The 554964-nt window shown below is 52.7% G+C and overlaps 23 protein-coding genes, 7 long non-coding RNA genes, 1 other non-coding gene and 1 pseudogene across 80 annotated transcripts; 17 read left to right on the plus strand and 15 right to left on the minus strand.

The window, feature by feature from the left end:
* Positions 1–5007: 5007 nt before the first annotated feature.
* On the plus strand, positions 5008–11219 carry SIGLEC11 (sialic acid binding Ig like lectin 11). The gene is made up of 9 exons (XM_019980174.2): positions 5008–5174; positions 5247–5627; positions 5790–6077; positions 6280–6327; positions 6821–7078; positions 7177–7470; positions 7682–7778; positions 8281–8347; positions 10340–11219. The coding sequence occupies exons 1-9, from the start codon at positions 5129–5131 to the stop codon at positions 10529–10531; spliced, it is 1671 nt and encodes a 556-aa protein (XP_019835733.2). The 5' UTR covers positions 5008–5128; the 3' UTR covers positions 10532–11219.
* Positions 11220–13195: 1976 nt separating this feature from the next.
* On the minus strand, positions 13196–49120 carry VRK3 (VRK serine/threonine kinase 3). Of its 13 annotated transcripts, none has more exons than XM_070772209.1 (16): positions 48978–49120; positions 47683–47745; positions 46425–46651; positions 42466–42599; positions 40835–41008; positions 40383–40577; positions 31314–31378; positions 30000–30066; positions 28361–28445; positions 27984–28089; positions 25550–25642; positions 22712–22844; positions 21237–21357; positions 17714–17772; positions 14754–14902; positions 13196–13566 (listed from the first exon to the last, which is right to left on the minus strand). In XM_070772209.1, the coding sequence occupies exons 4-15, from the start codon at positions 42596–42598 to the stop codon at positions 14754–14756; spliced, it is 1380 nt and encodes a 459-aa protein (XP_070628310.1). In that variant the 5' UTR covers position 42599; positions 46425–46651; positions 47683–47745; positions 48978–49120; the 3' UTR covers positions 13196–13566. The 13 variants fall into 13 exon arrangements, with proteins under 13 accessions (XP_070628310.1, XP_070628309.1, XP_070628307.1 ...); XM_070772208.1 differs by lacking the exon at positions 48978–49120 and adding an exon at positions 48653–48784; XM_070772206.1 differs by lacking the exon at positions 48978–49120 and adding an exon at positions 48573–48700.
* Positions 17187–17259, minus strand: TRNAG-CCC (transfer RNA glycine (anticodon CCC)). The gene has a single exon. It is a non-coding gene; the product is annotated as a tRNA-Gly (tRNA).
* Positions 31850–39639, plus strand: LOC139177301 (uncharacterized). The gene is made up of 2 exons (XR_011561790.1): positions 31850–32038; positions 33673–39639. It is a non-coding gene; the product is annotated as an uncharacterized lncRNA (long non-coding RNA).
* A 153-nt stretch (positions 49121–49273) lies between the features above and the next one.
* ZNF473 (zinc finger protein 473) lies at positions 49274–80875 on the plus strand. 4 transcript variants are annotated; one of them, XM_070772197.1, is made up of 6 exons: positions 49274–49408; positions 53074–53277; positions 54475–54601; positions 55957–56046; positions 78746–78859; positions 80427–80875. In XM_070772197.1, exons 3-5 carry the CDS (start codon positions 54502–54504, stop codon positions 78856–78858), a joined length of 303 nt encoding a protein of 100 aa, XP_070628298.1. In that variant the 5' UTR covers positions 49274–49408; positions 53074–53277; positions 54475–54501; the 3' UTR covers position 78859; positions 80427–80875. The 4 variants fall into 4 exon arrangements, with proteins under 4 accessions (XP_070628298.1, XP_070628296.1, XP_070628295.1 ...); XM_070772195.1 differs by having other exon boundaries at positions 78746–80875; XM_070772194.1 differs by lacking the exons at positions 78746–78859; positions 80427–80875 and adding an exon at positions 57432–58909.
* On the plus strand, positions 59288–60000 carry LOC109571786 (zinc finger protein 473-like; annotated as a pseudogene).
* On the minus strand, positions 68665–82208 carry LOC109571902 (zinc finger protein 184). The gene is made up of 5 exons (XM_019978415.2): positions 82154–82208; positions 76404–76495; positions 75517–75643; positions 74017–74118; positions 68665–70409 (listed from the first exon to the last, which is right to left on the minus strand). Exons 2-5 carry the CDS (start codon positions 76455–76457, stop codon positions 68800–68802), a joined length of 1893 nt encoding a protein of 630 aa, XP_019833974.2. The 5' UTR covers positions 76458–76495; positions 82154–82208; the 3' UTR covers positions 68665–68799.
* Positions 82209–86190: 3982 nt separating this feature from the next.
* IZUMO2 (IZUMO family member 2) lies at positions 86191–94020 on the minus strand. Its single transcript, XM_070772251.1, has 7 exons — positions 93778–94020; positions 93519–93593; positions 89884–89970; positions 89619–89639; positions 88198–88278; positions 86843–86969; positions 86191–86297 (listed from the first exon to the last, which is right to left on the minus strand). Exons 1-7 carry the CDS (start codon positions 94007–94009, stop codon positions 86255–86257), a joined length of 666 nt encoding a protein of 221 aa, XP_070628352.1. The 5' UTR covers positions 94010–94020; the 3' UTR covers positions 86191–86254.
* A 34799-nt stretch (positions 94021–128819) lies between these two features.
* On the minus strand, positions 128820–133023 carry LOC139177304 (uncharacterized). Of its 2 annotated transcripts, XR_011561796.1 has the most exons (4): positions 132703–133023; positions 131423–131487; positions 130987–131065; positions 128820–130590 (listed from the first exon to the last, which is right to left on the minus strand). It is a non-coding gene; the product is annotated as an uncharacterized lncRNA (long non-coding RNA). The 2 variants fall into 2 exon arrangements; XR_011561795.1 differs by lacking the exon at positions 131423–131487 and having other exon boundaries at positions 132703–132984.
* MYH14 (myosin heavy chain 14) lies at positions 132912–211781 on the plus strand. 5 transcript variants are annotated; one of them, XM_070772171.1, is made up of 42 exons: positions 132912–133000; positions 138121–138531; positions 143631–143787; positions 145296–145323; positions 145452–145554; positions 146247–146270; positions 148111–148203; positions 148587–148650; positions 152106–152204; positions 153142–153282; positions 164495–164590; positions 166756–166874; positions 168082–168234; positions 168532–168705; positions 169035–169208; positions 170828–170942; positions 174733–174920; positions 177436–177557; positions 179678–179747; positions 179898–180058; positions 181255–181363; positions 182424–182555; positions 183393–183599; positions 185013–185150; positions 187252–187375; positions 187975–188146; positions 189972–190184; positions 190753–190897; positions 192237–192443; positions 194274–194378; positions 194474–194626; positions 195783–196031; positions 199805–200017; positions 200584–200796; positions 201928–202089; positions 203037–203165; positions 203749–203837; positions 203931–204054; positions 206855–207063; positions 208871–208979; positions 210661–210833; positions 210985–211781. In XM_070772171.1, exons 2-42 carry the CDS (start codon positions 138124–138126, stop codon positions 211142–211144), a joined length of 6024 nt encoding a protein of 2007 aa, XP_070628272.1. In that variant the 5' UTR covers positions 132912–133000; positions 138121–138123; the 3' UTR covers positions 211145–211781. The 5 variants fall into 5 exon arrangements, with proteins under 5 accessions (XP_070628272.1, XP_070628271.1, XP_070628273.1 ...); XM_070772170.1 differs by lacking the exon at positions 132912–133000 and adding an exon at positions 133608–134604; XM_070772172.1 differs by lacking the exon at positions 132912–133000 and adding an exon at positions 135057–135228.
* A 2182-nt stretch (positions 211782–213963) lies between these two features.
* Positions 213964–227536, minus strand: KCNC3 (potassium voltage-gated channel subfamily C member 3). 6 transcript variants are annotated; one of them, XM_070772184.1, is made up of 5 exons: positions 226634–227536; positions 221478–222585; positions 220171–220362; positions 217084–217143; positions 215890–216017 (listed from the first exon to the last, which is right to left on the minus strand). In XM_070772184.1, the coding sequence occupies exons 1-4, from the start codon at positions 227519–227521 to the stop codon at positions 217127–217129; spliced, it is 2205 nt and encodes a 734-aa protein (XP_070628285.1). In that variant the 5' UTR covers positions 227522–227536; the 3' UTR covers positions 215890–216017; positions 217084–217126. The 6 variants fall into 6 exon arrangements, with proteins under 6 accessions (XP_070628280.1, XP_070628285.1, XP_070628283.1 ...); XM_070772182.1 differs by lacking the exon at positions 215890–216017 and adding an exon at positions 219792–219888 and having other exon boundaries at positions 216493–217143; XM_070772180.1 differs by lacking the exon at positions 215890–216017 and adding an exon at positions 219792–219918 and having other exon boundaries at positions 216493–217143.
* Positions 227537–229084: 1548 nt separating this feature from the next.
* LOC139177302 (uncharacterized) lies at positions 229085–232411 on the plus strand. Of its 3 annotated transcripts, none has more exons than XR_011561792.1 (3): positions 229085–230134; positions 230325–230369; positions 231777–232411. It is a non-coding gene; the product is annotated as an uncharacterized lncRNA (long non-coding RNA). The 3 variants fall into 3 exon arrangements; XR_011561791.1 differs by having other exon boundaries at positions 230328–230369; XR_011561793.1 differs by lacking the exon at positions 230325–230369.
* Positions 231802–238293, minus strand: NAPSA (napsin A aspartic peptidase). 4 transcript variants are annotated; one of them, XM_070772213.1, is made up of 11 exons: positions 238137–238286; positions 237317–237407; positions 235869–236045; positions 235569–235710; positions 235333–235456; positions 235027–235145; positions 234484–234683; positions 233291–233413; positions 232939–233083; positions 232275–232373; positions 231802–232088 (listed from the first exon to the last, which is right to left on the minus strand). In XM_070772213.1, exons 3-11 carry the CDS (start codon positions 235973–235975, stop codon positions 231897–231899), a joined length of 1251 nt encoding a protein of 416 aa, XP_070628314.1. In that variant the 5' UTR covers positions 235976–236045; positions 237317–237407; positions 238137–238286; the 3' UTR covers positions 231802–231896. The 4 variants fall into 4 exon arrangements, with proteins under 4 accessions (XP_070628314.1, XP_070628315.1, XP_019833988.2 ...); XM_070772214.1 differs by lacking the exon at positions 235869–236045 and having other exon boundaries at positions 238137–238284; XM_019978429.2 differs by lacking the exons at positions 235869–236045; positions 237317–237407 and having other exon boundaries at positions 238137–238293.
* Positions 238294–258348: 20055 nt separating this feature from the next.
* Positions 258349–261101, plus strand: LOC109571788 (aurora kinase C-like). Its single transcript, XM_019978307.2, has 6 exons — positions 258349–258371; positions 258615–258801; positions 258975–259109; positions 259902–260038; positions 260558–260744; positions 260904–261101. The coding sequence occupies exons 1-6, from the start codon at positions 258349–258351 to the stop codon at positions 261099–261101; spliced, it is 867 nt and encodes a 288-aa protein (XP_019833866.2).
* A 265-nt stretch (positions 261102–261366) lies between these two features.
* LOC109571937 (uncharacterized) lies at positions 261367–262627 on the minus strand. The gene is made up of 2 exons (XR_002182702.2): positions 262536–262627; positions 261367–261642 (listed from the first exon to the last, which is right to left on the minus strand). It is a non-coding gene; the product is annotated as an uncharacterized lncRNA (long non-coding RNA).
* NR1H2 (nuclear receptor subfamily 1 group H member 2) lies at positions 262615–269315 on the plus strand. Of its 2 annotated transcripts, XM_019978425.2 has the most exons (10): positions 262615–262770; positions 262883–263025; positions 263610–263671; positions 263753–263875; positions 264188–264478; positions 264561–264838; positions 265026–265205; positions 265918–266017; positions 268292–268500; positions 268754–269315. In XM_019978425.2, exons 3-10 carry the CDS (start codon positions 263629–263631, stop codon positions 268898–268900), a joined length of 1371 nt encoding a protein of 456 aa, XP_019833984.2. In that variant the 5' UTR covers positions 262615–262770; positions 262883–263025; positions 263610–263628; the 3' UTR covers positions 268901–269315. The 2 variants fall into 2 exon arrangements, with proteins under 2 accessions (XP_019833984.2, XP_070628294.1); XM_070772193.1 differs by lacking the exons at positions 262615–262770; positions 262883–263025 and adding an exon at positions 263310–263331.
* Positions 269316–271942: 2627 nt separating this feature from the next.
* On the plus strand, positions 271943–293952 carry POLD1 (DNA polymerase delta 1, catalytic subunit). 3 transcript variants are annotated; one of them, XM_070772176.1, is made up of 27 exons: positions 271943–272039; positions 278747–278946; positions 279309–279422; positions 281419–281565; positions 281652–281777; positions 281871–282039; positions 282115–282196; positions 282281–282410; positions 282862–283028; positions 283371–283475; positions 285187–285327; positions 285406–285516; positions 286064–286255; positions 286353–286441; positions 286535–286651; positions 286817–286930; positions 287234–287381; positions 289682–289777; positions 289894–290031; positions 290878–291053; positions 291270–291422; positions 291566–291668; positions 292384–292516; positions 292606–292719; positions 293038–293090; positions 293170–293267; positions 293763–293952. In XM_070772176.1, exons 2-27 carry the CDS (start codon positions 278748–278750, stop codon positions 293866–293868), a joined length of 3321 nt encoding a protein of 1106 aa, XP_070628277.1. In that variant the 5' UTR covers positions 271943–272039; position 278747; the 3' UTR covers positions 293869–293952. The 3 variants fall into 3 exon arrangements, with proteins under 3 accessions (XP_070628277.1, XP_070628279.1, XP_070628278.1); XM_070772178.1 differs by having other exon boundaries at positions 287234–287309; XM_070772177.1 differs by having other exon boundaries at positions 282862–282992.
* An 808-nt stretch (positions 293953–294760) lies between these two features.
* SPIB (Spi-B transcription factor) lies at positions 294761–301663 on the plus strand. 4 transcript variants are annotated; one of them, XM_019978431.2, is made up of 6 exons: positions 294761–294811; positions 295806–295833; positions 297344–297416; positions 297705–297916; positions 298278–298428; positions 299683–301663. In XM_019978431.2, the coding sequence occupies exons 1-6, from the start codon at positions 294789–294791 to the stop codon at positions 299979–299981; spliced, it is 786 nt and encodes a 261-aa protein (XP_019833990.1). In that variant the 5' UTR covers positions 294761–294788; the 3' UTR covers positions 299982–301663. The 4 variants fall into 4 exon arrangements, with proteins under 4 accessions (XP_019833990.1, XP_070628317.1, XP_019833989.2 ...); XM_070772216.1 differs by having other exon boundaries at positions 298278–298424; positions 299683–299822; XM_019978430.2 differs by lacking the exon at positions 294761–294811 and having other exon boundaries at positions 295406–295833.
* LOC109571936 (uncharacterized) lies at positions 299018–299840 on the minus strand. Its single transcript, XR_002182701.2, has 2 exons — positions 299709–299840; positions 299018–299442 (listed from the first exon to the last, which is right to left on the minus strand). It is a non-coding gene; the product is annotated as an uncharacterized lncRNA (long non-coding RNA).
* A 1577-nt stretch (positions 301664–303240) lies between the features above and the next one.
* On the plus strand, positions 303241–328809 carry MYBPC2 (myosin binding protein C2). Of its 2 annotated transcripts, none has more exons than XM_070772175.1 (28): positions 303241–303403; positions 304519–304611; positions 305159–305245; positions 305388–305536; positions 305829–305946; positions 306984–307032; positions 307218–307277; positions 309527–309720; positions 309968–310100; positions 311634–311758; positions 312182–312287; positions 313417–313589; positions 315599–315764; positions 316970–317076; positions 317315–317344; positions 317948–318087; positions 319176–319335; positions 319438–319542; positions 319959–320147; positions 320599–320733; positions 322288–322455; positions 322614–322702; positions 322832–323027; positions 323266–323405; positions 324625–324784; positions 325172–325308; positions 327212–327398; positions 328687–328809. In XM_070772175.1, the coding sequence occupies exons 1-28, from the start codon at positions 303385–303387 to the stop codon at positions 328695–328697; spliced, it is 3426 nt and encodes a 1141-aa protein (XP_070628276.1). In that variant the 5' UTR covers positions 303241–303384; the 3' UTR covers positions 328698–328809. The 2 variants fall into 2 exon arrangements, with proteins under 2 accessions (XP_070628276.1, XP_070628275.1); XM_070772174.1 differs by lacking the exon at positions 303241–303403 and adding an exon at positions 304075–304162.
* Positions 328810–329172: 363 nt separating this feature from the next.
* GARIN5A (golgi associated RAB2 interactor 5A) lies at positions 329173–335120 on the minus strand. 4 transcript variants are annotated; one of them, XM_070772250.1, is made up of 5 exons: positions 334894–335120; positions 334564–334682; positions 334078–334208; positions 330138–330408; positions 329173–329638 (listed from the first exon to the last, which is right to left on the minus strand). In XM_070772250.1, exons 1-5 carry the CDS (start codon positions 334934–334936, stop codon positions 329582–329584), a joined length of 621 nt encoding a protein of 206 aa, XP_070628351.1. In that variant the 5' UTR covers positions 334937–335120; the 3' UTR covers positions 329173–329581. The 4 variants fall into 4 exon arrangements, with proteins under 4 accessions (XP_070628351.1, XP_070628349.1, XP_019834015.1 ...); XM_070772248.1 differs by having other exon boundaries at positions 334078–334244; XM_019978456.2 differs by having other exon boundaries at positions 334867–335120.
* A 74-nt stretch (positions 335121–335194) lies between these two features.
* EMC10 (ER membrane protein complex subunit 10) lies at positions 335195–341582 on the plus strand. Of its 2 annotated transcripts, XM_019978447.2 has the most exons (8): positions 335195–335381; positions 336494–336566; positions 337465–337574; positions 338389–338493; positions 338877–339058; positions 339213–339306; positions 340109–340195; positions 340409–341582. In XM_019978447.2, exons 1-7 carry the CDS (start codon positions 335268–335270, stop codon positions 340193–340195), a joined length of 765 nt encoding a protein of 254 aa, XP_019834006.2. In that variant the 5' UTR covers positions 335195–335267; the 3' UTR covers positions 340409–341582. The 2 variants fall into 2 exon arrangements, with proteins under 2 accessions (XP_019834006.2, XP_019834005.2); XM_019978446.2 differs by lacking the exon at positions 340109–340195 and having other exon boundaries at positions 335196–335381.
* Positions 341583–344914: 3332 nt separating this feature from the next.
* On the minus strand, positions 344915–352544 carry LOC139177295 (proline-rich protein 36-like). Its single transcript, XM_070772199.1, has 2 exons — positions 345518–352544; positions 344915–345375 (listed from the first exon to the last, which is right to left on the minus strand). The coding sequence occupies exon 1, from the start codon at positions 347492–347494 to the stop codon at positions 346022–346024; it is 1473 nt and encodes a 490-aa protein (XP_070628300.1). The 5' UTR covers positions 347495–352544; the 3' UTR covers positions 344915–345375; positions 345518–346021.
* A 2930-nt stretch (positions 352545–355474) lies between these two features.
* Positions 355475–362576, minus strand: LOC109571906 (josephin-2). Of its 5 annotated transcripts, XM_019978421.2 has the most exons (10): positions 362330–362484; positions 361810–361954; positions 361471–361555; positions 361233–361382; positions 360930–361150; positions 360706–360860; positions 358801–358960; positions 357133–357258; positions 355869–356063; positions 355475–355757 (listed from the first exon to the last, which is right to left on the minus strand). In XM_019978421.2, the coding sequence occupies exons 1-10, from the start codon at positions 362382–362384 to the stop codon at positions 355658–355660; spliced, it is 1392 nt and encodes a 463-aa protein (XP_019833980.2). In that variant the 5' UTR covers positions 362385–362484; the 3' UTR covers positions 355475–355657. The 5 variants fall into 5 exon arrangements, with proteins under 5 accessions (XP_019833980.2, XP_019833981.2, XP_070628293.1 ...); XM_019978422.2 differs by lacking the exon at positions 355869–356063 and having other exon boundaries at positions 362330–362500; XM_019978423.2 differs by lacking the exons at positions 355475–355757; positions 355869–356063; positions 357133–357258; positions 358801–358960 and adding an exon at positions 360100–360272 and having other exon boundaries at positions 362330–362576.
* A 3728-nt stretch (positions 362577–366304) lies between these two features.
* On the minus strand, positions 366305–408865 carry LRRC4B (leucine rich repeat containing 4B). 2 transcript variants are annotated; one of them, XM_070772186.1, is made up of 3 exons: positions 408502–408865; positions 390476–390807; positions 366305–368173 (listed from the first exon to the last, which is right to left on the minus strand). In XM_070772186.1, the coding sequence occupies exons 2-3, from the start codon at positions 390770–390772 to the stop codon at positions 366323–366325; spliced, it is 2148 nt and encodes a 715-aa protein (XP_070628287.1). In that variant the 5' UTR covers positions 390773–390807; positions 408502–408865; the 3' UTR covers positions 366305–366322. The 2 variants fall into 2 exon arrangements, with proteins under 2 accessions (XP_070628287.1, XP_070628286.1); XM_070772185.1 differs by lacking the exon at positions 408502–408865 and adding an exon at positions 392968–393146.
* Positions 408866–409212: 347 nt separating this feature from the next.
* Positions 409213–424332, plus strand: LOC139177303 (uncharacterized). Its single transcript, XR_011561794.1, has 2 exons — positions 409213–409336; positions 424088–424332. It is a non-coding gene; the product is annotated as an uncharacterized lncRNA (long non-coding RNA).
* Positions 424333–435063: 10731 nt separating this feature from the next.
* SYT3 (synaptotagmin 3) lies at positions 435064–449733 on the minus strand. Its single transcript, XM_070772187.1, has 11 exons — positions 449680–449733; positions 448909–449039; positions 447262–447443; positions 443877–444402; positions 441320–441707; positions 440989–441207; positions 438496–438616; positions 438024–438195; positions 437803–437935; positions 435746–435814; positions 435064–435579 (listed from the first exon to the last, which is right to left on the minus strand). The coding sequence occupies exons 3-10, from the start codon at positions 447410–447412 to the stop codon at positions 435749–435751; spliced, it is 1776 nt and encodes a 591-aa protein (XP_070628288.1). The 5' UTR covers positions 447413–447443; positions 448909–449039; positions 449680–449733; the 3' UTR covers positions 435064–435579; positions 435746–435748.
* Positions 449734–457314: 7581 nt separating this feature from the next.
* C18H19orf81 (chromosome 18 C19orf81 homolog) lies at positions 457315–469314 on the plus strand. Of its 2 annotated transcripts, XM_070772220.1 has the most exons (5): positions 457329–457759; positions 465830–465902; positions 466006–466126; positions 467228–467367; positions 468539–469314. In XM_070772220.1, the coding sequence occupies exons 1-5, from the start codon at positions 457528–457530 to the stop codon at positions 468732–468734; spliced, it is 762 nt and encodes a 253-aa protein (XP_070628321.1). In that variant the 5' UTR covers positions 457329–457527; the 3' UTR covers positions 468735–469314. The 2 variants fall into 2 exon arrangements, with proteins under 2 accessions (XP_070628319.1, XP_070628321.1); XM_070772218.1 differs by lacking the exons at positions 465830–465902; positions 466006–466126; positions 467228–467367; positions 468539–469314 and adding an exon at positions 461855–463221 and having other exon boundaries at positions 457315–457759.
* A 693-nt stretch (positions 469315–470007) lies between these two features.
* SHANK1 (SH3 and multiple ankyrin repeat domains 1) lies at positions 470008–520112 on the minus strand. 3 transcript variants are annotated; one of them, XM_070772165.1, is made up of 25 exons: positions 520043–520112; positions 517233–517530; positions 516777–516980; positions 515995–516066; positions 514288–514396; positions 514033–514184; positions 511210–511377; positions 510708–510824; positions 504748–504825; positions 504467–504533; positions 503877–504207; positions 502795–502988; positions 498384–498497; positions 498131–498206; positions 497616–497642; positions 489794–489876; positions 489436–489560; positions 488679–488814; positions 488158–488238; positions 487557–487580; positions 487294–487362; positions 486717–486835; positions 479678–479774; positions 474209–477329; positions 470008–472169 (listed from the first exon to the last, which is right to left on the minus strand). In XM_070772165.1, the coding sequence occupies exons 2-25, from the start codon at positions 517485–517487 to the stop codon at positions 471452–471454; spliced, it is 6537 nt and encodes a 2178-aa protein (XP_070628266.1). In that variant the 5' UTR covers positions 517488–517530; positions 520043–520112; the 3' UTR covers positions 470008–471451. The 3 variants fall into 3 exon arrangements, with proteins under 3 accessions (XP_070628266.1, XP_070628268.1, XP_070628267.1); XM_070772167.1 differs by lacking the exon at positions 497616–497642; XM_070772166.1 differs by lacking the exon at positions 487557–487580.
* On the plus strand, positions 498219–501352 carry LOC139177307 (uncharacterized). Its single transcript, XR_011561799.1, has 3 exons — positions 498219–498350; positions 499482–499618; positions 501066–501352. It is a non-coding gene; the product is annotated as an uncharacterized lncRNA (long non-coding RNA).
* A 3012-nt stretch (positions 520113–523124) lies between the features above and the next one.
* On the plus strand, positions 523125–526250 carry CLEC11A (C-type lectin domain containing 11A). Its single transcript, XM_019978437.2, has 4 exons — positions 523125–524257; positions 524492–524681; positions 525013–525204; positions 525568–526250. The coding sequence occupies exons 1-4, from the start codon at positions 524111–524113 to the stop codon at positions 526011–526013; spliced, it is 975 nt and encodes a 324-aa protein (XP_019833996.2). The 5' UTR covers positions 523125–524110; the 3' UTR covers positions 526014–526250.
* Positions 526251–550723: 24473 nt separating this feature from the next.
* GPR32 (G protein-coupled receptor 32) lies at positions 550724–551686 on the plus strand. The gene is given in 3 exon segments (XM_019978311.2): positions 550724–551559; positions 551561–551648; positions 551651–551686. Coding segments are annotated over 3 exon segments (960 nt in total).
* The last annotated feature ends 3278 nt before the right edge of the window (positions 551687–554964 follow it).

Below are 554964 nucleotides of genomic sequence, written 5' to 3' on the forward strand. Positions count from 1 at the left end.
TGACTAAGCACAGGAAGGTTTGTTTACTCAGGCTTCTTGGCTTGATTCCCTATGTCTGCTGATAAGGGTGTCCTCCTTCAGGTATGGGGAGGATACCTTTCACAGGAGAGATTTATTTTCTGCTTTCAGGGAGAAAGAAAGGGGGGTCAGAGTGTCTTATGTTGGCCATTTTCTTCTTCTTTTTTAAAAAACATTTATTTTTGGCTGCATCAGGTCTCAGTTGCACGGGCTTCTCTATAGTTGAGGCTTGTGGGTTTAGTTGCCCCGCAGCATGTGGGATCTTAGTTCCCCATCCAGGGATCCAACCCACATCCCCTGCACTGGAAGGTGGATTCTTAACCCCTGGACCACCAGGGAAGTCCTGAAGCATATTTTGAGATGGTCTGTCCTGGGCCCCAAACACACTTGCAGACACGTGCAAGAGTTTACATACACACACATCTGGGATACACTCTCCACCCTACTATTTCTCCCGAGAGGGGTGGAACCCTATATTCAGGCAGCCGAACGTAGTTTTCAGGCCAAGAAGACCCAGAGGCAATGACATCTCTCGCAGCAGAGAAGGAATAGAGTTCCTGACTTGGAGTGACACCTGGGTCCTGAGCACCCACTAAGTGCCCATGTCCTGTGGCCCTGGGTCTCCCTGGAATCCTGCCAGCGGCTGACCTCCCCGCTCCCAGTCTTTCTGGCCATCTATTGGACAAGCAATGAACAGTCTAATTGATTTGAAAGAAGGGAAGTGTTCTGGGCCCATTCTGCAACTCAGCAGAAATTGGAAAACTGACTCAAAACAAGACAAAGCAGAGACAGAGGTCCTGGTGCTCCTTCTCCTGAGAGCCTGTGCCCCGAGGGCTGCTCTCCATGGCCCCCAGCCCGGGGTGCAGATGACACAGTAGCAGGGGCAAGGGGAGGGACATGCCGCAGCTTGGTACCAGCGGGGGCCATTCAGTTAAAAGTGATGTAGCCTCCTGTTTGAAAGACCAAGCAATAGGGAAGTAAAGTGAGGAACTAGCCAGAGATGAAAAGGAACTGAGCATTTGTGCATTTTCAGGCTGCATTTCCCCTGTTTCCTTCTAGTATCTGTAATAAAACTCAGCAGTTTTCCTGGTCAGCAACTCTCCATCCTACACAAGCTCTGAGCTCTGTGAGAGCTGATGATTGTGGGGCAGCAGTGGGGGTGGGGGGCAGGTGGCACCCGAGAATGTGAGTTCTGGTCCCCAGGTTGGACAGACCCTCATAGGGGGGCACCATCGCCCCCACTTAGGGAAACCATGGCTTTTTGCACCGCAGTCTGAGGAGGGAAACAGACTGTTCTAGTTATGCCCCCAAACCACTCTGAAGTTTAATTAGTCATTGGAAAGACTTAAAGAATTCAGAGAAATTGTTATACTGATGCTTTGTTACAACAGAAGGATACAGATTAAAATCTGCACACCTGGGAATCCCTTAGTGGTCCAGTGTTTAGGACTTTGCACTTTTACTGCCCAGGTTCCGATTTTGATTCCTGGTGGAGGAACTAAGATCTTGCAAGCCATGTGGCACAGCCAAAGGGAAAAATAGAATGTTGTGTTGTTGTTTAGTCACTAAGTCCTGTCTGACTCTTTTTGTGATCCCCATGGGCTATAGCTGGCCAGGCTCCTCTGTTCATGGGATTTCCCAGGCAAGAGTACTGAAGTGGATTGCCATTTCCTTCTCCAGGGGATCTTCCCAACCCAGGGATAGAAGCCAGTACCCTGCATTGGCAGGTGGATTCTTTACCACTGAGCCACCTGGGAAGTCCATAGAATAGAAGAGAATAGAAAATAGAATAGAATCTGCAAAGTAAAAATTGCCCAAGGCAGTATTGAGGGAAGGCCAGGCACACGCTTCTGGTGGCCTCTTCCACTGTGGACAGTGGTTAATTTTCCCAGTGCTATGGACTGAACTGTGTCCCCTCCAGTTCATAAGTTGAAGCCCTAACCCCCACACATGACTGTAGTTGGAGAGGAAGACAAGGGAGCAAGGTTATTGAAGTCATAAGGGTGGGATCCTTATACAATAGGATTAGTGTCCTTAGAGGAAGAGACACAGACAGGAGCATCCTCTCTCTGTCTCTCCCTCTCTCTGTCTCTGCCACGTGAGGGGACAGTGAGGAGGCAATCATCTCCCGGCCAGGAAGCAGGCCCTCTCCAGGCAGACACCTTGATCTTGATCTTGATCTTGATCTTGGACTTCTGGCCTCCAGAACTGTGAGAAAGTACATTTCTGGTTTTTTTTTTTTTTTTTTCACATTTATGTTGTATAAGCTGCCCAGAGTGTGATATGTTGCGCTGTGCTTAGTCATTCAGTCGTGTCTGACTCTTTGCAACCCCATGGACTGCAGCCCACCAGACTCCTCTGTCCATGGGGATTCTCCAGGCAAGAATACTGGAGTGGGTTGCCATGCCCTCCTCCAGGGGATCTTTCCAATCCAGAGATCGAACCCAGGTCTCCTGAATTGCAGGCAGATTCTTTACCGTCTGAGCCACCAGGGAAGCCCAATAATACTGGCGTGGGTAGCTTATCCCTTCCCCAGGGATCTTCCCAACCCAGGAATTGAACCAGGGTCTCCTGCATTGCAGGTAGATTCTTTACCAGCTGAGTGGTATGTTACGGCAACTCAGAGCTGACCAGTACACCCAGGGGCAACGTGTGACAACGCAGATGGAGCATAGGCCTTGGAGTCTAGTGCTTACTGGGGGCCTGTTATAGGTTTGTGTCCCCCTGCCCAACAAAAGATGTTCAAGTCCCAACCCCCAATCCCTGTGAATGGGACCTTGTTTGGAAACAAGGTCTTTGCATGTGATCAAGTTAGATGAAGTCATGGTCGGGGTCGCGGGCGGAGGGGGGGCCCTAATCCAATATGAGGGCTTCCCAGGTGGCGCTAGTGGTAAAGAACTCACCTGCCAATGCAGGAGACGTAAGAGATTCTGGTTTGATCCCTGGGTCGGGGAGATCCCCTGGAGGATGGCATGGCAACTCACTCTAGTATTCTTCCCTGGAGAATCCCCATAGACAGAGGAGCCTGGCGGGCTACAGTCCATAGGGTTGCAAAGAATCAGACACAACTGAAGCGACTTAGCACGCATGCATGCAATCCAATATGACTGGTAGGTATTCTTTTTTTTTTTTTCTTAAAAAAAAAAAAAAAGGAAATGTGGACACCGAGACACGCATGCCAAGGGCTTAGCATTCCCTCACAGTTGCTGGGCAAAGCCCACACCTCTCTTTGGATGAAGGTAATTTTTTTTTTTCTGGCCGTCTTAGTTCCCAGACCAGGGATTAAACCCAAACCCCCTGCAGTGGAAGCATGGAGTCTTAACCCCTGGACTGCCAGGGAAATCCCGAGGTTAATTCTTGACTACGTGCATTGCCAGTCACTTGGGGAGCTGGGTTGGAGCTGGCCAACAGAGTCGCCCCAGATACGCGTCCTTCGTTGCTATTTTGTTCTGACCTTCAGGAGAGGGATGGACACTCATCAACTCAGCCTCTGGGCAGTGCTGACCATGCTCTCCTGTTAGCACGGGTCTCAGTCTGGAAGCTTCTCACTGGAGATGCCTAAATCTTCTGCAGGCCCCCAGGCAAAATGAAAATGTGTGGCCCCTTTGACCAAAAAAAAAAAAAAGTAGGAAAAACCTTTTTCCTTTTTTTTTTTAGCATTAAAAAAAAAATTGATGGGGGATTTCCCTGGCAGTCCTGTGGTTAAGACACAGAGCTTCCACTGCAGGGGGCACAGGTTCAATGCCTGGTCAGGGAACTAAGATCCCACAAGCCATGCAGTGTGGCCAAATTAAAAAAAAAAAATTGTTGTAAAATACCCATCACGTAGAATTTACCATTTTAACCATTTTAAAGTATACAATTCCATGACACAAAGTGCATTCTCGATGGTGTGGCACCCTCTCCACCATCTGGTTCCAGAACTTTTACATCTCTCCTAAAAGGAGACCTCACACCCATCAACAATCACACCCACAGCCCCAGGCAACCAGTAGTCTACTTTAAAATATAGTCCCCTTCCAAGTATGTGGCCCTGTGCAAATATATATATATATATTATAATAAATAATAATAATAAATTATAACGTATATATATATTAATACATTTATCTGGCTGAGCCAGCTGTTAGTTCTTTGATCTTCATTGCAGCATACCAAATCTTAATTGCAGCATGTGGGATCTAGTTCCCCAACTAGACTATGGATTGAACCCCCTGCATTAGGAGTCCGGAGTCTTAGCCATTGGACCACCTCGGAAGTCCCTCTTCAGTGTTTTTAATTTACTAGCTAATGGCCAATTCCTCAGGTTTGACTGGGAGTTGGGGGGTGGGTGAGCAGTGTAGACTCTCACAGGCACTCAACACAGCACGTTCCAGACTCTCTCTATGCCTGAGTAGGGGGATGGAGGTGGGAAGGGGGCTGAGAACCTGTCTCTTGATCTAGGCTGTCCCTGGATCGACCTGGTGTGATCCAAGCTTCCAGTTCCCCAGGTGTGTGCTCCTTATCCCATGAGATTTCACTTACAGAACACAAAGTCAAAGATCAAAATTATTAGCAAAATTTCAAGATGACCCTCTTAGAGCATCAAACCTCAGTTGGGAAGCCCTTCGGAGCATGGGGCCCTGTGTAAATAGTTCACTTCCTACTGTGGAGCTGGAGGCCTTATGTGGACACAGACATGTCCCCAGGACAGGCGGGGAGATTGTGTCCTTTGGGGATCCTGGGTTTGGGGTCACGCAAACAGTGAGGCAGGATTTGTGAGGTCTTGCCTTCCTCTGCCCTCAGCTCCTTCATGGAGTCGACATTTGCCTGGCAAATGAATGAATGACTGCATCCCTGCCTCTGCAGCCCCTCCCCACCCATTTCCCTTGAGAGCCCCACTGGCCCGAGGCTCACCCAGGGTGGCTGCATCCTGAATTAGAGCTGCCCTGCAACGTCCAAGCAGGAAAGGAGAAGTCAGAAGAGATATTTACCAGACTTCGGCAGCTCCGAGCTTCCTCTTTTGCTCATTTGTGGATGGTCACTCTCCCTGTCCTGTTGGAGCTTCCTTCACGGACAGAGAAGCAGGTCCAGAAACTGGACTGCCCTGGGAACTCCTGGCCCCTTGGACATGGAGAGGCTGCTGCTGCTGCCCCTGCTGCCCCTGCTATGGGCGGGTGAGTGGGTCATGGGGAGAGCGGGTCCCGGGCTGGCTCTGGGGCTGCAGCTGAGCCTCTGTGTTCCCCCAGGGTCCCCGGAGAAGGAATCACTATACCAGCTGCAAGTGCAGGGATCGGTGACAGTGCAGGAGGGTCTGTGCGTCTCCGTGCCCTGTAACGTCTCCTACCCCCAGTTTGGCTGGGCGAAGTCCACACACGTTTACGGTGCATGGTTCCGGAAAGAGGATAGACTCCAAGAGGACGTTCTTGTGGCCACAGACAACTCAGCCCAGGGTGGGAAGAAGAAGAGAAATATCCCATTCCACCTCCTTGGGGACCCCAGGGCCAACAACTGCTCCCTGGGCATCGCAGAGGCCCGCAAGAGGGACAGTGGAAACTATTATTTTCAGCTGATAAGAGAAGCTGCAGAACACAGTTACAAGAATAACCAGCTCACTGTGAACGTGATCGGTATGGAAGGGTCCCCAGGAACCGAGGTCAGGGAGGGTGGGAAGGATGGACCCTGCTCCTCCATCTCTGAGGGCAGTGGGGGACAGTGGCCCACAGTCAGATCAGGGTGGGCACACACAGGGGTGCCCCTCGGGGTCTGGCCTCTCCATCTCTCCTCTCCAGCACGAACATGGACCCCCAATGTCCACATCGAGGAGCCCCTGGAGTCCGGCTCCAGCAGCCACCTCAAATGCTCCCTGCCCGAGGCCTGTGACTGGGCCAAGCCCCCCACCATCTCTTGGACCGGGGCTGCCCTCAGACCCCCGGGACTGGACTCCAAGGAGGCCTATAACTCCTCGGAGATCCTGCTCACCCCCCGCCCGCAGGATCACGGGACGAGCCTCACCTGTCGGGTGACCTTCCGCAGGGCTTCTGTGAGCGCGGAGAGGACTGTCACGCTCAATGTGTCCTGTGAGCACCGGGCCAGGCCCTCAGGGTGCCTGTGGGGCTGGGAATGGGCGCTGGTGACCCCAGGCCAGGGGCTTGGGTAGGGGGGGTCCTGTTCTGCTTTGCTTCTGGTTCTGTGCCTCCGGAAGTGTGGGGGACCCTGGGAAGGGGGCTGGGGCAGGGGCAGCTCTGACTCCCTTCCTCACCATGGCGTCTCTGCCCCCAGATCCTCCCCAGAAGCTGACCATCAGCGTCTCCGGAGGAATTGGCACAGGTAGGAAGGGAGGGCCGTGCAGCATGGCAGGGATCTCAGAGAAGGGAGAGCCCCACCCCCCCAGGCCCCACCCCCCGTTCATTCCGGATACACGTAGATGAACCTCAGCAACATCACCTTGAGGGGAAGAAGCCCGATGTTTACACGCCACGTCTGGAAGACACAAATCTAGAGAGACAGTCGTGGTCACATAGGGCTGGGTTAATGGAAGGATTGGGGGAAATGGCTGAGGGGTGCAGAGTGTTTCGGAGGGGGTCGTGAAAATGTTCTAAAATTGACTGTGGTGATGGTTATCCGAGTGACTTTCAAGTGGTATGTAAATGGAATTGTATGGTTTGTGAATTATGTCTCTATAAAGCTGCTTAAAGCTACTTGTGGGATCTCTTGGCAACTTGAAAAAAACAAACAGGATAGAGAAACAGAGACAGGGCTTCAGAGTCTGGGCTCAGCTGTCTGTGCCCCTATGTCTCTCTGTGTCTCTCTCTCTCTCCAGAGCTAAAACACCTGGGGAATGGCTCATCTCTTCCTGTTCTGGAAGGAGACTCTCTGCGCCTGGCCTGCGACACCGACAGCAACCCCCCGGCCACACTGAGCTGGTCCCGGGGGAGCCAGACCCTGAGCCCCTCACATCCTTCAAGCCCTGGGGTCCTGTACCTGCCCCGAGTGGAGTCGGGCCACGAAGGCGAACTCACCTGCCGAGCTCAGCACCCTCGGGGCTCCCTGTGGATCTCCGTGCATCTCTCTGTGCAGAGTGAGCTGCGGGGGAAGGGGGGAAGAAAACCCCCCAGGGAGAGGAAACTCGGGTGCAGGGAGGGGACAGACACCACTGACTCTCCTCCCTCCCTGCAGCACCCCCGCAGCTGCTGGGCCCCTCCTGCTCCCAGGAGGACAAGGGTCTGCGCTGCAGCTGCTCCTCCCGAGCCCGGCCGACCCCCTCCCTGCGCTGGTGGCTGGGCGAGGGGCTGCTGGAGGGGGAGTTCAGCAACACCAGCAACGCCTCCTTCGAGGTCGCCTCCAGCTCCGCCGGGCCCTGGGCCAATGGCTCCCTGAGCCTCCGTGAGGGGCTCAGCTCCGGCCTCAGCCTCAGCTGCGAGGCCCTGAACGTCCACGGGGCCCGGAGCGGGTCTGTCCTGCTGCTGCCAGGTCAGGGGTCTGTTGGAGGGGGAGAAGCTTAGAGGGGACAGGAGTCATCCTAGAGAAGATGATGCTTGGTGTGGAGAAGGGCCTGGGCAGGAGGGTTGAGAGGCAGGGGTGGGGGCAGAGAACTGTTCTTTGGCTGGCTGGGGACTGAGGACAGGAGAGCTCAAACTCTACAGGAGGAGGGGGCACGTGGGTAAATCTTGCTCGTCTGCAGGGAAGCCCAGGCTTGGAGGGGAATTTTTTCTGGGGGCCATCGGGGGAGCTGGCGCCGCTGGCCTGCTCAGTCTCTGCTCCTGCCTCATCTTCTTCAGGTTAGTGTCGTCTCTGGGGGCCGGGCGAGTGCAGGGTGGGGAAGGGGATGGCCTTGGAATCCCTGGAGGGCCCCCTCTGGAGGAATCTGGACGGTATGGCGCTTTGGAGAACCGGGTCATGGGTCAGGGAATCAGAGCAGGATCTGTCCCCCCCCCATGCACCCCAGCCATTGGTGAAGGATGCCCATTGTTGCTATGAAGGTCATGAGACGAGGTGCGTGCCCTACCTCTTGGCCTTGGTCAGCCCTTCTAGCCTGTCTCTCTCTCAAGTTTTCTTATCTTTTGGCTGCCCCACGCAGCAAGTGGGATCTTAGTTCCCCAACCAGAAATCAAGCCTGCAGTGGAAGTGCCGAGTCTTAACCACTGGCCACTGGCCTGCCAGGGGAAGTTCCAGCCCCTTCTAGCCTCAAGTGGGGATGGGGAGGGGGTTAGGAAGGGGGTTAGCCACTCTGCAAGCTCTGAGCCAGCTGGGCTGCTCAGAGGTCCTGGCTTCCCCTCTCAGAGTGAAGACCTGCAGGAAGGCAGCCTGTGAGAAGGATGAACCTTGCACACTGGGTCCCACCTCCCAGGTGAGTGATGAGCCCTCGGTCCCTCAGGATCCCAGCTGGCTGACTCCCCACCTGGCTGACTGCCATGGCCGCAGTCCTCGTGATGACTCAGGTGCTCATCACGACCCACACAGACTTTTCCTCTTAGGTCCCATCAGCATGGGGCTTCCCAGGTGGCTCAGCTGGTAAAGAATCCACCTGCCAATGCAGGACACATGAGTTCTATCCCTGGGTTGGGAAGACCCCCTGCAGGAGAAAATGGCAACCCACTCCAGTATTCTTGCCTGGGAAGTACCATGGACAGAGGAGCCTGGTGGGATATAGTCCATGGAGTTGCAAAGAGTCAGACATTAAAACAACAACCCATCACCACAGCTACTCAGTCCAATGACCTGGGAGCCCCTCCCTTTTGCCCTCTGGCTCCTCTCTCAAGAGCCAAGGACCACTAATCCATCTTACTGATGGCATTTATTTCCAACTGGGCCCTCCTCCTTTCTCTCTGGACCCCAGACCCACGTTGCCCCCACTTCCTACCTCACCTCCCCAAGACAGGATGCCGCAAGGATCTCCCCAAAATAACTACTATGTACTACCAGCAAAATCAATTTCAGGGGTCCCCAAGATACCACCAGGCAAGTTCTGAGACAAACTTATCAGGCAAGACATTTCAAGGGCTTAGAGGTTCCCTCCCAGGTGCTGGAGCAAAAGGTCAAATTTTCTTCAGGCAAGGTTAACTCTTTCCGGCATAAGATCTTTCAATTATAACACTCATAATGGGGGCTTCCCTGGTGGTCCAGTGGTTAAGGCTCTACGTTCCCAACGCAGGGGGCCCGGGTTCCACTTCTGGTCAGGGAACTAGATCCTACGTGCTGCAGCTAAGAGTTGGCATGCTGTAACTAAGACCCAGTGTAGCCAAATAAATAGATAAATATTAACAAAAAACAAGCAAACAAAAAAGCTTATAATGCAGTTTGGGGATTGTGTTTGCCTGACTCTGTAATGATGAGTGGTCCCTGAGGTCAGTCCAGGCCTGAGCAAATCCCTGACCTTCTTATAACATCCATCCCATTCCGGTCCTATTAGATAGTAATATAACTGACTACAGCTTGAGTGTCTGCTTCCCCCACTGCCACTGCGAGATAGGGGGTGGCATCGTCTTTGTTCCTCACTGAATATCCAGCGCCTGGCACCAGGAGAGCAGGTCCTTAAGGCAGTACTGGAGTCAGAAGGACCTAGCATAAATCTTGGCCCTACCAAAGATTAAATGTCGGGCTTGGGGACATTCACTTAGCTTCAATTTCTCCACCTGATGTGTGTGTGCTTAGTCGCTCAGTCATGTCCAACTCTTTGAGACCCAATGGACTGCAGCCCACCAGGCTCCTCTGTCCATGGGGATTCTCCAGGCTAGAGTACTGGAGTGAGTTGCCATGCCCTCCTCCAGGGGATCTTCCCAACCCAGGGATCAAACCCAGGTCTCCCTCACTGCAGGCGGATTCTTTACCATCTGAGCCACCAGGGAAGCCCAATTTTATTGCCACAGCCCTCATTTATCTCCACCTGATAAATGAGGATAACAGTGTCTCCCAAGTAGATTGTTGTGAGAAATCCAAAAGACTGGCAACTGATTACCAAGTGCCGGGCATTAATACTCTCAAGCATTGAATGAACGAATGAATGGGGGCCCAGCCAATGTTTGGAGTGAATAGATGAAAAGACTGAACGTTCAGTTTCCTGGTTCACTTGTGGACGCTTCTTGCTCTTTTCCATCTCTTTATCCCTTTAAAAATTTTTTCAATTATTTATTTTTATGTGGCTGTGTTGGGTCTCAGTTTCAGCCTGCGGATCTTTGACCTTCCATGGGGCATGTGGGATGTTTTAGTGGTGGCTCGTGGGATCTTAGTTCCCTGACCAGGGACCCTGCACTGAGTGGGCGGAGTCTTGGCCACTGGCCCACCAGGGAAGTCCCCAGACCCTGTTATCCTAATATGACGCCTTTCTTTCCCCTCCACACAGGGTTACCAGGATGAGTGTCCTCCAGGCAGCCCCCTGGACTACCCGCCCCCAGCCGTGGCCACCCCCCTCTCGGGGGAGGATCAGGAGCTTCATTACGCCTCCCTCAGTTTCCTCAAGCTGAGGCCCCGGGAGCCTCGGGACCAGGCAGCCACCAGCACCACCGAATATGCCGAGGTCAAGATCCTTAAATGACGACCCCGCCTCCCGCAACCTTCCGCAACCTGCGGCTGGGGGACCTGGGGCTTCTCAGGGAAGAGAGACATCCGGGACGATGCCTGAGAGAACAGTTTTCCCTGCACACGGGCTACCAGCTAGCGTATGCGAGTCCCGCTGGTGGCGTGATGGGCAGAACTGGGCTCACGTTTCAGACGTGTCACCAAACCATGCATGTGAGTTTGAGCGAGTCACCTTCTCCCTTCTCAGTCTCCCGCTCCATAAGATGGACACCACAAACCTAACTCACAGGGTTGTCGTGGGGCGTCAAGGCAGTAATTAACGCATATAGTGTCCCACGGGGATGAATGTGCAAAGGGCATCTCACCCAAGCTTAAACCTCTTCCCAAGACAACCTGCTGGGATAAAGGTCTGGCATGCTGGGCTAAATGGGGACCACTCTGCAGGGCTATCTAGCTCCAGAGGTGCTTCCCCCTGCCCCCAAGGCTGAGCAGAGGTTGTCGTTAGGCAGGATCCCATCCTTAGGCTCCCCGTAGCCCGCCCCTCCCTTCCCTTCCACTGGGACTCACCCCTGGGGCACTTCCTGCGAACAGACTGCAAACTGGTCTTTCTCTGAGCCTGCTTCCTGTAAACCCAACTTGTCTATTTTCTCAGACACAAAAATCATTCACTGATTATCTGAAATAAATGACAAGGTTCTTTTTAATTCTGTGTCCTTGATATTGTGGTCCTTAAAGAGGTTTTTTTGTAGAATCTGCTTATAAAATTCCTTGCAGTTCCATTCTGTATCCATTTACATTGTAATATAGTTTTTACAAGGGTCACGGCCAACTGCTTTTGTTCTTTTTCCCACTGAGCGTCCATTTAACTTTTTCCATTGTTTCCATTCATGAGGGAACATGCCCAACAGTAGTGTTATGAGCCAATATAGGAATATGTTTTAGCATACAGTTAATAACTTCAGGCTGTAACTGCTCTACAAACTAGAGGTGTTGAAGGTCCTAATTCCATCTTTCGTGGCACATTTTGCCTTGCCATTTTTCAGGATTATATTGCATCTCTTGATCAATGACCTTTAGAAATGGTGTCTGGACTTCCTGGTGGTCCAGTGGTTAAGAATCTGCCTGCCAACGCAGAGGATACAGGTTTGATCACTGCTCCAAGAACTAAGACCATTAATGCTGAGAACAACACCCTCCTCTTTCAGAAGTTGGGATGAACTGTCAAAACCTGGGCTCTGGAGACAGACAGAGGCTGCTTGAGAGACAGGGAGGGAGACTGCCCACTGCCCACACTCTTGCCACTCTGCCTGGATGTGGGCTTCTCCTGTTGTTTGAACAGTGCTGGTCCTGCTGGCTGGGCTTGCTCAGAGAGGGGAGGGGAGGACCAGGGTGAGGAGGGTAGCTGGACCTTGGCCAAGTGGTTCAAGGGCAGGAGGGTGGCGGGGTCGGGGGGCAGGCGTCGACTGTGACCAGTCCTCCTGCCTGATCTGGGATCCCCAAGGGTGGCTGACATCCCTCTTCCCTTGTGGACTCGCGAACACAGAGGGGCTGCCAGTGGGAGATTTTCTGATGGTTTTCTCTCTCACTGAGGAATACATCCTTCTGCAAAGGGTTATACACCCTTCCTTTCAGCCAGGAAATGGTCATCAGTCTGCTCATTCTTCTTTCCTCTCCAGAGAAGGGGGAGAATCGAGGCTTCTCTGAGCAGTTTATCCCTGCTTCTGGCTTCTGATTCTTCCCATCCCAAAGCAGGGTGCATAATTTAAAATATCCAAAGCGAAATTCAAGGAGGCATGTTTATCTCCTCCTCCATTTTTTTTTCTTTTTCTTTTTAATTGAAGCTCCTCCTCCGCAATCCCTCCCAGCCTAATTATTTGCACATGCTGCCGGCCAGCCTGCCTTTGAAACCTCTCCCCAGGCTCTCTCTGTCTGTCCTGTGGCCTCCTCCCTGGTCTCTCTGTGTCCAGGCTCCCCCTAAAGGTGCCCTCCAGTCTGGAGGACCCTCATTCTCCATCACAACCCGTGCTTTGTCTTCAGAGTGCCGATCACAGCCCCAAGTCGTGTCCTTCTGCTTGACTGTAGACTCCATCAGCTCAAGGGCCTTGGCACGTAGGTCTGGTTCATCGGGATCCTCTGGGCAGCACAATGGGTGTCGTATAGCATGAACTCAAGACATGTCTGCTGAATGTTTGTTGAATAAGAGGAAGGGTGAATGTGTGGAAGAGAAGAAGGGTAAGTGGATGAGAGAATGAGCGGTAAATGAGTGGATGGATGAAAGGGTGAATAGATGGATGGACAAGCGTATGGACGGGTGCATGGAGAGATAGATGGATGGATAGATGATGGATGAATAAGTGAAAGAATGGATGAATGAGTGTCCGCTCGAAAATGTGGACAGATATATGGAAGAGTGGAGGGAATTCCCTGGTGGTCCAGTGGTTAAGAATCTGCCTTCCAACGCAGGGGACGTGGGTTCAATCCCTGATCAGGGAACTAAGATCCCATATGCTCTGGGGCAACTAAGCCCTCTCACAGCAACTAAGATCCGACACAGCCAAATAAGTAGATATTAAAAAAAAAAGAGTGGATGGTTGGATGAAAGGTTGAGGAGATGGATGGATGGGGAAGAAAAATGAGCTACATTTTTCCAAAAGGAACTTCTTTTGCAGACAGCCGACTCTCCAAGTTCCAATGAAACAATTTATTGTCAAAGCGCAGTGGTGCCAATGGCAGTGTCCCCACTGAGGGGACCAGCCCAACCCCCGTCTGTGAATCGGGGGTCTTCTCCGCCCAAAACCCCAGGGGCTGGCGGGAGACAATAGCTGAAGGGAGGGACAGTCGAAAGGAGGGAGTTCACAGTGTCTGGGGCCTAACTTCCGGGTTCCCTGAGGCTGATCTAGACCGATGATGAGCAGTTTCACCTGAAGAAGTGGCAGGAATGCACATTTGAGGGATCTTTTGAGAAGCTTATCTGTGATTCTACAGCAGGCCTTCAGTCACATAGCTCCTTTTTTTTTTTTTTTTTCTATTTCAAACTCCAGGCTGAAAGTTCTATAAGACAATAGAAATGGCTGTCAGTGTCATTCATTCAAAGGGTACCCTTTAAGACCCTACGAAGCAGCAGCAGTGTGATAGCAGCTTTCCATCAATACTTTCTAGGGATGGGCAACACCACCACAAACAAGAGGACCAAGGAGGCTTTGCTGGAGGAGAGTTGTGGAGACACGACAGATTAAACACACGCTTCCCCCCAAGAGGGGACAAGGGGTATGCAGAAAACAGGAGATATGATAAGGGAGGTGGTCAGGAGGCACCTCACTGGGGCGATCTGGGGAGGCCTCGGGGTCTGATGGGCGGTGATGTGAAGGAGCTGGTCGTGGCAAAAACAAAGGGGACAATGGTCACAGGCCGTGGGGATGGTGCATGCCGAGGTCCTGAGGTGGGACTGATCTCCGCGTGGGCTGGAATCTGAGGGGAGGACGGGCAGTCAGGCCTAGGCAGAGCCAAGAGGATCCCCAAGTTACTCCAAGGTCCCCAGGCTCCTTAAGGAGCATCTCCTCACTAACTTCCTAACCGAGGGACAACCCTGCTGCTGAGTGAGTGGTCCTCGGAGACTGAGCAGACCGGACACTACAGTCCTGAAAGGGGCCGTTAGGTTTGCTTTTAAATTTCCACCATATGGGTTGGACGGGGAGGTACTATAAGACAGGCCAGCATCGACAGGAAGACCGGATGGCCCACTCGGTAAATATGGGTAGGGCATCTGTGAGCCAGGCCAGCGACGTGCGCGGGGAACGCAGAGATGCAGAGACAGACTCGACCTGGTCCTCACGGAGCTCATCGCCAGCAGGTGACTATGACAAGTGCCCATGCTCCAGGGGATCCCAGACAGAGGACAGACGCAGAGCCCTGGAGAAGGTGGACTAGAAGGAACTTAGCAACTGCCCGGAGCGGGAGAGAGGGGTGTGGGAGGAGCCAGAGGTCTCTCAGACAGCTGTGGGGGTGGGGACAGAGACTGGGTGGGGAGGGGGGTTCGGTCAAGCTGGGTGGAGGAGGTCATGCCTTCATTTTTGGAGAGTGTCTGTGGTTAAGGTGGACAGTGTGCTAGGTTCCTGAACAAACAACCTGGTATTTCTGGAGCGCTCTGTGCCCATCCCATCACACGGCATCAGTGGAGACAGCCATGGGAGCCAGGGACAGGGTTGAGACCCCCCCCGGTTCTTCCTGCTGGAACCCACCTAGGGTACCACCTGGAGGTCCAAGGGGTCGTAGGCGGACGCCCGCAGGTCCTGCAGCAGGGCTTCCAGCTCGTTCCTCAGTGTGGAGTAGGGCGGCTTCTCCTCGTACTGGAGGGCCATCACCACCTTCAGGTACTCCTGCAGGGTCTCTGCGGCCAAGACACGGGGGAGGCCTGAGGGGAGCAGCCCCCCAACCCAGAGCCTGGGGGGCCGTGCCCAGAGGGTCTCAGCCATGGTGCTCCTTTGCTCAGTGCTTCCTCTGTGCCCGGCACTGCTGCAGCCACTTAGATTTTAGTTTTTTTAAAACATTAAACATGAGCACCGGGAAAGTGGTACCAAGAGCAATAGCGTGTCTGTCACCTAGCGTCACTGATAGGGACAGAATAGGACAGTGTAGGGAAACAACAGCCAGTCAAGATGGCAGTGGTCAGGCTCTCTCGCCCGGCTCCCTCTCACTGCCGTCCCACGGTCCGCTTGCTCTGGTCCACATTGTGTAAATAGTGACTCTGCGTGGTTATGGAACAGTTGAGATCGTTTACAGCACTGCGCAGGAGAATCATGCCTACAGAAGCTCCACCTGAAAAGCCCTTGCCACGCAGTGGGGTGATGTCAACCATTAGAGAAGAATAAAGCCTGTCTGCCTTTCTGCTGCAAACAAAGCGTGTCTGCAGCTCCTCGAATCTTCTTCCAGCTTCCTATCTGGTGCCTGGCTTGCAGCTGGCCTACCCTGGGCTCAACTATGGCAAGACAGACAGTTAGTCAGGACAATGTAGAAGCCCCAGTAGGGGACTATAGATAGAGAGGAAACCTAGGCAGCTTTTGGAGACCACTTTAAGTTGATGCTGCCTCAAGAAAGCTACTGGGGCTTCCCGGTGGTGCAGTGGTAAAAGAATCTGCCTGCCAACGCAGGGGGCACAGGAGATGTGAGTTCGATCCCTGGGTTAGGAAGATCCCCTGGAGGAGGAAATGGCAACCCACTCCAGTACTCTCGCCTGAGAAATCCCATGGACAGAGGAGCCTGGCGGGCTACAGTCCGTGGGGTCGCAGAGTTGGACACAACTGATCAGGCATACACACACACACACAGCCCGCTTAATTCTGGGGCAGAGCCCACTTGCCTGCTGGCTTGCACCTCTCACGAGCATCCTGTATTAATAAATCTACATCGTGCCCATCATTTTGCCTCTTCTGAGCTGAGACAAAAAGAATCTGAGCCTCAGTAAGTCCAGGCATCAGGTGAGTGATTCCAATTAAAAGACAGTGGGGTCAAGGCCTAATCTGAGGTGCACGGATTTATCATCAGCTATCAACTCACGCCAACCTTGTTTCAGCAAAACCCCTACTGCTTCCCCCTCCTGTATTGTTTTAAAGCAAATCCCAGCTGATTATATGATTTTATCTCTATTTGGTGCATATCTCTGAAATGGGGGCCAACAAGCTTTTACTGTGAAGTGCAGGAGAGTAAATATTTTTGGCTCAGAACGCAGGGAGCCTGTGAGGGGAGGACCAAACTCGGCTGTTCTCCCACAAAAGGCCCAAAGAGGGAGGCCGGGAAGCCAGTGCACCAAGACTGCTTTACTGATGGACGCTGCAGCTTGAACCTCACAGGGTTCATGTGTCACGAAATGATGTTCTTTTGATGTTTTTTCAAAAGATACAAATGAAATTATAAACAAAACAGAAACAGATGTATAATTAGAAAGGCATTTTGTCATATGAAATATGTATTTCGAATTATAACCCGTTACTCACATACATATATATGACTATGAATATGTATCACGGAAGCTGGTATCTCATTAAGCATTTCCTTCTGCAAGGCACTCATACTTTTTCTGTCTTTTAAGTTTTGCTTATCTGTTTGTTTATTTTTGGCTGTCTCGGGGCTCCTTTGCTGTACTTGGGCTTTCTCTAGTTGCGGCGAGTGGGAGCCTGCTCTCTAGCTGTGGCGCCTGGCCGTCTCACTGCAGTGGCTCCTCTCGTTGCAGAGCACAAGGTCTAGGGTGATTTCAGCAGCTAGGGCTCCCAGGCTCTAGAACGCAGGCTCAGTAGTTGTGGCACAGGGGCTTAGTTGCCCCTTGGCATGTGGAATCTTCTCAGCTCAGGAATCGAACCCACGTCTCCTGCACTGGCAGGTGGATTCTTAACTACTGGACCACCAGGGAAGTCCTTTAATTTTTAAAAAAAACCACCTGACCCTCCATCCCTGAGAATTGCTGTTAACATTGGCTTCACATCCTCTGCAATGCTTTCTTCGCAGATTTTCTTCTCTGATGAGACCTTTTAATAATGAAAATGGGATCTGACCATGTGTGGTTTATATATATATATTTGTACGTATTTGGCTGCAAGGGGTCCTACAGTTGTGGCACGTGGGATCTTTGAGCTTCGCTGCGGCATGCAGAATCTTTAGTTGCAGCATGTGGGATCCAGTTCCCTGACCAGGGATCGGACCCGGATCCTCTGCATTGGGAGCCCAGAGTCCTAACCACTGGACCACCAGGGAAGTCCCTGTCTTTTTCACTTTTAAAATCCCCATTAAATGGATTTCATGACTGACTAATGAGTCACAACTGCAGTTTCAGCTGACATTAAGTGTATTTTACCACAATTTAAAAAATATCCATAAAATTCTATAAGTATTGACACAGAAAATCTCCAAGGAATCTTCTTAGATGAAAAAGTAAGTCAGAGACAAATATAGGCGATATGACTCTTAAAAAAACCCACACATTATGTGTATGTGGTTACGTGTGTCTGTGTGCATTGCTGTTGTTACTGTTCAGACACACTTCTGAATCTGGGCGGGGGGAAAATTTTTGTTTCTACGAGGGGCACAGATACACATGTGATTTGGAAAACTCGAGGGAAATAGAGGGGTGTGAGGACAGGCACCCCCCGGATGGACCCGAGCCCTGGTCCCTCCGCGGCCCCCGCCTGCTCCCTCCCTTGGGACATACCTGAGGGGGTGATCCAGCGACTGCACTGTCCCACGAGGCCCTCCGGGTTGTCAAGAAACCTGACGGGACAGAGGCACTCGTGAAAGGCCTTTCAGGGAAGGACAGTCACCTTCGGAAACAGGAGGTCTGGTAGACCTGCCCTAGTTTTCCTTATTCTCATTAGTTGTGATCTAGAACAGGGGTCCCCAGACTTCGGGACCTAATAATGCCTGATGATCCAAGGTGGGGGTGATGTTGTAATCATAGAAATAAAATGCACAATACATGTGAGGCGCTTGAGTCATCCTGAAACCATCCTCCCGCCCTCCAGCAGTCTGTGAAAGACTGTCTTCCACGAAACCAGTCCCCGGCGCCTGAAAGGTTGGGGACCGCGGCTCGAGAGAGTCACCGTGGACACTGGATGAGTGAATTCTAAACAAGGCGTTTAGGGGAAGCGCAGCGTAAGTACTTGCAGGCTTCCAACTGCAACATTTTTACCAACTTATCAATACATCACCTGGTTTCACCTGTGTGTGTGCCTGTGCGCACGCTCAGTCGCTTCAGTCGAGTCCGACTCTTTGTGACCCCACGCACCATAGCCCACCAGGCTCCTCTGTCAATGGGATTCTCCAGGCAAGAATACTGGAGTGGGTTGCCATGCCCTCCTCCAGGGGATCTTCCTGACCCAGGGATCAAACTCAAGTCTCCTGAGTTCCAGGTGAATTCTTTACCATCTGAGCCGCCAGGGAAGAAAATGTTCATATTGCAACATGCCCCCTTGTGGGCCCCCAGGTCAGCTGACAGGCTGGGCTGGGGGGTCTAGAATGAGTCCCGCATCACCACTGACATTTCCCTGAGGAGCGTCTTCATGTTCCCGGCCCTCTCTCTGTGGCTGTGGTTGGGATCTGGGGTTCTGGAAGGAACTGTTACTTATTCTCTCAGGGTCTCCTCGTAAGAGCAGCTCAGTCTCATCGCTAACACAGCAGAGTGCGTCAAGGAGCAGTTCAGACTTCAGCCACACTAAACACGTCACCGATTGGGCTGTGTCCTCCGACTACCTGTGTCATAATCCTGAGACCCATTGTTTTCACCTAGCTTCATTGCAAAAAACACAAAGTTACTGGAAAACTAGAAAATAAGTACAAAAAGAAAAGAAGAAAACAGGGCAATGGGCTTGTGTTACGGCAGGTACTGAGGCTGCCTTCAAATGCAGAGGTTGCCTGCAGAAGCCTGGTTGCTGAGGGCTGCTCTCTCTGTCTGTTTCCCCCTTCTGCAGAGATGTTAGGGCGTATTAGCACCCAGGTGGGACCTCCTCACTCACCTTCTAGAGTCACTTCACCTGTCACCATTGCCAGGAGACCTGCCCCTTTAATCTAAAAGATCAGGCTTGCCCACACCCTGATGCCCAGGGCTCTGAGCTGACTGCCCCACCCTCTGACCTCTGACATGCTTTGTGTTTCACTATCTGTTCACAGCCTCTCCCATTAGCACCTGAGTTCCTTGAGGGCAGGGGTGTCTGTCTTAGTTTTCTGTATCCCCAGGCCCTAGAAGAGCCTAGTGCAGGGAAGTGCTCAGTGAGTATCTGGTGAGTGGAGGGTGGCTGCATCCAAACGCCGCCAATCCCCTGAGATGAGCCTCTCACACTTGGGAGGTACCAGCTTCCAGGTGAAAGGGCCTCCTCGGGAGTCAAAGGGCCTGGGAGCGCCTCTCATCAGCTGTTGACCCAGGCCGATCACCTAAGATCTCTGTGCTTCAGATCGGGAGAGCACTGGCCTCAGAGTTGACACAGGGAATCGGTGGGCACATTGCCTGGGGCAGAAAAGCATACAGCAATGTCAGCCGTGAACAGGTCGTTACGGGCAGGCCAATGTGACAGGTGTCCCTTCCTCGGAAGTGAACAAGCGGGAGACCCGATGCGGTGGGGGGGTGAGGGAAGGGCTCCCTGGGGAGTGACGACTAAGCTGAAACATGACGGAGGATGAGATCTGGGGTGGGGTACCACTTATGGTGGGGTACCACACATATGGGTGAGTGTTCGATTGGCAAAAATCAAACACAATGTGTTTTTCAAGGACACAGCTACATCTAAAATTACTTGAGAAGCACTGAGCTTCTTTAGCAATGTAAAAAGTTAAAGAAATAAAGCATTAAGTGAAAGAAGGAGAATGAGATTTAGAGCACAAGACCATTTATGCAAGTCAAACGCACTCATCACGTTTAAAAAAAAAAAAACTGTTGTTTAAGGACACAGATGTGCCTATACCTTATTTAAAAGCAATAGTCAGAAACAGTATACTCGACAGACATGTAACTGGGGTTAAACTGGAAGTGTTGAGTGAAGAAAGCCAGAAACGGGTGAGATTCGAAGCAGAGTAACATTTATGCGAGTCACATACAGTGCCAGGAGCGTCATGCAATTTTAAGATACAAATACATTTAAGCAAGCGTATCAGTAGGACACATATATATTCAGTATGTATGAGTGGGTATCCATGGTTGAGTAAAGGAAGATGGGATAATAAAGGGGGCAAAGTGAGAGGCTCAACATGAACCATCGACACAGCATGCTTGGAACTGAGAAGACAGACAGACTCGATGCTGTTCACTGGAGAGTTTTCTCTCTTTCCACTCTCCCAGGGCTTCTGCAGACAGCTCCTGAGACACTGCTGAACTCTGAGTCTCCGTCTGAACTTCAAGTTTGCACTTCAGATGTGATACCCAACCATCTCCTGAATGGCTCCTCTTGGGGTAGCTCTCCTGCCCCAAGCCTACCCCACAGCTTGAATCCCGAGCTCTGGACCTGCAGAGCTGCCCTGGGTCTAGTTGTCTACTGTCCACACACGCAGCAGCACCTCCCTTTACAGCCAACAGCCCCTCTGTCTTTGGTGCTGAACCGCGCACCCACCCACACGTACCCCCACTGCCCTCTGTCCTTGGTGCTGAACCACACCACCCAACACTTCGGGTTTTATCTCATTGTCCTTGGTGCTGAACATCTAAAACAGAACTAGCAAGATCTGGTGGTTTCACATGCAGAAGAGAGGGAAGTGTGGACACCAGAGGCCAGTGTTGCCAGATACTGAGGCAAAGCCCAGGCCCAACTGCTGAGGTTGCCCGTGTGTCCCTGTGGGAGTGAATGAATCATGGTGTCCTGCACACCGTGAGCATTTTCTACAGGCCAGGCTCTGTGCTGAGTGCTGTGCACCCAACTCCCTCAAATCCTTCCACCCTGAGGTGGGCGCTAATAGGATCCTTGACACTGGAGGACACTGACGCTTGTGGAGGTTAAGCTGCACCTCACAGCCTGCAGTGGTGGGTGGGATGGGGACGGAGTCTGAAGTGATGAGCCAGAGTCTGACCCCAGGCAGTGTGGCTCCAGAGCCCATGCTCTGGTCCGCTGGAATTGACGCAGAGCACGTGCCTGAGAACTGCAGAGGCCCGAGGCTGCCTCCCCCTCTTTTCTGTCCCCTCTTGGGTTCTGAGCTTCTGCCCCACCTGCAGGGGTGCTGGACCAGCACTGGGCTCTGCTGACCCCTAGACTCACTTCTGTTTCAGCTTCACGATCTCCTCGGTGTTGGGAAGGCAGTTTGTCCATGGCAGGGTCCCATAGAGCCACTTCAGCAAACAGTAGCCCAGGGTCTGGAGGTCACTGCGGCGGGAGGGCCCTGGGGAGGAGGGAAGGAACGTGGCCACTCAGGCAGACGTTCTGACACGCCCACCCTCATCGTTTCTCTCTCTCACCAACTCAAGCATGTGCTCACACACGCAACCATCCACATATACTGGCTCTCAACTGTTCATCCACTTTTCACTTGCCTACTCTCACTCTTTCATGAGTCAATTACTCATTCACTCCGTTGGTCATCTCTTCATCCCTGGTTTCACTAGCTCACTCCCCTCACCTACCTGTCCTTCATTCATGAACCTATTTGTTCCGTGAATCCTCAGAGCCTCAGGTGACAAGCCCCTTCCCCCATTCTTTTTTCGTATTTATTTATTTAGCCTCACTGGCTCTTAACTGGCACGTGGGATCTTTGATCTTCATTGCAGCGTGTGAACTCTTTAGTTGCAGCATGTGGGATCTAGTTCCCTGACCAGGGATGGAACCTGGGGCCCCTGCATTGGGAGCGTAGAGTCTTTGCCGCTGGACAACCAGGGAAGGCCTCCTTCCCATAGTCTTAAATTCCAGACAAGAGTTTGGTTGGGTCCCAGCCCTTGACAGTCCTTGACAGTCCAGTGGAGAGATGTAACAAGGCATGAAGGTACCTAGAAGGATGGCCACTGACCTCAGCCTCACTTGGTAGGGAAGGACAAACAAAGCAGACAGCGGGGTTTGGTTTTCTTACACTTCCTCAATCACATGATTTAAACACTTCACATAAGCATTCGACAAACACTGCGAGCTGACTGTGTCGGACCCTCTGCCACCTGGTGCTGGGGGCACATGCACCATCCCGTCCCTGGGGGACTTAGTGTAATGGGAGGATGCGGGCAGGGACTTGGATGGCCATGGTTTCAAGGGGTTTGGGCGAGAGAGGCCAAGACCTCCTCAAGGCATCTCCTCAAAGTGTGCTCTTCTCTCCCCGTGCACCTGCCCGGGATAATCTCACTCCTGGGCTTCTACTGACAACTTCTGAAATAGCGCTGACATCTGGGTCTCTGTCTAGACCTCACTGGTGTGCTGCAGAGATGGATAGTCAATGGTTTACAACTGGTGTTCAGCAGCCCCTCCTGGATGACGTCAGAGCCCCTCTCGCCTTCTAAGTCCACACAGGTCCTGAACTCGAGCCTGGGGACTCGCAGGGCTTCCTGGTAGTCCACCGATCACTGGTGTCAGTGCTGCCCCACAACGCCTGATGCGCAGGGATGCTGTCCGTGGTTCTGACCCCCACCATGGCTCCCCGCCTCAGCCTGACTCCTGCGTTTGGCCACCTGCTGTCCATGGCTGTGACAATCGGGAGCTGCCCTCGTCTGAGCAGCATGTCTCCAAGCTCCTGAACCCCTTCTCTGGCCTCTTACCGCATCCCTTGTGCAGGTCCATGCTAATGAACTCAAGGTGCCCCTCATGTGGGCTCCTGCTGCCTTCGGTGTAGGCCACGTGTCTGCCACCCGGTGAATAGCGGAAGGTGAAGCCGTAGCCTGCCAGGGTCACCTGTGTGCACGTGGGAGAAGGCATACAGTTTGAAGATTAGGAATCTGTATTCTGGAGTCAGAGATTTCAACTGTGGGTGCAATTTGAAACAACTCAATGCCAAACAGTACAGGAGGATGTGGAAAGAACCCAAACCAGTCATTCCTATCACTGCTCAGTCCCAGTTCCCAGAAGTAACCACTAATAGCTTTCTTGTATGTTCACCTTCTTTAAATAATCAGCAAACGCATGTGGATAAGGAGGATGCACTGTACTTCCTGTTGGGCACACAGCTTTCTGCACTTTAACAGTGTATTAACTGCAGAGCCAGACAGACCAGACTCCAGTGCCAGCTTGGCCCATTAGTGCCCATACAACTCTGGAGAAATTATGAAACTCTTTGTGCTTTGATTTCTCTATTGGTCAAATGAAGATAATCATAGTCCTTACCTTGCAGGGCTGTGAGGAGGCTTAACTGAGTTTAAAACACAAAGTACTTAGCCACCAGACACTCAGTCAGCCACATCGGCTTTCTAATGGCTACCTCTTATTCTGCTGAATGGAGAGGGGACACCTGTTGGCTTTGTCCATGCGAGACCTACATTCTTCTGGTCAGTTTGTGATGGTTACTTTTGTGCGTCAACCTGACTGGGCCACACGGTGCCTAGACAAGTCGCCAAAGGTTAATCTGGGTATGTCTGTGAGGGTGTGACTGGAGTGGATGGTAGACTGCCCTCTCTAGTGTGTGGGCCTCATCTCATCAGTTGAAGAACAGAACACAAAGGCTTAAGTGAAAGGGAATGCCCCTTGCCTGTCCACTTGAGCTGAACACCAGCATTTTCCTGCCTTTGGGTTTGAACAGAAATACCAACTCTTCTCAGGTCTCAAGTCTGCCACCTTTCAGACTGGAACTCACACAGGTTTCTTCGGGCCTTTGGACTCTGACCAGAAGCACACCATTAGCTCTCCTGTTCTCCAGCTTGCCAAGTGCAGATCTAGGGACTCTGAGCTTTTTGAATTTGAGTCAAATTCTTATAGTCTCCCTCTCTCTCTGTATATATACATAGATACATATATATGTGTATGTATACACACACACACACACACACATACACATTCTGTTGGTTCTGTTTCTTTTTTTCTTTTTGGCCTCCTGCTATGTGGGATCTTAGTCCTCTGACCAGGGATCAAACCCATGACCCCTGTATTGGAAGCTCAGAGTCTTAACCACTGGACTAACAGAGAAGTCCTAGCTTTGCCTAATATGGTTCTAGGATTTTTCTCTGAGACCACCCCTCTCCAACTCAGTCCAAGTGACTGAGGTGGGGCTCACCCAATCTATCTCCACTGGGGTGGCTAAATGGAGGGGACTTAAGCCTCATTTGCTGGTGGTTGTCATCATAGCAAAGAGGGACTGCCTGATAATGAGCAATGCAAACACAAGAGCCCAGAGACGAAGATCCAGTTTCCTAATGACAGGCTCTGAATTTTTAGAATCAGCCACACCTGAAGCCAGTGAAGTCCTGGATTTTTTCACTCCAAGAAGCAATAAATAGTACCTCCCTGTTTTTAAACTAACCCCCTCCTTTTTTTTTTTTTGGCTTAAGGCATGTTACATTTGGTTTCTATCATTAGAAAGAGTAATTATGATTTACTGTAAATACTAATCAGTACGCTATCAGGAGTATATATTGAGGTTTTCCCATTTTACTGTCGGAATCAGTGTTGTCAGGAACACTTTGTACGTGTATCTTTCTTTTCCTCTTATTTTTGGCTGCATCAGGTCTCAGCTGCGGCACTCGGTATCCTCATCGCGGTATGAGGGATCTTTCGTTTGGGGCTTCTCTCTTGTGTGGTGCATGGGCTCAGTTGGCCTGAGGCACGTGCGATCTCTGCTCCCTGCCGGGGACTGAACCTGTGTCCCCTGCATTGGAAGGCGGATTCTTAACCACTGGACTACCAGGGAAGTCCTTGTAATATATCTTTCAATATATGGAATGGATAAATTCCTCACAGAGGAACCGGTAGATCAAAAAACCTATGCAGTTAGCTCCATCAATCTTGCGCAACCAAATGACAGTTGGTGGGCTCTGCTACCCAGGCCCGCTGCTACCTCCCACCCCGACAACTGGCAGGGGAGAGGCCCTCTTCTGTGCACTGACTGCCTGTGGAAATGGTGACCAATTAGTGTGAAATGCATGTTTAGCAAATGTTAGGTACTGTATTTGAACCAATAAATGTGAATCCTGCAAAAAGCAAAACAAAAATCCATATACATTTAAAATTTTGACTGCTATAAGAAATTACCTTCCAAAAAGTTTGCCCAAGTACCCTTCCAATAAGTAAAGAATTCCTGTTTCCTCACATACTTATCAGCAAGAGATATTATTTTTCTTTTAATTTTGTCCACCCGAAAGGTAAAAAGTAGTAGTTATTTTAAGTTTAATTTCCATGATTACTAGAATCTAATAATAATTGCAGGAGGTTGAGCATTTTTTCATACATTTAACTGACTTGTGGATTCCTTTTTCTATGAACTGCTTTTCCTATCCTTTGTCCATTTTTCTACTAAGTGGCTTCTCTCTCCTCATTTACTCGAAGAAGCACTTTATACATGATGGATAGCAATTCTTTGCAATAAGCGTTGTGAAATAAAGGCAGGTTTTAAGACAGGCGAGCCCGGGAGCCCAGAGAGCCCCCAGGGAGGGCGAGGATCTGGCAGTTACCTGGCACAGGTTCTCTGGATTCACAAAGATATTCTCAGCTGTCACGTTGCCATGGACGTACTCATTCTCGTGGAGGAACTCCAGGGCATCCAGCTAGGGGAGGAAAGCAAGTGTTTCTGTGAGAAGCACTGACAACACAAACAGGCTCTGATGCGAAGCCCTGGAAGGAAACCCCACTGTTGGGCCTGGGGTCACGAGGTCCTGCTTGTCAGGGGCTTGGTAACACTGGTAGATTGCCTGTGTGTGCGCTCAGTTGCTTCAGTCATTTCCAACTCTTTCCACCCAGGACTGTAGCCTCCTCTGTCTGTGGGGTTTCCCAGGCAAGAATACTGGAGTGTGCTGCCATGCCCTCCTCCAGGGGATCTTCCCAACCAGAGACTGAACCCGTGTCTCCTGAGTCTCCTGCGTTGGCAGGCGGACTCTATACCCACTGAGCCACCTGGGAAGCCCCGGTGGTGGATTGAGCCTGACTAATTCTGAGTGAAGCATCTGGATGCCCGCTGTGACAGCACACCTAAGAATGTCTTAGAAGACATTAGGGTTTTGAAAAATTCCGTATTAAAGCTGATATTTCATTTCCCATCAATCTCTTGTATCTATTGGGTTGGCCAAAAGTTTGTTTGTCCTCAAGCTGGTACAGGAAAACCCGAATTAACTTTTTGACCAACCCATTATTTCTTAGTTGATCAAAATCTCTGGAGGGGAAACAGTTGGTTACTTATTGGTTACTTATTGACCCTTGCAAAAAAAAACCAACTCACACTCATATATACCAAAGAGGTTTCCTTATTTGTTCAAAGAAGCAGAAATACATTTAGTTGAGCACTTTGTATTTTTATTTCTAGCCCTGACTTTTCCACTGAGCTCTGATTGCATATATTGAACCCCCAGGTGCTCGCCGTATCTTGACTGCAACCCCCTTGACTCCAAGGCTTAACTGCCCACCCCATTCTGCTGCTTCCACAAACACTCCGTCCCCACAGCCCAGCTCCTCCTCAGGCCTGGTCCTCTCTCCTGCCCACCTCACTCAGCCTCCACTGTACCCTCCCCAGCCATCCCCACGTGGCCCACGGGGTCCTTCTACACCCAGAACTGACGCTGCCCCTCCCCTGTCCTCAGTCCTCACGTGGGTTCCCGGTGCCCTCGGGACAGGGGTCCCCGCCCCTCAGCTTGGTGTTCAAGGCCCTGGGTCCTCTGGTCACTGCTGAGCCTCCACACCAACCGCAGCTCCTGCCTTTCACCCTTGACACATCACACGGCAAACACTGCATGTCATACCTTTGGGACCCATCCTGCCAGCTGTTTATTTATATTTCTCATTTAATTTATTTTTATTTATCTTTGGCTGCCCTGGGTCTTCACCACTGTATGAGGGCTTTCTCTACTTGTGGCAGCCGAGGGCTACTCCTTGCTGCAGTGCCCAGGCTTCTCACTGCGGTAGCTTCTCTTGTTGAGGCGCACAGGCTCTACAGCGTGGGCTCAGTAGCTGCGGTGCACGGGCTTAGCTGCCCTGCATGGCATCTGGGATCTTCCCGGACCAGGATCGAACTCACGTCCCCCGCGCTGGCAGACAGCGTCTTAGCCACTGTGCTACCAGGGGAGTCACTGTGTGTGTATCTGGCTGTTCCGGGTCTCACATGTGGCAAATGGGATCTTCGTTGTCACATGCGGGGTCTTTAGTTGCGGCATGCGAACTCTTAGTTGCAATATGTGGGATCTAGTTCCTGGAGCAGGGATTGAACCCGGGGGGGCCCCTGCGTTGGGAGGGAGGAGCCTTAGCCACTGGACCACCAGGGAAGTCCCGCTCCAGCAGTTTAAGTTAGGTCCTCTTCTCCGTCACAGCATGGGGACACTTCTCTCCAGAGCACTTTTCACTACTGGTGCAACTGTGGCTTAAACTCACCCTGTCCCAGCAAACATAGAAACCATGTCTGTGCTGCCCCGCACTGCACTCCCAGGCCCTGGGACGGTATCTGACACTCAGCAGGGACAGCATAAATATTTCATGGAAGGATGGATGGAGGAAGGAATGAATGACAGATGTCCTGTGCGCTCTCCCCAACACGAGCCTTTGCCTAAGCTACTTCCTTGGGCTAGAACGCTCTCCCCATGCATTTCCACTCCCATTCTACCCAGCACCTTGCTATTCTCCACTCTTGGCTTAGAAATAAACTCCACCAGGAAGCACAACCAAACCCCTCAATTTAGGCTGGGACCCTTCCTCAAACTCCCACAGCCTCCTGAACATCCCTCATGGCAATACTTATCACTCTGGTTCTAATGGTCTGGGGTTCAGCTGTGTCAGTCACCCTGCATGCCCCAGTGCCCAGCAGGGGCAGATGCGGGCTGAATGTGTCAAAGGGCAAACAGACTGATAAACTAGGACCCGGGGCAGCATGCCCTGGATGGGAGCCTGAGACCCTCCAGTACCTACCAGCCGGCAGGCCATCTGGAACACAGACCTCACCGACATCACGTGCTTTGGGAAGTCATCCAGGATCGACTGAAGGCTCCTCCCCAGGGTGGGAAACACCAAGAACCTGGAAGACACGGGCGTCCCAGGAGGTGGGAGAGAGGACCGGGGCGGGGACAGAGTATCATTCACCAAGGAGGGACTCTGGCTGGGGACTACCAGGTCCCAGTCCAGGGTGAGATGAAGGGTTGGATGGGTGGGGGATAGGTCTGGCTCAAAGCTGCGGGAGGAAGGAAGCGACTAACTGGCCAGTGGCTCTAGGGTCCCAGCCACACCTGGGCATGAGACAGAGAGACAGGAAGCAGCCAGCAAAGCGAGTGCCAGGTGAAGTGACTCACCTGTACTTGTCCTGGTGAACGCCGAAACCGATGCAGGTGGGGATGGCCAGCTGGGGGATTGAGTACAGCTTCTTCCACTTGTTCACTGCGGGAGGTAGGGGCCAGAGAGATCAGGGCCCTCCTGGCCCCACACCCACAGCAGACCACAGCCCATTCTGAGACTTGAAGCAGAATGCACCTGAGTCCCGGCCAGACCCTGGGTCTCCTGGTTAGAGACATTGTTTCTCTGGGTGGGTGAGGGCTAGGGGGGAATGATGGCGGGTGTGAAGGTGGTTTTGAGAAAGCACTGACAAGTCTGGAGTGAATGGAGTGGGGAAGAGTGACCGTGTAACCCATGAATTCTCACACAGAGCTAATGAGATCGGGAAAAGTGTAAACTGGTCACTGTGTCACTAGATGTCTGACCACCTTTCAGGATCTCAGCTGGATGGTAGACATGGAGCAGTGTGCGGATGAAAGTTTAATAACTGGGTTGTTCAGGAAAAAAAATAGCCCTGATTTATGTTTGTGGACTTTCGTGGTGTAAATGTTTCCCAGTACAGCCAGTTACAAGCTACCAATGTGGTATCACCAAAGATAGAGAGTTGGGGTGAGAGGCAGTAGCATGCCCTTATATGGTATTTCCAACACACGGATACAGTGAATGGAAGCAACTTCAAGGGATAGATAATAGGGACTTCCCTGGTGGTCCAGTGGTTAGGGCTCCGTGCTTTCACTGCCAGGGTCCAGTTCAATTCCCGGTCAGGGAACTAAGATCCTACATGCCACACAGTCTGGCCAAAAAAAAGCACAGATTATAGATGACAGGTAATGGAAAATGTAGACAAATAATAAGGAAGTGATAAGCTTCGAGTGCTTATTACCCTTGCTCCTCTCTTTTTTACATTTTATTTCTGGCTGTGTGGGATCTTGGTTGCTGTGAGGTCTTTGCTCTAGTTGTGGCGAGCTGGGGCTCCTGTCTGATGTGGAGCACAGGCTCTACGGTGCGGGCTTCAGTAGTTGCGGTTCCCGGGCTGTAGAGCACAGGCTCAGCAGTGGTGGTGCACGGGCTTAGATGCTCTGCAGCGTGGGGGATCCTCCTGGGTCAGGGATCAAACCTGTGTCTCCTGCATTGGCAGGCGGATTCTTTACCACTGAGTCACCAGGGAAGCCCACTCTTGTTCTTAACCTGATTGTAAATTGATATAATTAATTATTTATTTGGCTGTGCCAGGTCTTAGTTGCGGCATGGGAATTCTGAGTTGAAGTGCAGCATTCAAACTCTTAGATGTGGCCTGCGGGATCTAGCTTCCTGGCCTGTGGGATCTAGCTTCCTGACCAGGGACTGAACCTGGGAGTGGTCTTCACCTCTGGACCACCAGGGAAGTCTCTGGTACAGTTAGTTTATGACGGCTGTGTTTTAATAACTGGCTTACAGTATTTTTGAAAACGTAATACTCGGCTCTCAAGAGCTGGGACGATGAGCCAGCCTCAGGCCATGTCTGTTGTCTGTCCCCCGAGGCCCGAAGGGTGATGGGAGCAAACCCGGGCCTTGAATTTCACCCCCACCCTTCCCAAACCTTCAGATTATAGAGCCAGTTGTTCTGACCAAGCTGGTACCGCCAAACTCACCCCACCTGCCCACTTCCCTGAGGAATACCTTGCAAAGGCTTGGCAGCCCGCTGGAAGAAGTTCTGTTCATTGAACAAGCGCCCATCCTTGGCATCCTAGTGGGGGAGGGGAGGGGAAAAGGCTGTCACACTGGAATCTCACAGGCAAGGGCTCCCAGATCATCACTGGCCGTGGGTCATCCCAGGGTAATGCCAGCAACACCCTAGGTTGCTTCATGTGACCACGTATCAGAGACTTTGAGTTACTGCTTAGGTTCTTTTTCTTTTACGACAGGATCCACAAGTTTTCCCTAGATACAGGCCCTTCAGCTAAACACTACATTTTTGCAGTCTCCCTTGCAGCGAGGAATGGCCACACAATCAAGTTCTGGCCAATGGGGATGTGAGCAGAAGAGAGATGGGCAACTTTCAGGTTATGCTCTTAAAGGGCTAGGGCAGGCTCTCCCTTCTCTTCTCCTGTTCCAGCTGGCTGGAATGCAGATGAGATGGCAGGAGCTGGAGCAGCCATTTCAGCCCATGAGATGATTATAGGTTGAAGTTTGGAACAACAAGAGAGAAGGAAACTAACCCTTTGTTTATGGAACCACCATGTCAGCCCTGGGCCACAGCCCCAGACTTTTAAGTGAAAGAGCAATAAAATATTATTTTTGTGTAAGCCATTACTAACATTGGGTCACTTTTCCCAAGCAGTCAACCCAAATACTTTAATTAAATACAACTAGTAAAGCTGGGTTCTTAAGAGCACAGGATCAAAGAGAGCTGAATTCAAATCCCAGCTCTGACATTCATTCATTCTTTCTATAAAGCACCTATTATGTGCCTAGTATTCTTTTGGGTATTGGTGATACAGCAGTGAACAAAGCAACTTGCCCACTGGTGCCCCTGGGCAAGTGACCAAGATTTTATTTTCTCATCTGTTAAATGGGGGCACACGGTAACTATCCTAAAGGTTTGATTATGAACCAGGGCTGGGCACAGAACAAGCTCTCAGCAAGTAGGTGCTATTACTCATCTGTGAGTCTGGCTCCGGAGCCCTCACTCCAAATCACTCACAGGCCCTCCATCTAGATCCAAGGGAGGGCACCTGAACTAGCTGTCCCAGTTTTTGGGTGCTTGTGAAGATCACACGGCCAGAAAACATCCGAGTCAGGTCTTGGGGACCTGACTGCAGCCTCTGGGGGCTCCGTGTCGGAGAGCCCGAGGCCAGAGGAAGGTGTGCCCCGCCCAAGGCCCCACTGCTCCCTGCTGGCCAAGGCTGTGCTCTTTGGCCCGTCCAGCCCAGCCCAGCCCAGCCCTCCCCTCCGCTCCCCTCAGGGCTGCCCACCCCACCTGGGCCCACTCACTAGTTTAAGTGAGAATCTTTGTTTCTGGGGACTTGACTCGCTGCCAGTGGTGGAGTCAGACTCAGCTGTGGATGGACAAAATGAGCGAGGTTATCATCTGCAGGGAAGATGAGGGTCACTGTCCTCCGAGTAATGAGCAGCAGTTGTGGTTAATGAGTTCCCACGGGGTCAAGAGACCCGAACCTTCTCATTTTCAAACAGCTTCTTTCTTTCTACCTCTTTCTCTAATACACAGCTGTGCACACTTGTGGGTTCCCCTAGCGAATCACTGAGCCTGGGGGGTGGTCCTGAAGCCCCTGACTCAGCCGCTGTATGCATGTGTCTGCATATACGGGTGTGTGGCTGAACCACACTGACTCCATCTTGTCAGGGCCATCTTAGGCCCACTCTTCTGCCCCCTCCCCTTTCTTAGCCACTGAGCTTTTGCTTATGAGGAGTGTACCCAAACCAGCTGCGTTACTCATTAACTTTAACTCTTGCCTTCCTCTGAAAACTGGAAGAACACCTTCTGCTGACACAGATGGTTAATGGTTCATGAGGAATAATGGTCATGAGATCCCTGGGGGAGGAACGCCCTGGTTCCTGTTGGCCTAGACGTGCTTCTCCCTCAGTAGCCGGATTCTATCTTTAGCTTCGTCCCTTTTAAATCCCTCTGCACCCCTCTGGCAAAACACAGCGCAGTTGCAAATGCTTCTGGATTGCTGACCACTGAATCCTATCCATATGTAAGTTACCCACGATAATCTTCATAACTGTACTTTATGTTCCTTGTTTTTTTTGGCGGTGCTGGGTCTCAGTTGCCACACTCACACTCTCTAGTTGTGGTGTGTGGGCTCGGAAGTTGCAGGCTTAGCTGCCCCGCAGCACGTGGGAACTTATGCGATCTTAGTTCCCAGACCAGAGATTGAACCCGCATCCCCTGCATTGGAAGGTGGCTATCTTAACCACTGGACCCATAGGAAAGTCCCTCCACTTCGTTTTTCTCTTTTTTAAATCTCAAGGTTCCTTCTCAGGTCAGGGGATACTATTCATTATTCCTGTCTTTTACCACTATATAAGCTCTCTCCCCTTGGGGGAGGGCCCCTGCAGCAGCCTTCAGCCCCTCAGGGATCCCCTGAGCTCCAAGTGCCAGGGCGGCCGGTATGCAAAGGCTGATGGCGGGGGGGGGGGGTGGGGGGGGTATGGGATAGGAAGGCCCAGTGGTGGTGGCCTAGCACAGAACCATACTGAAGGACCACTTCTGCTCCAAAGCCCAGAGCTCCAGCTGAGGCCCCCCTACCCGTTTCTCCCGCTGCGTCCCCACTTCCTTCCCTTCCCATCTTTAGGTGTCGATCTCCCCTGGGGCACTTCCTCGTAAACATTCTTCGAGCTCGGCCCTTTGTGCTTAATTACAGACCCTGCAAGGCTTCTGTCCTGTGCCAGGTGTGCACTTTGCACACATTGTTTCCTTTACGGCTCATGACAGCCCAGGGAAGGTCTGTGTGCTCAGTCGCTCAGTCGCCTCCGACTCTTCTGCGACCCCATGGACTGTGGCCCGCCAGGCTCCTCTGTCCATGGGGTTTTTTAGGCAAGGATACTGGAGCGGGTTGCCATTTCCTCCTCCAGGGGATCTTTCTGGCCCAGGGATCAAACAAGAATCTACTACCATAAAATTATGGTGGTTGTCATTAGCTATATTAAATATATATATAGGCTGCATTGGGTCTTAGTTTCAGTATGCAGGCTCAGCTGCTCTGCGGCATGTGCAATCTTAGTGCCAGGGATAGAACCCACGTCCCATCCATTGGAAGCGCAGTTTTAACCAGTGGACCAATGGGGACGTTCTCATTCTTTTTTTTAAAAAAAGAAACAGAAAAATTTTATCCAAGCCAAATTTGAGGATTACAACCTGGGAAGAGTATCTCAGAAAGCTCTGAGAAATGTTCCGTGTTCCCACTTCACGGATGAGACCAGACAGCTGAAGCTTAGAGAGGCCACGTGACACGGGAGGCTCTGTGCCAGGCAGATCTGGGCTCAAGCCCAGGCCCTCTGTCAGCTCTGTGTGACTTGGTGTCACCCAGGCTCACCCCCTGGGCCTCTCTGCTCCACGTCAGTAAAGCAGGAGCAATGAAGCTCACCCCGGAGAGTGGATGCAACGGTTCAGAGGGCAGGAACAACAGTGGTGCCACTGAGCAGGAATCGCAGCCAGCTTCCTTTTTTCCTGGCTGTGCTGCATGGCTTGTGAGATCTTAGTTCCCCGACCAGGGACTGAACCTGGGCCCTCAGCAGTGAGTGCAGAGTCCTAACCACTGGGCCGCCAGGGAATCCCTCAGTGTCACTTTTTTTTTTTTTTTAATGTTTATTTATTTGGCTATGCCAGCTCTTAGCTGCAGCACGTGGGATCTAGTTCTCTGACCAGGGATGGAACCCGGGCCCCCTGCCTTGGGAGTCTTAGCCACTGGACCACCAAGGAAGGCCCAGCTTCACCCTTCATATGAGCCACTCAATGACCCTCTTCCCAGCCTCAGAGCCCGGCACCAGTCTGGGCATGCCGGGAGCACTCAACATGTGGCAGCTTTTAATATCATCAGCTGAGGGCCCACAGCTGGTAAGTGGCAGAGCGGCCTTGGCCGAGACACAGCTCATTCTGGAGTTTGTGAACTGAACTATCGCCCAGGGTCCCAGGGGCCCTCTGCATCATCCTTTTTTCTCGTCTTCCCCACCCTTCCTAACCACCCAGGCTGCGGTCGTCTAAGACACTGAAATAAAGGGCAGGGAGGTGGTAAAGTGACTGAGAAGCCACGCTTGCCCACAAGAAGCTCCGGCTGGAGCAGGGCGGGAACCGGGGCTTACTGAGTCAAGGCCGAAGGTGACCTGAGCTTGGCCTTTAGGAGGGAAACTTAGGAAGGTGCTGGATCTCAGGGGAAAGGGGGTCCTCCTCACCTGTGAGGAGGGGGCTGGGAGAATCTTTGAGGGGCAACCAGGAAATGGCCGGGGCACCTCGTAGGCATAATAGCAGGATCTGTCTCACAGAGTCACCTCGAGGTCTGAGGGTAAGTACCACTCAATCAACCACTCGATGAAAGCGTTATCCTACGTGCCCAACACTTGGAAGCAGGTAGGAGAGCTGGCAATTTAAATACATTTTCCCTGCACTGCTCTGCAGATTACAAAGGGCTTTTCTCCTCCACTCTTCTAACCATCCCTCCCGCCGACAGCTGGAGAGCCAGCTGCGAAACTCCCATTACAGAAAGGAGCCAGCAGAGACCCAGGAAGGGCAGTGGACATGGCCGAGGCCCCTGGAGAGCCTGGATGTAAACCCCTGGAGCTCCAGATGCTGTGACCTGGGAGACCCCTGATGGATGTATGGAAGGTCCCTACATGTGCCAAAGGCAGACAAGAGTGTGGCAGGCAGGCAGGTGAGAGCCTCCGATCGCTAAGAGACAGGTGACCTTGAACTTGGAGCAAGAATGCCATGCTGGCATCCATCATAACCACAATAACTGAGAATTCCCTGGTGGTCCAGTGGCTAGGACTCGGTATTTCCACTGTGAGGGCCTGGATTCAATCCCTGGTTGTGGAACTAAGATCTTGCAAGCCTCTCAGTGTGGCCAAAACCCCCAATCCCACCCCACCAAAACAAAAACAAAAAAAAAACCAGAATGACAACAGGCAGCACTCATATGCTGCTTGCTGTCTGCATTATTCTACTCATTTAACTCTCCAACGACAACCCTGTGAGGTCAATATTAAAGCTCTCCATTTTGCAGGTGAGCCGGGTTGGGAATCCGCCTTCCAATGCAGGGGACGCGGGTTCGATACCTGGGTGGGGAACCGGGATTCCACATGCCGTGGGGCAACTAAGCCCGTGTGCACGACTAAGACCTGACGCAGCCAAGTGAGTGAGTGAGTGAAAGTCGCTCAGTCGTGTCCGACTCTTTGCGACCCCATGGACTGTAGCCCGCCAGGCTCCTTTGTCCATGGAGTTCACCAGGCAAGAATACTGGAGTGGGCAGCCATTCCCTTCTCCAGGGGATCTGCCCGACCCAGGGATTAAACCCATGTCTCCTGCATGGCAGGCAGATTCTTTACTGACTGAGCCACCAGGGAAGCCCAAGTAAATAAACAAATGTGTGAGTTTTTTTTTTTTTTTTTAAAGAACAGTGATTCCACCTGAGGATTACTAGCCGACGGTCTCTCCGTCTTTGGAAGGTACTCTGGGACAGCCTGACTCAGTGGTTCTCAACGGTGGGTGGTTCTGCCCCCACAGTGGGCATCTGTCAATGTCTGGGGACAGTTCCAGTTGTCATGAGGAGGACAGGGGACTACTGCTCCTGGCAGCTGGTGGGTAAAGGCCGAGGATGCTGCTAGACACCCTACTGTGCACAGGACAGTCCCCACAGTGAACGCCAAGGGTGCTGAGGCTTAGAAACCCTGGCCTAATTTACAAGAGGGTAAACGGCATACTTAAAACGAGCTCTAAGGGACCCCGGGGGGAACCCATGGAAAAGAGAGGCAACAATTCCCCCCAAAGCAGCTGAAACTGAGGACCAGGGAGAGGCTCAGGCATGCTGCTGGGAGAAACACACGGGTGTGTTAAGGGGCTGCAAGTGGAGGTTCTAGAACCACACACTTTGCAGGTGTGAGTAAATTAAGGGCCTTGTGCTGTGGGGCTGTCCCGGAGGATCCAGGGGGGCCCCGGTGTAATCAAGGGCTTTCCAGGTGGCACTAGTGGGTAAAGACCCCGCTGGCCAATGCAGGAGATGTGGGTCCAATCCCTGGGTCGGGAAGATCCCCTGGAGGAGGAGATGGCAACCCACTCCAGTATCCTTGCCTGGAGAATCCCATGGACAGAAGAGCCTGGCGGGCTATAGTCCATGGGGTCTCAGAGTCGGACACGACTGAAGCAACTTAGCACGCACACACACAGGGTAATCACAAGGGTCCTTAGAGGGAGGCAGGGGGAGATCTGACCACAGAGGAGGAGAGGGCGATGTGATGGCAGAAGCAGAGGCTGGGGTGATGTTGCGCTTTGAGGATGAAGGGGCCACAAGCTGAGGAACGCAGGCAGCCTCCAGGAGCTGAACAGGCAAGGAAACGGATTCTCCCCTGGAGCCTCTGGCAGGACCAGCCCTGCCCACATCTTTTTATTTTTTTGGCCACGCCGCAAGGCATGCAGGATCTTAGTTCCCCAACCAGAGACTGAACCTATGCCCCCTACAATGGAAGCCTGGAGTCTTAACCCCTGGACCACCGGGAAGTCCCTCTGCCCATGTCTTAACTTTAGCCCCGTGAGACCGATTTCAGACTTGGGACCTCCACAACCAGAAGAGAATAAATGTGTGCTGTCTTCAGCCATTAAGATTGTGGTGATTTGTGATGGCGGCCACAGGAAGGGACTACAAGGCGTGTATAGGCACAGAGCCGGAGGGTGGGCCTGAACTTGAATCCTAGCTGCTTCTAGGGAGCAGCTCTCCACACACACCGCAGTGAGCAGCTGCAGAAACGGATGTAGAAGCCTCTAGACTGGTCCTCCCAAATTGTGTCAGGGAGACCAGGGAGGGTGATGTTACAATTCAGTGTTTGACAAAGAGAGAGTGCCATCTCACAGGGCTGTTACGGGAGTAAGACGGGAGTAAGACGAGTTGGTGAGTTAACAGACATAAAGGACTTAGCAGGGGGCACCCAGAGGAGGCCGGGAGTGGCGGCTGCTGTAATACAAATCACCATTCTGGTTGCTGCTGTTGTTTTACTGTCAGTTTTCAACTACGTCCTCCCGACTGGTGCAGACTGGCTGAAGCCAGGGGCACCATCCTGGGGTAACACCGCCCTGAAGCACATCCACACGCAGCCCCCCGCCCCACTGTGCCCACGCCAGCACCTGGGCCTGGCACCAGGTGGGTATCTGCAGAAGAATGATGACACTGGCAGGCTGGGAAGGGGTTTGCTCTTTTCATCAAACAACCCGAGCCACGAAGGTGAAGACACGCGGCCCAGAGCCTGACCTTCCACTGCGGGTGCTGGGGTGAGGGCATGGGTGGCTTCCGCCTTCAGACGCCTCCTGCCTTGTGTGCCTTTCTCCCTCTTCCCTCCCTGCCCCCTGGGGCTCTCCCCATCTTTCTCCCTCCAGCTGAGTCTGCCAATCTTGGTTACTGTTGAGCGGCACCACTAACAGACACCTGTGGCTGGGCTTGTCCTTCATGAGGTTCATTACCCTGACCCCACACAGATTGCGCTCTGCACCCAGCGTCCCTCTCCTCCTACACTTTCTGTAGCAGCCTGCATTTCAGAAAGAAGGTCATGGGCTGATAACTTCAGGGACACCACGCCCGGCTGCTGAGCTGCCTGATGTTAGCTGCAGTCGTTTTGAAATTTTGCAAAGAAAGAAAAACAAAAAGGTAAGATCTTCACTGGGATATAAAACCTCTCCCTATTCACCAGAGAGGGGAGCGCAGTTCTTGAAGTGCTTGCCTGCTGTGATAAAGCTAATTCTTCTATTTCCTTCAAACCCTGTCTCTAATTTTTTTTATCCAGCATCGATGGACAGAGGGGGGTCAAGATTTTGGTAACACTCCCTCTATCCTCATCTCACTCCTTCTCATTCAGATTCCCTCCTCTTCCCTCCCTCCCTCCCCGTCTTGTGGTGTAATGCTTATGAAGCCAGAACACCTGGGTTCAAGTCCCAGTTCTGCCACTTTGAGGCCATGTGACCTTGGGTGAGTGGCTTCCCCTCTCTGTGCTCCAGTGGTAGGATGAGGTAACATGAGTGTCTCCCCCTAGCATGGCTAGGAGCAATAAGTGGCCCAGAACAGTGTCCGGCAGGGAGTGCAAGCTCCCGAGTGTCCCTTCACGCTCCCCTCTCTCTCGCCCGTGCCTTCTGTCCCTCCACGCCTAACTCTGCCTCTGCCTGACAAGATCCCTTTACAGTTTTCCAAGCTCACTGCCTCTGTCCCTTCTCGTGCTTTGGGGTCAACAGCCCCAGGAGGCGGGCAGGACACTCTCTCTCACTTTTCCAACGGGGACGCTGAGGGACAGCTGCTTGCCCAGGCTCACTGGGTGCACCAGAGCCGAGCCACGGCTCTATCCGGGTCTGTCTCCAACGCCCAGGCTCTATGGCAGGACAACCGACCTGCCTGCACGAGGCTCAGAACTGCCTGCACGAGTGTCTGCCTGGCACTTCCAAGTCCAAGGTTTCCTCTCCAAATCCAAATTTCTGGCTTTTCCTGACAACTTGGAAGCTCTCTGGAGCCAGGGCTAGTCATTAACACCTCTGGATTTCATTTTCCTCATCGAGAAAACAGGGATGATGACCATACTGACATCATGAAGCTGTTGTGAGAATTAAACTGATTAATGTGAAGCAAACATATGTCCATGTGAAAACCTATACACACACATGTTCACAGCAGCATTATTCATCACGGCCCAAAGTGGACACACTTAAAACCAACCGATAAATAGAACCAGATGTGACACAGACACATCTTATTCAGCCATAAAACAAAAGGCAGTTCTGACAAAGGCGACAGTGTGGGATGGACCTTGAAAACATCATGCTGAGGAGAAGTCAGACACAAAAGGCCACCCAGTGTATCACTTCATTTGCCCGAATTGTCCAGAACAGGCAAATCCATAGAGACATAAAGTAGATTAGTGGCTGCCAGGGGATGAGAGTGACTGTTAGAGGTACAGGGTTTCCTTTTGGGGTGACAGAAACATTCTGGAACTAGATGGCAGTGATGGTTGCACACCATCGTGAATCTGCTAAAACCCACTAAATTGTAGACTTTAAAATGGTGAATTTTATGTTATATGAATTTTATCTCAGTTTTTTAAAAAGGCAAAAAAAAAAATCTCACAAAACCACATAAAGTTCTTACTTAGACAGGGTCTGGGTCTGGAGTATGTACATGGTAAATGTCAGGTTGATTAAGACTAATATTTCCAGCGCAGTTATTTTTTTCTTCATTGAAACAAGGTGTTGGACTGCATTTTTTTGTTTACATGCTGCTGCTGCTAAGTCGCTTCAATCGTGTCTGACCCTGTGTGACCCCATAGACGGCAGCCCACCAGGCTCCCCCTGGGATTCTCCAGGCAAGAACACTGGAGTCGGTTGCCATTTCCTTCTCCAATGGACTGCAGCGCACCAGGCTCCTCCGTCCATGGGGGTTTGTTTACCTACTGACAGTTTTTAAGCTCGGCCCTGCTTCTTCCCCTTCTGCTTATAAAGCCTGGAGCTCCCTCTTTTGCTAATGGTGGAAATTCAAACCACACGAAGCTCTGGCTCATGTAGACTCCTCACCCCCACCTTACCTCTTAACCACAATAAAAACCTGTGCTGGGTGCTTGTCCTTGTTCTTGTAGAGCTGTTCCCTGCCCCCGACCTCATATCATAATGCGAGCAATAAACCCTTCATATTCTCATTCACTGATTCCGACCAACGTTCGGGGGCAGGGTCCATCCTATCTCTGGTGGCAGAGATGGGCTTCTCAGGTGGTGCTAGTGGTAAAGAATCCGCCTGTCAGGGCAGGAGACATAAGAGACGCAAGTTCAATCCCTGGGTCAGAAAGACCCCTTGGAGGAGGGCATGGCAACCCACTCCAGTATTCTTGCCTGGAGAAGCCCATGGACAGAGGAGGTCGGTGGGCTACATTCCATAGGGTTGCAAAGAGTCAGACACAACTGAAGCGACTTAGCATGCATGCATCCATCCTATCTCTGCAGGGCGGACAGAACAGTCATCAGTGTCCTTATCTCCCGGCCACACTGGGCTTGCACTCCCGTGTGAGGACAGGAGCAGCCTCTACACAGGGCACAAGCTCTGTGGTTGGCCATAGTCCCCACCACTCCCAGTCGCCTGGCTCCCCGCCTCCTGCTCCTACCTACTCTACCTGCCGGGTAGCTGCAGGCACCTACGCTGTAGGTGACTACGTCTGCAGTCCCAAATCTACGAGAAAGCTGCCTTGAGGCAGGTCTGCTGCTGGGATACACTTTCATCTCTGTTCTCAGAAAGGGGTTCTCTCCCCTCTGCCTGGGCTCCAAGATGGCCCACCCAGCCCAGCACCTGCCCGCCTGTGCACACAGTGTACCTTCATAGAGAATGCCCTGGTCATCCCTGGTCTGCAGGCATCTCAGCTTCCAGTGCTGCCCACTCTTGTCTGTCAGCACCGTCCCCACTGGCAAAGCCTCCAGTGAGGCGGTCATCCGGCTTCGCTTCAGGGTCTGAGGGCTCTGTCTGGTCATCTGAGGGCTGCTACGGGGAGTTGGGGATCTGCTCAGGTGCCCTGCAGGAGGATGGTCAGAATAAAGCAAAGGCAGCCGTGGGGATGGCAGGGAGCTGTGAGCAGGGAGGGGAGAGGTCAGCTCCAGCCATGGAGAGATGGACTGCAAGGGCAGCCTGTAGGCAGGGCGGCGGGGGAGGATGCTGGGAGGAGGGTCCAGCAAGGGGGATGCAGGCCTGAGCAGAGGCATGATGCCCCACTGGCAGATGACCCTCCTCTCCCCTCACCGAGAGTCAGGCCAGGTTGAGTAAAACTCTCACCTTTGGGTTTCCCACTGGTACTCAAGGTGTCTTCAGATCCAGAACTCTTGCCTTCTGAGGGGAGGGGTAAGGAGGGGGAGGCAGCATAGCTGCACCATTTCACTTTCTTGGAAGATGTTTCAGAACTGGTGTTCGTCTTTCTCCTTGAGCCTAGAGAGGCAGCCCGAATGCAGACTGCAGTTACAAAGGTCCTTTCCAGGAACCATTAGACCAGAAACCCTGAGATCAAATTCAACCACTCTTTTCCCTTTGACCCTCACAGCCAACTTCTACTTCCATCACCTGAATAATCTAAGCAAACTCTCCCTCTTAGTTATTCTCTTCATGGGTCGGAACCCCTTTTATACCCTAGAGCACTGTGTGGTCTCCTTTACATAATCTCTTCAGATCTATCTTCCAATTCACTATTCTCCCTTAAGCTGTGTCTAGTCCACAGCCTAAACCATACTATGAGTTTCTGATTGCCATAATGTTATTTATTTGGTTGTGCTGGGTCTTAGTTGCAAGAAGGGATCTAGTTCCCTGATCAGGGAGTGAATCTAGGCCCCCTGTGCTGGGAACACAGAGTCTTAGCCACTGGACCACCAGGAAGTCCCAATATTTATTTTTATTATCATAGATTTTATCTGGTTCTTTAAAATTCTGCCTAATCAATTCTAACTAGTTTTTGTTCCTTCATTATCAATAAGATTTCTCTGCACCCAAATCTGTGCCAGGCATGGTCCTGGGTGCTGTGCAAACAACAGGGTTACAAACCACAATCAACGGAGCTTACAAACCAGGATAAACTCCTCTCCTTCCAGAGCTCAAAGCTGCACAGTAATATAAATGAGTAAAACAATATATTTAGAGCTTCCTTGGTGGCTCAGTCGGTAAAGAATCTGCCTGTGATGCAGGAGACTGTCTGAAGTGCAGGAGATGCAGGTTCGGTCCCTGGGTTAGGAAGAGCCTCTGGAGAAAGAAATGGAGCAGCAGGAAAGTCCCCTGACTTTGTTTTAATAGGATCCTTTGGACTGCCACTTGAAGAGAACCGCAGGTGATGGAGAAGCAGGGACAGCAGGGAGAAAAAAGCTTCTACGACAATAGTGGTGTGGGTGAGATGGACCAGGGTGGTGGGAGGAAGTGGTCTGATTCGGCCGTGATTTTTAAAGGGAGAGCTGATGAGATCTGCTGGAGGGCTGCAGCTGTGGGGTGGGATAGAAAGAGAACTGGAGGATGACTCTAAGGTCTGAGAAATTGGACAAACTGAGTTGCTGTTACCTTGATGGAGAAATCTCTGGAAGGGGCAGACGGGGCAGCAGGCCTATCAAGAAGTTGGTTCTGGGCACGTGGAGACATATATGGGACATCCAATAGATGTCAAGCGGGCAGTCTGATTTATATGGATATAGATTTCAGGGGAGGAGTCAAGCTGGAGACAGAAATGAGTCAATGTCTAGTTTAGAGTCGTGAGTCTGCTAAAGATACCTGAGTAGAGAGAGACTGAGTAGAGAGAGTGAGCCTGAGCTCTGGGCTTTAGTATCCACACGGGGTCTGGCCAGCTGCAAAGGCGTCTGTGGCCTCTTCCTAGATGCACGCGCACACACACATCACCCCTCCTCCAGGGAGAAGCACGAAGGCCCGGTTCTTACCTTGGGAGGATGATGTAAACGGTTTGACAAAGGACTGGGACCCCTCATGCTTCTCTGCAGGCAAAGGTTTTCCGCAGTAGGGGCAGAATTTGAATGTTGCTTCAATACCTTTGCCACAGTCTGGACAGATCATGCTACAAAACAGAATGGTGGGGGGGACAGGAAGCTGAAAAACTTAATCTATTGCTGTCGAGTAGTCACCTGAGTTCCTCATGGTGACAAGAATGCAGAAGGAAGAAAAGTTATCATACCTGGAATACCCTCTCAGAAAGTAGCCTTTTTTTTTTTTTCCTGGCCACACCCTGTGGCATGCTGGATCTTAGTTCCCTGACCGGGGCTCGAACCTGTGCTCCCTGCAGTGGAAGCACAGCATCATAACAACTGGACCACCAGGGAATTCCCACAAAATGGCCACTTCTAAAATGAGTTCCTGCCCTCTGCGTCCAGTCTCTCCCCAAGGGCCCAGGGCAGGTGCAAAGTAGAACAAATGCAGAGTGAAAATACAGAGCTCACAAAAGGTACAAGAACGCCCTGAGGTCAATAAAATTGGGCAGGAGAACTGCTCCAATCATGGAAGCATGGAGGGTCTTCAACTGTAATTGTGACGCTCACCTCTTGAACCACGTGATGGGGATGGGAGAGATGGTTAGTGCTCACCAGAGAGCCACATACTCCCTCTGCAATTCCCAGAGTTCCTTACAGTGAGATTAGGGCCACATGACTAGTTCTGGCCAATGCAGTGTGAGCAGAAGTCATTTTCCGGCCAAGGTAGTTAGGGGCCCCAGTACCTCCTCTGCCAGCCTTCCTCTGCAGGGATGGCCCTGAGGCAGCAGAGGTACGAGATGAAGGGCAGCTGCCCGGTCCACACTGCAAGCCTGTGATTGGCAAATAAACTTTCCTTCTACAAACCACCAGGATTTCAGGGTTTATTTGTTACTGCAGCATAGTCCACCGTATCCTAACTTAGTCAGATAATGGATGGTCACTATGATACACTCTAAGCCTTGTGTATTTCTGGAGTATTTCCTAATACTTTAAACAAAAATCAAAGCCAAAATCACATACAGCGCTTGTGACAAATGAGGACACAGCGTATATTCACTAGCTTGGGCAGCCACAACTCACTCCCACAGACTAGATGGTTTAAACAACAGGAATGTATTTTCTCACAAATTTGGAGGCCAGAAGCCTGACATCGAGGTATGAGCGTTTGGTCTCTTCGGAGGCCTCTCCTTGGCGTGCTGACGGCCACCTTCTCACTGTGTCCTCACGTGCTTGTCCCTCTGTCTGTGTTCTAATCTCCTCCTCTTATAAGGATACTGATCATATTGGATTAGGGCCTACCTTAGTCTGTTTAAATGGCTATGATCAATATTATAATAATATAATAATCGTAATAAATATAATAAATATTGCAGACATGGGACTTCCCTGGTGGTCCAGTGGTTAAGAATCTGCCTTGCAATGAAGGGGATGTGGGTTTGATCCCTGGTTGGGGAACTATGATCCCACATGCCATGGAGCAACCAAGCTTGAGCACTGCAACTAGTGAGCCTATGAGTCACACTAGAGAATCTGCATGCCTCAACTAAGACCCAACACTGCCAACAAAACTAAACAAAACAAAAAAGCCCATAGCCTGGTGGCTTACAAACAATAGAAACTTACTTCTTACAGTTCTAGAGACTGGGAAGCCCAACATCAAGGTGCCACTGTGGTTGGGTCCTGATAAAGGCCCTCTTCTGGGCTACAGACTGACAACTTCACCCTGTGTCCTTATATGGAGGAAGGGGCTGGGAAGCTCTCTGGGTCTCTTATAAGGGCAGTAATTCCATTTATGAGAGCTCCACCTTCTCCAGGACTTCCCTGGTGGCTCAGATGGTAAAGCGTCTGCCTACAATGTGAGAGACCCAGGTTCAATCCCTGGGGTGGGAAGATCCTCTGGAGAAGGAAATGGCACCCCACTCCAGTACTCTTGCCTGGAAAATCCCATGGACAGAGGAGCGTGGTAGGCTACAGTCCACGGGGTCGCAAAGAGTCGGACACGACTGAGCGACTTCACTTTCACTTTCCACCTTCATGGCCTAACTACCTCCCAAAGGCCCCACTTCCTAAAACCATCACGTTGGGCATTTCAACATATGAACTTTGGGTGGACACACACATTTAGGCCATAGCAGGCCAACCCTAAAGATCTCATTTTAATTGCCTCTTTAAAGGCCCTATTTACAAATATGGACACATTCTGAAATACTCAGGTTGAGGGTTTCCGTGAACGAATTTTTGTGGGACACAACTCAGGTCATGAGAGCAGGATGAAACTAGTTCATAAGACAAGTAGAGAAACTCAACAGGGATAACAGTACAACAGGCATTTTCAATGAATATATTTTAAACAGCAAAAGGAAAAAAAGCAAAATTATTTTATTTGTTCTTAGTGTACAGTCCGGGTTATTAGCTGGGATATCAAAATCAAAGTTAAAATAAACTTTTGCTCATGACTTCATTTAACCTTGCAAGACAAAGGTTTTTTTCTTTTTACTTTTATTTATCTTTGACAAATAACTGTCTATATTTAAAGTGTAAAACTTGTGTGTATAAGTATATGCCTGTGTGTGTGCTCAGTTGTGTCCAACTCTTTGTGAGTCCATAGACTGCAGCCCACCAGGCTCCTCTCCCCATGGGATTTCCCAGGCAAGAATACTGGAGTGGGCTGCCATCTCCTCCTCCAGGGGATCTTCCCGACCCAGGGACTGAACCCACCCCAGGGACTGAACCTGTGTCTCTTGGGTCTTATGCACTGACAGGCAAATTTTTACCCGCTGAGCTATCAGAGAAGCCTATATATATATATATGAGAAGGCAATGGCACCCCACTCCAGTACTCTTGCTTGGAAAATCCCATGGACAGAGGAGCCTGGTAGGCTGCAATCCATGGGGTCGCTAAGAGTCGGACACGACTGAGCGACTTCACTTTCACTTTTCACTTTCATGCATTGGAGAAGGAAATGGCAGCCCACTCCAGTGTTCTTGCCTGGAGAATCCCAGGGACAGGGGAGCCTGGTGGGCTGCCGTCTATGGGGTCGCACAGCGTCGGACACGACTGAAGCGACTTAGCATAGCATATATATACATATATGACAAATTGAGATTAAAACAGTGATCATAGTTCAGGCATAAAAAACTACAATTGGGTGGTCACTGAGGGTCTGTGAGAACTCGAACTTTCTGTGACTGCTGCCTAACCCAAGGACACAAACCGTGTTTGAAACATCTGCTACCTGGCATCTTGTGTGTCAGGGTTGTTTCCCCTGTAACCAAACAACCATTTTGGATCCCAACTAATTCTTGCTTAACAAGCACCCTTCTTGCCAGCTCCAATTGTAATTCTTGATAAACAACTCATGTAACTAACTGTGGCCTTGCAGTTTTTGCCTTTAGAAGCCTCCTCCACTTGTAGTCCAACAGAACACAATTCAAGTTGCTTCTTTTTATTATTTTACCAAAATACGAATATATGTATACCTTTTTAAAATAAAAGTGTTTATTGAATTTTTCACAACATTGTTTCTGTTTTACGTTTTGTGTTTTTTGGCAGCCAGGCACATGCGATCTTAGTTCCCCAATAAGGAATTGAACGTGCACCCCCTGCACTGGAAGGCGAACTCTTAACCACTTGACCACCAGGGAAGTCCTGATGTATTTATTAGGATGTTCTCAAGTGCTTCTTGAATCTGGGTCTCCTGGGCTGCAGTCCTAACAAACCTCAAATAAATGCCTATTTTAATCAGGTCCCCATTTCTGAAATTTTGGTTATCAGTATATATTATGAAATAATTACCATAATAAAACTAATTCAAATATCCACCACCTCTCATAATTCCAACTTGTGTGTATGTGTGTGTGTGGTGAGGAAACTTGCAATCTACTCTCTTGGCAAATTTCAAGTATACACTCACATTATTATTTGGAGAAGGCAATGGCACCCCACTCCAGTGCTCTTGCCTGGAAAATCCCATGGACGGAGGAGCCTGGTAGGCTGAGTCCATGAGGTCGCTAAGAGTCGGACAACTGAGCGACTTCACTTTCACTTTTCACTTTCATGCATTGGAGAAGGAAATGGCAACCCACTCCAGTGTTCTTGCTTGGAGAATCCCAGGGACGGGGGAGCCTGGTGGGCTGCCATCTATGGGGTCGTACAGAGTCAGACACGACTGAAGCAACTTAGCAGCAGCTGATGCACATTATTATTTACTATAGTTTCCATGTTATACATTAGGTCTCCAGAACTTAATCATCTTACAATAGGAAGTCTGTACCCTCTGATCAATATCCCTTTTCCCCCACAGCTTCTGGCAAGCACTATTCCACTCTGTTACCACGAGTTTGATATTTCTTTTTAGATTCCACATATATGTGGGATCATGGAGTACTTATCCTTCTGTGCCTGGCTCAATCCAATTAAAACATTTTCCTTTATTCACTTTAAAGGCTGGTCTCTGTTGCAATTGCAAGGAGAGGAGTCCTTACAGTCCCAGGCTTTAGTCCCAGGCTGCCTGGATTTGAATTCCAGATGTGCTCTTTGCTGGGCCTGTTACTTAGCCTCTCTATGCCTCAGTCTTCTCAATGGTGAAATGGGGCTTTTAACAGTTTCTATTTGACAGAGCGGCTTCCTGGGTGGCTCAGTGGTAAAGAATTTGCCTGCCAATGCAGGAGATACATGAGACGCGGGTTTGTTCCCAGAGTTGGGAATATCCCTGGAGGAGGAAACGGTAACCCGCTCCAGCATTCTTGCCTGGAAAATTCCATGGACAGAGGAGCGTGGCAGGTTGAAGTCCATGGGATTGCAAAGAGTCAGACACAACTGAGCCTGCTCACATTTGAAAATGGTTGGAGGCATAAGTGGAATACATTTCTATCAACTGCAAAGAACAGGAAAGTCCTTTACGTTACTGGTTATCATCTTCCATTTGTTAATATTTCGATTCCTCCCTTTCCTCTTTCTATATCTTAAGCTCTGAGCCTCTCAGATCTCTCTAGTTCTTCTTGGGGCAGACTCATGAAACTCCAGTGTTTGCCCTTGAAACCACTGCCATGCCCATGATAACTTTCCTCCTGGGAATGAAGTCTGAGAGAAGCAACACACAAGAGATGGAAGAGGAATAGGCTGCTGGTGGGGAATAGGCTTTCAGGGGCATGTGTCCGAGGGGATGGTACCTTTATGGGGTCACGATCTGGCCCTCAGATTCACTGGGCTGGAAACTCCATCTTAACTGTGTCCTGGAAATGAATAAACGTGGAGAGGCTGACTCAGGCTTGCTGTACGTGGGAGTAAAAAATAATGATTGATGTTTATTGAGAATTGGCTATGCAACCAACACATGCTAAGTTCATTCATTTATTCAATTTTTCACTGAACTCCTACAGCAGCAAAGGAAACCAACAGCTCCTGACCTGACAAAGCTCATTCTAGTGGGGGAACACAAGCTTAATAAACGAATAAGTAAGAAACTTTAAAAAGTCACAAAAGGAAAGAGCTATAGTAAACTCTCAATAAATATGTATAGAAGAAAGGAATCCGAGGGCTGAAGTCACCATTTCAATGTCATCTGGCTAGCTCAGGACTCAAAACCAAGGCTCCAACACTCAAGTCAGTCTTTATCATTCATTCATACATTTTCTTTATTGATTTGTTCAATATTTACTGAACATATGGAGTGTGTTAAGTATTGTATCCCTCCTGGCAGGTCCTGAAACGCAGCACAGCAAAAGAGCTAACGGCTAGACTCCACCTTCGGGCAGGAGGAGTAACAGTGAAATGATTTGCCTCGGCCCCTCCCTTTGCAGGGACCACGGATGACGTAGTACCAAGGCGGGGCTTCCGTCACACTCTCCATTAGCTTTGCCCGTCTCCGTTGTATCCACGCCCACCACCGAGACCGGACAGCTGCAGCTGACAGGTTATCTCGGAGGCCAGAAGATTCTCTCATCCTGACCCGCGATCCCCGCTCCCGAGGGCTCAGTCTCCCACAAAGGGTCGCGCTGACGTCACAGGCACCACGACCGAACTGTGGCTAGGCCCCTACTCCGCCTCGTCTTCCCCTCACCTCTGGATTTGGCGAGCTGAGTGGGCAGACAGATATTTGCAGCCAGACTCTCTTGACCCTCCAGGGGAACTGGGACTCACCTTCTCAGTTGCCCTGCGGAAACTTCCGCTAGGGCGGGAGGCGCTGCGCGCGCATCCTCTCGCCAGAGGGAGGACTGCGCCCGCGCAGCCTATGCCGACTTCCCGACTGCCTGTGGACTGTGACTGCCTGGGAACTCCATTTCCCAGGCACCTTTGCGGCAGGCCAGTCCGCTGACTCAAGGCTGGGGGATGGATTATTCCCTCATCGCCCAACCCTATTCCACCTTTAGTGGAACGCTTTCTGGTTCTATTGCGCATTCCGAGGCATTTTCCCGCCAATCAGAGGTCACAGTCTCATTTCTCCCGCCTCAACTCCTCCTCTTACCATCGCGCGTCCCCTCAGGAATTGTTTCCTCCTAAATGTGTTTCCATGGTGACACTCTGTCTCCTTCAGAAATGGAAAACCCTCTCAATCTTCTCGAAAAGGCAGAAGACTGATTTGGTTGCCCATCAAAACCTTGTCTACAATACCCAAATGCCACCTGGGGCTGATTGTTTTTCTAGTCTGTTTCCCAGCGTGCTCAGCGGGCCGGCTAAAGACAAGGGGCTGTGGAGATGGGAAGACAAGGGAAGGCCTTCGCACAGCCCTCTGGGAAACAGTCCTGGCTCTGGCGCAGAGGCTCTTGGGTGAAGTAGTCGTGAAGATATTCGCCCGGCACCGGAAGTGGATACGAGGAGGCGCGTGAGAGCAGTTGCGTCTCCGCCTCCCGCCTGGCTCCCGTCGTGTCTGTTAATCCGGTGGATTGCAGTCTCGAGGTGAGGATATACCGGGGCTGGGCTCACTGAAGACTCTGGAGCCTTGTGGGCAAGGTCCTTCCCGAGGGATGACGGAATGCTTCTGGGGCGATTTCGGCTCTGGGCGCGTCGCTTTGGGCTGTGGTTATCTAGGTGGAGCCTCGAACGCTGGTTCGGAGTAAAGGATCAGGATCTTGCTAACGGGCTTCCCTGGTAGCACAGTTGGTAAAGAATCCGCTTACAATGCAGGAGACCCAGGTTCGATCCCTGGGTGGGGAAGATCCCCTGGAGAAGGGAATGGCAACCCACTCCAGTATTCTTGTCTGGAAAATCCCATGGACAGAGAACCCTGGCAGGCTTCAGTCCTTGGGGTCGCGAAGAATCGGACGCGACTAAACCACCACCGCATCTTGCTAAAGTGCTTTCCAACGCTAACCGGCCGCCCTGAGAGGAACGATTCTATTTCATTTTATTCGGATGATAAAACTGATACTGAAGGAGGTGGTGAGTTGCCTGAAGTCTTTGGCAGAGCTGGGCAGGATCTTGGGGGATGAATGAACGAGAGTTCTTTAGGAATTCAAGATATTTACCATTCATTTGAGCGCTATCTGTGTGCCAGGTGCTGTTCTCACATTTTCTCTTGTAATCTCCGCAGCAGCTACCCCGTCATCAGAATTTTCTAGACTTTAGAAAGTTAATAGTATGCGTATTTCTTAACTGGGGCTTCCCAGGCGGCTCAAGGCTTCTCAGTGAGTGGTTCAGCGGTAAAGAATCTGCCTGCCAATTCAGGAGACGTAGGAGACGCGAGTTCTATCCCTGGGTAGGGAAGATCCCCTGGAGGAGGGCATGGCAAGCCACTGCGGTATTCTTGCTTGGGGAATCTCATGGACAGAGGAGCCTGGCAGGCTACAGTCCCTAGGGTTGCAGAGTCAGACGCGACTGAGCACGGGGGCACGCAGGTGGCTCAGTGGTGAAGAACCCGCCTGCGGATGCAAGAGATGTGAGTTTAATCCCTGGGTGGGGAAGGAGGAAGAAATGGTAACCCGCTCCAGGGTTCTTTTCTGGGAAACCCCATGGACAGAGAAGCCTGGCGGGCTACAGTCCATCTAGTCGCAAACCAAACAACAGTATTTCATAATTAGGCCACACTCCCAGTGATATTTGGGGCAATTCTTGGAAATTGAATATTTCTGCTGGAAAAGGCGTTAATCACACTGAAGGAGAATAAAGACTATGCATAGCCTGTGGCGATTTGGGTTCAGTTTGACTACCAATTTATGAATGAAGTTCTGGTTCTAAGCCTTTTGTTTTTAGAATTGTAGATAAGAGATTGTGGGTTGCTATTTTTCTGCTTTATTTTGTACATGTAGAAAGTGACACACAAAAAGGGTGAATGATGTGGCCGAGGTCCCACACCAGGAAGAGGCAGGACTCCCTGGCTCCAGGGCCTAAGACTTTCCAGTCTGGTAATGATTTGCCTTAAGTTACTATGACAGAGTGGGTGACCTTGAGCTTCACCTCAGGGCTCCAGTTTCTTCCCTCCCAGGTCTAAGAGTTTATGAGATGTGGACAGAATGGGATTTGGAAACTGTCCATAGAGTTCTCAAATTCAGATGTCTGAGGGCCAGGCCGATAAGGAAATGAAGAGAAGAGTCTGGGTGAGGACTGTGCGGCCTCTCAGAGGGATCATCCCATCTAAGGGGTGGAGAGCTCGAAATGGCTTCCAACAAACTAGCTCTGTGGGAATGCAGACCCCATGTGGCCAAATCCTAGGATTTTTCAGAAACTGGAAATTGAATTTTTAGGTGAAATCTCCCAGCTTTTGAGTTTGGGATTACTTAGAAGAATTTTCTGTCAAAGCATTCTGTGCCGGGGCTTTCCTTGTGTCTCACTGGTAAAGAATCTGCCTGCTAATGTAGGCGACCTGGGTTCGATCCCTGGTCTGGGAAGAGCTCACATGCCATGAAGCGGCTGAGTCTGTGAGGCCTGCTGAGGCCTGCATGCCCTAGAGCCCGTTCTCCATAACAAGGGAAGCCACTGCAATGAGAAGCCCGCACACCACAGCACAGAGTAGACCCTGCTTACCATAACTAGAAAAAAGCCTGCACAGCGATGAGGACCCAGTGCAACCCAAAATAAAAATTTTTAAAGAAAAACAAACCAAACATTCTATGCCAGCTCAGGCCAGATAAAACATCTGCGGATCAGACATAGAACAGACCTGTGGTTGCCAATTGGGAGGGGGACTGAGGGAGGGATGGATTGGGAGTTTGGGATTAGCAGATGCAAACTACTATATATAAGATGGATAAGAAGATCCTACTGTATAGCACAGGGAACTATATTCAGTATCCTATAATAATGGAAAAAATATGAAAAAATATACATATATACATATAACTGAATCACTGCTGTATACCAGAAACTAACACAACATTGTAAATTAACTATACTTAAAATTTTTTTTTTAAATCTGTAGATTGACTTACACTCACAAGTCAAGTCTTAACCTCTTTGTGAGGAAAATCCTTGTTGTGTAAAACATTAGCTCTTATTATAGGCCTGAGGTTTCTCTGGTGGCTCAGCGGTAAAGAATCTGCTTGAGATGCAGGAGACCCAGGTTCGATCCCTGGGTCGAAAGATCCCCTGGAGAAGGGCATGGCAACCCACTCCAGTATTCTTGCCTGGAGAATCCCTATGGACAGAGGAGCCTGGCAGGTGACAGTCCATGGGGTTGAAAAGAGCTGGACATGACTGAGCAACTTTCACTTCACTTCACTTCTTAGGCCTATCACATTCCATTATCTGCAGTCACAAAATCTAGAAAGCTCTGAAAACCAAATATTTTTTCCATGAATTTGATGCCTGAACCTGACTAGAAATGCTGTGATTTATTACTTTTAATTATCCTAGCTAGAGTGGATATTTTTACCTCCACTCTTGGAATATTGAAGTGTTCAGTTATGAAATGCTCCCCTTATTCCTCTCCCCTCCCCCCTGTACTGGGATTTTAATGAACTATGCCATATATGGTGGATTACCTTTTTATTATCTGAAAATTTCTGAATTAAAGCATACTTGGCCCAGAAGCTTAAGAATTATGGACCTGTGGTGTGGCTTCATGATGTGGAATGCTTTCAACACCCATAGATATATGCCACTTAAGGAAGTACATAGAGGCCACACCAGTGTACAGTGTTTTGCCTGTTATGAGTTGAGAATGACCCAGTGGGCAGTGACCGTATATATATTTTTTTAAGTGAAGTAAATAGAATGGTAAACATCCTAGTCCACCCTGCTTTGTAAGATGAAGTATTGTTTCACGAAGCTTTTGTTCAGTTATGTATGCAAATGAGAAGTCATAGTATATATTATCTGTGTTACTGTGGGTCATGGTTTAAAAAAAAAGTTGAAATCATGCTGTTGTAGAAATAGCACAGTCTTGGAGACTTGCCTGAACTCTAGTCTTAGAGATGATACAAGTCCCTACTGTGTGTCAGGCACTGTGCGCACAGTGGTGAGCAAGACAGAAGGTTCCAGCAAGGTGAGAGATCTGAACGTCCACATCTCCCACATGGATATTTACGGACTGTACTTAACCCTGACAAGTGCTAAGGGGGGCTGTGTAGGCTCTGCAGCACTGGGGCTGGGTGCTTTTAGTAAATAGAATTGTGTGATTCCTGCAGGGAGACGCACGTCCTCACTCTTCCTACTTCCGGACGTTTTGGGAGCTCCTCCAGCATGGCCAGAGAGTCAGCTCTAGGAGGAAGGCACACTTTCTCCCAGTTTCCTAGTCCTTTCTGCCGCCCTGCCAGCCAGGATTTTGGAGGGGAAGGAGGGGGAGCTTAAATGAGGAACTGGTTGTTGGGTCCCCATCAGCTACAACTGAGGTGAGTCAAGTGTCCCTCTCATCCCAACCTGTCATCCCCAGAGGCTGCACATCTGGCCTGCCTTGTTCCAGCTCACTGTCTTATGATGCCCGCCCCCTGCCCCCAATCAGTCTCAAAGGAAAGCTCTCACACCATCACTGTCTTGCCCAGTACCCTTCCAGAAATCCTTATTGCCCCCTGGATAAAATCCAGGTTTCTCAGCCCATCCCTGCATGGCTTGGGTCCTGCCCTCCTCTTTCCTCTTCTTCCATTTCCCTCACACAAGCTGTACTACTCCCTTCTTGGCCTTGTGTGAAAATATTACTCCATACTTTCCAGCTTCCTGCCTTTGATCAGGCTCCTCCCTCTGCTAGAATATACTGCAGCCACTATCTCCAGCTGGTAAATCTTCCATAGCCTTCAAGACTCAGTTTATTCTCCCCACCTTTCCTGGGCAGCGTTAGCTCCTCCCTGCTTTGGTCTCCCAGGTCACCCCTGCCTCCTCCACTGTAACACAGATCCACCAGGTTGGGGTGTCTCTGCCCATATCTGTCAGTCCCATCAGACTGTGCACTCCACAGGGACAGGTACTAATTGGGACTCATCTCTGGGTCCCTAGGGACATTACTAGTCTGGCACACAGAAAGCCTTGAGGTGTTTGTTGAATGAATGAATGAAAATGGAAATGAAACAGAAACAGACCCACAGACATAGAGAACCAACTTGTGGTTGCAGAGAGGGGAGGGGGTAGGGGAGGGATGGATTGGGAGTTTGAGATGAGCAGAGGCAAACTGTAGAATGGGTAAACAAGGTCCTACTGTATAACTTGGGGAGCTATTCAATATCTTGTGATAACCTGTAATGGAAAAGAATATGAAAAAGAATGTATATACAACTGAATCACTTTTCTGTACAGCAGAAAATAACACGTTGTAAATCAACTATGCTTGAATTTTTAAAATTAAAAAAAAATTTAAAAACTTAAAATCTTGAACACTGAAAAAAGCAAAAGTCAAGGTAGGTAGGTGGATGTTAGGATGAGGCAGACCTGCCTCTGTGACCTTGAGGGGATAGCATGTCGCCTTTTCTAGACTCCTTGTCCTTGCCTGGAAAATATGAGGTCTCACAAGATTTTTGCCAGAGGCCTGGCATGTGGCGGATGAGGCTACTGAGGTGAGCCATTGGCCCCTCCCTGACCCCAGTCCCGCTGCATTCCAGGAAATTGCCACCCTCAAGGACATAGCCATGGACTTCACCTCGGAGAACTGGGAGCAGCTGGGGCAGGGGCAGGGAGACCTGTTCTGGGACACGGCGTTGGACAACTACTGGAACCTTTTCCTGCTGAGTGAGTGCCACCCCTGCCCTGGGGAGTCACCGCCCTGCTCAGGATCACCCATGGCTCTCTGTCACCCATGGGGTGATCTCCTGGCTCCTGAGCGCCTCAGATCATTGTGCTTAGTTGCCTGATTCTGCGACATCAGTAGTGCCTGGTGACCTTTTTGGTTGTCACCACTTGGGAGGAGTGGAGGGTGTACTCCTAGAATCCAGTGGGTGGAGCCCAGGGGTGCTGCCACACACTCCAGAATTTCAGGGACTATCCAACCCCACATGTCAGTACTGCCTGGGAAGAGAAACCTGTGCTTGCCCTCTAGCTCCATCAGCACTTTCCTCTTCCTCATGGTAGAGGAATTCCTCCAGCTGACACTTCAGGGGCTTCACTCCTTTAAGACAAACTGCAACCCCTTGAGCACTCACTGCCTCTCCCCTGCCTGGCTTGCTCACCGCTCATTTTATGGTCTGTCTCCCTCTGCCGTAGTTTCTGCAGCAGGAACTCGTGCTGCTCCCTGGTGGAGCCCCTGTGTCTGGAACAGACAGTACTGGCTTTGAGGGCTCAATGAATAGAAGAGGGAGCAGCGGGAGTCAGTGTGTTAAGAACTAGGTCTTGTGCCAGGCCAGCACTTAGAATGCTCTCCTCTAGTCCTCCAGACACTCATCTGTGTGTATTTATTAGCAGTGTATTCCTTTCCTGTAGCTACTTTTACAGATGCCACAAGTGTGGCTGAAAACAACATACACTGACTCTGACAGTTCTGGAGATGGGTCTGACTGGGCTAAAATCTGGGCATGGGCATAGTTGGTTCCTTCTGGGGGCCGTTGGGGAGAATCTCTTTCCTTGTCCTCTTCAAGCTAAAAGCCAGATGAAACCTACTTGCTGTGCTCACGGCTTCTCATCTCTGAAGTCAGCAGTGGCTGTCTCCCCACTGTAGCATGTATCCCCTGGGATTACAACTCTGTTCCCGCCCTTGAGGAAGTTTGCAGAGGGTAGGAAGCAGATTGGTCTTCGGGACCCCCTACACACTCCCATCATGGGGCCCATCTTATGGAGGCCTCTGGTATGTCCAGTCCATGGGAGAATGAGTGAATCACGGATGACTGAGGAGGTACATGACTCTCCCTGGCAACTCTCTTTTATCTCTCAAGAGCTGTTACAGATCCTTTGTGTCCCCAGCCCCAGTGGTCACATCTCTGATCACCCTGGATTGTGACCGGGTCCCTCTCCTCCACTGGGCCAGGAACCCTGCAGAGCTGGATCAGGTGCTGAATAATCATCAGGACACCCAGGAAGTTCCTGCTCAGCAGCCCGATGGCCCCCCATCCTGATGTCATCTGGTTGGTGACAATGCCTTTCTCTCCTTACAGACCCCCCTGGACCCAACCTGACCTTCCATCCAGATGGTGGGGAAAAGCTGGAGGCCCTGGTGAAAGAAAGCCCAGAGTCAACAGACACTGGTGAGTGGGCAGCCAGGCCCCCCCAGGGGAGGGTGGAGGGAGCTCACGGGGTGTGGTCCTTTGTAGGCCCTCTGTCTTTAGGACCTCCATCCCGCCCACTAGGTCTGCTGACACATCTCCACCCCCTGCCTCTCGGCTTCACTCTGCCATGCGCTGGCTTCAGGCTGGGGAGCCTCGCCCTGCATACCTTTTCTCCGTGTACCTCTGTGTTCAGCACATGGCTGTTTTGGTGCCCTTCCTCTGTCCCCTCTGCATCCTTCCAGACTCAGCAGGGCTCAGCATTCCATTCTCTGAGTTAGTCTCTCCTCCTTTCTGTCTTGTGCCCCTTGAGCACTGTGGACCTCCCGGTCTGCCTATTTCACCTGCCTTCAGGCAGGCCCATCCTTCCTTCTGGCCCAGCAGATGGCCTGTCTGTTAGTGACTCAAGCCTGGGCCTAAATACAGCTAAGAGCATTCACTCTGCCCTCTCCCAGGCCACAGTTTGTCTGGGGGATCAGTCAGGCAGTCAGGATTCCCGGGTGTGCTGGTTGAGACATCCCTGAAGGGAGAGTCAGGGGCCCTCTCTGGGGTGCCAGCAGCTTTTCTCATTGTTAGACTGACGGTTCACATGAGGAGAAGGGCCCCTGAACCAGAGGCCATGGTGTGGGGGCTGCATGGCTCAGTCTCAGCCTGCACCCTAGCTGTCAGCAGGCAACTCTTTTTGGTTCACCTCTCGTGAGCGTGGACCTTCTGTAGCCTCCTGTTGAGCACACAGGTGTTTCACATGGACCTAGGCACCATGCGTTTCCCTTTCTGCCACCTTGACATCCAGGCTGACTGCAAGCTTGTGTAGCCACATCCAAATAAGTCCTCCTGTGGTGACATGGTATTATGTTGTCATCATTTATACCTCTTTTCCCCGAGTGCACTTCTCTAGGAAGTATGCCTTAGCTGATGGGGCTGATGATGGCAAGTATCCCTCTGGAACCTCCATGGCTGCCCAGCACCACGCCCACCCCCCCTTTTTTAAAAATGTCTATTAGGCTGTGCTGGGTCTTAGTTATGTCAAGGTCTCCGTTGTAGCACATGGAGTCTAGTTCCTTGGTCAGGGATTGAACTGGGGTCCCCTGCCTTGGGAGCATGAGTCTTAGCCACTGGGTCACTAAGCAAGTCCCCCAGCTCCCCCTCCTAATACCTCTTGAAATGCGCTCTTTTTCCTGTGATGCCAGTACCCACTGGATCACCATGCTGGCCCCGCCTCCTTCATTCTCTTCCCAGCCAACATCAGGATGCATCAGATGACTCAGGATGCATCACCTGGTCTCCTTCTTGTTTACTCTTAGCCTGCAGCTCCTGTCTTTAACTCCTAGGGAACAGGAGACATTTGCACTTGCCCTCTCTTTCAGGCATAGCTGAGACTTCTCCTCTGCCTCAGGACTTCTTGGAAGAAGGACTCTTCCAAGAGATTACTGAGACTTTTTCCAAGGATGATCTCTGGAACTCCCATTTGGGAGAAGCCTCCATAGGCCAAACCTGGTTAGATAGTTTGCTAGGAGATTCAGAAAGTCTTCTGAGGTCTGATATTATCAGTCTGGAAAGTCCCACAGAATGCAAAAGCCACAAATTCAAGAGCCATGAACTCAAGATAGACCTCAGTCCTGAGTCCCACCTTTCCCCAGGAGGGGGTTCCATGACACTTGATCTCCCTGAAAAGAGCCTGGCACCAGCTAAGTCTCAGGAATGTGGGAATGACTTTGGGTGCTACTCAGACCACAGCCAGCAGGATACCATCCAGGGAGGGGAGAAACCATGTGAGTGCAGTGAGTGTGGGAAGAGCTTCAGCCAGAGTTACCATATGATCCAGCACTGGATTCTTCACAACAGGGAGCAGCATCCCACAGTGCTTCAAGAGTATGAGAAAGATGTCAACCAGCGTTCCTGCCTTTCCATGCAACCAGTGACTCACACAGGCTACAAATCCTATGTGTATAACAAGTTCGGGGAAACTTTTAGTGAGAATACACACCTTCTGTGTCATCAGAAAGTTCACACTGAAGAAGAACCATGGGAGAGTCAAGATGGTGACTGTCCAGCAGATCACAACTCACAGCCTTTTGAGTGTCATAAACCACCCCCAGGTAAAACCTACAATTGTAAAGAATGTGGCCAGAGTTTTAGCCAAACCTTTCATCTCTCTGTGCATCAGAAGACCCATACTCAGAAATGCTATGAATGTGCCAAATGCAAAGCAACCTTCAACTCCAACAGATACCTCCTCCAACATCAGAAAATTCATGCTGCAAAAATGATCCCTGAGGATCAGGAGTGTGGGAAGGCCTGCAAGCAGAGCTCCTTTCTTGTCCAACAGCAGTCTGTTCACACTGCAGAGAAGCCTTATAAGTGTGATGAGTGTGAGAAAACCTTTAGCCATAGCCTGGCCCTAAAGATCCACCAGAGGGTTCACAGTGGAGAGAAGAATTACAAATGCAACGAATGTGGGAAAGCCTTTTACCGGAACAGTCACCTTAGTGAACACCAGAGGGTTCACACGGGTTACAGGCCCCACAAATGTCACAAATGTGTCAAGAGTTTCAGCCGGCCCTCCCACCTGATTCGACACCTGTCCATGCACGCTACAGAAAAGCTCTACAGCTGTGCCAAATGCAAGAAGACCTTCAGCCACAATGAACACCTTGTTCAGCACCAGAAAATCCATGCTGTGGAAACCCCCTAACGAATGTCAGGAGTGTGGTGAGCAACTTGTTTGCTGCTCAACCCTAACTTGCCACCAGAGCATTCACAATAGAGAAAAAGGACTCAGTGAGAGCCAGGAGATCTTATATGAGAAACCCGAGCACAGAGAGCATCCAAGGATCTGTGGGAAGCGCTTTAAGTGTAACAAATGCGAGAAAACCTTCCACTGCAGAAAATACCTGACTCAGCACAAGTTGATTCACGCCAGGGTGAAGCCCTTTGAGTGTAACCACTGTGGGAAAGCCTTTGGGCAAAGTTCACATCTCATCCGGCACCAGAAGATCCACTCTAGATTGAGATCATACAGATGTGGGGACTGTGGGAAGGCCTTTATCTACAGGACCTCCCTCATCAAACATCAGTCCCTCCACGGGATCGAGCACCCCTTTAAATGTAACAAATGTGGAAGGATCTTCAGCCAAAGTGCATGTCTCTTAGAACATCAGTTAATCCACACTACGAAGAAGCCCTTGATACCTAACAAGTGTGACAGTCTTGGCCCACAGTAACCACCTTATTCAGCATCAGGGAACTCAGGCCGGAAAGAGGCCCTTTGAGCAGAATGAATGTGGGGAAATTATCCAGGAGAGCTCATGCCTTTCTAAGCACCAGGGAGTTTACACAGATGAGAAGCCCTATATGTGTGCTGACTGTGGGAGAACCTTCAGCCTGCGTGCTCAGCTCGTTTACCACTAGAGAGTTCACACCGGAGAAAAGCCTTGTATTTGTCAGGAATGTGGGAAAACCTTCAGCCAGAGCTCGTGCTTCTCTAAGCATCAGAGAATTCACAAAGGTGAAAAGTCTTATAAATGTGACAGTGGTGGGAAAGCTTTCATTCGGGGCACTCCGCTCATCCATCACCAGAGGATTCATACTGGAGAGAAGCCTTACGTTTGTCAGGAGTGCGGGGAAGCCTTCCAGCAGGGCTCATGCCTTTCTAAGCATCAGAGAGTTCATACCAGGGAGAAGCTTTATGTGTGTGCTAAATGTGGGAAAGCCTTTGCGCAGAAAACAAATCTGATGCAGCATGAGACAACTCACACAGGGGAGAAGCCTTATGCTTGTGGTGTGTGTGGGAGAGCCTTTCTCCTTAGGGCCCATCTCAGTCAGCACCAGAGAATTCACACCCAGGAGAAATCATATCAGTGTCAACATTGTCAGAAAGCCTTGTGCTGCTGCTCAGGTCTCAGCCGACAGCAGTGAGTTCACACTCCAAAGTAGCAGGTAGCAATCCTCCCCATGACCCCTGGGTAGCAGCAGGCTCCCAGACATCTGAGAATGTTCCTCCGAGGCCCAGAGTTGAAACCATCCCAGTGTAAGCCCCTCCCTGCCGTGAGTAATTAATCTCTCTGGTAATAAAGATTGATTAGAAAATTTACACACGTTTCATTAAAACAATGAAAACTGGAGCTTTGGAAGTCAGATAGACTGGACCCTGTTTACTGACTTCAATCCCAGTTCTGCCATCTGCCAGGTGATCTACAGAGAGTCATGGAACCTCTCAGGGATTCAGTATCCTGATCTGTAAGATGGGCACAATCCTAGTTACTACCTCAAAAGACTACTGTGAACATAAATAGATGCAAAACACTTAGAACCAAGTACCTATCAGATAGTGAGTACTCACCAAGTGTGAGCTACAAATACGCATCAGATATAACAAATACACTCTTTTACATTAAAACAAAGAGATGATTCAGTAACCCTCTATTTGTATTCAATTGCAGTTACTGTTACTAATATTACTCATGGCTTTAATTTTCAAAGTTTTCCTTCAGTATACCCTTGGTTTAATTGTTTGCAAAATATCAGCACTTTGTTCTTTATTGAAACGAAAAAAAAGTCTAGCCTTTTCCTTCCCTTCATCTCAGGTCTGTCCTAGTACTTTCTTAACTAACCCACAAAAAGCCAAGAAGAATCTGTAACATCTAACATCTCACAGAAAGAACTTTCCACTCCTAGTTTCCCAAACCTCTCACTCAAAAGGATCCCTCCCACATCCACATGCTACCCCTTCCCATAGTCTCCCATTTCAAATGGTTGGTTAAATGACGAGACCAAATTTATCATGAAAGTTAAAGCTGTAAACAGCTGGATTCAGTTATGAAAGCTGCAGTGGATTATCATTGTCTCCACATGGTTCACACGATCTATGCAGAAGATGTGCTTGGTGCAAAAATAGTGATGCACAGAAATGACTTCTGGAATGTTCCTCCTCCATCATTTGTCCAACCTGGCCACTCACAAGCACTTTACTATAGGCTCCAGGTTGGGGAACACCAATACTTTAAAGTGCTGCCCTTGCCTTGAAGCTTCTGGAATCGGGGAAATGAATGGCCTCATTTCATAGAGGAGTGCTATTCGTTGCCAGGTGATTCCTTGGAGTTAGAGCCCTTGCATTCACTGCTCACCATGGCCAGGCCTGTTCTACAACTGAGTCTCACTTCAGGGAACCACGTGACCAGCTCTTTTGATGGCACCTCCTCAGCTCTGAGCTTTTGTGTTCCACTTGCTACATGATCCAGTCACCTGTTACCTGAAGCACAAACAATCTTACAAAGATACTGGACTCTGGCACTTTTAATATTCTTTCATATTTTTGTTTCTTTTTTTTAAATATAAATTTATTTATTTTTGGTGTTAAAAAATGTTCAAGAGTCTATGCTCTGGGCCCCTGGGATATTTAAAACCTTGCACCTTGAGTTGCACCAGTTGGTTTGTTGAAAATGGGAACTTAGCAGCTGACCACACCACAGTGGGGAGTGTACTGGTTTTCAAATGGCTGAAAACGTCCAACTTCTGCCTTATTTGTATCTGAGCAAGGGGCCTGATATATACCCAAGGGGTGGGGTAGGGGTGGGAACTCAAATTGCTAAGTGTATTCAAGCAAGAGTTTTGACACCAAAGGTAGAAGTCAGAGGCCCTGTGGAAAGTTGGCAGCCATTTGTGTGTGTGTGTGTGTGTGTGTGGTATCTGTGTAACTAATGATCTGTGTTCTGTGGACCAGGGTAGAAACGCCTACCCTCATGTTTGAGTGTTTGTTCTCTGATTAAAAGTTTTTTAATTTCTAAGGGTTGATTGCTTTTCTCAGCTCAGTGCCACACACCCAGCCAGGGGCTGGGCATGTACAGTCACTAACTGTCGAGTGCTCACAGTTCTGGGAGGGGAGGGCTCCTGATGGTGAAAACCATCCCATGATGAGATGGTTAATTCTGTTTTTCCAAAGCCCGGGAGGGTCAAGGACAACTAGGGAGCCACTCATTTTCAGTTGTTCCTCAGCACATCATCAGCCAGCAATTTTCCATCCTCATTAGTTCTGCCTAATCAAGGAGGAAGTGTGGACTGCATGTTGTTTATTCTTTTCTAGTTAAAAAGATACAGTTGGGCTCAGGCAAGAGTTGTTGCTAGAATTTAACATTATTTTGCTCTCCTGGTACTTATTTTACTTTCCTTCTCCCCCTTTATCCTCTACTGATGAGAGATACCAGTTTCCCACTCCTGGAAAGGTAGTAAGTCCTCTTGAAAAATAAATCAATCAATAAATAAATCAATCAATTAAGTTTTTTTTTTTTTTTAAGCTGATCTGAAGGAAAATGTATGGCACACATCTGCAGCTAAAAAATTTGATGGCAGTGTATCACTGAGGTTGGGGAACATTCAGCTAAAGCCTTGCATCCTGCCAATGGATAAACTAGATTATGCTATGCCAGTTGCCAGATCTGATCACTGTGTGTCAGATCACAGCAACTGTTCATTCCCCTCACTAGTGCTTCATGTTCACTGTGGGTTGGCAGGGGTGGGGCTGTATCTGCTCTATCCACCTTAAGTGGCTGAAAGTACCTTTAACACCGCCTCACTCCAGGACTCCAAACTCTGCCCTTTGGGTGGGCATTGATGTCCATTGAAAATGTGCAAATTTCCATTCATGGCAAGTGATACTGATGATTCAATCATAGTTGTGGTTGAAAGTTTTTAAGGACATAGACTGAAATTAGTAGAATCTTCAGACAGGCAGTGGCATCTTAGGAGGATGGAAGTTAGCCATTCTGCATAAACCAAGGAGGTGGCATGTGGATACCTAACACTGAGAAGTTACTGGTCTGGGAAAATCATACCTATTAATAGAAACAGTGGTTTCAAGGAGCTGGGGAAAAAGGCAATTTTACAAAATGCCCACTTAGTAATGGGCAAAGGATCTGAATATAGATTTCCTCAAAGAAGATGCACAAATGGCCAAGAAGCACATGAAAGATGTTGAACATCATTAGCAAGATGCACATCCAAACCACAATGAGATGCTACCCACTAGGATGGCTATAACTAAGGGAAAAAAAAGTCAATTCCCTGGTGGTTGAGTGGTTAGGACATGGCACTAACACTGCCCTGGTCCCAGGGTTCAATCCAGGTTGGGGAACTAAGATCTCAAAAGCCGAGTGGTACAGTTAAAAAAAAAAAAAAAAGCGATTATTAAATGAAGATTTCCTTTTTTTGGAGGGGGGGTCTTATAGCATTTAATTGCTTGGTTTTGAAACTTATGGGTAGACTTACCTCTCTGTTGGTAAAGAAAGTCCCAACAAGATAGAAATGAATTGTTCCCTTTGTATCAGAAGCTGTATAAAAGCAAATCCCTGCTGAGTCAGAAGACATCCTTATTTGGTAAATATCAGCTGTTACAGAGAAACAAAAGTACTGATAAACTCACCAGGAAAATAGCATCACAAGGCTTGGGCCATTCCATTCCTGAGAGATTATTTACACCTGGTATGACAAAGTGAAAGTGTTAGTCACTCAGTTCAGTTCAGTCACTCAGTCGGGTCCGACTCCTTGCGACCCCATGGACTGCAGCACACCAGGCTTCTCTGTCCATCAGCAACTCCCGGAGTAACATGAGTTACTCAAGTTACGCAAACTCATGTCCACTGAGTCAGTGATGCCATCCAACCATCTCATCCTCTGTCGTCCCCTTCTCCTGCCTTCAATCTTTCCCAGAATCAGGGTCTTTTCAAATGAGTCAGCTCTTTGCATCAGGTGGCCAAAATATTGGAGTTTCAGTTTCAACATCTGTCCTTCCAATGAATATTCAGGACTGATTTCCTTTAGGATCGACTGGTTAGATCTCTGCAGTCCAAGGGACTCTCAAGAGTCTTCTCCAACACCACAGTTCAAAAGCATCAATTCTTTGGTGCTCAGCTTTCTTTGAAGTCCAACTCTCATATCCATACATGACTATTGGAAAAACAATAGCCTTGACTAGATGGACCTTTAGGGGTAAAGTAATGTCTCTGCTTTTTAATATGCTGTCTAGGTTGGGCATAACTTTTCTCCCAAGGAGTAAGCGTCTTTTAATTTCAGGGCTGCAATCACCATCTACAGGGATTTTGGAGCCCCTTCAAATAAAGTCTGTCACTGTTTTCACTGTTTCTCCATCTATTTCCCATGAAGTGATGGGACCAGATGCCATGATCTTCGTTTTCTGAATGTTGAGCTTTAAGCCAACTTTTTCACTCTTCTCTTTCACTTTCATCAAGAGCCTCAAGTTCTTCATTTTCTGCCATAACGGTGGTGTCATCAGCATATCTGAGATTATTGATATTTCTCCCAGCAATCTTGATTCCAGCTTGTGCTTCTTCCAGCCCAGCGTTTCTCATTATGCACTCTGCATATATATAAGTTAAATAAGCAGGGTGACAATATACAGCCTTGATGTACTCCTTTCCCAATTTGGAACCAGTCTGTTGTTCCATGTCCAGTTCTAACTGTTGCTTCCTAACCTGCATACAGATTTCTCAAGAGGCAGGTCAGGTGGTCTGGTACTCCCATCTGTTTAAGAATTTTCCACAGTTTATTGAGATCCACACAGTCAAAGGCTTTGGCGTAGTCAATAAAGGAGAAATGGATGTTTTTCTGGAACTCCCTTGCTTTTTCTATGATCCAATGGATGTTGGCAATTTGATCTCTGGTTCCTCTGCCTTTTCTAAATCCAGCTTGAACATCTGGAAGTTCACAGTTCACGTACTGTTGAAGCCTGGCTTGGAGAATTTTGAGCATTACTTTGCTAATATACGAGATGAGTACAATTGTACTGTAGTTTGAGCACTCTTTAACATTGCCTTTCTTTAGGATTGGAATGAAAACTGACCTTTTCCAGCCCTGTGGCCACTGCTGAGTTTTCCAAATTTGCTGGCATATTGAGTGCAGCACTTTCACAGCATCATCTTTTAGGAGTTGAAATAGCTCAGCTGGAATTCCATTGCTCCCACTAGCTTTGTTCATAGTGGTGCTTCCTAAGGCCCACTTGACTTCATATTCCAGGATGTCTGGCTCTAGGTGTGTGAGCACACCATCATGATTATCTGGGTCATGAAGATCTTTTTTATATAGTTCTTCTGTGTATTCTTGCTATCTCTTCTTAATATCTTCTGCTTCTGTTAGGTCCATACCATTTTTGCCCTTTATTGAGCCCATCTTTGCATGAAATGTTCCCTTGGTATTTCTAATTTTCTTGAAGAGATCTCTAGTCTTTCCCATCCTATTGTTTTCCTCTATTTCTTTGCACTGATCACTGAGGAAGGCTTTCTTATCTCTCTTTGCTATTCTTTGGAACTCTGCATTCAGATGGGTATATCTTTCCTTTTCTCCTTTGCTCTTTGCTTCTCTTCTTTTCACAGCTATTTGTAAGGCCTCCTCAAACAGCCATTTTGCTTTTTTGCATTTCTTTTTCTTGGGGATGGTCTTGCTCCCTGCCTCCTGTACAATGTCACAAACCTCCATCCATAGTTCATCAGGCACTCTATCAGATCTAGTCCCTTAAATCTATTTCTCACTTCCACTGTATAATCATTATGGATTTGATTTAGGTCATACTTGAATGGTCTAGTGGTTTTCCCTACTTTCTTCAATTTAAGTCTGAATTTGGCAATAAGGAGTTCATGATCTGAGCCATAGTGCATTCTGTTGGCAAAACTCTATTAGCCTTTGTCCTGCTTCATTCTGTACTCCAAGACCAAATTTGCCTGTTACTCCAGGTGTTTCTTGACTTCCTACTTTTGCATTCCAGTCCCCAGTAATGAAAAGGACATCTTTTTTGGATGTTAGTGCTAGAAGGTCTTGTAGGTCTTCATAGAACCGCTCAACTTCAGCTTCTTCAGCATTACTGGTTGGGGCATAGACTTGGATTACCATGATATTGAATGGTTTGCCTTGGAAATGAACAGAGATCATTCTGTTGTTTTTGAGATTGCATCCAAGTACTGCATTTCAGACTTTTTTGTTAGTCACTCAGTGGTGTCCAACTCTGCAACCCCATGGACTGTAGCCCACCAGGCTCCTCTGTCCATAGAATTCTCCAGGCAAGAATACTGGAGAGGGTAGCCATTCCCTTTTCCAGGGGATCTTCCCCACCTAGGGGTCAAATTCAGGTCTCCTGAATTGCAGGAGGATTCTTTACTGTCTGAGCCTCCAGGGAAGCCCCCTTACCATGAAGAGTGAGATAAAAAGTAACACAAGCTTCAGTTTGGTATTATTGACTGTGTGGATCACAATAAACTGTGGAAAAATCTGAAAGAGATGGGAGTACCAGACCACCTGACCTGCCTCTTTAGAAACCTATATGTAGGTCAGCTTCATTTCTGGTTGTGCTGGGTCTTCGTTGTTGCATGCATTACTCTCTGTTTGCAGTGTGCAGGTTTTCTGTAGTGGCTTCTCTGGTTGTAGAGCACAGGATCTAGGGCACATGGGCTTCAGCAGTTGCAACTCCCAGGCCCTAGAGCACAGGCTCAGTAGTTACTGCACATGGACTTAGTTGCTCTGTGGCATGGAGAATCTTCCCAGACTAGGGATCAAACTCGGTTCTCCTACACCGAGGGGCAGATTTCTGTTTTTTAAACCACTGAATCACCAGGGAAGCCCTAAACTGTCTTTCTTGTTCAGGTAGTTTTGAGTTTTCTGTTACCTGAAACCCAGACATATTTGTAATATAGCTTACTATCTCATTTTAAGTACAAAGAAACTGGATCAGTCAGCAAGACAATGGCAAAGGCAAGATTCAAAATCAGGTTCTCTTAGACCTAAAATGCAATTATTCTGCACCAGTATGTTAGTAAAGGAGGGGTGAGTCTTTGAGAAGGGAGTGGACCGAAAGTGCTGAGAAAGTTCCATATGTTGTGGAGTATATTCTGATGACTTATTTAAAGATGCCACGCTGCTGACTTTAAGGATGAAGGGGCCACCAGCCAAGGAATCAGTGCCAGTGATTTCTAGAAATTGAAACTTTATACCATAAGACATACTAAATGCAGAAGGGATACAAATTTAATTGTTAAAAATCATAAAAGTACTAGAATAAAATACAGGAGAACCTTTTTCATAATCTTGGGCCTGAGGAAGGTCTTTCTTAGCATGACAGTTTATCCAAGAAATAGAAAAGAAAATAGAATTGAATACATAGAAATTTTAAAACTCTATATAGCCAAATATACTATAAGCAACTCTAAGAGAAATAACAAACAAATTCCAAAGAATTAATATGTGTAATACATAGACTTGTTCCTATAAATTGATAAAAAAAAATGCAGCCTAATTAAAAATGGGCAAAATACACAAGGAAGCAATTTGAAGAAGACAAAATATCAATAAATGTATAAAAAGATCATTAATTTCCCTATCAGTAGGATGTTTTATTTATTAGATTAGAAATGTTAAAAATAATGAGACTAATATTGAGTATTTATGAACAACATGGAGGAACAAAGAAATATGCACTCACATACACTTTCAGGAGTCATGTAAATTGGTTCATCCTTTTCTGAGGATTATTTAGCAGTAACTATCAAAATTTTAAATATGGACATTCTGTGATCCCATAAGCTTACTTCTAGGAATTCATCTTATGGGGATAATTTGCACAAGTGTTAAATAATGTATGTCCAGTGATTAAAAAAAAAAAGTAAATAAAACAAATATCCATTAACAGCGGTTGGTTGAATAAATTCAAGAAACTCTAGTATGAAATACTATGCAGCTGTTAAAAATGGCAAATGATGACAGATATATACACATGTATATATATTAATTTTGTACAATATGTATATATATATTTTTGCATTGTCATGGGAAAATATTCACATTATATCAAGTTAAAAAGTTGTTTATAAAATCACATATTTGTGATTATACCAATAAATATTTTAGGCGTGCCATACCATGCTCATCACTTCAGTTGTATCTCTTTGCCACTCCATGGACTGAAGCCCAGCAGACTCCTCTGTCCATGGGATTTTCCCAGCAAGAATACTGGAGTGGGCTGCTATGCCCTCCTCCAAGGGATCTTCCCAACCCAGGAACCCACTCCAGTATTGCCTGGAAAATTCCATCAGAGGAGCCTGGTGGCCTATAGTCCAAGAAGTTGCAAAGAGTTGGACATGACTCTTGACTCTTGACATGACTGATGACTTGGACATGAATGACTAACATTTTCAGTTTTCATAATCTTCATAAGAACAGAAAGGGAGAAACAGCAGAAAACTGAGAGACATTAAAGATCCCAGATGAAGATGCATCTCATTTAGACCACCCCATATCTACCACCACCTGGAGACACTGAAAGGCTGAGAAATAGAGGGGAAGCCAGGGTTTTAGGGTGAAGCCCTTTAAATGATCAGAAGCTGTCCCAGCTGGTGATAAATGGTGCCATCCTCCTCCTAGGAAAATAAAGGAACCAACTCTCTCAATACATAGTGTTAGGGCTCCTCTCTGGGAGGAAGTTACAACTGCTGATGAAGGCTGAATGGAATCCAACAGCAGAATCACCAATCTGTTTCACTCGCAGGCTCTCTAGTCAGCATGAGTTCTCTGATCAGCGAGCTGCATGCTCCAAGAAATGGCTTTTTCAAAATCACCTCAGACATAGACGCCATGCATAGCATTAAGTCTCTGGTGTTCTGCCAGGTGTGATCCCCAGTTGAAATCCTCTCCACATTTGTTACATGCAGAGTGCTTGCCACCCCTGTGAACTTTCTGGTGTTAAATGAGGTGTGAGATCTGGGTATACGTTTTCCCACAGTTCTTACACTTGTAGGGCTTCTCCCCAGTGTGAATCCTCTGGTGTTGAATAAGGTGGATGCTCTGGTTGAAGGCTTTCCTGCATTCCTTACAGGCATAGGGCTTCTCACCAGTGTGAATCCTCTGGTGTTGAGTGAGGGATGAGCTGTGACTGAACGTTTTCTCACACTCCTTACACTTATAGGGTTTCTCGCCCGTGTGGATCTTCTGATGCTCGATAAGATGGGTGCTCCGGCTAAAGGCTTTCCCACACTCACAGCACTCATAAGGTTTCTCTCCAGTGTGAATCCTCTGGTGCTGAATGAGATGGGAGATCTGGGTGTATGCCTTCCTGCAAACTTTACACTCATAGGGCTTCTCCCCAGTGTGAATTCGCTGGTGGCGTGTAAGCGAGGAGTTCTGGCTGAAGGTTTTCCCGCATTTGTTACACCTGTAGGGCTTTTCACCAGTGTGAATTGTCTGGTGTTGAGTAAAGGAGGAGGTGTGACCAAAAGCCTTTCCACACTCATTACATATATAGGGTTTCTCCCCTATGTGAATACTCTGGTGCCTCATGAGGTGGGAGATCTGGGTGTAAGCCTTCCCGCAATCGTGACACTCATAGGGCTTCTCACCAGTATGAATTCTCTGATGCTGAATCAGCGATGAACTGTGGCTGAAGGCTTTGCCACACTCAGGGCACTCATAAGGTTTCTCTCCAGTGTGAACTCGCTGGTGCTGTGTCAGAGATGAGTTGTGGCTGAAAGTCTTCCCGCACTCGTTACACTTGTAGGGCTTCTCTCCTGTGTGGATTTTCTGGTGGCGGGTGAGGTGGGACACCTGGGAGTAGAACTTCCCACACTGGTGGCATTTATAGGGCTTCTCCCCTGTGTGGCATCGCTGGTGCTTGATGAGGGAGGAACTCTGGGTGAAGGCTTTCCCGCACTCCTTGCATTTGTAGGGTTTTTCTCCAGTGTGGATCCTCTGGTGCTCGGTGAGTGATGAGCTCTGGGTAAAGGTCTTGCCGCACTCGTTGCAGGCGTAGGGCTTCTCTCCTGTGTGGATCATGTGGTGCTGGATGAAATACGAGCTGTTGCTGAATGCCTTTCCGCAATCATTACACTTGTAGGGCTTCTCTCCAGTGTGAATTCTCTGGTGTAGAATGCAGTCAGAATGGTAGACGAAGGCTTTCCCACATTCCATGCAGTTAAATGGTTTCTTCTCTACAAGGGTCCTTTGGCATTTGAGGCTCTTTCTTGACCCAGTCCACTTCTGAGGCCTCTCTCCCCCAGGCGCTCTTTGCTTCCTGATGAAGGCTGAGGTCCTCTTGAAGCTTCTCCTAAGCTCATTGCAGCCAAGGCCCCTCTCCCCATGGGTATCTTCCTTGGGAGTAGCGAACAACCATCTCAAACACCTCTCCTGCTTGCCCTGGTCTTCCAGCTGACAGCCACGCGTCCAGGACTCCCCCAGCTTGGCGTCTCCAAGCACTGCCCTTAAAATTCCCTCCATCTTTGCCATTGGGGAAGCCACCTCTTCAGAAATATTCTTTTTTAGAAGCATCTCCTGATTAGTTGCAGAGCTTGTCTCCAAGTCTGAAAGAAATGGAAAATATCAACTTCATCTGTCCCAGGACAAAAGAAGCTGATTATTTAGATATGGCATTGTAATCTCAAAAAGACTTCCAAGTTCATATTGCTAGTTCAAAAGGCATGAGGTAGACTCATGTTGTGACACAGAAGGATGGACTCAGTATACTCTAAACACACAAAAAATTGAGTGGCAAAGCAGTTTATGTGCATAGTCGTTTCTTAGCCATAATATTTAACACATTTTCACAAATCAATAAGAAAAAGAGAAATAGTCTAATGAAATAGTGAAGCAGGAATGTGAACAGGCATTCTACAGAAAAACAAGTGGCTGATATATTGTAAAAAGATGCTCAACATTAGTGGTAGTCTAAAAAGTCAAGTTGCTGCTGCTGCTGCTGCTGCTGGTAAGTCACTTTAGTCGTGTCTGACTCTGTGCAACCCCACAGATGGCAGCCCACCAGGCTCTGCCGTCCCTGGGATTCTCCAGGCAAGAACACTGGAGTGGGTTGCCATTTCCTTCTCCAATGCATGAAAGTGAAAAGTGAAAGTGAAGTCGCTCGGTTGTGTCCGACTCTTAGCGACCCCATGGACTACAGCCTACCAGGCTCGTCCGTCCATGGGATTTTCCAGGCAAGAGTACTGGAGTGGGTTGCCATTGCCTTCTACGAAAAAGTCAAGTTACTCAGATGCCATTTGATACTTTTTAGATTGGAAAATATTAAAAAATATTCAGTGCTGGCAAATGAGGATGGTAGGAGCATTCTCATACCATCGCTGTAAAGAGTTAACACAGAAGGTCCACTGTACTCAGTTTTTATCTATCTCTGTAACCATGGCAACGACACTTGGCTAAGCTCTGAGCACTGAACTCCTGGGATGTTTACATAGCTACAAATTAATTATCTTTTTTGAAAGGTAAAAAATACCTTTCAAAATTTGGTGTGCTCGAAACCATGGGTCAAGATGTGCTAGGCTGTCAGCACTGTTCACTGTACGTGGAGGATTCATGATGTCCACCTGGCACCTGGTTTGTGGACCTCAACCTCACCATGGCTGGTTGTGTAGCAGGTATATGCTAATGTTGGGCTTCTCAGGTGGTGCCAGTGGTAAAGAACACACCTGCCAATGCAAGAGATGTAAGAGACACAGGTTTGATCCCTGGGTTGGGAAGATTCCCTGGAGGAGGGCACAGCAACCCACTCCAGTACCCTTGCCTGGAGAATCCCATGGACAGAGGAGACTGCTGGGCTACAGTCCATAGAGTTGCAAAGAGTCAGACGTGGGCTGAAGCAACTTAGCATGCACACACATAGGCTAATGTTAGAGCATCTTTTCATGTGCTTGTTGAGCATTTGTGTGTCTTTGAAGAAAATGGCTATTGAGATCCTTGGCCCACTTTTTTCCTTGTATTTATTTATTTGGCTGCACCGGGTCTTAGCTGCAGCGCTCAGGATCTTTAACTGCAGCATGCAAACTCTTAGTTGTGGCACGTGAGATCTAGTTTCCTGATCAAGGAGGGAAGCTAGCCCATGCACTGGGAGTGTGGTGTCTTAGCCACTGGACCACCAGGGAAGCCATCCTATTTTTAACGAGATTGTCTTTTTATTATTGAGTTGTATGAATTATCAGCTGCTTGCCAGACATATAATTTACAAAATTTGTCTTGTGTTCTGTGGGTTGCCTTTTCTTTGCAGTGTCTTTGAAGCAAAAAAATTTAAATTTTGATGTCATCTGATTTATTTTTTCTTTCGCCACTTGTTCCTTTGATGTCATATCTAAGAAACCAATGCCTAATCCAATGACATCATGATTATTTTCAAAATCCCACACTGCATTTAGTTGTTATATCTCTGGAGGTGATCCCACCACCATCCACCCATTTGGTGATTTTTCTGGAAGGATTTACATGACTCAACAAGTTGAACGCCCAGTTAAAGTTTCTACAGCAAAGTATATAACAAATATGTGTATGGGTAAAGGGCTTCCCAGGTGGCGCTAGTGGTGAAGAACCTGCCTGCTAATGCAGAAGACCTTAGAGACATGGGTTTGACCCCTGGGCCGGGAAGATCCCCTGGAGGAGGGCACAGCAATCCATGCCAGTATTCTTTCCTGGAGAATCCCATGGATTCTCCTACAGGAGCCAGGTAGGCTAGAGTCCATGGGGTTGCAAAGAGTCGGACATAACTGAAGTGACTTAGCACGCAAAGGCTAGAGAGATCACATGTGGGCTTCTGAGTCATCCTCTCTGCAAGAGTCACGTGAATGTGCTTTTCTCTACTGATGTGAACTTCAAAGACATATGGGAGATGATCTCATCCATGGAAACCCACTTGAGTCTCAAGAGTCCAGAGTTCTCTTAGTCCTCATAAGAAACTCAGTGAAGTGGGTACTGTTAGTATCCCACTTTACATATAAGCACCCAGAGCTTAAGTCACTTGCCCACAGTCACATGGCCTGTCAGTGGCAGAGCTCAGATTCGAACTCAGAGAGTCTGGCTCTAGGGTCCACAGTCTCACTGCCGCGTGAACCAGTGCAGTAATAGTAGCTCAAGCAAGCAGCCGTGAAAGCACCAAGAAGGGGCAGGTCACTCAGCCTGGAAGTCAGGGAAGGCCTCCTGGAAGAGGAGACCTGTATCCTTGAGGAACATGAAAGGGGTTTGCCAGGCAGACAAAGCAGGGAAGGGTGTTCCAGGCAGAGGGAACAACATATGCAAAGACCCAAAGTGGGAACACATGTTCAAGTTCAGGGAGGGACAGGGGCTTTGGTGAGTGAGGTAGGGTGTAGGGTATCACCACAGGTGGATGGTGATGAGAGATGAGGCCAGAGACAGAACAGGCTGGACCATGTAGGGCCTCGAGTACCAGGTTTGGGCTAGGACTCTGACTCAGGGCACTGGGGAGTCACAGGAGGGCTGTGGGCAGGGGAGGGATGGGCTCTGGGGCTGTTTGTGAGATGAACCATAGGGTGTAAGACTAGAAGCTGAGAGGCCAGGGAGGAGGCTGGGGTGAGGGTCCAGGTAAGGGTCGCTGAGGCCTTGAGCCAGTGCTGTGGGAGAGGGGGAGCAGAACTGGGCAAAGAGAAGGGGCAGGAGGGATAGGACTGGAGCCTGATGTGATGATTGAAGGGGAGGGAGGGGGCAAGTCCTGGTCCCACAACAGGACGGACAGTGATGGAAAGAGAGATGCTTCTGTTCCCTCCTCTGATGAGGTTGTGGGCTAGTAGGGGCAGAAATCTGCCTTCTTCCTGTCTCCTAACATGTCAGGCCAGGCACCACTTCTGGGTACCACAATGATAACCACTGGAGCCTAGTCTGAGCATGGGGTTTCCTGGGTGAGAAGCTCCAGGCTGCCCTCTACATGTTAACTCACTTATTCTTCCCAATTCCAGGTACTATCATTGATCCCATTTTGCAGATGAGGAAACTGAGGTACACAAGGGCTAAATGACTTGCCTGAAGGTCACAGGGCCAGGAAGTAGTGGAGTTTGGATTCAAATCCAGGGCCCGCAGTGACAGCCTGTATATTACATTCCCTCACTCTTGAATAACCATCACTGATCACAACAGATGGGGTGGGAAGATGTCTCACACCTGCTAGACACACTTACCCACCTGGACAGGTAACTTGCTGGGTTTCTCTCCTCTCCGTCCTGGGCTCTTCCCCTCGCTCCAGGCGGGAGATCACATCGGGTTTGGCCCCAGGAAACCCTGCTCCTGGAAAAGACACAAGACTTGGCCATGGAGGCCATGGTTACAGGGAGGCTTCAGGGCTGGGCTCCAGGCCCTGGGTCTACAGAGGAGATGCATACGTTGGATGCCTAATGATTGGATGATCTAATGGCCAACACAAAACTTGATTACTGAGTGCCTACTCCATTCCAGAGAGAGCCTGAGCCCCGACGTCACTGTTTAAGCTTCCAGCTCTGTGTTCAAGTTGAATGCAAAATACACACCACATTCTGAAGACTTGACATGGAGAAAAAAGAAAATGATCTCATTAATAATTAATTGGGTGTTATGATGTCAGCATATGCCCACATGATCATACTTTGGCTAGATTGGGTGTCACAAAACAGATAACTAAAATTCATCTCATCTGATTTTTTTTTTTTTTCAGACCTGCTGTCTTTGGGTTTCCCAGGTGGCTCAGTTGTAAAGAATCTTCCTGCCAATGCAGGATATGCTGGTTTGATTCCTGAGTGGGGACATTCCTGGAGAAGGAAATGGCACACCACTCCAGTATTCTTGCCTGGATAATCCCATGGACAGAGGAGCCTGGTGGGCTATAGTCCATGGAGTCACAAAGAGTTGAACATAGCAACTAAACAAACAATTCCTCTCTTCCTGCAGTGGGGGGAAGTGAGTCCCCAGGGACCTCAGCACGTGACCTGATTTGGAACAAGGGGCTTTGCAGATGTAACTAATTAAGATGAGGTCCTAATGGATTAGGGTGGACCCTAATTCTAGTGACTGCGGTCCTTATAAGAATAGAGACACACAGACACATTGGGAGGGAAAAAGGCCAGGTGAAGATAGAGGCAGAGATTGGGGTAATGCGGGTACAGGGCAAATGAAACAGATGTTTCATTCTATGAAACAAACAGACTCATAGACATAGAGAACAGATTTGTGGTTGCCAAGGGTTGAGGGGGGGCGGGAGGGAAGGAATGGGAGTTTGGGATTAGCAGATGCAAACTATTACATATAGAATGGATAAACAACAAGGTCCTATTGTATAGCACAGGGAACTCTATTCAACATCCTGTGACAAACCAAAACGGAAAAGAATGTGAAAAAGGATATATATATGTATAACTGAGTCACTTTGGTGCATAGCAGAAATTAACATTGTAAATCAACTATATTAAAATAAAATTTTTTTAAAAAGAAGCAGAAGGCAGGGGCACTGGCTGAAGGGTCGGTGGGACAGGCAGAAGACTCGGGGCCTGGGTATGCTGGGATTCTGGGAGAAGCCATTGGAGAGACAGATGAATGGGCCACCCAGCAAGGGCCCGGGAGAGGAGCAGAGAGGACCCCAGTGAAGGAATGCCCACAGTTAAGCAGTGGGTGGGCATAGAGGCCATGAGAGGACGGCAGGAGGCAGAGCCTCACCCAAAGAGAGAAGGTTCTGGTAGTTCTCCAGCATCACGTCCCGATACAGCTCCCTCTGGCCAGGCCCCAGGCGGCCCCACTCCTCCAGGGTGAAGTCCACGGCCACGTCTTTGAAGGTCACTGATTCCTGCCAGGGCCAATATTACATCACAGAGGGGCATGTCTTTCTAGAATCCTGGGGTGGGACAAGTCATGGGTCAAGAGCCTACCACTTGCTCTCTGGCCTGAAATTCTGACTCGGCAGATTAGGGTGGCAAAAACCCGAACGAACTTTTTGGCCAACCGTATAGAACACGGTCCCCCCTCCCCCCCGTCTTTACCGCCATCTGGTGGAAAGTTGTTATACTACACCAATTATTTCTAGCATATGACAGTTGACTGCCATCTGCGTGTAAATTGCTATAATAAATATACCGATGTATGAGGGAGGATATGCAAATCATGCCATTGAGAGGAGGTGCCTTTGTGTAGTGCGTAACCTGCACACCTGTACATGACAACCCTGAGAAACACTTAAAAAACTACCAAGTCATTGTGTGCCAGAGCTATTCCTAAGTCACACTCCATCCTAGACTCCTACTCGGATTCCAACCCTCACTCCTGACTCCAATAATAAGGCTCAGGGGTGAAGCAAAGCCATCACTACCCACTTCACCTGGTAACCAAAAGACTGCTGAGCGTTAGATGACTGATTTTTAGACCTCATCTAACACCCTACCCAGTTCAGAGCATCCTGTGACCCACCCCGCACCTCCCAGTTTCAGAGAAATCCCATCATTGTATCTCTCCCAGTACTGAGAGAGGCAGGTCTTGAGGGCACACACACAGGCAGGGAGGCCCTCTAGGGCCCACAAAGTTATCTCCAGGAAGAGGGAGCCCAGACTCACCTGGCCCTTGCTCGTCAGGGTCCTGATGGCCATTGCAGGGTCCCAGGAATGCATCTCCAAAAGGAAGGACCAGGCCTGAGTCCACAAAGCTACTAGAGGAAGACAGAACAGAGAGGGTGTCAGTTCTGGCTTGGACAGACACTTTGTCAAAGACGCCTCGTGATAGAGGGGCCCCTGCTCTCCTGAGAGCCAAAGCAGAGGCTCAGGACAGGCTGCCTGAGGCCTCCATTCTGTAACCATCACCATTCACAATCAAGGGGTTCAGCCCACTGCACCCAAACAACAGCTCTCAGAGAAGTAGCTACAGTTATCCCCAGGTGAGGAAATCCGAGCCCAAGAGGCCAAGGTCATTGCTCAAGGTCACAGAAAGATCAAGTGTTGGAGGGAGAATCAAATCCAGAAGTCTGCTCACAGAGCTAATTCTTTTTTACAGATTTGCTGTGTTGGGTCTTAGTGGCATCTTGTGAGATCTTTCACTGTGGCACACGGACTCTTTAGTTGTGGCCCAACAGCTCAGTAGTTGTGGCATGCGGGCTTAGTTCCTCCACGGCATGTGAGATCTTAGTTCCCAGACCAGGGATCAAACCCGTGTCCCCTCCACTGCAAGGCGGATTCTTAACCTCTGGACCACCAGGGAAATCCCAACAACCCCTCCTTTTTGTCTTACAATTTTTATTTATCTTTTAAAAATTTTTTAATATTGGAGTAGAGTTGATTTGCAGTGCTGTGTCCGTTTCAGGTGTACAGCAAAGTGATTCACTTACACACACATATATATGTCCATTCTTTTTTTTTTTAGGTTATTTTCTCTTACAGGTTATCCCAGAATATTGAGTAGACTTCCTTGTGCTCTACTGTAGGTCCTTGTTGGTTATCTATCTTATACATAGAAGTGTCTTATAATTTTTAAATTGTAGTAAAACACATAGAAAATATACCATTTTAACCATTTGAATATATACAACTTGGTGGCAGTCACAATGCAGTCACAATGGTGTGCCACCGTCAGCGCTATCTAGTTCCAGGACACGTTCATCATCGCCCTGCAGGGAAACCTTGTGCTATTAACCAGTCGCCCTTGACTCTCTCTTCTCCCGTGCCAGCCTCCCCCACCCCCCATAATTGCTCATCTTTCTGTCTCAATGCATTTGCCTATTCTGGACATGTCACATAAATGGAGCCATCCACATATGACCTTTTGTGTCTGGCTTCTTTCACTCAGCACAGTGTGTTCAAACCTCATCCATGTTACAGCACACAATCAGTGCCTCATTCCTATTTCATTTTTAATTGGAGGATAATTACAATATTGTGATGGTTTCCCTTTTAAAAATTTTTTGCATTTGGACCATTTTTAAAGTCTTCATTGAATTTATTACAGTATCGCTTCTGTTTTATACTTGGTTTTTGGCCCCGAGGCATGTGGGATCTCAGCTCCCAGACCCCTGGATTGAACCCGCGCCTCCTGCATCGGAAGGTGAAGTCCTAACCACTAGACTGCCTGGGAAGTCCCTCCTCATTCCTTTTAATGGCTGAGTAATATTCCATTGTATGGATGGACCACATTTTGCAGAGCTCCTTTTACCTGTCCCAAAATCCTGCTTCAGGATCCTGGACTCCTGCTTAAGATGTCATTTAAAGAAAGACTGCAGCTACTGAAACCAAGTTAAAGAATCCTCTACATAGAGAAGTTGGTGTTCAGGGACTTTCTTGGTGGTTCAGTTGTTAGGACTTGACACTTCCACTGCATGGGGTATGGATCTGATCCCTAATCAGGGAACTAGGATCCCATATGTTGCGTGGCACGGCCAAAAGAAAAAAGAAAGAGAGACAGAGAAGCTGGTGCTCAGACTGTGGTCCCCTTCATTCATTGATCAAACATGCTCTGTGCCCCATGTGAGTAACAGGATCCACTTAGGGTGTTAAGGGCAGAGAGATGAGTAAGCTGTGATTCTGCCCTGGAGGGACTTTCTGCCTGTGGGGAAAATAGGTGTGAGCAATAGACCAGGTGGTGGGCTGAATAATGGTCTCCAAACATATCTCCAGGATGAACTTTTAAAAAATATTTATTTATTTGACTGCACTGGGTCTCAGTTGCGGCATGTGGACCCTTAGTTGCAGTATGAGATCTAGTTCCCCAACCAGGGATCAAACTTGGGCCCCCTGCGTTGGAAGATCAGAGTCTTAGCCACTAGACCACCAGAGAAGACCTAAGATGAACTTCTTCTTTTTTTTTAAATAAGATTTTAAAGATTTTTTTTTATGTGGACCATTTTAAAAAGTCTTTATGGAATTTGCCATAATACTGTTTCTGTTTCATGTTTTGGTCTTTTGGCTACGAGACATGTGGGATCTTAGCTGCCTGACCAGGTTGATCAAACCCACATCTCCCACATTGGAAGATGAAGTCTCAACCACCGGACCGTCAGGAAAGTCCCCCAGGATGAACTTTTGATGTGAGTAAGTCACGCATCTTGAGAAGGGAAGGCCATCCTGGATTATCTGGTTGGACCCTAAGCATGATCACAAGGGTCCCTATAGGAGGGAGGCAGAGGTCGATCTGACACGGAGGAGAAGGCGGTGGGACAGATGTAAAGAGTGGAGTCAGAGAGACAAGGCACCATGCTTTGAAGCTGGAGGAAGGGGCCACTAGCCGAGGGATGCAGGCAGCCCCCGGAAGCTGGAAAAGGCAAGGAGATGGATTCTCCCCTGGAGACTCGGGCGGGGGGAGGCATGGCTCTGCTGACAACTTGATAGAAGCCCACTGAAACCGAGTTCAGACTTCTGGCCTCCAGAACTGTAGGAGAACACTACAGCTCTGTTGTTTTAAGCCAGTAAGTTTCTGGTAATTTGTTACAGCAGAAATGGGAAACTAACACAGTCCAGAAACAGACTCAGAGCCTCACAGGTGGCAAACAGCCACACGTACACACTTGGCTCCACGGGAACGCATGCACCTGAGGGCTGAAACCAGTGGGTGGAATTTTCATGAAGGTCTTACACAGTCTTAACTCTCTCCTCACAAGTCACTCATTACTGCAGAGTTTCCCCTTATCCACAATTTCGCTTTCTGTGATTTCAGTTACCTGAGGTCAAGTGTGGTCCAAAAACAGAGTGGAATATTCCATAAAGAAACAATTCATCAGTCTTAAATCACACACCATTCTGAGTATTGTGCAGTCCTGCTTTGTCCCACATGGTGTGAATCATCTCCTTGTCCAGTGCATCCTGTCAGATGTTCAGTCACTCAGTCATGTCTTAACTCTTTTGCGACTGCATGGACTGTAGCCCACCAGCCTCCTCTGTCCATGGGATTCTCCAAGCAAAAGTATTGGAATGGGTTGCTACTTCCTACTCCAGGAGATCTTTCTGACCCAGGGATCGAACCCATGTCTCCTGTGCTAGCAGGTGGATTCTTTACCACTGAGCCACCTGGGAAGCTCCATCCCGTGTGATAGCCACTTAGTTGTCTTGATTGACTCTTGAAGTATCACACTGCCTGTGTTCAAGTAGCCCTTATTTTCCTTAATAATGGCCCCAAAGCTGAAGAGTAGTCATGCTGATGCTGGCCACTTGAATACGCCAAAAAGAAGCTTGAAGTGAAAAGGTGAAAGTTTTCAACTTAATAAGGAAAGAAGAAAAAATCATGCTGCGGTTGCTAAGACCTACAGTAAGAATTAATCTTCTAACTGTGAAATTGTGAAGAAAGAAAAAGAAATTCAGGACTTCTTTGGCATCCAGTAGTTAGGACAATTCACTGCCATGGCCCTGGGTTCAATCCCTAGTCAGGGATTATCTTGCAAGTCGCGTGGCACAGCCAAAAAAAAAAAAAAATTCAACCCGCAAAGTTAGTCACAGTGCCTAAGTGCTTAGTTAAGATGCAAGAGGCATTAAATTTGTACAATGATATTTTTTGAGAGATGACATTCATAAAATTTTTATTACACTGTATTGTTATAATATACTATTTTATTATTTTTAATTTCTTACTGTGCCTAATTTATCAATAAAACTTTATCATAGGTACAAATGCTTAGAAGAAAACATGGTGTGAAAATTAATAAAGGGGAACCTCATTTAAAGTGGGGCTTCCCTGGAGGTTCAGATGGTAAAGAATCTGCCGGTAATGCAGGAGACGCAGGTTCATTCTCTGGGTCAGGAAGATCCCCTGGAGAAGGGAATGGCTACCCACTCCAGTTTTCTTGCCTGGAGAATTCCAAGGACAGAGGAGACTGACAGGCTACAGTTGCAAAGAATTGGACATGACTTAGCAACTGACACGCATAAAACTGGAAAAGATGTACACTGCATCTCCTCCTTCAAGAAATTACCGCAGCAACTAGGCCAATGAGAAACCATAATCGCCTGGAACTCTCACTTTTCTCCAATGGACTTTTGTTAGAAACAACTCTTCCCGAATTCCTTGTTTTGTTTTTTCTTTATAAAATAAAGTTCCTCTCTCATTTGTTGGACTTCCCATGGCTTTTGCTCTAACCTTCTTTTCCAGAATTACAATTCTCTGTTATTCCTGAATAAGCCCATTTTGCTGGTAAAATAACTGGTTGTTTTATTCTTTAGTTAACAATGGCATATAGAGGGTTCAGTACTTTCCGAGATTTCAGCCATCCATTGGGGATCTTGGAATGTATCCTCCAAGGGGAAGGGGATCTACTGTAATTATAAAATGAAGATAATTTTTAAGCCGAGAAACTTGGCAGACACCACATTAGCCAAATGATCAAGACCAATGTGACTGATGATGGCCAAGCTGACATCACAGGCTGCTGGTCTGTTAAGGACACAGCATCATTCCTAAGGTATTCCTGCCAAAAGCATGTGACCTAAATCTAATCACGAGGGAACTTCAACATGTCTAAACTGAGGGACCATAGGAGAAGCACACAGTCTGTTATATATTCAGGATTGCCGAGATGAATGAAGGTCAAAAAAAGACTGAACTGTTACAGGTTAACGGAGACTAAACAGGAGCACGAATGCAGTGCATGATATGGGATTTTTCTTTTGCCGTTTAGGACATTAGGACAATTATCAAAATCTAAGGAAAGCTTGCAGAGTAGCTAATCAATAGTATTGTATGGATGTTCACTCCTCGTGTGATCGTGATGCAATGGTTTTGGAGTAAACTGAAACTTTGTTTTTAGAAAAAACACAGAGACTTATGGGGGCCGGGGGCACACAGAGACAGAGAGAAGGGGGCAGACTCAGAGATAAAGAAGCAGAGACCTAGGGAGAGAGGGGGACAGAATGGGGATTAGGGTGATGGTGGGAGATTAGAGAGGGAAGATGAGACCCAAAGAGAGGGCAACAGACGCTCAGTATCAGGACAGGCACCGAGGGCGTGACCGTGCAGAGTAGGCTAGGGCTTGGGCGTGAGCCCAGGTTGACCACTCATCAGCACTGGGTTCTGGGAGAAGCCACGGAATCTCCTTGGCTTCTTTCTTCACCTGCCAAGTGAAGAACTGGTACACTGTCCTTTTGAAGAAATCGCAACATTTCCGCTCTCGGATAGACTGCTCGAAAACAGCAGGCGCCCAATTGCTGCGCGCTGAGTGGAAGGCTGTCGGCTCTGGGGCCGCCTCGCGAGCGGCAGGAGGGGGCGGGGCGTTGCCTACAGCGCCCTTCCCCTCCCACCCAAGCGGACTCTGGCCCGCCCCCTACGTGCTTGCCTGCCTGCTTGGGCCAGCCCACACCCAGCTGCTACCTCTTGGATCCGCCAGGTCGGAACTCACCTGGGCGCCCCTGGGTGGTGCACGGCGGCCAGGCCTTCCCGCCCTCCTTCGAGCCCCGGAGAGCGCCTGCGCGGTACCACAAGTCCCGGTACTTTAAACTCCGTTTCGCAAACTGGACCACACTTCCCGGAAACCATTGCGGCTCACGCTCCTCCAGGCCTCGGGTCTCTGAGAGCGCGGGAATGCTGGGAAATGGAGTCCAGAAATAGAACGTCGGGAGAGAGAACAGGTGTAAATAGCTGCTTTGCAGCTCCTGAAATCATGGCATTTGGGAAATGCATGGCTCTGCTGGCACAGTGAGTGTTCCTATTATAGCCAGAGTCTTTCACTGTCCTCCACAGAAAGCGACGTCATAGGCAAGTTAACCCATCTAACTGAAATATCTCCTACTAAAGCAAAAGTCTTCAAGACACCAACTAACACTGCTGGTGAATGAATCGAGCCTGTTACTTAATTGTTCAATTTTCCTGGGCAACCGCCTTCCTGTTTGATTCAGTATCACTGCAGATGGGAGATTAAAAAATATCCTCTGCGTTGGGTTGTGAGGTTTGAATAGGTTGATATAAGTAATGCCAGTAGAATATGTGATGTAGATGGAAAACACCATCTATGTCAAGTTATTAATAGTTCCCATCTCTTGATCTTTGTATTTTCTGTTCCCTCTGCCCACAATATCCTTTCTCTTCTACTTTTGGAAAATTCCTACTTTTCTTGCAGGAAAAGCTCTTACAACCTCCTGTAGGAAACTTTCCTCTATTTCTATAAGTGAAAGTGGGATCACACTGCTTGCTTCTCAAAAGCCAATAAAGAGACTAGGCTGGTGGAGACGAAAATGTGCTTTATTTTGGATGCTGGCAACTTGGGGGGAACTCTGCATTCAAATGGGGGTATATCTTTCCTTTCCTCCTTTGCTTTTTGCTTCTCTTTTTTTCAAAGCTATTTGTAAGGCCTCCTCAGATAGCCATTTTGCTTTTTTTGCATTTCTTTTTCTTGGGGATGGTCTTGATCCCTGCCTCCTGTACAATGTCACTAACTTCCATCCATAGTTCATCAGGCACTCTATCAGATCTAGTCCCTTAAATCTATTTCTCACTTCCACTGTATAATCATAAGGGATTTGATTTAGGTCATACCTGAATGGTCTAGTGGTTTCCCCCACTTTCTTCAATGTAAGTCTGAATTTGACAATAAGGAGTTCATGATCTGAGCCACAGTCAGCTCCTGGTCTTGTTTTTGCTGATGGTATAGAGCTTCTCCATCTTTGGCTGCAAAGAATATAATCAATCTGATTTTGGTGTTGGTCATCTGGTGATGTCCACGTGTAGAATCTTCTGTGTTGTTGGAAGAGGGTATTTGCTATGACCAGTGAGTTCTCTTGGCAAAATCTATTAGCCTTTGCCCTGCTTCATTCTGTACTCCAAGATAAAATTTGCCTGTTACTCCAGATGTTTCTTGACTTCCTACTTTTGCATTCCAGTCCCCTATAATGAAAAGGACATCTTTTTTGAGTGTTAGTTCTAAAAGGTCTTGTAGGTCTTCATAGAACTGTTCAACTTCAGCTTCTTCAGCATTACTGGTCAGGGCATAGACTTGGATAACCGTGATATTTAATGGTTTGGCTTGGAAATGAACAGAGATCATTCTGTTGCTGAGATTGCATCCAAGCACCGCATTTCGGATACTTTTGTTGACTATGATGGCTACTCCATTCCTTCTAAGGGATTCCTGCCCACAGTAGTAGATATAATGGCCATCTGAGTTAAATTCACCCATTCCAGTCCATCTTAGTTCACTGATTCCTAGAATGTCGATGTTCACTCCTGTCATCTCCTGTTTGACCACTTCCAATTTGCCTTGATTCATGGACCTAACATTCCAGATTCCTATGCAATATTGCTCTTCATGGCAAATAGATGGGGAGACAGTGGAAACAGTGGCTGACTTTATCTTTTGGGGCTCCAAAATCACTGCAGATGGTGATTGCAGCCATCAAATTAAAAGATGCTTACTCCTTGAAAGGAAATTTATGACCAACCTAGACAGCATATTAAAAAGTAGAGACATTACTTTGCCAACAAAGGTCCGTCTAGTCAAGGCTATGATTTTTCCAGTAGTCATGTATGGATGTGAGAGTTGGACTATAAAGAAAGCTGAGCACTGAAGAATTGATGCTTTTGAACTGTGGTGTTGGAGAAGGCTCTTGAGAGTCCCTTGGACTGCAAGGAGATCCAACCAGTCCATCCTAAAGGAGATCAGTCCTGGGTGTTCATTGGAAGGACTGATGCTGAAGCTGAAACTCCAATACTTTGGCCACCTGATGTGAAGAGCTGACTCACTGGAAAAGACCCTGATGCTGGGAAAGATTGAGGGCAGGATGAGAAGGTGACGACAGAGGAAGAGATGGTTGGATGGCATCACTGACTCAATGGACATCAGTTTGGATAAACTCTGGGAGTTGGTGATGGACAGGGAGGCCTACAGTGCTGCGGTTCATGGGGTTGCAAAGAGTCAGACGTGACTGAGAGACTGAACTGAACTGAACTGAAATTGGGGAGATAGTGGTCACCCCCCAACACACAACCAGTGAACAAAGCTTTTATAGGCTGAGAGAGGGGGCTACATGCAGAAACAGAACAGTCAGCTCTGACAGTCATCTTGAAGTTGGTCATCGGTCGTCTGACTAGTGTCATCTTGATTATTTTAAGTACAATTAACCTTCAGTTCCAAAATTGATTTGTTACTATTTCCTTGAGCCCAATTCTCAGAATTGTGGCAGTTTATGTCACAGCTACAGTCTGGCCATCATGTAGATAACTTCTGCCATGTGATGGGGGTGGTATTTAAATATCTACAAGACAACTCATTGGATGTGGCTCAGAATATTAGCTATAACCCCTGAGAAGGAACTAAAGTTCCTTAACCATGCTTAAATACTAAACTCTTATTTAGTCTTGTTGGATTGTTTTTTTTCTTCTTCTGCATTTTCTCATTTTTCTGATGATGTTTATTCTTTGGTTGAAGTTTTTCCACAGGGCTGGGGTGGGGAAAGGCTGGCTGAGGACATGGGGGGAAGGACCATGGAGTCCTGCTCCATTTCATTACCATTTGGCCTAGCCAGAATTGGCAACTCCCACCCTTGGGTTCCCACTAACTTGATAGTATAATAATTGCTGTAATGTAATTATTAGGTAACTGTCTCTCCCACCCCAGACTGAGCTCTCCTGGAGCTCTCATCACACTATAATTTTTTTATCACGCTATAATTTATGAGCAATTTAAGTACCCATCTATTGTGCATTGCTCCATGAAATTCCCAGGAACTTAGGCAGTGGCTGGACCTGTAGTGTGAAGATATTTCTAAAAACCAAAACAACACTACTACCCAAGCAAAAAGCATTTTGAAGCCACCAGCTGAGGCTCTCCTCATCCCCCCAAGCTAAAACCTTTCCCGGGGTAGGCACTGGTCTGCCCACCAGCTTAAGAAGTGAGCATCTCCGAAGGGGCTGCAGTACCCCCAAAGCACAGGCCAGCGGTGCAGGTGAAGGAGATGGCGAGCGCGTCAGGAGCAATGTAGCCAAGGGAACCAGCATCTGCAGCCTCCTGAGAAGTATGCCTATGCTTGGAGAGGCTGGAAACAACTCTAAAACCCTCTCAATTGGAGATGGTTCTGTTTCAAAGGTCACCTCCTCTGTTATCTCTCTTCAAAACCGTCCCAGTCAAAGTGAGCTCTACTGTGCAGGTATTAAAACTGGTATCTTGGCAACAGGTGGCAAGCTTTTGACCTTTATGGTCACACCACAGTACTTCTCCTTTTGGATGCATTTTTTCCCCCCAAAGTAGGAATGGTTGCCCCCTTCAAGTCCTCATCGTAGGTTATCGATCACTCTTGAAAATCTAAATAACTTCCACTTTGAATTAGGGTAATTGGAATCGACAGATGAATGAGACATGGTCCCAACCTTGAGATGCACTCAGTCAGGTGTGCAGAGCTACACCAGCTGAGGCAGAGTCCTCCAGATACTGATGGAGACATTGAGGAATTTGTCACAGACTTTAATAAACTTCTTTTCCTTTCCCCTTACAAACCTCAAAACCAGCGCCCTACTGAAGCAGGAGTTTTCGGTTTCGCCTGTATGTAATAGCCCTGGTCAGAGAGACAAAGCCCACCGGTTAGAAAAAGAACTTCAGACCCCACCAGGTCTACTGACCACCCAAAACTTTCCCTCCAATCATTGGCTTTATTTGGCTCAGCCAGTGACATCATGAGTCTCTGGGCAGATTTCCAGGGTTCTCAGCCAATCAGTTACATGAGGAGGGAGGAGAGAAAAGTTGGGACTGGGAGAGAGGGTATGAAATGTGAAAACAGAAAGAAGGGAAAAAGACAGGAGGCTCTGGATTGAGGACCCAGAAAAGACAAAATGGGGCCCAGGGGTGGGGGAGAGCATGGGGCCACACCCACCAGCTCTCTCCTGGGCCCAGAGAGGAGAGAAAGAAATGGACAGAGAGATATGAAAGAAAGAAAAAAGAGATAGTGAGAGGTGCAGAGAGACAGGGAAACAGAGACAGAGGCATAAAGTGACTGCGGAGGAGATTCCCAAATGACACAGTGACTGATCCAGGGCAGTGCCATTCCTTGAGGGGCCCAGTGGGGGCATTTGGCGACCTCAGGAGAGGGCAGGGATGACTCACGAAGCCACGATGATACCGAAGGCCAAGACAGCAAGACACACGGAAATGATGCTGCCAGTCAGGCCAGGACTCCATTGGAATTCATTTTTCTTATGATACTGCAGGTCCATGCGGGGCTGCCCGTCGACTGGGGTGGAGGGGTGGGCGGTCGAGAGGGAGGGGAAACAGCCCGACCTCCAAGTCATCACCCTTCCTTGGGCATGCACCCACACCCACCTGCTCACTCCGCAACCTGGCTAGGGTCGGGCCTCTCTCTCCCTTCTCCCTGCTTAGTCCCTGCCCTTTCCTGGGTCTGACTTTTTCATTTATCCATTCCACATATTCTGTGTCCCAGGCACCTTTCTAGGCTTTTGGGATACTGCTGGAAATTCCTTTGGCAAAATCCTTGCTCTCATGGAGCAGTCAACATAGCACAGCACCAAATGCATCTCATTGGATGGGAGGTGGAGGTGGCAGAGAGGACTTGGTGAAAATGTTAGTCCCTCAGTTCTGACTCTTTGCAACCCCATGGACTGTAGTCTGTCAGGCTCCTCTGTCCATGGAATTCTCCAGGCAAGAATACTGGAGTGGGCTGCCATTCCCTTCTTCAGGGGATCTTCTTGACCCAGGGATTAAACCAGGTCTCCTGCATTGCAGGCAGATTCTTTACCATCTGAGCCACCAGGGAAACCCACAACTCCCAGGGAAGTGATCCTTTAGTTTGTGATCGGGGAGTTCTCTCTGAGGAGGGGAATTCTGAGACTTTATTGAAGTAAGGGAGAAAGAGGAGCAGTGAGAGAGTGGGAACAGCATGTGAAAATGTTGAACATAACTATTCAACCTTGATGGATTTATAGCAGTTCACTGTATTACGCTTTGTACTATAAAGATACATATTTTTAAAGCCTCTGAATGAGTGAATTCAGCACGTCCTGCCATACTCCCCAAGTATGGCACTGGCTATAAATAAAATGCTTTTCTAGTACCTGCCATTTTGGCCTTAGAAGCATTGTAAAGTTACAGAGGGGTCTTCCAATTAGTAGGAGGAAAGTGAATTTCAGAATATGGAAGCAACTTCTGGGCCATACAGTAATCAAATGGCAAGGGAAGGGTTCAAGGTTGTATGTGGGAGACCTCAAAAGCCATATTCAGGAGTTCTCTCATGGTTGGGTGGCTAAGACTCTGCCTGCACTCCCAATACAGGGGGCGGTGTGTTCCATCCCTGATCAGAGAATTAGATCCCACATGCAGCAACTAAGACCTGGTACAGCCAAATAAATAAATAAACATCTTTTTAAAAAGCCGTATTACTGGGATGTGGCTGACTTCACCTCTCATGCACCTGTCCCATGCCTTCCCCTACTCCAGGAGCTTACTGAAACAGTACTTTTCTCTGATGCATTTGGGACTGATCATCTGACAATGTAAACAATCCAGGACTTCTTCTTTCAGCAAGCCTGAGCAAGAGGAAAGGGAGAAGTGGGATGAGGGGAGATACCAGAGGACTGGCAAAGGGTAGGAAGGCAGAAGGGGAAAGAAGACAGGGAGTCCCTTGGCCTTCCTGAATTTGGAGGTCCCATTTTGCTCAATGCACTGATGAGTCACATTAAAAATAATTTGTACATAATTACTCCAGTACTCTTGCCTGGAAAATCCCATGGACGAAGGAGCCTGGTGGGCTGAAGTCCATGGGGTGGCTAAGAGTCAGACACGACTGAGTGACTTCACTTTCACTTTTCACTTTCATGCATTGGAGAAGGAAATGGCAACCCACTCCAGTGTTCTTGCCTGGAGACTCCCAGGGATGGGGGAGCCTGGTGGGCTGCCATCTCTGGGGTTGCACAGAGTCGGACAGGACTGAAGTGACTTAGCAGCAGCACTGAAGGGTGGAATTAGTTGTGTAGTTGACTTAACATTCAGTTGGTAGACATGTGATTATGTTAAATTAATTTTAAATTAAATGCCTACCAAAAGAATGTGCTTTCTTCTCTGTTCCCACTCTGCTGCCCCCAGAGGCATAGGTTGGCTGCCTGCTCACTCATCTGTCTTCGCTGCTTCCTGACACACAGGAAGACTACATTTCCCAAGCTCCTTTGCAGTAGGTTGCACCCATGTGACTGAGTTCTGGCCAATGGAAGGTGGGCAGAGGGATGTATGTCACTCCCAGACCTAGTTATAAAAGGCACTGTGGGATTCTCTATTTACTCTCCCTTCTGGAGCTAGCTTAGTATCCATGATGTAGGTGCAGCCTGGATCCTTGAGCTACTTGGAATATCTGTTCAACTTTCAATGGAATTTTGGCAAAAGAGAAATAAACCCTTTTTCCGTTAAACCACTGAGATGTGGGGGTTTATTTTTCACTACAACGTAGCCTATCCTAGCCTAAAATCTCCCCCACAAATCCTTTTTTGCAGGTTGCAATGACTTTCATAAGCCCTCAAAAGTTAGATACCCCTTCGTGCCATAGCTTTGGGGTGGAGGAAATACCAGATGGAGTAGGTATGATAGCAGGGCTTGATTTGGGGGGGACAAGGTCAAAAGGGGGTAAAGTGAAGTGAAAGTTGCTCAGTCGTGTCCAACTCTTTGTAACCCAATGAACTATACAGTCCATGGAATTCTCCAGGCCAGAATACTGGAGTGGGTAGCCTTTCCCTTCTTCAGGGGATCTTCCCAACCCAGGGATTGAACCCAGGTCTCCCACATTGCAGGTGGATTCTTTACCAGCTGAGCCACCAGGGAAGCCCCAAAGGGTAGGAGGGTAGCAAAGGGAAGAACAGACAATAAACCCAGGACTTACGGCAAATTTTGGGATCACAGGCTGCAAGAGAAAAGAACAGAGGTGACTTAGATTGGGCCAGCAATTTAAGAATTTAATGGGAAAGGACTGGGAGAGGGAGGAAGGAGTGAGATTGGAAAAGGAGAGAAGGGAATTTGGGGGAGAGGCAGAGAAGGCTGAGTCATAGGGGAGGTAAAGAGAGGAGTCTGGAAGACAAGGTGGGAGAAGGGAATCAAGTGATGATGAGGAAGGGGAGAAGGGGGCTTAGTGGAGAGAGATGCCACACCTTTTAATTCATATGATCTTAACACTTTCTTGAGTTCCTTGATTACCCTCTCCCTAAGAGTCACCAGCTCATCCAGCAGAGGCTCATCTGAGGAAAGAAGCAGATCCTTATATGATGGGAGGCACTCAGCAAGCCGCCTCACCTGCAGCTTCAAAGAGAACAGGTGATGGGAATTCCCTGCTGGTCCATTGGTTAGGACTCTGAACTTTCACTGCCGAGGGCAGGATTATCCCCAGTTGAGATGCAGCCGAAACAAACATTTGAAAGAAGAGAGGAGGGATGAGGAAACTCCTTTTCTAAGCAAGACTGTCTATTCCTCTGGATCCGCTGGGCAAATCTATGGCCTGGAGAACCTACGTCTACCTTCTGATCCACTGTGGGGACCCAGGCTAAACCATCCTGCCTTGGCCTCAGTTTCCTCATCTGGTAAGTAATAGAAGGGTGGACTCGAGCACCTCTCCTCTCCTTTTCCCTGACCTGCTCTCCTCTTTTCTTCTATTCTGTCTACACTCACACCTTCACGATTTCATCCAGCTGAATAGTTTTGTATATTACCTGGACACGCACTGTCCAATATGGCAGTCACTAGACACACATGAGGATTGAGCACTTGAAATGGGCTAGTCTGAATTGAGAGATGATGTTAGTATAAAACGTATGCTGGATTTCAAAGACAGGGTATGAAAAAAATAACTATGACGTCTCAATAGTTTTGTGTTGCTCTCATGTTCAAACGGTAATATTTTAGGTATTAGGTTAAATAAAATCTATTAAAGTTTATTTTACTTAAATTTTTAAATTACCCGTGTGACTATTTGTGCCTCACATATCTCCATTGGACAGCACTGTTCTAAATACACTGAGGCCTCCTGAGCTGGTGTCACTAACCTAGACCACTCACTGATATCCAGGGGCATATCTCCAACTACCCATTCAGGATCTCCACCTTCAATGTCTAACAGGCATCTTAAACTCAATGAATCTAAGACTGAATCTTGACATCCTCCTCCAAACCCACTTGCAACTCCATCTATGAAGACGATGTCTTTTCCATCTTCATTGAGGGAGCCATCATGTTTCTAGTTACCCAAGCCAAAATCCTTGGTGCTTTGACTCTTTTTTTCTTACATTTCATATGCAATTTGTCAACATGCATGTGAGCAAATCTTGTCTGTGAATATTCAAGAGAGGTCCAGAAATCCAACATTTCTTAGCCCCTCCACCGCTGCCATCCTGGTGCCAGCCATCATCGTCTCTTGTCTGGGCCATTGATTGCTACAACCTTCCCACTGGTCCCCCAGCCTTCCCCATTGCCCTGCTAAATCTGTTCTCTGCAGACAGAGGGACCCCATTAAAAGCTCAGGCAGTTCACTAGCATCACGCTTCTGCTCAGAATCCTCCTATGTGACCCAGAGTAGAAGTCAAAAGTCCTTACCATTATAAGTCCCTACTAATTAATGGGTACCAATCTATGCATGCCCACCCCGTTACCTCTAGAATCTCATCTTCTACAGTTCTCCCTTGCTCTCTCTTCTCTCCACTCCAGCCTCCCTGGCCTCCTTGAGGTTCTGTGAATATGCCAATCATTGACCCATCTCAGGTATTACCGTGGTTATTCTTTCTGCCTTCAGCCTTCTACCCTAGACTTCTACCCCTTCATGGTTGCTTCCCCCTCTCCTCTACATCTTTTCTCACATGCTAATCTTTCAGTGACATCCTTCTTGGCTGCCTTATTTTTTTAAAAAACATCCTTTTATGTATTTATTTTTTTATTTTTGGCTGCACCAAGCTGCATGTGGGATCTTAATTCCCAGACCAGGGATTGAACCCATGCCCCCTGCAGTGGAAGTGCGGAGTCTTAACCACTGGACCACCAGGGAAGTCCCCTGGCTGCCCTGTTTTCACCTGCAAGCCGCGCCCCTATTCCCAGCACGCCCTATCCCCGGTCCCTGCTTTATTCTTTTCTCCATGGCATTTGGCCCCATTTGACATATTGTCTAGTAAAGGGTTAACTCAGAAGGCCTGAGTTGTCCAAATGTTCACATTCCACAAAAGCTTTGGCTCTCATCTGACTCCCTGCCTCCTGGGAGGTAACCTCTAAGTCCTTTGGAATATCCTGCCTGTCAAGTGTATCTTTCTTTACTTGGGAGCCTTGGGCCACACCATGTAGTCTATGCTAACGATGTGATTCTTGGTGGTGGCTGTGGGCCACAAGGTAGCAGGTCGATCTCTGGGGGAGCTGGAGACAGAATAACTAAGATCAGCCACTTGGGTGCTCCATGCCTATGGAGCCGACCTCCAGTAATATTAGTTGGTAGAATCATTGACCCAGGCTCTTCAAAAATGTCATTGTTATAAAAGATAGCTGAATCAGAACAGATCCAGAGTTGAAAGAAAACTAGCGATGAATGGCATGATTCAGACAATTGGGAACATTTGAATGAAGATTACTTACTAGATAATAGTATGGAATTGTAATATAAATCTGTATACACTGTAATATAAATTCCAAGTTACATTCATTGTGCAAGAGAATGTCTTTCTTTGTTTTTAGAAGATTGCCTGCTGAAGAATTTAAAGTGTCACTAACTCTGAAATGGTTACACACACACACACACACACAGACCAAATGTGGCAATAGGCTACCATGTAGTGAAATGTTAAGAATGGTGACTTCCCTGGTGGCTCAGACAGTAAAGTGTCTGCCTACAATGTGGGAGACCCAGGTTTGATCCCTGGGTCAGGAAGATCCTCTGGAGAAGGAAATGGCAACCCATTCCAGTACTCTTGCCTGGAAAATCCCATGGAGGAGGAGCCTGATAGGCTCCAGTCCACGGGGTCGCAAAGAGTTGGACACGAATGAGTGACTTTACTTTCACTTTCCAGTGGCTAAGACTTCCTGCTCCCAAAGCAGGGGGCCCTGCTTTGATCCTTGGGTTGGGGAACTAGATTCCACATGCTGCAACTAAGATCTGGCACAGCCAAATTAAAAATATTTAAAAAGAACGGTGTATAGGTGCTTATTGTATTATTCATACAACTTTTCTATTAGAAGTTCTTTGAAATATAAAAATCATTTTTTTTTAAAGGTGAGAGCTTTAAAAATGACTGATGTTCAAGCCCCATCCCCTATATTCTGATTTAATTGGCCTGGGCTCCTAGACTGTTTTAAAAGTTTCCTAGGGGATTCCAGCCTACAGCCTGAGTTGAAACCTGCGGCTATAAGCTTTTTTGTGAAGGTCCGTCCAGACAGTCAATATTTTCAGCGTTAAGGGCCATATGGTCATTGTCCCTACTCAGCTCTGCCTTGGTGAGCAGGAGCAACATAAACAATACCTACATAAATGGGTGTGGCTGTGTTTCAATAAAACTTTATTTGCCAAAAAGAAAAAAACAATGGGGCTGGCATGTTGCCTAACCCCTCTGAGTCTCAGTCTTCCCCTCCGTAAAGGGCAGGTCACAACAACGCCTACCTTGATGAACTGTCCTAGGCTTTTCTAGAACGCTGTCAGACACACAGTAAAGGCTATACATGCGATTGCTTTTATTTTTATATGAAGAGAAGGCCTAGTGGACCGGTGGAAAGGGAGGAGGGGCAAGGGAGCTGGGAAAAGGTTTTCCCTCTTAGCTCCTACCTCTCAGAGAATTAGCCATTAAGTTGCTTGTTTGATTCTTGACAAAGGACGCCACTAGGTCCAGACGGTCTATCCCTGGGGACGAGAGGGGAGGAAATTCCCGTGGGTCCCTGGGAAAGCCAAGGGATCATCGACTCCATCTCCCTTCGGGACGGCCCCGTCCCCCCTCTCGAGGGCGTGGCCTCCCCGCCCAGCCTCGGGCTCGCCCACTGGTCCCCTTCTCCAAGGTCCAGGGCCCTCTCCCCGCCCCAGCACGCACCCACTCTGCCCACAAAGGCGTTTAGCGCGTAGTCCCGGAAGAAAGGCCCTTCCATGCCCCGCAGCACGACCTGAGCGCGGGCCTGCAGCTGCCCTTGTTGGAACCGGCTGGGGATGAGGGCGAGGCGCAGCTGCTTCAGGGCCTCCCGCACCGAGTTGTCACACTGCAGGCAGCCCCAGTCTCGGCGGGCGCTCAGGCCCAAGAGCAGCAGAAGGGCCCAGGCTAGAGGCATGGCGGGGCCTTTGTGACGTCACAGAGGGCACCCCGGTCGGCCCCGCCCCTCAGGCAGAGGAGCAGTCAGGGAGGCCCGGGGGAGTGCGCGCTGGGGCGGGTTGGCTGAGCACCTACTGTGTGCCAGGCGTGGAGCTGGGAGCTAAGGAGACAGTCTTCAAAACCCAGAAGTCTGTCCTGTGCTCTTGGATCTAACATTCATTCTTTCAACTTATGTGTACTGAGCACCTACTATATGCCAGGTGCTCCTCCAGAAATTAGGATTAGAGCTGAGAAAAGCAGGAGCTCCTTGTTCTCTTCAGCACTTACATTCTTTAATTCAACAGATATTTATTGAACACCTACTATGTGCCCAGCCCAGTTCTAGGCTCCTGATGGAGCTCGGAGACAGAGATAGTCTCTACTCACATAGTTTACCGTTAAAGAAATGTCAGTGGAAAGCCCACTATGTACTGGGCGCTGGAGACACACTGAAGGAGATGGTCACAGTTCCTGTTCACGGGGTTTCTTCTAGCAGAGGTGGAAGGAGGTGCGGCTGGAAAAAGAAATGTAAAACCTAGTAAACAGATTAGTAAATAAGATCCTGACACAGCATTAAGTGCTGAGAAGCAAATAAACCCTGTGATATATGATGAGCTCCTGGTATGCTAGTGCCCCGAGGTCAGGGTTGTGTTCACTGCTCTTGTCTAATGTCTGGCACGCCCTAGGTGCTTGATAAATATTTAACAAATTCAGTGACGCCACAGAAGAGGAAAATGTACTTTGTTTTTGCCCTGGGTTTTTTTTTTTAATCTTCAAACCTAGAGAAAATTTGTAGGAGCAGCACAATAAATACTCGAATATACCTTATTAACACTCACATCCACTGTATGTCTCTCTCTCCAAAATGAAGTAGGGCAAAGGCTAACAGTTTTGCAAACTTTAAGAGGGTCATAGTAAACACCATCTTCCAACAACACAAGAGACAACTCTACACATGGACATTACCAGATGGTAAATACTGAAATCAGAGGGATTGTATTCTTTGCAGCTGAAGATAGAGAAGCTGTATACAGTCAGCAAAAACAAGACTGGGAGCTGACTGTGGCTTAGATCATGAACTCCTTATTGCAAAATTCTGACTTAAATTGAAGAAAGTAGGGAAAACCACTAGACCATTCAGGTATGACCTAAATCAAACCCCTTACAATTATACAGTGGAAGTGACAAATAGATTCAAGGGATTACATATGATAGAGTGCCTGAAGAACTACTAACATTATAGTGTTCATGACATTGTACAGGAGGCAGTGACCAAGATCATCCCCAAGAAAAAGAAATGCAAAAAGGCAAAATGGTTGTCTGAGGAGGCCTTACAAATAGCTGAGAAAAGAAGAGGCGCTAAAAGCAAAGGAGAAAAGGAAAGATATACCCATCTGAATGCGGAGTCCCAAAGAACAGCAAGGAGAGATAAGAAAGCCTTCCTCTGATCAATGCAAAGAAATAGAGGAAAACAATAGAATAGGAAAGACTAGAGATCTGTTCAAGAAAATATAACATGTAGAGATTAATTAAGTGTTAGTTTCAATTAAAAATGGACAAAGGATTTGAATAGATATTTCTCCAAAGAAGATATAAGAATGGCAAATAAGCACTTGAAAAGATGCTCAACGTCACTGAGCATTAGGAGAATGCAAATCAAAACCACAGTGAGAGGACCTTCCTGGTGGTGCAGTGGATAAGAATCCTCCTGCCAATGCAGGGGACGCGGGTTCGGTCCCTGGTCCAGGAAGATCCCGCGTGCCAAGGAGCAGCTAAGCTTGTGCACCACAACCACTGATCCTGTGTTCTGGAGCCTGTGAACTGCAACTGCTGAGCCCACGTGTTGCAACTACTGAAGCCCGTGTACTTCTAGAGCCTCTGATCTGCAACAAGAGAAGCCGCCAGAATGAGAAGCCCAGGTACCACAACTACAGAGTAGCCCCCACTCTCCAGAACTAAAGAAAGCCCGAGTATGGCAGCAAAGACCTAGCACAGCCAAGCATAAATAAATAAAAGAAATAATTAAAAAATAAAATAAAAAAACAATGAGCTACCACCTCACACCAATTAAGATGGCTACCATCTAAAAAACAGAAAATGACAAGTCTTGGTAAAGATGTGGAGAAATGGAAGCCTTGTGGACTGTCATTGGGAATGTAAAATGGCACCACTGCAACGGAAAACAGTATGGATGTTTCTCAAATAATTAAAAATAAAATTACTATATGACCCAGAAATTCGACTTCTGGGTATTTATCCAAAAGAATTGAAAAGAGACTGAAAAAGATCTTTGTACACCATCTTCATAGCACCATTATTCACAAAAACTGAAATGTGGAAGCAACCCATCGACTAACAAATGGGTAAACAAAATGCGGTATACACATGCAACGGGATATTATTCAGTCAAAAAGGAAGGAAATTCTGATATATGTGACCGCACAGATAAACCTTGGTGGTCACTATGCTAAGTGGAATAAAGCCGGTCACAAAAGACACATACTGCATAAATCTGCTTATACAAGGTACCTAGAATACCTAGAGTAAATTCACACTCAGGATATTTAACATTGGTTTGATTGGTTTAACCATATTCGGACTTTCCTAAATGCCTCGTGACACTTTGCTGCTTCACCTCCTCTGAGAAGTCCTCCCACATTACTCCTGCCTGTAAAGCATGTCTCCTTCTGTTCTCCTCTATTTTCGGGATCAGCCTACACCCTGAAAGGGCCAGGTTGTAAATATTTTAGGATTTGTGATCCATAGTTCTCTTGCTACTGTAATAGGAAAGCAGCCACAGACAATATGGAAATGAAAAGGTGTGTGCCAATAAAACTTTATTTATAGACACTGAAATTCGAATTGCATGGTTTTCACATGTCACAAAATATTATTCAGACTTTTTAAACCTTTCAGTTCAGTTCAGTTGCTCAGTCGTGTCCAACTCTTTGTGACCCCATGGACCGCAGCACACCAGACCTCCCTGTCCATCACGAACTCCCAGAGTTTACTCACACTCTTGTCCATTGAGTCGGTGATGCCATCCAACCATCTCATCCTCTGTCATCCCCTTCTCCTCCTGCCCTCAATCTTTCCCAGCATCAGGGTCTTTTTCCAATGAGTCAACTTTTCACATCAGGTGGCCAAAGTATTGGAGTTTCAGCTTCAATATCAATCCTTCCAATTAATATTCAGGACTGATTTCCTTTAGAATGGACTGGTTGGATCTCCTTGCAGTCTGAGGGACTCGCAAGAGTCTTCTCCAACACCACATTTCAAAAGCATCAATTCTTCTGTGCTCAGCTTTCTTTATAGTCCAACTCTCACATCCATACATGACTAACCTTTAGAGATGTAAAAACTATTTTTAGCTGAAGAGTCATGGTGGTTTGCCATTAACTCTAACTCATTATCCTGTTAGTTTCTGCCATAACATTAATTATCATTATTTTTTGTCTTTCTTTTATATCATCTGATGAGCCCCTTGAGGCCAAGAACCATGTGTATCTTCTTTACCAGCATGTCCCCAACCCCTAGGAGGGAACCTGTAATCTATTCAAACTTAGATTTAAAAAAAATGGAACCTTAATTCAGTTATCTAAACCTTTTAAATGTGTTTGGAAAAATATTTCAGTATGGGAATCTACCTCTTCAACTGTAAATGTAATGAAGTCGAAATAGAGCTCAAGTGTTTTTAATGAAAAAACTAGTGTCCACATTAACCTGGGCTGTCCTGAGAACACTTTAAAGGCTCAGTACAATAATAGGTAAACTAGTTCAATAATTTTTATATTGGTTGCAAGTTGAAGTGATAATATTTTGGATCTATTGAGCTAAAGAAAACACTATAATTAGTGTCACCTGTTTCTTTTTACCTTTTATTTTGGCCAGCAGAAAGTTTGAAATCACATGTGGGGCTTGAATTATGTTTGAATTAGACATCGCTGGTCTAGCACATAGATGGTGCCAATAGGTATCATTTGAATTGAATTAGATGTGATTCTAAGTCTAACTGAATTATCTGGGGTTAATGGGAAGAATTCTCCAAGCCAGGCTTCAGCAGTATGTGAACCATGAACTTCCAGATGTTCAAGCTGGATTTAGAAAAGGCAGAGGAACCAGAGATCAAATTGCCAACATCTGCTGGATCATCGAAAAAGCAAGAGAGTTCCAGAAAAACATCTATTTCTGCTTTATTGACTATGCCAAAGCATTTGACTGTGTGGATCACAATAAACTGTGGAAAATTCTGAAAGAGATGGGAATACCAGACCACCTGACCTGCCTCTTGAGAAATCTGTATGCAGGTCAGGAAGCAACAGTTAGAACTGGACATGGAACAACAGACTGGTTCCAAATAGAAAAAGGAGTACATCAAGGCTATATATCGTCACCCTGCTTATTTAACTTATATGCAGAGTACATCATGAGAAATGCTGGGCTGGATGAAGCACAAGCTGGAATCAAGATATGCTGATGACACTACCCTTATGGCAGAAAGTGAAGAAGAACTAAAGAGGCTCTTGATGAAAGTGAAAGAGGAGAGTGAAAAAGTTGGCTTAAAGCTCCAACATTCAGAAAACTAAGATCATGGCATCTGGGCCCATCACTTCATGGCAAATAGATGGGGAAACAGTGGAAACAGTGACAGACTAATTTTGGGGGCTCCAAAATCACTGCAGATGGTGACTGTAGTCATGAAATTAAAAGACGCTTGCTCCTTGGAAGGAAAGTTATGACCAACCTAGACAGCATATAAAAAGCAGAGACATTATTTTGCCAATAAAGGTCCATCTAGTCAAAGCTATGGTTTTTCCAGTGGTCATGCATGGGTGTGAGAGTTGGACTATAAAGAACACTGAGCGCCGAAGAATTGATGTTTTTGAACTGTGGTGTTGGAGAAGACTCTTGAGAGTCCCTTGGACTGCAAGGAGATCCGACCAGTCCATCCTAAAGGAAATCAGTCCTGGGTGTTCATTGGAAGGACTGATTTGAAGCTGAAACTCCAATAGTTTGGCCACCTGATGCGAAGAGCTGACTCATTTGAAAAGACCTTGATGTTGGGAAAGACTGAAGGCAGGAGGAGAAGGGGATGACAGAGAATGAGATGGTTGGATGGCATCACCGACTCAATGGACAAGAGTGTGAGTAAACTCTGGGAGTTGGTGATGGACAGGTCCTGAGGTCCATGGGGTCGCAAAGAGTCGGACACGACTGAGTGACTGAACGGAACTGAATGGGAAGAAAAATAATGACTCAAGGTGTAATGGGGAGATTGGACCACAAGGGGGTGCTCTCACCCCAGTGAAATTCTCTTTTCCACCTGAGAAATCTCAACTCTTGGCTTCCTGCCGCCCTCGCCTACCTTTCCCAGAATTAGCCACTTAAAATTACAGCTAATGCTGTGCAGATCAAACTTTGAGACATGAATCGAGATATGCTCTTCCCCGTCCTTTCCTTTTTCCCTATTACCATGCCTCAGGCAGGCAGGGAAGCAAGGGGCTATTTGCCCTAAGAAAAGGAGTTATCAGAAGGGGACGGAAAACAAAGGTGGGGAAACAACTGCAAATTCCTCTGCTTCTAAGCCCCAAAGCCTCAGGTCCAGGTAGGAGGCAGGAAGAATCAGGGAGCAGAACCGGTTTGGTTTCTCTGATGATGTAGCCATGCTAAAGCGCCATTTGGTAGAACTTGGTTAAATTGATTATCTGCAGGTGTCACAGTCTGGCAATCCCACTGGTTTTAGAGAAGAGGCTGAAGTAGTTCTCACACTCATCCATCAGGGAAAAAGATGTTCAACCCAGCGGTGTTTCTAGTGGTCGGGGGAGGGGGGGGTCAAAGGCAAGTTGGTGTTCATCACTGGGGAGGAGGAGGTGTCTATGGGTGTCCAGAATGGAGGGTTCTGTGGGTGGGAAGCAACCGACTAGGCTGTGCTCACACACCAGGAATACATCTGAGTGAAAAATAGTTAACAACCCAGTGCTGTTTATATAAATGTAAAATGCATGTGTCCTAAGCAAAAATACACAATGCGTAAGAGCACCTGCAAAGAAAAGAACTGCAATAAACATGATGAAATAGTGACTCTGGCTGGGAAGGAAAAGAGAGCAGGTGGTGAGGACAAACTGGAGTAAATGAATAAGAAATAAATAAAACACTGGCTTTTGTGTGAACCAGGCAGTTAAGGGTCCTTCTGGGGTCAGACTGCCCGTTTTAATTAATTAGTTAAAATTAAGCTCTGCCACTTAATCATTGGGAGCCCTCCATGAAATTAGGTAATTCTCTCTGTGCCTCAACTGCCTCATCCATAAAATGGGATAACAAGAGTCCTGAAGTTATAGGGTTCTCCCAAGAATGAAAAACATAAAATATGAGAAAGCTGAATGTCGAAGAATTGATGCCTTTGAATTGTGCTGGAGAAGACTCTTCAGAGTCCCTTGGACTGCAAGGAGATCAAACCAGTCCATCCTAAAGGAAATCAACCCTGAATATTCATTGGAAGGACTGATGAGGAAACTGAAGCTCCAATACTCTGACCACCTGGTGTGAAGAGCAGACTCATTGAAAAAGACCCTGATGTTGGGAAAGATTGAAGGCAAAAGGAGAAGGAGGTGACAGAGGACGAGATGGTTAGAGAGCTTCACTGACTCAATGGACATGAATTTGAGCAAACTCGGGGAGATAGTGGAGGACAGAGGAGCCTGGCAGGCTACAGTTCATGGGGTCCAAAGAATCGGACACAACTTAGCAACTGAGCTACAACAATATAGAGAGTTTACAATAGTACATAGCAAGTGCTATCTAACAGCTAGTAGTTTTTATACGTTTTAGGAACTGAAGATTATTTACTTAATCTTATACACCTGAAGTTATTAGAAATGGAAAGGAAAGGGAGGCCTTTTGAGCTGGGGCAGGGGAGAGAGTTGTGAGAGAGAGAAAACAAGATTTACATGTGAGCATGGAGACTTCTGAGTATGGCAGGGGTGAAGGGGCATGTAAGATGCTTGTATTAGTCAGAGTGGGCTGGATTATGCTTCCGTAACAAATAGGCTGAATATCTCAGTGGCTTAAAACCACAAACTTATTTTTTTGTGATGCCATTTTGGTTGGCTGGTCAGAACTCTGGCAGAGGGGAAAAAAGAAGAGAACCCACAGTTCTTAAATGCTTTCACTCTCAAATGACACCTGCTTGTTGGCCAAATGAGTCACAAGGCCACATCACACTTTACCAGAGTGAGGAAGAATGATCTTTCAGGGGTCCAGAAGGATTGAGGGTTGGGATATGTGTGAGCAGCTTGAATGATCGGCTTGAAACCTTCTTTAAACTTAGGGACCTGAGAGCCGAGAAAACTTACCCTGAAAGTCGAGGGCTGGCTCAGAGAGAAGACAAGCCTGTCAGAAAAGTTCTCTAATGCCATTATGGTGGGGTAGTGTAATAGTCACCTACCGCTGTGTAACAAAGTACCCCCCAGAAGGAGAGGATGGGACAAACTGAGAGAGTAGCACAGAAACATATGTTACCATGTACAAAATAGCCAATGGGAAGTTGCTACATGTCACCGGGAGCTCAGCCTAGTGCTCTGTGACAACCTGGAGGGCTGGGATGGGGTGAGGGGTGGAAGGGAGGTTCAAGAGGAAAGGGACACTTGTGTACTTATAGAACCAACACGACATTGTAAAACAATTATCTTCCAATTTAAAAAAAAGTACCCCCCAAACACACTGCCTGAAAACAACAATAAATGCTTGTTATCTCACAGTTTCTATGGGTCAGGTGTTAGGAGGTGGATAGTTCTGTCACTGGGTCTTGCGACGTTCAGCCTGGGCTGCAGTCATCCGAAGGCCCGACTGGGGCTGGAGAGTCTGCTTCCAGAATGGCTCACTGGCAAGCTGGCACTGGCTCTTGGCAGAAAGTGTTGTGTCCTTGCTGTGTGGGTCTCTCCACAGGCTTGTCAAGAGTCCACAATGTATAGCAGCTGGCTTTCCCCAGAGTGAACATTCCAAAAAAAAGCCAGGAGGAAGCAGCCATGTCTTTCGTGACCTCGTCTCTGAAGGCACACACCATGGCTTCTAGCATATTCTATCTGTTAGAAGCAAGCCAGTGAGTCTGGCTCACATTCAAAGGAAGGGGAATTAGTCTCCACCTTTTGAAGGGAGGAGGGTCAAAGAATGTGTGAGTATGTTCTAAAACCACCTCTGGCAGCCATATGGTGAAATGGGTGTGTGTCTGGACATCAGAAGTTGCCGTAAACTTCTATAGGCTCAGGGGCACAAGGGAAATGGGGGTCGAAACTGCTGGTTGTTTAGTCGCTAAGTCGTGTCCGACTCTTTTGCAACCCCATGGACTGTAGCCCTCCAGGCTCCTCTGTCTGTGGGATTTTCCAGGCAAGAATACTGGAGTGGGTTGCCACGTCCTTCTCCAGGGGATTTTCCTGAACTAGGGATCAAACCAGTGTCTCCTGCATTAGCAGGTGGATTCTTTACTACTGAGCCACTAGGGAAGCCTGCTAGTTGCCACCAAAATCTGATTTCCCCTTGAGCATGTGTTTAATTCAAGTCATCCTCATGACAATCACTCGGTCACAGAACAACACCTTACGGTTACTGAGTCCTTGCTAAGCATCAGGCACCGTCCTAAGTGCTTTACATTTAATCTCAACACCGACTGGATCAGGCAGGTACAGTTTGACCTCCATTGACAAGCAGGGAAACTTGGGAGTGGAGAGGCTAAGTAAACTCTTCTAAGGAGGCACAGCTAATAGTAAAAAGAGTGGGAGGGCTGGGATTTGAACCCAGGCAGTCGGGTTCCAGCATCCAGGCTCTGGAACACTGTATGATAAAGAAAAGACGTTATGCTCCACGCACCCATTGTGATCGTAAAAAGCGGTGCCCGCTGCTCCATTATTTTCAGAGGATTTACTGTGCTCTCTGAACCTTGTAAAGTAATTGACATAAAACGGTGTATTGCCTGAATGAAGGCATGATTTAGTACATTTAACGGTCGTGCCACTTTTAAAAAAAATCTCCATGGGATGGTGGTGGAAACTCAGGATTAGCAGGGTCAAGCCACTTGCGCTGGGTCGAGTAAATAGAGACAGAAGCAGGTTGGGGACCGGCAGCCAAGGACGCGGTCCCGGCCATGAGCCGCTCCCCTGGGCAACACCAGTGGCCCGGTTTGGCGTTGGCGCGAGGCAGGCGGGAAAGAATGCCAGGGAAAGGATCTGGCTTTGAGCCGGGGAGGCCGGGGGTGGGGAGGGGAGGAGGAATGAGAGATGGCCGTGCCAGCGCCCGGGGTGGGGGTGGGGCAGGGAGCTGTTTTCCCACCGTCTGTAGCCCGTGCCCCGCCCCCACGCCCCAGTCCACACCGTGCGGTGGCAGAAAACAGTGGCCTGTTCCCACTGCCGTGGGAGGAGAAATTGGGACAAGCCCTTTGGAAGACAGTTTGGCAGGATCCGGGAGGGCTGGCAGTCTGCACGTCCCCTCCTCGGCGTGTGCCGGTGAGAAATGGGTGCACGCGGCCGCCAAGGAGGCAGGGATGCCCCCAGCCCCCATTCTCTGTAAGGATCCCCAAACCAGCCCAATGTCTGTCAACAAGAGACTCACTGGATAAACCCGCTGTGTTCTTTTGTGGATTAGTAAAAATGCATTCCTTTTCCCATTTTAAACCAATCAGGGCTTTCCTTCCCTTTTCAGTAACTGGGTGTTAAAAGGGGTTTCCCAGGTGGCCTCCTGGTAAAGAACCCGCCTGCCAATGCAGGAGAAGCAGGTTCGATCCCTTGGTGGGGAAGATCCCCTGGAGGCAGGCATAGCAACAAGCTCCAGTATTCCTGTCTGGAGAATCCCATGGACAGAGGAGCCTGGCCAGCTACAGTCTACATGGGTGGCAAAGAGTCTGACTCGACTGAAGCGACTTAGCAGGCACCCAGGTATAATAAACAAGTGTTGCAGCTTTATGGTTTTTGAAAATATTTTTTTGGTTTTTAATGAAAATTTTTAATTTTTATAATTTTTTCACTGACATTGTCTTTTAAATATTTAAAATATTTTTAAACTATGAACCTTGCTAACATCTCTGTGTTGCCCCATTGCCAACTCTGTACTTGGACTGTTACTGACCCTCCTCCTCACAAGCCCCACGTGGACCTACACTTTGCCTAATGATGTTCATTTGGGCCTCTGGTGTCAACCCCCTGCTGCTGCTGCCAGCAAAGCTCCCTACCACTTCTTCATTAGCAAGAATACAAGGTTGGACCTTTCAACCGTTAGAACACAATTTTTTTAATTGGCAGGTGCAGAAATGTGGGGTCTTTTTACATTGAGTTTTTGCTAATGCTCAGATGGTAAAGAATCGCCTGCAATGAAGGAGACCTGGGTTCGATCCATGGGTGGGGAAGATTCCCTGGAGGAGGGCATGGCAACCCACTCTAGTATTCTTGTTGGGAGAATTCCTTGGAGGAGGAGCCATCGAGTCAGTGATGCCATCCAGCTATCTCATCCTCTGTCGTCCCCTTCTCCTCCTGCCCCCAAACCCTCCCAGCATCAGAGTCTTTTCCAATGAGTCAACTCTTCGCATGAGGTAGCCAAAGTACTGGAGTTTCAGCTTTAGCATCGTTCCTTCCAAAGAACACCCAGGACTGATCTCCTTCAGAATGGACTGGTTGAATCTCCTAGCAGTCCAAGGGACTCTCAAGAGTCTTCTCCAACACCACAGTTCAAAAGCATCAATTCTTTGGCGCTCAGCCTTCTTCACAGTCCAACTCTCACATCCATACATGACCACAGGAAAAACCATAGCCTTGACTAGACGGACCCTTCTTGGCAAAGTAACGTCTCTGCTTTTGAATATGCTATCTAGGTTGGTGATAACTTTCCTTCCAAGGAGTAAGCGTCTTTTAATTTCATGGCTGCAGTCACCATCTGCAGTGATTTTGGAGCACACAGTAGACTGGTTCCAAATAGGAAAAGGAGTACATCAAGGCTGTATATTGTCACCCTGCTTATTTAACTTGTATACAGAGTACATCATGAGAAACGTTGGGCAATGCGGGAGACCTGGGTTCAATTCCTGGGTTGGGAAGATCCCCTGGAGAAGGGAACGGCTACCCACTCTAGTGCTCTGGCCTGGAGAATTCCACGGACTGTATAGTCCAAAACTGAATTACTTTGCAGTACAGTAGACAGTGGGCTTACCTGGCGGCTCATATGGTAAAGAATCCACCTGCAATGCAGGAAAGCTAGGTTCGACTCCTGGGTCAGGAAGATTCCCTGGAGAAGGGAATGGCTACCCACTCTAGTATTCGTGCCTGGAGAATTCCATGGACAGAGGAGCTTTATTTATTATTTGTAAATCAACTATGCTTCAGTTAAAAAATAAAAATAAATAATGCACAATGCCGTTTGCTGAATTAATAGTACACACACACACACACACACACACACACACCCTGACCTGTGCCTGGGTGTTACCCCAAGGCAGAGCTAGCGCCTGTCACCTGGGGCATCTCCTGGGGCACTTCTCCCCCGGTTCAGTGACTCTCACACCCATGGGGTGGGGCACCCTCACACCCACAAACTCCAGGCTCCAAATACTGTCACACCCTCCAGCCAGCTTCCTCTCAGCTCTGTCACCCGCCCTGGGCTGCGGGGCGGCTACCCTGTTTCTGTTCAGACTTTGGCTCCGAGGCTGCTCCTGGGGCCAGGGCAGCCCACACCCTCCCCAGGTCCCTCCTCTTCTTCAAGCTTGGCCCCTCACTCTGTTTTTCTCTCTTTTTTGTCTTTCCCTCTCTCTGGGTCTCTGTCCTTCATCTCTGGATCTCCATCTTCCCATGGCTCTCCTTTCTCTCGGTTTACTTTTTCTTTTCCTTCCTTCCTTCCTGCCCCATCCTTTCCTCTCTGTTCGGGGAGCCGCATAATCGGTGTGCGACCTTGGGCAGGAGCCTTTGCCTCTCTCCGCCTTAATTTCCCATCTGTACTGTGGCACTCACAGGGCTGCTTTGAAGCTGAAAGGAGTTGCCACATATCCTCAGGGCACCTGGTATACAGCTGGGGCTCAATCAAGACCACAACCAACATTGGTGACTCTGCCCCTGGCCCTGGGCTAAGATTACAGACATGATGACTCATTTACCCCTCACAGCATCCCGGTGAAGGAGGTAAGGCATTGCCCCCAGTTTTCAGATAAAGAGACTTGGGTTTACAGGTTAGACTTGCCCAAGAATCAAACAAGTAAGTAATGGGATCAGAAATTGAACTCAGATCACCTGGCCCTGGCCCCACCTCTCACCCTGAGCTATGAGGCTTCTATAGTGTTAACTTATGTTTATTAATAAATATCAGAATTTCTGAGGTCCTGCTGACTTTTGAGTCTGGATGATTCTTCTGTGGGAGCCATCCCATGCACCGTAAGATATTTAGCCTCATCTCTGGCCTCTGCCCTTGAGATGCAATTTGTTGTTTTTCAGTTACTAAGTTGTGTCTGATTCTCTGCAATCCCATGAATGGCAGCATGTCAGGCTTCCCTAGCCTTCACTATCTCCCAGAGTTTGCTCAAACTCATGACAATTGATTCTGTGATGCCACTCAACCATCTCCTCCTCTGTCGTCCCCTTCTCCTCCTGCCCTCAATCTTTCCCAGCATCAGAGTCTTTTCCAATGTGTCAGCTCTTTGAATTAGGTGGCCAAAGTACTGGAGCTTCAGCTTCAGCACCAGTCCTTCCAATGAATGTACAGGGTTGATTTCCTTTAGGATTGATTGGTTTGATCTCCTTGATGCTCAAGGGACTCTCAAAAGTCTCCTCCAGCACCACAGTTTGAAAGCATCATTTCTTCGGCACTCAGCCTTCTTTATGGTCCAACTCTCACAGCTGTACGTGACTCCTGGATGCAAGTGCCAGCCCCATAAACATGAGCTGGAAGCAGCAGGAGAGGTGTCCCATTGATCCATTCAGAAATTCTGATTGGCAAGACTCAGCCTCTGTCCTCTCCCCTAGCCCCCTCCCTGGCCTCCCTGCCCCAGTCTCACCATCTAGCCCGTTCCAGGGCCGCAGAGTTAATCCAGTCCCGCCTTTGCTCTCTGCCCTCCCATGGCTCCCCAGTGCCCCCAGGATGGAGCCCAGCCCTTCATTGGAGACACCCGGCATCTCCTGCCCTTTACTGTGTAGATTCAAGCGCTCAAGAATAGCTAGACTCACACTTCCAGACCCTTGTCTGGGCAGGTCCCTCTGCGCAGAATGTCTGCCCCATTCTTTCCTTCCCCACTTTGCCCAGTGGACTCAACTCCACGCCCAAGACACAACCTGGCATGTGTCCTTTGACCAGGGACTCCAATCTTTGAATTCAGCCTTCAGATAACACTCACGCATGAGCTTGAAGAACTAAGCATGTGAATATTCACCATAGCCCTATGCATCCTAGCAGATTAGAGGGGAAATGCCCTAAACTTTCATCAGGAGGGGACTGCCAGGAAAACCTCAGGAGGAGACTGTAAAATAAACAAAGTTTATAGATGCCCACAATTGCAGATGGAAACTTCTTCAAGATATGTTATTAAGGGGAAAACCAAGGTGCAAAATCAAGTGGACTCTGTGCTCTGCCCTTTCCTCATCTGCTGTGTGAGCTTGGGAAAATCACCTCACCTCTCTGAACCCCCATTTCCTTGTCTATAAAATGGGATATCCATCATAAAGACTGAGGTGAAGATTACTAACAAATCGTGAGAAGGGAACCACGCATATACATATTAAATGTGAGTTTTTAAGGCAGAAGTTGGCAAACTTTTTCTGTAAAGGGTCAGTTAGTAAACATTTTTTGCTTTGCTGGCTATATGGTCTTTGTTGCAATGACTCAATACTGTTGTTATTGGGCAGAAGCACAGATAATGCATCAAAGAATAGACGAGACTGTGTTCCAGTAAAACTTTATTTAACATAACAGACAGCTGGCCCATGGGTCATAGTTGAAATCTGTTTTAGCACTGAAGAAGAGGTAACTGTTTATTTTAAAAGGTTTTCTATGCCCCTCCAACCGCCAAACTCATTTCCCTCAGGTTTTATCAAACTGCATTATGATATCAGTTTCTCTTTCCCTTTAGGGGTCCAGCCCTCCCCACGCCCAGACCTTGAACTCTCTAATCACGAGCCTTATCTGAGCTCTGTGGGTCTCCAGAACCCAGCCTACACCCCTGTCCTAGGAGCACAGCAGAAATATTGGTTGGATTCATTCTTTCATACATTGATTCACAGAGACAACACACACAGGCACTGTTCTAGACACTGAGGCTATAACAGTGACCAACACAGACTCAAACCCCTGGAGCTTATGTTCCGAAGGGAGAGACAGACCATAAAGCAAATGAACACTTTAAACGTGTAACTTTAAGAACCTGCCTTCCAGATTCAGGAATAAAGAGAGAAATTTTGAACAACTGCTGCTGCTGCTGCTAAGTCGCTTCAGTCGTGTCCGACTCTGTGCGACCCCATAGACCGCAGCCCACCAGGCTCCCCTGTCCCTGAGATTCTTCAGGCAAGAACACTGGAGTGGGTTGCCATTTCCTTCTCCAATGCACGAAAGTGAAAAGTGAAAGTGAAGTCGCTCAGTCGTGTCCGACTCCTAACGACGCCATGGACTGCAGCCTACCAGGCTCCTCCATCCATGGGATTTTCCAGGCAAGAGTACTGGAGTGGGGTGCCATTGCCTTCTCCGTTTGAACAACTAGAATATTCTGAATTTTGTGATAGTTTGAACACTGGAAATGAGAAAACATTAGGACTTGGGATTGTCAGGTTTCTGACTTGAATGACAGAGAACATGATGATGTCATCAAGAGAATTAGAAGGGAAGTGGACTTGGCGGTGGGGAGGAGAGGACTTTGAGGTATATTTGGGACATGTAGATTGAAATGTCTACCAGCTAGTTGGACCTAAGTGCGGTGGTTAGGGGAGGGCTGAGGACTAGCAACACTGATTTGGGAGTTACAGGCAATAATTAAAAATCTTTTTTAAAGTATAAATTTGGTATCATATTTAAGCCTTCACTATCATTTATCTGTACGCTTAAAGCACAATTCACTATATTCTCAATTTCCATTTTATTTTTGCCATTACCTGTCATTTCATTTGTATCTATTCTTGTTGGTCTTATTTTCTTGGCATAATACACTGGGATTTTACCTCTTGAAAAGAAAAAAAAAAATCTGCCTTCCAGTGCAAGGGATGCAATTTCTTTCCCTGGTTGGGGAATTAAGATCCCAGATACATACTGTGGGGCACCTGAGCCGATGCACTACAGCTAGAGAAGCCCGTGTCCTGCAATGAACACCCAGTGCGGTCAAAATAAAACCAACCAGCCAAACAAAAACATATAAACTGTTAGATGGTCTTATGCACCAAGGAGAAGTAAATAAAGTAGAAAAGAGAATGAGACCAAAGGGGGCTGCTGATAATTTCCATCATTTTGCCAGAGGAGGCCTCAGTGATGAAGGAGACATCTGGATGGAAATGAGGAAGTGAGGCAGGAGGGTATTCCAGGGGACGGCTTTCTGGGCAGCGGGCACAGCATGTGCAAAGGCCCTGGGGTGGGAACATGCTTGGGATTTTCAATGAACAGCTAAGAAATCAGTGTGACAACAGCTGAGTGTGTGCAGGAAAGAGTGGAAGATCTGAAACAGGGTGAGAGGGGAGATGGGGTGGGTCACGCATGCCTTATAGACCTTATGGTGAGCACTTTGCCTTTCCTCTGAGTGAGGTAGGAGCCAGGGGCGGTGTTTTGGCTGGCTCAGGCTGCCATAAAAAAATACCACAGGCTGGGTGGCTCAGACAACAGGAATTTATTTCTCACAGTCTGGAGGCTGCAAAGTCCAAGATCAAGGTGTCAGCAGATACTTTCCCCAGTAGGAGCTGTTTTCCCGGCATGCAGATGACAGTTTCTCCCTCTGTCCTATAGCAGAGAGAACTTGAGCTCTGGTTTCTCTTCCTGTTCTTACGGGGATAACAATCCCATCCTGGGGGCTTCAGCCTCATGACCTTAGCTAAACCCAATTACCTCCAAAGACCCCACCTCCTAATATTGTCACACTGTGGGTTAAGGCTTCAACAGAAGCTTTAAAAATATCTTTATTTATTTATTTAACTGCGGCAGGTCTGAGTTGTAGCAGCTTGGATCTCATTCCCTGATCAGGGATTGAACCTGGGCCCCCTGCCTTGGGAGCAGGGAGTCTAAGTCACTGGACCACCAGGGAAGTCCCAACAGATGCATTTGGGAGGGACACAAGCATTCAGTCCATTTTGGGAGAATTTTGAGCAGGGTGTTTGAAGTTTTAACAGGATCCTTCTGGCTTCCAGGGAGGGAATAGGCTGTGGATGGAAGCAGGGAGCCCATTGAGGAGGCGATAGATGAGTCTGGAGGGATATATAGGATGAGTGATGAATGAATGTGTAAAAGATTGAGTAAATACAGGAATGGAGTAAGCAGGAAGTGTGCTTGTCTTTTGAAGATAAGAATAGAGGGTTAGAATCCTGCCTGTATGGTCTTAATCAAGGAACATCAGCCTCTTGGGTACTGGCAGGCAAGGGGAAGAGAATTGGGTAAATGTAAAACCTGTTTATAATGACCTGAGCCTGGAACATAACTCTGTTTTGCCTATAAACTTGAATTACCTCTTTTTCAGTTTGGGTTTATACCAACTGTTCCAGGGGTGTGGCTGGTACGTGTACTGAGAGATTTTGCACCGTCCTGGGAACATTAGCAAGAGTTGACTGCCCTTTGGGGGGAAAAAAAATCCCACATCTAATAGTAAAGCATCTCCTGGTTTTTGACTTCATACTTGTCCCCTCGTCAGGCTGGGTTGGTAACTGTTGCTTTCATGTTGACTGTTATGCATACAAGCCCTGGCAGCTTCTTTATGTAGCCTGGCAATGTGTTAACTCCTCTGGGGGTGGAGGTGTTCAAGTGCAGATTCTAAATTACTTTTTTTTCCCCTGAATGCAGATTTTGATCAAGGTTTGGGGTGGAGCCTGAAGTTCTACATTTCTAAAAGGCTCCTTAAAAAAAAACTTTACTTTTTAAATTTAAAATTTGTTTTTGGTTGTGCTGGGTCTTAGTGGCACCCAGGAACTTCCATCTTTTTTTGTAGAATGTGGGATCTAGTTCTGGGACCTGGGATTGAATCTGAGCCCCTTTGGATTGGGAACGCAGAGTCCTAGCCACTGGACTCCCAGGGAAGTCCCTGATTCTACATTTCTAACAAGCTTCTCAGATTAGCTATGCTGCTGACCTGCTGCTCCGTGAATTGCCCAGGGGTTTCTCAACCCCAACACTCCTGACATTTGGGGCTGACTTCCTATGTACTGTAGGATGTTGAGTTCCATCCCTGGGCTCCACCTACCCCTCCTCCCCAGTCATGACCACTGTCTTAGTCTGTCTTTAACAAAATGCCATAGACAGGTAGCTTATAAGCAATAGATGCTTATTCTCACAATTCTGGAGGCTGAAAGTTGAGGACCAGGGTACCAGCCTGGTTGAGTGAGGGTCACAGGCTTCTCATTGTATCTAAACGTGCTTGTAGGGGTGGGCCCCCCCTTTTTTAAGTTTTACTTTTAAAAATATTTCTTTTTATTTATTTGGCTGCACCAGGTCTTCGTTGCGGCATGCCCCCTGCATTTGGAGTTCAACTTCTTAGCCACTGGACCACCAGAGAAGTCCCTTGAGGCCCCTTTTATAAGGAGACTAATCCCAGTAGTGAGGGTTCCATCTTCATGACTTAATCACCGCTCTAAGGTCCCACCTCCTGATACCATCACCTTGGTATGAGGATTCCAACAGATGAATCTCTAAGGGACATAAACATTCAGACCTTAGCAACAATCAAATGCTCTCCAGACATTGTCATGCTTCCCCTGAGTGACACAATTGCTCCCCGCGGAGAATCACTGATCTAATTAGAAAAAGATTAGAAAAAGTTTGACAACCCCTGCTAGAATGTTTCTTAGGAGCCCGATTGTAATACCCCCCCACTGGAAACTACACAAATATCCATTCACAGTTGGATGAATAAACAGTGTTGTCTTCCTACAATGGAATGTCATCCAGTGGGGGCTGACAAGCTTTTTCTGTTAAGGACCAGATAGTAAATATTTTCAGCTTTCCATCTCTGCCTCAGCCACTGTGCCATGTGAGTGGCTATGGACAATAGTAGATGAATGGGTGTGGCTGTGTTCCAATAAAACTTTATTTAAACAAACAGGTAACAGACTGGGTCTGGCCTCCAAGCTGTAGTTAGTTTGCCAACACCCACCATACAACAATGAGAATGAGCAATCCGCAACAGGGACTTCCCTGGTGGTCCAGTGGTTAAGATAAGCCCTGGAATGCAGGGGACATGAATTTGATCTCTGGTCAGCAAACTAGGATCCCACATGCCACAGAGCAACTAAATGGGAGAGATGGCTATCCCTGAGCCCCCATTCCACAGCTAGAGATCCGTGCACCACAGTGAAAGATCCCACCTGATGTGAGGAAGATCGCCAGTGCCAATGCTGCCAAATAAATAAATACAGACATACAAAAAAATCCACAATATAGAACCTGGATTATTGTCATTGTTGTTCCGTCACTCAGCCGTGTCTTACTCTTTTCAACCCCATGGAGTACAGCACGAAGGCTTCCCTGTCCTTCACTATCTCCCAGAGCTTGCTCAGACTCATGTCCGTTGAGTCGATGATGCCATCCAACCATCTCATCCTCTATCGTCCCCGTCTCTTCCTGCCTTCAATCTTTTCCAGAATCAGAATCTTTTCCAATGAATTGGCTCTTTGCAGCAGGTGGACAAAGTACTGGAGCTTCAGCTTCAGCATCAGTCCTTCCAATGAATATTCAGGGTTGATTTCCTTTAGGATGTACTAGATTGATCCCTTTGCTGTCCAGAGTCTTCTCCAGCACCACAATTTGAAAGCCTCAATTCTTTGGCACTCAACCTGCTTTGTGGTCCAACCCTCAGAACTTGGATACATTATGTTAAGTGAAAGAACAGGCTGTCCTATTGCATTTATATGAAATTCAAGAACAAGGACTGAAAGAAAAGAGAGCAAAAGAATAAAAAGAAGAACAGGAAGAACTAGTCTATGGCTTTAGAAGGTAGGACAAAGGTGAGCCTTGGGGGAAGGAAGACAAGGAGGGCTTTGGGAGGAGGTGTCCTGCTTTTTTAATCTGGCTTCCTGGATACACTGGTTCAGTTCAGTTCAGTTCAGTTCAGTCGCTCAGTCGTGTCCGACTCTTTGCGACCCCATGAATCGCAGCACGCCAGGCCTCCCTGTCCAAGGATGCACTGGCTTTGTGATAATTCATTGAGCTGTGCACCTATGGTGTGAGCCCTTCTTTTGTGTGCTTGTTAGTCTAAATAAAGCTGGTAGGGGCGTTGGCTGGACTACAGCAGCTGGCCCCCTGACCTCTCGCTGGAATCAGGATCTGAGGATTTTGCAGCCTCACAGCTGTTGGGGCTTCTCACAACTGATGGGAGTGAATTAGACATGGTGGAAACATTCTCAGATTCTTACAGGAACCACACCCCCAATGAGTCTACTGCCTCTTAATCTCACTGGTTTCAAACCAGGAAATGAGCAGGGAAAAAAAAAAAAAAAACCCAACAAATTAAACACATTCAAGATACCAAGGGGAATGTCATAAACACCAGGTGATGAAATTTATATGTTTCTCATAGGAGAACGCTGTCAACTCCTCTCCTTCAGGCTGTGACTTGAGTGGCCGAGAGACCTTCCCAGGCTGCTCTATCTGAGGGAGCAGCCCCTCACCCCACCACTTCCTGTCCCCCTTCTCTGTTTGTGATTTATCTTAGTGTGTGTGAGGGGCTAACATCAACATATTCCAAAAGGATATGTTGAAATCTTAGCCTCCAATAGCTCAGAACATGACCTTATTTGGAAATAGAGTCATTGCCCATATATTTAGTTAAAATGAGCCCATACCGGAGCAGGGTGGACCCCTAATCCAATGTGATTGGTGCCCTTATAAAAAGAACACCTTGTGAAGATACAGCACAGGGAGAATGCCATGTAACAACAGAAGTGGAGATTGGAGGGGGCGGCTGCAAGCTGAGGAAAGCTAAAGATTGCTGACAGCCACCAGCGGCTAGGAAGAGGCAAGGAAGAATTCTTTCCTACAGGTTTTAGAGGGAACACGTCCTTGCAGACACTTTGATCTCAGGCTTCTAGCCTTTTGAACCTTGAGACAGAAAATTTCTTTTGTTCTTAGCCATCCAGCTGCCCCACTCAGCGTGGGGCACCTTAGTTCCCTGGCCAGGGATCGAACCCATATCCCCTGCACTGGGAGTGCAGAGGCTTAACCCCTGGACCGCCAGGGAAGTCCCCTGTGGTACTTTTTTAATGGCCACTCTAGGAAACAGATATAGTGTGTATCACCTTCTGGCTTATTTACCTTGTTTATTCTCGTCCCACTGGGATGCAAAACCCATGAAATTAAGGATAGTGTGTCTTTCTTGTCCACTGCTGCAGCACCAGGGACTAACACAGAGCTTGTCATTAATAGGTCCTCAATATATGTGTGTTGAATTAATTTATTATTCCTGAAAATGTACAAGCACTTTCTTTGTATTAATACATCAGTGCCCTGTGTGGACAGAGAGTCTGGTCTTGGCATTGAAACTGCCCTCGGTGATCTCCCATCCTAAGGGGACAGTTACAGAATACAGACAAAAACAACTGGACAAATCTATACAAAATGGGTCGGAGGACTTCCCTGTAGGTCCAGGGGCTAAGACTCTGGGCTCCCAATGCAGGGCACCCAGGTTCCATCCCCGGTCAGGGAACTAGATCCCACATGCTGCAGCTAAGACCTTACTTACCAAAACTAAGACCCAGAAGAGCCAAATAGATAAATATTTAAAAAGAAAAAAGGAAGTGGTTTTGGAGGACAAGGCTCTGAAGTCTTAGGAAATAGATTAGTGTGGGTTGGGCAATGAGGGAACATTTAAGGAGGAATCTGGGTTTGAGCTGAGCTTTGACAAGTTGAATTATGTCCCCAACCCTCCAAAGATGTTGGAGTCCTGATCTCCAAGGATCCTGGGAAGATTCTCACAGCCCTCACGAGGAACCAACCGAAGCTACACCTTGATTCTGAACTTCTACATTCCAAAACTGTGGGATGATACATCTGTTGTTTAAGGCACCCATTTTTGCAGAACTTGGTTATGACAGTCCTAGTAAACTACCAAGATGGGCAAAATTCAGATAAGTGGAAGAGAGAGGTTGGGCATTCAAGTTGAGGGAACAGACTCCGTAAAGGTAAGGAGGCAGGAACCCCCTGGGCGTACACAGAGGAGAAAGAGCAGGTTAGTTTGATGAGACTGTTCCAGGCTGTATTACAGGCTGCTTTATCTCTAGGACACTTAACCCAGGCATCTTAACCCTGCATCCCAGGACACTTAACCTCCTTCTCAGTCCCAGGCAGAGAGGATATTTGAGTTGGGTGTTGAAGGATGAATAGGAGTTCACCAAAGAGAGAGGGGGAGGGAATTCTGGGAAAGGGGGCAGTGCTTGTGCAGAGATGAAAATTGAAGGGCTGACATATTGTTCTAGAAGCACTGGGAGCCCTGGGAGGACTGAGCAAGGGATGAATTCTGGGCGTAGAAAGACCTGGAACCATATGGGGGACAGGCCACAGGGGAAACCTGGAGGCCTGGAAGGAGGATAAGGTAAGGGTCTGAATTGAGGCTGTGGCCCTGGGGATGGAGAGATGGGCTTGGGCACAGACAGGGACAAGATGGTCCAGTTGTGGGGGGTAGGCAATGAGAGGCAGTGATGATGGTGTCCCTGTTAGCCAACCTAGATGACTGGATGTGTGGAGAGGCCATTTACCAGGAGAGAAAGTAGAGGTATTAGAGCAGGTTTGGCAGGGAAGATAATGAGCCCTGTTTTAGGTAAGTGCAAGGCACACCCATGAGAGAATTTCTTCCAGGATGACTGGCCCCAAGTAATGTGGAATTTAAAGAGTTAATTCCTCTGCTATTTGGAAAAGAAAGGGCTTGTTTAAAGGCTGGTATAGTCAAAGCCATGGTTTTTCCACATGGAAGCTATGGTTTTTCCATGTGAAGCTATGGTTTACCTAGTAGTTGTGGGCTTCCCTAGTAGCTCAGCTGGTAAAGAATCTGCCTGTGATGCAGGAGACCTGGGTTTGATTCCTGGGATGGGAAGATCCCCTGGAGAAGGAATAGGCTACCCACTCTAGTATTCTTGGGCTTCCCTGGTGGCTCAGCTAGTAAAGAATCCACCTGCAATGTGGGAGACCTGGGTCCGCTGCAATGTGGGAGACCTGGGTTTGATCCCTGGGTTGGGAAGATCCCCTGGAGAAGGGAATGGCTACCCATTCCAGGATTCTGGCCTGGAGAATTCATGGGGTCGAGCTATACAGTCCATGGGACCGCAAATAGTTGGATAAGACTGAGCAACTTTCACTTTTCACTTTCATGGTTTTTCCAGTAGTCATGTACAGATGTGAGAGCTGGATCACAAAGAGGGCTGAGCATTGAAGAACTGATGCTTCTCCAAGAGAAGACTCTTGAGAATCCCTTGGACAGCAAGGAGATGAAACCAGTCAATCCTAAAGGAAATCAACCCTGAATATTCATTGGAAAGACTGTTGCTGAAGCTGAAGTTCCAACACTTTGGCCACCCAATGGCAAGAGCAGACTCATTGGAAAAGAACCTGAGGCTGGGCAAGATTGAAGGCAGAAGGAGAGAGGGCGTAGCAGAGGAGGAGATGGTTGGATAACATCACCGGCTCAGTGGACATGGGTTTGAGCAGACTTAGGAAGCTAGTGAAGGACAGGGAAGCCTCGCAGTGCTGCAGCCCATGGGGTTGCAAAGAGTAGGACACGACTCAGTGACTGAACAACAACAAAAGTGTCTTTCTCTCTTTTCCTTTATGTCTCTGGGAATAAACACACATCAGATAACTTAGTCAAGAAAGTACCTGGCACTCAGTAAATACTCATTAGATGGTAATTGAGTGTGTATTTTTTTTAATGTAATGAATGCTTATAAAGTGCCAGACAATTATTATTATGGTTGGATTTTTTTCTCATTCTCACCTCTTCTTTATTTCTTCCTCTTCTCACCCTAGTGGGAAGGCAGTTGTCTGGCATAGTAACACATTTGTGTAATCTTAAGAAAGGCAGTCAGTTCTGCAAGAGACAGGTTGATTTCCCTGGTAGATACTTCTAGAACTTTCTGGAAAGGGAACTGTTGCACGTCTGTGCTGCCAACACAGTAGCTATTGAGCATTTGAAATATGGCTAGCAGGACTATGGAACCAGATATTCAATCTTATTTAACTTTAATTCATTTCAACTTAGAATTATGTGACTAGTGGCAACCATGATGGTTAATATTAACATGACTGACAGTGATAAATGTGGATGAAGAGGTGGAGCGGCATGAACACCCATTTATTGCTGGAAGGAAGGTAAATGGTAGGCAGAGTAATATCCCCTAAAGATGTCCATGTCCTAATCCCCAGAACCTGTGACTATTACCTTGTGTGACAAAAGAGACTCGGCAGATATGGTTAGATTCAGGATCTTGAGTTGGGCGGATTCTTCTGGATTTGACATGGAGCAGAACCCCTACGATCCCTGCCCACTGCCCCTCACTCACCTCCCCAGCCCCATGTCTTGTGCCTGCCTTTTGTCTCTGGAAAGCTTTAGTCAAAGAATAAGTTTAATGAGAGAAATAAGAAATGCAGAAGCAAAGGAAAACAGTCAAAGGAGACTAAATAGTAATAATGTAGTCATTAAGCATAGTCAAGGGTCTTTAGTTCTTCCTCAAGGGCTATGGGCTTCCTTGGTACCTCAGTGGTAAAGAAACTGCCTGCAATGCAGGTTTTTTTATAGGCAATTTTTTTTTATAGGAGCAATAGGAAGCTAGTACAGTCACCTCCGGAAAAGGTGTGGCATTTTCTTAGACATTAAATTCACATCTACTCTGTGACCAAGAAATTCCACTCTAGAGAAATAAAAATGGAAAAGACCAGTAGAAGAATATTGACAGCAGCTTTATTCATAATAACCCAAAACCGTAAATATGTGTCCATCTATAGGAGAAGGGATGAGCAAATGGGTATATGCATACAGTTCAGTTCAGTTCAGTTCAATGCAGTCGCTCAGTCATGTCCAACTCTGCAACCCCACGAATCACAGCATGCCAGGCCTCCCTGTCCATCACCATCTCCTGGAGTTCACTCAAACTCACGTCCATCGAGTCGGTGATGCCATCCAGCCATCTCATCCTCTGTCATCCCCTTTTCCTCCTGCCCCTAATCCCTCCCAGCATCAGAGTCTTTTCCAATGAGTCAACTCTTCCCATGAGGTGGCCAAAGTACTGGAGTTTCAGCTTTAGCATCATTCCTTCCAAAGAACACCCAGGACTGATCTCCTTTAGGATGGACTGGTTGGATCTCCTTGCAGTCCAAGGGACTCTCAAGAGTCTTCTCCAACACCACAGTTCAAAAGCGTCAGTTCTTTGGTGCTCAGCTTTCTTCACAGTCCAACTCTCACATCCATACATGACCACTGGAAAAACCATAGCCTTGACTAGACGGACTTTTGTTGGCCAAGTAATGTCTCCGCTTTTCAATATGCTGTCTAGGTTGGTCATAACTTTCCTTCCAAGGAGCAAGCGTCTTTTAATTTCATGGCTGCAGCCACCATCTGCAGTGATTTTGGAGCCCCCCAAAAATAAAAATCTGACACTGTTTCCACTGTTTCCCCATCTATTTGCCATGAAGTGATGGGACCAGATGCCATGATCTTCGTTTTCTGAATGTTGAGCTTTAAGCCAACCTTTTCACTCTCCTCTTTCACTTTCATCAAGAGGCTTTTTAGTTCCTCTTCACTTTCGGCCATAAGGGTGGTGTCATCTGCATATCTGAGGTTGTTGATATTTCTCCCGGCAATCTCGATTCCAGCTTATGCTTTACCAAACAGTGGTAAAAAGGAAGCAACTACAGGGACCTCCCTGGTGGCCCAGTGGTTAGGGATCTGCCTTGCAATACAGGGGACCTGAGTTCGATTCCTGGTCAGGGAACTGAGATCCCACACGCTGCATTGCAACTAAGCTCTGGCGCCACACAGAAAGTTCCCACATGATGCAATGATGCCAAATAAATAATAAAAATAAATTTTTAAAAAAAGGAAGAGACTACCCATTCATACAACATCATGGATGAATATCAAAAGCTTGATGTGGAGTGAAGGCAAGCAGATACAAAATAACACCTACTGTAGGTTTCTGTTTATAAAAAGGTCTAGAACAGATAAAACTTAATCTAAGGTGATAAAAATCAGAACAGTAGTTGCCTGGGGTGGGGTGGAGACAGGGATTGACTGGGAGGGAACATGAGGTGACTTTCTGGGGCATGCCATCGTTCTCTGTATTTTTATAGTTGGGTGTGTATTTGTCAAAACGCATTGAATGGTGTTCTTAGGACTTGGGCATTTTGCTGTATATAAAGAAATTTGCTCATAGAAAGATCCACTGAAGAAACAGCAAACTCCTGCTGATCATGTGTGTGATGAAGTGTGTAGGATGAACTGGACTGATTATTTAAGTGAGTGGACAGACGACAATGTTTCTCAACTTCAGCGCCATTAGCATTTGGGGCCAGACGATGAGGGGCCAGTCCTGTGGGTTTCAGTATACTAATGAGAGTCTCTCCCACACACACAGGTTGTGACAATCAAAAAATGCTTCCAGAGGTGGCCAAATGTCTTCCCTGGGGGCAAATTTGTTCCTGGTTCAGAACCACTGAGAAAGAAGGAAGGAAGTGTAATAAAGCAAATACAGTAAAAGGGTAACATCTATAGGATCTAATTAGTGTTACTGTGTGTTCATCGCATACTTTTCCCCCAATGTTTCCATATGCTTGATATGTTTCACAAGCATAGAGAACAATGCACGTGCCCTACCATCCGGCAGTACCATTTATTAGAATCCACCCCAAAATAGTCGGACACCACTTAGCGATTAAACAACAACAGAGAGAAACAACTGGTCCTTGTTCACAGAAAGGCACCTATTAGGACCTCCGCGTTCTCCCCACTTCCTTGTTTATAATAGTGAAACACTGGAAACAATCTCAGGCGGTCTATTAATCTAAATGACCATCCACCCCTATCAACTGGGGATTGTCTAAAATAAACTGTGGTGCGTTTATGCTATGGAATTCTGTGCTGCCTTTTTTTTTTTTTTTTTTTTTAATGAGAAAGACATGAATGTACTAACACAAAGAAATCTTGAGGCTATATAGTCGACTGAGTGCGGCACTGCTTGTAGATCCGGACAAGGGGACTGCGGGAGTGATGGATCTGCCCTGTATCCTGATCTTGGTGGTGGCTGCACAGTTGTCAGCCTTTGTCCAAACCCACAGGACTGCACACTAGAAAGAATGAATTCTACCTCGGAAACTTGTGCACATACTGATGCTGTGTGTGTGCTGTGTGCTCAGTCATGTCCAGCTCTTTGCGACCATGAACTGTAGCCCACCAGGCTCCCCTGTCCATGAGATTCTCCAGGCAAGAATACCGGAGTGGGTTGCCATTTCCTTCTCCGGGGGATCTTCCCCACCCAGGAATCGAACCTGGGGCCTCTGGCATTGTGAAAAGTGGAAGTGAAAGTCGTTCAGTCGTGTCTGACTCTTTGCAACCCCATGGACTATAGGAGTGGGTAACCTTTCCCTCCTCCAGGGGATCTTCCCAACCCAGGGATCCAACCCAGGTCTCCCATATTGCAGGCGGATTCTTTACAAGCTGAGTCACAAGGGAAGCCCAAGAATACTGGAATGGGTAGCCTATCCCTTCTCCAGGGGATCTTCCCAACCGGGAATCAAACTGGGGTCTCCTGCATCACAGGTGGATTCTTTACCAACTGAGAGCTATGAGGGAAGCCTGCACTGTAGGCAGATTCTTTACTGTCTAAGCCACCAGGAAAGCTCATATTGATGATGTGATTATCTGTTCATCTACAAATTATACCTCCATGAACCCAACGTGACTATTCTGAGAAAGAGTCTGTAGGCTTTATCAGACGCTGAAGGGATTCATGACAAAGGCAAGGATCATCCGGAGTGGAAAGGTGAGTTCACATGGGTGAATTGTGGGCATTGTCTGAATCACCTGTCACAGTGAGAATGAAAGAAGGGAAAGGAAGGGCGTTCCAAGGAGAGGTCCTTGCATGGGCTCAGGCTGGGGCTCAGAGCTGGGTCTCAGGCCAGGTGCGCCCAGGAGGATGGAACGCAGGGATGATCCAGGGGAGTGGGGAGGAGAGGAGGCAGGTAGAAACCAGATGGGGACTCTTACCATATATGGTTTCTACCTTGTCACCAGGCCATTATCATGTACAGCCTGCTGTATATTCGTTAATGATACACCTGCCTTATCTGCCCTCCCAGCCTGCACTTCATTCAGGTGGGAAGACAGTCCTGGAGGCCGGAGGGACACCGGCCACTATGTCGGGCTCTGAGGAACCCAAGGGGAGCCAACCCTGGTCCCTGCCCTTGAGGAGTTCCCTGCCCAGTGGGGGAGAGCGACAGGTGAGTGCCCCTACCTGGGGAAGAGGCTATACTGAAAGGACCCCAGGCACTGGCAGAGCTCCCTGCTAGAAATCATGGAAGACTTCCTTAAGGGAGAGGCCTTTCCCAATGTCCTGAGGCCAATCTCAATCCAAATATTGATACTAATAATATGATAACAGCCCCCAACCTTGATGTTTGAAATGTGCCAAATTCACTGTGCCAAGCACAGGACAGGAATCAGTTAATTTAACCTCCCAACAACTCTATAAGATAGTGACCATTACCATTATCCCCCTTCTACAGATGAGGAAAACTGAGGCACAAAATTGGTTCCCCACTTCCAAAAGCCCCTACTTTGGCTGGGGAGACATGGACAGAGTCTCAGTCTAGTGAACCTGGGTTCTAATGGGGGTAAGAGGTGGGAACCAAGGGGCAGAGGAGTGGAGGGTTTGGGGAGACCCCAACCCCGAGAAGAGATGACCTCCTGAGATGGAGGATGGAGTTAAATGCAGAGAATTGCATCATAATTTCAGTCCTGGTCTCTCTCTCATTTCTCTAGACCCTATTTTGCTTTCGTTTTTTCTTTTTCTCTCTAATTCTTCGGCTCACTCCTGTCTCCTCCTCAGTATCCTTTTAACAAAGCCAACAGATTTAACATCCATGCATCCTTTAGGTATAAGCGCTTGCACACTGGGCAGCCTGACTTGGTATAACTCTATCTTCTAAATTGATATGGAAGAGAAATTATATCTTTTAAATGGTGCTATAGACCCGGTTTTGGGTCTCACTCTTTTCACTCGATATGTTCTTAGGATCTCTCCCTCTTTCCATATGTAACTCTGATTTATTGCTTCTTGAACACCGTGAGGCAATCCACTCCCTTTTACCTGCCCATTCCCAAAGGAACAGACGCCGTGGCTATCTGTTCTGACAGCCACCCACTGTCCTGTCTGTCCTGACTCCCACCCACCTCGCTGCCTTGGGCATCTTTGGATATATCCTCTTATGTCACTGTGCATGCTTTCCTGTGGGTACCTACTTAGAAACAGGGTTGCTACACAGAGGATAAGCACCTAGCTGATGTCACAAAATTCTGTCCAGTCATCTAAGGTGGATCTGGAGGTCCTAGAAGCATTTCAAGCTGGGCAGAGAAGGGTGGGCAAGGGAGCAGCCAGTGCACAGGACTGGGAAAGTCCACAGCGTGTCCAGGGGTCAGGAAACTATAGGGCAACACCTCCCCTACAGGGAGATACTCCCACAGAACAGCCGGGGAATAAATACTTGACCGGATTGGTTTCTTTTTCATTTTCTTTCCTAAAAAGGAAACTAGTATTTTTGTGGATGTCAGTTTGACAACTTCTATGAAAATCTTAACTGCATTATACTCTTTGACCCAGCAGTATCTCTACATGTTCATAAGGAAGGAGGAAGAACGGCATTCGCTGGGTTTTCTTTTGTAAGGATGAAACCTGGAAAGTCACTGAAAGCTCCACCAGTTGGAGAGAAGTCAAAGGAATTAGACTGTGATTGTGGAATACGGCTGCTGCTGCTAAATTGCTTCAGTCGTGTCCGACTCTGTGCGACCCCATAGACGGCAGCCCACCAGGCTCCCCCGTCCCTGGGATTCTCCAGGCAAGAACACTGGAGTGGGGTTGCCATCGCCTTCTCCAATGTAGGAAAGTGAAAAGTGAAAGTGAAGTCGCTGAGTCTCGTCTGACTCTTAGCGACCCCATGGACTGTGGCCCACCAGGCTCCTCCATCCATGGGATTTTCCAGGCAAGAGTACTGGAGTGGGGTGCCATTGCCTTCTCTGTGTGGAATACTATGCAGGTGCAAAAAAGATTAAGGTGAAATGTAGGAGCATCAGGTCTCCCAAGACATATTATAAGCTAGAAAAATAAGTCACAGTTCAATATATCAAGTATAATTCAATTGCCTGAACATAAGAAATTAGTGGGAATATTTCCTTAAATACTTGTTTCTATGTATTCATTAGAGGTTGGCAAAATTTTTCTGTAAAGTCTCAAAGAGTAAATATTTTCGGCTTTGAACATCACACCATCTCTATCATAATTCAGCTCTGCCCTTGTAGTGTGAAAGTAGTCATAGATGATACACAAACCAATGTGTGCCAATAAAACTTTATTTACAGACACAGGCTGTAGACCCCCGATGTAAATAAATAGCACATGTTTTTAGAAGATTCCTCACCAAGATATTATCATGGGTACGTACAAAAGGGGAAGTGAGAAGGAAGGTGCTGGTCAAAGGAAATATTACCCTCTTATTTGAATTTTTTCCACCTTGTGTAATGAAAAATTTGAATTTGAAAGGGAAGAAATGCTTTAAAAGTAGCTTGGTGACCTTTCCTCCCCCCGGATTATAAGGTAATGGTCGTCGTTTTGCAAAATAGCAGCAGCCTGTAAAAATAACCAGGAACTAAAAGTTCCCCATCATCCCACCAGCTTGAACAGAATTTCTTTTTTATTTATTTATTTTGGTTTTGGTTGCCAGGGTCTTGGTTGCTGGGCACTGGTTATCTCTAGTTGTGGTGGGCAGGGGCTATTCTTTGTCACAGTGCTCAGGCTTCTCTTGTTGAGGGGCACAGGCTGTAGGGCATGCAGGCTTCGGGAGTTGCAGCACCTCAGCTCAGCAGTTGCAGTCTCGGGCTCTAGAGCGCTGGCTCAGTAATTGCAGTGCATGGGCTTAGCTGCCTGGAGACATACAGAATCTTCTTGGACCAGGGATTGAACCTGTGTCTCCCGCACTTGCAGATGGATTCTTATCCACTGTACTGCCAGGGAAGGCCAAGCAGAATTTCTTAAAGGATTTATTTCATTCATGCCATAGATATTTATGGAGCACTGAGTAGGTACAAGGAACTGTTCTATTTGCTGGGAGAGAGTTTTGAATAAAGCACAGCCCCCATCCTCTATATGGCTGAATATTCTGTGATCAAGGAGAGACAGACAGGAAATACCAAGCACGGTAAATAAGTAAATGACATAATATGCTGGACAGTTCAAAGCGCTACAGGAAAACAGACAGGAGAACAAGCGACTGGGGTCGGGGTGCCTGGGGGCTGGTTGCGATGGTAGAGATTGGTCAGAGAAGGCCTCATTGCCGAGGTGACGTTTGAGCAAAGACCTGAGTGAACAAAGGGAGAGAGTCATGGTGCTATCTGGGAGAGAGCTTTCCAGGCAGAGGGAGCAGCCCATGCAAAGGCCCTGAGGTGGGAGCATGAGTGTGTTCAAGGAATGGTGGGCAGGGTGGTATGGATGGAGTGGGTGATGGGGAAAGGGTGGGGGTTGAGACAGCAGGTCAGATCCAGAAGGGCTTGGGGCCCCAGTGAGGACTTTGCTTTTATTCTGAGTGAGATGGGAACCATAGGAAGACTTTGAGCAGAGGGATGTGAGCTGACTGAGGGTAATGGGCTGAGAGAGGCAACGAGCAGAAGCAGGGGGACCAGAGAGAAGGTGACTGCCATGGTCCAAGCAGGAGATCATGGTGGATGTGACCTGAGTGGTCACAGTGGGGTTGGGGCAACATGGGATCAGATCCTGGAGACTTTTTGAAAGTCAAGTTGACAATATGTGGGTTGGATGTTGGAGGTAAGGAGCAAATAGGAATCAAGGATGATGCCAGGCTCTTTGACCCAGGTATGACCAAGAACCACGTGCCATGAGATCACCTGGGAACTTATAGAAATGCAGGTGCCTGGGGCCCACTCAGGTCTACTTAACCAGCACCTCTAGGGTAGGGTGCAGGAACCCACTTTTTGAGTTAGTTCCTCGAGTGAAGGCTGGGGACTGCAGACCCCAAGGTAACCATGATGGCCCCTCTGGGGGTTCACTCAGGGACAGGACATCGGCTGGCTGAGCGGGTTCCCAGATTGGAGTCCTGCCCTGTCACTTCCTAGCTGTGCAGGCTGGGGTGACATCTCCCAGCCACAGATTTCTTCATCTGTGAGAGGGGACTGTGACAGCACCTGCCTCCTAGAGCTGATGTATGATTTGAGTGAGTTCCTGTGTATAAAATATTTAAACTGGTGTTGGCACACACGAGCTCCCAATAAAGGGCAGCTATAATTAGCACCCTCTTCCAAAGATGATAAAGACCAGGCGAAGAGCCAAACTGATCACCAAGAAGTCATGGTTTCCTGCAGACTCCAGTGAACCTGGCCCTGTGTCGACGAATACAGGGACAAGGTGCTAAGTTAGACCCTCTTCTCATCTTTCAGAGACCTCCGTCTGGTGGGCAAGGAAATGCTGGGCTCAAACAGGCAGGACCCAGGGAGGTCAGAGTATGTTAGAGGAGGGGCAGGGCTATGGGAGCCCAGAGTAGGAGCACGAACTGACAGTGATCTGACAGTGATGGGAAAAGAAGTATTCTAGGCAGATACAGTGCCCAGCAGGACAATGCTGTGGACATTTGTAAAGGTGGAGGTGCCAAGAATGTTCCAGCAAGTTCAAGGCTTAAAAGGAGCATGGCAGAATGGCTAAATGCGTAGACTCTGGAGTCAGACTGCCTGGGTTCAATTTCCAGCTCTGTCACTTTCTGGCTGTGTAATCTGGGACAAGTTGCTTTACCTCTCTGAGCCTACTACCCAAGCCTGTTGCTGCATAATGGAAAAAAAAAATTAGTGACTCAAAACAACACATATTTATTATTTTACAGTTTCAATGGGTCAGGAACCTCATAATATTACATAGTAAACTTTTTGTGGAGAATACACATCAGATATTACTGGGGGGTACATCTGGTTAGGGAAATGAGGTGGAGGATGCCTGTCTGTAAGCTATTCACAGACAGATTATTCCAGTTCAGTGTGATCAGAGCATCAACAGGAGAGCGAGCAAACTCCTGTGGGGCATAGGGTGGAGTGAGACCAGGAAGCCCTCAACACACTCTGAGCACAGAGCGGGCCTTGAGAAGTTGATCTGGAGTTCCCTGGGTGAAGAGATAGAGGGGCGTAACGAGTAGGAGGCACAGCATGTGCAAAGGTATGGAGGCATGAAAGATCATTTATCCATCCGTCCATCCATCCTTGCCTCCATTTGTCCAGCTTTTCCTCCATTTATGCAGTAAGTGATTATTCCAGCCATCTATCCACTTATTCATTGTGTATACTCTTCATCCATCCATCCATCTATCCATCCATCCATCCATCTGTTCAGTCATCTATGCCCGCATTCATCCACTTATTCCAGCAGTTACACATCCACTCATTCATGTATTTATTCATCAGTATCCAAAGTCAACGCAGCAGACCCTGGTTTGATTTCTGGGTCAGGAAGATCTGCTGGAGAAGGGATAGGCTACCCAGTCCTGTATTCTTGGGCTTCCCTGGTGGCTCAGCTGGTAAAGAATCCGCCTGCAATGTGGGAGATCTGGGTTCGATCCCTGGGTTGGGAAGATCCCCTGGAGAAGGGAAAGGCTACCCATTCCAGTATTCTGGCCTGGAGAATTCTACGGACTGTATAGCCCATGGGATCACAAAGAGTCGGACTTGACTGAATGACTTTCACTCATCTCAGAGATCCAAAGTCATATGATCTTTTCACTCCAAATGTCACCTCCTCAGGGAGCCTTCCCTGACTCTCTTTCTAAAGAACCCCCCGAGACCTTCCCTCTTTGACCCTCCACTTTGTACTTTTTCTTTGTAGCACTTACCCCAACTTGTCCCTGTGCTCTCTAATTATATGTCTGTTTGTTTGGTGTCTGTGTCCACCACCAGCACACATTCATTCATTCGGCAAGTATTTGTTGAGGATTGACTGAGTGCCAGGCTCTGTTGTAGGCACTGGGAAGACAGACAAAAATCCTCACCTGTGCAGAGCTGATGTTATAATGGGAGGCATTGGACAATAGGTAATAAGTGTACTAAGTAAATTACTGGCAAGTTGGAGAATGCTGAGTGCTGTGGACTTCCCAGGCGGCACTAGTGGTAAAGAACCTGCCTGCCAATGCAGGAGATGTAAGAGACAAGGGTTCAATCCCTGGATCAGGAAGATCCCCTGGAAGAGGGCATGGCAACCCACTCCACTATTCTTGCCTGGAGAATCCCATGGACAAAGAAGCCTGATGGGGTGACAAAGAGTCGGACATGACTGAAGCGACTTAGCCTGCACCCATGAGTGCTGTGGTCAAAGAAAACACAGAACCAGTGAGAGGTATTAGTGATCCAGAGGAGAGGTTGCTCAGATAAGTCGTCGTGGAGGAAGTGGGTCTCTGAGCAAAGACTGAAAGGAGATGAGGGAGCCAAGTGGTTTTCTAAGGGAATTGCATTCCAGGACAGAGAGAATGATGTGTACAGAAGTCCTAAGGCAGGGCTGAGCTTGGTGTGTTGGCGATTCATTGAGGAGGCCAGCGTGGCTGGAGCAAAGTAATCAAGGGGGAGAGGGAGGAAGCTGTGAGTAGAGAGGGGACAAGGGGGGCCAGATGGGGTAGGACCTTGCTTTAACTTTGAGACTGGAGTCAGGGGTGGACGCTGAGCAGAGGAGGGACAAGATCTAACTTAGGTGTGAACTGGTTCCCTCTGCCTGCCATGTAGGAGTAGATCGATGTGAGCTCTCTAAGGGCTGGAACTACATCTTTGTCCCTTCTGTCTCCTTGGCTTCTGGTACAAGGGTCTGCAAACTATGGCCCACAGGCTAAATCCTCGGATTTTCTGTTTGTATAAATAAAGTTTTATTGAAACAAACCCACACCCATTTGTTTACATATTATCTATGGCTGCTTTCCTGCTAAATAGAATAGTTACAGCAGAGACCATCTGGCTCTCAAACCTGAAAATATTTACTGTTTTGCCTTTTACAGAAAAACTGTGCTGACCCCTGGTCAGGAACAAGGCCTGGCACATAGTAGGCACTCAGTAAATATTTGTTGTCACATAACTGAGCCGGTCTCTCATCTGTGACCCACACGAGGCTGCCAGCTTGCTCTTGTCTCAGAGCCAGTTCCAGTCACATGTGGGAAAACAACAGCCCAGGGACCAAAAATAAAATACTGGAACCATTCACATCTCTGCCACGGAGGAACTGCTCAGGCAGGAATATAGTCAGGACCCACAGAGAAACTCAGCATACTCTTCGTCCTTTTATTTTTCTTCATTAAGACTCGGGGCTCCTTTACCCCTGCCAGGCGTGGAAACTGCTCCCCCCATTTTTTTCTCACTTAAAAAAATCCCCCAAACCCTCTTCCATAGAGAAGCCCCCCCTCCCTGACTTTCCTGTCTCCTCTCCTGTCAACTCCAACGTTTTGTTTTTGTACATGACTTAGGTCCCAGCTGTTTTTTTTTTTTTTTTTTCCCATGCTTCCGATGCCCATTACTCAGATTCTGCATAATGAGGCAGTTATGAGTTAAGAATAATGGGGCTGTGCCAGCTGGCAGAATATCTCTGGGAACTGAGAAAGCTCCCACACTCCAATTTCCTTTTCTTCTTACACACATCGATCACAGTATTCTATCTGTCCTCACTTTCCAAGTTTCTCCTTTACTGCAGTTTGTCCTGTACCCTCAGGATCCACAGAGCAATCAGAGCCAGTCCCTGAGAGCTGGGAACTCACAGTTTAATGGAGACAGTCCCAGTGCTGGGGGTGAAGAGATGGATGCACGCTGGGATGCATCCACCCACCATCCATGGTGGGGATGACTTGACTGTCAAGGGAATGAGTTTGAAGTTTTATGCTGAGGACCCTCTCTGGCAGACTTGGATGGAGGCCAGATGGAGGGCTCTGAGGGAGCAGGGTGCCTCCTTCTGACCTGGTGTACATTCTGGTGATTTCACATAGGTATCTACACCCTAGACACTGGGGCCAGATTGCTTGGGTTCAAATCCAGAGGCTCTCATGCTTTCTAACTATGTAGTCTTGGGTAGGTTTCCCTCAGTGTCCTTACTGTAAAATGGGTATGACTAATACCTACCACTTAGAGTTATTGGGAGGATCATGGGATTAATACATACAAAGAACCTGGAACTGTGCCTGGCACACAATTGTTGTTGTTTAGTCGCTAAGTCGTGTCCCATACTTTCATGAACCCATGAACTATATATAGCCCACCAGGCTCCTCTCTCCATGGGCTCTTCTGTCCATGGGATTTCCCAGGCAAGAATACTGGAGTGGGTTGCCATTTCCTTCTCCAGGAGATCTTCCCAAGCCCTGGATCGAACCCACATCTCCTACACTGAAGGCAGATTCTTTACCGCTGAGCCACCAGGGAAGCCCACCCGGCGCAGAGTAGGCACTCAGTAAATATCAGCAACTATTAAAAGTGCTTAGCAACAGGCATCCTATTATCATTTAGTGATGTCATCAATTATCCTATAGATTGAGCAGAAAGAACGACATCTTCAGTTTAGACCCTGGGTGGAATGATGACATCACCAGTTACCAGGTAGAAAATGGTTAGAATGTACTCGCCAGAGGTTTCATTCCCACTTGAATTTCTGTTGTGTCCCAGTCCACACTCTTCTCTGGGGCACATGGGATTATCACCTATTTGCGTCTCAGTTTTCTATCAATCAAACGCAGATAATAAAAGTATCAGTCTCCTAGGATTGTTGAGAGAATCCAATGAGTTAGATACAGACAAAGGCCACAGTGTCCCGCGCACAGCTGGCACTCAATCAACAGCAGCTCCTGTTAGTCTCATGGCAAGAGGACTCCATGGTGGACACGCTGGCTAGGGTAACAGGTGCTCTCCTCTGTCTCTGGGAGTCTTGGCTAAGAGCACAGACCCACTGCAGTCTGAGCCCAGATCTGCCTTCAAAGGCAGCCAGGAGACCCTGGGCACGTTGCAGGCCTGAAAGTGGGAATAATGACAGTGCCAGCTTACAGGACTGGCATGAGGAGGCATCAACATGATGACGACCATGCTCCCAGCACTCAGCCTTCGTACACGTGAACCGTATAATCACTGAGGATGTCCTTGCAAAGGTCCTCCCCTCCTTGGAACCGTTTGCCCACCTGCAAAGAAATGGGCAGCGACTGTGGCAATCTCAAAGCTTCTTGCCTATAAGGACTCACCTTTGCTATCGCTGAGTGTAGGTGTTGGGAGATGGATGCTCCCACCCGTGTCTGCCCTCAGCCCAGCTCCAGCTCTTTCCTTCTGTCTCCTCACTCCCCATCTCTTAACCGTCAACTTTCCCCTTTCTCTGGCTTCTTTCCCTTGTTCTAGACTTTTTCTTTCTCTCTTGTTTCTCTCCTGCATGCTATCAGAAGACTGTTTGTAGAGCAATAAATAGTGATAGCAATCATAATTTGTGTATTTAATCTTTCCCCCATACTAGGACAGCTCTTTGCATGTATTAACTCATTTAATTCACACAAAGACTTGTTACTGTTGGTTCAACAAACACTTACGGAGTGCCTCCTGTGTGCCAGACCCTGAGAATCCAGCTCGGAGCAAAAGAAAGATCCTCGCCCTCGTGGGACTCACGTTCTAGTGGAGAGACAGAAGATAAAAAGGTAAACAAACAAACAAAAAACACCTCTTCTAGTGCTATGGGGGAAAAAAGCCAAGGAAGTCAAGGGAAGAAAGTGAAATGTTTTCTATAGAATGGTTGGGAAAGGCCTTCTGGAGGAGGTGTGTGCTTCCCTGGTGACTCAGATGGTAAAGAATTCTCCTGCAATGCAGGAGCCACGTGTTCCATCCCTGGGTCGGGAAGATCCCTTGGCAAAAGGAATGGCAACCCACTCCAGTATTCTTGCCTGGAGAATCCCATAGGCAGAGGAACCTGGTGGGCTACAGTCCATGGGGTTGCAAAGAGGCAGACACGACTGAGCAACTATCACTTACACTTTTCTGGAGGAGGTGACATTGGATCTGACCTGATGATGTGAGGTGGGGCAGCCATGCAAAATCTGTGGGAAGAAACAGCCAGTGCAAAGGCCCTGAGGCAGAACCATGCCTCGGGAGTGTTTGAGGAGTTGAGGAACAGCCGGAAAGCCTGTATCACTGGAGCTGAATGAAGGAGAGTTGATCTCACACAGGGGCCCCCTGGGACCACATCATGCAGGGTCTTGTGGGTCACAATGAGGACTTTGGTTTTTACTCTGACAAGGAGCCATGAAAGGTTCTGAGATGAGGAGGGGTGCAGTCTGGACAAAGTTTGACAGGATCCCATTGGCAATAGGCTGTGGGGGGAGGGGTGGTGAAGGTGGGGGCAGAGGGGCCATCCTCTCCATTTGACGGACGCAGAAATAATGTCAAAATGTCAAAAAAAGGCCAGCAACAGGTTCAAGCCCCCACAGCTGTTGAGCAGTGGAGACAGGTTGGCAGGCTGTCTGGGACTTGAGTCCTGTGTAGTCCAGCCTCCCCTCCCCCTTCTCAAGCCTAGCTGCTCACCCTTCCTGAAGTCTCAGTGTACACCTGTAAAATTGGGACACAGGTCAGAGACCAGTGGTGCACGGCTCACCAGCAACATGCTAGCTCCAGAAGTGGGCACCACCTCAGGGTTCAGAGGAGCCTTCACTTTGTGACCTTGGGAAGGTGCCTACCTCTCTCCTGAGCCTCTGTTTTCCCATCTATAATTTGGGAAGCATTAACCAACGTCTGGGTGTAGCCTGGTGGTTAAAAGCGCAAGTTCTAGCGTCAGATTTGGCAGGATCCGAGTCCTTGGTCTGCCGCTTGCCAGCTCTATGACTTCCAGCAGTTAGACATCCTCTTTCTAAGCTTCGGTTTACCTCATCTGGAAGATGAAGATCTTAACAGCACTAATTCCAAGGGGGTAGTTGTAAGGATTAAATGAGATCATGCAGGTAAAGCGCTTAGCACAGCTCCTGGCATACATCAGGCACTCAATAAATGATCATTATTATTATTACTGACAGTAATGCCCACACCTCTGGGTGGGTGAGAGCCTGGAGAGTGCCTGGTGGTACGCGGTCGGCGTTTGACAAAAGTGAATTCTCTCGCCCTTCTCTCATGCCTGCCGGCTCCCGGGGGACCCAGGCATTCCGGCCTCCGGCCGCCCCCCCAACGCCGACCCTTACAAAGGCCCTCATTCATGTCTGGTGCACAAAGCGGCTCATTCACCCTGGTCCCTTGGGCTTCCCGCCCCTGGCCGCCCCTTGTACCTCGCCATTGGTTGGACCCCCTGCCTGTCAGGCTTCGGGTCTTGCCTGCTGCCGTGCCGCCTAGCTCCACGCTCCAGAGCCGTTCTTTTCCCACGGCTGGCACACTCCGGCAACTTCTGATTGGCCCCTCCCGCCAGCCGCTCCTCTTGATTGGCGGGTGCGCACCCTGTGGGCGAGTCCATAGCTTGTCGCAGCAGGCGCCGATTGGCCCCTGTTGCGCTTGTGTGGGCGGGGCTTTCTTGGCTGACCCGCCCCTCCTTCTCCCCAGGCCGAAGCCTCGGGACGGCCCTGGAAGCCGGTGAGTGCCCGGGGCCCGCTGCCCGCCTGAGGCGGCGGGGAGTGGAACTGGGTCCCGGGAGGCTGGAGCTCCGAGGTTGCGGTCGGGGCTCCGGAGGCCGGCGCGAACTGCGGGGAAGGGGCGGTGACGTGGACACTCACCTTGCGCTCAGCCGGACGGCAGCTGGGGGCCTGGGGACGGGGTGGGGCGGGGCGTCTCCACTCGCCCCCACAACTCGAGTTCCTCCTCTAGGAGAGGCCGGGTTGGGGTCCTCGCTGGAGGCCCCAGGCCTGTTTCGCAGATGGGGAAACTGAGGCTCGCTTTGGGACATTGGGCGCTTTAATACTGAGTCATTGCCTTCAATTCCCCGCACTCGATGACTGTGTCTCTGTCTTCACGTGTAAAAATTGCGGACCGGAGACAGGGATCATCGTGACTGGCAGAGCAGAGGGGTGGGGAAAGACATCTTTGAGCCCCCGCGATGTACTTGGGCACTTTTATTTTTATAACTAAATAATTAACTTTATATTAACCCGAGATGGGTTATATTGCACCCATTTAACAGAGAAAGAAAAACAGGCCGCACAGAGGCGGTGACTGCAGGGCGACAGGGCCGAGAATAACACTTCGAAGACCGACTGTGTGCTGGGTTCCTTAACGTTTTTAATCCAACAGAAGTCCGCTAAGGAAGGCTGTAGTTCCTAAGAAGTAAATGGGGAAGGAGGTTGAGAGTTACCACTTGGGAAGAGGAAATAGAAATCTTTGAGGACCTACTACGCATTCCACCCAAATCCCCTCTTTAGAAAATGGCCTGGGCTTGAACCCCAGCCCTCCTTCTTACTGGCTGTGTGACCTTGAGCCGGTTACTTACTTCACGTCTCCATGCCTCAGTTTCTCCAGGGAAATGGAGATGCTGATTGTCCTTATCTCACTGGTTTTGAGATCATTCTATGAGTTTGGTCCACTGTTCTAAAAGCCGGAAAACCCTCGGCCCATAGTAGGTGCACTTAGTTACCATTATTTAGTCCTCAGTTCAGAGAACTGAAGCTCCAGACTCTAGAAAATCATGTTCTCGTCTTCTTCGGTATGTCTCGAGCTCCCTGTGAATTGTACGGCCCCGTTTCCAGGGTTGAGGAAACTAAAGTTCTGCGAGATTAAATGATGTCTCCGGGCATTACTTGTTTAAACGCTGGGCTGGGCACTTTCTCCCACATGGGTTTATTCATTTCATTGGCCTCCATTCGCGAAGAGGAAAGCCAAAGCCCAGAAAGCTTGAGCGGGATTCGAACCTCCAGAGTCCTCAGCCCTCTCCGCTGCGGGTCCTTGACCTTTGCTCGCCCAAAGGAGGAGGGGCCCTGGCGCCGCCTCCGCCCACCTGGCAACAGGCTCATCCCCGCCTCTCCCCATCCCCCTGTCTAGGGCCTTGCAACCCCGGGATCCGCCCCCTTCCCCAGCCGGGCAGGTGCTAGGTGACATCAGAGCCGGGCTCCCTCCCGGTGACGCGACGTGGCCCCGCCCCGCGCTGGACCGCGGAGGTAGCCGCACCTGGGAGCTCTGAAGAGGCCGGGGGATTCCTGGGCCCCCTCCCCAGCTTCCCGCTTCCTGTACCAGCCGGCGCCCTCCAGGTAGCCCCCAGGGTCCGCGGGGTGAGGCACTTGGGTCTTAGGGAGATGGGGGTTGCGCGCTGGGATTCCGGGATGTGAGGAGGGGGCCCCGGGGCCGGGAACCCCAGGTCTGATTAAGGACGGCTCTGGGAGGCTGGGCTCATGGGTCTCGAGGGAGGAAGGCGCTGGGACCAGGACTCCCCTGAGAGCTGGAATGTGTACATCTTGAGGGAAGAGGGGGCTGGGAGCCTGGACTCCTGGGTCTGAGGGAGGAGGGGTTGAGTGCCCAGATTTCTGAGTCTGGAGGCAGAGAGGACCCTTGGATCCTAGCACTAGACTGAGGTCAGAGGGCTGGATGCCAAGGGCCCCAACCCCTGCCCCAGGGGCGGATCCCTGGCTCCTTCCTTTCCAGCCAGCAGTCCCTGCCCCTCCCAGGCAGGTGCTTTCACCTGCACTGGTGACAGAAATGAGTCCTGGCAGAGGTGTTCCTGCTGGTTAAGGAGGGCAGGGCTGCCAGAGGGCCAGGCCACCCCATCAGAGCTGTTCTCAGCTCTCAGAAGTTGGTCCCAGGCGTCTTCACCTCTAGCCTCTTCACCTCTAGCCTCTTTGCCTCTAGCCTCTTCGCCTCTAGCGGGCTGCAGTGAGGTAAGGGGGCTGGAATTCACAGGTCCAAGGGAGGAGAGGTCTGAGGGTTCCTGAAAATGTAGGCTGCCGGGGGCCCAGACTCCTGAGTCTGGAGGAGGAGGGGCTGGGGGCCTGGACTCCTGGGTCCAAGGGAGGAGGGACCTGGGGCTCAGACTCTTGGCTCTAGTGAAGGGAGGCACAGGGCTGGGTGATTGCAAAAAACTCCCAAACCCTTCCTGGTCAAAGGCCGTGAGCTGGAGAGGAAGTGGGTGGGGTGAGGGTAAGGGTAAAGTCCCAGGGATGGGACTTGGCTCTGAAGGGATGAGGGCCACTTAGGAGGCCTGGTCAGTCTGGGCGACCTGGGGCCTGGGACATGGAGAGAGATATGGCATTGGATGGCGGGAGACGCCCGCTGTTTGAATGCAGGGGCCTTGGGTTTGAGGCCAGAGAGCAGCAGGACCAAATGTCATAGGGTGAGGGTGAGGGCCTGGGGCCGCTGGTGGTGGGGAGAGTGCCTGGGGGTAAGAAGGGTGTGTGCCTGGAGCTGAGTGTCCAGGTAAGGGAAAGACAAGGGCCTGCTGGGATCAGATCCAGAGATGTCCAAGAAGAGCTGGGTGTTTGGAGGGACATCTCCAGAGATATGTTGGAGTTGGGGGCTGGGGGTCCTGGAGGGCAGAGGCAGAAGCACCAAGGTGGGGGAGACAGAGCACTGGGGGGTCCTGTGACTGGTGTGTGGGCAGCGATGTGGCCATCTGAGGCCGTGGGAGACAACAGAGTCCAGCTTCTTCAGGGGCAGGGCACGGTGAGGGACAGGGGGCATAGTTTTCCTCAAGGGTGCTTAAACTACTCTGGGATTGCCAAGCTCTGTTCCCTGCTGGTCTGCAGCCCCTTTAAGGGCAGGAAGGGGGTCTAGCACAGGCTGGCTCAGATCTCAAAGCTCATCTTGGGTTGTGACTGTTTGAGACGTGTCTGAGACCCCAGATCAGGTGCTCCTCGAAGCAGGGCCTCGTCTGACTCATATCTGGATCCCCAGACTCACTCTGGGCAGAGCTCAGAACTTAAGAAAACTTCAGGGAATGTTGAGTGAATGCAGAAGTTAATGAATGGGGCCAGCCCATGGTAAAGAGAAGGATTTCAGGTTGCAGGGAAGAAAGCCACTGCTAACCAAGTGATGAAATTCAGGTCTGTTCTGGAGTGACCTAGAGGTGGTCAGGGAACCTGAGTTACAGAAATCAGGTTGACACTGTTCTAGGGCTTACATCTATGAGGTCAAGGTCCTCAGCGTGACCCAGTCTGACCCCCTTTGTCCGTAATCTTTCCTTACCTACCACCCGTTCTCCCTGGATCACCTGGCTCCAGCTACACTGGCAGCTCATAGTGCCACATAGACATAGAGGCACATGCCTGCCCCAGGGCCTTTGTACAGGCTGTTCTCCCAGCCTGAAATGCTTTTTTGTCTGACATTCCCATGGCCTGTTCCCTTCATCTCCCTCAGGTCTTTATTCAGATGCCACATCAGAGAGGCTTTCCTTGGCCACCCCAATTAAAACTTCAATGGCCCTCAACCCTAACAGTCCCTGTTCTCTGCTTCATTCTCCCCCTTGGCATGTATCATCATTTAACATACGGTATAATTTACTTATTTATCTTTGAATCTGTCTCCTGGGATTAGAGCAGCACTAACTCACAGAAACACAATGCAAGCCAAATGTGTAATTTAAATTTTTCTAGCCACATTAAAAAATAAAGATATAAAAAGGAACAAGTGACGTAAGTGCTGATGATGTATTTTTTTAATCCAATATGTTACCAAATGTAAGAAACACGAATGAGCTTTTTGTTGTGCTGTCTTTGAAACTGGGTGTGTGTCTTATGGTCAGAACCCATCTCAGTGTGGATTCTCCATTTCAACTCTCCAGTAGCCTCACATGGCCATGGCTCCTATGATAGCCAGATCAGGGCTAGAATGTAAACACCTTAGGAAGGCAGGAATCTTTTTCTGGCTTGTTCTTTGCCATATGGCTGACACCTTGAACAGTAGCATAGACTGGCTTATTAAAGAATTATTTTTAGAAAATGTATTTTATTGAAATATAGTTGATCTACAATGTTGTGTTAATTTCTTCTGTATAGCAAAGTGATTCAGTTATACATATATATTCTTTTCCATTATGGTTTATCACTGTACATTGAATAGAGTTCCCTGGGCTCAACAGTAGGACCTTGCTGTTTATCCATTCTATCTCTAATAGTTGGCATCTGCTAATCCCAAACTTCCAGTCCTTGTCTCCCTCATCCCCCACTCCTTGGCCCGAGCAAGTCTATTCTCTATGTCTGTAGGTCTGTTTCTCATTCCTAGATAAGTATATTTGTTACATATTTTAGATTCCACATGTAAGTTGTATCATATGGTATTTGTCTTCCTCTGACAATTCATTTAATATGATAACCCCTAGGTCCATCCATGTTGCTGCAAACAGCATTACTTCATTCTGTTGTTTGAATGGCTGAGTAGCATTCCATTGTATATATGTGCCACATCTTTATCCATTCATCTGTCAATGGACATTCAAGGTTGTTATTCAAGAATTATTGAATTGGGAATTCGCTGGCGGTTTAGTGCTTAGGACTCCCAGCTTTCAGTGCCAGTGGCCCCTGTTCAGTCCCTGGTGGGGAAATTGAGATCCCAGAAGCCTGGTGGTCCAGCCACACACACACACACACACACACACACGAATTATTGAATGAGTGGATAGAGAGGTGGATGGTAGAATGGGTAAAAAAAGGTCTGTGAACCCGTTTTGCAGAAGTGTAAATTGAGGTTTGGTGGGGAAGGCAGTGGCGACTGTCAGGGGAATCTGGGGTGGGGATGGAAACCCTCCTTGACCCCGGTGCTCTGCTCTCTCCCTGCAGACCATGGCAGCAGTGACCGTGTCGGTGCCTGGGCGGAAGGCGCCCCCCAGGCCGGGCCCGGTGCCCGAGGCCGCCCAGCCGTTCCTGTTCGCACCTCGCGGGCCGGGCGTGGGCAGCGGGCCCGGGGGCTCGGGCACGTCCCCGCAGGTGGAGTGGACGGCACGGCGCCTGGTGTGGGTGCCGTCGGAGCTACACGGCTTCGAGGCGGCGGCACTGCGGCACGAGGGCGACGAGGAGGCCGAGGTGGAGCTGGCGGAGAGCGGCCGGCGGCTGCGGCTGCCGCGCGACCAGATCCAGCGCATGAACCCGCCCAAGTTCAGCAAGGCCGAGGACATGGCCGAGCTGACCTGCCTCAACGAGGCCTCCGTGCTGCACAACCTCCGCGAGCGCTACTACTCCGGCCTCATCTACGTGAGTGGCCTCCTTCCCCGGGAGGGCCTTGCCTGGGGGGTGGGGCGGCTGGGTGTCAGCACCCCAGCTGGAACCGACGTGAGGCTGTTTCTAATTCTCCCCTCAGGTCGGATAACAGTGCCCACCCTTAGTTGCCAAGTGATAAATTATTGGATTACCAGGACTGCCTCAGACCCCATTGCAGGCGTCTCATATTATACAGTGCTGCTGCGGCTAAGTCGCTTCAGTCGTGTCCGACTCTGTGCGACCCCATAGACCGCAGCCCACCAGGCTCCCCCGTCCCTGAGATAATCCAGGCAAGAACACTGGAGTGGGTTGCCCTTTCCTTCTCCAATGCATGAAAGTGAAAAGTGAAAAGGAAGTCGCTCAGTCGTGTCCAACTCTTCGCGACCCCATGGACTGCAGCCTACCAGGCTCCTCTGTCCATGGGATTTTCTAGGCAAAAGTACTGGAGTAGGGTGGATGCTCCTTTATTGGGCTTCCCCTGTGGCTCAGTGGTAAAGAATCCGCCTGCAATGCAGGAGCCCCAGAAGAAGCGGGTTCGATCCCTGGGTAGGGAAGTTTCCCTGGAGAAGGAAATGACAACCCACTCCAGTGTTTTTGCCTGGAGAATCCCAGGGGCGGGGGAGCCTGGTGGGCTGACGTCTATGGGGTCACACAGAGTCGGACACGACTGAATCGACTTAGCAGCAGCAGCAGCAGGATTAAGACAGGACCGGTCATAGTGGAGAAGGCAATGGCAACCCACTCCAGTACTCTTGCCTGGAAAATCCCATGGACGGAGGAGCCTGGTGGGCTGCCGTCCACGGGGTCGCACAGGGTCGGACACGACTGAAGCGACTTAGCAGCAGCAGCAGGTCACAGTGAGATTGACTGTGCCCTAGTCACTGTTAACCTTTCAATGTCTCACGTTGTTTAATCTTAACAGCAAGCAGGTGGAGTAGGGCAGTGGTTCTTAGCTCTGCCTTCTTGTTATAGTCAGCTGGGGAATTTTACAAAATGCCAGCACTGGAGCCCTGCCCCACCCCATTTGAATCAGACTCTCTGGGGGGTGTGACATGGACACTGGCATTTTTAATAAGCTTCCAGGGTGGTTCTAATGGGCAGCCAGAGTGTCGTTCAGAGCAAACAGGATTAGAGATGTTGACAAGGAATGTCGACAATAATAATGAGAAATAATGATCATGGGTGGCTAGCAAATATTTATCGAGCACTTAATGATGTGCCAAGTACTGTTCTAAGTGCTGCGTGTGGGTTATCAGCTCACTTCTGGGCTGGGGACTTGTCCTTATCGCCTGATGTTTCAGGAATGTTAAGTGACTTGGGTCCCAGGTCACATGGACGTGAAGGATTTGAACCCAGGCAGCTGGCCGCAGAGTCACGCTCTGAATACCAGCTTAGAGGGCTGGAGTCTCACTGCCTTGCTCATTGAAACTGGCCCATCAAGAATAGATGCAAAATATCTCCCTAAGACCCTAAAAGGAAAAGTGCTGGTTTTATGTGTTATAAAAACTGCAAAACTTTCATGAAAGTAATAAAAAAACACGTCACTAAATGATGAGATGTATCAAAAAAATAAAAATAAATAACCTGGCCTCAATGTCCACCCCGTTAAGGGTCATAAGCACAAGATAAGGGTATTTTTATGAATTCTGACTCCTGTTTGGGGGAGAGACTGAGGCCGTGAGAGGGGCCGGTGGCTTGCTCAGGGCCCCTCAGCTTTTGGTGGCAGAGGTGGGATTTGACCTCAGGATTATCTGGCCCTGGATTGAGGTGACACCTTCTGCAGCCTATGTGGGGCCCTTAGGATTCCTCACTTCCTTTGTGAGCCATGGGAGCTCTGTGAGCCTCTGTCCAGGCCACTGCCCTGGACCTCATCAAAGTCAGGGGATCAGAGAGGCACCCAAAACCCTGAGCCACCCCTTTCCTGTTAGTAAACACTCTGAACCCTCACAGCAATGTTGTAGGGTATCTCCTATCATCCCCATTCTGTCGGTGGGGACACTGAGCCTCAGAGAGGGGCCAAGACTTAGGCCACGCCCCACCAGCTACCAACCAGCTTAACCAGTATTTGAACCTAGGCCTTCTGACTCTAGACCCCCCATTCTATCCACAGCAGTGGGAAGAGTGTTGGGAAAGTTCAGGGGGGGAAATGGTGAGGCCTGAGTGAAGGCTGTGTGTGGTCTGAGAGTCAGAGAATTGGGACCTGACAAATGAAAGTGAGATGGAAGTTTCCGGAAGCCCAGACAGGAAGGAAATTCGGCCTTAACAATAATCATTAGTACTCAGGGAGTGCCTGCTTTCTCCGTGAGGTGCTATTCTAAACTTCATTTCAGTATGATCTTGTTGACCCCCTCACCACATAAGGCTGTGAGGTAGGGGTCATCACCTCCTTTGCCCACGGCTTGGAGAGGAAAAGACATTGGCCCAGGAGTAGTTAACAGCTAATGTATTAGGCGTGCATAGGGACTTCCCTGTGGTCTAGTGGTTAAGACTCCACACTTCCACTGCAGGGGGTGCGGGTTTGAGCCCTGTCCAGGGAACTAAGATCCTGCATGCTTTGAGATGTGACATGATTGAGTAAATAAATAAAAAATAAGCACACACAGGGTTCCAAGGCTCACGCTCAGCTCGGTACTCGCAACATGAACTTGTGGGTAGCTCCCTGAAGCCCTCTGTAGAAGCACTGTTCCCATGTCTGTGTGATGAAAAGGGGACCCGGGAAAGTTAAGGAGTGTGCTCAAGCCACCCAGCTAGAAGATTTGATTCAAGCTCCACCTGGCTTGTCCTTGGGCTGTGCTTAGTAAATACTAACTGGCCAAAGGGAAAGACAGTGCCTTCCAGTGGATGGTGTCCAGGATTCCAGAAACCAGATCCTGTTGCTCATAGGCTATTTGGCCTGATGTGGTCCCTTCCCTGAGATGCCCAGGGCAGAAGGGGACCCCATCTGCTGGACGCTGGCTGTGCCCTCTGCTCCGGGAGGCACCTGAAGATGCTTGACATCATGTCACTCTCAGAATCCTTCTAGATGGTGGAGGTTCAGAGCTCCATTTCTCCAGAGCTGAAAACTTGGGCTTGGAGAGGGCAAACACCTGGAGTCCAGTCACACAGGCTAGATACGTGGGATGACACAGCATCCGAGTCTGAGTCTTAGCTCCCGGGTGGGCTGGGAACCTGAGTGTGTCTCAGCGCCAAGACTGGAGCACCTTTTATCGCCCCGCCTTGGGCTGTCTGGTTTTTATTTTCTGTCTTCCTTAATCCCTACTGCCTCGGTAATGAGCTGGGGAGGGTTTCTCAGGGAGGAAACCGAGACTGAGGGGAGAGTCACTGGGCTGCGGAGGGGCGGTGGCAGCGGGGAGTTGGACCTGGCGGGTCCGCCTTCAGAGTCCTGCCCCAGGCCCTTCCAGCCAGGCTTCTGCAGCTGTGTGCCGGCCACTCAGGTGGCCCCGGCCCTCTCTAGGCGCACCGGCCTCAGCCCCTTTCCCCCTGGCCTTGGCAGCCAGCTCAGGTTCCCTCTAGGGTGTTGCCCTGGCTATAAGGTATGGCTGGCAGGAGGGGGCTGGGACGGGGATGGGGTGCAGGAGGGGGCTCCTCAGCCAGCCAGAAGTGGGGGCCAAGGCGCCAGCAGCCATGAGATACCCTCCCTGGGAATGTGGTCTGGCTGCCCCGCCCTTTGAGAGCTCTGGGGAGCTGCTGGCAGGGCGGGCAGACACCCAGCAAACCGGTTGTTCTGCTCCGGGCTGGCCACCCACTCTCCCATCCTTAAAAGCTTGGCACCGGGCAGCCTGCGGTGGCCACACCCTCACTCTGCTTGAGAAGCTCAAGTTGTCTGGGAGCTTAAAGCAGTTCTGCTGTCAATCGACAAGTAAATAGCTGGTCATTTAACTCGCTAAGTAGCTAACTAGCTGCCTAAGTAGCTAGTTGGTTTCATAGTTAACTAGCTGAGACCCTGGGGCTTCCCCAGTGGCTCAGTGGTAAAGAATCTGCCTGCCAGTGCAGGAGATATGGATTCGATCCCTGGGTCCAGAAGATCCCCTGGAGAAGGAAATGGCAACCCACTCCAGTATTCTTGCCTGGGAAATCCCGTGGACAGAGGAGCCTGGCAGTCCATGAGGTCGCAAAGAGTCGGACATGACTGAGCAACTAAACAGCAGCTGAGCCCCTAAGCAACTCTCTGGCTTTATTAGCTAGCTTGACCCAGCTAAGTTAACTAGTTAGCTCTCTGGATTGTGTTAGCTAGGTGGTCAGCTAGTTCTCTAGCCGGTCTAACTGCCTTGATCCCTCCTGTCTCTCGTCTACCTGAGGCTCCGTTAGAGCTGGAACAGTGCTTAAATGATTACCAGGTCCTGAACTCAGGCCCAAAGGGTGTGTGGACAAATTCAGGGCATCCATGCAAAAAAAAAAAAACTTGGATGCAAAAAAAAAAAAATTACATCTTTATTTTCACGCATCTCAAACCTGAAATTTAGCATGTCCTCCAATAAGAGGGAACCACCAAAACTGTCATGTACGCAGGTCCTGTGAGTCTGTTATCAACAGAAACCGCAGACATGTTCCCGTCAAGTTTCAGCGGCTGCAGATACAGGAAGCACTCTTCCAGAAATATTCTGTGTGTATTCAAGCAGATTCAGAAAAGTGTTCTTCTTGCAAAGTTCTTACCTTGTTTCTTATGTTGTTTTGGAGATAGTTCTCTGTCTGTAGAGGCCAGAAACCTCATAGGAATTCATTGCATGACCATGCATCCAGATCGTTTCCGGTCCTTCGTTATTTTAAAAGAATGATGCTACAGATGAACTTGCACTTGGTCCTTTCATGGTGTGAGTCCAAGCAGTGACAGGGGTACAAAGCCTCCATTCTCTCCCCTTGTGAATCCTCATTCATACAGCACCTTTGTGCAGTTTGGAAAGCTTCTTTTCAACCATCAGCCTGAAACCATAACAAATGCTTAAATCTACATTGTCATTGTGCGAATGGCAGTCCCTTTGCCGGATGTCATTGTGCAGTGCACAACCTGCCCAGCTGTACATGGCAACTCCGTGCTGCCCCTGGGTCACAGGCAGGTAGCTAGCTGAGGCCCTCTCCCTTCTTGCCCATTGCAGACGTACTCCGGCCTTTTCTGTGTGGTCATCAACCCATACAAGCAGCTGCCCATCTACACGGAGGCCATCGTGGAGATGTACCGGGGCAAGAAGCGCCACGAAGTGCCGCCCCACGTGTACGCAGTGACCGAGGGAGCCTACCGAAGCATGCTCCAGGGTGAGTGTGGGGTAGGGGCTGCTGGAGGTGCCTCTTCAATGGGGACTAGGCTGGGGGTCAGGATTAGATGTCAGCTCAAGGATTTCAGACTCTGCAAGGCTTCTTTGTGGGGCAGGAGGGAACACAAATGGAGGGCCGAGTGGGCAAGGCTCTGAGTTCCACCAGACAGGTCCCTTTTCATCTGTCTCCTTGTTTACCCCTCCCTGCAACAGGCATCACTTGGAAGCTCATTGGTTCCAGGCTTCTATAAAAATTCCTCTTGAAACAGTGTCTCTTAAGAGCGTTCATTCATTCAACATTTATGTTGCTGACACGATCTATGTTGTTGTGAGTGAATGCCACCCCTTAGAGAATGGGCAGCATGGGCTCGCTGTGTACAGCTGGGCAGGTTGTGCGTTGTATAAGGATGTCCATCAGAGGGGTGCCATTTACTCCATGACAATTGATTACTCGGGGCAAAATTCCATAATTCCATGTGGTACATGTAATACACTCATTATCTATTTATTGTAGGTCATCTATTTTAATAAATACTTGTATATATTAAAAAACATATTAAACATTTTAAAGTTTGTATCTTTCTATCATGACATTAATAGTAGGCAGCATATAAGCTGTATTTTCAAAGCAGTGGTTCCCAGAGTGTAGTCCTCTCATCATTAGCCTCAGCATCACTTAGGAACTTGTTTGAAATGTCAACTCAGCCTTTACTCTTGACCTGCAGAGTCAGAAAGCCTAGGGAGAGCCATGAACCTTGCCACTTCCCACTGTCCTTGGTGTCTAACACTTAGTAGCTGGTCTGTGTGCATTTATTGAAGGGATGGCTCAGATGGTAAAGAATCTGGCTGCAATGAGGGAGACCCAGGTTCAATCCCTGGGTCAGAAAGACCCCCTGGAGGAGGGCATGGCAACCCACTCCAGTATTCTTGCTTGGAGAATTGCATGGATAGAGGAGCCTGGGGGGGCTATAGTCCATGGAGTCACAAAGAGTTGGACACGGCTGAATGACTAACAGCAACTTGTCAGACCCAGGATGAGCGGAGGAGGAGATAGTAGGGACCGAGCTGTGCTCTCTGCCCTCAGGGCAGACGACCCCCAGTGGGCCATCAGTCACCATCACTACATTCTGTGGCCTGTTTGCTATTACAGGCTGAGCCTGGGGTCTAGGATCTCACTCTCACATCTTTGAATGTCATCATTCAGCCCGAGGCAGCACATAGTAGGGGCTCAAATTGAAGTTTGTTGAGTGAATTACATTCTGTTTGGTTGGAGTTTGTTGTCTTCATTTTACAGGTTAGGACACACTGAGGCTCAGGGAGGGACAGCTGCTTTCCCAGAGTCATACAGCCAAAAGAGGCTGAGTCAGGATCAGGTATTAGAATCTAGGAAGATCATATGTCAAAAACCCAGCTTTTCCTTAGCCCTTGGGAAGGATTTTGAAAATAGGGTGGCCAGCATCTCGCTGGAAAAACCCTCCCAGGTGACCCGTCCCCCTCTGTCCCCTACAGATCGTGAGGACCAGTCCATTCTCTGCACGTGAGTAATCCTGAAGGACTTCCTGGAGGAAGTGGGATCCCAGCTGGGCATGGCTCTGCTTGGAATGGACGGGGCTTACCTGGTGACTTGGGCTGACCCTTTTTGCTTCCTTTTGTGCCCCTCCTTAGTGGGGAGTCCGGGGCCGGGAAGACAGAAAACACCAAGAAAGTCATCCAGTACCTTGCCCACGTGGCATCATCACCAAAGGGCCGGAAGGAGCCTGGTGTCCCGGTAAGTGACCTGCCTTGGGACGTACTCTGGAGCCTGCCACCAGATGCTCCCTCCCTCTCAGGCTCTGCTTCCCCTCCTAAGTAACTCCCCACCTCTCCCATGGAAGAACACAGTCACAGGCCTTCTCCTGGCTGCCTCTGCCCCACCCCCACCCCTGAATCCCTACTATGTGCCTGATATATATAGTGCTGGGAGCCGAGGCAGGATGGACATAAAAATTGCAACAGCCAGTCCTTCGCCTCATTGACCCTTGGAACAGTGCCTCTGGCACATAGTAGGAGCTTACATCCCAGAGCACCCACTATGTGTCTGGCCTGTTTAGGTACCTGCAGTGCCCAGGTTTGCTTTGTAAGTGAGCGTTTATATATAGCCCTAGTCCTTTGACTTATATTACTGTAACGCCCCAGTGAGGTGGGTGTGGTTTAAAGATGGGAAAGCAAAGTCACACCTGGGGTGGGTCGGCTGTCCAAGGTTACACGCCCAGGAAGGGCTAGCCCAGATTCAAACCCCAGGTGATGGGGCCGCCGCCCACTCCCCACCCCCAGGCACCCCGCTCCACAGGCCAGTTTCCCCAGCCCCTTGTCTCTCTATCCCACCCCCTGCCCCCTCCCCCAACCTCGTTCACCTGTGTGTCTGTCCATGTTCCATGTGCCGTGTCCTGGTCCGTGTCTCGTGTCCTGTGACTTCCTCAGGCCTCCGCCAGCACCGTGTCTTATGTGAGTAGCAGGGAATCACCTCGAGTCCTGCCACCCCTAATACCACCCGGGTCACCCCAACCCACAGTCTTCCTGGCAGACAGGTCCCAAGGCACTGACGGTCACCCCTGCCTGGAGGCCACATTGTCACTTTTGATGGCCCTACTATGTGCACAGCAGGCGCCACACTGTCATTTCATGCAACCCTACAGTGGGCACATACCCAGGGCCCCCCACTGTTGCTTATGGCAGCCCAACTGTGTAGTGAAGGACAGGGAAGCCTGGTGTGCTGCAGTTCATGGGGTTGCAGAGTCAGACACAACTTAGCGATTGAACAACTGTGTGCACACAGCCAGGGCCATTTCGTGTGGTCCTGTGGTGCATGTGCAGACCCTACCACATAGCTGTGTATATTAGCCCTACTCTATCTGTGCAGAGCAGCCACAGATCCCAGGGGGAAGCAACCCAGAGCCTATAACTACCATTTATTGTTGATCTGCTAAATGTATGTAGGCAGAGCCCACAGACACCACGCTATCACACAGCCCAGGGACCCACAGGGCCATTCATGGTAGGCAGGCCTACTCTGTGCCCCCAGCTCAGGCTGGTGTCTGAGGGCTCACAGGGCATTTAAAGAAACAGTCGGGATCTTTGAGAGCCTGGTTAGGAAAGAGGAGAAGAGGGTTGTCATGTATTGAGCACCTACTGTGTTCCTGGCTCTGACACCCAAGTGGCTGTAGGGAAGCTCAGAATAAGATCTCTAGCCATGGGGGCCCGAGGAGGGATAAATTGGCAGTAGGTGATTAACAGATGCGTACTACCATGTATAAAATAAATAAATAACAGGGATTTACTATATACCCGGGAAACAGTTGAATTTCCCTGGAGTCTCAGACAGTAAAGAACCTGCCTGCAATGTGGGAGATCCGGCTTCAATCCCTGGTTCAGAAAGATCCCCTGAGGAAATGGCAACCCACTCCAGTATTCTTGCCTGGAGAGTTCCATGGACAGAGGAGCCTTGCCAGCTGCAGTCCACAGGGTTGCAGAGTTGGACACAACTGCACAACTAGCACTTTCATAGGAAACAGTAGTCAATATTTTGTAAGTTTTAAGGGAAAAGAATCAGAAAAAAAGAATATATGTATATCCAAATCACATTGCTGTACGCTTGAAACTAACTCAATATTGCAAATCAACTATACTTCAATTTTTTAAAACTGCTGTCTTAAAAAAAAAAAAGTCCCCACTCAAGGATTAGCCTGACTGGGGAAGGAAACTACCATTTCTTGAATGTGTACTCTGTGTCAAACAGTTTGAGGAACTCTACATAGATGGTATAGATTTTTCTTTAGGTCCACAGGGGATACATGAGTATGCATTCACTGCAACAACAACAAACAAACCAGGCAAAATGAAATTCCTCTTTCCTTCTCTCAGTCCTCTTTCCTTGGAGTGGCTTACTCTGTTGATATTTTGGTATGTATCCTTGCAGACCTTTCTCTAAACGTCTACAAACATGTATCTATACGTATAGATATGGGAGTCTTGTTCTGTGGTGTTGTTTTCTCGGTTCATTTTTTTATTATTATTATGAATAGGATCACATTGTAGGTGTTGTCCTGAGACTTGCTTTTTTGGTTTTGTTTCCGCTGGACAATGGATCTTAGAGAAGTTTCCTCATTCACTTCACAACAGACTGAAGGGCAAGCCCAGATCCGGGAAAGCTGGCACACGCCCAGATAGACACACAAAGGCCCCTCACACACAGACACTCAGCCAGACCCCCCACCCCAGCGGGGCCAGTGCCCTCACCCCCACCCCCGACCCCGCCACTGACAAGCCATCCCCCGACGTCCTGCAGGGTGAGCTGGAGCGGCAGCTTCTTCAGGCTAACCCGGTCCTGGAGGCCTTTGGCAACGCCAAGACGGTGAAGAATGACAACTCCTCCCGCTTCGTGAGTGCTGGGGGAGGGCAGGGCCTGGGCTCGAGTTAATGAACCTGGAACTGGAAGAAAGGTTGCGGGGAGACAGGACGTATGGGTCCGTGAGGGGGGAGGTACCTGGGATCCATGGCTCCTGGGCCTGAAGGATGAAGGGGAACTGGGGACCTGGGTCCTAAGGAAAGAAGTCAGAGGTGCGTGGACCTTGAATTCTCCCCGGGAGGCGCCGCTCCCCACCGCATCCCGGCCCCAGCTGGAACCTCATGATCGGAAGGGGTTCAGATTGGAGGGAGATAGTCAAGAGACAGGCTGACTCTCGGAGGGGTGAGTGTGGGTTGGGGGTGCTCCCCAGGCCCTCAGGACCCTCGGCTAAGCCCCTCCACCCGCCTCCCTTGCAGGGCAAATTCATCCGCATCAACTTCGACGTTGCCGGGTATATCGTGGGCGCCAACATCGAGACCTGTATCCTCTCACTGTCCAGAGGGGGCGCCCGGGGGCGGGGAAGAGCGGTAGCGGCCATAAAGGGCGGCCCTCGGGGTCTCACCGCGTATAGGAAACAGGGGTCCACACTCGCCCGGAACCCTGGCTCCCTGCTGCCCACCCTGTGCCTCCGTTTCCCGCTCTGCCGAAGGAGAGGGACGCTAGAACCTCAGGAAGGGGCAGGCGCAGCGTCTCCACGTTGCGGGGAGGATGGCGGGGCCTCTCGTAGCCTTTAAGAGAACGCCCTCCCAACCTCGCCACGGGGCGGAGGGTACGGGAGCACAGAGAAACGATGCAGCGAAAGCGGAAGGCGTGTGGGGGCCAGAGCCCTGGCCCCGTGGAGTCACGTGGGACGTGCTTAATCCCAAGGTGTTACAACACGTGTGATGAGTGCATCAGAGACTCCGCACTGGAAGTTTTTATTGGGGGCTGGTCACATAGGCACCGCCTGCCCAGCGCGTACCCAAATTTCAGAGTCCGGGAAGGAAAACAGATGTTCAGCAGAAAGCATTTGGTTTACACAGTTGAGGTGCAGGGAGCCCGTGTTATCAGCCTCCTGAAGTTCAGATTCCCAGACACCAGCCAAAGACGGGCCTCGCAAGCCTGCTGACTCCCGCCAAGCTGTGTCCAACTTTCCCCACCGGTGGCAAAAACGCTCCCTAGAACTCTCATGGACGGAGGAGCCTGGTAGGCTGCAGTCCATGGGGTCACTAAGGGTCGGACATGACTGAGCGACTTCACTTTCACTTTTCACTTTCATGCATTGGAGAAGGAAATAGCAACCCACTCCAGTGTTCTTGCCTGGAGAATCCCAGGGATGGGGAAGCCTGGTGGGCTACCGTCTATGGGGTCGCACAGAGTCGGACACAGACTGAAGCGATTTAGCAGCAGCAGCAGCAGAAATTTACAAGATAGAACCCAGAAGGCCCAGGAGTGCAAAACTTAAGAGAACAAGGGAAAACATCACACTGACCCTGGGTTCGAATCCTGGCTTTGAGGCTGGGGGCCCTTAAGCCTGTGATTTGACCTCTCTGGGCCTCAGTTTCCCCATCTGTAGAAGGGGGGAAATCTAAAAGCTACCCTTGAAGGGTCTGAAGGACAATGTGAGGTACATTCTTAGCACAGCTCCTCCCTGATGGTCCAGAGGTTAGGGCTCCCATGTTCCCCATGCAGAGGCCCCGGATTCGATCCTGGTCAGTGGAACTAGATCCTGCGTGCTGCAACTAAGACCCGGTGCAGCCAAATATATATATATATATATATATATATATATATATATATATTTAAGTTTATTTTTAAAAAGGAAGACTGAACTACCTGAGACTTCCCTGGTGGGTGGTCCAGGTTAGGACTTGGTGCTTTCACTGTCAAGGGCTTGGGTTCAATCCCTGGTCTGGGAATTAAAATCCCACAAGCCGCTGCAAGGATGGGCCAAAAGAAAAAAAAAAAAGAATGAGCTATCATTATTAGAAATGAATGATGAAGTTAGCACTGTCCTTATAATGTTAATATGTTAATATTGTTGGTTAATAATTATGAATTGTAATGTGGACATATTAATAACAAATCATATTTCCATCCCTGGGGTGTCAGCTCACTATCCCATACCTGCTTCCTCTCCCTGTCATCCAGGGAGAGATTGAGAAGCAGTGCGTTGGCAAAGAGTTTCTCCTAAGAGGGCTTGTGTGTGTGCGCTCAGTCGTGTCCGACTCTTTGTGACCCCATGGACTGTAGTCCACCAGGCTCGTCTGTCCCTGGCATTTCCCAGGCAAGAATACTGGAGTGGCTTGCCATTTCCTTCTCCAGGGGATCTTCCCAACCCAGGGATCAAACCCAAGTCTCTTGCATCTCCTGCATTGGCAGGCAGATTCATTACCACTAGATATTTAGGGAGTAAGGAAGTAGGGACCTCCCTGTCAAGCCCTGGGCCCCATAGACTCTACTGCTGCCTGGTAAGCGCTTCCTTGGGCTCAAGGCCTCGTGACCCCTGCAGCCACCAGCCCCTATCCCCACAGTTCTTGCGGCCCATCACCCCACTTCATGGTGCTTCCTGCTCACACAGCTTCTTAAAGCCCAGGGCTCTCTCTGCCCCACCCCCTCCTCCATCCTGCTACCCTGAGCCTCCGTGGACCCCAGGGTTCCAGCAACCTCTCCTGTTCACCTGTGTCTTCCCTGTCAGCTTCCGAATGCTAACTTTCTCCTGTCCACACTCCCCATCCTGTTGGGGCTGCTCCCACTGGGCACAGTTCTCCTGCTCGGCTGTCTCTGCCTCAGGGCCAATGACCAGGCTGTGGACTGATGCTCTCACCCCCAAACAGATGGATTGATCCCTTTCACACCAGCATCCCTCATGACCAACATTTCTGGAGGGTTGACCTTGTGTCTGGGGCCACCCTGAGAACTCTCTGTCTGTTAATTCAGTCCCTCATACCTGTAACCCTGTGAGGCAGATGCTATTTTTTTTTAAGGCTTTTTTTTTTTTAATGTGGACCATTTTTTTTTAATATCCTTATTTAATTAGTTACAACACTGCTTCCGTTTTATGTTTTGGTTTTTTGGCTGCGAATGTGGGGATCTTGGTTCCCAGATCAGGGATTGAATCTTCACCCCCTTGTAAGACTTGGAAGGCCAAGTGTTAACCATTGGACTGCCATGTCCAACTCTCTGCCACCCCATGGACTACAGCCCGCCAGGCTCCTCTGTCCATGGGATTTCCCAGGCAAGAGTACTGAGTTGCCACTTCGTCCTCCAGGGGATCTTCCTGACCCAGGAACTGAACCTGTGTCTCCTGTGTCTCCTGCATTGGCAGGCAGATTCTTTGCCACTGGGCCACCTGGGAAGTATCATGTGCCTGGTGGTCCATGAGCATAGGACACAGATGGCTACACCAAGTATCAATTGTTTTATTTTCCTTTAAGGCATCTTGCCAATTTTTAGTGTGTAAACCAGCCATCTGGCTTTCCCAGAAGGGAGAAGCCGAGAGCCCCAGTACGGGGAAACTGAGGCTGGGAGGGTCATGATGACAGGAGGTTTTTTTTTTTTTTGACCATGCCACATGGCATGTGGGATCTTAGTTCCCTTACCAGGGATCAAACCTGCATCCTTTGCACTGGAAGTGCAGAGTCTTAACCATTGGACCGCCAGGGAAGTCCTGATGGGAAGTATTCTTATCCATGGTAAACGACAAACTAGGCACCTGCTCAGGTGTTGGCTACATAATAACTCATTTACCCTCACGGCACCTCAGGGACTCATGGATGGGTGTTAGTATGAGGCTCCTTGCACAGGTGAAGAAACTGAGGCACGAGGCTGAAGTGACACATCCACAGTTACTGGTCCAGTTAGGTTGCCCACCAGGTCTGTGAGTGCCTCTACTGTTCCATGAGAGAGCAGGAGGGGGTCCCCTCCTCTGCGGCACCTTGACTCGGCCCGCCCAGACCTGCTGGAGAAGTCGCGGGCCATCCGCCAGGCTAAGGACGAGTGTAGCTTCCACATCTTCTACCAGCTGCTGGGAGGCGCCGGGGAGCAGCTCAAGGGTCAGTGTCGGGGGACTGGCTCTGGGGGACTGGGCGAGAGTTGCATGCGGACCCCCTGGGGAGGAGGACGTGGGAGGCGCTAACCTTTGTCCAGCACCTGCTCTATGTTAGGCTCCTGCTGGGTGGCGGCTTCTCTCGCCTCTCGGATCCCGCTGCCTCTCGACTTCCACCGCCCCCAGACTCTGCTCTCCTTTGGCTCCTGCTGTCTCCTGGGTCTTGCTCACGCCAGCTCCTCGGGGACATGGCTCCTGCCCACCCTCTCCTGAACCTCCAAGGGGCTCTGCTTCCTCCAGCCGCGTGTTGTGACGACTCCAGCTTTGCCACCGCGTGGTTCCCGATGATGATCGTGGTTTGCGTGGCTTCTGAGCCCCTGCCTCCTGTCTCCTGCCTGAGACCCCTTCTGTCTCCTGCTCTGCGCCCCTCCAGCCCTCTGGCTGCGGAAACGCCCCAGGCTCTCTCTTCTATGGCAGCCCCGCTGCCCTGCGGCTCCCTCGCATTCTGGCTCCTTCCACCCTGTAGCTTGGGTCGCCTTTTGATCCCTCCGCACCCAGCCTCCCGCTCCCGGTGGCTTCCGAACCCACACACGCTCTGCCGCCCGAGCCCTGCTGTCCCGTGGCTTCTGCTAACTCGGGCACCCGCAGCCCTGTTGCTTCTGCCGGTGGGTGCCTCTCACCTGTTCTGGGCAGTTCTGCGTCTTGAGAATCACTATGAAAGGAGGGAAGAGGAAAGGTCTGAGATGTGCTAAGTACCCACTTCACAGGCCAGCCCTTCCCACCAAACCCGTGAAGAAAGGATCTCGACTCATTTGACAGAGGAAGAGCCCGAGGTCCCTAGTGGGGCAGAGATGCACGTCCTCGGGTGGCCATTTAGGAAGCCAGGACACGAGTCTGACGCTACGGCTCATTCTTGACCTTGGCCCCTGCCGTTACCCCTACAGCTGACCTGCTCCTGGAGCCCTTCTCCCACTACCGCTTCCTGACCAACGGGCCGTCTTCCTCTCCGGGCCAGGAGCGCGAGCTCTTCCAGGAGACGCTGGAGTCCCTGCGGGTCCTGGGATTCACCCATGAGGAGATCACCTGTGAGTGAGCCCAGACCCTGCCTGGTAAAGGGTGGGGCTGTGGGCTGCATGGGAAGGAGGGGCACCTGGCCGTTCATGGCTCGGTTTGAAAACTGCAACAGGGAACGGAGAAGGGAGGGACCTTTAAATAGGGGATCAGGAGGGACATGGTGAGATGGTGATGATTGCACGGAGGTCTGGAGAGCTCACATGTGAATGTTGGTGCTATCAGGGAAGGACGGACTAGGCGGCGGAGGGGAGGGACAGTATGCAAAGGCCCTGAGGCAGGAAAGGCATGGTGTGTTTGAGGCATTGAAACTTCTCGAGGGACTTCCCTGGTGGTCCACTGGTTAAGACTCCATGCTTCCACCGCAGGGGCACAGGTTCGAGCCGTGGTCAGGGAACTAAGATCCTGCACACTGCTCAGTATGGCCAAAAAAAAAAAAAAAGAAACTTGTCTAATTCTCGAATGGCCTCAATTAGTCAGTGACCCAGGTGGTTGGGGAGATGAAGCCGCAGAGGCAGTTGGGGCGGGGGACTTTTTTCTGAGGGCACTAGGGAGCCATGGGAGGGCTGGGAACCGCAGAGGAGCAGCTCTGGGTTGTGTGAAGGCTAGAGGAGGCTGAAATGAGGGTACAGGGAAGACCCTGACTGTGGCCCCGAGTCTGCCCTGGAGCACTGGGCTCATCAGCCCGTGCTCTGCTGCTTTGCCCCGCCCCTTTCTCACCCAACAGTACGTTCTGACAACAGTTCATTTGCAGTACTGTTTTCATTTGCCAGGGCTGCCATCATAGAGTACTGTACAAGTGCCTTGCTGGTGTGCTAAGTCGCTCAGTCGTGTCCCACTCTTTGAGACCCCATTGACTATAGCCCTCCAGGCTCCTCTGTCCATGGGATTCTCCAGGCAAGAACACTGGAGTGGATTGCTATGCCCTCCTCCAGGGGATCTTCCTGACCCAGGGATCGAACCTGGGTCTCTTACTTCTCCTGCATTGGCAGGCGGGTTCTTTGCCACTAACACCATCTGGGAAGCCTAAATGAGTGCTTTAAACACGTGAAATCAATCATCTCCCTGTTCTGGAGGCGGGAAGTCTGAGATCAGGGTGTCAGCGGGGTTGGTTGGTCCTAGAAGATTCTGCTTCCTTTCTCTCCCTTGGATTCTGGTGGTTTCCTGACAGCTTGGCTTCCCCTGGCTGGTAGAAGCATCACCTGATCTCTGCCTTCAGCTTCACGGGGCACACCTCCCTGCCTGCACGTCTGTCTGCAGACTCCCCTTTTTATAGGATGCCCATCATTTTGGATTAGGGGTCACTGGACTCCAGTGTAATCCTGTCTTCACTTAAATAATTGCAGCTGCCATGACCCAATACCCAAATCAGGTCACATTCTGTGAGGTCCCAGGCGTTAGGACTTTAATATATTTTTGGAGGGAGTAGAGGGACACGGAGAAGGCAATGGCACCCCACTCCAGTACTTTTGCCTGGAAAATCCCGTGGACGGAGGGGCCTGGTGGGCTGCAGTCCATGGGGTCGATAGAGTCGGACACGACTGAGCGACTTCACTTTCACTTTTCACTTTCATGCATTGGAGAAGGAAATGGCAACCCACTCCAGTGTTCTTGCCTGGAGAATCCCAGGGACGGGGAAGCCTGGTGGGCTGCCGTCTATGGGGTCGCACAGAGTCAGACACGACTGAAGCGACTTAGCAGCAGCAGCAGAGGGATAGGGTTCAACCCATGACACATACATAGAGGGCGAATCTCAGTCTTTTTTGTGGCTGCCTGGCATTTCATTATTTGGATGAACTGTGATTTCTTTCACCAGTCCAGTAGAGAAAGACCCTGATTTCCAGGACTGAGCAGGGGCCGGACTGGGTCTCATTCTCCTCTGGTCTCCGGCGCTGCAGGAGGCCCCGGGAGCTATTGTTGGCTCCAGGGCCAGTGGGGAGGGCTGGAGGCCCAGTGCCAGCTTGGCTGTCCACCCAGGCTGCAAACAGGCCGGGCTTCCTCGGGCATATTGACACAGGGTCCCAGGCCTCCTCGCTCTATTTCCCAACTGCAGGTTGCGTAACTGCCCCGCCTGTGTGTCTCCGCTCTCCTCCCTGAGCAGCTGACAAATTTCTGGAGGGAAGTGACGGTGGGGGCCTGGGCCCCGCAGGTCCCTCCTGGCCTCTGGACACAGGTCACCTCAAGTAACCCTCCTGCAGTGTGGTGGGCACGGACAGCAGCCCCGATTTTTGCAAACCTGAGACAAAAATTTTGCAGCACCGACTTCGTGTGTAATGACATAATCTGAATATGATCAAAGGTCATGGTGTGAAAACCGAGTCTCCCCCAGCCCCCCTGAGCCCTAGTTTGCCCACTGTTAAGCTTCCTGCATCTCCTGCCAGAAATATCTTAGACATGAAAGAAAAGACACACATTATTCTCCAGTTCCAGGACTGAGGTTCAGGCATGTGTGTGTGTTCAGTCGTGTCTGATTCTTTTCGATCCCATGGACTGTAACGCACCAGGCTCCTCTGTCTGTGGGATTTCCCAGGCAAGAATACTGGAGTGGGTAGCCATTTCCTCCTCCAGGGGATCATCCCGACCCAGGGATCGAATCCACGACTCCTGCAGTACTCTTTCACTGTATTGATGAACTGTGACTCTTGGAACATGTCTGCCCCTTGCAGACGCACTCTTAAGGTGAATGCATCCCATTGCTGTTGGGATGAAACATACCCCCAAAAGGGGGCCAAAACTATTCTTTTTATGATTAAAAAAATTTATTTTTGGCTGTGCTGGGTCTTCACTGCTACTTGGGTCTAGTGAGCCCAGTTGTGGCGAGGCTGGGGGCGGCTGCTCTCCAGTTACAGTGCATGGGCTTCTCACTGCGGTGGCCTCTCGATGCACAGCAGGGGCTCTCGGGTTTGGGCTCAGTAGTTGTGATGCCCAGACTTAGTTGCCCCGTGGTATGTGGGTATGGAGAAGGCAATGGCACCCCACTCCAGTACTCTTGCCTGGAAAATCCCATGGATGGAGGAGCCTGGTGGGCTGCCGTCTATGGGGTCACACAGTGTCGGACATGACTGAAGCAACTTAGCATGTGGGTATCTTCCGGGACCTGGGATCAAACCTGTGTCCCCTGCATTGACAGATGGATTCTTAACCACTGGGCCACCAGGGAAGTCCCAAGAACATCCTTAGAAGTAGGTCTCTGTGCTCACAGGTGAACAGAACTGCAGCATCAGTTCTTAGCAACGAAATTCTGAGTCCAAGGAGAAGTTCCATTTTAAAATTTTACCCAGCTTAGCAGGACATTTAACGACTGTTTGAAATATCATTCATATACCAAAACATTCACCTATTTAAAGTGTATGAGTCAGTGGCTTTTAGCTTCACAGAGTTCTGCAGCCATCACCAAAATCAATTTAGAACATTTTCAGTGACCCAAGAAGATAACGTGGGCCCCTTTGCAGTCTTCCTGCCAGTTTCTACCACTAACCCCTGAAGGTCATGAATCCCCAGGCACCAACAATTACCTGCTCATGGCTTCTTGGTCTTCAGCTCTAATCTCCATCCCGTCACCGCCATTTTTCTTCCCCTGACTGTTTTTTTTTTTTTTTTTGGTGGTGCCCCGCGGCATGTGGGATCTTATCTCCTCGACCAGGGATGGAACCCGCGGCCCCTGCATTGGAAGCCGAGATTCTAACCACTGGACCCCTAGGGAAATAGCCGCTGTTTTTAGAATCCTGCTGAATCGACCTCGCCGCCGCCCATAAGGGGGCGCTAGTTTCCAAACCCTGCCTCTGTCGCACCTGTTCCCGACGGGATGCCGGCAGCCGGTGTTGTCACCTTTTTCGCTTCTGCTGGTGTGGCAGGTGGCTGGGGTCTCATAACAGTGTGATTTTGTATCTCCCTTCCAAGGAGTGGGGTCAGGCGGTTTTATTTTTTTCTCTAGACTCCTTTGGACAAAAGAGGAGACAGACACACATAACGCTGGCAGTCCAGTGGTTAGGACTCGTAGGTTTGGGATGGCCCTGGGTTCTATCTCTGATCTGGCAACTAAGATCCTACAAGCCTCACAATTCGGCCAAAAGACAAAAATGAAAAAGGAGACAGGTCCAGGGAAGTGGGGTGTCCGTCCTAGTCAGTACATTTGACCAGGAGGTGGTGGAACCCAGTTTGACTCCAAAGCCAGCCCCTGATCCGCTCCCAGAGAGGCAGATGTGTGCCTCTGGGTCACCCTCGGGAGGCCCAGGGCAGAGAGCACTGGAGGCCGGTGGAGGGAAGCCCTCCACCCCACCCCCGACTTCCCGTCCACACTGGCGCCGTCAGTGCCACCGGGGAGGTTGCGCAGGGAGCCTGGCACGCAGAGAGGCGGGCTCGCGCTCACTTGAGGCCGTCAGAGCATCGCCAGCCCCACGCCTCTACCCTCGCAGGCCGGGGCTTGCTTGCGGTCGGCTGGGCTGAAGTCACCAGGGAGCGCTGACTGCCAACCCCTCAGGCGTCAGGTTCACCAGGTATTCCGCACCTACGCAGGTTGCTAAGCCAACCGTGAAAGGCCATTTAAAGGCCACCAGGGGAACGCGAGTCTGAGTCGGGCCTGATGTTAAGGATGAATGATCATTCAGTTGATGGTGGCCTTGTCCGTCAGGAGATGTCTTCATGTATTTATCTTTTGGGAGGTGTCTCTCTGCTCCCCACCCCGCAAAACCTCCCAGTGTTTCCGGGATTCTTGGCTGTCCCCGTCTAGCCAGCCCCCTGATCCCAGCCCCAGCCCGCCCACTGTGCTGCAGGGGGAGGGGATGGAACCCGAGGTCCAGGAGGCCATCGGCTTGCCCAAGATCACACAGCCAGAGAACACCTCCACTCGTTAACCCTTTGTCGTGTATTCATTCATTCTTCATTCATTGGACACCTGATGGAATCTGCGGGCCGGATCTCTGCAGGCACTGGGGGAAAGGAAGCGTGGCCAAAACAGAACAAGCCTCTGCCCCCTGGAGCGCTGAGACCCAGGGAGCATCAAATGACACAAATAGATTAAAGTTGATCCAGTAGAAGAGTGACCCCTGGAAGGTGCATGGTGCGGTGACTGTGGCGGCCAAGGGACTGGAGAGGCGGGGGCGTAGTGTCTCAGAAAGGGCAGGGCAACCCCTGGAGGGGGCGGCGCTTGGCTGAGCCCCATTGATCCGCAGGAATTAAGCAGGTCAGGAAGCAACAGTTAGAACTGGACATGGAACAACAGACTGATTCCAAATAGGAAAAGGAGTACGTCAAGGCTGTATGTTGTCACCCTGCTTATTTAACTTCTATGCAGAGTACATCATGAGAAACTCTGGGCTGGAAGAAGCACAAGCTAGAATCAAGATTGCAGGGAGAAATATCAATAACCTCAGATATGCAGATGACATCACCCTTATTGCAGAAAGTGAAGAGGAACTAAAAAGCCTCTTGATGAAAGTGAAAGAGGAGAGTGAAAAAGTTGGCTTAAAGCTCAACATTTAGAAAACAAAGATCATGGCATCTGGTCCCATCACTTCATGGCAAATAGATGGGGAAACAGTGGAAACAGTGTCAGACTTTATTTTTGGGGGCTCCAAAATCACTGCAGATGGTGACTGCAGCCCTGAAATTAAAAGACGCTTACTCCTTGGAAGAAAAGTTATGACCAACCTAGATAGTATATTGAAAAGCAGAGACATTACTTTGCCAACAAAAGTCCGTCTAGTCAAGGCTATGGTTTTTCCAGTGGTCATGTATGGATGTGAGAGTTGGACTGTGAAGAAAGCTGAGGGCCAAAGAATTGACGCTTTTGAACTGTGGTGTTGGAGAAGACTCTTGAGAGTCCCTTGGACTGCAAGGAGATCCAACCAGTCCATCCTAAAGGAGATCAGCCCTGGGTGTTCTTTGGAAGGAATGATGCTAAAGCTGAAACTCCAGTACTTTAGCCACCTCATGAGAAGAGTTGACTCATTGGAAAAGACTCTGATGCTGGGAGGGATTGGGGGCAGGAGGAAAAGGGGATGACAGAGGATGAGACGGCTGGATGGCATCACTGACTCGATAGACATGAGTTTGAGTGAACTCCAGGAGTTGGTGATGGACAGGGTGGCCTGGCGTGCTGCGATTCATGGGGTTGCAGAGAGTCGGACACGACTGAGCGACTGAACTGAACTGAACTGAGATGGTACTACTCAGAGAAGGTGATGGCACCCCACTCCAGTACTGTTGCCTGGAAATCCCATGGATGGAGGAGCCTGGTGGGCTGCAGTCCATGGGGTCACGGAGAGTCGGACACGACTGAGTGACTTTACTTTCACTTTTCACTTTCATGCATTGGAGAAGGAAATGGCAACCCACTCCAGTGTTCTTGCCTGGAGGATCCCAGGGACGGGGGAGCCTGGTGGGCTGCCTTCTATGGGGTTGCACAGAGTCGGACACGACTGAAGCGACTTAGCAGCAGCAGCAGCCAATGGTACTACTGGGCTTCCCTGATAGCTCAGCTCGTAAAGAATCTGCCTGCAATGCGGGAGATCTGGGTTCAATCCCTGGGTTGGGAAGATCCCCTGGAGAAGGGAACAGCTACCCACTCCAGTATCCTAGCCTGGAGAATTCCGTGGACTGTATGGGCCTGGAAGGCCTGTAGGGTGAGGGAAGTCCCAGGGCAAAAGCCTGGGGGCAAGAGAGTGTTGCATGTCGAGAGCGTGGTTGGCTTGGCTGGTTGGAGTGAGGGGACCCTGGGCTGGAGCGGGTGGGAGGATTGGGGACAGGGTGTACCAAGGATCCTGACAATGGACTAGATTGAATCCCAGAGGTAGTGATGATTGTGGAGGGGATTCTTGCCCCCTAAAGTGGCAAGCTGAAGTTCATTCACGAACACATTGATGGAGGGCTTAGAAGCAGTTAGAAGATGAATAAGGAACCGATAGACAAGGAGTTATGATCTCGGTGGAAAAATGAATATTTGTTGCACACCCCGGCGTGTCCCACAAACTCTACCAAAGCCTTTTTCCTTTTTTCTTTGAGGGCTAGAATTCACATACCAGTAAAATTCACCATTGTCAAGTACGCAGCTCAGTATTTGTATTAATACTGCATTCCCAAGGCTGTGTGATCATCAGTGCAATCTCACTGCCTAATTCCAGAAACTGAGTCTTTTCTCAGCAGTGATTTTTTTTTCCAGACTAGGTCTTACATTTGAAAGGGTATGAAATTAAAAAAAAAAAAAAAAATTAAAGGTATGTGATCGTTCCAGTGTCCTGGGCTCCCAGGAGGCCACCTCGGTTAGCAGTTTCTTGTGTGTCCTCCAGAGCAAGGCTTCTTGAAGCTGTCAAGCCAGTGACCACCACCCTCTCCACTTCTGTTTTCAGAGATTTTAAAGAATATTTATTTATTTGGCCGCACCGGGTCTTACTTGTGGCATGTGGGGTCTAGGTCCCCAGCTAGAAATCTAGGTCCCCAACTAGAAATCAGTCTTAGCTACTGGACCACCAAGGAAGTCCCTTAGGGATTTTTTTAAACCCTCTTTATTTTGAATAATTTCAGGTTTACAGAAAAGTAGTGGAGAGTCCACAAAAACGTTGCATGCCTTCTCCCAGACTTCTCAAGTGTCACCACCTTGCTACGTCTACTGTATGCTCGTCTGTCTTTCTAATTACTTGTTCTGAGTCGTTTGAGAGTAAGGGTGTTGCCCAGGGCCCCCTTCACCCCTCGTGTTAGTTCCTGATGGCCGCTGACACAAATGACCACAAATGTCGTAGCTCATAATAACACGTTTACTCCCTGACCAGAAGTACTTCCCTCCCCTGGTCAGAAGTTGAAAATCAATCTTACTGGTTAAAATCAAGGTGTCAGCAGAGCCGGTCCCTTCTGGAGGCTCTGGGGAGATTTGTTTTCTTGTCTTTCTCAGCTTCCAGAGGCCACCCACATGCCTTAGCTTGTGGCCCCTTCTTCCATCTTCAAAATGCGTTGCTCTAGGGAATTCCCTGGCAGTCTAGTGGTTAGGACTTAGTGCTTTCACTTTTGGGGCCCAGGCTCCATCCCTGGTCGAGGAACTAAGATATCTCAAGCTGTCTGGCCGGGCCAAAAAAGGGAAAACAGAAACAAAGAACATCACTCTAACCGCTGCTCACGTGGCCTGCCCCATTGGCCTCCCTCTTAGAAGGACCTTCCCGTTACATTTAGGACCCACCTGGATAATGCAAGACTAATCTCCTGTCTTGAGACCCTCAGTTTCATCATGTCGGTTAAGTCTGTTTCTCCCTTCAAGGTAATATTCGTGGGATTCAGGCCGTGGACATTTGGGGCAGGGACATTATTCATCTCACCACCCCCTGAATCTGTCAGTGCATACTGCCCAAGAACATTCTCTGACACAAACGCAGCAGTGTCATCATTAGGAAGTTAACATTGGCAGTATGGGTACTGTTTATCTAATCCACAGACCTTATGCCAACTGTCCCAGTAATGTCCTTTATGGCAAAAAAAAATTTTTTTTTTCACAGACCTTATGCCAATTTCCCCAGTAATGTGTTTTATAGCAAAACAAAAAAACAAAAAAAAAGTTACGCACACGCACACTTCCCCAGTCCAAGATCACACACGTTGCATCTAGCTGTCACACTTTACTCTTCATCCATCTGGAACTGGTCCTGAATTTTTCTCTATCTTTTGCGACCTTGACACTTTGGGAGATTAAAGGCTAGTTGTTTCCTCAGTGTGGGAGCACTTTCTCTTGATTAGATTCGGGTTACGTGTTTTTGGCACGGGTCTCCCAGAAGACTTCCCTGCCCTCTCCACCTCCCACCACGCTTTTCTCCTAAGTAAACGTTGTGCAGGAGCTTATGTAGCACAGACGCCAAAAAGTGAGCTTGGCGCCGAAGCACCCAGCTTGGGAAAGTTTCTGCAAGTGACACCCCGTATGATCAGCACCTGAAGTCCCCGCAAGCTCCTTCCGGTCACCAGAAACCCCAGTAACCTGGCATCTAACAGCATGGAGTTATTTTGTTGTTGCTGTTCAGTTGCTCAGTCATGTCCGACTCTTTGTGACTCCATGACTTTGTTCAAACTCATGTCCATTGAGTCAGCGATGGCATCCAATCCTCTCATCCTCTGTCGCCCCCTTCTCCTCTTGCCCTCTTGAATTTGGAACAGATTATTCTGCCAGCTCTTGAATTTGGAGCAAGCAGACCCACAGACTCTGTGCACTTTCCTTTTTAAAAATTATTTATTTGGCTGCATTAGGTCTTAGTTGAAGCACTTGGGATCTTTGAGTCATGTGGATCTTTCATTATGCCGCCTGGATTCTGTAGTTGTGGTGCAAGAGCTCAGTTGCTTGGCAGCATATGGACCGTAGTTCCCCAACCAGGGGTTGAACCCAGACCGCTTGCACTGGAAGCACCAGTATCAACCACTGGATCACTAGGGAGGTCCTGACCAAATCTAGATCAAGTTCTGAACAAAACAAAAGACCATAGTGACTACCCTCTTGGAAAATGCACTGGGTATTAAAACCAAACACCAAACACTTTCGTGTGTATATGTAAAGCAGCTCGGATTAGTCTCAGAGCATTTGAAACCATTATTCATAGACACGAATGTCCACTGGGACGTTTCGGAATCACTCAGGATGTGGATATCTCTTTGTGAACAGACAGGCTTCTGCGTCACGTCTGGTGCCCACCCGCGCAGCCTCTGTGATGTCCAGAAACACCCCAATATGTTGCTGGGGTGGCGCCCATCCCTGTGCCAACCAACCCCTGCACGTTCCCATGATGTCCTCTAGGGGGCAGCATTGCCCACTTATGGGGAGATGTCTAAGCCCTTTGGTGCGTGCGTGGTAAGTCGCTTCAGTCGTGTCCGACTCTTGGCGACCCCGTGGACCGTTGCCAGCCAGGCTCCTCTTCACAGACATGCAAATACAATCCATCTTTTACAGTGTCCGAGTTGGAGAAATCAGCTACACGTGGCAGTTATTTGTAACCCCCAAGCCAACAGTCCTGGTGTTTGTGTCGTCCTTGGGGTCATTCATAGAGGAGTGAAAGTTTTGAGCTGCCCAGGGTGCACCCAACCGAGGTCCCGGGGGCTGCAGTCCGCTTTCTTGTTCTAGCTCATACTGCAAACCAGTATCCTTTCTGCAACCTACTGAGTGCCATGTTTTTCACTTTGGGGATGCTTTTGGTTGGCGATTTCACTGTTTGAAATGCTCCCCCAAGCATAGTGCTTAATGCCATCCGGTGTCGCTAGGAGCAAAAAGACTGTGATGCTGGGTACAGAGAAAATAGGTGTGTAAGAAAAGCTTCCTTCAGGTTCCAGTTATAGTGAATGTTGGTTGTGAGTTCAATGTGATCAATGCTATATATATTAGATAAGGTGTCTTTAACATTTTTTTTATTGAAATATAGTTGATTCACAATGTTGTGTTAATTTCTGCTGTACACCAGAGTGACGTATACATATATATATGTGTGTATATATATATAGTTTTTTATATATAAATCTTATATACATAACTTTATAAAATGGACTAGTGTGCATAGCCCGCCAGGCTCCTCTGTCGATGGGATTCTCCAGGCAAGAACACTGGAGTGGATTGCCATGCCCTCCTCCAGAGGATATTCCTGACCTAGGGATTGAACCTGTGTCTCCTGTGGTTCCTGCATTACAGGTGGATTCTTTACCGCTGGGCCACCAGGGAAGCCCAAAACAGATATGAGCAGACACCAAATGGCAATAAAGCAAACCTCGTATATAAAATCTCCTGGAGAAGGGAATGGCAACCCATTCCAGCATTCTTGTCTGGAGAATCCCATGGACAGAGGAGCCTGGCGGGCTATAGTCGATAGGGTCACAAAGACTCGGACTCGACTGAAGCGACACAGCATGGACGCACGTCTGTAAAATACAGAATTCATTTATCCATTCAGGTATTTTAAGACCTGCCTGGAGTCAGGTGGAGGTATAATTTGACATAAGGTTTTAAGCTAGATTTATTTTTAAAATTTTACTTTTGTAATTGAGGAATTGAAGTATAGCTGATGTATTATGTGTTAGTTTCAGATGTACAGCACAGTGATTCAGTTATATGTGTATATATCCTTTTTCAGATGTTTTTCCATGATAGGTTATTACAAGAGACTGAGTACAGTCCCTGGGCTATGCGGCACGTCCTCGTTGTCTCTGCTGGGTTTCTGAGGGGCTAGTTCACACCCTCTGCCACGTGTCGTGACCTCTCTCTCTGCTGCCCCTTAGCCATGCTGCGGATGGTCTCGGCCGTTCTCCAGTTTGGCAACATCGTCCTAAAGAGAGAACGGAACACCGACCAAGCCTCCATGCCCGACAACACAGGTACCGCCACTGGCCTGCTACCCACCCTCATACAGAGCTGCCTCCCCCCAGGCCCGCCCTGATTTCCTGCCCTTGGCTGAATCTTTACTGAAAAACACCTTCCACTCTTTACTTGATTATACAGAGTGTGAGCTCTGCTGAGAACGTGAACAACACCAGTGTGCCAAAGAGGGGGTGGGCAGGGTCCTCCATCATCTCAGCCCCTCCCAGAGAATCACCATTAGCGCTGGGCATGTCTCCTCCTGGCCTCTGTGCTTTGCTTTTTTTTGCCTTTCAAGAGCAGAAGTATAGTTGATATTCCTTTTTTTATCAAAATGAAAATAGCTCTGCTTCTTTATTATAAAATAATACAATCTGGATGGGGAAGAAACTCTGGCAAGACAGCGAAGGATAAAGGCAGGGAAATTACCCATAATTACTGCTCACATTTTGGGGCAGCTCTCTCTGGGCTTTGTTCTATGTCTATATCAACGTGGAGATAATTATCACAGAAATGGAATCGTGCTTGACACCCCCTTCCCCTTGGGATGGGAAGAGCTTGCTGTCCTGATTATGAAACCCTATGGGCTCATTTTCAAAAGCTGTGCAACACAGAGCATATGAAGGAATGGGCATCCCTCTCTCTCTCTCTTTTTTTTTTTTTCGTGGTGGTGGGATGTATACCAATATCAGTACGGAGCCATGCAGTATTCAGGATCTTAATTCTGAACCAGGGATCAAACCTGCGCCCCTTGCAGTGGACGCTCAGAGTCCTAACCACTGGGCCACTAGGGGAATCCGGAAGGAGCACCTCTGATAGTGTCATTGATCTGAGCTATTCCTGTGACATCTGGTGGGTTCACACACCCAGCAGGTGTGTGGTATGAACTCATTCATTCATTTGGTTTACATATTGGGGTCAACAAAGACTTTTAAAATGGTCCACATTAAAAAAAAAAAAAAAAAACCTTAGAAAAAGTTCACATGGAGGGCTTAGAACCCTGATAGGCCATCCTGTTACTGGCAGTGTGGTACTCCGTGCTGGGTTTGGGTTTTTGTGTGTTGTTTTTTTTTTTTTTTTCCATTTTAAGATATTCTTGGATAAGGCAGAATCACTGCAGATGAATTAGAAATTGCAATTGCAGAGAGAGAGACAGATTTAAATCTTCATCACCTCTCAGAAATAACCACTGCTGAAAAACTTCTCCTAGGTGTATTTCCTTTTTGCTGGTGCTGAGTATTTGTAGTAGCTAACTTCCCATGATGCAAGTGGTAGAAGCTTCGAAACACTTCTTAACGATCATTTTAATTCAGAGGCGAAAGAAGAAACATAACTGCCCGCACAGTCCTGCCTCCATCTTCTGCCAAAAGAGCCGTTGACATTTTGGCAATTATTTTTCCTACAGAAGTAAGGAAGATCAATGAATTTTTAAAGATTTCTTTTGGGTTTGGCCACCTCAATGGATTCTTATTCCAAGAGCTGTCCCCCCAACATCTTATTGAGACACTGTCCAACGTACAGAAAAGTTCAAGGAATTTTATACCAAACACTCAGATCCACCACCAAGATTCTACCATTGACATTTTACCACATTTGCTTCATTGATTATCTTTCCATCCTCTGTTCACTTGTCTTTTTTTCCTGGCACATTTCAAAGTTGCAGATACTGATAAAGACTCTTCAGCATGGGTATCATTTACTGGCGTCCAACATTTGTTTACAATTTTTTCTTGAACTTGAAGTGAAACATACATATCATGAAATGTACATGGCTTAAGTGTACCACGTAACAATTTATAATTATTGTTTACTTATTAAATAATTATTTATAATAATAATACTTAGTGGCTGCAGAACACTCGTTCAAATGGATGGACCCTGACTCTCTAACCAATCCCCAACCATTGGGCATTCTGGTTGCTTCCTGGTTTTCTCTATTGTAAATAACACCGTGATGGACACCTTCTTAGTCCAGCCTTTACTCACCTCCAGGTTTATTTCTGCCAACTTGGGGTCCCAGGAGGAGAATTGTTAGGCCAGAAAACACACACTTTTAGGACCCCTAATGCCTCTAGCAGGAAAGGCTGGGGTCCCACCAACAGCTGGGGAGGTCGCACCCTCTCCCCCACTCCTCGCTGTCCCCACCTCCCAGTGCTGACCCCATCTTGGTGCCTCTCGCCCTCAGCTGCGCAGAAGCTCTGCCGCCTCCTGGGCCTGGGGGTGACGGATTTCTCCCGCGCCCTGCTCACCCCCCGCATCAAAGTTGGCCGGGACTACGTCCAGAAAGCACAGACCAAGGAACAGGTGGGCGAGGCTGGGGGCGGTGGGTACAGGGGGAGTCCTGGACTTTTAAGCAGTTTATGCCTGTTCTTTCTCACTCACTCAGCAAACTTTGGCTGAATATCTGTTCAATTACCAACTCTGGTCTAGGTGTTAGCATAAAGGCAGTCGTGGAAACAAGGACCATGCCTTCAGGGAGCTCAAGGTAGTAAGGAATCAGATAATAGAAGAAACAGGGAGGCTTTCTATGCAGAGAGGGGTTGGGGTGGTCAAGAAAGCCTTCTCAGAGGAGGTGACATTTGAATTGAGGCTTGGATGGTTTAAGACAAAGGGAATAGCATGTGTAAAGGCCCTGAAGGTGGAACAAGCTTGGTGAGTTGGGAACATTAAAGAGATCAGTGAGGCTAGAGAGTTGGGGAGAGGGTGATAGAAGCTGCAGCCAGAGAGGTTGGAAGGAGACAGATTATCCAAGGTCTTAAGGGCTACAGTAAGGAGGTGAGTTTTCTTCAAAGTGCTTTAGGAGGCCAGTGAGGATGTAAGCCAGGGACCAATTTGATTCAGTTTGTCTTTTATAAAAATTCTCTTGTCTGCTATGTGGAGAATTGGCTCCAGGGGGCACCGGTGCAAGCAGAGAGACAGGAGGAAGCCACTGTCACAGTCCAGGGAAGCGATGATAGCGGCACGCACACAGGTGGTGCGGGGTGGGGGTGGGGGGGGGGAGAGGTGAACACGGACCAGCTATTTTCAGAATCCAATTCTGGGCTACAGCCTCCGCCTGACCCTCAAGTGCACTTGAGGTGCTGGCACAGTGGGGTACAGGAGACTGAGTGTCACACTGATCCAGGTTCTACTCTCAGTGAAAGAGCGGATGAAGAATCTGAGGCACAGAGAGGTTTATTCGCAGGCCTCAGGTCACACAGCCTCTAAGTGGCAGAGCTAGGATTCCAACCTTGGTGTCAGGCCCAGACCCCACTCTCTTCCCTGTTTTACAGTGGAAATTGGTTCAAGCGTTGGGTGGAGGATTCATGAACTAATGAGCCCCCAAGCACCTCATACAGGGCCCGGCACACAGTAGGCCTTCAGTAATGGTCCGCCAGTGTTAATGTCATAACTCTTGATGACCCGCGACAGGGCGGTGTCTGCACCCAGAGTCCCTCCGCCAGCCCCCAGGGCTCAGGACCGGGGCCGCTGACAGGCAGGCCGGGTCCTCACTGTGCACCCCGCCCCGCAGGCTGACTTTGCGCTGGAGGCTCTGGCTAAGGCCACCTACGAGCGCCTCTTCCGCTGGCTAGTTCTGCGTCTCAACAGAGCCTTGGACCGCAGCCCCCGGCAGGGCGCCTCCTTCCTGGGCATCCTGGACATCGCGGGCTTTGAGATCTTTCAGGTCTGCTCTTTGTGTCTGGTGGGGGCTGGGAGGGCTCCACCACGCTGGCCTGGCTCTCCTTCTCTGGGTCCCTGTCCCCCTCTCCCGGGTCCCCATCCCCCTCTCTCTGGTCCCTGTCCCCTTCTCTCTCTGGTCTTTGACCCCTTCTCTCTGATCTCTGTGCCCCTCTCTCGGGCCTCTGTCCCCTCTCCGGGTCCTTGCCCCCTCTCCCTGGGTCCCTGTCCCCTCTTCCTGGATCTTTATCCACCCTCTCTGGGTCCCCGCCCCTCTCTCTTATGCGTCCCTCCCCCACTGCAGCTGAACTCCTTCGAGCAGCTCTGTATCAATTACACCAATGAGAAGCTGCAGCAGCTATTCAACCACACTATGTTCGTGCTGGAGCAAGAGGAGTACCAGCGCGAGGGCATCCCCTGGACCTTCCTCGACTTTGGCCTCGACCTGCAGCCCTGCATCGACCTCATCGAGCGGCCGGTGAGCGCACGGCCCCTCCCGCCCCACCCCTCCACTTACCCCTGTCAACTTGGTCCAGCCTCTCCCCCTCTCTGGGCCTCGGGCTTCTCCATCAGTTAAATGGGGAAAACAGTCTAGATCTGTGTGACCCCTAGATGATTGGAACCCAGAATGTGCCTACAAGCAGCCCGGCTCCAATCAAGGGCTGATTGACAGCTAGAACGGTGATAGTTGTTCTCCTGTTTGCTAGTAGGTCCCAAGTGGCACAAGAGCTACAAATTAGCAGCAACCTAAGTGTCCAGTTTTGGGGGATCTGACTTAACGCTTCTCCCTGCTCTCTCAATGGTCAGGCCAACCCCCCCGGACTCCTGGCTCTGCTGGATGAGGAGTGCTGGTTCCCAAAAGCCACGGACAAGTCCTTTGTGGAGAAGGTAGCCCAGGAGCAGGGTGGTCACCCCAAATTCCAGAGGCCAAGGCACCTTCGGGATCAGGCCGACTTCAGTGTCCTGCATTATGCGGGCAAGGTAGGGAACAGGGAGTGGTGGGGCAGCCTTGAGGCACGTGGGTGGGAGTGAGGATGAAGGGAGGATGCAAGGGGAAAAGTCATAGCCAGGCCAGGGGCCAGGAGTGAGGACTCTGATGAAGTCAGCAAAGCCTTCCTCAAGGCGGGGATATTTGCAGTAGGTTTTGAGGGATGAATAGGAGTTCACCAGGTGGAGAATTAGATGCGTTTTATTCATTCATTGGAGAAGGAAATGACAACCCACTCCAGTATTCTTGCCTGGAAAAGTCCATGGACAGAGAAATCTGGTAGTCTATAGTCCATGGGGTCGCAAAGAGTCAGACATGACTGAGCGACTTCACTTTCCTTTCCTTATTCATTCATTTGGCCAACGTATGCCTTTTGTGTGCTCAGCCCTGTGCTGAGCAAAGCTGGGGACCCACGTCAGACATGATTCTGTCCTCACAAAATTCCTTATCTGGGAGGGAGACTAATACAGACCATTGGCATAAAAGGCTGATGGTGCCTTAAGGGAGGCAGCTACAGAGAGTATCAAAGTCCAGAGGAGGAAAGCCAAGGAAGGTCTCGCAGAGGAGACTGATGCTTGATCGAGCTCTAAATCAAAGATCAGGGACTTCCCTGGTGGTCCAGTGGCTAAGACCCTGCATTCCCAATTCAGGGAGCCGGGGTTTGTTCCCTGGTCGGGGAACTAGATCCCACATGCCACAACTAAGAGCCGGTGCAGCCAAATAAATAACTAAAGGATCAGCAAGCATTTTCTGCCACTACTTTCAGCTTTGTGGAGCAGTCTCTGGCACAACTACTCAGTTCTGCCATCAAAGCACAGAAGAAGCCACAAGTTCACACATAAATGAAAGCTGTATTCCAATAAAACTTTATTCACAAAAGGAGGTGGCAGGCTGAATTTGGCCTGTGGACAGGGGCTGTCTGGCAACCCCTCGTCTAAATGATGAGTAACACTTACCTGGTGAAGGATGTGTGGAGAGGGGGCGGTCTTCAGGCTGTGGGAACCACATACCCCAGGGCTGAGCGGCAGGAGACCCGTGTGTCCTGTCCGAGAACTCAGCTGTTTCCCACACACTTTCTAAGATTGCCCGCGTGCCCAGTGCTGTGCTGGACTCTAACTCAGACTCAGACCCTGGCCTCTGGGAGCCACGCCGGAGGGTGGGGCACGAGGGCACAGGCAGGGACTCGTGGTGGTCCAAGATTGTGACTCCCTGGGGAAGGAGCCGGCCCTGTGAAAATCCGCGGGGGGCGAGTCACAGGAGGCGGGAACGGCAGGCGTCAAGAACCTGAGGTGGAAAGGCGCTTGCACGTTTGAGGAAGAGTGTGGCTGAAAAAATAAGGAAAGAAGCGATGATACTGGGTGAGGTCATGGAGGCGGGGGCAGAGTTCTCCCAAGGGAAAGGCAGAAAGGGGAGAAGAGCCAGGGCGCGGGTGGGTGAAGTTCAGGAGAGGGACACAAGGTGGCGCCAGCGCGCTCGTGAGCCGTGAGCACGCCCTCCGTCCCGCCCCCGCCACCCCAACTGGGGGTTTTCAGCGCTTCTGGGAGGCTCCTTGAGAAATCCGAAGAGCCTCAGTCCACTCCCGCACCACCCTCCTCTGCCCGATCTCATTCAGGTCGACTACAAGGCCAACGAGTGGCTGATGAAAAACATGGACCCTCTGAATGACAACGTCGCAACCCTGCTCCACCAGAGCACAGACCGGCTGACGGCAGAGATCTGGAAAGACGGTGAGGACGCGCTTCCCCCGGCCCTGTCCCCGGAGCTCTGTGCCTCCCTTCATTGTTTCTGAACCTGACTTGTCCGCTCAGATACGGACCTGGTATCAGGACCGACAGCCTCACAATAGTGTTTCCAGTTAGTGACTGAGGGATCGATATTTCAAACCAGCTTCGCACCAAGTGATAAAACACTCCAGCTTAATCAGAAATGAAACAAGGATGCCCCCTGACAACACTGCTGTGAAATACTGTTTTGGTGATAGTAGTTTATGCAATCAGACCAGCAAAATAAACGAGCATATGAATAGTCAAAAGGAAGCTATGAAGTTAATTGTAGATGTCATATGCTACCCCCCCCCAAAAAAAAGATCAAGAGATTTGACTGAAAAAGAATGAATAACAAGAGAACTCAGATGAGTGATGTTTTACATGTTAGTCAACTTTCAGACTTTGCTTTCCCTTCAGGGATTCGGGGAAGAAGGAAGGAGCAGAAACCAAGAGAGAGTTTTGGTTTCCCGCTCCAACAAGACCCATGTGAGTTTGGCCATCAGTCTTTTCAGATGGACACTCCTAGGAGGCAGATAGAAAAGCTGTGTCCATGCTTGTCTCCTATCCTTAGAGGAAGTTTGAGAGATGATTTATAAAACTAGCAAAACCCGCCTCTCTGTTTTCCCTGATTCCAGGTTTCCAGAATCTGTCAATTGTTTTAATCTTGTATGGAAGTAGAAATGTCCACCCATGCAATTACACAAGAAAACAAAATAATCAAGAACAGTCACTCCAAAACAAACTCAGAGCAAAATGGCATAGGGCATCTTGATACAGTGAGCTGATTTTAGACAGTATCTCATGCCATTTATACAAGAAGGTTTGAAAAGCAGTGTTTGAGTTTCAGTAACAGAACCAGAAGGACTTCCCAGGTGGTGCTAGTGGTAAAGAACCCACCTGCCGATGCAGGAGACATAAAGACACAGGTTTGATATCTGGGTCGGGAAGATCCCCTGGAGGAGGAAATGGCAACCCACTCCAGTACTCTTGCCTGGAGAGTCCCATGGACAGAGGAGCCAGGCGGGCTACAGTCCACGGGGTCGCAAAGAGTCAGACACAACTGAGAGACTTAGCATGCACACACGTGCAACAGAACCAGGTTCTGCTGAGAAACATCTCCTTCAGACTGAAAATCTCCCCTCTCAACCTCCTTAAAATTCATGCCCTATTCGTGGCCACGTGACGTTCCCCCAACCCCTCACATTCTCTACCCCACGTATGCTTGGCTCTCATAGGCTTCAAGAGAGAAAGTAGAAGTGGCAAAGCCTCTCGAGTGTCCTAGTCTGAAACCCAGCACAGTATTGTCTCCTCCACAGTTCTCCCAAACAAAGCACGTCCTAAGACTAGCCCAGATTCAAGGAGCTGCCAGTCCCAGAGTGGGATGGGGAACTGGGGCCATTTCTGCATCAGTCTTCACTACAGCTGCCCTGAGTCCAGAGTCGGCTTTGCTTTCTGGCATCCTGACAGCCCAGCATTGGGTACCCAGCATCCTTGGCAGCTCAGGGGAAGAGACCAGTGAGACATGCTCTCTTCAGAGAGGCAAACGCAACAAGCTGGGTGGGAACCTTGAGTTAGTCCTGAGCTTCCTGGCAGCCAGGGCAAAAAGGGGATACCTAATAGATACAGACCCAACCTCTAGGGAAAGAGGTTTTCTTCCCCCCACCCCCGCAACCCTGGGCATTAAATTCTCAGAGGACATTTATCCTTTCAGCCAACATTGGTGCCATCACTAGTCAACATAAATGTGAATAGGACAGTCTCCCTGGCTTAAAAGTTCGTGGTCCAGTGGTTAAGACTCTGCCTTTCCAATGCAGGGGGCTGAAGTTCGATTCCTGATCAAGGAACTAAATGCTACATGCTGCACAGTGTGACCAAAAGAAAAAAAAATTTATGGCTAAGATCAGGTTTCCGCTCCTGCTTTGCTGTGTGCTGTTGACTGATAACCCTCTCTTTTTCTTTCCTGCCGCCTTCTCTGTCCTCTCATGCCGCTCCCCTTGCATCTCCTACCCCATCTCCCTGACTCTTCCCCCATCTGTCCTCACCGCCCCCCCAGAACACGGGGGCTTGCAGCAGTTCTCTTTCCTTGGCTCCTTCCCACCGTCGCCCCCAGGATCTTCAGGGAGGCACAGCTCTGCCATTTCTCCATCAGGGGGTGGGTGTTGCTGTGCATCAACGGGTGAGATTTCCTGCACGAGGAGGGTGGGCCCTTTGGACCGGGAACCTGTTTTGAATGTCTATCCCCTTTCCTCTCCATCCAGAGATCTCCCCCTCGTCTTTTCCCCCCTCTTGTCAGCTCCCTCAGCAGTTTCCAGATTCTTTGTAGCAGCACAAGGCCTTCTTCGAACTAAACCACATGTAAAAATACAAACAATTATGACAGTATTAAGCTCATTCGGGGTTTTTTGTAATATTGTACAAAAACCCGGACGAATCTTTTGGCCACCCCTCTATCAGCTGGCATTAACCGAGCATATAGTGTGTGCTGTGTGCTGCGCAGAGCCCTTTACTATTATCAACACATGGAATCTTCCAGACACCCAATCAGGTGTTAGAGCTCTTACCCTGTTATAGATGAGGACATGGAAGCCCAGAAAGGTTAAGTCATCTGTCTGAGGTTACGCAGCCAGTAAGGGACCGAGCTGGGATTCGAACCCAGAGCCTCCCCTCTCATCTGTCCTTCCGATGATAACTAGGAGCATGGCGGTGGGGGCTGGGAGACTTAGTCCTGGGGAGGGAAAATATCATATCTGAACCCTCACTGCTCACCAAGCTCTGCTTTCCGAGAGAATTATCTATTGATTCCATAACCCTCACGACTGGGGATTGCAGGCCATCAGATTCTGCCCCAGCTGCAGGTCCTGGAACCGCACGTGATTTAATACATTGAATTTGTGACAAAGGAGAGGCTATTGCTCTCTAGCTGAAGTGACAGCATCAAATAATAAAACAAAGTTACAGAACCTTCCTGGTGGCCCTGTGGCGAGGGTGCCATGCTTCCAGTTCAAGGGCCCTGGGTTCGATCTCTGCTCAGGAAACTAGATCCCACGTGTGACAAATAAGACCCAGCCAGCCAAATAAATAAATAAATATGTATTTTTAAAAGACAAAGTTACCATCAGGCCTTTCTGGGAAAATGGTGACTTTGGAGGTAGTTGGTATTATTTGTTTTTTCTTTTCTTTTTTAAAATTTCTTTTTTATTTTTGGCCTTATTTTAAATATTACCTTCTTTCAAATATCATAATAAAGCCACATTTCACTGCATTTTTAACATGAGACTGTTTTAAGTTCCTAAAAATGCACCTGTGGTTATCACCCTTTTCTTTCTCTGTGCCTCAGTTTCCTCATCTGTCAAATGGGGGTGACTCTTATAGGCTTATAAATAAGCCAATGTATGTCAAGTGCTTTGAGCAGAACCGGGCAGAGAATTGGTGCGAAGGAAGCATTTGGTATCATCATCATCATTTGCTGATAAGGAAAATGGAGAAGAAGGGTCAGGGTTTGAGAGGATTCACACCACTTTGGTTCAGATCCTGGATCTTCAGATCCTAAGTTGTGTGGCCTTGGGCACAGTTGTCCAGCTTTCTGAGCCTCAGTTTGCTCGTCAGCCCAATGAGCTGATAATACCTGCCTTGCTGGGCTATGAGAGATGGCTCATATACAAAGTATCAGGTCTTATAAATAATGAGATCCTTGACTTCGGCCAACTCAGTCCCCTAAAACTGACCCCTGACTTTATTCTTTCTCCCACAGTGGAGGGCATCGTGGGGCTGGAGCAAGTGAGCAGCCTTGGGGATGGCCCGCCTGGTGGCCGCCCGCGCCGGGGCATGTTCCGGACAGTGGGACAACTCTACAAGGAGTCCCTGAGCCGCCTCATGGCCACACTCAGCAACACCAACCCCAGCTTCGTCCGCTGCATCATCCCCAACCATGAGAAGAGGGTGAGCGACCTGGCCTGGGGAGGGAAGGTGGCTCTGGGGGGAGGAAAAGTCCCATTCACTGAATTTAGTTGGAGCTATGTCTGGTCCCAGGCTCACTTCTGGCTGTCTGTCTGTGTGACCTTGAGTACATTGCTTTCCCTCCCAGGCTCATGGCCCTGTCAGGAAAATTCATTCATTCATGGGGCTTACATTTTATCGAGCACCTACTAAGTGCCAGGTGGTAGGGATACAGTGAAATCAAGGAGGGCTCCCTGGAGGAGGTGAGGTCTGAGCTTGGAAGGATAAGTGGTATTTCAAGCTGCTTGTGCAAAAACCCAGTAGTTGGTTGGAGTATGAAATGTGCAAGGGATAGAAAAAAGGCCGCTGGAGCTAGGGAGACCATGCCTGGCCTCCAGGCCATCAGTAAGTTTTCTAGTTGGGAAAATCAGAGAATAGACCCTGTAGAGAAGGGTCAACATAAGAGAAGATGAAACTACAGAATTAGGTGCTTGGGGCTTGTACTGTCCTCAGGAAGTAGGAGCTGCAGTTATTGGGGAGGTGGCTCTGTGTGTGTGTTTCCCTTCTCTGTAAATACTGTGTGTATGTTAGTCGCTCTGTTGTTTCTAACTCTTTGCGACCCTGTGGACTATAGCCCACCCGGCTCCTCTGTCTATGGGATTCTCCAGGCAAGAATTCTGTGGTGGGTTGCCGTTTCCTACTCCAGGGGATCTTCCCAACCCAGGGGTCAGACCCACATCTCTTGCATTTCCTGCATTGGCAAGTGGATTCTTTACCGCTGTGCCACATGGGAAGCCCCTCTGAAGTTGGAAAGTGGCTTAACAATCAGTGACCTGTCAGGGTGTAACTGGCAGGAGTTTTTCTTTCTTGGTGGTATATAAAATAACAATGTGTTTTATAATTGAGGGTGCCTTATATTTGATGAAACATGGTATACGTGGACTCAGCCACGTCTCCATAGAACCCTGGTCCTTTTACGTGGAAAATGGTGCTTAGAGTTTAAGATGTGGGTGTTCGGTGTGCTCAATGGTATCAAGCTGTCACTCCAGGGAGATTCCAGCATGTAGATGAGGTTGAGAACAACTGATCTAGAAGTCCATAAAAAAAACTGGTTATTGTGTTGATTACTCTGGGGGCCTGGGCAAGGCAAGAGTTGTCTTTTAGAATGCATGGTTTTCGTAGTGTTTAGATTTTTACCAAGTGCCAGGTAGTAGGGGTACAGTGAAACCAGGGAGGGCTCCCTGGAGGAGGTGAACACTTCCTGGGTTTCCTTGGTGGCTCAGTGGTAAAGAATCTGCCTGTCAATGCAGGAGATGAGGGTTCCATCCCTGAGTTGGGAAAATCCCCTGGAGAAGGAAATAGCAACTCACTCCAGTATTCTTGCTGGGAAATCCCATGGACAGAGGAGCCTGCGGGGCTATAGTCCATAGGGTGACAAAGGAGTCGGACTCGGCTTGGCAACTAAACAACAGCAAAAATATTTATATATTTATTTGGCTGCACTGGGTCTTAGTGACAGCATATGGGATCTAGTTCTGCCACCAGTGATCGGACTATGCCCCGCTGCATTGGGAGCCCAGAGTCTCAGCCACTGGAGCAACAAGAAAGTCCTTGAAAGTTAACTGCCCAAAATAATAATGTATGTGCTTTGTTCACCTTCCTAGACTATGCTATGCAAATTCAGCCTTCCCGCGCGCCTTCCCCTCTACTCTGTTCTTTGCCACGCAACGCTGTTAATCATTTACTTTTGACGTTTATCAATGATGTCTTGCGGAGAAGGAAATGGCAACCCACTCCAGTATTCTTGCCTAGAGAATCTCATGGACATAGGAGCCTGGTGGGCTGCTGTCCATAGGGTCGCACAGAGTTGGACATGACTGAAGCGACTTAGCATGCATGCATGCATTGGAGAAGGAAATGGCAACCCACTCCAGTATTCTTGCCTGGAGAATCCCAGGGACAGAGGAGCCTGGCGGGCTGCCGTCTATTGGGTCACACAGAGTCAGACACGACTGAAGCGACTTAGCAGCAGCAGCAGCAGCAGTGATGTCTTGACCTCACTGTCAGTCTCTTGCAGTGGACAGTGAGCTTCCCCGGGGGCAGGCATTTCTGCCTGGCGTATAGTAGGTGCTCAGTAAATTATAGGCTGGTGGTTCAGTTGCTAAGTCATGTCCGACTCTTGCGACCCCATGGACTGTATGTAGCCTGCCAGGCTGAGTCCATGGGGTTCTCTAGGCAAGAATACTGGAATGGGTTGCCATTTCCTTCTCCAGGGGATCTTCCCGACCCAAGGAGCAAAGCCGCGTCTGTTACATCTACCTGTACTGGCAGGCGGGTTCTTTACCACTAGGGCCACCTGGGAAGCCCAAACTTATAGGTTGAACCAGATGAAATTGCCTACCGTTTTCCACCTGCCCAAACTGCCATCCACCTGTGTTCCCCTGCCGGCTGCCGGCCGGTGCATGGCGCCCCCGTGTGGTGGCCGCTGACCTCGCGTGTCTGTCACTGCTCTCCACAGGCGGGGAAGCTGGACCCCCGGCTGGTGCTGGACCAGCTGCGCTGTAACGGCGTTCTGGAGGGCATCCGCATCTGTCGCCAGGGCTTTCCCAACCGCATCCTCTTCCAGGAGTTCCGGCAGCGGTGAGCGGCATGGGTGGGGTGGGGCCAGGTTTGGAAGCCGCTGCATCTACATTCAAAGCTCCCCTCTCCCGCGCCGCTACTTCTGGGCTGGGCGGGGGTGTGGCCTCGGCGCGAGGGGAGGGGCGGGGCCTCTGGGCGAGTTCCTTTGGTTGCTGAGTCTCAGCTTACTCTGTGTTGTGGGAGAGCAACGTCGCCTTCAACGTCCCCTTCAGTGGGCTCCCCAAGAGAAAGGGCATAGAGCATTACGTTGTAATCGGTTATCGCAACAAGCGTTTCTTATAAAAATGCAGTCGAGCAAGAGAACAGAAAATATCAACATATAAGATCCCTAGTGATTGAGAAAGTCTGATACACACATTTCTCAATCACCAATAAAAACTATGGCACTTTAATATTTGATATTAATATATTATGTATATGATATTTATGTGCATGTATATATACGGTAAATATTAAAACAAAAGTTATGCTTCACACAAGCTGTATGTAGCAGAATCATTCACTGAGAATGAGAGCCCCATATACAATTTAAAATTTTCCTATTAGCCATATTTTTAAAAGTAAAAAGAAACGGGGAATTAATGATAGCAAGAGAGTTTATGTAACCCAATACAGCCAAGATATTAGATCATTTTAACATGTAATCTGGAGAAGGAAATGGCAACCCACTCCTGTATTCTTGCCTGGTAAATTCCATGGACAGAGGAGCCTGGCAGGCTACAGTCCGTGGGGTCACAGGAGTTGGACACGACTGAGCACCCACGCAACATGTAGTCAATATAAAAATTTAGTAGTGAGACATTGTGCATTATTTTGTTTCTTACTGAATCTTTGAAGTTCAGTGTATGTCTTCCATCCATAGCACATCTCAGCTTGGACACAAATTTCCAGTGGTCAAAGAGAAATATACTCCTATTAAGACAATGAAATTGTGTTGAAAAGAAAAATATTTTACACTGCTTCAGTTTTCAAATTGAAGTTTCATTTAATTAAAATGAAATGCAATTACAAATCCTGGTCTCCAGTTGCCCCAGCCATCTTTCCAGGGCTCTTTGTAGTTGCGTGTGGCCAATAGCGTTACATTGGACAGCTCAGGTCTGCAATTTCCTACTCAAAGTGTGGTCCCTGGATCAGCAGCATCAGTATCACCCAGCAGCTTATTAGATATGCATATTTTTGGGCCCCTCCCCAGACTTACTGGATTAGGATCTGCATCTTAACAAGATCCTTGGTGACTGAGAAACTCTGATACACGCAGATACACACACACACATTTCCCAATCACCAGTTTAAAAATATGGCATATTAATATATGACATTAATATATCATGCATATGATGTATATGTGTGTGTGTATGTTATATATATATCATATCCATATTTTTAATGAAATGTCATGATCCAGGGAGCGGGCATAGAAGGAGAAAGGCGCTGAGGATGGACACGTATGTGTTTAATGAAATGTACTTTTCAAATTCGGATTTGCACAGAGAAATGTAAAAGAAACATCTGTAAGGCACTTAACTCAGGACCTGACACGTAATAAGTTCAAAAACATCAGCCCCCATTTGTTATTCTCACACTTCCGAGACGCACCTTTTTTTACATCTCAATGACCTATGCACGTATTCTTGCTAAGTCACTTCAGTTGCATCCAACTCTTTGCAACCCCAGTGGACTGTAGCCCACAGGCTCCTCTGTCCATGGGATTCTGCAGGCAGGCATAATGGAGTGGGTTGCCATGCCCTCCTCCAGGGGATCTTCCCAAACCAGGGATCACAACCGTATCTCTTAGTCTCCTGCATTGGCAGAGGAGTTCTTTACCACGAGCGCCACCTGGGAAGCCCCAATTACTTATGGTGTTGGTGTAATTAAACACTTGTAATCAGCAAGTGCTGTGTCCCAGGAGGAGAGCTTTTATTGATGACATTGCTTCTGGTGGTGATATCGATGCTCTCAGGCTGGTGAGCGACCCTCGGTGATATTTGAATATTTCTTTCTGTTACTGTTCCTATTGTCGTTGTTCCTATTGTTATTTGTCCCTCTGAGCCCAGTGCCTGGCCGTGGTGACAGTTTGCTGTTACTCTTCACCCTACCCTACCCCTCTCCCCTCATTGCAGGTATGAGATCCTGACGCCCAATGCCATCCCCAAGGGCTTTATGGATGGGAAACAGGCCTGTGAGAAGATGGTGAGTGAGAGGTGGAGTGCAAGTGTGTGTGTGTGTGTGTGTGTGTGTGTGTGTGTGTGTATGTATGGTCTCAAGGGGTGGAGAAGGTTGAGCTGGAAACCTCCCCACTCCTCGCCCCTCCTCCTCACAACCCCTCCCTGAACCCCACAGATCCAGGCCCTAGAATTGGACCCCAACCTCTACCGCGTGGGACAAAGCAAGATCTTCTTCCGGGCAGGCGTTCTGGCCCAGCTAGAGGAAGAGCGGGACCTGAAGGTCACAGATATCATTGTGTCCTTCCAGGCAGCTGCCCGGGGATACCTGGCTCGCAAGTAGGGCTCCACACTATCTCTTGGGGTCATATTGGCCACGACTGGTTCAGGGAGGGTTGATCAGATGTCCCCAGAGGCGATGCAGGAAGAGGTTGACCAGCTGGGTCCAGATGGCAGGGCCTCTGAGATGGTAGAAGGGCTGAGATACAAAAGGATGGAGCTACTAGATGCCCAGGCTTCTTGGTTCTACAGTCCCTGAGGCTCCTGAGTGATGCTAGGACCACAGAGAAGAGTTCAGTTCAGCCATAGGGCGACCAACCATCACAGTTTGCCTGGGACTGGAGGTTTCCTGGGATGCATGATCTTCGTGCTAAAACAGAGGAAGCCCCAGGCAAACCGGGTTGAGGTGGTCACCCTAGTGGCCAGTACCTCGAGGGACTCCAATCTGGAGGAGGAGACATACACCAGCACAAAGGGTCACAGTCCAGGGTGAGATGTGCTTCAGTGGGGGTCGTACAGCTGCAGCGAGAGGCCCTGCAGACCAGGTAGATGAAAGACCATGGGAAACGTGTTCCAGGCAGGAGTGACAGCCTGCCAAGGCCTGGTGATGTGAGAGCCTGGCACATTTCAGGAAGGCGGCGAGTTTTCAGGAACATCCCCTTCTCCCTGGGAACTGGCCCAGAGGAAGGATCAGAGAATAAAGGACTCCCCAAACACCAGGCTGAGAGGCAGGGACTGTGACCAGGGGCAGTGGGAGTAGCAGAGGGCCGAGTCAGCTGTGGGCGTAGAAAGACCTCTCTGGAAGCATGTCAGGGATGGGTTGGAGGCTGGGAAGGAAGCTGGGGTGTCTGGTGGGGTAGAAAATGAGATCTGAATTGAAGCTGAGGCAGGGGCAGAGTCAAGGGCAGAAAGACTGATGAACTGCCCACACAAGATTTACCGACAATAGAACAATGCTCGCACACGGCTGGTGCGGCTAAGTTGCTTGTCATGTCTGACGCTTGTGACCCCATGGAATGTAACCCACCAGGCTCCTCTGTCCATGGGATTCTCCAGGCAAGAATACTGGAGTGGGTTGGAATCTTCCCAGCCCAGAGATGAAACTCAAGCCTCTTTCATCTCCTGTGTTAGCAGATGGGTTTTTTACCACTAGTGCCACCTGGGAAGCCCAGTAGACATTTAATAATGGTTGCTAAGGGGACAGGGCCTGGAGGGGCCGCATGTCCCTTCTCCCACCTGCCTGTCTCCCCACCCAGGGCCTTCCAGAAGCGGCAGCAGCAGCAGAGCGCCCTGAGGGTGATGCAGCGGAACTGTGCGGCTTACCTCAAGCTGAGACACTGGCAGTGGTGGCGGCTCTTCATCAAGGTGAGGGCATCTGGAGGGGTGACCCCAGTGGCAAGGAGACAGGTCCTTGGGGCCAGGTCTGCTTGGGCAAGTGACTTCCTTTGGGCCTCAGTTTTCTGCATCTGTAAAATGGGACCAATCAGCCCAACACTTGTTCCTTGGGATTCTTCAGTTAACAAGTGACAGAAAATCCGACTCAAACCAGCATGGATAGTAGATTCGGGATAGCTTTATGTGCAGCTGGGTCTAGGGTTGAGTTGGGTGTCCCTAAGATCCCCTAGAATTCAGGGATTCACTGGAAGGACTCACAGAACTTAGAAAAGCTGTTCCACTCGTGGTTACAGTTTATTACAGTGAAAGGATGGACATTAAAGTCAAGAAAGGTAAAAGGCGCACGGGGCATAGTCCAGACTTCCATTTGGGTTCTTCAGGTGTGGGTGGGGCTGGCCTGTTTCTCCAGCCAGAATCACTCAGTGTAAAGTGCGTCTTTCATCATGGACTTGGATGAAGAACTTTGAGGCACACTGTGAGTGGCCAGTGGCTGCTGTAGGCAAAGCGATCCCGTAGCAAAATGGGACACTTTTAGTGCTGCTTGTCATGTACCCTGGACTGTTCTAGACTCTTGGTAAATATGAAGTCATTCATGCATTCCGAAAACCCTGTGAAATAGGGGCTGCTATTATTCCCAATTCTGTTTGTTTTTTGGCCCCAGCGAGGGACATGTAGGATCTTAGTTCCCGGACCAGGGATCCAACCTACGCCCCCTTCATTGAAAGCACAGTCTTTTTCTTCTTCTTTTTTTAAATCTGTGGCCAAACCAGCAGGCATGTGGAATCTTAGTTCCCTGACCAGGGCATCGAACCTGTGCCCTCTGCATTGGAAGGCTGAGTCTTAACCACTGGACCGCTCGGGAAGCCCCTCTCATCCCACTTTTCTAGATGAGGTGACACAGGCAGTAGTGGAGGAGCTGGCATGGGAACCCAGGAATGGGACTCTCCTCAGAGCGTGAGCTGTTAGCTTCCGAGCCCAGTGGCCTCCCACGGTGGGAGCCAGCCATCCACACCCCCTCCTGTCCCCACAGGTGAAGCCGCTGCTGCAGGTAACGCGGCAGGATGAGGTGCTGCAGGCGCGGGCTCAGGAACTACAGAAAGTGCAGGAGCTGCAGCAGCAGAGTGCCCGCGAGGTGGGCGAGCTCCAGGGTCGGGTGGCGCAGGTAAGGGGCGGGGCCATCGCGCGGGGGCGGGGCCAGTGGGTGGGACCGGTGGTGGTGGGCGGGGCTTCCGACGGAGCCCGCTGCAGGAATAGATTGCCGGCCGAGTTTCACTCGGGCGGAATGGGGGCGGAAACTGTGGTGTGGTGAGCAGTGAGATGCAGGGAGCAGGGTCCTGGGGATGTGGCCAAGGTATCTGGTGGGAGTGGGGCTGGTGCTGCTGAGACAAGATGCTCGGTAGCTGGTCCAGCACGGGGGCAGGGCAGAAGCCCAGTTTCGTGGCGGGGCCACCCTCCGCAGGCGGTGGACCTTCCACTGTTGCCAGCATTTCTGGTATCTTAAAATAACGCCGAGACAGAGCCCTTCTCGTTCATTTTTTCTGTTTGCTTTTTCGGAGTTATTTCCTTTGGTTAAATTTCTAGGCGTGGGAGTAGTAAATGCAATGTGAGCTGACAGAAAGTCCTCCAGAGGCCATTTCTCTGGAGGATGGACTGGAGATGGAGAAGCTGGAGGCTGGGAGGCCGAGAAGAGTCCACTGGGAGAGGATGAAACCTGAGCCTGTTAGGGTTATGGGAGCAGAGTGGGGCGGCAGGGGATGGAGGGGGACTGACGGACTATAGGGAAGTGAGGGAGAGGGCGGAACCCAGCTGGCTGACTCGGTGACTGGGGCTCATCCTGAGATGACGGGCAGGTTGGGGGACTGTCTTCCATCCCTCCCTCCTGCCCCCCAGGCCCCCAGGCCAGACTAGATCAGGGGGCAGGAGACCCTGATGCTCTGCGGAGGGCCATCCTGGGAGCACTGCCTAGCAGCCGCTGACCTCCCCTCCACCCCCTCCCCAGCTGGAAGAGGAGCGTGCCCGCCTGGCAGAGCAGCTGCGCGCAGAGGCAGAGCTGTGTGCTGAGGCTGAGGAGACCCGGGGCCGGCTGGCAGCCCGGAAGCAGGAGCTTGAGCTGGTGGTGTCCGAGCTGGAGGCCCGCGTGGGCGAGGAGGAGGAGTGCAGTCGCCAGCTGCAAACCGAGAAGAAGAGGCTGCAGCAACACATACAGGTCTGCCCACCCACCCCCTGCCTGCGCCGCGAGGCCACCTCCCCCCACCCCTTCTGTTGACCCCGCCCACCTCTGCTTCAGCAAGCCCTGCCTCTTAAAAACAAGTCTCAGTTCAAAGTGGCTTAAGCAAAGAGACTACTTTTGTTTGTTCTTTTCAAATAATGGGAGACTCTAGACTCTGTAAGCTTCAGGCATGGCTGGATCCAGGTGCTCAAGCAGTCGCCTCAGTACTCTGCCTCTCTCCATCTTCTGGCTCCATTTGCCTCTGTGCTGCTGCATTCTGAGGCTGGCTGCCCTCCCTTGGTTCCCCTTCAAAATCCACAGATGTGTTCTACACTTGAGGCACATCTCAATTCAGATGCTAAATTCTCACTGGCAGGACTTCATCGGCATTTGTGCTCCATAACTTCTTCAGTGGAAACACGTAGATTCATATCCCCAACTTGGTCCAAACATACTTCAAAGTTTCCCAATAATTAATTGAGTGACTGGTTTTCAGTTTAAGAGAAGTTGAGATAAATTGAAAATTCAGCTCCTCAGTCAGACTGGTCACATTTTGAGAACTCAGTAGCATTTTAATCATTGCCTCTTGACCCCATTGGAGAGGGAGAGCCCTGCCCTGCGGTTATGGAGATGGCCTAACACACCACACCTGATCCTGGGCAGATGTGCTAGAAAGCAAGTTACTGGTCACAAATACTCACAGCCTGAGGAAGGCAGACACCGTGACATAGAGAGTCACAGTGGGGTTGCACTCAGGAATGCAGTGAACCAGCTGCTGCTATGGGAGGCAGGCTTAGTAGTAACAAGAGAACGAGGTGACCCCACTTCCCTGCAGGAAGATGTGATTGGTTTGTTTATTTAATTAATTTATTTATTTTTTGGCTGCACCACATGGCATGCATGATCTTAGTTCTCTGGCCAGGGACCCCACCCCCATGCCTCTGAACTCATGCCTTCAGCATTGGAAGTGAGGAGTCCTAACCATTGGACCACCAGGGAAGTCCCAATTACTTTGTTTAAATAATTCCAAGGACTACCAGGTAATTGAAGTGCACTAGACAAGGATAAGCAGATACCCTGTCTTGTCCCCAGGATATAATATCTGTATCCTATAGAGATATTGTGTATAGATATCTATACAGACAGTGTAGACAGTGTATAGATATTGTATGCTGGGCACCAGGTTCAATGTCTCCAACAGTGCCTGGCCCCCCTGCCAGGCACTCAGTCAATGTTTATTGAGCCAATGAATGAAAGTAATAGTTGGGTCCTTCCCAGCCCTGCCCAGAGTGTGGACCTGTTTGAGCCACAAGCCCCGGGGGTCTGTGAGCCATCCCCACCACCCCTGTCCGTCCCATCACACCCCAGTCCCCACCCCTGGGTCCTCACCCCACCTCCTCCACACTCCAGGAGCTGGAGACTCACCTCGAGGCTGAGGAAGGGGCCCGGCAGAAGCTGCAGCTGGAGAAGGTGACGACGGAGGCAAAGCTGAAAAAACTGGGGGAAGATCTGTTACTCTTGGAAGATCAGAACGCCAAGCTGAGCAAGGTCAGTGGCCGGTGAGCCCCCAAGCGTGGAGGGTGTGGGCCCACTGGTGGGCTGGGTCCCTCTCTGCATCGCCCACCCCCAGCATGCCCACCTCTAGGAGTCTTTGGATTCTCCATCTTGGCTGTGTCTCCCTTGAACTTTTCCCATCTCCTAGCCTCTCTGTCACAGCTTCACTCCAGCCAGTGTTTACTGAGCAGCTATTATGAGTCATTCTTTATCTCTGTGTCATCAGACACCCCAAAGCCTCATTGCTAAAAGCAACCCCCATTTCATTACATCCCATTGCTCTGTGGGTCCACTGGGCTATGGTCCCCTTAAAGAGTTGCCATGACATGATGGCAGGGGCTGGAAGGTGGTATCTGGGTGCTCCTTCATGCGGCCTCTCTGCTTACAGGAGAGCCTGGGTTTCTCATCTGGCAGCTCAGGACTCCCAGAAAATGAAGCAGAAGCAACCAGGCCTCTTAAAGGCTTAAGCCTGGAACTGACATCACTTTCTCTGAATTCTATGCATCAGGCGTTGGCAAAGGTTTTCTCTAAAAGGCCGAATAGTAAACATTCAGGGCTCAGCAGGCTGCTCTGTTTCTGTGCCAACCACTCAAATCTGCTGTGGTAATGTGAAAGCAGCCACAGATGGCCTGTGATCAAATGGGCGTGGCTATGTCTCAATAAAACTTTATTTATAAATGCAAGCAGTGGGCCAGGTTTGGCCTGCAGGCTGTGATTTGCCGACCACTGAGATTAAAGCCGGAGAAGGCAATGGCACCCCACTCCAGTACTCTTGCCTGGAAATCCCATGGATGGAGGAGCCTGGTAGGCTGCAGTCCATGGGGTCACGAAGAGTCGGACACGACTGAGTGACTTCACTTTCACTTTTTACTTTCGTGCATTGGAGAAGGAAATGGCAACCCACTCCAGTGTTCTTGCCTGGAGAATCCCAGGGACAGGGGAGCCTGGTGGGCTGCCATCTATGGGGTCGCACAGAGTCGGACACAACTGAAGCGACGTAGCAGCAGCAGCAGCAGCAGAGCTTAAAGCAGACTCAGTCTAGATTCAAGGGGTGGAGAATTGGACTCTGTCCATGGCTGGGCATGTGGTGAAGAGTCTGCCACCATCTTTAACCTGCTCAGGGTTAAACCCCTGGGCTAGGCACAGGGGGTATGGCATTTAACTAACTAGAAAAACATTTCTGTCCTCACAAAGGCATGGGCAAGGGGGAAGCTAGCCGAGTCACCCCAGGAAATCAACATAATCATACAGTGCGAACGAATTATAAACTGTCAGAAAAGAACAGAAAACTGTGGAAGGGGATGGCCTGACCTGCACTAGGTGTGGTCAGGACAGGCTTCCCGGAGGCAGTGTTGCCTGAGTTGAGAGCTCAACGATGCACAGGAGTCTTCTGGAACATTCCTTGGATGCAGTGGCTCTTCTCTCCTACTCTGTTCTATGTCTTCCTTTTTAAGGTAGTGCCAACCCACTGCCTAGACTTCCAAAACCACTCACAGTATGAAAAACGCTGCTCAAAAAATACATAAATAATGAAAATAAGTAAAAAAAAAATAAAAAGACAGAAAAGAAAAAAGTGCTGGTCCAGGCCAGTGCTTCTCAAACTCCCATGTGCCCAAGACTCACAGGGAGAACTTGTCAGAGTGCAGATTCTGACTCGGCAGGTCTGGAGCGGGGGGGACCCTGAGATTCCATTCCTAACAAGCTCCCATTTGGTGCTGATGACGCTGGTCCGTGAATCAGACCTGGAGTAGTGATGAGGCTCCAGTGCTCACCCGTGCATGCAGCTGAAGTGCAAGGATGTTCAGTGCAGTGTTGTTTATAATAGCAGGTGATTCGAATCAACATGAGCATCCATCCGAGGGCCGTCGGGTTAATGAATGGGGGTATCCTTCCAATAGTGGGAGTCTATGCGGTTAAGTCTGATGGGGGTGTGATGGGTTCATAGACACTAGGGACACTAGGGAATGGGAAAGGAGGGAAGGGGTGGGAGCAGGAAGGGTCAGGGGAGGAAGGAGGTGAGCAGAAACACAGATGGGAATGACAGCCAAGATGAGCAGAGCCCCTGACTCCCACCCCCACCTCCCACTGTGCTCAGGAGCGGAAGCTGCTGGAGGAGCGGCTGTCCGAGTTCTCATCCCAGGCAGCCGAGGAGGAGGAGAAAGTCAAGAGCCTCAATAAGCTTCGACTCAAATATGAGGCCACCATTGCGGACATGGAGGGTGAGCTCCCGCCCCCCAGGGGGGCCTATGCACACTCCAGCAGGGGCGAGGGTGGGGTGGGGGGACAGCCCTCATGTGCTGTGGGGCCTCAGTGGTCACATCTGCTAAATGGGGGCAGGAAAGAAGGCTGGGGACAGGTTGTGTGTCCTCCTTCCCAATCCAGTTCTCTTCCTATCTCCTTGGTATCTTGGGTGACTCTAGCTGATGGCTCCACTAACTGTTTCAGACACTTTTTTTTTTCTCGCTCTGTCCCTTGCTGAGGACTCAGAAGCAGAAACAGAAGAGAGGGAGCACAGGAGGAGGCTGGGGGTGCAGGGAGAAGAAGACAGGGCAGAGGGAGCCGGCTGGCCGGCAGGGGCCGGCGGGGGCGTGGGAGCGGTGGGGGAGAGGACGGCCTCTGGGGTCTGCTGCGGATCAGGACCAGTGGGCTATCCCAGGGGTGGGGAAGCTGGGAAAGATGGGGAGGGGTGGAAAAAGAGGCTGAGCTCAGCCTGACGCCCTGAAAGTGCGTGCGATGACTGGGGCGAGGGGGCTGGGGGTCTCCCTGGGGGTGTGGGTCTGGCTCCCTCATGCGTGGCCCACACTCCTCCTGCCTGCAGACCGCCTCCGGAAGGAGGAGAAGAGCCGCCAGGAACTGGAGAAGCTGAAGCGGCGGCTGGACGTGGAAGGCTCGGAGCTGCAGGAGCAGATGGCGGAACAGCAGCAGCGGGCAGAAGAGCTGCGCGCCCAGCTGGGCCGCAAGGAGGAGGAGCTGCAGGCTGCCTTGGCCAGGTGCGGGGTGGGCCGGCGGGGCGCGCGGCACGAGGGCGCCGCCTAGCGGCGATGGAGACGCCCGGCTGAGACCCGCTAACCCACAGAGATTCAGTGTACCCTTCTGTAAGATGGACACAGCCAGAGTTCCAAGCCCTCCTGGTTAAGGGAAAACTGAAAGCGGGCCCTGCGTGTCTAGTAACTTAGTTTCTTGCACTGAGGCCAGAAAATGCTTTTTTCTTCCTATCCCCCCTCCCCCTTCCTCTCCCCAGCCTCTCAAAGCTGAACCACTCAGAATCTGCTGTGATTGGATAAGTGATCTGGCCGTCTTAGGAATCATAATCATCATAATGCCAGCCATTCACAATTATTGAGCGCTTACTGTATGCCAGATATGGCGCTCACTGTTTTAGATGCTTTTCACCCTTGCGACCTTAGGCGCCCTTGTGTATGGATGCAGCTGGAATTCAGAGCAGCTACAATGTTGGGGAAATGTGGATTGCAGAATCGATGGGACATGGGTTGGTGGAGGGGAGTTAAGAACTGTGCACCCTCCAGCCTGACTTCTGAGTTCAAATCCCAATTCCTCCCCTTTCTGGCCTCATGACCTCACCCGAATAACATCACCTCTCAAGTCTTAGTTTCTCTATCTGGAAAATGGGGGTGATTATAGAAGCTCTCCCAGGGTTAGTGTAATAGTCGCTTAGTCGTGTTGGACTCTTTGTGACCCTATGGACTGTAGCCCACCAGCCTCCTCTGTCCAATGGATTTCCCAGGTAAGAATACTGGAGTGGGTTGACATTTCCTTCTCCAGGGGAATCTTCCCAACCCAAGGATTGAAACTGAGTCTCCTGTGTTGCAGGCAAATTCTTTACCATCTGAGCCACCAGGGAAGCCCAGGGTTAGTGTGGGGGTTAAATAAGAAGGCGCTGAGGACATGCTTCGCACAACCTAGGGCCTCAATTGATGCTGTGGTGTGTCTGTTCCTACTTTCCATTATCACTGTTATTTTTTTCCCTTTTGCGTTGAGGTGAAATTCACATAGCAAAATTAACCATTTTAAAGCATACCACTGAGGGGTATTTGGTACATTCACAATGCTGTGCAATCACTACCATCACCTCAAAAAAAATCCTATTAAACAATCCCTCCCCATCTCTCCCTCCCCTTAGCCCTCGGCAACCACCAGTGTGCTTCCTGTCTGCCTAGATTTGCTGATTCTTGCTACTTCTCCTAAGTGGAGTTGTGTAACACATAGCCTTTGGCACTTATGTATTACTGTTTCCATCACCACCCTCCTGGCAGTCCTGTGACGTGGGCGGTCATGCTCTCTCACAAACTGGGAGCCTGCAGTTCAGAGAGGCTGTCACTTGCCAGGGCAGGTGGCCAAGCAGAGGACACAAACTGTGATCGGCATATTTCCCTGAGCTGTTTAATCTGCAGTCCACACTGCCCCTTCATCCGGCTCCTCTTTGCAACAGCTTGATCCTAGAAGGGTTATGAGGAGGAGTTCAGGGGTCAGCCACCCACTGACCACGTGACCAGGGCAAGTACTTTCCCACCCTGCGCCCCAGTTTCCTGCGTGGGCATGAACATCACATGGGATGATAAGGCAGAGGGCTCTCAAGTGGAGGGAACTTAGTAAGCATCCTCGTGATACCAGTGGTGTCATCCCCACTTTACAGCTAGGGAAGTTGAGGCTCTGAGTCCTAGAGGCACGTGTCCAAGGACAGAGCTGGGATTCGAATCTGGAACTGGCCATGTCTAGTCCCTCCACACCCCCAGAAATCATCCCCACCCCCTGCCTGTCCTTGTACTAACCCCCTTGATCCTTGTCTACCCCCAGGGCAGAGGAAGAGGGTGGAGTCCGGGCCCAGCTACTCAAATCCCTGAGGGAGGCGCAGGCTGGGCTGGCCGAAGCCCAGGAGGACCTGGAGGCTGAGCGCGCGGCCAGGGCCAAGGCGGAGAAGCAGCGCCGGGACCTGGGCGAGGAGCTGGAGGCACTGCGGGGCGAGCTGGAGGACACGTTGGACTCCACCAATGCACAGCAGGAGCTCCGGTGAGGCTGGGCGGCCGGCAGCTGGCACCGGTTGGGGACCTGTGGAACCAGGTTGGGAGGAGAGGAAAAGGACATGGGTCCAAACTCTCCATCTGCACAGATGTTGAGTCATTCACCAGTTGTTTTCTGGGCACTGGCTCTGGACCAAGCTGGGGACATAAATGGATCAGACTCAGGCATTGTCCTCTGGAGCTCCCAGTCTGGGAGTAAGCAGATTCAGGCAAAGACAGACCTGGTCCAGAGCTAAGTGAGCTTTAATGGAGTAGGACAGGCCATCGTGGATGATCAGAGAAGACCCCTGTATCACGCTATGGGAGGGAGTCCAAAAAGACTTCTTGAGAAGGGGGCATTTTGAATAGGGTTTTGACAGATACATAGGAGCTCACTCTTAAAGCCACACTCCTCCTGCAGCATCACCACCCATACTCCTCGGGGAATATAGAATGAAGTCCCCATCCTTGAAGGGAAAGAATAAGAAGAGGCACAACCGGCTGTCGGGGGCTGCCCTAAAGTCCCAGTCTTCCTGTATTCTGAAATTCTATTCCCTGTCCCCCTTCCCCAATAAAAGGTCCAAGAGAGAACAGGAGGTGACGGAGTTGAAGAAGGCTCTGGAGGAGGAAACGCGCATTCATGAGGTGGCAGTGCAGGAGCTGCGGCAGCGCCATGGCCAGGCCCTGGGAGAGCTGGCGGAGCAGCTGGAGCAAGCCCGGAGGGTGGGTTGGGACGGGGCTGGGGTTTCTGGGGAGCCATGGGGAGGCAAAGTGGGATGCTGGGTGGAGGAGGTATGTCTGGCTGGTCCTAGGCCAGCCCGCTTCTCTTCTCAGGTATTCATGTCTCTGATCCATCTTTTTTAAAAAAATAATTTACTTATTATTGGCTGTGCTGGGTCTCGCTGCTGCTCGGGCTTTTCTGTAGTTGTGGTGAACGGGGGCTGCTCTCTAGTTGCAGTGCTCGGGCTTCTCATTGCAGTGGTTTCTCTTGCCGCAGAGCAAGGCTCTAGAGCTTTTGGGGTTCAGTGGTTGTGGCTCCCAGGCCCTAGAGCACAGGCTCGATAGTTGTGGCCCCGGGGCTGAGTTGCTCTGCAGGCATGTGGGATCTTTCTGGACCGGGGATCGAACCCATGTCTCCTGCATTGGCAGGTGGATTCTTTACCACTGAGCCACCAGGGAAGCCCACCGATCCATCTTTCATTCAGCGAACGTTCGTTGAATAGGTGCTATGTTCCCGGTGTGATATTGAGGGCCCCAAATATGAACCAGACAATCAGTACACACTTCTATTGTGGAGATGATGTTTTAGCAGGAGAGGCAGAGTGTAAACGATCTAAACAGATTCACAGTATATATCAGGGTTATAAGTGCTATGGGAAAATGATGAACAAAAAGCGGGGTCAGAATGCCAATAGCGGGGCGAGGGGGGCATTTTGTGATTTGAAATATAGAAGGCCATGGAGAGATTCTATGAAAAGGTGACCTCTGAGTGAAAAGCTGAAGGAAAGGGCTTCCCAGGAGGCTCAGTGGTAAAGAATCTGCCTGCCAATGCAGGTGACATGGGTTTGATCCCTGGGCGGGGAAGATCTCACATGCCTTGGGATAACTAAGCCCTTGCATCACAACTGTTAAGCCTGTGCTCTAGAGCCCAGGAGCCAAAACTACTGAAGCTCGCCTGCCCTAGAGCCCATGCTCCACAACAAGAGAAACCACGGCCATGTGAAGCCCATACATGGCAACTAGAGAGCAGCCCCTGCTCACCACAGCTGGAGAAAGCCCCCTCGAAGAAACAAAGACCCAGCATGGCCAAAAATAAATAAATAAGGTCATAATAAAAAAAAAATTAAGGAAGCGAAGGGTGACCCCATCTTGGCATCCTGGGAAACATGTTCTGGGCAGAGGGAACAGTCAGTGCAAAGGCCCCGGGGCAGGAGTGTGCCTGGGTCTTTAAGGAATGGTGAGGGGTTCCAGAGGAAATAGTGCAAGGGACATGGGGCATGCATGTGCCTGGCCTGGTAGAGAAAGGGAGTCATAAATCTCTGCCGTCCCTCTCCCACCTCAGAGCAAAGGCACATGGGAGAAGACCCGCTTGACTCTGGAGGCTGAAGTGTCTGAGCTGCGGACGGAGCTCAGCAACCTGCAGACCGCGCGGCAGGAGGGTGAGCAGCGGAGGCGTCGCCTGGAGTCACAGCTGCAGGAGGTGCAGGGCCGCGTGGGCGACGGGGAGCGGGCCCGAGCAGAGGCTGCAGAGAAGCTGCAGCGAGCCCAGGTGAGTGGGGCGGCCAGCTCAGCAGTGGTGTCTGCTGTGTGACTTTGGGTGAGATGCCTGCCCTCTCTGGGCTTCGGTTTGGTCCACATCAACCCTGCCGTCCCTGCCAACTTCTTCAGCATTATCACACATTAACAGCTAGTATCGGGTGAGTGGTTGCTTTATACCAAACATCCTGTGTATTTTTACTAAAGCCTCCTGACCCTCCTCTGAAGGAACTGCTAATATTGTTCCCATTTTACACACAGGGAAACTGAGGCCCAGGGAGGTGAAGCTGGTTGTCTAAGGTCCCTCAGAGCCAAAGCGTGAATCCAGGCATGACTAACCTTGCGGCTCTTAACCCTGCCGCAGTGCCCACCTTTCACCCTCTTATCTTCTGGCCGTAAATAATCCATGGTCTGATTAGAAAAACCCAGGATGAACATTTAAACCTGCAGGTAGAAAATGTCATACTGTAATTGTTAGGAGAGATGTGGGCTTTTTATTTTATTATGTTTTTAAACTAAATGACCAATACCTGTTTATTGCTGAGAACACGAGGCCAGGAGCTGCATCCAGGATCATTTTGGTGGTGATTTGGGTGCCAGGAGAACAGCTTTATTGAAATATAACTCACATACTGTATAACTCACCCATTTAAAATCAAACCAGTCCATCCTAAAGGAAATCAACCCTGAATATTCATTGGAAGGACTGATGCTGAAGCTGAAGCTTCAACACTTTGGCCACCTGATATGAAGAGCCGACTCTTAGAAAAGACCCTGAGGCTGGGAAAGATTGAGGGCAGGAGGAGAAGTGGGTGACAGAGGATGATACTGTTAGATAGCATCACTGATTTAATGGCCATGAGTTTGAACAAACTCCAGGAGATAGTGAAGGATAAGGAAGCTTGGTGTGCTACAGTCCGTGGGGTTGCAAAGAGTTGGACACCACTGAGCAACTGAACAACGAGTTTTAGTATATTCATAGAGTTGTACATTTATCACCATAATCTAATTTTAGGACATTTTCATCACCCTAGAAAGAAATCCCGTACGAGAGTTAGGGTTAAGGTCCTCCAATCTCACCCCCTGCCCTAGCAATTACTAATCTACCTTCTGTCTCTTTAGATTTCCTATTCTGGACACTTCATAGAAATGGAATCATACAATATGTGTCTTGTGTCTGACTTCACTCACTTAGCATAGTGTTGTCAAGGCTCATCCATGTTGTAGCATCCATCTGTACTTCATTATTTTTATGGCTGAATAATATTCCATTGTCTAGAGAGACCACATTTTGTTTATCCAGTCATCCGTGGATGGACGTTTGGGTTGTTTCCACCTTCTGGCAGTTGTGAATGCTGCTTCTGTGAACACCCCTGTACAGGTTTTTGCATGGACTTGTTTTCATTTCTCCTGGGTACAGACCCAGGAGCGGAATTGCTGGGCCCTGTGGAAACTCTGGTTTAACATCCTTGGTGGCTCAGATGGTAAAGAGTCTGCCTGCAATGCAGGAGACCAGGGTTCGATCCCTGGGTCGGGAAGATCCCCTGGAGAAGGGAATGGCAAACCATTCCAGTGTTCTTGCCTGGAGAATCCCATGGACAGAGGAGCCTGGTGGGCTACGGTGCATGGGGTCACAAAGGGTGAGATAGGACTGAACGACTAACACGTTCACTTTCACATGGAAACTCTGCATTTAACCATTTTAAGGAGCTGCTAGATTGATTATCGCGGCAGCTGCACCCTTCTACATCCCCACCAGCAGTGGGTAGTGGGGATCTGAGGCAGGTACACAGAGGGGTCGGCTGGCAGGAAGCTGCCATTATAAGATGCCCCTTGCCCACAGGCTGAACTCGAGAATGTGTCTGGAGCCCTGAGCGAGGCCGAGTCCAAAGCCATCAGGCTGAGCAAGGAGCTGACCAGCATGGAGGCCCAGCTCCACGATGCCCAGGTGACCCCAGCTCCCATCTCACCACTCGCTCCCCAACCCAGACCACCCCCAACTCTCCTGCCCACACTGAACATCGTCCTCTCATCCACCTGCAGGAGCTGCTGCAGGAGGAGACCAGAGCGAAGCTGGCCCTGGGGTCCCGGGCACGAGCCCTGGAGGCGGAGGCAGCCGGGCTGCGGGAGCAGCTGGACGAGGAAGCGGCCGCCAGGGAGCGAGCGGGCCGCGAGCTGCAGACCGCCCAGGCCCAGGTGAACAGCCCTGCAGGGAGATCCCCCACCCGGCTCCTGCTGGGTTCCGTGGCTCACGGGGTGACCCCACAGGCCAGCATGTCACAAGCCAGACCACTGCAAGCCAGACTCCCCTCCTCTCTGTCCCCACAGCCCCAGCCCTGCACAAACTTCATCCTCTGTCACCTGTATCCTCTCAGCCTCCCTTCAAACCTCCCTGCCTCTAGTCTATCCCCTTCTGGCTCATCCTTCACATGGTCTTTGTAAAGCCGGAGCTGATGCTGCCTTTTCCTTGCTCACACACCTCCCAGGGCTCCCCAGCTACCCACCCTGGACAAAATCCATGCCTCTCACCAGGTTGTCAGAGACCCTGCATTCTCTGGCCTTCTTCCATCGTTAGCTATATTCACCTCTCATCTCTCTTTCCTCACTTCATGTAGGAAAACGCTTTTCATTTATTAGGACTTAGCATCCGCCTCTCCTGTTCTAAGAAATTACTCACCAGCCCTCTCTGAGCTCCCTTAACCCTTCTTTCTCCTTTGTCCCCACTCCAGTCACCCTGACTGGCTAGAACTGTCATTGCCCATGAGTCCCCCGACCAGACTGAAAGCTCCTTGAAGGTGGGACCCCATCAGAGTTAGATCTGGGTCCCCAGCCTAAGCCAACATAGTGCCTTATGTATGGGATGCCTTGAGAAATGCCTGTTGAATGAATGATGAATGTATGCCTGTGAATATCATTTTTTAACTGGAAAACTCCTATGCATACTTCAAGATCCATCACAAATGCTCCGTCCTCCAGGAAGTCTCTTGAATGTTCTCAATAGATTTTTGAGCCTGTCTGGTGGACTCCTGTGGCTTCCCTATTTCTACCTTAGCCTCTATCACCCTGGTTGTGACACTCAGTCTCCCCCATCAGACTAGGGGTTCCCCAGGGCAGAACCCAGGTCTGATTCATCTTCTGGTTCTGTGGGAACCATTTTAACATCCTGGAGGAGCTGGGGCTCTGAGAACTCACAACCTTATCCCTACTCTTCAGGCAGAAGTGCCCAACGGAGTGAATCATTTCCCTCTTGGGCCTCAGTCTCCTCATCTGGGAAATGGGGCCCCACTAACTCACACTCGGGTTGCCAACATGGGTGCCACCCTCCCTCTCTTTCCTCCACCCCCAACCCCAGCTGTCAGAGTGGCGGCGGCGCCAGGAAGAGGAGGCAGGGGCCCTGGAGGCAGGGGAGGAGGCTAGGCGCCGGGCGGCCCGAGAGGCTGAGGCCCTGAACCAGCGCCTGGCAGAAAAGGCGGAAGTGGTGGAGCGGCTGGAGCGGGGCCGCCGGCGGCTGCAGCAGGAGCTGGACGATGCCACAGTGGACCTGGAGCAGCAGCGGCAGCTCGTGAGCGCGCTGGAGAAGAAGCAGCGCAAGTTCGACCAGGTGAGGCACCTTGGGTTAGCCACCTGGGGAACTGGGATGCTCACCCACGCTGCCCGTCACGGTCACCGTGAGCGATCAGTAACAGGTGATGTCACAGCTCAGCTGTGAACCTGCGAGGACCTTCGGGGAAGATGCCTCTTCCCTCTGAGCCCCTGTAGGATAGAACGCCCATCGATCCTGGCTTATGTCTCCTGCCCCCAAATAATTACTGCTGGTACCCAGTGTTACTCCCAAAGGCGTCCTGCAGATACACCAGAGGGTGTACTTAGGAAGGCGAAATGAAATAACACGTCTTGCTTCTCCTGCTGACTCACTGTGGACCTCAGGCAAACTGCTTGTCCCATTTCAGCCTCAGTTTGCCCATCTAGAAAATGGGGATAAGGGGATTCCCTGGCAGTCCAGTGATGAGGACTCCATGCTCTCAGTACTGTTGCTGTCGTTCAGTCACTAAGTCGAGTCCGACTCTTTTCGACCCTGTGAACTACATCGCTCCAGTTTGATTCCTGGTTGGGGAACTAAGATCCCACAGGCTATGCGGTACAGCCAAAAAAAAAGAAGAAAAAAGAAAAAATTGAAAGTGGGGATAATACTAAGCATCTGACAATGTAAGAATGGAATAAAATTCTCAGAACCCCAGAGCATTAAGATCAGGCAACCCTGAGGTTCACAGCCCAGTTGGGGCCCTTTCTGGCTGTGTGGCTTGGGCAAATTGCACAGTCTCTCTGCCTCATTTTCTTCATCTGGAAAATGGGAGAGTCCTTATTTTTGCCTTCATTTTTGAAAGGAATTTTCACTGGCTGTTGAATTCTAGGTTTTATTCTTTCCACACTGGGAAGAGATCATTCCATGTTCTGGGGCCTCCACTGTTTCAGATTTAAAGTTAACAATAATGTGATGTGGTTTTCTAGCTGGTTCAGACTTTTTCCTCTTTATCTTTGCTTTTTAGCAGTTTGACTATGATATCCAGCTGTGGGGTTTTGTGTTTATTCTACTTCAGTTTGCCAAGCTTCCAACAGCTTTGGGTTAGTGTTCTTAATCACATGTGGAAATCTTCAGCCATTATTTTTTCAAATATTTTTCTGCCCCATTCTCTCTTTCTCCCCTCCTCTTCTCAAACTCCAAATACATGTATGTTCGATTGCTTAATACTATTCCATAGATCATTGAAAAAATTCTAAAAGAATTTGTGTTTTATATATATATAGACATGGTTAAGCAGGAGATGGCAAGAGTGAACAATGACATTATAGGAATCAGTGAGCTAAAATGGAGAGGAATGGGTGAATTTAATTCAGATGACCATTATATCTACTATTGTGGGCAAGAATCCCTCAGAAGAAATGGAGTAGCCCTCATAGTCAACAAAAGAGTCTGAAATGCAGTACTTGGATGTGACCTTAAAAACGACCCAATGATCTCAGCTCATTTCCAAGGCATACCATTCAACATCATAGTAATCCAAGTCTGTGCCCTAACCACTGGATGCTGAAGAAGCTGAAATTGACCAGTTCTATGAAGACCTATCGGAGAAGGCAGTGGCACCCCACTCCAGTACTCTTGCCGGGAAAAGCCCATGGACGGAGGAGCCTGGTGGGCTGCAGTCCATGGGGTCGGTAGGAGTCGGACACGACTGAACGACTTCACTTTCACTTTTCACTTTCATGCATTGGAGAAGGAAATGGCAAGCCACTCCAGTGTTCTTGCCTGGAGAATCCCAGGGACTGGGAGCCTGGTGAGCTGCTGTCTCTGGGGTCGCACAGAGTCGGACATGACTGAAGTGACTTAGCAGCAGCAGCAGCAGCATGAAGACCTATAAGGCCGCCTAGAACTAACAACAACAAAAAAATAAGATGTCCTTTTCATCATAGGGGATTGGGATGCAAAAGTAGGAAGTTAAGAGATACCTGGAGTAACAGGCAAGTTTGGCCTCGGAGTACAAAATAAAGCAGGGCAAAGGCTAACAGAGTTTTGCCAAGAGAACAAACTGGTCATAGCAAACACCCTCTGCCAACAACACAAGAGGTGACTCATCGGAAAAGACCCAGATGCTGAGAAAGATTGAGGGCAGGAGAAGAAGGGGACAATAGAGGATGAGATGGTTTGATACCATCACCAACTCAATGGATATGAGTTTGAGCAAACTCCAGGAGATGATGAAGGACAGGGAAGCCTGGCATGCTGCCGTCCATGGGGTCGCAAAGAGTCGACACAACTTAGCCACTGAACAGCAACAAATATACATATAAATATATATATTTGCATGTCTTGTAAGTTTTATTGTTCATCAATTGCTATGTCATAAAAAAACAGTGAAGGTTTGAAGTACATTTTAAATTTTATGTATTTTTTTTCCTACTATGACTACAAGAGGAAGAAAGAAAACCCTTTCCTCTCTTGGGTATATAAAGCGAGGGGCTGATCAGTTTGATCCATTTAAGGTTTTTCCTTTTTTTGGCTCAAAATTTCCTTTCATTTAATTTTTTATAAAACTTGAAGTGTAGTTGATTTACACTGTTGCATTAGTTTCAGTTGTACAGCAAAGTGACTCATACATTTATACATGATACATATATTCTTTCTCAGATTCTTTTACTTATAAGTTACTAGAAGACATTGAGTAGAGTTTCCTGTGCTTTACAGCAGGTCCTTGTTAATTATCTGTTTTATATATAGTAGTGTATAATGGCAACCCACTCCAATATTCTTGCCTGGAGAATCCCAGGGACAGGGGAGCCTGGTGGGCCACCGTCTACGGGGTCGCACAGAGTCGGACACGACTGAAGCGACTTAGCAGCAGCAGCAGCAGCAGTGTATATCTGTTAATCCCAGATTCCAAATCTATCCATCCCCCCTTTCCCCTTTGGTAACCACAAGTTGGTTAGTTTGTTTTCTGTATCTGTGAGTCTGTTTCTGTTTTGTAAATAAATTCATTTAATTACATCATTTTTTTTAAAAGATTCCACCTAGAAGTGATATCATATGATGTTTGTCCTTCTCTGTCTGGTTTATTTCACTTACTGTGATAATCTCTAGGTCCATCCATGTTGCTGTAAATGCCATTATTTCATTCTTTTTCATGGCTGAGTAATATTCCATTGTATATATAGGCCACATCTTCTTTATCCATTCCTTCATCCATGGAGATTTAGGTTGCTTCCATGTCTTGGCTATTGTAAGTAGTGCTGCAGTGAACACTGGGGTGTAGGTATCTTTTCGAATTAAAGTTTTCTCCAGCTCTCTGCCCAGGAGTGGGGTTGCTCCATCATATGGTAACTCTAGGACCTCCCAGGTGGCACAAGTGCTAAGAACCTGCCTGCCAAAGCAGGAGGCACTGAAGACTCGGGTTCCATCCCAGGGCCGGGAAGATTCCCTGGAGCAGGGCATGGCGACCCACTCCACTATTCTTGCCTGGAGAATCCCATGGACGGAGGAGCCTGGCGGGCTACAGTCCATGGGGTCACAAAGAGTCCGACAGGGCTGAAGCGACTGAGCACTCTGACACATGGTAACTCTATTTTTAGTTTTTAAAGGTACCTCCTCACTATTCTGCAGAGCGGCTGCACCAATTTACATTCCCATCAACAGAGGGATCCATTGAAGAGCGAGCTGGTCTGGGACCCAGTGGAAACTTTAATCCCTATACCTCCCTCTTGTGTCTCTGCCTCTGTCTGTCTGTCTGTCTCTCCGTCCTTGGCCCCTCTCTCTTCCCCATTCCCTTGTACACTCCTTTTAGCTAACCTGTGTCCCCCACCCCATCTCCCTCACCCCGGAAGCTCCTGGCGGAGGAGAAGGCGGCAGTCCTGCGGGCGGTGGAGGAGCGGGAGCGGGCGGAGGCCGAGGGCCGCGAGCGCGAGGCCCGGACGCTGTCACTGACCCGGGCCCTGGAGGAGGAGCAGGAGGCGCGCGAGGAGCTCGAGCGGCAGAACCGTGCGCTGCGGGCCGAGCTGGAGGCGTTGCTGAGCAGCAAGGACGACGTCGGCAAAAGCGTGAGCGACCCCGGGTCCCCGGGACACACAGACACACACATGCACACACACGTGGGCGACCACGCGCCCCACCCCCACCCCGTGACGCTGGGGCACACAGGCACACATGTGTGCTCTCCCACACGGAGGGCAAAGGGAACCGGCGTCGGAGAGTCCCCGTGTTCACGCACATACCCGGGAAGTGAGGAAAGCCAGGCATCAACAGGCAACGATTCATGGGCCCAGCACACGGGGAGATCTTCCAGCAAACATATGTGCACACACTAAGCACGAGAGCTTCTTGGAAAACATCCATGTGCAGGTGCGTGTTCATGAAATGTGAGCGGACTCTCCCGTCAAACACACTTGCTCACGTGTACACACTGAGCACGAGAGCCTCTCACAGCGTGTGTAGGTAACTCGGGACAAGAAGGAGCTAGGATGGACATGTCACCTCGCTGCCTCCCCCTCGTCTATCAAAGCTCCCCTCCCCTCTAGCCTAGCATAGATCTCCGGGCCTGACCTCCCGCCTCCTCGGTGGTCCAGGTGCCCAGGGCTCACTTTCGTTCTGCTTCCCACCCTCCCAGGTGCATGAGCTGGAGCGAGCCCGCCGGGTGGCTGAACAGGCAGCGAACGATCTGCGAACGCAGGTGACGGAGCTGGAGGACGAGCTGACGGCAGCCGAGGATGCCAAGCTGCGCCTGGAGGTGACCGTGCAGGCCCTGAAGGCGCAACACGAGCGGGACCTGCAGGGCCGAGACGAGGCGGGCGAGGAGAGGCGGCGGCAGCTGGCCAAGCAGGTATGGGCAGGGCGCCGCCCAGCTCAGTGTGCCCGGAAGTCTCACCACCCACCTGCTACTGTGGGTTTCTACCCAAGTCCCACCTACTAGCCAGCCATCCTCCTGTTCCCCAACCCGCTCACCCACCATGACCCAAGAACCCACATGCACAAGGACCCATTCGGACACCCTCCATCCACTAACCGGTCCACCCAACCACCATCCCATCTACTGAGCCAGCTGCCTAGCCGCCTGTACACAGCCTCCCTACCAACCAAGACTTCTACACAACCAACTCTGCATCCGACTTCTCCATCCACCCAATACCCGCTCCAATCAACCTCCTCTCTCCAGCCCAACCACCCCAGTATCTACCCACCTCCTCTGCACCCCCAACCAACCCGTATACCCATTTACCTGCTCATTGACCAGCTTGTCTTCACCCCACTTCATCCATGACCTTCCTTCCTTTTTCATTTATTTCTTCACCTGCTTCTTCATTCACTCCATATTTCTCTCTCTGCACATTTATTCATTCATTCTTCATTCAGTGGAGGAATTTCCTATGGTCTGCAGCGGGCAAGGCTTTTCACTCAGTGATGTGTGCTGAGCGTGGGAGGGGCGGGTCAGCCCTGAATATCAGAAAGAGCCCTCTGGGGCCATGTGGTCAGCAGACTGGAGCAGAGGAGACTGGAGCTGGGAAGCCTAGAGCAAGTGATGAAGAGATGATCCAAGGCCGGGATGGGGAGCAGTATCTGAGCTTTTCTTTTTAAATCTACTTTGGCCCCACTGATCCAGCCATGAGTTCATGCATGATTTTGTCCTGAGGGCACCAGGGAGCCAACCACAGGAGGGCCATGAGCAGGGTCAGCTGTGATTGTAGAAGGACCTTTCTAGAGCCTTCAGGAATGGGCTGGAGAGGAGTGATGGGAGCAAAGAGGAGGCTGGGGCAAGAGGGAGGGGTAAAGCTTGCCAGGGCTGTGGGGTTGGAGAGGATGATTGGGTTTGTGGCAGAGAGAGGCAAGGGGCAGAAGGAGTGGGGCTGGAGACCTGGGCAGGGGCTGGAGGGTAGACCTCTACGCCACTGGCATGTAGGGGGAGCCTGGGCTTCCTGTCCCCTGAGCCCGCCCCTCCCGACCTCCCCTCTCCCAGTTGAGGGATGCAGAGGTGGAGCGCGATGAGGAACGCAAGCAGCGTGCTCTGGCCGTGGCCGCCCGCAAGAAGCTGGAGGCCGAGCTGGAGGAGCTGAAGGCTCAGACCACAGCGGCCGGGCAGGGCAAGGAGGAGGCAGTGAAGCAGCTTCGCAAGATGCAGGTAAGGGGTGGGGCTTAAGCCGCGGAAAGGGGAGGCCCCGCCCTCGCTCCGGCTCCCAAACCAGCTCGGACCCCGCCCTTTCGATCCCAGGAGCAGCACCCACGTTAGACAACAGCTCTATTCATGCCCCAAAGGCTCATTTGGTTCTTTTTATATTTTTTAGTTCCTTCATTTAAATTGCTTAATCTTTGGGACTTCTTTGCGGCCCAGTGATGAAAACTCTGCGCTTTCACTGTAGAAGGCACAGGATTGATCCCTGGTCAGGGAACTAAAATCCCACATGCCGCTGGATGGGGACATAAATAAATAGTTGCCAGGTAGCAAAGTGGCCGAAAGTGTAAACGCCAGGGTCAGGCAGCCTAGGTTAAGATCGTGACTGTGCCACTCACCACCCTGAGTGCACTGCTGAACCTCTCTGTGCCTCAGTTTCTCCATCTGTAAACTGGGTAGGAAAATAGTCCCCACCAACTGGAGTTGTGAGGATTAAGGTTTTCAGTATGTGTACAGAGTAGCAACTGGCCCAAGGTAAGTGATCGGTGTTTTCCATCACTTTTTTGTGGCCAAGCTGCTTGACTTGAGGATGTTTGTTCCCCCACCAGGGATCGAACCCGCGCCCCCTGCAGTGGAAGCGCTGGAGTCTTAACTGCTGAACCGCCATGGAAGTCCCTCCCAACTCTATTATTACTCCAGAGTCCACATATTACCCCCACTTTACGCTTGCTTTAATTTTGATGTGCTTCTTTTTTTAAAGAAGTGAGACTCAGAGACGGGGGGAGAGCTGGCCCATGGTCACACAGCCATTGGCTGGGAGCGGGGTGCAGAAGCCCAAGTCCTCAGGACTCTGCTTTTTCACGGGGAGCCCCCACAGGGCTGACTGCGAGGGTAGCGGGGCTGGGGGCAGTCCCTGTGACCTGGCTGGGCCCACTCACTCGCTCCGTTCCGCCCAGGCCCAGATGAAGGAGCTGTGGCGCGAGGTGGAGGAGACGCGCAGTTCGCGAGAGGAGATCTTTGCTCAGAACCGGGAAAGTGAGAAGCGCCTCAAGGGGCTAGAGGCGGAAGTGCTGCGGCTGCAGGAGGTGATGCCGGGGTGGGCAGGGCTCAGGAGGGTGGGGTCGCGGGTGGGCGGGGCCAGGGATGTCTTGGAGCCCCGCTAGGGTCCTGAACCGGAAAGCCACAGGGTCGGTGTGGGGATGGGCTAGAGTAGGGAGACTGGGGGCAGGGGGGCTGGAGAGGGACGATGACGCCTGAGCCTGGACGCAGAAGAGGGAACAAACAGAGAGCGTAAAGGAGCAGGATGGACAGGGCTTTGGGTGGTAAGGGGGCAGAGGAGGGGAGGAGAGGGGGTCTGGCCTGATGACTGAGGGAAACTGGAGGAGGAACTGGTCTGAAAAGAGATGCTGGGCTCAGTGAGGAGGCCATGAGGGTGAGGGATCCTGGCAGGCGGGCAGCAAGAAGTGGACATGGATCACGGGCTACGGAGATGGATTTAGGAGACATCTGCCTATAGACTGAAGCTCATTCCAAGGTTATCCAGGGGCAGCATGTTCAAGTGCAGTGAAAAAAAGATCAACAGACTTGAGGCATGAGGGGTAGGGAGGCCAGTGTTCAGCCAGCCTCCCATCACCGCAGCTGACCACCTGCCTATTTTGCTCGTTGCAGGAACTGGCTGCCTCTGACCGTGCCCGGCGGCAGGCCCAGCAGGAGAGGGATGAGATGGCAGATGAGGTGGCCAACGGCAGCCTTAGCAAGTGAGTGGCCCATGGTAATGTGGGGCAGGGCGCCCTCTTCTGGCCATCCTGCCCTCTCACCTCCCCTGACCTTGCCCTGCCTGTTCTCCCTAGAGCTGCCATTCTGGATGAGAAACGTCAGCTGGAAGGGCGCCTGGGGCAAATGGAAGAGGAGCTGGAGGAGGAGCAAAGCAATGCAGAGCTGCTCAATGACCGCTACCGAAAGCTGCTCCTGCAGGTGAGCACAGCTGGGTCACCCCTGCCAGCCTTGAGGCCCCACTGACCTGGGACCATAACACCCTCAATCCTTTTTCAATTCACATAGGAAAAGGGAATATTTGAGTTGGGTTTTGAAGGTTGAATAGGAGTTCTCTAGGTGGGGGTGGAATAGATGCATTCATTCTGTTGTATTTCTGAGGTTTCTCAAAGGCTGGATCCAGGGAGCATGATGCTGGTAATATGGGTCCAAGGCCTCTTCCAAGGCCTCTCTCTTCTCCTGGCTTATAAGTGGTGACTTATAGGTGGCCATCATCTCATCCTGCAGTCACTGGGCTTGACTTTCTGTGCATGTGGGGGGAGCTATCTGATATCTCCTTATAAGGGCACTAATGCCATCATCGGGACCCCACCCTCTTATCCTCATCTAGTCCTAATTACCTCCCAAAGGCCCCATTTCCAGATACACACTAGGGGTTAGGACTTCATATGAATTTGTGGGGCAACAAACATTCAGCCCATAATACACCAGTTCCCCAGGAAGCTAGCCTGGTGATCTCAAAAGCATTTAGAAGTCAACATGGAAAGTGTCCCAACTGGCCCCAAATGGAGCAGCTTGAGCTTCAACCAGGCTCATAATTACAACTCATTTAAATCCATCAAATCTGTTTAAACCCTCAAGTACACAATGACATTTTTAAAAAATACTAATTAGTCACTGTATTAGTTGCCTGAGGCTGCTGCAACCAATTGCCACAAACTGGGTGGCTTAAAAAGACAGTAACTTATTCTCTCACAGTTCTGGAGGTTAGAGGTCCAAAATCAAGGTGTCATCAGGTTCGTTCTTTCTGAGGGAACATCTCTTCCAGGCTGTCTTCTGGTTGCTTGTCAGCAACCCTTGGCTCATAGATCCATCAGCCCGGTCTCTGCCTCTGCCTCGCGTGACCTTCCCTATTTCTTCTTTGCGTGTCTGTGCCTCCTTCCCTTCTTGAAAAGACACCAGTCGTATTGGATTTAGTGCGAGGCTGTTCAGTTGCTAAGTCATGTCTGACTCTGTGACACCGTGGACTTGAGCCCGCCAGCCTCCTCTGTCTGTGGGATTCTCCAGGCAAGAATACTGGAGTGGGTTGCCATTTCCATCTCCAGGGGATCTTCCTGACCCAGGGTTCAAACCTGCATCTCCTGCATTGGCAAGTGGGTTCTTTACCACTGAGTGAAGAGGGAAGCCCATTGGATTTAGGGCCCACCCCAATCCAGCATGGGCTTCCCAGGTGGCTCAGTGGTAAAGAACCCACTTGCCAATGCAGGAGACGCAGTAGACTCCTGGTGGACTGTAGTCCATGGGGTCACAAAGAGTCGGACACAACTGAGCAACTAACACACTTCAGAAAGGATGGAGGAGGAAACTGTAGATTAAGAGAGACTTAAAAATCATGTACAAAAAAAATTTAATGGGCAGCATTCAACTATAGAATCTAGGGATGCATCTTTGAATAATAAAACTCAAAAGGAAAAAAACAAACCAACCAAGGAAGTGATCACCCTAGGAGTCAGGAGGAGGGGGGAATCCCTGGTGGTCCAGTGGTTAAAACTCTGCACTCCCAATGTGCAGAGGCTCAGATCGAACCCCTGGTTGGGAAAATAAGATCCCACAAGTTGCACAGTACATCCAAAAAAAGAAAAATGTTAGGATGACATGTTGTTTGGGGTGAAAGGAAGAGGTTGTTAGTAGAGTGGATGCATGAAGTTCTATTTTTTGACCTGGGCAGGGGTGACAATGATGTTTGCTTTTTATTAACCTATACTGGAGTGGGTTGTCATTCCCTTGCCCAAGGGATCTTCACAACCCAGGGATCAAACCTGGGTCTCCTGCATTGCAGCAGATTCTATACCATCTGAGCCACCAGGGAAGCCCAACCTATTAAGCCATATAGTTGATCTGTTTTTTACTTTTCCTGTCTCACGGTTTTATTTTCCAATAAAAGGTTAAAAAAAAATAGCATATGCTAATCACCACGTCGGTCTCTTCCTGTGAGGGTGAAATGAAGTAAAGTATGAATCAGACTGCATCTGACTCATTTCCGTGTCCCCAGCATAGGACCTCACTCAGAGTACGAGATGAATAAATAAACAGGCACTATTATTAGGGGTGTGGTTACACATTAGCAATATAGTAGCTCCTGTTAATTGAGCTGGCATTTCTCAAAACGATCCTGCATATCATTCTATCAAAACCACCTAAGGTGCTTGTTGAAAATGTGGATTCATGGGCCTCATTCCAGACTTGCTGAATGAGAATCTCTGGAGGGTGGGATACTGTGGTCCATTTTTTTTTTCTTTTTTTTCCACAAGCTCTCTGGATGAGCCTGGTGCAAACAAAAATGTGATAACCCTTGGAATAGGCTCATTCACAGTCAAAGAATCAACAGCATTTAAACAAGCCTGTGATAGTCTTCTGGACTTGTTTATATATTGGGCTGAGTTGTACAGCATGTGGAACCTCAATGACACAATCAGGGATCTAACCCAAGCCCCTTGCATTAGAAGCTCAGAGTCCTAACCACTGGACCACCACTCTCCTCTTGTGGTCTTATTAAAATAGCAAAAACCTATACAAAAGGTTAAAACCCAGAGTTGGCACTGCTCTTGGCTGATAAGCCAATCAAGGAAAAGTACATTTATTGAGTGTTTATTATGTGCCAGGCTCTATGCTATGCACTTAACAAGCATCAGCTCACTTAGTTCTGGGAGGTTCTGGCATTTACCTCCCACCTTCCCTCTGAGACTCCACCATGACAGTCCTGCCTTCCCCACTGCTACAGGTAGAATCACTGACCACAGAACTGTCAGCTGAGCGCAGTTTCTCAGCTAAGGCAGAGAGCGGGCGGCAGCAGCTGGAGCGGCAGGTCCAGGAGCTCCGGGAACGCCTGGGTGAGGAAGACGCTGGGGCCCGAGCCCGCCAGAAGATGATCATCGCTGCCCTTGAGTCTAAGTTGGCCCAGGCTGAGGAGCAGCTGGAGCAGGAGAGTAGGTAAGTGGGAAGAGAGGGCACAGCTGGAGGGCAACCCTCACATTCTGAGCAATTGAGGCACAGGGGAGCTGTGTTACAAGCACCTGGTTTAGAAACATCCAAAAGGCATCATGATATTAATGGTTGATGGTTTCCTGTATCATTTAGGATGCTCTATGCTGCAAGTAATTGCATTCCCACTATATAATTTAAACAGTAATGTAGCAGTTAGCTATAGCTGCATAACAAGTGTTAGTCACTCAGTCGTGTCCAACTCTTTGCAGCCCCATGAACTGTATCCCATCAGGCTTCTCTGCCCATGGAATTCTCCAAGCAAGAATACTGGAGTGGGCTGCCATTTCCTTTTCTAGGGGGACTTCCCGACCCAGGGATCAAACCTTGGTCTCCTGCGTTGCAGGAGATTCTCTACCATCTGAGCCACAAAGGAAGCCCCATATGCAGGGAAGCTGCCTAACAAACCACCTTAAAATTTCAGTGACTTAAAACAGCAATCATTTATTATTGTTCATGAGTCTTTGGAATGGTTGGTAGGTTCTGCTGATCTGGATTTGGTGAGCCTCACTCACGCATCTTTGCTCAGCTGAAAGTCAGCTAGATGGATTTGCTGATCTTGGCTGGGCTCTCACATGTCTACAGCCTTGCCTGGAACAACTCGGCTAACTTGTCTCTGCTCTAGGCTGACCCAGGCTTGTTCATATGACAGAGTAAAGGTTCCAAGAGAGAAAGTTTCTTAGGGCCTAGACTTGGAACTGGTACAGTCACTTCTGCCGTATCCTGTCACTAAAGCAAGCCATGTGGCCAGCTCAGACATAAGAGAATATCCAGTCATGGTTGCCAAGCACCACCCATTGCTAGAGGACCCATCATATGGACTTCACCCTAGTATGATGGTCCATGCAGGAGAGAATGGATGAGCATCAGAATAGGGAAATTCAGGAGACAGTAGGTAAGGATGGTGCCAGGTGTCTGACCTGCAGATCTAGGTGGATCATGGGGAACTGGGAGGAGGAGCAGGTTTGGGAGAAGGCATTGAGCCCAGTGCAGGGTGTACAGGGTCTAGTGGGCAGCCGAGGCTGGGGGCTGAACCAGGCTAGAGCTCAGGAGACAGATTTAGTGGACACCAGGCTGTTGATGGTTGTAGAAACCTGGGGCACAGTTGAGCGTGTCCAAAGAAAAGTGTGTGAGTGAGAAAGGAAGATAGCAGAGATGGTTAAGGATGGAGTTTTGGGCTCCCAGAGTGTTCTACAAACACAAAGAGCTTGAAAAGGAAATTGAGAGAAGAGAGGGAGGAAGAAGGGAGGTCAGGTGGGAGATGATAGATCCTGAACCCCTGGGGGCTGGGGCTGTGAGGCTAAGGAGGGGGCAGGGCAGAGTCCAGGGGGTAGTGGGACAAGTTTGGGTACTGACAGGCCGGGGGTGGGGCAAAGGAGAGAAAATGGGTGAGGATGGTGCTTGGCGGTCTGATTTGGAGACTTGCAGTCAGTGGGTCAGTTCCCTGAGAGGAGGAAGACTGGGAGCGGGGTGGAGGATACAGTTGAACATAAGAGACCTAGTGGGGTGTGGAAAACTGGTGTAGACATGGAGACACTTTTAGGAACATCAAGCATCTTAGCTGAAGTTAAGGATTAGATGCCCTGGTGGTAGCCTGGTACCACCAGGCCTCAGTTGACTGTGGGAGCCAGTTGTAGGTGGGTGGGAAGGTGGGCAGAAGCCACTCCGAGAACAGGCAGCCGCTGGACGAGGCTTGGCGGGGGTAGAACCCTGGGTGAGCAACCCTTTTGATTCTCCCCTTCGTGCCTCTCCTCAGGGAGCGCATCCTCTCTGGCAAGCTAGTGCGGAGGGCTGAGAAGAGGCTTAAAGAGGTGGTGCTCCAGGTGGAGGAGGAGCGGAGGGTGGCTGACCAGCTCCGGGACCAGGTGAGCAGCTGACATCATAGAGAAGCAGTGGGAGTGGGGGGGACCACTGACCGAGAAGTAGCACGTGACATCTCTAGAGGTAGTGAGCTCCCATCACAAGAGGTAATGTGTGAGTGCTGGACTAAAACCGAGTGCAGACAAGGTCCTGGGCCTTGGTGCATCAGCGGAGAGCCTGAATCAGTGACTTTGTGATCCGTAAATTCTGGAATCTAGGAAAAGCCCTGGTGGGGAGCTGAGACAGCTAATGAGAGGGCAGAAGTTAAATCCTACCCAGAGGCTAGGCCACAGCTTAAATAATGAAGTGGTGTTTATTGAGAGCTTTCTTTAGCCAGTGCTAAAGACATAACATGTAGTAACACTTAAGTCTAATCAGAACTCATGAGGTAGGTACTATTATTTTCCCTCTTATTCATGTCAGCAAACTGAAGTAACTTGCTCACAATTATTTATTTAGTAAGAGATGGAGCCAGAGTTCAACCTTCAGCACTTTGGCTGCATATCTGTGCCCTTAATTATTTATTGATCAGTAAATGTGTCCCCCATACTGTGCTGCCTACTTAAAACAAACAAAAAGACAGCATGCTTGCATTCTCTCATCAGCTCCATTTCACAGGTGAGAAAATGGAAACTTTAGAAGGAGGTATAATTTGCCCCAAAGTCACACAGTTAATAAAGACAGTCTGGATCAGATCCTCCTAGACCCTCTTGCCAGCCTCCACCCCAGGCTCACATGTGATTGACTCTGTTTGCTGTGCCCTTAAAAGCTCAGCTGTGTTTTATTCGCCAATTATTTCACAAAACAATTGTTGAGCACCTGCTCAACCTGCGTGCCAGGCACTGTGCAAAGCATTGGAGATATGGCTGTGAACGACACCGAGAATGTCCCTGCCCTCATGAAGTTCACATTTTCAACACAGGAAGAGGAAGACACCACCATAAAACCTATAAACAAGCAAAGATAATTACAGATTGTGAAAGGGGTTATGAAGAAAAAAGATAATAAAGAGAGAGGGGAATACAGAGGACTGGAGAATCCTCCCTAGATTGGGAGGGAGGTGGTCCGGAAGACCTTTCTAAGGAAGTGACATTTGAATTGATACTGAAGGGTGAGAAAGAGCCAGGAAGACGGAATAGCAAGTGCAAGGACCCTGGGCTATGGAAACCAGCTCAGTGAGTCCCAAGCAAAGAAGCAGAGCAGAATAACTTGAGAGAAGAATGGGGTTGCGGGGTGGGGGGGGGCGGGGGTTGAGTGATACATGAGGTTAGAGGAGTTGGCGGGAGGCAGGTTATGCGTGTCCTCTCCTTGGAGAAAGAGATGGCAGGGTCCGGGGGAGGGTCTCACTCCAGATGGCCTAATCCATGTGTTTATGGGAAGACGACCCTGCAAGGGCCTGGAACGCCAGGCTGAGGTGCTGGCTGGGACCTTGTCCCAGGGCACTGAAGAATCATGGGAGGACCTTGAGCAGGGCAGAGGCAGGATCAGATCTGAGCATAGAGAGACCCCTCTGAGGCCAAGTGGCGGGTGGTCTCGCGTTTGAGCCTGACCTGGAGGCTGGTGAGAGGATCTAGGAGAGCAGAACAAAAGTGTGAACAGAAGGATAGAGGAGGGATGGAGACGTGGGGAGCTCTGGGTGAGAGCCGCACCCAGAGACATGACCTGACTCCCCGGCTCCCGCAAAAGCTGGAGAAGGGCAACCTTCGAGTGAAGCAGCTGAAGCGGCAGCTGGAAGAGGCCGAGGAGGAGGCTTCCCGGGCCCAGGCGGTCCGCAGGAGACTGCAACACGAGCTGGAGGATGTCACAGAGGCCTCCGAGTCCATGAACCGGGAGCTGAACACGCTGAGGAACCGGCTCCGGTAAGGCCACCCGGTGCACGCGCAACCTCTCTGCGTAAACCCCCAGCTCCCCTGTCTTCGCTCTGTGCCCACCTCCCCATTTTATTCTGTTTCTCCGTATCCCCCCCGCCTCTCACTTTTCTCTCTCCCTTCCTCCGGTAATTGCCGCCAGGCGCGGACCCCTCACCTTCACCACCCGCACGGTGCGCCAGGTCTTCAGGCTGGAGGAGGGCGTGGCGTCCGACGAGGAGGTGGCAGCGGAGGAGGCGGAGCCGGGGTCCGGGCCGCCGCCCCCAGAGCCCGAAGGGTCCGCTGCGGCCCCACCACAGTGACCCTACCCTGCCCCCAGCCGCCGCCGGGCCCTCCCTCCTTGGCGCCCCCCCACCCCCACCCCAGGTGCCTGTCCTGAGAACCGCCCTTTGGCTTCTTGCACTTTGGAAGTGCCGCCTTCCGGCATGACAGCACTTATCCAGCCCACTCCGGGGGTCCCGGGAGACTTCTCCGTGAACCCCTAAACAGAGGAGCGGGCAAGCAGGGATCGCGGACTGGGGCGATCTCACTTGGGAGAAATTCGGGTGTGGTCGGCAAGCTGGGTTCCCATCCAGCTCCAAATCCTTCCTTCGGTTATGAATGATCTTTGTTGGGAAGGGAGTTTGGCTCTCCATGCCCCTTCCCCCCCCCCCACCCCCTCTCATTTCCCTCTCCCTGTCTCGCCACTTAGCCACCGACCCCAGAACTTATGAGCAACAGCACCCTGGAGCACCTTATGAGCTCCAGGCGGCCCTCAGCCTTTGACCTTTGCAGAAGGGCAGGTTAAGGGGACCTCACACATCCCCCCCTCCCCTCAGGTTCCCTCCCGTTGCTCTTTGTGATCACAGTTCAGCTGGAGTTTCCCATGGGGGCTGGAGAAGGCCCCATACCCTCCCAGCCTTCAAACTGTGGCAGAAATAAACTCCAACCCCAACTGGACCCTGAGGGCTATGTGTGTTCCTCCAGGGGTAGGGAGACAGTACGGGCAAGGGGTCGTGATGTGTAAGGGGTGGTCGGTTGGTTCTAATTCAGCTGGTGGGTGTTGGTGTCGGGGACCTCCCGCTTACCCAGCATTTAACATGGAAGAAATCATTCCCCTCTCATCCGGCCTCCCTCTGAGGTATCCCCTCCATTATACAGATGGGAAAACTGAGGCTCAGAGCTGGAGGGTCCCTGGCTCCACGCCTCCCAGTCAACGAGTGGTAGGAGGGGGAGCTGCACTCTAGCTGACCCTCAAATCTTTGCAAAGCAACGACAGTAGTGACCGTTGAGCTGTTTGTTGGTTACTATTTACTGAACTGTGCTAAATTTGGGACATTAGTCTCAACCCGTAGATGCAGAGATTTCATTGTTTTCTAGACATTGCCAGTGTCTAGAACACTGCCTGGTGTAGTTAACCTTTTTATATTTGTTGAATGACTAGATCACCCCCTCCTTTTTATATTGGTCAAATGAATAGAGCACCCCCTCCACTTTCTGAGTGGTAGAAACAAGCTTAGAGAGGTTGAGAGACTTGCCCAAGGACAAACAGCTACTGAGAAATAGAACCCAGTCTGGCATCAGAGTGGGTAACCCCTGAGCCCACACTGGGGACCCATGTCCATCCCTTTTCTGGAGACTAGAAACCCTCATCTATGAGCTCACATGACCTGGGTCATATAACTTTCCAATTAGGGCTATCAGTTCAGTTCAGTTGCTCAGTCGTATCTGACTGTTTGCAACCCCATGGACTGTAGCATGCCTCCCTGTCCATCACCAACTCCCGGAATTTACTCAAACTCCTGTCCATTGAGTCTGTGATGCCATCCAACCATCTCTGCTGCTGCTGCTGCTAAGTCGCTTCAGTCGTGTCTGACTCTGTGCGACCCCATAGACGGCAGCCCATCAGGCTCCTCTGTCCCTGGGATTCTCCAGGCAAGAACACTGGAGTGGGTTGCCATTTCCTTCTCCATCCAACCATCTCATGGATCCCCATTTTTACCATCAGGGAAACTGAGGTAGATACTTGCTCCCTCCCAAATCACAAGGTGAAAGCCAGCGATGAGGGGCATGTCTGCACCCTCAAAGTGCATGCCCTTGCCATTTTAATATGACCCCTGCTCTTGAAGACCCAAGCCTTAGGTCTGCCCCCAAAGCCCCCTTCAGGAGACCTTCTCTGCAGACAAGGAGGATGAAACTTTTAAATGAAAAGGAAACTTTTATTTTGGTGGGGAGTGACAGGGTGGGTGGGAAGGGTGGGGCATGACACTTTTTCTTTGGGGAGTGGGGGTGACATGCGGCAGCTTCTGCAACGGGCGGTTCATGCACCCAGGGTGGGCGTGGGGGAGGCTTGGGGGAGGGGCCACGCCGACCCCTCCCTCCCTGCCCTGGGGGTGGGTTGAGAAGACCCGCCATTAGCACCAGAGTTGGACGATTTGCAGACCTCCCCTCCCCAGACTGACTCCGGACACCCTCCCCCATCCCTGAGAGCGCCCCCTTGCCACTCCCCCCACCCCAAAGACAGGCCAGGCCCGCCCCGCCCACTTTTGAGTGAGAAACTTATTGCTGTGTGCGTGTTGGGGAGGAGCCGCTGTGTTCAGAAAGACCCCCGCCGTTCATTCCTCCCCAATCACCCCGCCCCCTGCCCCTTGTCGGTGCGTTCCCGGAGCGCAGGAGGGGCGCGACATGCGTGTGGGGAGCGCATCATGCAGCGCATGCGTGTAGTTGCAGGCACCCTGGCGGCCGGAGGGAAAAGGGGCGCGGGACTTGGAAATTGTCCCTTTAGCTCTCTCTCTCCCTCCCCGACTCCCACACTGTTGACTTGGGGGACAGGGAACGAGAATAACGTTTGTAGAGGTTTGTAATGATTGTGGTTATTTTCAAAAGCTGAACTAAAAAGCTGGGTACGTGTGGCAGATTGGCGAGCCGGAGGGGGGGGAGGGCAGACGTTGGGAAGAAGTCCGTACCCTTTAGAAAAATCCTCACCCCCTTTCCCCGCACCTTTCGGCTTCCGTGAGGGTCAGGGGTATCTGGGGTTTTAAGAAGTTAAACCCTTTGGCAATATAATCAGTCTTCAACCCCATACCCTGGTGTCTGAAGCCTCTAGCCCTTTACCCCGCCCCACCCCGCTCCCACCAGAACCCGCCCCACCCCTCGCCCCTGGTTCGCCAGGGTTCAGGGTCCGAGGGCAGAATGGGGGGACTCAAAATGCCCCTTGCATAGGAATCGTTGCATCGAGAATCGTGCTCAGTGACGTCCCCCCAACCCTCGGGTAGGGGGTGTTCCTGAGGCCGGTGGGAGCAGAGGGAGGGAGGTTGCTAATTCCGTGGGCCCCCAACTCCAAAAAGGGGAGTCCGCTAAGGACTCTGGGACCGGTGTGGTCTCTGGGCATGGGGGAGGTAGCGCATCCTTGAGCCAGGATGGGATGTAAGAAATGATTTTCCACCCGCGAGCGTCGGGGGTTGAGGAACGTGGGGGAGGGGCTAGCTGGAACCCCAGCCCGGGTGGATATGTCAGTTTCCCAAGCTTCTGATATTCCAGCGTTCCTCCACTCGGGAACAGTCTCTACATTTTAAATGTAGACACCTCTAACCTAAATAAACGGTGTCCTGGCCAAGCAGCAGTATCTGGACTTACAGGCTTATATGCAAAATGCCAGGAAAGACAAAAAGTGTTTGTCCTTGTACTGCTTAGAACCTTAGCACATCGCCAGGGGTGCAAATACGACCCTCTGGGAAACATTGGTGTCTATGAAGGTGCCTTTGGGACACCATTTAAAGAAAGGGGATCTTGGAGGGGACAGGGTTATCCATAAGAAGGGGGGTGTCCCGGAAAGATCTGGTTCCCTGGAATTGCAGACAGGTTGAACCTATCTTGAAAATTCTAGCGTCAGGGGAACCTGAGCTGGATGTCTGATGTCAGGTTTAGGGTGTCCAGGAAGTGTTCAGAGTGTGGCAAAAATTGGAGCATCCCAAAGGCTGAACGTGAGTTCAAGGGCTGGGTCAAGTCTTGGAGGTTTGAGAGGTGCTGGGATGCAGCCCAGGGGTTAGGACTGAGGGGAGGGGGGACTTGGGGGGCGGGTAGCATCTGTGTGCAGAGAGGTTAAGTCCCAGGAGCGTGCTGGGATTTGGAAGATGCGTGCCAGAATCGGCCTCAGGAATTCTGAGGGCAGGTCTCATGTCCTGGGAATCTGGAGGGGGTGTTGCAGAATTTTGTGTGCTAGGGCCAGAACATCCCAGGAATACCAGGATGGGAGGTCTGAGTCCATGCAGCAATAGAGGCGAGCAGATCCCTGGGGTTGGGGGCGGTGGGTGGGTAGGAGAGGCGGAAGAGTGAAATTCACCAGCGGGATGCTCCTAAAGGCTGAGGGAGCAGCTGTCCGCAGGCCCTCCCCGCCCCCCCTTCGTGCCTCCGCTTCTACCATCTGAGCTCAGTTCCCGTTTTTGGCTTGGGTGACTGTTCCTCCTTCCCCCACACTGCTGCTAATTTTTTAAAAAATCAGTGCGTGATGGGTTGCCCCCCTGGGGTGAAGGGTAGGAGGCTAAGAGACCCTCCTGTGGTGTGGCTTAAAGGCCAGCCCGACCCCCTTGAAGGTCCCCACCCGCTTCCCAGAATGTCCCTTCCCTTGCTCGCGGCATGCAGCCCCCCGCGGCTTATTGCTGAGGTGGAGTTGGAGAGGGCGGGGGTCCAGGTTGGAGGAGGCATGCAGAGTTGGGGGGAGGCGACCCAAAATGTGATTGGCATAATTTGGACGTATTTACACGAGTTGATGGGGGGGGCGGGGGTTTCCTATGGCTCTGGAGACCTGAGAAGGCTTTTTTTTAAGGAGGGGCAGAGTTGGGGGAATGGGTTTTGGCTCCTCCCCCTCCATCCTGGGGGCCCAGGTCTGGGTGAGGGGCCCGGGGGTGTCTGCTGGCGTCGTCGTCTCCGTTGCATATTATTAATGACTTTTTTTGTTTTTGTTTTTGTAAAAAAAACCCTTTCCCCCACCCCCCACCCCCAGCTCCTTTGACCTTCTTCCCTGTCACCCCCGAGTCCCCCCACGGGGGGGAGGGGAGCGCTAGAGGATGGAGGGCAGGGTTGGGGGAGCGCGGCGGGCGGCCCTGGGGGAGCCGGGGGGAGTGGCAAGGGGGGCGAGGCGCAGGGACACCCCGCTCAGGCCCGCGATGCTGCTCAGGCTGCGGGATTTCTCGTAACCTGGGGGCGGGGGAAAGGGCAGAAACACAAAAGGAAGAGAGGAGATGCGGGTGCAGGCGGAGGGTCCAGCAGACAGCGGGACCCCAAGACAGAGGGAAGCAGGAGAGAAACAAACAGAAGGGATACGAGATGGAGAGAAAGACAGAGACAGAGACAGGAAGAGGTGGAGGGAGAAGGTGGGACACAGAAGGCAAGAGAGAGACGGTGGAGACAAGAGAGCCGGACACCAGGACACAAGAAGACAGACGGCAGGAAACGGGTAGATGGACAGAGGCGGACCAAGGAGACGAGAGAGAAGTGAACAAATCGGACAGTCAGTTGGCATCGAGGAGAAAGGTGCAGACATGGGGAGGGGGGAGAGACTCAGGGTTAGGAGGCAAGGTGGCACCCACCGAGCCTCCTCCACCCTGCCCCCACCACCGCCCGCCCCCCCAACCCCCGTCCCCCCTAGTTGGCCCCCTCGTCTGAGGCAAAAAGGTGGGAGGGCAGCGAGGCAGATGGTGGGCAGCACGGGCGTGGGGAGGGAGCTTGGGTGGAATGCCAGTGGGCGAGCAGCTGGTGGGGAGGGCTTGGGAAGTGATGGGTGGGGCCGCAGGCGGTGGGGGGCTAACCTAGACGGAGAAAGAGGAGGACGGGGCGTTGCGGGGTGGACTGTGAGGGGCTGAATGGAGCACAAGTCGGCAGTACCCCCCGGGCGGGGCCGGGGCAGGGTGGTGCTGAAGGACAGCTCCAAGAGCAGTCTGATGTCGGCAAGGCTCAGCCGAAGGTTGTAATGGGCTGTCTTTAAAGGCTCAAGCTTTCAGATGGGAACCTTCTGATGGGAAGGTCCTGATAGCATCTGGATACTCAAGGGATTTAAGGCTTAGGGGCAGGTGTGGGGTTTCTTGAAAACTTAGGAATGTCTTGAGAGTTCTGCCAGTATCTGGGCTGTTCTAGGGCTTTCCTAGCCAGTACCAATGGGTCACTCTGGACGTGGGCATCTTGACAGGAGGAGACAGGGCCTAGGGGGGAGTCAGAAGCCCAGTATCTTGGAGTCACCCCCTCCCAGCCATTCCCAGTTGCTAACCTGGGGGAAAGGGGCAGGGGGGGATCGAGGGTCTCGCGAGGTCTCAGGCGGTGACAAGAGCTGGGGACAGAAATACACAGAGTCACGGCGGGGGGAGGGTGGCCAGGGAGAACCCCCCAACACAGCCTCACTGTTGGGGGGCCGGAGAAACGCCGGGATCTCTTCCTCCTCTCTGGTGTTTTCCGCGGGAGGGGAGCAGTGAAATGGGGGGCGGCCAGAGACATCAAATATGGAAGGAGCTTCCGGGGTGGCTTGGGGGGGGTGGGGGGAGGATGAAGGGAGAGAGGAGGGGGAATACTGGGGAGGAGGGGGGGATGCAGGTCAGGTGCTGTACCCAGCAGCACCTGAGGGAAGACAGAGAAGGGGGCTGATGGGGTGGGTGGGGACCAGGTCAGGAGGAAGGGTCTTGAAAGAAGGGGGGCTAGGGAACAGTGGAGGGTGAAGGAGAAGTTAAAAGAGGAAGACAGGTGTGTGGAAGGGGTAGGGAGTTGGGGGAGGGAGTTCAGCCAGCCCCATCAGCTCCAGCCATTATTTGAGTTCAATGAATGGATTTTGCATTAGAGGCAAAAGAAGCAGAGACCCCCCCCCCCCCAGCCAACCTCCGCCAATCCCCCAACTCCTCCCTTACCCACATTCCCAAGTCCTCCTGCCCCATCCCTCAATTTCATAGGGGCCCATCCAGACCTGGGGGTGGGGGAACAAAGGGAGTAGGCAACAGGGCTGGGTGCAAGCGGGGATGGGCTGAGATGGGAACAGGGAGGTGGGGGTTGGTAATGAGATGACAGTGGAGGATGATGGGGGAGGTGAGGGTTGCAACAGGAGAGGTCCAGGAATGGAACAAGAAGAGCCAGACAGTCCCCTCTGGACTAGGAGCCCGCAAGCCTACTTCTTGTCCTGCATCTGCTCTGTGGCTGGCGGTTGGCCATGGCCCTCTCTGAGCTTCTGAAAGGGCCGTGAAAGAAGGGGCTTTAGATGTGGTTCTCCTTGGAGGCTCCCTGAGTCCTGCTCTGCCATCTCCTTAGGCTGCAGCTAGGGATTCTTTAAGCTGCATTTGGAAGGAAGACTCATAGGTGTTTGTTGAATGAATAAGTGATGGACCAGGTGCCTTCAGGTGGCTTCTCAACACTTTTAAGATCAAATCCAGCCTCTCACCATGGCCCAAAACACTTCCCCCTAGGCTCCTCCCCTCTCCTCTTGGCCATTCAACTCCAACCACACTTTCCTCCTTGCTATTCCTTTAACAAACCAAGGGCATCCCACCTCAGCACCTCAGGGCCTTTGAACTTGCTCTTTCTTCTGCTCGCTGGTCCTTTTTGAGCTTCAAGTTTTAGGTTGCCTTCTCAGAAAGACCTTAACAGACCCCCTTTATCTGACCTGGTTAGAGTAATTATCTTGTTTGTTTTCTGTTTCCCCCACTCATGGAGTGGAGAACTTCCCTGTAAAGGGCCAGATAGTCAATATTTCCAGGGCTTTGTGGGCCATAACATACATCTCTGTTGAAACTATTCCACTCTGCTGTTGTACACAGTGGCTGTGTTCCAATAAAGCTTTATTTACAAAGCAACTGGCGGAGAGGTTTGGCCCTTGGCTATAGTACGTTGTCACAAGGCTCTAGAGTATCAGCTCTGTGATGGGAGATGTGTGCTTTGTGCCCTGCCAAATCTCCACTGCCTGGAACTCCACCCGCAATCATTAGTTGCTGAATGAATGAATGAAGTTAGGGGTTAGCTGGGGTTGTTGTGAGGATTACAGAATATATGGCATGTGGAAAGTGTGCAGTTATGTTTGCTGAATAATTCACCTGCTGTCCCCTCACTCTCTCTCTGACCTCCCCACTGTCCAGTCCTGGCCCTGTTCCTCTGCCTCTCTTCTTCCCCATCCCTGGAGCTCTGACCCTGGCTCAGGCTTTGTCCTCTCCCCTGGGACCCTCACTCCAGCCTCCACCTCAGCCTCCCGACCTGCAGTCTCCCCATTCCAGTGCCTCCTCATGAAGTCCCAGAGTGGACCTCAGTTCAGTTCGGTCACTCAGTTGTGTCCGACTCTTTGTGACCCCATGGACTGCAGCACGCCAGGCCTCCCTGTCCATCACCAACTCCCAGAGCTTGTTCACACTCATGTCTGACCTGCTCCTTCCCAGATCCCAGGACAGGGCTCCTCAGCTCAGCCTGCTCTCCTGCCTCAGGTCTGGGTCTGCATCTGCCTCTCCCACCAAACTGGGGGTAGAGGACAGGGTTGATGTGCTCCCCGTTGATTCCCTGTGCTTAGCACCAGGAGCATGTATGTGGGTGCTTGGTAAGTGCTGTCCAAGCCACAAGTGACTGCATAAGTGGCTGAGTCTTTCTCACCTCATCCTGTACTCAGAACGTCCTGGGTGTATGCCCCCTTTTCTTGATTAAACAAACAAAAGTAAAACCAAGGTGGGGAGGCAGGGGAAGAGATGTGGATGGGGGTGAGGATGGAGGTCAGTCGTGAGGCCATTGGGGTGGGGGGGTCAGGCACACGGTGGGAAGGGGTGGGGTGATTTCTAGCAGTTAGTGAGAGGCAGGGCAAGTCCTGAGCAGATGGGTGTGGGGTCAGTGTCGGGGCTGGGGGTTAATTGGATGGAGCTGTTCACAGTGAGGGGGTGGGAGTCTCGGTCAGTGGGGGCTGCATGTTCTCAGATGGGTTAGTCAGGAGGGAAGGGGTTCACAGGGATGGGGGCTACTTACCCCGGGGGGAGGGGGTTCGTCCACTAGGGGGATATCCAGGCTGCAGCGTTGGCGTTGAGGTCGGGCAAGAAGCTTGGGGGGCCTGGCTTACGCCAGTCTGGGGGGGGCAGTGGGGGAGCACCAGTGGCTGGGGGGTGGGGGAAGAGGCCAGAGGGTCCGGGGTGGGGTGGGGTTGGGGGGAAATGGAGATGCAATAAAGACAGGTGAAGGGTCAGTGGTGAGGAAATTCGGGGGAGGGGGTCTGAGAGGGAGGGAATTGGGGGCCAGGAGGTGGGGGAAGGGAAGTCCAGCACCTCCTCCCCCATCTCCCTCTCTGCCCTCCCCTAGGGGAGGGCAGAGAGGGAGGGTCCCAGGTGGGGGCCAGTGGAGGGCACCTCACCTTTCCGGATGGAGCCATCAGGGGATGGGGCATAGTCGGTGAGGAGGAAGCAGGCTCGGTCCCGGCCGTAGCGGCCCCGGCTCCCAGGGGTGATGGGACTCTTGTCTTCCGGGGACATGGCGGGTTGGTCAATGGCCGGGCAGTCCTCGTGGGCAAGTGCAGCAGCTGCAGGGTCCCCATTGGGGCGGGGATCTGTGTTCAGAGGGGCAGACAGAGACACAAAGGCGACAGTGAGGTGTGGGAACTTGTGGAGGAGAGGGTGCCAGACGTGCAGGGGGTCAGGGGGGTGTGGCTGGTGGGTTTGGGGAGCAGGGTCATGGCCAGGAGGGTGTTGAGTCTTGGGAAGGACAGCAGGGAAGGGTGTTGAAGGCCAGGAAGTGGAGTCAGGCCAGGCACTGGGTGCCGAGAAGGGCAGCACTGGAACAGGGCATTGGGTGTTTGGAGGGATGGGAACAGAAGAGGTGGCTGGGAAGTGAGCTGGGTACTGGTGGGCTGCGTGGTTGAAATGGACTGAATGAGGTTCAGCTGTGGTTGGGTGCGTGCTGTGGGATAGGTTTGGAAGGGTGGCTGGGAGGGATGAGGAGGCTGGGAGGTGGTTGTCTAGGGAGGGGTGTTGGACGCTGGCAAGGGCACAGTGGGGAGGCGTTGGGAAGGTGACAGATGAGGGAGGGGGAGGTGGGGGTCCCCTAGGCTCTGACTCCAGCTATTTTTAATTGGTGTGAAACTGGGTCAGCGGCTGAGGGAGCAAGATGGGGGGCCGGGCGGCCCAGCTCCCTTTCTTGACCTATTTAAGGCATGGGGGTGGGGCCCCCAAGCCTCTCCCTCCCCCCGGACAGTCACCCCAATCCCTGCTTCTGAGACACAGACTCCCCTGGGGGGAGGGACGCACAGGCTCAGTCAACTTTCCTCTCATTTCCTTCATCACATAAGCTGCAGCTGCCCCTGGCCTGTTTCTGGTCCTCGATTCCCATGTGAAACTCTCTCCCCATGTCTCTCTGAACCACCCCCCTTTACTCTGAGTCCCTCTCACCATATGGCTGATCACTCTGCCCTCCCCCCAGACCCCCTGAATACCTTGGCTGTAGGTCTGTCTCTCCCTAAAACCCTTTCACACGAAATCTGCTTCTCCATCACTGCTTGCTTCCCTGCTTCTTCTCTGGCCTCAGCACCTGCTGTTCCCTTTCCTCTTTCCTGTGTCCGTTGGTGACCACCTCCGAGCCTCAGCACATACCTCCTGCCCCCCTCAGCACTACCCCACCTCTGCCTGCCCACTCCGCCCCCCTCCACCCCTGGTGACCCCTCCTCACCTGCCCGGTTGATCTCAACCACTTCCTCCTGAGCCAATGGGCAGGGCTCCCCAGGGGCCGGCAGAGGAGGCAGCCCCATGATTCCGAGCCCACCCGCTCCCCCTCTGAGCAGCCCAGGGTGCGTGTGGGGGCCCGGTGGGTAAGCCCCGGCCACAGTCACCCCCATGGAGGGCGGGGTGATGGGGGGTGGGGGGCTGATGCCGCCGCTGCCATGGTGAGGAGGGAGGGGGGGTGGTGGGGGTGGGTCGGGCTTGCAATAGTTGGGCGAGCCAGGCTGCGGGGGCCGGGGAATGTGTTTGTTCTTCTTCTTGGGCAGCTTCTGTTTGGCCATGGCCAGCGAATAGTACATGCCGAAGTTGTTCACAATGACGGGCACCGGCATGGCGATGGTGAGCACCCCGGCCAGGGCACACAGCGCCCCGACCAGCATCCCCGACCACGTCTTGGGGTACATGTCTCCGTAGCCCAGGGTTGTCATGGTGACCACGGCCCACCAGAAGCCGATGGGGATATTCTTGAAGTAGGTGTGGTTGGAGCCCAGGATGTCGTTGGGGTCGGCGCCAATGCGCTCAGCGTAGTAGATCATGGTGGCGAAAATGAGCACACCCAGGGCCAGGAAAATGATAAGCAGCAGGAACTCGTTGGTGCTGGCGCGGAGCGTGTGGCCGAGCACGCGCAGCCCCACGAAGTGCCGCGTGAGCTTGAAGATCCGCAGGATCCGGACGAAGCGGACGACCCGCAGGAAGCCCAGCACGTCTTTGGCGGCCTTGGAGCTGAGGCCTGAGAGCCCCACCTCCAGATAGAAGGGCAGGATGGCCACACAGTCAATGATGTTGAGGCTGCTCTTGAGAAATTCCACCTTGTCTGGGCAGAAGGTGATGCGCATGAGAAACTCAAAGGTGAACCAGACCACACACACGCCCTCCACGTAGGTCAGGAAGGGCTCCGTCTCCACCTCCACATTGGTGACGTTCTCTGGCGGAGCCCCAGGGATCGGGGAGGCTTGTGTCACTGTCTTGTTACTGATGTGGATGAAGCCCTCATGGGTCTCCAGGCAGAAGGTGGTGATGGAGATGAGGATGAAGAAGAGGGAGGCGAAGGCCACATACTGTGGGGCAGGGTGGGAGAAAAAGGGCAAAAGGTGACCCAGGCATCTGGTCAACCAGCCATCTACCCAAGACCCTCCCAGTGGCCCCTTTCTCAGACCCAAACTCCAGGGGAATCCAGGTGTCCCAGCCCCAATGCGTCCATCGCTTCTTGCATCCTGTTCTCCCTAAAGCTTGCAAAAGGATCAGAGGCAGCTCTCCCCCAGCTCGGGAGAGGAGCTGGCCCCAGCCGCAGCAGCAGATGGTCCACTTCTTTCCTGGAAACAGCAATTTCTGGCTCTGTGCTCTGTCTCCTAGACCACCCCCCCCCCACCACCCTCCTGTTCCCTGTGTCATATCTCAGGGGTCCCTGGCAGGGTCCAATGATTCTGCTGGGGGGTGGGGGAAGGGAGACTAAAATCATGCATCCTGTGTCTCAGAGGCTTTGGGGCTTGCCTTGGAACTGGGGGGAAGGGGAAGGGGAGAAGGTGGATGGGGAGGCAGAACCAGGAGGTGGTTAAGAGTAGGAAAGCCTGGGTTTGAATCCAGCTTTTTCTTTGCCTAATTGGGCAAGGAGATTAAGCCTTCTGAACCTCAAGTTTTGGTGTTTTATTTTTACAGGATTATTGTAAGGATTACATTAGATGAATATACAAAGGACTTGGCCCCAAAACCAGTGCTTGAGCTTTTGTTAGGGTATAGGGGCATCAGTTAAAGGGGGGCCAAGATTGAGACCTCAGGTGCCAATGTTTAAGGGCCATGATGCTAATGACCGAGTCCGAGAAAACAGAGAAGGCTGGGTGAGGCCCTCACCCAGAGAAAACAGCAAAGGGGTGGACCCACAGAGGAGAGGAGCGGTGTCAGGGCTCTGAAGAAAGAAGAAAGTGAAGGGTCAAGACTGAAAAAAAGGGAAGATGATAGGGGTGGGGTTTAAGGCTCTGGAAACGAAGGGAATGTCTGGGGCTTGGGCATAGAAGAAAGGGAGAGGGTAGGGCTAGGTCCAAGGAGAGGTGAGGGGACTGGTCGGAGGTTCAGAGGTATGGGTGCCTGGATCATTTCAAGATGGGGAAGGATCTGTGTCCTGAGCGCACAATGGTGTGGGTTTTGATGAAGGCCTTGAGGACTGAAGGCAGGGTCAAGATCTTGAAGGCCTCTAGGAATTGTAGTTGGCTTTATCAAATATATAGAAGGGAGGTCAAAGCAGTAGGGTTAGTCCTGAGAAGGGGATGGGCGTTGAGGTAGAGGGAGCTTTAATCAGATAGGTAGAGAAGAGAGAGACGGGGCTGCAGAGAAGAGAGGAGAGCCAGTGTTAGGCTGCAGAAATGACCCTAGACCTTGGGGTAGCCTAGGGGGAGGGAGGGTCAGCGCTGGCCCTCTGCCCCACCCCCCTCTTCGTTTCTCCGCAGTGGTTTAAGAGGCCAGAGGCCGGCGCAGAGCGCATGCCCGGTCCCGCCCCCCGCCCCGCACCCCACTCCGAACCGGGCGCAGCGCGCAGGCTGCGGCACCGCAGTGGGGGCGGGCCGGCCAGGCCAGGGGGCGGGGCGCGCGGTGGCTAGCACCACGGACAGCTCCCCCGCCGCAGTGCGCAGCCGCAGGGACTGGGAGCAGTCTTAACCCCTACCGGGCCGGAGCGGAACAGCCGGTGCGCAGCCGCGGTGCCGCTTCACAGAGGGAGGCCACAGGCCAGAAGCTTGAGTAACTCCTTCCCTCCCAGGACACAGAAAGAAAGGTGGGCACCCGCCGCAGTGCGCAGCTGGACAGCGTCAGGATTGGTTTACCCCCTTGTCCCAAGATGGTTCAAAAGCAGAAGGGGTAGGAGAGCATGGAGTACCTGTAAGAAGGAAAGGGGAGATTACGGAGAGGGGAGCGAGGGGGGAGGAAACCGGACCCTCCACTTTGCTCTGGCTTCAGCTCTCGACTCTCAAACTTTCACTTGAAGGCTAGAAAGTGCTTGACACTACATGGACACTCAAAACACAGCTGTAAAGTAAATAAATGTCCTCCGGAGCTGTCCTGAACCCCTAGCTTCACCTCAGGACCCTTCAATGGGGTCACAAGAGGGAAGGGCTCCCCAGGCCATGGAAGGAGGGTGACTCTCAGAGGCCTGTGGGGGCATCTAGGGCCACGTCCCTTCCGCACCTCCTCTCCCCCACCTCCCTCCACCCCAAACCCAAATCCTGCCAACTCAGCGCTTCCCGGGGACCAAACTTTATGCGGTGCCTCCGGGCCCCCCTCCCTCCCTCTCACTCCCTCCCCCGGCGTGAATGCGGCATTGCGGCTCCGCGTCCTTCCCGGCCCAGGACGCGGCACGGTGGGGGGAGGGTGCCGGACAGCTACTCCGGGTGTTTGGGTCCCCAAGAGGCTAGGAGGGGGGCTGGAGTCTCTCCTCTTTCCCTCCTTTTTCTTATTCCCCCTATCTCGAACTGTCTTCTCTCCATCAACACAGGGAGGAAGTTAGGAGGAGGAAGAGGTTCAAGTGAGAACTAGTGGGGAGGCTAGCTATTTAGCCAAAGAAGTTACAGATTTTTGAGGAAAGTTTTTTAGCGGGGAGATGAAGGGATCTTTGGGGGTAGTCTAGAATTTTGAGGGCGATAAGGCGGGAGAGAGGATAAGGCTGGAGTGTGGGCTCTTTGGTTCATTTTGCAGGGACGGGGGTCAGGAAGGGCTGAGGAGCCCAGTTCTAGGCTTCAGACTGGGTAGTGGGGGGGCGGAGGTTGTTGAGAAGGATGAAGCAAGCAGGGATTGGAACCAGGGATGGGGGAACAGGTGGAAAGAAACCAGAAAGAACTGGGAGCTATTTTGAGAAGGAAGTTTTGGGTCTGAAAACTTGAGGGTCCCAAGGATTGAGGTTAGGTAAAAGTTCTGGAGCAGGAAGGAAAGTCATTTACTGACTAGGAAAAAGGCTGGGAGGCTGAGGATGGGGGTGAGGGTGGGGTTGTCCCAGAGATAGAAAGTGGGCTATGCAGTTTAAACAATGGAACGGAGAAGCTGGGAGAATCTGTGGATGAGGCAGAAGCGATTCTAGAGGGCATATGGGAAGTTCTGGAGATGAAAGACATTCTGGGGGCTCGGGACTCTTCTGGAGACGTTGAGGAGGAGTGTGAAAGCTTTGGGGGAAGTCTGGAGCTGTATTGAGAAACCCTCAGGAGAGGAGTTGGTGTGAAGAATGCGAGAAGGGATGTGAAACACAGAGGGGGCAGCAGGGATCCAGGAGAGAAGATGCCCCAAGACTCAGCGTGCAGTGAGGGTGACGGGGGAGTGTCCTAGCAGGAGCAAGTGGTTTGGAGGTTCAGAGGGGTCTGGGGGGCTCTGAGAGTGGGGTGGGAACTATTCTGAGACTTAAAGGGCAGAAGAAGCAGGAGGGCTCAAAGATAACCAGAAGACGCAAACTTGGAAAGAGGGAGGGGATTTGGAGATGGGCAGAGGGAGAATGAGAGAGGTGCTGGGAGAGCCTGCAGGACTGAAGGTTGGAGAACTGAAGAACAGGCTTCACGGGGTCTGTAGGGGATGGAGACAGTGTTCACAAGCCCTGGGACACTTTAAGGGTGAGGAAGCAATGTCTTCTGAGGATTTAGGGAGGTCCAAGAAAATGAAGGCTAGGGGAGAGTTCGCTGAGGGTCTGAAAGGTGCCCAGAGAGGTGAGAAGAGGTGAAAAGAGGCTGGGAAGACTCTGAGGGTTGAGGAAAGGTCTTCTGAAAGCTCTCTAGAGGGGTCCAGGAAAGGCGGGGGTGGGGCTGTTCAGGTAGGTTGTTTAGGATATTGGCCCATCGGAGAAGTTTCTAAGGGTCTAGGATGGACTAGAGAAGCAAGGTGGGGTTGAAAGGGGTCTGGAGGGCTCTCAGGTTGGAGAAACATCTTCTGAGGATCTGGGGATGGCCAAGAGAGGTGGGTGTGTTCAGAGGGGTACGGAAGACCCAGGAATGGGGTAAGAGGCTTCTAAGAAACTGGGAGGCTGAGAGACCAGGAGGGTCTGAGAGGGGCCAGGGGCTGAGGGCGAGGATAGGGAGCGCCCTGAGGGTCTGGGAGCTCCAGGAGAGGGGAGGGGGATGGGGGCTTTGAGAGAGCGCTCACCCTGGCGGCCCGCGACGAGTAGGGGTCTTCGAAGAGCGCCCACACCCGGGGCTGCCAGCGGCGCCACCACGTGCCGCCCGCGCCGCCCGCGCCCCCTGGCGGGCCCCCGGCGCCGCCGCCCGCGTCCTGGAAGCAGAGGCGCTTGAGCTCGCCGCCGGCGCCGTCCAGGCCGCCGCCGCCCGCGCCCGCCTCGTCGTCCAGACCCGCGTCGTGGGCGCCCGCGGCGTTGGCAGCGTTGGCGGCGCCCGAAGGGTCAGGTGCTTCGAAGGAGTCGAGCGCTTCCTCGGCGTCCCGGTGCTGCCGGTAGGTCATCCAGCAGCAGGCCTCCACGTCGGTCTCGTCGATGCCCCAAAAGCCGAGCTCCTCCTCGAAGAGCGGCCCGCACACGTCGGCCGGGCAGTGCAGCTTGCCCGTACGGTAGTAGTTGAGCACGTAGGCGAAGACACCCGGATGCCGGTCAAAGAAGAACTCATCGGCGCCCGGGTCGTAGTCGAAACGCGCCGCCGCCTCGGGCTCCGTCAGGCCGGCCAGCCGCGTCCCCGGCAGGGTGCGCAGCGTCGAGCGGTACGTCTCATGGCGCACGCCGCCCACGTTGATCACGATCTTGCCACTGTCGCCACCGCCGCCGCCGTGCCGCCCCATGGCCGCCGCCGGCAGCCCGGGGCATGGCTCGGCGCGCCGGCCCCCGGGCCCGCGGGGTGCCGGGGGGCCCGCCGGGGACGCGGCGGGGCCGGGCTGTGCAGGTTGCTGCTGCTGCAGCAGCGGTGGTGGCGGCGGCGGCGAGGGCAGCGGTGACGGGGACTCGAACGGCTGCGGCGGCGGCGCCGGCTGCTGTTTGCTAGCCCCCTGGCGCCCGCGGAAGGACGAGACGCAGACTGAGCTCAGCATTGGATAGGGGGCGGAGCGGCAGGGGCGGGGCGCTGTGGGGGCGGAGCCACGGGGGAGAGACAGATGTGACTGGGTGAGAGGAGGTGATGGAGGAAAGGGGCGGGGCCGAAGGGAGGGAGAAGCTGAATTGATTGGCCTTGAAAGGGATGGGGGCGGGGCTTAAACTGAGAAAAGGACCCAGACTCCAACACTGTCTTGCCGGACGGGGCGGGGCCGCACATGCGACACACCGATTGGGTCTTTCTGAGATAAGGGGCGGGGCCGAGCGAGGTGTTAAAGGGGCTGGATGGGACGCGAAAGTTGCCTGGTTTGGCCGCACTAGGAGAACAGAGGAGGCGGGGCTAGATGTGAGAAAGATATCTGATTTAACTAAAAAAAGGAGCGGGGCGGATAGAGGAATAGGACTTGTCCAAGCTATTTAAAGGGGCCTGACCGAGACTGGCGGAGGCAGGGATTGGGCCACAAGGCGGATGGCCGTCCGAATTGGATGGAGACGGGCCTAAAGCGCCGGCAAGCAGTACCTGGTGGAGTGGGGCAGATGGGGACTGCCGGGTTGTGATCCTAACATTGCTTGGACGGGGCAGGGCGGATCTTAAGAAGAGGCAGGGCCACAGAAATTAGAAAGTCCTAATTCTGGGAGGGTGAGGGGGCGGGACTGGGCGAGGGGCGAGAACTGGAAATGAAGAGTGGCACTAGGCTGGACTGAAAAGGAAAAGAGAAAGGGGAAGAGGGACTAAGACCCAGTAGAGAGGGGACGGAATGGGGCGAGGCCTGGAAACCTGAGAGCTTCTGACTAGGTCTAATGGAGGAGGCGAGGTAAAGAAAGTACCGGGTCGGAGCTGCAAACTCGGCCCGATTAACCGGGCCTGGACCAGAAGAATGCCAGGATGGATGGGAAGAGACTGTGAGAGGTGGGTGGGGTCCACGAATGGTAGAAAACGTCTTGAATTGCCTGTGGAAATGCAAGACTAAGAGAGGAGAGGGGCTTTAACGGACTTGAAAGCAACCAGGGTAGGCGGGGGCGGGGCAGGGCTAAGAGTGTAGAGAATGGCTAAGGAAAATGTGAAACCTGCAAAGAGTACAAGGCTATCGGAATGGACGGAGCGGTGGAACCTAGAACGGGAAGTCTTGGAGGCCAAATAACCTGGGAGAGAGTCTTAAGGATCAGCAGGGCCTTAAAGGGGGTAACGCGGTGAGGGAAAGGGGACAAGGTATAGATAACGGCAGACTGCAGCCAGGAGAACCGAGGGATGGATGGGAACTGGTGAGGAGAGTCTTAAGGGAGGCGGAGGGGAGAAACCATTAAAACACCGGGAAGCACAGTCTAGGCTGAGGAAACAGGCGGGGCCGATAGGAAATTGGGCGGAGTCAGGTGTCAGAGCGTCCTGGAGAGAGGGCGGGGAGACCGCGGCGGGGCCAACGGAGGGCGGGACCAGAACTAGGCGGACCGCCTAGCAGCGGGTCCGGCCCCGCCCCCTGGGCGGGCCTAGCCGCCGGGTAGTAGAGCGCAGGCGCGGGGCAGGGGCCGGGCCAGCGGCTGCTGCTGGGGCTGCGACGGCCGGAGGCGGTGCCTGTGGGAGGGAAGGGGGCTGGTCAGGGGCTGCGGGCCTCCCCGCTCTGCACTATCCCCGGCAGGTGCGGCGGCTGGTTGGTATCGCCTCCCTACACATCCCCGCTCCGGCTTCTGTGTCTCTCATCAGTGTCTCTTTTTCTCTGAATATCTGTCCCCCCGCCTCTGCCCTTTATTCCTTTGAGACTCTGACCCCTCCTTTCTAAGTCTCTGCGCTCCCTCTGGGTCTCTGTCCCCCTCCTCCGAGTCTTACCTCTCTGCTCTCTAAGCCTCAATCTCCTCTCCCCGGACCATGGCGGGGTCTTCCACCCTCAATGTCTTTCTCTTGGCCTCTATCTTCTTCTCTGATTTCTCTCTCTCTGGCCTCTTTCTCCTCTCTTGGGTCCCTGAACTCTTCTCTCTGGGTCTCTTTTCCTTCCTGTCTCTGTCCTTCCTCTTTGTGTTTCTGTCCTCAATACTCCCCTCCCGCCAGGGTCTCCTCCGTCCTCTCTCTGGGTCTCGGTCCCCCCAGCTCTTGTTCTCTGACCACCTCCTTCCCTGCGTCTTTTCCCCCTCTTCCGTCTCTTTCGCCCCTCTGTCACTGCCTTTTCTCTTTCTGTCCTGTCTCTTTCCCTCCCTTGGGTCTCTACCCCCTTCTCACCCGTGCCTCTTTGACCCCTTTCTGAATCTGTCCCCCTTTTTCTGGGTCTCTGTCCCCACTTCTTTGGGGCTCTGTCCTGCTGTCCTTTGGCCTCTGTCCCTCTCCTGGATCTCTGTCCCTCTCTCTCTGGCTCCCACTGAATCACCCTCTCTAACCCTCATCCTGGCCAGGACTCGAGGCTGCGTCACTGCAGAATTGCAGAAGTGGGGCCCGTCCTGCGGATCTGGGAGGTAGTTTCCTTCGACTCCCCCACCCGCAGACCTAGGATCCCCCACTGCCCCCTGACCCAGTGTTCTCGGGCAGTCGTCAAGCTCCCATGGGACCCGAGAGGACATCGGGACTTCCTACTCTTCTTCTGCTCCAAATTCTGGTGTATCCCTAGGCAGAAGCTGTGAATCCTGAGGTGAAGGAATGGGCTTGGGTTGAGTGAGGCTTTGGGGGCAGGTGGGGGTGGGGATGGATCCTAGTAAAGGGGTTGAGTGGGCATTAGGGGCTGGGAGTAAGCGCTGGGGTAAGGACCTAAGTCAAGTATCCCCCCCTTATACCCTCCCCCCCAACCCCACCCCAACTCTGTACTTTTCTGCATTTGACAGCAGCCAGGCACTGGATCAAGTTACCAAATCAGCATTTTTGCAAAGGTCAGAAGGTGTGGAAGAAGGTGCCCGGGCAGAAGGGAGGGGAGGAGGAAGAAGCGAGGAGGCTGAAATAGGGGAGAATATGGAATGAGACTCGGGATTAGAGACCATGGGATGAGGGGAAGAGGTTTGGTCAAGGATGATCCAGATTCCATCAGGCCCTGGGAAACGTGGATGCCCTCACTTCCATATAGCCCTCTCCAGGCCCCACCGGGGTATGAGGGGGGATTTATGAGCCTGGATTCTCCATCCATACGGAAGGCTTCTGACGGCATAAGGAGGGCTTGGGCTATGGGACACCAGCTTGGCAAACAGACCAGAGGGAAGTGGACTCGATTTTTGGCGACAGACACCAGGGGAGGGGAGGTCAATGTTCACGTCTTCAGACCATTTCCCCACCCCTCCTCCTTCCCCATCTATCCTTTCCCAGGCCTTCAAGACACAAAATTCCTGAAAGCCCCAAACTCTCACCCTCATCATCCTTGGCGCCCCCTCCTAACTCTCCCTCTCTCATTCCCCAAAGCCCTGGAATTGTTTCTGACTTCCAAGACCCCTTCCTTGTTCCTCTGCCCACATTCCTACCAGATCCAAATCCAGGACGGACAGTCTCCCCCAGGCACTAAAGCTGAAAATGTGGGAACTCTCTGCCTCGGATCCTTGATCCCTCCGAGAGACCCTCCGAGTACCTCTCCGCTGTAATCTTTGAGTCCCCGTCTCCCTTGTCCCCCGCCTTCAAAACTGGGACTTGGGCTGTCTTACCACCCCCGGACCCTGAGCCTTCTCCCCCCCACCCCTCCTCCGTACTCACCCCAAGTCGAGGCGGGGCGGGGATGGGGGAATCCGGGGCTGGAGGTGGGGGGAGGGGTGACCCAACCCCGGCAGCTCTGGGCAGCTAGAGGCTGCGGAGGGGGGAGTGACATCATCGCCGGAGGAGGGGCGGCTCAGCTCCCCCACCCACCCGGGGGCTTCAAGCCCCGCCTTTTTGGCGTACCCAGGGGTCCCGAAATCCCAAAGGTCGAGAGGAGGAACAGGAGATAAAGTGTGCGGGAATGGTATGCCCTCCCCTTAGAACAAAGGTTGGGAAACCCTTTACGGTTTCAGACACCCCCCCCCCCCCCCACTGCCACCTGTCGCTGCGGTCGCGACCTGTCGCCTCCTACGCGTGTTGTGGCTACGCCCGCCCACGTCAGAGCGTGAACACCGCTCAGACTCCAACGTCCGTGATGCTCTGCGGCGTCGGGTGCCTTTGAGGAGAGGCAGTGTAGGCGAGGGGCTTCATGGGCTTCGTAGTACAAGATCCTTCCACTGGTGTGATCTGGTAGAAAAGGAGTAATGCCTTTCTGTCTCAACTCCAGAGAGCCGGACACTAACTTTTTTCTCCCCTTAAAATCTCCCCCTAAAAAAAAAAAGAAGAAGAAGAAGCGACCTCGATAAGTTTGATGTAAATAGTAAATCTTTTACTATCAGGGTGTGCGCATGCGCCCAACCAGAGCCTCAACCTAAGGACTGCGCCTGCGCAAGCTCGCCCCTTCACTGTCTTGTTCCGCGAGGTCGAGCGCGGGCGAGCCCAACTTGGGCGCCGCTTTTCCTGTCGCCACGGTCGAAGACGGCCACGTAGCTACCCAAGAAGACATCACCGAGGATCCAGAAGGGCCCTGAGGGCGGAGGCACGTCCAGAGCCATGAAGCCGGACAAACAGACACTGAAGCCACTCCGAGTAATCTACAGGGCGATAAGACCAGTCACAGGTGTCACGCTCACCGGCCTGCCTTCCTCCTAGGAGCCAGAGCTTCGCCCTGCCCACCCCTAGACGTGTTTCTGTGCCTCTTGCTTGGACCTAGTGACGTCTCACTCCCAGCCCCACCCTTCCAAACGCGCCACTCTGACGTCATTATGACGGCCACCTACCTGGATGACGTAGTCCTGGGCCGTGAGGTTAAACCAGACCCCCCCAAGAAGGAAGGAGACTGGGGGGAGCGTTGGGATTTTCGAGCATTCGATGTAGTACTGAGGAAAAAGAGGAACAAGTCCGAAATGAGGGATTCCTTCTCGGCTCAATTTTTTTCTGTGACTCCCCAGTGCCGCAGGGTCATGTCCATTTTGGGCAACTAGGTGTTAAAGACCTTGTGTGGTCAAGATCTCCTGTCTTCTGTAGCCTTACTGGCTCTTCCTCACTACTGTATAATTGTTGCCACTTATCCTAGGCTCCCATTTGATCAGGTCCTCTTTACCTCTAATTGAAAATCAAAAGCTGGTGGCCCACGGGCCATATTGGGCCTGCAGGTATATGTAACTAGTCTTATACTCATTATGTTCACTCACTCTCATCCAGTAAACCTGGATCACCATCCTCTCCTATGCACTGTGACACTCAGGATAGACTCTAGGGAAGTGTCTTTGCTTTCTCCCACTACTCCCTCCAACCTCCCACTCACAAGGTCCAGTGCTTTCTGCCCTGGGATGCCCTCCTACCCATCTGATTCCCACCCTCAGGCCATAGCATCCTGTACAGTGACCACTGTTAAATCCCTGTGAGTCTCCCCAGCCCATGTGCACCAGACCAGGTCCTCACCTTCCCCATCAGCAGGGGGACTGCCCCAATGGCTTTCTGCAGGGCCCGGATCTCCTCAGTGGGTCCTGTGATGAGAGACGTGCCTGTGTCCAGAATGGCAGCACAGCCCCGGGCACAGAGAGTCAGCCCTGTGCCCACCTGAACACTGTGAGGCAGAAGGGGGCAGTCATTAGAGCGGGCATCCTACGAGGCAAGACCCCCAGCCCTCTCTTCCCTCAGACCTAGGAGTCCAGGCCCACAACCCCTTCTCCATCAGACCCAGGAATGTGGATCCCCAACTCCCCTTTCCCCAGGACCATGGAGTTTAGGCTCTAGCCCACTCCTCCTAGACCTAGGAGGCCAGGTTCCTCACCGCTCCATGTGGATCTGCCAAAAAGCAGGGATCGTGACTGGCACAAAGGTGAGGGGTGGGATGTAGTGTGCTGGGTCTGAGCCACCCAGGACCAGCTCTCCTCCATCAGCTGCCTCAGGGTTCCTGCAGAGGCAGACAGTCATGGGAATTTCTCCTGTTAGCCCCAGGAAAGGCCAAGGGAGGGACTTCCTGCCAAAGGGGTGGTGTCTGGTTTCTAGGTGGGATAGTGGGATGCAGGCAGGACCTCAATGTGGGGACTGGAAGCAAGGCAAGAAGTGAAGAGAAATGGGGATTTTCTTGGGGGAGGTTAGGATTTCAGGGTCTTGGGGGGCTTCTTGAAGTGGGCATGGGACTTCTTGATTTGCCCATAGAAAGTAGGACTTTGAGGGGAGTAGAGCATTGAGATTTCTGAATTGGCTCTGGGTGGCATGATTGAGAGGAGTGAGGCACCCCAGGTGGATGATGAGACTTTCTGAATTGCATGTCTAGACATTCAGTGGAATTAGACTTCAGCTGGCTGAGAGTGGGAATGGGGGTTGCGGGTGAGGACTTCCCAGAAGTGTGGAAGGACAGGATCTACTAAGTGTTAGGTGGAAGAATTCTCTGGCAGTCCAGTGGTTAGGACTCCGCACGTCCCCTGCAAGGGTCACCGGTCCGATCTGTAGTTGGGGAACTATGCTGACCGGGCAAAAAGAAAAAAAGTGGATAGGACTTCCTGGGTTGGACATCTAGATAACTAAAAGACATAGAATTTCCTCCCTGCAGACTTCCTGAATGACAGCTGGGGTTTTTTTGAGTGTAAGGTTTAAGCTTCCTAAAAGGTAGATGGGACTTCTTAGGTTAAAAGGGGCAATTCCTGACTTCTGATGTGTGTTCCCAAATGTAATTGGGATTTCTTTATGCTGAAATGGGGTTCTTAAATTCAGTATTTGATGGGGTAGGGTATGGAATTTCCTGGTTTGAGTTTTGAAATGTGGAACATTTTAAATGATGGTGAGTTTCTTCAATAGGTCTCAAGGTGTTGCTTAGCGAGTGGAAGTTCTGAATAGGGTCCAGGTGTTTCTCCTATTGGGACAGTGACTTCCTGAATGGAGGGTGGGACTTCCTTTATTGGGCAAGGGACTTCCTGAAGGAGGGCAGAACTTCCTTCTTGGGACTAGAACTTAAGCGGAAGGTAGACCCTCATCCGTTACCTGTTGAGGTAGAAGGAGAAGACAGGCTTATCCAGTAGGCCCTGGTCCACCAGTCTGTCCAGCGGGGGCCGAACTCCTCCCACGGCCAGAACGGGAAAACCGAGGCCCAGTATCCCATCAAAGTGGGCAAAAGTGAAGACCAAGCTGGGCTCCCACAGAGCCTCCCCAAAAGTCACTGTTGCACCTGTGATTCCCCCAATCTGGGGTAGATTCAAAAGGAGTGAGTTACTTCCAGGAGGACGTTACCTACATAACTCTGAGGTCTCCCAAACCAGGGCATGAATCCCAGATCGGGTCCTCAAAACCCCCTGAAGCTGTGAACACCTCCAACTGCCTAGGAAGCTCTGCCTGGAAAAGCCCCACCGCTGCCTAGGAGGCCCCGCCCCACCCTCCTTCCTCCAGGAAGCCCCGCCTCCCATTTCCGAAGCCATGTCTGCCTGTTTACCCAGGAGGACCCGCCTCTCCAAACCCCTCCCTAAGCCAGATAATGTTAGAAATGGGCTGCTTCTAGGCTCCCGCCGTCCCGGGAAGAACGTCACGCACAGTCAGCTTGTCCTCACTCAGGATGCCGGCTAGGCGCCCGGTTCCATATTGAATGGCAAACTTGGTCCCATTGGACCGGAAGGAGCTGGAGGCTTTGGGGTTGAAGCGGTGGTGGAGCCCTAGGTTAGAGGGTCAGGGAGATGTCACTGGGGAAGAGGGGTCTTCCCGGTGCCTCCTGCCCCTCTGGCCAACTCACCTGTGAGGGTGTGTCGGAAGGCAACAGGTCTTCAAAAACCCTAAGACCGGGCCCCGCCCCCCTTCTCCCTTTGCCCGAGTTCAACCTTAATTTCCCCTATGAAAGCTCACAGCAGGGTAGACTGAAGAAGTGGCATCTCACAGACGGAACCCAGAGATTGGAGGAGCCAGTGTCAAAGACGACAGAGAAGTTTTGTGGGGGGGTCCCCAGCCCAATTTCCCCATAATACTGGACCTGATGGCAAAACAGGAGAGGTTGTGGATGAAGAGCTTGACTTGAAGGCAGGAAGGGTGGGGTGGGGGCTGGGGGAGGTTGGGGGGGCAGCCTCTGTAGGGCTGTGACTTACATTCATGTAATCGGAGAGAGGCACAAAGAGGGACTTGTTCCCAGGGGCTGGAGCCCCCAACCTGGGGGGCTCCGCTAGCTTCTCCCATCCCCTCAGTGGGTTCAGGGCCTTGAATCCAATATTGACTCTTCGAAGTGGGATCCTGTGGGGGAAGAGATGCCAACAGTTCAGGAGCTACCCTTTATAGAGATCCTCCATAACAGACTGCCCCAAAGAGGATATGATGACAGTGTAAACATTTCCATGGTCCTGGAGTAATGGTCACTACCCGTTCAGTTCAGTCACTCAGTCACATCCGACCTTTTGCTACTCCATGGACTGCAGCACACCAGGCTTCCCTGTCCATCACCAACTCCTGGAGCTTGCTCAAACTCATGTCCATCGAGTCGGTGATGCCTTCCAACCATCTCAAACTCTGTCGTCCCCTTCTTCTCCAGACTTCAACCTTTCCAAGCATCAGGGTCACTGCCAGGAGCCCTACAAAAGTGACCTTCCAGAAAACCCCCACCAAACACCTACCAAACCACAATGACAGATTCCCCCTGAAGACTCTCCCAAGAGCAAACCATCCCAAACAGACTCTCCCCAAAATGTTTCAATAAAAGACATTCCAAATGATGTAAAATAAGCCATTCCAGAATGGACGTACATGAAGTTCTCCCAAGATTCTAACATATTCAGGGCGGGGTGGGCAGATGGATTGAGAGTTTGGGATTAGCAGATGCAAGCTGTCAATATTTTTAATATTTTATTTATTTGGCTGTGTCAGGTGTTAGTTACTGCACACGGGGTAGTGGCCATTGTTGCAGCATCTTTTAATTGTGGTATGTATTAAGTGCAGCATGCAAACTCTTAGTTGTGGCATGGAGGATCTAGTTCCCTGACCAGGGATCAAACCTGTGCCCCCTACATTGGGAGCCTGGAGTCTTAGCCATTGGATCACCAGGAAAGTCCCGGAAACTATCAATATCATATATATAGAATGGATGAACAGCAAGTTCCTAGTGTATAGCACAGGGAACTATAGTCAATATCATGTAATAAACCATAATGGAAAAGAATAGGAAAAAGAATGTATATAGGACTTCCCTGGTGGCACAGTGGATAGGACTCTGCCAGCCAGTGCAGGGGACATGGGTTCCATTCCTGGTCCAGGAAGATTCCACGCTCCACGAAACACCTAAGCCCATGTGCCACAACTACCAAAGCCCACAGGCCTAGAGCCCGTGCTCCCCCACGAGAGAAGTCACTGCAGGGAGAAGCCCTCACACCACAACGAAGAATAGCCCCCGCTCGCCGCAACTGGAGAAAACCTGTGCAAAGCAATGGAGTTCCAGCACATCCAGTGGTTGAGACTCCAAGCTCCCACTGCAAGGGGCGTGGGTTCCATCCCTGGTCAGGGAACTAAGATCCCACATGTCTCAACTGAAAGGTACTATGCCACAGCTAATAGATCCCACATGTCGAAGAGAAGGTCCTGTACGTCATAACTAAGACCTGGTGCAGCCAAATAAGTACATATTCAAAAGTGCAATTGGAGAAGGCAATGGCAGCCCACTCCAGTACTCCTGCCCGGAGAATCCCAGGGACAGAGGAGCCTGGTGGGCTGCTGTCTCTGGGGTTGCACAGGGTCGGACACAACTGAAGTGACTTAGCAGCAGCAGCAGCAAAAGTGAAATAAATTTTAGAACTGCTACTTTCTGATTGAGTAGGTGTCTAGGACGGAGCCCAAAGATTTGCGTTTCTACCAGGTTCCTGGGTCCTGCTCACGCCAGTGCTGTTGGTCCTGAGTCAACACTCAGAGAGTCTCTTTGCATTAACTTGGGAAGTGGCCATGATCTATTAGGTTGAAAAAGTAGGTTAGCGAACATCACGTGCCGTAATCTTTCTGTACCTGCTTGTGGTTTCTCCTTGGGGCTCTGCTCTCCGCAATGCCCTCCCCCGATCCCCCCGCTCCCCGCCATCCATGACTCAATCTTTGAGAGGCTTAAGAATATGAAGTGGGGATAAAATGTTTCCTGGAAGAGTAGACCCCCTCTTGCCATTAAGAGTTCCAGAAAGTGGAGAGAAGAGAGGAGAGGAAGGGAAAGACTGGGGGAGCCATCAGAGGTGGGGGTGAGTTCATAGGGGTCCCTAAAACGGGACTTCTTGAGACCTCAACAGTTTGGAAGATGAAAAACTGGGGGAGTCTCAATTTAAATGTCACAGACCTGTCTCTCCAAGTTTTGTTGGAAGAGGGATGTCACAGGTCTGAAGATTTCAGCATCAGATGATCACAGCTCAGAGTGGGACCAGCAGAGTCCTTCCAAAAATGTGTACTTCGGGATGGGCCTCAACCCAGGGTCTCAGGGTGGAGGACCCTGGACTGAAAGGGCTTGGGTCTCAGGAGAGATCAGGGAGGAGCCTTCAGTGGGTGAGAGCCCAATTCAGAGACCCAGGAACCGAAAAGATAGGAATCATGGATGCTGGGGTGCCAGGTTTGGAGTCCCTGAACTGGGGAGCCCTGGACTTGAGGGCAAGAGGGAGAGCATCTGTCCCAGGTTTGAGGGTGGTGGGGGTCCCCAGTACCGGATCAGCGAGGCCCTGGCGGGCTCCAGGGTCAGGAATGGAGGCGGCAGCAGCAGTAGCAGCAGCAGCGGTGGCAGAGACATCTCCAGGGACCCGTGTGGACCCAGGCGACCTGCAGCTCTGTTTTCAGAGCCGTTTTCTGTTTTCAGGGCGGAGACTCCACCCTGGTCACTGCCCACTCCACTAAGACATGGAGTTTTTGATGGGTGATGTGGGGATAATGGGTGGTGCTTTTGAAGGGATGTGCAGAATATTTCTGTAGGGTCTCCGGAAATATTATCCTATGTTACTGGCGTGGTGGAGGGTCTTCTGTGCCCTGCCCCCTCCATTCTTTAGATATTGTCTCTTTTACTTAAACTTTCACTTCATTTTTTTCTGAGACTCATTAACCACAAGGGTTTTCTTGGGCCACAAAAGGGATGGGCAGAGTGTTTGTGAAGGGTCTGGGGGGAGGGTGAGAGAATCAAACTGCCAGAGTACCAAGAACCCTGCTTCTTCTTTTTTTTTTGTAAGGTTTTCTTGGTGTGGACTGTTTTTAAAGTCTTAGTTAAATTTGTTACAATATTGCTTCTGTTTTCTTTTCTTTTCTTTTTTCATGCGTCGTGTGGGATTTTGACTCCTGACCAGGGATCGGACCTGCACCCGCTGCACTGGAAGGCAAAGTCTTAATCATTAGACACCAGGGAAGTCCGAGGACCCACTTACTGTCTTATCTGGAAAATAATGAAACACACACACAAATAAAAACAGTTCATAGTCCCATTGCTGTGCTGTGGTTAGTTGCTCAGTCATGTCTGACTCTTTGTGATCCCATGGACTGTAGCCCGCCAGGCTCCTCTTTCCATGGGATTCTCCAGACAAGAATACTGGAGTGGGTTGCCATGCCCTTCTCCAGGGGATCTTCCCAACACAGGCATCAAACCCAGGTCTCCTGCATTGCAGGCAGATTCTTTACCGTCTGAGCTACCAGGGAAGTATAAGAATAACTCATAGTGTCTGTGTCTGCCCCCTTTCCCTAATTAAATATTGAGAAGTATCCAAAAATCCAACTGAAAAGTGCCCTAGATTTCTAGATACCACCCTCAGAGTTTCTGATTCCAAAGGCCCAAGATACAGCCCAAGAGTCTATCAGAAAAAAAAAATTCATTTACATTATTACAACTGTATTAATGGTATTTCCATTTAAAAGGATTGATTAGAACTGGAGAAAAGCAAACTTAGGAGGGTGTACTTGTTAGTTAATGCTGTGTAATAAATCATTCCCAAACTGAGTGCTTTAAGACATAAACAGCACTGTTTACAATGGCCAGAACACAGAAGCAACCTAAATGTCCATCTACGGAAGACTGAATAAAGAAGATGTGGAATATCTGGAATATTACGCAGCCATTAAAAAGAATGAAATGACTCCATTTGCAGCAACATGGACGGACCTAGGGAGAGTCATACTGAGTAAAGTAAGTCAGACAGAGAAGGTGAAGTATCATATGACATCCCTTATGTGTGGAATCTAAACAAGAAATGATACAAAGGAACTTATGAAATAGAAAGAGACTCACAGACTTAGAAAACAAACTGATGGTTCCTGGGGGGAGGTATAGTCAGGGAGTTTGGGAGGGTCATGTACACACTGCTATATTCAAAAAGGATAATCAACAAGGACTTACTATAAAGCACATGGAACTCTCCTCAATGCTATGTGCCAGCCTGGATGGGAGGGGGTGTGGGGGACAAAGAATACATGTATGTATATGGCTGCATCCCTTCACTGTTCATTTGAAACTATCACAACAATATTAATTGGCTATACCCCAGTACAAAATAAAACGTTGAAAATTTGGAAAAAAAAGAAATAATCATTTATTATTTTTTTGATGAGCTTTCTGGGTTGGAAATTTGCAAGCAGCTTGACTATGCACTTCTGGTTCGTGGGGTTGCAGGCAGATGTCAGCTGAGGCAGCCATCATCATAGAGCTTCAGTAAGGCCAGAAGATCTGCTTTCAAAATCTTGTTGGGACTCCGTCTCTGGACTTTGGGTTTCCTTTAGGGTGTTGTAGCTTAGCTGGATGCTGGAGGAAAGGGATTGTCAAGGGTGAAGTTACAAAGAGGGAGGGCCTAGGACCCTCGAGTTTCAGGAAGCATTCTCAACAGCACCATGAGGAAGTGGGGGCATTCAGTGAAGAGGAATCCTAAAGGAGCAAAGGCTCAAGTGTTGCACAAATAATGATGCAACAGAGAGAAGGAAACACTGCAAGAAGGAAATGTTTGGGTAGGGAGAGGAGAGGAGACTCAATGTCAAAGTGGAGCGGTTGGCCTCTTACAGATTGTCCAAACATGCTCACGGGAGGGGCAAGAGTACACCTCTGCAAGTGAGCTGTAGTGTCCCTGGGGCCAGCCTAAGGAAGTTTCTTTCTGATTGCTTCTATTTTTTTCAGCAAAAGAAGAAGTGAGAATGAAGAGCGGGGAGAATGGCTGGAGGTTTAGAGAGAAGAGATGAGAAAATTATTTCTTAGGGGCTGGAGAGGAAAACGGTGGCAGCCTTGCAGTTTGGTTCTGAGTATTTGCAGCCGCACATTTGAAACATGTTCCCTCCTGAGTTCAGCTGGGTGGGAGCAGGCACAGAGAAGGCAGTGAGTTCATTTCAACCAGGGTTGGGGTTTTGCCAGGCAAGTATGACTGAGGGAGAAAGAGGAAAGGAGATCATGTCACTTGGGCAAGGGCATGATTATGGTGGTTGACCACAGAATCTATGCAGTCTAAGGAAGGGAGGACATGGGAGGAGATGAGAGAAATGGGGGGGGGAAAGGTGGGATCTAAGAATCAGAGATACCAATGGCATTCCTGAATTGAAAGAGGAGAGTGAAAAAGTTGGCTTAAAGTTCAACATTCAGAAAACTAAGATCATGGCATCTGGTCCCATCACTTCATGGCAAATAGATGGGGAAACAGTGGAAACAGTGTCAGACTTTATTTTTTTGGGCTCCAAAATCACTGCAGATGGTGATTGCAGCCATGAAATTAAAAGACGCTTACTCCTGGGAAGGAAAGTTATGACCAGCCTAGATAGCATATTCAAAAGCAGAGACATTACTTTGCCAACAAAGGTCTGTCTAGTCAAGGCTATGATTTTTCCAGTCGTCACGTATGGATGTGAGAGTTGGACTGTGAAGAAAGCTGAGCACCGAAGAATTGATGCTTTTGAACTGTGGTGTTGGAGAAGACTCTTGAGAGTCCCTTGGACTGCAAGGAGATCCAACCAGTCCATTCTAAAGGAGATCAGTCCTGGGATTTCTTTGGAAGGAATGATGCTAAAGCTGAAACTCCAGTACTTTGGCCACCTCATGCGAAGGGATGACTCATTGGAAAAGACTCTGATGCTGGGAAGTATTGGGGGCAGGAGGAAAAGGGAACGACAGAGGATGAGATGGCTAGATGGCATCACCGACTTGATGGACATGAGTCTGAGTGAACTCCGGGAGTTGGTGATGGAGAGGGAGGCCTGGCGTGCTTCAATTAATGGGGTCACAAAGAGTTGGACACGACTGAGCGACTGAACTGAACTGAACTGAACTACATGATGTGGCACTAGTCCCTGCATGAAAACAACTTCAGACATGCAAATGATACCACTCTAATGGCAGAAAGCAAAGAGGAACTAAAGAGCCTCTTGACGAGAGTGAAAGAGAAGAGTGAAAAAGCTGGCTTAAAATTCAACATTTAAAAAATTAAGACCATGGCATCCAGTCCCATCACTTAATTGCAAATACAAGAGAAAAAAGTGGAAACAGTGATAGATTTTCTTTTCTTGGGCTCCAACATCACTGCGGTCAGTGACTACAGCCATGAAATTATAAGACGCATGCTTCTTGGAAGGAAAGCTATGATAAACCTAGACAACATATTCAAAAGGAGAGACATCACTTTGCCAACAAAAGTCCACATAGTTAAAGTTATGGTTTTTCCAGTAGTCATGTACGGATGTGAGAGTTGGACCATGAAGAAGGCTAAGTGGCAAACAATTGATACTTTTGAACTGTGGTGCTGGAGAAGACTCTCGAGAGTCCCTTGAAAAGCAAGGAGATCAAACCAGTCAGTCCTAAAGGAAATCAGTCCCAAATCTTCATTGGAAGGACTGATGCCAAAGTTGAAACTCCAATATTTTGGCCACCTGATGTGAAAAGCCTACTCATTGGAAAAGATCTGATGCTGGGAGAGATTGATGGCAGGAAGAGAAGGGGGAGACAGAGCATGAGATGGTTGGACCGCATTATCAACTCAATGGACATGAGTTTGAGCAAACTCCGGGAGATAGTGAAGGACAGGGAAGCCTGGCGTGCTGCAGCCCAGGGGGTCACAAAGAGTCGGCGACGACTGAGAGACTAAAGAACAACCTCCCTGGCACTGTCTGTTCTCATTCCCCCCCTCACTCCTAGTTATTCCTCAAACATCCTAGACACGCTCCTGCCTTAGGGCCTTTTCACAGGCTGTTCTGTCCTCGTGTTTTCCCTCCAGAAAAATCTTACTCATTCCCTCTCTTCCTTCAAATCTTTGCTTAAATTCCACCTTCTTAGTGATGTCTACCCTGTCTACCCTATTGAATATGGAAACCATTCTCTTCCAGAATTTCCAATCTTTTTTACCCAGATCTATTTTTCCCCCATAGCTTTTTAAAAATATATATACCTTTTCTTTGAAGTTTATGTATTCGTTTCTGGCTGTGCTGGGTCTTTCACTGCTGTGCATGGCTTTCTCTTGTTACGGCCGATGGGGGCTACTCTTCATCGCCTTGGGCTGGCTTCTCCTGTTGTGGAACACAGGCTCTGCGTGTGCAGGTTTCAGTAGTTGTGGCATGCGTGCTTTGCTGCCTCGAGGCATGTGGAGTCTTCCTGGACCAGGGATCGAACCCGTGTGCCCTGAATTGGCAGACAGATTCTTAACCACTGGACCACGAGGGAATTTGTCCCCGTAGTATTTGACATCTAACATTTCACTAACTCCAATTAACACAACATAACTAATGTTATCAGTAGTAAGCCACATGCTTCTTCGATGCAAGGGCAGGGATCTTGGTCTATTTCCCTTGCCTCTCTGTCCACAGCACCTAGGACAGCACCTGCTGCTGCTGCTGCTAAGTCGCTTCAGTCGTGTCCGACTCTGTGTGACCCCATAGACGGCAGCCCACCAGGCTCCCCCGTCCCTGGGATTCTCCAGGCAAGAACACTGGAGTGGGTTGCCATTTCCTTCTCCAATGCAGGAAAGTGAAAAGTGAAAGTGAAGTCGCTCAGTCGTGTCCGACCCTCAGCAACCCCATGGACTGCAGCCTTCCAGGCTCCTCCATCCATGGGATTTCCCCAGCAAGAGTACTGGAGTGGGGTGCCATTGCCTTCTCCGAGGACAGCACCTAGCATCTTGCAAAGACTCAATAAATATGTTTAATGATCCACTTTGAGCACTGGTTACTCTGAGAGATTTACCTGACACAACAAAGTGGAGGGCCAGTTTTCTCTACAATAACTCTTACAAGCAGCTAGAATACTCAGTCTTGACACCTCGGGGTCCCCTCACCCAGATTCAGCATCTCCCATTCCCAATTCTTAGGTGGCACTAAGGGTAAAAACCAGATGTACGAGACGTGGGCTCGATCCCAGGGGATCAGGGAGATCCCCTGGAGAAGGGCCTGGAAACCCACTCCAGTATTCCTGCCTGGAGAATCCCCATGGACAGAGGAGCCTGGTGGGCTACAGTCCATGGGGTGACAAAGAGTCGGACATGACTGAAGAGACTTAGCACAGCATAGAGAAAACTCTTGAGAGTCCTTTGGAATGCAAGGAGATCAAACCTGTCAATCCCAAAGGAAATAAGGACTGAATATTCACTGGAAAAGACTGATGCTGAAGCTGAAACTCCAATACTTTGGCCACCTGATGGGAAGAACTGACTCCTTGGAAAAGGCTCTGATGCTGGGCAAGATTGAAGGCAGGAGAAGGGGACGACAGAGGCTGAGATGGTTGGATGGCATCCCCGACTCGATGGACCTGAGTTTGAGTGAGCTCCGGGAGTTGGTGATGGACGGGGAAGCCTGGCGTGCTGCAGTCCTTGGGGTCGCAAAGAGTCTGACCCGACTGAGTGACTGAACTCAACTGAACTGAACTGAAAGGACTTGCCTGCAACTCCATAAATGGTCACAAGGTGGTGCTGTGGGCCATTTCGTCAGTCAAGATTCGCTCTTTCCCTACCTGACACCTCAGTTTCTTTTTGAGTTCTAGCTTAAATTTTTTTCAAACTCTAGGAATTATACTCCTAATGAGACAGGAGATAGGTGGGCTCCAGGCTGAGCAGCTAGAGTTCATCGTCTGTGGACAGATGCTCCAAAACAGCGGGAGGGGAGCTTCCTTGATGGTTCAGTGGTAAAGAATCCACCCGCCAATGAAGGAGACATGTGGGATCTTCCTGATCCGGGAAGATCCCACATGCCGTGGAGCAGCTAAGCCCGTGGGCCACAACTACTGAGCCTGTGCTCTAGAGCCCGAGAGGCTCAGCTACTGAGCCCATGTCCTGCAACTACCGAAGCCTGCGTGCCCTAGACCCCGTGCTCTGCAACAAAAGACGCCACCACAATGAGAAGCCTGTATTCACCGCAGCTAGAGAAAGCCCGTGTGCAGTAGCAAAGATCCAGTGTAACCAAAAGTTAATTACTAACTTAAAAAATGAACTAAAGATAGCAATATTACATGTCAATCCCAAACTTCCGATCTATCCCCCTTCTCTTAGCAAAGCATTTTTAAAGGCAAAGTGAGGGAAGGCTGTCCCAGGGTATGTGATCAGTTCGTGCACAGTTCTCTGCTTGGTTGCTGTTCAGGTAATGGGATAGTTAACAGTCTCACTTTCAGTCTGTTATCAGTCTCAGCCTGTTAACAGTCTGCAATCATCAAGTAGTTTACTTCTTACATGTGGTGGTGGTTTTTAACATCTGAAAAACTCAGGAAATATACATGAGATACTATTCTCTGGGTATTTCAGAGAGACTCTGCAGTAGAGAATATATGGAAGGGGTCTGTCACGGGAAGTCCCCCCACAGCCCTGAATGGTTTCAAACTGAGACTGAGTGACTTGCCCCAAAATTGTTGTCCATCTTCAGACCATTTCAGCCCTTGACACTTTTTTCTAAGAGTGAGAAGTTAAAAAACAGTTTCACCAGAATAAACATAGCTCACAGATAATGAGTCTTCCCAGGTGGCTCTAGTGGGAAAGAACCTGCCTGCTAATGCAGGTATACTTAAGAGACGCCAGTTTGATCCCTGGGTCTGGAAGATACCCTGGAGAAGGAAATGGCAGCCCACCGCAGTATTCCTGCCTGGGAAATCCCATGGACAGAGGAGCCTGGTAGGCTGCAGTCCATAGGGTCGCACAGAGTCATACACAACTGAACTGACTTAGCGTGTACACATACTGAGCTCCTTATTTGAGCCCGGCAATGTTCACCACTTTTTATTTCATTTAATCATAATGACAAGTTCAATTCAGTTCAGTTGCTCAGTCGTGTCCAACACTTTGCGACCCCATGGACTGCAGCACGCCAGGCTTCCCTGTCCATCACCAATTCCCGGAGCTTGCTCAAACTCATGTCCATCGAGTTGGTGATGCCATCCAACCATATTCTCTGTCGTCCCCTTCTCCTCCTGCCTTCAATCTTTGCCAGCATCAGGGTCTTTTCCAGGGAGTCAGTTTTTCACATCAGGTGGCCAAAGTATTGGAGTTTCAGCTTCAGCATCAGTCCTTCCAGTGAATATTCAGGACTTATTTCCTTTAGGATTGACTGGTTCAATCTCCTTGTAGTCCAAAGGACTCTCAAGAGTCTTCTCCAACACTACAGTTCAAAAGCATCAATTCTTCGACGCTCAGCTTTCTTTATGGTCCAACTCTCACATCCATATGTAACTACTGGAAAAACCACAGCTTTGACTAGACAGACCTTTGTCAGCAAATTAATGTCTCTGCTTTTTAATATGCTATCTAGGTTGGTCATAGCTTTTCTTTCAAGGAGCAAGGGTCTTTTAATTTCATGGCTGCAGTCACCATCTGTAGTGATTTTGGAGCCCAAGAAAATAAAGTCTCTCACTATTTGCACTGTTTCCCCATTTGTTTGCCATGAAGTGATGAGACCAGATGCATGTTCTTCATTTTTTTCAATGTTGAGCTTTAAGCCAGCTTTTTCACTCTCCTCTTTCATTTTCATCAAGAGGCTTTTCAGTTCCTCTTCACTTTCTGCTATAAGGATGGTGTCATCTACATATCTGAGGTTATTGATATTTCTCCTGGTGATCTTGATTCCAGCTTGTGCTTCATCCAGCCCGGCATTTCTCATGATATACTACTCTGCACATAATTTAAATAAGCAGGTTGACAATATACAGCTTTGACATACTCCTTTCCCTATTTGGAATCAATCTGTTGTTTCACATCCAGTTCTAACTGTTGCTTCTTGACCTGCATACAGATTTCTCAGGAGGCCAGTAAGGTAGTCTGGTATGCCCATCTCTTGAAGAATTTTCCAGTTTGTTGTGATCCACACAGTCTAAGGCATTGGTGTAATCAATAAAGCAGAAGTAGATGTTTTTCTGGAATTCTCTTGCTTTTTTGATGATCCAGTGGATGTTGACAATTTGATCTCTGGTTCCTCTGCCTTTTCTAAAACCAGCTTCAACATCTGGAAGTTCACGGTTCACATACTGTTGAAGCCCGGCTTGGAGAGTTTTGAGCATTGGTTTGCTAGTATGTGAGATGACTGCAATTGTGCAACAGTTTGAACATTCTTTGGCATTGCCCTTTTTTGGCATTGGAATGAAAACTGACCTTTCCCAGTCCTGTGGCCACTGCTGAGTTTTCCAAATTTGCTGGCATATTGAGTGCAGCATTTTAATAGCATTATCTTTTAGGATTTGAAATAGCTCAAGTGGCATTGCATCACCTCCACTTGCTTGTTCATAGTGATGCTTCCTAAAGCCCACTTGACTTTAGACTCCAGGGTTTCTGGCTCTAGATGAGTGATCACACCATCACGGTTATCTGTGTCATGAAGATCTTTTTTGTATAGTTCTTCTGTGTATTCTTGCCACCTCTTCTTAATATCTTCTGCTTCTGTTAGGTCCATACCATTTTTGTCCTTTATTAAGCCCATCTTTGCATGAAATGTTCCCTTGGTTTCTCTAATTTTCTTGAAGAGATCTCTAGTCTTTCCCATTCTATTGTTTTCCTCTATTTTTTTGCATTGATCATTGAGGAAGGCTTTCTTATCTCTCCATGCTATTCTTTGGAACTCTCCATTCAAATGGATATATCGTTCCTTTTCTCCTTTGCCTTTCCCTTCTCTTCTTTTCTCAGCTATTTGTAAGGCCTCCTCAGACAACCGATTTGCCTTTTTGCAGGTCTTTTTCTTGGAGATGGTCTTGATCCCTGTCTCCTGTTCAATGTCACAGACCTCCATCCATAGTTCTTCAGACACTCTGTCTATCAGATCTAATCCTTTGAATCTATTTGTCACTTCCAGTGTATAATCATAAGGGATTTGATTTAGGTCATACCTGAATGGTCTAGTGGTTTTCCCTACTTTCTTCAATTTAAGCCTGAATTTTGCAATAAGGAGTTCATGATCTGAGCCACAGTCAGCTCCCAGTCTTGTTTTTGCTGACTGTATAGAGCTTCTCCATCTTTGGCTGCAAAGAATATAATCAGTCTGATTTCGGTATTGACCACCTGGTGATGTCCATGTGTAGAGTTTTCTCTTGTATTGTTGGAAGAGGATGTTTGCTACGACCAATGCGTTCTCTTGGCAAAACTCTATTAGCTGTTGCCCTGCTTCATTCTGTACTCCAAGGCTAAATCTGCCTGTTACTTCAGGTATGTCTTGACTTCCTACTTTTGCATTCCAGTCCCCTATGATGAAAAGGACATCTATTTTGGGTGTTAGTGAAGAGGAAAATTTAAAATTTTTACATAACCTCCTGCTTCTTCTGCCTCTGTAACTCAGCTTGCTCCCTGCAAAGTCTAGATCATGTAGGTCTCAGAAAGTGGGGACTCACAACACTAGGAACTGGAGCTTATCTCACTCACCCTTGTCCTGCTCTTTGCAATCACCCTAGCCCCTACAAACCCACGAACCTGCTTAATCATGCCTGTCGGTATACAAAAACACTGCAACGCCTTTGTTCGGGGCTCAGAGCTTGGAGTGTTAACTCCTTTGGGCCTGCAGGCGTAATAAACCTGAGTTCTCCGAGTGTGGTGCTTGGTTTCTTGAGTACTGGTTTCTGCAACATTTCTTCTAGAAGGTCTTGTAGATCTTCATAGAGCTGTTCAATTTCAGCTTCTTCAGCATTACTGCTTGGGGCATAGACTTGGATTACCGTGAAATTGAATGGCTTGCCTTGGAAATGAACAGAGATCATTCTGTCATTTTTGAGATCGCACCCAAGTACTGCATTTCAGATTCTTTGTTGACTATGAGGGCTACTCCATTTCTGCTAAGGGATTCTTGCCCACAGTAGTAGATATAATGGTCATCTGAGTTAAATCCATCCATTCCAGTCCATTTTAGTTCACTGATTCCAAAAATGTTGAGATTCACTCTTGCCATCTCCTGTTTGATCGCTTCCAATTTACCCTTGATTCATGGCGCTAGAGTCGGACACAACTGAGCGACTTCACTTTCACTTTTCACTTTTACGTATTGGAGAAGGAAATGGCAACCCACTCCAGTGTTCTTGCCTGGAGAATCCCAGGGACGGGAAGCCTGGTGGGCTGCCGTCTATGGGGTCGCACAGAGTCGGATACGACTAAAGCGATGCAGCAGCAGCAGCAGCATGGACCTTAGATTCCAGGTCCCTATGCAACATTGTTCTTTACAGCATCGGACTTTACTTCCATCACCAGTCACATCCACAACTGGGTGTTGGTTTCGCTTTGGCGCCATCTCTTCGTTCTTTCGCGAGTTGTTTCTCCACTCTTCTCCAGCAGTACACAGGGCACCTACCGAATGAGGAGTTCATCTGTGTTGGTTTCGCTTTGGCGCCATCTCTTCGTTCTTTCGTGAGTTGTTTCTCCACTCTTCTCCAGCAGTACACTGGGCACCTACCGACTGAGGAGTTCATCTGTGTTGATTTCGCTTTGGCGCCATCTCTTCGTTCTTTCGCAAGTTGTTTCTCCACTCTTCTCCAGCAGTACACTGGGCACCTACCGACTGAGGAGTTCATCTGTCAGTGTCATGTCCTTTTGCCTTTTCATACTGTTCATACTGTCCAGGAAGATGGTAGAAGGGGCGAAGTCTCATTTAAAATCAAACCCCATGCCCACCAGAGATGCTCAGAGGGTTCAAACAAACCCTTGTGTGCACCAGAACCCAGAGACCCCACAGAGACTGAGTCAGAACTCTGTGTGAGTGTATCCTGTGGAGGTATGGGTCACCAGTGGTCTGCCACAGGGGCAGGGGCTCTGGGTGCGGGAGACTGGTCACACAGCCTGTGGCATAAGCCCTCTTGGAGGAGGTCTCCATTAACTCCACCATCAAGCCACCGAGCAGATGACCCACAAACTGCAGAACAATTATACCAAAGAAATTATCGCACTGTTAAGAAAGTTCTAGGATCCACAACAGATCTCCCAACTTGGGGATCCGGCAAAGGGACTGAGAACCCCCAGGGAAATTTGACTTTGGAGGCCAGTGGGATTTGATTACAAAACTTACACAAGACTGGAGAAAGAGACTCTTGGAGGGCACACACAAAGCCTTGTGTGCACCGGGACCCAGGAGAAAGGAGCAGTGACCCCACAAGAGACTGACCCAGCCTTGCCTGGGAGTGTCCAGGAGTCTCCAGCAGAGGCAAGGGTCAGGAGCACTGATGAGGCAGTGCCGGGACCTTGTGAAGGAGGTCGCCATTATCTTCATCGCCTCCACCATAGTTTGGTCTCAGGTCAAACAACTGGGAGGGAACACAGCCCCGCCCATCAACAGAAAATTGGATTAAAGATGTACAGAGCATGGCCCCACCCATCAGAACCAGACCCAGTTTCCCCCACAATCAGCCTCTCCCAACAGGAAGCTTCCATAAGCCTCTTATCCTTATCTGTCAGAGGCAGACAGAATGAAAAGTGTCTTCCAAATGTTCAAGAACTTCCAGATGTTGAAGCTGGATTTAGAAAAGGCAGAGGAACCAGAGATCAAATTGCCAACATCTGCTGGATCATTGAAAAAGCAAGAGAATTCCAGAAAAACATCTACTGCTTTATTGACTATGTCAAAGCCTTTGACTGTGTGGATGACAACAAACTGTGGAAAATTCTTCAAGAGATGGAAACACCAGACCACCTGACCTGCCTCCTGAGAAATCTGTATGCAGGTCAGGAAGCAACAGTTAGAACTGGACATCGAACAACAGACTGGTTCCAAATAGGAAAAGGAGTACGTCAAGGCTGTATATTATCACCCTGTTTATTTAACTTATATGCAGAGAACATCATGAGAAACGCTGGGCTGGAGGAAGCACAAGCTGGATTCAAGATTGCCAGGAGAAATATCAATAACCTCAGATATGCAGATGACACCACCCTTATAGCAGAAAGTGAGGAACTAAAGAGCCTCTTGATGAAAGTGAAAGATGAGAGTGAAAAAGCTGGCTTGAAACTCAACATTCAGAAAACGAAGATCATGGCATCCGGTCCCATCACTTCATGGCAAACAGAGGGGTTAACAATGCAAACAGTGACAGACTTTATTTTCTTGGGCTCCAGAATCACTGCAGATGATGACTGCAGCCATGAAATTAAAAGATGCTTGCTCCTTGGAAGAAAAGCTATGACAAACCTAGAGAGCATATTGAAAAGCAGAGACATTAGTTTGCCGACAAAGGTCCATCTAGTCAAGGCTATGGTTTTTCCAGTGGTCACATATGGATGTGAGAGTTGGACTGTGAAGAAGCTGAGCGCCGAAGAATTGATGCTTTTGAACTGTGGTGTTGGAGAAGACTCTTGAGAGTCCCTTGGACTGCAAGGAGATCAAACCAGTCATTCCTAAAGGAAATCAGTCCTGAATATTCATTGGAAGGACTGATGCTGAAGCTGAAGCTCCAATACTTTGGCCACCTGATACAAAGAACTGACTCCTTGGAAAATACCCTGATGTTGGGAAAGACTGAAGGCAGAAGGACAAGGGGATGACAGAGGATGAGATGGTTGGATGGCATCACTGATTCAATGGACATGAGTTTGAGCAAGCCCCAGGAGTTGGTGATGGATAGGGAGGCCTGGCGTGCTGCAGTCCATGGTGTCACAGAGAGCTGGACTCGGCTGAGCGACTGAACTGACTGACTGTTCTTGGGGTCCTCAAGGTAAGAATACTGAAGTGGTTTGCCATTCCCTTCTCCAGTGGACCACTTTTTGTCAGAACTCTCCACCATGACCCGTCCATCTTGGGTGGCCCCGCACGGCATGAGGCCATCCATTTTCATAATGACAGTGCACCACCCAACTCTCGTTGGTCTCAATTTACAGATTCGGAAACTGAGGCACAGCAATAGTGAATAACTTGGCTCAGCATTACACCCTGAGGAAGTGGCAGAAATACCCATTCAGCCACTCCCCTCCCCCATATTCCTGTTAGCCCTCCTTTTACTGGCAAACCTCCTGGGATGGGAAATTCCACAACTTGAAGCCCAAGCCGAAATGGCGAAAACATCTGCAAAAGAGCACGGAGCATGTATTATCATTAAAAAAATACATATACACTGGATATAGATCATATACACATAATACAGATCTGATTATCATGTGGGAAAGACTTTGGAATAATTTCCATCTTCTACCTGTTCAAGTATTCTGAATTTTTCATTTGTTTTTTGTCCCACTGCTCGGCTTGCAGGATCTCAGTTTCCCCACTAGGGGTCGAACCTGGGCCACAGCAGTGAAAGTGAAGTTTTGTAAGTCAGTTGGGACTTGAACCCATACACTGGGACTTGATGCCAAAATCTTGGCTCTCTATGCACCAAAGCCAAACAGAAATAGAGACAGAGTTATGGAGGAGAAAGAAAGAGTTGCTGTATTTATTTGCCAGGCAACAGGGGAATACAGTAGGCTAGACCCTCAAGAACCGTGCCCTGGTGAATAGACAGGTTAATCAGGCCAGGGGATATGATAAGGATCAAGGCAGTAACAGCCTTCCCTGGTGGTCCAGTGGTTAAGAATCAGGTGGTACAGGTTCGATCCCTGGTTTGGAAAGATCCCACAGCTCTGAGGCAACTAAGCCTGTGCTCCGCAGTAAGAGAATAGCTCCCAATCTCCGTAACTAGAGAAAGCCTGAATGCAGCAATGAAGACCCAGCACAGGCATAAATAAATATGTATATTTTGTAAAAAAAAAAAAAAAAGTAACAGTCTTGAGACTCACACAGACTTGAGACTCGAAAAGAATAGGACACCACTGAGTGACTGAACAATCTTGAATTCTTCTGCAGTTTCAACAGGGTGGGGCTGCTGACAAGACTAGGGTGTGTCCAGGGTCTTAGGTGATCCAGTCTCCTAGTCTTGATGACCCTCACTGGCCCCTTTAATCTTGCCTCAGGTGGTTTCAGGGCTGCTCCTCCCTTAATTAGCAACTGTTCTGCCCTTTAGAACTCAGAGGTCACAGAGGCTGGAATCTTGCCTGTTAAGAAATAGGAGACAGACTTTCCTGGTGGCTCAGTGGATAAGAATCTGCCAATTCAGGGGACATGGGTTTGATCCCTGGTCTGGGAAGATTCCACAGATTAACTGCAGATTAACTAAACCTGTGTGCCACAGCTACTGAGCCTACACTCTACAGCCTGTAGAGGTCACCGTAATAAGTTCGTGCACTGCAAGAAGAGTAGCTCCCACTTGCCACAACTAGAGAAAGCCTGCACGAAGCAACGGAGACCTAGTGCAGCTTAAAAAAAAACTAACGGGAGACAAAAAGACCTCTGTTCCTGGGAGCCCCAAAGGCCCTGCTTGGCATCAGAAGCGCAGAATCTTAACTACTGGGCCACCAGAAAAGTCCTAAGTGTGGATTTTTGACAGTGCTGAAAGTGTTGTTGTTCAGTCGCCCAGTCATGTCCAACTCTTTGCGACCCCAGCATGCTAAGCTTCTCTGTCCTGAACAATCTCCTGGAGTTTGCTCAGACTCATGTCCATTGAGTCGATAATGCCGTCCAACCATAATCCGTTGCCCCCTTTTCCTCCTGCCCTCAGTCTTTCCCAGTGTCAGGGTCTTTTCAAATGAGTCGACTCTTCACATCAGGTGGCCAAAGTATTGGAGCTTCAGCTTCAGGATTAGTCCTTCCGATGAATATTCAGGGTTGATTTCCTTTAGAATTGACCCGTTTGATTTCCTTGCTGTCCAAGGGATTCTCAAGAGTCTTCTCCAGCTCCACAGCTTAAAAACATCAATTCTTCCACGCTCAGCGGGCCACACGACAGGCCAATAAGTCCCAGGTGTGGAGACAAGGAATATGGCTTTATTGGGAAAGCTGGCTGACCGAGAACATGGCATACTAATGTCTAATAACGATTTCATCTGGGGTCTGGATGCCAGGTTCTTCTATAGAACAGAGAAGTAGAGGAGGTGAGGAAGTCAAGTAGAAAAGCTATTTATCTTGCAAAACAGGAGGGGACGTGTTAAATTCCTCCTTCTCTGCCATTAAAAGTTAGGCTATGTCAGATTGTATCTCTGTGAGTTAAACAAAGGCATTTTAATAGTCTGGGAGAGGGCAGCTTTCCCTGAGGAAGGCTATTATGTATGATTATAATAATAAAAGCAAGGCAAAGAAAAGGTTAAAGTCAAAGAAACAGATCCAACAGGGAGTCAGAATTGGTTCTACCCTGTAACACTGGAGTAGTTTGCCATTTCCTTCTCCCTTATCTCACACGCTAGTAAGGGAGAAGGAAATGGCAACCTACTCCAATATTCTTGCCTGGAGAATCCTGTGGACAGTGGAGCCTGAAGGGCTGCTGTCCATAGGGTCACACAGAGTCAGATACGACTGAAGCGACTTAGCATGCAGCATGTAACACTGTGTGTGGATTTCTGATAGTGCTGAAGTTCAGCGCCCTAAAGTGTCCACCCCCTCTTGTTCAAGGGTCAGCAATACTGCAGTAAGTACACGAGAGAGGAGAGAGTGAGTGCAGCTGTGGGTCCTTGCTCCCAGGCCAAATGGCCTGGGCATTCCTGGGCTGGGGAGGCAGGTGTATTGGGGGAGAGTACACAAGCCATTGGCTATTAGGGGACAGAAGCACAAATGTTGGGGAGCTCCACCGTGGTGACCCTCACTTATGTGAGTGATGGAGAGGGACCTTCCCTGGAGAGAGGCCTGAGTAGGACAGGACGCTCAAGCTGGATCAGGATGGGCTGCACGTGGCTGTGCAGTTTGTTGACACCACAACCTCCCCTGGCAGCTTCCTGCGGTTGATTTATATCCAGTCACACCTGCATTACCTCACTGAGTTCCCTTAGGCATTCAGGGATTTATATATTTCTTCATTCATTCAGTCTAGTCACATCCCAAGGACTTCCCTGCAGCTCAAACGGTTAAGAATCTGCCTGTAATGAAGGAGATAAGGGTTTGATCCCTGGGTCAGGAAGATCCTCTGGAGAAGGGAAGGGAAATCCACTCCAGTATTCTTGCCTGGAGAATCCCCAGGGACAGAGAAGCCTGGTGGGCTACAGTCCATGGGGTCGCAAAGAGTTGGACATGACTGAGCGACTAACGTGTTCACATCACAGCCTCTCCAAGCCGGTCCTCTCTTTCTCCCACTCTCTCCACTCCTGTCTTTGTGCCTCGGGCCCGCCTTCCAGTCTCCGCGCCCTGTCCTCTCATTGGTCCAGCTCCCTCAGTCCCGCCCCCAAATCACAGGGCAGGGGGAAGCTTTTATTCCTACCCCTTCCATTGGGTACTCTGCCTCAGATCAGAGATCAGATCAGTCGCTCAGTCGTGTCCGACTCTTTGCGACCACATGAATCACAGCATGCCAGGCCTCCCTGTCCATCACCAACTCCCGGAGTTCACTCAGACTCACGTCCATCGAGTCAGTGATGCCATCCAGCCACCTCATCCTCTGTCGTCCCCTTCTTCTCCTGCCCCCAATCAATCCCAGCATCAGAGTCTTTTCCAATGAGTCAACTCTTCTCATGAGGTGGCCAGAGTACTGCAGTTTCAGCTTTAGCATCATTCCTTCCAAAGAAATCCCAGGGCTGATCTCCTTCAGAATGGACTGGTTGGATCTCCTTGCAGTCCAAGGGACTCTCAAGAGTCTTCTCCAACACCACAGTTCAAAAGCATCAATTCTTCGGCGCTCAGCCTTCTTCACAGTCCAACTCTCACATCCATACATGACCACAGGAAAAACCATAGCCTTGACTAGATGAACCTTTGTTGGCAAAGTAATGTCTCTGCTTTTGAATACGCTGTCTAGGTTGGTCATAACTTTCCTTCCAAGGAGTAAGCGTCTTTTAATTTTATGGCTGCAGTCACCATCTGTAGTGATTTTGGAGCCCAGAAAAATAAAGTCTGACACTGTTTCCACTGTTTCCCCATCTATTTCCCATGAAGTGGTGGGACCGGATGCCATGATCTTCGTTTTCTGAATGTTGAGTTTCAAGCCAACTTTTTCACTCTCCACTTTCACTTTCATCAAGAGGCTTTTGAGTTCCTCTTCACTTTCTGCCATAAGGGTGGTGTCATCTGCATATCTGAGGTTATTGAGATTTCTCCCGGCAATCTTGATTCCAGCTTGTATTTCTTCCAGTCCAGCGTTTCTCATGATGTACTCTGCATATAAGTTAAATAAACAGGGTGACAATATACAGCCTTGACGTACTCCTTTTCCTATTTGGAACCAGTCTGTTGTTCCATGTCCAATTCTAACTGTTGCTTCCTGACCTGCATACAAATTTCTCATGAGGCAGACCAGGTGGTCTGCTATTCCCATCTCTTTCAGAATTTTCCACAGTTTATTGTGATCCACACAGTCAAAGGCTTTGGCATAGTCAATAAAGCAGAAATAGGTGTTTTTCTGGAACTCTCTTGCTTTTTCCATGATCCAGCAGATGTTGGCAATTTGATCTCTGGTTCCTCTGCCTTTTCTAAAACCAGCTTGAACATCAGGAAGTTCACAGTTCACATATTGTTGAAGCCTGGCTTGGAGAATTTTGAGCATTACTTTACTAGCGTGTGAGATGAGTGCAATTGTGCGGTAGTTTGAGCATTCTTTGGCATTGCCTTTCTTTGGGATTGGAATGAAAACTGACCTTTTCCAGTCCTGTGGCCACTGCTGAGTTTTCCAAATTTGCTGGCATATTGAGTGCAGCACTTTCACTGCATCATCTTTCAGGATTTGGAAGAGCTCAACTGGAATTCCATCACCTCCACTAGCTTTGTTCGTAGTGATGCTTTTTAAGGCCCACTTGACTTCACATTTCAGGATGTCTAGCTCTAGGTCAGTGATCACATCATCGTGATTATCTGGGTTGTGAAGATCTTTTTTGTACAGTTCTTCTGTGTATTCTTGCCATCTCTTCTTAATATCTTCTGCTTCTGTTAGGTCCATACCATTTCTGTCCTTTATCGAGCTCATCTTTGCATGAAATGTTCCTTTGGTATCTCTGATTTTCTTGAAGAGATCCCTAGTCTTTCCCATTCTGTTGTTTTCCTCTATTTCTTTGCATTGATTGCTGAAGAAGGCTTTCTTATCTCTTCTTGCTATTCTTTGGAACTCTGCATTCAGATGTTTATATCTTTCCTTTTCTCCTTTGCTTTTCGCTTCTCTTCTTTTCACAGCTATTTGTAAGGCCTCCCCAGACAGCCATTTTGCTTTTTTGCTTTTCTTTTCTATGGGAATGGTCTTGATCCCTGTCTTCTGTACAATGTCAGTGTACAATGGTCTTGATCCCTGTCTCCTGTACAAATTGGAAGTGGTCAAACAAGAGATGGCAAGAGTGAATGTCGACATTCTAGGAATCAGCGAACTGAAATGGACTGGAATGGTGAATTTAACTCAGATGACCATTATATCTACTACTCCGGGCAGGAATCCCTCAGAAGAAATGGAGTGGCCATCATGGTCAACAAAAGAGTCCGAAATGCAGTACTTGGATGCAATCTCAAAAACGACAGAATGATCTATATTCGTTTCCAAGGCAAACCATTCAATATCACAGTAATCCAAGTCTATGCCCCAACCAATAACACTGAAGAAGCTGAAGTTGAACAGGTCTATGAAGACCTACGAGACCTTTTAGAACTAACACCCAAAAAAGATGTCCTTTTCATTATAGGGGACTGGAATGCAAAAGTAGGAAGTCAAGAAACACCTGGAGTAACAGGCAAATTTGGCCTTGGAATACGGAATGAAGCAGGGCAAAGACTAATAGAGTTTTGCCAAGAAAATGCACTGGTCATAACAAACACCCTCTTCCAAAAACGTAAGAGAAGACTCTATACATGGACATCACCAGATGGTCAACACCAAAATCAGATTGATTATATTCTTTGCAGCCAAAGATGGAGAAGCTCTATACAGTCAGCAAAAACAAGACTGGGAGCTGACTGTGGCTCAGACCATGAACTCCTTATTGCCAAATTCAGACTTAAATTGAAGAAAGTAGGGAAAACCACTAGACCATTCAGGTATGACCTAAATCAAATCCCTTATGATTATACAGTGGAAGTGAGAAATAGATTTAAGGGCCTAGATCTGATAGATAGAGTGCCTGATGAACTATGGAATGAGGGTACACTGCCTAAGCCTCAGATATTTCAACCAATGGAAGCCAACCTACTCAGCCAATGGGGCTGGAGCACTTAATATAAAGAGTGTGCTGATGCTCCCCAATGGAATCTCCAGGTGGTGTCCGCTCAGCCAACGGCACCTCTCTGTGTGCGAGCAGGTCGGGAATGGAAGAAGCTCATCCTGAGTGTTCTCCTGCCTGGATACCCAGCTCCACAAGGCTCAGGAAGGCGCCCTTCTCACCACCATCTCTTGTCAAGAGCCACCGAAAAGCTGCTAGGAAGTCGAGCAGGGGTCAGCCCGCAGGTGAAAGGACCAGACAAAGAGGGTTTAGAGGAAAGGTCTGGTGTCAGCTGTTGGGGATGGGCATGCACAGAAGACAGTATGGACCTCTCTTTTCTTTGTTTTTCTTAGTAGCTGCAACAGGTCAAATGGGGCCCAGCACCCCTATCGTGTGAGTGCCTTTGGTTTGAATCTGGAAGAGGAAGGGAAGTGGGACCCGGAGATGAAAAGCAACCTGCATGTGTCAAGTGTTGCCTCACGGGACTGACAGTTGTTGACTAGACACCCGGGCTGGGCCCTTGAGAAGGAAAAGGGGTCCGGGGAGGCAAAAGCTAAAGAACACAGGCGAGCATGAAGGATCCCCGACTCTCCACCCACCTCCTAAATTGAGGCTCTTTTCTTTCTCTCCTCTCAGGCGGCATTACACAATTGCTGATTTTGAAATCAGGGGTCCTCTCGGCAAGGGAAACTTCGGGAATGTGTACATGGCTTGCCATTTCATTGTGGCCCTGAAAGTCCTCTTCAAGTCCCAGATAGAAAAGGAAGGACTGGAATATCAGCTGCGCAGGGAAATTGAAATCCAGGCGCACCTACAAAGGACAGTCTCTGTATGAATGAGATTCCCATGCGTTTTCCCTCACAGACTTCCAGATGGAGCTATTACTCTCCTGGCCCCAGCACAATTTGCCCCTTTGTGTGACCAGTCACTTGTAATAGCATCATGAATTGGGCCTCAGGGAGGAGTCTTGACCCTTCCTCCTTTGTCCCCAGACAGCACAATATCCTGCGCCTGTACAACTACCTCCATGATGCGTGCCGGGTGTACCTGATTCTAGAATATGCTCCAAGGGGTGAGCTCTACAAGGAGCTACAAAACAGCCACGCGTTTGATGAACCGCGCACAGCCACGGTGAGGCAGAGGAGGCTGAGGGCTAGGGTTCATGAGTTTCCTATGGGCTGATGGGGGTCACTGCCTATGGCTTTCATGAAGGTTCAGATTGCTTCCTTTGAAAAAAAAACTTTTATGAATTAATGAATTGATTTATGGCTGTGCAGGGTCTTTGTTGCCATGTGGGACTTTACTTGCACCAGCTTCTCATTGCAGTGGTTTCTCTTGTGAAGCATGGGCTCTAGGGTGCGTAGGCTCAGCAGTTGTGGCGCACTGGCTTAGTTGCCCTGTGGCTTGTGGACTCTTCCTGGATGAGGACTCGAAACTGTGTCCCCTGCATTGGCAGGTGGATTCTTTACCACTGGACCCACCAGGGAAGTCCTGAATTGCTTTTTTCTATCAATTTTACATAGCGACTCTTATATCCTACAATTTTACTTTTGGATACCCTATGGCATCACTGACTCAATTTGAGTGAACACCGGGAGTTGGCGATGGACAGGGAGGCCTGGCATGCTGCAGTCCATGGGGTTGCAGAGTCAAGACACGACTGAGCAACTGAACTGAATAATTACCCCCAGGATGTTAATAAGTAGTGTGTATAAGTTTGTGTTCTTTGGTTGTAAACAACAGAATCTAACTGCATTACCTTGTGGAAAGAAACATGAAAGGCTGTGGGGGAGTTCACTGAATAAATGAATGAAACTGACTTAGAAAGCTAGGGATTTTTGGAGGACCTCTGGGTGGGAATGACAGCCGTCATCACCCCATGGCCGGCTTCATTTCCAGACTGCTTTTTCTTTGCTCACACAGGTAATGGAGGAGTTGGCAGATGCTCTGACCTACTGCCATGAAAAGAAGGTGATTCACAGGAATATGAAGCCAGAGAAACTGCTGCTGGGGCTCATGGGTGAGGTGAAGATGGCAGACTTTGGCTGGTCTGTGCACACTCCCTAAGGTAGGACAGGTGGTGGCACCCTGGCCAGTTAAGAATGATCCAATTTAATTCATTTCACATGTAAGACCCAGCTACAAACCTGGGTTTGTATTTCAATGCTGCCTTTTGAAATGCATATTTTAACAAGTATTTGTAGACTGAAAGAAGGTGGTTCGACTATATCTTCTATTTTTTAAGGTTTACATAAAATTTTACCAATAAGTTTCCGTGTAAGTACATTAAGAATGATTGTGCCATAATTCCGGGAATTTTACTCTATCAATAAACTGTAATTAATTTACTTGGTCCCTCTTGGTGGACCATCAGTTTGTTCCAAAACTTCCTGGATCATGAGCTAAATAATTGTAGGAAGAATCTCAGAATATGGGATTGTTGGTCCCAGGACTTGCCTTGTCAACCTTAATTCATAGGAAAACTTGGTGTTTCCAAGTTCCTGTGCTTGACAGGAGATTGCCCAGGACTGGATGCTGGGGAAGGATCGTGTCCCTTCTACTGAGCCTCCGCTTAATGTTCCTTTCTCTAGGAGAAAGAAGATGTGTGGGACGCTGGACTACTTGCCCCCAGAAATGATTGAGGGGAGAATATACAATGAAAAGGTAGATCTATGGTGCCTAGGGGTGCTCTGCTACGAGCTGCTGGTGGGAAATCCACCCTTCGAGAGCACCTCCCATAGTGAGACCTACAGACACATCCTCAAGGTGGGATGGCCACACTCTGGGCATTCGTGCAGGAGCTGGGGGTAAGGGGCGGCTGGGAGCCTGGGGCACACACAAAGCTGGTTTACTATGATCCCGGCCAGTGCCTTGAATGGACCAAGGAAACTAACCATACTTCTCTTTCTTCTTTGGCCTCATCAGGTAGATGTAAGATTTCCTGCATCAATACCTTTGAGGGCTTGGGACCTGATCTCCAGGCTTCTCAGATACCAGCCCTCAGAGCGGCAGCCCTTGGCCCAGGTCTTGAAGCACCCGTGGGTCCGGGCTCACTCTCGGAGGGTGCTGCCCCCAGCTGCTCAAATGGCTTCCTTAGCCCTGTCCACCCCTATTCTTTTGTGATTGCTTGTGGAACACCCTGGCTCTGGTATCTCTTCTGTCTTTTGTTTCTTCACGTGTAAGATGTATCATGCTAGTTAATAACGGCTTCCCTTGTGGCTCAGCTGGTAAAGAATCCGCCTGCAATGCGGGAGACCTGGGTTCAATCCCTGGGTTGGGAAGATTCCCTAGAGAAGGGAAAGGCTACTCACTCCAGTATTCTGACCTGGAGAATTCCACGGACTGTATAGTCCATGGGATCTCAAAGAGTCGGACATGACTGAGCGACTTTTACCATTAATAAAGGCCAAATAATTTTATTTATTTTTGGCTGTGCTGGGTCATTGTTGCTTAGGATGGGCTTTCTCTAGTTTCCACGAGCAGGGGCTGCACTTGATGTGGTATGCTGGCTTCAGTAGTTGTGGCCCATGAGCTTAGTTGGTCCTCTGCATAGAATCTTCCCAGACCAGGGATAGAACCGGTGTGCCTTGCACTGGCAGCAGATTCTTACCCCCTGTGCCACCAGGGAAATCCAAAGCTGAATCATCTTGTACCAGGTCTCTTTCTTAAAAAAAAAAAAAAAAATTTATTTGACTGCGTTGGGTCTCAGTTGAGATCTTCATTACATCATGCTGGATCTTTTGGTCAGGCGTTGGCTCTGTGGTGGCAGGAAGGCTCTGTAACACGTGGGTTTAGTATCTCCTGCCCCTGCCCCCTGCACTGGGATCCAAGTTCCCTGACCAGGGATGGGACCCTCATTCCCTGCATTGCAAGTTGGATGTATTTTTAATATATTTATTTGGCGGCATTGTGCCTTAGTGGCGTATGGGAGCAGGTTCCCCTAGAAGGGATCGAACCCAGGCCCCCTGAACTAGGAGCCTGGAATCCTAGCCACTGGACCACCGGAGAAGTCCCACCAAATTATTTTTAAAATATGCTTTTACTAGGTCTAGGTTGGTAATTTCACTTATTTGAAACCAGTAAGCAGCTCTCCTCCAAAATCAGAAAACTTAACACAGCTTAAAAACGACAAATATGCTTTTAATCAGCCGTGTGCCTAAAGGAGCCGCAGCTGGGGAGGTGATGCCGAGTAAACCTTTGGCCCTCGAGCGAGAGACATACTAGGCAGAGTTTAAGGCCACGCAGGGCGGGGCGGGAAAATTTGGGACTCACCACGCCGCCCTGGTGGCTCAGACGGTAAAGAATCCGCCTGCAACGCGTGAGACCTGGGTTCAATCCCTGGGCTGGGAAGATCCCCTGGAGAAGAAAACGAATATCTACTCTAGTATTCTGGCCTGGAGAATTGCATGGACAGAGGAGCCTGGTGAGCTGCAGTCCATGGGGTCGCAAAGAGTGGGGACACGCACGACTGAGCGACTTTGACTTTCATGCCGCCCTACTGCCCAACATTTGACTGAATGGGTCAGGAACTCTTCCGCCCGCCCTCATCCTAGTTACCCGGAAACGCAAACTTCCGGTGGGTCCACGACTCCGACGCGGGGCAGCCCATTACGCTGTCCCTGGACGAACCGGAATTTCGTCACCCCGACTACCCGCCCACTCCCGGAAGTGACGCACGGTGGGGTTGCCGGAAGAAGTGGCGAAGTTACTTTTGAGGGGAACTCAGTGGCGGCGGCGTGCCAGGGGCTACGGAGAAGAAGGAAAAGAAGGCAGAGCAAGGGGACGGAAGCAGGTGCACTCAAGTGTGGGGCGACGCGGGAGGAGCCCTGGGCCTGGGGCTTCCCGGCGTTCCCCGCGCTGCTTGGCTCAGCCCCCTTCTCTCCTTCCACCCTCTCCCCTCCTAGTTCGCGCCAACTCCCGGCTGTTTCCAAGGCAACGGGAGTAGGGGACCCCCCCCCCCCAAGAGAGGCCGCCCACGAGACCCTCGCGCGCAGCCATGAGCCCCGCCTCCCACTGCTGTTCTGAGAGGGGCGGGACCTGGAGAGAGGTGTGAGGGCGGGGCATGTTGGGAGGAGGTCGGGGTGCCTTGATGGACGCAGATGGGGCGGGGCCTGGGTGGAAAAGATGTGGGCGGAGCATGATGGGAGGAGGTCGGGGGGCCGTGATGGGCGCAGATGGGGCGGGGTCTAGAAGGAAATAATGTGGGCGGAGCATTATGGACGGAGCTGGGGTCCGAAGGAGAGATGGGGGTGCTTCCTCGGCGGAGGTGGGGTGAAGCTGGAGGGGAAAGAGGAAGTGAGGGCGGAGCCCTCGAAGCCGAAGGGATAGTTTCTGGAAAAATCCGGTGGGCGAGGTCTGGAGTGCATGGAGCCTAAAAGAGGGGGGCTGACACTAGGGGAGGGCGGGGCTTGAGACTCAGCCGAAGGCTGTCCTGGAGCAGAAAGGGGGCGGGCCCTATTAGAACTGGATAGGAGGGTCTGTAGGCTGGCAGAGACTGGGGGTGGGGTCTGCACGAAGTAGGGGAAGAGTGTGAGGGATGGAGGAAAGAGAGGTCCCCTTATTAAGACCTATGGCTGGCCTACTCTGACCCTCCCTGGTTCCACAAGACTCTCCGACCCCCTGTATCTGCAGGCTGCTCCGTGACCCCACCATGTCCACCCCCACCACGAATTCCGTGGACACCCCCTTGCCTGGTGAGTGACCCCCCCCTTCCCCAACACAGCTATTCTCCCATCAGGTTATTGTCAGCCGAAAATCACTGTGTCTCCTCCCAGGAAATGGCCCCAGCACTCCCTCTTCTTCACCTGGGGGAAAGGAGGATGGTCCTGAACCATGCCCTGGAGGGGCGGATCCTGATGTCCCAAGCACTGATGGGGCCGACTCAGCCTCCGTTGTGGGTGAGACAGGGTCCAGGGACATGGGTTGGGAGTTGATACGGAGGCTCAGAGAGGAATCTAGAAGGAGAGAAAGATCAGAAATGGGGATGGCCAGCCCCAGTGTCTTGCTGATTTTTTTTTTTCTGTTCTTGGTACCTCTTATTTTGACCCATTCTTTGGGATTCACAGAAACACATCTTTCCCTCCGAATCACCATCTCTGTGGGTCCCCCTCCAACTCTGATTTGTTGCCTCTGATCTCTCATGGATCTGTCCCTCTGGCTGCTGTTTATCCCTGTGGTTCTGTCTCATGGCTTCTGTCCACCCATGCCAGTCATCCTAGACACAGCAGAGGAGCCGGAGCGCAAGCGAAAGAAGGGCCCAGCTCCAAAGATGCTGGGCGATGAGCTGTGCCAAGTGTGCGGGGACACAGCCTCTGGCTTCCACTACAACGTGCTCAGCTGTGAAGGCTGCAAGGGCTTCTTCCGCCGAAGTGTGATCCGAGGAGGGGCCGGGCGCTACGCCTGCCGGGGCGGTGGCACCTGCCAGATGGATGCGTTCATGCGGCGCAAGTGCCAGCAATGCCGGCTGCGGAAATGCAAGGAGGCAGGGATGCGGGAGCAGTGTGAGTCCTGGGGAGGGAGCAGGGCCAGGCCGGCCCCTGCCCAGCTCTGGGACCTCTGCTGAGGCCTGTGTCGCCCCACCAGGCGTCCTCTCCAAAGAACAGATCCGGAAGAAGAAGATTCGGAAGCAGCAGCAGCAGCAGCAGCAGCAGCAGTCGTCACCCACGGGGCCGGGAGTCAGCAGCAGCAGCCCAGCCTCTGGGCCTGGGGCCTCCCCTGGAGGGTCCGACGGGGGTGGCCAGGGCTCTGGAGAAGGTGAAGGTGTCCAGTTAACAGCCGCTCAGGAACTAATGATCCAGCAGTTGGTGGCGGCCCAGCTGCAGTGCAATAAACGCTCCTTCTCCGACCAGCCCAAAGTCACGGTACGGCCCCTTCCACAGCCTCGAGGGACAATGCACCCAGCGCGCTCAAGTTGACAGGGCCACAGTCCAGGGCACAGGGAGAGAATGAGGCTCCAGAGAACAGGCGCTTTGAGACGGGGTAGCCTTGGGCTCATGGGAGATGTCCTGATAGTAACCTGCCTGCTCCTCCCACCCCCCGTGTCCCCAGCCCTGGCCCTTGGGTGCAGACCCGCAGTCCCGTGATGCTCGCCAGCAGCGTTTCGCCCACTTCACGGAGCTGGCCATCATCTCCGTGCAGGAGATCGTGGACTTCGCCAAGCAGGTGCCTGGCTTCTTGCAGCTCGGTCGTGAAGACCAGATCGCCCTCCTGAAGGCCTCTACCATCGAGGTAACGGCCAGCCTGCCCAGCCTCAGAGAGGCCGTTCCATCCTGCTCTAGAAGAAGTCCTGAGATAAACCCCAGGAGAGATGTCAGGAGCACAGGGACAAAGCAGACTCTAGGCCTTGCCCTAGTGGGGGTGGTATTCTCCAGGAGAACCCTCAAATGCTAAATAAGTCATCAGAGCCTCCTATGAGGCGAGGAGAGAAACAGGGCCTGAGATGGAGAATAATTGAGGGTTGGGTTGGACGGCCACACTTCAGGGAACATGCTGACAAGTCTTGTTCAGGGAGTTGATGTTTGAACCAAAATCGTGGTAATGAGTAAGTGCTGAGTGTCTAGTGTATGCTAGGCCCTATTCCAAGTGCTGGGGGCATGGAGGCGAACGGAGCAGACTGAAAGAAAGCTCTGCCCTGTGCCCCGTAAGCACCTGGGGAGAGTGTCCTGAGCAGAGAAGGCTGGGGGTGCCAAACCTGGGGAAGGGAGAGAGCTTGGAGCGTCCAGCGTGCTGGCTGCAGCCCTGTGGCTGAGAGATGATGGGGCGGGGTGGGGACGGGCAGGGGATGATCCCAGCAAGATCGGGCACCCCCATTCAGGCCAGCAGAGGAAGGACGGGCTAAGAGGCCACAGGGTTTCTGCTTTCTCCCGTCATCTCTCCATGGGGCACTTCTCTGTACTCCTGGACATCTGCTCCTCACTCCTGTCCCCTCCGCCGCCCTCAGATCATGCTGCTGGAGACGGCCAGACGCTACAACCACGAGACTGAGTGCATCACCTTCCTAAAGGACTTCACCTATAGCAAGGATGACTTCCACCGCGCGGGTACGGCCAAGTGCAGGCTGGGCAGTGGGGTCCCTGCTGGCCAGGAGACCCAGGGCCTCACATCCCTGTCTGAGTTTCCATCTCTTCACCTCCCAACTAGGGTGAGGGCTGAGCCCACCCACCTCACAGTGAGAGCTAAGAGCACAGTGAGGTTATTGAGCCCTGACTCTGCACAGGGGAACATGGTGCAGGGTGCGACAGAGGGGCATGTGCTGTAATACAGGGCATCTTGGTAGGAATTAAGGAAAGACACTTTTTCCTCCCCAGCCCTGGTCTCATGTGACAGAGGCTAGATCTCAGTCCACTGGGAAATGCACAACCTCCCCAGCTGTACAGGGCAGCCCTGATCCCTACCCTCCAAGAGCACTTCCCTAGGGGTGTAACCGAGGCGATGGGGTTCTGGAGATTGTGTGGCTCAGTGGGACCAGAGGAAAAGGGAGGTGGGGAGTAGTGTTAGTTACCAGGAAACGCAAGTGTAGGGCCTCAGTCTCTCCGCCTCTGGGCGTTCTCAGAGAGTCCTGCTTTCTCCTGTCATCTCTCCATGGGGCACTTCTCTGTACTCCTGGACATCTGCTCCTCACTCCATCTTTCCTTCCTCTTATTTCCTGGCTCTCCCAATACCCAGGGCAGTCCCAGTAACCCTTTGAGTATAAGCTTGGCAGGGGAGCACTAGGGGTTGGGAGAGTGTTTCTGGCAGGGGTCTCAGCATGTGCAGAGGTCCTGGGGTGGGGAAGAGTGGGTGGTGTGAAGGAGCGATAGGGAGGTTCGGGCAGCTGCAGCACAGTGAGATGGGGCTGGAGCAGAGGTTGGTTCCCCCTACCGCCCCATCCTCTGCCACAGTCCAGGCCTCAGTTGGCCCTTCCGGGAACATTGCAGAGCCCCTTGCTGGGCTTCTACCTCCACCCTAGCCTGGTGGGTTTGTTCACACAGTCATTGGAAGGATCCAGTTAACAACCGCGTTAGCTCACGTCTCTCCTGTGCTCGGCACCATCCATGGCTCCCATCACACTGGGAGAAAAGCCAGAGTCCTCACCTGGCCCACAGGCCCTGCAGGGCGTGGCCTCATTCCTCCCCGCCCTCATCTCCCGGCCTCCCCTCACCCTCCTCCAGCCACACTGGCTTCCCTGTTGTTTGAACCCACCAAATGTGCTGTCGCCTCACAGCTTGTTTGCTGGTCCCTCTTTCCAGAACTGGGTTGACCCTTCTTGTTCTAGTTTGCATGGGACCTTCCAAGCTTTTCTTATTTTTTTAAAAATTAATTAGTTTTTAGCTGCGCTGGGTCTTTGTTGCTTTGTGTGAGCTCTCGCTAGTCGCTGTGCGCGGGCTTCTCGTTGCGTGTGTCACAGGCTCCAGGCAGTTGGGCTCAGTAGTTGCAGTGCATGGGTTTAGTTGCCCTGCAGCATGTGGTATCTTCCTGGACCAGGGATCAAACCTGTGTCCCCTGCATTGGCATGTGGATTCTTACCCACTCTGCCACGAGGCAAGTCTCCTGTGCTTTAATACTCAAAAGTCCCAGGGCCTAGGAAGCCTAGTCCCAGGCAAAACAGACTGGGAGCACCCTCCCTGGAACACTCAAACAGCCTGGTAACTCCCTCCCTCCCCTCTTTGGTGTTGGACACCCTGCAGCTAGGGAGGCCTTCCAACAGTCCCCTTGCAGTGACCCTCATGTCTAAGATATGGATGTGATTCTCTCCCTGTTACCCTCCCCTGCATTACCTCGATCCACAGAACTAGAATCATCTCACAGGGTGGATGGCGTCCTTGCAGACTTGTCTATTATCTGTTCCTTCAAGCCCCAAATGCAAGTGCCACGAGAGCAGGGGGCTTTGGCTTACAAATGTCTCTGCCAGGGACCTGACGTGCAGTGGGTGCTCAATCAAGTTTGATGAATGAATGAGTCACACCTGGAAATGAGTTCAGCTTCAATGCGAGAGCAGGGGATGCCACCTCGGGGTGATGTAAGGTGACCTGGGATTAAACATCTTTCCTTTTCCAGAGGAGAGGTACCAGGAAGGCCAGGAAGGAAGTGAAGGGGGTGATGGGGTGGTAGAAACTTCTGAATAAATGTTCACACTTATTACTCATTGCTTCATTCAGGCGAGACATACGGCATACCCACGACATGCCAAACCCTTGATGGTTACAGGGTGACCGGCACTCTCTACCTGCTGCTGTTTCCCTCGCTCTGCTGACGGTGGGCAATGCCAGTAGCCAGGCATGGGGGCCAGTTTTAGGGTCAGAGTGTTCATCAGAGCCTGTCTCCTGCCTCCACAGGCCTGCAGGTGGAATTCATCAACCCCATCTTCGAGTTCTCGCGGGCCATGAGGCGACTGGGCCTGGACGACGCCGAGTACGCCCTGCTCATCGCCATCAACATCTTCTCAGCCGACCGGCCCAATGTGCAGGAGCCCAGCCGGGTCGAGGCCCTGCAGCAGCCCTACGTGGACGCACTGTTGTCTTATACCCGCATCAAGAGGCCACAGGTACCGGAGCCCAGACCCTCCAGAGGAAACCTAGATCCATGTAGGGTCGGTTTCCTACGTCCCTGGCTCACCCCAGCAGCTGAGTTCTGATCAGTGTCGTCTCAGCAGCCTGTCCTCGAGGCCCCTGTCCCCTCATCAAGGAGTCAGGCCAAGTCCACGCCCAGGGGCCCCACACTGTCTCTCCGGGGTCAGGGGGCCCTCCTGCTGGGCCAGGTGGGCTGCCCCACGCCCACCCCCTCCTGTCTCCTTGCAGGACCAGCTGCGCTTCCCCCGCATGCTGATGAAGCTTGTGAGCCTGCGCACGCTCAGCTCCGTGCACTCGGAGCAGGTCTTCGCCCTGCGGCTCCAGGACAAGAAGCTGCCACCTTTGCTGTCTGAGATCTGGGACGTCCACGAGTGAGGGGCCTGCCCCACCGCCCTGCACACCCCCAATGACTGGACACTGGGGTAGGAAGGGACTGGGCCGGGTCTGGGCTCCCGCCCTGCGGCTTGGAGCTAAAGCTTGGCCCCCCGCCAGTCCTCAGGATGAGCCCCAGTCGGGATCCAGGAGCCTCCTTGCCTGCCCCACTGAGTCTTCCTGGGAGGGCTGGAGGGGGTCATGGGTCCTGACCTCTGACCTCTCCCAGCACTCCCAGCTGCCCTCCCCGCCCAGCTTACACCTCAAGCCTACCATGCAGTGCACCTTGAACAGAGGCAGGAGGGCCTGTGGCTCTCCCACAGCCCGAGAGACCACAGGCTCCCCACTCTGGTCCTTTTATTTAATAAAAACTAAAAAAAAAAACAAAAACAGGAAAATAAAGTATGACTAGAAACTTGCTCTGATTCAGAATGAGTCTGAGGTAGGAATGGGCTGCCAGGGTCTTCGTGGACACCAAACGAAGGTGCTGGACTAGGGAGGGTTCAGGGTGATATGACTAGGCGCTCTGGGGGCCCAGGAGAGGCCCTGACAACCTCAGGGTCATCTGGTGGGTGGAGCCTGCTCCTGAAGGTCAGGGAGGATTTAAGTGGAGGAGGGCATGGGGGTTTCATTCAATCAGCAAGTATGGGCTGAGGCTGCTTTGTGGGCCAGGCACTGTGCTGGCCATTCTCAGGACACAGATGTTATTCTTGCAACAGATACGTATGGAGCATTTGTGCTGTGCTGTGCTGTGGTTAGTCGCTGAGTTGTGTCCAACTCTGTGACCTCATGGACTGCAGCCCGCCAGGCTCCTCTGTCCATGGGGATTCTCCAGGCAGGAATACTGGAGTGGGTTGCCATGCCCTCCTCCATGGGATCTTCCTAACCCAGGGATCGAACCCAGGTCTCCCGCATTGCAGGCAGATTCTTTACCATATGAGCCACCAGGGAAGCCCCATGGAGCATTTACTCTGTGCCAAATACACTCTTAGGCAGTGGAAACATCTGTGAACACGATAAAGTCTCTCTGCAGCCACCATGGAAAACAGTATGGCAGTTTCTCAAAACACTAAAACTAGAGGATTCCTTGGCAGTCCAGTGGTTAGGACTCTGAGGACCTGGGTTCAGCGCCTGGCTGGGGAACTAAGATCCCACATGCCATTCGTTGGGGTCGAATAGAAAAAGCTAAAACTAGAACTCTGTCACAGGACTCAGCAATCCCACCCCTGGATATGTATTCAAAAAACCCCAAACACTAAATTTGAAAGGATACACGCACCTCAATGTTCGTAGCAATATTATTTACAATTGCCAAGATACGGAAGCGACCTAAGAGTTCATCGGCAGATGAATGGAAGAAGGTGTCATACATACATACAGAATGGGATACTGTTCAGTCATGAGAGAGAGAAATTTTGCTATCTGCAGCAACATGGATGGACTTGGAGGGCACTGCTGCTGCTGCTGCTAAGTGGCTTCAGTCGTACACAACTCTGTGAGACCCCAGAGACAGCAGCCCACCAGGCTCCTCCGTTCCTGGGATTCTCCAGGCAAGAATACTTGAGTGGGTTGCCATTTCCTTCTCTATGGAGGGCATCATGCCAAGTGAAATAAGACAGAGAAAGACATATACTGTGTATCATTCACATACGGAATCTAAATACAACAAAAGGCAATGGCACCCCACTCCAGTACTCTTGCCTGGAAAATCCCATGGACGGAAGAGCCTGGAAGGCTGCAGTCCATGAGGTCACTAAGAGTCGGCCATGACTGAGCAACTTCACTTTCACTTTTCACTTTCATGATTGGAGAAGGAAATGGGGTCGCACAGTCTGACACGACTGAAGCAACTTAGCAGTAGCAGCAGCAGTGACTATAACAGAAAAGAAGCAGATTGACAGACTGAACAAACTAGTGGTTACCAGTTGCGGGAGGGACAACGGGTGGAGGAGTGGGAGGTAAAAACTATGGGTGTAAGGTAGGCTCAAGGATGTGTTGTACAACATGGACAATAATAGCCAATATTTTGTAATAATTGTAAATGGACCTTTACAAATTGTATTAGGGAGTTCCCTGGTGGTCTAGTAGTTGGAACTCTATGCTTTCACTGCCGGAAACTGAGTTCAATACCTAGTCAGGAAGTAAGATTTTCCAAGCTAGGCCACACGGCCAAAAATCAAATCAAATAAATAAGGTAAAGTCCCTCCTCGGAGTTGACCACTAGCCAGGGCTGGTCATGGGGGGCTGAGCAGGGACTGACAGAGGTAAGGGAATGGGGGCAGCACGGGACAATGTGGGAGATGAGTAGGAAGTGAGGCAAGGCCTCAAAAGAGGCCTAGATGAGCTCAAAGGAAAGGCAGTGGAGTTCTCCTAATTTCTTCTCCTGCGCCAGGCCGTGAGGGGACATCGAGGTGAGCTGAATGGACAGTCCCAGTCCAGGGTGAAGAGGGTGTTGTCTGGAGGGGTGGGTGGGGTACTGAAAAATATACTTTTGTAGAGAGGGGAGAGGGAACGGGGGAAGTGAGAATAGTTACATGCGATCGTCCTATCCCAAGCAGAGTGCCTCTCGCTCTAGAGATATGCCTGCCCTGCGCAGAGTCCAGTTTACAGATGGGGAAGCTGAGGCCGCACCAGACAGGAGAACCAACCTGGCCAGGATCTGAGCGCGCATAGGCCAGCCTCTATCGGGAGGGAAAAGGTCAGGTTGCGGGCTGAAGGAGGAACACTGTCCAGGCGGTCCTCCCGACAAGGCCTCGGCCAGGACGCGGGTGGGGTGGAGGGTGCGCGCCCAGCACCTTAGAGCGGGCAGGGTCGAAGGGAGGGCTGGCGCCCAGAGCCGCTGCGCGTGCGCAGAGACCACTGGGTCTCAACCCGGCGGTGAGGAAGGGGGCGTAGCTTCGAGCCACTTGCGTCATAGGGGGCGTGACTTGGCGAGGATACGTCAGCAAGGGGACTAGACCACCATCCAAGTTGGATGAAGGGGGCGTGGCCTACGCCCCAGAAAGGGGGAAGGGGCGTGGTCTCCCCTATTTGGGTGGGAGGGGCGTGGTCCGGCTCCGCGCGCCGCGCCTCTGGGCCTGCGCGCGCCGGAGTCAGGGGTCACGGCGGCGTGGGCTGTGGCGGGAAACACTGTTTGAAGCGGGTGAGTTACGGGAGAAGGGGAATTGCAGAGGACTTGGCCTGGCCTGGAAGAAGGCTTGGGGAGCCGAGTCCGTGGGCCTGAGAGAGGGTTGTGAGAGCTCGCGTGGGGCATGGCGGCGGGAGGGATCCCCTTGATTAGGGGGCGCGCGGAGGAGGGGCAGAGGCCAGTGGCCGTGGGCGCTTACGCGGGGGCAGATGACGGGGTAGGGGCGTCCCCTCGGCCTGCGGGGGCGCTGGCGCTGGGCGCCGGGGACTAGGGGGACGCACACTGGGGAGTCTTTGGAGTAACGGGTCCCGGAGGCATTGGGTTCTCGATGGTGCACGTGAGGGCATGGTGTCATCTTTTATTCTCTAGATACTGAGTACACTGTGCCCAGCACTGCCCTAGGAGTCGAGGCTACAACCCAAATAATTCAGAGAAAGCCTCTTTCCCAGGGGCAGACCGAGAGTAGACAAGTAGTAAGTAATGACGACAAACCAATGTTGTCAGCTTGTGATTCGTAACCCCAAGGAAAGTAAAACAGAGTAGTCTGCTTTTTTATTTCTAGAGTGAACAGGAGTAGTCCCTCTGGGGAAGTGACATTTGAGAGAGAAGCGAGCCCCGGAAAAAATGTTCTGGACGTGGTGGTTGGCGGGGCGCTGGCCATCCAGTAAAAAGACCTTGAAGTAGGAAGGGGCTTGGCTTCCTTGTAACTTGTAGGGAAGAGTGAGGCTGGAGACATGGTGGGGAACCAGATCCTATAGGGTTTTGTAAATCTCGGTGTTCTCTTTAACTTTTACTGTAGGTTCAGTAGGGAGCCGGGGAGGTTTTGAGCATCACAGCAACTTGATCTTCCCCTGCGTTTTAAAAAAACTCTGACTGCCGATTGAAGATGGGGTTGTAGCAGGGGTGAGAGTGGAAGGAGGAGAGGCCAGTTAGGAGGCAAGGGGGAATGCTAGGTGGCTGAGCCTGCAGTGCAAGTGGGGAGAATCCATCAGGCGTAGGTTGTTTCTGGAGTCTGAACACACCAAGGTGAGTGTTGGGAAGGGGAGCCCAGGATCATGGGGCTTGTTTGAGCAACAGGCTGGAGAGGGGGAGCTGAGGGGGAGCAGGTTTGGGGGTGCCACCCTGAGGGCAGAGCTTAGGTGGTGCCAGTGGGCAGGGTGATGTCAGTGACTCAGGTTCATGGCCACACCCACTCCAGGAACCTCTTGTTGCCCTTTCTCCCCCTCCTTCCTGCACTTCCCCACCCAGGCCGTTCCTGCCCTACTCAGGGCCTTTTCTGGGCACTGGGGAGCTAGTGATAATTCAGTTTGGTTGGAAGAAGGACAGGAATCTCAAGCCAGAGCTCTCTGAACTAAACAGAGGCGGCACTAGTCTTTGGGAGCTAAGAGAAGAAAATGAGGGTTCACAGGATGGACTCGTGGAGTTGGTGACACCAGAGAAGAGTCTAAACCGACACAACTCGAAGTGGCCTGCATCGCAGGCACTCTGCTAGGTGATGCTGGGGACCCAGACTGGAGGCAGCCCCTGACCCCTGTGTTTTGAGGACCTTTCAGCTGGAAGTTGTCACAGCTTGTGCAGTAATGGAAATGCCCCCAAGGTGCAGTGGGAGCCCCTAGGGGCCGCTGATCAGTGAGGAGGAACTCAACCAGAACTGAGTTTCAGAGGGTGCAGAGGAGTTAGGTGGCTAAGAAAAAGGGAGATTTCATCCCGCAAACATCTCCCAAGACCAGGCCCCATGCTGGGTGATCCTGGGGACCCAGAGCAGCCTCAGCCCTGCCCCGCCCTCAAGAGTTCCCTGTCTGGTGAGGGAGCCAGACACAAGCCCAGGTGATCCACAGCCCAGGACGAGGGCAGCAGGAGTCAGGAGGCCCAGAGGTGGGACCTGGCCAAAGCATGAAAGGTGTGGAGTTTTCAGGGGGGCAGGAGTGAATAGATCCATTTGTCGTTATTTAATTCATCCTTTGACAGATGTGTGTGAGCCAGGATACAGGGTGAGCAAGCAGATGAGTCTGTCCTGTCTCCCCCGCTGGGCAGAGGGCAGTTCACCCCCATATCGCTCCTGGCACCCCCGGAGGCCGACAGTCTGGAGCACTCATCACCAGTAGGGCCCTGGAGCCAGTCTGCTTGGATTGGAACCCTGGCTCTGCCCCTCTGAGCTAGCTGTGTCACCTCAGGCTTGAAGGTGGCTTCATATCTCTGGGCCTCCGTGCCAGTCACTGTATTGGAGAGTTAATAGCAGCACTTGCCTCAGAAGCTTTGGTGAAAATTCTTTGGTGAAAGTTCTTTCCTTGGTCCTGCATTCAGAACGTATTCGGAGAAGGCAATGGCAACCCACTCCAGCGTTCTTGCCTGGAGAATCCCAGGGACGGAGGATCCTGGTAGGCTGCCGTCTATGGGGTCACACAGAGTCGGACACAACTGAAGCGACTTAGCAGCAGCAGCAGCAGAACATATTTATTGGGTGTGCGCTCGGCCTCAGCCTCTCTCCTGGGAACATGAGATGTAGCAGGAAACAGAAGGTGAAATCCCAGCTTTTGCAGTATTTCCATTCTCCTCACGGGGAACAGACAGTAAGCAAAATGAATAGGCAGTGGTGCTCAGGCTTGAGCAGCTTCGGAGGCCCTGGAGGGCTCTATCCTACGCGGGTGGCGGGGCCCACCTCCAGAGGCCCTGACTCAGTAGGTCTGGGGTGGGGCCTGACAGCTTCCATTCCCACCAGTTCCCACCAGATGCTGCAGGTGCAGGGCACCATGCTTTGAGAACTCTTAATGATCTGATACAGTGCAGCAGACAGCGACAGAGGCCAGCAAGAAAAATAAAGCTAGGGAAGGAGTTGGAGAGTGTCAGGAGGGGGCAGCGGGGCTGTCTTTTCAAATTTTTATGTATCTCTTTTTCTGGTCGCACCTTGGCATGTGGGAGTTCCCTGACTAGGAATTGAACTCGCCCCCTGCAGTAGAAGTGCAGAGTCTCTAACCACTGGCCTGCCGGGGAGGTCCCAGGGGCTGTATTTTGAAGCCGGCCTCGCTGAGAAGGTGAAATTGAAACAAAGACCTGAAGGTGGGGAGGAGAGAGCCATGGGGATGTCTGGAAAAGAGCATTTGGTTGGGCAGCAGGAACAGCTTGTGCAAAGCTCTGGGGTAGGAGCAAGCCTGGAGTGTTTGAGGAACAGAGAGGAGGCAAGTGGCTGGAGTGAGCAAGGGAGAGAGGGCGGGGGTGGTGTCCCTGAAAGAGTAGGTGGGGGCAGTTGTGCAGGGTCTTGGGGGCCACGATGAGGACTTTTGTTTTAACTGTGCATGAGGCAAGACCCAGGGACAGGCTCTGAGCAGAGCAGGGGTGGGACAATCTGACATATACAATCTCTTTGGTTGCTGAGTGGAGAAAACACTGAAGGGGGCCAGGTGGAAGGAGGGAGATGGGGAGCAGGCAAGGCTATTCATTCAACAGATATTCCTTGGGTGTCCTCTATGGGCCAGACACTGTTACTGACACCCGTGATTCTTCAGTGAAGGATACTGCATCCCAGCCCAAGCTGAGCTTATTTTCCAGCAGGGGGAGCCAGACAAACAGCAATGCACAAAATAGAGGCCAACCATCTTAGGGAGCCAGAGAGACCAGCCTGGGAGCTGGGGCGGAGCGGGGGTGTAGAGGGCTTGCTGAGAACAGTGCAACGCCTTTCCATTGAAAGGCAGAGCTGATAAATAAGTTTGCTGATGGAGTGAGCCTGTGGTCTGAAGGGAAGAGAGAAGTTGGGGTGACTCCAAGGTTGTTGACTTGCCGGGAGCTGTACCGAATCAGGGGAGACTGTGGGGTGCGAGGAGCAGGTTTGGGGGAAGATCAAGAGCCTGGCTTTGGAGTCTGGGGTGCCTGAAGGGACGTCGCCGTAGTGGGCACTCAGATCTGTCAGCCTGGAGCCCCAGCTGAGGTCTGGGTGGGAGACACAAAAGCTAAGAGATGGCATTTAAAGCCATCCCCTGGTGGTCTGGTGGTTAAGATTCCGCTCTTCCAATGCAGGGAGTCGTGGGTTCAGTCCCAGGTCAGGGAACTAAGATCGCATATGTTTTGTGGTGTAGCAAAAAAAAGCGGTGAGGGTGGGTGGGATGGGATGACAACCTCCAGGGAGTGAGTGTCACGGAGAAATGGGTGTGTGACCTAGAGCAGGCACTCGTTGCGGCTAATGCTGGATTCACTTGCTGTTCAGTATTTGCTGCTGAAGCACCCAGAAAGGTGCCAAGCTCTGCCCCGCACCCCTGAGAGGGGGACACCCAGGGACCCCTTCCTTCTCATGCTGGCTTGCCTGACAGCGCCTGGGATAGGTGACTAGTCCAGGACCCTAGGTTTTGCTCCGGTGACAGCTGCCCCCCATCGTACCCCCTGGCCACAGCCCAGTGACCCAGGGCAGCCAGTTGGCCCTCTTCTTCCTCCCCCTGACAAGCCAGGTCTGGCCACTCTGCAGGGCTCCTGGCAACCCCTCAGCTTCCTCTGCCTCACCCGGGCATCTCCCTCGGGTCCTAACTCTCCGCATCCCTCTGGCTACTCGCATGGCTGGAGCAAAGGGCTCCAGGCTCGTTCCTTCTGAGATCAGACCGCGTGTCTGCACAGTTACACGTGGAGGGCACAGGAGAGTCGGTTCAGATTTTTCCTCCTCATCGAAAACCCGTGTTTGCACGGTCACAGCAGCAGCATTCAGAAGAGCCCAAAGGTGCAGACGACCCTCACGGGTGAGCACAACGTGGGATAGCCACGCGGTGGGGAAGTACTCAGGCATAAAAAGGAACGAAGCCCGGATCCGTGCTAGAACGGGAGTGGACCTTGAAAACATTCTCAGGGAAAGAAGCCATACGCAGGATTCCATTTCTAGGAAATGCACAGAACAGGCCAATCCATCTAGACAAAGCAGATCAGTGGTGCTTTGGGGGAGGGCGGGAGATGCACTGACTGGAGAGGGTCTGTTTTGTGTGATGACGGTGTTCTAAGATGGACTGCGGTCAAGGTTGCCCAAGTTCTGAATATACTGAAAACCACTGAACTGTACACTTAAAATGCATGAATCATATGGTATGTGAATGAGATCTTGGTCAAAGTATCTCCCCACCCCAGCCCCCTAGAAAGCCAGTGTTGCCAGTTTATTACTATCTGCCACAATTATGCATGAAAAAGCAACATCTTTGATATATTTCCCCACCACCTTGTATACATGTTATTTTTCTTTTATGTGTTTCTCTCCAGCTTTTTCTTTTTTTGGCCCCAACTATGGATCATAGTTTCTTTTTTTTTTTTTTCATGCTTATAATGTAATGTTTATTTAACTTGAAAAACAAGACTCTTCACTCAGTTGTGTCCAACTCTTTGCAACCCCGTCCATGGCATTCTCCAGGCAAGAATACTGGAGTGGGTTGCCATTTCCTTCTCCAGGTGGATCATAGTTTCTGACCAGAGATTGAATCCGTGCCCTCTGCAGTCCCTTCCTCCAACTTTTAATTTAAAAAAATTCCAAGCCTGCAGAGACATCCCAAGACAAGTACAGTGAACACCCATGAACCCTTTGTGGATTTGTCAGTTGTGAATGTGCTGCCTCATTTTGCTTTATCTTGATGCACGTACACTTTTTTTTTTTTTGCTGAACTATGTACAGGTTGTAGCCATCATGATACTACAGGATAATGAGAATCAGGCCATTCTCTATGAAGCGATACTGTTATCTCAGACAATTACTCAGTTTGTGCAGTTCCAGCGATACCCTTCAGAGTTATTTCCACTTTTTAAATCCAAGATCTGACCTGGGATCACACTAGAGATCCCACTAGTGATTCATCTAGTTGTCATGACGACATAGTCTCTCCTTTAATCTAAAATAGTTTCCTGATCTTTTTTCCTCCCCCTTCATGACTTGGACATTTTTTGAAGATTCCATCTTGCAGGCCAGTCTTTACTTTTGGTTTGATTATTTCCTACTGATTAGAGTCAGGGCAAACATTTTCATTTTCTTAGAATTTTTTTTTTTTTAGTACAAAAGCTCTCTTAAGTACACCATTCTGTACTTTGCTTTCTCTACCTAACAATGGGTCTTTGAGAGTCCTCTGTCAGTTCATAGAGAGCTTCCTCATTCCTTTATATAGCTGTATAATATTCCAGGGAACAGAATTCATGTAACTTATTTAAACAGTCCCCCAGGGGAGGACATTTAGGTGGTTTCCAGTCTTTTGGGACTGCAAACAATGCTGCCGGAAATAACCTTGTAAATGCAGTTTTTCATTAGGTGATAGTATATCTGTAGCATAAACCCCTGGATGTGGAATTGCAGCCTCCCCACTTTTTATGCTTTTACTTGAGGTGCAGTTTACACGTGGTGAAATGCACAGGTCTCAACCATACAGCTGGCCGTGCAGTACACTTCCACCACCCTGCAGAACAACCTCATACCCCTTCCCAGTCAATCTCCCCCACCCCAGAAACAGCCACTAGCCAGACTTTTAGCATCATGGATGAGCATAGTCTGTTCTTTCTTAAAATTTTTTGGCTGTTCGGCACAGCTTGTGGGATCTTAGTTCTCTGACCAGGGATTGAACCCCCACCCGTAGCAGTGCAAATGTGGCATCCTAACCACTGGACCCCCAGGGAATTCCCTACTCGGGAGATTTTTTTAAAGGCTCACGGTCATGGTGGGTGCATGGGAGGCCATGGAGAAGACAGCAACCCTCACCTCACCCCAGCTTGCCCCACAGGATGGATGGTAAGCGGCGACCAGGCCCGGGGCCTGGGGTGCCCCCAAAGCGGGCCCGTGGGGGCCTCTGGGATGAGGATGAGGCATACCGGCCCTCGCAGTTCGAGGAGGAGCTGGCGCTGATGGAGGAGATGGAAGCAGAGCGCAGGCTGCAGGAGCAGGAGGAGGAGGAGCTGCAGTCGGCCCTGGAGGCAGCGGACGGTGAGACTCGGACCAGGGGCCCCCCTGCGCCCCACCCCTGTGGGGACCCCATACCTGTCGCATCTCGGAACCGTGGAGCTGACCTGTAACTTTTAACTCTCAGCCCCTGGCTTGCTTTGAGTTCCGAAAGGGGCTGATCTTTGGCTTTTAATAGGCCACCTCTGTTTCCTGTCGCTTCTAACCTTGACCCTTGACCCCTCGATCCCCCTGGAGTGTCCCACCTGATCCAGACCACCGCCTCCACCTTTCTTTCCCAAATGGGATGCTGCTTAAGGGGACAGGAGCAGAGCCAGGAAGGCAGTTACTTGTTTCTGAAGCAGGACCACGACTCCATGGAGCCCCGCTTCCCTCCCCCCATCCAGGGCAATTCTCCCCAACGGCCATAGATGCCCGCTGGCTTCGGCCCCCCCCGCCCGCCTTGGACCCCCAGATGGAGCCTCTCATCTTCCAGCAGTTGGAGATCGACCATTACGTGGGTAAGTTTAGGGATCAGAGGCCTGGTGCGTGGGAGGTGGGGCCGGGTCAGCCACTCTGGCTGTGTGGGAAGAGAGGGACACAAAGGGTCCCCGCCCAGGGGTCTGAGAGGGAGGGACAGGTCGGGGCAGGGAGGGGGGCGTCCTGGAGGAAGAGGTGTCTTCTAACTGAGGCCTGAAGGGGCTGGCTCCTCGCAGAAGGGAGAGGCGTGTGGTGTGGTTTCCATTCATTTATCCCGTCAGTCGGGAACAACCGAGCATCCGCACTGAGGCAGGCCCTGTACCATGCAGACCAGGTCGCTGCTCCCCGAGGCTCACTTTCTAGAAGGAGAGGCAGAACAAGAAAGGAAGTGGAACACTGGCAGTGGTGAGGGTCACAGAGGAGCATCAAGTAGGGAGGGGGTGCTGGACCTTGCCTCTTGGAGCTTCGGGAAGGCCCCTCTGAGGAGGTGATGAGGAGTCGTGGGGTTGTCTGGGAAAACGGGACTCTGGGAAGAGAACCCCAAGGAGGGAGCAGGGCTGATAACGTTTAAGGAGCAGCCAGGAGGTCAGTGAGGCAGCGAGGGGCCAGCGAGGACCTTAGCTCTCCACTCTGAGTGAGCTGGCCTGTCCTTGGCAATGGAGAGACCCCATCCAAGCTCCAGGGGCACTCACTAGTGGTAAAGAACCCACCTGCCAATGCAGGAGATGCAGGTTTGATCTCTAGATCCGGAAGATCCCCTGGAGAAGGGAATGGCAGCCCACTCCAGTATTCTTGCCTGGGAAATCCCATGGACAGAGGATCCTGGCGGGCTACAGTCCATGGGGTCGCAAAGAGTCAGACACGACTGAGCGACTGACCGCGCAGTGCACGTGCACGTCCAAGCTCCTACTTGCATTTTGAAGGCTCTGAGCGGGAAAGTAAAGACAAGCTACAGGTGGGGAGGAAACGTTTGCAGTCTGTATGTCCGGCAGGACCGGTGCTGCAAATAAAGAACATTCAGAGAGAGTTCAGAAGTGGACAAAAATCTCGGACAATTCACTAGAGGATCTACAGGGGCAGATGTGCACGTGAGGTGATACTGTGTCATCGGCTGTCGGGTGAATGTAAATGACAGCCACCGTGAGACACGAACACACACCTGTGAGAGAGGCTGAAGTCAAATACGCAGACGACACCAAGTGCAGGCGAGGGTATGGAGTGTCGGGAAGCCGTGCGCTCAGTGAGGCCATGGCCTGATGCGACCGCGCTGGGAAGCAGCCTGGAAGAATCTTACGGGGTTCAACCTAGCCCTTTACAGTTTTTCCTATGGTAGTTAAGTTTATGGTTTTTGCCCTGAGCTTTATTGAGAGATCAGGCTTAAACCTACTCTTACCATAGGGCCTGGCAGTTCTGCCTGAACGATATTTACCAGAGAGAAGCAAACACCTACATTCAAAAAAAAACCACGGATGTTGATAGCTCTTAGCCACCCAAAAATGGGAATACCACATGTCCTGTGGCGGGTGAATGGATAACACACCATGCAGTGCTTCTCTGCAATAAAGGAAACAAATCACTGACAAGCTTGACAGGGACGGGTGCCAGAGATGTCAGCCCGGGTGCAAGAAGCTGGACCTGGAGGGTTACGTACTGAATGACTCCATTCTGTGGATGGTCTCAAAAAGACAAAATCAGGATGACAAGGAACACACCGGTGGTGCTGGGGAGGGGCGGGCTGGAGGCAGGTGTGATTACCAAGGGGCAGATCGAGGGAGCTGTTTGAGTGATGGGACTGTCTTGTACCCCATTTTTGGTGGTGGTTACACGAATCTATCCCAGCGTTAAAGCTCATAACGCTGCCCACGCAAAGTTGATTCCACTTTTGAAAAGGAAACATTTCATTTGCAAAAGAAAGTCGGGTGCTCCTCTAGCTGTGTGGGGGGAAAGGATGGGAACAGAAACCAGGAGGGAGGCAGGCACACTTTTGAGGGGTCTTAGGGGGCAGCCCCCACTTACCTGTGTTCCCCCCTCCCCCAGCCCCAGCGCGGCCCCTGCCTGGGGCGCCCCCGCCATCCCAGGACTCAGTTCCCATCCTCCGCGCCTTCGGGGTCACCGACGAGGGGGTCTCCGTCTGCTGCCACATCCATGGCTTTGCACCCTACTTCTACACCCCAGCGCCCCCTGGTGAGTGACCCCGACCCCAGAGACCCCTCCTCGTCCCGGCCACCCGAGGATCCCCTGCACATCTGACCGGCTCTCCCATACCCCAGGTTTTGGACCTGAGCACCTGAGCGAGCTGCAGCGGGAGCTGAGTGCAGCCATCAGCCGGGACCAGCGCGGGGGCAAGGAGCTCACCGGGCCGGCCGTGCTGGCGGTAGAGCTGTGCTCCCGGGAGAGTGAGCGCCGCCCTGGGGGTCGCGGCGGTCGGGGGTGGAGGTTCTGGGCCGGCAGGGGTTCCGCGAGCCGATGCCAGTCCCCTCTGCCCACAGGCATGTTCGGGTACCATGGGCACGGCCCCTCCCCGTTTCTGCGTATCACCTTGGCACTGCCCCGCCTCATGGCACCTGCCCGCCGCCTCCTGGAGCAGGGCATCCGCCTGGCCGGCCTCGGCACCCCCAGCTTTGCGCCCTACGAGGCCAACGTTGACTTTGAGATCCGGTATGTCCCCCGCCTCACTTCTCCCACCTCGCCCCCTCCACCTGCCTCTGCCCACTGACCCTCATCCCCCTGAAGGTTCATGGTGGACACGGACATCGTGGGCTGCAACTGGCTGGAGCTCCCAGCCGGGAAATACATCCTGAGGCCGGAGGGGAAGGTACGGGGGTCTCCAGGGCTGAGTTTGGGCTGGAGGGACACAGAGCCGGAACCCTGTAACCGCTGACCTACTTCTTCCCCATAGGCCACTCTGTGTCAGCTGGAGGCCGACGTGCTGTGGTCAGACGTGATCAGCCACCCGCCGGAAGGAGAGTGGCAGCGAATCGCCCCTCTGCGCGTGCTCAGCTTCGACATCGAGTGCGCTGGTCGCAAAGGTTTGTCCCCGGGGCCTGGAGTCCTCCCTCCCTCTTTCCCTACATCAGTGATGGGCCCGTCTCCCAGGAGTCCCTGCGCTTCTTGAGCTCACTCAGGGAGAAGGGAGTAAAGGCACAACTGGATGCAACGCAAAGGAGGCCGCCAGCGGAGAGGGTGGGGCCGCGGGGCGGGGGAGGCCTCCAGGGTGAGGGGGCAGGCCTTGTGAAGAGGGACGGGCAGGGCATGGGGGTGGGGAGGGCAGCCAGTGCAGAGGCCCTGGGGCAGGACCCGCCCAGTCTGTGAGGGCTGGGAGAAGCAGGCAGTGTGGGAGCCAGGGTGGATCCTGCAGGGTCTGCGGGCGGTGGGGACCGCATGGGTCAGGCCTGGTGGGATGCAGAGGTGCGCCCACCCGGTGAGTCACAAGGGAGCGTCAGGAGTTGGTGCCCTGCCTCCCTCCTCTCCCCCATGCAGGCATCTTCCCTGAGCCCGAGCGGGACCCCGTGATCCAGATCTGCTCACTGGGCCTGCGCTGGGGCGAGCCGGAGCCCTTCCTGCGCCTGGCGCTCACCCTGCGGCCCTGCGCCCCCATCCTGGGCGCCAAGGTGCAGAGCTATGAGCGGGAGGAGGACCTGCTCCAGGTGGCTCTCATTCCATGCCCCATCTCCTTTTCCTCAGCTCCCCCTGCCCCTACCGCCCCTCCCCCTCCCCACCACACACACACACACACACACACACACACACACACACACGCCGCGCCCGCCCCCCCCGCCCCCCCCCCCCCCACGCCAGGCTGTTTCCTGAGCCGTTTCCCCCTCTGGATTCCTTATTTTCAGAGGCACCTGCCCAGTCTTCCTTCCATGGGTGGGAGGGCTCTAGTGCTGCTCCTGGGGGCTTCCAGAACGTCCCAGGACTGGGGAGGACCCACGGTGGGGGGTTGACCAGGATGTCAGCCTGGGTGACCCTGCGTGCTCCCACCTCAGGCCTGGTCGACCTTCATCCGCATCATGGATCCCGATGTGATCACCGGCTACAATATCCAGAACTTTGACCTTCCCTACCTCATCTCCCGGGCCCAGACCCTCAAGGTATGGCAGGTTCGGGGGAAGCTGCCCTGACACCCCACTGGGGGCTCAGGCTGTGGGCCACTGCCCAGCGGCTCCAGAAGCCTCCTGGAAACCCCAGCTCTGGCCCCGTCCCTGGCCTTCTGAAAGCCCAGAAGGTTCCTGTGGCTTTCACAGAGGCGAGGTAGTTAAGTAAGGAAAGGCTCATGTGGGACTGCCCTGGAGGTCCAGTGGTTAGGAGTCTGCGCTTCCACTGCAGCAGGTGTGGGTTCAGTACGTGGTCAGGGGACTCGGATCCCTCGTGCTGGGTAGTGCGGCCAAAAATAAAGAGCAAAGGCTTGGGTATTTGGAAGGGCAGACCAAAGCACGAGTGCAGTGCCTTGTTCTCTAGGCTTTAAAATATGTCAACAAAAACTTAAGGAAAACAGGAAGTTGGTGGCAAAACCTTGATGCTTGAACCTGGTATGGGCATGGGGGCGTGAGGGTTTGTGGGGTCCGAAGCTCACAGTCGTGTGTGGTCTCTCAGTCTGGAGGCTGGAAGGCCAGAGTGTCACAGGGTTGGTTCCTTCTGAGGCCTCTCTCCTAGCTTCCTGATGCCTCAGACACTGCGGGGTATACCTGGCACTCTCCCCAGCTCTCCCCTCTGCGCGCCAGTGTCCCCTTGTTTTTAAAGACCACAGTCACATTGGATCAGGGCCACCTAGACCTCATCTTAACTTGCTTACCGGCAAAGACTCAGTTTCCAAATGAGGTCACATTCAGAGGTCCAGGAGTTACGACTTCAGCATCTTTTGGGCAGACACACTTCAGCTCTTAACAGGTGTACTGTGCTGTTTGGTTGCTCAGTTGTGTCTGATTCTTTGCGACCCCATGGACTGTAGCACGCCAAGCTTCCCTGTCCTTCTCCATTTCCCTGAGTTTGCTCAAAACTCAATGTCCACTGAGTCAGTGATGCCATCCAACCATCTTATCCTCTGTCACCCCCTTCTCCTCCTGCCCTCAGTCTTTCTTAGCATCAGGGTGTTTTCCAGTGAGTCGGCTCTTCACATCAGGTGGCCAAAGTATTGGAATTTCATCTTAAGCATCAGTCCTTTCAGTGGATATTCAGGGTTGATTTCTTGTTTTCTTCCTTTTCTATACATTTGGCCAGTTTGATAATGGAAAGAGCGAACAACCACACTCAGGGCTCCCCAGCGTCTCCAGGGAGAAGCCCACCCCTGTCAGCCTGGTGTTTATACTCCAGTCTCTGCTTCCCTCCCTTGCCCTCCGCTCCCACCCCAGCTCAGGCCTGTCCTCCATGCCTGGTCCCCCCAGTTCACTGTCCCTGGTACAGACCTAGCTCTCCACGCTGGCCCCTGCTTGTGCTTCCACCTGGTCAACCCCCAGGCCCCCCCACCCCGTGCACCCACTGCTTCCCCGGCAAGCTCAGCATTGTCCCCAAGTCTGTTCCTCCTCCGCCTCCCCATCCCGGTGCAGCCCCCCAGCCCCTGGGCACCATTCTTGCCCCCTTCACCCCCATAGTCCCAGGCCCCTCTAACACTTTCTGTCCAGCCTCCAGTTCGTTCCTGCCTGTCCCTGAGGGTCCTTATGCCCTAGAGCTGCCCTAGTCCACAGGGCTCTCAGCAGGCAAAGGACGGCACCGCAGCGGGTGTTGTGGGTGATGTGGTCACTGCTCCTGTGGCTCAGCCCTGCAGATCCCCCCAGCCTCCGCCCTCCCTGTGTGCTGTGCCCCCAGGTGCCAGGCTTCCCCTTGCTGGGCCGTGTGATTGGCCTCCGCTCCAACATCCGGGAGTCGTCCTTCCAGTCCAGGCAGACTGGCCGGCGGGACAGCAAGGTGGTCAGCATGGTGGGCCGCGTGCAGATGGACATGCTGCAGGTACGGCTGGGCCGGGAGGGGCCGCCCTCGCGGGGCCACTTCCCCAGGGCCGCCGCCCAACCTGCCTGCCTGCCGCAGGTGCTGCTGCGGGAGTACAAGCTCCGGTCCTACACGCTCAATGCCGTGAGCTTCCACTTCCTGGGCGAGCAGAAGGAGGACGTGCAGCACAGCATCATCACAGACCTGCAGGTGCGTGTGCCCCTGACCCCGCTCCCGCGTCCTCAAACCCTGCCTCCAAAGCCCTCAGACCCCGCCTCCCAGGCCCTCAGACCCCGCCTCCACCACACTGCCCAGGCGCTCAGACCCCACCTCCCGAGCCCTCAGACCCCGCCTCCTAGGCCCTCAGACCCCACCTCCCGCGTCCTCAGACCTCGCCTCCCAAGCCCTCAGACCCCGCCTCCAATGTCCTCAGACCCCTCCTCTCATGCCCTCAGACCCCGCCTCCTGTCCCCTCAGACCCCGCCCCTCACCTCCGCTCGCTGGCGGCCCTGTCTCCCTCTTACCTTCCTGGTCTTGGACATCCTGTGCCTGTTCTCCTGACCTTTCCCTTCACCTCCTGCCCTTGACCTCTGACCTCCCTCTGCAGATGGGAACTGTATCCCTAGCCATTCCTGTGACCTCTGGCATGGCGACCTCTGTTCCACTGCCCTGCCCTTCCTAGTCCACACTAGCCTCTCAGACCGCACCCTCCTCCCTTCCACCCTGTCGCCCCCCTGACCCCTGTCCCTGTACCCAGAACGGTAACGACCAGACGCGCCGCCGCCTGGCCGTGTACTGCCTCAAGGACGCCTTCCTGCCCCTGCGGCTGCTGGAGCGGCTCATGGTGCTGGTGAACGCCATGGAGATGGCGCGCGTCACCGGCGTGCCCCTCGGCTACCTGCTCAGCCGCGGCCAGCAGGTCAAGGTCGTGTCCCAGCTGCTGCGACAGGTCAGCAGGCAGAGCCTGGGGCGGCCGGGCCACCGCGCTCCCCACCGAGAGGCCCTGCTCACCCCCAACACTTGGGTCCCGCCTTCTCCCTTCCTAGGCCATGCGCCAGGGGCTGTTGATGCCCGTGGTGAAGACGGAGGGTGGTGAGGACTATACCGGGGCCACGGTCATCGAGCCGCTGAAAGGGTGAGACCCGCGGAGGGATCAGGGGTCCAGGGGTTGTGGGTGCAAGGGGGTGCCCAGCCCTGACTCCCCCCCCCCCCCCCCCCGTGCCCCCAGGTACTACGACGTTCCCATCGCCACCTTGGACTTCTCCTCGCTGTACCCGTCCATCATGATGGCCCACAACCTGTGCTACACCACACTCCTGCGGCCCGGGGCCGCCCAGAAACTGGGGTATGGCGCCTCACTCACCACGTGTACCCGGAGACTGCCGGGGACCGGCCAGAGTGGGGCCAGAGACCCAGAGCTAGTGGGGAGGGGAGGGGACTGGCAAGAGGTAGGGGCATCCTAAGGGATGAAGAGGAGGGCCGGGCGTCACCCCCACCATCTCTCATCCAGCCTGACCGAGGATCAGTTCATCAAGACGCCCACGGGGGACGAGTTTGTGAAGGCATCGGTGCGGAAGGGGCTGCTCCCCCAGATCCTGGAAAACCTGCTCAGCGCCCGGAAGAGGTGGGCCCTCGAGCTCCCCCCGCCCACCCTGCTCTGAGCTCAGGCTTGTTGAAGTGGCCTGGAATCCCTGTCCCTCACCAGCGCATGTCGCTGCAGCTGCGCCTCAACTAGAACAAGTCACGCACTGCAGGCAGCTCCCACCAGCCCCTCTGCTAGGCAACTCCATGCAGTGTGCAACCTGCACAACTGTACGTGGCACCCCTTTTCAGAAAAGCACCCTGACCCAGCCCTCTTGTCTCCCCGTGAGGCCTGGGATGGCCCTCGAGTGGCCTTTGGTCCCCACGTCCTCCTTTCTCTTCCCAGGGCCAAGGCCGAGCTGGCCAAGGAGACAGACCCCCTACGGCGGCAAGTGTTGGACGGGCGCCAGCTGGCGCTGAAAGTGAGTGCTAACTCTGTGTACGGCTTCACTGGCGCCCAGGTGGGCAGGCTCCCGTGCCTGGAAATCTCACAGGTGAATGCACAGCGGCAGGTGGAGGGCAGACACCCCCTCTTGGGGAGAACCAGGGCTCAGTGTGGTGGAGGTCAGGGCCGGGATCGCCCCAGCCCACCGGCCTCTTGGAGAGTGGATGCCTACTTGATTGGTTCAGCAGAACACTTGCTGACCGTTCCCTGTGGGCTGGGCCTTGTGGGTCTAGCCGATGACACCGGGTGAGAGTTCCTGCCCTAGTGTCCAGCCTTGTGGGGACACCGATGGCAACGGAAGTAAATGTGTACAGGAAAGCAGTTGGGGAGGGAGGGGCAGGGCGGGGCGGGCAGAGGAATGAAGGGAGGGGCCCAGTTTGGCTTGTTCTTTCCACCTGTCCCTCAGTCACTTGGCAGCCTCGTGTCCCTGGCAGTTGCTACCCTATCCCACCTGCTGTGCTGGTCCCCATCGGGGCGGCAGAGTAGAGAGCACCTTCCCTTCCCCCTCCTGATGGGAGAACAGGGGCCCCTCTGTCAGGGGCCTTGGGCCACACTGTATCCCCTTGCCCTCTGGAGGGACTGGAGACTGAGTAACTGAGGTCAGTCACATGGTGCTCCAGGCACTTGACCCCCAATAAAAGCCCAGACCACTGAGGCTGGGGGTCACCCAGCAAAACAGTCAGGCGCGGGCATTTGACTTTATGTCCTCAGTCACCATATGGACAGGTGCGCGGGTCCCCCGTCCTGTGCCTGAGTGAGGACCCCGGCGAGGACGCTCGGCCGGCATTGGGACAGTGCTCTGCTCCGAGAGGAAGCGTGGGCAGACGTGCCCACAGCAGCATCCTGTGGGGGCTGTTTACTGCTCAGACAGAAAAACAAACCCACGGCAAGACCACAGCGGGCCTGACTCTCTGAGGTTCTGCCGAGCTGGGATCAGGTGTAGTTCAGGCCTCCACGCCCACCCTCAGATCCAGTGATTCACTAGAAGGATTCAGACTCAGAAAAGCTGTTATACTCACGGTTATGATTTATTACAGTGAAAGGATAGGGGTTAAAAGCAGCCAAGGGAAAGGCACATGGGGCAGAGTCCAGGGGAGACCAGGCGGAAGCTTCCACTTGCCTTTCCCAGGGGAGTCCTGCGGACAGCTCTTCCTCCCCACATTGACGCACATGTGGTACTGCCCATCAAGGAAGTTCACCCGAGCCTTGGTGGCCTGGGTTTTTATTGAGGGTCAGGTGCATGGAGTACACCATGTGACTGGTACTCAGTCTCCAGTCCCTCTAGAGGTCAAGGTGATACGGTGTGGCCCAAGGCCCCCACCATAAATCACATTAGATCACTTGGTGTGACCCAAGGTCCCAGATGAACAAAGACATTTGTCAGGCAGGACATGCCAAGGGCTTCAAGGTTCCCTCCCAGGAGCCAGCCAAGAGCCAGACCTCTGTTTGAGCGAGGTTAATCTCTTGTGGTAGATCAGCCTTACCACTCTTTCTGGCCCTTCCTAATCCCCGGGGCCTCTCCCAGCCTCCTCGGTGGAAAGCAGTGGATGCTTGGGCATCAGGTTGCAGCTCCCTAGGGGAGGCCAGGCAGGAAGATGTGGCTGGGCTTTTCCCCTGGCACTTCCTCATCACTGCTGCCGCTTCCTGGCCCTGTCTCTCTTGTCGTTTTCCTCTCAGCCCCTTCTCTCTGTCTCAGTTATGTCTGTTTCTTAGCGTCTTTTCCTATTCTGTCTCTTAAGCTTATGAAGGCCAGAGGGTGGAAGAAAAAGAGTACTGAGTCATTTCAGAAAAAAGTTAGAAGGAAGATCGAATGGGTGGAACAAATAGAAGACAGTTGGATGGTAGATTTAAGCTCAGATATAATCAGTAATTACACTAAACATAAATGGCCTGTTCGCTCCAGTTAAACACAAAGGTTTTCTGGCTGGATCCAAACAAGAACAGAAGTCATGTGTGTTTCTCCTTAGTGTGTCCCTCCTCCTTCCCCAAATTCAGTTTCCTTATTTGGAAAGGAATGGTCTCCCCCTGGCCCTGGTACAGCCCCCTATCTTTGTGGGGGACATTTCTGATTGCCCAAGGATGGGGGAATGGGACCAGGAATGTCACCAGATGTCTCAGCACCTCTCTGGAGACGCACTGAGCTGATGGTCTCTTCTGGCACTGGCCTTTCCGCCACTATTTGCTGCCGATCAGGCCCTCCTCTAAGGACCTCCATGAAGGAACAGCTCAGTACCCCATTTTGCAGATTTGGAAGCTGAGGCCCAGAGAGATAGTGGCTCACCCATGCTCATACCTGGACCCTGAGGACGGCCTCTGGGCCCTCACTCTGCGTGATTCTCTCCCCAACAGAGTGTCACCGGGTTCGGGCGCCAGATGATTGAGAAGACAAAGCAGCTTGTGGAGACCAAGTACACGGTGGAAAACGGCTACAGCACCAGCGCCAAGGTCAGGGGCCTGTTGCCTGCCCGCTGCTGCCCAAGACAGGCCCGGAGCTGGCATGGGGAGTGCAGGGGCCGCCCAGCACCTCCCCACCCCTCCGGGTCACACGCGCCCCTCCCCAGGTGGTGTATGGTGACACAGACTCGGTCATGTGCCGCTTCGGCGTCTCATCCGTGGCTGAGGCGATGGCTTTGGGACGGGAGGCTGCAGACTGGGTGTCCGGCCACTTCCCCTCGCCCATCCGGCTAGAGTTTGAGAAAGTAAGTGGGGGGCTCCCAGTGCTTGGAGTGGACAGATGTGTCTTGCCACTTTGGGGGGAGGGTCTCTGAGTCTCAGGATGTCTGCATTTGTGTGGGGTTCTCCTGCTATGTCAGCGTCTGGGCACCCTGTGTTCCCCGGGTCTCTATTTCCCGGCGGTCTGAACTGGGTGTCCCATTCTTTGAGTTCATAAGCCCCACTTTTGAGGTATTTTGTTTGCTGCCTGGATCCTCCTGAGTTCAGGACTTTGGTTTTAGAAACCTCCACAGCCTTGGGCTTTGCTATGAAAGACGGTGTTTGTTTCCTAAAGATGGTGTCAGCCTTGGAGCATCTCTGGTTTTTAGGTCTTCGGGGGGGCAGCCCTGTCCATTGGGGGCCCCTGACCAGGAGATTCCTGGATTGGGGCGCTGGGGTCACGCCTTGGGGTACACTTGCTCTCAGATTTGGAGCCTGTCCATCTGGGGAGGTCACTCCCTGCCAGTCTCCTCTTTTTCAGGGGGTGCTGCCTGTCTCCCCTGCCTGCCTCCGGTCTGTTTCAGGCCTCCATTTGGGGCCCTCCAGACTTCACCCCCATTTCTGGATCTTGGGTTTTAGGGTCTAGGTTTATTCCAGTCCATTTCCGATTTGGGGAAGGTCCCTGGAATGCTGAGGTTGCCCCCCACCCCCACCCCCACCCCACCACCACAGCTCCTCGAGCTGAGATGCTGGAGTCTTAGGGTCCATCTTCCCCAGTGACCCAATCCCACATCCCCAGGACCACCCCTGACTGTCCCGTTTCTGGGGAAGTCTCAGGAATGGGCGCCGGCGCCCACAGTCCCAGGGCCTCAGCCCGTGGCGACTTTCCCCAGGTCTACTTCCCCTACCTGCTCATCAGCAAGAAGCGTTACGCAGGCCTGCTCTTCTCCTCCCGGCCGGACGCCCACGACCGCATGGACTGCAAGGGCCTGGAGGCCGTGCGCAGGGACAACTGCCCCCTGGTGGCCAACCTCGTCACCGCCTCGCTGCGCCGCCTGCTCATCGACCGGTGCGTGGGGACCCCCACCCGGCCCCCAGCCCCTCCTCCCTTGGGGACACAGGTGTTAGGCACAGCCCTTCGGTGGCGGCGCTATGGAAAGAGTGTGGGGTCGGGCAGCTGCGGGTTCCGGCCCCGTTTCTGCCCCCTGGCAGCCGGCGGCCGGGCAGGGCCCCTCCTCACCCCTGGCACGCACCCCGAGTTCCGCTGACAGCTGCCCCTCTGCAGAGACCCCTCGGGCGCCGTGGCTCATGCACAGGACGTCATCTCCGATCTGCTGTGTAATCGCATTGACATCTCGCAGCTGGTCATTACCAAGGAGCTGACTCGCGCTGCCGCCGATTACGCGGGCAAGCAGGCCCACGTGGAGCTGGCCGAGAGGTGCGCCCAGCCCGGGAAGGGGCGGGGGCGGCCAGAAATAGACCCTCACCCGCCAGCTGGGCCAGCCACTTCCTAGCCCCCCCGCCCGCCCCAACCCGGCCCACCTGTCCTCACCCGGGCCCGCCGCCCCGGTCTCCCCGCAGGATGAGGAAGCGGGACCCCGGGAGCGCGCCCAGCCTGGGCGACCGCGTCCCCTACGTGATCATCAGCGCTGCCAAGGGCGTGGCCGCCTACATGAAGTCCGAGGTCAGGCCCACCTGGGCTGCGCGCTCCGCCCAGCTCTCCGAGCTCTCACTTCTGCTTTCCAGGCAGGGTGGGAGGGTGTTCCTCTCCGCGGCCCCGCGGGGACCTTGAGAACCGCCCCCATCACACCCCTGGGAGTTGGCTCCGTGATGCTTTGCTCTCAGGCTTCCCCGAACCCTCTGGAAGGGCCCCCCCACCTCCGCGCTATTCTGACCCCTCCTGGAGAAGGGGGCGCAGCCTCCCTGCACACGGCGAGAGTGCCTGTTGCGTTGCCTGTTTCTGTGGCTCTGGCTTCTTGGTCCCGGCTCTCCAGCTTGTCCTTCCCTGGGATTCACACCCTCCTGCATTCTACCTGGATGTCTAGTGACCCCTGACCCCACAACCCCCTCCGCAGTCCCCAGTTCCTGCCCCATCACTTTAGACCTGGGCTTCCAGCCTCCAGTTCCATCTTCCTGCCTCCTGCCCCCACCGTGCTCTCTGACCCTTCCTTGGCTACCTGAGAGCTTCTACCTGTGGGTCACTGAGCCTGTGACCAGGGACTCCCCATGACCTCTGACCCCATCCTAGCCTGGGTTAGCGACTGCCACTCAGCATTACCCCAACTCATGACTGAAGGACCCCCCCCAGCCTCTGCGACTCCTGGGACCCCAGTGCCTCAGCCCCTCCGGGGCCCCTCCACTGCGTCCCCGGGTGTGACGGCGCCCTGCTCTGCCCACAGGACCCCCTGTTCGTACTGGAGCACAGCCTGCCCATCGACACGCAGTACTACCTGGAGCAGCAGCTCGCCAAGCCGCTCCTGCGCATCTTCGAGCCCATCCTGGGCGAGGGCCGTGCCGAGGCTGTGCTGCTGCGTATGGGGGTGGGGTGGGGGACCCCGGGGCAGGTGAGGGTACGGGGGTCAGGGTCGGACACCCGGCCCACCGCCTGCCCTCACCTGCAGGCGGGGACCATACTCGCTGCAAGACGGTGCTCACGGGGAAGGTGGGCGGCCTCCTGGCCTTCGCCAAACGCCGGAACTGCTGCATCGGCTGCCGCACTGTCCTCAGCCACCAGGGTGAGCACAGGACCCCAGCCCCCTGGCCCTCCCGTCTCCGCCGTCACCCGGGGGCCCCGGCACCAGCCCCGCAAGCTGGCGTGGCCCTTGGGTGGGGCTCCCGTCTGCAGGCGCCCCCAGGAGGGTCCCGGGCCCCCTACCCCGGGAGTTCCCCAGGGAGTTTTCTCCACACACTTGCTCCCTTGTTCTCTCGTCTGTGGGGACTTTCAGAAGCCGGGATGGGCAGCGGGCGGGGATGGGGCGGCCCAGGCCCTGGCTCAGCCCCAGCTCCCCTGTGCTGACCGGCCCCCCCGCCGCCCGCTGCCACCCTCATCCCAGGAGCCGTGTGCAAGTTCTGCCAGCCTCGGGAGTCAGAGCTGTACCAGAAGGAGGTGAGGGGTCAGGGGAGGTGGGCCGGGCAGCTGGGGGTTGGGCGGGGCCAGGCGCCCGCTCAGCCCCTGCTGCCCTCAGGTGTCCCACCTGAGTGCCCTGGAGGAGCGATTCTCACGCCTGTGGACGCAGTGCCAGCGCTGCCAGGGCAGCCTGCACGAGGACGTCATCTGCACCAGGTGGGCGGCCAGCCGGCCCAGTGCAGCCCCCCAGGTTCCCCCCAACACATCCCCTTCCAGCTGTGAGGGTCTCCCTGACCCTCAGTGTCCAGGCCTGCACGATGGGCCAGTACACCCGTCCCAGCCTCCCTGGGGCGGGGCTGGGGGGCTGCTGAGCGGGGAGGGCCGGGCACCCAGTACGCCCGGGAAATGGCCACACGCACACACCGTCACACAGAAGCACACGCAGGGTCTCGGCCCCCTCCCCCAGGGCGGGCCGGGCTTTCCCCAGGGAACGGGTGGGCGGGGCGGGTTCCCACGCCAGGTGCCAGGTGATATACGGCTGGCCCGCGCGAGCACCCTCTGTTACCGGCTCCCCGCCCCCCCCCCGGGCCCGCTGAGCAAACAGCCCCTGATGGGCGGGCGCCGGGTGGGCAGCATACAGGGGCCAAAGTCCTGGGAACAGCCCCTGCCCCGCCGCGGGCCCTGACCTCCGCCCGCCCGCCCGGCCCACAGCCGGGACTGTCCCATCTTCTACATGCGCAAGAAGGTGCGGAAGGACCTGGAGGACCAGGAGCGGCTGCTGCGGCGCTTTGGACCCCCCGGCCCAGAGGCTTGGTGACCTCTGACCTCAACGAACTTCCCACCTTGGGGGCGCGGGGGGGACAGACGGGGAATTAATAAAGCTCAGGCCTTTTGTTCCGTGGTATCTTGTGGTCTCTGGGGGGTCGTGGTCCACCGTCATGAGCCCTGGCTCAGGTGGCCTCGCTTCACTGAGTGGGATGCCCCGACCCCCAGGAGGCCCCCATGGGCCCCTTCACCGTCCGTTGCAAGACCCCTGGGCTGGATCGGATCTCCCCGCCCCTCCTGAGCGCCCCCACCAGACCCCAGCCAACAGAGCCTCTGTGGGCCCCGCCTTCCAGGTGCTGACCTGCTTCCTCCACGCCTGGGGCAGCCCCCGGTAGGAGGCTCCCGCTCCCCGGAACGACCTGGGGACCCCCCCTCTCAGGTCACACACCCACAGTGTTTCCACCTCGGGGTCCCCACCGGCTTCAGGACTGAGTTTCTTCCTCAGGGACCCCTGCTGAATTCACGTCCACTCTGGGAGCCCCTGCTCCCCTGCCTCTGACACCCGAGTGCTCTCACCTGATGTCAGTCTCTGCGTGCCCCCCAGCAACCCACTCCCCCCCGGCTCCTCCATCCAGAGACACCCCACACACATGCCCCCTGACCATAAGACCCCTTGACTTTTACTTTCTCAGGGTCCCGCCAAAGCCAATGCTTCTCCCATCTCCACTCCTCAGGGCCAGCACCCCCACCCCAACCCTGGGGATCCCCAAATCCAGACAGCTCCTGGGCCCACCCTCCCTGCCACGTGATCAAGGGGTTGTGCAATCCAGCCCCCTCCCCGACCCCCTCCCTGAGGGGATTTTCGAGGAGGGCTGAGCTCACAGCCAGCCGGCACCCCTGCCCCCCCCAACCCTGGGGGCTGGGCCAAGGTATAAATAGGGGTGGTGGCTGCAGGCGGCAGCAAGCACCACCATGCTCACCCTAGAGGCTGCACAGTAAGTGGGGGCCCTCCAAAACCGGGACTCAGAACCCCTGCCCTGCCCCTCACCTTTGACCCCTCTGCCACCAGGCCTCCCCCCTGAGGTGGTGGTCTCTGCCCCACCCAGGAGGCAGGAGGGTGGGAGGGGCTGGGGTCCACTCCCCCTCCTGGATCTCTTTGCCTCTGCCACCTCGATTCCCTCCTGCATCCCACCATGTCTCCCCTGGACCCCTGAGGAGAGAAAAGAGGATCTCTCTCCCTTGGGGCGCTTGCTTCTCTCCACCCTGGTGTCCTCCCAAGTGGCCCTTGGCCTCCGTCCCTGTCTTCCTCCAGGTCTCACTGCATCCCCGACTCCTGTGTCTGCAGCCTGTGCCGCGGGCCACATCTTTTCTGTTTGTGGGTCTCTTGTTTACTGCCTCTTGCTCCCTCGCTGTGTCTTTTTGTCTGTCTCATCTCTCCATCTGTCTGCCTGTCTATTCCCCACCCATTTCTGGGGCTTAATAAATACCTCCTGCAGCCCAAGCGTGAACACCTCTCCACACCTTTCTCCCTTCCCTCCTCTCCTCCCTTCGCCTCGGCGGAGCCTCTTCTGTATTTTCCCATCTCCATCCACACGCCTCTCCCGTCGTCTTTCGCCTCTGGTCCAAGATGGACCCACTGAACGGACTCGCTCACCGAGGCCCCCTCCCCACCCCCACCCGCCCTCGGGCACCCACATCTTCTCTCCGGGGACTTTCTCTCCTTCACTTTCCCTGCCCCCGCCCGGCCTCTGTCTATGCAAATCCCAGGGGAGGGGGGAACATTTGCCTGGCCTCCGCCCCCCACTTCCTGTCCCGGTGGGAGAGTGGGGGTGAGTGTGGTGGGGCTGGTCCCACACGGAGACACGCAGCCGCGGACCGGCTGCGGTGGTCACAGCTGCAGCCGCCTGCCCCCTATCCATCCCCCAACCACTTCGAGAGCCAGGAGGCTGAAGACGCCCCTGACATGCCCTTGTGTCTCTCCCCCTCCAGGCTCGACGGGCCACACTTCAGCTGTCTGGTGAGTCGGGGTCCTGGGGGTCAGCTAGGGCTGGGGTCGGGGGAGACCCACGTGGCCCATCGCGACCTTCCTGCCTCAGTTTCCCCCTCTGCTTCTTCCTGTCCCTTTGTCTTTCTGACTTTTCATTGCTATCCCCAAGCTCCGTTTTCCCCACCCCCTGCCATCACAGATGATTTTTCTAATATCTCTTTCCTTCTCTCAGACCCTGGTCCACTTCCTCCAATGGGGAGGAGTAGGTCTTTGTGTCTTTTACTTTGCGTCTCTTCCTCCATGCATCCCACGTTCAGTAAATCTACTTCTTCCTTCTTCCCTTCTCTGCTTGATTTCATATATTTTCAAAAATTGAGTCGAAACTATTTCAGACACGCAGAATACTACACCCCACTCCCCATAAACCCACAACCTACTCCAAGAAATAAAACCCCACACATATGCTTGAAGGAAACCCCTGCGGGTGCCCCTTCCCCAGCGCATCCCACACTCCTCCAGCTTGAAGAGTTTTTTTTTTTTTTTAATTGAGGTTTGCCTTACAAGTCAGAAAAGTGACAAGTCTTGTGGACAGCTCAGTGAGGTTTTCACTTATGTGCACACCTGTGTAACCACAAACTGTATGAAGATATAGAACATTGCCATTACTCTAGAAGATTCTGTCATGTCCCTGCGCAGTCAATAGCCCCCTCTGATACTTTCCACCACAGATTAGTTTTGTTTGGTTCTGAGCTTTATGCACAGTGGCCCCCTTTGGGTCTGGCTTCCTTCACGTGACCTAAAGTGTGTGTCAGACATGGGTCCTTCTTCTTTGTTGTATAGTACTCTGTCTCAGGACGACACCACAGTTCTCGTGCGTTCTCCTGTCCCTGGGCACTCAGGCTGTTTCCCGTTTGGGGCTGTTACTAAAGCTGCCCTGATTGTTCTTGAACAAGGCTCTTTTGTGGACTTAACGTTTCCAGATCTGGTGGGTAAATACCTAGCCCTAAGACCAGGATGACATATCTCTAGTTTTAGATTTTCACTGCTAAAGCAACACTCAGCTCTTGGGGTGAATTGAAGCGATGTGGAGGTGGATAAAAGAAGGGTCGAGAGCTTCTTTCCCTCTGTTAAAAACGCTTCCGTGCCTCTTACCCTTCACCCCCTGTGCCCCCGGCCCTGAGGCAGGCAAGCCTGGGGGAATTCTCCACCCTCCTCAGCTGCTAGGACTGTGTACTGGCGAAGTGCTGGGGTTCCCGGAAGCCCACACCCTTAGTGGGAGCTGGCTGCTGTCTGTCAGAGAGCCTGGTCTCTGTGTTTCTGTGTCTCTGCCCGTGTCTCTTGCTCTGTGTGTGTGTGTGTGTCTGGGTCTTTGTGTGTTCTGCTGTGCTGTGTCTACCTCCCATCTCGGTGCCCCTGTCTCTGGTGCCTGGCCTCTCTTTCTCGCCCTCTCCCAGCCTGTCAGAGTCTCCTGCCTGGTCCGGGGTGGGTGGGGTCTTCCCTGCAGCCTGAGTGACCCCTCTTCCTCCCCCACTTCTATCAGTACCCGGATGGGGTCTTCTACGATCTGGACAGCTGCAAGCACTCCAGCTACCCGGACTCAGAGGGGGCGCCTGGTGAGTGACCCTGGCCCAGCCCCCCTCCCCGCCCCGCCCCTTGGGCCCGTTTCACAGATGGGGGAGCTGAGGCCCAGGGGAGCTGTCAGCTGGCCCAGCAGGACAAGGTTAGCCCCCGGCCTCCAGACCTCCTCCCCTTTCCTTTCCCATGCACCCGCTCGCCCATGCAAATCCTGGGGTCACAGATTTGCACAGCCCACAATAGCCCCTCTGTGCTGGCAGGGGCTTCGAGGGGGAGGGGCCCGAGGCCAGACCTCTTGGCTTCTAATCCTGCGCCCTTCCCCCTAGACCTGTGGAGCTATGGCCTCAGTCCCGCCATCCCAGGCGCCTCCTATGAAACCTTCGACCCGGCTGTGGCCACCTTCGGCCAACCCCAGGGTGTCCAGCTTTGCTATGGCCCCTCAACCTACAGCCCCGTGGGGAGCCTGGACCCGGCCCCCAGCCTGGAGGCCCCGGGACCTGGCTTCCCGGCGTACCCCACGGAAGACTTCCCAAGCCAGGTGAGGGCCGGGGAGACCGCGGAAGTTCCCCATCCTTTGATTGAGGTGCCCGGCACCGCCTCAGAACCCGAGCGCATAGGGAACCCTTAACCCCTCTGATGACTCGGGTTAAACGGTATTATTACTCCATCACACAAGCCAGCCACCAGAGGTGCAGACGTGCGTCAAGGGGCGGGAGGCTCTCAGGGAGGTGGCCCGGGTGTCCCTGGCCATGCCATGGAGATCAGAAGTGAGCCCGAGGGCAGGCTGTGAGCGGAGCAGGGAGCCCACAGCCAGGGCCTGGGAAGAAGCGAAGGGACCGAAGCAGAGGGAGGCAGAGAAGGGAGCCCCCCTGGCTATGGGTAACCCTGACCTTCCGCAGACCCTGGGCCCCCCGGCGTACGCCCCCTACCCCAGCCCCGTGCTCTCAGAGGAGGAGGACCTCCTGTTGGACAGTCCCGCCCTGGAGGTCTCGGACAGCGAGTCGGATGAGGTCCTTGTGGCTGGCCCGGAAGGCAGGGGATCCGAGGCAGGTATGTGGGAGCCAGTGGGGTGCGAGGGACTCCACCTGGTGGTGGGGGGAGTGGGGGGGTTAAGGGAACCATGTCTGCCCGAGCACCTACAGTACATACTCCAGTGCTGAGGGCAGTTTCCAGATCTGCCATCTGCTGGCTGTGCTGCCTTGGGCAACCGCCTCTATGTGCCTTGGTCTCCTATCTGTACAATGGGACGAAAACACTAATAGTATCTATTCCTGGTGGCTAGGAGGGTTTGGGGGATCGTAAGTGTCAACGAGGTAGCAATGCTTGGCACAGAGTCAGTACTCAATGAATCTTCACCATCATTACGGACACAAGAGCAACAGAAACCATTACAATATCAGCTCCCACCTAGTCAACCTCTGCTTCTGCCCCTGTGCCTGACCTCCATTACTCGCAACCCCTGCAAGCTGGAATTATTAGTCACTTTCCCTATCTGGGCCTCAGTTTCCCATCTGTAAAATGAGCTTTGTTATCATCATCCCTGTCTTGTGGGGTTTTGATGAAGATTAAATGAGCTCGTAATTGTACTGTGCATAGCGCAGCCCGTGGGTACCACGTGCTTCATAAAGACTGGTAAAAGTAAAACACAGACACACACAAGCTTCATTTATATAACTGAGGAAACACCAGCTCAGAGAGGTTAAGTCACCACCCCAACACCACACAGCTGGAAAGTGGCAGAGGTGGGGTTCTTGTATCTAATGCCTGCTATGAATTGCCACAGGCCCCCATCCTCCCATGGCCAGTTCTGTGGGCCCCTTGCTGCTTCTAGAAGCCCAGGAGTTAAAGCCCTTGGCCTCTCCCAGGATCCCAGTCTCTCGAGCTGACATGCTGGGAGGCCTGAGGCTGAAGAAATGGCCAGGAAGATTCAAACCAACTCCAGATCTCTTCACTAGTCAGCTGTTAGAAGCCTTTGAGGAGCACTGCCAACCCATTTGGCAGATTCATCCGTGCACTCCACAGATACATTCTGACCACCGAGCAGGCACAGGATAGGCACACAGCCTGAAAAGCAAAGCAGGGATGGGAGACAGGGGTTCCGGGGTGACAACTTCAGGAAGGGGGAGCAACTTACCCCGGATGGGAGGGGTGGCATAGAGGGAGCCAGGCACGGTGACCCAGCAGCCACCTCCCTCATCCCACTTCTCTTGATGGGGAGGTAGGGGCTTGGCGGTTCCGGACCGGGGAGGGCGCGGGGTGGGGCCCTGAAGGATGCTTCCGTTAACCGCCCCGCACCCGCTGCAGGGGCCCGCAAGAAGCTGCGCCTGTACCAGTTCCTGCTGGGGCTGCTGACGCGCGGAGACATGCGCGAGTGCGTGTGGTGGGTGGAGCCGGGCGCCGGGGTCTTCCAATTCTCCTCGAAGCACAAGGAGCTCCTGGCGCGCCGCTGGGGCCAGCAGAAGGGCAACCGCAAGCGCATGACCTACCAGAAGCTGGCGCGCGCCCTGCGCAACTACGCCAAGACCGGCGAGATCCGCAAGGTCAAGCGCAAGCTCACCTACCAGTTTGACAGTGCGCTGCTGCCCGCCGCCCGCAGGGCCTGAGCCCGGGGCGGCCTCTCGGGGGCCCTCAGGGGCTCCACGCCTGTGTCACGTGGGCGTTCCCGCACCCTGGGTCATAGGACCCATGGACCCCCCACACTGGTGCGGGGGGCGGGCTGCTGCCACAATCCCTAAGCCCAGCCCGGGGCCCCTCTGGGATCCCCCCCTTATCGTGTCTGGGGCCCCTTTGGGATTCCCTTGTCATGTCCAGGGGCCCCAAGATCTTCATGTCTTGGGTCAGAAGACCCGGAGTCGACTATACTACGTGTCTGTGTAGAGGGGCGGGGCAGGGCAAAGTGCTTCCAGAATCCCAGGAACTTCTCTGGGATCCCCTTGTGATGCCTGCAATCCCTCAAATCTCATCTAGGGGAGGGTGAACCTAGAGATCATCACACCAGATGGAGGGCTCTGCCTGCAACCCTAAGCCCTGTCCAGGGTCTCTCTGGGATCCCCTCTCAGGTCTGAGTCCCTCCTGTCAAATCTGAAATCTCCTAGTTATGTCTGGGTCCCTGGGGGTGGGGTTGTGGGGACCGTTTGCTTGCGTGTCTCTATGCCCTCTGTGACTCTCTCGTTCTATCTGTGCCTCCAAATTCCTTTGTCATCTTTGAGATCCCCTAATTCTCTGGAACCACCCTGCTGTCACTTTTTAATGTCTGAAAATCTCCAATCACATGATGGGTGCCTCTGGGATCCTTTTGTCATGTCTGAAAACACCATTGTCAGGTTTGGGGGGGTAGACCTCAGTGAACCTTGTGTCTGGGCCATGTCGTCTGGGATGCCCTTGTTTGTCTGGAATCCTCTGATCACCTCTGAGGTCCTTCTGGGATCCTCATCTGATACACCCCTTTGGGGACCCCACCAACAGCCCTTGAGTTCTCATGGGGACCCTCCCTCTCCGGAGAAACCCTCCTTAAGGCCATACTGGGGATCATTCTGGCCACTCCTTGATTTCTGTGTGACCTTGGTAAACCCCCCATGTCGGTTCTAACCAGAGACTTTGTGCAGTCCATCAGCAGGTGGACCAGCTTTTCTGTGTGGAGAGGCTGGAACAGGGTGGCGGCCATGTCTAATGGGGACTATGTTTTCCGATCTCAAGTCCCCATCGCCCCTGGCTGTCATACCCCGGTGGCTTGTTTCAGTCGTCCATTGACCCCAACCATTTTTGTGTGAATCCAGCATTGAGGTGAAGCCCAGATGAGCTCTGATTGGAACCCATGGGGGTGTCACAGGCTGCGGGCTAAGAAGCCAGAGGCCCTAGTCAGTCCTTGAGCCTGAGCGACTGGGGGATCTAGGGTGACCAGAAAGACTTGCTGCTTCTGGGCCAGTTTGGCCCTTCTGTGGAAAGGGAGAGAAGGAGGAAGATCTCGGAAGTCCTTTGCAGCCCTGTCAAGCCTTTGACGCTTCACCTGAAATCTGCCCATCCACTCACTGATGGCCAGAAGGAAGACAGGAAGGAGCATCAAGGACCCAGAGAAGGAAGAGGTCCTTGAAGGGGGCACATAGCGGCTGATAGCAGAGCCCGGGGCTGGGAGCGCCCCCTCCGAGGAGGGGTGCGGCTGGGTGGGAGGGGTGTTGCCAGGGACAAAGTGTCTTATGGGGGCCTCCTCTTGCAAATGAGGTACCTTTTGCAAAAACTATCATTACCCCAAGTGTGGTATAAAATAAAATACATCAAGGTAGACAGACCTCTTGGGACCCTGTGTCAAGGACTGTGATGCTGCCCATCCACCAAGGCCTGCTGACCCTCAGAGACACCGGGGCAGCGTCGGGGGAGATAAGAGGAGATGCAAGAAGCAATTAGAGTCAGACCAGACTGAGCCTTGAAGGCCGCGGCAAGGGCTTGAAATGCAGGCACTGGTGGTTCGATTCAATTTTTGTCTCCGACTCTCTTTGATGATCGGAATTCTTCTCCACCCTCTCCCTGGTTCCCTATCCGTCTGGGTTTCTGTCCCCCCTCCCCCTTCTGAACTTCTGCCCTCTTCCTCTAGATCTCTGTCCCGGTCTCGCTGGATACAGCCCTCGGGCTGGCGGAGCTGCCCTCCAGGCTCCGTGCGCTCCACCCACCCGCGGGGCCCGCTGGAGCCGCGTAGCAGTTTGCCTGGCAACCCGTGGCGTCATCCGGAAGCTGCCTCTGGGTTGGCTAGGAGCTCTGAGAAGGCGGGGACGTTTCCGGCTCTTAGGGGGTTTTGGAAAAGGATTGGGGCGGGGGTGGGGGGCGGGTTGCGGGAGGTGACGATGGACAGGAAAATAGCCGGGACCGACTAGTCTTCCCTCACTCCAGGGTCTTTCCGCCGGCGTTACTTGCCCGCCCGTCCTCCGCTTTTGAAGCTTCCATACCCTTCCCCTCTTCTCTCGCGCCCACCTCGCCTTCCTCCCCCCAGACACCTGGCGTCCCAAGACGCTCCCCTCCCGCGGTCCCCTCCTCGTCTCCTTCGCCCCCCCCTGCACAGCGTCCAGCCACCACCACCCCCATGCAGAAAGCCGCAGGTCCCCCTGCCGGGAAGGGAGCCAACGTCCGGGCAGCCCTCCAGGGCCTTCCCGGTCTCCCCACCCGCCCCCGCTGGGGCACCCGCCCCCTCCCCAGCGTCCGGTGCCCGCCGCGCCCGCTCCGGGAACCACGGCGGGGATCCGGCAGGGCGCGGCCCCAGGAGGGGTCCCAGGCGGCCGGGGCCCCAAACCTGTGTGTAGGCCCGCGCCGGTGGGGGGGGGGGGGGGCGGGACTCCGGAGTCCCCGAGCCTCAGTGCCCGCCCCCCACCCCCTCACGCCTCCTCTGCGGCCATCCTGCCTACGCTGGGAAACCGGACTCTCCCTCCCGGCTCTGGTTTCCCGAAAACGCCTGCCTTGCAGATACTAAGAATGGTTTTCTAGACCCTGTCTTCCCCACCATCCCTACGCGCCCCGCCCCACCCCCACCCCCATGCCAGAGTCCTGGCTCAGAGTCCTGGTTCACTTCAAACCCCAGTCCCTTCCTGTCCCTCCGTCCAGGACCTAAGAGTCCAGGCCCTCATCCTCCTTTCTCTGGGATCCAAGAATCTGGACTCCGGGTCGGTTCTGCACCCGGACTCAGGAGTCCAGGCCCCCACCTTCCTCAGAACCCAGGAGTCCCCGCCTGCCGCACATCCTCCCTTAGACCCAGGTGTCGGAAGCCCAGCCCCCCTTCTCCCTGGGGACCTGGCATTCGGCCACCTCTCCTTGTCCAGCTGTTATTTCTCGCCTTTTAAAACACACAGGCGGAATGTGGGGCGGCAGGGGAGGGTGGGGTGGAGAGGCGCGTCTATGCCTCCCGGAGCCTCCTGGGAGTCTCCCGACTCCTTAAAGGCCCCCCCCCCCGGGGGGTCCACCTGTCCTGCCTAGGGCCCATCGGGACACCGCTGCGGTCGGAGGAGCAGGAGGAGGTCCCACGACATGCCTGAGGCAAAACCAGGTGGCTTGGGGGAACTCCTTCCCTCTGTGGAGACGCAGCCCTGTTTTCATTGGGGTCTCCTCCCTCCGTGGGGCCGGGAGAATGGGGTGTCTTCTCCCATTGGGGAGGGGAGCCCTTCCCTGTGTGGGAGGGGAGGGTCCCATACCTGAGTTAGGTGTATGTGTGGAGGGTGATTCCCTTTCCCTTTGTGATGGTGGGGGTTCCTTTCTCTGCAGGGAGCTGGGGGCTTATCTCTGGGTGCACGTGGAGATTCTCTGTGAATCAGTGTCCCTCTTCCTCCACTGGGATGGAAGTCCTGAGGTTGGAGACTGCAGGGTTTTGGCGGGGTGATTGGGTCCTTTACATTTGAGGATGCGGTCTTCTGGGAAAGGACCTGGGGTCACTTCTGTGAGTGCAGATTGGGACCTTTTTCTTCAGGGAGATGAGGTCCGGTCCTTGCGTGTCTAGTTATTAAGGGTCCCGGTCTGCGTGGTAAGGCGAGTTCTCTGTACAAAGATGAGGGCACCTCCTTTCGATGGGGTGTGGGGCTTCCCGGTGTAGGAATTAGGGGACCTTCTCCATATAGAGGCTGGAGAGCCTTTCTCTCTGTACAGTTTTCGGGGCCCTTCTTTGAACGGGACTGGAGAGCATTTTTTTATATGCGAATGGGATGGGGCTTCCTCTCTATGAAGCAGTGAACGGAGGAGATGCAAGCCTCCAGAGAGGACCCTTCCTCCTGGGACGTCCAGTCGGCTGGTACCAGGCCAACCAGGCTGAAGGGTGGGTGTCCAGCCCCTCGCTGCAGCTGGGGTCCTGGCGGGCCGGGCGCCAGCAGGCAGGGCGTGTGAAAGATGCTGTGGTCAGCACCAGTATCTGATTTCCAGCCCAGAGGAAGAGCTAATTATACCGTCAAGACCTAAAAGGTCAGAGCTGGGTGGCCCGGGTGGACGAAGCAAGACCTTCCCCGGGAGGGGAAGGAGAAACCGGATCCACAGACTCTCGGATTAGAGATAAATTTACACCTGGACGGCTGGACTCCAGGATCTGAAGGAGGCGGGGCCCGGCGGCCTGCGCTCCGGGGTTCTGGAAGAGAAGACGGAGCGCGTGCTCAACCGGGAATGTCTTCTGCCTCACAGCGGCCAAAAAGGCCCCAGCGGGCAAAGATGCTGCTGCCAAGCCGGCTCCCAAGGAAGCGACCCCTCAAGAGGCCCCTGCAGCGCCCCCTACAGGTGAGATAGATGGCGCTCCCGCGGGCCGAGCGGAACCTGGCGGCTCATCCGCAGCCTCGCGGGTGGTACCTCCCCGCCCTCTCCTTCGGTCCGTCTTCCCCACAGCTCCGGGGCTGTCCGCCCTCCCCTACTCACAGCCCTGCAGGGCTCCCCAGCGCTTCCAAGGCGGAGCCTAGCCCCTCAGCCTGGCCGTCAAGCCTCCAGCAACTGGCCAATCCGTCCGCAAGTCCCGCCCAGCTCTGAATGGCCCCAGCCCGTCCTGACACCTCTCCTACCCTTTTAAAACCCCGGTTTAAGACCATCCGGATCTCAGATGGGGAAATTGAGGCCCAAACGGGTTGGGGAGTCTGGACACCCACACACCTGAATGACAGTTGGTCTCTCCCAGGTCAGGAAAAGCCATTTTGCCTCCAGGGTCTTTTTGATGCCGAGCAGAAGAAGGTCCCATCATTCGCTCTAAACCCCGCTCCCAAAGTGGCCTGCCGCCCCCTTCCCCGGCCCGCCTCAGACACCCCCGCCATAACCCCGGATCTTATCTCCTGAACAGAAGCCCCACCCGAAGACCAGTCTCCCACCGCGGAGGAGCCCACCGGGGTTTTCCTGAAGAAGCCAGACTCCGTGTCGGTGGAGACTGGTGAGGGGCGCCTAGGCGAGGAGGGTGTGGGGGTCTGGGGGCTCCTGGGTCTGAGGGAGGTGGGGCCGGAGGCTACCAGCGTCCCAGTCCGCTTTGTAGGGTCTTACGGTTCCTTTGCCACCCCATTACCCCCTCCTCCCAGGAAAGGATACTGTGATCGTGGCCAAGTTGAATGGGAAAGAGCTGCCGGCCAAACCGGCCGTCAAGTGGTTCAAGGGGAAGTGGTTGGAGCTGGGCAGCAAGAGCGGTGCCCGATTCTCCTTCAAGGAGTCCCACGACGCCGCCAGCAATGTGAGGACCCCATGGGGAGGCGAGGGCGTGGGGGGCAGGGCTGGAGGTTGTGCGGGGCAAGAGGGGGAGAATGTTCCCGTAGGAGCAGGCTGCATTTGGGCACGGGGTGTGCATGCCCCCGCGAGCTCTCAGGGTCAGGGATGTGGGCCCCCAGAGGTCAAGATTGTCCAGGCATGGGAGGAGACAGCTGGCCCTTCCTGGGAGAACTTGGAGAGTGGTGAGGTGGGCTGTAGGGGCATGGGGTGGCACCGAGGGTCATCGCATGCACTGGCACCCCTGGCCTGGCCCCCAGGTGTACACGATAGAGCTGCACATCACGAAGGTGGTACTGGGGGACCGCGGGGATTACCGCATAGAGGTCAAAGCCAAGGACTTCTGTGACAGCTGTGCCTTCAACATCGATGTGGAGGGTATGCTGGTGGGGGTGGGGGCCAAGGGTCTTGGGTCTGGGTAAGGGGGCGGATCTGCTAGCCAGGTGTAGGGATAGAGTGTAGAGGTGGGGGTGAGGTGGGCACTGGTTTTTGGCGGATGGAGCACAGAGGCAGGGATCAGGGTATTCAAACCTGGAAGGGAAGTGAAAGTATTAGCTGCTCAGTTGTCTGACCCTTTGTGACCCCGTGGACAGTAGCCCGCCAGGCTCCTCCATCCATGGGCTTCTCCAGGCAGGAATACTGGAGTGGGTTGCTATTTCTTTCTCCAGGGGATCTTCCCGATTCAGGGATTGTACCTGGGTCTTCTGCATTGCAGGCAGACTCTTTACCACCTGAGCCACCAAGGAAGCCATTCAAAATTGGGGAGAGAGTCTACCATCCTAGAGCCTGTTGAGGTGTAGATTTGGGGGTGAAAAGGTTCAGGGTTTGGAGATGTGCATGTGAGGCTTAGGAGGTGAGTTATGTAGATTCCAGGGTCACAACATACAGGCTTGAGAGAGTGGTAGTAAGGGTTTGAGAAGTGAGAGTGTCCCAAGTTTTGTTTTTCAAATGTATTTTCCATTTTATTGTCTATTGTTTATTTCATGTGAGTCTAAGGGTGAATGGGTTGAGGGTGGGGGTGTACAGGATTGATGGGAAGTTACACAGCTTTGGGGGCATGTGTGTGGAGCTCTGAGGGTGTACAGATTTTGAGGAGTCTTCAGCTCAGGTGGTGGGGGAGCTTAAATATGGAGGGCACAGGTGCTGAGGTTGCGCCCACCTGGGGAGAAGGCTCAGCTGGGGGATACAGGCTGCTGAGAGAGGGTGGTTCATGGCAGGGAAATGAGTCTACAAGCAGAGGGTGTCCACGTCTGATAGAGAGGGTGTGCTGGCCCACGAGATGGAGGGAAAGGGGCCTGGGTGAGGTTGTACAGGCCTGGAGGAGGCTGTGCAGGCCTGGAGGGAGGGGCACTCTTGGTCTTAGATCAGGCTTTGCCTCCAAGCTCATCCTCTCTTCCCCCATCACCCCTCCCCAGCGCCCCGTCAGGACTCCGCTGGGCAGAGTCTAGAGAGCTTCAAGCGATCGTAAGTGACCCTGGACCCTGGGAAGCAGCAGGGGTGTGACCTGGTGCCAAGGACCATGGGAGGGTCTCCCTTGCGGGGCAGCTGCGGGAGACGGGGAGGATCAGGGAAGCCTAGGAGTGGGGATCCAGGGTGAGCCTGAGAGTCGGGACTTTAATGAGGTCCACACTCCCTTTCAATGGCCACAGGGGTGAAGCAAAGTCAGACACTGCGGGTGAGCTGGATTTCAGCGGACTGTTGAAGAAGAGGTGAGTCCACTCTGTCTGGCATGGAACGGGGAGATGGGGGCTGAAGGAGGAGAAAGATGGTGGGTGAGGTTCCCCTGCCCCCCTTGCTTCCCCACTGCTATCCTGGGACTCCACTCCACTTCCATCTACCCACCCCCTACCACCCTGCCACCTGTCCATCCACCCATCCACCCACACCTGTACCTTCAACCCCACCCAATCAATCATCTGCCCATCAGTTTGCTTGCCTACCCACCCTCTAAGCCATCACCCTCACATCTACCTTCCTGTCCACTCAGGCTCTGATTCACCTATTCATCCACCTGTCCACTCACCTCCCCACCAGTCCATTCATTCATCCAGCCATCCAACCGGCTACTTATCTATCCATCTACTAATCAACCTTCCCACTCATCAGTCTGCCCACTGCTCTGTTCATCCAACCAGCTACCTATTTATCCACCGACGAATCCACTTATCCACCTACATACCCATTGCCCATTCCTCTGCCCACATATCCATTCATCTACTCACCATCTTCCCGTCTGTCCACCCATGCATTGGCCATTACACTCAGCCCCCCATTCATTGACCCATTCATTCATCCTTCACCCACCGACTCCATCCTCCACTTCCCCACCTATTGAGGCATCTGTCTATCCACCCTTCCACCATCCATCATCTACCCTACATCCACCTTCCCATTTGTGACTCTATCTGCACCAGCATCTCTCTTTCAACTGAGTCCAACATCTTATCCACCCATCCTAACTCATTTACCTCCTCATCTAGCCAGGCCTCCCTCTATCAACTGTTCAGCTCTTCAATGGCACATGCATCTGCCAGATCACTCCGTTAGGCTCATCTATGTGCTGTATGCTTAATCGCTCAGTCATGTCCTACTCTTTGCGACCCCATGGACTGTAGCCCACCAGGCTCCTCTGTCCATGGGATTTTCCCAGGCAAGAATACCGGAGTGGGTTGCCATTTCCTTCTCCAAGACTCATCTGTATGCAATTGCTATTGTGTAGGTAAAAAAAAGATTGAATATTGGCCATTTTATATAATTCAACATGATGTTTGTCCAGTCACTCAGTTATTCATTATCTGCTGGTCCATATATCCATCCTTCCATTCACTCATCAATCCCCATAATGAAATCCCCAACAATTCTACCTACTAATAGATTTATCTGTTTGTCTTTACCCAGACATCCATCTTCCCAGCCATCTTCCATCAACACGTTCACCCAGCCAGCTCGTCCCGACTCACTCAGCCGTTCTCCATCAACCCATCCACCTATCTTAATGCCATCCATTCTCTGCCAATCCACCCATCCATTGACCTGTTCATCCATCAGCCTAACCATCCATGGACCTCTCCACCCAGTATCAGTCCCCCATTTAATGCTCTGCACATCAATCCAGATAGTCACATGTCCCCAAATTTGCCCACTCATCTGTCCTTCATTTGTTCCATTCCCTTCCTTCCTTCTTTCCAGAAATCTACTCACTCTCTCACTCATCAAACATCTTCTGAGGCCTCCTGTCTACCAGGCCCTGAGCTGAGATCAGGGGAGAGAGAGAAGTTTGACTGGTTCCCTGATGTTGGGTCGCTCATTGCCTTGGGAAGATGGGTCTGGTCCAGCAGACACGGACACAGACCAGGACTGTTTAGTGTGGTCGGAGAGACGGTCCCACGAGGGCCTTGTGAGAGCCCAGAGTGAGAGCAACTGCTATCCTGAGAGTATAGGGAGTGCCTCTGGAGGAGGGAACTCTGGTGCTAGGTCTTGTAGGATGAAGGGCAGGGGGAGAGGTCATCCAGGCAGGGAAACATTTTGTGCAAAGGCTCAGGGAGGCAGGAGCAAGTCCAGAGCATTCAGGAAAAGGCAAGCAGGGTGGTTTGGGTAGTGGGGGGAGTGGGGATGGGTCAGAGGGTGAGGTTGTGATTGCGAGGCTGAGAAGCTGGGGTTTCCTTCTTAGAGCAGTGGGGAGCCACGGAGGAGTTTTGAATAGATAAAGGATGGCATCTGATGTAAGGGTTCAGAAATAGCCCTCGGGGGCCAAGGAGGGAACAGACTAGAGGGGAAGAGATGGGATGAGGTCAGGAGGCCAGGGAGGAAGGAGGCTGGGCGATGGACCAGGTGGGACAGGATAAGGAATAACAGGCACAGAGAGGGCAAGTGACACAGAAAGTGGGAGGAGGAGGCAGGGGGAGACCCTCACCTCCTCACCCCCCTGGTGCCCCCGACCTGTTCTCCCCACCTTCAGGCAGGTGGTTGAGGAGGAGAAGAAAAAGAAGAAAGATGATGATGACCTCGGCATCCCGCCAGAGATTTGGGAGCTCCTGAAAGGGGCAAAGAAGAGCGAGTATGAGAGGATCGCCTTCCAGTACGGCATCACTGACCTCCGGGGCATGCTGAAGCGGCTCAAGAAGGCCAAGGTCGAGGTCAAGAAGAGCGCAGGTCAGTGCTGGTCTGAGGGGAGAAGGGCCCTCCCCACGGGGACTCCAGCATTGTGGGCAGCCAATGGTCGGACCCTGGACTTATCTTTGGGAGGTCCCACTCTGAGAAGTAACAGAGAGCCCTGTTCTCAGGGGCCTCCAAGTTCATAAGAGGGTTTTTGACCTTGGTGGCCTGGGGAGGGAGCCTTGATGGCTCAGAGCACTGAGAACATCTCAGCTCCGTCCCACTCGCATCCCTCCATCTCCAGCCTTCACAAAGAAGCTGGATCCAGCCTACCAAGTGGACAGAGGCAACAAGATCAAGCTGGTGGTAGAAATCAGCGACCCAGACCTTCCCCTCAAGTGGTTCAAGAACGGCCAGGAAATCAAACCAAGTAGCAAGTATGTGTCGGGGGTAGAGCCCAGGTTGGGGGGAATCCAAGTCCCAGAGAGAGGAAGAGTCCAGAAATAAGACTGGCTACTCTTAACCCAGAAAGGGCACTCCTTCATCCATATGAAAAGTACAGATATTGATACCTGGGTAGAAAAATAGACAAAGGCAGTGAAGAACAGGAATTCAGTTAGAAGAAACCCAAATGGCTGATACACTAAGTACATATTCGACCTTGCAAACACAAACACCATCACCTATAATAATAACACAAACAAAAACAGTGGTCTTGGGACTTCCCTGGTGGTTTAGGGGTTAATACTTCGCCTTCTGCTGCAAGGGGTGTGGGTTCGGATCCCTGGTAGGGGAGCTAAGTTCCCACATGCCTCAGGGCTAGGAAACCAGAAAACAAAACAAAAAGCAGTGGTCTTTCTGCTCTCCAGTTGGACAGAGACTTTAGAAAATGATAAAACCTAGTGCGGGAGAAGACACAGGAAAACTGGCCCACAGATGGTGGTGGTGGGGATGTATATTGGCAAATCTCCAGAAGGGTAGTGTGTTCACTTTTAGATTGTCCAATGCTAGGTATTTTTCCTAAGGGCCTAATCATGGTTATGCATATTTAGCTGCAGGGATGTTCACTGGATCGTTTGCTGCTGTAGCAAAAAATGGAAAACAACCAAAGCGTACAATTCCATATTAAAGTGCTGTGCTGTCACTAAAAAAGATTCTAAAGTTGACACTAACATGGGAAGCTGTTGAAGGCTAGTGTTATGTGCAGAAGAAGAGCTCTCATTTCTGCTACACAAAATGTAAATCTATGTATAGATTTTATATAAAAAGATCAAAAAGACAGAGGTCAAAATGTTTGTAGCAAGTATCTCTTGGCAGAACAATTATGGAGATGGGTTCTACTTTTATTAATTTTCCCTTGGCTGTGTTTTGTACATTTCTCATCATGAGCATTTGGGATGTGATGAAAAGTTATGTTAATTAAGATGCAGGTTAACTTGCTATAATGAAGCGTCCCCAGAACACGGTAGTTTAGAGAGAAAGATGATGTTTCTAGCTGATTGATCTAGATCCAGGTTCCACATTTTTGGCTACACAATTTCTTATGGTCTTGTCCTCATCTGCATGATTGAAACTGGGTCATGGGCACAATTGTATCTATCAGATAGGAAGAGAGAAGGAGAGAAGTCTAGAACAAGCATCACAAAATTAGGGATAACCTAGCAGTTATGCCCATCTCCTCCACTCACATTCTGTTGGTCCAAGCTCAGCAGTGTGGCCATCCTAGCTGCAAAGGAGTCTGGGAAATGTAGTCCTTTAGGCGGGTTGCTGTGTGCCGCTGCTAAATGGAAGAAGGTCGATATGTGTGGACAGTTAGCGTTTCTGCTGTGGTTTTTAAAATACTAGAACTTGGACCATCAACCCCTTTCCCACACAACTTGGCTCTGAGAGTGAATGGTTTGTCCTGAGAATAGATGGGTGAATGGAGGATCCCCTCCGTGCCCTGGGTTGAGCTGAGACTTTTGCACCAGATACGTGTTTGAGAATGTCGGTAAGAAGCGAATCCTCACCATCAACAAGTGCACGCTGGCGGACGATGCTGCTTATGAGGTCGTCGTCAAAGACGAGAAGTGTTTCACCGAGCTCTTCGTCAAAGGTGAGGCCGAGATTTGGGCGTGAGCTTGGGCAGTGGGGCTACTGGCCTCTTGTGGGGCTACCAGGAGACTACTGACCCCTCTCTCCCAATGCCCACAGAATCCTGAGTCTTTAAAAAAACATTTTATTTTGTATTGAGATATAGCAGATTAACAAACAATGTTGTAATAGCTTCAGGTGAACAGTGAAGGGACTCAGCCTTACATGTACATGCATCCATTCTCCCCCAAACTCCCCTGCCATCCAGGCTACCACATAACATTGAGCAGAGTTCCATGTACTATTCAGTAGGTCCTTCTCGGTTATCCATTTTAAATACAGCAGTGTGGACATGTCCATCCCAAACTCCCTAACTATTCCTGCTCCCCATCCTTCCCCCTGGGAACCATACGTTTGTTCTCTAAGTCTGTGCGTCTCTTTCTAGAACCCCCAGTCTTGATTGTCACACCCCTGGAGGACCAGCAGGTGTTTGTTGGCGATCGGGTAGAAATGGCAGTGGAGGTGTCAGAAGAGGGTGCCCAAGTCATGTGGTAAGTGACTCTTGACCCCTGATCTCCATACGGATGCCCACAGTGTCTTCGTCTCAGCTTCTGTCTTTAGGATCTCTCTTGAAGGCTTCAGACCTTTACTCAGGTTTCTGGGAGACCTCAGCCTTTCCCTATAAATCCTGATCATCACTCATGACCTCTTCCTGAAACTTCTGACCTCTGCTCTTCCAGGTCTTTTTCCGGACCCTTGCTGTTTCTGATTCACTAAATTATTTATTCACCCATTCAACCAATTACCCATCATTTGGTCCATTCACTCATGTATCCATCCATCCATCTGTCTGTCCATTTATCTATCCTGCATCCATCCATCCCCCTATTCATCTCACTGATTCAGCTATCCATCTCATCCATCCACCCGCTCACCCATCTATCCATCCATTTATCCATTCTTACATCTATTCCCCCATCTAACAAGTAGATATAGAGCACCTACTGTGTGATGGCACACTTCAAAGTACTGGAGGTAAAATGGGGAGAAAATATATCAACATGGCTTCTGCCCTTATGCAGTTTATGATCTGGCAAATTGCTGGGGCGTGGTGTGTGTGTATGTGTGTGTGTGTATGTATTGGAGACAGATAGAGGCATTAATCAAGTCATCACACAAATAATTATCACAGTTCTATTTTGACAAGTATATCAGAGGAGCAATAACTGATGCTGTAACCATTTTTAAATAGGAGAGAGGGACTCAGGAGGTCAGGGAAGGCTTCTTGGAGGAGGTGACAATTGAGCTGATATTCAAATGATGAGGAAGTAGAAGTGAGGTGGGAGGAGTGGCCCAGGCAGGGAAGCACCATTTTCTGAGGCCATAATATCTGCCATATCTCGGTGACCCTGAACTTCCTCTATACTCTGACCTCTACTGTGACCTCATTTTCTGCCTCCTGACCTCCAACGAAGTCCTGTGGCCTGTGACCACTTCTTCCTGTTTTTCTCCTCTAACCTGTGACCCATCTACTCTAGACCTCTGTCAACCTTTCTCTCGCCTCCTTTTCTTGATTTCCCTTCTGACCCCCGATTCTTGCTCAGGACTGTCTGACCCCTGACTCACCTCTGACATCCAGACTCTGGGCCAAACGGATTCCTCACTTCCCCCTCCCCCCAGGCTGAAAGACGGCGTGGAACTGACTCGGGAGGATTCCTTCAAGGCCAGGTACCGCCTCAAGAAGGATGGGAAGCGTCACATCCTCATCTACTCGGAAGTGACCATGGAGGATAAGGGGCACTACCAGGTCATGACCAATGGCGGCCAGTGTGAGGCGGAGCTCATCGTGGAAGGTACGGGGCCTCCCGGGGGATGGGGCAGGGGCCGCACTGCGAGTTCTTCAACACACAGCTCCAAGGTGCCCAAGCCCCAAGTCTTGGCGCTCTCCCTGACTCCTTCTTTGCCTCCTACCCTACATGCGATTCACCAGCAGATCCTGGGGACTCCACCTTCAAAGGATATTTTGAATCTGACAATCTCCTTCCACTTCCGTTGCCCACACCTGGCCCAGGTCTCCATCCCTTTATGCCTGGACTGGTGCAGTAGTCTCTACATTGTTCGTTCTGTTTGTACACTTGTGCCCCCACCTCCATGCCAGCCAGAGCAATCCTTGTAAAATGTCGGAGGATGGAAACGGGACACATTCTGTGGTCTAGCTCACGGGATAGGACCCATGTCAATTTCTGGTGCAGATGACTACATTTACAAGAGATGTCACCACCCCCACCCCCACTCCTGTGAGCCTGTAATTCTTTTTTTTTTTTTTTTTTTTTAATATTTTTATTTTATTTATCCTGCTGCACTGGGTCTTCATGGTCACATGCGGGATATTTAGTTGTGGCGTGTGAACTCTAGTTGCAGCTTGTGGGATCTAGTTTCCTGACCAGGGATCGAACATGGGGCCCCTGAATTGGAAGCATGGAGTCTTAGCCACTGAGTCACCAGGGGAGTCCCCTGTAATTCTTAAAACCAAAAAACCTGGAGTCATTGATAGGCCAGATAAAAGATGATATATCCATCTGTAGCCATAAAAAGAACTCTGTTGATTTGGAAGAGTTTCCAACATATATTGTTAGGTGAAGAAGCAAATATGCTGCTATTTGTATGGAAGGGAAAGAGGAAGGAAGGGAGAGAGGGAAGGAGGGAGAAAAGAAAAGAAAGAAGGAAAGGAAGGAAGAAAGAAAAGAGGGAAGGGAAGGAAGGAGGAAAGAAACTGTATGCACATCTTTGCTTTTACGGCTGTGAGCTGGCTATAATGTATTTGGAGATTGCATAGAGCCCTGTACAGTTGGCGGTGGGGAGGTAAGCAATCTCCCCCTCTATATTTACATCCTCTTATCATTTTATTTTTTTCATAACTGTATTTATTTATATTTTTTGGGCTGTGCGGGTCTTCACTGCTGCGTGGGCTCTTCTCTACTTGCAGTGCGCGGGCTTCTCACTGTGGTGGCTTCTCCTGTTGCAGAGCACAGGCTCGAGGATGTAAGGGCCTCAGTAGTCATGGCTCCCGGGCTCTAGAGCACAGGCTCAGTAGTCGTGGGGCATGGGCTTGGTTGCTCCACGGCATGCAGGATCCTCCCAGACCAGGGATTGAACCTGTGTCCTCGCATTGGCAGGCAGCCTCCCCACCACTGAGCCACCAGGGAAGCCCCTATCATTTTATTTTTAAGCCATACAAATGCATTGTTTTATTTAAAAAATTAAAACTAAAAAAAAAAAAAAAGTAAGTCAGACCCCAGCCATCTTGGCAACACTTTCCACCTCCCTCAGAGTCAATGCAGAGCCTTGTCTGTGGCCCTCAGGGTCTGACCCTGCCTGTGTCATCTCCCTTGTCTGCCTCCCTCACTCCGCGCCAGCCTGCTGGCTATTTTCCAAGTTGATAAGCCTGCTTTCTTGTGCCTGCTTTCCTGGGGGCCTTCTGCAGCCTCCCTGCCTTCCCCCAGGCCTCGTCTCTCCCTCTTGTTGTTATTGTTCAGTCGCTAAGTCACGTCTGACCTGCAGCATGCCAGGCTTCCCTGTCCTCCGGTATCTCCTGGGGTTTGCTCAAATTCAGGTCCACTGAGTCGATGATGCCATCCAAGGAACCGTCACTCCCTCCAGTTTTTGGTTTATGTGTTTTCCGTTCAGTATCTGTTTCCCCACTAGAACGTGAGCTCATGAAACCTACAGGTTTTTTTTCTGGGTTGTTTCATGGCTGGGTCCCCGGAGCCGGGGACTGTGCTTGGCCCATAGTGGGTGCTGGCGAATCCCTGCGTGGACAGACTGGACCTTGATGACCCCATCTCCTTCCCTCCCCGTCCAGAGAAACAGCTGGAAGTCCTGCAGGACATTGCGGACCTGACGGTGAAGGCCTCGGAACAGGCCGTGTTCAAATGTGAGGTGTCCGATGAGAAGGTCACGGGCAAGTGGTACAAGAACGGGGTGGAGGTGCGGCCCAGCAAACGGATCACCATCTCCCACACGGGGAGGTACGGAGTGCGCTGTGCACGTGGCCCGCAGACCCTGCGGTTTCAAAGAACAAGGGTTTAGGGAATTCCCTGGTGGTCCAGTGGTTAGGACCCGGTGCTTTCCCTGCAGTGGCTTGGATTCAGTCCCTGGTTGGGGTACTGATATCCCACAGGCTGTGTGGTGCGGCCAAAAGAAAAAGAACAGGAGTTTATTTCATTGTGAGTCTCAGGCATGGCTGGAGGCTGGCTGATCTCGGATAGCCATCATCCTGGACTCGCTCAGGGTCTCAGCTAGGATAGCTGGGCTGCTCCCGTCTGGTCCGTGGCACCTCTCATCCCCCAGGAGGCTGGTCCTGGCATATTCCTGTGGCCGACACAGGTGTCCCACGAGAGAGCAGAAGCAAACAGGGCCTCTGAGTGCCTTGCGCTGTCCCTGTGTCGCTTCTACCATGTCCTATGGGACAAAAGAGGTCACAACCTGCGAGCTCTCCTTGCAGGGGTTACCACTCCAGGGAGGGAAATCTGTGGCCGTGTTTGCAGTCGGCTTTGGCAGGGAAGGGATTTCCCTGGTGATTAATCACTTCCCAGTGATTAAGACTCTGTGCTTTCAATGCAGGAGACACAGGTTCGATCCCTGGTTGGGGAACTAAGATCCCACATGCCATGTGATGCAGCAAAAACATTAAAAGAAAAAAAAGGGGGGGGAACTACTTTGGAGGGGAGGGTGTCTAGCTAGGGAAACGGGACGGGAATTCAAAGCATAGCATGTGGATACCTGACATCAACACCTGGTAATCTGTAGGGTGCCGGGTGCCGAGTGCCGCCGCGCTGCCCGCGGAACACTGTGTCCCTGTGGGTCTCCCGACAGCAGCTTTGGGCAGAACGTAGCCTTTCTCTGGGTTCTGTGTAAGGACTGCTGCGTGCTGGTGGTGTCAGCAAGGGCGAGAGTCAACGCTAACGCGTTACGGAGTGCTGGGGAGTCTTCTGAATGCTTTACAGCAACCCCCTCGTAGACTGTCAACATTACCCCTGCTTCATAGGTGAAGAATCAGGGGCAGGGAGAGGCTAAGTGACTTGCCCAAGGTCACACAGCTAGTAAGGAGCAGAGTGGGATTGGGTTCCAGTTACTAGCGTTGCGTTGGGCACGTGGATTGTGCCGTGGAGCGTGTTTCTCCGCGGTGGTCCCCAGGACGACCTAGGCTGACCTCTGCCCTGCCCTCCCCTAGGTTCCACAAGCTGGTGATTGATGACGTCCGGCCCGAGGATGAGGGAGACTACACGTTTGTGCCCGATGGCTATGCCCTGTCCCTCTCGGCCAAGCTCAAATTCCTGGGTGCGGGTGCCTCTGGGTTTCCCACCTCCCCTGGGGATCTCAGATGCCCCCCTTCAGGATTGAGTTGCCCTAACTGTACATTGGGGGGTGATAGAGGGTAGGTGGGATGTCGTGGGCCTGAATCCACCCCCACCCCCAGGTCCCAGGGTGACGCCAGGCTCTCCCCTCTGCCTCCAGGGTGTGATGGGGGGATGAGGGGCCCCATAGACCTAACCATCTGGTCTTCTTCATCCTCCAGAAATCAAGGTGGAGTATGTCCCCAAGCAAGGTAAGGACCAGGGGCTGCTATGGTCTTTAAGCAGGAGGAGGAGGGGCTGGGGGCTGGACCCCTGGGTCAGAGGGAGGAGGGGCTGGGGGCTGGACCCCTGGGTCAGAGGGAGGAGGGGCTGGGGGCTGGACCCCTGGGTCTGAGGGAGGAGGGGCTGGGGGCTGGATCCTGAGTCTGAGGGAGGAGGGGCCGGGGGCTAGACTCCTGGGTCTTCAGGAGGAAGGGCTGGGGTCTGGATCCTGGGTCTGAGAGAGGAGGGGCTGGGGGCTGGACCCCTGGGTCTGAGTCAGGAGGGGCTGGGGTCTGGATCCTGGGTCTGAGGGAGGAGGGGCTGGGGGCTGGACTCCTGGGTCTGAGGGAGGAGGGGCTGGGGGCCTGGACCCCTGGGTCTGAGGGGGGAGGGGCTGGGGGTCCTGACCCCCGGGTCTGAGCAGGGAGGGGCTGGGGGTCTGGATCCTGGGTCTGAGGGAAGAGGGAGCTGGGGGCCTGGACCGCTGGTTCTCTATGGCTGTTGGAACCCAGCTTCCCAGGAGGTCCTCTGGAGGGGTTAGGAGGCCTAGCTGTCCACTCCCAAGTTGCCCAGACTCTCTCCTCTGCCACCAGAGCCACCCAAAATCCACCTGGACTGCTCTGGGCAGACCTCGGAAAATGCTATCGTGGTCGTGGCCGGAAACAAGCTGAGGATGGATGTGTCCATCACAGGGGAGCCCCGGCCTGTTGCCACCTGGATGAAGGAGGATGAGGTGTGGTGCGGCCTCCTCAGTGCCTTGACCTCTCCCTCTCAGCCCTGCTGGGTGGCTTTAGGCAAGCTGGTTCCCCTCTCTGAGCTTCGCTCTCATTGTCTGTAAAATGAGTACGATTCCTTCTTCAGAGAGATGAAGACTGGAGATTATATTTGTTCATCACATGGTACTGGCCCAGCACATGATGGGTACTCCATCTATCCACCCATCCATTAACCCGTTAATCCATCAGTCAATCCAGCCATTCATCAACTCATCCATCTAACTATCTTTCATTAATTGATTAATTCATTCAACAATCAACTCATTTGTCCACTTATCCATGAATTAGTCCACTTATCCATCTATCCACCCATCCATCTATGCATGCATCCAATGAATATTTTCATCTTGTATGTTCCAGGCCCTGAGACAGTTCAGTTTTTCTTCTCGCCTCTGGGCTTCAGTTTCCTCTTCTGTAAAATGGAGAGACTTGACTCAGTCTTCATTCATTCCTTCACTCAGCAAAGTTCCCCCCCTTCCCCCGCCCCGAGGTTCCCTCTATGCCAGGTTCTGTGCTCAGGCACTGAGGATACAACCAGGAATCACACGTAACCCCTGCCTTCCTGGAGCCTTCACTTGAGGAGAGAGGCAGACCGGTGCCCAGCGAGTCACAGTCCAGGGTGATTGGGGCTGAGATAAAGGGAGGTACTGGAAACTATGAGGATTCAGGGGCTGGGGCACCCCTTCCTGAGGGTGTCCAAGCTGAGGGTATCCAAGAGGGCTTCCCAGGAGAGGTGACTTCTGGGTGGGTTCTAGAGGATGGGTAATGATATAGCAGGTCGAGAAGTGGGTCAGGGCATCGCACGCCCCAGGGATCAGCTTTGTAACATCTTGGAGATGAGACGGTCTGGTGTGTTTAATGAAGGGTGGTGTTTGCTGGAGGGAGAGGAGGGCGAGGGGGTGGTGATGAGGCTGGGGGCGGGCCCACCGGGTCCTCTGCGGCTGGGTCCACGGGGAGCCCCTGCAGACTGCTGAGCAGCGCAGGGGCAGAGGCCAGTCTGGGTCTGGAGAGAAGTGGACGGAGGCCACCTGGCGGTTGTGTTCAGGTGTTCACAGGCACCGAGGGCAGGGTCCGCATCGAGCAGCGAGGCGACATCAGCAGCTTCGTGATCGAGAGCGCAGAGCGAGGCGACGAGGGTCGCTACACCATCAAGGTCACCAATCCCGTGGGCGAGGACGTGGCCTCCATCTTACTGAAGGTTGTGGGTAAGCGCGGGGGTCCCAGGGGCTGAGCCAGGGGGTGGTCCCCCAAGGCCCAGAGGGGTCCTCTGACCATCCTGCCTGGACCCCGCCCCCTGCCCTGCCCAGATGTCCCAGACCCCCCGGAGGCGGTGCGTGTCACGTCGGTTGGAGAGGACTGGGCCGTCCTGGTCTGGGAGCCCCCCAAGTACGACGGGGGACGGCCGGTCACTGGTGAGTGCCTGTCTTCCAAAGGTCCATGACCGCTGACCTTCCCCGCTCCCCGACTTCTCCTTGACCTCCAAGAGTCCTCAGCAGCCTCAGTGACCACCCTTGGAGACGTGGTTTTCCGTCTTCAGCATCTCACCATCCCCTTTGCCTTCCCGTCATCCTTTCCTCCTGGCTTTCGCTAACAGCTGAGGATTTTCCGTGACTCCTGACTCCCTGATTCATGACCTGTGACCCTTCTCAATCCCTGGCCCCACGTGGGTGACCTCTAACTGCTCTGTGACCCTAACATTCATGGCCTCAGACCTCTCTGGGTCATGTGACCTTCCTTCTGCTGCGCCCTTGATTGCCCCCCGACTGACCTGTGACCCCAGGCCTCCCCATGACTGCCTACACTTCTCTCTGCCTTGGGGGGCTTCCAGGATACCTCCTGGAGCGGAAGAAGAAGGGCTCCCAGCGCTGGATGAAGTTGAACTTCGAGGTCTTCACGGAGACCACCTACGAGTCCACCAACATGATCGAGGGCATCCTCTACGAGATGCGAGTCTTTGCCGTCAACGTCATCGGGGTCTCCCAGCCCAGCATGAACACCAAGCCCTTCATGCCTATTGGTGATGCCTCTCTGCACCCTCCCCGAGTCCCTGCCCACCCCTGACCCATGCCCCACCTGTCACTGATCTCGGACCCTACATCCAGGCCTTGCAGTCTCTCAACTCTGCTGACTTCTGCCCCCTCTCATCCAACAACTCAAGACTTTGACCCCCCAGCCCCACGCACCCTTCTGACCTCTTCCCCACCCAGTACATTCTCCACTCACCTTTATGATCCTGGACTCCATGCTGTCTCCCGAATGTGTCCTTGACCTCTGATCTACCACGCTAATACTTATCCCTGCCCTTGGAGACCTCATGATCCCTGGATCCCTGGTTTTCGAGACCAGCAATGCCACATCCTTGCTTGCTGACCTCTGAGTCACCATATGGACCCCTTTCCTGACCAGAGACTCCAGCTCTGACCCCTGAGTCCTCATTGACGCCACCCCCTTTCCCTGAAATCTTACAGCGCCCACGAGTGAACCGCAACACCTGACTGTGGAGGACGTGACCGACACCACCACCACCCTCAAGTGGCGGCCCCCAGATAAGATCGGGGCGGGCGGCATCGATGGGTACCTGATCGAGTACTGCGTGGAAGGCTGTGAGTCACCCTGTCTGGCCTGGTGGGGGGCAGTGACGCAGGCAGAGCCCCAGTGGGCGTCCAGGCTGGGACTGCTCATGGGGCAGATCTCTGGCGTCGTGAGCCACCCTTCTGTCTGTGCTTGCTCCAGTCCCGGATGGGATGGGTCAAGCCAGGCCCCCAGTGACCAGCTTGTCCTCTGTCCCTCCCTCTCTCCTTACCCACTTCCTTTCTTCTTCTCCTACACACATTCTCTGTACAGCAATACCTTTTACGCATCCTCCAAATGTTTATTGTCCTTCCTCAATTCTATTTATCCATTCATCTACCCACCCACCCAACCTTCCATCCATCCATCCATCCATCCAAGTACTTATCTGCTCCCTACACCCCCTTCTCCTCTGTTCTATCTATTTATCCATTCATCTGCCCATCCCACCAATCTTTCATCCTTCCTTTCTTCTTTTCCTCCCTTATTTCTCCCTCCTTCCTTTCCTTCTCTCTCTCCCTCTCCCTTCCTTCTCTCCTCCCTTCTTTCCTTCCTCTTCACTACCCAGTCATCCATCCAGCCATCTCTCTATCTATCTGAAAACTGTTTGGATCATCCAGCTATCTACCCAACCAGTTACATATTTTTCATCCTTATATCTATCTCTTCGCCACTTTCTTCTCTCCCTCCCTGCTTTCCATCCCTCTGTTTGCCTACAGGACCATTTAACCGTCTAACAATCTATTGTCTATCTGTCCATCCATCTATCCATCCATGCATCCATCCATATTTCCACACATCTCGCCCTCCAACCTTCACTGAACAAACTGAGCCGTCTTTGGCGTCAATGGCTCCGTGACTCCACGACAGGCCCAGTGCCTGGGCTCTGGGGATGTCTCCAACGTGGTCCTCTCACAGGGAAGACAGTGACGCCATATCCCAGACCTTAAGTCAGACAGATGTAGGTTCCAGTCCTGGCCCTACCCTACACTTTTTAACTGTGTGACCTTGGGCAAATCTCAGCCTCTGCTTCCTCATCTAAAAATGGCAAAGCCAGTTCCCACCTTGATGGGATGCAGTGATGACCGCATCCGGGGATGCACGTGAATGATGGATGCTTGGACTCTGGTCAGTTTCTTCCCTTTCTCTTTCCAGTGCTCTTTGCTCCACTCTCCCCTTGGCCTCCCCTTCCCCATCTGTGTTTCAGAATCTACTTTGTTAGAGTTCACCCTGTCAACTCTTGGTCTGATCCATATTAGCTCACCAACCCATGGCAAAGAAACCAAGATGGAAAGTCACCTATTACAGAAGCAGGAAATCCGAGGGGGCCCTCTCTAACTACCACTCCCAAGTCTTTACCCTCTCTGACCCTCAGTTTCCTCACCTCTAAAATGGGGATAACTGCGGAGGCAGTAATTAATGAACTAACAGTAATCAGCTCCGACTTGGTCCTGAGACAAGCTCAAGAAATGTCAGCTGCAGTTAGGCATTGCGGTGGGGCCCCGAGGCACTGAAGGGACACAGACCAGAGGGGGCCCCTAGGAAGGTCCTGAAGGAGGCTCCCCAGCCTGGCTCCTCTCTCATAGCTGATGAGTGGATCCCTGCTAACACGGAACCCGTGGAGCGCTGCGGCTTCACTGTGAAGAATCTCCCCACAGGAGCCAAAATCACCTTCCGCGTGGTTGGGGTCAACATCGCAGGCCGCAGCCAGCCGGCCACCCTGGCCCAGCCGGTCACCATCCGGGAGATTGTGGGTGAGCACCTCCTGACCCCTCGACCCTGCGCTCCGAAAGACCAAGCTGGTGTGGTCACTAGGGCCACCCGCTCGTCTCCCCTGGTCTCTGTGCCTCCGTGGGACGTCCCCCCGCACCCTCGTCTGGCACTGAGCCCCTCCCTGGGTTTGTACCCTCAGAGCAACCCAAAATCCGGCTACCCCGCCACCTCCGCCAGACTTATGTCCGCAAAGTCGGGGAGCATCTCAACCTGGTCATCCCCTTCCAGGTACGTCGAGCTGCGGGTGGGTGGTGTGGGGGCGGGGCGCGGAGCGGGGCGCAGGGGTGAGAAGGGGTCAGCTCCTGCGGGTCAGACCCAGGCTGACCCACGCGCCCCACCCCGCCCCTCCCCGGGCAGGGAAAGCCGCGGCCGCAGGTGGTGTGGACCAAGGGCGGGGCGCCCATAGACACCTCGCACGTGCACGTGCGCACCAGCGACTTCGACACGGTGTTCTTCGTGCGCCAGGCGGCCCGCTCCGACTCCGGGGAGTACGAGCTCACGGTGCAGATCGAGAATATGAAGGACACGGCCACCGTCTGCATCCGGGTTGTGGGTGCGCGGCCCGCGGGCGGGGACGGGAGGGGAGGAGAGGAGAATGAGCCCGGACGCGGGAAAGTGGAGAAGTTGGACCGGAGGAGGGTGGGACAGAAGGGGAGGAAATGCCTGCGGGATGCCGGGGGAGGGGAACCTGAGACCCGCCAAGGGTGGGGTGGGCGGGCGGCCCAGAGGAGTGAGGCGCCGGACATTTAGAGATGCTTGGGCTGACTTCTAACAGCCCACCCATCCTCCAGAAAAGGCAGGGCCCCCGCAGAATGTGATGGTGAAGGAGGTGTGGGGTACCAACGCGCTGGTGGAGTGGCAGCCCCCCAAGGATGACGGCAACAGTGAGATCACCGGGTATTTCGTCCAGAAAGCCGACAAGAAAACCATGGTGAGCGAGGGGCCAGGGGCGGTGTGAGGGTAAGGGGAGAAAAGCTAGGGAGATTGTTACAGCAGACTTCCCATTTCCCAGCTGCGGAAAACTGAGGCACTGAGAGATCCGGGAGAATGGGCCAGAGGCCGCGAGGAAAGACTTTTTAGCTGAGATTTAGTGCATAATAGTTTTTTTTTTTTTTTTTTGGCCGCACCATGTGGCTTGTGGGATCTTATTTTCCTGACCAGAGATTGAACTTGGGCCACAGCAGTGAAATCGTTGAGTCTTAACCACTAGGCCACCAGGGGAACTCTAATAGGTTTTCTTTTTCTTTCTATTGAGGTAAAATTCACCTAACGAAAATTCCCAGGTGGTGCTAATAGTAAAGAACCCACCTGCCAAGGCAGGAGATGTAAGAGACTCCAGTTCGATCCCCGGGTTGGGAAGATCCCCTGGAGAAGGGCATGACAACCCACTCCAGTATTCTTGCCTGGAGAATCCCCATGGACAGAGGAGCCTGGCGGGCTACAGTCCATGGATGGGGTCGCAAAGAATCGGACATGCCTGAAACAACTTAGCATGCATACATTTTTAAGTGGGATTTCCCATCTTCCCAATGTTGTGCAACCACCCCCTCTATTTCATTCCAAGACATTTCCATCACCTGGAACAGAAACCCCGTGTCCATCAAGCAGTCCCTCCTCTTCCCCCCCACACAGCCCCTGGCAGCCCCCCATCTGCATCCTGTCTCTGTGGATTTGCCCATCCCGGACATCGCATCTGGACATGGTCACACGCTGTGAGCCCTTGTGTCTGGCTCCTTGCAACTCAACATCATGTTTTCCAGGTTCATCCACGTTGTAGCTGGTATCTGTGCTTCAGTGCTTTTCGTGGCTGAGTGCCATGTTCATTTGGTTAGTTTTGGCCATACCACTTGGCTTGCGGAATCTTGGTTCCCCAACCAGGGATGGAACCTGTTCCCCGCTGCAGTGGAAGCATAGAGTCCTAACCACTGGACCGCCAGGGAATTCCCCTACCAGTCCCTGGCTGGAACGGACCGTGTTTTGCTTGTCCGTTCAGCCGCTGAGGGGCACCCGGGTTGCTCCCGCCTCCCTCTGGCTGTGAACAGGGCTGCTGGGAAGGGCAGGTTCTGTGAGCAAGGCGTCTGCTTTCCTGACGCTCTTCCTGGGTCCGTGTCCCTGACCCTCCCGGTCCCTCCCTGTCCCCCACGCTGCAGGAGTGGTTCACAGTTTATGAGCGCAACCGGCACACCTCCTGCACCGTGTCTGATCTCATCATGGGCAACGAGTACTATTTCCGAGTTTACAGCGAAAACGTCTGTGGGCTCAGCGACTTGCCTGGCGTTTCCAAGAACACAGCCCGGATCGTCAAGACAGGTCTGGCCACCCCCACCGGCTCAGGGCCAGTCCTGGTCCCCCAACTCTCTCTGGGTTTGTTTTTTTTTTTTTTGGAGTATAGTTGACATATGGTGTGTTTGTTTCAGGTGTAGAGCCAAGTGATTCCGTTCTACATATACACATATTCATCATTTTTCAGAGTCTTTTCCTACGCAGGTTATTACAGAATATTGAGTAGCATTCTCTATACTATACAGTAGGGCCTTGTTGGTTATCTGTCATATACATAGCCTCTCTGGGGTTTGCACTTGACTCCTCTGATCATCCCCCTCCTGGACTCAGAGTTGATGGCACCTGGTGCTGGAGGAGAGGTGGTCGGAGACAGTCAGGGTTAGTCCCCTCACAGGTGCATCTCCCCTCCCCCAGGTATGACCCTCAAATTGCCCGAGTACAAGGAGCACGACTTCCGAACGCCCCCCAAGTTCCTGACGCCTCTACCTGACCGGGTGGTGGTGGCTGGTTATGCTGCAGCTCTCAACTGTGCCGTGAGAGGCCACCCGAAGGTGCTGTGTGTGTGTGTGTGTGTGTGTGTGTGTGTAACCCTGGAGGAACATCTTCACCTTCCAAGGTGAAGCCTCCTTGCCTTCCCACCGATGGGCTTCTCCTCCCTGAGTTCTCTCTCGTCTGCTCATGGGATTTACTTTTAGTGAAAAGTGTTTCCTTTGTTTGTATTTGTTAATTTCCTCTGTGCCACATGGCATGGGGGGGATCCTAGCTTCCCAAACCAGGAATTGAACTGTGCCCCTTGCAGTGGTAGTGCGGAGTCTGAACCACTGGACCACCAGGGAAGCCCCAGGATTTGCTTGCTTTTCACCCGCTTCCTGTCTCTCTCCTCTAGCCAGAGCACAAATCTCAGCTCGTTACACTCCGACTTCCCTCAAAAACAGGAATTTTGGGGTGGAGGGGTTCTAACACTTCAAGGCCCTGTCCAGTTTCCAGGCTGCTGTCTGGGAATGCTGATACTTGCAGTCTTTAACTCCCAAGGGCCCACCTAGACCAGGGGCTGCAAACTATGGCCCTCAGGCCAAATCTGCCTGCCACTGCTTTCTTGAAATAAGATTTTTTAATCCTTTTTCTTTTCCTTTTGTTATTGGAACATGGCTGTTCACACTGGTTTGTGTGTTGTCTCTGGCCCAGAGACCATAGAGCTCAGGAAGCCTAAATCATTGACTGCCTGACCCTTTTGACACATTTTGCCGTCTCCTGGTCTAACTCCAGTTTTTAGCATCAGCCCCAGTAGGCCTACCATGGATTTCATCACTGCTGTTTACTGTTTTATTCACTAACTCCATTTATTCATTCATTCCCCTACTGATTCATTTATTTATTCAGTTCATTCATTCACTTCATTTGCTTATTTACATCATTCATTCTTTCAACACACATATTTCAGAGACTTTCTATGTGCTGGTGAATTGAACAAGGAGTTCCTCTATATTGGGGAAGATGGCCATTCCTCTGAAGTCACATGTGCGTGCGTGCTAAGTCACTTTAGTCATTTCTGACTCTTTGCAACCTTATGGACTGTAGCCTGCTAAGTTCCTCTGTCCATGGGATTCTCCAAGCAAGAATATGGGAATGGGGGCTTCCCTGGGGGCTTGGATGGTAAAGAATACCGGAGTGGGTTCCCATGCCCTCTCCCAGGGGATTTTCCCAACCCAGGCTCTGAACCCAGATCTCTTACATCTCCTGGGTTGGCTGGCAGGTTCTTTACCACTAGTGCCACCTGGTTGACGATGAAATGACAAAGGGTGGGGACTTCCCTGGTGGTCCAATGGGCTAAGAATCCACCTTACAATTCAGGGTAGGAGGATTCGATCCCTGGTTGGGGGACTAAGGTCCCACCTGCCAAGGAGGAACTGAGCCTGCGCTCCGAAACAAGAGTCCGCGTATCACAGCAAAAGATCCCGCATGACGCAACTAAGACCCAAGGCAGCCAAATCAATCAATTACTTAAGAAAATTAGAAAGCGTGGAGGGTCTGCTAGGGAAACGCAGGCAGTCGTGAGAGTGTAAAGTAGGCATTCCTGTTCCAGTCTAGGGCCCGGAAGTGACGTGGGAGCGGAGACCTCAAAGGCAGGCAGGTGCTGTTCCGGGGCCTGACGGGTCGGAGGAACTGCAAGGCTGCCCATGGGTTGGACAGAGAGAGGGAGGGGGCGGGAGGTGAGGGAAGAGGACCGATGGGGCCAAATCACATAGGCCCTGTGGGCCACCACAACGGGGAGCTCTTGCTCTTACAGAAGAGGAGACTGGGGGTCAGAGAGAAGTGACCCAGCCATGATCAGCCAGTCAAAATAAGGGGGTGGGAGAGCCAAAAGGAGACTCCACACTGCCTCCCAAGGCCCCGTTGTGCCAACGTGCAGGGGACCCTCCATCATGCGGCTTCCTTGTCTGCTCCACTCAACAGCCCAAGGTGGTCTGGATGAAGAACAAGATGGAGATCCGCGAAGATCCCAAGTTCCTGATGACTAACCAGCAGGGGGTCCTGACGCTGAACATCCGCCGTCCCTCCCCCTTCGACTCGGGGACTTACTCGTGTCGGGCTGTAAACGAGCTGGGGGAGGCCCTGGCCGAGTGCAAGCTGGAAGTCCGAGGTGAGCCTGGGGGTGGGGGGGCCTTACGCTCCACCCACCTGACCCTCATCCACAAAGCTGATGGTGCGGGGCAGACCTGCGCCCTCTAGGAGTACGATTGGGAAGCTGATTCAGGCCCCAGCAGGGACACTGCCATGTAGGGGGCACAGAGGCAGCACAGGGTGTTGGGGGTGGGGTGGCACCTGACCCCGCCTGGGCAGGAGTCTGAGGTTCTCCAGAGGAGCTGAAGGACAAATAAGAGGTGAATGAGGATGCGAAGAGCTTAGCAAATGATCACTAAGGCTTCCGGTGTAGCTGGGGAGGTGTGTGGACACAGCATCGAAACCGTCATGGGCAGTGGCAGAGGACCGGGGCGAGGGGTGGCCGGGAGAGCCCGGAAGACAGCCCCCTTCCACGGCCTGTCCCCAAGCTCTGTGCCTCCCGTCCCTGCCTCTCTGCCCCACAGCCTCAGCCTCCTTTGTCCTCTTCCTGCTGAATTCCACCCCAGCCTCCTACCCCGCCTCGTCTCTTTCCAGTTCCACCTCCAGGCCCTAGAGGGCGCTCTGTACCCACGGCTGACCTGCGCACAGCCCTCCTAGGGCTCCCCCAGCGGCCCTGGGACCCTTCAGCCTGGTGTCAGAGTCCTGAATCTGCCACCCCAGCCCCTCTCCAGCCTCAGGTCCCCCCTCCTGGCGCCCCCCATTTTCCAGCCACACTGAACATGGGGGTTGGACAAACCAGCTGTGCTTTCTCCTGCCCCTGGGACTTCGCACATGCCATTGCCTCTCCCACCTCGGGCTTCCAGCCAACAGACATCCCCCAGTCAAGACTCGATGGGGAGGCCGCTCACCAAGTCCCCTCAGAGGCGGCCGACTTTCACATGGGCCTCCAGGGTACCTCCCCGGCTGTGACGCCCCCGGCTCTGATGACAGCCCAGCAGACAAGGGACCACTCTCCACGCACCTCCTGCCTGTCATTTTAAAGCACCGCCCTGCCCAGCCGACCCAGTTCCTAGGGTTCTGCTGTCCCCTTATCAACTATTGAATCCGCTCAGAAATATGCCTTCTTCAGGATTCCAGTGAGGGCTGGCCTCTAGCAGCTGCTCAGAAGTCAGAACATGGCAGCTTGGGGTTTAAAACTACAGGAATCAAGGGCTGGATGAAGTTGGGTTAACCTGGTGTCCAGCTGGGTGGGGAAGGGAAAACTTGACCCCCGCCCCCTGCTGGCCAAGCGAATCTAAAGGGCAGAGGCTAGGCAGGGGCGGGGGGCACAGGAATTCTTACCACCCTCTTCTCTTTCCCCCCAACAGTGCCACAGTGAAGCTCTGTCCTCCACCTAACAAGATGACTGACTGGCTGCTGAGCCCTAACCCAGACCTTCCCGGACACGTTTCCCTTTCCCGAATTATAAGTGAGAAATAGTCTTGTCTTGACACCCGTGTGTCTGTCCTTCTTGAGTCTGTGGCCCGGCCTTCCTCCTCCCGGAGGTTTAGTCACCTGAGTGTGGGCGGTGGGGCAGCCAGGTTGGAATGGCAACCACCACCGCGAGGCAGCCCTGGTGAAGCAGACCATGTTGAGGCCGCCATCTTGGAACAGCTACTTTAGGGAGGCTACCATGTTGCTTCCCTTGTGGCTCAGCTGGTAAAGAACCTGCCTGCGATATGGGAGACCTGGGTTCGAACCCTGGGTTGGGAAGATCCCCTGGAGAAGGGAAAGGCTACCCACTCCAGTATTCTGGCCTGGAGAATTCCATGGACTAAGTCCATGGGGTCGCAAAGAGTCTGACACGACTTAGCAACTTTCGCTTTCACCATGTTGCCATGGCAACTGCACAGTCACAGGGGGACCCAAGACCCTCTGGAGGCAGCCCTCTTGGGAGGACCCACTGTGAGCGGGGAGGAGGCGGGCTGGCTACAGTGGCAGCCATAGTAGGCCAAAGAGGAACCCAAGGACTGACTTGGAGGGGCTACCCTTAGGGCGTAGACATGCTGGAATGGTGCCTGCGGGGTCCAAGGAGCCGTTACTGAAAGAGCTGCTTCCGCCACGTTGAATTGGTGACGATGGGGAAAGTGCTCGTGACCCGGTTTTCTTAGTTCTTAAGTGGCCGATCTTTAGTAACTTTAATATTAATTCATCTGTCTGGCCCCAAGGTAGGGGACACTTTGATCTCTGGTCTTTTGGTGACCTCAAAGAACGTTGGAGGAGTCAGAGTCCCCAGAGTTCAGACATCTGTGGGTCAAGTCTGGCTTCCATGGCTTGAAGCTGGGTACAAGAGAGAGTTGGTCTCAGACGCTTTGTGGATGTATCTGCTGTTTGGGGGATGGGTGAGTGGGCGCTTTGTACTTCCTGGGAAGGCGTGGGGAGCAGGGGGGTTCTCAAGGAAGAGGCCCCTTAGGTTCCACTGTCCCCTTTGAAGACTGGTGTCTTTCCCCTCCCCAGGCATTCGGGGGAACTGGCCTGGCCGACTCTTCAAGGCCTAGGTATTCCCTCTCCAGATCCCAGCGTGCTAGGTCAAGGGGAGGGAGGCTGGGTAGGTGATGCCCCATTAGGAAACCATTGCCACCTCTGTTGGCGCATCAAGGCCCTGCGGACCTTGCTCTGCTTTGAGAGCCTCCTGAACTCGGAGCAGAGACAGAACACCCTTTCAGGACTCAGGAGTCTGGGCTCTGGGTCACCTCCACTCTCAGATCCGGGATCCAGGCCCTCAACTCCCTCTTCCCTCCGACCCAGGAGCCCCGCCCACCCCCCTCCCCCTCCTCGCCTCTCCCGCTGGCAGATCGCGGTCCTCGTCTTCGTCATCGTCCTCGTCGTCCTCCAGCGCCGAGTAGTCCTGCGTGAAAGGCACGGCTCCCTGGGCCGAGTGGAAGCGCAGGCGGTAGAGCAGGCGCACCCACTGGCCGAACTCGCGGTCGCGGCTCTCGGGCGGGGCCCGCAGCTGCAGGTAGAAGGCACGGCCAGTGCGGAACTTGACCTTGAGCTGCCAGCGGCTTTCGTCGTGGACGAAGAGCTGGACGAACTGCAAGGGGAACAGCCTGGGTGGGCGGAAGGGGCAGCCTCAGCATCTGACCCTCCCAGGCGCCAGCAGTGCCCACCCCAGCGCCCCTCTCCGCCCCCGGAAGGAGTCTTTTTTTTTTTTTTAGGAGTCTTGTCACTTTCTCTGCCTCTTGCATTTTATCTATCCCAAACTTTCGTCCAGACACGGAGCCCATCTTTGTCTCCCGCTGGTCCTCCCCCTCCTGAACGCGAGACTCGAATAGATAGCTGCTTGCTTGAATTTAACATTTGGATGTTGGATCGACATCAGACACATGTAACATCCAACAGCCCAATTCTTGACCTAAGCCCAACCCCAAACCTGCTCCTCTTCTTCTTCGTCTTCGCTATATCCTCCCACTTGCTCAGCCAGAAATTGTGCGAATCGCTCCTGATCCGTCTTTTTGACATCCTTAACCGATCTTACCAAGTCCTGATGGCTCCACCGTTAAAATGTACTAATATTAATACTCCAAATCCAACCATTTCTAAGTCTCTCCACAATTTCCCGCTTTCACCCCAGTCTTTTCCCACACTGCCGCCAGAGGGCGCCAATCAGCACCCGGGTGAAATGGGTGCCTGCACTCAGTCGTGTGCGACTCTTTGGGACCCATGAACTGTAGCCCGCCAGGTTCCTTGGTCCATAGGGTTGTCCAGGCAAGAACACTGGAATGGATTGCCATTTCCTCCTCCAGGGGATCTTCCCGACACAGGGATCGAACCCGTGTTTCCTGCTTCTCCTGCATTACAGGTGGATTCTTTACCTCGGAGCCAAATCAACAGGAGAGTTAGCTCAAATCGCTCCCAGGGCTCAGAGGAAACGGAGTCCTGGTCTTGACCACTAGGCTCTGCAAGATCTGCACTGTTTTGTGCCTTCTCCGTCCTCCCCTCCCGCCCTTTCTCCTGGTTTACTGTCTCCAGCCATACTGGTCTTACTGTTCCATAAACCTGCCAGGCTTGGTCCTACCCCAGGACCTTTGCACAGGCTGTTTCCTCTGCCCGAAATCTTCCTCCTCCAACCATCCCCATGGCTCAGCCCCTTCATCTCATAGTTTTCTCAAGCGGCACCTTCTCAGAAGATCTGTTTACAACCTCCTGCTTATTTACAACCACATCTGCCCTCACTGACCTCCCCATGCCCACCCTTCACCCCCTTCTGATCTGTCTCCACAGACCTCAGCCACTGGACAAACTGACATCTATTCTGTCTGCCTTCCTAGTAGAAGGTGAGCTTGAGGGCAGAGGGTTTGGTGTGATTTTTTTCACTGCTGTTTCCTTAGTATCCGCAGCTGACCCACGGTCCATGCTCAATGAATGCTCACTGAGTATTTGAATATATGAATCGCTCAGGCCCCCAGCCTAACTCAAGGTCCAAAAAAGGCAGCAGAGGAAACAATCCGGACAGGATGGATAATTTGGCAGAGATCACACAGCAGGAATTTGAACCCAAGTCGTACCAAGGTTCTTAGCAACACTGGGTAGCTACACACCAGCCCCCTCAGGCCCAGCAATGTATCTCCAGAAACTGACTTGACACCCTCCCGGCTGTGCATGGATGTGCCCAGCCTGCTGCACTGGTGGTCACCCCCAGGCACAGGACACATCAGTGTCCCTCAGTAGGCGACTCGATCTGTTATTATGGTCCCCAAATGGAAGAAAAGCAGCTGACTTTTTCACGGCTCATACTGTGTGCCAGGTGCTGTTCCAAGTGTTTCACAAACATTTACTCAGTTTATCCCCTGACAGCCCTGGAAAGTGGGTTCTCCTCTTATCCCCATGTTGCAGGTGAGGAAACTGAGACCCAGACGGGTAGGAAACTTAGCCAAAGGCAGAGAAGAGGTGAAGCCAGGATATGAACCCAAGCTGTCTGAAGGCAGCCATTCATTCAAGGACATTCCCTATTAGGTAATCACAGCAAGAGGCAGATGCAAGCTTGATGTCCAAGGGGGTGGAGTTTGTTGAATGGTGTGTCCAAAAGAGGACCTGTCCATCCCCGCACAGAATCACCCAGGGCTGGGAGCTGGTTAGAAATGAGGGGCAGGGGGGTGAGTCTGGAGACTGAGCTGGCAGAGCAAGCTCAATGATTTTACTTCTGTGGTATGTTTTATGGTGGGAGAAGGGAGAGTGCAGAAGGAGATTACAAGGAGATCAAAGAGCCCTTCTGAGCACCATCCCTGATATTCTTCCAACTGCAAGTCGTGACTCAAGTGGTGGGATACAATTAATATTGAAAAGAAAAGGGAGGTGGTAGAGAATGTCTCAGTACAGGGTTCTGGCATCAGAATACTGCTTTGTGAAATGTTTTCAACTTATCCAGGGCGGATAAATAAAGGCTGTAAGTAGCTTCAAGTTCGTTTGGGTCAGAATCAGATTATATCACTGAATGAGTTGAAAAAAAAAAAAACTTTTTGGATTTCAGAACTAGAAACAAAGGATTGTGTGTCTGTGTGTGTGTTTGTGTGTATGTGACAATGTGACTCCATTCTTCCTTCCTTCCTTCCCTCCCTTCCCCCTTTCTTTCATTAACTATGAAATGCAGGTGGCGCTAGTGGTAAAAAAACCCCCTTGCCAATGCAGGAGACCTAAGAGTCACACGTTCGATTCCTGTGTTGGGAAGATACCCTGAAGGAGGGCATGGCCATCCACTTCAGTATTCTTGCCTGGAGAATCCCATGGACAGAGGAACCTGGTGGGCTACAGTCCACAGCGTTGCAGAGTCAGACATTACTGAAACGACTTAGCACACATGCAGTCAAAAAACAAAAGAAAGCCACTGGCAGAATGTTTCTGTAAATATACTCTACTCATGTAAATGCTTTGGTATTTGCAGCTGGAGCTGGAGGCAGGAGCCTAGGATGGGAGAAGGGTGCATTTTGTGCTGTGTGTTTTGTACCTTAGAGTGTATTTGCATTACTTTTTCAATGAACAAAACAAAACAAAACACAAAGACCTGCAGGGGCAGCTTGGAGAGAGTGGCCTGAGAGCTCCAGAATCCAGGGGGCCAGTCGTGAGGAGCAGGCAGTTCCAATCCAGGCCACCCCTGACTCACTCTAGGACCCTGGCCAAGTGGCTCGCCTCTCTGGGCCTCGGTTTTTCTTTTTGAGGATGGGGTTAAGGGGCCCCAGCATATGAGAGTATGGGGTCAGAGACGAGACAGTGTGCCTGGTCCATGGGACAACTGCCATTCAGTGAAAGTGAAGTCGCTCAGTTGTGTCTGACTCTGCAACTCCATGGACTGTAGCCTACCAGGCTCCTCTATCCACGGGATTTCCCAGGCAAGAGTACTGGAGTGGGTTGCCATTTCCTTCTCCAGAGGATCTTCCCAACCCAGGGATCAGACCCGGGTCTCCCGCATTGCAGGCAGACACTTTACCGTCTGAGCCACCAAGGAAACCCATGCAGTAGGTGCTGCATAAATGGCCGCTCTCCTGACCCCTACCAGGATGTGGCCATGGGGTTCGCCTCATGTCCATCTATCCCTGACTGCTGATCCCTGTGGATGGCCCTGTGCTTGTTCTCCTGGGTGGACCAGTAGCCCACAGAGGGCTGGCAGCCATCCATGGCTCCTGGCCCTGGGGGTCTTCCGGGTGAAAGGAGGTGTTTCAGGGAATCTAGGGTGCCCAGAGCTGAGGAGGAACACAGTGTAGGCTGGGAGCGGGGGCAGTCACCCGAAGAGCTGCAGGTGTCCATTCTCCTTGGCAGGGCCCGCCAGAAGCAACAGGTCTGGGAGTTCCAGGGCTGGACTGGAGGCTGCCACTCCCATGGTGACCTTGTTGGCAACTTCTCCTAACCGGGTCACCTGGGCCGGGGGAGGGGTGGCATCAGAGGTTAGAAGCTGGATAAATGGAGAGCAAGGTTGGGGAGGGATCAGAGGTCAGGAATTTTGGTAGGATTAAGGGGCATGAACCAATAAAATTAACCATCAAGAAGAGGATCAGATATCTTGGGGTCAAAGGTCGAGTCACCTGGGTATGAAGTCAGGGACATGGACTGAGGGAATCAACGGTTAGCAGTCATAGAGAAACTAAAGGTTTGGAGGTATTGGCGGGCGTGGGGTGTGGAGGTCAGGAGATGGGCGGTAAGGCGAGGAGAGGTTCCCTAGGTCTGGAGGTCGGGGCCCAGGCTTGGGCTCAGAGGGTCCTGGGGCTCCACACCTGCACGAAGTTGCTCTCAAAGATGGGGAAGTCTCGCAGCTGGTCGAATTCGCCGCTCAGGAGATGGCGCTGGAGCCGTCCGGGCCGGCCCGTGGGACAGGCTGGAACCAGGGGGCGTTCTACAGAAGCGGCGAAGTTCTCAGATCTATTCCAAGAGGCTGGGTAGGTGTCCCCTAACCAGGGCGGACAGCCCCGCGCGGAGGGTAGGCGGTTCCCGGCTACCGGTCTCCGCATCGCAGGCCCCATCCCTCACCTGGTTCCCACACCTAATCCAACCCCTCCAGGCCCGGTTCCACTTCTCACCTGCCATCACGCCTGGTCCCGCCTCACCTGCTCCACCGAAGGCCGGCTTAGGCTCGTGGCCCCGTTTCATCGCAACGCCCCGCCCCTTGGGAGGAGCGGAGGGCGGTGCCCAGGGAGAAAACGGGGGCGGGGCCGCGGGCTCTGTGACGTCATAGGGCGGCGGATGGCGCCGATACGTCGGAAGTCCACGGTTGTGACGTCACCAGAGGGGGCGGTACCCGGACGCCCGGAGGGAGCCGCGGTCGTCCAGTGACGTCAGGCCCCGGTAACCGGTGGGCGCTAGTGCGCAGACGCAAGGAGCCGGCGCAGGCGCACGGGCGACGGGATGCGGCCCGTTTCTCCCGGCGTGCTCCGCGGCGCCCGCCTGACTCCAGCCTCTGGGCTGGAGGGAAGGGGCAGAGATGTCCGTCCCTGCCGCTGGGGCGACTCGACTGCTCCTCCTCTTGCTGGTGGCGGCAGCAACCCCCAGCCGGGCGCGGGGTAGTGGCTGCCGGTCCGGAGCCTCTGTGCGGGGAGTGAGTACTTATTCGCTTTGCATAGAGGGCAGGGCCGCCGGCGATCGTGGTCTTGGGTCTTTAGGTCGGTTAAGGTGGGAACGAGGCTGCGCAGGGCCGGGAGGGAAGGCGAGATGAAAACCGTTCAAAGCGAGGCTGCAGTCCTGCGCATGCATGAGGCCTGGGAGAAAGCGAGAGGTTAGGAAGGTTCTGCTGCTGCTGCTGCTGCTAAGTCGCTTCAGTCGTGTCCGACTCTGTGCGACCCCATAGACGGCAGCCCACCAGGCTCCCCCATCCTTGGGATTCTCCAGGCAAGAACACTGGAGTGGGTTGCCATTTCCCTCTCCATAGGAAGGCTCTAGCTCGTGAATATGCATAAGGGGGCGGGGCTCGGTTGGGATTTTGGCACGAGGGCTCTTGGTGCGGTGAAAACTCGGCTTCACCCAAAGAGGAGATCGGGGCAAGACTTTAAGTTTCGAACGCTTGGGATCCGCAGTCATGAATATGCTTGAGGAGGTGTGGCCCGGGTGGAATCTTGGCAAATCAGACGTCGGGGCGGCTAAAATGAAAATGGCGAGGGGGCTCTCGAGAGAATGGAGGAGTTCCGTCTCCCGCATACGCGTGGGGTGGGCGGAGTGTTGAGCTCAAGGATTAAAATCTGGAACTAGGTAGCGCAGGCTTGAGGGTGGAGAGTTGAGTATGCAGAGGTAGGAGAAATTTGGAGAGCTGGAGAAAAGGAAGGCCTGAAATCTTGAATTTGCTTGATGGCGGCATCGTGACTGTTGAGGCTTAAGGTGACATCGAGGTCATTTGAATATTAGGTTGGGAAGGCTATCCTTTAACTCATGAATATTTATGATGCTAGGCGTGAAAGTGACCTGGAGGTAGTTGCCTTGAAAATGAGGCAACTGGTTTGCAGGCTCTGGTTTTCTGGGGCCCGTCCAGATCATAAATTTTCATGAAATGGTCAGATTCCGGTGGAATCGTGAGCATGCATCAGTGTTTGGATATGGGTATGAAAATAAGGCTCTTCCAGCAAGCAGCCTACGGGTCTGTCTGTCCTGGGGTTCCTGGATCCTGCCGGACTGAGGACTCTGATGGTCCTTAAGTGGGTCCCTTTTTATCACTCGCAGGTGGGGGTGGAAGGTCGAGAAGGTGAGGGCTGCGGCACCGTGGGGCTGCTACTGGAGCACTCATTTGAGATCGGTGAGTCCAACAACGTCCTGACCTGGACACTTATCCACTGCCCTGTGAATTCAGGTGCCTCCCCATGTGAAACACGTCGTCCATTCACTCACAGCTTTGCACTTGCGAGTGTGTTTGCATTAACACGGGGGAGTTGGATGGGGGAAGAATAGAAGCTCTGTCTTTGAATACCCCTATACTGGTAAGAAAAATGCCAGTGTCAGAAAGGTCACTGTGGTGGTAATAAGCTCAGAGCAGCCTTTCCTGACCAGTTGTCCCGTGCCCTGCCCTTGTGGGTAAATGCTCCTCCTGTATTAACTCAGACATCTTCAGACTAGTCATGCAAATAGGAGGGGTTAGGGATAGCTCCATTTTCCAGAAGAGCAAACCGAGGTGCAGAGGGACATCAGACAAGGTCCTTTTACAAGTGAATAACAGAGCCAGTACCTGCTCTAAAGCCCAGCTTAAACTGCGCTAATGCAGGCATCCAGACTCCCATAGATGTCAGTGCAGCCCAGGGGTTCATAATGCAGTCTGAGGACCCAGACTCTGGTGGGGCGGGGGGGCATTCATGATAACCACTGAAGCTGGGACCCTCTGCAGACCTCTCCAGTCAGAGCCTGGCATCTGCCCAAGAAAGCCTGGCCTTGGGAGTGCCCAAGCTCTGTACACCATGATCTGCAGCTGGGGAAGCTGAGGGCCAGATAGGTTATGTGAGCGACCCTGGGTCACCTGGCAAGTTGGAGGCCAGGTTTAGGAGCTCTGGGGTCCGGGCACCTATCGTGGGCAAGACACGGTGGTGGTGTCCCCAGTTTTTAGGTGGAACAATGAGGGCTCAGGTGGGGAGGTGACTTGGTCACTGCGAGGGCTGACAGGCGTGGTGGCCCGCTGAGTCCGGGTGTGCCCCTGCCCCCTCCAGATGACAGTGCCCACTTCCGGAAGCGGGGCTCGCTGCTCTGGAACCAGCAAGACGGCACCTTGTCTTTATCGCAGCGGCAGCTCAACGAGGAGGAGCGGGGCCGGCTCCGGGTGAGGAGGGGACCCTGGCTTTGCTGGAGTGGGGGGCATGTGCCTCGGAGCACAGCGGGCGTACTTCCGGGTCCTTCTTAGGGAGGGTGCAGGGAGGTACTGGGCTCAGGTGGGGCTCTGGACAGCAGGGTGGAGAAAGGGAGGAAGGCGAGGCGGAGGGACCAGCTAGCTGACTTTGGGGGGAACCTCACAAAAGCTGCCACAGTCCACTGCTGCTCTGTCCCTTTGGCCAGATGGAGCTGTAGGGGAGGCTGGGGACACAGGCTTCATTCTGGGCAGCTGCGGGCCCCTGGGTGCCCTCCCTGTGGGAGATAGCAGGGTGAGGTCCACCTGGACCAGTATGGTGCCCACGTGATTCCTGTCACCCCCAGAGAAAATTTGCTGCTCATAGAACTGGGGAGTCCCGGGCCTTCCCTGGTGCCTCGGTGGTTAAGACTACACGCTTTCACTGCAGTGGGCCCAGGTTCCATGCGCAGCCAGGAACTAAGATCCCAGAAGCCACTTGGGGCAACCCCAAGAAAGAAAGAAAAAACTAAAGGAATAACAGTCTGGGTGTGGGACTGGACCCAAATCTGGGGGCAGCGTTCTCAGGGACTTGTTCCGTCGCTGGGCCGGGCTCTGCTCTCCTCCTGGTGGTCTTCCCTCCCCCTCCCCCCTTGCCCAGTGGGGCAGGCCAGTGGGAGGAGTCTTGGGCTTGGCTGGGCCAGGGAGTGGGGAGGGGCTTTCCTGGCTGGGGGGCCCCATGGGGGTGCAGACTTGGTGGGGGCTGGGTGCTGCCTCGCTCACTGCCACCCCCTCCTCTCCGCCCTTGCAGGACGTGGCAGCACTGAACGGCCTGTACCGTGTCCGGGTCCCGCGGCGGCCTGGGGCCCCTGATGGCCCAGAAGCCGGTGGCTACGTCTCCTCCTTTGTCCCTGCGGTGAGTCAGCGACGAGGACCCGGCCCCATCCTTGCTTTGCCGAACCGCTCCAGCCCGGGTCCTTCCGTTCGGCCTCCCTTGTCCGTGGCTCAGCGTTTAAGGATGGGAAAGGCTTGGACCTGGTCCTGCCTTCGAGGGTCTCCTGGGCTGGAGAGGGACAGTCCGGTTGGCGGGGGCTCCGATGGGGCAGCTCAGGGCCTTGTGGGCGCTGGAGAGGCTGCTGATTCCACCTGAGATTGGTGGGGTGAGAGGGGGTCTCGTGGAGGGCTTTGAAAGATGCTTCAGAGGCCCCGTGGGTTGTGAGGGGGTGCTGGTGTGGGCGAAGCCTGGGCAGCAGCCCCTGCTGGCCCTCCTCCTCTCAGCCCCCTCCCCTCCTCCCGCAGTGCTCCCTGGTAGAGTCTCACCTCTCGGACCAGCTGACCCTGCACGTGGACGTGGCCGGCAACGTGGTGGGCGTGTCGGTGGTGACGTACCCCGGGGGCTGCCGGGGCCACGAGGTGGAGGACGTGGACCTGGAGCTGTTCAACACCTCTGTGCAGTTGCAGCCACCAGTCACAGCACCCGGGTGAGCAGGGGGTGTGGGAAGGGGACAGAGCCAGGCCCCCCAGGCCGGGCCAGCCTCCCACCCCACCCCTCCCACGACCCTTCTGGGCTGCCTGGGGCTCTGGGCAGGGAGGGGCCCCTCATCCCATCTCCTCCTTCTACCCCTACCTTCCCAGGCCTGAGACAGCGGCTTTCATCGAGCGCCTGGAGATGGAGCAGGCCCAGAAGGCCAAGAACCCCCAGGAGCAGAAGTCCTTCTTCGCTAAATATGTGAGTGGGGTTCTGCGCGCCCCTGGGGCCCTTTCCCACCAGCCCTCTCCCTCCCATCCTGAGCCCTGCTCCGTCCTGCTCGGCTCCCCTCCTGTATGCAGGTCTCTGTGCTCGTCTCCCTGGCCCCTGGGCTGAGTGCTGGAGCCCCGCGCCCTGGCCCTCCCCTGCCGGTGTCTGCTCGTGGCGGTGGTCACGGGGCATCCGGCCTCAGAAAACAGCCCGCCCCGGAGCTGGGCACTGAGAGGAGTCGGGCCCAGCCCCCTGGGTGCCTGGCCGGGGTCAGACCAAGCACAGGCAGTGTCTGTCCAGTTTGGAGGGAGGGCGGGGGCGGGGGTGGGGGGTGGGGGGTGGGGGGTGGGCGTGGTCAGGGAGGGGCGGGGGGGTGGGCGTGGTCAGGGAGGGGCGGGGTCCATGCCAACCGAGGACAGGAGAGGGGGCCTGAGCTGCGCTGGGGCTGCGGGGTGGAAGGGAGAGATCCCTGTCCCCCCATAGGGACAGGTTTAGAAAGGAGGGAGTTGGGGCGGGGGGTCCACCCGTCAGGCTGGGGAGGTGGGTGGCAGGGTCTGGGGAGGATCCTGGGAGCCGAGGGTCCTTGGTGCTGGTGACGCTGGGGCTGGAGGAGGCCGTCCCACCCGGGCCAGGGCAGGGGTCGCGGAAGCCAGCGAGGCCTCGGTTAGCGTGCTGGTCGCTGGAAACGCGGCCCGGAGAGGCCGAGGGCGCGCCCGGCCCGGCCCGCTCTCCCTGACGGCCGCCGGACACCGCAGCCACTGCTGGCCCTGACCTGCGCCCCCGCCCCCCTCAGTGGCATCTCATCCTGGGGGGGGCCGTGTTGCTCACAGCCCTGCGTCCTGCCGCCCCCGGGCCCGCACCGCCGCCGCACGAGGCCTGAGTGAGGACCTGCCCCCTCCCGTCTCCCCGCTCCCCGCAGCCCCCCAGCCCTCCCCCAGCCCGTAGTGCAGTAGGGGACCCGGGCCCACTCCCCCCACGCCTCCCCTCACGCCGCGCCCACCTCCCCCACGCTGGCTGGGCCACCACTTACCTCACCTCTCTTCTCTGTCTCTCTGTCCATCTGCCCATCCACCCCCGTGCCGCCGGCTCACAGTGGATGTACATCGTCCCAGTCGTCCTCTTCCTCATGATGTCGGGAGCGCCGGATGCCGGGGGCCAGGGCGGGGGCGGCGGCGGCGGTGGCGGCGGAGGCAGCGGCCGATGAGGGGCACGGGGCCGGGGTGCCGCCTGCCCTCTTTCACCCGGAGCACGCCCTTCCTGCCCAGCATGCCCGAACCCTTGATCATCTTAGGAGGGACTCTCCGGACCGTCCATCTCTGCATCCCGTGGGGGTCAGAGGGCGCCCCCTCCCCAGGAGTCCCTCCCCTCTTGTGCTTGGAGTTAACTGTGGGTGTGGGGGTGGCTGGGTTCTGGGCCCTGCTGCACCCCACCTTCCCCCATGGCCCCACTGCAGCCCCTGCGGTATCCCTTTGCCGCAGGGTAGAGCCCACGCTCCCGGTCCGGCTCTGACCTCACGTCCGGCCCCCTCACCCCGCCTTCCCAAGCCCTGCGGGGTGGGAACATGCCTCATTCTCTCCGGCCTCCGTGCCTTTGTCTAGTCTCGTCACCCCACCAGGCCAGGGGATGCCCCTTGTCTGACACTGGATTGGGACACCAGCCTTCTGTCTGTGGTCTTGAGGGCACCCTGGGGCTCCCCGAAGCCCAGAGCTGGCACAGAGAAGGGGTAGGCCGGCCTGGGGCCCCCCCTTTTCACATCTGCACAGCCTTGCTCCCCCTGCTCTGGCCTGTATCTGCCCACGGCTCTAGTGGAAGTTGAGAATTCCTGCTGTTAGGACGCCAGGTCCTCCAGAGGCTCTGGGGCTTGAACCAGTGATGTTGGAAGTCAAAGCAGAGCAATCTACCCAGCAGTGGAGTCAGGGGCCAGTGGATGTATAGAATCCCTTTCCCGGCTGGTCGTTGCCCTGGGACTTTGCTGGGTCCTTGCCATTTATCTCCCTTCCTCCTTCTGTCTGTTTAAAAACATCGACAACATAAATGAAATAGGTAAACGTTTGGGAAAGTTGCAGCTTGCAACTTAACAGGCAAACGCAGCTGTTAACTAGGCTAAGAGACTGTCAGGATGTACAGGTGCTACTGAATTCTGCCGGTGGCTGGGTATGTGATTTAGAAACGCCACAAAAAAAAAAAAAGGCCGCCACTGTCATGGTAACGGCGACATCAGGCTCCACGGTGTGTGTATAGCAGTTTATTAAAGCGTCCCCTAAATATTCAGCGTTCAGTTTGCCTCCTGCTTCATGTGGTTATAAATAGCGGGATGTCGAAGGTTGTCACCTGCCTGTCCCTGGTGTGAGTTTGACTTCCCGCAGACGCGTGACTCAAAGAATTACTACGGCAGGTTAGAGACATTTTTACAAGCAGACCAAATGGCCAAGGAAGGTGCTTGGTGGAGTCTCCCTGATGACTCGATCAGGTAATTTTCCCTCCTGGAGTGACTGCCAGCACCAGCCAGCGGGAAGGCTGTTCGCCGCCCTCTGTAACCAGAGTAGTAAGTTGGGCATTGTACACTGAGCTGCACTCACCGTTGTGCTCCAGGTCAGTGTCTTCTGCGGTTTTGTCCTCTGCCATGTCCAGAGAGTGGCCTTGTGCCCCGTGTGCCACCAGAAAAGGGACACTGAGCTCATTCAGCCCACCCTCCACCTACTTTTTTCACAAAATTCACACTTGACCGAAACACACGACTGCAGACCGTGGTGGCGCAGTCGGTGTTTTTGAGAGCTGCTCGCGTCCTTTGCTCCACAGCGTTGTTTATGTTTCTGAGTTCCTCTTGTGACTCGTCTGATGATGCTGAGACCTCCGTGTGCCTTCTGTCTTCTGATGCCCTTGGATTCTGATCCTGCTGCAGCTCCCCCCGGCTCCAGGAGCTCAGAGCCCACCCCTCTGGCCAGTGACAAGAGGCCTGGGAAACACTGCCTCTGTGTTTTCAAGTGTGACTTTTGTCGCACGCCTGCCAGCATTGGGGGTTATTGGTTTACCCATTTTTTTGGTAGCTTTAAGAGCTGAGAGGGTCCCCGAGTTGCTCTAACTGGCGTTTCTTTCTCCGCCGTAGGAGACACTGACCCGCACTCTCCCCTCCTGCTCCATGTGACGCATCTGTCACTGATGCTTTCGTGAGCAGTGTTCACAAAACTGCTCTTAATCCTTTAATTCGCATAATTCGCAGCTGTGATCTCCTGCCAGTCATTTGCTGGACCATTTTTTTTTTTTTTTTTTTTTAGTAACCTGAGATCTAAGGTCTTTATCTGATTACTTTCTTCTTAGACTTTTTCAGCCACTCTCAAGCTGGCAGAGTTACTCTGGCATTTTCTAGTCAGTATCCGAGCTGGTGCTGGCTCCCTGGGTATCTGTCCTGGTTAAACCTCTCTTCTCAATCTTGCCCGTCCCTGGAGAGCACAGTCACTGTTTTCTTTGGATTGATCAGGGTATCTGGGGATATCAAACGAAACCCAAAGGATTCTGTAGCATCCAATGCCTAGAACCTTCTGTTCAGCCCAGCCTGGCACCTCTTCCCTGCAATGGGGGGCAGCCGAGCTTTCAGTCTCCTGCGTCTGACTTTAGAAACTCCTTCCAGAAATAAGCAAGTCTGTGTACACAAGTCTGTGTACACAGTCACAGTCACAATACACAGTTTTTGCAAAAATATGTTACCCCAGCTCCCCACCCCCACCCCACCACCCAACAAAAGTCAGGGAGGTTTCCATGTCTGATACTGAGTGGTTCTCATTGCACCTTGTGCCTGGCTCTGAGTAGATCCTACTGGTCTGTCGATGGACCTTTGGGTGCTGCAGGGATCCCCATGTTCCCGCTTGACTCCCCACTCGTGTGTGTGGAACCCCCCACCCCCACCTCCATAGACCAGCTGCCCGTTCACATTGGAGGTTGGAAGCAACCCTTCCTGATGGCTCCCAAGCCCGTCTCCAGTCCTAACTCCCCTCCAGGTTCTCCAGACCCCAGGTTCCTTCCCCTTGTGCCTCAGGGACCGGTGAGGGAGTCTGTGTCACCCAGGAATCTGGGTGGCGCTAGAGGTAAAAGAATCCACCTGCAGATGCAGGAGACATAAGAGACACGAGTTCGATTCCTGGATTGGGAAGATCCCTTGGAGGAGGGCACGGCAACCCATTCCAGTCTTCTTGCCTGGAGAATCCCATGGACAGGGGAGCCTGGCAGGCTTCAGTCCATAGGTCACACAGAGTTGGACACGACTGAAGCGACTTAGCATGCACACAGAGTTGGACATGCACAGTGAGTGGTGCCAGCCCTCAGCCCCAGCCTCAGACCAGAGGGCTGGGCCGCCTGCCCATTGTTCTTCCCTGCTTTCTCCCTTCTCCTGCAGCCAGACCCCCTCCCCAGCCTCCAGTGTGCCCCATCCAGGCCCTCCCCGTCATGGAGGGCTTTCCGACCCAGAGCCACCCCTGCTCCTTGGCTTCCCAGCACCCTCAGGACAGAGTCCCAGCCCTCAGCCTGGCCTGTGAGGCCCTCTGGTCTCCTCTTCCTCTTCTGCCTCGTGAATCACTACCCCAGCCTTGGTTCCTGATTCACTTAGATGTCCCCAGGCCAGACTGCAGACACCTTCCCTCCTCTCCCACCCCCACACCCCACCCCTCCTTGTCCTGTCTCACGCCTTCCTCTCTGTCCCCACCGAGCTCAGCCCTCCCTCTTTCCCTCCCGCTTCCTCACCCCAGCCTCCTGACATCTGGTCTAAGACAGGCACGAGCACCCATGAGGCAAATACTCAGTGGAGGGAAGGCCCCTCCCCAATTTCCTACCCCACAGAATGCCACCTGTTCCCTGGTACTGGGGAAACTCTTCCCCACACCTATGCCTTCATACTGTCCTCTGGCTTATTGAGAACAGCTGGCTCAGCCATAAAGAGCCTGCCTGCCAGTGCAGGAGATGAAAGAGACATGGGTTTGATCCCTGGGTCAGGAAGATCCCTTGGAGAAGGAAATGGCAACCCACTCCAGTATTCTTGCCTGGGAAATCCCATGGACAGAGGAGCCCAGCGGGCTCCATGGAGTTGCAAACAATTGGACATGACTGAGAACACACACAAGATAGTTCTTTGGCAAGTATTCTTTTAAAATATATTCATATAAGGTTGATTTTAATATTTTTAAAGAATGTTTGCCACCCCAAGTTGTGCATTGAATCAGGTGGCTTCTGGAAACAACTCTAGAGGCTTCTTTCTTTAGCCAGTCAGAGAGACCCCAGGTGAGGACCAGGGACCGATGTTTGGCTGTCTGTCAGCCGTTCACTTTTGCTTGCACCCGCCTTGCGTTCAGCGAGGTCATGGTAGAGGAATGAAACTCAGTTGGCTCAATTCCTAGAAATAGGCTTCCCAGCACATTGTGTAAACTGAATCCCACTCCCCTGCGTTTCCCAAAGCACTGACACGTGCGTCTCCATGACCACGCAGGAGAGAACCCAGCCACCCATGACGAAAACACGCATGCAGTTGGAGCTCTAAGCTGGCATACCAAGAAGCTTGCCACGCAGGAGAGAACCCAGCCACCCATGACGAAAACACGCATGCAGTTGGAGCTGTGGCATACCAAGAACTTGCTGAGTATGATGTTTATATATTGGTTAGGCGTAGAAAAGTTTTTAATTTTTACAGAATTTTGCAAATCCTCTCCTCTCCGCCCGCTCCAGCCCCCGCCTCGCCCCCAGGCACTGTCCTCCTTTGGGGCCGCCATTCCTAGTGTCTTTTAGAGCTGCGTTGCAGTTTTGTCTTCCGCCGGTAGGTGGCGATGGACGACCGCAGTCCGAGAGAGCCTCTCCGGTGATCGATCCTGGGACCTCTCGCTGCCAAGCGTGGGCCATCTTGGCGGAGGGGAGGGCCCTGCGGGGGGCGCCGTCGGTCCTCTGGCAACGCCGTCGAGGCTCCCTTAAGGTCTCGGTTATGGCGGATGCCGGTCTTCAGGCACACCTGGCGCCTGTTTCCTCGTCGGTGGAGTCGGCGGTGGGTGAAGTCCTCCCAGCTGCCCATGTGCTCCACGCCGCCTGAGGAGGGGAAGACGGCGGAGGGTTGGGGAGGAGAACGGCGCGGGAGGGAGGCAGCCCCCTCCTCACCAGGCTCAGACCCGAATGCAGGGCTCAGCAGAGTCAAGGGGCCGATTTCCTCGTCAACTGCCCCGCCACCTACGTGCTGTGCGTCTTTAGGCAACTTGCTTCCTTCCTCTGAGCCCGTTCCTCGCTCCCCTGCGCGGGGGCCCGATTCGATCCCTCCAGGCAGCGTGCAGAGTCCGGGGCAGAAAGGAAAGAGAGAAAAAATGGGTGTCACATAGGTGCTTCCAGCTCGGGGGGACTCCGGCTCGACAGCCCTGCCCCGGGATCCCTGGGGTGGCGACTTGGCCATCAGCTCAGAACTTGGCAACCTGAGAGTCCCAAGGGCGGGAGAGGAGCCCTAGGAGCCCGCGGGGTGAGGACGCGGCGCTGGGCAGGGGCCTCCCAAGACGGAGAGAGAAATGACAGATCCAGAGAGGGGAGAGAGGAAGGAGGCAGGAAGGTGGGAGGGGTAGGAAAGAGCCACTGGGGAGAGAGGGAAAGAGGAAGGTGAGGAAGGCGACTGAGCGAGGAGAAGGGAGATGGAGGCGGGAGGGCAGGAGGAGAGGGGAGAGTAGGCGAGAAAATGCAGGAGAGGGGCAGCTCAGAGGGGACAGCGGCGTGGAAACGGGGAACGGAGACCCCGAGGGAGGCCCCGAGGGAAGAGGGGAGTAAGAGAGAGGTGAGAAGCCAGGTGGGGAGGGAGCCGTGGGGGGCGGGGAGGGGGAGGGGGGGAGTGGGGAGGGGGAGGAGCAGCCCGGGGAAGGGGGAGAGGGACAGGAGGGGCAGGCAGGGGGAGAGCTGCGGCGGAGCCGCGAGAGACCGGTGAAGGGGACGGGGCAGGGGCAGCCGGGGCGGGAGGGGGAGCCGGCAGGGAGAGAAGCCAGCGGAGAGCAGACGAGGGGAGAGGGAGAGACGGAGCGGGGAGGGAGGAGGCTGTGAGTAGAGGAGAGGCCAGCGGGGCAGGAGGGGATGGAGCGGAGACCCTAGGAGGAGGCCGGGAGAGAAGGGGTAAGAGACAGGGCGGGGAGAGAGACAGGGAGACAGAGAGAGACAGGGAGACAGGGAGAGAGAGAGAGAGAGAGAGAGGGAGAGATGGGACGGGGGTGGGGTGGGGAGAGAGACAGGGAGACAGAGACAGGGAGACAGAGACAGAGGGAGGAGAGAGAGAGACGGGGGTGGGGTGGGGAGAGAGGCAGAGAGAGAAAGAGACAGGGGGTGGGTGTGTGTGGAGAGACAGGGAGAGAGACAGAGACAGGGAGAGACAGGGAGAGAGGGTGGGGGAGAGAGACAAAGACAGGGAGAGAGAGATGGAGCAGAGAGAAAGAAGGAGAGAGAGAGACAGGGAGAGAGGGGGAGAGAGAGAGACAGAGGGAGAGAGAGAGAGACAGGGAGAAAGAGGGAGAGAGACAGGCAGAGAGAGAGAGAGACAGGGTCGGGGGGAGAGAGAGAGGGAGGGAGAGGGAGACAGGGAGAGAGGGAGAGACAGAGAAAGAGACAGGGAGAGAGACAGAGAGAGAGACAGAAACAGGGAGAGACAGAGAGAGGGGGAGAGACAGAGAGAGGGGGAGAGAGACAGGGAGAGAGAGAGATAGGGAAAGGGAGAGACAGAGAGAGACAGGCAGAGAGAAAGACAGGGAGAGAGGGAGAGACAGAGAGGGAGACAGAGAAACAGGGAGAGAAAGAGATGGGGAGAGACAGAGAGGGGGAGGGAGAGAGAGATAGGGAAAAGGAGAGACAGAGAGAGAGAGAGACAGAGAGACAGAGAAACAGAGAGAGGGGAGAGAGAGACAGGGAGAGAGAGAGACAGGGAAAGGGAGAGACAGAGAGAGAGAGGGACAGGGAGGAAGGGAAGCTTTGCCACCTCCCGAGCGATAAGGCGCCAGGTCAGGGGCCCGTGTCCCGCGGCCTGGGTAACGATGAGCTGCAGACGGATGAACACGTGCAGCTGATGGTCCCGGACCTGGCAGGACATGAAATGAATTCCGTAAACTGTGAAACATTCATCACAGGACCGTGTGTTCCGAGACAGGATAAAAATACCACCAGCACGCGGGGACACGCGGTCCGGCCCCATGGGTCAGCAGAGGGGCCTCCCCACTGTGGGAGTCGGCGGGGCTGCCAACCCGCTGTGCGGGAGCAGGTGTGGGAGGGAGAGAGCGGGAGAGGCAGCTGAGGGGAGGGGATGGTGGGCAGCTGTCCCCAGGGAAAGCAGGGCAGTGCCAGGAGGGAGTGGGGGGGGTGAAGGTGGGGGTGGGGTGGGGAGGCGGGGAGGAAACAGAGGACGAGACCAGTGAAGAGAGGACACGGGGAGGGACCTCCCCGGGCGTCCAGTGGCTGAGACTCCCTGTGCGGGCGGCGCAGGCTCAATCCCCGGTCAGGGAACCAATCCCACCTGCTGCAGCTGAGTTCCCACGTGTGCCGCAGCTAAGACTCGGCACAGCCAAATAAACAAGAAGATGCAGGGAAGACCGAGTGGGAGCAAGAGAGGACAGGACGGGAAGGCAGCGGGAGCCTCGTGGGGAGAGATGGTGGGGAGAGAGGCGAGAGCAGGAGAGGCTGCAGCAAGAGGCGAGAGTGAGGGTGTTGGCCGCTCAGTCATGTCCGACTCTTAGTGACCCTACAGACTTAGCCCGCCAGGCTCCTCTGTCCCTGGGGTTCTTGCCGTGCCCCCCTCCAGGGGATCTTTCCTACCCAGGGGTTGAACCCTGGTCTCCTGCACTGTAGGCCGACTCTTTACCATCAGAACCACCAGGGGAGCCCAAAGGGGAACAGGAACACGGTTTAAGGAAGAGAGATGGGGGCGGGCGGGGGAAGCAGTGTGTGTGTGTGAATTCAAGAGGAGGAAACTGAGGATCAGGGTGAAAGACGGCGGTGAGAGGGACCTGGGGGCGGGCCTGTGTGGAGAGACGGACAAATGGACGGGAGGTAGAGACGGGTAAAAGGGGAGGAGAGGCAGAAGGAAGAGAGGTTGAAGAGAAAGGCCTCATCAAGAGGGTGTGAGCAAAGGAAACCAGCGTGGGGGAGATTCACGCAGGAAGGTGTGTGTGTCAGAGAAACCGAGGCTGAGAAACTGTGAGGCAGAGGAGCAGGCGAGAAGGAGAAAAAAGATGGGGGGCAGAGAGCATGAGACACAGAATGGCAGGGAGGAGAGAGAGACAGAGGTCAGAGGGAGAGGCAGAGAGGAGAGACAGACCCCGGGAGAGAAGGGCCCTCAGCCAGGCTCACGGTGGCGGGAGACACAGGCCCCCAGTGAGTCAGGACTCAGAGAATCAACAGTTCTCTCGCCCACCCCCTTCACCCTCTTCAGAGCCTCAGTTTCCTCAGCTGCTTCCTGGGGTGGGGGAGGGGGAGGAAGCCGAAGGGCAAGGGCGGGGGTGGGGGTGGGTGCCAAGAAGGTAGCACCTCGGGGATCTAACCACCTAGCTTCACCACCAGGGGAAGAATGAACACTTTCTACCCTGCTTTTCCCTCCTGGTCTCCTTCAGCCCCACCCCCAGCCCAGGTAGTGGCTGTTATGACCCATACATCCTCCCCCAATGAGGAAATCCAGTTGGAGCCCCATCTTTCATCAGTTGGCCTCACCCAGCACCACTAGGCGAAGACGATGGGCCCTTTCTACAGCGCCCAGACCCCTTGTGTCTGGAAAATTGAGAGCTTCCACTGCTGAGAAGGAAGAGGAACAGGAGAGGAGGGGGGAGGGGGAGAACACAGGATCTAAGGAGAGGTGGCAGTGTGAGTCGCCCAGCAGCCCAGCACGCAGTTGGTGCATAATTAGTGCCCCTTCCCTTTTCTGGGGGAGAGTAAGAGCAGGAGAGGAGAGAAGAGGCAGCCAAATGTTGGGGGGTGGGATAGTGTGCTTTATGAAAAGCCTGGCACACAGTTGGTGCTCAATTAATGCCCACTCATTCCCTTCTTCAGGAGAGAGAAGCCAGGTCAGAAAAGAAATGAAGGAACCACCACCACGGAGGAAAAACAGCAAGAAACACAGCCTGAGGAGAGAGGGCCAGGGGTGGCAAAAGCCAGGCATATAGTGGGTGCTCTTAAGTGTTCGTTCTCTTCCCAAGAGAATGAAGACTGGAGGAAAAGGAGAGGAGAGAGGAAGCTCCAGCAGAGAAAATGGAAGCTGTGATGGAAGGAGACAGTGTAGGTAAAGCAGTGGGAATACAGTAGGCACTTAATAAATACCCACTCCCCTCCCTGGCTGCAGGGACAGAGGAGGCAACCAGGAGGAGGAAAGCAAGCCAAGAGGGTGAGAGAAGAGAGAGCAGGGCTTGTGAGGCAAGCCAGCACAGACAGCTGATAGGAGCAGTGGCACACAGCAGGCACTCATACATGCCCAGTTCTGCCCCAGGAGAGAGCCAGCAGGGCAGAGAGGAGGGGAGAAGCTGGAGCAAGGAGCTGGGGAGAAGAGAGAAAATGAGAAAGAGGACATGCTATTGTGCAGGTGACGTACACAGGAGGTGCTCAATAAATGCACGTTTTCTTTCTTGGAGGAGAGAGACAGCAAGAGGAAAGAGAAGACACATGTAAAGCAAGCCTGGCCAAGGAGGCGACAGGATGGAGCAGAAGGGTGGAGGCAATGTCAGAGGAGGCAGCGCAGGCGAATCATGGGGCAAAGAGGAGGCGCTCAATGAATGCTGTTCCCTTCCCCAGAGAGGGCCTAGAGAGCACAGGAAGGGAGAAGGTGGCAAAAGGAGAGGAGCAGGAAGAAAGAAGCAAGAGAAGATGAGCTGGGGGGTAGTGTTAATTGCCTGGTATACATGACTCCATGGATACACAGTCCATGGAATTCTCCAGGCCAGAATACTGGAGTGGGTAGCCTTTCCCTTCTCCAGGGGATCTTCCCAACCCAGGGATCAAACCCAGGTCTCCTGCATTGCAGGCAGATTCTTTACCAGCTGAGCCACAAGGGAAGCCCTGGTATACAATATGTGCTTCATATTGCTTTTTCATCCCCAAGAAAGGGCAGACAGAGCAGAAAAAAGGGGAAGTCAGAGATGAAGGAACAGGGAGAGTCAAGGGGCAGGGGGAGTGGAGGGAAACTGCCAGGCACACAGTCGGTGCTCCATAAATGCCCATTTCCTCTCCTGGCAGAGAGCGGAAAGAAGCACAGGACAGCAAAGCCCACAGGTCAGTGGAGAAGAGAGGGCGAGAGGAGAGTGGAGAAAGAACAAGCAATTGCTTGGTATACCATAGGTGCTCAATAAATGTGTGTCCCTTGCCTTGGAAGAGAGCAGAGAGCCGAGAAAGACAAGGAGAGGATAGAGGAAAAACAGGGGAGGAAGAGAGTGTGAGGAAGGGAGAGAAAGTGTGTAAACTGCCTGGCACACAGTAGGTGCTCAGCATATGTTCATTCCCTTCCCAAGGAGGAAGCAGAGTCAGAAAGGAGAGGAAATGAATAGAGAGAGAAGAAAGGAATTGGGGGAGAAAAGAGTGTAAGAAGAGACAGGGTTTGTAAATTCCCCAGCATACAGTAAGTGCTCAATACATGCCCATTTCCTTGAAGGAGAGACCAGGCAATTCAGGAAGAAGGGAAAGGAAACTGGGTGGAAGGGATGGGAGAACAAAGAGAGTAGAGGGTTCAGAGACAGTGTGTGGAAACTGCCTGGCAAACACTAGGAACTTAATAAATGCCCATCTCTTCCCAGGAAGAAAGCTGGAAGTTCAGGAAGAACAAGCAGAGGGCACCGAGGAAGGGGAGGGGTCAGGAGACGAGAGGGTGTCAGGACAGGCACAGAGGCATTCCGGGTGCATCCAGCAGATGCTCCATAAATGCCTGGCTCCTTCCCCTGCAGAGCAGAAAGCAGGATCAAGGGGGTGGAGACCCCAGCAGGAAGAGGCCAGAAGGCAGTGTAGGGGGGTCTGAAGGTAGAGGCTGAAGTCAGGCTTTTGGTGGCCCCCGCCCCAGCTGCCCCAGGACCATGCAGTCAGACAAGGGCCCATTGTTTGGGGCCTGGCACCGCCTGGTGGAGGTGGGGGTGGTGGTGGCTACCAGCCCCGTCTGCTGTGTCTGGGAGACGCGGGCATTGCCTGCGGTCTGTCAGCCTGAGTCTCTGTGTCTGCTGCTTCGGGTCTCACTGTCTGAGCCTCTGGGTCTTGCACCCTCACCGGCCCTCCCCATCTCTGAGTCCATGGCGCCCAGCCGGTCTGCCTCTGTCTCTGAGTCCGTCCCCTGCTGTCTCTGGGTCTCCCTCTGCACACATCTCTCTGCCTTTCTCCCCATCTCTTCCATCTGGCTCTCAGCCCCTGTTTCTGGTGGTCTCTCTGGGAGGCAAGAACCCCGACCCCAGCCCCCGGTACCCGTACCCGGGATCAGGGCCCGGGGCGTGTTGCTGAGCTCAGAGGCAGAGGGGTGAGAAAGGAAAGGAGGCGAGAGGAGTTGGAGAGGTGAGGATAGACACAGCTTTATTCAGCAGAAACCGTGGCAGAGGCCCCAGGGCGGCTCCATCGGGGCGCTGAAGAGGGGAGGTCAGAGAGAGGAGGGAGAGAGACGGGGAGAGGCAGGGAGAGATGGAGAGAGACGAAGAGAGAAGCGAGGAGAGAGGGAGACAGACGGGGAGACAGGAGAGGGATGGGCAGAAGGGTCGGACGGAGGTGCAGAGAGAAGGGCTGGGCGGGGGACAGAAAGAGAAAGCGAGAGAGAGAGAGGGGAAAGCCACGGAGACAAAGAAACGGAAAGAAAGAGACTGGGAGGGCACTTCCCCGGTGGTCCAGGGGCTAAGACTCCGGGATCCCACGGCAGGGCGGCAGGGCGTGCCGGCTGGATTCCTGGTCAGGGAACTGAGAACCCGCCGGCTGCGCGGTGCAAAGGGAGCGAGAGGGGGAGAGAGAGAGATGGAGAGGAGAGAGACGTGGGAAGACAAAGCCCAGAGAGATGACGGGGTAGAGAGAAAGAGAAGGACAGAGGTGTAGTCGGGGACGGGATGGGCAGAAATAGCAGCGGGGGCGGGGGTCCGAGATGCGAAGAGACAGAGACAGGCAGAGGGAGAGAGCCGGGCGCCGCAGGGAGAGAGGAGAGAGCTGGAGAGAGGGGCAGCACCGAGCGGGTGGGACGCGGGGAGGCAGGAAGGAGCGCAGTCCCTCTCACCTGGCATCGCTGGCGGCCGCCCCGGCCCGGCCCGACCGTGATTTAAGGGGCGCCCCGGGGGGCGGGGCCGCACCCCCCAAGGCCTTATCTGGCCAGACCCGGGCTCAGAGAGCTAAATCGAGCCTCAGCTGTCGGCACCCGGCGCTCGGGGGGGCGCGGGACAGCTGTCACCTCCCCCTGCACCTGCCGCCCCCTCCCCCTCTCCTGAAGCCCTGTAGGCACTGAGACTCCCGGTGGGTCTGCCTGGGCCGCTCCTAACGGGCCATCAGGGATCCCCAGGAGCACTTGAAGCTCTGGGACCAGCGTGGCTGGGCATCCTGGGGACAAGGAACAGGCTTGTGAGAAGCGGGGGCGGGGGGTGAGGGTGGGTGGCAGGGTCAGCAGGTGGGGGCCAGAGAGGCTGTGTTGGGTGGTCCTGCATCCACCCTAAGGGGCAAACAGTAGGCGCTCAATACATGCACCAGCCTGGCCTGCTGGTGCTCTAGCCTGTGCAGAGCAGGAAGGGTTAGCACCTGAGGTGGGGCTGGGAGTAGGAGAAGGGTGGCTGCCCGGACCCCCACGCCCCCACCGGTCCCCACCCTGGGAATCCCACCCCTCTGCCCTGAAGGCTCCCACTCCTCAGACCATATTAGGCCACCGCGGAGAATGCACCTGGGAAGATCACTCAGGCCCAGGAATAGAAACACTCAGGGAGCCCCGCCAGGCTGTCTGGGACCTGATGGGACAGGCGACAGGCAGGGGGCGGAGGAGTGGGTCACAGAGGGCCCAGGGAGACAGACAGACAGAGGCTGAGAGAGAGACATCTGGAAAGAGAGCCCAAGACAGGGGCACCAAGGGGGGGCCAGATCAGAGACTTGGGGGCAGTGTGGGGGCCCAGGGGGCACCCCCAGAGTTGGGGTGTCCTGGGAACCTGGCAGTTTTCCTGCATGTGCTGCTTGACCGTGTTTTATATGTTTGGCTGCTCCAGGTCTCAGCTGTGGTATATGAACTCTTAGTTGCTAGGAGACCAGGGATTGAACCTTGACCCCCACCCCACCCCTCCACTGCCCCCCACACCCCCACTGGCATTGGGAGCCTGGAGTCTTAGCCACTGGACCACCAGGGAGGTTCCTTGTGCAGCTTGACCTTTCACTTTTACCAGTTACCCTTTGACCTCTGAAGCCTTGGGAGCCAGAATCCACCAAGCCCGAGTCTCCCCATCACCATGGGCCATTGCATCCTGCCAGCATTTGCTCCCCGCATTCCTCCTCGTATCCCCCCACCCCCTTGGATGAATCTACTGCGTGGGTGGAGCGTAGCCTGAGGCAGGGGCAGGGAGACACCCCAAGTTGGGGCCCTGCCTGCCTCTCCCTGCCCACAGCCTCCCTGTGCCTCTGGGTCCCCCATTTCTGCTTGGCACCTAATGAGGTGCCCCACATTTGCCTCCTTCTTGCCGTTATGCTCACGCCTCCTGGGTCAGGCCCGTGACCCCTAGAGCCATCTCCTGAGTCCCTGACCCTGGTCCTCTTCTGATGTCACCCAGCCTGTCATACCCCTTGCATCCCATCGAGGGCAGTGTGCCCCCCGCAGCCGCTCTACCCCAGGGTCCTGTCTGTTGGAGTGGCCCCATGGTCCCCCAGGGCCAGACCCCGGGGTCCCTCCTTCCCTGCCCACTCCCTCACCCCCAGAGGGTGCCCTGACCCTCTTGTCACTTCTGTTCTGCCCTCAGGGTCCTGGCTCAGCCTCGTCTCCTCCCACGGGGAGGAGCCTCCTCCTGGGCCTCCAGCCTGCCCCCATGTGGCCCCAGAGAAGTCTTTCTGTATCCAGGACCGATCTGCCCAACCCCTGCTCACAGCCTCGCCCTGGGTCAAGTCCAGCTGCTCTTGGAGGCCCTGTGGGCAGTGGGCCTGCCAGGATCTACCCTTATCTCTAATCACCTCCTCAGACAGATACAGGAGAAATCTCCTCCCTTAACATTCCAGGTCTCCTTGGGGGCTGTTTCTAATTCTGGAATAGCCCCTTCCCACTGGCTCCCTGGAGATCCCCCCACCCCCAGCCTCCTAGAGCCAGCCTTGCCCAAGACCCCTCAGCTCAATCAGTTAAGAATCTGCCCGCAATGAGGGAGACCCAGGTTCGATCCCTGGGCCGGGGAGATCCCCTGGCGGAGGAACCAGCCACCCACTCCAGTTTTCTTGCCTGGAGAATTCTAGGGACAGAGGAGCCCAGCAGGCTGCAGTCCATGGGACATGACTAACACTTTTATTTTCACACTTCCAGCTCCTAGAGGCTGCCTGTTTCCTGGCTCGTGACCCCCCCCCTTGTCTTCAGACACCCCCAGCCCCCACCGCAAGCCTCCCATATAGCATCTTCATCACCCGTCTTTCTGTGATTCTCCTCTCCTGCCTCTCTTCTTTTTTTTTTTTTTTTTAATTTTTTTGGCTGCACTGCACCGTGTGTGGAATCTTAGTTCCCCAACTAGGTACTGAACCAACCCCAACCCCGCAGTGGAAGCGCAGAGTCTTAACCATACTTCACCACCACCAGGAAAGTCCCACTGCCTCCTTCACTTTTAAGGATGCTCGGGATCATATTGGGCTGACCCAGACCACGCAGGACAATTTCCCGCCTTTGAGGTCTGCGGATTAGCCAGACTCACAGGTTCCTGGATGAGGTCGGAGATGTCTTTTGGGGCCACGACTGCCAGTTGGTGGACAAGCTGGGCGTTGAGAAGTCAACCCTCGCCTTCTTCGTGGGGCTCATCTCCCCGTACTCTCTGGCCTGCACCGATTTGTTTGTTCCTAGTCTCCCCCTCGGGCCTTCAGAGGGTAAGGATTGCATTGCTTTTCCCCTGTGTGTCCCCGCCCCACCCACATGAGGAAACCGACGTCCTGAGAGGTGAGTGCGTCGCAGGAGGTAGCCTAACCCGCTTAGGTCTCTCTGATAAACTGAAGGAGAGGGGTCCCAGGTGAGACACGGGCCAGGCCGGGAGCAAATTACCGGGTTTATTGAGGCAGCAGCGGCAGGAGGCCGGGCAGGGGGCGGGGCGTACGGGGCAGGGGGCGGGGCCTCCGCTGAGTCCACGAGGTGTCCTGCCCCGGCCCCGGCGCTTGCTCGGAAGGCTGGTCTCGGGGGCCGCTCCGGGCGGGCAGCCGTGGGCCCCTCCTCCTGGGGTCAGTCTGCCTGCAGCCAGGAGCCCTGCTCCTCCACCTCCTTGGTTACCACCAGCAGCACCTCGCACAAACCTTGAGCCAGCGCGGCCGCCAGGAAGGCCCTGTGCGCAGACACGAGGAGGCTGAGGCCTGGGGGTGGGTTGGGTGTGGAGCGGGGGACAGGCCGCATCCCCATGGCCCCCGGCCCTGGAGCCGCGCCCCCCACCCCTCACCTGACGCCGTCCTCGTCGCCCAGCACCTCGGGCGCCCGCAGCTTGGAATCCAGGTTGTAGTAGACGCCGTCCACCTGGCGCAGGGCCACCCAGTGCCGCCGGCGCAGGGGCAGGGACAGCAGCCCCAGCGAGACGGGCGACGGCAGGTTCAGGATCAGCCCCAGTACCCGGGGCAGCGCCAGCTGGGACAGGGGCCTGCGGGCCGGGCGGGGACGCGCCGTCATAGCCCCGAGCCTGGGCGGGTGCCCGCCGGAGCCCACCCAGGGACTCGCCTCCATCAGCCCACCCTTTGCTTCCTTCCACTTACCTGCTGCCACTCACCCAGACCTCCCAGTCAGCCACCCACCCAACAAGTCACCCTTCACCCTCATCCGCCTGACCATTTGTTACCCATGCATCATGCACCCACCCAGCCAAGCCCCAAGCACCACCTGCCCAACAACTCTACCATCCACTCTCCCCATCCACTCCTGACGCATCTACCGCTGATTCTACCCATCATCTATTCATTATGCACCACCCACCCATCCAAGCCTCCTAGCCATAGAACAGTCACCCACCATCCATGCTCTTCCTTGACCCACTCATTCACCTACCAATGCAATCAACCTGCAGCCAGCCAGCTGGCAGCCCAACATCTCCTCCACCACCCACCCAACTCTTCATCTGCTCTTTCCATCCGTCCATCCAACCGACCATCTTGGATGTTTGGTATCCACTGCCTATCAACTGAGGGCTTCCCAGGTGGCTCAGGGGTAAAGAATCTGCCTGCCAATGCAGGGGACGCAAGAGATGCGGGTTCGATCCCTGGGTTGGCCTGGAGCAGGAAATGGCAACCCACTCCATTACTCTTGCCTGGAACATTCCACGAACAGAGGAGCATGGCAGGCTACAGTCCATGGGGTCGCAGAGTTGGATACGGCTGACTGAGCACGTCACACGTATCAATGATCCATCCTTTATCTATCTTTCATTCACTCAACCACCCACGCATTCATATATCCCATCACCCAACCTACCCATTCACCGTCCACTTACCCATCAATCTGCCTATCATCTATCCATCAGCTCACGCCCTGACTGTCCCTCTACTACCTCCTGAGCCCTCAGTGGGCCAGCCACCCGTTATCGACCGCTGCAAACCCTCCACCCATCTGCCCCTTCTTCCTCCTTCCCATCCACCGTCCCCTCCCCCTGCTTCGTGCCCCAGCAGCCACCGTCCCCCCGCACCCACCCCCATAATGACGCAGCATTATGGCCGCACCTCCTTCGGTCCCACCACACGGCAGCCAGGCCCTGCCCCTGCAGGGCAGCCATGATCACGTTGACGTCGTAGTTGCCGGTGCCCAGGAGGCTGCGATGGGGGTTCAGCCGGGAGTCTGGGGCCAACCTGAGTGGGAGGTGGTCAGGGCCTCCTGAGTTGGGGGTTCCTGAGAAGGCCTCCCCCTCCACCACAGGGCCATAGCGTCCCAGGGTCCGTGAGTCACCCCACCATGGGACTCTTCCCTCTCTTCAACCCTGTGCCGACTCACTACCCCCAGCCATGTTCCTCTTGTCCCCCGACTCTCTCATCCTGTCTTCAGCGAAGTAGACCCTGTCCCCCACCCACAGCTCTGCTCAGGCCTTGCCCTCCTCCTGGACCCTCACCAGCTTCCAATCTCACCCCTCCTGGGGGCTCCTTCTACACCCAGCACTGCCCTTGCCCCAGCCGTCCCTGGCACCCTCGTCACCCCAGGAGAGAACCCCAGCCCCCAGGCGTCCCTGGCAGGATCTGGGCCCTGCTGGCCTCCTGGCTCCATGCCCACTCCATTCCTTGCAGCCACCTGACCCAGCACATCTCCTGTGCTCCTGCCCCCCGCCTTCTCTCCAGCTGTCCCCCAGCCCACTTGTCTCTGGGCCCCGCCTCCTTGAGACAAAGGCAACTTTGTTATGTCTCCGGGCCTTTGGGGGGCAAGGCAGGGGGAGGGGCCGGAGAGGGGGAAAGCTGTGTATTCTTTCTCTGTGTATCTGTTTCCCTGGCTTCCCTTAGGGCAGGGGCTCACAGTGGACTCATCTCTGAGTCTCCAGCATGGCTGAGCTATGAAAGAGTTGATTGATTCCTGTTCTGAATGATGGGAGGGGATGAATACATTCTAAAATAATCAGTCTGAGGGCCTGGGACTGGCCTGAGGATGGCAGGGGCGGAGGCATGGGAGGGCTGTGAGCAAGAGATGGGGAGAAAGGGTCGTCTCGGGGCGTAGGATCACACGGGGGACTGACTGGAGGGGAGAGACTGAAGGCTGAGGGGAGGGTCCAGAAGGCAGTGGGGCCAGAGAGGAGGGGCTCAGGCAGAGAGATAACAAAGAAGTGATGTTTGAAATACTGAATAGTGAGGCAGCACACTCCAGGCTGCCAAGAAGAGAGAGCCGTGCCAGGCAGAAAGAACAGCCTGTGCAAAGGCCCAGAGGCACCATGTGGGGCTCATTCAGAGACTAGAGGGCATTTGTCTGGAAGCAAGCAGTGAGATAAGAAGCTGCAGAGACGGGTGGGGACCACAGCACACAGGGTTTTGGTTATCAGGCTGGGGGCGGAGCCTGCGGCTTCTGCCAGGGGTGCTGGGGGAGCCCTGGGAGTTGGGGAGGGGCAGGTGCAGTGTTGGAGCCTTGTGTAGCGGGGGCTGAAGGAGATAAACCAGAAGCTGGGAGGTGGGAAGAGAGTGAGGATGAGGGCCTAGGTAAAAGGCTGAGGCCTGGTCAGGGGCTGAGGTCAGCGGGGTGAGCAGACGCCTGGGTAACATCTTGGTTTCTGAGTCCCGGAGTCCAGCCGGGCAGGGGATGGGGCAGCAGAAAGCCGCAGGGCTGTGCCCCGGGCCTTGCTTTGCTCCGAGACCCAGGTGGGTGTCCCCGCCTCCATGAGCCCTGCTTCTCCAGGGGTTGGGGTGGGTGATGGTCACCTCTTGCAGATCTCATCGGCAGCCTCCTGGCTGAAGAGCTGCTGCTGCAGGACGTTGTTGAGGGCGTGCACGGCACAGAGCTCCAGGCGTTGCCGTTCGTGGTACACGGAGGGCGGGCTTGGCTGAGCTCCTGGGGCCTGGGACATGCCGTCCTCGGCTCCTGCTTGGAGGGGTGGGGGGAGAAGGTGCTTAGGAGTCTGGGATCTGGAAGCCCAACCTGCCAGCAGGCCCTCAGGGCCACCGTCATTGAGTCGGGGCTCGGGCAGCCTGAGGGGCCCCTGACTCTGGCGATCTCCTGGCAACAGAGTACCTCCATTCCCTATTTCTAGGAAAAAAGCTCTCTCTTCTCTCGCTTAGCAACAGAGGACCACTCCCCCCGCCCCCCACGCCCCACCCCCGCCCCCGCCCCCGCCCCCGCCACATCCCTAAGTGAATGGGTCCCTGTGGTGGTCACCTAGCAACAGAGAACTCCCCTCCCCTGTCCCTAGGTAACAGGCCTCCTCTCTGGTTACCTAGCAACAGAGGAGCCTCCTCTCCCCCCGCCCCCCAAGCCCCCTACTAGGTAACCAGGCTCTCCTCTGGTTACTTAGCAATAGAGGAAGCCTCCTCCCCGTCTCTAGGTAACAGGGTCTCTTCTGGTCGCCTAGCAACAGAAGACTCCCCTCCCCTGTCACCAACCAACAGAGTTCTCTCCTCCTGTCACCTGGCAACAGGGCCCCCTCCCCGGACACCGAGTAACAGAGCTGTCTCCCCGACCTGTACCCCAACCATGGCGCTCGCCCGCTCCGCTGCCTGGAAATGCCCCTCACCCCGCCTGCCTCTCTGTTCCCCCAAACCGGGGGCTCCCGCATCCCCCTGGGCGGCGGCTCCGGGCTCCGAGAGCGCAGGGCGGGCGGCACCGCGCTGACTGGGCAGGTGGGACGGACTACAGCTCCCGGCGGCCCCCGCGAGCCGGACTACGATTCCCGGCGACTCCGGCGAGAGCGAGAGCTCCTCGTGGAACGTCCGGGAAGCGTGGCCCGGAAGTCCGCTGTCGCCCCGAGAACCCAGGACTACAACTTCCGTCGGCCCTTCGAAGAGTCTCGGAAATGTGCCCTAAATCGGTCCTCTCCTTCTCACAGTTCCACGCCTCCTGCAGCTCCGAAGCTTCTGGGAAACGTAGTGAGGAGGCTCTCGCGATAGCTTCTAGGGGTGTTACTTCCCTGTACGTCCGTTCCCTGGGCTGGCGTCATGCCTAGCGTGACGACGCAGCGTGATGTCACGGAAGGGAAAGTGATCAAACACCAGACCACGCAGGGAGAAGAGCCTCCAATGTTTACTGAGACCAGAGGGATGTCTGGGGACACTGAGGCCAGGGCAGCAGTGGGTCGGTGGTGGTGGGAGGTAAATAATGAGATGAGGAAGTCCTCTTGGGAAGGGGGAGGCTTCTCAGCAGAGATGGATCCCCGGCTTGGAGGGGAGCTGGCAGCAGCCTGCGGGGGAGATACGGGGAATGAAAGGCTAAGACAGAGAGGTGAGGAGTGACAGACACCTGGAAGAAGGAACAGACCACTGTGGGGACGGAGAAAGACCTAGAGGGAGGGACTGAGACTCAGAGGGGAACAGAGACCCAGAGAGGGGGGCCAAAACCTAGAGGAAGAGGGATAGACACCTGGCAGGTGGAGAGAGACACATATATGCTAGAGTCCCCGAGAGACAGGGACACGGAGTCTGGGAGAGGAGACTTGGAGAGAGAGAGAGATCTATAAAGACAACGTCGTGGAGAAGAAGGTTCAGGAGACTCAGAAATAAAGATCCGTCGACAGAGACGGAATCAGAACTGCAGACTCAGAAAGCCTGAGACTCAAGCTCCGCCTGGGGCTTGGGGAGAGGGGCCGCTAGTGCCCAGGAGGAGCCTGGCCGTACCCACGAGGCTGCGCCAGAAGGTGGTGACGGTGGCAGAGCCGGTGACAGCGCCTGGCTCTGCGGGGTTCTCTCTGTGTGTGTGCACAGCGAAGCTTTGGCCTGTGGGGCCCGGGGGTCCGCTCAGCTCCACATCCACCACGTGCATGTTCTTGAGGCTGGGGCAAGCAGGGTGGTCAGTCTAGCTGGCCTGGCCCCAGCCCAGACCTCTACTCAGCTCCGCTCACCTGAAATCAGCCACAAGCACCCCGATCACACGGTCGAAGCCCAGGCTGGGGGCGGCCAGGGCAGCCGCCGCCATGGTGTTGGAGTTTCGGGGGGCGTGGGGGCAAAGCCCGCGAACAGGGCCTTCATAGAGCACAGCGCGAGGCCCGGTACTGCGCATTGTAGCCAGGGGTCCCTCGAGCCGGAAGCCATCAGGGTGTGTGGCCATGGTGACACGGAGGCTCTGGAAGTGAGAGCTGGGGTCAGGGAGCCTGGGTGTGCCTGTTGGCCGCCTCTCATTCCCGGGGAGTGCCCCGGGCACTCACCTGGAGGACCCCGGCTTCGTCCAACCTGGTGATGTCCTCCGCGCCCCACAGAGCCCCCCGGGCCACGAACACAGCGTGGCCCCAGTGATGTGAGGCTTCCAGGAGCTGCCGCTCTGTGGCCTGGTCAGCCAGGGCTGAGGGGGACCCCACCTGGGGCAGATGAAGTGGGGAGCTGAGGTCAGGAGATGGATCCCACTTTAGGGTTGGGTGGCGTCAAGGCGGAAGAGGCAGGGCTCACCAGGAGATTGGCATAGCGCAGGATTTCTGCCCCAGATTCCTGGATTATTTTCGGATGGGCCACTTCCACCACAAGGTCAGGGTGCCTGGGAGACAGGAGAGAGGCGGGGAAGGCCTTGAAGAGGTATTGGACCTCCCCCTAGTCCCCAGGTTCCCTGAGTCTGTGGAGGCCTGTCATGTTTCACTCTGGCCTGGGAGGGGAAGTAGGATGGAGGCTTGTCCTGTTTCACGTTTGGGTGAGCGAGGACCAGAGAGGGTAAGGGCCTTGCCTGAGAGCACACAGCACCTAAAGGAGGCCAGAATAAGAGTTTAAGAGAGTCCTGCTGGCAAGGTCACTGACCTCTCCCCGAGAGCAGCAAGGTTCTGGAGCTGGAGGGAAGGGGGTATGCTCCCCGCCATTCGTCCTGGGTCACGGTTCCAGACAAAAACAAGTTCTAGGCCCAGTTCTGGCCCCTGAGTCAGCAAGTGGGAGACCAAGGACTGTCCTGGGGAGAAGCAAAGAGACTCAGAGGGGGCACATGTACCTACCCAGAGAGAGGGGGACAGGGACTCAGGGAGAGGGGACAGAGACCCAGAGAGATGGGGACAGGGACCCAGAGAGAGGGGGACAGGGACCCAGAGAGGAGGACAGGGACCCGGGGTGGGGGTACACAAAAACAGGTGGAGGGCAGAGAATCAAGAGTCGGAGGACAGAGACCCTGAGGGACCGGAGCCCCATGGTGGGGAGTGGAACATGCTTAGGCAGAATCAGCCAGGCCACAGATCAAGACAGAGATGAAAGGAATGTTGGTGGAGGACACAGGCTTTTGAGGCTCCAGAAAGAGACCTGGGGGAGAGGCCCCAGACAGTCAAGGACTCACCGAGGCGGCCGTAGCCCACTATCCCCACCTTCCTCGGGACCCTGTCGAGGGCCATGCCCTTGAATTCAGTGGTCTGCGTCTGAATTCTGCTGCCTGCTGCCCCTCTCACCACACACAAGAAGTTTGGGCAGCGGCTGATCTTTGGACTCTGACCCTCGGTCCTCTCCCGAACCTTCCCCCTTCCCTGCGGTGGCCCAAAGGTGGGGGTGAGGGGGTGCTGCGTGGGGGCAGAAGGAGGATCCTGGGGACAGTGGGCAAGATGGTTTGGGGTTCTAGGACCCTGCGTTGTGCGTGCCACCCCCCCCCCCTCCATCTAGCCTGTTCTTTCTCTGCCTCACATCCTCCTGTCTTCCTGCTGATGTGGAAAATTTCCTCTGCAGTCCCCCGCCCCCCTTTCTGGCCGGCCAGGTTGTCATGGAAACTGCATCCTGGTTGGGTTGGGGGTAGAGAGGGTTGGGAGCAGGGGAGAGGAGATGGTGACGCTGGACTCTGGGCTCTGTCTGTCCCCTTGCTGCTTCTCCTGTATTTCTAGTCACCATCCTTGCCGCAAACCCAGCCACCACCGGTGCCTTGGCACCCGGGTTTCTTGTCAACGTTCCTCCTCAGCATTTTCCTCCCTTGGTTCTCTGTCTCCATCTCGTGTCTCTCTCTGTCCCATCGCTCTCTCCACCTTTTCCTGGATCGCCATCCCTCCAGCTCCCACTCCTGCCTCCTCTGGGCTGGCTACCATTCTGTCCCCAGCTAGGCTAGGCCCTCATCTCCTGCAAAGTCTGAGGGAGGCCTGGCCTGGTCATGCCCATCTCTCTACAAGGCAGCAGGAGCTGGAGTTGCGTTCATCTTAGCTTCAGCGACCCCCCCCTCACCCCCACCCCGCAACCCACTCCCAGCTCCCATGGAAGGGGTCCATTCCTGCAGGCTCTCTACAAACCTGCCTCCTGCCAGTCTGCTCATCCTTCTGTTCACCTTGACTTCTCACCTTTTATCCTCCCCACCCCCAGCCACGATGCCCTTATATCCTCACTCTCATGCCCACCCCTCCCCTGTCGCCACCTCCCATGGCCAAGGAGAAACCTGCGAGGCCTGGGGAGGCCCCGAGTGCCCCCCTACCATGAGCCCCCGCCACTGCGCCTCGAGGGTGCCTGGCATCAGAAATGGCGGAGGCTGCGGCACTCTCGGCTCCCTGCCCCCAACCACCACCTGGTACCCGCTGCAGTGTTGCCATAGCAACCAGGATCGGGCCCTGGAAGAGGAGAGAGAGAAAAAGAGGAGAGAAAAAGAGAGCCTGAAAGAGGGAGCGAGGGAGCCAGGCGTCGCTCGAGAGGAGAGTACCCAGCAGACAGGCTAGACAAATAGGGCCGGGGACCCCAGACACGTTGCAGCAGAGGCGGCTGCCACAGATGATAAGGGAAGAATTTGCTCTAAGAGCCCAAGGTGGGGGAGAGATAAGATTCTGTAGCTCAGAAACAGGCAGGGAGGAGGCGGAGGGCCAAGAGCATGGCCCCAGTCCAGGCCCTCTGGGAGCACACAGGGCCCGGGTGGGGTCTCGGGGGCTTCCAGCCCTCCTCACGCCGCAGGTGCAGTCGTGGACGCCACGGGGGCCCGGCCGTTTTGCGCATGCGCCAGGCCTGTCCTGTTCGCGGACCAGGGTGGGCGCAGGGGAGAAAGGCGGCTGAGACCCGAGCCGGTGCTGGGGCCGAGCCCCGTGTGTGCGCAGCGATGTCTGTCCGGAGCAGTGCCTCATCCTGCTTCCACTGGCCTCTGCTCATCTGCACAGCATGCAAAAGCTGCCCTGAGGGACCCACTGGAGGTTGAAACGCTGGCACCTTGGCCTCCTCCAGCCCCACCAGCATCTGCCCGCTGGCCTGGCCAACCTCTGTCGTTTGCTCCCACTGGCTGGCTCTCATCTCTCCGAGGACTCTGTGTGCGGCCTCTGCCCTCCTGAGCTACAGCGTGCGTCCGAGCCTGCTAAATCACTTCAATCGTGTCTGACTCTTTGTGACCCCATGCGTTCTGGCGGGCCAGGCTCCTCTGTCCATGGGCTTCTCCAGACAAGAATACTGGAGTGGGTTGCCATGCCCTCCTCCAGGGGATCTTCCTCAACCAGGGATCCAACCCACGTCTCTTGCATCTCCTGCACTGGCAGGCGGATTCTTTACCACTAGTGCCACCTGGGAAGCTACAGCATAGCTCCCGCCTACTCCCCCGGCCTGGACTCTGCCTCGTGCCTCTGAGTTAACCAGGCAGAAGTGCAGACCCCTCATGCCCAGCAGGCCCCAGCTGCAGTTTGAGCACCCTTCATGCCCCTCCTTCCCTCCCCTGCCGGCTTTCTCCGGAGGCAGTGTCTCCAATGGGTTTGCAGTGGAGATGGACCCTCTCAGGTTTGGCTCTGTGATGAGCTGAATTGTGTCCTTGCCTCCAGGAGCTGTGAATATGACCTTAGCAGGAAATAGGATCTTTGCAGATGATCTTGATCATGCTGGAGTCTGTGGTCCCCAATCCAGTCTGGCTGCTGTCTTCATAAAGAGGGGTTCCCAAGTGGCTCAGTGGTAAAGAACCTGCCTGCCAAGCAGGAGATGCTGGCTCCATCCCTGAGTCGGGAAGATCCCCTGCAGGAGCGTGTGGCAACCCACTCCAGTATTCTTGCCTGGGAAGTCCCACGGACAGAGGAGCCTGGAGGGCTACAGTCCATGGGATCACAAAACAGTTGGACACGACACAGGGACTAAACAACAACAACCTCATAGAAGGGGGGGAGTTGGGCACAGATATAGAGGAAAGGTGACGTGGAGAAATGGGAAGAATGCCCTGTGGAGACTGGGGTGACACTGCCACCAGTCAAGGAACATCTGGGGCCACCAGAAGCCAGAAGGGGCAGAGAAGGACCCTTCCCTACGAGGGAGCATGGCTCTGCCCCTATCTTGACTTTGGACTCCGAACTGAGACACTAAATTGCTGTAGTTCTGAGCCACCCACTCTGTGGTACCTTGAAAGGGCAGCCGCAGGAAACACCCCCTCCCCCGGATTCCTGCTGTGAGGTGGGAGGTGAGGGGAGAGGACCCCAGAACATGCCTCCTAAGAGGTGCAAGGAGATTAGACGCAATGCCAGGTGCGCTGGGCGACCCAGCCCTTCTCTGGGGCCGTAGGGGTGAAAGGGCAAGGGTCTAAGAGCGCCTGGAGGCGCCAGCTCCCCGCTGACCTTCCCGATGGGGCCCGGAGTTTTCCATCTCCTCATTCAGCTGCCCACCCATGTTCCCTTTTCTCTCTCTCCTCCATGCTTCCATGACCAAAAAATTTTTTACTTTTTCCGTGTTTTTTTTTTTTTTTTTTAAAGTAATTACAGAGCAGGTAGTCGTTGACGCAAACCTCCCTTCAGTATCAAAAGAGTCTGTGGGGCAGGAGAGGGTTGGGGATAACGGTGGGGGGCGGGCTGACGCCGCCCCATCCCCGGCCCACTGAGGCCAGGGCCGGGAGTGGACTCCCCCAGGGCAGGGCCAGGGTGTCCGGAGGCTCTGACCGCGTGGCTGTCTCTTCAGTTTCCAGGGGGTTAGGGGTAGGATAGGGCAGGGCTGGGGGTGGGGGACAGGCGTCAAACTGCAAAAAATGAACCGTAAAAGGAGGGCTGTTGGGGGCGAGGAGAGGACGCCCTTCAAAAAAGCTCCTCTCTCCCCTGGAAGGCGGAGGGCCGGGAGCAGTTGGTCGGGAGAGCGAGGAGGAAAGGCGGAGGATTCCGGCCACTCCCCTCCTGCGTCCCCTCCCATCGCCAGGGAGTGGGGCGAGGCTCGGAACCGCTGGGGGGCTCCATTTTCGGGGCCCCACCGTGTCCTCGCTTGGAGAGCCGCCCTGGGGTCCGGACGCGGGGGGGCGCCTTGAGCTGCCTGCCCCAACCTCCCCTGTGCGGGGCTGGGGCTGTGGGGAGGGTCCCGGTCCGGCCCCAGCCCCTCCCCCCTAGGAGGGGCCCACCCCCGCAACCCCCGCAACCCCCCAACCCCGGCTTCAGATCTGCGTCTCTTGCACGTTCTCCTTGGAGCCGCTCTTGAAGAGCAGAGGTTCGTGGATGGAGTTGAGGCCGGGCGGGCCCTTGCCCCCGCAGCCCCCGCCGCTGGGGTTGCTGCTGTAGTGCGCCTTGAAGGCGGCCGCCACGTAGTGGTGGTGGTTGAGGTGGTCGCGCTCCAGCGCGGGCAGGGCCAGGTGGCTGTCCCCGCCCACGCCGCCCCCGCCCGCCACGGCGGCGGCGGCGGCCACGGACACGGCGGAGGCGGCGGGCAGCTCGTCCTCCACGTTGATGATCTCCACCGTGCGCGTGGGCCCGTGGTGCTTGTGCAGCTGGTGCTGCCTGCGCAGCTTGTAGAAGGCCACGAGCATCACGGCGGCCATGAACGTGATGGCCACGAAGCAGCCGATGATGATCTTGGTGGTCTTCATGACGTCATCCAGGTCCTTGAGGGCGTTCTCCGTCACGTCCGTGATGGGCACGGTGAACGCCTTCTCCGTGGGCCTCGAGGAGCGCGGGGCGGGCGCCGTGGTGGACGAGGAGGCCTGGCCTGCCCCCTCCCCGGGCCGGCCCCCGCCCCAGACGCCGTCTGTCGTGGGCCCCGGCGGCTCCTTCTCGGTCCCGCGCGGCTGCAGAGCCTCCTCTCCAGGCTGCGTCTCCAGGGTCTCCACCGTCACGGTGGTAAAGTAGGTGTAGCCGCCGCCTCCGCCTCCGGGGCCGCCCCCGGGGCCGCCCCCACCGCCGCCGCCCGCGCTGCCGGCACTTCCAGCCGCCACGGGGTCCACGGCCGAGACGTTGAGTGTGGCCGAGGCTGTGGTGTTGCCGGCCGAGTTCGTCACCATGCAGGTATACTGGCCCGTGTCCTGCACAGTGACGTTGGTGAAGTTGAGCGTGCCGTCGTGGAGGACGGAGATGCGCACGCGGTACGAGCCGTGGGTCATGAGGGTGCCGTTGGGCGTCAGCCAGTTGACGGAGGTCATGGACGTGCCCGTGCGGCACTTGAGCTCGGCGGCCATGCCCTCGGTGACGTTGAGGTCCGTGGGCGGCTCCACGATGACCGGCGCGTAGCAGGTGAAGTGCGACTGGTCCAGCTCACCGATGTAGCGCCCTTTGAGGCCGGCGGGCGCGTGGCAGCGCGCGCAGCACGTCGTGTTGCTGGGCACCGTCTCCTTGAGCCACCAGCTGAGCCACAGCACGTCGCAGTTGCAGTGCCAGGGGTTGTGGTTGAGGTGGACGCGCTCCAGGCGGTGCAGGGGCGTGAAGAGGTCGTGGGGCAGCGACATCAGGTTGTTGTGGGACAGGTTGAGCTCCTCCAGCGACTTGAGGTCGTCGAAGGCGTTGCGCTCGATGGTGGCCACCTGGGCGTGCATCAGCCACAGCTTGCGCAGGCTGGTCAGGCCCTGGAAGGAGCCCGGGCGGATGAGGTCCAGCCGGTTGCCAGACAGCTCCAGCTCCTCCAGGCGCACCAGGGCCGTCAGGTTGGGGATGTCCTTGAGGTTGCACATGCCCAGGTTGAGGTAGCGCAGGTTCACCAGGCCTTCGAAGGCCGCCTCCGAGATGTACTCCAGCCGCTTGAGCTCGCCCAGGTCGAGGCGGCGGAGCGAGGGCACGCGGTTGAAGGCGTACGACGGGATGCTCTCGATGGGGTTGTTCCGCAGCCAGAGCTCACGCAGCTTGGACAGGTACTCGAAGGCCTGCGTGGGCACCGTCGTCAGCCGGTTGTCGAACAGTTCCAGGGTGTTGAGGCTGGGCAGCCCGTTGAAGGCGCCCACCTCGATCTTGCGAACCAGGTTCTTGCTCAGCTGTAGGATCTCTAGGTGCCGAAGGTGCTTGAACGTGTCCGTCCGGATCACCTGAGGTGGGGGAGGGGAGACACCATCGGTGATACTGACACTAACCGGGTGGACCACAGAGGATTTTTTTTTTTTTTTAATTTTATTGAAGTATGGTTGGTTTGGGCTTCCTTGGTGGCTCAGACAGTAAAGAATCTGCCTGTAATGCTGGAGACCTGGGTTGGATCCCGGGGTTGGGAAGATCCCCTGGAGAAGGGCATGGCAACCCAGTCCAGTATTCTTGCCTGGAGAAGCCCATGGGCAGAGGAGCCTGGTGGGCTACATAGTCCAGGGGGTTGCTGAGAGTCAAACACCCTGAATGACTAACACTTTTCATGGTTGGTTTATTTCTGTTGTAAACCAAAGTGATTCAGTTATATATACATGAAAAATACATGTATATATTCATATATATGAAAATATATACACATATATATACAACACACATTCTTTTTCTATTCTTTTCCATGATGGTTTATCACAGGATATTGAATATAGTTCCCTGTGCTATACAGTAAAACATTGTTTATCCATTCTATATAATATATATAGATTCTATATATATATAGATTCTATATAGATTCTATATAATCGTTTGCATCTTCTAATCCCAAACTCCCAATGCATCACCTCCCCCTTGGCAACCAGGAGTCTGTTCTCTATGTCTGGATCAAAGAGCTCTGAGTGCTGGCGCGGGCGACGACTCCCCATGTCTCCATCTTTTCTGTAAGACCATGAGGTCACTGGGGAAAGTAGTTTGAGGCTTTCTTCTTATAAAGTGAAACAGAGAGTTAGTTACCTGGGACCCAGCCCCTCCAGTTCCCAAGTATTTCCCCATGAGAAAGGACAGCAGATGTCCATCCAAAAGCCTGTGATGGGTGCTCACAGCATCTGTGTTCATTACAGCCCAAGCTGGAAATGAACCAGGGCCCATCACCTGGTGATGGAGCCATGCTCTGTGTCTGCAGGATGGGACATGATGGCTCAGCAAGGAAAAATAACAAACTTTGGACACAACTTGGATGGATTTCATGGGCATCAGGTTGGGTGAAAGCAGCCAGACCCAAAGGAGCATGTGCCACAGAACCCTGTTCATTCCATGTGTGTGTGTAAGTTCCTGGGCAGGGCGAGGACAGTCTGCCAAGGGCCACGAGGGAACAGGATTCCTGGGCTGATAGAAATGTCCCTAGTTGGGGTGGGGGCTATAAAGGTGAATGCAACTGGCAAAAGTTCCCAAACTGTACCCATAACATAGTGAAGTCGCTCAGTCGTGTCCGACTCTCTGTGACCCCATGGACTGTAGCCTACCAGGCTCCTCTGTCCATGGAATTTTCCAGGCAAGAGTACTGAAGTGGGTTGCCATTTCCTTCTCCAGGGGATCTTCCCTACCCAGGGACTGAACCCAGGTCCCCAGCATTGCAGGCGGATTCTTTACCAGCTTAGCCACCAGGGAAGCCCACCCGTAACATGGGAGGCATTTTATCCCATATAAAGTATTTAATCAAAAAGATTAAATATAGGAAATTCCCTGGTGGTCCAGTGATTAGAACTCCAAGCTCTCACTGCCAAGGGCTCCAGTTTGGTCCCTGGTCAAGGAACTAAAATTTCACAAGCTTTGTGGCATGGCCTAAAAAATAAAGATTAAAAGAAGTTGGGGACTTCCCTAGTGGTCCAGTTGTTGACTCTGTGCTGCCAACGCAGGGGGCATGGGTTCAGTCTCTGGTTGGGGGACTAAGGTTCCACATGATGCATGGCATGGCCAAAAGATTAAAAAAAAAAAAAAGTTATGCCAGCAGCTAACATGCATCAGATACTTCTTGGGTGCCAGAAGCTATTCTAAATGCTTTACAGCCAACAACTCAGTTAATCCAACAAATCGCCCTGAAATCCATAGAACAACTATGAAATCCATAGAGCTCCAAAAGCCAGGTTTCTCAATAACTTTGGCACCAAACCCCATTTGGTGGCAAAACCTGATCAGAACTCATGTGAAGCTGTTTAAAGCTTTTATTGATCCCCTTCTTGTGACTAGTCAAACATTCCACTCTAGAAACATTCCAGATTTAAGAAGTATGAGATCGTTGGGGGTGCTGTAAACCTATATGCTGTATATGAATACCTTTCTAATATCAGATGGCCAAACACATTCAGCCTCAAGGGTGTCACAGGAGGGGTTATGAATGATCTCCATCTAAGTGGGAAGATGAGGGTGAAAGAGGAGAGTGGGAAAGCTGGCTTAAAACCCAACATGCAAAAAACTAAGATCATGGCATCCAGTCCCATCACTTCATGGCAAATTGATGGGGAAAAAGTGGTAACAGTGACAAATTTTCTTTTCTTGGGCTCCAAAATCACTGTGGACAGTGACTGCAGCCATGAAATTAAAGGATGCTTGTTCCTTGGAAGAAATCTGTGACTAACCTAGACAGCGTATTCAAAAGCAGAGACATCACTTTGCCCACAAAGGTTCATGTAGTCAAAGCCATGGATTTTTTCCAGTAGTCATGTGCAGATGTGAGAGTTGGACCCTAAAGAAGGCTGAGCGCTGAAGAATTGATGCTTTCGAACTGTGGCGCTGGAGAAGACTCTTGAGAGTCCTTTGGACTGCAAGATCAAACCAGTCAATCCTAAAGGAAATCAATCCTGAATATTCATTGGAAGGACTGATGCTGAAGCTAAAGCTCCAATACTTTGGCTACCTGACTCTTTGGAAAAGACCCCAATGCTGACAAAGATTGAAGGCAGGACAAGAAGGGGACGACAGAGGATGAGATGGTTGGGTGGCATCACCGACTCGATGGATGTGAGTTTGAGCAGGCTCCAGGAGCTGGTGATGGACAGGGAGGCCTGGTGTGCCACAGTGGGGTAGCAGAGTGTGGGAACGATTGAGCGACAAAACAAGGGCAAAGTGGGAGGAAGTGGAAGCACAGAGAGACGCAGCGACTGGCCCAGGGATGCACAGGAGGGGCTGGCAGATCTGGGATCTGACTGAGGTTGTCTGGCTCCAGAGTCCCAGCTCTTCACCCCTGCACTCGGCTGCCACCTGTTAGGGTGGAGGTTGATGGACCACAGAAGGGGCAGTGCAGGGCTGGGCTTGGGACGCACAATCTAATCTTACCAGATTCTCCTCATCAATCACCGTGCTGGTTACACCAAGGCATGGGAGACTGCGCAGCCATCAGACAGCTTTTCTGCAGCCTAGTTTTGCCATGGAGATGCTTGCATTTGAATACTAAGGGGATAATGGAGAACCCTAAATAGCAGACAGTGTGCTTATGTCTTCATAGAACTTAAAAAAAAGCAGCCAAGGGACCGGGTGTGTGCATATACACAGCAGGAAAAGGCTGCAAAGGACATGCCCTAGCCATTTCTTAGTGGTGAACTCCAGCAGCTGGGGATTATGGGCTTAAGTTATTTTTCTTAAGTTATGCTTTCTCTTTAATGAAGAAAAATTATTTTTAAGTAGAAAAACACTTTAAAAACTTAAAAAAAGAGACTCTAACCTGGGAGGCACCCCAGTATAAGGAACAATGTCATTCCTGGTGCAGTTATCATCATAAAACAAGAGCCACCATTCCTGCTGGCATGACCCAACAGAAACATGATGCCTGCTACATGTTTAATTGTCAGTTTCCTAGAGGCCACATTAAAAAAAAACCCACAAACCCAAGACAGATGAAATCAATTTTAATGATTGATTAGCTTGATAGTTCCAAGATAGAAGGGGGCAATGGAGGATGAGATGGTTGGATGGCATAACTGACTCAATGGACATGAGTTTGAGCAAGCTCCTGGAGATGGTGAAGGACAAGGAAGCCTGGCGTGCTGCAGTCCATGGGGTCGCAAAGAGTTGGACACGACTTAGCAACTGAAGTGGATTCCCTGGTAGCTCAGCTGGTAAGGAATCTGCTTGCAATGCAGGAGACCTGGGTTCGATCCCTGGGTTGGGAAGATCCCCTGGAGAAGGGAACGGCCACCCACTCCAGTATTGTGGCCTGGGGAATTCCATGGACTGTATAGTCCACAGGGTCTCAAAGAGTTGGACACGGCTGAGCAACTTTCGTACACTCACTGGTGACTGAACAGCAACGTTATGATTTCAACATGTAATCCAGGGGAGAACTTACACATGAGATGTTTTACAATCTTTTTTTAAAATTTATTTTTACTGAGCTGGGTCTTCATTGCTGCATGGGCTTTTTCTCTAGTTGCAGAAAGTGGGGGCTACTCTCTAGTTGCGATGCTCCAGCTTCTCATTGTGGTAGCGTCTCTTGGTGTTGAGCACAGGCTCTAGGTCACGGGCTCAATGGTTGTGGCCCATGGGCTTAGCTGTTCCGCCACATGTGGGATCTTCCGGGACCAGGGATCGAACTTGTGTCTCCGGCATTGGCAGGTGGGGTCTTTTACCACTGACCCACCAGGGAAGCCCCTATTTTACACTCTTTCCACACTAAGTCTTTGAGGTCTGATGTGTGTTTGACAGGTCACGCCCTTAGCAGCTGGTTCCTGCCTTTCCCCTCAATAATAGGATATCGTGAGCCTTCCCAACGTCATGAATATGCTTCTAAAACCTGACTTCTGTGCCCACCTAGAATCTCTTCCTGGGGCTACGCCTGCTTTCAGAGATAGAATTGACAAGGTCAGTTTTTTCTTTTCCTGCCTCGTCTGCTCCTGCCTCGTCTCATTTCCTGCAGTGAACAGGCTCACCTTTAGACCTGGACTCAGCTAGGGAGGGCTGGCCTGGGGACCCTGCAGCCCGCCAGGTCTGTGTCTGCAGTCGGGGCTGAGAAGAAGAGGGGCCCAAAAGCCTTGGCCTGGCAGCTCTCGGGGGCCCTGGAGCCCCAGCCCTGCTACTTGGGCCGCGGGAGCCTGGGTTTCCTTCCCTAAGCCGTCCCAGAAAGAGCCCAGTGTGTTCTCTCACCAGCCCATCCTGCGAGCTTCCAAACAGCAGCATGACAAAAAGCTTTCCCGATCAAACTGGCTGGCCCTTTGCTTTGCTCAACGACTCTGAGTTTCCCAAATATAAAAGCCACAGAACCCTTCTCACAGGCTGTCTTTCCTCATCGCCCCGGGAAACGCTGGCAAAGCCCCAAGCAGGCCTTTTAGTCGCTGTTTCCATTAATAGCAACAATAATAATAACAGTAATATGCAGTCATTACTAATCACTAGGCAGAGAATGAGGTGGACTCGTCAAAGGTCAGACTTGGGGGCTTAGACTGAGAAACTGAGAACACGGGTTGCTGGCCCAGGTGCCGGCAAGATCCCCTGGGAGGCCTTCCCTGGTGGTCCAGGGGCGAAGACTCCATGCTCCCAGTGCCGGGGGCCGGGTTCCACCCCTGCTCGGGGAACTAGATCCCTCACGCTGTAACTAAGAGTTCGTGTGCCGAAGCTAAGACCAGGTGCAGCCAACCAAACCAACCAATAAGTATATGAAAAGAATTTCTAGGAGCCGCCCCATCGCCCCCTCACCCTGTCTGAGTCACACAACGCCCTGTGGTCCTCCCTAGTTCCCAGCAAATCTGTCCACATGCCCCACCCTGTCCCCATTCCTTCCGGGGTCCCCATCCTCAGCAGGGCCCCTCTAGCCCGCCTTCCCAGTCAAAAGCAGGAATGTAGCTTTGCACCCCGCATTGCCCACAGCCTCCCATGTTAGGGCTGGTCAACCAGCAAGCCAGCCAGTTCTGTCCCTTTTGAATGTCTCTTGCCTCCTCTGTTCCCATGGCCCAGCTTATGTCTCAACCTTCCCAGCCTCCAATCTCTTCCCCTTGAGTCCATCTGCAGGGCCTTGCGACACCTGGACCTGACCCAGCCTCTGCCTTCCTCTAGAGCCCTCCATGGCTCCCCAGTGCCCTCCGGGAGATTCAGCCTGCCTTGGAAGCCTGGCTTGGCCCCCTCACCTGCAGCCATCACTCCAGCTGCATTTCAGCCAGTATCAACTTCTAAAACTATCTCACAGGCACTCCACCTTTGCATACACTCTTACCCTGCTCAGAATGCCCTTCCCTTTTCATCCACCTAGAAAACTCCTGCCCACCCTCTTGTGCTACAGTCCATGGGGTCACAAAGAGTCATACACGACTGAGTGACTGAACTGAACTGACCCTCTTGTTCTTCTTGTTCAGTCACTCAGTCGTGTCTGACTCTTTGCGACCCCAATGGACTGCAGCATGCCAGGCCTCCCTGTTCCTCACCATCTCCCCGAGTTCACCCAAGTTCATGTCCATTGAATTGGTGATGCCATCCAACCATCTCATCCTCTGTCGTCCCCTTCTCCACTTGCCCTCAATCTTTCCCAGCATCAGGGTCTCTTCCAATGAGTTGGCTCTTCCCATCAGGTAGCCAAAGGACTGGAGCTTCAGTTTCAGCATCAGTCCTTCCAATGATTGGTTTCCTTTAGGATGGACTGGTTTGATCTCCTTGCAGTCCAAGGGACTCTCCAATGTCTTCTCCAGCACCACAGTTCAAAAGCATCAATTCTTCCACATTCATCAGCCCTCTTTCTGGTCCACCCTCTTGAACCCAGCCCAAATGTCTCTCATTCATTCATCCATCCTTTGCCTATTTATTGAGCCAGGATAGGGCAATTCTGAAGGAGCAAATGGAGGAGGACCATTCTCCATGGAAGGGCACCTTCAACACTAGGCCTGCAGAGCTGGCTGGAGGACATGAGGTGCTCGGTGAGATTCGCTCAGTACAAGGCTTGGCACGCGCAGGCAGCATCTGAGCTGCAGTGATGAGTGCCAGGCTCTGGGCTGGGCACCCCCAACCACCAGCCCGGCTTGTCCTGCCCAGCCCGGTGGGGCCGATGCTGTTAGCGCAGCAAGGTCGAGTGACTCAGCAGGGCTGCTCACCAGGCCTGGGGGAAGCCCACAGCTGGTAGGTGTGCCCAGGTTTCCCTGGTTCTCTGCACAAAGCAACTGAAACCACATCATGTCCAAAAGGTGCGTCCGGCTCCGCCCAGGGCTGCGGCTGCTCCGGGTCCACGTGCTTTGTCCCCTTCGTGCTGGGAAGGGGGTGTGTGACGGGAGCTGCAGGGGCACTCCCCAGGCGGGGCTGGGGGGGGTCTCCCCGCCAGTCCCTTTAATGATGCACTCAAGGGCAACCCACTCCAGTACTCTTGGCTGGAAAATCCCATGGACTGAGGGGCCTGGTGGGCTGCAGTCCATGGAGTCGCTAAGAGTCGGGCACGACTGAGCGACTTCACTTTCACTTTTCACTTTCATGCATTGGAGAAGGAAATGGCAACCCACTCCAGTGTTCTTGCCTGGAGAATCCCAGGGACAGAGGAGCCTAGTGGGCTGCCGTCTATGGGGTGGCACAGAGTCGGACACGACTGAAGCGACTCAGCAGCAGCATCGGGAATAAGCAGGCTGCAGGCCGGGGGTGTGGCAGAGAAGGGAAGCCCGGGTTTACTGAGGAGGCACTGTAGGCTTGCTTTAAATAGTGAGTCCCTTTATTTGTAACGGGATTCCAGTCTTTTCTCCCTCCTCTTCTCTGCAGGGTGACTGGGGGCTGTGGGTGGGAGTCAGCGCTGGCTGGTTCGAATCTTGGCTTTGCTGCTGACCAGCGGTTCGTGCTATTGGAGAAGGAAATGGCAACCCACTCCAGTGTTCTTGCCTGGAGAATCCCAGGGACAGAGGAGCCTGTTGGGCTGCCGTTTATGGGGTCGCACAGAGTTGGACACGACTGACGCGACCTAGCAGCAGCAGCAGCGGTACGCGATTGCCCAGGTGTCCTAACGTCTCTGAGACCATTTTCCTTGCAGGTCCTGCAGCGTTGTGAGGCTCGGACAAGATAGGGAGTGCCCGGGACATGGCAAGCAGGCAGTAATACATATTTTTAAATTGTTGATGGGCTGATGATGACCGTTAACAACTGTCATACCTCCGGGCTTCCGGCTTCTTCCCTGTCCGTTTTCTCTACATCTGCTGCCAGAACTGTCTAAAGTGCAGTTCACATCCTGCCACATCCCTGCTCACAGCCCTCCCACGGCTCCCTGTGACCCTCAGCCTGGTATCAGAGGCTCTGGACCTGCCCCACTGGCCTTCCCCCTGCTCTGGCCACAGGGAGACATATGGGGTTCTATATGCTCACCATGCTTTGCCCGGCCTCTTTGCCTTCGCACAGGCTGTGCCCTCCACCTGGTATGCCTGCCACGGTTGCTCAGTCGCTTCAGTCATGTCCAACTCTTGGCGACCCCAAGGACTGCAGCCTGCCAGGCTCCTCTGTCCGTGGAATTCTCCAGGCAAGAATACTGCAGTGGGTTGCCGTGCCCTCTTCCAGGGCATCTTCCTCATCCAGGGATCGAACCTATCTATGTCTCTTATGTCTCCTGCACTGGCAGGCAGGTTCTTTACCATTAACGCCACCTGGGCTTCTAGTTCCCTGGGACATTCCAATCGCCTTCTGCCAGGAGTCTCTCTTTGGCTTGTGCTCACTGACTCATCACAGGCATTCTCTTAGCAGACCCTTATCATGCTGGTTCAGTGCATGTGTCTCCTTGTCTGGGCTGTGAGTCTTCATGAGTAAACTCCATCTGAATCATTTCTGCCTTCTCTGCACCCAGTTCAAGCCTTAGTCAAGGCTTAGAATGGACAAGGCTCATTTGGAGAGCATCCATGGTGTGAGTCAAAGCTATGGTTTTTCCAGTAGTCATGTATGGATGTGAGAGTTGGACCATAAAAAAGGCTGAGTGTCAAAGAATCGATGCCTTCAAACTGTGGTGCTGGAGAAGACTCATAAGAGTCCCTTGGGCAGCAAGGAGATCAAATCAGTCAATCCTAAAGGAAATCAACCCTGAATATTCATTGGAAGGACTGAAGCTAAAGCTGAAGCTGCAATACTTTGGCCACCTGATAGGAAGAGCCAACTCATTGGAAAAGGCCCTGATGCTGGGAAAGATTGAGTGCAGGAGAAGGGAACAACAGAGGATGAGATGGTTGGATGGCATCACCAATTCAATGGATATGAGTTTGAGCAAACTCCCAGAGATAGTGAAAGACAGGGAAGCCTGGCATGCTGCAGTCCATGGGGCACAGAGTCAGACACAGCTGAGCGACTGAACAACAACCTAAAGATCAAAGCCAGTCAACTCCTCTCCTCTTCCAGAGAATACAAGGCTGACCCCATCTCTGACTCTAACAAAGGACCATCCAAAGCAGGTTCCTAACAAGTCAAACGGAGAAACTAGTATTTGTTGAGTGGCTTAGAGGTAAAGTGTCTCCTGGAATGCGGGAGATCCAGGTTCGATCCCTGAGTCAGGAAGATCCCCTGGAGAAGGAAAATGGCAACCCACTCCAGTACTCTTGCCTGGAGAATCCCATGGAGGGAGGAGCCTAGTGGGATACAGTCCATGGGGTCGCAAAGAGTCGGACACAACTGAGCAACTTCACTTTCACTTTTGCATTTAGCAGACCCTGTGCTAAGCACTCAGGTTGTCATCTGCTTTGATCCTTGTGGAAATCTTGTCACATGAAGATGACCAACCACATGCCCTTGCCTTCTCTCTGCACATTTGGCGGTTTACAGCTAAGGACATGGAGGTTCATTGAGGTAAAGTCATTTGCCCTCAGTCTCACAGCTCCAGAGTAGCAGAACAAGGACTCAGTGTCTGCTTCTCCTGAATGGAAACACCGGGTCTCCGCCACGCCCACACCTAAACCGAGAGGGCTGGGCTTCTGTGGGTTCCAACGCAATTCGCTGAGCTGCAGAGCCCATCCATTGTTCACGTTACCCACATGCTGACTTGCTCATTTGGAAGATACTCTGAGTGCCTGCTATGTGTCAAGCACCGTGCAGGGCTCTGGGAATCCAGCAGGGAGAAGACACAGCCACAGCCGACTTCCCAGAGCCCGACCTTGAGAGGGGACCTGAGACACCCAACATACTAATTATGCAAATGATCATTTAAGTGGTGATGGTGTAAACAGATCTTGGGAGGTGCCCTGGCCGCAGGGGAGAGGCAGGCCTGCGGCCCCTTCACCCAGCACCATCTGAAACCCCTCCCCAAACCCTCTCTGATGCTAAGGGCCGGCTCACCCTTGTGTCCACTGACACACAGTGGGATGAACAAGGTGGGGACTGGCTTCTCAGAGCAGGCAAATCCCCCTGCTCTCTGAGTCTGACGTCTCTGGCTCAAGGGAACGCTGACATCCTGCCAAGCCCTCCTGCCCCCCGCCCCCCACCCCACAACCCGTGAGCCTGGCTCTGTGCTGTCACGGATGCAAACAGCGGTCAGGCCAGCCTGGGAACGTGGTCTCATCCCTGACCACCTCCCTCCCCGCTGGGGACTTTTCCCCCGGCTCCTTCCATCCTGTAACCTCGCCTATAAATTAGGGGACTTTCCACTTCAGTAGTGGTAGATAAATGCTATTAACGTTGGGGAGGAAAAAAAAAAAAACCACCGTATTCTTTTGGGATTTTTAAGAAAATAAACTGTCAAGAAATCCCTTATTAAAAATTTAACTGTGGTTGGAGAATCATGAGACGAATTGTTCATCTGAACACCATGAAGATAAATCGCTTTTATAGGTTTTGAATGTAATGAACCGCAAACAAAAATTTAGTAAGCTTCCCGGGTTTTTTTCTCGTTAATTATTTTAGGTTCACTTTTTTCCCCCCTTGGGCTGCGTTGGGTCTTAGTTGAGGCCCTCGGGCTCAGTAGCTGGGGCACTTGAGCCTAGTTGCCCCACGGCATGCGGGATCTTAGTTTCCCAACCAGGGATCGAACTTGCACCCCTCCGTGTCGGAAGCGCAGAGTCTTAACCACTGGACTGCCAGGGAAGTCCACATTCACAGGTTTTTTTTTTTTTTTTTTCAATTGTTTCTTTTTTCCTGTATCCACTGCTTTTATGACGACTTCTCTGAGGTCAGGGACTCATGCTTCCCATTTTCAGTGCGGATTTGTCTGACTGCGAGGATGTGGCCAGAGCTGGGCAAGCATGTGGGCTGCTGAGGGCTCTCATCTTGCTCACTGAGCTCCCCCAGGCCTAAGACTCGGCCTTCTGGGGCCCGAGTCCCCTCTGGAACATGGGGACACGGGCCCTGAGGACCGAGAACAGACACGTATCACAACAACACGGCCCAGCCCAGGGGCCACCCAGAACGCAGCATCCTCTCCATCACCGCTCCCTCACTGCCAACGACAAATCCAACCAGTGTGTCCCTGCTAGGAGGTTCCAGGCCGTACCAGGCACTGCTCTAACGGGGGCTCCGAGAGGCTCCAGGGGGGCAGAGGCTGTTCCCCAGGAACCATGATGGGAGAGGGCAGCTGAAACCAACCTCTCAACGTGCTCCCTGGGCTGGCCCTCCACGGCTACATGGGGCGGCAGGGGGTGCTCAGGCCAGGGCGGGAGAGGAGACAGCCTGACATCCACGTATCGGCTCCCCGGACAGCCACTGTGCTCAGACAGACCCCGCCCAGCCATCTTACAGGCCGACCCTGCAGCCTGGTGGATAAAGCTCTGGGGTCGATCAGGGACCTCCTGTAGAACACAGGGAGCCAAGCCTGGAGGGGAGGCGGGGGGCTTGGGGGAGAATGGACACGTGTATGTATGGCTGAGCCCTTTTGCTGTTCACCTCTAACTACCACAACACTGTTCATCAGCTGTGTGCGTGCATACTAAGGCACCAGGCGCTCTTCCCTCATCAGACCTGCTGAGGCACTGAGTCCAGGGCCCCCAAGACCGCACGGCACACAGAGGCGCTCAGTACGTGCTGGTCCAAAGGTTAGAGACATGGAATTTCTTGGCAGCTGTAAGATGGACCATTATCCCCATTTTGCTGACGACAAAACTGAGGCTCCAGTGGGTTCCACAATGTGTCAGAGGACTCGTGAGTCAAATCTCAACAGTCCCCCACCATCCTAAGTGCCAGGGTTGCCCAAGTGAGTGGCAGAGTGGAACAGCATTCCAGAGAAAGGGAACAGCGCATGTGAAGGTGCTGAGCTAGGAGGGAGCAGGAAGGGCCAGTGTCCTGCCCAGGATGCAGGAGGCTGGAGAGGGGAGAGATGGGTGGGGGCCGAGTCCTGAAGGATTCTGCCTCCATCAGGGTGGGTACCAGAGGGAACACCGGGGCATCCGATGTTCAAAGAAGTGGACCAGCTCGTTGGCACAGGACTTGCCCCGTGAGGCCCGAGGTGTGTGGCATCATTTCCTGGGCCTGCTCACCTACACACCTGAGTCTGAGAGAGCTTTGCCGCCCCTCCCACCCCAGCCTGAGGCAGGCAGCCCACTCTCAAGGGATAAATGGGGAAGGGGCTCCACCCACATATCCACCCACTCGGAAAAACTAAATTTAAAAGCAGGCAGAGTTCTCACTCTGCGTGTGTGCTCAGTGGCTTCAGCTGTGTCCGACTCTGTGCGACCCCATGGACCCCACCAAGCTCCCCCGTCCATGGGATTCTCTAGGCAAGAATACAGGAGTGGGTTACTATGCCCTCCTCCAAGGGATCTCTCAACCCAGGGAGTGAACCCATACCCCTCATGACTCCTGCACTGGCGGGCTGATTCTTTACCTGCTGAGCCAGCAAGGAAGCCTGTGAGAGCCTTAACCTGGAGACAATCCAAATGCCCGTTAACAGGACTTCCCTGGTGGTCCAGTGGTTAAGAGTCTGCACTGCCAATGCAGGGGGTGTGGGTTCGATCCCTGGTCTGGGAACTAAGATCCCACATGCTGCTTGGCGTGGCCAAATGCCCATCAACAGAAATGCAAAGTGGAACTGAAGTATCTGCAATGGATAGAACATGACCCAACAATACAGAAGGGAAAGGGGAGCAGCCATGGCCACAGGAAACCCCAGGGATGCATCTCAGCAGGTTGGTGGAGCAGAAGCAGCCAGACGTGCAGGAGGGTAGCTGCCCGGAGTGAGGACTCTGGGGGAGGATTCAGAGGTTTTTTATGTTCCGTTTCTTGTCCTGGTGGCATTGATGTGGCCCTTCTCTCTCTCTTTTTTAAAACGTTCACTTTTTGGCCTGCCACACAGCATGTGGGATCTTCATTCCCCGACCAGGGATCAAACCCTCACCCCATGCAGTGGAAGCAAGGAGCCTTTTTTTTTTTTCCCCACTTATCTATCTATTTCTGGCTGCACTGGGTCTTCATTACTACATGCGGGCTCTCTCTAGCTGCAGAGAGTGGTGGTTACTCTCCGATGCAGGTACTCGGGCTTCTCTTTTTGGGACCACGGGCTCTAGGGCACTCGGGCCTCGGTAGTTGTGGCTCCCGGGCTCCAGAGCTCAGGCCCAGTAGTTGGGGCACACAGGCTTAGTTGTCCGGAGGCACGTGGGATCTTCCCAGACCAGGGATCTAACCCGTGTCCCCTGCGTTGGCAGGCAGATTCTTAGCTACTGGACCACCAGGGAAGTCCCAGCCCTTCCCTTTCTGATGATCGTTTTGAGCTGGACATTCACGTCCATGTTCTTCTTGTGTGGGTGTTACATGTCAAAATGAAAATAAGTCAGGAAGAGTCTTCCTGACTTCCAAGGCTTCCAGAGTCCTGTCTTGACAGATGCAGAAACTAAGTGTCAGAGAGGGCGACGGGAAGACCCAGGGTGCTGGGGGGCGACAGGGTGACCCAGGTTCGGGCGGTGATCCAGGGTTCTGGGGGCAACGGGAAGACCCAGGGTTCTGGGGGGCGACGGGAAGACCCAGGGTTCTGGGGGGTGATGGGAACACCCAGGGTTCTGGGGGGCGATGGGATGACCCAGGGTTCTGGGGGGCGACGGGATGACCCAGGGTTCTGGGGGGGTGACGGGATGACCCAGGGTTCTGGGGGGGTGACGGGATGACCCAGGGTTCTGGGGGGCGACGGGATGACCCAGGGTTCTGGGGGGCGCTTCCAAGGGAAGGAAGGAGGAAACGAGAGTCAGGATGGAAGCTGGGGAGGTTGAGTTAGGCATGCAGTCCTGGGAGCCTGGGCATGGCCCCTGAGGCTGGCTGTCCCTTCCTGCCTCGGTGACCCAGGTTGGGGAGTCCCACCAGCCTGCCCTTGCTGACCTCCAGAGAGGGTCCTTCTGCACCCACTCTGCTCACCATTCCCTTCCTTCAAGAGCTCTGGCTGGGAAAAGTCCATCCAGTCAAAAACCCCCTGTGTTTCCTGATGCTGGTAAGGACTTGACTGCCCAGAAAATTGCAAACTGGTGCGTAACTGCAAAGCCATTTCTGGTGCTCGCCTCGGTCACGTGCCACGGTGGGTTCTTCTCTGCAACAGACTGACTTTCTTGAAACCAAAGCCTGGCTGGCAGGGCCTCACTTTTCTGGGCTGACTCCTGGGACCCAGGACAAGCTGTCGGGGTCACCACAATTTGGGTGACCTTGGACGAGCAGGGGCACAAGCCGCCCGCGCCCCTGCTCCCGCACCCATCAGATGGGCGCAATCCCACTGTTACAGGAACAAACAAGTTGGGGCAAATCTTCCACAAACTCTAGTTCTTTCTCCCTTCTCCAGGGAAAGGTGAGAAAATCCCAGTGTAGACTTTTTCCTTCGGCTTGTGCAACATTTTCTACTCATTTTTGTTTTTAACAGCTGTATATATTTTGGGCTCTGCTGGGTCTTGGTTGCTGCCTGGATTCTTCTCTAGTTGCTGGCAGCGGGGGCTACATTCCAGGTGTGGTGCTTGGGCTTCTCCTTGCGGTGACTTCTCTTGTTGCGGAGCACGGGCTCTAGGCAGAAGGGCTCAGTAGTTGCAGCTCCCGGGATCTAGAGCACAGGCTCAGTAGTTGTGGCGCACCGGCTTAGTTGCTTCAAGGCGTGTGGGATCTTCCCGGACCAGGGATCGAACCCGAGTCTCCTGCATGGGCAGGCGGATTCTTAACCACTGAACCACCAGGAAAGCCCTGTACTTGTTATTTTTTAAGTTCATTTTTTTCCCGGATACAAAAAGTATTAAATGCCCTCACTGTAGAAAATTTAGAGAATGAAGAAGACATCAAGAAGAAATTAAAGGGATTCCCTGGCAATCCAGTGGTTAAGACTCAGTGCTTTTACAGTTGTGAGCCCGGGGCCGCTCCCTGTTTGGGGAGCTGAGATCTCACAAGCTGCAGCATGGCCAAAAAAAAAAAAAAAACAGGCACTGTTAATACATCTGGGTGGTCCCTGGATTTTGTTTTAATTTTAAATTAAATTTTAAAGACACGCTGGACATACTACTTGCATTCTTTGAAAAGTTCAATATGATCTTCTGAGCATTTCCCAGTGTCCTTCAGTAGTCTTCGAAACTCCATTTTAAACTTTTATTAATTTATGTGGCTCTGTTGGGTCTTCAGTTCAGTTCAGTCGCTCAGTCGTGTCCGACTCTTTGCGACCCCATGGGTAGCAGCACGCTGGGCCTCCCTGTCCATCACCAGCTCCAGGAGCTCACTGTTGGGTCTTAGTTGCGCATGAAGGATCTTCTGATACGGCACATGGACTATGCAGTTGTGTGAAGGCTCTGGAGTGTGCAGGCTTTAGTAGTGGCAACGCTTGCGTTTAGTTGCTCCACTGCATATGCGATCTTAGTTCCCCGAACAGGGATCGAACCCACGTCCTCTGCCTTGCAAGGCGGATTCTTTACTGCTGGGCCACCAGGGAAGCCCCTGAAACTCCATTTTAAATCGGTGCGTGGATATTCCGTCGTTAGGATGCTCAGTGATTCACTGAACTGATGTCTGATCACTGGGAGCCCAGGCTGCTTCTGTGTTTTGGCTGTTGGGCCACCCAGCCTTCAGCACAACTCTGAGTGTCTCCTTAGGATGGAAGCGTATTTCCCAGGCAAGTGACTCCAAACACGTTGCCCAGAGGACCTCATGGTGGGCCCCCAGAGGGACCAGGGCAGCCCCCAGAAGCCTGAGCGGGTCAGCGTACTTTGTGAGGTCAAGTGCATCATGTCCTCTGAATCCCCCTGGCGTGCATTCCGAAGACATGATCCCGCCACAGCCCCCAAGGGGCTCCTGAGGGAGGGCTTGTGGTGGGGACAGCTTGAAGCTTCCTGGGGGCTGGGGGGAATGGTTGGGGGGGCCACCAAGGAAATTCTGCAGCAGTTAAAGCAACCGAGTATACACACAGAGACACACACACACACACAGAGCGACGTGGAAGGCTCTTAACCACCCAGGCCTGGTGAAAACAGTGAGACAAAGGAAGCCGTCTATAACGCAGCTTCATTTACATAAATTAACAACGCATGCACACAAAGCAACAATAAGCATTTTGCAAGAACGTACACAAGCAGAAAGATCCAGAGTAAACACACGCGGATGGTCGGCTCTGGTGGGGGTGGGGAGGGGAGCAGAGAGGGGATGAGGAGAGGAGGTCGAGGCTGTGACTGAGGGAGTGGTTCCAGGGAGGACCCCCGCCCCGCCGGCTGGGGCTGGGAAGGGGTGAGCTGGCTGAGCTCCACTCAGAGGCATGGCTTCTACCTGGAAGAGGATCCGGGGGAGCAGAGGTATCCCTGAGCCGGCCAGGGTGGGCATGCGCCCGGCCTGAGTGGCATCGGGGCTGAGGGAAGGCGAGTCCCTAGGGCTTTGCCAAAAAGCATCTCCGAGGGCCTGGCTACATGGGCACTGCGCTCCCGGTGTGGTTCTCGCCCTCGCTGGACCGCAGGCTGGGGCAAGTGGGAACGGGTAACTGGACCTGAGGGCTGCGCCCAGTTCTCAGGGCAGGGGGCTGCAGGACTGACTTGCTACAGCTCACAGAGGGTCCCCTGGGGCTGGCCTTCTATCTTCAGACAAACACCTGCTGAGCACCTAGTGTGTGCCAGGCTCTGATCTGGGTGCTGGGGAAGCAGAAGGGAGCCGGGGAAGTCCCTGCCCTCAGGGAGGTGACCATCTGGCTGGGAGCCCAGATGACAAGCAGGTGACCACGGACAAGCGGGGGTGGGGGGTGGCTCTTGAATCTCCCAACCCCGGCCACCTCTAGGGGGCCAGGCCTCGGGTGTGTGCATGTGTGTTTGGGGAGGTCACAGCCTCCGACCTGACCATCCCACTTCTAGGGATTTATCCCCAAGGCAGAATCCAGAATGGTACAAAGAGCAAGCACTGAGGATGTTCACTGCAGTGTTGCTTACATCAGTTAAAACATTGGAAGTAAGAAGGGACGAGTTAATCAACCCGGTGCCCACGAATGGGAATCCAATATGGTGGTTAAAATACAAGTAATAGACAGAGGAGCCAGGAGGGCTACAGTCCACGGGGTCGCAGAATCGGACGTGACTGCACAAACGTACAGTAGACAAGTATCAGAATCAGGGAGAAAGATGTTCATAGTTAGACTCCTAGGTGCCCAAAGTCAGTTGCAAACCAGTATGAAATGGGGTGATTCCATTTTTCCTTTTAAAAAATAACAGCAAAATCTCTCTTTAGAGACCTGAACCTGTCCTACGCACGGAGGGGCACGTGCTGAGCCTCTGAATGAAAAGACACCACGTGTTAATGGCAGTTACCTGTGGTTGTCGGATGACACTTGACTTTTGTCCCTGTGTTCTTACTTAGATATCTTTCCTAGTTTTCCTAAATTAATTTGTGTTTCTTCTAGAATAAATAATTTAAAACCACATTTACATAGACACAGAAAAGACCCAGGAAGGCTTTAAAATAAAATGTAAACAGTAGTTATTTATATCTAGGTGGTGGGACTAAGGGTGAGTTATTTCAGTTTTTAAAATCTGAATAATTAAAAAGTTATTTGGTAATTAAGGTGATCTCACTTCTCCTGCTATCTCCCTGTGTCCACCGAGGGTGTACAATTCCACCAAACATTTCAAATCGTCTGCTTTTGTGGACTGGACATTCCCTGACCTCAGGGAACATGTGGTTTGGGGTCAGGGGTTAGTGCTCTTCAGAGCAGGGGGTACAAGAACCTCCAGGGGTGAGACATGAAAGTGTTAGGATTTCAAGACATGCCTGCCATTCTTGGGGACTTCCCTAGTGGTCCAGTGGTTAAGACTCCAAGCTTCCACTGCAGGGGGTGTGGGTTCGATCCCTGGTCAGGGAACTAAGATCCCACATGACATATGGCTCAGCCAAAAAAAAAAAAAAAAAAAAACAGACATGCCTTCCATCCTTTAATGGGCTTCTCAGGTGGCTGTGTGGTAAAGAATCCACCTGCCAATGCAGGAGGTGAGGGTTCGAGCCCTGGGTTGGGAAGATCCCCCTGGAGAAGGAAATGGCAACCCACACCAGTATTCTTGCATGGAGAATCCCATGCACAGAGGAGCCTGGTGGGCTGCAGTCCATGCTAGGGTCACAAAAGAGTTGGATGTGACTGAGCACACATGAACACCATCCTTTAACGGTAGCCATTTTTGTGTAAGCTTTATAATATATGCAATCCATGGATGCTGTAGACCTTTGCATGACTTTTGTAATAAATTCATATATGTATAATCTGACAGGGGTGTGAGTTACATGGTTTGGTGGCCAGGGCCTGGGAGAGGGGGTGACAGACACGTGAGCAGGCAAGTCCAACCAAGGGATCCACTCAAACCTACAAAGTCATCCTCTCCCCCGCTTTTCCCAGATCCACTTGGCTGAAAAATTCTGTGGTCTCCACCTTCCAAACAGACCCAGCATCTGTCCGCTTCTCTCTACTACCACCACAACCAGTCCAGGAGTGTGCTGGGCCACCAACCTGTCTCTCCTGAGCTCTGCACCAGCCTCGGAACAGGCCTGCCTGCCATCACTCTTGCCTCTGGGGTCCCCACACCTTGGCCAGAGAGAAACCCAAGTCAGGGCCCATACGTCCTCTGCTCAGAGCCTCCCCTGGCTCCTGTCTCCGGCAGAGAAGAGCCAAGCGCTCACCATGACCACGCGACCCCTTTGTCCGCTCTCTGTCCTCACCCCCCGCCCTCTTCTTGTGGCTCACTCCGCTCTGGCCACGCCAGTCTCCTGGCTGTTTTTCCTACACACCAGGTAGGCTCCACCCCAGGGCCTTTGCACCTGCTGCTCCCTGCCCAGAACGCCCCCGCAAGGCTCCCACCATCACCTCCTCCAAACATGTGCTCAAGGAATTCCCTGCCGGTTCAGCAGTTAGGACACCACGCTTCCACTGGAGGGGGCTCAGGTTCCATCCCTGGTCAGAGAACTAAGATCCCACAAGCCCTACAGCTCAGCCAAACAAAACAACTGAAAACAAACATTTGCTCAAATGTCACCTTCTCCATGAGGCCGCCCTGACCCCTGTGCCTATAAAGCTGCAGCCACCACCCCCTCACCCCCATCCAGCCTCCTTACCCACAGCCCTTAACATCTTTAACACAAAGCACATTTCCTCCTGGGCTTCCTAGGTGGTACTAGTGGTAAAGAACCGCCTGCCAATGCAGAAGATGTAAGAGATGTGGGTTTGATTCCTGGGTTGAGAAGATCCCCTGGAGGAGGACTTGGCAACCCACTCCAGTATTTGTGCCTGGAGAATCCCATGGACAGAGGAGCCTGGCAGGCTGCAGTCCATGGCGTCGCAAAGAATCGGACATGCCTGAAGCTACTTCGCACGCACACACATTTCCTTTTAGACAGAGGCCTGGAATGCGGGTGCTAGGAGGGAGCATCTGGCTGTCGGTTTTGCTCACTGATGTGTCCCAAGTACCTACACTACAGCCTCCCTCGTGGAAGACGACCAGGTGATAGTCAATGATGGAAGCGTTAAGGGGGAAGGCCAGGGATGTTGAGGGGCTGTGGATCCAGAGGGAAGGCTCGCCTGGGGGACCTCAGGGCCCAAAGAGAGGCATGTTCAGGCGAGGGGATGGTCTGAGCAGCCTCTCAGGGCTGGGAGAGTGACCGGTTGTTGCAGAAGAGCCTGGACTCTTTCCAGAGACCAGGGGGTTTTGGAGCATTTTAGGCAGAGGGCTCCAAGACTGTGGCCACCTGATGCGGAGAGCCGACTCACTAGAAAAGACCCTGATGCTGGGAAAGACTTGAAGGTGGAAGGAGAAGGGGATGACAGAAGATGAGATGGTTGGATGGCATCACCGCCTCCATGGACATGAGTTTGAGCATGCTCCGGGAGCTGGTGATGGCCAGGGAGGCCTGGCGTGCTGAAGTCCACAGGGTTGCAGAGAGTCAGATACGACTCGGCAACTGAACAGCAGGCAGAGGGCACTGCCAGGCCTGCGTGGAGGCTGCTGGGAGGATGGGCGGGGTGTGCGGAGTTAGCAGCTGGCAAGGCTGGGGCATGGTGCTGCTCGGTGGCTGTCCTAGGTCAGTGCCCTGTGCGGGGTGGGGGTAGGGGCACCTGGGTGGGGACATGCCCTCAGCAGCTGCTGGAGGGGTGGAATTTTTCATCGAGCTCCCCATGGCAATCTGCTCCCACCACGGGGAGGCCTCTGTGGCGTGTACTCCGTGGCTCCATCACAGACAGGATCCCTGACGTGCTCACCTCCCCACTTCAGGCTCCCAGTTCCCAGCTCCCCCAGCCTGCCATCAGTCGACTGTGCCTTCCTTCCCTCCTGGAGTGGAAGCCGCCCAGGGAGAGGAAAGGGCCTGGCAGCATCGGTGCGCCATCACAGGGGTGCCGGAGGACAGGGCAAGGGGGCAAGGGGAACAAGGGCGAGAATGGAGGACCCACTTAAGGGAGAGCTGGACAGAGCGGCTGAGACTGAAGCTAGACTCCAAGATCAGGAGCGGGAAAGGGAACCTCTTGGGGGAGGCGGCTGGGGAGGCGGCCTGGAGCCTGGGGGGTCACAGTCCTGCAGGAGCAGGGCTGGGCGATGGGGGGGTAGGACATAGTCCTGTGGGAGCAGGGCTGGGTGACGGCCAACTCTGGCATCGGGGTTTCTATCCCCACAGCCACCCAGGAAGCGACAGCCTGGCCTTTGGCATTTCTCTTGACACTGACCACCCCGCCGCAGCACCAAGAGTTCCGCTCTCTGGCCCCACACATGGGGCCCCAGTCCTCACATGGTCAGATGGGGGTGGTCCCTGACCCCCTCCCCTTCCTGGGGTCAGGCCAGGAGGTGCAGTGGGGAGAAGATGTTTAGCTCAGACCCCTCTTCTCTCATGGCTCTACAGGCTGGGATAGAAGAGGCCTGCATGGGGACAGAGGATTGACCAAAGGCCTTTGAAAGAGAGAGTCTCTGACTTCCCGGGTGGTCCAGGGGGCGTGGGTTTGATCCCTGGTTGGGGAAGGTCCTGCCTGCCCTGCCGCAGGGCAAAGCCAAAAACAAACCAACCAAGCCCAGTGGTTCTCAGGGCTTCCCTGGTGGTCCAGGGGTTAAGACTTTGCCTTCCAACACAGGAGGTACAGTTTGTTCCATGGGTGAGGAGATCCCACATGCCTCATGGCCAAAAAAAAAAAAAAACACCCACACAATCCCTCCCCCGCGGTGGTTCTCAACCAAAGGGGATTCCCTCCGTCCCCCAGGGATGTCTGACATCTGGAGACATGGTTGGGACGGGGCGGGGAGGGTGGGATGCTACCGGCTTCTGGTGCTCAGGGATGCCACTCCACATTCTACAGCCCACAGGATGCCCCGCTCCAAGCAACGATGACTCCCCCAACCAAGGATGATCCCCCACAACCAAGGATGATCCCCCACAACCAAGGATGACTCCCCCAACCAAGGATGACTCCCCAACCAAGGATGACTTCCCCCAACCAAGGATGACTTCCCCCAACCAAGAATGACTTCCCCCAACCAAGAATGACTTCCTCCAACCAAGGATGACTCCCCTAACCAAGGATGATCCAGCCCCAGAGTCAACAGAGCAGAGAAGGAGATACCCTGCTTCAAAACAGCGCAGCTCTGCCCCCAAAGCGTCCTGGGTGGCCTGTCTTAACCACAATAATAATCGGATGGCACCTGCCCCATTCCAGCACGAGCCAGCACCTGGCAACGCTTGGCTCTCGTAAAGACTCCCTGGGCCCGGGAGCCCTGAACCATAAGCGAATGAGTGCTACCCGTGCCAGAGCAAGTCTACACCCTTGACAAGTATGAAGTCCAGCAGCCCTCGCACCCGCCCTGCGGGCAGAGCTCTTATCATCCCCATTTCCCAGATGGAAAAACTGAGGCCCAGCATCATGTGACCAGTGCCCCAGGCGGCGGGCACAGCAGTGCAGATGGCATGGGGGGCCTCAGCAAAGGGTCACCCCCAGCACGACCTGTGGCTCCCGTGCTGTGGGAGGCAGGCAGGCGGTTCTGCCGCAGCCCAGACACATGGAGGAGCCTCATGCTGAGAAAACCTAAGACACAGCCTCGGCTCAAGGGACGAGGATGCACATGGCGTCCGAGAAGTGCCCAAGGGACGGAAGGATGGGCTCGAAGAGCTGGTGGCTCAGGGAGGAGGGACCAGCCGCCCGGCCACCATGCACGCCCCTGCCCCAGGGTCCCCACGATGGCAGCAGCCTGGCTCACCTGGATGCCGTTCTCCTGCAGGTTCAGGTACCGCGTGTTGACAGGGATGCTGGCCGGAACTTCGGCCAGCTCTCTCCTGGTGCAGATCACCCGACTGGCCTGGTTGCTGCAGGAGCAGGCCGCGGGGCAGGAGGTGGCCGGCGGGGCGCCCCCTCCGGCAGCGGATGTCACGGCCATGCCGCCCCCGCCGGCCCCCAGGGGCGGGGAGAAGAGCCAGAGGAACAGCAGGGCCCCATGGGGCCAGGACATCCTACCGGGCGGCAGTGGGGGGCACAGGGAGCCGCGGGCGCGCGCCATCCTCAATGTTCATGCTCCGCCTGGGCGCCGGGGGGCTGTGGTATGGGGGAAGAAAAGAAGAGGCTCAGTGAGGGAAGGGACTGCCCGCTCCAGAAGCCCAGCTCCTCCCCTGAGTCCAGACAGCTTTCTGCTGCCACTGCCACACAAGGCTCAGGACCCAAGGGGGCGAGGCCACCCCAGGTCCCAGGTGATGAGGGCCCAACAGGCCGAGGGAGGCAGACAGCAGGGGCTGGCCCTCAGCTCACCATCTCCGTGCTGGGAAGACTTTATGCCCATTTCCCAGAACAGAAAACTGAGTCTAGGGGGAGAGGATGTGCCGACAGGTGGAGACAGCAGCCCAGGTTAAAAACTTGGCTCCTTGTGTGATTTCACAAAGGGATATCAATAGGTGGAGATGGAGTGACAGACAGATGAGACACAAGTGACAGGCAAAAGGTGATGAGCCAAGCTGAGAAAGTCAGAGTTGGGATCTGGCGCCCGACTCGGCATCCACCAGAGTCCCCTCGCCACCTGCATGCGCCTCTGGATGCCCCCTCACCCCACTTCTCCTTCCAGGGAGTGCTTGCAGAGGCCAGGTTTCCCAGGGACCCGGACACCTCACCCACCATCACACACGGGGCTCCTGTCTCCCTTGCCCCTCCTGGCAGCAGCTGGAAAGATTGAAGTTAGACTCAAAGGGGGACCTTGAAGGAGAAGGTGAGGTGCCAGGCAAGGCAAGGGCAGAAGGGCCAGGTGTGGGCAGGTGAGGCTGGGAGGAAGCCCGCGGGGAGGCAGGGGACTGGTGGCGATGACAGGGGAGGAGGTGGCCCAGGGTGGCAGGCGCTGGAGGCCACGATGGCGGCTGGTGGGTCTGTGCCAGTGGCTGCCGCAGGATGAGGCTGAGCCGCTGCTGGGGTAGGGGCTGGGTGACTGGGGACTCCCACCCGGAGCTCTGGGAGGGGAGGGGGCGGCGTGGGGTCAGGTCCTCTCACCCCCATCTCCATAGGAGGAGAGACGGGCTAGAGGGAGATGGGCTAGTCATGATGGTCGCAGTGAAAACGACAATAACTTGGGAATTGTGAGTCAGCCCCTTCTTCCGCCAGACTGCACACGCTTGTTTAAGCTACCCCGGAGCCTCGGGAGGAAGCTGTGAGGATACCCAATTGACGGATGAGGCCACTGAGGAGCCTGGGGCTGGCTGGGTAGTGGCAGAAGGGGACTGTGGTCTAGGGTTTATCCCTGGGGCGCCCGGCCCTCCCTTCCAAGCAGCCTCTCCATCCCAAGCGCACACACACACACGCGCGCGCCCACCCCCGCGAGCTCTGCTTCAACACGGCTGACCCGAGAGTTTCCCACGCTGGGGAGTCCGGGGGGACCGGGGATGGGGGGCGGGTGCGGTCTGCACAAACGCGCGCACCCTCAGCGGTGACGGGGCGCGCCCTCGCGCTCCCAGACCCGCGGACCAGGGGCGGCTCACCCCCGCACTCCGTGCGCACGCACGCGCACACGCTCCAGCCCCCCGCGGTTTCCAACATCATTGTAACTCGGATCAAAAAAAAAAAAAAAAAAAAATGCATGTGCGTGTGTCCGTGTGCCTGCGCGCGTGTGTGAGGGGAAGAGCAACAGCTAGACAAGAGAGACAGAGCGGAGAGATACAGACACAGACACATAGAGATGGGGCTGGGTGGAGTGGGGTGGGGGGAGGGCTGGTCCTGGGTCTACACCCCAGACTCATCTTTCTGCCCGGAGGGCTAGGGGGGTGCGAGCGCCTCTCTCTGTGTGCGCTGCGAGGGCGGTGGGGTCCTCGCGTCCCTCCTGCTCGGTCCTCGTCCTGCGCCCACCATGCCCGTCCCCACCTCACGAGACTGGTGAGAAGCCAGCCCCCCGCCCTTCCTTCTCCGCTGCCCCCCGCCCCCGAACCGAGCCTAGAGGCCGCGCAGCCCGAGGGGGCCAGGATTCAAGGCCGGGGAACCCCCAGATCGTGATGCCCCTCGGACGGTGGGAGCCCAGTAGCGCCCACCCCAGGTCCAGAACGCCGCTGCGTCTCTCTCCCCGCCGCCTCGGTGCCCATCTCGCCCGCTGCCAGCCCGCAGCCACCCCCACCCGCTTCTGCGGCGCCTGGGCCTCCTTCCCCTCCTTCCTCGCCCTCCGCCATCTCTCCGTGCTTGTCGCCCCCCGCCCCCCGGCCCCCGACACACACCGCGAGGGACACTCACCCCAGTGGCTCGGCTTCCGCTGGGCCTCTCCCTGCGCCCCAGGCCCCCCCCTCCGCATGCCTCCAGCCGCCGGGGGCTCTGCCTCCCCAGTCCTCCAGGGTTTCCAGTCGAGGTTGTGGCGGTGGGGGGGGGCGCAGGGGTTTCTTGGGTCTCCCTGCGCCCCCCCCTCGCCTGTCGCCCTTCCCACCCCCCCTCCCCGGGAGGCTCGTCTAGGCCACTGCAGCAACCGTCTCCTCCTCCCCTCCCGGCTCGCCTCCTCCGGTCGGCTACCCCCGCCCCCACCTCCGTCCGCCTCCCGTCTCCCCCTGGGGACCCCGGCCCCCTGCTCTCTCCCTGACCCCCCTGCCTCCTCCAGTCCCCCGTCCACCTCTTCAGGGCCCCCCTCCAACCCCCTCCTCAGGCGCCCCCCTCGCTGTCTCGCTGCCCTTGGGACCACCGGGCCCCCCTCTCCTTCTCCTCATCTCCTCACTCTCGCTGCGCCCCCATCACCCGCTCGTAGGCCGGTCGGGGAGCGCGTCTCGGTCAGATTCTCTGTCCGTCGGTCCGTCCGTCTCGGTCTCCCTCGGCCGGACTCCGTCTGTCTCTCGCTCGCTTTCTCCGCGATTACAATTTCTAGTCACACGGCAGTGCAGAGCCAAGCTGTGCGCCTCGGCTCCCTCCTCCCCGCTATCTTCTTCCTCGCTTCCTGCGCGGGGCGGGTGCCTCCCCTCCCTCCTCCTCGCCCGCCCCCCCCACCCCCCACCCTTTCCTTGCGCCGGAGGCCTCCCCCTCCCCCGCTAATCAAAGGCTCTGTTATCTAATTAACCCATTGGTTCTGGGCAGCCGGGGAAGGTCGAGGGAAGCGGGGGAGGAAGGTTGAAGGCTGGGCTGCCCGGGGAAGTGGGGGAAGGGGGGCTCTGGGCCGTGCCAAGCCCGGCCTCGTGGTCCAGACAACCTCAAGGGCTGCAAAACCAGGCCGGGCGGGCGCTGGCCGCCCCCCTCCACCGCTGGCCACACCACCCCCTCCCACACCTGCCCCCCAGAGTGCAGACAACCTAGCTAGGGCTCCTCTGCAGGCAGGCGCTCCCCTCAGCACCCCAGAAGCTCCCCCAGGCGCTCCCCCCATCACATGGGCACAGACCTCCACCCCAATATACCAGCGAACCGGGCCCACGTCACCCCAGTCCTTCAGCCGGAGGGCCAACCCCTGCTCATATCACAAAGAAACCCACCCGCAGATGCAGTCCCCTCCCGCTGGACCTCAGCTGTTTCCAGCTACCTGCCTCCTGATACACTTCTGCAAAATGGGCAGGGCAGCCTCTTCCGTTCATTCTACTCATCCATCAGTCGATGAATCCATCCATCTAACAGATTTTTCCCCCATGTCCCTACTATGTGCAGACGCCCTTAGAGATGTTGACAAACGCTACCGCCACCCTCCAGGCCCCACCGTCAAGCAGCAGTAGTAGAAAACGATAGATCAAGCACCAGGGGGTCTGGGTTTGAGTCCTGGACTTGCTGTGTGACCTCGGGCCAGTGACTTCATTTTTCTGAGCTGCAGAAAAACGCGGTGAGACAGGGATAATAATAGTATCTATCTCACGGGGCCACTGGGGGACTGACTGGCTCAGGAAATGGCTCTCTCTTGACAGTAAATGCAGATCTGACCACTTCTTATCCCCGCCACCATCTCCCCTAGGTGATCAGAGGTGCCTCCTCACTGGTCTCCCCTCTCTGACTCTCGCCCTCCCTCCCAGACTATTCCCATAGGTGGTCTGAGGGGTCCCGCCCCTCCAGTGCTCAGCGGCCCTCACATACTGTCTGGGTGGGTGGAGGGGGTCGAGGGGGGGCGGGGAGTAGGTGTGTGTGTGTGTAACCTGACCAAGGTTAAGCAGACCCTCTGATGCTCCCCTGCTCACTCAACCACTTCGGGACACAGTAACTTCTTGCTGCTTCCGGATCTGGGCAACCCACTCCCAGTATTCTTATCTGGAGAATCCCATGGACAGAGGAGCCTGGTGGACTACAGTCCGTGGGGTCACAAAGAGTTGGACACGACTGCAGTGACTGAACAACAAGCCCATGAGTGTAAGCTCCTCAAGGGCAGGGACCGCGTCTAATGTGTGCACTCTGGTTCCCGGCACTTAGATGGCGCCTGGCACAGGGTAGGTGCTCAATGAACCCCGAGTGGAGGCATCAGCAGGTAAGTTATCCGACTCATTTAGACGCCTTCCCTCCTACCGTCACCCAGAGATGCCCCTCTCTGCACACTCAGCCCAGATACGCACTCCCAGCTGCACATCTCAGGCTCATCCCCTACACGTCCTGAATCCCTACGTTCCCTCCCATCCCGGGAGGCCAGCCTGGTGGAGGCAGCACATCCATATACCATGAACACAACCGCCTTCAGCTGGACATCCGTGCCCACGCCGTGGTGCCACCTGGCTGATCGGCTCCCAGATACTCTACCCAAGGTCCCCAGGGCAGCTGTGTTCACCCACCAAACACAGGCCAATCTGAGGGGAGCCACATCTCCGATGCCACCTGTGTGGGCTACACCGCTGTGCACCAAGGGGACACCTGGCCCCAGATACATCCCTCCAAACCAGCCAACAGGAGTGCTGGCTAACCCTCTTCAGGGCTGAGGTACACGCCTGACTCACAGCATCTCCTTGAATAATGCCACCACCATGCACGAATGTCCGCCATGTATCTGGCCCAGCAAGATCTCTACCCGTTGATCCCAGTGGCTTGTCACTGAGGTTGGGACCCCTCAGTGCAGCAGTTGCCCTAGCGACCCCCTCAAAGCCCTTCCTGCAGCCTTCCCCACCAGGGCTCCCTCTGGCTTTCCCTGGGTCCCAGCGGCTCTCCAGCCCCTCCCTTACCCTTTACCTCAACTTCTTGGGGTTTTCTTCATTTCTCCCAGCCGCTTCCCCCAGGCTCCTCGGGCCAAACACCTCGCTCCTTTTAAAGACAGTTCTTCCCTGCATTTGTTCCAGACCTTCACACCCCAGCTCTGGTCAGCTGTCAGTATTAGAGGGACTGGGCTCCGTGCTGGCAGGTTGGCTAGCATTTACCATTGCTCTCCCATTGGCCCTCTGACAGGGGACTGCTCTTACCCCCATTTCACAGACAGGAAAAGTGAGGCAGAGAGAAGCAAAGTCGCCTGTTCAAGGCCAAAGACACAGCTGGGACGGGGCCCCTCCCTGTCAGCCTCCCCAGAGCTGAGGGGCTCCAGACTTTCCAGTTTGTCCTGATAGCAGGGACAATTCTCCTGGGGGACCTGCTCAAAGGTGACCTGCCTTCTGTGTCCCCTACGGCCAGGGTGCACCCGTGACAGTGACGGGGAGCTCCAGTGAGCTTTCACTATGGGCCCAGCGCCAACTGAGTGCTGCCCGCCGTCACCTGGTGTGTGTGTGCTAAGCCACTCAGTTGTGTCCGACTCTTTTCGACCCTATGGACTGTAGCCCACCAGGCTCCTCTGTCCATGGGGATTCTCCAGGCAAGAATACTGGAGTGGGTTGCCATTTCCTCCTCCAGAGGATCTTCCCGACCCTGGGATCGAGCCCACGTCTCTTAATGTCTCCTGCACTGGCAGGCAGGTTCTTTACCCCTAGTGCCACCTGGGGGGCCCCCTCCCCTGGAGCTGCTGGCTTCTCCCTGTGGCCCTAGGAGGAAGTCGTTGTCCTTGTGCCCATTTCCCAGATGGAGAAGCAGATCCTGAGGGCTGCAGGCACCGGCCGATTGTCATGGAGCCCGGAGGCAGGACAGTTGGGACTGGAACCCAAGCCCCAGCCCTGGGCCAGGTCACCGTGCTGCCTCTCTCACCCCAGCGCCCCAGAGAAGCCTTGACACTAGGATCCTCCACCGCTACGTGGTGCAAGAGACAAAGCTGACACAGAGCTTCGAGAGGGCCCAGAGAGAAGAGGTGTGAGAAGCACAAAGGGACAGACACAGAGTCAGCGAGGAAGCAGAGAAGCAGAGACCAAGGCAAGGTGGCAAGACAGAAAACGTGCTAGTCGCTCAGTTGTGTTCGACTCTTTGCAACCCCATGGACCGTAGCCGCCAGACTCCTCTGTCCACAGAATTCTCTGGGCAAGAATACTGGAGTGGGTTGCCGTTCTTCTCTCCAGGGGCTCTTTGTGACTCAGGGATCGAACCCAGGTCTCCTGCATTGCAGGTGGACTCTCTACCGTCTGAGGCACCAGGGGAAGGAGAGGGAGAGGCTTCAAGGGGAACAGAGGAACCTAGACAGGAAGCTGAGATCCAGGGGGAAAGTGGAGGCATGGAGGCACAGGCCTCACCAGCTTCCCCATCCTCCCAAGCCCCAGTCCTGAGAACTCTCAGGGCATCGCGCCTAAGAGGATTCAAGCAGACGGCAGCTGGGAAATTCAGGGGCCCAGGAGAGGCGGGGCAAGGAGAAAAGGGAAGCAGGGAGCATTCCTGTCGGGGTGTACTCATTTTTTTTCCTGGGGGAAGTTCAGAAGGTGAGAGAAGAGATAGGAAATTGACTGCCGTCACAGCAAGAGGAATGGAGGTTAGATCTAAAGAAGAACTTCCCGACTGTGAGGGACTGGGTGGGGGCGGGGGGAGAGGAGCCTGGAGCCAGGAGGGTGGAGAGACATCAAAGCCTGGCAGAGAGGATCTCTTCCCTCTCTGGATGTCTGTCCTGCTGGGGGGCCGAGAGCTGTTAAGGTGGGGAGGGGGGAGGGTGCCGGCAGGCTTCAGAGTTGGATGAAACGAGTTCACACGCGTGTCTCTCTGAGCCAGTCCGTGTCCTGAATGCTTTTAAAATAAAAGCACCCCCAAAGCCTCAGGAGTTGACAGTCGCCTAACTTTTGAGCTAGAACCACCCTAGAAATAGGGCGGCCCAGACCCCTCACGATTGCTGCTGGGGACAGTTTGGGGTCTCAGCTCAGGACTGCCCCAAGCTCCCTTCGGCAGGGGTAGGCTAGGGAGGGGTGACTTGCTGGGTCAAGGAACCTATATTTTCCTGTCTTCCCCCAACACCCACCCCCCAGAGACGCACTGGCGGGGTCATTTATTTGATCTTTCATCTATTCATTGGAGGGATATTTACAGAGGGGCTGCTCCTGCTCCGCACCACCTCCCAAGGTACCGCCCACATCCCAGGCTTGTTCCCTCCTCTGGGCCTTGGCTCCTGTTGTTGCCTCTGCCTGAAGCGGGCCTCCTTAGGTCTGCGTGTCTCCCTCTGTCTCCATTCCGGCCTGTTCCAATGCCACCTCCGGGAGGGTGTCTCAGCCCTCCGCCCCCCATCCCACCCCTTACACTTCACCTCCTTCCCTTCACAACCCTCATCGGTTGGCCCGCCCTTATCTGATGGACCACAACTGGTCCTGCTGATTGCCTGTCTGCGCACTAGGAGGTGAGCTCCCCAGGCAGGGGGTTCCTCTGTCCAGCTGCATCCTGGATGCCTGTGACCCTCCGGGCACCCACAGAGCCTCTCCACACTCGCAGAATGGAGGTGCCAGCGAGCGCTGCCTACCGCTGGGTTCCCTGCCGGCTGCGGGGCCTCAGGTGCAGAGGAACCTGCCTTTGTTTTGGGGGAGTTAGCGGTCCAGAGGGGAGACCCACAAAGGGCTGAGTGAGAGCATGAGCTCAGGGTTGAAGGCCCTGGAGCGTCTCTGAGGGGCGCCACTTCTGGCCGGGAGGAGGTGATGGCAAAGCTGAAAGCTGCAGGAGCCAAGGCTCACGGGTGAAGACGGGTGCGTGGGGTGGGGACCCCCTTCGTACAAAGCCCTGGGGACCAGAGAGGCAGGTGGGAGCCGGGGATCTGCAGAGTCCAGCTCCGTTACAAAGACGTCCTGCCTCCACTGCCCGCTGAGAGGTGGGGGTGTGGACGCTGGGGTTGGGAGGCTGTGACAGGGGAGCGTGGGGTCCGCTCTGGGTTGGGAAGTTCCCTCTGAGTGGACTCTTGGGAGAAACTGGAGGCTAGGGGTGAGCTGGGTCAAAGGTCCAGGGAGAGAGGATGAGGCTGGGGCAGGGGGACCACAGGGATGGAGAGGAGGAGAAGGAAAAGATACTGCCAGTTTGCAACAGTGGCAGAAGCAGTTGATGAGGCAGGAGGAGAGGCCTGGGTCTTCTGATCCATCCAGGGGTCAAATTCTTAGAGCCAGGGAAGTGGAGAGGGCAGGGAAAGAGGTTGAAGAGGGGAGAAGAATGGTGAGGTGGCTAGACACCCTCCTAACCCCAATCTTTACTGCGGGAGGCACTGGTGGAGGGACCCTGGGCCTGGCTGCTCTGTGTCGCTGGCTGTGCTATCTTGGGCCAGCTCCTCCCCCTCTCTGGGCTCCCATTTCCTCCTCTAACACAGGATGTCAGTGACAGAGCAGCTCGGAGCTGGAGCTGGAGCAAGGCGGCCCAGGAAGGGGTCTGGCCAGTAGATGACGGGCAAGGGTCAACTGGGACTCATAGTCTGGCTGGTGCGTGGGGAAAGACGCGAACCCACTCCAGTCCCAGGCTGCTGCCAATTTTCTGCTGGGAACCATACCTTGCACCTCTGTTTCCTCATCTGAGAAATGGGAATTGAAAACAGGTACCCTATGAAAGCTGAGCACTGAAGAATTGATGCTTTTGAACTGTGGTGTTGGAAAAGACTCTTGAGAGTCCCTTGGACTGCAAGGAGATCCAACCAGTCCACCCTAAAGGAAATCAGTCCTGAATATTCGTTGGAAGGACTGACGGTGAAGCTGAAACTCCAATACTTTGGCCACCTGATGGGAAGAGCTGACTCATTGGAAAAGACCCTGATGCTGGGAGGGATTGAAGGCAGGAGGAGAAGGGGACGACAGTGGATGAGATGGTTGGATGGCATCATGGACTCAACAGACATGAGTTTGGGTAGACTCTGGGAGTTGGTGATGGACAGGGAGACCTGGCATGCTGTGGTTCATGGGGTTGCAAAGAGTCAGACACAATTGAGCGACTGAACTCATCTGAACTGAACCCTATGCCAGGGGCTTCCCAGGTGGTGCTATTGGTAAGGAACCTGCCTGCCAATGCAGGAGATATAACATACAGGGGTTCAGTCCCTCGTGGTGGGAGTGGGGAATACCCCCTGGAGGAGGGCATGGCAGCCCACTCCAGTATTCTTGCCTGGAGTATCCCCATGGAGAGAGGAGCCTGGCAGGCTGCAGTCCATAGGATCTCATAGAGTCGGACACGACAGAAGTGACTTAGCATGCAAGCATGCACCATATGAGAAAGGCTGGGAGGGCAGGGGATGAGGAAAGAGCAGCAGCTGTTTGCCAGCCAGTGTGGGACCAGTTCAGTATTTGAATGGGTCACTGTCCCCCAGCACCTTCTCTCTGTGCTGTTGGGTGTGGTCACCAGCACGTGTGGCTTCGAGCACTTGCCACGTGGTGAGTGCAACTGAGGAATTGAACTGCTGATTTACTTAAAATTTATCTAGAAAAAAATTTTCTCTTGGCTGCATCCTGTGGCATGTGGGATCTAGCTCTTCCAAGGATCGAACCCATACCCTTGCAGTGGAAGGGCGGAGTCCTAACCACTGGATCACCAAGGAAGTCCCACTTTAAATTAATCTAAATGTCGATGGCCACACGTGACTGTGACCGTGGTGGTTCCTGTGTTGGGCGGCGTGGTACGGCCATCCCAGTGTCTCCCAGTTCAGCCTCAGTCTCACTTGAAACCAGTTCTGAGTCCCCAGGACTTGGGCTCCTGCTCAGACACCTTGCCCAACAGCCTCACAGTGCTCTGGAAGGACTCTGAAGAAGATCAAAGCTGGAGAAACTAACTTAATTGAGAGCAGGGCACCCAAGCCAGGCTGGCCCCACCTGTTATACTCCATGCCAGGCTTCTGCTGAGGCCCACTTCACAGAAGAGCATACTGAGGCGCCGTGAGATTCCCAAGTCCTCAATGTACCCGTGACCCCGCCTGGTCCTGGGTAGGAGCCCAGAGAGGGAAGGAAGCCGAACCTCCAGGCCCCCTATACTCTCCGTGACTCTGGATGTTGGGGTGGGGAGGAGCTAACACCACTGTTGAATTGAATCTACCCAGGAGAGAACTAGGACCTAGCCTGGTACTGATGGCTTTCAAAACAGTGGCCACTGCCAAGGCTTCGTAGGGGTGCATGGGGGTGAGTTTGCAGGTGGGGAGGGCCCTGGTGTGAGCCAGCCTGCGTGTGACCTCCCTCCCCTTTGCTTCCCTTGCTGTCCCCTGGAAGGCTGATGTTGCCCTCTGTTTTCCATCTCAGGGTGTGCAGAACTACTACATTTTTTAAAAAAAGAGGAGAGAGAAGAGGTGGTTCTACTAACAGTAACCAGAAGTTGAAAACTCCTTGAGCAGGAGCACATTCCTTAGACATCAGTGCATCCAGATCCACTGGGGACTTTGTGAAAGTGTGCGTTCTGATTCGGTGGGTCCAAGATGAGGTGGAGATCCCGCATCTCCCAGGGATGCTGGTCCTGCAGCAAGTACTCAAGGGCCCCCTAAACGTGCAGTCCCCTCCCACATTCCATTTCCGGATGGGACAGGAACCCTCCCGCTGCCCCTGCCCTGTTTAAGGGTGTGCTGGGGGTGGGGGGCGGTGCACACCTGGGTTAGCACCTCGATTGTCACACTTACTAGACATGGGACCTTGGAAAGGGGACATTGCCTCTCAGGGCCTCAGTTTGCTCATCTGTAAGATGAGGAAAATAGCTCATGAAATGAGCTATTTCATTAGAACTTAGGAAAATAGCTAACGATGAGGAAAAATAGCTAATCAGCTTCCTTGGATGGTGGGGAATCTGTGGTCCCATATCTGTGATGGTATCTGTGATGGGCTGAGCGCAGTGCCCGACACATAGAAAGGTCTCAATAAAGCTCTTCTGTGACTGACCATCCTTCTCCTCCTAGATAGCGTCGCGCTGTCAGAGTGGGAAGAGCATGGCTGTCAGGGAGGCCTGGGTCTACGCTGACTCGCTGCTTTCTCGCCATGTTCCCCTCCGGCCCCCCAGGTGGGGACTCAGGGTGACCTGTCTAGTGCTGGGCACAGTGGTAGTGGTAACAATCATTATTGTTGTTCAGTCGCTCAGTCGTGTCCGACTCTCTGTGACCCCATGGGCTGCAGCACACCAGGCTTCCCTGTCCTTCACCATCTCCGGGAGTTTGCTCAGACTCATGTCCATTGAGTCAGTGATGCCATCCAATCATCTCACCCTCAGTCACCCCCTTCTCCTCCTGTCCTCAATCTTTCCCAGCTTCAGGGTCTTTTCCAGTATTATTATTAGTAAATAATTAATAACCGTTATTGTTTATTCTTACTGGGTCAGAAGAACAAATCTTTTTCTCACTGTGACTCCATCCCCTACCCCCCCCATATGTATATCCAGCATTTCTAAATGGATCAAAAATGTCCACTTATCACTGGGTTGGGAGGCCCACAGAATCACCTGAGGGGCCTCTGTGCCCTGCCCAGGCTCAGCTGGATGCCCCCACCTTGGCAAGGGAAGTAATCTGTGACAATCGGCCCCAGGGGATAGGATATGTCTTATCCCTTCTAGGGTTTGAAGGGCATTAACCAGATTGGGAGGCCAGGAACCTGTGAGTTACCAGAACTCCAGTGTCTCCTTTGAAGTCTAACCTTTTGAATTGATTATTATTAACAATCTCATTATCGTTATTATCAACAATCCTAATTGCCACTCAGGGGCCTGATGGGCCAGCATGTTGCCCTCTCTGGGTCTCAGTTTCCCCCCCTGGAAAGCAGTGTCTCAGCTGGGACAGGCAAGCCACAGGGTGGCCAGCGCCTGGGTTTGCGGTCCCAGCCCTGCCATTGTTGGCTTGGTGATCTTGGGCACAGGACCTCATCTCTCCCAGCCTCAGTTCTGACAGCCTTTTGTCAAACTAGGGACAATGATCATGCCTCCCTCCCAGGACTCCCAAGAGGAGATAACAGGACGAATCCGCATGGAATGACCCACACAGATCCTGGCCCAGAGTAAGTTCTAATGAATGTCAGCTCTTATCACTATCTCCAGCCCTGTGTTTGAGGGTTCCAGACAAGTGGATGGCAGATCTCCACACTTACTGCCTGGGGTTGGCCCTCTGGGAGAGCTGGGGCTGCCACTGCTTTCTGACCCTTGTCACAGTGTTTGAACAAGAGCTCTGGGGTGTAAGCTCAATACTTTGACAGGAGTATGGGCTGAGGGGTTCAGGGGGACCCAATTGGAGACAGGAAGGGGGTTGCCTGGGTCGCTGCACCAGCCCCACCTCGCTCCCTCTCTCCTCCCCATCTGAGTCACACATAGGCTTCTCAAATCCCCCTTCCACACACACAGACCAGGACCCAGTGTTCTCACTCTCTGCAGCTCTCTTGGGGAACCCAGCTGTCCCCTGGGATGGACTGCCGCCTGCAAAGCCCCTATCAGCCCATCTCTCAGGTGTCAGATGCAGCCTGTCCCCTCCACCTGCCTGACAACAGTTGCATGTAGGTTTCCAGGCAACAAGGGGGCATTCTGCCACTCTGTTAACTCTCCCACCACCCCCCTCTCTGGCAGAGCCACCCCACTCTCAGGGACTGGGAAGGGAAGGGAAAGGAGGTTCTCCCTAGCAAAGAGGAGGGGGTTTCTAAAGTCAGAGATGAAGAGGCTTCCTACACCGTGCCAGAGAGGAAACACGGTCATTCTCCCTTCACCCTGACGAGGGTGATGATGGAGCAACTGATGGTGGGGCTGGGCACGGTCACGGCACCAAGGGGACCTCATGTCACCCTGACTCCAAGATGAGACCAAGTGAAGCCCCTCCTCCCCTGGAACCGAGCCTCATGTCCTCTGAGACCTGCACTGGCACCGGTGAGCTTCCAAGTGTGTACCTGCCCTTCCTTCAACACACAGGGACGCCCACCCCTGCCTTTGGGCTGCAACCTGACTCAAGGGGGACACGGGTAGGGTCTGGGGCCCACCCTGGCTGTCAGTAAGCCAAGGACGGGCTGTAACACAGTGGCTTCATGCAGCACTGGCTCTAGACACCTCAAGGGGCTGTGGCCATGGAGAACTTGTGTGTACTCTGCAGCCTGGTGGCCTTATGAGTCTTCCCTCCCTTGGTGTGGCAGGGAGGCAGGCCCTGGCTCCAAGGAGGCTCAGAGCTGGGGCAAAACTGCCCCAAAGAATGATGGAGCAAGAGGAACAGGCAGAGAGAGCCCCAATTCTGGAAGAAAACCAAGGGAAGAAGTGTAGACAGTGCATGTGGGGGGTGGTGGTAAGAGCCACTTGGAGGGAGAGAAGAGAAAATAGCAGAGGTGGAGAACTCAGCTGACTGTAGCACTGGGTAGGGAAGACAGATGGAGAAGGCAATGGCACCCCACTCCAGTACTCTTGCCTGGCAAATCCCATGGACGGAGGAGCCTGGTAGGCTGCAGTCCATGGGGTCGCTAAGAGTCAGACCCAACTGAGCGACTTCACTTTCACTTTTCACTTTCATGCACTGGAGAAGGAAATGGCAACCCACTCCAGTGTTCTTGCCTGGAGAATCCCAGGGACGGGGGAGCCTGGTGGGCTGCCGTCTATGGGGTCGCACAGAGTCGGACACGACTGAAGCAACTTAGCAGCAGCATCGAAGACAGATGGATGAAGCAGATTAGAAAAGAGTAGGGAGGGCTGGCCCTCAGGGCACCCAAACACAGCCCACTGATACCCAGAGGTAGGAGGTGAGGGAGAAATATTCAAAAGAACCTGATAAGTTGGCTATTTCTTTTTGAGGTATAATTGAATATTATATTATATTAGCTTTAAGTGTATAGCACAATGGACTTCCCAGGTGGCTCAGTGGTAAAGAATCCACCTGACAAGCAGGAGACACGGGTTCGATCTCTGGGTCAGAAAGATCTCTTTGAGAAGGGAATGGCAACCCACCCCAGTATCCTTGCCTGGGAAATCCCAGGGACAGAGGACCCTAGCAGACTACAGTCCGTGGTGTAGCAAGAGTCAAAGACGATTTAGCCACTAACAACCACAACACACAGCATAATAATTCATTATTTGCAAAATAAGCACCACAATGTCTAGTTACAAGTCACCACATATAAACACTTTTTTTCTCCTGATGAGAATGAGTTTTTTACGTGAAATCGCTAATTTAAAAAAAAAGTTGGCAACACTTTCAACACTTTGAAAGTACTGGGGGAATTAAGACTCGTGGTCTTCAGGACACCAGTGTAACTGCTCAGGGCTGTGGGGAGGGCGAGTGCATGGAAGAAAAAGAAGAAGGGTGCAGGAAGCCTGGGTGAAGAGAAATGGAAATAGAGGCAAAGGTAGACAGAGGAGCTAGGACCCGAAGGCCCTGGGCTGGAGTGGGGAGGTGAAGGGTCAGCCGAGGGGAGGGACGGGACATGGAGGTGCAGGATAGGAGACAGGAGGTCCAGGCGACACCTTGGGACAGATGAGCAGCCAGGGAGGCCACGGAGGGTGTGAAGGAGGGGGAGGGTGCGATAGAGACCAGCCCCTCCGTCCAAGGAGAGGAGACAGGTGAGTCAAGAGGGTAGGGAGGGGAGGCGCAGACACCGGAAGACGCTGAAACTTCCGCGCTTCCGCTTCCGCCAGGAGACCTGCCTCTCTCCACCCGGCCTGGGTGCCTGTGTGCTTGCGCGCGCTGGACCCTGGCTCCATTTTCCAGAGATGCGTCAACGGCCCTCTAGTAACTGATGTCTTAATTCCGCGGAGCTCTCTGACTCGGGGCACCCGGGCACTCTCCTAACTTCAGGGTGGGTTGGAGGGCGATTGCTTGGGTCCCTTCAGCGCGCGCGCACACACACACAAACACACACACACACTCTCACACTCACACACCTGGCCCCTCGAGCTGGGCTCTGAGACTAGACCAGAAGCACATGGGGTTGCACCTTCACAGCTCTGAGGCCACCGCCTCCGCGCCTCTACATTTGTGTCTCTGTGAGTGTGAGGTCCCAGGGCTACCAGGTGTGAGGGCCTCTTTCTGGCCACTTGTCTCTCCCTCCGGTCTTCCTCCCTGGCTCTGGGTACCAAAGCCGAGTGGTTAACTGGGTCTGTCTGATTCCACATCTGAGTCTCTGGCTGCGAGTGAATGACTCTGTGTGTGTGTGCGTGTGTGTGCACACACGCACATGTGCATCTCTGCTTGCACACGCCTCTGTCTTTCGCACACTCTCCCTCTTGCCCTCCACCGATGGCTGACTCTCTGCAGCAGGCTGGACCCTGTGCCTCTTAGTCGCCCCTGCACCTTTCTGGTGTTGGGGTGCCCCTGGACTCCCTGTCACCTGTGCCCGGGTCTGTCCCCATGCTCCCAGAGTCTGTGGCTCCCTGTGTCTCTGCCTCGCCTGCTCCCTGACTGTGAGGATGGTGTGTGTTCCCTTCTCTCCCCGACTCTCCTTTCTTTTGGAAATTAACTCCGTGTATGTTTGGCTCCGTGGTGATGCGCCCTAGTTGTGTGTGTGTGTGTGTGTGTGTGTGTTTGGGAGTCGGGTCCCCCTGTCTCACTCTGGCTGTGCCTCTCTGTCTCTTCTGTCTCCCTCCCTTCCCTGCCTCGTCTGAATCCTTCCCGCTCTGCTCTCTGTCCCTCTTTCCTGAGTGTGCTTTCGAATGCTCCGGTGCTAGGATCAGAGGAGACCCCAGGGAAGAAGGGCGGTGGGGAGGGGAAAAGGAGGTGCAGGTGAGAAGGAGCGAAGAGACAGGAAGAGGGAAGGGGGCCGATCCTGGCCCAGGTCGGGGGTGGGGGGCGGGGAGTTTTTTAAGCGGGGAAAGGATGATGCCCGCGGCCTGGACCAGGAGGGAGCGACGAAGGCTACTCCCAGCTGCCGCCGGAGCCCGAGTTCCTGTCTGGCGGCTGCGCGGCCGGGAACTCGGGATGTGAGGCGCATAGCAATGGGGCGCTGCGGAGGCTCGACTGCAGCTCCCAGCTGGGGAGGGGGTGGGGAGGGGGCCGAGGGGCGGCCCTGAGACTCCCTCCCCCCTCCCCTTCCCAGCTGGGCTCTCCCCAGGGGATTTCCTCACCCTGAGAAAGTCTCTTCCAGAAAGCCCGGTCTGAGGCTGCTAAGAGCGCGGCGGGAAGAAGGGCCCGGGGCTTCGGAGGAGGTGGGGGTGGGGAGGGAGACGGAAGATGGGAGTGCCCGAGAGACCGGTTAAGGGTGAGCGGGCGAGGGGGCATCCTGGGCCTCAGGACCCCGAGGCCTGCAGAGAGAGTGGCTGGACCCCTGGCCTGAGAGAAGGAGAAGCCTGCGGATGTGGGGGCTTGAAAACGTGGGCGGAACCCTGGACAGAGGAACCCTGGACAGAGCCTGGGTCTCGGGCTCCCAGGGACTGAAGGGGAGTCGGGAAAACCCGAGGGTCCGAGGAGAGGTTCCAGAGAGGAGGCCCCTAGGACCGGAGGACGGGGACTAGGGGAGCCCTTGAAGTGAGGAGGCGAGGATGGAGGCCCTGAGTGAAGAAAGGTCACAGAACGGGGTCCCAGACAGAGCAGGATGGAGCGAAAGAGTCTGGGAGTGCTGGAAAGGAGCTCCAGACCCCTGCCCAGGTGAGGGTCCTAAACAGAGAGGGGAAGTGATAAGGGTCCTGAGGGGAACAAGGTAGGGACTGGGGGCTAGAGGAGAAAGATGCTAAAGTTGGGGTCTCCTGGAGAGGGGATCAAGGGGGGATATCGGGGAGAGAGTGAGAGACGGGGGTAGGGGGTGCGAGGGGAGAGATGAGTGGATCCTGAGGGGAAGATGAAGAGCAGTTGGAAGGTCCTAGAAGAGCAGGTATGAGGGAGGGAAGGCCTGGGAGGGCAGCAAGTGGGGGAGGGGAGGGCCCCAAGCGGAGAAGGCTAAGGACGGTGAGGGGCAGGTAGTGGTCCCAGAGAGACACGTGCCTGGGGATGCAAGGCCCCACGAAGCAGAATGGGGTCAAGGAAGGGGGTCTTGAGAAGAGGGAGGGACCGGGGTTCGGTGGCCCCGCAGTCGGGGTTGGGGGACCCCAGAGGGAGAAAGGCTGCAGGTTGGGGAGGGGGGTGTTTCATTCCCCAGTCACCCCTCCGTTTTTTCCCATTCTCACTTCCCAAACTCCCCGGTTCTCCCCGGTTGCCACGGCAACCGCTCCTGCCAGGCGCGGTCACCAAGGAAACCCCGTGCCCGCCTCTTCCCCCCTCCCCATCACTGGAGTGCCCCCCCCCACCCCAAGCAGCAGCGGTGTGGAAGGTGGGAGGGGCAATTGGGGGGGAGAACTCGGACTCCCGACCCAGAGAGGGGGCCCAAACCTACATCCAGCGAGGCGCCCCCCTCCCCGCCAGCCTCCATCCTCAGCCCCACAGCTGGATACGCAGCGACCGCCAGACGTGCATTTCCACCCCCCATCCCTCGGCGGCGGCGACCCCCCACACAGAACTAAGAACCCCCACCCGACCGTCTCTCCCACCGGCTTCTGCTCTCCAGCAGGCCCCGCCCATTGTCCTCTGCCGCCCCCCCCCCATCCTGGAGGAGGCCTGAGACCACGGTCCCCTAATTAGAGAATGCCCCCCCCACCCACCCCCAGCCCCCCCGCGGTTCCGCCTCCCGCCCCCGCCCGGGCCCTTCGGCGGCTACTCACAGCGAGGAAAGGGGCTCCTTCCGGGGGGCAGCATGCCCGGCCCGCGGGGGGAGGACCCCCCCAATGAGGCACCGGGATCTGGGGTGCGAGGCCCGCTGCGGGGAGGCGCGGGGGGGCGGGGCTGCGGCCGGGCCCGGGGCTCTGGCGTTCTGCGCCCCCCTCCCCGGCTCTTGGATGGGGAGGGGGCTTCCGCAGCGGCAGCGGTGGCGTTCGGCAGGGGGTGGGGGGCCGCTCTGCCTCCTCGCCCGCCCGCCTGCCCGCCCGCCGCCCGGCCCGGCTCCCTGGTCCGCCGGCCCGCCTTCCTTCTTGCCTTCCTTTCTTCCCTTCTTTCTTTCCTCGCTTCCTTCCTTCCAGCCTTCCTGCCTGCTTCCCTCCCTCCCTCCTCGGGCCGCCGGCGCCGCTCTCCCCCCACCCCACCCCCCCCAGGCCCCGGCCCCGGCCCCGGCCCCCGCCTCGGACGGTGCGGCAGCGACCGGGAGCAGCCGAGAGCGGCAGGGACGGGAGCGGAATACTGATGATGGAGGGGGAGCGGGAGGGAGGGGAGGGAGGGCGCCGGGAGGGGGAAGGCTGCCCGGGAAGGAGCAGAGGGGGGAGAGGAGGGAGGAGAGGAAGAGGGGGGGGAGGAAGGGAGGGAGGAAACGGGGGGGGAGGGCCGAGGGGGGAGGGGGGTGGCCGAGGGGGGAGGGGTGGGGTGAAGCGGGGGGAGACAGAGACCGGGAAGAGACAGAGGGACCCGGGGACGAGCCAGGAAGGATGGAGGGAAGAGGAGAGGGAGGCGAGCCTGTCCTGCCCGGGATGGGAGGCTGGGAGAGGAGCAACTCCTAGCGCACCTTTGGTAAATATTTGCAGGGGCGAATGCGGGAGGGCACGGCAGGGCCAGAGCGAAGGGGTGGAGAGGAAGCGGAGCTGGGGAGAAGGAAGGGGGCAGGCAGAGGACAGGACCGGGACCGCGAGGGGAGAGATGGTCGGGGGCCTGGAGGAGCCCCGGGAGCTGGCAAGTGGGGGAAGGGAGGAGGAAGGGGAGAGGTGGGAGAGGGCGGGAGGAAAGGTCAGGGAGATTTGAGCGGGGCGGGCGGAATGTGGGGACAGGGAGGGAGCCCCGGGGAAACCAAGCGGACCGAGATGAGAGGACGGAGACCGAGGGAGGGGTCGGGGGAGAGGGGAGGTCCAGGGCAGCGGAGGAAGGAGCCTGGCAGCTAGAGCCGTGAAGGCAGGCTGGCCGAGGCAGGGCAGGGGCCTGGGCAGGACTTGAACCCCCACGGGCTGCCCGCCTCGTCACCCCTTCCCGACTCAGCACCTGAGAGAGGATCCTCATACCCACTTTCCGGATGAGGACACTGGGCTCTTCGGGGGACCAGGGTGGCAGCATCTCAGCGCGGAGTCCGGGCTCTGCACGGAGTATCTTGGAGGAGCAAAGAGGAGGTCCGGCCCTGGCAAGGAGCCCCTGGCCCAGATCTGTCGGGTGGCAGGGCAGAGGATGGGCCCACACCCACCCCGACCCCCCACCGCGTTCTCTCACCTCCCCAGGTGTTGGCTGCGGGTGCTGGGGATACATTTAGAGCTGTGAACCCGCTCTGCACCTTGGGTGCAGGGAGGTGGGGAGAGGCCTCAGGGGCCTCTGAGAGGTCACCTCCTCCTCCTCCTGCCTCATCAACTCCCCCCGACCCAGCCCCGCCATCTGCTGCCCCCAAAGGCTCAGGGACCAAGGATGGGAGGCATGGGGGATTAGGAGGCAAAGAAATTCAGAAGGGGGCTGGAAGGAGGCAGTCCCTGTTCCCGACACTGAATTTCCTCCCAGGCAGGAAATTCACCTCTTCTTTGTCCCACCCCACCCAAAGTCCAGCTACTAACTTTGGACAAAGAGAGATACAAGTTCCCTCAGTGGCAAGGTCCCCAGAGAGACTGACTCCTCTCTTTTTTCTGAGAGCCTCAGGAGGGGCCGATATATCCCCTTCTTCCCCACAGGCAGAAATCGGGTGAAGTGGAAGCCTGCCTGGGGAAAGAGGGGGGCTGGGAGGCAGGGAGGGAAAGTGGGTCACCTTTGGGTGCGTAAGAAGTGGCTGTGGGTTGTGACTGGTTAATGAGATGTGAGCACTACAGAGAAGGGAAACTGAGGAAGGAGAGAGAGATGGGCCGGGGCCTGGGAGCCCCAAGTGGGTCATGGAGCACTGGGTCCCCACCTTGGTGCTGCTAGGAAACCGGGTTTAGGAGATGGGAGGTGTGAACACAGCCACCCTAGAGCGCAGCATAGTACAGGCTCAAGGTCAGTGGTGATAATGGTGATAAAACAGTAATAGTAATAACAGCCAGCGTTTCCTGGCTTCGGTCAGACTTGGACACTGTGCTGAGTACTGCATGAACATCTAGATGATTCCTCACAACCAGCCCCAGCTGGACTTTCAGGGATGCTTGGGCACTGGTGGACACAGGCTGAGCAGGATCTGGGGGGCCCCTGCTGTGCCCAGAGTTAACCCTTCAGTTCCTGGAGGCTTGCTGGTGAGAGGCCAGAATGGGGAAGTACAAAAGAATTTCCACATCTTACCAGCTCCCAAGCCTTCCTGGCCTGGTCTGAACCTATTTCAGAGAAATAGAAGAGCACTAGGACAGGACTTCGCTGGTGGTGTAGTGGTTAAGAGACTCTGCCTTGCAATGCAGGGGATGTGGGTTCAGTTCCTGGTCGGGAAACTAAGATCCTACTTGCCACACACTGTGGAGCAGCTAAGCCTGTGCACCGCAAGTAGAGAATCGTGCGCCGTCACGAAAGATCTCCAGTAATGCAACTAAGGTCCGATGCAGCAAAAAACCACTAGGAAGACAGAGGTGGGTGGGGCGGCAGGCTGCAGGTGATGAGGATGCCTCTCGGAGGAAGTGGCATTTGAGCTGAGATTTAAATGATAAGAAAGCAGCCGCCTGGGCTGAGAGTCCATGGGCTGAGGAAGTATGGCAAGCAGAGGCATGGGGCTGGCTGCAGGTTTGTCCTGTTTGAGAGAGGAGATAGGACAGGTGTGGCAGAAACAGAGCAGACACAGGGAGAGCAGAAAGGGAGGAAGAAGAACCCCAGATTAGCGCAAACACAAAACCAAGCCCAGGCGACTGTCTGTCCCCTAAACTTGGCCCAAAAGCTGAACTCTAGCGACAGTCCTGAGCAACCTAAACCCCGATCCCCATTTTTTTAATGCACGTTTTCAACACTGAGTGGGGCTTATGATGGACCAGAAATTCTATTACCTAAGAAGGAGTGGCAGTGACCCCAGGACCTCCCCTTCCCCCACATAGTAATGGACAGTCAAAAGGTAGGTTTACTATTAAAAAAAAAAATCAAATGTAAAGTATACATTTCCTTTGGGATAGCATTTCAGAGGCTAACCCAAAATCAAATTTCTCTGCTTCAGGCTGTAAAAAAAAAAATTTTTTTTAAATCCACTCTGTGTGTTAACTGGTCATCTCACCCTGATCAGAGTTCTCATGGACAGTTAGGTTTACCTTTGATAAATAAAATATGGGCCAAGGAAGGAAATTTTCACTTTAAGTAGTTTGGTTTTCCCAGAAAACTCTTTCAAAGTGGGATCCATGGGAGATAATGGCTAGAGGCATCACATACACCCCCACCCCCGGCTGTGTTCCTGTATTTTGTTCAATACACTTGCATTGAACAGCTACTGTGGATAAACAAGTCATAAACAAGATCGTCACTGACTCAGAGAGTACTAGGAGTGGGAGAATGTCACAGTGGGTGCTCAGGTAAGCTCTGATCTAGCCTCCAGTTTTGACCTTCACTATTTGTTGTTGTTCAGTTACTAAGTCACGTCTGACTCTGCAACCCATGGACTGCAGCATGCAAGGCTTCCCTGTCCTTCACTATCTCCCAGCGTTTGCTCAAATTCACGTCCATTGAGTCAGTGATGCCATCCAACCATCTCATCCTCTGTCTCCCCTTCTCCTCCTACCTTCAATCTTTCCTAGCATCAGGGTCTTTTCTAATGAGTCTGCTCTTTGCATCAGGTGGTCTAAGTATTAGAGTTTCAGCTTCAGCATCAGTCCTTCCAATGAATATTCAGGGTCAATTTCCTTTAGGATTGACTGGTTTGATCTCCTTGCAGTCTAAGGGACTCTCAAGAGTCTTCTCCAGCACCAGACCAGCCCTAAACATGTAAATGAATAAAAAGCATAATGTGTGCAACACAGTTGTGTCCAACTCTTTTGCGACACCATGGACTATAGCCCACCAGGCTCCTCTGTCCATGGGATTTCCCAGGCAAGAATATTGGAGTGGGTTGCCATTTCCTCCTCGAGGGGATCTTCCTGACCCAGAGATCGAGCCTGCATCTCCTGCATTGGCAGGCAGGTTCTTTACCGCTGAGCCACCTGGGAAGCCCTGACTTTCACTGTGCCTCCAACCTAATCCCTAATTCTTCAGAAAGATGGCAACTGCTGACCAAGGAACACAGAATTAGATGCAGAGCAATGTCCCTGTGAGCGCGCTTGTCCAGTTTCTAACACATCTGTGTTTATCCTGAGTCAGTGTGGCTGGCCATGTTTCCCAAAGGTGGCTGCGACACCCCCTGCACTCCCATCCCGCACACTCTGGTCCTCCTCCATGTGCATGACCCTCAGAACTGCGAGGGCTTTTATGACCTTTTAGACCAATGGAGTGGCAGAAGCAACACCACGTGACTTCCAAAGTTAGGTCATAAAAGAGATGCACCTCCTGCTTTGCTTGCTGGAATACTGGCTCTTGAGCCTATGGCGGCTTCATAAGCTGAGGGCACTGAGGCTGCTGTGCTGGGAGGAAGCTCAAACTGTCCTATCCAGGGAGAGGCCACACAGAGGCGCCCTGACGCTACCTGAAGAGGGAAGAAGGCCCGAGCAGCACGTGGCTGTGTTAGCTCTCCTTCCGTGACAGCCCTAGCCGCAGTTTCACTGTGTCCGCTTTAGAGCCAGAACTGCCAGCTGACTGTTTCCTAAATTCTTGACTTGCAGAGACCTGAAGAGATAATAAAATTACTTTGTTGCCTCAAGTCGCTAATTACTGGGGGTGATTTGCTGTACAGCAATAGGTAACAGCCACAGTCACAGACACGGGACATGACATTCTAGTTCTTTATATTAGACAGGCAATCTCAAACCGTCTACATCCATCGGTGGTTGAATGTTTGGCTGAAATAAACTGAACCACCCTGGTCTTGGTTTCTAGATATTGCTCCCCCTAAAAGGAACCAGACTCCTCGGGAAAGTAGCTGCTTCTGGGTGTGGGGCAGGACAATTACAAAGTAAGCCTGGGACAGTACTGAAGTACTAGTGAGGCCAGTGCAAAGGGACCAGGAGCCAACTTGAAGGGGTTCTCATTGGCAGAAGTTGGAGGAATGACGTGATGTTGGTAATGTGTGTGTGTATGAAGTAGTTCACAGTTTCAACATTAGATTTGTGCTATGTTTTTTTGAGTTGACGTATCTATGTGAAGCTGGAGTTTTGGCAGTGCTGTGCTTAAAAGCCAGCACTGCCCTGAAAGTCTTTGTGGAACTGGAAATGAGGGTCGTGGTGTCTAACCTGATTCTGGAGCTTGAGAGGTTGTGCAGCGCCCAACAGTTGCACACAATCCTGCTAGTGAGTAGTTAGGATGAAACAAAATGTTTATTCTTTTGATTTATGTGCATTACTTTTTCCATTGGTGCTAACTCTTACATCGCAAGGACCTAACTACTTAATAAATGGAAGAGTTAGTTATTCCTTTAGGGGCTTGAGGAATACCATGAAAACAATTATTGAGGCACTAAAGGTACTGTGCAATGAGGATATTGCAGAACCTCTGCTCCAGACTTAATTTCCATCCTATAGAGAAAAAGGATAGAGGAACAAGTCAAAAGACACTATGAAGAAACAATCAGACAAATCCAAAAGGTAAGAGAATCTGATAAGGTTATTGGCCTGGTCTCTTTAAAAAGTCAGTGTCACAAGGGAGCAAAAAAAGGGTGGAGTAGCAGCTTTAGATTAAAACTTATTAATGAGACACAACCTGTGCTCAATCCCTTGAGTCATGTCTGACTCTTTGTGGCCCTGTGAACTGTAGCCTCCCAGGCTCCTCTGTCCATGGGATGCTCCAGGCAAAAATACTGGAGTGGGTTGTCATGCCCTCTTCCAGTGGATCTTTCCAACCCAGGGACCAAACCTGCATCTCCTGCGTCTTCTGCATTGCAGGCGGATTCTTCACTGCTGAGCCATGGGGGACACCCCCAAACCGGATGCAATTGCATAGAGCTTGCTTGGATCCTGGTTTGAAAGACAGTCTATGGGCAATTGGGAAAATGGAACTTAAAGCTGATCTTAAAAACGTTAGGGAATTAATGTTAGTCTTCTCTAGGGTGATAATATGATATTGTGATTATGTAGGAGAATGTTTTTACTCTTAGGAGATTCATGCTGGAATATTTACACCTGCAACTTAACTTTTAAAAAGTCGACATTTGAAATGTTAACAATTGTGGAACTGAAATGATGGGTGTGTGAATGCTCATTGAAATTTGCTTTTCAATTTTCTATATATTTGACATTTTTCATACAAAATCAGGAGGGGGCAGTCCACTGATAGAAGTAACATTTAGGGTGGTTGTTATTTGCTATGAACCCCTCTCCCCTCCTGCATAAATATTAATAATTTTTGCCTCCACATTCAAGATATCTCTCATCTCAAATAAACATCACCCCAAAGTGCCTTTTTTTTTTCTTTCCTCTTTCTTTCTTTCCTTTTTTTGAGCACAGAAAGCTTTATTGCAGGGCCAAGCACGGGACGGGTAATCCGCTCTCAGAAAACCTGAACTCCTGGGACTTCCCTGGTGGTCTAGAGGTTAAGAATTCACCTTGCAATACAAGGGACACGAGTTCGATTCCTGGTAGAAAAACTGAGATTCCACATGCCATGGAGCAACTAAGCCTGAGCACCGAAACTACTGAGCCCACATGCCAAAACACAAAGATCCTACAAAAGGCAGCCAAGATCCTGTCTGCCCCAACTAAGACCCAACAACGCCAAGTAAATATTAAAAAACAAAGCCAAAACCCCCTGAACTCCCAAAGTTTCCACCTTTGAGAACACATCTCCCTGCACCTCATTTTTTGTTCTTTTCAGCAAAACTCCTGAGAAAATTGTGGGCTTCCCTTGTGGTTCAGATGGTAAAGAAGATATCTGCCTGCAATACAGGAGACCTGGGTTCCATCCCTGGGTCAGGAAGAGCCCCTAGAGAAGGGAATGGCAACCCACTCCAATATTCTTGCTTGGGGAAGTTCCATGGACAGAGGAGCCTGATGGGCTACAGTCCATGGGGTTGCTAAAAGTTGGACACAACCAAGAGACTAACACTTTCACTCTCTGAGATGATGGGAAGAACTCACTGTCTCCACTTCTTCCTGTTCTCTCTTCAAACACGGCTGGGTTTCTGCCCGCCTCCACCCAGCACAGCTAAGCTGCCCTTGTCAAGGTCACCAAAGACCTCCATGTTGCAAATCCGTGGGCTCCTTCTAGACCCACATCTTATGCATCCATTTAGCAGCACTTAACACAGCACCTCCTTGAAACCACTTCTTCTTTTGGCCCGAGTGTGGCCTTAGCCACACCCTCCATTTTCTTTTCCCCACCAGACTCCTTTGCGGGTCTCAGGATTTGGGAGGAGAGTTTCGGGGGGCCAGGCTCTGAGCTCTGTTCTCTCCCGGGGTGATCTCATCCAGTTCTCAGCTTTAAACCCAGTCAGCTGGTGACTGCCCCCATGGGTCTCCAGCCCTGACTCTCATCAGACAAGCTCACAGAGGACCACTGACTTCTCCAATGCAGCTTTCCACTCCCACCCCACCCCACACACCTGCTTTGCTTCCCATCTTCCTTATCTCAGCAAATTGTATTACCCTCCACTGAGTTGTTGAAAAAAGAATGTAGAGGGGACTTTCTTGGTGGTCCAGTGGCTAAGACTCTGAGCTCCCAATGCAAGGGGGCCTGGGTTCAATCCCTGGTCAGGCAACTAGATTCCACATGCCACACCCAAGACCCGGAGCAGCCAAAATAAATAAATACAGATTTTTTTAAAAAGAATGTAAAAATTGTTCTCAGTGGGGCTCTTTTCTTCACCCGTAAACCCAACCCATCCAGTCCTGTGGCTCTTCCTCTAAAGAGGCTGCAGACAGTCCCTTCTTTCCATCTCTTCTGCCAGCATGGTACCAAAACCAGCATCCCCTCTCTCATGCCAGGCTCCAGGCCTCTTCACTAGCCTGACTGTGGCCACTCCTGCCTCCCTACAACCTCTTCTCCACAGAGTGATCTTGTTAAAGTATAAATTAGATCATGGTACCCTCAGCTTGACACTCTGCAGACTTTGCACCCTGCTTCGAGTTAAACTTGCAGTCTACAATGCCCCCTTGTCTATTTTCTTCATAGAATGCATTCATAACTGAACTTTTCTTCATTGTTTGTTTACCTACCATTCACTGATTGTCTTCCTTCCCTAGTAGGTAGACTCCTTGAGGACAGAGACCCAGTCTATCCTCAGTGACCATTATATCCCCAGTGTCTAAAACATGTCAGAAGAAGGGTCTATTTTCATTACATTTGTTGAATATAATACACAATCCATCCAGTCTTCTGAGTACTACACAAATGATTTTCTTGAAACAAAACCATCCCTCAACATAATAAAACATGAACTGTGTTTGTGGCGTCTACTATGCATTAGACAGGCACTTACGTTATCACTTCCATAATCCTTCCCCGAATCACTCAAGGAAGATGCTATTATCTCTCCCCCACATTTTACAGAGAAGATTCAAGTTCATAGAGGTGAACACTGATGCAAGACCCCACAACAAAGAAGTGTTAGAGTTGGACTCCAAGTCTGCTCTTTTTGAATCCAAAGCCCACGTTCTTCCCCCTCTGCCATGTTGTCTGGGACTTGACTGAATCACAGTTTCTTTTAATTATAAATCTGATACACTGGGAATTCCTGCCTATGGCCATGATGGGTTAACTGGTACCAGAACGGCCCTCCCATGACAAAACTGGACAAAACATGTGAGGCCACTATGTTCGGGCATCACCGACTCAATGGACTTGAATTTGAGCAGGCTCTGGAAGATAGAGAAGGGCAGGGAAGCCTGCTGCGGTCCATGTGGTCGCAAAGTCAGACACAACTGAGCGACTGAACAACAGCATTCTCAGGCATTGAACAGATGGGAAGAGAACTCTGGTCCTATAACCTCTGCTATAACAAGATAATTTCACTCTTAGGTACTCAGCCCAAAGAAATGAAAATACGGATCCATACATTCCACTCAAAGCTCAGATAAGGGACTTCCCTGGCGGTCTCGTGGTTAAGACTCCACGCCTCCACTGAAGAAAGTGTAGATAGATTCCATCTCTGGTCAGAGAACTAAGATCCTTCATGCCTTGTGGTGTGGCCAAAGTAAATAAATAAATAAACAACTTAAAAAAAAAGGCTTAGATAAATCTGTCTGAAGCATCTTTGTTAATAATACATAAAACTGAAAATAACCCTAACTTTTATCAACAATGGAACAGATACGCTAATTGTAGTGTATTCACAAAATAGAATGCTCTTTACCAACACAAAGGAATTGACAGATTCAATAATATGGATGAATCTCATAGATGTTATGTTGAGCAAGAAAAAAATAAAACAGACACAGAGAGTACATATGCTATGATTCTATTTGTTTGGAGTTCAGGGAAAGGCAAAATTACTCTTTAGTAGTAGAAATCAGAATACTAGTTCCCTATGGGGGTTGGGGATTCCTTGGAAGGGAATTTTCTGGGTTGATGGAAAAGTTCTGTTGTTCTGAATGAGGTGTTGGTTATGTGTGTACAGATTTGTCAAAACTCATGAAATTGTAAACTTAGTATCTGTGCATTTCACTGTATGTAAACTGTTCCTCCAAATGATTGATATAAAATGACAATAACTGGTATAGAATAGATAATCAACAAGGACCTAACGTATGGGCTTCCCCGGTGGCTCAGCAGTAGAGAATCCATCTGCCAATGCAGAAGATGAGGGTTCGATCCCTGGGTTGGGAAGATCCCCTGGAGAAGGAAATGGCAACCAACCCATCCAAGTATTCTTGCCTGGGAAATCCCATGGACAGAGGAGCCTGGTGGGCTATAGTCTGTGGGGTGGTAAAGAGTCAGACATGACTTAGTGACTAAACTACAACAAGGAGAAAGAATCTGAAAAAGAATCTACCCATCTATAGATCTATAACTGTTACTGTACCCCCAAAACTAACACAACATTGTAAATCAACTATGCTTCAATAAAAATATATATAAATAATTCTTTGGCTTCTATCTCATATAATTTACAAAAATTAAATCTAGACTGGTTATACATGTGAACCTAAGAGGTGAAACAAAATAGCTTATTTCAAATTTTATTTTTTAATACCACATGTCAGTATACTGAGTTACTCTTTAAAAGCGTATTTATTTTATTTTTGTTGCTTATTTGGCCATGTCAGGTCTTAGCTGTGGCATATGGGATCTAGTTCCCTGACCAGAGATTGAACCCGGGTCCCTCTTCACTGGGAGTGTGGAGCCTTAGCCGCTGGAGCACCAGGGAAGAGGCAAAAAGAACCTGTGGGTTTGAGGTTAGGATAGCGAGTGCCCTTTGAGGGTGGGTGGTGCCTGGCCCGGAGCGTGAGGGGGCTTCTGGGGGCCTGCAAGTGCTCTTCCTTAATCTGGCAGCTGAGCACACGGACGTGTGCACCTTGCAGAAATTTACCAAGCTGGACACGTGTCACTTATGTCTTTTTCTCTGTGTATACTACATATATTTAAAAGGTTTGCTTTTTAAATAGTATTATTTATTTATTGTATTTTTGGCTGTGCTGGGTCTTTGTTGCTGCTCTGGCTTTCTCTAGCATGGGACACGGGCTTCTCACTGCATTGCTTCCCTTGTTGCTGATCACAGGCTCTAGGACACTTGGGCTTTGTTAGTTGCAGCTCCTGGGCTCCAGGGCACAGACTCAGTAGTCGTGGCACAACAGCTTAGTTGCTCCGTGGCATGTGGGACCTTCCCGGACCAGGGATCGAACATTGGCAGGCAGATTCTTCACCACTGAGCCACCAGGGAAACCCTATGTTACATATATTTAAAAGATTTACTTTTCAAAGTAAAGTAACTCATGACTATATGAGTCTTCTATTGCGGCTGTAATAAACTACCATAAACTTAGTGGCTTAAAAGACACAGATTTATTCTCTCACAGTTCTGGAGACCAGAAGTTTCAAATCGGTCTCGCTGGGCTAGAATCAAGGTGTGTTCCTTCTGGAGGCTAAAGGGAGAATCTTTCCAGCTTCCAGAGGCGTCTGCATCCCTTGGCTTGTGACCCCACCCTCGGCTTCCATTGTCACATCGCCTTCTGTGACTCTGATGCTCCAGCTTCCTCTTACAAGCTCCCTTGTGACCACACTGGGCCCCACTGGATAACCTAGGATATCCTCTCCTTTTCTACTATGTATTCATTGATTTGGCTGCACCAGGTCCTAGCTGTGGCATGTGGGATCTTTAGGTGGGGCATGCGAACTCTGAGTTGCATCATGTGGGATCTAATTCCCTGACCAGGGATCGAACCCGGGGCCCCCTGCATTGGGAATATGGAATTTTAGCCACTGGACCACTAGCGAAGTCCCTTTCTCTTTTTCAAGATCCTTAACTTCATTATTGGAGTAGGAAATGGCAACCCACGCCAACATTCTTGCCAGGTAAATTCCAGGGACAGAGGAGCCTGGCGGGCTACAGTCCATGGGGTCACAAAGAGTCAAACATGACTGAACAACTGAGCACGACTTCATCATATCTGCAAAGTCCCTTTTGCTACATAAATCCAGGGATTAGGACATGGGCATCTTTATACCGTCTGCCATAATGAGCATGAGAGCACGGGTGGAAAACAGAGAATTATATATATATAAAAAAATGTCCACCATCCAAATCACTGCTTAACAGTTTGGTGCATTTGCACTTAGTCTTTAAAAGCATAGTTATCTTCATACTTCACATAAAATGTGAGCATTCTGCTTTTGTTCAGTGAACATTACCTCACCAGCATTTCCATGCTAATACATATTCTTCTAAATGTCATTTTAAATGGCTGTGTAATATTCTATCGAGCGGATGCGGCAGAGAGTTAACCGTTTCCGTCTAGTTGGGTATGCTGGTAATTTCATTTTAAAAATACCATTATAAACAACATCATGATGAACCTCTTTGTATATGAGTCTCTTGACTTGCAGGTGGATCCTCAGGCTGTGAGAGTGTGAACATTTTTCCTGAACTGACATCTAGTGCCAACTTGCTTTCCAAAAGGGTGGTGGCAATTTACATTCCGACACCAAGGAGTATGGGCATGAATATCTGTTTTGCTGTACGCTCACCAGCATTCAGGAGAACCTTAAAAATTTGTTTTGCTCATCTGATGGGCAAAAAATAACGACCCACAAAGTTGTTTTAAAGCTATGCCCTTGGGTTTTATCAGAAGAACAAAACAAAACAGTTAATGTGAAAAGTTATTTTGCCTTTTGCTTCAGTTTTCTTAATCACCCAGTAATTCAACTCCTAGGGACTTATATTAAAGAAATAATCAGGGAAGCAGGTTTAAGAGGGAGGGGACATGTGTATACCTATGGCTGATTCATGTTGATGTATGGCAGAAACCATCACAATCTTGCAAAGTAATTATCCTCCAATTAAAAATAAAACAAAAGACTTTAAAAAAAAAGAAGAAATAATCAGAGACAAAAATATTCGTGCAAAGATGTGTATCATAGCATCATTTGTAAAAGCCAAATTTGAAAGCTTAAATGTTAAAAATTAGTGGAGGATGTGTGATCCTGGGGATGCTGCTGTACGTGCATCCTGTTGTTTTCTTTCTGAATCACTCTTGCCCTATCTATTTATTAATCATTCATTCATTCATCTCATATGTGGACTAAGGTCTGTGCTGCCGACTGGGGATACAGTGATGAACCAAAGATCGGGGAACAAAAAGCTGCCCTTGTGAAGCTTACAGTGTTGTCGAGGTGAGGAACCTACTTCACTGAAGTTGGAATAGAGACCATCTGTGCTCTTACAAACCCAACTTCCAAGCCTCTAGTTAATCTGCTTGTTTATTACTCCCCAGGCTAGACTGCAGGTTCCTTGAGGGAGTGTAGTGGGTCTCTGCTGTCTTGTCAGCCTGGCAAGGAGTTCCTCCTCTTTCTAGTAATAGCAATGTAATTTCCGCTGGGAACTCTCCCTTGTTCTACATTCATTCTATGGGATTTCAGTGGCATGAACCCATCCTAGGTATTAGGAAAAGGTGCATGACCTAGGGGCTTCCTTGGTGGCTCAGATGGTCAAGAATCTGCAATGCAGGAGACCCAGGTTCATTGCCTGGGTGGGGAAGATCTCCCGGAGAAGGAAATGGCAAGCCACTCCAGTATTCTTGTCTGGAGAATCCCATGGACAGAGGAGCCTGGCGGGCTCCTCCATAGGGTCACAAAGAGTCGGGCATGGCTGAAGCGACTGAGCACAGGCGCATGGATGACCTAGGTCTGGTGACTCCCAATCCCGAGACCTTTTTTGGGGTTACTTGCCTTGATCCTGGGATGGGTTAGCTGGTAGAAATGAAATCCGAAAGTGCCAATGACCATCCTGCTTCCCTTGGGTTTGCTGCACATGCTTGGGCAATCTGAGCTCTGCACATGTTCAGTCTCTGCTTCTCTTGCCAAACCTATGTCCTGGTTTCAGGACTGTGCCAGCCGGATGGAAGGGCTGCCGTTTTGAAATGACCTACCCAGAGTTAGTGGCTTTTTGGTAATCTGTCCATCCCAGGAGCCTTTTATTGTTGCTGTTGTTGTGTTGTAATTTTCCCATACGACACCTGGTGATGCTGCCCTAATGGAGAGGAAGCTGCCTGAGAATGAAGGCCACAGAGAGGAAAGCAGATGGGAGAAACGGGGAGTCACGCTCCCAACAGTGATGTCTGAGTGCCTGATCCAGCCATTCCTGATGCTGGAACTAGTCTTGAACTTTCCAGTTATGTGAACCAAGAAATACACATTCTTTCCATTTTATTTTATTGCTTAAACCATTTTCCACTGAGGTTCTGTTACTTTCAAGTGTGACAGAAGTGATGGGTATTGTGAGGGACTTCCTGCTATCTTTTCTCATACAGCTCAGCATGCTCTCATTTCCCCTCCATGGGTTGTCAGCTTACTTAACTCTGAAATGAAGAGCTGGGACTTCCCCGGTGGTCTAGTGGTTAGGACCCTGAGCTTCCACTGCAGGGGGCATGGATTCGATCCTTGGCCGGGGAACTAAGATCCCACATGCTGTGTGGTGCGGTCAATAAATAAATAAAATGGAAGAGTCTAATCAGTGGCTCTTCGTGTTTCAATGCTGATCATATATACTCGACTTGAGAGGAATCTTGTTGCAGAGGAACTAGGGAAGGCAGAGTTTATCGACCTCACTCCACACTGCTGAAATAATGGCAGCTGGGGGCGATTAAGCGATTGTTCAAAATCACATAAAACAGGCACACACAACTCCTGGGATTCAGACCTTGGGCTATACGGCTCCAAGTCCTGTGTCCCACTGACAGGTGTGGAAGCTGAGATCGGTACAAAGGAAGCAACTTTAAAATCACAGGGAATGGCAAGAAGATTAATTAGTGGCAGGCTCTCTTTTTTTTCTTTCTCATTTAAATGAGAAGTTCTTATTGACAAAGGAAAAAAGGTACCTACACAATAGAGAAATCTGCATGGCACCATTTAAAAAAAAAACTTTTTATTTTTGTTTTGGAGTATAGCCAATGAACAATGTTGTGATGGTTTCAGGTGGACAGCAAAGGGACTCAGCCATCCATATACAGATATCCATTCTCCTCCAAACTCCCCGTCCATCTAGGGTAGTGGCAGGCTCTTTTGATCTTCACCCAGTGATTTTTTGAGGGGGCTGCTCTGAGTCTCTGTTGTGGTTCGCGGGCTTATCACTGCAGTGGCTTCTCTGGCTGCCGTCCACAGGCTCTAGGCCCACGGGCTCAGTAGCTATGGCGCTTGGTCTCTACAGCTTAGGCTTCAATAGTTATGGTGCACGGGCTTAGTCGTTCTGTAGTACGGGGAGCCTCCCCAGACCAGGGACTGAGCCCGGGTACCCAGGTTGGCGCCCTCTTACCCACTGCGTCATCAGGGAAGTCCCTCTACTTGATGCTTTTGTGCAGCCCCTTGGCTGGGAGCAGCCATGAAGGCGTTTTGGGAAAAAGAAAGTCAACACACATTTCTCCCACAGGGCTGGCCAAAACTTAGTTGACTGGTGTGTAAGTGTGATAGGATGTGGAAAGCCCTCTGTCCTAGGCTTGCAGAAGTGAAAACTGCTGTCACACTGTCTCCAAGCCCTCGCCATGACATCATCCCCGTCCCTTAGCGCCGCGTGCAGTCACGTGACTTGCTTTGGCCAATGGCTTGTGGGTGGGAACAGTGGTGTGTAAATCTAGGACGTGATTGGCTTAGCTTGCTGCCATTAATTCTCTGTGACTCTTCTCTGGCCAGGAGATGCCTGCTGTAGTTGTGAACCCTTCTTGGCCTGGGCCCTATAATGAGATACTTGGAGCAGACCTGAGCCAGCCGGACCTGCAGCCCACTGCAGACCAGCCCTAGATAAGCCAGACTCCATCAACCATCAACCATCACAGAATTATTATTTGAAGTTCCTGAGCTTTTGATACTCACTATATGGCAGTAGTTGGAAGTTATAGAAAGTGTTTATTAACATTAAAATGAATATACTCACATAACCTGATGATTCTGCCTGTCCTTATTGACCCAGAGGCAACATACATGTACCTGAGAAAATAGATGTTCACAGCAACAGTGTAAGAGCAAAGAAACCAAAAATAACCCAAATGTCCAGCAACAGGAGAACGGATAAAGAAACATGAGTTTTTTGGAACACCACTGCAGCTCTTGAAAGAAACGGTACAGAGCTATTTAAATAAAGCTGGATGGATTTCCAAGACATATTGTTGAGTTAAAAAAGCAAGCTGCAGAACAATATGTACAGTATGATCCCATTTATGTTAAAACACACTCACATGCTTGCTCAAAACAATACTACTCATTTACTATACAATACTATGCACACACTATATTACTAGATATATGCACACACTTATAGACAAAGATCTAGAAGGACCCACCATAAATGGATAACAAAGGTTACCTCCAGGGAAGAAACTGCGATTACAGAGAGGTGATCTAAGGGCATTTTAGCTTGATCTATTACACAGTTTTTAAAAAGCAAGGACACTCTATACATTACTTGTGCATTTGAAAAAATAAATAATTTTCTAAAAGGGAAGAAATATATGTGAATATATGTACATGGTATACTGTGAATATAAACCTAAGGTTCTACTTTTTCAAATACCACGTCTTTTTTGTTTTTGGTCAGGCCACCTAGCACATGAAATCTTAGTTCCTTGACTGACGAGGGGTCGAACAAACCCTCACTCCCTGCACTGGAGGCATGCAGTCTTCACCACTGGACTGCCTGGAAAGTCCCAAAGTATTTCATATTTTTAAAAAAAGTCTTCCCATTCTTTTAAAATCATTTCTTTCTTTATTTTGGCCCTGCTTGTGGCACATAGGCTCTTAGTTCACTGACCAAGGATCTTAGTTCCCTGACCAGGGGCTGAACCCATGCCCCTGCCTTGGGAGCACAGAGTTTTAAGCACTTGACCACCAGGGAAGTCCCCTCCCTAAGGTTCTATTTTAAATGTCTTTTAGAGGCAGACAGGCCTGACTTCTAATCCCACTTCTGCCACCAGTTGTGTGACACATTACCCCATCCCTCTGAACTTCTGTTTTCTCATTTGTAAAATGGGGATATTTGGTTCTCATTTTTAAAATGGGGATATTAACAGGGTTGTCATAAAAAGTAAATAATAATGTATATAAAGTTCCAAGAATAGTGTCTGAGAGGTAGTATGTTTTCATTTCAATGTTAACTCCCTTCCATTTCCCAGCCCCTCCTCACCCTAACCTTGCTTCTAACCCAGCAGCCAGAAAACGATGACTGCTTTCTGGTGCTTCCATAGCCTTTACCCCTGCTGCGATAGGCATAATGATGGCTCCCCAAAGATGTCCTAATCCCCAGAACCTGTGAATATGTCAGGTTAGATGGTAAATTGGGATGAAGGCTGATGGAGGAATTAAGGTTGCTAATCAGCTGACTTTAAGATAGGGAGACTAAGGAACTTCCCTGATTGGCCAGTGGTTAAGACTTCGAACTTCAATGACAGAGGGCATGGGTTTGATCCTTGGTTGAGGAACTGCTGCAAGGTGCAGCCAGAAAAGAAAAGAAGACAGGGAGAGTAGCTGGGATTATTCAGGTGGGTCTAATGTAATCACATGGGGCTTCCCTGGTGGCTCAGACACTAAAGACTCTGCCTGCAATGTAGGAGACCTGGGTTCAATCTCTGGGTTGGGAAGATACCCTGGAGAAGGAAGTGGCAACCCACTCCACTATTCTCGCTGGAGAATTCCATGGACAGAGGAGCCTGGAGGGCTACAGTCCGTGGGGTCGCAAAGAGTGGGACACAACTGAGTGGCTTTCACTTTCAATGTAATCACAAGGTCACTTCCACCAGGAAGGGAGAGCCTGTGTGAAGATGAAGCCAATCAGAGGAACTCAGGGCTCACCAGAGGCACCAAGATAATATCATGTGAGTGTCTGAACCTGTGCTTGAAGTTTTGGGGGTGGCCATGACTTTCCATTTATATGAGGCAGTAACAATCCATCTTCCTTTTTTTCTTGTGTGTGTGTTTTTTTTTTTTCCCAGCCAGTCTGAATTGGAGTTCTGTCTTTTGCAAATGAAATAATCCTTTGAGAATCTGATGAACTAGAAATCCTTTCCCTAGAGACAAAGACTTGTGGACAAAACTTTGTATACAATTTCAGGGGAACTTTTGACCCCCTGAAGTCTGGCCCCAGGTTATAAAGTCCAGCTGAGTTCTAAACAGACTGCCAGGGAGACATCAAAAGGAAGAAGATCATCTTCAAGGAGTCCAGGATCCCCCCTTCAATTCCTGGAGAGGAGCTTTGGGTCACAGACAAAGGACTGGATCAAGGAATTGAAGGTGGGAGTTCTCTGTACAAAAGGCTCAGTACAAAAGGCTCTTTGGGATAACTTCAGTCTTAGCTTCTTTGAAGGAAATCTCTCAGCCCCTCTTTTGGAATCCACTATAGGGAAAATCGGAGAAGGCAATGCCACCCCACTCCAGTACTTTTGCCTGGAAAATCCCATGGACGGAGGAGCCTGGTAGGCTGCAGTCCATGGGGTCGCTAGAATCTGACACGACTGAGTGACTTCACTTTCACTTTTCACTTTCATGCTTTGGAGAAGGAAATGGCAACCCACTCCAGTGTTCTTGCCTGGAGAATCCCAGGGACGGGGGAGCCTGGTGGGCTGCCGTCTATGGGGTGGCACAGAGTCGGACATGACTGAAGCGACTTAGCAGCGGCAGCAGAGGGAAAATATAAGATGGGAGAAAATTCACCATCTCTTGAATCTCCTTCCTGGACTCTTCTTTTTCCCCCCACACTTGGGACAACCAAAGAATCAGAGTGGTACTGTGACTTGCCTGAGATACACAGCAAATATATGTAGAAGGCCTTGAATTCTGGCCTAGTTAGCTCACGCCTTCTCTTTCCTCTTAGAATAAAAAGGAAGCGTCTCACTGTGGCCACCAGGCCCTATACAATTTGGCCCCTGCCTCTCTGCCTCCATTTTGGGGCTCCCCTTCCCCCTCATTTATGCTCCCTCTGGCTTTTCTGACTTTCTTTCTGTTCCTCAAACATACCAAGCACGCGCTTTTCCCCTGCTCTCCCTTTCTGCCTAGAACCAATAGTGGATAACTCAAGAGGCAGAACAGGTCCATGTTCAAGGGTCCGCAAGGCCTGGGCTCTGTCCTTCAAGATTTTTATGGGGCAACATCCTCTCCCAGGCCTTTTCTAGGACAGAGCCCCACCACAACCCCGACCCCGGCCCACCTGTCAGTCATTCCCGCCACTCCCGACCCGGATCCATCAGTCTGTCACTCATCCCCCTTGTGCCTGTCGCCTAACACCTCGCCTCAGGCCCTTTTCCCGCCTATTATCGCTCCCTCAAGGTAAAAAGAAGACAGAAACACGAGGGCCCGCACACCATCCGCCGCACTGGAGAAAGTGCGCGCGACCCGCCAGCGGGCTCGCAGGAGCTCACGCGGGCTCGCCTGGGAGCTCATGCCCTCCAAGGCTCCGCAGCTGGCGACCTCACTCCCCCAGGCTCTGCTCGGCCTTACTGGCGGCCTTCAGCAAGCACGCGCTCGCCGGGGTAAGTGGCCCCGCGTTGCTTGGCGCCAGGTGGCGCTCACGCGTCCGAGCTCTGGGACCCAGTCAACCCTACGGAGACTCGTGTTGTCATGGCAACTCTACTCCACCTAATGGGATACCTGCGCTATTCGGTTGGGTCCGCTAATCTGATTGGATGGCTGTTGAGTTCATTCCTGTATCTGATTGGATGCCAGGTACTCTTGCTCTTTCCTTCCTCTCAGAATCTCTCTCTCCGGGTCGGGTTTCTGGAGATGGAAAGTGGTTTGAGTCGCCAGGGGGCGTGAGGGGCGTCGCACCCGGCATTGGAACTTGGCCCAAGTCAGCTGACCAGACTGGCTCCCTCTCAGATACAGCCTCCCATTCCTCCGCCAGAGGGCGCCACAGTGTGCCGGGGCCCTTGGAGGCCTTGGTGACTGGTGACGCCACTGACGGGCCGTTCTTGATTGGTTACATCCCTCCGCTCTAGCCGTCAAGAGAGACCTGGAGAACAGTATCCTAGGCATAAAGAAACTGTGTTCAGGAATTAGAAATGACCTTGGACTCAAATACTTTAGTGTGCAGAGGGCAGTCACCTTTATTATCCTTTCCAAGCTCCATAATCGCCCACAGACGTGCAAACTATTGTTAGAGGGGACGCCCACCTGCAGCTATGGACCCATATAATAGACACCTGTGGTTTTTGCCTGATTGGCATCTGTTATGTTTAAAAGAGATTAATAGGCTTTTTTTTTTTTTTTTTAAGTAGCTTTAGGCTTACAGAAAAAATTGAGCTTAAAATACAGAAAGTTCCCATCTACCCTAATTCCACACTAATACCCTCTCCTAATTCCCTTCATTATTAACATCCTACATTAGTATGGAATATTTATTACAATCGAAAGAAAACACCGTATGATTCCACTTACATGAGGTACCTAGAGTAGTCAAATTCATGGGGACAGATAGTAGAACGGTGGTTGCCAGGGGCTGAGGCAGGGAGGGTGGTGGGGGGTGAGGAGTTGTTTAATGAATATAAAACTTCCATTTTTGCAAGATAAAAAAGTTCTGGATACTGGTCGCATAACAATATGGATCTACTGACACTATTGCACTGAACCTTCAAAAGTGTTTAGATAGTAAACTTTACGTTACGTGTATTGTACTGTAACTTAAAACAATGCACCGATTTTAAGTGTATTCTTCTATGAGTTTTGACAAATATATACAGTGTATGGCCATCTTCACAATCAAGATATAGAATAGTTTCTGGCTTCCCTGGTGGCTCAGTGGTAAAGGATCCGCTTGCTTGTGGCAGGAGACATGGATTCAATCCCTGGTCTGGGAAGATCCCACATGCCTCTAAGTAGCTGAGTCCATGCATCACAACTATGGAGCCCGAGCTCTAGAGCCTGTGAGCTGTAACTACTGAGCCCACGTGCCGCAACTCCTGAAGCCCTTGCACCGAGTCTGGGCCACACACGAGAAGCCACCGCAATGAGGGGTCCTCGAACTGCAGCTAGAGAGTAGCCTCTGCTCTCCACAACTAGAGAAAAGCCCTCAAAGAAATGAAGACCCGGCACAGTCAAATAAACAAAGAAATAAAATTGTTTTTAAAAACTCAGAGCATTCCTTTAAAAAAAAAAAAAGGTTGCTCTGTACATGTATATAATCAACCCCTCATCCCCACTCCCTTGGCCTCAGGCAACCCTAATCTGACTTCTATCTTATGGATTAATAGTCTCTACAATTTCACAGAAATGGAACCGTACAGTTTGCACTCCTTTCTGCCTGGCTTCTATCTGCGCTGTTACGCATTATCAGTAGGTAGTTCTTCTAAGTGCTGAGTAGCATTCATGCTACCAACATACAATTACCCATTGTTTAGAAAGTTCCCATGGTTCCTAGTTTTCCAGATTGGGGTTGTGATGAATAAAGTTGCTGTGAATATTTGTGTGTACATGTGTTCTTACTTCTCATGGGTAAATACTTTGGAGTGCCTTTGCTGGGTCACATGGTAAGCTTATGCCTCACTTTATGAAAAATTGATGAGCTGTTTTTCCAAGATGGTTGTAGCAAGTTTAATGATGACCCTCAAAAGATATTTTCCTAACTCCCCAGAACCTGTGATTGGGGAAGGGGTCTCTGCAGATGTATAACTGAAGTAAGGATATCGAGATGAGATTGTTCAGGATTTAGACTGGTCCTTAAATCCAATGACAGGTATCTTTATAAGAGAAAGGAAGGGAAAAAAACATATATGGATGACTATAACCAACTGATGTTATTCAAAGCAAACTGGTGATAAAAAAAATCGCCCTGCTTACATTTCCTTACCCTGAAATATCATTTCCCCTTCTAGAACACCTGATCCTTAATATATTAGGTCATGATGAAAGTGATTATGAAGATCTCTAATGCACAACTATATTCTAATAATACATAATAATTATTAGCAATTATAGTCAGCATTATTATTCATATTAATAGCTAACAGTTGAGTCAGTTGCTATATACCAAATACCATGTTAAGTGTCTCATGTGTATTATTTCACTAATCTGCATAACATTTTTGTGAAGTAGGCATTATCATTTCTCTATCTTACAGTTAAAGAAATCAGGGCATGGAGAGGTTATCTATTTTGCCCAAAGTCACAGAGATAATATGTGAGGAGGAGGAATTTGAATCTAGTGGCTCAGAGGTTAAAGCATCTGCCTGCAATGCAGGAGACCTGGGTTCGATCCCTGGGTCAGGAAGATCCCCTGGAGAAGGAAATGGCAACCCACTCCAGTATTCTTGCCTGGAGAATCCGGAGGAGCCTGGTGCATGGGCTACAGTCCACGAGGTCGCAAAGAGTCGGATGCAACTGAGCGACTTCACTTTCACTTTCTTTTAAATTCAAAGCTTGCTTGTAGGGAATTCTAGTGGTTGGGACTCTGCACTTCTACTGCAGGGAGCACGGGTTTGATCCCTGGTCGGGGAACTAAGATCTCACATGCCGCAGGTTATGGTCAAACAAAACAAAACAAAAAAGCTCACTTGATAAACTTGCTGAACATAGTGGCGTCATCAACAATGGCAAAAAGAATGAACTAGCAGCATGCTCAGTAGAGTGTGACATTAATTTAAAGGAAAAGTTTGGCGTGATGGACTGTCTTCTTGAGGATATTTTTAGGGTATTTATTAGGTTAAAATCAACTTGCAATTCTTGTGGATGCTAACAGGCTGCCTTGTTAACCTTCAGTTCAGTTCAGTCGTTCAGTCAAGTCCGACTCCTTGTGACCCCATGGACTGCAGCATGCCAAGCCTCCTTGTCCATCACCAACTCCCAGAGTTTACTGAAACTCATGTCCATTGAGTTGGTGATGCCATCCAACCATCTCGTCCTCTGTCATCCCCTTCTCCTCCCGCCTTCAATCCGTCGACTAAAAAAAAATGTACTACTTGAGAGTTGTGAGTTAAGTTTTATTTGGGGCAAAATGAGGACTGCAGCCCAGGAGGCAGCATCTCAGATAGCTCTGAGAGACTGCTCCAAAGTAGCAGTGGGGAAAGTCAACATATAAGGTTTTGGTGAAGTGGGAGTTCAGGGCCATGAAGCACTCATTTTACAAAAGTCTTTTTGTTAGTCATGAGGATTTGATATCACCATGAGGGGACTTAGTGCTTCACTAGGTATGAGGAGATGCAAGGATTGAGATCATAAAGTCTGTTCCTAAAAACATCCAACCATCTACAGACCTGTCCTACCAGAGTCCCTGGAGCACAGAGTGCCTCACTCCACCCTGAACTCCCTCAGGGGTTGTTGAAGGTCAACAGCTATGGCAGCATGGGGTTCAATCTCCGTAGAGGCAGATGGCAAATGCCTTGTTGTTCAGTCATTGGCAATGCTCTTGGTAAGTGTGAATTTGTAGTTGACAATCTTTCCCAGCATCAGAGTCTTTTCCAATGAGTCAACTCTTCGCATGAGGTGGCCAAAGTACTGGAGTTTCAGCTTCAACATCAGTCCTTCCAATGAATATTCAGGACTGATTTCCTTTAGGATGGACTGGTTGGATCTCCTTGCAGCCCAAGGGACTCTCAAGAGTCTTCTCCAACACCACAGTTCAAAAGCATCAATTCTTCGGTGCTCAGCTTTCTTTATAGTCCAACTCTCACATCCATACATGACTACTGGAAAAACCATAGCCTTGACTAGACAGAACTTTGTTGACAAAGTAATGGCTCTGGCTTTTTAATATGCCATCTAGGTTGGTCATAACTTTTCTTCCAAGGAGTGTCTTTTAATTTCATGGCTGCAGTCACCATCTGCAGTGATTTTAGAGCCCCAAAAAATAAAGTCTGTCACTATTTCCCCATCTATTTGCCATGAAGTGCTGGGACCAGATGCCATGATCTTCATTTTCTGAATGTTGAGTTTTAAGCCAACTTTTTCACTCTCCTCTTTAACTTTCATCAGGAGGCTCATTAGTTCTTCTTCGCTTTCTGCTGTAAGGGTGGTGTCATCTGCATATCTGAGGTTGTTGATATTTCTCCTGGTAATCTTGATTTCAGCTTGTGCTTCCTCAAGCCCAGAGTTTCTCATGATGTACCCTGCATATAAGTTAAATAAGCAGGGTGACAACATACAGCCTTAACATACTGCTTTCCCTATTTGGAACCAGTGTGTTGTTCCATGTCCAGTTCTAACTGTTGCTTCCTGACCTGCATACAGATTTCTCAAGAGGCAGGTCAGGTGGTCTGGTATTCCCATCTCTTTCAGAATTTTCCACAATTTATTGTGATCCACACAGTCAAAAGCTTTCACATAGTCAATAAAGCAGAAATAGATGTTTTTCTGGAACTCTTTTTCTTTTTTTATAATCCAACAGATGGCAATTTGACCTCTGGTTCCTCTGCCTTTTCGAAAACCAGCTTGAACATCTGGAAGTTCACGGTTCACGTATTGCTGAAGCCTGGTTTGGAGAATCTTGAGCATTACTTTACTACCATGTGAGATGAGTGCAATTGTGCAGTAGTTTGAGCATTCTTTGGCATTGCCTTTCTTTGGGATTGGAATGAAAACTGACCTTTTCCAGTCCTGTGGCCACTGCTGAGTTTTCCAAATTTGCTGGCATATTTGCTGGCATATCTATTTCTGCTTTACTGACTGTGCCAAAGCCTTTGACTGTGTGGATCACAACAAACTGTGGAAAATTCTGAAAGAGATGGGAATATCAGACCACCTGACCTGCCTCCTGAGAAATCTGTATGCAGGTCAGGAAGCAACAGTTAGAACTGGACATGGAACAACACACTGGTTCCAAATAGGAAAAGGAGTACTTCAAGGCTGTATATTGTCACCCTGCTTATTTACCTTTAAGCTGAACATTATCGCACCTTTCTAACCTTAACATTTATTAGGGTTTGAAAAGTGCTGCTCAATGCTCAAGAAAAAAGAGTTCATGTACTCCTAGTCAGACTACGATTAAAAAAAAAAAATCAGTGTGCTATGTGCTTTAAAAGAGAGAGAACCGGAAAGGAAGAGGTAAGTATGAGATATGCACGGGACCAGGTGGTGTGAAGACAGGAAGCAGAGTGGAGCGATACATCTACAGGAACACCAAGGATTTCAGACAGTTACCAGGAGCCGCGTGAGAGGCATGGCACGAAGCATGAAATTCTCTTCCAGAGTCTCAGAAGGAACGGACCCTGCTGACATCTTGACTTCAGACTTCTAGTCTCTAGAACTCTCAGAGAATACACTTCTGTCGTTCTCAGCTAGCCGGCTTGTGGTAATTTGTTATGGCACCCCACGTCAACAAATACAGGATCTGTATTACTTTTTTTCATGGTCGAATTTTTTGAAGTGGTGTGTACGGGCAAGGGGGTATGAATTAATGTAAACTAGTCATGGAGTGGACACTGGCTAGTTTGAAGGACTGTCCCCTGCTGTGTCATTCTGTTGGGGCTGTCAATTAAGGGAACCCCTGCTTTCTCCACTAAAGAATGTTATGACTTCAGGAGATGAATTCACCCCTGGGCAAGAAGGGTCGGGTTCCTGAGGGAGTCTGATCCAATCTGGGTAGGATGGGGAGGGGAGGAGTCAGCTATGGTGAGGGTGGGTGTAGGGGGATGGGCAAGAGCAAGCTTGCCAACTGGACAGTTGCTTAGCTGGACGTGGTCATTTAAGATCTGAGGAGGGCCAATCAGACTCCTTTTCCTGAAGGATATGGATGCAGAGAGAGAGAGAAAGGGAATATCCTAATTTTGTTTCCTAATTTTCCGCAACTGCAGCAGGTCCTGTTAATTTCCTACCTAACAACCATTCCCCTTTCCATGCTTTCTTGCTGGCAAAGCCCACACCCCACGATATAGACTAGAAATGACAGATGCTCACTTTTCAGACTGCATTGCAACCCAGCCTGGCCCTCTAGAACCCAGTCTGGCAAATGAGAAAGGAGAACTCTTCTAGGGAGAAAATAAAAATGTCAAACACATAAGGGAGAGGCCCTTGTCCACATTTTCTGCTTTAGATGTCACTGTCTGAGAACAAGATGCGTGGTACCGTTCCAGACAGTTTGTACCCATGCGGGGAAAGCAAACTATTCTCAGAGATGCCAACTTAGTGCCTGACACTGAGCCGCTGAGCTAACCCTGGGATTTTGTGTCTTTAAAATGTTAGATGAGCAAAAGAAATTTCTACCACGAGCAAAAGAAATCTCTACCATGAGCAAAAGAAATCTCTACCATTTCAGTTCTCTCTGTTGGGTATTCTGTTTTCTTCAGCTGAAGGCATTATAACAGCTTCAGCATTATAAGCCTGCAGTTCCAAATGACCATTTGTTACCATTGCAAAGGTCTGCCTGAGAACGAAGTCAATAAAGGACAAAGCAGAATCTCTCAAACACCTGGGTCCAACCTGCCTGAAGTTCTTCTGTACTCTCAGGCTTCCATGAAGGTCCTTCATTTCTGCTTGTGGCTTACAATAGTCTGGGTTGCATTTTGTGTCCTATGACTACAGTGGTCCTGGCCAATGTGAAATTTAGAAAAGTTCAGAGAAAAAAAAAAAAGGAAAGTTCAGGGAAATCAGTTAAGTAGCCAAAGGTCACTCTGCCAGTGAATGAAACATTTGTTTGAATGCAGAGCCGAGATGTTCCAACCCAGCTTCCCAGTCCCAGAAAGGACAGGAGCCCCAGATGGAGTGAGACCCAAAGTATGTGTTTATTCTGGAGTTGATAGCAGCAGCAGTGGGGGGAATCGGCCAGACTCAGGGTGTGGTGAACAGAAAGGGTGGACACGGGCGTGTGCGTGTCTAGGGGAACATGGGAGATTGGTCCGTTGACATTCACAGCCAGCACGAGGGTTAGGACACTAAGTCTTGTACAAACAGCAAAGAGACAGACGACAGACAGACAGAGGTTTTGGGGGGACAGGGATCCCCCAGACATGCATGGCCCCTCACCTGGATGGGGAACCCCGGGGAGGGAAGACAGACACAGTGGAGACTGAATGCCCCCCACCCTGAAACAGGGAGCTGGGCCCGCCTGCCTCCCACCACCCCCAAGCCTCCAGGGGTAGAAGGATGGGCAGGCCCAGGGCTGCCTCGCACCACGCAGCTCGGACGTTATGGCTTCGAGGAGATGAATTCACAGTCCGGGCAGGAAGGGATGGGGTCCTCAGGGGGCCTGGTCTGATTCCAAGCCTTGGCCAGACCTGCAGGACCGGGCAGCAAGGAAACATTAGTGATGGCGGACAGCCAGCCCAGGACCTGGCTGGTCATGACCGTCAAACACCCCATGGACCCAGGAATCCCAGTGCTATGTCCCTCCATCCTGACTTGGGTATCCAGCCCCTCCCACCCCTGGTCTGGGTTCCTTACCTCTCACTCTGAGTTCTCTTTCTCTGACAATCCTTTGCTGCCTTTTGTGAAGCTGGTCAAAGTCTTTTCCTGAAGGGGGAAATCCAGAAGGCTCAGGAGGAGGGGACAGAGGCAAAACAGTGGCTAGTAATGAACCTAATAAGACATCACACCTGTTTTCATCATTTATAGTTCTCTTTTTTGCCCAGCTCTGAAGTGATGGGGCAAGTGGTACTACAGTCCCATTCTACAGATGAGAAAACAGAGGCACGAAGAAGACATCACTGAAAATGTGAGAAGAGATGATGAGGCCACTGGGGTGATAGGGAAGACCCTGCACAGCCCCCAAGAAGCTGAAACCCAGTCCTGAGAGTGCTGGGGAGCCATGGGAGGGCTGAGCTAGAGAATGGTCAGGATCAGCCACAGAACATCATTGGCTGAAAGTCAAGGTCACGGCCAGACTCTGCCAGGGTTCAGCTCCTCTCCACTGAGGAGTACGGCGAGCGTGGCTCACAGGAGCTGCCAGAGAAGTTTGTGAATAAACGAGTGAGTGAATTAGAAGAAGAGTAAGTGATAAAAGGAGGGAGAGCTGCCATCTGTTCAGCTAAGTATAATCAGCCTTTTCAAAACTCACTTCTGAGTTCTGCGCTCAGCCCTTTACATCCCTCCCCACTCCAACCCCAGAGAAAACTTCAAAGCAAGGCCACACTAGTCAGTTCCAAGTGAGGAACTGAATCCAGGTGTAAAATGCAAGGTACACCCAAACTCAGCAATCCAGATAAATGCTATTGTAATACCATCTTAAAAAAAAAAAATCAAAATCAATGCAAAAAGAGTCCATGATGAGCAAAATATAAATTTTAAGTAAAAGCTAGTCCAGTGCCATCTTAAAGAAAACTTGTTTTATTTAAAATTGAAATTTATTTAAATTGTCAGTAAAGGCCAGTTTCTAGGCTCAGGAACCAAAGACAAAAGGAGAAATATGTACTCAATTTTTTTGTATTTTTTGTCTCCCGCCCGCCCCCCCTGGAATATTAAACTAGTTGGGAAAATATTGGAAAAAAAAAAAAAGAGTAAGTGTACTGAAATTCATACTATCTTAAATGTTTTAATTTTACCCTGTAAGAATTTAGTATCCTCTTACTTTCTTGGCTTTAGTGACAGTAGTCATCAATAGTTTTGAAAGTTACTTCTTTGCTTTTCTTGGATTCAAATGAGAGAATGCTTGAAAATTTCTCTTGACCAATTAAGGACCTTAAGTGATCTTAAATTTTTAATTTAAAAATTGTCAAGCTGGTTCTCCCGTGACCCCCAAGGCCTCCTGGGGTCTTCCCATCCCCTTCTTTCTCTGCTCCAGGCTCACCACTGACACCCCTCTTCTAGATGATTTGGAGGAACTGGCAGCCTTACCCTCTTCCTACAAGCTTCTTTACCTAAGCCATTTCTTCTCAACCTCTATGCCTCTGCCGAGAAGCCCTCCAGGACTCCCTAATTGAAAGGGCACCCCCCCCAACTCCCCTCCAGATTCCCTTTCCCCCCCAGACTCTCAAACATTTTGGACCGCAACCCCCAGGGAAAAAATAAATTAATACCACAATCCTTGGTTTCCTGCCCTGTGAAAATTTCTGTTCTGTTCTATTTCAATTTTATTTTCTTATTCATTTCAAAAGAAAAATTGTTGATCCTTACCCAGTAAACCACAGTCCACCAATTTTCACAGGCTGCTTTAAATAACAAATGAAGAAAGCCCTGCTCTATTTTATCATCGAGGTTTTTTTTTCCCCTTTTATTTGGGACTTCATATCATGGGTAATAATAATAAGAGTAGCTGACTATTTACTGAGAGGCGGACACTTAGTCCTGCATTAACTCACTGCATCTTCACATCTGTCCTAACAATAGACGCTTCTAACGGCCCCATTTCCCAGCTGGGGAAACTGGTGGCACAGAGAGATCAAGGAACTTGCTCTAAGTCATACCGCTAAAGAGGGCAGAGCGGGGATTCGAACCTGTGACTGAGCAGCCCACAAAGACATGAGGGGTTGCGCGAATGAAGGGGAGCGTGGTGCCGCACTCACCTCCACCAGCTGATGCCAGTGCTCCACGGGCTTGCGTGGGTTGGCCAGCATCTCGGCCCAGTGCTCGCGGCCGTGGGGGTCGGCGGCGTCGGGACCCACGCGGCACACGCCGATCACCTCGTTGTGCCCGATGCTGGAGGTCACGGGTGGGGGCCGGTGAGCACCCCAGAGGCCGGCAGGCCGGGCTCCACACCCCGCTCTCACCCCGCCCCCCGCCTCACCAGTCGTAGTCCACCACCGCGATGCTGAGCCCCACGTTCTCCACGCTCTCAGGGGCCACGTCGAACACCAGCGCCTCGTTGTACGTGGGGTTCAGCGTGTTCTTCTTGATGGAGGTTTTCCGCTTCTTCAGACGCCGCCCCTCGCTGATCAGAGAGGCCTTCACATAGGGGTCTGGGGGCGGGCGTGAAGGGAGGGCGCTGAACCGGGTCTTCGGCCCTCGGACCCCATCACGGACCCCAGACCTTTCTCCCAAACACAAGCGTTTGGTTCCCCAACCTTTTCTCTCCTAGCCCCTCAGATCCAGGAGCCCAGATCCCAGACTCTCTTCTCCCAGACTTAGGGGGTCTGGACCCCCTCCCCTCCTCTCTCAGGACTCTGTGGAGTCTGGGCTTCCAGCCCCCTCCTCGCTCAGACCCAGGAGTCTCACCCCCCTCCCCGCCCCTCAGAAGCCGGCGCCTTTCCGGAACCCACCTGAGAAGCCGGTGAGGTCCATCGCTTTGAGGTTAGAGGCTTTGATGATAGTCACGGTGAGGCGGCCGGCCGTGGGGAGGTAGCAGAGTGAGAAGTTGAGCTCCCCAAGATCTGCCTTTTCCTGCAGTGGGGAAAGGGGGCCAGCGGTGCTCTGTCTCAGCCTTCCCCCCAGCCTCTCCCTGACTTCCCCATCTCCAGCCTCCAGCTCTCCTGCCCGATTTCCAGGGCTCAGGTTTCCGATCCACTTAACAATCTGACTCCGGGCCAAAACCTGGTAAACTCCCCGGCCACAGCGGCCCACCACCGTCAAAGCCTATTTGTTCTGAGGGGAAAACTGGAAGAGGCGTGGGTGGGGGGAGAAGGACAGAAAGAGGGAGGCAGAGAGAACACTGTGAGAAATCGGCTGAGACAGAGATGCAAACGCCCAGAGAGAGTCAGAACGACAGATCCACAGAATTCTAGAGTCAGAAAGACCCAGAGCAGAGTGGGGCGGGCGGGGGGTTGGTGTGGCAATCCCTGGTGCAGACAGTAAAGAATCTGCCTGCAATGCAGGAGACTCGGCTTCCCTGGGTCGGGAAGATCCCCTGGAGAAGGGAATGGCAACCCACTCCCGTATTCCTGCCTGGAGAATCCCATGGACAGAGGAGCCTCGTGGGCTACAGTCCATGGGGTTGCAAAGAGTCCGACACGACTGAAGTGACTAACACATATGGAGACCCAGCGAGTGACAGAGACCCAGAATGAGAGGGGAGGGGAAAAGGTGGGGGAGGGGGGTGCAGGAGGAGAGAGAGGAATAGAGGCAGAGACCTACATGGAGAAGGGACAGAGATCCAGAGAGGTGGGATAGAGGTCTAGAGAGGTGAGAAAAGACACACAGAGAGGTCAATCTTGGGGCAGGAGACAGACAAGAGCCAGCATGAGGTTACAAGGGAGGCAGATCTCCTGCCTCGACACACGCAGAAGGACCTGGAGCGGCGGCCAGGGCTAGGGGCCCTACGCCCTGGCTGCCCTGGTCTTCAGCCTCATCTCAGTGCCTCACCCCCAACCCACGCAGCCAGAGCCCAGGTCCCTAGACTCCCCACTGGCTCCCCTGAGGCTCTGCCCCGGCTGTGTCCTCAGCAAGAATACCCACCCTCCCTGTCGCTTCTCAGTCATCAAGCCTCAGCTTAGCTGTCACCTCTTCCCACATGCTCCCAGACTCCCTGCCGCCCTGTGCAAAGACTCCCCCCAGGCGTCCCCATGATGCTGGCCCCTGTGTGACCACCTAGGCCTGGAGCGATCAGGAGGAGAAGAGAAAATGTGAGGTGATGCAGGAGACAAGGATGGATGCAGAAGGGAGCCCTTGAGCAGGGTAGCCTGGAGGAACAACAGGGAGCAGGGTCAGGACCCTACAACTAGTCAGGTAGTTCTCAGAGCCTGAGCTTGGGGGACAGAGCAAGCGGGCTGTGGTCCCCCCAGGTGAAGGGGACCTTAGGAAGAGCCACACATGCCTGGTTCAACCGTGTCCTTGTATGTATGGGAAAATGGAGGCTCAGAGACGGGAAGGAGCTTGAGTCAGGCCATCGGGTGGGCAAAACCAGCCCTCTCAAGATATGAGCAAAACCAGCCCTCTCAAGATATGAGGACAGGGCTTACACCCCTCCCCACTCACACACAGCTTCCCCAGATCAACAGAGAGCTGGAATGTTGGGAAACCCACGGACTGGAACTGAGAGGGCTGAGGAGTTGGGAGGGTGCGAAGTTCGGGGTGCGGAAGGGGTCGGGACACCCAAACAAAGACCTAGGAACTGGGTTCGGGGAAGGATTGGATGTACAGGAGAACGAGGCTGTAAGACAGGAGGAAGGGGCCAGTGGGGATGTCGGGGGCACTGGGGAGATGTCAGGACATCGGGGATTCCAGTGTGAGGCTCTAGCGAATCACACTATCAGGGTTCCGGTGGAGACCATGAAGACACAGAGGATTCGATTAAATTAGAGAGCTTGAGGGTCAGGGCTTTGAAACAAAATGTTTAGAGATCAGAGGGGCTGGGGGAGGCGTCTCAGGAAGACTGGGAATTGAAAAATGAGGAGGTTGTAAAGGGGAAGGAAGTTTAACAAACAAAAGCTGGGAACTCTAGGCTTGGGAAATTGAAGGGTCAGGAATCCGGGGTCAGAGGGCAGAAGTCATGGGGTCACAGCCTGGAGTTTTGATAAAACGGGTGGTGTCTGTTATAGTTTTCTTCATGGTTACCATCAGATGTCAAAGTGGGGTCAGAAGTTGGGAAATCTGGAGCCTGGTTCTGATGTTAATATTTAGCTAAGTGCAGAAGGGGAGCGGGAGCCCATTATACCATTCTCCATTCCTGCTTGTACGTTTGCAGAACTTTCAGTAAAATAAAGTTGAAAACTCCAGGATCCAGGAGTTATGAGGGTGTGAAGTAGTAGGGGGGGCAAGGAGATGGCAAGCTGAGGGGTCCTGGGTCCCCTGGGGAAGGGGGTGCGGGAGCCACTGACCGAGCCGCCCTCCACGATGTCCCTCCACAGCGGGCGGTCGGGGGGCTGCTCGGCCAGCTCCAGGAGGTTGTCCAGCACCACCTGGCCGATGAGATCGTGCCGGGAGAAGCGATCAAAGTCATAGACGCTGAAGTGCAGTTTGCGCTGCGCCAACTCAGCCAGCGGCACCGAGAACTGAAACGTCTCGTTGAAGACGGGGTTCAGGGTCTTCCTGTGCACCTGCAGGGGGCGGGCGAGGAAGGGATTCAGACACCATGCCCACCGGCCCCTCCTCCCTCGGACCCCGCCCCTCCCTCCCTGGGACCCGGATGTCCAGCCCTCCACTCCAGACCTTGGTCTGAAACTTCTTCTTGCGGTCAGGCAGCAGGTAGATCTTGACGTAGGGATCTGAGAAGCCATTGGAGTCCTTGGCCGGGAGGTCCAAGGCCTGCAGGATCCGCACCACCAGCTGGTCGGAGCCGTAGAGATACCGCAGGGCGAAGCTGATGCGGCCACAGGGCGCCCCCGCGCCGGCCTCCCCAGAGCCAGGGGCCCCGCCGCCCCGCCGGCCACCGGGTCCAGTCCCCTGGTACAGCTCCGGCTTGATCTGTCCGATGAGCTTGGCCTTTTCTTCTCCGCCCGGCAGGGGTAAGGTTAGGGCGGGCGGCCGCTCCTCACTGCCCGGGTCCGGCTGTGGGGTCAGGGTCTGCTGGGTGAGGGGCCGGGGTAGGGCGGGGTACCTGTAGGGGGTGAGGAAGACAGATGGAGTCAGTGGCTCTGATCTCTGACTGCACCTGAAAACCTGGGGGGCCCTTCCCGGCCTTCTCCTCAAGCCCCACAGCCAGGCGCCCACAGACCCCCACCTCTGCCCACTGTGACCTTGGGCAGGGCGCTTGAATCCTCTGAGCCTCAGTTTCCCCATCTGTACGGGGGGCGGGGGGTGGCCATCCCCTTCTCTAAGCTAGCTCCACCCCAGACCTGGGCTCTCACCAGCCTCTCAAAGCTTCCATCTGACCTCCAGGAGTGACCCTGAATAACTTCTCTGTGGAGCCCAGGGGCTTCACACAGCCCAGACCATCCGACCCCCATCTGCCCTTCTCCAAATTTCCCCGGCCCATCCTCACCCTCTCCCACCTGGCCATTGCTCCCCCTGGCCTGTTCTTTCTCTCTCAACTGTCTTTTCTGTGCTTGTGGAACACTATAGAAGCCCACAGCTCCATCCTTAACCATCTTGGCCATCATCTTCCCTTCTCACCCATATGCTTTCCCTGGACAAGCTCATCTGTGCCCCAGGTTTCCACGACCACCAGCAGCCTCTGTCTGCTAAGTGTGTCTCCTGGGCTCTAGCCAGGTTCAGCCTCCCAGCCCCATGAGACACCACATACCTCTTGTGTTCCCCACTGGGCTCGCTCCCTTCTCCCCAACCCACTCCCTCTCCCAGCCCCCTACGATCCACCTCAGCCTGCAGGACAGATACCTGGGGCCATCCTCACCTCCTCTCTCCCCTCAAACACTTTCCCTCCCGTCTCCTGAATTTTCCCACCCCCACGGTCCCTGCTCATCCATCCTTTCCTGCATGAACCACTGCACCCATGGTGAAGTCCATGTGGTGGGGCCCCTAGTGATGACTGGACAGGGCAGTGCCAGATGCACTGAGAGGCAGGCATGGGGCTGGGAGAAGCAGGGGGGTCGGGAGCACGGAGCCATGAAAAGGGATGCGGGGTGAGATGCCTCCAGCTACTGATCAGTGCTCCCAGAGTGACTTTGAGCAGGTCATTAACACCCTCTGAGCCTCAGTTTCTTCATAACCAGTGTATCCATCAACCTCTGGAGGGCTTCCCCAGAGACCTCAGACTACATTTTCCATGAGCCCCTGACCAGCCCCTACCTGGAGGAGAACCACCGATGAACCTCTGGGGCCTGAGACAGTCCTTCTAGAAGGCAGTTTCCCCCAGATGCTCCCCCAGGTCCCTCCCGTTCAACAAGACCCAGATAAGCTCAGGGTCTCCCTCAAACCCTCCCCTCTTCCTAGGTCCTCTGACAGTGCCACCATCCACCCAATCACCAGGCCAGACCCCTGGGTGCTGTCCTTACCTCCTCCGACCCCCTCCTACCCACAGCCGTCAGGCCCCGGTTCCATCCCCAACTCACTGCCCCCTGACTCTCTCTAGCTCATCTCTGCCTCCGCCGCCCCGTGATCTCAGCGCAGGCTTGTCCTCTCCTGCCTGGACTCTCGGCGTCCAGTCTGTCCCCTGTGTGGCCCCAGAGAGGTCTTTCTATACCCAGAGCTGACCTCCTCTGCTCAAGCCTTCCGTGGCTCCCCAGCATCCCAGGACAACGTTCCAGACCCTCAATCTGGCATCCAAGACCCTGTGTGATCCGGTCCCCGCCGTGTCCCCTAGGCTGCCTTTCTGCAGCCCTGGCCTGGCTGGCTCAGGACAAGCTGGTCTGGGGACCCACTTCCCCTGGACTGGGAGTGGCATGAGGGTCTGTGTGTAGTGCTCACCTCTACTTTTTCCCAACACCCAGCTCAGGTCTCGGTCATATTAGGCACTCAATATGCATGCATAGGATCAGGATCAATGGATCAGTGAACTGCAGGTCCCACCAGTGATGAATTGCTCTGTGCTGCAGGGAATCGGGGGTCTAATCTCCATTCTCTCCCACCTTCCTGATCTCTGAGTCCTGTCCCTATCTTCCTCCTGCTGGTTTTAAGAGCTCAGAGCTCTAGCCCCCTCCTCCCTCAAACTCAGGAGTCTGGGTCCCCAGCCTCGTCTTTCTCCAGGAACCAGGACTCCATGCCCCAAGCTCCCTCCTTTCCCAGGACTCAGGAGCGCCGCAGATGGGAAGGCAACACTAAAGAGGAAAGGAAGTTCAGAGTGGGCCCCCAGCCTGGTGGCCTGTCTCACCTGGTGGTGGGTGCCAGGCTTGTGACCTGCTGATGCGACTGGGCACTGGGCAGGCCCCCACCACTGGGGGGCAGCAGGAGCAGCCCCGAGCCTGCCCCGCCCTCGGAGGGCAGCTCGGGAGATGTCTGGCTCGGTTTGACCCCCGCGGCTACTGCAGCAGCTGCGGCCTCTGGGTAGGAGTCCATGTCCAAGTAAGAGGGCTCAGGGGGGTCAGACCCCCCTAGGCTGCCCGGCTCCAGCAGCTCAGCGAAGGGCGGATGGTGGGCCGTGTGGGCATGGTGGTGCGGGCCCCCCAGCAGGGGATGGCCACCCAAGCCGGCCCCCAGGTGGTGCCCGCCACCGCCTACCAGGCCTGCCAGCCCGACCCCGGGGCCTAGGTCTTTGCGCAAGGGACCACCGCCCACGGTTGAGCCTCCCTTGTCCCGCCAGGGCACCCAGCACAGCTTCCACGACACGAAGAGGGAGACACCCAGAAGGACAATGCCACAGAACGTCACGATGACCGACAGCAGGCTCACGGAGATGTCTGGAGAGAGTGAGGACAAAGGTCAGGGGTCAGGGTGGGGTCGGAATTTAGCCTCCCGCTGCTCTCCCCCAAAAAGCTAAGTTTCAGTGTTGGCCTCTCACCGTCCTAAACACATTACACATACTACTCAGTGTAGACTCCACAGCTACGCAACGTCAGTGTCTCCATCTACCCATTTTAAAGACAGGGAAACTGAGAGTTTGGGTGACTTGTCTAAGGCTACACAGCTAGTCCATGACAGATCTGGGATTGGAACCAGCAGCCTGTCTTCAGATTTCATCCTTTTTTATCCTCTTGATCGCATTGCCTCTCCTATAAGTGGGTACATCCTCCAATTTAGAACCAAGCTTCCCCCAAATGCTCAGAGGTGATCAAAGAGAGGGGAGACTGCATGGCACAGTTAGATAGGTCAGGGTTCAAATTCCAGCTCACAGTGTGGCTTTCGGAATATATCTTCACCTCTCTGAGCTTGACCTGCTCCATTTGTCCAATGGGGAAAACTCTGTTCTGCCTGTCATAGCAGTTTTAAAGAATGGAAGGGAGTGAATGGCTCGCAGAGGAAGCTGGGGAAGATAATAGCAAGCATTTCTTGAGAGGTTACTGTGCTTTATAGACATTAGCTTCCTTATGCCTCACGGGCACCCTAGGAGCTTGGCAACATGATTATGCCCATTAGTACTTTTCACAAAAGGAAACTGAGACCTAGAGACATGAAGTTACCACAGACACGAAGTCCTGTAGATGGAGTGGAGGAGGCAGAATCTGAGTCCGGAGCGCCTGGCTCCGGAGCCCACCGACTTCACCACTGGGCTACCACAATTCAGTGTTTCCCAGTGAATGGCGGTTCATTGGGTTCATTGAACCCACTGGCGGTTCACTGGCGGTTCATTCACGAATGGCAGACTTTTTGTTAGGATGATAAATCCTAGTACTGCCATCTGCATCCAGCACTATCACCCCCACCGCTAACACACTCTGAATGCTTGCTGTGTGCTGATATGCCTTTCAGAGAAACCCGGGACAGCCCAGATCTTGAACTGAAGCTTCGTTCAGTAAGTGGTGCCAGGAGTAGGGTTTTTCCAGGAAATGTGAGTTTGTTTGGGGGTTGACTCTTGGGTGTCCATGAAGTGGATCACAAAGGGAAATTCCTGCTCTGTACAGACGGTGGGTTATGGGGTGCACGGGGGAGGAGCAGGTCACCAAAGCATTGGCATCAAGGACAGCAGGGTGGAAGCGCTGTGTCCTGTCCGTTCAGGGAGCCTTGGTGACAAGGGGATGCGCTTCAGTCCTGAACTGCCCAGTGGATCTAAGTCAGTGGCCCCTGATGTTCATCCTCATGACACTATACCACCTGAGGGTGAGTGATCCTATATTACGGATAAGGCAACTGAGGCTCAGAGAGACAGGAAGTGACCCTGCAGGGCCACAGTGCAGGCAGCGGCAGGACTGAGTTTCCCACCCCACTCCAGCCCCTTAGGGTGTCCGTTTCGGAATGATCAGCACCTACTTAGAGTTCTGGGGGCCTGTTAGAAACCAGAGCAAGGCCTGTTAGAAACCAGCCTTCTGAACATGGGAAGAACTAAGCAAAAGGGGTCGTTTTGGAAGAGGAGGGGGAGAAAAGTTGGACAGATGCCATCCCCCACTGTTAGCCTGACTCAGACTCTCTCCAAGTCAAAGTCCTAGGAATCACTGAATTTGAGGGTGGTCCTGAGACACCCCACCCCCAGCTTGCCAAATTGCAGTAGTGTGCTAGACTTCCTGGGGTCACAGTCGGGCTCTTCTGCATACAGACGGTGAGACCCCGAGTGAGCTGCTGCAGCTCTCTGGGCCTCATCCCTTATCACCAGCCCCTGGACACCCTGCACTTAAGATGCTGAGCCCCGCCCTGGTGCTCAGCCAGTGTGACCGTCATTCTAACGTCCCAACTCCTGCTTTGTGAAGGTTTCTCATCTGGACGAAGGCGCTCGTGATATTCCCTAGCTCTCAGAACCCTACTGCTCGCTAGCTGGGGGACCAACCACTCCATCTGAACCTCAGTTTCCCCCATTGAAAATAAGGATTATAACTATATTCAGTGTCATATAATAACATATAATGGAAAGGAATCTGAAAAAGAATATATGCATCAATATCTACCTATATCTGAATCACTTTGCCATATACATGAATCTTTGTAAATCAACTGTACTTCAATTAAAAAATTTAAAAATAAAATTAAAAAAAGAGAAGATAGGGATTATATGTACCACAAAGGGTCATCATGAGTAGTTGATGAGATATGTGAAGGACCTTGCCTACTGCCTGGCACACAATCGGTGCTCAGTAAGGATATTTCAACATTTATGGAATGCCCACTGTGTGCCCAGCTTGTTCTTAGCAAGTCACATGTGTTATATCATTTGAGTCTCTCAGCTGCTCCATGGAGTAGTCACTTTTATTATTCCCATTTTCCAGATGAGGAAACTGAGGTACAGAAGAACCCATGCATTTAATAAGTGGGGGAGATGGGATTTGAACCCAGACAAGTCAGACAGACTGATTTAGAGCCTGAGCTTCTAAGCACTATGTGAGATGCACAAAGACATTTGAAGGGGGTGTGTGCAGCAGTGGAGTGGGGGTGGGGAGGGTGGATAGGAGGCCCGCAGGGCAAAACTCAAAAGGCCGTGGGTCAAATGGACCACATAGCTCTTTCTCCTTAGATTAGAGGTAAGGGGGATCAGCAACAGGCAGGATGGAAGCAAGACTCTAAGAGGGACTGGCTCCACAAGGCACAGGAAGCGAGCAAGGCTGCTCTAAATCTCTAAAAATTCTGCCTATGGTGGAAGCAGAGGGCTGGCCAACATGGCTGGGGGTGCTGACCTGCATCTGGGCCCCGGGGATAGCCTCTGATCCGAAGGTCGTTGAACTCTTGGCACCTGTCACTGGTGTCGGCATCTCGGACCCGCGCACAGAGGTCTGAGACCAGGATGAGTGCCCGACGGCAGAGGTCATCCTCGTAGTCTCCTGACATGGTGGCCAGCGAGTCCTGTGCTTGGGAGGGGCTGGGCAAGGGTACAGATGGGGAATGGGATGGGGGAGAGAGAGGGGGTGGATAAGGGGTGGAAAGAGAACGAAAGAGGATAGGCAAGGGGCAGTGATTGGGAGTGGAATGACAAAGGGACAGAGACTGGGGGGTGGAGGGACAAGGGGATGGAGATTGGGGGGGGCAATGAACAAGGGAGAAGAGACTGGGAGGAAATGGACAAGGAGGAAAAGACTGGGAAGGCCAGTCAAGGGGCAGAGATTCAGGATGCACAAATAAAGGGTTGGACAGACAAGGAGACAAAGATTAGGGTTGCACAGATGCAGGGACAGAATTTAGGAATGGAGAGACAATGGAACGGCCATTTCTCCTTCACGCATACAACAGATATTCACTGGGCACCAACTACACATGAGGCACTGTGTGGGCTGTTGCAGATCCAGCAGGGAACAAGCCCCACTCAGTCCCTGGCTTCCTGGTGTCACAGTCCAATGAGAGGACATAAGGAGCATACAAATCAACAAACACACTCACATAAACACATAAACACACAGCCCTCAGACTGTGAGAAGTGCCCTAAAAGAAGGATGTGTCACAAAGGGACCCGGAGGTGGGTCATCGGGGGAGTTCCCTGAAACCTGAAAGATGAGACGGAGCCAGCCATGGACAGTGGGCACTGGGGCTGGAGTGAGGAAAACCATTCAAAACAGCGTGAGGAACGTGAGCAATGGCCCAGGGTGGGAAAGGGCTTGGGAGGTCCAGGGAACAGGAAGGTGTAGACAAGGAGAGGAGAGGGAGAGTGAGAAGGAGATGGATGGGGGTAGAGAGATAGGAGATGGTTGTCTGATGCTGGCTGTGGAGAGATGAAGGTGAAGGATGCAGAGATAAGGACCAAGTTGAGAGAGGGAGAGATAAGGGGAGGGGAGACAGAGATAATGGGAAGGGCAAACTGGGGCCTGGAAGAGAGGGACAGATGAACAGACAGACGGAGGGAAAGTCAAGGATTGAGACTTGGGATGGACAAGCCATAAAGAATAAGCTGGGTGTAATTCAAGGGAGTGTGAGAGATGGATGGACCAAGCGGGCAGTGATAAGTGCCAGGCAAGAGAGTGGACTGAAATATCTTCGAGAGACAAATAGTGGACAGGAGAATGGATGGGGTGTAGAAATAAAGGACAGAAAAACAATGGCCAGAAATCACAGATGGACAAAAGGATACAGTGGATGGAGGACTGGGCAGACAGTCATGGGGGCAGAAGGAAGGTTGGATTGGGGGGGGGGTGGTTCATAAAAGACAGGGAGAAATAGGTGGCTGTGGGGAGAAGGGGGAGTAGCGATACATGGTTTGGAGCTAGACATCAGAGATAGACTGGAAGGAGGGTGCAGGGGAAATTAGGGACGGACAGATCAGGGCTCACAGATGGACAGGTGTTGTGGGGTGCTGCAGAAGGCCAGGACTCTGAGACGGGCATAGTCAGACTTACCTGCGCTTATCCCTGCCTTGTCCTGGATGGCAGCGGAGGCGGCGGCTGGCGGTAGCCCATGGGGGTTGTAGGGTGGATAAGGGGCTGCGGAACTGTCCCCAAGAACCAGGTGGTGGGAGGGGGGGCCGGATCTGGGGGCCGTGGCCGTGAGAAAAAGCTCAGCCCGAGCCTCACATCTTGTCCTACTCGGGCCAGCTGCTCGACCCCAGGCGACCCCCGGGAGGTCCGGCCACCCCCTTCCCACCTTCGGGCCCCCAGCTCCCGTTAAGCTTAAAGACTACAATTCCCGGCAGGCCTTGCGCTCGCGTTGCTGCGGCTTCATAGACCAGGCACTGCAGGGACTGATGGGAGTTGGAGTCCTTAGTGCCTCTCCCGGCTGCAGAGAGGATGGGAATTTTTTTGGAGGTGGGGGGGGGGGGGGCGGTTATGAGATGCCGGGGTCCCAAGGCGCTGCAGGGGAGAGGGATAATGTCTGGGACCTCGAGAAGCCGCGGAGTCCGAAGTCCAGAGGAGCCATGGAGTGGGTAAACCATCCCCACGCCCGGGGGATCGGTGGGAGAGGTTGGGGTGCACCCAGGTGTTTCGGGACCCCCCCTTCCAGAACCACGTGCCCCTCCCCCGGGGCAGCCTGGAGACGCTGCAGCACTCCCACTCCCGGGTCGGAGATCCGCGCACCTCTGCCCCGACCCGCGCCCCCATGCGCCCGGGCCGCCCCCGGGGATGGGGCTGGGGCGGGGGCTCTGGCAGGGGGAGGGGGAGGAGCGGACTCACCCGGAGCTGCCCCTGCCGCCGCCGCCGCCGCCGCCGCCGCCGCAGCCCCGCGCGCCGGCCGCGGTGCCAGCTCGGCTCCTCCCCCCGCCCCTGTCGCAGGTCCTCGGCTCCTCCCCTCTCACCCCCTCCTTCTTCCCCTTCGAACCTGCGGCTTTCTAGCCGAAATCGCGCGGCCGCAGAGAGGAAGGAGGGCGCTTTCCCCGGACCGAGGCGTCTGAGACGCAGCGCACTTCCACCGCCGAGGAGACAGAGACCGGAGATCAGGACCCTCTGCTCCCCCCAGGATCCAAGGGCTCCAGCCCCCAGCCCTTCCTCTCCTAGAGAAGTCAGGGACCCCGGTCATTTCTTCTCCAAGGACCCCGGGTACCGAGCTCCCAACCCCCTCCATTCTCAGATGCAGGAATCCACCTCTCCTGTTCCCTCCTCCCTCGGGGACGCAGGACTCCCGACTCCCCACCTCAGTTTTCCGCAGGAGAGGACTTCCAGTCCTCCCAGCGGAGGGGCTCTGAGGGCTGGTGCTGGGAGGGGAGGCAGGGACTCAGAGCCCGCTGTGGAGGTGGAAGCAAGGACCTGGACTCGAATTCTTCCTGGGTCTGCTCCTACCTTTTTGACCTTGCCCTGTTTGCTCTGAGTTCCAGTTTCCTCATCACCAAAATACAGACAAAAGACCCGTTTCCTAAGGGACCCAGAGATTTGAAAAGCCAGTCAGTATATAGAGAGAATTTGCATCAACGAGGTGCTTAATGAATATTTTTTCAAAGCAGCAATTAATGACAATTGCACCGGGGTTAAATGCTTTGAAAGCATTCTCTGAGTTAATCTTCACTTTGGCCCTATCAGGTGGGGGTCAGTTATGTTATTTCCATTTCACAGAGGAGACAACTGAGGCCCACAGAGGTGAAATCCCTTGAGGAAGGTCCAGAACTACCTACTCTGGGTGCAGCCCACAGGGGTGACTTGGAGGGCTCCTCCCAGTCTTTCTCAGTGCTGCCCCCTGCCTCCCAGTGACACCCATATAAATATAATCTCTAAGTGAAAAATTGCAAACACTTTAAGCCATGTCTCCGAGGCACGTCTCCCTTTAATTAGACGACCCCACCTCCCCCAATTGCTGCCTATGTATACATTTTGCAGCTACCATCATACTGCTGATTAAAAGATGCTTGCTCCTTGGAAGAAAATCTATGACAAACCTAGACAGTGTATTAAAAAGCAGAGATATCACTTTGCCAACAAAGGTCCGTCTAGCCAAAGTTTTTCCAGTAGTCATGTACAGATGTGAGAGCTGGACCATAATGAAGGTTGAGAGCCCAAGAATTGGTGCTTTCGAACTGTGGTGCTGGAGAAGCCTCTTGAGAGTCCCTTGGACAGCAAGGAGATCCAACCAGTCAATCCTAAAAGAAATCAACCCTGAATATTTACTGGAAGGACTAACACTGAAGCTGCAATACTCGGGCCACCTGATGAGAAGAGCCGACTCATTGGAAAAGACCCTGATGCTGGGAAAGATTGAGGGCAGGAGGAGAAGGGGGCAACAGAGGATGAGATGGTTGGATGGCATCACCGATTCATGAGTTTGAGCAAACTTTGGGACATGGTGAAGGACAGGGAAGCCTCGCATGCTGCAGTCCATGGGGTCGCAAAGAGTCGGACATGATTGAGCGGCTGAACAAAAACAAATCATACTGCTGAATCCCCCAGAATTGCCTTTGGAGTTCACTCCAAATTCTATCCTCAGTGCTCCTTGCTTTCTCCCAGACGGACCTACATTTGCACCCAAGAAAGCTTGCATGGGAGGAGGTGCATCCGCAGACATGTGCATGGAGGTACAAGTGCCCCAAATACCACTCTCACAGCCAGACCTCCACCCAGGGTCCACAGACAGGGAGAGACACACAGCAGCATGCAGTAATGCACACAATCAGAGTTGTGTACGCAGGTGGGCTTGCCAGACCCCATGATGTGTTCCCAAAGAGGCCGTCAGGCATCAAGGAACAGCTGCAGTGCATTGACTATGTGTGACTTTGGGAGTGGGGAGCATGGGTTCAAACCCCAGCCCTGCTCTCCCATCATTTGTGGCCTTGGGTGAATGACTTCCATTCTTGGTGCCTCCATTTCCCCATCTATAAGTAAGGGTAATCTTTTTTTTTTTTTTTCCTTTTTCTTATTGGGAGAGCGATCTTTTTTTAAACCCAGATTCCACCTCATTAGGTTATTTGGAGGATTAAATTCACCAGCGATTCGGAGAAAATGGTTAATGTTTACTGTTGTCGTAATTAGTAATTACATGCATTGGCTCATGGAGTCTTTTTTTTCTTGGTTTATTTATCTATTTTGGCACACGGGATCTTTCAATGCAGTGCATGTGATATGTGCTAGCTGTGATATGTGGGCACTGTAGCTCTGCAGCATGTGGGATCCTCATTCGAGAACCAGGGATCCAACCCACTAGCAGGGCGAATTCTTTACCCCTGGATCACCAGGAGGGAATCCCTGCTCATGGACTGTTTAATGTCATTTTACAAGTGTGGAAATTGAGGCTCAGAGAGGGAAAGTGCGCTGCCCAAGGTCACACAGCTGGGAGGTGTCAGAGTTGATTCAAAGCCACGTGGTCTGACTCTAGACTCCCTGCTTACAGCCACTACATTGTTTGCATCTAGGAAGAACCTTGCCTGTTATCACCACTGGGGGTGTAGAAGAGTGCAGAGCACTGGACAGGGAAACAGGAGACAGAGAGAGACATCCATTCAATTCAGTCCACGCAGCTATTTGGCAGATACCGAGCATCTACTGAGCGCCAGGCACTGTTCTAGGCACTAAGGATTTGACTGGGAACAAAGAAGATGAGAAGCCCAGCCTTGGAAAGGCTCATGGTCTAGTGGTGGAGACAGATGGTCATTAAATAACTCCATCTGAGGATCAACGTTAATGAAGGAAAGTCCAGGGTGCTGTGTCTGAGAAGGAGGTCACAGAAGACTTCTCTGAGCAAGTGATATTTGAGTTGGCATAAACCGGGTGAAGATGAGGGAGGGGAGAGGACTCCTCCGGGGAGAGGACTCAGTCTGTGCAAAGCCTGGGAGGAGGAAGCTTGGCACAGGGAGGAGGGCTGATGAGCACATAAGCTCCACGGGGGGAGCCCTTTTGTTTACTGCTCTGTCCTTGCTGCCTGACACAGTGCCTCGCACGCAGTAGGCACTCAATAAATACTGGCTGGCTGAATGAATGAACGAGTGGATGGATAAACAGAGAAGTGTATGTATGTATATGGACTTTCCAGGTGGCATAGTGATAAAGGATCCACTTGCCAGTGCAGGAGGCGCTAGAGACACGGGTTCGATCCCTGGGTGAGGTATATCCCCTGGAGTAGGAAATGGCAATGCAGTACTCCAGTATTCTTGCCTAGAAAATTCCATGGACAGAGGAGCCTGGCAGGCTACAGTTCATGGGGTCGCAAAGAGTCAGACACAACTGAGCCCACACACTCGCATGTATGTATTTATGAGTTGGATGGGTGAATGGATGGATCAGTGGATAGGTGGATGGATGGGTGGATGGATGGATGGATGAATGGATGGTTGGATGAACGGATGGATAGCTGAGTGGGTGAATGAGTGGATCATTACATGGGTGGATGGATAGATGCATGCATGAGTGAACGGATGAGTTTGCAAAGTACCTACAGACCCACACATAAAGTGCCTGCAGACAAATGCAGACACACACGCCCAGAGACATGCACAGTGTATGTAAACACAGGCTCACCATTTCTCCTGGTGCTCCCGTGGGAGAACCAGCAATGAGAACGGAGGTAGACTGTGCTGGCCAGGGCCTGTGTGGACAAGGGTCCAGGAAGGCAAACCCTCTAACCAGAGCTACAACCAGCCCCACCCCTGCTGCGGCGCTGACATAATTTCTGGAATAGAAAGAAAATGCTGATTCAGGGATTTGTGTCCCAGGCTGCACGCCAGGCCAGGGAGTGGGACAGAGATGAACCTAGAGAGGTGGGGTGAGTGCCAGTGGCAGACAGGTGGGGCTAAGGCAGAAACACAGGGAAGGAGGTAGAGAGATAGAAACAGAGAGATGGCAAATAAAGCAATGGAGACAGAGAGAGACACAAAGACAGAGACAGAGAGACACAGAAAGGTACAGAGACCCAGAGAATGGGAGGCAGACAAAGAAAGTCAGAGACACGTGACAGAGCAATTCAAATTCAGGCACACAGAGAGATGGATGAGGCAGGGTTCCAGAGACAGACAGCTAGGGAGAAAAGAAGAACAAATCACAGAGAAAAATGAAGACATGGAGAGATGGGAATTTAAGAGACCCAGATGTCAGAGGGAAGAAGAGAGAGACAGACACCCAGAGATGCAGAGAGAGACATCCAAAGAGAGAAGAAAGAGAGAGCCCCAGAAGAGGCAGCTAAAGCCTGAGGCTGAGATAAGAACTGGAAAAGGGAGCAAGCTTCAACTGAGTGTCTCTTTTGTGTCTGGCTCACATGTGGGGGCTTTGCTGTATCTTGCTTAGCCCGTCAAGGCAGCATTATTAGCAAGAGAGGAGGAAACAAAGGCTCTAAGAGGAGAAGACATTTGCCCAAGGTTGCACAGCCTGGACATGGCATTTGATGCTAGTCTGTTTGACTCCAGAGTCCATACTCACTTCTTCATTCTGTTACGTCATGTGGACCAACAGGGAGAGGTCCGTGAGCTTGGGGGTTGCTGAGTGCAGGTCACAGTAATAGAGGGGAATCGTCACTCATTCATTCATTCAACAGTCACGTTCCACACTTTCCTGATGCAGGAGAACCAGAGAGGAGTCAGGATGGTTTGGAGTGGAAGGCATAAAAAGACCCAAATCCCCGAGCAAGACAGGCAGAGTGCACCGTGTTCAGAGGCCTGGGGTGGGTGGGTGGCGGTGGGGAAGCAGATAAAGAATGTGCACAGAGAGGAGACAGAAAACACAACTGACAGGAGGAGTCAGAGAAAGCTTCCTGGAGGAGGGGGCACTTGAGCTTCTTTTGAAAGGATGAGGGCATTTGGGCACCAGGAAAAGGCAGCATGTAGAGAGTGGAGATAGAGGTGAGGGATTAATGAAATAAAGTAATTAGTAAAAGGTGGCTGAAGAGTGTTTTGAAGGTACAAGGTGAGAGAGGAAGCTGGGACCAGAGATCATGTATCTGTCAAACGCCTGACTGAAACGTTGTCCAAGGTGCTGAGGAGCCATGGGAGGGCTGAGTACAGGGGAAGGGACAGCTCTGAGTGCCAAAAGACCCCTCTAGAAACCTTGTGGGGAAGAGACTGGAGGATGTGAGGGCAAGAAGGAGTCTGCAGGGAGAGGGTCCAGGCAGGAAAGGACCTTGAAACCAGAGTGGGTATTGGGCTGTGGGAATGAAAAGAAGAAAGAGCAGAATCAGGAAGCAGAAGGGATAGAGTTTGGAGACTGATGGGCTGTGCAGGCTGGGTGTGCCTGTGGCCATTAGAATGAAAAATGTGTCCTCTCCTATAGGGATGAACTTGGCAACTGGAAGTAAAGGACAGTCTGATGGGAGATAAAAAGACATAAGGATGCTGAGAGGGAGTCTGGGCTGCAAAGGAACTGGGTCTGGAAATGAGTCCACTGAAGTCTGGACTGTTGTAATTACCAATAACAGAAACTCAAATAACCTAAGCAATAACACGGAATTAATTGAGTGAGTGATGGCTTCAGGCACAGCTAGATCTAGGTGCCTCAAACATCATCAGGAATCTGACTGTTTGTATCTTTGGTTTCTGCTTTCCTCCTGTTGTCTTTGCATTCAGGCAGGCTCTCTCCCCATATGGCAATGTGGTGGTCCCCAGCAGCTCAAACCTAGGCTTCAGCCAGCCTCTTAACCTCACTGGAAAAAGAAAGACCCTGTTGTATAATGGATCTAGCAAAAGTCCAAGGTTGACTATCCTAGATTGCTTTTCAGGCTCAGTTTAGTTCAGTTGCTCTGCTGCTGCTGCTGCTGCTGCTGCTAAATCACTTCAGTCGTGTCCGACTCTGTGCGACCCCATAGATGGCAGCCCACCAGGCTCCCCTGTCCTTGGGATTCTCCAGGCATCAGTCCCTCAGTCGTGTCCAACTCTTTGCGCCTCCATGGACTGCAGCATGCCAGGCTTTCCTGTCCATCACCAACTCCTGGAGCTTACTCAAACTCATATCCATAGAGTTGGTGATGCCATCAAAGCATCTCATCCTCTGTCGTCCCCCTCTCCTCTTGTAGGAGGAAACAGACAGAACAGGCTCTATCTTGAAAGCAGGACTCCATCTTGGGTCGGACTGTGGACTTTGAGCTATATGCCCAGTATCTATGGAAATGACATACCAACTGGAAAACCAGACCTCCTGGATGGAAGAACCCCAGGGCTCATACCTAGACTCTCCATTGCCTAAAAGAATACCCTAATTATCTGTGTAACCAAATAGAATCATAAATTATATTATGCTTATTGGGGTATGACCACAGGCCTATTGATAATTGTCCACTGTTAACTACCTAGGCTTAAGGCATATGAATCACGGGTTAACTTTGATTGTATCTTTCTCTTCCTTTGTTCAGACTAGTTTCAGGGAATTTGGGGAGGTGGGTTTGGGCACTTACACTTAGGGTACATAAGGTTTTCACAAAAACTGGTTGGGGTCCTTGGCTAAGAGGAGACTGCCTTGGGCCCGCCGGTGTAATAAACTGCACTTCACTATCTGCATCGTCTTTCTGCATGAGTTTGTTTCCTGGAACGCGTGGCTACAACACTCCTGCCTTCAATCTTTCCCAGCATCAGGGTCTTTTCAAATGAGTCAGTCCTTCGAATCAGGTGGCCAAAGTATTGGAGTTTCAGCTTCAGCATCAGTCCTCCCAATGAATATTCAGGACTGATTTCCTTTAGGATTGGCTGGTTTGATCTCCTTGCAGCCCAAGTGATTCTCAACAGTCTTCTCCAACACCAAAAATATTAGTGACTCAGAAAATCGAGGTGCTACTGCTAAAAAGCAGAGAACCAATGCTTATCAAGCAGGAATAACCGACAGTTAAGGCAACGACCAGTTGAAGTGGAGAGAAGCAGAGACAGACTGAGAAAGACAAAAGAAGGGGAAAAGTCTGGGCTTCTCTCCCCTGCTGAGAGCTCGGCAGACACAAAGAGGAGATGCCCTGTGGGCACCTCTGTGGCTAAACTCCTTCACTCCCAGCCCCTCCCCCATCCACTGGAGGTACCATGGCAACCAGGCCCCCTGCTCACCTTTCCCTCCCCTATATAGAACCAAGTTTCTGTTTGAATCTCGCCTGTATCTAAGCAGTTCCTGCGTGAAACAGGGATGAGCGGAGGGCAAGTGGGAACAGAAAAGGGATGACAGAGGAGGGGAGGACAAGGGGCCCGACAGAGGCAGCTATGAGAGCAGAGAGATGGGGAAAGAGGGAAAAGGGAGACTGGGAGAGATGGGGAGAGAGGTAGGGAGACAGAGAAGGGGTGATAGGGTTAGAGAGAGCCAGAAAACAATGAAGACAGAGAGGGATGGGGGGATGGGGCGATGTTGGGGAAACTGATGGAGGAGACTGGGGAGATGGAACAAGGGAAGGGGAGAGATGTGGGGAGAAAGAGGGCAGAGAAAACGAGGGAAAGAGTAGAGGAGAGATGGGGAGAGCGACAGGGAGAAGTCAGGATAAAGAAATGGGGAAAGAGGGAGGAAGGGAGGGGGACAGAGACGTGGGGAGCAGATGAGGAAGACAGTGCGAGTGACAGGAGTGGGGAAAGAGGCTCGAGGAGACCGGGAGACGTTGAGGAAGAAAATGGAAGCTGGGAAAGAAGGAACTGGGACACACAGCGGGTCCCAGAGATGAAAGGAAACCAGATGCCTATGTGGACGCAGCCGTCCACATTTTTCCCCCGGGGCTTCAAGAACAAGAGGGAGGAAGCAGCGGGGAGACAGAGCTGGGGCGGGTGGCCCAGTCAGAGCGCTTCTCCCCGTCCTCCTGAGACAACCCTCACCCGCCTTCCCAGGATGCAACAGGAGGTGGAGCCCCTGTGCTCCTCCGCCATGGGCAACCCCGGCATGCACAGGGACGCAGGTAACTCTCTGTGCGTTTGTACGCAAGCGTGGGGGTGGAGGGCCTTCATCCGAGCATTGTGTCACAGCCTGCCTTGCGGCGTGGCCGCGAGTGAGTTACTGGCCTTCCAAAGAGAGAGCTACCCCTAACATCTTGTGCCCACTAGGCAGTACCCTTTAAGACCGCAAACCGCCATTTCCCGTGAGCCTTTGCAGATCCCTGGCCAATGTTCTGGACCCGGAACTACATTTCCCATGAGTCTCTGGGGCCTTAACAAGTCTTCTGGAGGCCATGAGCCCCTAGAGACTCCCTGCCCTGGTCCCTCACACACTTTTTGTCTCCACCACCAGACTTAGCATCTTCTCCTGAAGCTACTCCTTCTCCCTGCTTACCCCCTACGACCAACCCAATCCAGACCCCAGGCATTGTTCCGCCGACTCCCGTTCCCTCCCACTGCCATCAGTCCCTAACCCTGTCTTCGTTCTCATTCTCTCTGTCCCATACCCACATACCCAGGTCAGGGCTTGTCCTCTTCCAATGGACCCTATCTCCACCTAACTCCCTGGCCTCCAGTTTCTTCCCTCCCCCTGGCCTCCAGTTTCTTCCTTCCCGCCCATCCCCTACGTAGCTCCAGAGAAAACTTTCTGACACCCAACACTAACCCTTTTTCTCCCTTACTCGCAGCTCTTCCATGTTCCCCATCACTCCCAGGATACGGCACCAGCCCCTCAATCCAGTGTTTGAGGCCCTATGTAGCCTGCGCCAGCTGTCAGGCTCATCTTCCAGGGCTGCCTATTTCCGCTCTACTTTAGCACAGCTCATTCATTCATTCATTTTCTCATTGAACATTTCTAAAGTAATATCTTGGTGACAATTCATTTGGCTAGCAGGTAATACAGAATTGGACTTAAGGCAGTATAAAGAATTCTTGTTGTTCAGTTGCTAAGTTGTGCCTGGCTCTTTGCGACCCCATGAACTGTAGCTCACCAGCCTCCTCTATCCGTGGGATTTCCCAGGCAAGGATACTGAAGTGGGTTCCCATTTCCTTCTCCAGGGGATCTTCCCAGCCCAGGGATCAAGCCCACGTCTCCTGCTTGGCAGGCAGATTCTTTACCACTGAGCGATGTGGAAAGCCCAGTATAAAGAATAGGAAAGACATTATCTCACTGTAAAAGAAGCCTATAGATGGAGCAGTGTTTGTGTTTGGGTGGATCAGCAGCTCAGTGAATGTTATTGAGAAGCTGATTTCTGTTTCCCTGCTTTTTAGTCTGGGATATATTTCTTTTGCACACTAGCTTGCATACCTCATGGTCACCAAATGGCTGCCAAAGTTCCAGGCATCACTTCCAAAGGTTTTAATCTTAAGAATTCCAAATAATCTCTCCTCACATCTCATTGGCCGGCACTAAGCACCCACTCACTCTTGTCTCAATGCCTGGCAAAAAGAATGAAATTATTATAATTATTTTAGTCATTGGGTCTATGCATCAGGTGGGAGAAAGTTTTTAAAGAATTTATATCTAATCCTACTTCAGATTCCAATTAACCAGGATCTCTAGGAATGGGGCCCTAGCATCTATAGTTTTTAACTGCTTGCCAGGTAATTATGATGAGCAGTAGGGGTCGAAGGCATTGGTTTACACTGGATGAGATATTTCTGAGGATCCTGGGGATTGGTGAGCCTCACCTGGTTCCCTCCCCATCTCTCCCACGGGTGGGGAATGGACACTCCTCAAGTGAGGGATAAGGATGGAAATCATTGACAGGGTCTCCCTTCTGGGTGCTGGCTGTAAGCACCTACTCTGTGCCAGGTGCTAGGCTAGGCACAGTAAATGCTCTAGTGGCAGAATGGGCAGTTTCTCTGTCCTCCAGTCTCTGTTAGTGCCTTTGAAAACCTCTTTTGTTTGGAGACCCCCCCACCCCACATCATCTCTAACCTAGACTGAGGCACCCACCTGATAAGTATACTTTATGTATCAATTCAGTTCAGTCACTCAGTCATGTCTGACTCTTTGTGACCCCATGGACTGCAGCATGCCAGGCTTCCCTGTCCATCAGCAACACCCAGAGCTTTCGCAAACTCATGTTCATCGAGTTGGTGATGACATTCAACCATCTCATCCTCTGTCATCACCTTCTGCCCCTGCCTTCAATCTTTCCTAGCATCAGGGCCTTTCCAAGGAGTTAGTTCTTTGCATCAGGTGGCCAAAGTATTGGAGTATCAGCTTCAGCATCAGTCCTTCCAATGAATATTCAGGGATGGTTTCCTTTAGGATTGACTTGGTTTGATCTCTTTGCAGTCCAAGGGACTCTCAAGCGTTTTCTCCCTGCTGTGCTAGTTTGCTTCAGTCATGTCCGACTCTTTGCCACCCCATGGACTGCAGCACACCAGGCTTCCCCGACCTTCATGATAGCCTAGAGTTTGCTCAAATTCATGTTTAGTCAGTTGGTAATGCCATCCAACCATCCCATCCTCTATCATCACCTTCTCCTCCTGCCTTCAATCTTTCCCAGTATAAGGGTCTTTTCCAAAGAGTCAGTTATTTGCATCAAGTGGCTAAAGGAGCTTCAGCTTCAGCATCAGTCCTTCCAATGAATAATTCAGGACTAATTTCCTTTAGGACTGATTGGTTGGATCTCCTTGCAGTTCAATGGACTCTCAAGAATCTTCTCCAACACCAACAGAACTCCAACAGTTCAAAAGCATCAAAACTTTATGTATAGCTCCAGAAAAATTTGAGTGGCATTGAGTTGACCAGTTGGCCCATTTTGTAGATCAATATTTGTTCATTTCAGTTTTTCTATTTTCTTTGTGGTATTTTGGAGCCAGTAACATTTTTAGCTTGTCAGGTTGCAAATTTTGGCTTAGGCCATTAGAAAGCCTGTGGGTCCCAAGTGGTTTGCCTGTAGTAGTGAATGAAATGATCCAGCCTGTTCTCATGCAAGGAAGGCAGACATGACACATGTTATCTCACAAATAATTAATAACCTACAATTGCAATAAGTACTCCTTAGCTTTGGGCCTGAAGAGAATTCTGGGAATATTCTCTTTTGCTTAAAGACCTTAGTCCTCCACCCACACACCCTTTGATGCCTCTGCATAAAATATCCCTTTCTTTGCAATTTCTTTCTTTCTTCTTCTTCTTTTTTTTTTTTTTTTTTAATGAGGAGGGTCTCTGCCATTTCTTTATTTGGCAAACTCCTCTTGTATCCCTGAAGTCTCATGGTAGACATCACCTCCTCCAAGGAGCCTTCCTTGATTGTGCCCAGACTGTCCACCTTGTGACACCTCCACTGTAGCAAGTACTGCACTTTACAGTGACTGCTTTCCCCACCAGACCAAAAGCTCTTGGAGGGCAGGGTGGAGGTTTCATTAATCTCTTTGTCTGCATCATCCTTCAGAGCACACAGGAGGCCTTAGAGGTGTCTGTTGATGTTTGAATGTATTATGTTTACTCAATTATTCAATAAGTACTCATTTATAAATGTATACCTTTATTAAGTTATGCATATACATTGAAACAAATATATTAAAATCATGGTTGTAATTTAGGAATCTTTATTTCTAATGCCACATTTCATAAGAAACAGTTTTATTCACAGTTTAAACATATCACTTTGATGTTACTAGAGTCATTTTCCAAGTCATTTCACACACTTTTCCAGGGCATATAATTTTATTTCTATCTGTGATAGGAATTTAAAAGATTTTTCTCTACTATGGAAAAATTCAAACATTCACAAAAATAGAGAAAATGTTTAGTAAATCCACACATTCCAATACCTAACTTCAATAACTATCAATATTTTGCTAATCTTGTTGCACCTAGGCACCCACACACACACTTTTTTGGGGGACATTCAATAGGACAAATTTGTTTTAAAACAAGTTTTAGAAAACAGACCTACCATGCCATTAATTACAACCAGCAAAAATTCATAAATTTTTCTTGAATATCATCTCATCTAGTATATATTTGAATTTCCCTAATTATTAAAGGTCAGATCAGGAAGCAACAGTTAGAACTGGATATGGAACAACAGACTGGTTCCAAATAGGAAAAGGAGTATGTCAAGGCTGTATATTGTCACCCTGCTTATTTAACTTATATGCAGAGTACATCATGAGAAACACTGGCCTGGAAGAAGCACAAGCTGGAATCAAGATTACTGGGAGAAATATCAATAACCTCAGATATGCAGATGACACCACCCTTATGGCAGAAAGTGAAGAGAAACTAAAAAGCCTCTTGATGAAGGTGAAAGAGGAGAGTGAAAACGTTGGCTTAAAACTCAACATTCAGAAAACGAAGATCATGGCATCTGGTCCCATCACTTTATGGGAAATAGATGGGGAAACAGCGGAAACAGTGTCAGATTTTATTTTTTGGGGCTCCAAAATCACTGCAGATGGTGACTGCAGCCATGAAATTAAAAGACGCTTACTCCTTGGAAGGAAAGTTATGACCAACTTTGATAGCATATTGAAAAGCAGAGATATTACTTTGCCAACAAAGGTGCGTCTAGTCAAGGCTATGGTTTTTCCTGTGGTCATGTATGGATGTGAGAGTTGGACTGTGAAGAAAGCTGAGCACCAAAGAATTGATGCTTTTGAACTGTGGTGTTGGAGAAGACTCTTGAGAGTCCCTTGGACTGCAAGGAGATCTAACCAGTCCATTCTGAAGGAGATCAGCCCTGGGATTTCTTTGGAAGGAATGATGCTAAAGCTGAAACTCCAGTACTTTGGCCACCTCATGCGAAGAGTTGACTCATTGGAAAAAACTCTGATGCTGGGAGGGATTGGGGGCAAGAGGAGAAGGGGACGACAGAGGATGAGATGGCTGGATGGAATCACTGACTCGATGGACGTGAGTTTGAGTGAACTCTGGGAGTTGGTGATGGACAGGGAGGCCTGGCATGCTTCGATTCATGGGGTCGCAACGACTGAGTGACTGAACTGAATTATTAAAAACTCTCATTTTTTACAGTTGGTTTGTTTTAATTAAGATCCAAACAAAGACAATATATTGCATTTGATGATTATATCCCTTCAGTCTTTATCCAATAAAGGTGCCTGGTTTGCTAGATGCCAAGAGCAGAAGACAAGCCCCTGACCTCCTGTTGTTCACATTATAATTAGAGACTCATAGAAATAAATGTAAAAATGCAGCTGTGATGACAGCCAATACATGGTGTTATGCATTCAAGACAGGAACTCTTCACATGCTCAAGGAGATGTGATGAGCTAAGTGAGGGGGAAGAGAGCACCACGTGGATTTACAGCATGTGTTAAGGTCCTGTGGCAGGAGTGGGGCATGGAGAGTTCAAGTCCCAGAAAGGTGATGTTTCTGGAATGCAGCAAGTGAGGAGGTCGATGGTGTCTGATCAGGCTTGAGACATCAGCAGGGTCTGGTCCTATGTGGTCTTGGTCTTAATTTATCCCAAAGACAATGAGAAGTCCTGGGAGGGTTTTGAGGAAAGTGGAGGTGGTGATGTGGTCAGATCTACATTTCAAAATGGTATTCTGAAGCTTCCCTAGTGGCTCAATGGTAAAGAATCCATCTGCCAATGCAGGAGTCATGGGTTCGCTCCCCATGGGAGATCCCATGGGAAGATCCCACATGCCCTGGGACAACTAAGCCTGTGGGCCACAACTACTGAGGCTGTGTGCTGCAACTATTGAAGCCTGCATGCTAGAGCCCATGATCCACAACAAGAAAAGCCACTGCAGTGAGAAGCCTGCGCACCACAACTAGGAAGTAGCCCATGCCCTCTGCAACTAGAGAAAAACCCATGTAGCAATGAAGAGCCAGCACAGCTCAAAATAAATAATTATAAAACAAACCAAGAAACAGTAGCAAAAAATGCTATTCTGATGGGATGAATGAAGGAGAGAGACAGAGAGGTTGAGAAGTTAGGAAGCTGTTGTGTAGACAATAGTGGGATGAGAAGCAGCAGACTGGGGGATTGAGAACATGTTCTGGATCCAGATGGCTCAATTTTTATCATGATTCTATCGCTTGGGCTGTGTGACCTTGGGAAAGTCACTTAACTTCTCTGTGCTTCTCTGTGTGGTGGGGAAGTGCCTAGATGAAACAAGATTGGCAAAATATTGATATTGATTGAAGCTAGGTATTGCAACATTTGTGTTCATTATACATCCTGATGTGAAGAACTGACTCATTTGAAAAGACCCTGATCCTGGGAATGATTGAAGGCAGGAGAAGGGGACGACAGGATGAGATGCTTAGATGGCATCTTTACTGACTCTATGAACATGAGTTTGAGCAAGCTCTGGGAGTTGATGATGGACAGGGAAGCCTGGCGTGCTGCACTCCATGGGGTCGCAAAGAGTTGGACACGACTGAGCGACTGAACTGAACTGAACTGATACATCATCTCTAGTTTAGTGTTAAACTACACTACCTCAGAAGTTGTTGTGAAGATTCAATGGAAAGAACTTTAAAAGGTGTTTGGCTTTGCAAAAGGGACTGTAAACATGTAGTTATTGTTACGTGCATGGACTTGAGGAGATTACTACATTGGAAGGATGGAAGGGAGGCCAGGATAGCCAGACAGAAATGCAGAGAGCTCAGCAGAGGGACCATACGTGATGCAGGGCAGGTGGTTCTCAAAGGGGATCTGTTTAAAATGCAGATTCTCATCCCGTAGGTCTGGAGGGGACCCTGAGAGGCTCCCCCAGACCACACATTGAGGAATGAGTCCCCATAGCAGGGGAGGACTTTATCCTGAAGGCAAGAGAAAGCCTCTGGAAATTTGTGAGCCTCTGAGAGGAAAAGATCACCCCAGTTGCCCTGCTAAAACAGATGGGAGGTGGGAAGACCAGGACCAGAGAGGGGGGCTTACTGTGGTACAAGCTGAGCCGTCTTGACAGCCTGACGCTAAAGACCGCCAGGAGTAGAGCTGGGACCTAGCTGTGTGCTGGAGACAGCCTGTCCCAGCTCACGAGATCTGAGTGGGGAAGTTTGCAAGCTGGTTGTTAAAACCACGAGTGAATGAGTGAAAGTAGCTCAGCGATATCTGACTCTTCGTGATCCCAGGGACTTTACAGTCCATGAAATTCTCTAGGCCAGAATACTGGAGTAGGTAGCCTTTCCCTTCTCCAGGGGATCTTCCCAACTCAGGGATCGAACCCATGTCTCCCGCATTGCAGGAAGATTCTTTACCAGTTGAGCCACAAGGGAAGCCCTGTTAAAACCATGGGTGCCATAACATTAGTCAGGGTGGGAGTACCCACACCATGAAAACTGGTGCCCGCTGAGAGAGAGAGAGAGAAAACACTTACCAGTACACCACACAGTCTACTGAATTGGAATAGAGGAGATGGTAACACATCAATGACTGAGTAAAATGTTGCTAGAGAAGACTTGGGGCTTCCCAGGTGGCACTAGTGGTAAAGAACCTGGCTGCCAATGCAGGAGACGCGAGACGTGGGTTTGATCCCTTGGTTGCGAAGATCCCGTGGCGGAAAGCCTGGCAACCCACTCCAGTATTCTTGCCTGGAGAATTCCGTGGGCAGAGGAGCCTGGCGGGCTATAGTCCATAGGGTCGCAAAGAGGAAGAGGAAATGGATTATGTGGGACAACCAGCAGTTGGCCATGAGAGACCAATTAGCTGACAAAGGGGTTGTGGAGAAGAGCTCAGATTTGAGAGCTGTTATCAAGCTCCAATCAGGAGGGCAGTTCTGAGGGTGTTGGAGAAACCACAGACCGGATTCAAATACTGCTGCGGTGAAGGAGCCAGGCTGGGATGACTGGAACAGGAAGCAGAAAGGGGCAGGTCCCTTCCTTTTCCTCCTGCCTTGCAGTCTCCCTCTTGCGCCCCCTTTAGGCAGAGTCTAAGGGGACCCCAAAAGTCAGAAGGGAAATGGGGTTAGTAGCGAGTCCCAGCTCTGGGGTATCCCACAGCTGGGTGGGGCAGGTGGAATCGGGCTGAGACACAACAGCCAAATAACTGGCAGAGGAGCTATCCTGGGAGTGGCATGGCCAGTCACTCGGTGATGCCATTTAAGCAGAATAAGGTGTGAGGAGTGCTCAGGGCAACCGATGTACTTGGGTTTTCCATCCCCAGGAGCGCTCCTTGTGGACCGAGAGACCCCAGAGGAGATGCAGGCACGGAGCCTGGGCAGATCTGTCAAATCCTCGTGAGTGGTCCTTGGCCCCGTGATTTCTGACCTCAGCTTCTCTAAGCGCGAGGGCATCGACCTCTGACCTTGGGAGGTCCCTGTCCAGTGGCTGTTTTCCCAGGAAACAGTATCTGCGTCAGGTTATTGCAGAATACGAGGCGCTGGACCGAGAGCTCCCGTGCATCCGAAAGTTTCCCATGCCGCCTGCCGCTCAGCCGCTTTGTCTGTGCATGGAGACCTCGGTGAGTGGCCCTCCCCAAGCCCGTTACCCCAGATCCCTGATGGGGCGGTGGACAGGACTTGAATCCAAGCTCTGCAGCTTAGCAGCTGAGGGCCTGGCACCAGGATAAGTGGCTGAAAATAAATTGTGAATTTGTCAAAGGGGCCATCGTTGAGAGAGGCGGAGAGAAGGGAGACAGAGGACAGGGGGAATCCTGCTAACCCGTCTACTAGGAAAATCTGTAAAATGGACAGATAGTGCAGAAATTCATTTTAAAAAAGCTTAGGTGTTTGACAGATTCAGCGAAGTGGTTACGCCGTGTATGGTTTCTGTGGCCATTCCTGCTTCAGCAGAGGTAGCTATTAAGGTGTCACCCTTTAATTTGAGAATTAAATGAGGCTTGCCAGGCACAAGCCTTCGAGTGTTCCCTCAGCTGATCTGTGTCACTTTACCCTGACGTAGGGATCACCGTTCTTGTTGACAAGGCCAATCCACACTCCATTGCTTCTCTTCTTTGTGTCTTTGAACATGAAACAACCCCATCCCCACCTCTGCCACTCAACATATACACCCAAGGCTTGCTTTCCTGGAGGTGACCAATTTCTTGATTTCATTGTAGCTTCTTGGCAATTTTATATATGACATATGGTATCACCCTCCACACGGTAATCTGAGACTGAAACGTTAGTGATCAATGTGTTTTCTGAATGTTAAATAGATTGACAAGATGTCAAACCCTCCCCTACGATCCCTATTTATTGACAAAGTAACAGTCCTTAAAATGCTAATGTGACTATAAAAGGAAAAATGTACAGCTTAAATCCTTGCGGAAATCTTCAAGGGCTGCCAAAACCTCACCATCCAACGCAGGTTGCTGGAAAAGTTTTCAATAGATAGGCAAAGTTGGCCAACTGGTGAATCATTTAGCCGACTGTTCATTGACTTTTGGCAAATCGGCTTGGTGAGGATTGATTTTGTTTTTCTGAGAATGACCTAGAATGGCAGCAGATGCTTTTCTACCTGAAAAATTCCTTTCCTCCTCGCTCTGGCAGGTTCTGCAGGTGGGGTCTAGGGTGGGGACTTTTGCACCTGAACTTAACTCGGGTGTCCCCGACATCCCCAGCCTGAAGAGGACCTTACCCACGTGGAGGTGCTGGAGGCCCTGGAAGCCGAGTTCCCCGGGGCCATGGAGAGTGGGCGCGTGAGCAGCATCCGCTTTGAGAACATGAACGTCATCTGTGGGACTGCTGGACGCCGGGACCGGTGAGTCCTTGGCGCGGGTGAAGGGCCTGGAGTGATAGGCCCGCCGTGAACACGATGAGGGGGCGGAGCCAGGAGTGAGGGCGGAGAGAGGCGGGGCGGGGACGTTGGATGGGCGTGGCCGGGAGCTAACGGAAGGTGTGGGCCAATAGGAAGCGCAGTGAGGGGCGGGGTGGGGAAGGGACAGTTAGTGAGAGGGCGGGGCCGGGAGTGAGGGCTGAGAGAGGCGGGGCGGGGCGGAGACCTTGGGTGGGCGTGGCCAGGAGGTGCGGGCCAACAGGAAGCGCATCAAGGGGCGGGGCAGGGAGGGGACCGATAGTGAGGGGGCGGGGCCTGGAGCGCCCAGAGAAGGTTGTGGTAGCTAGAAGGACCCCTACCTGGCTGAAAGGCGGCGCTAGCGGTAAAGAACCCGCCTGCAAATGCAGAAGTAAGAGACACAGGTTCCATCCCTGGGTGGGGAAGGTCCTTTGAAGGAGGGCATGGCAACGCACTCCAGTATTCTTGCCTGGAGAATCTCATGGACAGAGGAGCCTGGCGGGCTAGAGGAACCTGATGGGCTACGGTCCATAAGGGAGCAGAGTCGGTCACGACTGAAACGACTTTGTATGCACCCACACGGGAGCCTAGAAGGGGCGAAGCCGAGAGTGGGTGCGGTGGGGGAGCAGGGCCAGGTGAGATCGGAAAAGAAGGCGGGATCTGGAGAGAGGAGCCAGACTTTCAGTGACCCAGGTGGTGACGGGGATGCGCAAGACCGAGGAGTGGGGTCGGAACACGAGACAGCAGCTATGAGCCTGAGCACCTTGCAGGGCGGGGTCAGAGTGATCCCGTGGGTCTAGACTGTCTGGTGGCGGGTGGGACCAGGCCTGAGAGCAGCACTGAAGGGGCGAGGCAGCCAGTGCAGTGGCGGTTTAGAAATATGGAGCCTCGACAGAACCAGGCTCAGGGAAGACAGAGCCTAGACTGACCCCCCTGAGGGTCGAAGAACAGATTGACCCCGACGAGAGTGCAGGCCTGGCGAGTTTAGGGACGCAGCGACAGGTTGAGGGACGAGTCGGTAAACGAACTCAGGGATCAGGCAAGGACTCTCCAGCAACCAGGGGCGGGGCTGGGGCCGCTAGCGATTCCCCCTCCGTCTCCGCCCCGCTCCTCTCCCTCTGGCCTTTTCCCCTCGCAGGTGGCTCATCATGGTCACGGACTTCCAGACTCGCTCGCGCCTGCTGCGCTCGGGGCTTCGACTCCGTGGGAACCTGCATCCTCTCGTGCGCCACGACGAACTGCTCCTGAGCGATTACCGCCTGCACCTGCGCCGTTCCCTGGTCCGACGGCGCATGCTCGAGGCTCTGGGGGCGGAGCCGACCGAGGAAGACTGACATTTAGGGGGGCGGGCCCCGGCTGCGCTTGCGCACCGCCCCTCTGGCGCGGGATACCCACCGGGAACCTCAGAGGAAAAGGGGAGTTGCCTCCCCAGGAAGGAGGCGGGGTCGGCTCGAGGGGGTGGATACTGTGAGTTTAATTATAAAGAATGACCTGGTACAAAAGCCATTTCTCTCTGCAAAATCTTGGTGGGGAGTCAGGGGGAGGGTGGTGATGGGGGGTAGGGACGAACCCCCATGATATAATTCCGCCTCCCTTGTCTTCCCCTAGTCCCTGCGAATGGACGCCTGGGTCGCAATCCCTTGAGGGGTGAATTCCGAGGCTCGTGAGAGGGAAGACCCGGGCGCCGTGGATTTGAACGCGTGCGATCCCTGTCCCAGCGAGAACCAGACGTCCTCTTCAGCCCCCCTCCTCTTCCTCCTCCTACCCCCCCTTGGAAGACAATTCTCGGGCTTTATTTCAGGTTTTTTTTTTTCTGGATTTTTTTTGTGTGTTCTAGGTTTTTTTTTTTTGTTTTTTTTTTTGTATTTTGTTATTGTTCCTCTTTTTGCTTTGTCGCTTCTCTCCACCCCGCGCTGCCCCCCATCCAGTACCTTCCCCCTCCCCAGCCCAACCTCTCCTACCCCCCTCCCCACCCCCCACACCCTCCCCAACCCCGCGGCACCCATCCAGAATGAACAAGCCCTTGATAGACGAGCGCCGCGCAGGCCCCCTGCGGACGGGGGGCATCCGACAAGGGGGAGGGGGCGGGTAGGGGCCCAGCGCGACCTCCGCCCCCCTCCTCGCCACCCCTCCCCCCTCCCACGACCCTCCCACAAGGTTCCCCGCAGATCCCTGACGTGGTAAGGGGGGAGGGTTGCAAGCACCCTCCCCCCAAGGACGGAGCGCCCCCCCCTCGGGGGTAGGGGGCAGCAGAGGGGGAATGGGCTTGGGGGAAGGAGGGGGAGCTCCCTTCTTTGGCAGCTGAACATGGTGGGGATCAGGGGCGATGCCCTCCCCTTTTTGCCCACAGTAGGGGAGGGGGCTTTCCAGGGGAAGGGGGTGGCTTAGAATTTCCAAGCCCTAGGAATAGAGGGACAGGGAAGCGTGCAGGGAGGAACAGCCATGCTGGAGGGAGGAGTTTCTGGGAGAGACGGAAAGTTCAGGAGATGGGGGGAGGTGGTGCCGTCGTGCAAAATGGATGGACCGGAAGTCGGAGGAGGGAGGAGCTGAGAGGGCAAAGACTGGGGCAGGGAGAGGAGGAAGCGAGGAAGCAAAGTGGGCAAGAACTGAGAGTGCACAGGATCTTCTCTTGCCAGAAAAAGTGTACAGAGCGAAGAGAATAGGCAGAGTGCAAATGATCATAAGAGCTGATCTTTGGGGGCAGGGGAAAAAAACTGCCAGGAAAAGAAACAATAATACAGTCCCAAGAGCGTGTGGAATGAGATGAGTGTGCAAAAGGAAAGAGGCTGCAGAGTTCTCCAAGAGAGATGGAAAAAGTTACCCAAGAACAACCAGAAATTCAAGCATGAGCGTGCAAGGCAGGGCTGCGGGGTGCAAGAGCCTAGTTAAGGACGAAAAGACGGCTTCAAGAGAGCAGGGAAAGTGCTGGGGAGGATGCGTGTGCAAGAGCGGGCGTGCAAGAAGCTTCATCAAAGAGTTGACAGTGGAGATGGACAAGGATCTGGGAAAACGACGGGGCGAGGGAGTGGGGAAGCCTGGCAGAGAAGAAGATAAGGTTCCTGGGAGGCGAGGGTACAAGCAACAGTGGGGGAGGGGGGAGGGGCAAGGAGGTGGCGTGGGAGTGTCACTGTGAGACGGAGGGATGGGTAGAGTGAGGATGTGGGGGTGCAGGATTAAGAGGAGAGGGTGCTTCAGGAGAACGGAGGCGCGAGTCTAGGGGGAGGCGCACGGTCTGAGAGAGGGCGAGGGAAAGGGTGTCCCAAGTGTGTCTGCAGCAAGGGCCCAGAGATTCTTCAGGAGAAAGGGGTGGGGGAGGGGAGGGCGCCCGTGGGAAGAGTCTGAGACCAAGGGGCTGTGGAGCGTGGGGAGACAGACGCCGTGGTGTGCCAGGGAAGCGGAGCGTGAGCCGGAAGCAAAGGCAGGCGGAGGAAGCCAAGGCGGAGCGCGCAAGACAGCCAGAGGGCGCATTTGTGCAAAATTGTAGCCCAGGAAGGGGAGAGAGGTGAGCAGGCGTGCAAAGGAGCGTGCAAGAGCCTGGGGGGGCGGGGGCTGCTGTGTGTGCTGGGGAGAAGGGAGGGTGGGGAGAGCCAGGGGCCTGGAGATGGAGGGAAGGGTGGTTAGAGGGGCGGCAGATGGTGGAATCTGAGGGCGTCCCCTTCCTCTGCGGCCTGGGGTACGACCCCCAACCGGTCAGGCTCAGGGCTGACCCTCTATGGCTCTGTCTGTCCCCCGCTCCCCAAAATCGACCCTTCCCTCCTTCTCCATTCCCCCGTCTGTGATTTCCTCCAGCGCCCCTCCGCTCCCCCCACCCCTTCACACACACACACAGTCTTGTGTCAGCTGCCCCCTCCTGTGAGGTGCAAATGTCTGGCCGGGATCAGGCCACCTGGTGACCTCCGGCCTTGGGAGACAAGGGTCAGGGCGAAGTTCTAGCAGAGTCCCTGGCCCGGGGAGAGAAGGACGGTTAGGTTGGGGGGGGGGGGCGGACAGAGGTCAAGAGGCCAGTAGGCTCAAGGGTTCTGTGGACGGGCTGGTCCGTCCAGGCCAGCCATCACCTCTCCAGGAAAAACTTGAGAGCCCGGTCGATGTTCATGCGGTGTCCCACCCTGGTCACCCCCAAATCGACGTAGTCCTCCTTGGTCAAGGCGGGAAGGTGGGAGCCATCGATCTCGTGGTCCAGGAACCGGGCCCGGTGTTCGGCCAAGCCCAGCCACTCTAGCCAGTCAGCCACATCGAACTTGGTCCAGAAGCCCAGAGGTTTAGCGCCGAACGGCTTGTCCGGGGGCAGGGAAAGCAGGCGGGTCGGTGAGAGGGAGCGGGAGGCCCCTGACAAGGCCCCGCCGAGACCCCCGGATATCCCGGGGTGCGGCGGTACAAAGACGGGGGCAAAGGGGTCGGCCGAGCCTCCTGCCCCTCCGGTGGGGGAGCCTCGGATGTCAAAGAGGCCCGGGTAGAGGGGTCCGGAAGGCAGGATGGGTAGGGACGAGGGCCGGGGCGCAGGGCTGACCTTGTGCTCCGAGGCGGGCAGCAATGAGGGGCTGGGGGCCCGGCGGAGCAAAGGTGGGCGCATCTCGAACTCCACGCCCTGGAGGTGGCGGGCGGACGTGGAGGAGGAGGAAGCCGATGGGGAGGTGGCCCCCGGGGCTGCAGCGGCTGAAGGGGACACCGCGGTTCCCGTGGGGAGTGGCGGCAGAGGTGGTTTGGACCAGTTCTGAAACAGGCTGCTCACGGGTTTGGAGAGGAGAGAGGACTGGGAGTCTTCGGAGAGTCTGGAATGTGATACGGGGGCGGGGGTGGAAGAGAAGGGTGGGGGGTGGGGGGCAAGGGCGGGGCAAGAAAGAGGCAGAGGTCAAGATATAGGGAGAGAGGAAGAGAGACAGGGCGGTGGGTAGAGAGATGGGAAGAGATGGAAGGGGCGAGCGAGGGGGTAAGATGGATGTCAGGACAGAAAATGAAGGGAGAGAAAAGTAAGAGGACAGGGAGGGCGACAGTCGAGAGAGATGAAAGAAAAAGAGACATTAAATGATAATAATAATAATCGCCACCACTTACTGATGCTCACGTGTGCCAGGCATTGTTCTAAGTGCTTTTACAGATCACATCTCAATGGAATCCCCGTGACAGCCCTGATGCAGGTTACTATTATTATCAGCAGCACAGAGAGGTTAAGTAACCTGCCTAAGGACACACAGCCAGGAAGTGGCAGAGCCCAGTTATATGGCACCAAAGTCTGAGCTCTTAACCACTACCCTATACTGCCTTTCGGGGTATGGCCAAGTCACAGCAGAGTGGAAGACAGGGAGACGGTGAGAGAGGAACAAAAAAAAGAAGGGGAGCATTCAGGGGAGAGAGATGGAAGGGGACAGGGGACAGAGAGAGAGAGAGAGATGAGAGGGCGATGAAAGAGAGAAGAAACGAGGGGAGAAAAGGGTTCCCCTCATCCCTTTAGCTCCCTCCACAACAGTCCCTGCCTCAGGGCCTTTGAATGGTTCCCTCAGCTTAGTGCTCTCGTCCCTTGAGGAGCCACACAGTTTGCTCCCTTCCCTCCTCCACTCTCTGTTTAGCTTGCCTTTTATTTGAGACACCTCTCCCAAACCATCCCATTGTATTTTTTCCCTAGGATGACAGCAATGACTTTGTTTCCTGTCTGACCTCCACCTCTGCTTATCAGGCTGTGAGCTCTATAAGGGATATGCATTGCTTGTTTTGTCCACTGCGGGATTCCCTCCCTCTCCCCCTGAAGGGTGGAGAAGGAAATGGCAACCCACTCCAGTGTTCTCGCCTGGAGAATCCCAGGGACGGGGGAGCCTGGTGGGCTGCCATCTATGGGGTTGCACAGAGTCGGACACGACTGAAGTGACTTAGCAGCAGCAGCAGCCCCCTGAAGGGCGCCCGGTAACAGAACAGATGGCAAGTCAATCATTGGTGGACAGGTCAACTAAACTAAGCATCCTTTCCTCTGTCATCAGTGAGATGCCTCAAGATCTCAAAGACCTTAAAAACCACCTTAGAATATCACTGTAAGGATATCAAACCCTCGAGCAGAATTAAAGTAAGCTCTGAAGAAGGACAAGAGGGTTAAAAAACCTCCTGACACTGTGTGTCTGAGTCAGGAATGTGACTATACTTTCCCTTAGATTAGAAGGGCTTGACCTTTGAGCTGATTCCAACTAGCTAGCTGCTTTGGAAAACTTCCTCCATCTATACTTGATGGCCTTTTAAGAGACCCCCTCCCCTCTTCCATCTCATGGTACAGTTGGCCTCAAAAACCCTTTTAGGTGAGTTCTATGCCTGCCTCCTTCTACAGAGAAGTAGATTCCTTTGCTGAAGGTCACCCAGTTAGCAAGTGCGGGGCTGGAAGCAGGCCCCCCCCCAAAAAAAAAACCCCCAAACCTAGCTCCAAAACCATGCTTGCAACCACCATGCCCTAAAGCCTCTTGTCTTGAAACAACACTAGGCTCAAAGGGACACGAAAATTTCAGGGGTTGTCAGAACTGACAACCCACCAAGGAAACGGACATCGGCAAGTTGTGCTCCAATCTCCTCTGTTCATCACTCTTTTTGTTCATCATGGAATGTGGGTTGTCATGGTGATGGGAGGAGATCACAGAAGCTACTGAGATAAAGGGAAATTTCGAGTGCCTGGGAAAGCATGCTTCTCTAAGGGCAAACTTCTCCAAGCCAACCTGGTTTCTGTTTTCTTTCTACAGCCTAAAGGGACAGGGTTGGTGTGGGAGGTGGACTCAGGTACCCACAGCATCAGCCCTCTGGCTTCCACTGCCAACCGCCAGCCCTGCACCCTGCTCACCTCTGCCGCTGCAGGGAGGAAGTCCGCTCGGGGACGTAGCTGGCTCCCCCGTGGTGGCTGTCCCCGCTTCCCCCGCTGCCTCCCCGGGCCCAGGGCAGAGCGCCACCAGCTGCCGAGGAGCCCCCAAACTGCTGAAGCTTGGAGCTGAGTTCACTGATGATGCTGGCTTTTACAGTGGCCAAGGCTGAGGCCTGAGGTTGGGCTAAGGGCCCCGGCAGGGGGGGCGGCGGCGGGCCCGGGCCCTCCTCCCAGGGCAGCAGCTTTCGAGGGAGGGAGGAGGCCGACGGCAAGGGCACTGGCGGACCTTCCGGCTCTACAGCCACGGGGCCGCCAGCCACACCTGCCGTCGAGGATCCCGGACAACCGCTCAGGGCCAGCAGCCCATCGGTTCCCGCCCCCGTCACCGAGACAGTGGGGCTGGTGGGAGTGATAGGGTCTCGGAGTCCCCCACCGGGGCCCGGCCGCAGGCCTCCGCCGGCCCCGAGCGCCCGGCCCCGGAGCTTAGAGGGAGTCATGAGCTGCGGGGGGTATGGGGGGCCAGGAGTGCCGCTGCCCCCGAAGGCCTGGCCATCCAAGTAGGCCACGTAGGTATCCAGGAGCTCTGGTCCACCGGCCACGCTGGCGCCACCACTGCCTCCAACGCCGCCAGTTCCACCCCCTGCGCCGCCCCCGCCTTCAGCGGACAGGCTGCTCAGCGTGGAGGCGCTGCTGATGGTCTCCAGGGGGTGGTCGCTGCTGCTCCGACTGTCCACCTCCTCAATACCAGAATCCGTGCCCGGGGGAGGGTCTGGGCCAGGCTGGGGGGCTGGGGGAGCCGGAGCGGCTGGGGCGGGAGGGCCTGGCGGAGGGGGGTCCCCAGGAGCCGCGGGGGCCCCCTGGGTCAGCGTTGCCACCTCGCTGTCATAGGAAGTCAGGCTGGATGCGGTCGAGTCCAGGGTGGGAGGGGCGGCGGCCACGGCCGGGGGCGGCACAGAGGGCAATGGGGTGGTCGGGGTGGGTGGGTCCGGCAGCGGGTGGGGAGGCCCCGGCGTGAGAGGCGACTCCGGCTTCTCGAAGCTGTTGGAAAACTCGAGGGGCGGGGGCAGCGGTTCCACAAAGAGGAATTCGCCGTCTTCCACGTCTACTGAGGGGGCGGGCGGCGGCAGGACCAGCAGGGGGAGCCCGTTCTCTTCACTGCCCCGCGGGGAGGTCGGCGAGGGCGGCACAGAGCGGCGCGGGCTGGGCGGCGGGACCCCCGGCCCGTCCTCCGAGGGGGGCCCCCTTCCACCCGCCCCGCCGGCCCGGGGCTGGCAGTTCTCCAGGAACCGCACGTGGAGGGGCAGCCGCTCGGGCTCCTCCGGGGGGGCGCCAGATCTCCAGGGCTTGCTTACCCCGGGGTGCGGGGCTGGGGGCTCGGGCCCCAGCTGCAGCAGGAGGGGCCCGACCCCGGGAGCTGTGGGAGGCAGGCGGTGCAGCAAGGAGCGTCGGGCCGCCGGTGGGCTGGCCGGAAGGGACTTCTCCTGGCTGCCCAGCCCTGCCCGGTACCCCAGCTCCCGGCGGGCCGGGTCCGGGGGCGAGGCTCCCCAGAGGCGCAGCACTGGCTCGTGGTGGGCGTGGGGCGAGTGGTGGTGCGGGGTGGGCGGCGGGGCCTCGTAGCGGGGCGATGGGGGCCTTGGAGGGGGCTGGGGGGGCCCACCGCCCTCCGAGGACTCCTTCAGCGCCCGCTCCCGGGCGGCCAGGGCCAGCCCGAGTGGGGAGGCCGGGTCCAGGGCCTTGCCGGTCAGCGGGTGGACCAGGGGTCGCGGCGGCAGGAAGCTGGTGAAGGCGCTGCTGCCCCCGTAGGCTCGGCCGCCGGCCGCGTAGCCCGCGTAGCCGCTGCCGGCGCCCGCCGACTCCAGCCGGAGGTAGGGCTCGGCCGAAAACATGCCTTCGTCGATGGACTTGGAGTGGCGCAGCCGGGGGCCCGGGGGCGCCCCTGGGCCCAGCGAGCTGTCGCCGCCGTCCTCGTCCCCCGCGTCGGTGGAGAGGAAGAGCGTGGACCGCCGGCGGGCTTCGTTCTGCCAGCCCCCTTCCCTCCGAGCCGCCCCCACCAGGGCCGCTCCGAACTGGCTGGTGAAATCCAGGGTGGCCGGGCCGCTGGGCGAGGCGGGGGTGGGCACAGGCGAGGGGGACGGCGGCACGGGCGACACGGCCGGGGCGGGGCTGGGCGCGGAAGAGCCGCCGCCGACCCCGCCGCCCGCGGCCTCGGGCTGGCTCGGGGGCTCCGCCTCGGTGCTGCTCCCCTGGCTGCTGCGGCCGCTGCTACTGGTGGATGGCGCCTTGATGATGATGGTGGGGATGGGGATGGAGTTCTTTTCCGACGGGGCGGCCGCGGCCGGCGGCGGCGGCGGCGGCGGCTGCGGGGACGCCGGAGACGTGGGCGAGGGGGCAGGCGGGAGGCCGCCGCCCTTCTGGGGCTCGCCTTCGACGACTTTGGTCTGCTTGACCAGCGGGCCCTTGCGCCCGCGGCCGGAACGGGCGGGCACATACATGGCCGCGCTGGCCGCCCGCGGAGGCAGCTGGAAGTAGCGCAGCGCTGGAGCCTGGGAGGGGCCGCCCGCGCCGCCCCCGCTGCCGTGGTGCGACGGGGACAGAGCACCCGGGGTCGGGCTGGGCCCGCCGCCCCGCCAGCCTCGTAGGCTGGGCTGGGGCCCCAGAGCCAGGCGGGGTGGGGGGTCGTCGGGGGAGCCGCCAGTCTCCATCTCCGGGGCGTGAGGCGGGTGGGCATGGTGGTGGTGGGGCTGGGGGGGCGGGGCGTGGTGGTGGTGGTGGTGGGGCGGGTGGTGGTGGGGTGGGGGCAGGGGCCCGCTGTGATACAGGCTCTTCTCTCGGCTCCCTATCCGGGTGTCAGGGGGAGCAGGCCCATCGAAGGACGCCGGGGACGAGGCCGGGTGGGTGCCACCTGAGCTGGGGTTGAAGGGCCCACCCCGCGGAGAGGGAGTGAGGCGGCCGGAGGAGGATGGGGCTGGAGGCGTGCTGTAGGGGGGCTCTGGTGGGGACGTGGTGGGCGGCGGGGGGATGTCCTCCGAACCAGGCACAGACAGACTGCGGCTGAACTTCATGGCTGGGGGTGCTAGGTAGGGTCTATCGTCCTCTGCAGCCCCTGGGAAGACACAGAGGATCCAGGAGCAGGGCTGGGGTGGGAGGGGTGGTCTCCCCTAACCCTATGGAGCTACAGTATTACAACAGCAGCACCCATGATGATACTGATGGTGACACCCTGCTGCTGCTGCTGCTGCTGCTGCTGCTGCTGCTAAGTCGCTGCAGTCGTGTCCGACTCTGTGTGACCCCATAGACGGCAGCCCACCAGGCTCCCCCGTCCCCGGGACTCTCCAGGCAAGAACACTGGAGTGGGTTCCCATTTCCTTCTCCAGTGCATGAAAATGAAATGAAAGTGAAGTCGTTCAGTCGTGTCTGACTTTTAGCGACCCCATGGACCGCAGCCTACCAGACTCCTCTGTCCTTGGGATTTTCCAGGCAAGAGTACTGGAGTGGGGTGCCATGGCCTTCACCCAGTAGGTGTTAAAGAGGAACATTAGTCCAGAGCTTCCTTCCCCAGCTGTGGTAAATGCAAATCCTCTCGATACAGTAATTCAGGTTGTGCACTGCACAACAGCAAACAGCAGAGGGAGCAAGAGAGGTGGGGCGAAATTCAGATGTACTTCCTCCCCAGGCCAGGAGGGGGCGCCTTTTCTAAGTCGTCCAAAGGTATAATATAGGATAAGAGAAGGCAATGGCACCCCACTGCAGTACTCTTGCCTGGAAAATCCCATGGACGGAGGAGCCTGGAAGGCTGCAGTCCATGGGGTCGCTGAGGGTCAGGCACGACTGAGCGACTTCACTTTCACTTTTCACTTTCATGCATTGGAGAAGGAAATGGCAACCCACTCCATGTTCTTGCCTGGAGAATCCCAGGGACGGGGGAGCCTGGTGGGTTGCCGTCTATGGGGTCGCACAGAGTTGGACACGACTGAAGTGACTCAGCAGCAGCAGCAGGGGTCTTTTTGAAGAAGGAAATGGCAACCCCAGTATTCTTGCCTGGAGAATCCCATGGGCAGAGGAGCCTGGCTAGCTGCAGTCCATGGGGTCGCAAGAGTCGGACATTACCTAGTGACTAAACCACCACCACCACCACCACCACCAGGCGTCTCTTGCGGTGAGCGAAACTGGCTTGAGCCAGGAAGAGATACCTTGTTTATATGCATAGTTCTAGATTTCTTGTATAGGCAGAAAAGCAATGTAATTAGTACATCAAATCTGTGATTTCACAGATGGAGCTCAGGATGAGGTTAATATTTTAAAAGAGGGAGCCAATTTATAGGTAAGCAATGTCAGGTGGATGTAAGGGTAGCTGTTACTAGGCAAATGAAATGGGTGGACTGTGGACACCGAAGTTGGGGAAAAGCTAGATTCAAGCAGCAAGCCAACTTGGAGAAAACCAGAGGAGTGAAATCTTTTGCCTACTGACCAACTGCCAGGGCTTAGTCCTTGACTCGCTCTTCACCTCTGACTTTTCTCTCTCCCTTGACTATCTCAACCAGTGTCACCACTTCATTCACTACTTCCCTGCTGAAGACTCCCACGCTTGTCTTGGACCCCATCTTTGCCCCTGAGCTCTGGGCTCATATATCCAAATGTTGCATCCTTTTGGATGTCTCATTTGCATCTCAAGCTCAGCAGACCCTAAACTGAGCTCCTGATCTCTCCTGTGATATTCCCAAGCTGCTCTCTCAGCACATGCCAGCTCAGTCCCCCACACCTGCCTCAGGACCTTTGCACTGACTGTACCTGCTCCATGGAATGCCTTATCTCCAGACATCTCCACGGCTCCCCGCTCATCTCCAAGTTTCAGCTCAAACCTGCCCCCCAGCATGCCTGAGCTCTCTCATTCTACTCTTTTTTCCCCCCATAGCACTCACCACAATTAACATACTATATCATTTTCTTATTTCTTATCCTTATAATCTGTTGTCTGTCTTCCCCTGCTAGAAGGTAATTTCCACGAGGGCAGGACCCTTTAGTCTGCTTTGTTTCCTGACAAATCCCCAGTAGTCTAGCCTGGCATATGGTAGTGCTCAATAAACATCTGTAGAATGAATAAATAAATAAATGGAGTCAGGTATGAGAGAATGAACCAGAGTCTGTGGTGGGAGCTTTGACTTACTGCATCCAAGCAGGGGCAGTGACGCCCCCATTTTCTAGATGCAGAGCCCCAGGCCCAGAGAAGTGAAGCCACCTGCCCCCGATCACACAGCTGGGATGGACAAGAACCAGGATTCAAATCCAGGTTTGCTCAGCAACAAAGCCTGAGCTCTTTGCCCAACTTCATTGTCACATATGGAAGGAGAAAAGAACATCCCCAGGCTCCCTTGTTTTCCCCATAAACCATCACCCTCCTAGCCTCCCCTTTCCCCTCCGGCATCCCTTATGCCCTCCCTGCAGGTGACATACCAATAGATTTTTGTCGGAGCATGAGCCCGGGTCCAGGAGGCAGGTAGGAAGGACGTTCGTAACTTGGCTGGGAGCGGTGGTGGGGATCAAAGCTCGACTTGGGGTTGGTGGTCAGAGGAGGGGAGAGAAAAGAGAGCAGGGGAAGATCAGTCAGGGCATGGAAATCCATGGATTCCCCCCCAGGGCCATCCTCCTTCCCTTCTCCAGCCTCTGCAGGAAGGGAGAGGGGCATGAAGGAAATGGAAGGGAATTCTGGGGAAGAGAAAGATTTCTGAATCCTGATGGCAGCAGTGGGGAAGAAGAAAGCGGGGGGGGGGGGGAGGCAGATTATCAACTGAGTCTGCTCTGCTTCCAACCGATCACTAATCTGGGCACTTTTTCTCCACTCATGTTGTCACTGCTCAGGTCCAAGTTATCACTTGCCAGGATGGCTGCAATAGCCTCTTCCTTGGCTCCTGGCTGCCACCCCTGTCCTGACCCCCCTTTCTAATCTACTCTTCACACAAGAGTCAGAGGCAGGCTTCCCTGGTGGTCCAGTGGTTAAGGATCTGTCTTATAATGCAGGTCCGATCCCTGATCTGGGAAGACACCACATGCTGTGGAGCAACTGAGCCCAAGAGCTGGAATGACTGAGCCTGTGCACCACAACTGAAGCCAGGGCACTCTAGAGTTGGTACTGCGCTACAAGAGAAGCCACCGCAGTGAGAAGTCTGTGTACCGCAACTAGAGAAAAGCCCATGCAGCAACAAAGACCCAGCACAAATAAATAAAAATCAATCAATCTTAAAAAAAAAAAAAAGAAAACGTGAGGGATCTTTCTAAAAGAAACTCAGATCATGCTATTGCCCTGCTTAAAATCCTACTACAACATCTCACATCAGTTCAGAGGGGATCTGAATTTCCCGAGTCTGATCTTCAAATCCCCCTGCAGCAGGCACTGCCTGTGCTCACCAGGTTATCTTCTTGGCCAGGATGCTGTGCACACACCCAGCCACAGTGTCACCTGCCTGCAGCACTTGGCGGCCCCTTGTTCTGAAGAATCACCCTCCCCCAAAGGAGCTGATGTGCCCCAGCAGTTAGGTGTCCCCACTTCTGGGAGCAGCAGCCCGCAGCCCACTGACATGAACATCTAAGGCAGGATTAACTCCATCCTGTCGTTCACACTCCAGAGCTCTGTAAGAGTTCAGGCTGAAGGGGAAATTCAGTCATCAGGCTTGCTGACCTCTGCAGCTCATCCTGTCTCCCCCCGCCCTTACAGGTTCCCCTTTAAGAAATCATTTTCTCGAGCATCCGTATCTCAGACTCTGATTCTAGGAAACCCAAACTAAGACACTATGTATGATCTAGCCCTTGCCTGCATCTCCTGCTCTGGTCCCACCGTGCCCACCTTTTCTTGCTCCTCTGATGCCCCAAGGTCCATCCCTGTTTAGGACACTTACAAGTCCTAGATCTTCTCTCTGCAATGGTTTCCTCCTAATCATCACAGATTCTTTTCCATCTTTACCTCTTCTGCTCAAACATCCCTCCCAGTCACAGCCTACTGCATTTCCCTGTCCTGTCTTCTTCAAGGCACTTCTCTCCATCTGAAATGATCTGGTTTACTTGTTTACTGTCTCCCCAGCTAGAATGTTGGCTCCCTGAAGGCACCAGACATTGTCCCTGGCGCTATGGGTACAGGGTCAAGGGCTTATGATAATTCTAGACGAGAAATGTTTTCATTTCTTTTCAGATAGGAAGGAGACTTGAATACAGTTCAGCCTGGATAACATTCATCCGAGATTAGAGTTATTATAATTATTTGCTTACTTGTTTGTTGTCTGTCTTCCTCGGCATGTGGCCTACCCAATACCCATTCTACTCAATAAGAACAGCCTGATCTTCTTTGGCACTTAATTAAGAGACTGTATTTCGCAACCTCCCTTGCGACTAGGTGTGGTCATGGGACTAAGGCAGTACCAAATGCATAAGTGGAAGTGTTGTGTGCTATTTCTGGAAAGTCTCATTAGAGGTAACCCAAGAAGCAACAATGTGCCCTTCTTTGCACTCCTGTCTTTCCACTGTTCCTTGTTCCTGCTATCTGGAATGCTGGTGCAATAGCTGGAGCTCCAGCAGCCATTCTGGACTATGAGGGAACTTTGTGTCTGGGATGAGAAGGATCCTAGATCTTCATGACCATAGAGGGTACCACACCTCCCTTGGACTCCTTACTCCCGACTTGTTCAACATGACAGAGATATAAGCATTTATCTTGTTCAAACCACTGTTATTTGGAGATTTCTCTTACCGTGGAACCCAATTCCCCCAAAATACCCCCACTCCCTTTGCCAATGTAAATTCTCTAAAGGAAGTAACTTTGTTTGACAGGTTCCCTCCTATACTACCAGGACTGAGCACTAGGTCTAGCACACAGTAGGTGCTCAATAGATATCTGTAGAATGAAGGACATCCTGACAAGATGTGGCAAGCCACCAATGGTGTAAAACTAGATCTCTTCAAATCTCTTCTGAGAGACTGATGGGGGGTGGATCACAGTGACAGAGGAGAAATCAAAGCGGGAGGAGGCAATGGAGGGGGTGGAATAAAAGTAGGGGGGTTAGGGTGACAGAGGAAGAGTTCCCCTAACCGAAGAGGATCCAGACTCAAGGGAGAGGTGTCTGATATTAGCACACTGGTAGACCTTCTAAGTGTGGGAGAAAGAGGGATCAAAGAATGGGTTAGTTCGGCACCAAGAGGGATCAGAGTGGCAGAGGAGGTGCCAGATTGACAGAGGAGGCATAATAGCGTCTGAGGAGGCTAGGAATGACTGCTTGAGGGGCGGACCAACTCAAGGTGGAACAGGCTGACCTCAGTCAACAAATTGGGAGCGTCCTCTCCCGCGCAGAGAGGGCAGCCAATCAGAGGGCGCCAGGTGCCGTGACGTCACCGGCTGCCTGGCAGATTTCTCCCCAGGAAGTCGGCCAGAGGTCCCGCCCTCCTCTGTGCCACCTCCTGGGTCAGCTGAGGGTCCGGTGCCTCCACAGGAGAGCGTGCCCGGGCACTGTGCACAGGCTAGAGGCTGAAGATAGGCTGGGAAATTCACGTTAGGGAGCCAGTCCCGGAAAGGGGTGAGGGGAAAGAGACCGGCGTAGGAGGCTGATGGAGAGACAGAGCTAGACAAAAGACAGAGACGGGGGTCCAGAGGTGCGCGGGAGACACAGGAGGGGGCTTGAAACAGCAAGGCAGGGAGAAAAAAGTGGTCCTGCGAGGCCCTGCCATGGAGAGGGCCAGGGCCAGCCCAGGAGGGGAAAACATGCAGTCAGAAGGGTCAGACACACCCCGGGAGGGGGAGAGGCAGAGAATGCAACCAAGAGAATATGGTAAAAAATAACCAGAGGGAGAAACTGAGTCCAGAGAGAGGCTGAAACTAGAACCTGGACCACCCAGTCCAAGATGTGGACCGGGAGCAGGGGACCCCTGGGAAGAGGGGATCAGTGACCAGGTAACAGAGACAGTACCCAAGAAAACCAAGGCCACACAGAGGAGAGGACAGACAGACGAACAGCAGAGCCCTAGGAAGAGACGGAGCCCAAGAGGGATCTTGACCTTCAGTGGATCTGCCAGGGGTCTGCAGCCCCACTGTTGGCGCAGTGGATCCTCCCTAGCCCCTCTTACGTTTAACCCAGAGGTGTATCTTTCAGGGACTTCTGTCCACTGTGGTGCAGGCCCCCGTCTGCACTGGGCTTCCACACTGCCTGCTTGTCCCCCTGGTATAGATGAAGCAGAGTCCAGGTGGGAAAGGGGAGAGAAGCCAGAACAGATGGGAGATGGAGACACAGATGAGAACAAGACCACCGAGAGAGACACAGGAAGGTCATAGAGACACAGGAAGGACACAGAGGTGCCCCTGTGTCTCAGGGGCTGAGAAAGATCAGGATGGCTGGTGGCAGCAGGGGGGCAGAGATGGTGACAGAGACAGCCTGCAACATGAGAGGGAGGGCTTGGGGGAGGCCCAGGAACAGACCCCAGGAGGAAGAAGGAAAGAGAAGAAAAGGGGAAATGACCACTGGCCTCCAGGACCCAGAAGAAAAGAAGGCCCCATGAAGACCTCAGGCATTTTATTTCTAGGTGATGGGGGTGGGCAGGCAGCTGGTTTTATTACTGGCTAGTGCCTGGGCCCTGGGGGAGGGGGTGTCTTTGGAGCCAGGATCTTGTCTGTCTTGTAACGGAGGTTCATGCAAAGAGCGGCTGGCAACCTGGCACTTGGTGGGTACGCCACGCATTTGTTGAATACATGAAAACAGGATTGGCCCTAATCTCTTACTAGAGACTCCATATTGAGCCTGGGATGTTGTTGTGGGTTTATCTCTGGGGGTGCAGGCTGGGGTCACAGTGAGGGCTCCAGTTATGGTGGCTAGGAGTGCTCACCATCTCTTGAGAGCCTCTGCTAGAAGCTGATCTCATTCAATCCTTCTAAAAGCCAGCAAGACTGACTTTAGCCATATTTTAAAAAACAGGAAATTGAGGCACAGAAGAATTATAAAGCGTGGGCCAAGTGACAGAGTTAGAGGGACTCAGGCTTTGAAGGCGGGTTTGCCTGGCTCTACTGCCCATGTGCTTTTTTTTTAAATTGAAGTATGGTTGATTTACAATGTTGTGTTAGTTTCAGATGTACGGCAAAATGATTCAGTATGTGTATATATATATACACACACGCATATACGTGTATGTGTCTGTTCTTTTACAGGTTCTTTTCCACTATAGGTTATTATTATTGGCCGTGTGGCATGTGGGATCTTAATCTCCCTGACCAGGGATCTAACCTGCACTTCCTGCAGTGGAAGTCTTAACAACCAGATCGTCAGGGAAATCCCAGGCTGAGAGATTTCAGATTCTTTGAGAAACCAAGGACAGGTGTGAAGCAAGGGCCTCCTACATGCAGGGCCCTGTGCCCAGCCCTGAGAAGTGGCCAAGGACCCTCTGCCTTTAAATCGGAAAGAAATTCTGAATACAAAATCTGCCAGCTGCATTTGGCTCTTGTAAGAGTACCGACCCTTCGAGAGTAGGTGTTTGAACCCTCGCGAGGGTTGTGGATAGACTGGGGGTGGGGAGGGGCTGTGCACTAGGATGGGGAGAAAATCCCTACATCTTGATTTTCATTAGCCTTCAACTAAAACACAACATTTCCTTAATTAAGGATGTCGGCCACAGACCGTGCCAGTCTTAGCAAAATGTGTGACTGTATCAGAAATCACAGGTATTTCTGCAGTCTTCATGGCAGAGCATTCTTCATGGCACATTTCGCTAAACAGTGTTTATGCTTCTTTGAAACTTTGAAATTAGAGTAGTCTAGATCCACCACCAGAACTTGCTGGCTACTGTGTTAAGAAAAGGCACCAACATTACTGTATCACAAATTCTGCTTTTAAAAGTGTTTTGAGGGACTTCTCTGGTGGTCTAGTGGCTTAGACTCTGAGCTCCCAATGCAGGGGGCCGGGGTTCCATCTCTGGTCAGGGAACTAGATCCCACGTGCAGCAACTAAGATGTGGTGCAATCAAATAAATAAATAAAAATAAATATTAATAAAAATTAAAAAATGTTTTGATAACTGTTTTTCTGTGTACCTGGCTTCTTTTGTTATCTTATGTATTATATTTTACTTTTATTTTTGGTTCAAGGGGCTTGTAACCTCACTTCATCTGCTCACAAGAGTTGAATTCTTTTTGGTGAGGCTTGCAGTGCCCTGAGGGGCTACACCCTTCCACTGTCACTCCCCATGGTTATATATTGTTCTTGACCCTTGTGAAGTGAAAGTCGCTCAGTCGTGTCCGACTCTTTGCAACCCCATGGACTATACAGTCTGTGGAATTCTCCAGACCACAATACTGGAGTGGGTAGCCTTTCCCTTCTCCAGAGGATCTTCCCAACCCAGGGATCGAACCCAGATCTCCCTCTTTGCAGGCAGATTCTTTACCAGCTGAGCCACAAGGGAGGCCTAAGGATACTGGAGTGGGTAGCCTATCCCTTCTTCAGTGGATCTTTCCAACCCAGGAATCGAATCGGGGTCTCCTGCATTGCAGGCGGATTCTTTACCAGCTGAACTATCAAGGGTTTTGACCCTTATGGATTATGTATTTTATTTTATACATTATTCAGAGTATTAATTTGGAGGACTAGGCTAGCCTTTTAAAAGGGTCCACCATCCCTCCAAAGTCAAAGCACAGGGTTTTTTAGAGTCAGTGGCCTCTTGGCCACCGGGTGGTGGGTATGGCCTATTGAAAGAGGGAGTCAGAGGGTGCACTCAGAGGGCAGGGAGGGCCTGGGCAGAGACCTGGAGGGTAGTGGTAGGGATGTGTCCCCGTGAAGGGGCACAATCCAGTGAGGGACCAGCAGGTCCGAACCAGAAATGACAGGGCCGTGGCTGGACTGTGGATCCAGTTGCCGGATTGCCTGGGGCTGAAATCCTGGCTCCCTCTTTGAGCCTCAGTTTCCCTTCTGTATCACAACCGAGTGCACCTCCCAGGATGATTCCAAGGAATGAATGAGATAATCCACGTTAAAAACAGAGTGTCAGAAATGTGATCAACACCCACTGTAGGTGAGCGGGCAGAGCGGAGACAGAGATGATAATTAATACTTTAATAACTACCACTTGTTGAGCACCTATTATTATGCTCTGTGCCTGTGCCAGGGAGTGCCATCCCTGACCTCCATTTACCTTCCCTGAGATCCTTAAGGTGGGTCAGAGATGGACAGAAAGAGGTGGGCGAGAGAGGGAGCAGTGAGGTTTGGGGATGAGGAGTCGGGGGAGGGGACAGAGATGGGATCTGGGGGGATAAAGGAGGAGGAGGACGGGTAGAGAGGAAAGGGGACCCCCCAGAGTGGGGAGCAATGAGGGATCCCAGAAAATCTGGTGCCCCTTAGGCAGAGCACTCAACACAGTGGAATCACAAAGGGTTTGTAGGGGGAGGGATAAAGGGTACAAGTTGCCCTGTCTACCCCTCAACCTTTCCTCCCCCCAAGTCCCCCAAGTCCCCCAGTCCCACAGACCAGGCTGCCTACCTCAGTGGTAAAGAAGCCTTTGGGTCGGTGTTTACCCAGGGACGCCAAGCCACCAGGCCCAGGACTCTCGCTTGCACTGATAGTCTGCTGAGCTGCCGCCAAGATTTCATCCAGTTTGTCTAGGGGGAGACGGAAGGGGGACAGAGAGACAGCGAAATGAAGTTGGCTTGGGCCTGGCGGGCACAGAGACAGAGCTGCTGGGCGCCCCATTCAGTGACTTGTATAAACTAGGGAAGGGCATCTCCATCTCCCTCCCGGTGGGCCTCCTTGGAGACACGGCCCAGCCGGGCAGGGCGGGCGGGATGCAGCTATGGAAAGGGCTGAGGGCGGGGAACAGGACATCCTACAGGGAGGGTGGAGCAGAGGCAGAAGGGGCTGCAAAGAGGCTCAAGACAGCGGTGGGTGCTTAACCGTAACAGCTGGTGCAAAGCTGGGGTGTGTGGATGACCAGCGTGGAAGTGGCTGAAGGGGGCGCGGGGTAGAAGGGAGAGGGATGGGGGGCGGATGCGGCACCCCAGGGGGCGTGGGGTCGGGGGAGCGGGGCCGTCCCCCGCGGAGCAGGGTTGGGCCGTCTTACTGAGAGCCATCTGATACACAGTCCTCTTTTTCTCCATGCTGGGCATCGGGGGCGGCTGCTGCTCGTACTCTGTGGGCAAAGGAGGCGGATGAAGCCCAGGGGAGCCCCCGGGGGGCGGGGCGGAGCGGGCTCAGCCGGCGGCGGGCGTGGCCGGCGGGCGTGCGCAAGCGCGAGTGGGGCAGTGAGGGGCCGGGGTCGGGGAGGGGCGAGTCCGCCGGCGGGAACGGGACGGGGGCCCTCCCGCCAGTCCTGTGCCCACTCACCACTCTTCTTCTTCCAGGGGGAGACTAGCCCGGGGGGGAGGCAGTAGAGGAGCCAAGAGTTAGGACTTCGTGGGGAGGCGAGGGGCCCCCTTTCTGGAACGCCCGCCTCCCTCAGGGACCCGGGGTGGGGGGCGCTCGGCTGCCCCGATCCGCCCCGGCGGGGCGGCGGGGGCAGGGAGGGGCGGGGAACCGGACCCCCCGGGTCCACTCGGCCTTGCCTGGAGGGAGGGGGCTCGCCTTCCTGTCTGTTAGTGGGAGTGCGGGGAGCTGGTAGAGGGAGAAATGGAGGATGCGGGTGGGGCTGCGAGGGGACAGACGGAGAGGGGCTAGAAAGGAAACCGGGACCCGCAGAGAGGAACGTTACAGACCCAGAGAGACACCCGACAGAGAAACAGAAACAGGGAAAGCTGACTCTCAGACGCCCTTTCCCAGCGACACACACGCAAGTCAGAGGGAATCTGACCCGTGGACTGGGGGACGCGATGAGGACAGGAGGACGAGAGCCCCTGGTCACTAACACTAACAAACCCAGGGCTGGTCCAGCCGCCCTCGGCCCCCTCTCCCTCCGCAGCAGTGGTCCCCGGCAGCCCCACCAGCTCACCCATCTCCTCCAGCTCAGAGGTCATAGACTTGGAACGCAAGGAGATGGCTGGGGGCGGGAGCCGCTTAGCTTGCTGGGGTGCTGCAAAAAAATGACAGTGAGGTCAGACATCAGCACCATAGACAGAAACCCTCCACGACCACCCCACCCCCCACCAATGTGGTGCTCCCAACGGTCAGAGAAGAGATGTTGGTGATGGCGTTTAGTTGCTAAGTCGTGTCCCACTCTTTGGAGACCCCACAGACTGTAGCTAGCCCACCAGGCTCCTCTGTCCATGGAATTATCCAGGCAAGAATTCTGGAGTCAGTTGCCATTTCCTTCTCCAGGGGATCTTCCAGCAAGCTAGGCTTGCGCTCAGTTCCTCTCCTGAGGGTCATGATCAAGCAGCCTTGGGGAGGGGGAAGGCTGCTGCTGGTGGTGGGACCACTGGGTCATTAGGGCTCCAGAAGGTCCGAGTCCAGTGGCAGTGGCGGGTGGGGTTAATGTCCAAGCCTGACCACACAAGTCAGGGGAAGGAGCACCTTTCTTGTGAACAGCTTCATCCATGTCCGGGTGCCTGGTGACCATCACCACCTTGACCATCAGCGTGTTGCCCCCTTGGCGGATCATGTTCACCACCTGCCGGTGGCCGACCTTCACCACGTTCTGCCCGTTCACCTGTGGCACAGACACCCCCAACCACACCTGATAGGTGAGGGGTAGGATGCTTTCTGCTTCTGGGTCCCTGCTGAAGTGGCCTCCTCCTGCCTGGACCTGTCTGTGGTGCTGTCGGTCACTCTTCTCCTCCCCCCACTCCCCTTGCAAGCCCCCACCTCTCCACTCCTGTAACTCTTAGGGCCTCAGGGTTGGGGAAGGGGCTGGGCCCACCCTATTTGCCTCTCTCCCTCCTTATCCTCCAGCTGTGTGTGTGTACACACACGTGCTTGCCTCCCTGCACACACACACGTGCGTGCCTCCCTGCACACGCACACATGTGCGCACACATACGCCCTGGGAACAGCTCTGTTATCTTCTGAGATGCTTCAGAGAGGCTTTCAGATGGAATCACTGAAGAGGCTGGCTAGCTGCTGGGGGGGCAGGGGGGAAGGGCAGGGCACGGGGCTGGAAAGCTTGGTGCCAAAGGAGAATCTGGTTCTGGGCAGCAGCATCTTGGCATGGATCACTAGCGTTCTGGAGATTTGTTGCTAGGGTCCCAGGGGAAAGCATGGTGTCTGTGGCAGGTGGGCCAGGCACTGGGTCTCGGGAGAAGCCCCTGGGAGGCTGGGGGCCAGGACTCACCTCGATGAGGAAGTCTCCCATTCGCAGTCCAGCCCGCCATGCCACGCCGCCCTCGTCCACTGACTCCAGATACTGCAGTGCCGGGAAGGCTGGGGTGGGGGTGAACTCCTCGATGGGGGTCTGCGCTGCAGATGGGGAGGAGCCGGCGGGGTCGGAGGGGAGGGGGTGGAGAGGCCGAGCAGGGGATGGGGCTCAGACCCAAGTCACGGAGGCCTCACCGTAGCTGAGGGACCAGCACCCCGGGGTGGGGTGGTGGGCAGGTCGGGGGAAGGGTCCCAGGAGGTGATGGGGGTCCCTTTCCTTGTCCGTCCCCCTGGGTCAGAGCCCTTCTCCTGTCCCCTCCCCGGCCGGCACTCACCCTTGGCACCCCGGAGCACGAACCCAAACCCCTCACTGTCCTTCTTCTGCAGCAGAACTGTCTTCTCTTTGATGATGTAATCGCTGGTGGGGAGGGTGGGGGAAGGGCGGGGGTGAGGTGGGCGGAAAAGGGATCATGAGACACGGAGCCACCTGGTGCCCCACCAGCGACCTGGTGACCTGAGCCTAAGCTCCGGAACCCTTCATTCCGCCCCCCTCCTCCTCCTAGGAGCCTCCTCACCCACTCCACGTGCATCTGCTTGCAGCAGCCCTGACAGGCCTCTCCCCCTCGGAGCCCGGGGTGCGCGGTCTCCCACTCACTCTTTCCTCATTCATCCATCGGTGCATCCATCCACCCATCCATTCAGCAAGCACGGCGGGAGGAACGCAGAGGTACAACCGCCACATTGCCAGACAGCCTGGCTGGAGGCCCTGCTGGCCACTTCCTGTCTGTGACCTTGAGCCCCGACTTTAACCTGTGGGGCCTTGGTTGCCTTGTCTATCGCAGCGGACAATGACAGACCCCACCTGACAGGGTCACTGTGTGAGTTCCCTAATCTGTAGTGTATATAGTACTCAGCAGAGTGCTGCATACACAGCATGTACGCAATACGATGTGTTCTGTCTTTGGTCAAGTCTTTTGGTCCAGAGGACAATTGTACTTGGATAATACCTCTCCCAACTCCCGGACTACACACACACATACACACACACACACACACACATATATGCTACAGTAACATCTCCCCAGGTCCCTGAGCAAATTGTAACACTGCTTATTCAGCAGCTGTCCAATATGGTGGCCGCTAGCTGCCTGTGTCTATTTATATGCAAATTAATTAAAAATTAAATGGAAAAATTCAGTTCCTCAGCTTCACTAGCCACGTTTCCAAGGGCCCGGCAGCCACATATGGTTAGTGGCTACCATGCTGGATGGCCCAGATACGGAACATCTCCATCGCCACAGAAAATTCTAGCGTGCAGCGATGACATCTACTTCCTGGCGTACTCAAATGGATCTCCTTCATGCGGTCAGAGGATTCTAGCAAAATGAAAACTGCATGTGAATACGTGGAGAGTTCCCTGTAATGCCACCAGAGCCCACCAGTATATTTAGGGGATGCTCACATAGCCAAGAAAGTTCAGTTAAATACAGACCTATTTCATGTCTCTCAACACCAGCCCCGGGCTCACTCAGGTAACAGTCGCAAACCCTAGACGTCACCACGGTGTACATCAGGACTGCACATCCATTCCATTCCAGGAGCCCCAGTATAAGCAGGAATACCCAGCCACCCTGGCTCCAGGCTTTTTAGAATACCCACTATCCCCAACCCCTGTCCCCAGAGGCAACATGCCTTGCCATGTCCAGACACCCTGCAGTCACATTTGAAACCCGGCCCAGCGCATACGCAGCCCCTTCAGAATACCCCAATAATATCCGCAGGCCCCAACACACTCCAATAATAGACAAGCATGCTCCCTGCGTGTTCCAATTACCTACCCCCACAGGTTTGGCAAAACAGCCCTCCACGAATACTCCAGTATATTTCAGCAACCCCCCCACACATCCCAGTATGCTCCAATAATAACTCCCCCACACTCTGATCTCAGTCTATTCCCATAACACGCCCCCTGAACACAAACCAGCACATGCTGATAATACTTAATGTGTTCCTACTGTATTTCGGCACCAATCCCCTCCACACACGCAAGCCCTGCTGGATATTCCCATGACCCTCGACACGTCCACAGTTGAATCCATATATTTGTACCATAGGGACAGTGTTCTGCACATGTGCTCTGGCCCCAGCCCTGCTCCCCAGCCACTATTAGAACCCCATGGGCCCAACAGCAGGCACACACATGTAGACACAGCCCACAGCTGCCCTGGCTCAGAGTTGACGATGCTCCAGTAAACATGTCTACACAATATCCACTATGTCTTCTAGACCTTATTTATATGCAACCCAGGGACCTTGTATCTGAGTGGAGAGAATGTTGGAAGAGAAGGAGGGAAGGGGTTGAAAGCAATGAAAAAGGGGAGGAAAGAGGTCAAGAAGGCTCCTTGAGTGGGTGAACGATGGGGCCAATAGAAATGGGTTGAGAGGTTAGAGTTGCCTGCTTCTGACCACGAACTCTGTAGCATCCTTGTCCCCAGCTCTGGGCCCACCGTGTAGACTGACAGTCTCCTCTGAGCCCTCATGCCCTCGCTGCCCCCATAGCCCTTCCAGATCTCCAGGGACCCCCAGTGGCCAGTAATGCTCTTCAGATCCCCTTTATTCCTCCTTTACAGCAGTTTCACTTTCATTTCATTCATCTCACAAACCCTACCTTTCCCCCATCCCCCTCAATCTTTCACCCCCACACTCTCCTCACACTTCACACATAAGCCTCCCCCAAACATCCAGCCCCTAATACAATTCATTAAGACTTCTTTATCCATTAGATGCGAAGAAAAAGCCCATGCTATGTGTCAACCAGTATCTGAAGTCCCTCACAGGTAAATGACTCAATCCATCATCTCCCATGGCGAGCCTCTAGGTAGGCGTGAGTACCATTTCCACTTTACAAATGAGGAAACGGAAGCACAGAAAGGTCAAGCAACTTGCCTGAGCTCACACAGTGAACAACATTCTTCAATGATTCCCAAGAAAATACCTGGGTAGTTGCAATAGTAACACCTTCCACTCCACTGAAACCAAACACCCCAGCACATATACGTTTGCCCCAGTTCACCATGAATGTGCCCCTCCAGTTCCTGAAATTTATCCCAGGCTATGCCTATAGCACAAGTAACATTTATCGAACCACTGCTGAATGCCAGACGGCATTCCAAGCACTTTATGTTTATGTATTCATTCAGTCCTCATGACACCCCCTGGGAGGGGTTGGCTGTCATCATTCCCATTTTATAGATGAAGAAACTGAGGCACAGAGAAATACATTTGCTCCAGATCACACCTGTCAGAAAAAAATGTCACAGCTAAGATCTGAATTCCCCATAGGCAACCCATGCATGCATGCATGCATGCTAAGTCACTTCAGTCATGTCCAACTCTGTGCGACCGCATGGACAGCAGCCCACCAGGCTCCTCTGTCCATGGGGTTCTCCAGGCAAGAATACTGGAGTGGTAGGCAAACATATACCCCAATAATATCCAAACACCAGCAGATCACCCCACCCCTCTCTCTTGAGTCTCCCTATCCTGGACATACGCCTCTCCTTCCCATGACTTTCTCACGCAACCCCCAGCTCTGTGTGCGGTCTCTCTCATCCTCCTTGAACTGCCCAGTTGCCCTCTTGTGCCCACAACTCCCTACAATGGGTATTCCTTCTCCTCTACTCTTGTGTATACCTTCTTGCTCTGCACCTGGATCCCCCCTCAAGTTGTCTGAAAGCTCCTCAGGACCATAACCCCCTCCCCACCAGCTCTCACCTCTGCAAGCCCACATTACACCCCATGGGGCTGTCCCCCCACCTCCCATTTTGCCCTTGCACACCCCACATCCCCTTTCCCAAAGTTGTCTCCCCCAGATTTCTGCGGCCTCCTCACCCCCCCTCAGGCCAGCGCTCCCTCTCCTTTGCCCTCATTCCTCCCACAGCCTCTGGAGCGTCAGTACAGAGCTCCACTGTATCCCCTACAGCATGCTAGATGTCTTTCCTACTCCAGTTCCCCCTGCACCCATTCTCATCTATGGAAGCCTCCTCCTACTTTCGCATCCTCAATTCACTTCACCCTTCCTTCTGTCTCCTTTCACTGGCAGCTGCATTTCATTTACATTCCCTGCATCTCCTCTCTGTGCTCTCCCTGAACTGCCTGAATCCCCGCCCCCCAATCCTCTTCACACTTCCTGCACCCCCTCCTTACCCCATTCCTCCGCTAGCCCGGCGCACACGCTCTGCTCCTCTGCTCCGGCGTTCCCCATTCCTCCCCCCCCATTCCTCCCCCGACTTCAGTATCCCCCACTCCCCCCTGTTCCCTTTCCGTCCTGCCACCCTCTTACCCAGACCCTCTAACCCCGCCTCCTGCCCTACCGTTGGCGACCCACGCAGCACCCCATTCATGCTCCCGTAGGGCTGACTACCTGCCCTGCAGGCGCACACACAATGCTCCGCCCCAGGCCATCCCTCGGCGACCCTGAGCGGCCTCTGGAGCTCAGCGGCCAGCTCTTGTTCACCAGATCCCACACACAGGGACTGCAGCAGCCTCCACTCCCCCCACCCCCACCCCGAAGGTCCCTCTCGCACACCCAGCATCCCACAGCCCAGAGCCTGCTGCTGTACGTAGCGCCCCCCTCTGCCACTCAGCCCCTCCCCGTGTCCCAGCTCCATGGGGCCTCTCCACGACCTGCCCAGAGCCTCCCCCCGCCCCCGCAGGGAAGCCAGCCCCCTCCCGTGCTGAGAGGTGACACACAGAAGCAGATGCAGTTCCCCGTGCAGAAGCTCCACCGTGTCTCAGCACACGTGCCCCACACAGGCACGGACCCCTGGGGGCAGGGAGCGGGTGCGTGGGGACGGGGACCGGTGAAGGGTGGTTGTGGGGGAGGGGACAGGCCTGGTCAAGGAGGGTGGGTGTTGGGAAACACAGCCGCAGTCCCTGGGACAGACCCCCCCACCACCACCCCGACACACAAACACATGCAAACACACTAGTCTCCAGACAGCCTCGCTATCGCTCCAAGTCACACACAGAGATAGACGCCGGCAAACAGGGACATACAGATGGACACAGTTGGGGAGGTGGGCCGGGAGCCCACCATCTCTCTCTCTCGATTACACACACACACACACAAACAGGGCTGCAGGCAGTCATACACACGCACGCACACCGCCACAGCCACAGGAACACACGCACCGTCGCACAGTGACACGCAGCGGAAAAAGAGGAGGGGAGGGGAGACGGGGGCGGGATGCGTGTGTGATGGGGGGAGATGACTGTGAATGGGAGAGAGGGGTATGAATGGGGGGGACTTGCCAACTCCGTGAAGGGGAGCGGGGACACAGGAATCAGAGGAACGCGGGCCTGGGGTGCAGATGCCAGAAGGGAGGGCTCTAGAATGGGGGCGCTAAGGGTGGCAGAAAGGACAAGCGGGGCCCTAATCCCGGAGTGGAGTCCGTCTGGAGGGCCTCCTTAGGAGGGACGTCCTGGAGAAGGAGCTGAAGGGGGCCTAGAAGGGCCTACGAGGGGCCGGAGGAGTGTGTGTGTGCGTGTGTGTGTGTGTGGGGGGTGGTATCGGGGAGAGAGGCCCGAGTGGGGGGGGGGATGAGAAAACGAAGGGGAGAGAAGAGGGGTCCGGAAAGGGCTTAGTACCGAGAGAATATAAGGGGAGAAGGGCGGAGGGGGCGGGAGGCTTGGGGGCGGGGAGGGAGCCCCAGGGATGGGGGATCAGCGGCTGGGGGAGGGTCTTCACCGCGGGCCGGGGCCTCCGGATCGGGCCGCGGGGGGAAAAGGGGCGGCACGCTCCGTTACCTGTAGATATACCAGACGCTGCGCCGCCGGGGCCCCAGGGCGGGCCAGCTGGAGGAGAGCGCGGGGGGCGGCTGCGGCAGGGAGCCCCCCCCGGGGCCGCCCCCGAGACCCCCGCCGCCGCCGCCGCCGCCGCCGCCGACCGCTGACAGAGCCATCGCCGCCGCGGCCCCGGCCCCGGCCCCGGTGCCGGCCGCCCCCGCCGCCGCCGCCGCCGCCGCGTCCCCGTCCCCGCTCGGCCGAACCCCCGTGTCCGGGCCCCCAGGCCCCGCCTCATGCTGACCCGCGCCGGGAGGGGGAGGGGGAGGGGGCGCGCGCCCTCCCGCGGGAGGGAGGGCAGGGCCGGGGGCTCACATGCCGGGGGGCCGCGGGGGCGCGGGCCGCGGGGTCGGGCCGCGGCGGGAGCACGAGGACCGCGGACGGCGCCGGCTTCAGCACCGCGGACAGCTCCGGAGGCGGGCGGCGGGCGCGAGGCTTAACCCCTTGGCGTCCTGCGCCGGGCGGGGGAGGGGGCCGGGCCGGGGGGGAGGGGGCTGGCAGGGGAGCGCGGGGGCCCCCTTGGCGGGAGACGGGGGAGGGGCGAGCACGGGGGGAGGAGAAGGGGGAGGCACTTCCGGTCTGGGCCCCCCCCTTCGCCCCCCTCCCCCCTCCCGAGCCCTCCCGCGCAGGTGCAGAGCGAGGGAGCGCGGGGAGAGAGAGGGACGCACAACATCACACGAGACGCCTCGCAACCGCGTGCGAGGGACGCGCGGACACCGAGCCCCACTTCCCGAGCCGAGGGGGACAGCGCGGCGAGAGAGGCCCCGAGAGGGGACGCACAGCCCTCCCCCCGCCCCCCACGGCAGACAGACGCACGATGCACCCCGACACAGTCTGGAAGGGGCCGGAAAGGGAGAGCCAGGACGTTTAGACTGGGCGCCAGAGCAGGGAGAGACACCCTTCCCAGCAAAGAAGTCCAGGCGGAGGGACATCCACGCACCACGGCTCCCCGCCAGAGAGAGAGAGCCGCAGACCCCCGGGGCGAGGAAAGAGGGCAGCAGAGGCCAAGAGGGGTTACACGCGGCGGGAAGGCACAGCTCCGGCAGGGAGGCAGGGTCACAACACGGGCCAGGCCTCCCCAGACAGGGCCGGGGAGAGTGGAGGGTGGGGGTGTGGGGAGGAGAAGCTCAGACATGCCGTGCGCAGGGCAGCACATGCCAGCGGGCAGGAAGGGAGGGAGAGGGGGGCAACGCACTTGACAAGCAGAGAAAGGAAAGAGGAGGAAGAAACTGAGCGACCACCCTCATCCAGCTGGTAGAGCAAACGATCCCCAAACCAAAGCGAAGGGGAGACCCAGAGAGACACTGACAAGAGACAAGAAGCCGAGGCTGATGGGGAGACTCCGGTGGTGGGGGGGACCTGGATACTCACCCAGTGCCCAGAGCCGGAGACGTGCCAGGCGAACACGCACAATGGTCAAGCGCCTCGGACACTTGGGGAGCAGGGTGGCACCCCAGTCCCACCCTCTCTTCCCATTTTGTCATTTATCTCCTCCCCTCTCCTCCCCTGGCCCTCCCCCGCCCCGATCCATCCCCACTGGCCAGAACACAGACACGTAGGTTTGGACACATTTAATGGAAGGATGCTACGAACAAGGAGACCCTTCCCTGGATTAGGGGGAGCGGTGTGGGGGGGGATGTCAACTTTCAGATGCCCAGTTATGACCATCCCTCCCCCACAGCCTGGCCCTTCTGGAAGCTCAAGCCCTGGAGTCCTCCCCTCTTCCTCCCTACCCTCCCCCAACACCCCAGGTCCTGAATTCCAGATCAATCTGACAGACACAAATGCATGCACACAACTTTATGCGTTAATGCGCACACACAGCGACGTGCATGAAGAGGGACAGGCATGTGCAGAGACCCACCGCCGGTCCCTGGGTGGTAAGCAGACACACTGGACATCTCTGAAAAACACTGGCCCTCATTCTCAGACACACGGATTCGGGGAAAGAGAGGTGCAGAGAGAGCCAGCCGCACAACGAGCCACAATCGTGCACCCAGAAATGACAGCCACAAATGCACCCATCTGTACCGAGCGGGACACACCCTCTCACTGTCGCGGGCATGTGCACGGGGCTAGAACTCCAAGGGCCTCCGGCCACACATGCACACAGACACGTGTCATGCACACCTACAGAGGCACACGGGCAAGAACGCGCTTGGGGAATCTGTACAGAGATGCTCGGTGACTGTGTGAGACGGTCACGCACAGGGAAACTTTAGCTCTGGGGGTACACACGCACATCCATACGCCCCCAAGCACCCCTTCCTTCCCACTCCTGACCCCGTTCCCTCCCTTCCCCTCCCCTCTCACCTCCCTGGGCCAATCCCATCCATCAAGCTTCAGAAGCAAGTCAGCCAGCAGCCAGGGAGGGGAAAGGTGTCAGTGTGCCTTCTCCCCGCCCCCACCCCGCCTGGCCGGCTCTGCTTGTCCCCCCCTCCCCCCCATGCCAGCATGGGATGCACACACTTCCGCTGCACAGGACTGCACAGAGATGCGGCACGTGAAGGAGACAGGAGCCTCCAGCCACCATACAGGTGAGCTCCCCAGCCCCCCGGGCATCCCCACCTTGCCCCAGTCCACCTCATTGGTCTCTGGCTACCCCAGAGCTGGGCAGTCTCAGTGGCTGCCAAGGACAGTTTGGGGTTGGGCTCTGTGGTCTGAAGCTAACCCTACCTCCCTCCACCCCGGATCAAACGCTAGAGGGAGCAGACAAGAGAGGGGGTTTCGAGGTGACAGAAATATTTAGAAGGTGGAGGAAATATTTAAAAGGTGGAGTGGGAGGGATTTGGGGTGGCGGGGTTGCCCGAGGGTGTAAGGACATTTACCTTGGGGCATCAAAGCTGTCGTAGGAGCCCACGGTATAATGCCGGAAGAGTCTCTTTGCCTTGTCACTTCGGCTTTCTGCAGGGGGACAGAGGATGACCTTGGACCTTCTACTCTGGAAATCATGGGTTCACCCCCTGATTTGGGTGTCCTGGCCCAAGCCTTCCCTTCAACCTCCCACCCCCACCAGGAGGGGGAAAGGAAGGGACATGAGAATCTAGAGTAAGTCGGGGACACCTGGGGATTCCTCATTACCTTGCTTTGCTTCCTGGGAGCGGTTGGCCACCTCTTCCAGGCAGTCAGAGGGGAACCAGCCGATGCGACCTTTGACCTGGCCTTCCCAGAAGCCTCCTTCCCCGATGCTAAGCACTGGATGGGGAGTGGGGACATAGAATAGAAATATTTCTGCATTTCCGTGCTGCCCACACCTCCCCTACCCTGCCCACTCCCAACACGTGATGCACAGCCTTTCCACAATTCTCAGTACCTTGCCCAGAACCTGGCCCAAGGGCATCCTTACGAAGGGGCAAAGGGGAAGTGTGTGTGTGCTCAGTCGCTCAGTCATATCCGAATATTTGCGGCCCCATGAATGGTAGCCCGCCAGGTTCCTCTGTCCTTGAGATTTCCCAGGCAAGAATACTGGAGTGGGTTGCCATTTCCTCATCCAGGGAATCTTCTGGACCCAGGGATTGAATCTGCATTGTCTTCTGCATTGCAGACGGATTCTTTACTGTTAGCCATCGGGGAGGCCCCATGAGGGGGAAGGGGGAGATAGTCACTCCTGCATAGTAGCTTCCTGAACACAGCGGGGACACCCAGAGGCACTGGGGAGAAGGGCTGTGTCCCATGACGTGGTCCTTGCAAGTTAGGGACATGTCCACAACTGGCTCTCATCTCCCCTGGTAACCAGTCACGACTCAGTTATTCCGTAATTTCCTTAAACCCCGGTAGGCTCCTAGGTCACGTTATACCTCATCACTACCCCTGCCACCTCCTGCAGTCTCCTTGCCACTTAACCTTTTGTCATCTGTTCCCAGATCCCTCCTTCTGTCTCTTTGCTTCCCCTGGCTCTAGATGGGAGATTAGAGTTGGCTCTCCTCTCCCCTGCTTGTTACCAGAGGCCCCTGCCTACCACCCCTACCTCTTAGACATCAAGCATACATTGACCTACAGTGATGGGCGGTAGGGACAGCTAATGTCTCTCCAACTCTCACTGGGGCTAAGACCCTAAGAGGGGTCATTTGCTCCATTTTACTGGTGGAGAAACAGAGGCTCGGAGAAATTCAGGCTTGTTTGCCCCAGGCTTTGCAGCCTGGATTTGAACACTCCGGTCTTGCTACCTCTCTGTTCCAGTGCTTTGCTGCTGCTGTTCCTGATCATGACGAGAGCGACAGTGACAAGCCCACAGCCGTCCACCTCTCCAGCATCTTTCACAGCTCTGTTCCCACTTGGCCCTTCACATCCTTCATTCACTCTATCCTTACACCTCGGTAGGTAACAACTGATTTCCCACTTTATAGATGAAGCTGAAGCTAAAGTAGAAAAACCTCTTGCCCAGGGGTGGCTCGAGCCATGCTAGGGTTGGGGTTGGGGTCATGTGATGCTTTGCCCTGCACTGATCACCTCCTCTGAGAGGGTCTGGGGAAACTCCAGCCAGGAGATGCTCAAGGTCACGGAAGAGAGCAGATGTGTGTCAAGAGGTCTGGGCTCTTGGCTGACTTTGCCTTGCCCAGCTGGATGATCTGGGAATCATTCATTTGTTCACTAAAAAAATATGTATTTTGTGCCAGTCATGAGTCAGACATCAGGCTAGGACCCGAGTACAGCTGTTGTGTTAGTTGCTCAGTCGTGTCCAACTCTTTGTGACCCCGTGGACTATAGCCCACCAGGCTCCTCTGTCCATGGGATTCTCCAGGCAAGAATACTGGAGTGGGTTGCCATGCCCTTCTCCAGGGGATCTTCCCAACCCAGGGATGAAACCTGGGTCTCCTCTGGCATTGCAGGCAGATTCTTTACTGTCTGAGCCACTAGGGAAGTGAGTAGAGCTGTCACACAGCACACATGGTTCCTGTCCTCACGGAGCTTCCAGACTGGCAGCCAGTGGAGTCATAACTCTACAAGTGACCCCATGATTGGAAAACTGAGGTCAGGGCTCAAGCGGGGAAAGGAGAGGGTTTTTGGAGAAAGACCAGATAGGAGTATATAAATCTGATGAGGGAACTTCCTCGGTGGTCCTAGAGGTTAAGATTTCGCCTTCCAATGCAGGGGGTGTGGGTTTGATCCCTGGTCGAGGAGCTAAGATTCTACATAAACCATAAAACAGAAGCAATATTCTAACAAATGCAGTAAAGACTTTAAAACTAGTCCACATCAAAAAAAAAAAAATCTTTATAAACAAATCTGATGGCACGGGGGGATCAGGAAGGCATCTCAGAGGATGTGACATACGGGCTGAGACCTGAAGGATGTGGGGAGTGCAGGAGGCAGAGAGAGGGGGCTTTCTGGGCAGAAGGAACAGCATGTGCAAAGAGTTTAGGGTGGAAAAAGACTTGGGGTGTTTGAGGAAGGATGAGGATAAGGTCCCTGGAACCCTTCAAGTGAAGGAAAGAGCAGCCTGAGATGAGGCTGTGTTGGGGGCAGAGTGGACAGAGGAGGGGCTTTCAGGCCAGGCTGAGGCCCTAGGCTTTGATCCTGAGAGCAGAGGGAGTCTGCTACCTTAATCGGGCTATGAAGAAGCCCAGTGACATCATGGATGTGGGTGTGCTCTGAGGCAGTCAGGGAACTTTTAAGGAAAGGAAAGGATATGAAGTCAGGGCAGCACATCAGATGACTGGGCTTGACATTCATAAAGACACATAGAAGATGTAGCCCATGGCCCTCTGCCTGTGGGAGGGTCCCTCACCTCTGACCTCAGCTTCCCCTTCTTCTTTTGCACAGACCTGACCCCCACTCCTGAGAGTCCCTTGGACCACAAGGAGATCCAACCAGTCCATCCTAAAGGAAATCAGTCCTGAGTGTTCATTGGAAGGACTGATGCTGAAGCTAAAACTCCAATACTTTGGCCATCTGATGCAAAGAACTGATTCAATGGAAAAGACCCTGATGCTGGGAAAGATTGAAGGCGGGAGGAGAAGGGGACGACAGAGGATGAGATGGTTGGATGGCATCACCGACTCAAGGGACATGAGTTTGAGTAAACTCCGGGAGTTGGTGATGGACAGGGAGGCCTGGTGTGCTGTGGTTCATGGGGCTGCAAAGAGTCAGACACAGCTGAGTGACTGAACTGACCCCCTACCCGGCCATACGCACACATACACACTCTCCCCTGGCACGCTGCCCCTCTGCCAGAGGCACTGCCCCTGCCTGGCCCCCACAGTTAGCTCCTGCATTTGGCCATTCATCCATTCACCCGTTCACTCAGCAGATGTGCGCCGAGGCCCTCTGTGTGCTGCGTCATTAACCTGGGCCCTGATGACCCGGCTCCTGGTGACACGTGACCTCATCTTCAGAAACTCAGGCCCCAGGGAGACAGACTACAAGACAGATGTAACTACACAACCCAACTGACACTCTGACCCTGGCACGCTCTTCAAGGCCCACTTAAACCATGTCTCCTGTGGGAAGACACCCCCCTCCTCCACCCCCAGACTCAGCTTCCCCCAGGGCCTAGGGTCTCTCCCTTCTAAGTGCCCCTAGTGGGGGCCGCATATGATAATGACAGCTGGCCTTATTAGGTATGAATCACTGTTCTGTGGGCTTTCTAAGAGCTGACACCTTTAGTCCTCGCAAAGGTCCCATTGTACAGATGAGAACACTGAGCCTTGGAGAAGTCGCTCGCCTGAGGCCGCCCTGCTAGGAAGTGCAGGAGCGGGGACTTGAACCCAGACAGCCTGGTTCACAACCCCTACGCAACTCGGCTCGTCTGCCAGCCTAGAGTTGGCCAAAGAATTGCTCCCCCGCCTTGAATGAACTACGGCAGGGTACTTCCTGTCTCCAAAGCACCATTCTGTCCAAGAACACACATCGGCAGCCTTGCGAAGTCGCACGCGGGGGATCCTGGCATGGTTTTCCAGAGGAAGGCAGGGAAACAGGAGAGAGGCAAGCCCCGTGACAGCAGCCTCTGTTCAGAAAGCCCTCAGCAGGGACTGGCTTCACCTGCTGCCCATCTCACCAGAGCCCGAGGGAGCGGGCACCACCACCTCATGTCTCAGATGAAGACGCCTGGCAGAGGCAGGAGGTGAAGTCAAGGTGGCATGTCCCTCACTCTCTGCACAAGAGAGCGAGAAGAACTGTGGGTTCGGACTGGGGACCTCAGGCAAGTCGCTTCACCCGTGTAAGGCTCTGCCCCTTCGACTGGACAATGGGCTCCGGACACCCGCCTTCAAGGGTGATGGTGAGCGAGATGGGCCCTCATGGGGTCGATGTCCCAGAGATGCTCATCTCCTCTCTTTTGCCTGGACCCCACCTCCTGGCAGCGCAGCATCTGAGCTCCACTGTTTGCTCCTCCGAGGCGGAAGGGGAACCTAGGTCTCTCTGAGGTCTCCAGCGTGCCCTGGACGTTCCAGGTGCTGGACAACTGTTGGTCACGGGCCGGCCCCTCCCTAAGAGGTGGGTGAGTTCACCTGCCAACCCTTGCCCACAGCCCGGCTGCACCCTGCCCCTTTACCTTTGATCTTTTCGCCCTTGCTCAGGGAGATCTCCCCCTCGGCTTGGGCCTGGTAGGACTTCACAGCCATGAAGGAGCGTCCAGGGACTGCTGAGTAGAGCTTCCTGCGTCTCCCGCGGCTGCCCAGGGAGCCCCCGGGGCCCCCGGAGCCCCCCGTGCCCCCGGCTGGCCCTTCCCGGGGTGTCCCGCTGGAGCTGCATACACAGAGGGTGTGAGAGGCAAGGGGGAGTGGAGGGAGGGGGCACCTCTGGGAGAACAGGGGTCCTTGGGGGGGTGGGAGGTGGAGCATCAGGGTGGGGGAGGGGGTCTGAGTGCCTTTTCCGGCTCTGGGGGCCGGGGGTGCGGGGTGGAGGGGAAGAGGGCATTTGGGGCTCCCCCTGCCTGCCCGATACCGGCCGCCAGCCCCCTTTCCTGCCTCCTGGCTTCCGGCTCTGTCCCCTCCCACGGGCCTGCACACCCTGCCTGATTCAGCTTCCTGAAGCTGAGCTCTGCCTGTGTCATCCCTAGCTCACGAGCCTTTGGCGACTCCCAGCTTCCTCCTGGGCTGGGTCCAGCGCCTCTCCCGCCATCCCCAGCCCACCACCATCTTCCTCCCGCCCACCCCCTCCCCATGCCCCTCCAGCCGGCTCCCCCCAATGCCCCCTGCTCATCCTCCCCGCCTGCGACCTCATCTCCAGGCTTGGAAACCCCTCCAGTCTCCCTCCTCACCCACCCCCACTCCGCTGAGCTTCCTCTCACCTTGTCCAGGCTGTCTGTCTGTCTGCCTGCCTGCCTGTCCTCAGGGGCTGGAACCAACCTTTCTCTTGGGCCCCCTCCCCACCCCCGGCCGGACTGCGGAGCGGCTGCTGAGCTAAACTTGGACTGGTTCATGAAGCCCTCACTGCCTTGGGGTCAGGAGGGAGACCTGGCGGTCCGAGGTGGGGACCAGCGAGTTGGATGTAGCGGGGTAAGGGGGCAGCTGTCCCTGGGACAGGAGGTGGGCAGCTGGGCTGGCCTGGTTGGGGGGATGGGCAGCCGTGGCTCCCAGGAGGGGATTTGGGTGGGAGGGGGGTCTGCAGGACCAGGGCTGAGCCCTCCCCTACCTGGGCCGTCCACGGGGCTGGCGCTTGGCCTCCTCAGGGTGCCTCCCGCGGGATGGGGAGCGGGCCCGGGCGCCCCGGGGGCTGCTGGCACTTCGCAGGGTCCCGCTGCTGAGCTTGGCGCTGGGGGCGGCGGGCTGTGCCTGGCCCTGGGGCCCTGCGGTGGGGCCGGGGGCCCCCGCAGACGAGGTCCCTGGGGCGGCGAACACCATCCAGTCGGGCAGGGCCATGCTGGTATCACTGTTGGCCCGCAGCAGTGCGGGGGGCACCGTCAGCCCTGTGCCCGGGGGTCCCCGTCGCCGGGCTGCATATTTGGGGGACTCCTGGAAGGGCACTGAGGGGGGGCACGGAGGCCGGGGGGGCAGAGGGGGAGACACACAGGAGGCAAGAGACGGTTGGGTGGGGAAGGCACCAGGGGAGAAACGGATGAGAAAGAGCGGGGCGCCTGGAGCCTGGCCCTCCCGCTGCCCAGGTATTTGCAGTCCTCTGAGGTTTATTTGGTCCCATCCTGGCCCCCAGATCAGGTCTGCTGACTCCCCAGTCCCACCACGCATCCCCCCCAGGACCCCGACTTCTCCCCTTAGCTCGCTCACCCACGTCCTGTTCTCGATGGTTTCGGATCAGCTCCCCGAGTTCAAAATTCCCAGCGATCACTGCCACCTAGCGTGAGGGGGTAAGGGGGGCCCAGGTAGGAGAGAGAGGGGAAAAGCAAACAGGAAACACTGTCAGGTCTCCAGCCAGCTGCCCTGCCCCCCAACCTTCACCCCAGCAAGTCCAGCCTCTCTCTTCTCCCAGACCGCCTGCCTCCCTCCCAGCCCCCTAAACTTTAGCCCCTCTGAGTTCTTCACGCCTCCCCCAACCCGCCCCAACAGACCTGGAAGGGGGTCTGTCCACTGTTATTCTTGACATCCTTGTTGGCCCCTCGATAGAGAAGGATCCTAGCACACGTCTCCTGGTGGTCAGTGGCATGAGGTGAAAGGCAAGAGAAAAAGAGTTACTGTCACCCCGAGCGGACACCACTGCGCTGAGCCTTTGGAACCACCTGGTGGGAACCCGCCCTGCTCCGGACAGTAGCCACTCGCCCTTTAAACGTGGCCGGTCCACACAGAGGCACAGTGCGCGCCGGATTTCAAGGACTCGAAAAGTGCAGTTTAAATCTCTCTAGTAGTTTTTATGGGGGCTTCTCAGGTGGCACAGCGGGAAAGAATCCACCCGCCAATGCAGGAGACGCAGGAGATGTGCGTTCGATCCCTGGGTTGGGAAGATCCCCGGGAGGAGGAAATGGCAACCCGTTCCAGTACTCTTGCCTAGAGAGTCCCATGGATGGAGGAGCCTAGTGGGCTACAGTCCATGGGGTCACAAAAGGTCGGACATGACTGAGTGACCAACACTTGAGCACAGCACAATAGTTTTTATACTGATTACTTGAAAGGATAGTATTTTTGAAACAAAATATGCTACTAAAATTAGTGTCACCTGTTTTTTTTTCTTTTTTAAAAAAGTGTCTCCTGGGATATTTAAAATTACACGACTTGGGTTATAGTGTATTGGATGGCTACTAACTTAACCAGGGTTTTCTTCTTATTATTATTACTATTTTACTGAAGTACAGTTGATTTACAATGTTGTGTTAATTACTGCTGTAGAGCAAAGTGAATCTGTTATATACACATACACACATATTTATATCATTTTTTGAAATTATTCTTTTCCATTATGGTTTGCCTGCGTGCATGCCAAGTCACTTCAGTCATGTCTGACTCTTTGCGACTCCATGGACTGTAGCCTGCCAGGCTCCTCTGTCCATGGAGATTCTCCAGGCAAGAATACTGGAGTGGGTTGCCATGCCCTCCTTCAGGGGATCTTCCCAACGCAGGGATTGAACCCACTGTGTCTTCTGTCTCCTGCACTGGCAGGCAGGTTCTCTACCACTAGCACTGCCTGGGAAGCCCGGTTAACGGTTTATCATAGGAGATTGCTGCCTGCGCTCTACAGCAGGGCTTTGTTGTTTATCCATTCCATATATAATAGCTTGCACCTGCTCGCCCCAACCTCCCAATCAGGGGTTTTCATCATTAGCACGACTGACACTCAGGGTCTAGACAAGTCTCTGTAGCAGGGCCATCCTGTGCATTGCATTGAGCATCATTCTCTGGTCTCTGCCACGAGATGCCAGTAGCACTCCCTCCTCAGTGGTGGCAGCAGAGAACGTCCACAGACACTGCCAAATGTCCCCTAGCGTGCAGGAGCATCCGACTTGAGAGCCACCAAGTCAGACCTCTTAGGGTGGGGGACTTAATGTGTTGCGTATCAGAGCACCTTAGAGGCAGTAGCCACTGACTAGCCTGACAATTCTGTGAGATGGAAGTGACTGTCCCCGTTTTACAGATGAAGAAACTAAGGCTTCAAAGGGAGCCGGTGACGATCAGCCCTTGGATTCGAACCCAGGTGTGTCTGACTCCTGAGCCCTTACTCAAACACTCTGCTAGACCTGGAAGGAAAGAGGCAGGAGGCAGTGGGGGCCAGGGCTGGATGGTCGGGGGGGTGGGGGACAATGCCATCCAAGACCAGATCAATTCCTTGCCAGTGTCAGTCACAACAGACCCAACGTCCTTGCCCTGGCCTGGGAGGCACCCCCGCTGATCTGCCTGCCCTGCCACCCCCAGCCCCAGCCTCATCGACCGCATCTGCTATACCACCTTTCCTCGCTCCCCACTCCGCAGACACACTGGCCTCCCTTCTCTGGCAGGCATGCTCCTGCCCCAGGGCCTTTGCACCTGCTGCTTCCTCAACTTGGGAGTCTCTGCCCCTAGCTCTCCACACAGCTCACTTTCTCACTTGATGCACATTTCTGCACAGAGGCCAATTCTTCAGAAAAGGCCCCTCTGATGACCCTGTCAAAAATAAACCCTTGACCTGTTCCTGGCTTTATTTTAATTTATATGATATCTGCTGTGTGCTGGACATTCTTCTAAGTTACAATTGACTCGTTTTCCTTATAATACTGCCTCCCTGAAATTACATTTCGATTTTATTCATCTCCAGCATCTCTCCCCCACTCCGTTGTCTATTTTGGAGAGGCAAGGTTTTGTCTGTGGCACCCACGGCCTGGCATGGTGCCTGGCCCATAGAACTGTTCAATAAACGGTTGCTGGATGAGGGGAGTCCTCCTCCTCTGTCTTGCCTTGGGCGAACCCAACCTGGCCTCCAGCTCAGCTCCACTCCAAATCCCCCAGATGCCCAGTCTAACCAGCATTCACCAGACACTTCCTCGGTCTCACCCTCTTCATGTGACAGACCCATCAACGATGCTTGTATGGGTCCATCCTACAGGACAGGCTCAGAGAGGGCAAGGTCACACAGCCAGTCAGTGGGGCAGCTGGGACTCAAACCAAGCTTTCTGATCCTAGCGCTCATCTGTCTACTGTGAAAGCACTCTGATCGCCCAAGTCTGATGGCTCCCCGACTGGACAGCAAAGTTAGCCCGGTTTGTTTTCCGGGCGTGTTTGTGAGTGTGAGTGTGTGTCCCTGTGTGCATAGCTGTCTCCCCGACTTGACGATAAGTTGGTGCCGTGTGTGTTCTTGCATATCTGCCTGCCCCCACCGTCACCTTGCCTAGCACAGGCCCAAGAGCATCTCTTTCATCTCAACCAGCAGTTCGCTCCACCCCTGAGCACCCAGTATGTACTGGGGCAGTAGCACTCATCCCACTGAATTGTAATTATCTGTTTACACATCTGCCTCTTTGCCAGACTATGAACTCCCCCCACCCTGCCTGCCCGAGGACGGCCGCCATGCTGTGTCTGATTCATCTCACGTCCCGGCACACAGTAGGTGCTCAGGAAATGGGCCCGGAAAGGATGAGGATGTGGAGTTGAGTCATGCAAAAGTCATTCATTCAAATCATTCATTCATTCCTGGAGTCATTCAATCTATCTCGAAACAAATACCTGTTGAATGTTCTGAGCTGGATGCTGTGCATGGTCTTGGCAGGGAATTCAAGGTATCTGATCCATCATTCATTCATTCATTCTCACTCATTTAAAAAAGATGCCTTTATTTGGCAAAACTAATACAATATTGTAAAGTTTAAAAAAAAATAAAAAAAAAAAAAGATGCCTCTAAGCCTACTATACACCTCGGCCTTGGGACAGAGCGCATGATCAGATGTAAGCCCCACCCCTGAGGAGCTCACAACCCGGACATGGCCCTGACCCTCACCACCAGAGGCTAGATGGGCTGGCCAGAAGACCCGAGGGGCAGAGAGTGAGGAAATCTTTCAGACCCAGCTCTGGGCCTTGGGAAGCTTAAAGTCTGGGAGGGAAGAGGAGGGGAGAGAAAGTCGGAGAAGAACTTGTGTCTGTCAAGCATCTATTTGCTAAGCGCCACGCTGAGAGCAAGCCAAACATTCATACCCTTGATCCTTTGCGAGGCAGAGGTTACTGATACATTTTACAGATGAGAAAGTAGAAGCTCAAGGCAAGGGAAATGGCTGAGTCATCTGACCCACTCGGAGTAATTGTTCCCTCTCTATATGACCCTATGGACTGTAGCCCACTAGGGTCCTCTGTCCATGGGATTCTCCAGGCAAGAATACTGGAGCAGGTTGCCATTCCCTCCTCCAGGGGATCTTCCTGACCCAGGGATTGAACCTGCATCTCCTGCTTGGCAGGTGGATTCTTTACCACTAGCGCCACCTGAGAATCCACCCCCCCCACCCTCTTTCTATCTATACACTACATTTTCCCTTTCAAATTGCCAGTATGGTTTCTGTCTCCTGACCAGATCCTGACTGATAACAGTAATGATAATGATAATAATCATTATTATTAGCATAGCTGCCTCCTAGGGATGAGCACTTATCACGCATGATCTTTCATCCCCTTCAATCAGCTGCTGTTACCCTGACTTCAGGGAGCCGGATGGAACCTCAGAGAGGGGAGGGGACTGACTCAGGGTGCCCTGGCCTGCGCACTAGCTGTGGGGTCAGAAAATCCGGAATGAGGCCTGCATCGGGAGCAGGAGAGACAGACGCACCGGGGAGGGGAAGTACAGGCAATTTGACAAACACTGTGTTCTCCCTGCTCGGCAGGCACCGAGCGAGCAGACTGCTCGCTGCCACAAGGCGGCACGTGGCTACCTGCCACATCCTGGCACTGCATGTTCTGGTGAGAGAGAAGGGGCTGGGGCTGTTCTGGGAGACTTCCTGGAGGAGGGGGAAAGAGGCTAATGGATCAGCCGCAGCATGCCAGGCCCTGGCGTCCTAAGACCCTGAGGCAACCGTCCAAGGGCAGGGAGACCCTCCAAGGGCAGAGAGCTTTAGGAAGCAGGTGTTGAGACTGGGGCTTCGGGGCCTGGGCTGATCTGCCCAGGATCCCCCGGTGCACTGGAGACAAACCAGCTGGGGTCATGAGGCTTAAAGCCCCAGCTTTTATCAACCCAACCAGCCACGACAGCACAGCTGCAGCGGGTATGCAGCTCTTCACTGCTCACCTCCATTCAGAGCTCTTGAGCTGGGGACCGTCCACCCCGCCCTGAATTGCTACAACGTGCAACACACTCTTGTCCCCTCGGGGGCTGTCCCTTGTCCCCTGCAGTAGGTGCCCCACTGGCAGCTGAACGGACACCCATTAGAAATAGGACCCTTGGGGATTAACATGTACACACTGCATGTGTGCATGCATGTGAAGTCCCTTCAGCTGTGTCTGACTCTTTGCTACCCCACGGACTGTAGCCCGCCAGGCTCCTCTGTCCGTGGGATTTTCCCGGCAAGAATACTGGAGTGGGTTGCCATGCCCTCCTCCAGGGGATCTTCCCGACCCAGGGATTGTACCTGCATCTCTTATTTCTCCTGCATTGGCGGGTGGGTTCTTTACTACTAGTGCTACCTGGGAAGCCCAACATATACACACTATATGTAAACTAGATAACCAACAAGGACCCACTGTACGGCACAGGGGACTCTACTCAAGGACTGCAATAACCTATGTGGGAGAAGACCTGAGAAAGAAGGGATATATGTCTACATATAATTGAATCACTGCCGTATACCTGAAACTAACACAATACTGTAAATCAGGATACTGCAACATAAAATAAAAAATTTTCTAAAAAGGAGGACTTCCCCGGTGGTCTAGCCGTTAAGAATCTGCCTGCCAATTCAGTGGACACGGGTTCGATTCCTGGTCCGGGAAGATCCCACATGCTGTGGAGCGATGAAGCCTGTGTGCCGAAACTACTGAGCCTGTGCTCTAGAGCCTGTTCTCCACAACTAAAGTCCTGCGCGCAGCAACGAAGACCCAGCACAGCGAAAAACAAATAAATAAATGAATAAATATACCTTAACAAACTTTTAAAGAAAAGAAATAGGACCTTTGTAGTTTCCTGCATTTCCAGTAACAACCCTGACCCTCTCCCCTCCGGATTTTTTGGCACAGACGGTGCCCTCTGCCGGCAATGCCCCTTCTGCCCTCTTCTATATGACCACCTGTTGCTTATCTTAGCTCTGATGGCACATCCTCCTGAGAGCCACCTCCATCGACCCAGCCCCAAGGCCAAGCCCAGATGTGGGCCCCCACGGGGACCTGGATTCCCAGTGACCTCCCTCTGAACACTTGGGATCGCCCTGGCAGGGTGTGTCCCGTGATGGGAGGTTGTCTGTCTTGCTTGCTACTGTCCCCTCAGCCCCCGACTCTGAGCCTGACCCAGGGGAGGAGCTCAGGAAACCTCTCTTGAATAAATGAATGAACGAACAAACGAATGAATGAAACAGTGGAAGAGTGGGGCGGGGGGCACCGGGGGGGCCGGGAGACGGGAGTCAGGAGGAGAGCAGACCTTATTGTAGAGGGCACAGATGTGTAGGGCCGTGTTCCCCGAGGCGTTCTGGGCTCCAGGCTCAGCTCCGTAGAAGAGCAGATGTTCCAGATGCTGAGAGTGACCGCGCTGGCAGGCCTGGAGGGGACCGGGGGCCAGAGCCCGGGTCAGACCCACCTGGCCACAGCATCTGTCTCTCTCCTTCACCTGGAGGCCAGGCAGCCCTGCATCCGCCACTCCCCCTTCCTTCTCCTCTGAGGCCCCATTCTCGCTTAGGGACCCATGCTGTCAACGTCACCAGTCATTCCAAGGCCCAGGCCTCCAGTCTAACTCCTCAGAGTCCTGGTGGTGACACCTCTATGCTTCCTCTTTGGGGACCATGCTACTCCCACCTCCATCCCCTGTGAGGACCTCAGCACCCGCAGCCCTAGGCCCTTGGATTAGGGTCCCCGATCCCTGCCCACCCTCGGGGCCCACCTGCCGCCCATGCCACCCCAAACCTCGCTAGGCCGGGCGGGAGCACCTGGTGAATCTCCTGCCAGCCGTTCTCATCAGCTATGCCCAGCTGGGCCCTGTTGTACAGGAGCAGCTCGCAACAGCGGGGGTCACCCCCCACCATAGCCGTGTGGAACAGGGGAGTCAGCCCTCGGCGGTCCTTGTAGTTGGGGGAGCCCCCAAGATCCAGGAGCGCCTAGGAAAGGTTAAAAAAAAAAAAAAAGATGACAATCACACAAGTAGTGGCTGGTTATCAAGGGCCAATTGGACGAAGAGACCTGGGTAACCTCACACAGGGTCAGAGCCAGAGCTGATGCTGCCACGATGCCCTTGAGTGACCTTGAGGCTGGCCCTTGCCCTGTCAGCCTCTCTCATCCCTGTGAACAACAGGGGGACTGGGGCGATGCCTCCAGAGGACCCCTCCCTCCCACTGTGAAATCCTGCCCAGCCTTCCCCCATGAGACATGCGGCATGAGCCACTGAAGAGGCTTAATGCCTCAGTGCCCACCTACTCAACAGGCTGGTGGTGGGGAACCAATCAGAGAAGGGCGCCTGGATGCAGGAGGGCCCCTGGCTGAGTGGGAGGTGTGGTGAGGTCCAGGATCGCAAGAAGAGGCAGGGAAATGGTCTGAGAGGGGGCAAGCTCGGACTTGGCTCAGCCTCACTGGGGCCGGGGGCTGGGGTGGGGGCAGGGAGTGATCCCCCTCGAGGAACGGATCTGGGCCTGGAAGACTGGCAGCTTCGAGCGTGTGAGGAGTGTTGGCGGCGCCGGCGCCGTGCGAACAGAGTCACGGTGGCGCAGTCCAACAGCACATTTCCAACATTTGCGGTGATGGAAATAGTTACAACCGCACGATCCAACATGGCAGCCGCGTGGGGGGCTACTGAGCCGCTGGAAGGTGGCTAGTAAGCCTGAGAATCGGAAGTTTTAATTTTAGTTCATTTTCTTCTATTTAAATCTAAACAGCCCCCCCCCCTCCCCCGCCCGTGGCGCTAGTGGCTGCTGGATTGCACGAGCGCAGGCCTGGGAGGGAGGGATTGGGCGTGAGCAGGAGTGGGGTTTGGGGGTATGTGTGTATGTGTAAAGTCGCTTCAGTCCTGTCTGACTCTTTGCGACCCCATGGACTGTAGCCCACCAGGCTCCTCTGTCCATGGGGATTCTCCAGGCAAGGATGCTGGGGTGGGTTGCCATTTCTTTCTCCAGGGGAACCTTCCCCGCCCAGGGATGAAACCCACATCTTTTATGTCTCCTGCCTTTGCAGGAGGGTTCTTTACCACTAGAGCCACATGGGAAGCAGGTAGGAGAAGGGGTTTGGGGGAGGAGGGTGCATGAAGAGGGTCTGTCAATTCCAGGGCTGTGAGGCAGACCTTTGGGACTGGTGTCTGACTGCCTTCAGGGTTCTTCAGGGAAGGATTGGATAAGGGAAGGGAAGGCTGGTTAGGCTGAATCATCTATGAACCATGGTGTTTACCAACAACTTCAGGGGAGCTCTATCCTGACCTATGGATGAAGAGGGATCAAGTGCCCTTGGGTAGGAGGAGAGAAAGAACATTTTAAAATAAGACCGGGCAAGCTGACTCCATAAATGTATATGTGCGTGCTCAGTCGTTCAGTGGTATCTGACTCTTTTGGGACCCTATGGACTGCAGTCCACCAGGCTCCACTATCCATTTTCCAGGCAGGAATACTGGAGTGGGTGCCATTTCCTTCTCCAGGGGATCTTCCCAACTCATGGATTGAACCCAAGTCTCCTACATCGCAGGAGGATTCTTTACCTCTGAGCTACCTGGGAAGCCCCCATGTATATATACTGAGGGTCTATGAGCTTCATCTGCTTGTAAAGGTGCATTTTAGGCACTATACTGGGCAGTAAGGAGATCAAACCAGTCCATCCTAAGGGAAGTCCATCCTGAATATTCATTGGAAGGACTGATGCTGAAACTGAAGCTCCAATACTCTGGCCACCTGATGCAAAGAGCCGACTCATTGGATAAGACTCTGATGCTGGGAAAGATTAAGGGCAGGAGGAGAAGGGGACGACAGAGGATGAGATGATTGGATGGCATCACCAACTCAATGGACATGAGTTTGAGTAAACTCCAGGAGTTTATGATGGACAGGGAGGCCTGGTGTGCTGCAGTCCATGGGGTCGCAAAGAGTGACACACGACTGAGTGACTGAACAACAATTGGAGTAGAGGGCTGTATTTCAGGTGAGTGAAGGTGGAGTACTGGGAGAGTGAGCTGTAGGTTGAGAAGTGAATGGAAGGGTTGAGTTGGGAAGCAAGAGGACCAGTGTCTGGGGGGAGCAGATAGGGGAATGGTGTCTGGGGGCACGGTGGGAAACTCACTCTGTATTTTAAAGGGTACCAGGGGACTTCCCTGGTGGTCCGGTGGTTAAGACCCTGCATGTCTGGTGCACAGGGCATGGGATCAGGGAACTAAGATCAGGGAACTAAGATCCCACATGCCGTGCCGTGTAGCCAAAAAATAAAAAAAATAAAGGGCACCAGGAAGAGTCTACACTTCGGGGAGACAGAGGTAGGTGTGGACTGCTGGCTCAGCGGGGCTGGAGAAGTTCTGGGTGTCAGGAAGTTAACATGATCTACCTGGGGGCAGGGCAAGGGTCCACATGACCATCAGTTATAGCTGATCACGAGCCTTGAGCTGGGGAGGGGGGCTCCCAGAGGTCCCAGGAGGGTCTTGGGTGCAGTCAGAGGAGTGACTGTGGAGGAGGGAGGTGGACAAAGGGGCCGGGGGGATTGGCCGGACGTAGTCTGGGTGAAGAACACAGTCACTCGGGGGTGTCTCTGGGCTCTGGGGAGGGTCCTGGGAGGATCTGAAACCTCACCGTCAGAGCGAGGCAGTGGCGGGCACAGGCGGCCTTGTGTAGCGCGGTCATGCCATCCCGGGCCCGGAAGTCAATGTGCGCCCCGCCCAGGCATAGGGTTCGAATCACCTCTACGGAGCCTTCGGTCTGAGCAGCCAGCGTCAGGGGGGTCTCTGGGAGGCAGGGGGAAAGGCCGGTCATGTGCAGCCCCTGGGCCTCATCGTCCCTGACTCCCCAGCCCTCCCAAAGCACCCCGCCCTGCCGCCCGCTCCCTACCTCCTGAATCTGAGTCATGATAATTGGGGTCCAGCCCCTTGTCCAGCAGCCGTGCCACCTTATCGGATGTCCCGAGCTGCACGTACTCCAGGAACTTCTTCAACCCCGTCTGAGTCGCAGATGAGAGAGAGAGAGAAGACAGGCGGTCAGGGAGGAAAGAGGCAAGGCTGGGTTTGGAGCAGCGCTGTCCAGTGGAATCACACAGCAAGCCACACATGCCATCGAGAAGTCCCTAGTAGCCACCACTTTTTTTAAAGGAAGAAGACCTTCCAATTATATTGAAATTCACTTCGATGACCTATCTGTTTTTAGTCTATCATATATATCCACAATATTACTGATTCAACAGGTAATCCACATGAAATTTATTACTGAGATACTTTCAGGGGTACTGAGTCGTCAAGATCCATTGTGTATTTCACGCTCATAGTGAGGCTCAATTTGGACCTGGTACACCGCAGGTACCCCGGTGGCCGTATGTGGCTGGCTGCTCCCGCAGATGGTACAGGTCTGGATGGATAGACTGTTCGGGGGAGGACAGAGACAAGTGCATGGCGGGGTGGGGCTGAGGGTAAGAAGCAGCCAGCGAGCTTTCTTCCCAAGTGTCAAGGATCGTTCATTTCACTTCCGACCGAAGCAGCCCCCTGACTTCCTCCCAGCTTTCAGGGGACCAGAAGAGACGCAGGCGATACAGCCTGAGGACTGGAGGGCAAGGTGTGTGAGTACACAACTAAGTCGCTCAGTTGTATCCAACTCTTTGTGGCCCTACGGACAGTAGCCCGCCAGGCTCCTCTGTCCATGGGATTCTCCAGGCAAGAATTCTGGAGTGGGATGCCATTTCCTCCTCCGGGGGATCTTTCCCATATGGGGATCAAACCTGTGCCCCCTGCATTGTCAGGCGGATTCTTTACCACTGAGCCACCAGGGAAGCCCCAGAGAGCAAGATGCCAGGAGGATAAATGGCTGCAGAGGAGTGCATCCTTGGATCTGGTAGAGATTTAGGCTCTGAAATTGTGTGAACTTCAGGGTGTCTATGAAACTGCCCCTAGACAGAGGGACACTAGATACCAGAGTCACAGGCCACGTTGGCTGGGGGTGGGGGGGCTTTCCTGCATGGGATATAGGGGCCCCAGGAGATGAGAGGGGAGAATCCAAGGATGAAGAAAGTGGGAGCCAGGTGGAAATGGCACGAGCCTGGGCAGAGGCACAAAGAGAGAAGATGAGAAAAGCTCTGATGTATGCTAGAGGCGGGAAGGGATAGTTAAGGACTTTGGGAAGGTTCTGTACGCATTATTGTGTTTAAAATGAATAACCAACAAGGATGTACTGTATAGCACGTGGAACTCTGCTCAACACTGTGTGCCAGCCTGGATGGGGGAGGAGTTTGGGGGAGAATGTATACACGTATATGTACGGCTGAGTCCTTTCCCTGTCCACCTGAACCTATCACAACATTCTGAATCAGTTATACTCCAGTACGAAATAAAAAGTTTTTTTGTTTTTTTTTTTAATGAAAGGCTGTGATGGAGTCATCAGGTGCATTTGGGGTTGTCCCAAATATGACACAGCATCCCAAGTTAAGTGTGAGATGCTGGCAGAAGAAAAGAAGGTTTGCAGGGTCGTTGGGAAGAGCTAGGAGAGAAAGTAGTTAGGGAAGGGGGCTCCAGGTTGGGGGTGGTGGCGTAAGTGCCAGCAGGGTTCTCTCACCTTCGTGTGCAACTTGGCCAGCTGCTTCTCATCCAGGTTGGTCTGCTTGTAAACACGGGTCTTGTATCGGAACTGAGGCCATGGGGGGGGGCGGTGCGGGTGACGGGAGAGACAAAAAACTCAGAGTCAGGAGTCTGGACCTCTTCTGAGCCAGGGAAGTCAGTGCAGGGTCAGGACGAAAAATAGCCCCAGAGTCTTGGCTGGGTGGGCAGAGGGCTGCTGGCCACTACGGGCCTGTGGACTGCAACCCCTAAGGTGTCTGGACCCCTCGGGGTATGTTCTAGAATAACCACTGTCATTTCCCACTTTGGTAGGCCAGAGGAAACTTGGGGCAGGGAAATGACTCACCCAAGGCCACTCTGCCTGCTGGTCAGAGGCAAGAACGCCCTGGTAATGTGAACTTAGGCCTCTCTGATTCTGATTGTTAAGTCAAAGTGTTCAGTCACTCAGTCGTGTCCAACTCTTTGCGACCTCAATGGACTAGCCCACCAGGCTTCTCTGTCCATGGGATTTTCCAGGCAAGAACACTGGAGTGGATTGCCATTCCCTCCTCCAGGGGATCTTCCCGACCCAGGGATGGAATCCGTGTCTCCTGCATTGCAGGCGGATTCTTTACCCTCTGAGCCACCAGGGAAGCCCCGGGATTCTTAGGGCACCCTTTATATCCAGAAGTGCCCACAGGGTTTTCCCTTGCTGAGGGCTGGGCTGGGAGAAAAAAACGGGGAGCGGGCAGACGCCTGCTTGCATCTGCGAAGGGGCTGGGAAGGCTGTGGGGGTCTCACCTCCAGGTAGGGCACCCCCTTCTCGAAGGACTGGGGGTACTCCCGCAGCAGCCGCTCCTCCTCCAGGAAGTTGGCGTCCCGGCCCGAGGTGGCTGGCTGGAACAGGCCATAGTTGAGCACGTCCTGGAGGCTCTCGCTCAGGGCACAGAGCACCTGCTGCTTGGCCGTCCAGATGGTGGCATCGGGGTTGAAGCGCAGGCATTTCTGGTGGGGGAGGCGACAGGAGAGAGAGAAGGGGCCTGAGGTGGTCTGCAGAGGGCTACGGGTGATTCCCGGGACAGCGGAGGGCTGGGGGAAACCCATGAGGGTCTGGCAGTGGGGGCCATGTGTGAGGGCATCCAGAACCAGAGCCCCCCTCCCCTTCCCCTCTCCCCGTGCAGACTCCGGTGGTCCCTGTCTCCCACCACCACCCCACCCCCCCGCCCCCCATCCGCCGGCCAGCAGGCTATTGCTCACTGTCTGGTGAAGGTCAGGGATGCCGATCCTAAAAACCATCATGCTGAAGTGGGCGTCGTCTGGGACGGACATGGAGCGGCTCTGGAGGCCTCGGATCGAGGCCAGGCTACCAGGTGCTGCGCTGCCCCGGCCCCGGGTCCCCCGGGGGCCTCTCCCGGGCCCGTCTGGGGAGCTGTCGGACTCTGAGCCCCCCTCGGGACACTCGCTGACACTGTGGCGTTCTTCGTCCTCGCTTGACGCGGGGCTGTGGGTCATCGTGGGGCCACGGGGCGATGGGGGACGGCAGCATCACAGGCGGCTGGCAGGGGAAGGGGCAGGGGTGGCGGTCAGACCAGGAGCCCAGGCCCTTTGGAGGCCACGGGTGCACTCAGTGGTCAAACACGGTCCAGGGCAGTGGCTCCAAGCTGCCCGAGGGAGACAGGCAGGAGGCTGGACACACCCCCAGACACTCCTACCGCCTCCAAGCTCTCTCCTGAGCTGCCGGGCACACACGCCCCCACCCCCCCCAGCCCTGCCATGCTGCCTGCACGTGTCTCCTTCCCTGCCCTTGGCCTTGCTCGCAGCCCCCCGCCCCTTCTGCGCCCCACTTTGCCGCTGACCCAGCGCGGCGGTGTCCCAGAAACCGCAGAATCACCGCGGGAGCCGCTGGCCCACTTTGCCAGGCCAGGGATAATGCAGCTAAAATTAGCCCAGGACAGACAGGTGGGCGACCCACCGGCACCTTGCCCTCCTGGCCCCAGCCTGGCCCCTCCTCACGCGAGGTCCTCCCCGCCTTCTGCTCCTGGTGCCTCCCGGATGACCGCGAGGAGGCTGAGATGTAGTAAGGAGGAGAGGGAGGTGCCCTGAGCCTAGGGTGGAGCCGGTGACTTCACTGAAGTGTGGCTGACCGCGTGTGTGTGGAGGGCTGCTGGACAGCCAGCATCCCAGGGGGCAGGGGCACCTGGCCGGGGCAGAGAGTACCACACATGAGGTGTCCCCCGGGGGGAACCACAAGAGGTGGCCTGTGCAAGTTTCCGGGGGGCATCTTGAGAGGGTGTGTGGGTGGGTGGAGAGACTGGCCCTGGCAGGGCTGTCCGGGTGACAGCCTTGCGGTGGCCTGGGTGGGTGTAGGGCGGCGGTAGGTGACCTGCGGGTGTGTTCGAGGCCTGGCGCTGCTGGGTGGAAGGACGGGCATCGCCTGGTCCTGGGGGCCCCACTCTGAGGGAGACTGGGGGGCTGGGAGGGAGGCTAAGGAGTGGGATGAGAGTCTGGTGGGTGAGGGTGAGATCCCCACTATTCTTCAGATCCCCACTGTTCTTCGCCCCTGAATTGGTCTTATAAGGGTGAGTCCAGATGGGGCCCTTCTTTCCCGTTTTCTGCCCCCCTCCCACCCCAGCACCGGAAACCAGAATGTCTGGTCTGGTCCCTCCCCCCCACACCAGGCCCGGCTCCTGCACGTTGCCATGGAGATGGGAAGCAGTGGAGGGTACTGCTGACTTTGGGGGAGTGGGGATGGGCTGGGGGGGTTGGGGAGGGAAGACAAAATGTGTGCGGGGGGGGAGGAGAGTTTCAAGAACTGTGGGCGAGCCAGCCTCCAGCCATGGGCTGGCCACCCCCTCCCCTAAGCGTGGCCACGGCTCCCTCCCCCTCTGGGTACCCAGCAGAGCCTCCCCTACTTGGCCCTGGCGAAGACCCCCCACCCCCCCGCCCGGCCTCCTCCTACCCGGCGACTCCACTCCCACCTCTAGATCTGGGGCTGGCAGCCACTCCCCCTCGGCTGACCCCGGCTGACCCCCTCCCCCAGCCTCCACGGACTCCTGAAAGCAAAGCTCGCCCGGTCCCCCGGCGCGTGCGGCTGCCCCCAACCCCCAGGACCAGCTCGGGCCCCTCCCCCTCAGCCCCCGAGGGAGGGAGCGGGCACACTCCGCCGGGGCGGCATGAATCAAACGCTCCGCGGCTAAGAATAGCTGGCACGCAGCTGGTACCGAGACGGGCTGAGGAATCGGCGGGGGGGGGGGGGGGGAGAAAGGGGAGAGAGGGGGTGCCCTGGGAGGCTGCGGGGGTACGGCGGGGGGAGGCTGCCGGCGTGGCCGAGAGCCGGCCCGGGAGAATGAATGGAGGCGGAGAGGCTGGGAGAGGCGGGCAGACGGAGCCCGGGCTGGGGCCGAGAAACTGGTGGGGGAGAGCCCGGGTCCGCGGAGAGGGGGCGGAGGCCCCCGGGAGCAGGACTCGGGGGCGGGAACCGAGGGGGCGCGCCGGCCAGTGGGGAAGGAAGCGGGGACCGGGTTGGGATGCAGGGAGCTCGTGAAAGGGTGGGAGGGGATTGGACGAGTCTGGAAGGAGAAGCCGAAACCACAGGGGGTCGAAAGGGGCGGCGAAGGCCGAGGCCCTGACCCCCGCTGGAGGGGGTGGGCGCCAGAATGACCACGGCGAGGGGCCTCGAGGGGTGGGGCCGCAGGAGGGGTCCAGGGGGCCCAGGTGGGCCGCGATGGGCGAGGCGGGGGAGTGGCCGGGCCGGGCTGGCCGGGAGGCGGTTACCGCGACCGAGCCCTCGGCCCAGGAGCGCGGGGAGGCGGGTTCGGGCAGGGGGCTAAGGGGCCGCATGCCCCCAGCAAGTCCGCGATCCGGGACGGGGCACGAGGGACCCGGGCGTAACCCAATTTGGCGTCGCCCGGGGCAACGCTCCCCTCCTCACCCCTGCCCCCCACCGCACACCCGGGCCGGGAGCCCGGCGCTCGGCCAAGGACGTCCGGGGCGCCCCCGCCCCCGCCCGCGGCCCCAGGCCCGCGCTTCACCCCCCAACCCAGACCCCCGGTTTTCGGCCCCCTTACCTGCCTGGCGGGGCTGCTGGGTCCCGGTCGGCGGCGCCCGCGGCCCCTCCCCCCTCCCCCCACCCCCCACCCCCCCGGAGACGGGGGACCCTCAGGCCATGCCCCACCGCCCCGGAGGGCGAGCGGGCCCGGGGAGGGGGCGGGCGGGGGCCGGGGGGGCGGGCGGGGGGGCCGCGGACCTCACCCCCCACGCGGGCCGGGCCTGGCCATCCGCAGAGCGCCCCCCCTTGCGCCGCGGCCGCCGCGCCCCTCCTAGCTATCCCGCCCCCGGCTCGGTCCGGCCGGCTCCGGGCGCCGCGTCTCCGTCGGCTCCTCTCCTCGGCCTCAGGCCGCCGCCGCCGCCGCCGCCGCCGCCGCCGCCCGCTCCGCGCCTCCTCTGCCTCCCGGCTCGCTCTCTCGCTCTCGCTGTCTCTCCCTCACCCGGTCTCTCTCTCTCCCTCCCTCCCTCTCTCCCTCCCTCCGCCCTCTCCCCTCCCTCCGGGAGCCGGCGGAGGAGACATCGCCCCTCCCCGCGCCCCCAAACCTCGCCCATCCCCCCCCCGCCGGCTCCGCCCCCTCCCCCTGCCCTCCCCCACCGCTCCTCTCCGCCGCCAGATTCCCGAACCCTGACTCCACCCCTGCTTGCCCCAGTACCCCGGGGATGGGGCTCCGCCCCCCTAAGGGTGCCTCTCCCCGCACCCCCCCAGGACCGCCCCTTCCCAGGGCGCCCCCACCACCTCTACCCACAGTAGGGTGCAATTAAGTATTCGTTGCTAGACTCTACACCCCCAAACTGGATGGTGAGAGCTATAGATTCCTGCCCTGTCCCCCCAACACACACACACCTTCCCGCAAGGCACAGGTGCAGCGAGTCGCTCCCCAGCCCTGCCCCTGCAGACGTCTCCACATACACATCTTCTCCAGGGCGTGCGGGCTCTCGCAGGATACATTACCATGAGCACAGCCAGCTACATCATGTACATATCACACCCGTGTGCCGGAGCATGCACACGGCAGAGCACACGCGTCTACCCACCCCACACACGGGCACGCAGCCCGCTGTGCTTGCTCAGAGCTCTAGCTCACACGCAACCCTGAAACAGAGACACAGAACCACAGGGAGACGTGTGCTTTGTCTCCATCACATTCACCCACCGTGCCCTGGCCGTCCATCACACAGGTGTGCACATGCCCATCGAGAAGCACGACCCTGCACCACCACTTCCTTCCCGATAATTAACTCTGACATTTCTTGAGCACTTTCTGTGTGCCTGGCTCTGTGCTGGGTTTACTCCTCAACTTTGCACACTGTAATCCTCTGGGCTATGGACTTGCACTATCCCCATTTACGAGAGGGGAAAACTGAGGCCCAGAGAGGTTAAGCAATTTGCCCAAGGTCACCCAGCCAGCAAGAGTTGGTGGCCAGGATCAGAGACAGGTGGCCTGGCTCAAAGTCTTTAGACTGCTGTGTGCTGGGGTTCAGTACTGGCCACTCCATAGCTGCATATCTTTCTTTGCCACACATGATCCCCCCCAGCCATCTCCGCATTGCACGTGGGATACACCTGCAGAGACAGGGCCGATCCCATAGGGCAGCGGTGAGTGTGTCGCCACAGCCCAGGCCCCTACCCTTCTCCCAGCTCCAACAGCTCCTCCAGGGCCACCAACCGGAGCCCAGGCACCTGCGGAGGGCAGTTCCAGGCAGCCTCTGGGTGTGCATCCAGCTGCAGGCTCTGGGGTGCCATGGGATGAGCGGGAGCAGGTGCCAGCCCAGCTGCCCCAGGAGGCCCAGTTCTGGATTCACCCCCACCAGCCCAGGTGGTGAGCAGCTGGGCCTGGGGAGAAAACAGCTGCCTGTGTGTGTCGGCACCAGCAGTGAGAGGGGCTCTGTACCCTTTCTACAGTTTATGAGGCTTTTCTCGGCCTGGGCATCAGCTCTTGGTGAGGGGTCCCCAGGCTCCTCATGAGTGCCCAAGAGAGGCCCGAGCTCTGAGGCAGTGGGCAGCCTGCCCAAGGTCACACTGCCCTTTGCTTTCTTGGAAAATGGAAAAGTCTGGCTGTGTTGATTTCCAAGGCCCCATCCTGGGGCTCCCAGCAGCTGAGGGCGGATGCCCTGCTCGTGCCAGGAGCCAGAAGCTTCTGCTAGCTGCCGCCGCTGTGCTGGTAACCTCCAGCAGGCCCAGCTGTCCCCTCTCTGAGCCTTGGTGTCCCCCCTGGAAGAGTGGGCCCTGTGATCCTGGCACTGCCCGCCTGGCTGAAGCTGGGGAAGCCCTACATGACTCATGGGTCTGGCATGGAGTGGGCATGGCCAGCCTCCTGCTGCTCCTGCCTCTGCAGCCTCCCTGCCCCTGCCCTCATAACCTCTACCCCGGTCACCAGGCACCCCCACCCCCACCCCCAGGGCCACAGGAAACTCGAGTTTCCACTTAAACACAATCATGCAGGGTTCAGTCTTTTGGCAGAGCTGCGACCCCACTGCCAGGGAAGGCTCCTTTCCTTGTTCAATTGACTGAGTACCTACTATGCGCTGGGTTGGCCCTGTCCTAGCTCCGAGGATACAGCCATGAAGAGGGATGCCTGCCTTCATTGGCGAGAGACAGACATCAAACAGATAAACAAGCCAGCAAGACAAGGCTGGTCTTGATTCAGCCAAAAAAGACAAAAAGGGGTGTTTGAATAAACTACCTGGGGAAGGCCTCTCTGAGCTGAGACCTCAGTGATGAGAAGGAGCTGGGGGGAAGAGCCTTCTAGAAGGAGGAAAAGGCTGGCGCAAAAGCTCTGAAGCGGGAAGGAGCTTAGCATTCAGGAAGTAGTGAAGAGATCAGTGTGGCTGGAGCTTGGAGGGGGGCGGTGAAGGGAGTGGGGGTGATGAGTTTGCAGAGGTGCAAAGGATCCACCCTTCCCTGCCCACCCCCAGGCTGGGCAGGCCAGGCCTGTGCTGAGGCCAGGGTTTGGCTTCACTCCCGCACATGATGGGAAGCTGGGGGGGAGCAGGGGAGTGGGGAGTGATGTGATCTGATTTACGGTTTGGAAGCATTGCTCTGGCTGCGGCAGGCTGCGTGGATTGGAGGGGCTCGGGAGGAAGGAGGGGAGAGGCAGGAGGAGAGGACTGCAGTGGTCCAGGCAGGAGATGAAGTAGCTCTCAACGCTCAGAGCTCTCTGTGCACCCAGCCCAGCAGCTGCTTACTCCACCTCCTGGAGAAAGCTTCTCGGACCCCACCCAACCTCCACCCTCCCCTCTGCCCCAGCCCCTCACCCAGATGGGGCTGTCTGCGGGGTCTGTGAACAGCTGGAATCCCCCATGTTACCCCCAACCAGGACCCAGACTGCAGGAGGCTTCCAGGAAAGCATGGCAGATGGATCCAAGAGCCCTACCTTTCTGGGGGCTGCACACAAGCCACACGCGTGCTCTTTGCACGGATCCCCACAGACAGGCACAGATGCTCATCTGGATCTGGAGCAAGGGTCTGGAGGGCAGGATGGGAGATCTGGGGGGCAGGAGGTGCTCTAGAGCCTGAGAATGCTGTGAGAGCTTCATTCCACAGGGTGTGTGGGCAACGGTGGCCACAGGATAATAACAACCTTAGCAAGACCTTGAGGTCTCCCCTGACCTGAGGCGTGGCCAGGGAGAGGAGAGGGAAGCAAGGCCAAGCCCTGGCAACTCCCCAAGGAGGTTCCTGGGCAGAGGCTGAGCCCCCAGGATCCCTTGGGGAGCTGGCTCCATCCTCCTGACCTTCTGGAGCTTCTGGCCGAGGCAGAAGGGAAGAGCAGGACAGGACGGAAGCAAGCTCTGGAAAGTGGGAAGAGGAGGGCGTGTGTGGAGACCCAAGGCGGGATCCAAGCTTTGGAACGCTGGAGGTTTCCGGCCACAGAGGCAGGGCCTCCGGGGAGCCAAGAGAGGCGGGGAGAGACACACAGGAGCAGAGACCAACGGACCGAGACAAGAGTTGGGAGGAGAGGGACCAGAGAGAAGCTGGGAGAGGCGCGAACCAGGGGGCTGGTGATCAGCACACACTCCGGGTCCCCAGAAACATCCTTCTCCTCCAAAACACACCCTTCTGCAGCCTTGGGTGCTCCGAGACCAGCCTGATGCAGGCCGCCTGGCTCCTTGGCGCGCTGGTGGTACCCCAGCTCCTGGGCTTCAGTCATGGGGCTCGGGGAGCTGAGAGGGAGTGGGAGGGGGGCTGGGGTGGCGCCCAGGAGGAGGAGCGGGAGAGGGAAGCCCTGATGCTGAAGGTGAGTTGGAGACTGCTGGGACTCTAGTGGCGGGACCCGGGTGGGCGACTGTGGGCTTGGGAGGGTGTATTCCAGGGTTAGAAGAATGGGCAACGGGAGGGATGGGATAGGCTCGGAGGATGAAGGTGATGGGTTCAGAGAAGAGGGCAGACAGCCAGCTGACAGCTGGAAAGGGGCGTCTGGGGAGTCTGAATGTAGCTGCCAGCCTGGCCCTGATCACCCTCCTTGCCTTAGCATTTACAGGAAGCGCTGGGGCTGCCTGCTAGGAGGGGAGATCAAAATCCCGAGGGAAACTCTGAAGGCAGGGGGGCCTGGGCGACCGAGGAGAACGGGCAGGGGGAGGAAGGCGAGGAGGAACCCACACCGACCCCCGGCGTCAGCCCCAGCCCCTCTCCCACCCCGGAGGACGCCATCACTTATATCCGTAAGTAATCCTTAGCTCCGCCCTGCGACCCCCAACCCCGGCCTCCGTGGTCATTTTCACAAAAAAGAACCGTCCTTTCCCTGCCCCAGGATTTTTCAGTTGCCCACCGCCCAGCTCGGAGCCCTCACACCCAGGAGCTCCGGGTCCCCGGCTTTGCCTTTCAAGAGACCGGGGTGGCCACCGGCCCCTACCTTCCAGAAATCTTGAGGGCCCCCACCCCTCACCCCAACTCCGCCCCAGAAGCCGTAGGTCCCGGGTCCCCCCCACGTCCTCCAGTACCCTGGCTCCGCCCCCAGGGTCCCCGTCCAGCGTGCGCCCTGTCCACCCGCAGTGGGTCGCCTGGCCGGCCTGGACGCAGGCCTGCACCAGGTGCACGTCCGTCTGCACGCGCTGGACACCCGCGTGGCCGAGCTTACTCGGGGGCTGCGGCAGCTGAGGGAAGTGGCGGGCGACACCCGCGACGCCGTGCAAGCCCTGCAGGAGGCGCAGAGCCGCGCCGAGCGCGAGCATGGCCGCTTAGAGGGTGAGTCGCATCCCGCCGGGCGGGGAAGGAGGGACGATCCAGGTCAGGCCGCGGACCGGTGGGGAGAGGGGAGCCCCGAAGGGTGTCTGAGACTTGAGGACCCTAGGTGTTAGGGGCGAGGGGAGGGCGGCCCTCGAGGATTTGGGGTGTGCTGGCTGATGGGGAGGGTGAACATGGTCCCAACCGTGCTAGTGAGCCGACCCTGCTCCGGCCGTACCACGCCCCCTACGGTCCCGCCCCCACGTCCTGGCCACGCCCCCTGGCGGCTCTGTCACTGGCTCCGGGTGACTCTGGTCCCGCCCTCGACCCGCCCCCGAGGCACTAACCCCGCCTCCGCTCGGCCCCGCCCCGTCCCGCCCGCAGGCTGCCTGAAGGGGGCGCGTCTTGGACACAAGTGCTTCCTGCTCTCGCGCGACTTCGAGGCTCAGGCGGCGGCGCAGGCGCGGTGCGTGGCGCGGGGCGGGAGCCTGGCTCAGCCAGCTGACAGTCGGCAGATGGAGACGCTCACCCGCTACCTGCGCGCGGCGCTCGCCCCGTACAACTGGCCGGTGTGGCTGGGCGTGCACGACCGGCGCGCCGAGGGCCTGTACCTCTTCGAGAACGGCCAGCGCGTATCCTTCTTCGCCTGGCACCGCGCCCCCAGCCCTGAGCCCGGCGCCCGGCCCAGCGCCGCGCCGCACCCGCTCAGCCCCAACCAGCCCAACGGCGGCGTGCTCGAGAACTGCGTGGCTCAGGCCTCGGACGATGGCTCCTGGTGGGACCACGACTGCGATCGGCGCCTCTACTACGTCTGCGAGTTCCCCTATTAGCGGGGCCGGCTCCCCCCCCTCCACTCCGCCCCACCACCCGCCTTGTGCCTGGGCTATGCTCCCAGCAAAGACACCGTTCCTTCCTTCCTTCCTCGCCCGCGGATGGAAATGTGTTTTCCCTGGCTGGCCGATCCCTGGGGGACTCCTGCGGGGCCGGGACCCCTTCCTTGCCTGTCTTTCCCGGAGGCGGTGGGCACGAGGCTAGGTCCCGCGCCAATAAAACGTTGTGGAATCTCACTTGAGTAGGCAGTGGAGGCGCTTTTGGCCTTTTATCTTTTTGAGGGGCAAGGCCTGTCCCCCTCTTACAGGTATTATTCGAGCCCCAGATCAGAGTGATAGAGAACACATGTGCATACGTACACATGGTCATCTTCTCCTGCGCACAGATGTCTGGAGTCCACGAATGCACACGCGGCTGACACCTCTGCCTGCATTGTGCCCCCTACTCAAGGTCTTTGGGACCCAGAGCCTGTCAATCATTGTCCCAGGCCTTGGCCTTGGCCCTGTTCAAAGAGATCTGGGAAGTCCTGCAGGAAAGACTCCCGTTTAACTTTTTTTTTTCTTTTTTTTAAGTGGGTCTCAAACCTGACTCATCAGATGGTACCCATAATGTCATGTAAAGTCAGGCACTGCCCTACCCCCTTCCCCTTCCCCCAACTCCGGGGCCTGTGTTTAGACACAAGCATAAGGACCTACCCAGCCTGGAAGCTCAGGCTCCCTCCCAACCGATCCCTCCACTCCTTGACTTTGAGGCCATGAGCTAATCCCTCCCCGCTATGAGCCTCAGTTTCCTCATCTGAACACAGGCACTATTACCCCTACCTTGTATGGCTCGTAGGATGTTCATATGAGCCCAGGAAAGTGAGCATTTGGGAAAGGGTGGCGCATAAGGCACAATTACATTTTCTTCCCCGGCCATTTTTCATACCTTAATCCCCTGGGGCAGTGAGGACACCCAGGCCCAGCCTGGGCCTCAGGACTCTGGACAGCACTCTTTGGAGCAAGAACTCTTTTGGAAACACCCACCCAGTGTCTCCCCACATACAGGCATCATGGTATTCTGACCCTTATACCATCATGGAGCCCAGGAATCAGAATGTGACCCTGTCTGTCCTTATGTCTGTGTCCCTTCCCTTTTGTCAGCCATGGCACCTCCCGCCTAAAGTGTCACCGTTGGCTCCTCCAGTGGGAGGAACGAGCCACTGTGTCATCTCCAGAAGTTGGGGGAGGGAGCACAAGCCACCCACTCCCTTTAAGAGTCATTTCCCAGCCCCACCGTCCCTATAGGAGTCACAGAAGCGGGGGTGGCTTCCGGTCAGGAAGACTTCCATCAGGAGACTGAAGACTTTGACCCAAATTCATCCCCCTCTAAGCTTGTTTCCCAGGGTCGCAGTAGGGCAGCAGGATGTCTTCTAGAACACATAAGGGCATCTCAAAGGGCAGATGAGGCAGACGACGATGAGTATCTGCTGTTACCTGGGAGAGCTCCACTCTCACGGACCTGACATTCTGGGAAGTCAGTGGATGGGACAGTTCAGTGGTTACCTGCCTAGATTCTGGAGCCAGATGGCCCAGGTTCTAATCCTTCCTTGGCCACTTAGCTACTGGGTAACTTGAGTGAGACATAACTTTGCTGTTCCTCAGTGTCCCCATCTGTACAATGGGGGTAATAAGATCTATACCCTAGAATAGTGTCAGACACAGAGGGGTCTTTGCAGCATGGGTTCTGATCCTCAGTTGGCTATTCCAGACACAGAGGGGTCTTTGCAGCATGGGCTCTGATCCTCAGTTGGCTATTTCAATCTCACCTTCACCTCTGCTTGCTCTCTCCAGACACTGTCTCTGCATATGCAAAGGTCCTTCCAAGAATTGGCTAATGAGTCACCGCCCCCCCCAGCATCCCTTCCCAGAAGCGTTAAGTACTGCCTTAGGTGTTCCAGAACGGCTGACTCCTCTCTTGACAGAGCCCTAATCAGCCATACTGGGGACCCCTGTGGGGCAGAGCTGGTATAACTAACTCCCTATTCCCAGCATCCCAGGCATGAGGGTTCTTTGAATGAAGGAAGATGCCTGTGTGATGCTATGGTGGGAACCCTGAGATGACTTTCTTACTGTTTCTCTTCCTCCTTGGTGTCCTGCAGGCCTCAGTCAGGCGCCTCTCCTGGGCTCCCAGTGGATCAGGGGCTTTCCTCATCGCACCTTCCATCATTCTAGGTGCCCTTGTTTGGTCAGTGTCTGTCATATCAGTCCAGAGACAAAGAGTTGTGTACACAGAGATGGCTGAGTTTGGGAATGGATGGCATTTCAAGGACTATTTATTCATCAGATCAGCTAACCTGTATGTTGCATTCTGGGCTGATTCTGGACTCAGCTCTGCATAGGGGAACCCTGCCACCTCCTCCAAGAAGCCCTCCCAGGCCTCTCAAGAGCCCAGAGTCTGCCAATGCCGTCTCCCTGGCTCACCGTGGAACACCTGCGGTTTGAGAGCTTGAAGCCATGGACCAGAGACGGCCCAGCAGGTGGTTGGGATTGATGAGTTAAGGGGTTCCAGAGAAGTGGTGGAGGAAGGGCGCAAACCTGAGATGCCCCATCGTGAAGCAAAAGAACCAGGCCTGCACGGGCCTGGCAGGACTACAAATCCCAGCAGGCTGAGCGGCAGGCCTGCCCAGAACCACATTCCTAGAAGCCATCAGGAGCTTCATGCGGAGCCTCTGGCAAGCTCCTTCCCCTCCTCCAATGTGAAGACTGCCTACGTTCCCTGCAAGCTGGAGGACCACACCCAGTCTCCAATCAGAGCTCAGATCCCGACTCCCCAGCCACTGGACCTCGCCCCGAGGTAGTTTGGGAAATGTAGTCTGGTCCCGAGTCAACCGGTAGGAAAACCAGAATTGGCAGAGTGTAACAGACTGCTAGTGACTGGAGAAGGAAATGGCAACCCACTCCAGTATTCTTGCCTGAAGAATCCTAGGGACGGCAGAGCCTGGTGGGCTGCCGTCTATGGGGTCGCACAGAGTCGGACACGACTGAAGCGACTTAGCAGCAGCAGCAGCAGCAGCATTCCATTAGCCTTAGAATGTAGTGGGCTCTAAGATCTTTCCCTCGAGAGTTTTTTTTTCAAAATACGGATGAATTTCCACCGGTGTATCATTACCATTCTTTAAAAAGTGAAATCAATTCGTAGAAAATATCAAAATGCAGAGAAAATGGAAAGAAATAGTTCTCAAAATTTGAGTTCTTGAGTTTGTACTGAATTACAATATAAGACACAACATAAAAATTCTTCCTTTGCCTGCTAAAGATATGATAAACACTAGTCCAAACGACTTTAGCCTGTTTTAAAAGAATCAAAGCTTTTTATTTGGAAATAGTTTCAGACTTACAAATAATCTGCACAAACACAGATAGTATTTTGTCTTTGTGTACACCGTTTATCCAGATGTATTTATTAACAGTTCATCCCATTGCTTTAGCTTTATCATCATCAATCTATTTTCAACCTGAAAACATAAAATAGCCAATTATTTTGCCAGCAAAATGAGTTTATGTGGGAATAGCAGAAAAATTGCAATTTGAAACAAGAAAGCTGGGGTGAACAAGTCTGAAGAGGTGACGAACCGGTCAGCTTTTATTAGGGTTCAAGAGAAAACGGGGGAGGATTTTTTAAAATTTATTTATTTTTTAATTGAAGGATAATTGCTTTACAGAATTTTGTTGTTTTCTGTCAAACCTCAGCATGAATCAGCCTTAGGTATATATGTATATATCTCCTCCCTTTTGAACCCCCCTCCCACCTCCCTCCCTATCACACCCCTCTAGGTTGATATAGAGCCCCTGTTTGAGCTCCCTGGGTCATACAGCAAATTCCCATTGGCTATCTATTTTACACATGGCAATGTAAGTTTCCAAAGTTTACCCTTTCCATACATCTCACCCTCTCCTCCCCTCTCCCCAGGTTCATAAATCTGTTCTCTACGTCTCTTTGGAAGGATTGTTTTGAATAAAAGTTCACTGGAGAAGAACAGGAGTTTGGGGTGGTAGTGGTTTCTTGTTGACTGCAAACAGGGGTCAGTGCATTGTTCCTAGGGCAAGGAGGGACCCTCTTCCCTCTTCTTAAAATCAGGAGATGAAATTCTCATGTGAAAACATGTCCTCTCTCCTGTCCCAGGAGGAAAAATCTAATATTCTTAATCATCATAAAAAAGAAGTTGAGGGGCTTACCTGGTGGCCTAGTGGCTAAGACTGTGCTCCCAATGCAGGGGGTCTGGGTTCAATCCCTGGTCAGGGTACTAGATCCTGCATGCTGCAATGAAGACTGCGCATCCCATGTGCCGTGACTGAGACTGGCACAGCCACGTAAATAAATTAAAAATAAGCTGAGACTGAGAGAATTTTATACAAATAATTTTATGTAAATAGACCTTGTTAAAATAATTTTTATCTTTCTTTTTCCCTCTGGTTATGCAGGCTACGGGGCAGGCTATAGTCCATGGGATCACAATGAGTCCGACACAACTGACTTACTAAAACACACACACATACACACGCAGGCTACCATGTGTAATATGTGCATGAAAGCTTGCTCATCAGGGTTTACTGAATTCATTTTAAATGAGGTTTTTTCTGTTTTCACTCTATCCATCTATCCATTCCATCCATCCACTCATCACTCATCCTTCCATCCTAACCTGATCACCAGGGACAAACCAAAGTCAGGTTTACCAATTCGCTGTGATGAAAGAAGGGATTCCCTGGTAGCTCAGCTGATAAAGAATCCACCTGCAATGCTAGAGACCCCGGTTCGATTCCTGGGTTGTGAAGATCCCCCGGAGAAGGGATAGGCTACACACTCCAGTGTTCCTGGGCTTCCCTGGTGGCTCAGATGGTAAAGGATCCATGCAATGAAGACCACATCCCAGAGAAGGGGCTGTGATCGAGCTATAGAATTTGGGGGAGGAGAGAAATTTGGCTTAAAACTCAACATTAAGAAAACTAATATCATGGCATCTGTTCCATCACTTCATGGCAAATAGATGGGGAAACAATGGAAACAGTGAGAGGCTTTGTTTTTTTGGGCTCCAAAATCACTGCAGATGGTGACTGCAGCCATGAAATTAAAAGACAACTGCTCCTTGGAAGAAAAGCTATGACCAATCTAGATAGCATATTAAAAAGCAGAGACATCACTTTGTCAACAAAGGTCCATCTAGTCAAAGCTATGTTTTTTCCAGTAGTTGTGTATGGATGTGAGAGTTGGACTATAAAGAAAGCTGAGCACCGAAGAATTGATGGTTTTGAACTGTGATGTTGGATAAGACTCCCTTGGACTGCAAGGAGATCCAACCAGTCCATCCTAAAGGAAATCAGTCCTGAATATTCATTGGAAGGACTGATACTGAAGCTGAAACTCCAAAATTTTGGCCACTTGATTCAAAGAACTGACTCATTGGAAAAGATGCTGATGCTGGGAAAGATTGAAGGCAGGAGGAGAAGGGGATGATAGAGGATGAGATGGTTGGATGGCATCACCGACTCAATGGACATGAGTTTGAGCAAGCTCTGGGAGTTGGTGGAGGACAGGGAAGCCTGGCATGCTGCAGTCCATGGGGTCGCAAAGAGTCAGACATGACTGAGCAGCTGAACTGAACTGAGGAATTTGAGTGAAATTTAAGTGAAGCTGTGTTTTAATAGCTCGGGAGCAAAGCAGAAGTTTGTATAAATGAGTCAACATCAGGTCTGGACTGCAAAGTGGTCTCAGGGTCCTGTTTCCTTGGAAACTACAAAATTAAGACAAATGTGGCATGTGGTGTCTGGAAACTCTATCTAAAGCTCTGTGTCAGGGCTGGAAATGGAGGCTTCTTGTCTGTGTCAAACTGACTTACATCTTCCAGGCAAGAGTAGGATGTTTAACTTTTTTTTTTTTCTTTTTGCCATGCAGCACAGTTTGCAGGATCCTAGCTCCTCAACCAGGGATCCAATGTAGGCCACTTGGTGAAAGCGCCAGGTCCTAACCACTGGACCGCCTGGAAACTCCCTGTTTAATTCTTACGGAGATACTTTCAAATAGCAAAGGTTCCAAAAGCTTAGGATTTTTGAGAACTACGTTTCTCAGTGAGTAAAATAGTCCTTTGTTGTTGCTGTTGTTTGAGTTGCTCAGTCGTGTCCAACTCTTCCCAACCCCATGGACTGTAGCCCGCCAGTCTCCTCTGTTCATGGGATTCTCCAGGCAAGAATACTGGAGTGGGTTGCCATTTCCTCCTCCAGGGGATCGTCCCCAACCAGGGATCGAACTCACATCTCCTGCTTGGCAGGTGGATTCTTTACCACTGAGCCACCAGGGAAGCCCTAGTAACCCACAGAGGGAGTTGTTACAACACTACAGCTACGTGGTGGGAGAGATCTCTGGGAGAAATGTTACCTGTTAACTTTGCAGCTGGCTTCATCTGTGTCCACAGATGGCAGAGTTTTAGTCCCAGCTGGTTTAATTTCCCCAAATACATAGGTTTTCTGAAGCACGTAAGGGTTAGTTACACACATCACGGCCTTTATCCTTAAATACCTCCCTGTGTATTTCTTCAGAATTAGAGATATTGCCTTGCCTGACCCAGCCGTAATCAACCTCAGTAAATGTAACATTTACATGATACTTGTATAATCTACTGGTGGTTTACCGGTTTAGTCAGTTGGCCCAGATGCTGTCCTTCATAGCATTTTCCCCATGCAGTTCAGGATCCGGCCTGGCATTACCTATATTTCCTTTAGCTGTTGCGTCTCCTTGAGTCTGGGACATTTCCATATTTATGATATTGACAATTTGGAAGAACAACTCTCCCCCTTTTTAAAAAAAATAGAAGTTCTTCACTTGAATTTGCCTGATGTTTTCTTATGATGATTACATTCAGGTTATATGTTCTCTAGCAGACTGTGTGAGGTCAGGTGTATCCTTCCTTTTAAGGGTCAGTTGAGAGAAGTGTGTGAAGCATGGGATGGCGTCTTTTAAGTTACTTTTCTGTTGTCAGTGGTTCTCCGTGAACATGACTCCTTTCTGGCTTCCTTGGGTTTTTCCTGGGCTACCCCCTGTTCATCATTTGAACAACCTCTCTCCTGCCCCAGCCCCCAGCCCCCATCTCCTAAAGTGCCAGCCTCATCATTTCTAGGAGCAAAGTGCTTCTTTTCAAAGTATGGGTGGTTTGTGTGAGCTGGGCCAGGCAGCAGTGTGAACGTGGGTTTTGGAAATCTCCTTGGGAAGGCAAGTCAACCTTCCCCTCTGGATCTCTCCATGGATTACAAGTACAACCAGGCTTTGGTTTCTGATCTTGAGCAGTGACAACTCCTGGCCACCTTGTGGGCAGGAAGCCACAGCTGGGGTGGAGTCGGGGGACGGAGATGACAGGAAATGGAACACCAGCTCTGCCTTAAAAATAATCTCTTTGGCTAATTTGTAATATCTGATACATGTAAAACAACAGATATGTAAATATGAGGCATAAAAAGATCACCTATTAACCCATCACTGTATTCAAGAGTGGAGCTTCCCTGGTGGCTCAGTGGTAAAGAATCTGCCTGCCAATTTAGGAGATGCAGGTTCAATTCCTGGGTCTGGAAGATCCCTGGGAGAAGGAAATGGTGGCAACAAGCTCCAATATTCTTGTCTGGGAAATCCCATGGACAGAGGAGCTTGGCAGGCTATAGTCCATGTGGTCACAGGAGAATCGGACGTGACTTAACACTAAACAACAACTGTTTAAGAGTACAACATGATAAATATAATTAACACAGCTGTGTATTTTATATGAAAGTTGTTAAAAAAGTAAATCCTCAGAGTTCTCTTAACAAGGGAATTTTTTTCTGTTTCTTTAATTTTCTATCCATACAAGATGATGGGTGTTCACTGCACTTATCGTAGTGGTCATTTCATGATGTATATAACTCAAATCATTACCCTGTACACCTTAAATTTATGCAGTACTGTATGTCAATTATATCTCAGTAAAACCTGAAGACAAAAATTTAAATACACTTGGAAAAATTTTTATGGTGGTATTTTCTTCTTACTAATTAGTAGTCTTTATATATTCTGCATACTAATCCTTTGCCAGTTTTGCATTCATTGCAGGACCTCCCTAGTGGCTCAGATGGTGAAGAATCTGCCTACAATGCAGGAGGTCCCTGTTTGATATCTGGGTTGGGAAGATCCCCTGGAGAAGGGAACGACTACCCAGTCCAGAATTCCGTGGACAGAGGAGCCTGGCGGGCTATAGTCCATGGGGTTGCAAAGAGTGGGACACGACGGAACAACAGTTTCATTTTCCCATGGATGCATATATTTAGAAAAAAAAAATGAATGGGAAATTTTATTATATGTAAATTAAGCCTCAATGGAATTGATTTTTTTTGACAGACCAACAAAGTTTCATGTGTTTTGTTGGCTGGGCTTATCCCCATTCAACATTTCTCTTTGCTGAAAGGCAATTGCTTTTTTAAACTATTGGATCTTCCCAAGGCTAACATCTTGACAGAGCAACTTTCACTTTGCATTGCAGATCTGTGACTTGTACTTTTTGTTTCTTGATGGTGTTGTCTGTTGATTAGAAGTTCTTAAACTTAGTGCAGTCAAATTTCCAAGTGCTTTTGTTTGGTACTTTTGGGGGTTCATTTAAAAAATCCTTCCCTGTCCCCAGGTGACACGGTGTAAATACAAAAATGTCAAAAACAGCATAAATAAGGAAAACATATTTCTACAGGTGGATAAAAAGCATTTGATAAAAACTTTATTCAAGAAAAAAAAGAAAAAAACTTTATTCAATAGATATATTTTTCTGCAATGGGTTAAACATCTAATTCAAATAGTGGGAAAATAAATAAGCCATGAATCAAAACCACAGAAACAAGCAAAAAAGAAGTGATTTTTAAAATATGGGCAAAAATTAGCCTATTATACAGAGTAAAGTAAGTCATGAAGAAAAACACCAATACAATATGTTAATGCATATATATGGAATTTAGAAAGATGGTAACAATGACCCTATATGTGAGACAGCAAAACAGACACAGATATAAAGAACAGACTTTTGGACTCTGTGGGAGAAGGCGAAGGTGGGATGATTTGAGAGAATAGCATTGAAACATGTATATCACCATACGTGAAATAGATCGCTAGTCCAGGTTCGATGCATGAGACAGGGCACTCAGGGCTGGTGCACTGGGACAACCCTGAGGGATGGGATGGAGGGGGACGTGGGAGGGAGGGTCAGGATGGGGAACACATGTACACCTATGGCTGATTCATGTCAATGTATGGCAAAAACCACTACAAATTGTAAAGTAATTAGTCTCCAATTAAAATAAATTAATTAATTTTTAAAAAACCATTTGAAAATGCAACAAAAAAATATGGGCAAATATCAATGAAATGAATGGGGGAAGAAAAGAAGATGAACAAAACCAAAAACTAGTTTAATTTTGGAAAAAGGTACTAAGATAAATTGACTTTTGGCAAAGCCAAATAGGAATAAAAAAATAGGCTAAGACTTCTCTGGCGGTCCAGTGGTTAAGAATCCACCTGCTGATGCAGGGAGCCCGGGTCCTGCAACTAGTGAAACCTACGTCCCCAGAGCCTGCACTCCGCACAAGGAGAAGCCTCCACAACGAGGAGCCTGCAGACCGCAGCAGGAGCAGCCACCACGCGCCACAGCCAGGCACAGCCCGCAGCAGCAACAAAGACCCGGCTCGGCCGAAAATAAAGTCATAAACAGACTTAAAAATAGGAGGCAGGCTGCAGATAGAACACAGACTGTCAGAGTGAATAGTCTGTGAATAGTCTGTGAATAGTGAATAGTCCACGGGCCAGGGCCGAGATACAAAAAGGTGCGAAATAGTGATTATGACTGTCAGTAAAGGAAAAATATAACATGCTAAAAATTACACAAAATAAAGAACTTGAATAAACCAATACGTAATGAAGTATATAAATTTATATTCAAATAGAAAAAAAGAAAGTAGAGGTGTAAAGACTAAAAGGGAATATTCATTATTTGAACATGATATAATTATATACCCAATAAGACCAATGGAATGAACAAACTGTGAGAACAAATAATTAGAGATATCGCAAAATCTCCAGTTACAAGGTTAACCTACAAAAACCAATTCTTTTGCTTTACACCAACAATAAACAAACATACAGTGTAAAGATACCATTCACCGTCTAAATGAAATCTAGAAGCCACATAGGAACTAATAAATAGGAAGACGTAAGATTCTCTGGAGACCACTTAAACTCCAATAAAGGGCCCCAACGTGAATTGAATAAAAGCAAAGACATGCCATGCTCTTGGTTGAGGAGATTAAATATTATACTGATGTCAATACCTCACAAATAATTTATAGGTTCAATACAATTGCAAGCAAATTTCTACTCGGATTATTTTAACAGCTAAAGATCCTGATGCTGGGAAAGATTGAAAGCAAAAGGAGAAGGGGGCGGTAGAGGATGAGATGGTTAAGTAGCATCATTGGCTCAGTGGACATGAACCTGAGCAAGCTGCAGGAGGTAGTGAAGGATAGGGAAGCCTGGGGTGCCACAGTCCATGGGGTGGCAAAGAGTGGGACGTGACTTAGCGACTGAACAACAAAATTGAGATTCACATATCATACAATTCACACAATTAAAGTGTACAATTCGATGGTTCTTAGTATACTGAGATATGTACAACCATCACCACAGTGAACCAGAAGATTTTTCACCATCCCAAAAAGAAGCCCTATACCATTCAGCAGTCACCTCCCTATCTCCCTGTCTTCTTCCAGCCCTAAGAAACCACTAACCTATTTTCTATCTCTGTAGATTTGCATTTGGGGATATTTCCATATATATGAGTGGAATCATATAAATATGTGGTCGTTTGTGACTGGCTTCTTTTACTTAGCGAAATGTTTTAGGTTCATCCAGGTAGAGGTGTGTATGGGTACCTCATTCCTTTTTATGCTGAATGACATTTGATTGTATGGACATATCACATTTTGTTTATTCATTTGATGGACCTTTAGATTGCTTCCCTTTCTTGGGCTGTTATGAATAACACTGCTATAACAAGTCTATAAGATCTGTGAACATTTGTGTTCATGTGTCTTGGATCTATGCCTGTTGTTCTGAGTTGCGAAGTCGTGTTCAACTGTTGTGGGACCCCCCTGGACCATAGCCCACCAGGCTCCTCTGTCTATGGGTTTTCCCAGGCAAGAATACTGGAGTGGGTTGCCATTCCCTCCTCCAGGAGATCTTCCCAACCCAGGGATTGAAACTCTCTCTCCTGGATTGGCAGGCGGATTCTTCACCACCGGGGCCACTCAGGTTCTCAGGATTTGTACCTAGGAGGGGAATTTCTGGATCATATGGTCCCTCTATATTTAACTGTCTGAGGAACTGCCAAACTGCTTTCTACAGTGGCTACACCACTTTACAGTTTACATTCCAACCATCAGTGTATGAGTGTTTCAGTTTTTCCATAACCTTGCTGACACTTGTTACTAACTGACCTTTTCTTCTAGCCGTCCTAATGGTATGAAGTGGTTTCCCCATTGTGGTTTTGATTTGCATTTATCTAATGACTAGTGATGTTACCTGATGGCTCAGTGGTAAAGAATCCCCCTGCAACACAGGAGACACGGGTTCAATCCCTGGAGAAGATCCCCTGGGGGAGAAATTGGCAACCCACTCCAGTATTCTTGCCTGGGAAATCCCATGGGCAGAGGAAACTGGCGGGCTACAGTCCATGGAGTCACAAAAGAGTGGGACACGACTTAGCAACTAAACACCAACGCCAATGATGTTAATATTTTCATGTACTTTTGGACCTAAGTTATCTACTTTTGGAGATGTCTTTCAGGTCCTTTTCCCATTAAAAAAAAGTGGGCTGTTACAGATAAACAATGAAGTCCTACTGTATAACATAGGGAACTACATTCAATCTTCTGGGATAAATCATAATGGAAAAGAATATGTTAAAAAGGAATGCATATATGTGTATAACTGAGTCACTTTGCTGTTCAGCAGAAATTAGCACAACATTATAAATCAGCTATACTAGAGTAAAAAAAATTTTTTTTTTAATTAGGCCATTTGTCTTTTTGTTATTGAATTGTAAGAATTTTTTATGTATTCTTATTCTTCTTTTTTACTTGTTGCCTGGGGCTTACCATATACATTTAAATTGATCAGCGGCAGGTTCAGATTTACACTAGGTTAATTTCAGTGAGATATAGAATTGTCACTCCTATATAGCTCTATTTCCTCATTTTCTCTTTCTGTGAAATTACCCTTCTACATATTAATGCTACAAACCCAACAGTACATTGTTATTAATATTTTACAGTCTGTGATCATTTCCTCAGTCCAATATCGCTTTTTCCCCACTTGCCTCCTTTGGTTTTTATAGGCAGATAGAGTCGGACACGACTGAGCGACATCACTTTCACTTTTCACATTTATGCACTGAAGAAGGAAATGGCAACTCACTCCAGTGTTCTTGCCTGGAGAATCCCAGGGGTCGCACAGAGTCAGACACGACTGAAGCGACTTAGCAGCAGCAGCATGGGTTTCCCATGTGGCTCTGCTGGTAAAGAATTCGCCTGCAATGCAGGACACCTGGGTTTGATCCCTGGGTTGGGAAGATCCGCTGGAGAAGGGAAAGGCTACCCACTCCAGTATTCTGTTCTGGAGAATTCCATGGATTAGTCCATGGGGTCACAAAGAGTCAGACACGACTGAGCAACTTTCACTTCATTTTACTTCATACTACATTTCTATATGTGATAAGCCAACAATACATTAGATATGTATCACTTTATATAGTTGTTTTTAAGTGAGTTGAGAGAATACAGGAGAAAAACTATGCATTTGTACTATCTTCTATAATTACATAATTGGTGGTGATGGTGGTTGAATCGCTGAGTTGTGTCCAACTCTTTTCCATTCTCTTCTCCTCCTGGCCTGTGTAATGGTGTCTATAGCACCCATGACTGTTATGACGTCTACTAAAGATCTTCTAGATTTGGGTTCAGTATTTTAAACTTTTACTCATTTATCTTTGGCTGTGCTGGGCCTTTGCTGCTGCTTGAGCTTTCTCCAGTTGCAGCAAGCAGGGGCTGCTTCCACTGCACAGGCACGGGCCCTAGGGCGCACGGGTTTAGTTGTCCCATGCTGTGTGGAATCCTCCCAGACCAGGGATCGAACCCGTGTCCCTCTGCATTGGTAGGCAGATTCTTAACCACTGGCCACCAAGGGAGTCCTTGGTTCAATATCTAAAAACATAATGTGTTTAGAAGATAAGACTTGCCTATTCATCAGGTCAATTCATTTCGCTTTCTTGGGTTTTAAAATACTTAAAGTATAAAAAGGGTGCAAGGGGTTTTGGGGGTGATGGAACCATTCTGCGTCTTGGCTGGGCTGGTGGTTACACAGCGTATGCATTTGTCAAAACCCTAGAACTGAATTTAAAAGCGTGGATTGTGCTGTATGCAAATAATGCTTTTGTGATAAAAATACTTACAGTAGATTTTTTCCTTTTCCCCTCCTCATATTAGGGATACAGATTTGACAACCTTAAATTTAAAAGCTCTGTGTATAAAAAACAGCTCATGTTAAAATTCAAAGAGAAGAAACAGACTTGAAAAAAAATTGTACAGAAATAACATGTGACAGAAATAACGTTAATAATCTTATAAAGTGACAGAAAAAGGGAACACAACAGTTAGATTCCAGGATGCAAGTGGGCAAAATACGTAAAGAGACAGTTCCCCAAAGAGAGAATTTAGGGAGTAAACCAGCCTTACAGGAAGACAGTGTATCACACAAGAAATCAAAAAATTCCGGGGACTTCCCTGGTGGTCCAGTGGTTAAGAATCCACCTGCCAATGCAGGGGACACGGGTTCGATCCCTGGTCCAGGAGGATCCCACGTGCCATGAAGCAACTGATCACGTGTACTGCAACTGCTTAACCTTAAGCCCTAGAGCCTGTGCTCCGCACCAAGAGAAGCAAGCCACTGCAAAGAGAAGCCCGCTCACCACAACTAGAGAAAGCCAGCTTGCCGAAACAAAGACCCAGCACAACCAAAAACAAACAAATAATTAATTTAAAGCAAATAAATAACTTAAAAAATTCCAATAATACCCAGGGAAAAAGGGTTTTTTTTTAAATAATTTTATTTACTTATTTTTTCCTGTGCTGGGTCTTAGTTGCTGCGAGGGCTTCTCTCTAGTTGCAGTTAGAGGGATCCTCATTGACCAGGGATCAAGCCCACTTCTCCTACATTGGCAGGTGGATTCTTAACCACTGAGCCAACAGGGAAGCAAGCCCTCAGGGAAAATTTTTTAAACTAGAAGACCCAGAGCTGGTAGGAGAGGCCTGCTCTGTTGTACATCCATCCTTGTGGAAAACAAAGGTTAGGTCTTTTCATCTTTGTGGGCAATCTGGCTTCCCTAATAGCTCAGTTGGTAAAGAATCTGCCTGCAAGGCAGGAGACCCTGGTTCAATTCCTGGGTTGGGAAGATACCCTGGAGAAGGGATAGGCTACCCACTCTAGTATTGTTGGTCTTCCGTTGTGGCTCAGCTGATAAAGAATCCGCCTGCAATGTGGGAGACCTGGATTCTATCCCTGGGTTGGGAAGATCCCCTGGAGAAGGGAAAGGCCACCCACTAAAGAGTCGGACACGAATGAGCCTCTTTCACTTTCTGGGAAACCAAAGAAATAACCCTAAATATGGAGAAAAAGCTTTATCCCCAAAGAGATTGTTTGCAGCACTATCTGTAAGAGCAAAACACGTGGTGAGGAAAAAAAAATGTTTGTTCGGGTGTTCCCTGGGGTGTTCCCTGAAAGCCGGTGGTTAGGACTGCTGAGGGCTCGATCCCTGGTTGAGGAACTAATATCCACGAGCCGGCCAAGAAAAACAAACCACGGTGTGGCTGTGATGGTGGTGTAGGGGCGGGGACAGGGAGAAAAACTTGAATTTGTGCTGGATGGAACTGCGTGAGAATGTCACCATCACTGCATGGGACACTCTGATTTTTTTTTTTTTTTAAAGGTTGAAGCATCTATAGCAGTGGGGGAAATACTTCTGGAAATCAATTATGTAGAACAAAGCTACCCACTTGAATATATTATACAGGATTTCACCACTGCAGGAAGCAGTCCCTGAATCCAGTCAGAGAGCAACCTGGTGAGAACAATTAGCATCTTACCAGCTGCCCGCAGTGCTCCCCTTTGGGAAAAGGAACTGACTTTGATAAAGCAGAACATCAGAAAGGTATCGTATTTGATCTATTCTAAGAATTACACTGCCTCACATCTTGACCCGTCTGAAACCGGGAGGCATCTTCCAACGACCGGCACCACAGGATTGCTCCTGGCAAGGCACGAATCCTGCAGAAGGGCTGTCTGAAGCTTGGAAGAAAGTCCTGCAGGGCAACTCTGAGCCCCCGGGACCCAGCTGGGTGTGCGTGGGGGGATCAGTCATGAACAAGTCGTGTTTGGAAATGCCCTGGAAATAGAAATCAGTAATGGGCCAGCGTACGTAATTGCAAAGCTGCCTCAAGAGCCCGGTAGCAACGGGTTTTTTTAGTTTTCCCAGGTCATTTTTAAAGAAACACTGCCTCACCAAATCTAGACAGAGGATGGTGTTGTTTATAATATATGGACATTACTGATTCTGGTGATCCATAAGGGTTGTTGTTCAGCCGCTCAGTTGTGTCCAACTCTTTGTGACCCCATGGACTGCAGCACACCAGGCTTTCCTGTCCTTCACTATCTCCCGGAGTTTACTCTAACTCATGTCCATTAAGTTGATGATGCCATCCAGCCATCTCATCCTCTGTCATTCCCTTCTCCTCTTGCCCTCAATCCTTTTCAGCATTAGGGTCTTTTTCAATAAGTCAGCTCTTTGCATCGGAAGAATTGAGTCCCCTCAAAAAAATGTTATAATATTTAGGAGACAGTTGGAAATGTGAACACTGACAGAACTTATTTTGTATATATTGAGGAAGTTTTTCGTTACTTTTTAAGTGTGATGGTGCTATTACATATTTTTAAAGGTGCTCTTCCTTTGAGAGATGTAAGTTGGAATTTTTGTAATAAAATGGTGTATCTGGAATTTGCTTCCAAATTATCCGGTTGGAGAAGAATGGACAGGAATACAGATGAAACGAGATCGCTGAGGCTGAGTGATCAGCACATGCGAGGGTCATTACACTATTTTGACTACTTTTAATGTGTCTGAAAATTTTCAAACAACAAAAGAAGCACTCAATCAGGAAGAAATTCTACAAACACTTAATTTCTCTTATAGTTTCCTTTTTGTGCAAGCGTGAAATTCATCTAGAAGAGATCTTTCAATAAATATAAAGTAACATTCTGAGTTTGGGCTTCCCTGGTGGTGTAGGTGTAGGTGGAGTAGGAAATGGCAACCCCCTCCAGTGTTCTTGCCTGGAGAATCCCAGGGACAGGGGAGCCTCGTGGGCTGCCGTCTCTGGGGTCGCACAGAGGCGGACACAACTGAAGCGACTTAGCAGCAGAAGCAGGTGGTGGTAAGAAACATTGTGCTTGTTATTTTACAGGCTATGTCTTTTCATTCTTCATGGAGCCCAGCTGACTGTAATAGTAACTGAAACATTTGCTCAGTCATGTCCAGTTCTTTGCAACCCCATGGACTGTAGCCCACAAGGCTCTTCTCTCCATAGGATTCTCCAGGCAAGAATACTGGAGTGGGTTGCCATTTCCTATTCCAGGGGGTCTTCCTGACCCAGGGATCGAACCCACATGTCTTACACCTCCTGCATTGGCAGGCAGGTTCTTTACTGCTAGCACCACCTGGACTGCTCAAAAAGGATCGAACCTGGATTTAGTACCTCGCTCTAACCAACTGAGCTAACTGGCCAGTTGGTAAAATGGTATAGCCTTAAAAAAATGGTATATATTAGAACTGCTGAAATGCAGCTGATGAAATGCTCTGCAGAAGACATACTCATGTTTATCCTGACAGCTGACAAGTTTTGAGCACTTTCTGTGTGCCAGACACTGTTCTAGCGCTCTGCAGGCAATAATTAATTTCACGGTCACGACAGCCCCAGGAAGCACAAAGAGAGGGGAAAGCAGATATAGGACTGAGGGAGGGCCCTGCCTGCCAGAGGGAGTGACGAGCTTGTTAGGAGCACAGTCACACATGTACTTTCTAGGCACTGTCTTTGCAATTACCCAGGTCCTCCATGACCTGTGTCTGTGGTCACCATAAGTTCAAGGGCGTCAGCATCGTCTGGAGGGCGGGGGGGGGGGGGAGATATTAAATATTGAGCTTGGATATTCAGAGCCGAATTCAGAGCTTAATCTGCTTGGACTGCTGTACCACAATACCATAGTTGGGGGCTTATAAACAATAGAAATTTATTTCTCACAATTTCAGAGTCTGGGGAGTCTAAGAACAAGATGCCAGCAGATTCAGTGGCTGGTGAGCGCTTCCTCCTGGTTCACACTCTGCCATCTCCTTGCTGTGTCTTCCTTTGGTGAAGGGGACCGGGGGTGGGGGTGGGGGTTGCTCCCTGTGGCCTCTATTATAAGGGCACTGATCCCATTCATGAACATGCTACCTTCATGACCTTATCATCTCCTAATACCATCACATTGGGGGTTAGGATTTCAAGATAAGAATATTGCATACTAAGTCACTTGAGTTATGTCTGACTCTGTGCGACACTACGGTCCATAGCCCTCCATGCTCCTCTGTTCCTGGGATTCTCCAGGCAAGAATACTGAAGTGGGCTGCCATGCCCTCCTCCAGGGGATCTTCCCAACCCAGGGATCCAACCCACATCTCTTATCTCTCCTACATTGGCAGGCAGGTTCTTTACCACTAGCACCACTTGGGAAGCCCTTAAGGATATTGCGAGGACACAAATGTTCAGCCCACTGAAAGCCTCAAACTGAAAACAACTCAAACATCCACTAACAAGAGAATGCCTAAACACACTGTGCTATGTCCATACAGTGGCATGCGGCTGCTGCTGCTAAGTCGCTTCAGTAGTGTCCGACTCTGTGCGACCCCAGAGACGGCAGCCCACCAGGCTCCCCCATCCCTGGGATTCTCCAGGCAAGAACACTGGAGTGGGTTGCCATTTCCTTCTCCAATGCATGAAAGTGGAAAGTGAAAGTGAAGTCGCTCAGTTGTGTCTGACTCTTCGTGACCCCATGGACTGCAGTCTACCAGGCTCCTCCGTCCGTGGGATTTTCCAGGCGAGAGTACTGGAGTGGGGTGCCATCGCCTTCTCCACGTAGTGGCATACTACTCAGCAATGAAAAAGGAAGCATTTCCTGATACACAGCATGGATAAATCTCAAAACATTGTACTGAGTGAAAGAAACCAGCCATAAAGATAAAAGCATTGCCAGATAAAATACAAAATGTCCAGCTAAAGTTGAATTTCAGATAAACAACTTGTTAAAAAGCATGTCCCATGAAATCTTTAAATAAATTATTTTTACTTACCTGAAATTAAAATGTAACTAGGCATCCTGTATTTTCACCTGTTAAATCTGGAAACGCTAAAAGGATTATATATTTATATGGAACTTGGAAAAAGTTTTCTGATATAATCTATAATATTAGAAAACAGATTAGTGGCCATTTGGGGCCTGGGGGAACTTTGGGGAACAAAAATGTTCTAGCTCTTAATTATAGTGCTGGTTACTTCTCTGGTGGCTCAGATGGTAAGAATCTGCCTGTTATGTGGGAAACATGGGTTCAGTCCCTGGGTCAGGAAGATTCCCTGGAGAAGGGCATGGCAACCCACACCAGTATTCTTGCCTGGAGAATCCCATGGACAGAGGAGCCTGGCGGGCTACAGTTCATCAGGTTGCAAAGAGTGGGACACAATGGAATGACTAACAGTTTCTCTTTCACGTGGATGCATGTATTTAGGGGGAAAAAACGAATGTATGCTAAGAATGGGAAATTTTATTATATGTAAAGTAAACCTCAATGGAGTTTATTTTTTTGACAGACTGACAAGGTTTCGTGTGTTTTGTTGTTGGCTGGGCTTATCCCCATTCAACATTTCTCTCTGCTGAAAGGCAATTGATTTTTTAAACTATTGGACCTTCCCAAGGCTGACTTCTTGACTTCCTTGACTTTCTTCTGGGTCGATGAAAACATTTCACGCTTCCTGTTCTATTTGTTGGGAATCCCTTTTGTATGTTTCTTTCCCATATTTGTGTTTTCAGCTTTATAGGTCTGCTATTTTCTCTCACTTTCAACTAAGGCAATTTTGGTGCTTGGTTTTGGAAATTCCAGCTGTCCCAAATTGCTGATAAAAGAAACCTCAGCAAGATAAAAAAGAGAAAAGTCTCTGCTGTCCCCAGGGCCTTTGCACGTGCCGTTTCCACTCTCTGGGACACTGCTCCCTTCCTCTATGGCTATTGAAAACTTATCAGCCTTCAGATCTCACCCTGAGTGTCACTTCCTCATCAAACCTCCAGCCCTGATACCATCTCCTTTGTTGCAACCCTCAACGAGTGTTTCTTCAGAACTCTTAACCCCATCTGTAAATAATACATTTGTTGTCAGTGTATTATTTCATGTCTCTCTCTCTCAGTACTCAGAATTTCCTGGAGGCAGAATTTGTGTGTCTACCCTGTTCTCCCCAACATCTAACCCAGCGCCTGGTTCATGGCAGGTGCCTAACACATAGTCAATGAAGTTTGAATGAAAGTGGCTGTTTCCCACGTGTATCAGTTAGTTTTGCCGCCAAACAAACCACCCCAAAACTTAGAGGCTTAAAACAACAACCATGTCTCCTGCTCATGATTCTGTGGGAAGTTCTGATGTGTTGGGCTTTGCTACAAATCCCTACTGACCCTAGGAATCTGGGGGAACTCCTCTTAGAGCTTTGGATTCTATGGACCACCAACCCCATGCATCAGAAAAATTAGTAGGGAGGACATGTATTTTTTATGTTGGCTTATACAAAGCCAACTGTGGACAGTGACTGCAGCCATGAAATAAAAAGCCATTTTCTCCTTGGAAGGAAAGTTAAGACAAACCTAGACAGTGTATGAAAAAGCAAAGACGTCACTGCCAACAAAAGTCTGTATGGTCAAAGCTATGGCTTTTCCAGTAGTCATGGACAGATGTGAGATTTGGGCCTTAAAAAAGGCTGAGCACCAAAGAACTGATGCTTTCAAACTGTGGTGTTGGAGAAGACTCTTGAGGGTCCCTTGGACAATAAAGAGATCAGACCAGTCAACCCTAAAGGAAATCAACCCTGAATATTCATTAGAAGGACTGATGCTGAAGCTGAAGCTCCAGTACTTTGGCCACTCATTGGAAAAGACTCTCATGTTGGGAAAGATGGAGGCAAAAGGAGAAGGGGGTGGCAGAGGATGAGAGAATTAGACAGCATCACTGATTCAATGGACATGAATTTGAGCAAACTCCAGGAGACAGTGAAGGACAGGGAAGCCTGGCGTGCTGCAGTCCATGGGGTCGCAAAGAGTCAGACACGACTGAGCAACTGAACAACAAGGAGAAACCTTACCCACCATTGCATCCACTATTATTTCCTAAGAGAAGGTCAACTGGAGCTCTCCAAAGTAGGGATAAGCAGGCTGAGTTTTCTTCCTGAGGTGGGGTAGGGCGCTGGGGTGTTAGAAAGGACATACAAGGGGGGCTGGAGTGGTACAAAATGATCCGTCTGGAGCCCCTCTCCTCTTAGCCCCATCAAGCTCCCAGCCTCCAAAGTCTATCAGGACCCACATCTACTGATGCTTCGTGGGCTCTGATGTTGATCTCTGGGGCCACCACGATTCTTGCTCAAGACTGTTTCCTGGGTCTTATCTGCTCCAAACTCACTGACCATCTTCTGGCCATATGCCCCCTGACTCCAACACGGGCTCAAGGCTGGAGACTTCCCAGGACGGACGGAGGAGACAGAGTTTCCTCAGCCTGACACCCCTGCCCTCGGACACGGGAAACAGTCACGCTCACGAGGAACTGGTATTTGGAGGGAAGAGCCTCAGGGAGCTCAGAGGGTGGAGGTGTGACAGCGAGGACAGGGGAAGTGAAGCAAGGAGGTTGGAGGAGGTGGTGGCGGCAAAAGAGATGAAAAGCTCTGAAACACCTCCTCCAGGTGAAGAGCTTTCTCATGCCTTTCATGTCGGCTCCACCAAGAAAGAGACATCTGTTTTCATCACTGCTGCTCCCCTGGTGCTTAGAGCGTGTGACACACACTGTGGGCTCAATGAGTATTCTTAGACTTTTTAATGAATGACTCCATCCTTTGGGGGACAAGGAGTGACTGTCCTCCTTAGACAATCGGTTTTCAATTGTTTATTGAGTGCTTACTATGTGCTAGGGGCTTGTGAATGAGTCACATACTAGCCGCGCCTTTATGGAGCTCAGAATCTTGTGGGGGAGACAGACATGAATCAGAGAGTCCCACAAACTCAGGTCTAATTGCTGCCAGTCATTCGGCTCAGCAGGTAAAGAATCTGTCTGCAATGCAGGAGATGCAGGAGACACGGGTTCGATCCCTGGGTCAGGAAGATCCCCTGGAGGAGGGCATAGCAACCCACTCCAGCATTCTTGCCTGGAGAATCCCCATGGACAGAGGAAACTGGCGGGCTGCAATCCATGGAGTTGCAGAGTCAGACACCACTGGGCGCTAGAGAGCAGGGCTTTCTCTGGTTGCGGGGAGCGGGTGCTACTCTCCAGCTGCAGTGCGTGGGCTTCTCTTGTTACAGAGCATGGGCCGTAGGGTGTGAGGGCTTCCGTAGTTGCAGCTTGCGGGCTCTAGAGCACAGGCTCAATACTTGTGGCGAATGGGCTTAGTTGCCCTGAGGGTGGGTGGGATCTTCCAGGACTAGGGATCAAACTTGTGTCTCTTGCATTGGCAGGCAGATTCTTCACCACTGAGCCACCAGGGAAGCCCCAAAGCACAGCTTTTGAGCTGGGCTTTTTTTTTTTTTCTGGCTGCACCGCGTGGCGTGCGGGATCTTAGTTTTCTGACCAGGGACTGAATGCACATCCCCTGAAGTGGAAGCACCCCGAGTCTTAACCACTGGACCAAAGGGGAGGTTCCTGAGTTGGGCTTTTGAAGGATCATTCTGGCTGCAGTGTGACAAATGGCTTGCAGGGGACCAAAATATAGGAGCAGAAAGATTGGTAGTAAGTGGGAGACACTGGGGCTCCACGCCCCTCCATTGGACGGAGGGGCTGGGGAGACAGGAAGAAGTGTACGGACACAGGGGCTTTCTGGAGGCAAAATCAACCAGGCTTTGTGGTGAATTGGAGTTAGGGGATAGGAGAAAGGTGTTCAAGGACTCTATACCCCTTTCTCAAGTGGGCAAAACTGAGGCTCAGAGAAGGAAAGCTCTTTGCCCAAGATCACACAGCCAGCCTCTCAACTAGAATTTCAACTATGACTGTCCCACGTCTAAGCTCACATGCTTTCTCCAACACCAGATGTCTGTTCTCTCTCTACACTAACCCTTGATGGTCACAGTCAGGCTCAAGGCCTCAAGAACAAGAACATTCAATTTGACTGATCCATGGTGATGTGTGGCAGAAACCAACACAACATTGTAATTATCCTTTAGTTAAAAATAAATTTAAAAAAGCATTAAAAAAAAAAAAAAAAGAACACAAATTTTAATAATGCCCACATATCCCTAGCTGGAAACTCTCTCCTGTAATCTCACTGCCAATATCTAACTGCCTATTTGGGTGTCTAACAGGCAAACTCAGTGCATCCAACACTCAACTCCTAGTCTTATCCTAAACTCGCACTACCCCCACCCCACCCCGACCTCAACAGTGTCTTCCCCATCAGTTACTGGAGCTCCAGATTCCAGCTGTTCAGCCATCTTGCGGTCACCCCTGACTCTGTTCTTCCTCTCACTCTGCACACCCAGCCCATTGGCAAATCTGGTCAGCTTTGCCTTTAAGACACATCCAAGATATGCTTCTCACTGCCTCTTCTGATGGAGCTTCCCAGGTGGCGCAGTGGTAAAGAATCTCCTGCATTGCAGGAGACGCAAGAGACATGGGTTCGATCCCTGGGTTGGGAAGATCCCCTGGAGTAGCCAATGGAGGCCCACTCCAGTATTCTTGCCTGGAAAATTCCATGGACAGAAGAGTCTGGTGGGCCACAATCCATGGGGTAGCAAAGAGTTGAACTCAATTGAGCACGCGTGCACGCGAACACACACACACACACACACACACACACACACACACACACACCCCTCCTGTGATGTTTATTACCATGATCACAGTCACCACCATCGCTCACCCCAATTTTTGCAGACACCTCCTCACTGGCCTCTTGCTTCCATCCTAGCCCCCTTCAGTCTAGTCTCAACTCAGAAGCTGCAGCAATTGTTAAAATCTAAGTGAGAACCGGTCCCTCCACTGGCCAAGAGTCTTCCTGCGGCTCCGGCCTCATTCTCAGTAAAAGCTGGGGGAGTCCTCCCTGTGGCCCACAGGATGCTACGTGAACTGATCACACCTGCTGTCTCACATCACTTCCAACCCCTCTCCCCATCACTCACTGGCCTTCCCACGGCTCCTTGGACTGAGAAGGTGTGGTCTTACTTTAGGGTCTCCGCACTGCTGTTAATGCTACCTGCAACACTCTTCCTCTGGATATTCACACGGCTTTCTTCCTCGCCTCCTTCAAAGCTTTGCTCAAAACTCCAAATGCTAACCTCTGTGGTAGCCAAACGACTGAAATCTCTGCTTAGTTCTTGCAAATTCCAGCTCTTGCTTTCTCACCAGGCATCCTGGGGTCTCCCTCAAGCTTAAATAATTTAGTCAAGCAAGGATTTGGATGGAGTCATATGCAGATTTTGGACTTTACCTGCCCTGGGCCTCCCTTCTCTCCACAGTTACCTCTATTTTCACTTTCTGACTGGTCTGCCGGCTTACAGCTCTCTCCTCTCACACCTGAAGCCAGCGAGGATGCAGCAATTACAAAAGGTTCACACCCAGAAGATGTAAACTCACACTGGAGACCTCATCCAGTTCTCCCTATCAAGGGCTAGACTCTCCTCCAGTTTATATTTGATTTTGATCAGTCTCCAATGTCTTCAAACAATGGACTGACATTTTAATGTTTTTGGCCAGAATGTTATAATTTTTTAATGTCAGACTGTCTGACGAAGCTACTCTGACATAAACGAAAGTCAGAGGCCACTCCTTTTTTTCTTTTGTATTCCTTTTTTCCACAGGGCTTGCAGTCTTCTAAAATAGTACATTCCGGATTTCTTTAGTCTATGCATCATGTTTCCATTCTGACACCCTCTTTAGGATGTAAGTTCTATGACGGGCTGCTTTGTTATGTGATTCAGTTCCAATTATCTAGCAGTATCAGAGTGACATGACAGGCAGTCAATAAAATATATATTGAATTGGTGGACTTCCCAGGTAGTCCAGTGGATAAGACTCTGTACTCTTAATGTAGGGAGACCAGGTTTGATCCCTGGTCATGGAACTAGATCCCACATGCCACAGTTAAGACCTGGCACAGCCTAAATAAATTAAAAAAAATGTTGTTTAAAAAATGTATTGAATCAGAGAAATGAATGGAGGGGTCTCGGAGGGGGCTCTGGGGCTCTGAAAAACAGTGAAATGTAACTTGTAGCCCTGACGTGTGGTCCTTCGTCCTCTAGAAGGATGACTCCTACCTCCGAGACCGAGTGCCAGCCTGAGAGGATCCAGGGCCTCCACCAGCTGACCATCGCTGTGCTGTCTGTGTCCTTTGCGGTCGGTGTGGTGGCCAACGGGCTGGTGCTCTGGATGATGGTTTTCCGAATGCCTCGCGCTGTTACCACCATCTGGTTCTCCCACCTGGCCTTCGCAGACTTCATGGCCTTACTGCCCTTGCCGATCACCATATATAGCTTGGTCAGTGGCCAGTGGCCCCTCACAGCTGCAGCCTGCAAGCTCTACATCACCTTCTTGGCCATCAGCTTCTTCACCAGCATCTGGTTCCTGGTCCTCATCTCCCTGGACCGTTGCATCTCCGTTGTTTACCCGTTCTGGTCCCGAAACCACCGCACCATGCAGCGAGCAGTCTGGCTGGCTGGGTGTGTGTGGCTCCTGGCTCTTGTCACTTGCTCTCCAAACTTGATTTTCCAAGACGTTGAAAAACAGAAGGGATGTGAATACTGCAGCTTCAAGTTTACCACAAGGGCTAGGAATGACTCCAGGGCTGAGGAGGAGAGAGTCGCGGTGACCCTCATCCACATCCTGCTGGGCTTCTTGGTGCCCTTGGCGATCATCGGTACCTGTGCCTACCTCATCCGCACCCGGCTTCGGCAGGAAGGCTGTGCCCATGCCCGCCGGCGAAAGAGGCTGCTGCTCATGCTGGTGAGCGCCTTTTTCGCCTTCTGGTTCCCGTTTAACACGGTGCTGGTGGCCCGACTGTGGCAAGCCAGAGATAAGTTGCGGCCCGTCCTCTGGGCTACCTTCTCCCTGGGTTGTTTCAACAGCTGCCTCAACCCTTTCCTGTGTCTTCATTGGCAGAGATTTCCAAGAGAAGTTTTTCCAGTCTTTACCTTCTGTCTTGGCCCGGGCATTTAGCGAGGAGGGGTTTTTCAATCAGCCTGTCCCCAAGGTGAAGCTCCCAGGGGATGATGGGAACCTTCAGATACAAGCTGGAAGCCCTCCTGCTTAGTTTGCAGCTCCTTCCCCAGGCTGACTTCTGAGACTCTGCCAAATCCTGCTGCTTCTTTCAGGAAGTCTTCCTGGCAATCTCTTATCTAAATCTCTCCATTAGAAACATCTAGTTCTCCTCCCCCCCCTGCCCCCGCACCAAAATCTATTTCACCTTCCTTTATAGTGAGACTCCTACTTGTTTCAGGCTAATCACAAGGTTAGTCAAGGAAAAAAAGGCTTCATTCCCCAGTGTCCCTTGCAACTAGAGATGGCCCTGTGACTACTTCCTGCCAATAGTATGTGAGTGAAAGTAATCAATGTAACTTCCTTAAAGTGCCCTTAATGGAAGGTGCCTGCCCTCCATTCCTCCATTTCACCCTTTCCATTGTCTAGAATGAAAGTGTATCATTAGCTTTGCAGTGTAAAAAACATCTCCAAATCTAGAGGCTTGAAATAATAACCTTTTGTGATTTCTTTGGGTCATCACCTTGGGCAGGGCTCAGCTGAGCAGTTTTCTGTTTTGGCTGGGCTTCCTCAGACATTTGTGGTCAGCTATGGATGTGAGAAGGCAATGGCACCCCACTCCAGTACTCTTGCCTGGAAAATCCCATGGATGGAGGAGCCTGGTGCAGCCCATGGGGTCACTAAGAGTCGGACACAACTGAGCGACTTCACTTTCACTTTTCACTTTAATGCATTGGAGAAGGAAATGGCAACCCACTCCAGTATTCTTGCCTGGAGAATCCCAGGGATGGGGGAGCCTGGTGGGCTGCCGTCCATGGGGTCTCACAGAGTCGGACATGACTGAAGTGACTTAGCAGCAGCAGCAGCAGCGTGGATGTGAGAGTTGGATCATAAAAAAGGCTGAGTGTCACAGAATTAGTGCTTTCAAACTGTGGTGCTAGAGAAGCCTCTTGAGAGTCCCTTGGACTGCAAGGCAATCAAACCAGTTAATCCTAAAGGAAATCAAACCTGAATATTCATTGGAAGGACTGATGCTGAAACTGAAGCTCCAATACCTTGGCCACCTGATGTGAAGAGTCGACTCATTAGAAGACCCTAATGCTGGGAAAGATTGAAGGCAGGAGGAGAAGGGGATGACAGAGGATGAGATGGTTGGATGGCATCACCAACTCAATGGAGATGAGTTTGAGCAAACTCTGGGAGATAGTGAAGGACAGGGAAATCTGGTGTGCTGCAGTCCATGGGGTTGCAAAGAGTTGGACCACGACTGAGTGAACAACAACAAATGGGTCAGCTAAGTGAGGGTTTCTGGGAGGAGTGGCTGGCCTTCAGCTAGGATGGTGGACTTGTTCAAGCCATGTGTTAATATTTCTCATCGTCCTGCAGGCTGACTGGGTTTTTTTTCACATGGTGGCTGGGAAGGGTTGCAAGAGTCAGAGGGGAAGCCTAAGATCTACACTTGACACTTTGCTCAACGTGACTGGCTTCAAGGGGTAGGAAAAAAGATTCCACCTCACAATGGGAAAATCTGCAAAGTGACATTGTAAAGGAGCATAGATACAGAAGAACATGCAGAACCAGGGCCATTTTTGCAATCTGCCATGGAATCCGTGCTGGTGAACTGTATGGAAAATGACATGTCCCCATACTGGCCCTGGAATACTTAACATCCATGCCGTGAAGAGAGAGATTTCCATTTCTAGCTCATTGAAGTGGTGGTTGTTTTGTGTGTCTGTTACAGCTGCTGAATCTATTCCTTAACTATTATGCTGCCAACCTCTGAACTTGTGTGAGCGACATAATAAATCTCCTTACTGTCAAAGCCCTTTGGAGTCAGGTTTTCTGTTACTGGAATCCAATAGCAGCCTATTGATACATATAATAAATACTCCTTTCTGGGAAAAGAAATCCTAGTGGTCGGTCACAGGGGACCATTCCCTTGCTTCTAGGTAGAGGCAAACTTTTTTTTTCACCCAAATCAAAAGCGATAATCCTACTTGTTTGTAATCAGAAGCACGAGCTCTGGTCCTGCTTTGACTAGCCCTGTGAACTCCCCACCCGGAGCCTCAGTTCTCTCAACTCGGTGAAATGAGAACAAATCCTTTCCTATTTCACAGATGGGGAGAGGATGAAACCATACAATGTCTGAGCATCAGGAAGGATAGAAGCACCTTAAAAATAAGTTGGGAAATCAGTTTATCAAAAAAATAAAACTTTAAGATAATGTGGGCACATAGTAAAAAAAAAAAAAAAAAAGAAAAGAAAATGAGTGGCTTCCGTGGTGGTCCAGTGGTTAAGGATTCGCCTGCCAACGTAGGTGACGCGGGTTCGATCCTTGGTCCTGGAAGATCCCACGTGCCGCAGAGCAACTAATCTCGTGCGCCACAACTACTGAGCCTGCGCTCTAGAGCCTGGAAGCTGCAAATACTGAGTCCACCTGCCGCAACTACTGAAATTCTCGCACCTAGAGCCCACGCTCTGCAACAAGAGAAGCCACCGCAATGAGAAGCCCGCTCACGGCCGCAAAGAGCAAGCCCCGCTCACTGCAACTAGAGAAAGCCCGCGGACAGCGATGGAGATCCAGCACAGTCAAAAATAAATACATGAACCTTTAAAAAAAAAGATGAAAAAAATGATTCTCCCCCTTCTTCCAGATCCTGCATTCCCTCTTCTTTTCGCTAGAGACTTGTCAGTTCTTGTGTATCCTTCCAGATATCCTAGGTAAGGCTGCATAAGCATTTTTAAACAGAGCATGTGTGTATGTTATCTTACATTGTGGGTGTGCATGCGTTTCATTAAAAGTGTATCTTGGAAATGCTTGGATGTAAATACAGCAGGTCTGACGTTATTTTTCAGTGCTGGTGGGCAAGTGTTTCCTGTATATACTGTGACCACAGGTATTTCACCAACCCACTACTGATGAGCATTTAGGTTGCTTTGAGTATGCTTCAGTGATATCTTGGAAACTTTAAATTATTCCATGTTATCCACATTTTGAACAACACAGAAACCGGAGTGGAAGAACTGATATATCGTGAACTGAACATCTGTGCATGAGTTTGGGCCGTCTCCAGGAGTTGGTGATGGACAGGGAGGCCTGGCGTGCTGCGATTCATGGGGCCGCAAAGAGTCGGACACGACTGAGTGACTGAATTGAACTGAACGTCCATGCAATGTTGCATTACGGAGTGGAGCACCATCAGCAACCCCAGCATCCCTCTCCCTCTCCCTCCCAACCACCCCTCCATCTGCTTCAGAGATAACCTCTATCCCAACTTTTAAAATAAATCTTA

Source organism: Bos indicus, chromosome 18 (genome assembly GCF_029378745.1).
Source record: "Bos indicus isolate NIAB-ARS_2022 breed Sahiwal x Tharparkar chromosome 18, NIAB-ARS_B.indTharparkar_mat_pri_1.0, whole genome shotgun sequence".
Lineage (NCBI taxonomy): Eukaryota > Metazoa > Chordata > Mammalia > Artiodactyla > Bovidae > Bos > Bos indicus.

What these genes read in the sequence shown, in the direction of transcription:
- LOC109571906 (XM_019978421.2), bottom strand. Translation starts at nt 362,384, where the DNA reads ATGGCCCTCGACAGGGTCCCGAGGAAGGTGGGGATAGTGGGCTACGGC. An exon ending in GTGCTTGTGGCTGATTTCAG is followed by an intron (nt 360,861 to 360,929) that starts GTGAGCGGAGCT and finishes TGCTTGCCCCAG; the next exon opens with CCTCAAGAACATGCACGTGG. An exon ending in GCCGATGAGATCTGCAAGAG is followed by an intron (nt 357,259 to 358,800) that starts GTGACCATCACC and finishes CCTCCCACTCAG; the next exon opens with GTTGGCCCCAGACTCCCGGC.
- IZUMO2 (XM_070772251.1), bottom strand. Translation starts at nt 94,009, where the DNA reads ATGCCTCTAGCCTGGGCCCTTCTGCTGCTCTTGGGCCTGAGCGCCCGC. An exon ending in CGCCTTTGTGGGCAGAGTGG is followed by an intron (nt 93,594 to 93,777) that starts GTGCGTGCTGGG and finishes TCTCGTCCCCAG; the next exon opens with GGATAGACCGTCTGGACCTA. An exon ending in CAGAGAAAAGTACTGTTTCA is followed by an intron (nt 86,970 to 88,197) that starts GTAAGCTCCTGG and finishes CCTCCACCCCAG; the next exon opens with TCGACGGGCAGCCCCGCATG.
- SIGLEC11 (XM_019980174.2), top strand. Translation starts at nt 5,129, where the DNA reads ATGGAGAGGCTGCTGCTGCTGCCCCTGCTGCCCCTGCTATGGGCGG. An exon ending in GTCTGTCCTGCTGCTGCCAG is followed by an intron (nt 7,471 to 7,681) that starts GTCAGGGGTCTG and finishes GCTCGTCTGCAG; the next exon opens with GGAAGCCCAGGCTTGGAGGG. An exon ending in CACTGGGTCCCACCTCCCAG is followed by an intron (nt 8,348 to 10,339) that starts GTGAGTGATGAG and finishes CCCTCCACACAG; the next exon opens with GGTTACCAGGATGAGTGTCC.
- SYT3 (XM_070772187.1), bottom strand. Translation starts at nt 447,412, where the DNA reads ATGTCAGGAGACTACGAGGATGACCTCTGCCGTCGGGCACTCATCCTG. An exon ending in ACATCGTGGAGGGCGGCTCG is followed by an intron (nt 438,617 to 440,988) that starts GTCAGTGGCTCC and finishes TCCCCACTGCAG; the next exon opens with GAAAAGGCAGATCTTGGGGA. An exon ending in GCGGTGGTGGACTACGACTG is followed by an intron (nt 437,936 to 438,023) that starts GTGAGGCGGGGG and finishes CGTGACCTCCAG; the next exon opens with CATCGGGCACAACGAGGTGA.
- SPIB (XM_019978430.2), top strand. Translation starts at nt 295,444, where the DNA reads ATGGACCCACTGAACGGACTCGCTCACCGAGGCCCCCTCCCCACCCCC. An exon ending in GGCCACACTTCAGCTGTCTG is followed by an intron (nt 295,834 to 297,343) that starts GTGAGTCGGGGT and finishes CACTTCTATCAG; the next exon opens with TACCCGGATGGGGTCTTCTA. An exon ending in CGGAAGACTTCCCAAGCCAG is followed by an intron (nt 297,917 to 298,277) that starts GTGAGGGCCGGG and finishes GACCTTCCGCAG; the next exon opens with ACCCTGGGCCCCCCGGCGTA.
- EMC10 (XM_019978446.2), top strand. Translation starts at nt 335,268, where the DNA reads ATGTCCGTCCCTGCCGCTGGGGCGACTCGACTGCTCCTCCTCTTGCTG. An exon ending in AGGAGCGGGGCCGGCTCCGG is followed by an intron (nt 337,575 to 338,388) that starts GTGAGGAGGGGA and finishes CCGCCCTTGCAG; the next exon opens with GACGTGGCAGCACTGAACGG. An exon ending in TCTCCTCCTTTGTCCCTGCG is followed by an intron (nt 338,494 to 338,876) that starts GTGAGTCAGCGA and finishes CTCCTCCCGCAG; the next exon opens with TGCTCCCTGGTAGAGTCTCA.
- LOC109571788 (XM_019978307.2), top strand. Translation starts at nt 258,349, where the DNA reads ATGGGGCCCAGCACCCCTATCGT. An exon ending in GGGCCCAGCACCCCTATCGT is followed by an intron (nt 258,372 to 258,614) that starts GTGAGTGCCTTT and finishes CTCTCCTCTCAG; the next exon opens with GCGGCATTACACAATTGCTG. An exon ending in CCTACAGACACATCCTCAAG is followed by an intron (nt 260,745 to 260,903) that starts GTGGGATGGCCA and finishes TGGCCTCATCAG; the next exon opens with GTAGATGTAAGATTTCCTGC.
- LOC139177295 (XM_070772199.1), bottom strand. Translation starts at nt 347,494, where the DNA reads ATGGGGCCGGACCGCGTGTCCCCGCGTGCTGGTGGTATTTTTATCCTG.
- KCNC3 (XM_070772179.1), bottom strand. Translation starts at nt 227,521, where the DNA reads ATGCTGAGCTCAGTCTGCGTCTCGTCCTTCCGCGGGCGCCAGGGGGCT. An exon ending in GGTTGAGATCAACCGGGCAG is followed by an intron (nt 220,363 to 221,477) that starts GTGAGGAGGGGT and finishes CTCTGAACACAG; the next exon opens with ATCCCCGCCCCAATGGGGAC. An exon ending in TGATGGCTCCATCCGGAAAG is followed by an intron (nt 216,018 to 220,170) that starts GTGAGGTGCCCT and finishes CCCCGCCCCCAG; the next exon opens with GTTACGAGAAATCCCGCAGC.
- SHANK1 (XM_070772165.1), bottom strand. Translation starts at nt 517,487, where the DNA reads ATGACCCACAGCCCCGCGTCAAGCGAGGACGAAGAACGCCACAGTGTC. An exon ending in TCATGACTCAGATTCAGGAG is followed by an intron (nt 514,185 to 514,287) that starts GTAGGGAGCGGG and finishes CCTGCCTCCCAG; the next exon opens with AGACCCCCCTGACGCTGGCT. An exon ending in CAGCCCCGTGGACGGCCCAG is followed by an intron (nt 502,989 to 503,876) that starts GTAGGGGAGGGC and finishes CTGTGTATGCAG; the next exon opens with CTCCAGCGGGACACCCCGGG.
- NAPSA (XM_070772213.1), bottom strand. Translation starts at nt 235,975, where the DNA reads ATGGTTGGAAGGCATCACCGACTCGATGGACATGAGTTTGAGCAAGCT. An exon ending in AGTCCATGGAGTAGCAAAAG is followed by an intron (nt 235,711 to 235,868) that starts GTCGGATGTGAC and finishes CTTCCCCCACAG; the next exon opens with GATCCCACTTCGAAGAGTCA. An exon ending in CCCAGGACTACGTCATCCAG is followed by an intron (nt 232,089 to 232,274) that starts GTAGGTGGCCGT and finishes ATCGCCCTGTAG; the next exon opens with ATTACTCGGAGTGGCTTCAG.
- MYBPC2 (XM_070772174.1), top strand. Translation starts at nt 304,090, where the DNA reads ATGCAAGCCTCCAGAGAGGACCCTTCCTCCTGGGACGTCCAGTCGGCT. An exon ending in CGGGGGACGGCCGGTCACTG is followed by an intron (nt 319,543 to 319,958) that starts GTGAGTGCCTGT and finishes GGGGGCTTCCAG; the next exon opens with GATACCTCCTGGAGCGGAAG. An exon ending in ACCTGGTCATCCCCTTCCAG is followed by an intron (nt 322,703 to 322,831) that starts GTACGTCGAGCT and finishes CTCCCCGGGCAG; the next exon opens with GGAAAGCCGCGGCCGCAGGT.
- MYH14 (XM_070772168.1), top strand. Translation starts at nt 135,603, where the DNA reads ATGGCGGGAGACGCCCGCTGTTTGAATGCAGGGGCCTTGGGTTTGAGG. An exon ending in ACCGAAAGCTGCTCCTGCAG is followed by an intron (nt 204,055 to 206,854) that starts GTGAGCACAGCT and finishes CCACTGCTACAG; the next exon opens with GTAGAATCACTGACCACAGA. An exon ending in CAGCTGGAGCAGGAGAGTAG is followed by an intron (nt 207,064 to 208,870) that starts GTAAGTGGGAAG and finishes GCCTCTCCTCAG; the next exon opens with GGAGCGCATCCTCTCTGGCA.
- C18H19orf81 (XM_070772218.1), top strand. Translation starts at nt 457,528, where the DNA reads ATGAAAGGAAACCAGATGCCTATGTGGACGCAGCCGTCCACATTTTTC. An exon ending in CGGCATGCACAGGGACGCAG is followed by an intron (nt 457,760 to 461,854) that starts GTAACTCTCTGT and finishes ACTTATATGCAG; the next exon opens with AGTACATCATGAGAAACACT.
- POLD1 (XM_070772176.1), top strand. Translation starts at nt 278,748, where the DNA reads ATGGATGGTAAGCGGCGACCAGGCCCGGGGCCTGGGGTGCCCCCAAAG. An exon ending in GCATCATCACAGACCTGCAG is followed by an intron (nt 285,517 to 286,063) that starts GTGCGTGTGCCC and finishes CCCTGTACCCAG; the next exon opens with AACGGTAACGACCAGACGCG. An exon ending in GTCATCGAGCCGCTGAAAGG is followed by an intron (nt 286,442 to 286,534) that starts GTGAGACCCGCG and finishes CCGTGCCCCCAG; the next exon opens with GTACTACGACGTTCCCATCG.
- CLEC11A (XM_019978437.2), top strand. Translation starts at nt 524,111, where the DNA reads ATGCAGGCCGCCTGGCTCCTTGGCGCGCTGGTGGTACCCCAGCTCCTG. An exon ending in GGGAAGCCCTGATGCTGAAG is followed by an intron (nt 524,258 to 524,491) that starts GTGAGTTGGAGA and finishes TCCTTGCCTTAG; the next exon opens with CATTTACAGGAAGCGCTGGG. An exon ending in CGAGCATGGCCGCTTAGAGG is followed by an intron (nt 525,205 to 525,567) that starts GTGAGTCGCATC and finishes TCCCGCCCGCAG; the next exon opens with GCTGCCTGAAGGGGGCGCGT.
- VRK3 (XM_070772204.1), bottom strand. Translation starts at nt 42,598, where the DNA reads ATGATCTGTCCAGACTGTGGCAAAGGTATTGAAGCAACATTCAAATTC. An exon ending in GGCTGCCAAGCCTTTGCAAG is followed by an intron (nt 28,446 to 29,999) that starts GTATTCCTCAGG and finishes TACCTCCCGCAG; the next exon opens with TGAACAAGTGGAAGAAGCTG. An exon ending in ATCGTGAAGCTGAAACAGAA is followed by an intron (nt 17,773 to 21,236) that starts GTGAGTCTAGGG and finishes CTGTCCCGTCAG; the next exon opens with GTTTCTTGACAACCCGGAGG.
- GARIN5A (XM_070772247.1), bottom strand. Translation starts at nt 334,936, where the DNA reads ATGAAACGGGGCCACGAGCCTAAGCCGGCCTTCGGTGGAGCAGGTGAG. An exon ending in GGGACCAGGCGTGATGGCAG is followed by an intron (nt 334,683 to 334,866) that starts GTGAGAAGTGGA and finishes CCGCTTCTGTAG; the next exon opens with AACGCCCCCTGGTTCCAGCC. An exon ending in TTGAGAGCAACTTCGTGCAG is followed by an intron (nt 334,245 to 334,563) that starts GTGTGGAGCCCC and finishes CCATTTATCCAG; the next exon opens with CTTCTAACCTCTGATGCCAC.
- NR1H2 (XM_019978425.2), top strand. Translation starts at nt 263,629, where the DNA reads ATGTCCACCCCCACCACGAATTCCGTGGACACCCCCTTGCCTG. An exon ending in GGCAGGGATGCGGGAGCAGT is followed by an intron (nt 264,479 to 264,560) that starts GTGAGTCCTGGG and finishes TCGCCCCACCAG; the next exon opens with GCGTCCTCTCCAAAGAACAG. An exon ending in TGAAGGCCTCTACCATCGAG is followed by an intron (nt 265,206 to 265,917) that starts GTAACGGCCAGC and finishes CGCCGCCCTCAG; the next exon opens with ATCATGCTGCTGGAGACGGC.
- ZNF473 (XM_070772194.1), top strand. Translation starts at nt 54,502, where the DNA reads ATGGACTTCACCTCGGAGAACTGGGAGCAGCTGGGGCAGGGGCAGGGA. An exon ending in CTGGAACCTTTTCCTGCTGA is followed by an intron (nt 54,602 to 55,956) that starts GTGAGTGCCACC and finishes CTCTCCTTACAG; the next exon opens with ACCCCCCTGGACCCAACCTG. An exon ending in CCCAGAGTCAACAGACACTG is followed by an intron (nt 56,047 to 57,431) that starts GTGAGTGGGCAG and finishes CCTCTCTTTCAG; the next exon opens with GCATAGCTGAGACTTCTCCT.
- LOC109571902 (XM_019978415.2), bottom strand. Translation starts at nt 76,457, where the DNA reads ATGCATTCCTGGGACCCTGCAATGGCCATCAGGACCCTGACGAGCAAG. An exon ending in CCAGAACCTTCTCTCTTTGG is followed by an intron (nt 74,119 to 75,516) that starts GTGAGGCTCTGC and finishes TGTCTTTTCCAG; the next exon opens with GAGCAGGGTTTCCTGGGGCC. An exon ending in CCAGCAAGTTACCTGTCCAG is followed by an intron (nt 70,410 to 74,016) that starts GTGGGTAAGTGT and finishes CATTTCTTTCAG; the next exon opens with ACTTGGAGACAAGCTCTGCA.
- LRRC4B (XM_070772186.1), bottom strand. Translation starts at nt 390,772, where the DNA reads ATGGCGCGCGCCCGCGGCTCCCTGTGCCCCCCACTGCCGCCCGGTAGG. An exon ending in TGCAGGAGAACGGCATCCAG is followed by an intron (nt 368,174 to 390,475) that starts GTGAGCCAGGCT and finishes CCCCCACCTCAG; the next exon opens with GTGATCCGGACGGACACGTT.